Genomic DNA, 529,928 nt, shown 5'->3' on the forward strand with positions numbered 1-529,928 from the left:
CTCATTATTGCTATTGAGATAGGTGACTTCTGAGATGTGTATTATTGCAAGCATTGCAATAAGCTCTCCTGCCAACCACTGTTCACTGAAGCCTTTTGCACAATCCCACTTTTCTTCACTTCTGACACTGACAAATTATTATTGCTTGAATTTTTTACTGTTTTCTTTTGTGGACTGAATTATATGTTATCCCTAATTTCAATAAAATGGGTTTGACTATTTCCAAGAGTGCAATTTTTAGGAGGAAGCAGAAAAAAATTGTTTAAGTCATGTTTGACAAGATACAAGTTTAGTAACCTTTATTGTTATAGCTCCAAGGCTTTCTAATCTCCATGAAAAGACACTCAAATTATGGCCTTTGAATTATCGTGTAAGCTTTTTGTATGTAACTTGTCAGAGATAGTCACAAGCTCTGTTTAACTCCAAATTAACTCATTCTCTGGATGCCTACTTTGAAAGCTGAGTTTTGAATTACATAGGTGCTGGTCAGATGTGACTGCAGCCATTCCATGTTGCATAGATCAAGCTAATTCATATATTGGAATGTCTAATTTCTAATCAGGCCTTAGACATCTCAGATTTTCCAAAAATGAATTTATGCATTTAGCTTAATTTCTCTGAACATTGGTTTCTGGGATGCCAGCACTTCAATTGTTTCACTGGTATGGTGAGGAAAGAATCCTTGACACAATCTGAAAATGCACTGATAATAATTATTTTTTTAAAATGCACTTTTGAGAGGAAATTAACAATGCATAATTTCATGCATTCAGACTGTGTTTCAAATAACTTTGAACAACAACAAAAAGCATTAATTGAGATTAATTGCAAACTCCAAGAGTAGTGTCTATCAATAAATATTGAAAAGGTTATGCAGAAAGAGAAGCATGGAATTCTGTGATTGAGTAAATCTTTCAACATAGATACATAAGGCACTCACCAAGTTCTTGCTGACAGTCTTACAGAATGCAACTTCCTACTACTTGAGCAATTGAAGATGCAAACTTATTAATATCCTCTGTTAGCAGAGGAAAGCTTTATGCACACACTTTACACAGCTGAATTTGGAAAACCCCAAGTAAATTTAGATGAGTGCATTAAGCACTGTGTGAGCATAATCAAAATCTCTATGCTAGTAAGGCCTTGTACTGATAAATGTTACTGCAAGCAAAAAGAAGTAATACTAAGACCACAAAGATGCATACTTTCCTTCATTCTTCACCTTCTCAGACTTTTTAATTTTTTTTTTCATTTCTTTCTGTTTAAACAGTCACTGCTATATTTGTGGCAAAGAACATACTTTAAACTTTTCTGGCACCTAGAGTCAAAGATGGTGTATTTAAATGTAATAAATAGATCTATCTCAATATTTTGACAAAAAGCACTCTAGGTTTTTTGCCTCATTCCAGGAGAAAGGGTCCATTTCACATACAGATGTACATTAATACATTAATACTGAATTTGTCACTGTTGTATGGCTAAATAAAAGCAACTTAACACTAGTTTTACTTCTAGATTGTTATGGTTGTACCATGAAGCTGGGGTTGTTCAGACACATCTTTTGTTCCCTACACATAATTCTGAAACAGGCTATACATGCTTCACTATTGCTTTTTGTGTTCAGACCCAGAGTGTAAAAGTGTAAAAATGTAAAAATCTGATATTCCTATTGACCTGTGTCTTCACACTGCTTAGACTGCCACTGAAGACTGTGTGCTGGATTAAGTAGATTAGTATTTTTCTAACATGCAGATGAGATGACTTTTATAGATAATAAAATCATCAATTAATGAACTAAGCTGCACTATAAACATACATTCTGTACACATACAAAGGTGAGTACTAAATACTGTTGAAATTTCTGCTTGCCATGGATTCTGCTTTAGAATATCTTTGTCATAGCATTTTTTCTATCATCCATATATAATTCCATATTGTAATTGGAACAAAAAACATTTGCAGGAGAAATAGTTCAAAATTACTCCAACTGCAACACAAATACACTTAGATGTTTTGAAATTAAAAACCCCTAAACTTCTTGGTAGTGTAGAGCACAAACAGTATTTCACTGTATCTAGTTATGAGCAGACAGTGTAATGTGACTAAAATGCTAAATGTATGTGACTGCTGCTTATTCTTTGGAACTGCAGTTAAAGAACAAAATAAATTTGTTGAACAGATTGGGGAGGGGTAAGTGGGGACAGGGAGGTGGGGAGAGGATTTGGAGAAAGAAGACCAGATAAACAAAACTTAATGCATTCCAAAGTAATAAAACTCCCTGGTAAAACCCCAACTGACATTTTTAAACAGACAAGAAAAATAAAGGTAATAGAGTCAAAATACAATCAGGAAAGAAAAGTAGGACAGAAAGGGGATTCAGAAGTTTAGAATACTCTGTGAAAATTAGAGATGGACCATAGCAAGAAGGCTTGATCCAGATACCTCTAAATTTTGGAGGACACTTGATAGCTTGAACAGGATTTGAGTGCTACAAAATTGCTTTTTTTTATAATAGACTTACAGCCAAACCCCATTTCCAAACTCTGGGATAGTATGAGAGTGTCTTTTGATTCACATCCTGAATCTTCCACCCATGTCTGCTGGAAATCTTACATTAACGCAATTGTTGAAAAACCATGTGGTGAGCCAAGATTCTGTTTTCACCAGTTCAGTCTCCTGAGCTGTTCTAGGCCACCACTTTCGTCTGCTGGAAATAGTGTGTGAGGTTTGACCTGGGCAGTTTGAACGCCTTTCTGCAGCACACAGACAGAGGTTTTATTGTAAGCTTCCATTTTCAGGACTTCAGTCCCTCCTACACAGTTCAGTAACCAGTTAATTTATATATTCTGCCTGAAGCACTCCCTCCGGCTTCATAATACAATCTCTGAAATGAAGAAAATGTACCTAAAAGCGGATACAGCCATTCCCAGGCCACTTATTCAGCCCTAGGCTGCCTGCTGGCATGAAGACACTTGTAGCCAGCTCAGAGTCCCAGGGCAGTCTGCAACACTGAATGATGGTCAGCCCTCTGCTGTGCTCTCCAAGCAGCTACCTTCCCACCGTACAGGACTTTGCTATATCCATTTTTCCACTATATTCCCCATGCGGCATCCCCATTCTTTCCAGGTCACTGTAAGATTTTACTTTGGAATCAGCTTGCTTGCAAAGCAATAAGTAGCTTGTGAGTGCTAGAGATAATTTCTATACTTTTTTCCTTGTGTAAAGTTCAAACAGTGGCTTATAACAAAGTGTAAATTCCAATTTCTTCTTTTCCCTGCAATTTCAGTGATTCTGGTGGCTTCTGTATCCTGTGAATTTTCTGGCATGTACTATGGGAAATCTCACACCAGTGCCCTTTCCTGTGTGGGGACATTGACAAGGTCTTTGCTCTTTCAATTACCTAATTCCTCTAGCAAACTTACCTGAAGTAAGCCAGTAGATCCAAAATTATTTGGGGAAAATATGATAATGGATAGTGCAATGAAAATAATAGAACTGAAGATCAATATAATTATTTTACAACACCACCCTCCAACCCCCCCCCAAAATACCTACATACACAAACCATGCAAGAGGAATTGAAAGGACTTTTGGGCTCACTTAGTTTAGGTTTAAGAGCTTTCCAATGAGCTCCATATGTAGTCCCCTCCCTCCCCCACTACAGAAAGGTGAACAACAGGGACTGCCATTTAAGTCAATAACCTGGCATGTTTGCTAAGCAGCTTTTTTCTTAGCTCCTAACTCTTACATACTAACAGTTACCTCCCTGATGTCATGAAGGTATTTGCACATCCATTGGTAAAACAGTACTATACTAATATAGTGCCTTTTTTTTCCCAATAAATAATGCGCTGCGCGGCCACAGGTTTGTGCCTCTGCGTGCAGGAGTGGAAAACAGATTTCCTGTATTTCTAGAATTTTTATGATCTCAAAAAGTTGAACTGAAAAATTGAAGCATTAAGCTTTTCCCACAAGCAAGAAATGAGCCTGTGTATCCTAACTGGGACCATCATTTTTTTAAAAAGAAATACTCAACTTTGAGGTTATTTTTTCTTTTAAAATATTGTGCAATATTAAAGAATATTTAAAATATTAAAAACTGTCCAATATTGTCAAATGGATAATAGCTTTAAATTTAAAAAAATCTGATTTTAAAATCTAAATTTGAATGTTTTGATACATTTTTTTAAAAATTATTTTTAACTGGAAAATTCATCAAATCTTATACATAAACTGAGGCTCTAGTATAGGTCCAGTTACAGGGAACTACTCTTTCAGATAACTTCAACAGCAAATCCCACAAAATTTCAACCTTACCATTTCTATCATAATTCTATCAACTCAAAACTGCCAGAGACTTACTATTTTATAGGTGCACAATTTTTAAACCTGCAGTCATTTTTTGTATTTTGTACATAAAACACATTTTAAATGTGGCATCCCTTACCTCATTCCAAAGGGATAGAAAAAGAAAGAAGTATTTCCTTTTCTCAGAAAAACTGCTACGTTCATTTTTGGCACATTTCAATTTTAGCAAGAGTCCCATCAGAGATGTATGGGGGTCCTTCTGCAGTGTTTTCCTGGAGGCACGTGTTAGACTCATTACCTTGTACCTCCCTTGTGATCCTGGTGAGACTAACACAGGAGTGGAAACTTCAAGCAGCATTTCCTACAGAAACTGGCTGGCAGGTGAAGACAGGCTGATGCTTTTAGCACAGGAATACAATGTAAGAAAGAAAGCAAGCTGAGAACTTGCAGCCCATGATTTTGTCACACTGATTATAAGGGACATGGGAATTTGGATAGCTTTGGCTTTTAAAAAAAAGAAAAAAAAAAAGGATGAAGACTGTAGGCTACTTTATTCCACTATCTAATAATACTATTTATATTTAAGCAACAAGAAGTGAGACACCAAAATAGAAGTTTTTTCTTTAACTGTGATTCAGGAGGGGCTTGGAAAAGTAATCTATATGAGGACAAAGGTATATTTCTTCTTTCATTTAACATATACATTTTGCAAAATCAAGTTGCAACTTTTGCTTGCCTTTTATTATGATTTTTATTTATTACCTTCTGAACATTTCCTTTCAAGAAAAAAAATGTTTTATGAAAACACTCTGGCAGAAATACCAGAATATGTTTTTGGATCTCTAAGGAGATTTTGTCTCATGATTCATCCTGCACAATCTGATTCCAAATTATTGCTTTTTATGTTCAAATATTTTCTTATGTAAGCAGGAATTCATACACTCATGGCATGGGAAAAATGTGGTAAATCATATTCCAATGCACACATACAACTTGTCATGTTTAACTCCAAAGGATTTTTAAATAACCCAAAGAATAACACAAATAAAATGAAATGCAAATAAAGCTAATTCTAAAAGTAGAAAGAAAAAATGTGTTCCCCACATATATTCCTGAAATATTTCACCTAATTAATGTTTGTTATATAGTACTTAGACATAGGTTTTCATAGTTTTATTGACAACAATGACCAGCAATTTATTTTCAAACTCTACATGCAATTCACCAATCCTCAAAATCTTGCTGTAACAACCAAACAAATTTTATTTAAGGAGAAAAAGACAAAAAGGACAGTGAACTACCTCATTATGGCTAAACTTAATCTGTGAGAACCAGTTCTGAAACCTAAGGGTTCTGAGAGTGATTTCCAGCTCTGAAGCCATTGGGTTCTTTAATTGTGCCTGGCAAAGGTGGTGGAATAACTTTGACCAGGGCACCCTGCCCTCCCCCTTTAAACAGATGCCCAAGGAGGACACACTCTGCTTGGGCACATCTAATCCTCTCACTGACCAACACCAGTGTGCTGCCATTGCAGCCAGGACAAGAAGGAATTTGCTTTCCCCTCCTCAGTGCCTTTGCTGCAGTAAGAACAGGTTTCTTCAGAAAATCATCCAGCTACTGAGCCTTACCGCTTGCTCCTTCACCTGTCCTGCTAAAATTCCCTGAAATTCCCCAAATAATTTAATAAGATTAGGCTATGTTTAACTCAAAGAGCTATTAAATTTGGATTTCATCCCATCTCAAGGCTTGCTTTTGCCACAAGGCCTACCGAACACTGCCAGACAGTAATGCTTGGCCAAGAATAGATTCATTGGTTGATAGCTATTCTTCTGTAAATGAGCTCATCCTACCACTATCCAATTCTACCAATTTCTTCATCCACATGTTATTTCTTGTAATTCATCTGGGTTTCAATCTTCTGGAAGCACAGTAAACTCTTTTCAATATCTTGGTATTATCTCTGTGAGAATCCCAGCTCTAGAAAATGGGTCAAGGGTGCTCCTGCAACATAAACTCTTACTTTGTTCTCCGCAAATTACTCTCCTATTATACAAAACAATAACTGATGCCATTATAACCAAGCCTTAGTACTTCTTTTTGTCTTTAAATGTGTTCACACAGACTCATCATCTCACTGATAAGTGTTTCGATTTTTGCTTGCTAGTTATTAAAGCTTTTTGTCTGATGATAGAGAAATAATTTTCCTCCCAGCTGATCAGGCTCCACAAGGCATTTAAGTGCGCAGAACAACCATCGGCCTGGAAAGGATCCTAAGGGCTCCCCTAGTCCCTGATCCAGTCCACAGCCCACCCTCTAATCCACAGTAGTTCCAAAAGTCCATTATTAACAGATATTCATCCAGCATAGCTGTGAGAACTCATCAAATATGCCTATGAACAACATAAATTTTCCAGCTGTCTACAGAAACTTACCAGCATCCTTAATACTAGAAAGGTTTTCCTAACATCTAATCTGTGCAATATAAGCTCATTATTTCTACTACATTATTTCTATGGCATGCTAAAAAAAGAATTCCTGGTAGTTTGCATCAGTTTTCCAAATATTTGAAGACTTTCATCATCTCTTTACTCCATCTTCTCTACTTTAGTTTAAACAGGCCCAAATTAAGGCAACAGACCATCACTTGGAACGCCTTAAGTCATCTGACTGTTGCCTGTAGAAGCCTACAGGATGTTGTCAGAAGCTTTCTCTACAACAAATGGAGCCAATGCCACTGGCCACAGCTAAGCCCACCAGCAGCAGTGGCAGAGCTTCTGGGACAACATAATAGAGAAGGAGAAAAACACTGCATCCCAACGGCACCTATGAGAGGAATAAGGATGTGTGAGAGAAACAGCTCTGAAGACCCAAAGTTCTGTGAGAAAGAGGAGAAAGACATGCTACAGGCATCACAGCAGAGATTCCTTTGTAAGACAGAGGGATAGGAGGGAAAGTTTCTTACCTTCCATTTCCAAATAACTCTTCATACTCGAGGGGAGGAGAGCAAGCTCCTTTTCTTCCATTTCCAAATTCTTCTTTGTGTTCCAGGAGAGAGGAAAGTTTGTTACCTTCCATTTTCAAGAGACTCTTCATACTTGAGGGGAGGAGGGGGCAAGGTTCTTACCTTCCAGCTCCAAATGGCTCTTGGTACTCAAGGAGAAAAGGGAAGAGAGTCCCCTACTTCCACAAGGTCCTCTTCCTCAAGGTTTTCTCTGAGTGGCAAACCCACCCCTTTTATCACCTTTACCTTAATTACCCACAGCTGTGACCCCTTAAGGGCAAGGCTGTTCCTCTTGTTTTGTATTTAGTTCACCTGTGTCTTATCAGGGCCTAGGTTGCCTGTTAAGGTCATTAGAGTTCATCCAGCATTTTCTGGGTTTCTTCTTTTAAACAGTTTCCTAGCCAGTTTCCATCATTAAGGGGCAACTCTGTGGAAAAATATTTTTTTATTTAGAAAAGATTTTCTTAAGTGTATCTTACCCTTTAGCCAAATAAAAAGGGGAAGCATCAAAGTAATTTTATACTTGCACAGTAAACATAAACTTGGCAGGTATGCTATACAGTAGACTTGCTTGCTGTGAAACCATCTGATTTATTGGGGTTGAAATCAGACAGCCAGGTAGGTTTGACATATTTTGTTACAAAATATCCAAGATTGTCTAGACAAAGATGCTATTTTTGGCTCAGAACCAGTGTTTGCCTGCAGATCCTTGAGGTGTAGCACAACAGTCTGGTACTACATCAATGCATGTTTATATCCAAGCATGTGTCAGCAGTGTCCTGGCTTCCTGGGCTTTGTTAACAAAACAAAACAACATTGCAGCCCATTGACAAAGGAAAATGATTACTCACCTTTATCTGCTATTCATTAGATCACATTTTGAATCCTCCAAATTTTGGTTCCCAGTGTAAGAGGTTGGTAAACTGGAGTGAGTTGAGTGAAGGCCAACAGAATGGTTGGGGCTGGCACTCCTGCTCTGTGAGCAGAAGCTGCAATAGAGAGGTTGTTCAACCTACAGACATGATGGCTTTGGGAACACCTCACAGCAGTCTGTCCATATCCACAGGGAAGCTGGCAAGAATGCAAATTCCTCTTATGTTGGGGCATGGTAGATGAATGAGAAACACCAGTCCCAGACTAAAAGAGGAGAAGTTCCAACTGGAGCAAATTGTCTAAGGATCTCTGTGAGGACAGCAAAGCAGTAGGACAGGCTGCCCAGGAAGTTGTGGAGTTTTTGCCATGGAGGCTTTAAACACCTGACCCAACAAAGCCCTGAGCAATCTGGTCTAAATGCTGAATTCACTATTAACTCTGACCAGGATGCTAGAGCAGATGCCTATCTGATATCACTTCCAACCTGAGAGATCCCATTGAAGACCATCTTCCAAATTCTCTCATTATTACCTTTGGGTTATGCAAGCCACTGAATATATTCCCATTTTCTCAGGGAAGGTTTAAGTACAAAACAAATCCATGAAAAGTATTACAAATTATAATGTGGGAAAAATTGCAACAATTTGGACAGCAAAATGATAATTGTGAATGGAATTGGTAACAGGATGTCTTGATTGCTAGCAGGAACACTTAAGACTGTGACTTAGAAAATCTCTAGCTGTTTTGACACTTTTTTAGGAGCCAGGGTTGATTAAGATTCAAACAGGAATGGTCCAATTCTTACAGTTCTGGTCTTCAGTTCACATAGTCCATTAAAGGGCTGTATCTGATTAGCCCATTATGCACTTTTCTGTATTCTCAAATGCTTAATAATAAATTATGGAGGAAGATGCAGGTCAGATTAATTAGTGTTTTTGACTCTGTGTGTGTGCATTAACATTACTGAATGGTCTGTTGCTGCTTAATTAAGCCCACAACATAAATTTTTGCATTGATTAGGTACCATGAGGGTGCCCCAAGTTCAGCTATTCAAAGTTATGGCAGACATCTAAGTCAGATGTTACTGCTACTGCTCCTACATGTTAGCAAATGCCCCAGATAAAACAGGCCAGGAATGTTCCAATTAAAAAAAAATAGGTACTAGACCTTTTGCTGGAAAAGTACCATACACTTGATGAAATTCATCAGGCTAAATACTCTTTTTTATTTGCCCTGAAACATAGCAGGAAGTCTTTCTGCATTGGGCATTGGCTGGTGCACAACAAAACTATTGAAGAGACAAAAGTAACGACTGTAGGCAATGTGATAACGTGGGCTCTCTTACTGAAGGACAGACCTCTGCTGGAAGGTTATGTACCCATAGCTTCCATTTCACCCAGAAGCCAATTTGTGTTGATAGATTGTGTTACATTTTCCACAAACACTGGAAGTGGGTTTCATCTCAAGTAGCTTTAGACACTTACAAAATGTATGGGATATATCAGAGCTGCTCTATTAGATTCCTTTTATTGTCAGCAGGGAAAAGTAAGTACCAAGAAAATGATTCATCTGACCTGTCTTAGAAATCTGCTGAAGGACGAGGTGACTCATACTTGAGCAAATTGTATTACCTTCCATTGATGGGAAAAGAAGTTCAGACAAGAAGCCTGACTGCAAGTAAATCCCACACAAGAAAACAACACTGATCCATAATTCTGGGACCAACAGAAGTTCTGTAATAAAAGGGACAAACAGCCTTCATTCCTACAGAAGAGCAGCATTTTCAGTGTACCTGCTTCAGATGTTACTAAAACAAACCCACATTAAGAAGTATTACAGTGCTATGATCAAAATTACAAGTCATACAAGTTTGAAAATCAAACTTTTTCATGTACTGAAGGTTTTTTACATTGATAAAGCCATGGGAGATGAGAATGATAGTTTCTTTTTCAGAATCTTTATATATCTGGACCATATTACATTAGCTTTATGTATCTGAACCTTTATTTGGCTACCAACCAGTACCTTCTGAGCATCATCAAGTATAACTTGCAGCAAGTAGCAAAAAAGAAAAACTTCTTTGGAACTCCTCTTGTTTCCTTCTGGGAGAGTAAAGTTCCTCCTAATCTGAAATCTGTAGGGTACTACTCTAACCACCAAAGTGTTCACAATCTGCTCACCACAAGTCTTTCTGTTCTTATTATTTCATCATTATAAATAGCAATTTCTAGAGCCTTCTTTGAGGAATTATGTAAAATATACCTGAATCTACCTCCTTTTGTCTTTTAAATTTTTTTTTCAAATGAAAAATCCTCAGTTTTTTTTCTGATGACTGCAGAAGAAAGGTAAAAACTTGACTGGGAGAAAGTGCTCAGCCAGAATCAAAAGAAACGCAGACAAAAGTCCCAGAGCTGCCCTGGTGGCCTGTAAGGCTGCCAGGAAGTCTCCCAACCCCAGAGCTCAGCATCATGCCTTGCCTAAGCCCTCTGTCCTCCCCCCTGTAGTGCTCAGCTCTGCTGCAATTCCAGCTGCCCAGAGTGACTCTCTGAGTCATTGCAGTTTCAGCACCACATAATCCTGAAAGGGATGCGAACAGAATAAGTTGAGGCTGCCGGGGGAAATGCACACACACCAAAAGAAAAGGGAAGCCAAAATGACAGGGACACGGTAAGTGTGGTCACCAAACAAAAACATGACACATCCAGAAAGTTGAGGAAAGGAAAAAATTTCCTGGGTGTCGCCACAGTAGCAATGCAGAACCCTGAGTGTGACAGAAGGAGCACAACATTCACATGGAGAGGTCATCAGCTTCCCCACCACAGAGAAGAGTAACCAGAGAGGACAAACTTTCATTGAAAGGAGGGTGAAAGCTTCTAGCAGGTGATGATGTTGGCCATTCAGCAAACTGCAGACTCATTTAAAAAAACTGCAGAAAGTTTTTCAATAATTTATGCTGGATCTTCTTAATAAAGAGAAGTGTAGCTTATTTTTGAACATTGTAATCACAGAAAAATGGTGAGGAGTTCCCTTCTTTCTCATTTTCTCTAAAGGAGAAAAACCTGCCATGCTGCTTTCTCACAATTTAGCACATGGGCACCAAAATAACAATGCATCTCTGAAGGTAATTTTGACCTGAGTGGCTGATCACCATATTGAGGCTGTGGTCACACATCCTGACCTTACTGCAGCAGAGCCAAGTGAAGACGTTGCCAGCCCTGCCTTGTTTCCAGCTGTTTATCTGCACCATTTGCTGGGGCTACTGACTTGTGAACCTGCTGGCATAGCTATTCAGTCAAGTGCTCTCTGCTTCAATAAAAGCAAGTCAGATGAGCTGATATGTCATAAATATAAGTTCTTCTCTAGGCTGAGCTGCTGCAACTCACTGGGTCCTGAGGTGATCAACCACCTAAGCAGTCACCAGCACTACCAGGGAGCTCAAACCTTAGTTACCTCTGACCAAGGACTGTTTCTTAATGGAGAATGGAGACCAACCCTTTATCCCTCATGCTGCTGAATTCTAAGATATCTGTGCTTTTTCCCTGACAACTCCCTCCCTACAAACTCTGCCTTTAAGTCATGCTAAAAATTTTTCTCTGACTTTTCTGCTGCCTTGGCCATCAGCTTCTTTAGTGTTTCTGCTGTCTTCAGCCTGCCTCCTTCCCTGGTAGTTTGTCCCACAATGTCCAATGTCTCTCCAGCAGAGGCTTACTCCCACCTTGCTCAGATCCATGCAGCTGCTGTGCATTTTGACTCATAGTTTCCAGTGTTTTGGTTGTCTGCTCAGTAAAGGAGCTTAAATCCTTTTTGGCAGGGTAGCAAAGTGCATGGATTCTTCAGGAAAACAGTAAATCAGCTGGTCCTTGCTCTGCATTGAAACTAGGCACAGAGAATTGCAATAAGATAGAAATTACAGTAACTCTCCAGTCCAGGAGGTATGATGGGCTGGCTTTTGGAAAGGGACACTGAGAAATGTGCATAGGGCATCCCTGTATTTAAGGAGTCTTACCCATTCTTCTCTATGGATTCATCTCCCGGTGACTGATGGGTGATCTGAAGGAAAACAGACTACTTTTGCTCTCTGGTCTGAGCTGATGTTGAAGTGTGGCCTTGCTGGCTCTCTTCAGCCTGAGCCTGCTGATGTGGGACCAGCCTTAACAGAGTACCCTCAGCTCCCAGCACTACAGTGTGTACCTTTAATGCGAGTCTCTGGCTCATGATTTCACTTTCAAATGAGATACACAGTAAAATTTGAAGTGGCAGAGAGATATATATCCTCACAGAGGTGCATACTGTTAAATATTACAGCTGATTTCTCCCCAGAATATTCCTACACTGCTGTGTTGCTACATATATCTTGGTTGGTATGGTTTAACTGAGAAAACATGCTTGTAAATGCAGCAGAAATCATCCATAATTCTCTTTTCTTCCTATTTTCCAACATGTATCTCATGACCTCAGTCCATGTCTAATGTAAGAGGGTCCACAATTGTATTGCATTTGTGTGGAAAGGGTTTCATAATGGAGGGCTACAGGGACAGCTTCTGTGAGAATTTGCTTCTCCTTTTCTGGGGAAGAATTCGATTGGTAATAAACTAAAATAATTTCCTCAAGCCAAGTCTGTTTCCTCCATGATGGTAACTGGTGAGTAATCTCTCTCCATGTCTTTATCTCCAGCCACAATCCTTTTGCTGTATTTTTGTTCCCCTGTCCAGCTGACGAGAGGAGTGGTAAAGTGGCTTTGGTGGGTACCTGGTGTCCAGCCAGGCTCAACCCACCACAACCATGTCTCATGCAGGGTCACAGGCGGGAAGCACTGTTCCTGTCATGACTGAGTCTTCTGCCATCGGATTTCTTGCCCAGTTTTCCAAGTTCATATAGAGACTGAGCTGTTACCTGAACCTTTTTTGTTTTCCTAGAACTGGAATGAAACGTCTCAGGCTTCTGCAGAGCAGTTATCATTGTTTTCTCTCATTGTGTAATCCCTCTTTGCTGAATGCAGCCCTATAAAACTGTTCATGTTTTGTTCTCATTTGTTTTTATAAAGCCTATTTTCTTGAAAGGCTTCTTTGTACTGACTGCATATAACATTTTCTCCCCAAGATCTCTTTCTTCTGACCTGAAAACTTAATGTTCATTTTTCATTATTTCAAACTGTACCAACAGAACATTCTTCCTTGCTTTCCTTAGCAAATTTTGTAACTATTTGGCTTTGATCTTTCTGTGTTTTTTATAGTCAGGTCCATAAAATCTTCAAATAACATACATTTGTTGGGTGGTTTGAAACAGAGCTAAATTAGAACTGCATTTTCAAACACAAAATTGTGTGCATTTCAATGAACTTTACTTATTTGTTTACCCTTTTTATTACAATAATGAATCAAATCATGCATAATTTTAATGAGCAGAGATAAATAGTTAAACTGTTTATCAGTCAGGTCTAAAACTAAAAAATCAATAGAATCATCTTCTTCCTATTCTCTTTTGAAAACACAGACAGATTAAACATAATGGAAAATATAAGAAACAGCATCAAACGTATGGCTGAGAGGGACCCAGCGCATGAGTTGTTTCATTCTTTCAATTCTTGCTATCCCAAGCCTAATATAAGAAGAACTTGTTCCTCCAGGACCTACCCTAAACCATGGAAACTGAGTGGCCACATTGGTAAGGTTGCAACAGTTTATTCTAAAGAAACTCTATTACTGTTTGAGAAAGGAAAAAGGAAAAAAATAAAGTACTGCTGCTTTTCAATCTGAAAGGGAGAGCTGGAGTAAAAGGGCAGCTGGCTCTTAGCTAAACTAGCTGATTGGTGTGAGAGGGTACTTACCTGAGTGACTTCTCCCATATTGACCTCAGCTCTAGCAATTCATTTCTGATGGAAATCTGCAGAAATACAGCCATGCCTGATGAAGTCTGGCATCAGCATGCTCACTGTCCTCAGGTAGATACCTATAGGACCGATTGGTCTGCACAGCCCACACCCCCAGCGTGTTGCTGGAGTTGGTGTTTCTAGTATTTCTCAGTCTAAAGAAGGAGCCTTGTTAAGAGTCAGCATTAGATTGTACAGTGCACTTGACCACTGGCCAAGCCTACTCTTTTTTCCTTCCTGCTAGGTGAAATCCTCCTCCCACCCTCCACCCACCTTCATCTTGGAACGATATCATCATTACAAGCTTCACATTAATTAATTCACCCTTTTAACACACCTTATTTTCCTTCCAATACTCACCTCAAGTGAAATGTTTCTCACTTGGACTTTCTATGGCCTTAACCTGACAGCAAGAAATCCAGATAAGCACATAGCTTAATAGCTATTTTTAGAAAGACACATCAACATAGGCCTCCATTGATAGCATAAACAATAGCTGTGGCAGAAATGCATTTCAATACCCAGGCTCAGGAAGGAAATGTCCGTCCTCACAAGCTGGCTAAATATACCATGGTCTTTAGGAATACTGTGCACAGCAGCTGGTGGAGCCAGGACTCATCTAAAGATCCATTGCAATAAGCCAGAACAATTATCCACAGCCTGAGAGAGCACTCTTGAAAAGCTGAGGCTGTGAAAGGTGTCTTCCTCAGGGGAACAACCTACAGATTGAAAGCTGCATTCCATATAACATTACTACTTCTCTTGGAAACCTGACATGCCAGTCAGCAAGAATAAGTTATACTTTGACTTCAGCTCCTCCTGCACCCTGGCTCCTCTGGCCTTCTCATCCATCACATTTTCTTATAGATAGATATATATATGTGATTCCAGTATAGAATTACCTTGTTTCCAAAATCCCAGTCTCTTTGGTTACCCTTCTTGGACAGTATCATTGTTGACATGAAATTATTCTCTGGTTTGTTCACTAAAGGTTTCTCACTAAAGAACTGGTTAAATCACACCAAACTGGGGCCCACAAGCAAGTTAGCATGGAAAAGACAATCACTGAAGTAGAACCTTAGATGAATGTAGAAACAAGATAGCTTGATGGGATGGCTGAAGCCACAGATGTGGGGATTTACTCCACAATAGCCAATAACCAATATGTTTTCTTAGCTAAGTCTTGCATGCAGTTTAGCCACAAGACCTGCAGTAAGCTTGCATTTCCCACTTCCTAAACTTAAATTTTGGTGTGCAATTCCTATTAGCCTGATTGTACCTTAATAAAACTGAAAGAGATCAGAGGAAATTTGGGTTTATTATCCCACTGTTCCAAAATAGCTTTCAGTGAGTCCTCAGCTGATCCCGGTACCTTGTTAGGACATGTAGGAACTTCTGTAAACTCAAGATTATAATAAGAAAGGGTGAAATAGTGTAGAATGAGAGAATGAAAAAGAGAGAAGAAGCCCAACAGTGACTGCCATAGTCAATAGTAAAGCAGACTCTTAGAATAACCACAAGCATTATTCTACATTGTGTTTTTCCTCTTATATTTTTAAACTCTCCCTCCCTGCCCCCCCCCTCCCCTTTTGTTCTCAACAAAACAAGATATAGGAAAAGACAGTTCAGAGAAGCCTGTTTTTTAAGAATATGTATCCTTTGGATAGAAGGGAAAGAAGAATATGCAAAACCCCCTCAATTATTTATACCTTTGCAAAATCAGATGTGAGTGTACTGCCACATTTTTTAAAATTATAATCTCCTTTACAACACAATTTCTTTAATTGAAATACAGATCAAAGTAGATTTTTATCAGATTGGATTCTAAAAATAAATATAATTTGTGGATATTTTTAAAATATTCAGAAAGTGAAAAAAATCATTCAAATATAATGCACAGCATTTAAATAAAAACACCCTAAAAACTACTTGTGCTATCATAAAATAAGCTCAGTGTACCTGAGAATACCAAAGGGCATAATCCATCAAAGGAGAATAATCCCTATAAAGGGATAAAACCTATGTTATGTCACAGTTTTATATTGAAACATAAGTGTTAGCACCAGGATAGATTTTGCTTTCAAGATACAGGCATGTGTTGCATTGCCTGGTTGGCTCTGGTTTGGTTTGCAATGGATTTCTGCAAGCAGCTTTCTAACTGTGTGAGGGTAGTGATGTGTGTAGCTTGCTCCAGCATGAAACCTTTCTATAGTAGACATTTCCTGGGTTGACAAAAACTGTAGCCCTCCCTAGGAAAATGGTGTGCTAGCTCAGCCTGCTTGTCTTCCACTGGTAGAAAAATTTTCACATAGCATAAAATTCTAGATGCTGTGATGTGGGTTACAGTTTGGAACAGGAAGTGTATTAACCCAAACTGATTGAAGTCAGGGATCCAAACTGAATCTCCTCTTTAGAATTTGAATTTTAAAAAGTTTTATCTTGATGTAAGTCAATTATACTGTTATATTTGCAACTGTATAGACATAGTAACATAGAAAAATGAGGAATGTGAAATAGTAATATCTACTTTAAGTAGAATTGGGTTCTGAAATATTAAAGCTGACTTTTACTCTCTTTAGGAGAGATCAAAAATGCAGCAACAGCACAAAATTATTATTAACTATCCCAAGCATCTGACAATGTGCATGTATTACAAAGATCAGGATGTCTTTAGATTCTAATTATCTGCAATACTGGAAGACCACTATGCAGTCTTTTCCTTCTAGAAAAAAGTACCTAGTTGGAAGATGGGTGGTCTAATTTCCCTTCTGGTCTTATATAGGCATCAACTTGGCATATAGATTCATTCCTCTCTCACAGGTTGTCAGGTTAGAAGGAAGGACAGGAAAAAAGACATGAGATGAGAAGCCTTCAACTTTGCTCCATCTGAAATAAATGGGACATTGAAAATTCTGACCCAAAGTGATATGTAGTATGCATAACAGAAATAAGTATTCTTGTACTTAAAAAAAAAAAAAAAAGGCCTTTCCCATATTTGTTATTGTTTCATGATTCTTCAGACAGAGAGGGAAGGAAAACAGCAAAAGCAAAGGCAATGGGAGGCAGGAAAAAAAAGGATTAGGGGAATAGAAGGCTGTCCTTCTGTGGCCAGTAGTTCTTTCAGTTGTTTCTGACAGGGGTGTAGGGCAGAGTCTGTTCTGGTAAAGGCCAAGGTAACTAACCCAGGTGATGAAGAGAGAAGACCTTGCTGCACATCCCTCTGTGAGTGTGCCTTGTGTCCGAGGATGTATATCCCTGCCTTGGGAGAAGCCAGGGCTCTCATTTCACAAGAGGGCTCTGAAAAAGGTGAGGGAAAAGGTTCTGAGTATGGATTTGGTGAAGGTCTGCACCTTCACCAGGGTGTGCCTCAGCAAACTTCAGCACACCCAGGAAAAGCTAAGCTTGCTTGGCTGCAGCTGGATGCTAACAAATGTTTCAAAAGGGGTGGTGATGACAAGTTACAGTGGATCTTCCCCTGTAAATTTAATCCTCTGTAATGGACACTGCTGGAAAACTCTCATTTATACTTCTTGGGCAACAGTAGCTGAAAACAGATAAAGATCAAAAGGTGTTAACAGTTCTGAAAAAGAGTAGGCTGGGAAAATAAATGCCCAGCAGGTAGGAAAACAAATTTGTATTGATGCTCAATAGTTGTCTTCTGAGAATGAATTCAGCATTCTAGAATTAGCAAAATAATCAAACAATGTTGAAGGGTAGCAGAGGAACATCCAAGTATGTGTGATTCACTTCCTACCAAATCAATCCATTTGGTTTAACTGTAAGCATTTTCCTAGTCATCACAGTTTCAGAGTATTTTATTGTTGGAGGGGTTTTTGGCTTTTATATAACCAGCACATGCAGTAAAATGCAGTAAATTTCAGGATATGCAGAAATGCATTGTGATGTTTACTTTGTTTTTAATGGCAAAATTCATAAGTTTTCATAGATTCTTTTAGAATCAAGATTTTTTCAAGGTAACACCACTGCTCCGTACACCCTTAAGAAGGGAAGAAGGGGGGAAGTTTTCTCTCATTGATACTGACATTTTGAAGTCCAAAGTCAAAATAAAGAATTACTGTAAGGTAAAGCATACACAGTGGGGAGAAACCCTGTTGCTACTTTCCAAATTGATTGAGAAACACATAAAAAATCTTAATTGCCTTTAAACACCGCTGTCCAGTGTTGCTTACCCTCTATACTAAGAGTTGTTCACATTTCTTGTCTGAAGATATTTTCTACCATTTGGCTCTCATTATGTGATTCTCTGTTAGACATAAAATAATAAATAATAAAAGCCTATAAATAATATTTTTATAAATAATAAAAGACTATTATTAAAAGTTTATTCTACAAGGTAAATACTAGAAGGATAGTCATGTAAGCTTTTCAATGTACTAATCCCTTTGAATTTCCTTAGGTTTTCTAACTGGAATGTCTTTTCTGGACATCAAAAGATTCCTAAATACTGTTCCAAAGCCCATCACATTTCTGAAAAGAAAAACCCAGAGGTTTTAACAAGCCAATACTCCAGAGGCAGTTGAGCATTTTCTACAGAGTTAAATAATCTTTTATATTCTAATTAAGTTGTCTCTATTTCTGTGTCCAAATATTACAATCATCTTCTGGAATACCACTTTGCCCTGCCAGAACATGGTCTCTACCTAATAGAAAAAATAATTTTTGGAACCACTTCTTTGCCAGTGAAAGACCACAATATCATAAAAATTACATTCTGTCTTTATTCCAAAGAGTTATATTTGTCTCCATTAAAATTAAAGACAGTAGATCCTCAGAATTTCTTCTTGTTATGGCTATTATTTTGTTATATTTTTCCATTTTCCATTTTTAGGATTTCCTATGTTAATTTAAATGTAAAATATTGGCTGCCCATAACAGAAATGCATAAAGTGTACCACACCAAGTCATATTACTCTAATGACAAAATTATTGTAGGATACTATTTATAGGTAACGTCTCAATATATCAAATTAATTAATTATCAGAAAACAATACACTTTTATTTTTAATAGTAAATAAAAATTTAAACCTGTCATTTTCAGTGGAAATATATTTTAACCTGTCCTGTGGACTGCTGAGGCTTTACCAATGGAATCTAAATAACGATATGAGTTAACAGAAATTTTGTGATTCCTTAAACCTTGTTTTTCTGAACTGAGAATATGAGCCTGGATGTGTGACAGAATTGCTGTATGTGCAAACTGCTTTAGCTGAAAATTTCAAAGAATGGTTGTTCAAACACAGGACATAATTGACCCAGGGATTTTGCTGTCTGTGTTAGTGGAGTTTGAGATTTTCATAGCACAGTGGAATAAGTACAGAGGTTCTGGTGGATTTATGCCAACTGCATATTGCATCCTTCACTTTAGTCTTACTCATGGGCAAAGCGAGGAAATTGTCTTTGCATGGGGAAGTAAAATGTTGCTTGCTCTGAAGAGCTAGAATTCTACCTGCTGGCAATTTTTTCAGGATATTAGAAAACTCAAGCCACACAGTTGGATAGGAGATAGTGCGCCATTTTACAATGCATCTTTGCTAAGAACTGTCTAAGAGCAAGCAGAAGATATGCCAACTGAACCAGTGCACCTGTTTTCAGGTTTATTACATTTAGAACAGGGGAAAGCAAGGAGATATTCATAATAAAACAAGCTCAAGCCTTGTCTTTTAATGGGCGTTGCTGAAGAGAGAGCTAAACACAACTGCCTAGTCTTTTCTCATGGGTAGTGAAAGCTCAGGTCAGATGACACTGAGGAGAAAAAAGGGCTATGAGAACTTATATTAAGATGCCAAAGGCAAAGCCAATGCAAAATATTTAGTTAATTAATTATGGAATTATAAACTTGAAAAGAGCCTTACAGTTTGGCACTCTAAGAAAGCTGATGAGCAGGTTATACCTACTCTGCACAATATTCTTAGAATGGAACAAGAACTTTTCAGTATGTTGTTAATTTTCTTTAAAAATAACTTTTTTCTTTTCACCTGAGGTGAAGTAAAATCCTTTATTTAAATGAAAGATTGTTTAGTTTTTCTTTCATGACAAAAGAAGCAGTTGTGTCCCTGCAGCCCATGGAGGATCACAGTGGAGGAGATATCTACCTGTAGCCTCTGGAGGACCTCATGTTGGAGCAGGTGGATGCCTGAGAGAGGTTGTGACCCTGTGAGAAGCCTGTACTGAAGTAGGTTTGTTGGCAGGACCTGTGGACACATGAAGAGAAGAGCCCATGTTGCAGCAGATTGGCTGGCAGGACTCATGACCCCACGGAGAGGACCCATGCTGGAGCAGCTTGAGAAAAGCAGTAGACTGTGGGATGGACTCACATTGGAGAAGTTCATGAAGGACTGTCTCCTTTGAGAGAAATCCCATGCTGGAGCAGGGGAAATGAGTGAGAATGGAAGAGTGACAAGGTGTGATGGACTGAATGTGACTCCAATTCCCAATCTCTCTGTGCTACTGGCAGGAAAGTGGTAATGAAATTAGGAGTGAGGCTGAGCCCAGAAATAAGGGAGGGATGGGAGCAAGTGATTTTAAGATTTGAGTCTATTTTTCATTTTCTTACTCTGATTTTGATTGGCAATAAATTGAATAAATGTGATTCATTTGCTCCATTCAGGTCTGTTTTGCCCTGTTGTTATGTTGTCTCCTGATAAGACTCACGATTTTCATTATATTTTGTTTCCCCTGAACAGTCAAGGAGAAGTGATAGACAGACTTTGGAGAGGATCTGGCAACTAGTGAAGATCAATCAACACTCATTTAAGCAAATCTGGGTTAATAAGGATGAACACTCAGTCCTTAAAAAAAAAAAAAAAAAGTCTATCAGGTTTAATAGATCTTGATTTTGGCACCATAAGGCCATAAGGTCACTAAATCTTTCTCAGTTTGGAGACTCTTTAAACTTCTGTTTCCTGTTGTTTGTATTTTTTTTAGTAATGTCTGGGTTTGGGAAAACCTTGTTTTTCTATACTTCTTTCCACTATACTTCTTTAATAAAGGCAAAAATGAAAAAATATTCAGGAATGAATCAAAAATCTATTCAAGCTCCCAAACCCTGAACTTCTCCATAATATCAAAATGTCTTGAAAAAGTAAACATAAACTAACAGCATAAGTAAGCTTACAGTGATTTGGAGCAAAGATATGTGCATTTATATGTTTTCTTTTCTTGACAGAAATTAAAGTTCTTTTCCCAAGTTTTGGAAGGCAATTGAAGATAGAAGAGAGGGGTGGCATCTAATTTTGTTATTTATTTTCTTGAATTAAGATCTGTGACTCTTAAAAAAACTTTTTCAGTTTGAATATGAAACAACACTCCTCTATGCATTAATACATTTAAGTGTCAAATGTTAGCAAGTTTTATTCCTCCACTGATCCCTTTTGCAATCATCAAAATTTATTTCACAAGTTTTTATAATCCAAATACCAATGTATATCTAAGTGATCTCAACATTCCAACAATAACGTGAGATATTAAAATAAAGACAAAGATACTATAGTAGATAATCAAAATCTACCCCTTCTCACAGTATTTCAAGGTAAAATTCCTTGAACTCCAGATGTTTAAAAGTTTATTTAAAAAGTTATGAAAAGAAATAAAAAGGTTACATGATGGAGGAAAAAAGAAATTATCATTTTTGTCATGTTTCATCAACAGAGAAACTGGTCTCCTTAGCTCAGAAAAGAAAAGCCAAACATTAGCAGAGCAATAAACTCTCATTATCAAGAGTTCTGGATTTCTGTTCCAAGTAAAAATATCTGGGGGATTTTTGCTTGGGTTTTTGGTTTTGTTTTTTTTTGTTGGTTGGTTTTTGTTGGTTTTTTTTTGGTTGGTGGGTGTGGGGTTTTTTTACATGTCTTCTCTAACTTACAGAATATAAGAGCCAACTTCTAATTCCTCTGAACAAGAATTTTATCTGGTTTTATATCCTTTTTCACATCTTCTTTGAAAATCAGAAACTATGAAAATAGAAGCATTGTATCTCTGGAACACAAGTCAGACTCTGCCTAGGAACTGCCTGAACATTATGATTAATTGTGTATAGTGAAATGTTTTTCCACCCCTAACTCCGAGCACTATAACCCCTTTCCCAATGCCCTGGGGCCTAAGATATCTGTTCCAATTTCAGGCCAACTTTTTACCTCTGGAGTAAATGACAGCAACTGTTATTACTGTCTGTAATGTCACCACACCTATCTGTCACCATTTCATTATTTGTACAAACAGGAGAATTGAAGACAGGCAAGAAATACATACATGACTATCACCTCAATCCTTCTGAACGGAATCACTTTCTGTCATGACTATTTTTAGTGAAGCTTGTTTCTAGTCAAAGGCAAGAACCATTATCAAGGTTAACTTATTCTAGCATCACATTACTGGCCATTTCTAGACAAATCACTATTTCTTCAGAAAATAACATTATCTGAGGTCCCAAGGTCCTTTTCATTCACTTAGTGAGAGTTTCTCTCATTTGAGAGAAAAGACAGGGATCTTTCAGAGGGGTACTTTCTTCCAAATTTGTCCTCTTGAATTTAGGCAGTTTAAGGGAACAATGACTGCTGACAAGTTCCTTATTACCAGCAATTAATGGCCAGTTTGTTAATTAGTGTCCTGAGGCAAAGTTAATGTAGTGTTTCCAGCAGAACCCAAAACAAAAACATAGAATATTTTTGGATATGGGCTAACAGCTCTGTTTTATTCTGTATTTTTCTTAACAAGGACAGATTTTCCTGTCCAAACCAGTGGACTGCAAAGTGCACATGCTGGGAAAAGAAATCAGCTTCATTAAAAGGAAAAATAATAATAAACTGGCTGTGGTCTTTTTCCTGACCCAGAACATGGCAAGTTCCCAGTACATTCAGGAAAGAATAAAAATTCAAAAAGAAGATAGGGAAAAAAAAAAAAAAAGAAAAAAAAAGGAGGATGTGAAAGCGTTTTCTCTGCCTTTTCAATGAAAACTCCAATCAATCCCAGAGGCTTCCTGACAGATTCTTTCCCTACCCCCTATTATTCAAAGAAAAATAATCATCATTGGACCAGATGACCCACTGTCCTCTCTTCCAACTTTACCCATTCTGTTATTCTGTGATCTGTCTACTACTGAAAATGCCTTCAATGATCTAACAACTTTCTTTTCTTTTTATTTTAAAGTACCCAAAACAAAACATCCCACAAACTCATGGAGTTTCAACTCAGAACTGCTGTTTGCTTTGGGGATATCTCTGCTTATTACAAAGTTATGAACTTTACAAAGGCAAATTTAGAAACTATCACATACCCTACCCTGTCCCCCACATTCTTCTGGCCTCTCAGAGCTGTGATCTTCACCTTTTCCTCACCTAACAAGCAGAGACATACAGGATATCTCTCTTATGAGTAAGGGTGCTCCTGGATCAGTGTCTGTACTGGGCATCAGAATTTTTTGGGGTTTCCTACATGTTTCCTGGCAATGTGGTACTCAGGGGCTTCCAGAGAAGGAACAGAAACAATGCTTGAACTGGTTGTAAAACCTACTTCCATTTCTAAAGACAATAAAAAATCCTCCAGCCACCGCATGGCAGAAAATCACAAAACTTTCTAGGACTGACCTCCATTGTCACTACTTCTACATCCGCTGGACTGTTCCTCATGTTTCACTGTGCCAGTTGAATAAGGCAAAACTGATGCTGGCCTCTGCTGTGCATAAGAGTCACCTTAAAGGCCATGGATTTCTCCCCAGCTTTCCATAAGGCTAACAGCCAGAAATGAGAGCCGACCCATCTGGCTCCTCTGTGAGCCACGCAGACAGAAGAGCTGAGACAGCCGTGCCAGTGAGAATGACTCTGAGCAGCTCACAGTGAGGTTTCTCCAACAGAGAGGCTGAATTTTCATGCTGCAACCCCTCATTTCATGACTCTTCAGGAAGAGGTGGGCTACAGCAGACAGCTATAGTCACTTCAGGTATCAATGAGAACATACTCTCTATCACTGAGTGATAAGACCCTACAAAAAAAAGTAGAATAGTATAAATATGAAATTTTACTTGTTACTGTGGTATAGTAAGGCTGATTTAACTTCAGACTTTGCATCAGCCAAACACAACTTTCAGACACGAAACATTTATAAATGTCTGCATTTAATTACAATGGTAAAATTTCTTACAATAATTCTCTAAACATGTTAAACCACATGAAATGCAATCAAAGTTGTACCATATTTTTAAAAATTGCACGAGTTTTTAATTGTATAAGCTATATTAAATTTTAATACCAGCAAAGATGTACTTATAACAAAACCAAAGTAAGGCACACACAAAAAGGCTGGTGGGTTATTGAGTGTATACTTTCTCCACAGAGGGATTCATGAAGTCTGGTGTCAGAATTCTTCAGAGAGCAATCAGCGTTTCATTTGTTTGGTTAATCAATTCATTACTGCCGAAAACTGTGCTATATATAAAAGGAGAATAATCAAGAGCCATCTTTTACATGCTTTTCTCCCCATCCCAGCTCCTAATGAATGGTAAATCATTCAAGTTATGAACTACTGATTAACTTAAGGCAGTCTATATATTTTTATACATGTTTATATATTGTTTATAACACAATCAAAAATAAGGATTTTTAGGATTTCTCTCTTACCCTTTCCTTTTGGGTTTTTATAATGAGTGTCCTTGTGAAGAAAGCATTGTCATCTGATAATATGTCAAGAATTGCCAACACTGACATTGTTTTGACACATTGATTTGGCATAAATTGCTGAGTCCATTTATGTAACATCAACTACATTGATAAAAGCAAAGAGGTATAGACTAACTCTCATGTGATTTATGTACAATTTACTCTCCAAAAGTGCAGCCCTAAGAAATTTGGAGCTCCACCATCTTGCCGTTCATTTTTAAATAGAAGATAGTGACTTCAGCCTGTTTATCAACTGTAAAGCAAGACAGATCTGTTTCTCAGATGTGATGGGCAACAGGAGGTCTCAACCAAAGGCTGAAGCAAGAAAGGACATCTAAAGAGGTACTAAAGTCTTACACTGATTCTGACTGTAGTTTATGTAAGGATTTTGTCAAGTGGCCTAAAGAAAGAGATTAATGTAAACATAGAAGGGTTCTGCAGAACCACTATAACAAATATTCTCCAAGGAGTGTTTGATAACACTTGATGCTAGTTAAAGTGTTTTCATATATTCAAAAAATCTTTCAAGGCAATATTCAGGAGGGGAGATGTCAGACTAGTTTTGCCAAACAATACACTCCCATAAAGCAAATGATCCTCTGCTTCTGTTGTCTTCACTTAAGGAGTGTGTATTAGGTTAATTAACATATCTTTATAGTCCTGTCATCTCATGCTTGAAGCAAGAGAATAAACCAAATTTTTGCCACTGGGTCTGATAATTTAGGAAGGCTGAACTGACACAGTCTGAACTCTCCCAAAATAGTGAGGATTTCACACTGAATGCTCCCAAAACATAGGATGAATAGTGTTTTTCAGGGGTTGGCACTAAGACCAGTGCTGCTTAACAGCTCTCTCAGCAACATGGACAGTGGGATTGAATGCACCCTCCGCAGGTGTGCTGACCACAGCAGGCTGTGTGGTGCAGTCAACACACTGGAGGGGAGGGATAATGCCATCCAGAGGGACCCTGACAGCTTTGAGAATTGAGCCAGTGCAGACCTCATTAAGCTCAACAAAGCAGAGCGCAAGGTCCTGCACATGGCTCAGTTTAATCCCACAAGTGAATATAGGATGGTTGAAGAATGATTTGGGAGCAACCCTGAGGAAAAGGACTTGGGGATATTGGTTGACAAAAAGCAGGATGCCACCTGTCAGTGTGCACTTGCAGCCCAGAAAGCCAATGGTGTCCTGGGCCACATCAAAACCAGGGTGGCTAGCAGGGAAAGGGAGGGGATGATCCCCCTCTATTCTGCTCTGGTGAGAACCCACCTGGAGTTTGGCATCCAGGTGTGGGGTCCCCAGTATAAGAAGGATGTGAAACTGCTGGAGTGGCTCCAGAGGCAGGCCACGAAGATACTCAGAGGGCTGAAGTACCTCTCCCATGAAGACAAGACAAGAAAGGTGGGGTTGTTTATCCTGAAGTAGGATTAGTTCATCCTACTAATCAGCTGATGACATGGACGGGCAGAAGCCAACACTGCTGTCCTTCAAGCCATACTTTACAACCGAACTGGGGACATCAGACTTATCCTCTGCATAGCCTGACTGGCCTCTGCCACAAACACCTGAGAAATCCAAGAAGGCCGCTTATAGCAGCCTTTCAGTACCTAAAGGGGGCTCATAAAAAAGCTAGAGAGGGACTTTATACAAGGGCATGTAGTGTTAGAACAAGGGGAAATGGCTCTAAACTGAAAGAGGGTAGATTCTTTTTAGACATTAGGAAGAAATTCTTTAGTGTGAGAGTGTTGAGACACTGGAACAGGTTTCACACTGAAGCTGTGGATGCCCCATGCCTGGAAGAATTTGAGGTTGGCCAGGACTGGGCTTTGAGAAACCCGGTCTAGTGGAAGGTGTCTCTGCCCATGGCAGGAGGGTGGAACTAGATTTAAGTTTAAAGTCTCTCCAAATCGAAACCACTCTATGATAGAAGTTCATGAAATTCTGTTCAAGTAGCCTATTCAATCTATGTTAATTAGATGTTACAGCATTACAATATGGCACAAAGCCACACAAAACAGAAAATGCAGGGGAAGGACAAAAATTTTTATGTACAGGGGAGAGTTTGACTATGTGAATCCACACCACAGAACTGGATTTGTTGAAAATTACTTTGCTGGAGAACAGAACTAGAGTGCAAGACAGACCTAATGTGACAGAGTGATAACAATAGGCTGGGATTTTAGGAGAGTTGCATAAGGAGAGAAGGATGATTTGCTCTGGCTTCCTTCTTATTCAAAGATGATCCATTTCCTATCTGGACACTGCACCTCTAAACTACAGTGGCCTTAATATTGTTTGCTAAAACAAGCACAGCTGTACTTTTCATTTTGAAAGTGAGGGAAGGAAAATGCCTTTTCAGTTTTTGTTGCCTTTATCCTATTAGGTGAAGCATGAGAAATACAATGAAATCATGTAGGCCTGTACACAGGTAAGTCATCCATGTGAAATTTGTACTACCCATGCAAAAAAAGTTGTCTATTATGACTGGGATATTTGTCTAGCATTATTATTATCATTATTAATGTTAATTATTATTATCATTATTATAATTATTAATATAATTATAAATGTTAATATTGAGTCATGTGGTAAATGCCTGGATAATCCTTCTGCCCCTGTCTCCATGCAGTTGATCTTTTCAGGGGATTAAAAGGAAAACTTTAGTTAGCAGAAAGAGAATGTTGAAAATATAGTGATAGCTACAGTCTAACCTGCCTCCACCTGTCCACCCACGCAGCTACCTGTATCAGTCAGGAAATAGGTGACTAATATTTGCTCACTTTTGGGAATTTGTTTAACATTACTGAATGATTCATAGAAACTGAGGTGTGGAATAATAACAACTTTTAAGGATAAATGCAAAACAAAGAAATCCATTCATTCAACAGATACACATTCTTTGGTACAGAACATAACTTAACTGTACTGTTTTACTGTTATGGCTGTCAGCCATCGTATGGCCTGTAGTACCTCTCCTCTCCTCTCCTCTCCTCTCCTCTCCTCTCCTCTCCTCTCCTCTCCTCTCCTCTCCTCTCCTCTCCTCTCCTCAGCTTTTTTTTATTCCCATTATTATTTATGCAGCTAAAGACATCTGCTTGGTACCTCTGAAGCACCATTTTTAAAACTGTATCAGGTCAAGAGTAGCATATAATCTCTTTTCCATTCCTGAATAAAACTTCTCCATGCTCACAAAATAAAAGCAACAATAAAACCTTTGCTCCTTCATCACACTCTAATAATAAATCAGGTGCCAAAAACTTCTTGGATTCACCTTTTTCTCATGAGTGGAAAAAAAATTAGAAACCCTATGATATGCCTCAAAAATATTTCAGTATTGAGAAATCAGTACCAAAGAACACCCTTCGTGCTCTTCCTCATGGGCAGATTAAGACTGTAGGCTGGTGACAGTACTATACTTCTAAATGTTACAACTCCCACAAAAAGAGGACTTGATGTTCAATGAGTTATCAAAGCACTAGAAGGTGATTTTAATGAGCAGCAGGGGATACAGAGATACAGCTGGATAACATATTGAAGTTTGCATGATTTTTCTGGGAAGATAAACCTAAAGATCACACCTTTCTGTGGAAACCCAGTTCCACATAAAGTCACAAAGATACTGATGATATTTCCATCGGGTGGACTTCACATTGGTTAATGTCACACTACTAAAAACTTAAGTAAAATGGATCAACTTCTTGCAACACATTGTTTCATGTAAATGGAAACAACAGGATATAACATGGTGGTGAGATTTCTAAAGCATGTTTTATTTATTTACTTAAGATATTTTTGTAGATCTGAACTCAGGAGATAATCCCTTCCCAGGAGAGACATTTGTGTTAGTGTTTGCCTACTGGAAGGTGTGTACTTCAGCATTCCCTGAAATATGATGATGTTAAGATTGAGATGCTATGTTGAATCCTTTGCTTGTGTGAAGATCTTGAACTAACCAGAACTGTTGCAGTGTGATGCCATTTCCTGTTTCACCTATCCCAACCCCCCAGGTGTGCCAACCTCTCCTTTCCCCTCCCCCTTTTTGCCCTCCTGCTGAGAGCTGTCCATCAATCTTAACATTCCAGCAGGGTCGTGGTGTGGTTGGTAGAAGTTCAAAAGATGTCCCTCAGGTCTGGGCTCATTGGCCCGTCCAAGTGTCTTTATCCCTTGAGCCTTTCCCCTCCTCCCACCTGGTTGGCCCTCACCTGTCCCTTCCCCTCCCCCTGTCCCTGGGCTTAAAAGGAGACAGGACCATGCAGTCTGGATTCTGTTGGGAGCTGTTACAAGATTTGGAGGTCTGTCATCCCGAAATAAAACTCTGGATTAAAACTCTACGGCAGAATCCTCTCCTTTTTCTCTTCACCGTCGCCTGAACCTTTTCCACCAGAGGTAAACTGAGTTCCTACTATGCCTGGATTTGTTCCAAGTGCCCAGCTGCAGCACCCAGCTGGCAAAGGTATCTCTGAGGTGAAACACCACAGCTGCTGCCTTTGGTCCAGCAGCAAGGGCCAGACAAGGCCAGGCACGTCCCACCCGGAAATATTGGTATTAATATTCCATACAGAACAATCATTTTACTCGTAAATGAGGTTCTTAAAACAGGTCCTGTTATTCTGTAGTTTATCACTCAGTTTTTAAGTCTGTCAGACCAAAATCCACTCTTAGGCACTTTAAAAGGGGCCTTGTGTAATGTCATAAAAAGGTTCCACTAACATACAGGTTCCACTAACATCCACACCTAAGTCACTGGATTTTCTTAGCTTCCCAAGAAAATCCAAAACCAAAACAAATAACAAAAAAGCATAAAACAACTAACACAAGCCACCAAAAAATCCCCAAAATTCAAAACCAAATACCCACAACAAACACCAAACCTCCTCATCTCTCGAGATTTAAGAACTTTAAACTTAGATTTAGAACCATAAATTTCAACATTGAAGTTTAAAAATGTGTCTCTCCCCTTTCAAAGAAGAACGGAAACTTGACATCATGCTCTAAATAATTTCCTCTTAAATAATAATGTAAACTAATGTTGATTCTCTGCAGACATTAAATGAGGTGATCAACCAACAGGATTTTCATCATGCTGCGCTTGGCACAACTGGAAAATCCTTTTTATTAAACAGTCAAAAAAATTAGTCATCCATTTCACTTCTGTTCCTCTTTCTTCAATAAACACTTCAATAATTTTGAAAAAAAGAATAATAGAAAAGCAATCTACAGAGTTGCTCTTATCTTTTACAGTAAAAATTCCTTTTGTGGTTTGTTATACACATATGTACACAGATGTTTCATCAAATTAGCTTGTGGATATGCTCAGATATGTTTCATGTCTGGCAAATTGTGATGTCTGTTTATAACAAATACCAAATAGAGAATGCGGCAACTTGTGGAGTCCAGTTCCATTAGAAATGTAAAATTGTGTATTAGGAAATCACATTCTTGTATCTCTCTCTTCGGAAATACAGTACATCCTCCTGATTCATTTGACCTCAGAAAGACCTATATAGCCATAGTTCATAATTCCTTTGAGTTAAACATCAACATTTATTTAAACTGGCTTTGGTTCAACTATTTTTGCTTCAACAGTAAATATGTTGCTCATCTTGTTTCTGGTGATGCCTCAAATACAGAATTGAGGCAGGTTTTCAGTATTGCGCCATAGGATCAATCAAGGCACATTTGTGAGACCAGAAAAATGGCTAGCATGAGAAAAAGATGAAGGAGTTGGTCATTTTTACTCTGTGGGAGACAGGGAAGCAAAAACATAATGACAGCATGCAAATAAGAAAGAAGGAGTTAGGGAGATGATGGTGACCAAGGTTTTCCATACGCACTTGGAGTAACTTGAGAAAATGGGGCTTAATTTGCCGCAAAGTTTTCTCTACATGTCTATTTATACTGGTTATGAAGCACTGGAAAAGCTACCTAAAGGGGCTGTAAAATATTATTTATTGGGAATTTTTATGACCTGATCCAGAAATGTTGATTCCAAGTAAGAAACAGTGTATATTTTTTTAATGTTAGACGCATCATGCCACAGACCATGCTTCATGAGTACTGCAGGGATTACCTCAGGTCTAATTACTGCATTTCCAATTCCAAGAAGAGAAGGATAAGAGCTACTGAAATTTCAAGAAGAAATTCTCTATTACACTGATCCTACTGCTCAAGTGAACCTCTATTTCAAGAGAGAAAAAGAAGCCAAGACCAGGCCTGATCATGCAAATCCACTAGCCAAAAAAAGTAAAGCAAAAGTAAAGGGAGCTGTAGTCAAGGTTACTTCACCAAAAGAAAAATCTCTCAAGTTCTTCAGAGGAAAATTACCAGGGAAACAGAGCAGTTTCATGGAGAGCCCTGGGATCATTGGCCAGTATCTGGATAACAAGTATTATTTGATGAATTATTAGTTGTCATACGGATTACAGTAATCTGAAGGACTGCAGTTCACCCCAAGGATAGAAAGGGTTACATTTCTCCATCTCTCAGCAGTACCATGCTCAGGCTGAAATCTTGCCTTTCTATCTAAGGCAACCCTAATTTCACCTACAAGCATCAGTGACTTAACATTCACAAGCATCACAAGATTCTTGTCACCCTGGCCATGAAAAACAACAATTTTTTTGTGTAACAAATAATAAATAGGTTCCATTAAATATAAAGCAGAAGCAATACTTTTTGTTGTTTTTTTAAAGCAGTCTTTCAAAGAAATTCAAAGAATGAAAATAAGGAAAACAGTGTTTCTAAAGGCATGAACTACCTTTTTTAAGGCTCCACAGACCATCAGACCCCAACAAATCAGGGATCCCCTTCTGAAATAAATATACTATGTAACTTGTGATACAATGAGTAGCATTCTTCCCCATAAAGGCCAATACTAAATTATTTGGCAAGGACTTACATGAAATGTGGTAAAGTGTGACAGAATTTGGCCTTGAAGTGAGTGTCTCACTAATTTAAAGAACTTGCTGCCTAAGCATACTAATTACATGTGCAGCAAATGAAGAATTATTTTTATTTGAATGAGTTCTCTTTGTGACATTATGAGAAATGAAATATAGGACCACACAATTACGTTTCCTCTTTATTTGTTATTCTGATGTCAGTTTGTGACTTGGAGAAATAGGCATAAGAACAGAAGTAGATACCACCCACCATTTGATAAAAGTAGATGTTCCAATTCCTGATCACAATTGTAATATGGAAAATACAGAAAAAAGCAGAACAGAAATAACTATTACTTTCAGAGCACTTTTTTTTGAAGCTGTCAAAGCGATTAGCAAGCATGTATTAGTCTTATAACAGCCCTAAGAAACACTTCAGATAAAATATTATTTTATGGAAATAATTTTACACTAACACAGTTATTCCAATATGTGAACTTCTGTATAATATATAAAATATTTTTTGTTTTTCACTGCTCACCTCCTTTTCTGGGAGTGATTTTTATTTATTTCACATGATCAACTACACAGAGTTCATGTATTTCTGTGCTGACTCCTAACAGCTAACTATAAACTGAACAAAAGTTTATGGGTATGAAACAAAAAGTATGGCCTATATAGGAACAACCAGCATGAAGAAGCAATCCTACTAATCTCCCTAGAACACAGTAGATGATAAATGCCACATTCCTGCTGAACTACAACCTCTTCCTCCTTTTGTGGGGGAGGGGAGGGGAGAAGGAGGTCATCTGAGGTGACAGGAGAGGAATGCATTCAGAAGCCCCTATGACTCAGGGGTATAAAAGCAATTTGAGCCACACTCCAGAGACCCATCTCAATCCCCTCAGTCGTATCAGTGTAGGCCCTCTTAGATGTTAATACCTGCTCTGCAAAACTAATTAAAGGATTACATAAATTCTTAGAGTTTATAACTGCAAAAGCATAGGCTGAGACCAAATATAGTCTTAACTTTTTTTTTTTCAAATAGTTTACTTTCCTTCATTTTGATGGAATATGAAAATTTAGTTTGTGTAATATTTCTTATACCAATATTTGATGGTGCTTTACCACACAACAGATATCCATCTGCAGATTCCATATATATTAGGCCAGTTTTCAGCCACAGCTGATGTGCTGCTCACAACAGTACAAGTACTTAACATAGAGGCAGTTTCTGGCCACATAATTTTTTTTATGCTGCACTTGTTTGAGAATTCCTATCAGAGATTTAGTTTCTGAAGAACTGAATGGATAAGAGGGCAAAAGCGTCACCTCTGTAGTTAGGCCAAAGGTCAGAGGGGCCTTATCTGACCTCCTGGGGTGTCAGTGTTCTCTGCTCCTCCAGCAGGGAACATGAACCTGGTACTGATGGTGCCAGAAATCTGCTGCCATAGCTTAGACATGAGGGTACCAGCCTGGCGTGATCAACCATGGCCCTCTAAAGTCACCCTTGTAAATCCAGAGAGAGCTATGTGAGAGCTCTTATGGGGTTTACAGGCCTAAAGCCAGCTTTTGTCTTTGGCTTCCCCAGTGAGAGGTCCTACTGGACATGGCACCAAGTGGGCTTCTTGTCATCTTCTTGTCCCCATGGCAGAAAGGCCAGACCATCAGGTGTTCTGCCATCTGCATTTCAGCTTTCACATGTCACTCTCACCTCATGCATTAGGCAGTGCATTAGACCACAGCTACAGCACGGTCTGCACATACAGTGTTAGAAACCTCCATTTCAAGTGCTGACTTGGATGGGTGCCACACACCCCCTGGAAGCATCTGCATTTGAATTTAAAGGGGTGGGTGAGTGACAACTAGCTGCTTCTTCTGAAAAGGCTTTGGCAGATCATTGGTTGTCATCAAACCTATTGCGTTTCTTGCCTACTGCCAAAAATTCCACCTACATGCCTGATGGCAATTAGTCCTTTGTAGGTGCTAATGAATAAAAGCAGCACGCACGCTTTACAGACTTTAAAAGAATATCCCAATCCATATATTAATTCCATATATAAACTCACATGCACACACAGCCCCCCCCTTCCCCTATCCACATGCCACTGTGCACCCACACCCAAATTCGTGCTTAGAAAAAAAGCAAGTAGCAGTAAGATGATCATCCAACTGTGTGCAAGTAGGATTTTTTTCATGAATCATTAGCTATTTTCCCAGAACTCATCTACTGAAAAAGTACTGCTTTATGAATGCAGAAGGCATCCTACATTTGGGATAATGAAGTACATTCATTCCATGCTTGAACCTTTCAGAGGTCCAGACATTTCACACACTCCCTCTAACCATGATTTTTCTGTGGTATCCAAAATCATCTGGGATACAACAGTATGACAAAACCAGCCTTCAGGAAAATATACCAACAATTTCCATAGAAGGGAAAATGAATAAAATAGGGGTATGAGACTTCGCCACAGTACTTTTAAATCAACAAATTGAGAATTGCTTTCATGTTTTCTGTGTAATTCCGGGGGTTCTGGTTTATGTCAATTTTGGAAGAGAAGGTATCAAAACAGTATGAGGTAATACACTCTATATAAACCTAATTAAAATATCATTATTTACACATCCCATCAGAAGAAAAATCAGTTTTTAAAAAGGAAGATATTTTACAGAACTGCATCAACTCCAAACCCAAAAATTTAGGGGGAAATACTGCATTTTGAACTTTCATGTTATCGTTACATATATAGAATACAGATAGACACAATATATTTTGAAATTCAGAACAGATTTTATTGAATATTATAGAAAACATTTCAAGCATCCTGCATGACTGCATTCTTTTTTTCTCAGACTATTCATTTTGCATGAAGCTTTCAATTCAAGTTTACAACCTTTTCTTAAAGAAGAGAATTTCCCAACTACTTTGTAGAGTGGTCATGAACTAATCAACCGTGTTCAGTGTCTTATTGTGACCTTTCCAGACAAGATTTCACAAGATTTCCAAAAGGCTTCAGAAGGTCAGCTCTAAGCCAGCACATTAATATTTCAACCTCACTAGATTACAGAGGGTTTTGCCCTTTTTTTGCTGGCTGAAGTGCAGGCAGGAGCACTTGGAAAAGGCAATCAACAGCTCAGGAGTTGAAGGAAAGTGGGCAGAAGCTGAATGGCAGTGCCTGACATCAGCCATAGTGGACAGCAGCCATTGCTGCATCGGTTTGTTTGGACCAGCAAGTAGCAGGATCTTTCTGCCCAGGAGTCCATAAAAGTCAGGCAAGGAGTCTTTAGTGTTCCCAAAGCAGATGAAGACAACACTCGCATGAAACTGCAGAATTAAAAGCTTCTCTACAGCAGTCTCTGGTCCTCTCTGCCACAGGGGCACATAGCTTCTTTTGTCTTGCTGTTGCACCCGGGCAAATCTCTTGCTTTGTAAACAGTTTTCAGTATTGTAGGCATTAAAGATGAAGGGAAAGATAAGACAAATGTCAGAATCTACCTTTGTGAGAGGCCTTAACTGCTGCGTCTTCTTATTTCAGTTTCTAGATGAGGTCTGTAACTTTTCTGCCAAAACAATACTTTCCAGAATTAATCTGAACTGGGCAGAGAACTTTTTTTCCATTTTAATTTCTTTTCTTTCAGCCTGTATGAGGATCACTGTCCTAGTCCATTATAATCCATAGCATATCCACAAGTACAGTGAGGATCAACAGTTCACACACCCTTTTATTTTTTTATCCCCTCTTCAAAAATTTCTCCTCCAGCTTCCGCTTGTAGCTGAGAAACTCAGACCAAAAAATCTGGCCATTTCTCTTTCATCAGCATCCATTGAATCAGCTGCTTAAGCATACACAGGTGCCCACACATAACAGCATCAGATTAACACTGATGTTAAACAGCTGAATGCTCTGAAAAGCCACAGCACTACAACTCACATTTCACTGGCAGACAGGACCTTACCATCAGGATAGGTAACTGGGTGCTTTCAGAGTACCACAACTGTAATCTTAAATCCATTCTTCAAAAAGCTATTTCCATCACAGATGTGGAAGCACAGTTTCTCCAAATAAAGTTTTATTAATATGCATTGGAGTAAAACCCAGTCATGCAGGGATGGTTGTGCTTGCAGGGCAATTCCACCTGTAAGACCTGTGTGGTTCAAGGATACCCCGAGGTTTCAGGTGCTCCTGCCATTGAGGCAGGCTCCTGTGCTTGTGCCGCAGAGCTCCGTGAATACCAAAAGCTCCAGCACATCCCTCAGCAGTCCTGGACCTAGATGTTGTTTTCTCCCAGCGTAAAGAGCTAAACCCTCTGCCTTTTTTTGCTCTAGGATACCCTAATCTTTGTGTTGTTATTATAATGTCTCTGGAAGGACATTTCCCACAGACAGCAGGTGGGCAAGAGGTCAGGGCTCTCCCAGCTGGGGCAGCAGCAGGCAAGACACCAGATCTGTAGCTTGATGGGCAGAACACACCACTCAAAAGAGGAAACCTGCTTTCAGAAATTATCCCAGGACAATTTTCTTTTTATTCAATGACTGTTTAATGTAAAATGCATTAAAAGCTTAGGAGAAAAATGTGAAAACATATGGAGTGAAGATGTTTAGGCAAATTGACAAATACGTCCCTACCTCCCTGGAAAGTCTTACAAAATTCTTGAAAGCTCCTTGGATTTAAACATCCCTTCTGCTTTCATTGTCCCCTATTTTGTTCTAAACAGCTTTGGGAAATATGACTGCTCAGAATATTCTATTTTATAAGGTTTTCAGTATCCCCTGAGTTCCACTTATTTTAAGAATTGTCAAGTTATCAAGGCCATAGATATAATCCTAGTGTTTAGAGAAAACCTAAACTTTTAACTGGCATATCTTAACACTCTAAGGGGAGTTCAGTTGCAGCTCATCTTTCATCTGTACTCTCCAGTCAGAATCCCAAAACTACATGACTACATCTGTAATCTCCTGGTCTTTTTCAGTCATAAAAGTTTGCTATTTTCTCCCTTGCTGATTGGTTGGTAAAATGGAAAGATAAACATAAAACAAAGGCAAAGACACAAATTAAATTAATACTTCTGGAAACTGATTTATTTCAAAGTACTTTTAATATTTACACAATTCAATACAATTTCATGTACAATAACTGCTCAAACCAACTGACTCATCCTTATGTCCACATGCTTTCTTTAAAACCAGAAAACTTCTTTTTAATCTTCAAAACATAACATTTTCCTGGAACAGATGCTTTATTTGAGCAAAGTGACAAATTTCTCTAATATTTCAAATAACGTTCCAGTTTAACCAAGATGCAAGTAACAGTCAATGAGTAGGAAAAGTTATCATGACCATGGTTTTGCCCAGTATCAATGAGATGACTGTGAAACATTCTGATAAAAAGTGTTTGATAACAAGGCCTGGCTGAACAACATGTTTTGCTTTCTTAGTTATTAGTTTAATCATTAGCTCTGTTCAAAAGAGTTGTCAGTACAAAGTAATGAGGTGAGGGCTGTAATCATGGGCTAATATCATCTTTTCAATGATTCACTTGTAATTCTGCCTGACTTTTATAAGCTACATCTCATCCCTTCTGTGTTTGAACTTTGTGACAAACCATCTATTCTAATAGCTAAAAAAATCCAGCCCCCTGTGAAAAACTTAGTGGTTTTAAGTTGGTTTTTCTTTTCTATTTTCCAGCAGCAGCACATCTGTCCCTGAAAGGTTTTAAGTGTCTTTGTAACTGATACGAGAGGAACCTCAAAAAGATTTATTTGCTTTGGCTCAGTTAAAGGCTTTGGTTTCTAGCACTTGTTCAAACCTCCTGGAACTGCAAAAATAGATGGGGAATCTCAAAATGTTTCACTGTGTTTTTGTCACCTCCCTGTATTCAGTAGGAAATTTCACAAGAGCTTTCTTTATAGTAAACTGACATTTCTGTTAATGGATTTACATTTTAAATGTAGACTTAGCTGCAGACTTACGCTGACCAACTTAGCTGTAATCATCACAAGAGATGGAAACTTAGATGGAGGCCACCCTTATCCCATGTCTGCTCCTTTGGGAGTCTAATCCAAGAACCCAGGATTTCCCCTGTGACAGTGATTTTTTTTTCCTCAAATTTCTTGGTCTTTATCACCAATGTAGTTGAGAATTGAGTCCCTAGTGTTTACTATCCAGATGTTTTCTAGGGATTTAAAATTACAGTTTAGAACATATTTTTCTTTTGGCAGCAGATTTTCCCACTCAAATGACAAAATCATCACAGGTTTTGCAAAGAGAAAAAACTCAGGCCTCGTGTGCTGGAGAAAACACATGGAGAAGGGTCAGCACAATGGTGTCATGAGGTTGCACCACATATGCCATCTAGTCACAAGACTGTAATATCTAAGCTGCAAGACCATCTACATTGACTGAGGGAATAGCTAAGCATGTAGGTAAGGCACACACACACACACACTATATATATATATATATATATATATATATATATGTGTGTGTATATATATGTGGGTCCATAGATTATGAGGATACACAAAGCTTTGCTGGTTGACAATAGTCCATCCCGGTACCCCCTGTGTTGCCTACTCCCCAGATGGCTAATGCCAGCTGTGCAATTGCCCAGCTCAGCCTCTGTTACCTCAAAGTAAACAAATTAATTGTTTCATCTTGAAAAGGCATGAAAAATCTATATAGTTGTTTAATGTCTCAGAGCTGAGCATCAGATCTAATAAATACTTAGTCTAGAGCAATGTAATTTTATTAGTCCTCAGGAAATGGAGAAAACAAGACCTCCTTTTTGTGCATCTTTAATTTGCAAATCCTAATATCTATGCACATGTTTTATGTTTTCTTCGACCTGTGAAATACAGCATTATTTAGGCTTGATTCTACTCTCATTCACATCAGCCTTAGGCATATTTACATAGATACTCCAGGATGATACATTAAGGCGCAAACAAAATGGAACAAATAAATGAGGGCTTTGGACTGTTACTGACTATAATTCCTGATGATAAGCTTTCTCCTTCTACACATTTCAAAGACGGATCTTGAATTGTTACGGCCAATATGCATTCTCCAGCTTGCTGAAATCTGGAATCAGATCCAGAACAGAATTTAAACAGTTTGGCTCATATTAGCTAACCACAAACAAAGGCCACAGGTAAACTGTAATCTTTCAACACAGTGCAGAACAGCTCTAATCCTGGTGTATTATTTCCTAACACTAAGTAATTGGAGTTCTTAAAAGAGCTCAACACACAAGTCACGTATAACAAATGAGGTGATTTTCTTAGCAGATGTTTATTTTTGTCATTTATAGAAATACCAACAGAAAGTCTTATATCACCAGGTGAGTCAGCAGCAGTGAGATGTGTCATCATAGGAACTGCAGGGTATCTCCTTGTTTGGCTTCATTATCTAGTCATTGTTGCTAAGGGGAATTTAAAAAAAATTTCTTCTTAGAGGGCAGGAAAACCCCATTACATCCCAGGATGATGAACAAAGGAAACTACATCTTGTGTCATTGAGTCAAGACAGCCACCAAAGTACATACTGTGAAATGACACAGAGGGATTTCTCTGTAAGAAAACCCATGCTGCTGGCTACTGACAGTGATTAACTGTCTCACACACAGGAAGCAAGGATAACACATTCCCTCTTTAAACCAACTTGGTTATTTTAAGTATATCAGATCCTTTTCCTGTTTATGTCCAGGGTAGCAACAGCAGTCACAAAAGACGGCTACAACCCTTATTATGCTGGATTTTTCCCTTCCTCCAAGTAGTAAGAAACTTCCTAGAATTTACTAAAGGCTTCATGTTAGTATTATGAATACTAACAGTATTGTGAATACTAACAGTTCTCGGATGATGAAAAAGGAAGTATTTCTCTGCTTCTTTTACCATATTTGGATGCCCCTTGAAATCTGTGGGCCTTAAGTTCTGTTGTGAAATCAAAACTCTTTTCTCAGGAAGGCTCATATGCCTGCCCTGGCTTCACTAAAGTCAGCATAGCTCATCTGAGCAGAACTCATTTTAGGACTTAAAAGCATAATTTGAGACCTGCGGTTCAATTTCCATTTGGCACTGGCTAAATGTGGTGACAAGACTAGTCTACGGTTTCTGCTCTTATTTCCTTTCTTGCCCTAAAATCACTCAAAGAAATGTCTTCACAGTTCACATAAGAGCAGGCTTCATTTTAGTAATTTTCAATTCAGAGGAGAAGAGAAGAAAGTAGATGGTATGGTTCAAAAGTTGAAGATGAAATTAAAGACATTTAAACTGTAAATATATACAAACATTTAACAAGAAAAGCTTGTCACCACTGAAGCAACTAATCCTTCATCATTTTCTGTGTTTGAACATGGCTTATATCTGTCTCTAAGAAATATACAATCATTCTCAAGCTTCCAAACTGTGATACAGATCACACCAGTGAGCAAGCCATGCCAAAGCCAGGAGCTGCTGTTGCTGACAGTAGCACTCAGTAGTGACATTAGGCATGGGAACACATTAAAAAAACAATTGCACAGACACACACAGAGGAAAATTTAGTCTACCTTTCCTCAGAAGACAATGTTACCCCCTGGAAAGGGAAGGCCAATGTGATTCATACAGCCCAAAAAAATTTACCAAATAGAGAATCTAAAATGTAAACTCTAAAGCATCTTTAGAAGGTCTGTCAGCAGGATATTCAGTAGGTCTTACTCAGTCACGAGTCAGAAGAAACTCCCGTGGAGGGGTATGCTAAATTTGCTGAATAGAAATGACTAAGAGAATAAACTCACAGGTCTCTTTTCAGATCCCACTACTATTAAAGGCAAATTAACCACATGCCACAAAATTAAAATTTCTCTCTTTTTGTGACTGGTGGATAACTCCTGGAGTGGAGGCTTAGACTTTCTACCCCACTGCAGAGTCTGGCAATGAGGCATCTGAAATCTCTTTATCTATTTGAGCTTTATTCTGACCTTCAAATTTTGAGAAGGGATGAGCCATGAGATTCTACCACCACCAATCCTACTCTCCCCAGTTGCCATCGGAAAAAACCACCTATGATTTCTGTATTTCCAATTTTGTTCTTTACCAGAGGCTGTAATTGCAAGTGGCTTAACATTTCATTAATCATTCTAACTTAAAAAAACATATCTGAACATAGAGCAAGATCTGGACTTCAATGTCAGGCTAAAACCTTTGCTCTGGTTGCCATGACTTGAATGGTACGGGGATCAAAAGATACTGAACTGATCTCTCTCAAAATATTGTAAAAGTAGATAAAATCTCTGATTTTCAGAAGAAAAAAAGCCCTCAGAATGGAGCACCTATTAAAACAAAAAAAAGATATTTAGCACAAATACTAACTTGAGATTGCAAGAGTGCTCAGAAAAGCTTCTCACATAAGTACCTGAGAACTATTTCATTAGTTTTTCTCAGGGGCTGTTATTTTGAAACCAAGAACACAAAGATAACCCTAAATTACCATTTCTGTATTTAGGTCCATGTGCTGGCTTCTAACATGTGTTCTATATAATTGTATGTACAAATACATATTAATACATTTAGTTCCCATCACCTATTGCATCATCAACAAAAGAATAAATTAATAGGGTTTCCTCATATTTTCCCCAAAAAAAAGGAATGGAAACTTTGATCTGAGATGAAGCGGGGGAATATTCTGAGCCTCAATCAATATTTTGTTTTTGTTCAAAGTTGAATACCTAAAATTAGGTATTTTAAGGAGAGAGTTTTGATTTCACAATAAAAATATTATAACTTTTTCTTCCAAATGATATATTGATGGAAAATCATCATACTCCTTTCCCTTACAGGAAATGCTCACTGAAATTCTCCTTTTTTCACCAACATGCAGTCTGTATCTATTTCCTTGTCAGTGATGTACGAAGGGTGGCTCTACTTATCAAAGAAATAGATGAAGCATTCAGAAGCACTGAACATGAGGGAAGCGTAGAGGCAGGCCCTGATCTCTTCTATGTGGTGAACAAGGGAGCAGCATGAAGCTGTCTTAAGGGAGATTTAAGCTGGATATTTGGAAAAGGTTCTTTCCCCAGAGGGTGGGCACTGGGACAGGGTCCGCAGGGAAGCTGGCACCGCACCAGCCTGACAGAGTTCAAGTACTAGGGTTGTCAGGAGTTGGGCTTGATGACCCTTACAGGTCCCTTCCAAATCATGATATTTTATGATTCCATGACTCTATGAACATGAAGGGATAAATATTGCAATTGAAAAGCTGTTTTTTCCTTCTTTTCATTCATAGTCTTTCTGTGGGAACAAGATTATACATTCACACCTTCTCTAGGAAATGAAACTCAGTTCTTTTTATATAAGTCTTTTCCATGAAACTTTAGACTAGGTTCCAGAAGAATTCAAAATTTGATGGCTTTCCACTCAGTAAGCACCCCTTATGCATGTCTCAAGTATCCACACAGGCTGACACACATAACCTTCACTGACCAAGTATAACTATCTAAAGTAGGAAAAGAGCAAACACTCCCATTTAAGAGAAATTTACTCCACAAACTGCTAGAAAAATGAGATATCCTAACTAGATGGTGTGGTTGTACCAGGAGACTGGGATGTCCTGAGAGACACATGTAGGTGACAGCACAGAGTCACCACAGGAAGTCAGGCAGCATGAGGAGGACCCAACCCAGAGAAGGGCTTGGGGGATATGAAGAGGGTTCAGCTCTGGCCTTTTGTGAAGAAACACTCTCACACGTGTTTGAATACTGCATCATTTCAGCAGAGAGGGAAAGGCTTCCAAGCTGCACAATTATGCTATTGTAATCACAAAGCACAGGCCAAATTAGACAGAGCAGCTCTGTTTTCCTGAATCTGGTTTTATAAGCTACATTCTAGCAGCGCTCCATTATGCTGCTATGCAGAAGTGTCTGGCATTGTTTCCATCACAAACAAATCTTTATGTCCTAAATTCATGCTGGACGGAAACTTGGCTTCCATGGCACAAACCTAAGAATTACATTTGTTTGTTTAAACAAATTTGAGGGAAAACATACTTGGCCATCTTTGAGTTATATGATGACAAGATGATTTAGATCTCCCATAAAAGATATAATTCTTTTTTTCTCCTCATGCCAAACAATGATGCTTTCTTATAGCTGGACAGTTGCTGGCTAGGAGTACAAACCTATCGAGAAAAGCCAACTCTCAGCTGTATTGATTAGGACAGCAGATGCTGAGCACCTCACAGGATGTGGGTCTTCCTTTGGAAAAGTGAAGACAGAGGTTTATCTCCTACATTTATAAGACTGCACTTTTATTTCACTGATGCTTCTCTATGTAAAGCTAAATTGGAATTGACATATTTTCACTGTATTGTGTAGTACTGGAACTATTTTATCTTCCCTAAACACTGCCTATTTACAAACCACTATTATAATAGTACATCCTTGAAAGGAAACATCCTCAGAAAGATAAAATTGAAATATGTGAAAAATGCAACCAAAGTTCAATTTTTCACTTTTACCCATCAAATGATACCTTATGCTTATCAAAGTGCAATCAAAAGAAAATGAGGATGACATTCTGCACTCAGCATCAAAAAAATCAGATCTTTCAGTCATTGAGGAGATACATACAATTTTTTACTGATGTCTTTATAGAATAGAATGCCTTATGTCACTTAGTCAAGCAAATTGTCCCTCAGAGAAAAAACTGTAGTCTAAATGTATACTCTCAAACCACAACAATAATTTTCTGTGTATAGAGCAGAAGTTGTATCATTTTGGTTATCTACATGATTTCATATATTAATTCAATCCCACTAGTAACTGGCACTGAAGTATCATGGAGGAATATACAAAATTATAAATCATTAATAAAGCTTTCTCTGAAACAAGTTACAAAAGCAACCTTAGTAAATTCTTCATTATCATTCCATCTTTATTATCGCCTTTATTTTTTACCATCTTCATTTTATCTTCATTCAGTTGTGATCTTGACTCTACAAGGCTCTATCAAAGAGAAGGATAAACATGTCCTTCACAGAAAAAACAAATACATATTCTCAGACCAGCATACTGGATGATGCTAGGAACAGATCCTTTTGAATATATTTTTGACCTTCTTCTTTTGAATGTCTAAAACCGATATGTACCTTTAAAAGCCATTGAGTCTGAAGACAATAAAAGCATATTTAGACAATAGAAGCAATAATTTAAAATTTATAAAATATATAACTTCTCATGAAAAGCTGGAGCTCTTCTCCTTTACCGAAATCAAGTCTGTAGTGTGCAGGTATAAGCAGGACAACTGTGCAGTTCTTGATCACCTGGGCCTCGACTGAGAATGTTCTCACTTGGGAAGATTCTCACAAACCACTTTTTATAACTCAGCAAGGCCTACCAGCTAATTGCCTTTTCCAAATTATCTCTTAAGCTTGAATTTCCAGTACTAAATATTTGTTCTTGGCAGACTCAGAGGAACTCAGAAACCCAGATTAAATAAACCATTGTATGCATAGACACCTGCTACACTATGGCATACCATTAACACAGAGTCAAGCCTCAACAAATTACTTTATTTGCTCATTGTTGCGTTTAAGCAAGTGCTTGCCATCTAAAATAAATTCTGAGCAGTTTCCACTAAGGAGTTATTTGTTCTTAATGTCATCATTCACTACAACAGTGGCCATAAGTGGATTTTCCATCCTGTCTAGATTGTAGTTTACTTTGTCAAAGTAATTATCCATTACTCCCATGTATACACATTTGTTTACAAGTTCCATACCAAATGCTTCTTTATAAACTGAAGTTATGGTCTTTGCTGAAGACAAACCAAACACTGAGTTAGAAAGAAGAAATGTACTGGTAGTCACTGAAACTCTCACAGTTGAGAGATCTTCAAGACAGACATGCAATTACTTTTGGATAGAAGAAGGAAATTAAGAAGCTGGATGGTGAGCTAAGAAACTGACATTAGCCAAGAAAGGACCTTGCAAGATGTTTGCAAAAGTTTACCAAAGTTTTCCAAGTCACTAAGGATCACCTGGACCTCCCACTAGGCTTACAAACATCTGTCCAAATTCACTGAGTCCTCCACATTTCCCTGACTTTGGGATACACACCACACTCTTCCCCTGCAAAGGCAGCACCTCTACATCTCACCAGCTTACGGTGCAAAAACAACTTGGAGTCAACTGCTTCCCAGTGCTACAACCTTAACAAGTACCAAGAAGCATGTTTTACTCATCAACTCAAAACACTGAGTCTCATTCTTTTTCCATGGGACTTTTTTATATTTCACTATTTTTCCTGGCTTCCTTCTACTAAGAAATGCCACAGATATTCTCTTCAAGAATCAGTCTTTAGTTGACTTCTCTGAACTTCTACCACTAACAACCATCCCTTTCAGAAATTGTATTTTTTCCCCACTAGTCTCCTCTTAATTTTTTTTCCTCAAAAAATTTGACAGGATGACCAATTGATTTTTATCTTCTTCAAAAAGTTCTCTTATTATCCATTGCAATTTCTGAGTCTGTAGTGCATGCACTGCTTGTTGCTTCCTTCTAAGAAGGGAACTCAAAATTGATACAGTTGACATTCAGCTTTCCCTGAAAATAAAAGCCAACTTCCCTTTGTTAAATGAAGTAAATATGTATGCTAAATCTTTCATCACTAGCTAAAATAATTCATTACAGTTTCCTACTGAAAGGAAATGAGGAACGTGATCTCTATGTGAAAGCATGACAAAGTAACACCTGTGGACTTGACATGATCAGACATGATATTTGTGAGTAAACCAAGGGCAAAATGCAAGGTAGTTTCCAGTCAGACTGAAAATAGCTCAGAGCAGCTTGCATCGATCTTCCCCCGTGTTTCTGACAGTGCCACATGTTAAAAAAATAGTTTTAAAGTTAAATTTGAAACAGGGAAAGGATATCTTTAGAAGCACATGTGTGCACACTCATTTGCAGACACACACACATTTTCTTGACACAAACTGTCACCTGAATATTGATTTCAATAGTCAGCATCTCAGTTCTCTGTAAAGATTTACAGAAAAACAGAATTCACAAAGTCCTGATATTCAATAAAATCCTAGGCAAAACTCCCACTGAGCTATAGCTATCCTCATTCTTGCACTCAACCTCAAATCAATGTGTCTTTTTGTTTGTTTTCTTGTTCTAATGCTTTTCTCTAATGATATTTACACGGGAGAAATAACTTCTTGTCAGCACAGCTCTACAGAAACTGGCAGGTTCTGTTTCGAGGTATTTATGCAAGCTTCTTCTTTGGTTTGATTAGACTATTCTTGCTTCAGCATTTGGACCCAGATCAAGAAAGAAATTTCAAATTCTGCCCACAGAATGCAGCATCTGAATTGGAATGAGGTCATTCTGCCTTCATTTTCATGCCTTGAGGTTTGTTGCTAGCTTTAGAACCAGAAATCTGCAGCAAAACCTAGTTCCTTTCACCTAGCTTCAGGACCAAATTGTCTAACATCAGGAGCTACTTACACTGGTGAATACATGCCAACAGCTATCACACAGTGGTATCTGAGATGGAGCATTTATTTTTTCTTTTAACCCCAAGGAAATATTATGATAACAAAATGTCGTCACCCCTGGAAAGTATTGACTTTTACATGATGACCACAGAGTCCATTTTTGGACCCGCGTGTCTGAAATTCATTACACTAACCAAAGATTGGTGGGTTGGGATTTTTTTATGTTGTGTTCTAAGAAACTGGAATCATAAAAGCTTCATGCCATGTGAGATTGGACAACAGAAGCTCTGAGAAGTTCCTCTTAACTGTGCAGCTGTAGCCCATACTAAGGGAGAGTAGCATTTACAGCAATGTTGATTTGTGGGTCCCTGAAAATCAGTGGCCACTGCTGTAAAAGAGCCCATGTGTCTTTCTGAAAAACACTTCAAGTTGGAATCAGTGAAGCTCTGAAGCTTACTGTGAGGGCCCAGAACTCAGCTGGCATGTCCAGTTTATTACTGCTGCCTACATATCCTGAAGATGATCCCAAAGGTCTCCCAGAACCACCAAGATAATAACCAATACATTTTTTTGCTAATTTCTTGTTATACTTATTTCCTTGCTTTCTTATTTCTCATACTCTCAGCATCCAATTTTTGTTCTCCTTAAAACTATTTCTCTCTGATTGATCTTCCTCCCTGTGTCACCTTGCTAATCAAATACAGCGCTGTTCTCCCAGTGACACCATTTGTCAATTCATGTGCAAATGATGGTCCAAGGCAGTTATGTTGCAGCCTTACTTTACATATTTCAAACAAGAGCTCTTGTAGTGTCACCCCAGCTAGCAGTTATGCAAAGGTCATCCCCATCCATTTAAATGGAAAATCCACAGCATTGATTCAGTTATGCATTCATGTACATGTGAAGGGCAGAGAAGTCTGGCACCCTGGAGAAGACTGTTGCTGACTTGGGCATGCAGGACCTGGTTAGTGAGTGTTCCCATAGATTTGTAACTACACACATAACCCCATTCTGTTTGACTTTTTCCCCCCTTGGTTCCATTTTCCAAATCAAATTTTAAAAGGTTGGATCTGACCTTCTCACCCTGCGAAACAGTGAAAGAGCTCAAGCAGGAATACCTGGCCAGTCACACCATTAAAACAAAAACAATTACTGCCTTATTTAACAAAACAAGCCACAATCTCAAAATGGTAGAGGCCGCCTATTTTGTTAAGGTCTTAATAGCCTATTTTATAGTTCCCTGAGGAATAATTCTCCTTATTCAGAGAAACACTTATTAACCTTCATAATTTATTTGTGGCTTCACTAAACACGCACATACTGTACTGTATGGCCATTAATCCTGGGAGTGAACTTAATAATGATGGGTTCAGTTTAGCTCAGATAACCACCCAGATTTCTGGATACGTTTTTGAATATATATCAACTGTTTGAGACTCACTAATACACTTTTTCCAAAGTCTCTGTTGCATGGCACTTTGTTTCTAGTCAGCCCTCCCAGAAGGTCCGCAGTTTCTTCCCATCATGTTAGGTGAAGTGTTCAACTATTTGTTAACTGGCACCACAACTTGCTTATTCATATTTCTGAGATAAAATCTTAGCTTTTAGTCAGAAGATCCTAGAGAAATGCAGTCTGTATTGCAGTCCTAGACTTTGCCATCAAATGTACATGCTGGCTCTCTCCCATAACACTTGTTTCAGTGGTCTTCCTCTGAGGAAGATGAGAATAGTGGAAATACAGAAGCTACCCCATCCAACTCCTATAAATTTGGCATGTAGCTAGTCTATGCTTAACCTCATATAGCTTTTGTTACTTCTAATTTGTTTTTTTTCCCAATAACCTACTTAACCAGGCCTGTTTGGTGCCTTGCATTTGATACAGGGTGTTATGTACGTTTCTTCTGTCCTTATCACTGCAGGATTCTGAACCTTTTTAGGACTCTAAACAGAGACATATCACTAAAAATAATGATTTATCTACAAAGCATTAAAAAAAAAAAAATTCCCAGAAATACAGTCTTGCTACTAAAGAGAACAGATGCCCAAATATTGAGAAGTCAGTCTCTCTACTAATGCCTGCTGTAGTCTTTTTTTTTGACTACTTCTTATTCTTTTGACTTATTCTGTTGCTATTATTATTATTATTATTATTATTATTATTATTATTATTATTTAGTTATTACAATGGAATATGAAGAACTCCTCCTTAACATATTCTATCATTTCCATAAAATGAACAAGCCCAATACTAATGATGATACTCCCAGAATTTACTAGCGTAGTGGTATTTCTGTGGAGTCTGTGGACAGAATAGCCATACCACGGCTATGTGAGCAATTACTGCTTGAACCAGAACTAACTTTAGAGAAAGCTATAGTTATTTCTAGCCAAATTGTGACTGCAGTAGCAAGGGCTAAAATAATTGCTCAAGAGGCTATAGACCATGTCCAAGCAGTTCATTCATTAACGGGGGTGAACCAGCGTAAGCGTGGCAGGCAGAATGGTGGTAAACAGAGCACGTTTGATATGTCTAGAAAGCACCATGCCATCTTAACACCCTCTGATACTTCAAAGTCAGGCTTTCATTGTGAATCTCTACTGTGTATTATCAACCACAATCTGAAATAAAACCATGGCCTGCAGGCAATTTCTTTATCAAATTATGGGTACGATAAGGTTGTGATTAAAAAAATCACAAAACTGTGCTTACAGTTGTTACAGTCAAAGACACTTAAAGACATTGGATATTTAATTTCTACTAAAACAAAATCAATAATTTAGTGATCAAACAAAACCACACTAAAGCACCTGGGTTTCAAGCCTATGATGATTAAAAAGAAAACTTTGAAAACTTCGTCAGATATAACCAAAGTAACAAGCCTGACTAAATCTGCAGATGGGCTGAAATAGCAACACTGAAAGATGTTACTGAAAGAATGATTCTGCCCTGTTAACTAATAGAACAAGTGTAGGAGTGATGGGGGGTTCTGCACGGTCGGGACGGACAGAGATGAGAGATCTCTGAAGCCAGATCGTGGCACTTGCGGTTTATTACAAAGGGTGTGGGTGCAGGGCCCTGCTGGGAGCTGCCAGCTGCAGCTTGGAGCAGGCCCGAGAGAAGAGAGCGGTAGAGAGGATGGGAGAATAAGAGCGTAAAAGCATAAGAGAGTAAAAGGGGTAAGAGCTGAGGCAAGAGTAAGGGCATAGAAAGTAAGTGAGTAAGTAAGTAAGAGTATTGAAAGTAAGTGAGCAAAGTTCCCATTACAATACAATAAATCATCTTCTGTGTTGAATATTCCGATTCTCACTAACCAATCTAGTACAACACAGAAATCCTATAGCATTTCCATAAGAAATGCTATTTTATAAGAATGCTATACAGCCTATAAGAATCACTACATTACCATACTGTGCTACAATTTAAACCCTAAAAACTACTCTTTGGGCCCCTTCTGCCAAGCTGGCAGGGTCTTCTAGACCCTTGGACCTGCCTGCTTGCAGAGGGTCTTGTTTCATCAAAAGGGGATTACCTTCAGCCAGCCACAGCATTGTTTTCCCATTGTTCAGTAACTAAGGGATCTCAAAGCTTGCTTTCATTTCAATCTCACTTATAGTTTCTATATTCTCAAAATCTTTTGCCAGACAATCATATTTATAAGGCTTTCCTGTTTCATCCTCCCCAGCAAACAAGCACTTCACAGGACCTTATCAATACCACTGCAATCTATGCATCAACTATTAGCTTATCCCTTGGGATGAACAGGAAGGAGATAAGAATCTCTTGTTCCTGTCATCTTTGTCTGGTTGGCTGTATAAAGGAGAGATGAGCAAGAGAAGCTTCTGACTGGCCTTGGGAAGAGAAGAAAGTTGGCTAGTCTGGCCCGATCAGGAAGTTACTTGCTTTTTCTGACAGCTCAAGTTGTTGGCACTAGGCCGCAAGATTCACTTAACTGCACAAGAAGAAGGAGCCCACAAGAATGGGACCAAGTAAAGAGGGTGCTGCTGTTGGAAGTGAAGCACTTGATTATTTTTAAGGACCCAAAACACAATGAGCTTGTCTGTAGGTTGTACCAGCCAGTATCAACTCCATGAGAATGAGCAAGGCAAGATAAACACATGCTGTGTAATGTGTTCAAATGCATTGGCTAACTTTCCTGCACACAATCAAAAAGAAGCTCTGAAGTAAAAATACTTGCATAGCTTGCTCATGGCAACAGGCAATTATCTGTGGCAGGGAGGGTCATATGGTCTTTGCTCCCTAACAAGTCACCTCATCTTGCTGAACAGCACAAAGTACATTACTGAGTAGGGGGAGAACATGTGAGGATACCTCACTTGCAGAAATTGCGGGAAGATCCCCTGACATAAGTGTGATGGGTCACCTCTGCTGAGCAGACTTGCAAGGGACACTGCTCTGCATCTCACTGAATGCCAAAGCGAGGTGCCTTCAGCTTGTTCAGAAGCTACTTGGACATCTGGCTGCAAGAGTAACAGCTCAGAATTAGATTCAAGTCCTAGGAAATCCTGTTACTTGCCAGAGAAACAAGAAAGGAGCTGTAACACTGCTGGCCCAGTTGTGTCCATTGTTCATGACGCAGTGTGTTAGGACCTTTTGGAGCACCATCAGAGAGCACAGAGTACACTAGTGCTTATAACAGACTACACCAACCAATGCCTGAAAATAAGCTTTTTTTCTGCCTCACTTCTATAAGTGCACATCTACAAAATACTCCTTGTGTTGCCTTAATTGTGCCCCTATTTGCAATTCAAGCCTTGTTAGGTAAAACCTCCAAGAATAAAATAAACAGAGGAGGTGACTTGTTCTTTTTCCTCTATTTTCACCTGCACAGTCAAAAAAAGTGAAAGCAGGAAAACACAAACGTTTTCTGAGAAATATTATTTTTTAACTGCAAATATGTTTTTAATTATTTTTAGTCATCTCTTCAAACATTTTAAAACCTTGTCTTTTATGCACTTAGAGATTGGGGGGAATCATCCTCAGTAGCAATTACTACTTTCCATTGAAAATTTAGACAAAATTACTCTGACAAGGTGTACTGAGTAAAATGTGCAAATACTTGTTTTATTTATATCACAGTAATCACCACAGTATTCCCAGTGCACCTAAATATAAATGGAACCCTATATTATAATTTCACAAGTTCCTTTCCTGTTTGTTATTATACATACTAATCACAAAAAAAAGTTTTCTGACTGAAAACTCTGTGTACCACTGTAATGTGAACATTGACTACACAATTAATTATTAATGGGCAATTGTTGTCATTTACAGGGATGCAATGTATATTTTTACATTGTATCTGCAAAGAATAAATAACAGGAGAAGACCAAATGTTTTTCATGGATTTTTCATTAATAGGGTTGACAGCAACTGTAAGTTTTGTCAATAAATGTATTAAAATGTAAGTCTCATTTAACACAACTCGCACCCTCTGTCCTAATTCTGGGAGGACAGAAATGGTCCTTCACTGACTCACCTTGCTGGCTGCTGGTACAACAGGGTTGTGAGCAATGCAGCCTAAGTAAATGGGGAAGACTGAAATTTCTATTTATTTACAGAGGATATCTTCCTTCCTCTGGTCTGCCTTCCTCCCTTCTTCACCCCCGCAGTCTAACCCTGCCCTGTCTGGTACGTGGGTATGGTATTTGTCTTCCAAACATAACAAATAGAAGTTAACATTCACCAACTGTGACTTATCTGACAGCTCAGCACTCTGTTTCAAGTCGTTCACTGTTGCAACTTGATTTCCACAAAGCCCTGCGTCATACTGGGGCACCCTGCCAGGTCATAGGCTGCTCCATTTCTTCAAAATGGAAATTTGTTAAGTTTGCTGAGGTCTTTCCTCCTTCTCTTATGGTGTTTTATGTATTAATGGAAGGTCATGTCAAATGGTAATATTGCAGGGAACAGCAATTCATAATTCAGCAAAACTGTCCCTCCATTTTCAGTGTGAATTTTTGCTACCCCATTCAGCATAGGAATTTACGCAGTTCCTCTCCTGTGAAGATGTTGCTTTCCTAGTCTTCTTCCCTGGACTAGAACAAAAATCCTCCTATATGTCTCAGGTATCAATTACTCCAGTCCAGAGGTAACATCCTCTCCTGCTCTCTAACCAGACTTGTTTCAGACATAGTAGGGCATGGATCCAGACTCCTGCTATGATCAATTACTTCCTGACCTTAGCTGCACCATAGGAACTCTTTTTTCTTATTGTTTAAAGTGCCAATATATTTTATAGGTTTTCCCTTCCCCCTTTAAGACTTTGAAATAGATCAAGGACTACTTAAGAGTCACAGTGTAGCAATCCATAACAAAGACAACAACAAAAATTGATGAAGAAGTATCTTTATGTTCCATATATGGATTTTCCATTATGGAGAACATTGTCTGCAAGTGTTTCTCTAAGACGGCTAGTGACAGCTTATTTTGTCAAATGTCTGCTTGTATTTGTAACTATTTCAGGAAAAATAAAAACTTCTTAATCCCTTGGTATAACTTCTAAGTCATCATGAGCCAAACTCCATACTCTGGAGGCTTTTGAAACCTACACGGCTATGGTCAGTTCCTTTCTTTGTTACTAGCTCACACATACAATCTTCCTGCCCAGTTACCTCACACCAAAACCATGCCAGAACCTGCAGCTTGCAGGTGCACCCCCAGACTTCTAGACCTGAAAGCAAGAGTACCACATTGAATCCAACTGTGAGGCTGGATAAGTGGGCTACAGCTTTTTCTTGCTTTTAATGCCTCTGCACCACTGCAGTAATGCAAATCAACCTGAAAAACCTTTTATGTACCCGTTTTTCTCCAACACCTCAATGGCTGCAGGTTACAGCTGACATACGCTGAACCAGTTTTATACCCCATCCCTCTCATGATCTCCAGAGAATGCAGAGAGCCAAGGGAAGGAACCAATGGATAGACCATCACTAAACTTCTCTCAGGAACATCCTCTAACAAGAATTTCATAGTAGTTAGAGCTGTTCTTTGGAAATTGATTCCTAAACGAAGGACTTTCCCATGGATTGTAGGACACCACAGAAAAGCAGAATAAAGCCCCAGCTGCCTTCTTCAGTCATCTGCAAATCAAAATAAATAATTTCCTAATAATGTATTGCTGTGTTCTGTGCTATTTTCTGGTTATTGAATGGCTATTTTCTGTGCTATGGTGCAATGTTGATGAAGACTGGATAGCCTGAATAAGGAGCAGGAACCTGTTTGTTATTTCTGTCTTTGTGCCCTACCCAACAATGGGAAGAAAAGGATTCTTCTGTTGAAGCGGAATATGTCCCCAGTGCTGCTGTATACACCTTTCACATGGAGCTCTGTGTTATGAGGGCACAGGCACAATGATTGTCCTCCTTGTAACACAAATCTCCTTTCCTGTTGCTGGGGCACTGTCCTTGATGAGAGAAGCAAAACTAGGAATACGGTCCTATCCATAACTTATTTCACCAATATCTCTTCCAAAACACCACCTCCTCTCCAGTGGAGTGATTATACTTGGTGTTACTCAGATACAAGGAAAAGACCAACCAGCCCTGACTCACTTTATTCCTTGGTCCTTGCTTAGATAGAGGAAGACTGAACAAAACCTCAGTAAGGAGAAAAGGATGTGGCCTATGGTGATTAATTCTCTCCCACAAGCACAAGTCAGTGAGGGTGGTGCCTCACCCTATGCATCAAACCCTTCTGTCTCTCCCTAGGGCAGGAAGTCCTCACCCATCTCCTGAAGAAGGAGGGCACCCCCTGCTGACTCTGCCTCTAGGAGACAGCAGGTTTTGCATGTCCTCAAACCCAACTGAAAAAAACCCAAACATACCACTTGGAGCTCCAGTATATAGTTTTAATTTTGTTCTTTTATGTATATATTTCTTTTCAATTTTCAGAGAAAGATGCTTCTCACATCTGAAGCCTTCTTTCAGGTAGAAAGAAATATGATTCTTCTTTGCCATACTGTCAGCATCTTCGGGGAAATTGCCCTAAGTAACCAGTGTTGCAGCAGAGAAAAACTGACTTTTATACACTGCTGTTATGCTTTTCCACTGCTGTTAAAGCTGAAAAATTGATCCAGATATTCTTCATAACAATGAGAACAATAATAGTTATAGGTATGGAGACAGAAAAAAAAAAAAAAAAAGTACTTATTCCTTCTCTTTGAGGAAGTAATTTAGGAGTTTGACTGACTCAGGGTTCAAAATAATCCTAATTTCTGTATGTCATTATATATTTTGTCCACATGGGATGTTGTTGAAGCAAATAATTAGTTTTGTTCATGTCTAATCCAGCCATGTTCTCAGGTCCAACATTGGCACATATTGTCTCATCAATTAAAGGAATATTTGGAAGTATACAGCAAGGTCATTATGCCTTGGTATTTATGCAGGATATAGGAAAAGAGGAGGGTTTGTCTCTGTCTTTAACTTGGTTTGGAGCAACTTAGCTTGAGGACAACCAATGCTCTTGTAAAATCTAAAATACTTCACAGATGCCAGGTCTCCAATAAATTTTGGAAATCAAGATGCATATTTTAATATTTACACTTTCAGCATTTTACCTGACATGCTGGAGATACCAGAAGAATTCTAAATTCTTTCTTGTATTCAATTTACTCCACATTTCTCATAGCAGAACCTTAAAGAACTGTCTTAGCAACAAGGAGAATAGGTGAGGGACAATTACAGCCCCTCACTAGGAAAAAATGTGTCTGAGGGAACTGAGATTGTTTAGCCTGGACAAAAGACAGTCCAGGAGAGTTCTTTGCACTTCCTACAACTACCTGAAGGGAGCAAGGTAGGAGTCATTCTTCCAAGTAACAAGTGTTAGGATAAGAGGAAAAGGCTTCAGGTTGTGCCAGGGAAAGTTTAGAATCAATATTTAGAAAAATTTCTTCACTGAAAAGGTTATCAAGCAGTGGAACAGGCTGCCCAGAGAAGGAATTGTCACCATCCTTGGCGGGATTTAAGACATGCAGACGTGGTACATAAAGACATGGCTTACTGGTAGACTTGGCAGTGTCAGATTTGCAGTTGGACTTGATGATCTCAGAGGTCTTTTCCAATCTAAATGATTTATGATTCCATCATTTCAGGGAAGATAATCACAAGCCTTATACTTTCTTTGTTGTGTTCAGCATGCCTTACAAAGGCATTTAGAGTTGCCATTCTATTTCACAAGTTACATTTTCCCCCTTGCTACATAAAAAATAGAAATACACAAAAGCTTTTAATACCAAACACAGTTTGATAATTTCTCATTGTTGATATTTTCATTATTATTATTTGAGACTTGAAAGTTTTAAAGTAATAGAAGCTTCCAATATTATTGTTCATGATTTTCAATTCAATCTAGTTTTTGGTTTAGAATTTTATGCAAAATTGAAAAAAAAACTCAGAGCAGAAAAAAATATCAAAGTTAAGGAACTAAGAGCTGTTTGAACTATGAAATATAACAGATGGCAAAAAAGCCTCTTTCCTAATGATCAGTCAGACTGAGGGTTTGTCTGATCTTCTCTGCAAGACAATTCCACATTCTCCAATTCAGAGAGTCTTGCATCTGGTTCTCACATACTTTCTTCTGGGCAATGTGTTCTGCCTCAGTTAGGAGGAGTACAATTTTCATGGTGGTTTACAAATCAAAATTTGGATTTGATTAGCTAGTGTTGATTCACTAACCACTCTCAGTACTTAAAGTGACATCAGAAGCTCACCAAGCATCAGAAGAGGACTTGAATGTCTAGGATAGCATGCACCACAGAAAGAGGCAGCAACATCTACAGACATCAAACACAACACTAGGTGGTCACATTAACCTGATCCTCAGTGTAAGCATCATTTGTCAGACAAAACACATCCAGGTCAAATGAGTTCCAATAACCCAGGGCTGGGTACTCCTGCCCTCAGGTTTTCATTGCCTGGGAGGAAGGAAGGGATGTTTCCCAGCTAGCTGTGAAACCTTTGGAAAGCAATACTACCTGGCCATAGAAGCCAGAGGCAGAACCCACAGGCTTTGCACAACTTTGATAAATAGAGTCCATATGTCTTCAATGAATGGAAGGTGGAGACAGTGCCTTGGCCCACTCTTCAAAGCATTCCCCCTTTCTGACTAGAATTGCTTTGGTCTTGATTGCATTCAACTTGAGCCAGCTGCTCTTCATCCAAGAGTTTATTTCCTGAAGGCATTCCAAAATCCTATGGCCAGTGTGAATATATTGTCAGATTAGACCATCTAATAGCCCTCTGTCGGCCCTCAAAAGCCTCAGAACTGCTGAAGTATTAGCACCCACGAGGCACAGCTGAGATTACAGCCCATTCAGATTATGCACAGGAAAGCAGACCTGGTCTGAAATAGCTTCCAGATGAAATTAATAAAGTAAAAGCAAAGGCCATGGGTATATAGGATTAGATAGATTGGATTATTATATATACAGGGTACTCCAAGAGAAGGGTAGGAGCATCAGATGTGTGTCACCATCCCACTATCTTATCTGCACTGTGAGATCTCTAGTACTTCTCCTCAATGAACTTTGTAAAAAAAAGTTACAGTTTCTGAGCCCTGAAAGTAGCTCAGTCATAAAATCCTTTTTGCCCTGTAGAAATAGAAGGTTTTCTAAATTAGACCATTTTAACCACTTAAATTATTTGCACCAAAAGTCTACTGACTGGTGTAAAATTCTGGTTTGTGTAAAAAATGCTTTTACAAAAATGTGGGAATTATCTCTAAATATATTCAGCCAGCAATATTCCTTTAATCAGATTTTTTTCTCTTCTTCTCTAAGAAGAAATTAATTTGGTCCTTTCTTGAAAGGCTGTGTATTTTCAGATCAGAAGCAGCAATTTGATCAGACAGTCTGATTTCCCATCCTATGTAACAGAACTTAAAACCATCTTCAGAATTTTCTCTGTCAAGCACAATAACCCTGCTCAAGTCAGAGATTTTCTCCCAGATATTTGGCAAATTGGAAAAGCATTCTTGTGGTCAGTATTAGGTCACTGAATCACTTTAGACAGAAAAAAAAAAAAAGTACTAATAACTAGCTCAAGTATTATAATTGTCACACACTCCCTGTACACAACAAATATCACATCCTGCTTGAATTTTTCACTCCATATTTTCCTGTCTCATAGAATTAAATGTTAACCAGTCAACTGAAACTCTAATGAATTAATGTTCTCAATTTGCACAGATTAATATTAATCATTATCATGTTTGGCTTGTTGAGTTTATGTTTTAACTCATGAAAACTGAAAATGAGAGGACTGTTAATGTCAAGCTCATGTATCAAAACCATTAAATCTTTCTAATATATGCCTGCTGCTATTACATTTTTTCATGTGAATTTCTTACTTTGGCCATTGTTTACCTACGGTAACTGTCGTACTCTGGCTAAGAGTTCTTGACATGAGAGATACAATGATGGGTGGTAAAGAGACACTTCAAAGTCTTCCATACATCAAGTCAGGCCCATTCATGGGACATGGGTTTCATCTCACTTGACATCTTTCCAGTTGACTTCCAAGTTGGTCATCACAGTACCACAGATGTACGGACCCTTGCTAACATCTTTTTCCATATTTCCAGCCACAGAAGAACATAATATGGATCTCTTCCAGTGGCTTTACAACTTGAACTGTGATCCTGGGGCAGGCATGCAGACAGTTGAGCCACAAAAAGCACTATGCTTCCTCATGCCTTCCCTTTGTTTTAGCTCCTGTTGATAAACACCAGCCCCTCATTTTATCAAAAAAAAAAAAAATTAAAAAGTACCATACTACTTTAGGTTTTTTTATCCCTAAAAATAGTAGTTATATGTGTGAAACAACAAAAGTTATTGAACTCTGTAAATGCACAAAAACTAATTAATCATCAACAATAAAGAGTCGACAATTTTCATCTTTTACCTTTTTTTTTAATATTTAGGTTTTCAAGCTTTTCTTTCCTTTACAAGTGAGATATTGTCCTCTTTTCAGAAGTTTCCTGTTATCCCATGAGTTCAAAAATTAACAGTTATAAAATTGGAAGAACTTACAACATTTATTATTTCTACAACCTTGCGGATGACTCATCAAAAATTTAAGTCAGTGACAAACATAGTATATGACCTTTACAGATGCCAATGATTTCTAGTAGTATATTTGCCATGGAGGGGGAGGTCAAGAGCAGAATCAGTTTATGAATAAACAGTTTTCAAAACTTTATGATTAGCTACTGTGCAAGATAACACAGAACTACTGAATGCCTTCTACACCCCTACATTTGGATTTAAAAAATAAAAAAGGAAATGGCTTTCTAAATAGATATATTTCCCCCATTACCCCAGCCAGCTGGAGAGCCAGTGTGACTTTTGTTATGTCTAGCAATGGCTTCTGGGTGGCTTTCTGTCTTTCATTTATTTCCTATATATTTGGCTTAGAACATGCTCAATATTTTGGATGAGAAAACAGCCAGGCAAGTCATTAACTTTACAGATCAAAATGAATAATGCTATGGTGCTTCAGTGATATTACCCCTCCCCTTGTTGACACTGTGCTGAGGTCACTGTTGGGACACTGGATGAGCCTTCTTGATCAAAGCTAAGAACAAGAGAAAAGAAACTCCACGAAGCACTAACTGTCATGGCTACTGCGTACTGCCCAGGAACTTCATTATATAAAACGAAATTGAGTAATAAACGTAACTATTCCAAGAAAGAACACAGATCAGAAACAAGAACATCATATCAGTGAACCGCCTAAAGTATAATTCTGTGCAGAGGCCATAAAGATCAAGAATAAATATGCTTTTCTTTTTTTTCCTTCTCCTGTTCCATCACTCCCATTCTTTACTTACATTTAATAACATATTTGGGGAAGGGTAGGAGAATTCTCAATCTCTTAGTTACATTAAATTCATATTTAGCGAACAGACTGAATGAAAATCCTACTTCCAAAGCACCTCAAAATTTGCAGGAAATATATACTTAGCTCCTGACTGTCATGGCTCAGTCCAAATCTCATAAAGTGGAAAAGTTCAGAAAGGGACAAAAATGATGGTTATTTGGTAAAGGAAACATTTGGTTAAGAGCAGTGAAGGAAGGCATATATCTCTGTTCCAGAAATGCAACACAAGTCTGGTGTAATTGCACAGACTTCTGTAGGACCGAACGAAGGCTAGACAGCACAGAAGCAGAATTTGGAACAGGAGGTTGGCAGCACTTACCCACATCTCAACACATTTTTCCACCAGGTCTTTCCCAGCAACAGTTTTACCTGATACTTTCCTGTCAAATAATAAAATTTTCAACATATGATTTTTCAGTTCTCCGTCTCAGTCCTTCCCTGCCTCCCCCTCCAGTGCTATGATCACTGGAAATAATATTAAAAGTTCAAGTCCTGAAAACACTTAATGCCATGATTAATTTTTACAGCTTAGGGAAATCCAAGATGACATATAGTAATTTTACTTATTCATGCAAGTGACACTAAGAATTGTTAAGCTGGCACAATACTCAAATAATAGTGAGCTCATATTCTCAAGAGCATGGAGCACTCAGCATTTTGCCAAAAGATCAAGAGAGACTCTCTGAATCACTCTCTGGTTTAAAATATAGTTGTTTCTTTTAGGAACATATCAGCAGTTTCCTTTTTACTTTGCTATTAATTAAAAAATGTCAATAAATACTCTCCAGCCTAGAGCAACCAAACGTTGCATAAAGAGAAGGGTGACGTTCAGAGTCAGACCTCCAGTTCACTGGAAAATACGTTATCCACAGAGGTGCAGTTGTGCCAGTTAGAGGCTTTGCAAATACTGTGAGGCAAGTACTCTGAGAAGATGGGAAGAGCACAGAAGTAGTTCAGCATGCCTGTCTGAAACGCAGGCATAGCAGGAGGATTTTCAGTTGGAAGGATCAGGTTGCGCTGGGCTTGCTTGTGCAGATGCGCTGGAGCCACCCCAGTGAATCAATGGAACAACTTTGGTAACTGCTCCCTAACGTAAATGAAATGCTTCTCCGTGTGGCTCCACGTTTTAAGTTTACTCCTGACCAAAGCTAATTCGGGTAACAATAATTAGCTCCTTTTCTCTCAAATGTCAAACCACAACATTTGCTCTTCTGTTTCTGTTGCCACAAAAAAAAAAAATCCCTCCCAACCATTTAATGTACCTTTTGCAAAATACTTAAGATAAAACAAGATAAGAAAAAGCTTCAAAACCACTGTAAGAGGCAGCAGAATGAGCTCAGAGCCCAATTCTGTAAACATACCTACTTTTTACCCACACAGATCGCTCCATTAATCTCAACAGGACTATCAGCAGAAACAAACTGGTTCCCAGGTACTTAGAAGTTAGCAGGGGTGGGCTATCACAAAACAGATGAAGTTTTAACAAAAATACTTCACGCTTCAAAAAATACCTTTTGCATCCCTCAAGGCCATCCCGAAAACCCACCCTTTGTGGAACGTATCTCTTCCATTGAAAAATTCTTGGAGACAGGAGCCTTCCTGGCAGTAGATGCCTACTCCCTCTTACTCCTTCTTACCCCAAGTGTGTTTGTACTCTCACAGGGGGCCTGGACACACAGGAAGCAGGCATCAGTTGGAAAAGGGAGAAGTAATACTGGCTTCTACTCCCTCCTGCTCTATCATCTTGAAAAAGAACAGGAAATTGTGGTGCCCTGCAAATTGCAAACCCTGTCCCCTCACCCTGCCTGGGGGAAGCAGAAGAAACATGACTCAGGTGGATCCTGTGTAGGTGGGTCCCATTCTACTTGTCCTTATGTAGAGCTGGGGTGAAAGCAAAGGTTTAGACCAAAAATCATGGAGCAAGACCTTTTCCAGGCAGCACCTTGGGTCAGTCAACCATACCACTGAAACTTACTCCATACAGAGGACCAAGCAGCAGCCTAGACTGTCATTTGCAGAGGTATACCAAAATGACAGGGTTGAAGGCTGATATATTCTGCTTGCAGCTGGCCAGGAGACTCTGAGTATTTGTACCAAGTATTACCTCCCTTTAAGAAATGCACATAACCTCTACCATCAATTTCCTATTTGTGTATAAATGAGAAAAGTCATACAGGGGCAGTAATTCATCTCCCATTTGGAGATGTTATGTCCAGGCGTTGAGAGTGTACAGGTCATTTATGAGGATACAGCTCATTTGCAGACCATTTATTACACCCATCCATCTCTCAGCCTCTCCCTGGTGCTGCCAATACACAATAGCTGTTTTTGTAGTTCTATTAAGCTCCTCATTCCCCATGTATTTAGGCATCCCTGTGATATTAATGAACATATCCTCACAATGTTCCCGTGGGGATATTATCACCATCTACAGAGGGCTGGCCCATGGCTATACAATCTGTGGCAGACCTGGGAAGGAGACCAAGAGATCTGGTGCTTCAGCCCAGTGCAGTAACCACAGCACTCTTCCTCTGCTCCCTTTTATGAGTTGGACACCTGTTTGCTGGTTGAGGACCACCAAACAAATATCACATGGTAATAAACTTTTACAATCACAACAGACCTTGGCTGGATTTGAACCAGCATCTTAGAGGTGCAAAGGCCTTATGTACAGCCCATTATTGGTCCCTTGAGCTGGGTATTGCTCTGGTGAATGGTTGGCTATCCACCATAAAGATGAGCTTGAGATGCCAATAGCCTTCAGAAGCAGGTATTACTGAGTACTCTGAATTATTTGAGTTCAGCAAAGAATCCACATGGTAAGATGGGTGTCTATATATGTGTGTGTGCATGCTCCTTTTTTTTCCTTCCCGAGGAAACGTTAGAAATCAACCTTAAGGATATGAACTTAGTTTAAATGTCAGCTGAAAAACAGCTGCTGAAAAGAGATATGATCCATGAGCCAAAAAAATGGGGCTGGGAGGAAGTTGAAATGAGAGATATTTAGTTTGCTAATGCTCCTGTGTGAGGATAAAAGGGTGAGATGTGGGGAATCTTCTCTGGCATGAGGTCCTGCAAAGTGTTCTGGAATATTCGGGTTAGCAGAATATGATCTCCCCATATGGCAGGTTTGAAAAAGTGGTGAAAGAAGTCCAAGCATATGCAGCAGTGAGGTAACAGGGCCAGAAGGGTCAGGCACCTGTGACTTTCTAGCCACATTAAGTTTTTCAGAAGCTGCTTTTTGACTTAACCGAGTAGAGTTTTCCATCACATATGTGTAAAACATTTCATCCATTACAGGTTTCTTGGCTCTTCTGGATTGATTTTGTTCATGTGTGGGGAAATTTCAAGGAAACAAAACAACAACAAAAAAGCTTCTGAAACTCATTCCTTCTGTTTCAAGATTTATCACTCATCCTGTTGAAGCATATGACTTGTTTTGCATTTGAACGATCAGTTTTTCAGTGCTGCATGTTGTTGTGTGTCTGAAGGCAGCCTAGCACAATTAACATGCAGGGCTGCAGGAGCCTTCACCTATCGCTAGGCAACTTAGGTAGTGCTATAATACAAAACCACTAATAAATCACTGCCTTCTCTCCATTCTAAAACTTTACAGAGACAATGTGTGAACTCTAGCCACAGGCAGAAAAAATCCAACTGCCTATCCCTCCTCATATAAAAATGACTTAGAGCAGAGTTTTCCCCAGATAGCTATAATCCACAAATAATCCTCACTTGCTACAACAAAAATGACAGAAAAAATATTCACTGTAGCAACACAGCTGACTCCTTTACCTCCTAGTGTACTTGAGGACTGAGGGAAGGAGAGGATACGGGGGCTCCAGGCAGCTATGTGGGGCTCAGAGCTCGCCACAGACGCTGGGTTTTTATTCAGGTTCAGGTCACCACCAAGGAGAGAATGAAAATGCAGCCTCTGAGGAGCCCAGTCAGATCTGGGATTACACTTGAGGCCATTAAAGTATGGTACTGCACTCTCCAGAGTGGGCCAGAATTCCTCATCTTTCACAAGTTCAGGTCAATGCTCAGGATGACATATGACCAAGCACAAGCAGTGACACTAAAATACCCTAAAAAAATAAGATGTCTGACTTCATAATGCATACATTACTACTGCAATAGATGTGGGAAGGGAGGATCTGACACTATTAATCCTTAATCTCTTGAAATTCATCCCTATGTAAAAGTAAAGGTAATGTCCATCCCCATTTTTCTGCCACTAGGGATTAAATGATCTTGTTGTGCCTATCCTCTGAGCTTGTGCATGAGATTCCTGTCATCCAAAGGAGCTATTGTTATCATGGTCTCTTGGCACATCACTGCTTGCCCTCACCATGGTCACTGATCTGTATCTAGTTAGTCCATTTGCAGTACCCTTCAAGATAGCAAATTTTAAAAATTAACCTATTTTTTATGCAGCACTTCAGAAAACCAGTTATCAAGATTTCCACAGCCAAACAGCCAAAGCTACAAGACCAGAGCTCACACCTAGCCCATCCTAAAGAGTCTCTCCAGCTAGACGAGGTGCAGGAAACACAAGCCAGACTTTATACATACTTTTGCCTCACCTTTTGAACTACCCTGAATTCATGAGTCCCTTAGTTTCAGGAACACATTAGGAAAAAAAGCTGCTGTTAAATGAAGCAAACTCACCTCTCGTCAACTCACTGCATTTCTGGATGTGTTTTTATCCTGAACCATGTCCCAATGTTGAGTGCCTTATCGCACCACAAGAGACTCTTTCAGTTGGTCCAGGCAATTTCACAGGCATCAGGAGGGGTACATTAATCTACACACTTTCCCCTATCATGACTATCACCATTTTGCAGCAATGCCACACACAGATCAAGGGGTGAAAGCAGGTACAAAATTCCCTTTGACACGAAACATCATTACAGCTGGTGGATGTTGGTTTTCTCTCCTTACAGCCTTGGCAACAATGAACATCAGAGAGGACCTGTACCACAAATCATGCCCTCCATCAATGTCAGCACCCACCAGACATGCATCAGTGAAGGCTCTTCCCTGTAGCAAATAGAAAGGGAAACACACAGACTGAATCTTCTTCAGGCATTAAGGTTTACTTGCTTATTACAGAATGAATCTCTCAGACACACGGTGCAATTTTTGGGGTATCCTGCACAGGGCAAGGAGTTGGACTCAATGATCCTGATGGTTTCCTTCTGACTCACTATGTTTTATGAGTCTGTGATTCTATGACTGGTGAGGTGAGATCACCTAAAAGCCCAGCAGCACCAGAGGGAACCACCAGGCTGCGGAGGGAATGGGGTAAGCCTGCTGATCCTCCACCCAGCACTTCACCCACACGGCCGTCTCAGCCCGGGGCTGCAGGGCAGGCCAGAATTAAGGCCGTCCTCTGGCATTCGATGTTGTTTGTGACAACACCCGCAAAGCATCACAAGTGGATACTATCAAGGATTACTATTTGTGTATTAGTGAGTCACAATACGCCAGATTCATAAGAGCCAGATGTCACAGCTGACCCAGACAAGGCACTCAGACAGATCCCACGCGTTTCATGTGTCAGCCTTATATCCATTCATAAAACAGCTCCTTCCCAAAATATAAGTCTTGGGAAAATTTAAGATCATTGTGCAATTCTAAGTCAAGTTTCAATCAGTTTCTTGGGTTTATTTTTCCCCTTCTTTTTATTTTTTTTTTCAACAGTGGTTGAAAGAAAGGAGGGGCAGGAAATGATGTCCATCACAGAGGAGGATATAAAAAATGAAAAATATGGGTAGTCAGGCTTGGAAAAATAACTTTTCTTTCCTCCGCTTTTCAAAATGTTACAGCTATAGAAACAATCTCCTGGACAAAGTCAGACAGATGTTTTTTTCTCCCCGCCCCTCCCCCCCACCCCCCTTTCTTTGGATGGAATGACTTTCTCAAGAGCACAGCTGAAAAACCTTTGGAAAAAAAAACACACACACAGTCTCAGGCGTTGGAGGTGTCTGGGGCTAAGGATTACAGAAGTTCAAATTGGCTCCCCCTGTCAAAATTACAGCTGCACAAAAGATGGTACAACGTATCAGCCCAGGGCTCAAAAGGACTTTTTCCGGTTCTCAAGAACCTTGAGAAAACGCAGCTGTGCTGTGCGCAGCCAGGCTCTGCTGGCCCAGCCAGGGCCTACCCCTCCCACCTCCCCCATCCTAAGACAATCTAGTAAGGGTGCCAGCCTGCTAAAGGACATAATTAAAGAATACCTTCCTGCATGCACTTGTGATTTAGGGATGATTTACTGCCAGGCCATACCCTTTGTGACTTCTTATAATATGTTTTCTTAGTTTTCACACTTCCCTCTTAAGACTTGAAATTTAATATGTATTCCAGCAGAGTTCTTGCTCCCTTGCCCCCCCTGACTTGCTCTCCCTCTCCTTCTAGCATATTATCTCTGTCCATTGCCCAGATGAAGTGAGCTGATTAAAATTTATGTGCATTGTCACTGAGGTGCTCTTTTAACTCTACAAATGTGTTACAAGGCTGTTGTACAACTCAAGCCCACCCCACCAGGGTGACCCTGCTAATCTCAAACTGCAGCCCTTGTCAGGTGATGACTGCTGAGAGATCCCTTTACAAGCTGCACCACACCATGGTTTTGTGGCTGTGTGTGTCTGTGTTGGTGTAAGGTTCCTGTGTTATGCTTGGACGCCACAGCCTCCACCAGCAAATGCAGGTGCAGCAGTTCAGGGGTCTATACATAGCAGGGATATTCTCAGTACGATTTGCCAGATATTTTTGCCTAGGTGTTTTAAATCATACGTTTCCCCTTCTTCCTCCTTAAAAAACACAGAGTTGACTGGCTATGGAGAGCCAGCTACACACCTGGGTTAGCAACTGCTAAACAGATACACCCACATAACATGGTCTGATTGTTGCTCATGTTGCACATGCTGCTGTCTAAAGCACAAGAGCAACACAACCTCCTTCTAACAAAGGCTCAATACTTTGGCTATAAATCATGCTTAGGTACTCAGAAGCTGTTAAGCAAATATAAATTATATTCTTCAATAGGAAAGGCAGATAAACTATTCATTTGAAATTCCCATTTGGTCTCTGGACAAATGGCAGCAGATCTGAGGACACAAAGATCCTGTTGATTACTCACTAGCTGCTCAAAATTTTTAGTCTGGTTATCTTCTACAACTTCTGTTTCTGTAAAGCAATTGTTAAAAGAAATTTCTGTGATTTGCAGATATAGGAGCACCTGTAAATTTTGGTTTCTTCCATTGATGTTTGTTTAGATCCGAAAAATCCTCATTCCTCTAAACATTTTTCTTCTGAATTACTGGCATTCCTTGTAATATAGTCTGCCAAGAATTGATTAACTACTATTGTCTTCCTTCCTTCTCATTCAATAGTACCAATTATGCTGCTAAAAAAAAAATTCACCCTCCTTCCCCACCCATCTAATCACATTCTTCTCTTCAAATCCTGCTTTTGGCTTTTCTATACTCTGAGGAATTTTCTCACGCTTCCATGATAATCTCCACTTCTTCTTATATCCCTCTTCTCCCTTGTTTGTGTTGCCTGCCCACTTGCCTAAAATTGCTCTTCAAGATCCTTCTGGTGTCTTTCACACATTGTTCCTGCCATCAAGGTCTTCTTGACACTATGGACCTGTTTCCTGTCTGTGTGAGCACCAAATGGTCATACCCTTCTCACTGTTACTTCTGGACGTGTATCAACCTGGAAACAGCCCCTGCAAATCTTGCACATCTAGAGAGGGATATTTAATATGTAAAATATTAGACTGTTCTCAGGCTAGGTCATCTTCCTGATAGCAGACACATTATCTGAACATCATTTCCTTTGAGATTTAAAATGCAGCCTTGCAGCAGAATATCTCTCATCCAGTCCATGGTTAGTGGCAAAGCATAACCATACTCCTAGATAGTCTGTGACATCTTTGCAAAGGCACTTTATTTTTCACTCTAGTTTAACTCCCTCTGTAAAATAGATGAGAGCAGCTCTTCTCCAAGCCAGCACTGATTGAGACATCTTATCAATTACCTTTATCTCTGTGGTCCATTCATAAATTCTTCAGAGACTTGGTATATCAAAGTATAAGTTGCCAGGTACAATAAAACCTCCAGTCTTAGTCAGTAGGACTGTACCACATATATAACAAGAATTTAATGAAATTTAATTATTATTTTTCCAGTGCTCTGAGCATGGAAAACACTGCATTAGTGCCAACAAGGTGCTTTGTTTGCTTTTAGTCAGGGCTTCTCTGCAGCAGGAGTAGTAGTAAAATAAAAGAATAAATTATTCATCAGGAGTTGTTCTGTCAGATCCAGTATTATTACTGTAGTCAAGTACATACAATTAAATATATTTAAAAATTTGAAGTCTTTATTTTAAATTATATATTCTGGATTACTCTCAAAACATTCTCAAATTCATACCATTGCGTTTTACAGCAGCTATATCTTATAAAGCATGTATTAAGTAGACTCCACAATACAGAATTTTTGATCAGTGATACAGGGAGCATATTGCACAAGGCATATGTTTTTGGGGTTTTTTTCCCCAAAAAGTTATTATCCTGAATTCAAAACTCTTGGAAACACTTGGAAATGAAGGAGAATTTCTACTGCTCCTAGCTCATTTCAAAATGAAACATCAGCTGCCCCTTTTCCATATCATATTTCCCTCATTGCTTTCTTAGGACATACAGGATTAAATCTGATGCTTATTGAATTTATAGATTATTAACACTGGTTATACCCAGGGATGATGTCTACAGATTCCCCTATCATTTTTCTCCTAACTTCTGTGTATAAGTTCAGTTCTCATGGAAGCAGTGAGGAGAAAAATCTGATATCACTGACTAAAGTCAATGTAGTAGAAGCAGATGCTGTGCTAGCTTCTGCTCAAAGCTTTGCCAGTACTTCTAATTTAGTTTCTTTTTTCTCTCCTGTACCAAATGTTATCTTTTTCCTGACTAGCTTAGCAATTGTCTTTCATTCTAACTTATGTAAGAGAGCTTTGTAATTTGCCAAATATCCTGTACAAACTAAAAGGACCTCTAAAAAAAGCACCACCTCCCAAAAAAGAAAAGTAAACATGCTTGTGATCAAAATTTATGAAGGCCAAACCTTTCACTTGTCTCCAAGACCTGCTAGCAGGCAAGTCAAACAGAGGCATGTCAACAGTGGGATTCTAGTAGGGTTGGCCCTGCCTTGTTTATGCATGGAGAAGACCTGTGGTATGCATAGAGACTTTTTGTAAGCCAAGTGGGTGAAGCAGGGTAAGAGGCAGAAGTGCTAAGTTCCATATTTATCTCTTCACCAATGCAAACCATGCTACCAGCATGCTACTACACTTAGCATGTATAAAAGTGCTACCAGATCAAATAAATCACATTTTATCTTCTTGTAAAGCTGTAGATGGTGACTTGCAGGCTCAGCGCTACTCTTTCCTTTATATCTATTGCTTACACCATAACTGGGAATTCTACATTGGCATTTTACAAGGATATTGAAATGTATGCCTCTTACACACCCTTAACTGCCACACACTTCCTTCTATCTGGTTTCCAGTGTCACATAATTTGGCAAGCAAATCACTTCCACTAAACAAGGCAGAGATGTAGGAGGAAACAAGTGGCGTGTGATCACACAGTTACAGCCTATGTTAATGTGTATATTCATGGTATACCTATGGACAAATAAGCAGGAGAAGCTGCTTAAATGTTCTACTTTGTTTAGCTACACAGATCCAAACAGCACCAAGTCTAAGACAGTCATGCTAATTCTCAGGATTCGTTTGGGGAAAGACAGTATAGCATATGCTTACTGTCAAATCCTGAGGAGAGTAGCACTAGATGTGCTTTTGTAGCATTATCCTGATAGGGATTATGGACACAAACCCAAATTATCTCTAGTCAACTACTCCTTAGTAACCACCCCTGTGAACACTATCAACACTTTATAGATATGTTATAGCTTATTCTTCTTTCCCTTAGTAGTAAACACCTCAGCCTTGAATTATCTCACCACCATTTACTCAAGGGCAGTTATACACTGGATATGTGGAAGGCTGTTATTTGGAAAACACAACTAACAGATTTTAAATCAATAAGAGAAAGCAAAAGTTCAAGTTTGATTCAAGAAAAAAAAATTCAATATTAATAGCTGCGTGTGTGCACACTCAACTGAGCCCTCTTCTTAGTCACTCATGTGGGAGTATTATCTTCTTGGCCTGCTCCAGTTGGGATAAAGAAAACCCACTGCTTTATTTTATTGGTTACTTGTGGCATTATTTGTGTGGTTTCTTACATCTTCTTGTAAAAGGGCATTGCTCCTATGAAAGACGACATGGTGCTAATGTGGCTTGATGTTGTATAGTCATTACAGTGTTCTGAAAAAATCCAAAAATGGAAAAAGCCGCTAGAATATACAACAATGCTCTTGGTAACAGAGGTTTGGACACTCTTTGTCTGTAGGACCTTCACAGAACTGGCAGGTACCATAAGCCTCACCCTAAGCAGACTACCCAACCTACCCCAAAGCTTAACTTTTCAAAGACAGATCGCAGCAATAAAAGAAACTTTCATATTGAATGTGCCTCTGTGTATTATCTTCCAGCAATACCACAAAGATCTTCTGTTAATAACATTAAAGACAAGTTGGAAAATAAAATCTTCAGGAATTTACTTATTAGAAGATTTTTAAACAGGCAAGTTTAATTCTCATTGGCTCCTATTCCTGTAGACTGTGCTAATACAGCTCCCTCCCTGCTGCTTACCACAGCTAAGACTGCATCAATATGCCTATTATAGATGTCATATTTCCAGTACTTACAGCTCAGCTGTTGGTATTTTCCTTTGGACTAGCCATGGAAATTCAAGCCTGTAACCCAAAAGCATGTATAAATGCTCCATTTACTCACAGAAAACCTCTCCTGCCAGCTATTTAAACAGAAAGTTTTAGGAACAACAGCTAAAAGTGAGTCCCTACAATATTGGCTTTAACCACCTGTTACTGCAGGCAATTTCCAAGTATAATCCTAAATGTGACAATAGATCGGGCAACAATATGGTCTGTTATAATTTTGAGCTTTCAAAAATTGCTGTTTAATGGTAGTGTGTGTTTTAAAATACTTTCGATCACATCAGCACATGATGGCATAGAACAGTTCCAAAGGATAGTGGTAGGAAAACAGCCTTTGACTCAAGAGCTCTCAAATTAATTTGTGCTGTGGTCACACATGTAGCCACAGCAAATTCACAGTGGTCACGCTTGCCAGACACACAACAGAGTTATAAAAAGTGAGCTTTTACACAGTGGTTGCACACAAAGTCCCTGGTGGCTGCATTTGGAAATTGCTGGTTTAACAAATACATCCCTTTAAGAGACTGGGAGCATCAGTTCCTCTTTTGATTCAAAAACAAATTAACTTGAACATGTCATCTTAGGTTGCCATTCTTGCTTAACTTGCCAGTTCCTCCCTTTCCTATAGAACACAACCTTCCTGTGTTCTATAGGATGGGCTTTTTCCATCAGTGGCTGGAATTGACACTAAACTAAATTGCCTAAACACTGCACAAGCATCTGTAGGAAAAGAGCTGCCTTTGGAGTTAAACATTTACCAATTCTAGACCAGTTATTCCCCTCTTCATTTGTCAGTTCTTTGCAGCATCAGGGCTTCTATGGAAAGCACAGTTCTTAGTTGAATCCAAAGCCAGTTCCACTCAAAAACAGATAGTGCAAGCTTTCTAAGAGGACCTCACAGATGTAGTTCAGCACTGATCTTCATATCCCTCCCTGTGGATGGAAAAATAAAGAAATAAATCACAGCAGTGTGTAGCTGGCAACACTTTGGCACGCACCTCAAAAATGTTGTGAGTCCCAGAACTGATGCCTAAGATACTTCTTTAATCCATTAAATACATGTTCTCAAATGGCCTTTTGCTACTGGAAAGCTCACCAAATAAAAAAAGTGACCCCTGCCTACTCAGTTCTGGACCTTGTCATTGTGACTATCACTATAATGGCATTTGATGCCATTTAATACTAAATGTATGTATTTAATACTAAATGTTGTAACAAAGTTTATCATTGAAGTCACTTTTCCAGGACTGAGCTATCAATGCATTTCAGTAGTTGCCTTTTCTCATAGAACAAATTATCTCCAAAAATGCAAAGTATTCTCCTCTTCCAGTAACAGATGGTCCTGCAGCATTAGAGAACTGAATCTTATCAATAACACTCTCAGCTACACAGGAAAAAAAGAAAGCTTCCTGAGCTACAGTGTAAAGTACCATTTACTGCCACAAGGGAATGTCTGGAAATGCCAGAGCTCCTAGAGCATGCTGGTTTAAAACAGGAGATACAAGATCCTGGGGGGGCAATTCATGGCAACTTTCCAACCTATGGAATGTTTCCACGGGGAGAAAGGGAGGAAGAAGGAATGTGATTGTGAGTTGAAAAGCAGTGCTGTAATCTGAACGAGAGATAGGGTTTGGCTGATGGTGGATGATGGCCTTACTCTTGGAGTGGCACGACTGCAGAATCACTCCTGTGTCGCCAGGAATCCTGCAAGGGTACAGCTCGAGTGCATGATAACAAAAAACACTGGAGAAGTAGCAAAGACTCTGCTAAATGAAGGAACTGCTTCTCCCAGCTGTCCCCTTATGAAGGTGCTTGTAATTTTCTTCTAAAAAAGGAAAAATGAGAGGAAGAGAAGGAGGAATGGGACTCTTTCTCATTAAAATCCTTCCCTAGGCTGCCAACTACACACCCACACTCTACCTTCCTCTTTATCACCCTACCATGGCTGGATGGCTGAAGAATGCAGCACAGGAAAGCCAGGGCCCTTAGCAGCATGTTGTCTGAATGGACCACCAAAGCTCTAACCCAACATGTGCCTGCCTTTGCACTGACCCTTGCAGAGGGCAGTAGTCACAGAGACAGAAGTGTAAAAATGTAATTTTAACCTCAGTACCAGGAATATGGTTACTATTAGTGGGTTTTTACCCTCTCTTGTATTTCACACCCCAAAGACACTTCCTTTCCCTTTGAAGCAGGAGCCCTTCCTCCTGTCCTGCTTGCACACACATCCTTGCTTTAACTCTTCTCACAGAAAAAGAGAAAGAAAAGTCTCTAGACACTGTCAAATGAGATAGAAGATGTAGGGAGTTTTCTTCTCATGGGAAAGGCCTAGTAGTTTTCAGCTAGCCCAAATACATTCTATCAAATATCCTAGTTATAGTTGAACTTTTCAGAAGAACCTAAAGATTTTCTTTCAAGCAGTTATTCTAAACTGAGTTTACTCTCTTTCAAAATCAATTGCAGAAGTGCTATCAGAATTATGGTATACAACTTTTCAATATTCCTACACTTCAAAAAAATTAAGTTCCTATTAGCCTGCTTTCTCCTACCACCCTTTAACCTCTTTTCTCTGACAGAAAAGCAGCTTAGTGAAAGTTCTGCAACTTTTCTTACATTTTGATACTTGTATTTCTTTTATGTAGTTGGTTTCAAAGCACATGTGTTTTTAGCAAGCTCCAGTAAAAATAATACTTGTATCTAAACTGAATTCAAAATGGAGGGCAGGCTGTCTGTGGAAAATCTCCTCTTGGTCTTATGAAAAACAGAGACATCGTGTTCTCCATTTGCTCTAGGTTAGTCACCCAGCTCCAAGTGCACAACCCTGCGCTGAGCACAGCTGAAGCCTAATTTTAGGTACCTGACCCTCACAATCTAATCCAAACTGCAGTTCTCAGTTAGTTGCTTGAACTTCCTCTTTTATGGATGGAGAGACTTGTATCAGGGTGGAATTTACCATAACCCACATGGTAAGGAAAAAAGCCACAAAGATTAGCTGTGACAGCTATTTGTTAAATTTGTCTTTATGAAGGGGAGTGTAAAGACCTATCTGGACAGGTATGGAGCCTGCAAGGTGCATTAGCAATAAGAAGCTCTCAAATAACATGGATCTCTAGGATGAAAGAGATAGACAGGGGTCAGGGTGTGAAGAAGCACCTTCTTGTGACCACCTAACATTTGCTGCTACTGGGAAAATCGCCATGTTGGTTAGAAGCAGCAACCAAACGTGTGAGACATTGTTCAGAGGAGAAGTGCATAAACTTTTACAAATTTCTATTCTGATATCAATATTTTATTCTCTTTTTAATTAAAAATAAAATGTCTTTTGTTTCAGTCAAATTTGGGGCTGATTTTTTTGGTTTTGGTTTGTTGATTTTGTTGTTATAATTTAAAAGTCCTTTGTTCTCTTTGGGGTGGTCAGTGCTGGGAAGAGGTCTAGCCATGGCCAGCAAAAGCTACCAGTATGCTAATCAGTTGAAAATGCTAAAGAATGGGAACAGATTTTAAAATTTTTCCAACTTCACAAGATGTAGGTTCTTTGTCCACAAGCTTGACTTCTGCCCTCGACTACTCCATTATTTCTTAAAATAATCTTGCTGCTAGTACTGTCTTTTACGGACCAGATACTAATAAGAAACTAATGGGCATAGGGAAGACCCAAGTTAACTTTCCACCTTGATATAGCAATGGAGGCTCCATCCATTCATAGCAGGTTGTATTCTGATCTTTGCCAGTATCCAACACCAAAAGATCTTAAGATGTCTTCAAAACCAAAGGGAAGGAGGTACCTTATTACAAACCAGAATTAAAGCCCCTAATTAAAGCCTGAAGAGGAAGAATTCACATTATCCCCAGTCATTTAGCTTCCAGCTGCACTTTTACCTAGGAATAAATGCATGCAAATTGAGCTTACCAACTCCTCTCATACATGAATATGAGCCCACTTCCAGTCACAAAACACATTAATTAGTTCCCTTTTAATTTACTGCTGTATCATTGAAGATATCTGTTGTGAATCCTGCTTTGATGACTGCTCCCACTAGCAGTGCATACAGCCTTGACTCCTAACTCTAGGTAGAGTCAATAGTACTAAGGTGCCTAAAAATTAGAGCTCCCTTGATGGTTTTAGCTCATAGCACTCAGAAGCACAGTTACACCCTGGCAGCTCTGAGGATTTAGACATCCCTGATGATATTTAAAAAAAAAAAGTTGTTTTAAAAAATTTCTCAAAGATAGTTGAGATTGATCTGCTATTGACTTGAAGGTGCTCAGATAGTCCAGAGAAGAAGCAGTCAAAATTTGCTTATTAAATATGCTATACTAAGAATTAATTTTCTATAGGTTTGAAAACAAGCAGCTTGGCTCAAATGTGGGGTGTTGGAGACTTCTAAACTATATAGAGCCATTTCTCCTTCTGTATGTTTTTCCTACATATTTAATCTAACTAATTTTCCTGTTATCATTGTGCTCAGATTGCTCTTGGTAATGTACATAGTGATTAAACTCATCAGTAGCATATACTGCATATAGAGCTTTTCTTTTGTATCTGCCATATACCAATAGTACAAACATTTGTCTTGGGTCTTAATTCAGTCAAAAGGGCAAGAAAATATGTAAGTATAGGTTTTAGTGTCCACAATCCTGTTAACATTTATACCTACATATAACCTTGTGTTGTCTGTCCAAAACAACAGATAAAGTTGATAAAATAAAAGCGGTCTTTAAAAAAAAAAAAAAAAACCAAAAAAAAAACCCACAACAAAACACCCCAACCCCTTTCCAGCCACTAAATATCTTCAGCATAGTAATGAAAAGCACTTAAAACACTTTCAGTAGTGCTTCTGTAGTGAATGAACTTCTCTATCCTTAACTTAAAGATATGGCATCATATTGCCTTTGGAACAATCCTTTCAGGTCCATGCCCTTGATGAATGACACAATGCTAAACTGGACTGCTGCTGCAGCTGCTAAACAACCAACTGAAAACAAAAAGAACAAAAGATGGTTTAATTGCAATCCTGTGTAGCTAGTGCTGTCAGGCTCTCTCCCATGCAATACAAAGTACACAGCTTTGGTCAACCCACTGAGGGTGGTTTCCCTTGTTTGTTCACCTTCACAGGTTGCTCTGAACCTCAACAGGTCTTCTTAGACACTGATTATATCAGTTATCAGGAGAATGGTGACAGGGAGGAATATGTGTGTAGGAAGATTATATTAAGGCATATGAAAAAAGTTGCTAAAATTCAGGAGGGGAAAAAAGGACAGATGGATTTTTTTAGCAAATACTGCTGCTTCGCATCTCCCTGGCTCCATAAGGGAAAACATTTTCTACTAAAAATAGTAGCTGGACTGAAAAGGTACCAATCTATATGAGGGTATAAAATAAGGTGTGAATTATTGAAAAAGGCAACTCAAACTGTTTGCCAGAAAACAGCCAGCCTATCATACCAGGAGGATGAGGGTTCATCTGGTGGTAAATACAAGGTACATGCCTTGGGAAAAAGATTCGAACAGCAGAATACCTAAATGATGAGGTGAAAAGCTGGCAGCTGGACCTTCAACAACCTACTGAGCACAAAAATATTGGTATAGTATTTCCATTTACTGCTTAGAGTTCTACTTAGTTTGGGGGGGTTTTTTGAGGTTTGGTTTGGTGGGGCTTTTTTGTTTGGTTGGGTTTTTTTGGGTTTTTTTGGGGGTTTTTTTTTGTTGGTTTTTTTTTGGGGGGGGTTCTTTTTGGTATGGGGTTTTTTTTTTTTTTTTGGTATGGGGCTTTTTGGGTTTTTTGGTAAACAGCCCTCTTTAACCTTTGTACTCTTTCTGTTCCCAGGCTGGTTAAAGGACAGTCGTCTGGCCAGCAGACTTCTGTCTGAAGAGGATCTACATGGGTAGATACACAAATAAGCAATCACACACACCAAACCAAGTAGATAGGGCATCTGTACATGCCATGGAGCTATGTACATATGCTGCTCTTGTGACAACCTTGGTGTCTACCTTTTATACATTAATCTATCTCCTCTGACACTGAGACTGAGTTAAGTGTGGCTCTGTCTTGATTGGGTGCTTTTAAGTTTTGATGAACACTGTTTCAGGCCCACAGATGAAGATATTTTTATGTTATGTAGACCCAAATGCTTAAGGCTAGGAACATATCTAAGCTCTTGCATAATTTCAATATAATATGTAGACAGGGAAGCACTGCTTAGTAAGATGTTCTATTTTATATATCACCTGTGGAAATGCAAGGAGTTACTCTCAGTTATCAGGAACAGCCAGGGCTTTGCTAATGGGTACCATTTTGAAAACCGTTTCCTTCAGGTCAAACTTAATACACTTCCTTGAAAATCTCTGCTACCATCTGTAAAGAGAGAACCACACAGTTGCCCCAGAGCTAGCAGTAGCTGCAATGGACAGGCACAGAGGCAACTGGCAAGTGAATGTTATACATACTGCTGCCTGTGGTTCTGAGAGAATTAAAAGCATTTGCTGTGATGACATTTTCATTAACAAGTTTCCACTTTACTCACAAGGGAATATAAACCAGTTGTCTTCACTGGAAGAATCGTATCGTGCGATCAGGAAAACATTGGAAAGGAATAGACATAACATGGATGAATTTAATTTTAGAAAAGTTACATAAAGACTGTGGGATATTCATGGGAGCGACTATTCAGATTCTTTCCTCTTCTTGAAAGGAAAAGTCTCCCTGTGGTGTAGGTTTAAGGCTCTGGAGTGGGCACAGGTTTATTTCCAGTTTCTTTAATGTAATTGATGCAACAGACTCAGAGAAAGAAGACTGTAGTGGGAGACTGGCAGTGGTGATGGAGAAGGCAGTAATGATCCGGTGACAGATCTCTTGGTGTCACAGAGAGAGGCAAGCTGTCACAAAGCTGAGAACGTAGCAAGGGAATGGTGACCTGCAGTAAAATGAGTCTGTGTACTGGGGGGAAAAGATACTGAAAGCTTGATGAGCTACATGTCTTGAAGTGAAGGCGTGTTAATATTATTGAAATAGTTGCTCTAAAAGAAGGTTTTCAATAGAAAAAAGAAGCAATCAGTTGTTAATCACAGATTGATTCCCATCTCTTTTCTCTAAGGATTTTCATAAACAAAAGAGATTAATTTCTAATTCCTTAGCAGAAGAATTTCATAATGCTCATTTTCTTTGTCTAGAAGCTGACACTGAAAATACATGCTTTAGCCCTCCCCACTTGCTCCAAGGCTAGAGAGAGCAAGGAACATGAAATGTCTTATTAGAGCATTCTGACTAATGCAAAGCTGCAAGGTGCATTCACGAAATCTGCTTACTCTGGAGGTTGGTTTAAAAACCAACAACAAAAACAAAAAACACACATAAAAAAAGAAGAAAAATATAAAAAGATGAGAAATCTGAGGGAGAGTTTTTCCCTTGGGGGTGGTCTGACTAAGAAATGACTAAGAGCTCTAAATGAGAAATTACAGTAAGCAAAAGAGCATCTTGAGGTATCTGCAAGCAATTGGCGTAAGTGTAACTTTTAGTTAGGCCGATGACTAACAGGCACATCACTGAGCACTTTGTATGGCATGGCTTTTCAGGTCAGCTCGTGGTGTGTAGGCTCACACTCTGGAAATCTCCATGAAAACTATGAAGGTAATGAAGGATGTGCAGGCGGAGGAAGCACTAAAAGTTCAGGAGGAGAATGATAGGGAGTGATGGTGATATAAATCTTATTGGGTTGTATGATACACTGCTGTCCCATAGAGGCAAGAAGTTCACATACTCTGAAAGGATAGCAGACTTCAATAAAATTCAGAGCTCTCACAAGATATGGCAGATCTGGGGGAGATAATACATGGTGTGCTCATGTTTCAGGCTGTTGTGTTTGATTTATGAATCTGAAGGGATGGCTTGCACTAAGGCAATTGTCCTCATGGTTTATATGAGTCCAGTACCAAACTAAATATGCTTTTAGTTATGGATTTACCATAGCATTTCATCATTCATCTCAACCAAACTGATAGGATGTGTAATACATATTGTCCCCTGTTTATAGTGTGTTTAAACCTAGTACAAGAGGGAAATGACAACTATAATCTCAGTTGTTTACAACCAAGACTGACTGTGAAATAAAAACACAGACCCCCAGCTTCTTCTCATGGCATACTTTGGTGCAGGAAGATATATTAGAAAGGAGACATTCTTTTCCTGACACCTCCATCACTATTGGAACACTATTTCATGTGTCCATATATTTTAAAAGGACCAGACCTAGGTTTTACACAGCAGTCCAAAACACTGCCTAAAGCTGAGCTTGTAAACCAAATTACATAGCACTTCAAATAGCACTTTAAGAACTCCACTGTCTAGTTGAATGAGGAGAGTTTATTATTATTATTATTATTATTATTATTATTATTATTATTGATGATGATTATGTATTCTTTGCCTCCTGTTGACATAGCAAAGGTATCACTCGAGACATAAGTCTGAGGAGTCACAAAAAAACTCAGGCTGAGCAAAGTAGTACTGCAACTTATTCCTAATCTATCATACCTCACCAATGTCCCTGTTCAATTATTAGTACACAAATTCATCATCTTTGTCAAGCATGAAATTGGCACAACTGAGTATGATGTCTCACATTCACATTTCTTGTTCATTTTTAAGCCTACTTAAAGTGTTCTTTTTATTGAGGGATGGAAGTAATGAGTATATTTTATAGGACAGCCTTAACTAACCCCTTAATAATGAGCATGTTTTGAAAGATAGCCTCAACAAATAACTGTAGAACAGCAGAAGTCAGGACTGAGAATCAGGCAAAAAAAACCCCATTGCCAAGTCTAAGTGAGCAAAGAAAAGTTAATTTTTTAGGTAGACAGAAAGGTAGAGTGAAGATACCCCTGTGGCCTAAAACTACGCAGCTCGGGACTCGGGAGTTTAATATGTGGAGCTGTAGTTCTTATTTTTACCATGCTGTTGAACAGGAGAGCAGTAGCTGAGGACTCTCAGGGTCATGCCATTCAATAAAAACAGCAGGAAAACAAAGCACCTTCCTTAAATGGGATAAATATTATTTTCCCATTTTTTGGTGCAAAATGTTGCATGTTTTTTGAAAGTATGCAGATTCCAGCGGAAGGACTTCTTTAAGTAACAAAGTGTTGAAGTGCTTCATCCATACAGAAAAAATTGGCTTTTCACTTGGGATGATAATCCTTCCATTCACTCCCCATTGTCTGTTGTCTATTTATATTATAAACTCTTAAAGAACAGGAACTACTCTTTTCCAGATATGTATGCAACATCCCTCATAGTTCGTCTCCCATTTCAAATGGCACCTCTAATTCTAACTACAACTAAGCAACAGGAAATCTAAGAACTGCTCTGCAGATGCAAATGATTACTAAGGCCAGTCAGGGACAGAATGAGAAACAGAAATCAGTATTTTCCACTCATTTAATTCACAGATTCATACACTTTCCAAGGAAAGGAGCAAGATGTCTTTTGGCAGTATGGCTTTGAGCATATTCTTTAATCTTCAAATAAAAAAAAATAGCAATTTGACAAAGTTCGACCAAGAAAATAAAAATAAAACCTACAAAACTGTCTCAAGTTTGTGGATACTGTGAGCCTACTAAATGCCTGTTGAAATGACTGTAAGTCTCACCAGTGATTTCTGTAAACCCTCAGCAAGAACCTTAGTGAACTCAAAACCAGAGAGAGACTGGGAAGGTGGGGGGAACCTTTTTGGTACATGTATCTTGCTCTACCCTGGGATTCAGTTCCTGCACACAGATGAAAGAGGGTTCAAGATAAAATAGAAGGGAAGCTCCCTCCCATTATTTTATTTAACAGTCAGAGGAATCTGAGAAACATTTTTGTATGAAATAAATCCTATCCTCACTTACACCCATGCAAATGAAAGCAGCATTTGGCTGCAAGACAAGTGTATTTCTTAACTATTTTGAGTGCCATATGCTATATGAGTGCCATATGTTAGCATTTCTTAACTATATATAGCCATTTCAAATGGTACACTGAGTTAAAGGAGAGAGCACTGCCCTGATCTCCCTTTCACCTTTCCTACCTCTCCTCAGATCTCCCCTCTCCCCCTTCCTTTCCTTTTCTCTTCCTTCTGCACTCCTCTCCACCTACAATCAGCTTCCTTCATCACACTTCCTACTATTTCTTATTTTAAACCCCCCTCAAAAAATCAACAAAAAAATAGCACCCCCCAACCCCTCTCTCCCCCCAAAAAACCCACCAAAATTCCAGTATTTTGTATTTCTAAAAAACCTCCTCCTCCCTCCTCCCATCTGACATCTGGTTCTATTCTCCTCCCTCCCTTCCCCCTTAAGGGATACAGCATGGGCTCCCATCTTGGCAAAGCCAGGGGCATGCACCTCACCTGAGGTAAGGGCAGTAGCTAAGGGGAAGAAGGTACAGTCAGTGATCCCACAACCCTCCACCCCACTGTCTCAGCCACTACTCTCCTCTCACTCTCTGCTCCCTGCCACTCTCCATCTCTTCAGGACCTCTAGATTTCTTCCCTTTTTTGAGCAGTTGGCTGAAAGCACCTGCTTCCTTTCAGGACTGATTCAGCAGGTATATGCCTCCTGACTACCATATTATATTTTATTTTAAACCTCCTTTATTTCTTTCCCTTTCTTGTCTGGCACCAGGAACTAGCTTTCCCCTCTCAAAACACAATGAGTAGGACAGCCTGAGTCTGGCATAAAAACACGTAAGGTTTCAACACTGTATGCTGCAGGTCAAACAGCTTCCACCACAAACCTGTGTGGCCTGGCACTCAGCAAAAGAAGAGAAAAACCATCTCAAAGGTTTCTCCCTGGCCCCCAGCCTGTATCACCCTTTTGCACAGTCTGGCAATCATAAAGGTACTGGAGAGGCATTTTCTCTTCCAGAAAAGCATGTGGTGTAAAGTAGACATGAACAGGCAGCGTCCAGAGATTGACACAACATAGAAACAGTGACACTGCATAGAAACATGCCTGAGCATAAGAGGTGATGGAGGAACTTGCACCTGAGAAGGACCTAGGAAAAAACCCCATAGAATCTGCCTGTCACAAAGGAAAATTTGAGATTTTTCCTCAGGCTGTGGTTTAACATAACCTATTTTTCCTGTTGCTTTCTTTTCAATTTGGTTGTGGTAATTAATAATGAAAGATATTTTGATCACTGCAGGGGAACAAACACTTGAAAACGTTTGCTCTTCGTAATCCACAACTCCACAAATCTATCCTTGGAAGCAGTGTGGTAAAAAAGGAAATAAATGTTCACAACACAAGGGAAGAACCAGGCCTACCATGTTACAAATGTTCCTTCACAACCCATGCCAAGTAAAGCAGACAACAGCAAGTATCCCAAGAAAGGAATATTAAGGCAGGGTAAAATTCAACTCAGTACACACAATCAGCACAAAATTATTTCAAAATTTATGCTTTTCTTAGCATAGGTCAAGATCAGTGTGATTCAAGGTATACATAGGGTTTTGCACCACATGGGAATAGATGCCCCTGTTTCTACATGAAATATTTGCAGGCTGCTGGTGTCCTGCAGGACCTCTCAACACCTGATGGCAAATGTGAGCCCCTCTAAACAGGCTGAAGCAATAGCTCTGCTCCAGCATTCTAACTCAGGTTCTTGCTGCCACCAGAGCCCTCCTTCCCCCTCAGGAGCTGGAGCCCTTGATGAAAAAAAATATTTTCTATAAGCAGCAGTTCTGGGATGAGGGAAAACACCACAATATATTGGAACCCAAATTGGATTGGTCTCCCTTCAACTGACCCCAATGATTTGAATAATAAACCATTGAGCAAGAATGCTTACCTGAATATCATGTTCTACTGAGGTTTAACTCCAATACCTTTCGAGGAATTATATTACATTACATGTAGCTCATGGATTTTCCAAAAAATTGCAATTTATGATTTGCATGTTTTATTGCCTTATAATTATAATCCAACAGTGCCATCCACTGCTTCTCCAAATAAACTTTGCTTACAGTTTCTTCCTGAAGTTTTCTTTCATAAGTCACGGCACTGTAACTGAACAGTTTGATTGTGTATACATATAGAGCATATAGGACTGTGTGGCCAGATGTGGGGATAAAAAACTTAAAGAGCAAAATCAAAATTTTAATCTGGTGATGTTCATAAGGGATTACCAGAACTGTCAAACAAAACCTTTCTGGGCTGTAGATAACACCACATTACATAGTTGGAAAAACCACACTCCAAAGTCATACAGAGAAATCTGTGTACATAGTTGTACAATACTTCTTGAAGTCAATCCAATAAAATAATGCCTTTCAACTCAAACTTTCCCCAAATATAATCATTGAGCCTAAGGGAACAGAACAACCCATGCTGAGAAATAACAAGTAAGTCTTGCTGATTCTTTGGGATTGCTGCTTTGGCCATCACCCCAAAGAACCATTATTTCAACACTGCAATCTTCTGATATATCCTGAGATAGCTGGCCCTCCAGATCTATTCAATCATGTGAAGATTGATAAAGATGCATTGCAGAAAGTGGCAAGCATGTTCCCAGGACACCACTAATGGTATTGCCTTTCCAGCAGGAAATTGTAAAAACATGGCTTGAGTTCAATCAAAGCATTGCTCTTTTCTCATGTTTTGTATGTACCTTAATGTCATATATCAGATGTTGTAGATCCATATATACACACACATACACATCTACATAGGTAAATATGCAAGCACCCACACAAACACCAGCTTCATGTTTTTCCACAGACACCTATAACTATACAAAGTAGCATTTAGGCGTATGCATTTTAAATAGTTTTTAAAATTTTGCTTCTAGCTCTGTATTTGAGAGCTCTAGTTAGTATCTTTTACTTTTGTCAAACCAACACAAACTAAAAACTCATATAAATGGCCTACTGAACATTTCTCTTTTATGAAAAATCATTATCATGTGGGCCTACAAAGGTTTTCATGGTAGGACATAAAAGAAGCTACAAGTCAAGCATTCACTGAATCAAAAAATCCATCAAGTGGCCTACAAGGTCATTCCTAGATAGCAAAAGGCATGATTATCTTTCATTTTATGTTCAAGTTGGATCTGAATTTGGGGGCGACTAACAAATGCTGCATTTTTAAGCAGTAATTCTGTCTCTGCCATGAAAAATTGATGCTATAGTAACACAATTAAGCACATTTCACAGAAGGAACTTTCCAAATCAGTGGGCAACTAGACTGAAAACAAACAACAAAAAAAATACTACAATTAAGGTTTTTGTGTTGTACTGCATAAAACCTCCCAGGCAGAGAACTACATCTGGAAATGAATCAGCAGCCTTAGTGTCAATAAAAGACAACTATTACGTATGGGTTTACCAACTTTGCTAGAATGCACGTGGACATACTCACTTACCAGATACTTACAAGTGATCTATTGACTACCTTAACAGAGATGAAACCAAAGCCAACACCATTGTATATCTCCATTACACTCCTTGACACCAAGAAGCAGGATGAAAATATACTGTTTAATTTGGTTTGCTAAGCCATTTCCTAACAAAATACAGTAATTATCTACACTTTAAATTATCCTCTGAAAGCAAATCATGACCAGAAAGGACTTACCAAATCTTGTCCCAGGGGATGAGAAAGAACTTCTGGGTGTGTGAAACTGGGAGCAAAGTGATTTAGTGGTAGGGGTTTTTTTAATAACTAAAAGGATCATGTTTATACAAGTGTTACTTCTGCCAATACCTCCCACTACAGTAAATTTATCTAACCCTTGAATCATCAATAGCACATGAAAAAAACTACAAACATCTATCTGGACAATTCTGAGCCAAAACGCAGGCATATGGACGTGTATAGTCTGTCATCAGGAGTAAAGCATTGCAGCACGTTCCTTCTATAGTTCAAAGAAATTAATAAGAAAATTACAAGTGCTTTAGTGTCAGCAAAGGCAGCTACAAAAGCTGTCTGGGCTTGCCCTGCTCATGACCACAGCTTCACCATATGCAGTTAAAAAATAGTAACTCTGATTGACAATATTTATCAGTATTGTTTATGTGAAACTAAAAGGAAGACTTGTAATACACTGTAGAATGTCTAATCTGACACTGTATTGTATACTTGGAGGGAAAACAGTAACAAAATGTGGGCAAGTTCAGTAGCTAAATGCATGGTTTATGACTGAGAAAACTCTTTCAGAACAAAAGCTCTTTTTTTCCTATCATGTACCAGGGCCATGCTTTTAAAAGATGAAACCCAGCTTGTTTATGAGACCATAAAATTTTGGAAAATTATTCCTCAAATATACAGACATATATATACACACCTAACAACTAATGAAAAGCCTTTTCAGTCCCAAAGGCCATGCAGAAAGAAGAAACAGACTTCCCTTCCTGCTTCTTTTTATTTTGCCGGTCAGAAAGACAGACAGACTCTTTATGTTACTCAACTATTCACAGCAAGGAGAGTGGCAAAATGCTACCAGAGCCATGGCAGAGAGCACGCTAACGCAGCCATGAACCCTAAGGTCACATCCTTAGATGGCCTCAGCTGGAGCAGCTCTGTGGATCTGAAAAACGAGAAACTGAAAAATAAGCCAAGCAAATTTCCACAGATCTTCAAAGGTTCATGGAAGACATGGCTGGCAGGGATCTGAAGACACTATTCAGCACATATTACTGACCAAAGGGAGGATCACATTTCCTTAACCAAAAGTCATTAGCTATTAAATACAATGGTTTGGGAACATTCTTCAGCTCATTCCTAAAATTTGCCAGAAGCAAGAGGGATGTAAGGAAACACTTCTTATCTTCTCTTCAAAATACTCTCTGCTCACTGCCACCAGACTCTGGGACAGAAGAGGTTCTAGTCACCTGCTTGTCTTGTCCCCTCTCCTGGAAGACTTTGAAATAGCCTCTTTAAACATACTTTGTCCTTCCCCTTGGCTCTGGAGTTTATAATTTCTAATGCAAATATGTCTCGCTTTCATCAACAGAGTATGCAATAAAATCTCAAAGGCCACCAACATAACAAGTTGACAGCAAAGCCAGACTGGTAAAATGATTAATTTATGTACAGAGAGATTACAATCTATCCATAATGAGGCATCCAGTGTGTGCTCACAATCAGATCCAGCAAACAGATGTTGGGTATAAAGGCATATGAGAAACTAAAGTTCAGAGGAAAAGACAGGAGTGGTGCCAAGGAAATATTTTTTTTCCTTTTCAGAAAGATTCAGGGAGATAAAAGTTCTCCTTCATATATCTGGGAGATTACAGTGCAAAAAGCTATAAATAAGTGGGAGAGGTATTCCTGTCACTTGGCCTTTATCATGCATTGGCTAGCCTTCCCCTTCAGTGGGAGAAAGCAGCCTAGCTTGCACTGAGAGCCCAGACTCTAAGGAGCTGGGGCCGCTTTGTCAACAAAGCTGGCATACAGAATACCAAAATCTGCTCTCACATACACGTGCATGGGTCACTCTGCTAAAAAGCACACAGTAATGTGTCTTAATCTTCCCAAGCATCAAGAATATTGTCATGTCAGGGCCAGCAGAGGAAGACAGCCCGCAGAACAATGAAACAGCAGGTTTTAGCTGTAGAAATAACCCCCCATGGAGTATTTTTTCCCTTTTAAAGCCCAAGCAGGCAAGGAATCCATGGCAAGACAAGCCTTATATTGTCAATGTCAGTGACAGAGATCTGACCTTGTAACCCATTATCCAGCCCAAAACCTTTATGAAGGCCTTCAGCTGGCAAAGAAACAATCACTAGAGAATCTCTGCACGAGACTGATAGTCCGCACAGCTGTGCTTTGGACACACTGCAACTCAAGACAAATTAAAGATTGGAAGCTCACAGTCTGCCCCAGCACAGAGGAATACAAATATTCAGGAGTCATCTGCGCTTTCCAGGTTGCATTGAAACTCTAAATGGTAATCTCACCTTAGGTCACAAGGGCGGGCTCTGTCTGGGATTTGTGCTGCATGGTTACCACTATCCAGCCTGTACTTGAAAAAGTTTCATCCATTCTCTGATCTAGACTTGCAGTTTCCATAAAGGTCACATGGTGTCTCTCACCAAGCGATTCCAGGTTGGCACTTATTTCTATCAATGCCTCATGTGACAGCACCATGAAGACCTTACCCTCAAGATTAAACTTTTAGTTTAAAATATGTATTTCCTCCTCACTGCTGCTGTGGGAAAATTCCTTTTTTTCTATTGCTGTATCTCCAGCATTTGTACAGATTTATATACTACACCAATACATTTTTCAGTCTTATAGCTGTCAATGAGGATCAAGTTTAATCTTTATAAAAAGCTACTGTACATACGCCTAGAAACTACAGGCATCATGTGCTCAAGTACACACCTGCGAAACAAAATTACTCCAAATGTGTTTTCTTTTCCTTGTCACTTTTTGACTGCTGTCCTTTAAGCTTTGGTAGGCACTCTGCAATTTGTTATTGCTGTGGGAGGGAATGTTTTTGTTAATATGTTATAAATGCACAGCTATCAGGAGTTTGAGTAGTGGAAAAGGAAGGGCTGCTCCTCTTTGCTATCTCAGGAACTACAAAGTCCCTCTATTGTGCCAAATTTTATCATTTTGCAGAGGATTGCTATAAATTTCTCACACTCAGCCATCTTATAAGGCAGTATTTGTATGAAGAATGGAAAATTAATAACATGCTCTCCCTCAGCTCAATAAAAGGTGTACACCTGCCTTTGATTTTGACAAATTTCATTTTTATAAGAACTGAAACAATAGGAGAATATGATTAATTTATAAAGTAAATATTATCAGCTAAGCATCATAGAAGAAAATTGCTGGAGCCGTACTTTGACTTCTTGGTTAGAGAAATTTCATTTATCTGAATCATATTTACGGTAAGTCATGCACTTCTAAGGCCTTCAGGTGATTTTGAAAAGTGTAAACAGACTAGTTTCTTCCAGACCTTAAAAAAGTGCATTTTCACTAACAGAAATGTCATTAAACAATTGGCAGGCTTGCCTTATCTTTGCCTTTCCCTCTTAAATTGCATGGGGGGAAAAAGGGTTTTAATGAACCTTTCAATAATATTTTGCTATAAAGGGTCATTTTCTTCAATATTTGTATAAATGCATATACAATCAGGAATAGGCACCAAAATTTTAGGTGAGGCATACTGCAATTTATTGTTCTAACCTCTCCTTTCTGCAATGCTATTTGAAAAAATGTGAGACATTTTAAAAAAAAAATTATGACAGTTAAAGAAAAGATTAGTCTCACATTATATGACTATGTGAGTTCCACCAAAGTTGTGAGAACTTGCTCTGGTATATCAAAATGTCACTGATGTCATTAGGAAGGGCTGGCAGCTGCTCCAAGTTTAAAATTGCAACAGAATCCCCACTGGACTCGGTTTGGACCCTACCAAAACATTCCACTAAAAGGAGGTTTCCCTTGTGCAACCACAAGAGGAATGGCAGAAGAAGAAAGATTTTGGACAATCAGGACCTACGGTCATGTTTCCTGTTTGGGTTGCAGAATGCTGGCTTCTTTTTCCCTGCAAAAAGTGAACAACTTCTACTTCCACATTCAAGACCTACCTTTCTTTTTAAAGTGGGGAAAAAAAGAAACAAATCCATGGTACATAGGGCAAGTTTAGATGCTTTGGTGTCCTTCCTACCAGGCTGCTGCTGCAGAAATCAATGCCATGCTGCTTTCAGTTTCCCATACTTACCCTGTTTAGCAAAGTTCCCTTGGTAATAAGGATTCAAGATTGTCGAACAGTCATTTTTTCATATCAGTTTCCTCCCAATGAATTTCAAATTCCTTGTTCATTTTCAGCCAGGTATGACAGAATGGTGGGTGTGAGATGAGTGAAAACTGGCATGTGGAGTCCATGTGGGAAAGGTTGCAGCACATACCTTTACCATACATTAGAGGATACAAAGAGCAGACTCGTGGAAATGAGAAGAGCAAGAGAAGTCCTTTAGAGAGCAGTCTGTGGTAAGCAAGGCTTTCTGGGTTGTGCTATTCATTAACTACTTCTTCTTTTATGAAACATGGATTTGACCTTGCCCTTGTTCCCAAATAAACAATGTAGATCCTTCCCTGCTCCTTCCCTGTTCTTTGGACTTAGGCATCACTGCTTTGTTTTCTTGGATTAACTCAATATTTCATGTGATATTAAAGGTGAGTATCGAGTGAAAATGTGGTGGGCTTACATATGTCTAACTAGGAGCTTGCTTGGAATCAACACCTGCAAAACTCCTTCTTAAGGGCTTGTAACAAATGGCTAACATGGGTAATCACACAGCCTTTTCCAATCAAGATACTGGTGTACCCTAACACTGAGAGAGAAAAAAAAAATACAAAAAAAACCAAAAAAACCCCAAACAAACAAACAAACAAAAAAAAAAAAACCCAACAAAACAAAACCAACAATCCACAGTCATATTTAGGTGAAAACCAAGGAGAGCAGAGCCAGGCAGACACTGCTTCCTCACATCCTAGACCAAAGCCCAGCCCTATCAGCACATCCTGTGTGAACCAGACCCGGACAGCTCTCTCCTCTCTCTCTCCACAGAATGGTTTAAAAAAAAATATTTAGTGTCCTTTTGATCTTTTGGCTCCTTGCCTCGGCATGTCTTATGACTTCGGCCGGAACCTGGAAGAGCATCTTCCTAATTAATAGCTCAGGAATTATTTCAGACTGCCACCCACCAGGACTGTTTAGCTGGATGGATTGTGTGACCTTTCGGCTGCTTTTCCTCAGCCTCTTCCCAGGGTGCTGCAAGTGACCAGTTTGTGGCAGTGTCCACAGAAATCCTGCCTACCCCAGGCAACCCCTGTTCTACAGTGACCCTAGAAAAGGCCTACTAAGGCCTGCACCACCCAGCTTTTCCCATGCTTCTCGCACCAGCAATGCCCCATTCCCTCTTAAAATACTTTGTGTGTGGGGAGTAAACAGCTCTGTATTCAAGACCTAACAGATGAGCTCTTTCTAAGCCTCCTTTCCCAACCTTTCAGAACATTACAACTGTGTCTGCTTCTAGTAAAGTGCTTTCACATACAACATCACTTATAAAACATACTGTTAACATTTATTTGTAAGGCTGTATACAAACATGTGAAGAAGATTCACAGACTGATATAAACCAGATAACAATGTCCTTGTGCATAACGTTGTTGTCAACGCTTTTAGATGAAAACTGATTTTGATAATCTCTGGGTTTTCTTGTTGTCCATTATATCTGTAAGGACCCTCAGTTTCCAAATTACGGAAACTTGTTTGCCAAAGTACAAGCCCTTTTAAGGTAGTTTTAATGGATCATCCTAAGCATAAGACATCTAAAACAATTAGTCACTCCCAAAAAATCTTGACCATTTATGTAACCTTATTTTTCTAATTGTGAATAATTGACCAATCTTGTGAACCCACACAGTCAAATTTATGGCATTTCTTTGTAGGTTTGTCTGTCTGTTTGTCTGTCACACAACAGCTTGGGAATGCTGCATTTACTCAATTAAAAACATTAGAGACTATTCCAGATGCTCCCAGCCAAGGAAAACCAGCACAACAGTAATGGGGAACACAAAGAACCTTCGTCATCTGCTTTGTGCTTCCACCACTCCCTCTCAGGTCAAAGGTTTGGCTGACAACATTCATTAATGCTTTCTGAAATAACAGTATCACTCCCTCATCTCTTTCCAGCCCATCTTTCCAATAGAGCTTATTATGCAGTCCCCCAACAAATACTTTCCCAAATAATGGGAGGAAGGATGTGGAAGGGAAGAGACACAAATGAAGGCCTTCACAGGAGGAGACGGTGGGAGGCAAGTATTAAGAACGAGCACCCACAGTATGTACCTCTCTATGGAAGCATGAATTGTAGTGTGATGGAGAAGGAAAGGCCTGGAAAAGGGAAGTGCAGGGGAGGATTAGGAGAGAAGAGTAACTCTGGGGTGAAAGTCTCCAGACCTGGAGGTACAAATGGAAATAACACAAACACATATTGTAACGAGTTCTGAAATCTTCCTTCAAAATTAAGGTCAAAACTGACAGCTTAGAGGACTTGATAGTCAAATGTTGAAAGCAAGGGCCAGTATACATAATTTCGGAACACAATTATACTTCTATCTCATTTGCAAGGAAAAAAAGAGTAAGCATCATAAGAAGACCTATCTAGTGTTCCATTTTGTGGCTTTTTTTTTCCCCACAGTCACTCAAGCTAAATCACACTTAGCCTTGAGTCCTGATCCAGAGAGTTTTGACTTTGCAGGAGTCTTTCAACAGTGGGATAAATTTCTTCTCCGCCATAAGCTTACCACCTTGAGCACATAACCTAGAATACTTGTGGCCAGCATTGTTTTACCCCCTAGCAGGAGAAAACATTCAGTTTGTTATTACGCATTTAGTCTAGGATACCAAATTAGCCCAGTGTAGGAAACAGAGCTGCATACTTGACTTTTACATGTTTAACAAATGCTCTGCAGAAAACTTACCTAAGGTCTACACTACACAGAAGCCTACAGAAGACAAAACAACCTGATGGAGCTGATGACTACATGCCTCCACTGATTATGTTTTCAAAACTTAGAACAGTGTGTACATGTGAAAAGCTGATGGACATCCTTGACATTTTGATATGACAAAAAAGAAAACATACAGATGAACTTGCCATAAATGCTGCACAAATCTCTGTTTTAGCCACACAAATCTGATAAGTTTGTGCATCACGAAGAAATAATGCTGCAAGCTGAATCATGCAATCAGAGTTTCACAAGTGGATGGTTTTACTGATATGTTTGGAAGATAGATTGGAGATGTGGGCTTTAGACTTTTGTCTCTCTAGGCCAATCCCAAGATGCTTTGTGGTTACACAGGTAAGCGTAATTATTAACTTTATAAGTACTTGCATCCTGTTGCAGTATCCTGAAGGAATGTAAGATCTGTCTCTTTAGCACTACTGATATTGAAAAGTATAGTATGAAACTTGCCTTAATAAATAAAGCAATAAAGTGAGTAGCTCAGAAATTTTTATTTCGACTATTTAACAAATTGCTAATAATAATTTTAAAAATTAGTGATCATTTAATAAAGCATTAACCTCTTCTAAGCTATTACAAACACACGTTAGATCTCCTTTCTTGAAATGAGTATTCTAGACTGAGCACAGGGTTACACTTACCAGGCACACTTGATTTCAGCTCTCTGGAGCTTACACTACCTCCATGGCACAAACTGATCATTCCAGCTGTGCAGTGCATTGCAAGGAGGTGCACGCTAACCTGGGTAAACTCAAGACACCTGACACAAAAGATGCCCGACACAGAGTAACTCTGATGTCTCCTCAGCACTCCTATTTTGGGTTGGCCAGCAGCCTGGAGGAGCCCGAAGATTCACAGGGCTGCAAAAGATGGCTAGAAGAATATTTCCAGTGTGTTTGGTCTAATACTAGATTTTCTTTCCATGCTGAAGTCCTGCTTGAAATAGAAGGGTGTTTTTTGGGAGTGGTAGGTGTGCCTGTCACATGTAAGTGTATACTAAAGGAGCAGGCTGTTTAACTTACACTCTCCTCATCATCACTTTTCTGCAGGACTAACACCCCTGCTGAATTCTTTTTGTCAGATTATCCTCCTGACATATTCCTGGCAGTTCCTCTTTTGGCTGGATTCACCAGCCATCCTTCTCCATCTCTTTTTTTTAAACTCTGAATACATTAAGATACTTTCCTGTACTCAGATTAATTTTTGAGCACTTCAGCCTGTGTATTTCACCTCCCATAATTCAAATGAGGATCTCACCTCAGATATTATCTGCTGCTTTTAAACTTGGCATTGTATTACTAACACAGCTTATTAATGGAGACTTTCCAAAAAACAGTAACTACTGGTGCCTGCAGTTGGAGCCCTGTCGTCTCAGTGCCCTTGGAAACCAGGCCCACCCTGCCCCAGACAAAGAAGTAAAACTAATGCTTCTGAATTCAAAAAGCAGATTTGGGTCTTCTTCACACTTAGACCAGTCACCTCATCTTTGAAGGAAGGAATCATCGAATCTCAATCTCATGGGCAGCTGAAAGCATTGATCATCAGTTCTGGAGAACATTGGGATGACTTTGGATTCTAGGATGGGACAAGTTTAGATGGCAACATTTTGTGTGCTGGCAGCCTCTACGTTAATACTGCAAGTAATGCAATGCACCCCTCTTAGCTTTTCCTGACCACCTGACCACCCATTTGCATGTAACTTAGAGACCACAGTCTCTAAGATTCAAGTCATAAAAAACTTAGAGACCTTCAGTCCTTGGTCATATATGTCTTTTCCCCCAATCAAAGATTATAAAATCAAAGATGATAATAGTTTTTATAAGTCTCATTTCTTCCCTAAACACTGTGAACAATGATACCATGATGCTGGCACAGCTGAATATTCAAGAAAATCACTGTTAACTTTAGACACTTTAAACTGCCATTGTTGTTACTCCAACTTAATTTTTAATTTTTTTTCCAAAAGGGCATGAAGTGATAGGAAAAGGGTCATGGCTTTAAGCTTAAGAAGGATAAATTTAGATTAGATATTAGGAAGAAATCCTTTACTGTGAGGCACTGGAACAGTTTGCCCAGAGATGGATTGTGGATGCCTCATTCCTGGAAGCATTTAATGCCAGGTTGGATGGGGCTTTGAACAACCTAGTCTAGTGAATAGTGTCCCTGCAATGCAGGGGATTGGAACTAGATGGTTTTCAAGTTCACTTCCAACCCAAACTATTAAATGATTCTATGATCACCACTGATGGTTTATCCTGTTCCTTTCAGGCTAAGAAGCAGCCATGAAGACGATGTATTTTATAGTGTAAAACACAGTAAAAGGAACCCTTCCACCTTTTGCCCATATGCAATTTTTCCAATTTAATTTCTGCATCTTTATAATTTCTTCCATCCAACACTTAGTCCAGCCCCCCCGGAGCTGGAAACATAATGTAGGCTGCTTTCTTAGCTGAGACCAACACATAACCTACAATTTCAGATTCAAGCAATAGCAGTAAACAGCCATTGAGGACAGGAATGATTACATAACAGAGCAGATGAGCTCAGGATGAGGGGAGAGGAACTTTTCTTCATAAAAGAAAATTAACTCAGAAAAGGTGGAAATTTTACAAGGAGACATTGAAATGCAAAATGAATACTCTTTGGTTCTTTGCTTCAGAACTCTTCTTCCCCAGGCTTTGTTCTGCAGATAGGAAGTAGGAAACAAAAATGAAAATATATCTGGCATGAACAGAGTTAAGAGAAAAAAAGCAGGGGGAGGGGGGGCAGAATGACTGCTAGAAGTCCATATTTCCACATCTGCTTTCAATTATACTTATGTCAAGTCATTTTATTATTTGACGAAACCAATCCAAGGAATTAAGCTTTTGTCAGATGCCTTGAAATGTCATTAAGTGTTCATACACAAACACACATACACAAATAAAGTCACGTTTTCCATCCAATATAAACGTGATTACAGTCCTGAAGGAGAACAGGAAGAGCAAGATGTTACCAACTTGCAAACCACCACTTCCCACTCTCCTGCCAACCTTGTCCTCTCACATAAGGCCAAAGCCAGGGTGAGGTCCCCATTTTTCCAGCACAACCCAGGGTACCTGAGCTGGGACCAGCAGTAGGAGGAAATCGGAGAGTAAGCACTGCCCAGACAAACCGGGAAGAAGGAGGGAAGAAGTGTCCATTTACAAGTTATAATTTTGTCAACAATCCAAATTTGGTTTTAAATTAAATATTAGCAATAAACTCAGAGAGAAAGGATTTCCAAACTGCATGACAAAGGAAGTGCTGGGAGCATATGTCTTTTCAACAACTCAACAGATGTCTCTCTTTCCGTCCCAGTTATCCCAGCCCATCCATTTAAGGTTCTCCATACTTTTAAGAGCTGGAGCCTTCAGACTGCTGCTTGCATATTTGCTCCAGAAGAAATCCCTGTAGAACTTCTGATGCTTTTACACAACCCGAAGAACGGCTTTGGTGGAAGGAGTGGAAGTGTTAAACACATTCTGAAAAAAAATCAGACCCAGTGGATGTGCCTGTCACTAGAAACCCCAAAATGGGGATTTGACACCAAGGGTCAATGAGTCGCTTTAAAAAAAAATATAAGGAAAATAAAAAAACCAGAAAAAAATTGCCTCTGATCACTTAATTCATAGCTCGTTTTAGAAAACACCATTGCTTTACTGCTCAACAGGATTGTGATCTCATGATAACAGCTGAGGAAATAAAATCTCTGTTTCTTTTGGCATTTTCTCATTTCACGGTCTGCAGGCTTAGTGATGTTTTTCACTCTTCGTGCTGATATTACTGCAGAAAATTCTCTGATTTTTCAGTGTCTTATCGAAAGGGCAGCCTGATGAGTCTACCACTACCACCTATTTGGGCCATAAAGAATAATCCTGGTCTTGAAGATTTTCGTTCCTCTGCTCTACAGACTCTCCCATGCAAAAGAATTTTTTGACAGAATAAGACCATAAGCAGTTCTTTCTTGAATGACAGTCAATGGTTTGCAAAGTGAGATTTCTCAACTGTCAGACAGCTTTGTTGTATACATCTGCATGTAATCTATTTTGTTCTTCTCGTAAGTATAGGCTGAAAGTCTTCTTATGCTGCTAATACAACCCTAGGTCCCATGTCCTATCCTTTGTTCCTTTGATTCCACATAGCAGCTCCACATAGCATGGTGCACATGTTTATATTTTCCTGCCTTTCCACAGTGACCCATGACCATTTTCCTTCCCATATCCCAAGTAGCATACATGAAGACCAAGCTTTGACAGACATGTTTATGCCAGCAAATTGATGACTTGACTGCACTGCATATGGAACAATGGGGTTAATCACAAGCAGTAAAATACAGTTCTTAGCACATGATCCTGAAACATGCCCCAGTGATTCTGCCATCACATCTGTGGTGTAAAACATCGGGATTTATTTAAAACCAATTCAGGTTTTAGCAGAAGAGGAGTCCTAGCAATCCAGTGACCTGAATGAGTAAATAAATAAATCTCCTAGAAACTATCTTATGTTGGAAATTTAAAAAGTCTATCCCTATTAGTTTTTCTAGAGGTCTTTTCTAGACAAAAGTGGAGGTGGGGAGGAAGAGCAATTTGAGAGGACATGATGGAAAATAAGGAGACACTTCTTTAATATACATGTAATTTCATTGAGAATAGGAGAATTCAATTCTAAAATTTCAGAAACTATTAGAAGGAGTAATTGCTTCCTTTTTGGTTAGGATTTTTTAAATTCTAAACAGGGAGGGGAGAAGACCTATCCCAAAATACATGCTTAAATAATATATTTCCAAGTGCCTCCAATTCAGGACCTAAATAAGAGCTTCAAAACTACCTATCAATTCTTGTAAAACCTGTCTCCAGTACTTAGCTTGTAAAGTGGGCTGTCCATCCAGAGGTGCTTTGAGATCTTCCAGGCAGACTGGAAAACTTCTTCCAACTTCTTGAAAAAAGTCACTGCAACGGCATGATTTATACCATCTCAACAAGCTCCAAATGGAAGAGGAGCTTCCTTTTGAAAGATCTTAATTAGTCAGGAGAAACTGAACATCAGAAACTTGTTGCAGTGCAGCAACCCACTCACTTTTGCTGATTGGAAATATATAGAAAAAATACATTTCTTTTCCCTTTGGAACTTTTCACATATCCCATCCCTAATTTCATGTGTTCTTATTTTTAAATGAGGCTGCAAAATTTTCAGGGTAGAGAAAGTATCTATAGTGTGCTAGACACTGTCCACACAAAACATCCAGACACTAATAGAATAGGAATAAGTGATTGTTTCAATAAAAATTACAAAATATATCAAAAGTGGGGGACCAGGAATTACTTAGACACATGGAACAATTGGAAGCCATTTACCATACTTGAGATGCTTTTGTGTTGCATAAGGCTTTCTCTGGTTACAAATACTGTTGTTTTTGACTGGAAGAAGAGAGGAGGAGGTAGCAATTGCCAGTGTGCTCTTGCTGATTGTGCTCACACTGTTTGTCTCTTTTGACTACTGCATAAACAATGGTTACAGCAAAAACACAGATCAGGGGTAGGTTTGAGACACTTAATTCCAAGGTGCTTCTACATGCTCAGGCTGCAGGCACCAGAATACAAAAAAAAAAAAAAAACTCAGAGAAGCTACTTGAACAATAAGAGAGGAAAGGAAGATGAAGCAAGAGGCAGGGGGGTGAAACCCCAAACAAAAAACCCATCAGGCAGAGAGTGCAGCTACAGAAGCCCTGGGTGGAAACATGGTCTGTAATTGTCCTTTGGGTAATGTGGCATCTAGGCTTTCTTTGGGACCAAACAAACTGATCTGGGGGGAGAGGGACAGAGGGGGAAATCTGTTTGTGGTTTGCATTCCTGTAATAATAAAATAATTACTCACTGAATGACTGACAAAGTTATTAATTAAATGGAGGTATAGTGAATTATCTCACTCCTACCTTGGAATGCAGCGAGGAGGAAGAGTGGTTTTCAAGGGATGAAAAAATAGTCATTGAAATAGAAAACTAGAACTAATGGGGAATTAAGTGACAGTAAACATTCATGCTGTACTTGGGAGTTTTGGTATGGTCTTGTGTACCACACCACATTCACTCAGGAGTATGTGCAGGGTATGATGTATCCAGAAATCTTATTACAGCATGGATTAGTGGTCTCACTTTACAAAGCAAAATTTATTCAGCAAGGCTAAAATCAGTTGAATTCAAGGCTTGAATGAATTCTCCTGTGCTGGAGAGAACAGGAGAAATAAAAAAAATTTAACTGAAATAAAGTGCTGCTGCTCCACTACACAAATGCAGCACTGCTACTCTATTGCAAGTGAGGACATGGCTGGGTCACACCAGGAGAGCCTGGAGATAAGTCCTTTTCAGGGACTCAGGCATGGCAGATGAGAAGGAACAGGGCAAACACAACTTAGGTGGATGTAATCCTTCTCTTTTCCTTTAATCTCTAAGTCTTGGAGCCAAAGTTAGAGGGTGTGATAATCCAGGAAAAGAGATACAATTGGGAAGAAGACATTTTTAGGGGTTGTCAGAAATGAAATGTTTGCACGCAGTGTTTTAGAGGCGGCTCAGCCCAGCTAGACCACAATCAGACAGGAAAAATCTAAGTATTCTGACCTTTTAGAGCTAGTTACCAGCATCTTTAAAATGGATGAGTTTGTATAGTGAATTCTCTACTCCTAGTCCTGTTAACTAAACAGTTATTTGAAAATGGGCCAAGATGTGGGATGCTGAAAAACTGGGAAGGCAGTTTAAGGGCAAAATGCAAAATAAAATTAAAACCTAAAAATGCATACAACACCCTATTTTTAGAAAATGAACATATTTCCTTTTGCCTGTAACACACAGAGACATCTAAAAAACCTGACGATCCCAAATATCTCCTGGTATCAATTTTGCAGCCATGACTATTTACATACAAGTGAATTGGCAGAAGTGACTTTCCATGTTGTTCTCCCTAAGCAACTCAAGTCACATGGTGGTGAATTTGACTTTTCTCTCAAGGAAAAGCAAGCCATTTGACAAGAGGGGCAGCAGAAGCTACCAGTCTGTGATAAGATCTAGAGCAAGCCATCTTATTTACTTTCCTAGCATGATGTCAACTGCAGGCAACTGGCAGTGTGCCTGCCATGACTCCAATCTTAATGAGCCCTGCACTGGGACACACTTCTCTTCTGCATGTTCTGGGTCCTGCTCTCTTTGCTCAGGACAGATCCTGTCTCCAAGAACATACTCACATGCATTTTTCAGCCCACAGCACTCCAGCTTATCTGCAGTACTCATGTGTCTCCTCTCACAGGCCTAACACCTTGGACGCATTCATTTTCCATGCTTTTAACCCTATTTCACAGTGAGGTAGTTGGAGGGAGCAATGCAAGGACCAGTGCTCAGGTGATCATCTGGAAACCTCAACCTCCATCACCCCTGTCCAAGACCAGTGCCTTGTCAATTGAATTTTCTTCATCTCAAGTTCAATGAAACTCAAGCATTTACATCAGGAGACAGTCCCACCAGATTTGCTTACCAGCCCTACAAGCAGAACACGATCTTTTGAAGTGGAACTTTATTCTGAGTGTGACAAAGAGCTCTCTGGTATTCAGCACACACATTCCTGATTGCATATATGGTACTGTGGTCTCTCTTATGATTCATGGGGTTGGAGGTGTCTGGTATAACCCTAAAAGGCAGAATAAGTTCAAATAGGACAAGGTAGACACTATTTCTGCATATTCATTTAATAATTTCTTCTGTCCTATAGAGGACAGGCTGTTGTCACTTTTTACTAAATAGGAATGTACTTTAAATTTTCTGCTCTAAAACAGTAGGCACACAAACAATAACCAAGGATTAACCAGTGTGTCAACCAATTTAGACACTAATTCACTCAATAGCAACCTGTAGATATCTCATATTCTTAAACAAGTACATTTCTATTCACCTAGTTAGAATTTTGGGTCAGAATTTCAATTGTTTTTTCCTCACCATGGTCTTTTTTTATTGACTCTTAAATCAGGAAAGCCAGAAAGCTCCATTTAGCCACTCTATCAACTGAATAATGAGGCTGGCACAATTGAACAGAGATATTTTGGGGCTCTATAAGCAGAACTGGAACCAGAATCCAATTAATAATTTTGTTTGCTGCATCCTAAGTTGTTGTTATAGAAAAAAAGGCACAATTCAGTAACTATCATAAAATCAGAGAATCATAGAATGGTTTAGGTTGGAAGTGGCCTTACAGATCCTACACTTCGAACATGCCTCACGATGGGCAGGGACACTTTCCACTAGACCAGAAGTCTCAGAGCCCCATCCAGCCTGGCCTTGAACATTTCCAGGGATGGGGCATCCACAGCTTCTCTGGGTAACCTGTTCCAGTGCCTCACCACCCTCTGAGAAAACTATTTCTTCCTAGCATCTAATCTAAATCTCTCATCTTTTAGTATAAAACCAGTCTAGTCCTATTACTATCTGCCTCTATAATTACAAATTGCCCAATGCCAGCATAACATCTAGTCTTCACTTGAACATACATTTGTTATTAAAATTAGAGCCAGGCAAAGCATAGAGTGAAAAAATTATCCAATGTGTGTGCTAAAGGTGTTTATGGAATTTATCATTCCCTTGCTGGTGCAAGTGAAATATGAATAAGGATAGGAATAAGGATCCACATTATTCCAGTACTTAGGTCCAGATTTAAAGGTATGTGTACTTAGAACCTGGGGCCAGCTCTGTTTCCCTGCCAAACCAGGAAACCTCACACCCAGAGCAAGACCTGAACTGGAAAGGCCATGCTAGATGCTTTCACCCTGCCATTAGGAGCAGAAGAGGAGAGGGGCAGCTCAAAGGGCTGCTTTGTACCTAATGTCTAAGGGGATTGCAGGGTAGGAGAGCACAGGCAGGGGGATCCTGCAGGATACCAGGGATACTGCCAGTACCCAGTGATTCACCCAGGTGCCCCAGGCCAACTTAACTGCCAGGAGGCCAACTTACCTGCTGCTTGTGCCAGCTCACTGCATTTTCCCACAGCACTCTCTCCTTCTCCCTCTCTCCTTCTCCAACTCCAGCATGCAAGTTCCCTGCTAAGCCAGGCTGCTGGTGTTCTACACTGCATTAAGCAGACTCCATCACTGTGCTGCAGCTTCCTGCTTGGGATGCAAACATTTTCAGGTGCCTGTAAACAAGACTAGCAGTCCCAGTGCTAACAGCAAGCCAGTGCTGCTCTAACCCTAAAGCCTGCTGCCAAACCAAACAAAAACACCCAATGTGCAAACACTGGATATCCATCAGGGAAAGTGCAGGAAAGAGACATTATCTGTCATTTCCCTCTGTCATCTGTACAGCTGTTAAGCAAACACCAACTAGTTAATTCTCTGGGTCTGTTGATAATATGAGAAGCACTCTAAAGGCTGCTAATAACCAACAGCACCACTCAGCTGGAAAACACTGTTAAATCCAGTTTCAGATGCAGATTGCCACACCAGTGTAAAGACTACACTCTGTAGGTGCTTTTTTTGCGTTCATTTACCTCAACTTCTGTTTTGCATAATACAGCAGCTTCCTCTCAACCTATCTAATTTTGTGAGACCTGAGAGCTAAAATTCCCTTTTTTTTAAAAAAATCACATTTTCTTGCCATCCAAAGGAACGGGATTCATGAACACAAAGGCAATCCCACTGTCAGACCTGCTAGAATAAAACATATGTAAGAAACTTTTCAAAGCTTCTCCTAAAAAACCCCATGAACCTGAAAGATAAAGTTTTCTGTAACTACTTTTTATGTATGACACTTGCCAAAAAAATCTGCAGAAAGTTTAGAGCAAATTTGGAGCATTTGGATAAAACAGTTTTTCAAGAAACTGCACTGATTTGCTAAATCAGCAAGAAAACATGGACAAATGGCAGCTTTGGATTAAGCAGAAATATTCCTGGTTTTGATCAGAAGCTGACTTTACAGACTCCCCATACAGCCCTTCATAAGGACACCAGGGAGCTGGCCTGAACCATGTTTGCCTCCTTCAGGCCACAGACACACTGACAGCCTTCACACGCCAGGCACTTCGTCTCAGCACCTGTCTATACTCAGGCAAATCACTCTGGCTTATTCCTAGGGGAACTTTGCTGATCAAACACACTCACTGGGTCTCCTGCAACCCAGGTGAAAACCCTTCAAGTAGGAGACTACTGTCTTACTCTTTGTGAGGAAAAAAAATAAATAGAAAAAGGTTTTTTAGAAGTGCCCTGGATTCACTTCCATGAAGAGAACATATCTATTTAATAAAATAAAATAAAAATTTAAATCTCTGAACATTTTAATAAGAATGGAAAACTTATCTGTCTTCTGTAATCCTGTTGTTCTGCCTGGGCCAGCACTTGGGATAAACATCGATATCCCAAAGTATGATTTTTATAAACAGTATTAACAAATCCAGGACAGATGAAGCAAATGGAAGCATATTCTATTGGGCTCTGTGGTGAAATTCATATACAATACTATGAAATTTACTTGCATGTAGCATATCCTTCTAATGATAAAATGTGTATGTACTATTATGTTTGTTTTCAGGGAATGGTGCAAAAGAGAGGGAACAAATTATATTTTTGCTCTAAAGGAAAACAGTGTTTATAATAATCCACTTAGTAACACAGGTTGCTATGAACACATCAGACCATCACTACCCTCTCCAGCCTGCCTCTTTGCAGAGGCAGCATGCAGCTCAGAGCCTGCACAGCAGGCTCTCACCCTCCCCACAGGGATCCCAGCATTGCACTGGAGATGTGGTCTCTCTCTCCAGAGAGACACATCTCCACCTCCACTCCCCTGCACTAACAAAACTGCCAGCCAGCAAAGGGGACTTGTAAATCTGGGCAGTGGGATTTCCTCCAAAGCTGAATTCACACTTCAGAGCAGATCCCCAGAGTAACCACATATCTCACCACCACCAGTCAAAGGCAAAACTCATTTCTTTCTTTCCCTTCATCACATTGGTACACATACATATTCTCAGGCAAGTGGAAGTTCCACAGCAATTTTAGCACAAGGTTAAAGAAAAAGATGGCTGAAAATAATAAAAAAAAAGGTCCTAAAAACATATGTGTACATGCCTCTATATAAATAAATACATTAGGAATATGCAGGTATTCCAGCAGTATAAACCACGTAATTACCTCTAAGTGTAGATAGACCACAACCCTGGTCTAAGTGATGAAATTTAAAATCTGCCATTACAGAACAGTGGCCTGAAACATTATATACGTGACGTGAGTTAAGGATGGAGTAACAGCCTTTACACTCAATTTCCTGGCTTTCCTTGGTTTGCGTCACACCCTTAATGTTATTTCAACATTGCATTTTGTCCTCTAAATTAAATGTACAGTAGGTGTTTTGTATTTAATTTCCTTACTTTTTTTCCCCTCCTGACGGAAAAAGAATGGAAGAGATTCATGAAAGGTTATAAAACACACATTGTGTACTGGAGAGGCTGGAGTAGCTCTTTTGGAGCCTTTTCATTCTCCTGGGAAAATATGTAATTAGGTAGTTTTTTAACATGTGTATTATATACTGAATTACATGTATTTATATATTTCTCAAAGGAGTATTGCTTACACAATAGCCTGGAGCAACTCTTTTGGAGCCATTTGGGTCTATCATGTAATTATGTACTTAAGACCCGTTTATAGTAAATTTTGTTGTGCCTACATAGTAGCTTTTTATTTTTATTTAAGATGAATTTTAAGGCTTGTGAGAGGTGCTACACTGACAGCCATAGAGACTGCAGGCTTCTGTTTATTAACAGAAAGGGAAAACACAGGTAATGAAGATGTCTGTGGACATCCCCAGACTACCCCTCCAAAATTTATCTTATCTCTGACTTTGGGAACAACTCTCCAAAGTAGGTGGTAAATGAGTCAGTTTTCAGCTTTCTTAGCAATTTGTTATGGCAGGTTTGGGGATGAGGACATCCATCCGCCTGGAACTGGACTAATACCAAAAAAATTGTTTCACATAGGCTGCTAAGTATTTGCCATCTGCTAATCTGCAATTTATCTCATTTCATTTTCTCTTCTTATATAGGGAAAAAAGCCCACTTGGAAGTTGGATTACGGTAAGAATTTAGGTGCTGTGAATCAGACATAGGCCTATGGAAAATGGTAATTACATATGCTTGTACTCTCCCAAGATACAGCTTTTTGATTCTTTAAACATCAGAAAGAATTTAAAGGTTCTGCGGCTTTTTTCTTTCCTGGAAAGAAAGAATGCATAAGCCAAAATACTTTTCTGCTGAAATCATAAACAAACAAACTCCCTTTCCTCCTCCAAATATGCTAAATGACAATGTGATGCTGACAAGAAAGCACAGTGACAGCTGTAATGTAAATGCGTGGATATACATAATTTTACATCATTTAAAGTCCTAAGAAGGAAAATGGATTGCTTTGAATGATAGAAAGTGAATCATCAAGCAACAGTGCTGGACTAATAACAGATTTTCTTAACAAAAAAAAGTTGATACCAACTCTGAAACTAGTTTGATACCTCTCCTCCCAAATGTAATTTCATTTTACTTGGATTTATTTTTCTTTTTGAAATATTTTGGTTATTTAAGATGTGTCTGCCAGATTTTTGTTTGTTGTTTCTTTTTTTAACAGTCTTGTTTTAAACAAAGCATAAGAAAATATTTTTCAAAAATGTTGAAGGAATTCTGCATTTCTCAAGTAACACTTTTTATTTAAAATGTTGATAGACTAACCCAATTCTCTTTCTTTAATTAAAATACAATTGGCATTCAGCCCAATATGTAAAGTTTTAAAACCTTCCAAAACTAATTTTTGGGAAAACCTTTGTACATAGAAAGCCTTCAACACAGACTACTAAGGAGCATTCAAGAGCACAATATTTGGCTCCAGCTTCCCTCTTTCTTAACACCATGCTGTGGGGGAAATGCATGAAAAGCAAGGTTAATGATGAAGGTCAGTACCAGAAATGTTTTTTTTTTTTCTCTGTCAGGGCAATGTTCTCTAGCAGAAGTTGTACCTTTTCCTTACCGAGGTCCATCGATGGCACAACACAGTAGCAGACAATGAAAAACATGAAGACACATTCTTTATCCTACATAGGAGGAAGATATGATGTGCAAGGAAAAGCAATCAAAACCCAGGGAAAATTACTATAATTGACACATCTCTGACTGTGTACCACTGCAATCTTTTTTAAGGTTGTCTTTAGCTATGCATTTTGCCAGATTAACTCTCAGTACAGAAAGTACCTTTGTGCACAGAGTACAAATTTCAGCAAGTTACATCTGACTCAAATCAAAGCTACCAAAGTACTACGTGTCAATCTGCTTCCCAGGAGGCTATTTCTGTGCCTGCTTCACTTTTTCTCCTCAGCTCTTTCTGCAGTAGAGAGGTCCACCACCAAGTTTACAGGCATTTACTTTTTTGAGTTTTAGGAAAGAGAGAAGTGCCTAAAATATCACAGACAAATAAAGGAACAAGCCTGGAAAATTTCAGCTCAAAAGCCAAAGATTCCAAATGAAATTAGTGACAGAAAAGAGTGGGTAAAAACAGAAAGACTGTTAAGTTTCATGGGTGCTGTCATTCAAGAGGATGAACTGTGCAAGAGACAGACCCTCCAACTGGAAACCAAAAGCCTGGCATTTTGGCATCATCATGCCAACCCCCAAATCCCAAAATCCTCTGCACTCTTGTTTCTTTATCTGTTAAGTGTGTTGGTACACTATAAAAGTGTTGGTCTAAGCATAGAAAGAAATGTTTAATCATGAGCGTCAGCTTTAAAGGTCATATGATTTTTTAGCAACGTTTTTAAAAAGTCATTTTAGTTATTAAAAAAACCCTCTTCTTCTCTGTGCTGTTACTTTTGAGATACCTCTGCCATTTTCAGTCAGGGAAGCTACTTTTCCTTCCTGGGGTTACACAATTAAAAGCCTCATCCTGCATCCCTTCCTTACAGGAGGAATCTTACTGGTATGAAAGTTCCTAAGATATCAGTAGGCATTTTGGCATCAACAAAGTTACAAGCACAGGTGCAAGAGGTGTAGGAAACTTCCCCAGGCCACTAAAGGACACTTAGTATAGCTATAATTTATCACCAGTGCTTCACTTTCAGCAAGAGAACATTCTTCTCATGTCGGGATGACCATGAGCAGCAGGACATGTCTGTCACCACTGTACCAATGCAAGTGCTTAGGACCACAGGACCAGAACAAAACTGTGCAGCCATGAAGTTTGGGTCAGAACTGTGGGCACTGTAGAACATAGTCCCTCTCTTTGTCTACAAAAAGTATACTGCATGCCCTTGTTGCTCCTACTGGGAGGCAGCTTTATGACCTCACTGTACTGAGGGGTAGAAATCATCTGATTTCCATTTTAATTCTACTCAGGGCCAAGTTTATGCCCACTTGTTCTTATGCAAATATTGCTCTTGGGTTTGAAAAGCTTTTTCCCCTCTCTGGCATTTAGCCCTGGATGTATTTATAGAGTGCTGTCAAATAGTCTCTCAACTTTATTTTGCTAAACTAAACAAGCCAATCTCTTCTAGTTCCTTCCCATAAGATAGGATTTTCAATCTTTTAATATCCACACTAGACTTTCCATATGTTCTAGTTTTATTTCATCTTTAACACAGTTATTTTAAAGTATGCAATATTCCAAAACATGCTTTCCAGTGTCCTGTACAATGGTACCAGTGCCTTGCCTGACATATTTGACTTCTCTGCCATTTCATCTCTGCCACATCATTATCATGTCACTAGTTAGAATAGGATGGACAGAGTTAGCCTTGAAGTTTTAGCCCAAAACTCAGCCATACACAGTAGCAGCACAGTTAGGTAAGCATTAAGTTTAGGGCATTTCCACAGTTAGGTAAGCATTTCTAATCCTCAGCACTCCCATTTCCTAATAGGTTGAAGAGGGAATTTTCACTGGCATGTGTGCAACATCTCATTTTTTAAGGTGAATGCTGACCATTAGGAAACAAGAAATTAAGATGCTCCACCATCTTAAGGATCTTTTCTCCTTCCCCAGCCATAACTGGAAGAGACTCTCTGTCCGGGCATCTGCTTTTATTTTGAAACCACAGAAATACAAAAAGTTGCCACCAGATAATAGTCTTGATGAATACACCCACAGATTTAGACAGGAATAGTTTGGCCACTGTGTCCCCCTGCACGGCAGAGCACCACTGATGTGCTGGAGCCTGGTGAACATTTTGCTGTCCCACCAACTGTTGCAAGGCTGCACTAGTGCTGCCCAGCTTTCCAGCACGCTTCCCTTCAAACCACAGCTAAGCTACAGCCATTCTCTTCCAGTCTCAGCCACTCTGTGCCAAAATAAAAATCAGTCAAATGGAAGAGAAATCTCAGAGCAGTAGGCAGTGTGCTCCTTGTGTTGCTCTCACCAGCTGACAGCCATGCAGTAGGAGTGGAGCAGCAGGTAACCTGTGCACGTGTATGGCAGTGCTGCAGCAGCAAGATAAACCCAAGTGTTATTGATGGGTGCACCACTCTCTTCTCTTGGCACCCCACTGCTCTCAAGGCCCTGAAGCATTGTGTTTTGCTTTTAATTTTATCCTTCCCCTTTCCAGAACTAGTCCTCAAGCCAGCGCCCAAAGAGGCACTCTCTTGGTGGCAAAGAGTAGCTGCCCACACACTACAGTTCTGATGAGCATGTAGCCTGAATAAGTATTTCTTCAAGAATTCTCAGCCTTACCTTTAAAGAGCATGTTTTAAGAATGAAAATGTATTAATAGCATTCTCAAGATGTTTCTTCTTACTGTTGTTTTCCCTGTGGTGGCAAAGAAGGATCCTTCTTAAGAGGCTTACCAGGGGACCCATTAGGCAACAAGATGACATCAGCCTATGGTGCTAAGGGAATATATAGATAAGTTAAACAGCTAAGAGTAGATGTGAGAACAGAATAACAAGCAGTAGTAAAGCACTGTAAGTTACCAGTATTACTTGATGTGGTCTAACTGTGATTTACCATTTTCTCTTCTGTTTCAATTCACATATATTGCCTTGACACCTGCCCTGAGAGAAGTTGTGGCTTCTGCCACATCTGTGCTCTGAGTTTTTCATAGATGTGCGTGCCCAGTCATCATTATCCTTGCTTTTTTCTAGGCACAGATTTAAGAAAAAGGGCTAAAGAAGTACTGAAGCACCTTCCTTTCCTTTTCAGGAAGGATGTAATCCTCACATTACCCTAAGAAAATTATACCATACTACCAGCTGGAGCTAAACTGGGTTTACAAGTTAAAAACCCTTCCTTGTCCTTCCCACTGAATTTCCTGTACAAGCATCCCACCATCCTCACTCACATATACAGGCCACTTCCTCAAAGTGTAACACATCTTTTTGTCCTTAAGATTTAGAAAGCATTTGCACATTTTAATAACTCAAACCCATAGATTCCCACTCACTTGCTTACGTGCCAAATTTTCAATACCAGAAGAACTCTCAGTAGGCTGCAGAACAGATATTTATAGCTATTATAAAGGCACAAAAATTAATGTATCGGGTTAAGGTAGGGCTAAAACCATCATTTGGGCCTTGGTTGTCTTGTTACCTTCACATGCTTGGACTTCTTTGAAGTGCAAATCTAACTTTCAATTACAACATTCCTTTAATATTTTATCCACACATCACTGAGTAGTGCAAATATTTAACTTTCTCATTTTTTATTCTTAAAAGAAAAGTACATTTGAGAAGAAATACAAGAAATACAGAATTTGCTGCTGCATCACCAAATCACCAACAATATATGCCAGATATAGTTTATCTTGAAATTCAGATCTTAGATTCACCAATCCAATCAAGTAGGATGCTGAGTGAAGTTTATCAGGAACTTTGAAATTCCACAGCACGAGAAGGTGGCTCGAGTCCTATGAATACTCATGAACACAGCACTGAAGTGAGCAGTGACCAGCAGAAGAGCAACAAAAAATTAATAATGAAAATATTATTCTGGTAGCTCTCATAACAATACTTACAGCATGCAGAACTCTTGCACACAGGTTGGATGCTGAGGGAAGCAACCAGCTTCCCTGTCTCATAAATACAGTACATATATTAAATATTACTGTTTGATACATTATATGCTTTTAGTGATTACATACAACTGTTCATCTACATGTATTTTTTTTATATGTAGTGAGCAGAAACTTTACAATTAAGTTTAGTGACCAATAGTTTGAAGTGATAGAAAAGGATACCTTTATTTAAGAAACCCATTTGGGGTCTTTCAGGTCAAATAACCCAACTCTCTTACTAGTATTTACAATATTTATTCTGTTACTAAATAAAATAAAAATTGTTGCATCTTCACTCTTACCTGTTGGTAAAATAAGAAGGTTAACATTATAGATTTGGATGAAATCAGAACTCATAATCTTGAGCCAGAGATGATCTTCACTACAAGAACTTCTCCCAGAAAGAACACATCAAACTTACAGATTCTCATTTTTATTTAAAGTGCCCTGTAGCTTTTTGGAGGGTTGGTATGGGTGCTGTTTTGGTTTGAGTTTTTGTTTTTTCACTTGCTTGTTTTATTGTTTTCAGTAAATTTGGGGAAATGTTAGTTGAGTCACATGAACTTCACTGCATATTGTCCCAGCAGTAGCTGATATTTCTTTGAAGATGAACACAACATAATAACTTGGCAGTCATCTACACTGAAACTTGAAACACTCCAGGAATGCTAAGGAATGGATATTTCAAAGACACCTTCAAATCTGGATGCTCAGTTCCCTTGCAAGGAATTTCTGAAAAAATATTCATAAAAGTTGGGAAACTCAACATTCCAACACAAGAAGTTTCCACAAAATTCTGACAAAAGATTAAAGTTGTAAGATGCAAGAATTCAACGTTTATACATTGGCATATATTTTTCATTCATCCTTCTTAAACACATAAATAAAGTCTTAGACTCTCTTGCACAGTCTTTATTCCTTATGAAAAAAACCCAAAAACCTGCAACATGCCTACCATCATGGCTTGAAATGTAAATGTTCATCTGGGAGAAACAGTTATTTGGTTTTTTATCTCTTTAGAGTCGATAAAATAAAAGATTATCCATCCATTTTAGGGTCTTTTAATGACAAGTGTCTGAGAATATGTGCTTTACCCTTCCTGGATTAAACAGTGAGAACAAAAGCCCTGTGTGAGATTTATGATGGTCTTCAACTTTCCTCTCTCATCTTGGGGGGAACAGCATCCTCCCCACAAAAACGAACAAATAAAACAACAAAAACCCCCATACAAACAATAACAATAAACACCAAAAAGCCCAAAAGTCCTGATTCTAAATCACTCAAAGCAGGTGCTACTGATATTCAGACAAGTTTTACAGAATTTTTGTTAAGAGAAAAAAGTGATACTGAACTATTTTAATGTGCTTATCAAAGATGCTTCAGATTCTGAGTTAATCTGATCTCTGGGACTTGTTCCACTCTATCTTATTGTGACTCACCAAACAGCTTCCCCAACCTCTTCCTCTACTACCAAAGCACAATTGCAACTCAAAAAGGATAGTTTTGGCACAGATCACTGCCATGAAGTGTGGAGTTTTTGCAGCATCGTGGTTATAATTGTTAAGCAGCACTAACAAGAGCCAAGCTTCCTAGAGGGTTAGAAATTATTTCAACTGCTTCATCTACCACTCTTACATTTATGGGCATCTTCACTGAGAAGAGCAGAATCTGAATCCAGGTCCTAGGTATTAGGCACATTGTATTATGGCTACTTATAATTATGGCTTACTAATGGGTACAACTTGATGACACCAAGCTGAATGGTGCAGTAGACACAGCTGAGAGACAGGATACCATTTAGGGAACCCTGGAAAAGCTCAAGAAGTGAGATCATATCAACCTCAAAGTTCAACAAGGCCCAGTGCAAGGTCCTCAGCCTGGGTCAGGGCAATCCTGAGCATCATTGTAGGCTGAGGGATAAAAAGATGGAGAGCCGTTCTGAGGAGAGGGACTTGAGGGTGCTGGGGGAAGAAAACCTGTACATGACCTGGCAATGTGGGCCTGCAGCCCAGAAATCCAGCCATGTCCTGGGCTACAGCAAAAGCAGCTTGGCCAACAGGGAGAGGGAGGTGATTCTGCCATTCTGCTCTGCTCTGATGAGATCCCACCTGAAGTGTTGTACCCAGCTCTGAGGTCCTGAGTATAGGAAAGACAGTGGACCTCATTCACCTCTTCCAGTGAGGATGATCAGAGGACTGGAGCACCTCTCCTGCAAGGAAAGGCTGAGGGTGTGGTGGTTGTTCAGCCTAGAGCAAGAGAAGGCCCCAGGAAGACTTTATTGCAGCCTTTCAATGCTTAAAGAATTTCAAGAGAGTTGGGGCATTCATCAAAGGGACAAGGGACTACCATTTTAGAGGGACATGGGATAATTGTTTTAGAATAAGGTAAGGTAGATTCAGACTAGATATACTGAAGAAATTTTTAATAATAAGAATGATGAAAGACTGGGACAGGTTGCACAGAGAGGTGGGCCATCCCTGGGACAGGTTGCCCAGAGATATGCCATCCCTGGGAACACCAAGCATCAGGTTGGACAGAGCAACCTTCTAAAGTTAAGGATGTTTCAGCTCATTGTGAGAGGATTGGACTAGATGACCTTTAAAGGTCCCTTCCAACCCAAACCATTCTACCATAATCAGTTTTTGTATTGAAAGCTTCTACGTTGTGTTTTGTTATGAGGATGTATTTTTGTTTTAAAAGTCATTATGATAAAGAGCCTAAATGAACTCAGATGATAAATACAGGCTCAGTAAAAATTGACCATGCCTTTAAAGTAGTGCATGTCTGATAACAGTTCATAAAACAATATTGGTGTTCCTTTTCTCAATAGAATAAGCCAAAAGCAGGAAGGGAAGGGAGGCACCAGGGAATCTTGGGATGTCCAATTTACTGTAAGTGGGCTCCATTTCCTAGAGTTCTTTGTCTTGCAAGGGGCAAGAAGGTTGACTAGTGTGTCAATGGGTATGGCTGCAGGTTTAAAAGAAATATACCAGAAAAGCAGTCTAAGGCTTGAACAACATTCTTACTAACCCTTTATTTTTATGTTTTTCCACAAAGATAAAGGACTCTGCTTTGCAGCACTAGTGACAGATAGTTGCCACACCAATAGTTATCATACCAAATCAAATCTGTTTATCTTCATTTAAACAAGCTAGATTTCTAAAGGTTTTGTTATCCCTTGAGCTGGAAGAAGAACTTCTCTTATTTATATTAGTTGCTTAAAACTCCCCTGTGTTATGTGCTGCACAGGGGTATAGTGAGAGCGTTCCATCCCGAATCACTCACCATATAAACATAGGAGATACAGGAGATATTTTTCTTGCTTCTAGTAATACAGACCCAAATCAGGGAGTGACTTAAGCTTGCTCAAGGTCATATAGGAAACCTGTAGTACAGCTGCACTTTCTTTTTCTTTCTAGTTGTGACCTGTCAGATGCTGCTGTTGCTGCCTACCAACAGGATTGGTGTCACCCCCTGAAAGAGATTGAAGCTGTCACTACATGTTCACTGATGTAATGTTCACTTGCATTTGTCTGTCATCCTTATCCACATGCAGCCCCAGACTTATTCCAAAACATTAGGTCCTAGTGAAGCTGAGTTGCACTTGTATTCTGGAAGCATTTGTAACACTCCAAAAGATAGCTCCTCCATAGCAGTCTCACACCACAAAACCCAGGGTGCCAGTTTTCTGCAAGCATAAGAATTGCTTAGAGGAATGCCTATGGATATTCCTTTGACCATGAGCCCAGTGTAATTTCACAAATAAATTGAGACACACTTCACTTCCCAGCCCAGATTGGTTACTGTGTAGAGGGAAAACTATTGACCAGGGCTGCTGACATAGCTGCAGTGATACAAATGCTTTAAGAAAAACCTGTGCTACTGAATCCACTATTCTTAGTAGCGCACTGTGGGTTTGGAGACTACAACAAACACCACATGAACATTATTTAAGGACAAAGTAAAGCTCTAAACATGTTTAACAGTAATCATGAGACTCTGGAAGGCCATATTAGCCATTGTGGATGTGTGATCTCAGCTGGAATCTTCCTCAGGATCTTCTTTCCATCACTCCCCTGCTCGCGGCCACTATCACAATATTCCACAATAGATATAGTTGCAACATGTATTTCAAGGGGAACTCTGGAAATAAGGATATGCCTGCCACTTCCACATGCCATTAATTCTGGGACATAAAATCACTGAGTACAAGCTCTTGGCATTTCAGTGCTCCAACAAGTACTAAAGAGCCAAAGGGAACACCTGTCCAGCTGCTTAGCAGAATCAGGGCCTTCATCACAGGGAATATCACAGCCATTAAAATTAGGCTTGGGTTCATAAAAGTCTATTGCACACCAAATTGCTTGATAGAAAGTAAACACTGAATGCATATTCTGTTACAGCACATGAGCAGCAAGGTACTTTTTTAAAGCCAGTACAGCTATTACATAGGTTTGTTTGGTTTTTTTTATTTTATTCTGAGCTAGTAAAAGTCACTTCAAAATGTATCAAAGGATCATTACCACACTTGGTTTCAGAGCAGGACTGACATAAGTGTTAGTGCAAAGCACCAACAGAGCAGAGTATAAATCTTTGGAGCCCAGAAAGTACTATTTTCAGAGGTTGTTTTTCCTTCTATAGAGCAACAATATAATTTTCAAGCAAAGAGAACAAGTGGAGGAATGACTGACTGAAGGCCAGGCTTATTTTTCACCAGTGTAAAAGCATTTGCACCCTGGACAAACAGCAAGTTATTCCTTTCTCTGGTCCTCCTGTTATTACAGCTTCTGGAAAGAAAACCTATTTTTAAAGGATGATATCTTTGTATCTGTGCCTTCATTTTATATATATACACTATACATACATATTAATATTCACATTCACATGTATGAATGTCTGTTGCAAGTAGAGGTGTTTATACATATGGCCCCAATATTCAACCTTCTCTGTGAAGCACAGTGATGCACACAAAGTCTATTTCTTCTTTCTAAAGTATGTAAATACTGTGATTAAATAATCACAGAATATTCAGGAGCTGGAATGGATCCATATGTGAGCCTGTTCTCTGGGACAGTAGGGAAATGAGGGACAAATCCAAAACAGAAGTTTGGGGAATCCTGACAAACTTTACACTGGCAGAAGCCTCTCCTGTGACACGAAGCTCATTACCAGCATGTACTTGTTTACTGTTGCTTTAACTGGCCTTTAAATTCCCAGCAAGCTGCAGTCTTCAAACCTCTGACACAAGGACTTCTCCTAGTAAGGATCTGGGCAGCCTCCCTCCAGCTAGGGGAAAGTGCGAAGCATGGGAAATTTCAAAGCAGCAGACAGAAAAGGCTTTGCAGGGAAAAGGAGACAGATCTTTATATAGGACCAGAGCAGGCCAGGTATGTAAACATTTGCACAGCTATAAGCTGTGGGAGCACTCCCGTTGTAATCAACAAGATCTCTTAAACATGCTTAACATGAGGCTTGTGCTTACATACCTGGCATAAATGGAGACAGAACTGCGGGGCCTGCTTTTAGGGGGGCTCGCCTGTGCACACGGACAGCGAGCCTCGGGGCCAAAGACCCACATTTTCCTAAAAGCAACTGATACTTCTGGATGGCCAGTTATGGTAAGGCTGATATTTACAGATATGGAAACAAATATCTAAGAACATATATATTTATATTTTTTACAATTTTTTTTTTAAAGATATATATAAAAATCAGGTCGTAAGCTACTCATAATTTCTGAGATTCCCAAACCTAACAGCAGATGCTGCTACAAACTGGGACCTAAATGTCAAGTACCAATGATGTTTAAGTGTTACTTAATTAAATTAGAAGAGAAATAGCATTCATGTGCTGATTTAGTCATTCAGAAGGATTTTATACATTCACAGCAAGGATATAACTTACCGTTTAAGCACTCTAAGTTTTCGCCTAATGGCTTTTAATTGGCAAAAATACCTCATCTCTGTATTCAAGCAAAAAAGTTTTGATTTATCTAGCCTTTTTAGGTCAGGTACCTACTATCTAGACACACCCCACACCTTCCTCTTACATTCTGTAGCCCAGAGCATCACAGAACAAATGCCACTTGCTCCACAAAAGTGACCTTTGGTCTCAACAATATCCCAAACAAGGACACTAATGGCAAAAGCCATCACAAACTGAGTTGATACTCTGAATGCTTCAGTGAAAGAGATACATTAGTTAAATGCAGATTAGCATAAAATATATTTGACTCCCAAACAGACCTGTGAGGCTCAATTATCTGCGAAACAGGAGCAGAACTTTGACCAAAGCTTTTTACTGATGGAAATACTAAAGCCTGCACCACATAAAAGGAATACCTGATGTATCACATACCATGAAAAAGAAAGAGTTAAAATTAATGGACATATGGAACACACATGCGTAAGTAAAAATCGAGGGTTAATTACTCATATTGTATTATACAATCAATGGGCAGAGCTTAAATGTCAACTTGAGCACCAGAATTTTCAAGTCAGCAAGAGTCCAATATTCATGTTGAAGACTAGATTTGTATGCACCAAAATGTTTTAATAACAGTATGTGACAAGGAAAAAAAAGAAGAAAAAATAAATCAAGTCACATAATCCAATCCTACATCCAATTTCTAATTAAAAACAAGAGGAAAAAGAAAGAAAAAATATCATGTTTATAAATTGATTTAAAAGATAATTCTAGATTTTTCCACAAGAAATTAAGTTTAAGGAATTTTTCATGTCACCAGAATCCCCAAATACAAATTTTGTTTCTTCAACCTTTAGCTGATTTCCTTCAAAAAAACCTTTTTCTTTTCTTTTATTTTTCTTTTTTTTTAGGTAACTACACCACATGCATTAAGTAGTATTTTAAAAAAAAAGGCAAAAAAAGAAACCACAACAAACCCAACTATTTCTTCTGCTTTTTATGAAGAAAGGTCAGGAAACACCAACCCCCTATTTAAGCATGCAATTTTTTTCCTGCCTCTGTAACTCTTGCCAAAACCCATTCTTTATCTGAGGCAGATAAAGAATGTGTTTAATGTAAAGCACCTTATTCTTCTAAACACCCACGTAGCTTTCTGAAGGTTAACAGATGCATCAGAGAGAGTAACAAGACACTGAACTGAATCAGAAAGGTTTTGAAAGTTTGATTGCTTTGTTATACTGCTGTTAGCTGCCATGCAACCAAACAAAACCAGTGCTCCTTTCGAGGAAAACTTTTGCCATCTACATCAAACTCAGAAGAGTGAAGTGTCGTGATTCAAGCTCACTACAGGTCACAGCAGCTTGTGTTTAGATATGTTCTAGGAATCTGTTTTCAAAGCAGAAATGTATGTCCTGTAGTAAGAGAAATAGCATGAACTCTCTTTAGCATCACTGTTACACCAGCTGTGTCCCTCTGATGTGGATGGATACTTTTCTAGCAGTGACACCAGAGTGGAAAGAATGGCCGTTGCATTTGGGCCTAAATGTGCTCTTAAACAACATGGCTTTGGCTGTGTTTCACTGGAAGGTTAATCTTACATCCTTCAACACCTTAGAAACTGTATTGAAAGAGAGGATATTACTGTCTAGTGGTGAGTGCTACCATGACAAGTACCAAACTATCACAGTTGAGACAGCGACAACACACAGAGTATCATCATAGCTGTTCAGAAGGCTTCAACCCATACAGAGTAACACCAGACCACTCCAGAAGGCTTCAAGCACCTGCCCATACAGAACATCACTTCAGAAGGCTGCAAGCATCTGCCCTTCTTGTCCTTTAACCCAACCTTCCATACCCCTCATCGTTCATGCATTGCACCTGTGTGTCCCTTTGGTGATTGATCAGTGCACCTGGGCACTCTGTGTCTCATTGCCTTCAATGCTGTTCCCCTGTCCTGCACAGCTGTAGCCCACTAGGGATGAGGCTCAGCCACAGCCCCACTCCCAGTTACCACAAACTGTGTGCCTACACCAAACTCTAAGTTCTAGCCCTCTAGTCATGGATTGTCTGCACAGAAGTGCCCTGCTGCACACTCCCAACAGTACCACATATGGGCTCTCTGTGGGCCTGGTTCCTCCCACAGAGTGGAAGGGCCAAGTGAACATGATCTCTGCAATTTCCAGGGGAAGAAAACGGAAAGCACAAGTCCAGCTACTGGCGTGATCAGTTTGAAGAACTAGATTTAGTTAAGTTCCCCACCACCTCTGCTCTGATTTGGCAAGAGTTAAAGAAGTTAGAGGTTTAGAGAAAACAAATGTCCTGTTATTTTAGAAAAGTTAATTCCTGGAATGATTGCTGCCAGGGGGCCACAGCAACAGAACAAACAAAAAGAGAGAGTCAGGGCAATTCTTTCCTATCAAGTTGGCATACACCCCAGAGATTGTTCAGCAATTCTCCAGGATCAGTGAGAAAAAGTCAGCTGTGGGAACATAGCCTTGCCTTTGCAAGCATCAGCAACCTTGTAAACACTGAGTGTAAGTGCTCTGAAGTGAGCTGGAACATGAAACCGAGCTGTGTTCCCAGCTGGTGTGCACTGGTGTCATTCCATCCACAGAAAGCTGAGCTGTGTGGCTCAGCTCTCCTCTTGGGACTGTGCTCCCAGGTACCACCAGTGCTTCCAGTTGCAACACAACTGCATGCAGACGCTCTGTGGGAATCTCCCTCTCAAGCCTGCATAGGCAGTTGTTCCCTGACTGCAGCATCTGGAGGACACACAATTCTTTGTCACTATTTGAGATCTCACTAGGGATGAGGAACTAGACTTAGATAGGGCACCCTCAAATTGCTCTACCACAACATTCGAAGCACTGGAAGAGGCATATTTGCTCCTTTGGGGCAATACAAAAATGTCAGAGGGAGGTTAATTTTAAGTTAACCACATAGGACTCCCTCTGAGCACCACGAGGCAGAGCTAAAAGTCAGGACAGAAACCAAACAGTTAAGCTGCATTCCCCTCAGAGTACCCATTAAAAGAAAAGGCTTTCTCTTTAGTCAACTTCAAATCCAGTATTCTGCAAAAGTGAATTAGAGTGGCTGGAACAGAGCTTTTCTAAAGCAGTTTACATTGGACAGATCACAAAAACAATAATCACAAAACATGCTTTCTGTGAACCTTCCAAATTATCACATTTCTTCTTTTGACAACTGCAAACATTCATAGGGTGGGGGAAAAGACTGAAATCTAAGGGATAAGTGTAAGGAAGAGCTGATGATCTGAAATAGGAACAAAGGCAAAAAAAAAAAAAGGAAAAAAAAGAAGAAAAACCAGGCATTTTGAGTGTATCCCAAACCCATAGTGATAGAGGAAATCAGATACTTTCTTGGTGACAAATTCCAAAAGCACAACAAGAAACACAGCTACTTTCCTCAAACATTTATAGCTATGCAAAAAGACTAGTTTCTCATATCACTGTAACATCCAAGTAAAATCAGTACCTTGTTATTCTGATCAAACACACAGGAACGCCTGATCAAGGGCAGTCCTTGCCCAGAGACATTGCAAAGCAACTGGATAACCAGAGAACAAGAGGAGGAAGTGTAATAAAGAGATATCTGGGTGAATCCAGTCAGCAAAGAGCTCAGGGGATGCCCTTTATGCCTCAGATTACCTGCCATAAATTTCTGAGCATGTGTCAGGTGAGACTTGTCATTGCATCCTGGTCTTTTTACACTTAAAGACCTGCAGTACTGTTAATGTTCTGGCAGTTTTTCTGTCTTTCTTTCCCATAAGCACTCACAGATTTGGCATGACAGAGTAACCCGAATCTTATAGCTAACAGCCAGCTGGACCTACCCTGCTCCACAGCCTAGAAGCCTTCCTTCATCCCTGCCTGGCTTCAAAAAGCATCTTGGCTGCATCGGAGTCATCTCCTTTCCAAGAAAGGGACAAACTCAAATTTCAACTTCCAAATACCCTACAAGGCCTCCCTCCTTTGGGTCCTCAAAATTGTTGTGCCTCCACCCCAGGCTTGCACTGAATCCTCCCTGCAGACCTACTTCTCACCGGGGTAAGGTCTGTGACCCCAGCTGGCTCCCGACATACTGTGCTGTGTGCCCCTCCTCCCTGCCCTGCCCACCACTGCCTTCCCTGAAGGAGAGGGGAGGACACCACAGATACTGCTCACCTCTGCCTTACTGCTGTGTTTTGGGGTTGCTCTCAAAGAAGTCAAACTGCAAGTGCACCCACAGACACTCACAGACAGCTGGTCTTCCCGAGCAAATCCCCTTCACATTGGCAGCATAGTCGGGAGATTTAAAAGCAAGGGCATTTTTCAGATGGTGATGTCTGAAATAAGTATATTTTGAGCCCAAATACATTTTCACATACTTTCAGTCTCTTCAGGACCATAAATGGGAAAATTAAGATTTGAGCATGGCGGGCTAAAGATAAGTTACTGTCATTAAATTTGAATAACACCCTGAGTTCCTGATTTTTCTTTCTTTGGAAGCTGTTGCATTTCCACCCTGACTTGCATGGAAGCTGAACATTTAAACTGTATGGTTTGATGTGACAGTGTAGGTCATTTAATTACTCTTCATTTTTCACTCAGAGTGCAGATTGCAAAACTGGATATTTGCTGAAATCAAACGGACTTTTTTGCTCTGAATGGCTGATTTCAATAACTAATCAGCAAGGCTCAAATGACAGGTTTAGCACATCTTCAACAGTTTTAAATTTCTTCTGTATTTGAACGTGTAAGATTTCAATCCACTTCTCATTGCTATGTGTTCTCCTGGAGTTCAAATATGTCAGTATTTCCTGGAATGCATATGAGCATTACAAATAAAATCAGATTGAAACTCACTTTCAAAAAGTTTGGCATTATTGAGACCTACTTTTAAGTGTAGGCAGATTTAATGTTCATTTGTGTCCAGGAAGTTCAGAGGGCTCCACACGCACACCTTGAAAGCAGAAACAAACCATCTGAAATTAATGAGGTAAGTGTGGGTTCCATCTTTCTATCTGGGAAAGGTGGAGTGAAAAGTTCAAAACCAAAACTTTATAAAATCAGAACTATTAATTAAATGCTGAGCCAGAATTTATCAAAGGCAAGGAAGTAATTCCATGTGCTCCACTTGGCATGGGATCAGGCCCTTCATTTGAAATTTTGCAGAGTGAGGAAAATGGAAAACAACACTGTTACCTTCTGCTTTTTAAAGGGCAAAGTCACTTGTCCACCCTTCTAGAGAAATTCTTTAACTGGTAAAGCAGTCATCACATACCATCAGATCAGGGAAATGATTTGGAATAATTGCTTAGGTAATTTGAACACTTTTTCCAAGATTCAAAGAGCCTTATTTACAGTTAGACATCCCTGGGTTCCTCCCTGCCCTGGTTGTGGAGGTAGCTGTACTTGATGGTCTGTCCAGATGTCTCTCCTCCCCCATGCAACTTCACCCCTCTGCTTGGGGTGAAACCACCAGGCACACTCCAGTGACCAAACAATGCAGTGCCTAAGGCCTTCCTGCAACCCTACTAAAATGTCTCCACAAGGCTAGCCCAGGTCACTGCCAGTGCCCTCTGCCTTTTCCTGTCTGGGATCATTCCCCACACCTTTAAAGCTATGTTTCACTATTCAACCTGTCACAAGGATCAACCACAGCAACATGTATCTGACAGATTTTTCTCAGTATACCAAGGCCATTCCCTTCCTTCCCACTCTATCCCTTCCCCACTTTTATTTCTTCTCCTATAATTTCTCATATGTTTCATTATCTCTTTCCCCTTTCTTCTCTCTCCTCCTTTTCTATTCTTTTTCTTTTTATTTTTTTCTTGTTTTTATTTTTTTCTTTCCTTTTTTTTTCTCTTTTACCTGTTTGGGGTTCTTTTGTTGGTTTGGTTTTTTGTTTTGGTTTTTTTTTGTTTTGTTTTGTTTTGTTTTGTTTTTTGGGGTTTTTTTTGTCTTGCCTTTCTTCTATTTTTTCTCTGCCTTAGATGTAAAACCTTCTTTTAGCTTCTATTACAGCTGTCAGTAGTTCTTCCTGGGAATACACATTGCAGCTAATCTCCTTAACCCTAAATTCACTATCCCAGTCAGAAAATGAGATTTACTTCCTGAACTTTTTGCTGTTGCTGCCAGAAAGGCCAAAGTCTAAAAGCTTGTGATCCTGATTTTATACGTAAGCAACCACTAGGTACAAAGATACTATCTGTTTATACCCAAATGATCTGTGGAGGTCTTTCACAAGCTCTTTGGGGAGGCTTCTCTCTGTTTCAGTAATGGGAGATTGGGAAACTGCGGTTGTTCATATTGGTTTTACAGGAAAAATAGAATGTCCTCACTTTGCAAAAGAATTTAACTTCTCTGCTATGCTGCAACACATGCAGCATTTTTAAATCAACACAATGCCTCTGCAAGACAGACAATGGATTCCATCTGTCTAAACAGAGATGGCCTCTGCTATCAGGTCAGCTTGCAATCTTTACTTTGTCTTTCTGAATGGAAAGTACCAAACTACATACAGATAGCCTAAAGGAAGGGAATGGGACTTGCCCAGCATCAAACAGGAAATCTGTGGCATGCAGATTTTCTGATAGCCCTCAATTTGCCCAACAATCACTGGATCAGTCCTCTTCACATGAGACTAAATTCTTTAAAGCTATGGGAGTCAAAAGAACTATGATAAGCCAAGAAGAACTCCTCTATCTGCTACTACTAATCTTCATCCCCCCTTAAGAGTTTTGTTTTTCTCTCCATTCTCTGTGAAGAATTTGAAGAACTGTCTTTGATTTTACTTATAGGAAGAGGTGGGGAATGCAGTTTAAAACTGTTTTCAGTCACACAATGTTTATTTTCATAGCATTGTAAATGTTCCCCTCCAACCTATTCAAATACATGCTGAACAACATTAAAGAACCTTTTTCGATTTAGCTAATAGCATCAGCTTGATCCCATCATCCAGCTGCTGATATCAACAACCAGATATTTCAAAATCATCATTATAAGTCACTTCCAATGTTTTCCTAGAAATAATTTCTAAAAGTATCAGCTCACTAAAGCTAAAAGAACCAAGCTGGACAAAAATCTTGCTATAGCTTCTTTACAAATCACATCTAGATATATTGTTCTATCATAATACTATCTTCAAAAATTTTAATCTGTTCTTGATTACTTTATGGTCTGATTTTGGAGTTTTTTGAGTGTTCAAGGCTGGCAATAGTCAACAGTTCTCACAAAAAGCTACACAGAAAAGGTTAGAATTCCTCTCTTCTCCAAATGCAGTTCAATAAATGAGTATTCTACTGATGTCACTAACATTGCTAATAGCATGGTCATTGAGGCAAGTACAAATACCATATAAAGCCTTGTGTGGCGTTTGATGCAAGAAACACGTCAATTTTTCTATCACGATTTAAAGTGAAAGTGCAATGACCCTACCAAAGGAATAAAAACCCTAATAATGTAAGGCTTCCGGATGAGAGCACTGAAAAGGCTGTGAGCTTTTACCATAGGAATTTAAAGCTTTGTGTACTTGGAGTGCACAAATTTGTTGTACTGAGGTTCAGGCTCCCTACTGAAATAAATGTGAATGCCCCTTCGTTGCCTTCAAAGGACAGTGGATTAGGTTTTTAATTGTCCAATATTTATGGAACAAAATAGATCTGTAATGTATTCAAACAGTTTTCATGCTTTAGGAGAATTAATTCAATGGTCAGAGGTACAATGTTTTGGAAATCTGTGCTCTAAAACTTCACAAATGCAGCTGTAAATGCAAAGGAGAAAAGACAACCAGTGCATTAGGAGGCAATTTGAAGGAAGCAAGTCCATAAAGCCACACAAAATGAGTCAGCAAGCAGGACAGACTCTTCAAAAGTACTAACAGTTTCAAATTTGTTTACAAATTAATACTTCTACCAATTTAACATCATTGACTAAAAGTAACAGGCCTCACCAGGTCTTCAGATAAAGTTCATATTGTTTTGCAACCAGATCTGTGGTCATTCAGTTTGGTCACGTAAACTTTTGTCAGATCTGTTACAATCAGAACTGTTCTACAGAGATACAGGGATACTAGGGCTGAATTCAAGGCCATCAGCCCTACGACCATACTACAGAATTGGGAGTTTTCTGCCAACATAGATGCAACTAAGTCTCAAGCAGTGTTTTCTCTCTTTGATCCTGGTTATTCTTAAGGTTCTTTCTCTATCTCAACCTGCTCCCCATCAAATACAAATGGAGTGTTTAGTAGAGTGGGCATGATACAACGAGTGGGCAGAACTGCCACAGAGTACAGGCAGTCAGACAATGTGGTTTGTTCCTGAAGAATTCAGAAAATGGTACCCTAGTAACACCTGTAGAGGTTTGTAGAGTGACAGCTTCATTATCCCTTATTTTATCCCTTTTTTCTCTGACTAAACTGGATAAGCAGCACAGTATACTCACAGGATGAACACTTCACGTATCACTGATGTCCCCAGGCTACCTGGCCTGAAGACAATAGGGGCATGAGACACTTAAACTGTGACTTTCAAAAAACTCTGCAGTGGTTTTCTTGAATCAGTACTTCCATCTTTCTGCTAAAAGTCCTTAGTGTTGGCTTTGGGAGAGAGATGGCTCTGATGAAAAGCCCCAAAAAAATTTATCAGAGAACTGTCAGTTTTCTCACATGATTGCTTTAGTCAAGGCTCAATCCACCAGGAGAAGAGAATCTCAGTGGGAAATGTACACACTGCTCTGCATTTTTATACTCAACTTTTTAATGTGAAACTCTACCTTCTCCTAGTATGGATCCTCTACCAGATTACACATCTTCAAATTTCTTTTTATACTTAAAAGGTCTTTTGGCTAGTTTGGGGTAGTTGTTAGGCAAATGTTGAAATAGCTGATGCACAGAAGCAATTGCAGTGAAGTGACCTCCTCCCCAGTCTGCTTCCCTGAGTACCTTGTAAATAAGCAGTGTGACACTGCTCACTATAAATTAAACCATATTGAGTTTTTTTTAAGGCAGGCAGTTTTGTATACTCTTCTACACTATGATTTTTAAGAATTTATTGATAACTAAGGACTAATTGGTACTTACTAATTCATTTTTAGCTGTAGCTTTAGGGAACAGAATAAAACCTGAAAATTATCTCCACCTTAACCCTTGCATGGGTCACTCTCCATTGTTTGGCACAGTCTGAGCCAAAAAACAGATTTTCTTTCAAAAGTTTCATAGGCCCATGTGATGCCAGGCATTTTTCTCATGTCTGTTCCAAATTCCAGTCACAACGGAAACCTACAGTAATTGAATTGATTGATTGTCAGCTTTAAAAAGGTTACTGTATCACTGTCTACCACTGTATTTTAATCACATTGGCCAGTATCACGGAGGCCTCTGTGTAGAGAGGTTACTTGATCCTACAGGAACTGCTTTCAGGTTCGTTGTTTTTTTTTCACCAGCTAATAATCTTTAGCATTTCATCAGGCCACATTAAACTCAATGTACAAACAGTTAAGAAAAGTACTGTATCTGGCACTGTTTAATGTCACTGACATGAAATGTGAGCAGCTGTGCCAGCATTCCTGAACTCTGAAAGTACTTTACCTTTCCTCTGTCTTTTGGAAATTAAATACATTTTAATATGTTTTGGGAAAATAAATATGTTTTAGAACAGTGCTATAATGTTAGGAAGGTCAAAGGATTAACTGTGTCTTGTCATCTAGATAGTAAAAGAAATCAAGACCATTTCAATTACAGAGATGTCTAGCTGCCTTTTATCTCCAGGTTCACCAGGGCTGAGGATTTACAGTGCTCTGTGAGTGGCAGAGCTATATGGCAATTTAATGAAAATGTTCTCCCCAGTTTTTGAGTACACTCACTGAAAGAACTATTTCTGACTGCTATTTTAGCCTCAACCTATTTTCACTAGACATGTTTGGGACAAGCTTTAATTTCTGAAGAAGCAAGACCAAAACTCTGATTAATATCATCAGGCATCAATCTATTTCAATGAACTTAAAAAAAGAATTTTCATATTTTGTATGCAAGTCAAGGATAGGGATATTTTCCCTTTCTCTGTTTTGGAATATTTTTTTTAATATTAAAAGATATAAAAATGACAAAATAACAAATCTTTGATTTTATAGACCTGAGAAGAAAAAGAGCATTTCCCTTCATGACAATTAAGTGATACTCTTTTACAGACCATTCTTCATATCAATATGGCTTCACTGGCCTATGCACATCAGCTGGATCACTACTGAGGCTGGTGAGCTTCTGATAGCAGATTGTTCCTCCTGGCCACTAACCAAAAAAGACCTTCTTTTGTATGTCAGTTCCAGGGCACCCATTGCAGACAAACATGCAAGGACTTCCCAAGTGCATGCTTCTGGGAAGAGTTACCAGGAACAAGATCCATGCAGGAACAAGAAAAAATCCATTACTGTCCACTTGACAGTTATTTGATTAGAATTTTCTTTTGATGCATTAAAATATCCCTCAGTGAGAGCCTCGCGCTATGCAAAATCCTTCTGACTCTGCCTGACCAGTTCTGCAGTTTTCTGGGTGATTTATACTTGGTGTAGAGCTTTACTACCTTGCATGGAAAAGAAAGGAAGACAGTTATATGAGGAGGGCTGAGGAAACATTTTTAATAGTGAAGATAATAAAAGAACAATAGGACCCCCAAATGCAGAGAATGGAGCCAAAGTGGCCACGGACCATGGCATCAAGAACACATGTCAAAATGGAAAGCTCCTTTTCCAATGGTAGCTAAAGCTTCCTGGCAAACACCTATGAGTGGGTTCATTTTGGAACTAGAAAACAGATGTGTTCCATATCACTCTTTTGCTTTTGGGGGCTTTTTCTTCATTTTGTTTTTTAACACAGTGATGTATAAATCAGGTCAAATTAAAGCAAGTGCCACACACACTCTCACATCATGGCAGCACCAGAAGATTCCTTTCCAATTTAAGCAGAGAAAAACAAATATTCATTCCAGAAGCAGCTGTGTATAGTCATCACAAAATACATTTCTTCCTCGAAAGTGGAGGGATCTCAGTTTATGAGCTCCAGAATCCCATGTGATGAGATGGTTCCAAGTTTTGAGGTACAAGAGAAAACCATTTTGAAATTACAATATTGTCAAAATGCAACTGAGCTCTAGAGACACATATTAATGAAGATTCTTTAGAAGAGTGCAGTAAATTTTGTTTGAATATCTTTTTCTGCATTTATTTGGTAATTTTTAAAGCAAAAGGGTATTATAACAGCTTAAATATTATCATAGTAATTATTTAAATGTCTTCCAAATCATCCAAAACCAAAAGACCAAAACTTATGAAAGGGTAAAACTTCATGATCAGATGTTGGAAACTAAAGGAATTTCTAGCTTCAGGTACTCCTATTTAAAGGCTTCCTCGCTTTCTATTTAAAGGCTTCCTAGCTTCCTATTTAAAGGCTTCCATTTATTTCTGACTTTAGGGGTAAGCATCAGTCTGTGTGTGAGTGCTTTACTTAAAAACTGAGAAATGGTATCTGGATTTCTCCTATTGCAGTAACTACTGGAGGTGAGACAAAATAATGTCTCCAATTGTCCCTTTAGGTATTTGACTGTCAACACAGCAAACTGGGAAGGAAAAACACTAATGAAAAAACAGAAAAAGAAAGGGAAACACTGTTCGTGTGTGAACTCTGCACAAAATACTTCATGGAGTTTAAAGCCCAATATTCAGCTTATTTAAACCAGCATTACCATGTTAAAGTCAAAGCAGCTCTGCCAATTAGCTAAGGATATGGTGATTAGCTATTTCCATTGCTTGGAAAAGCACAGGAAAAAATCTTGATTTTTTTAGAAATCCTCTAACAAAACTAGGCAATATTTTACTATACCTTATGTATGTGATTCTTAGAAATGTGAAGAAAATAACCCTTTGGAAAGTACACCCAGAAAATTTATTTCTGAATGTTATCTGACAGTGTTTTTCATTAGTAAACAAAGTTTAGTTCAATATCAAATTATCCATTTTATATGAAACAGCATTCAAATTTCTGCTTTTCTCATTAAAAAGGGGATGTTCCCTTTAGATTAAAAGGAAAGTGGACTATATCAAAATCTCTTCCAATTCAGTTTCAGTTCTTCCCCTACAGTGTCCCAATTCTCAGTTCATACTTATTTCTATATTTATTTTAGAAGTCACTCTTCCAGGATCTCATGATGTCTTTAGCACATGGATAGAGTATGGTGTTTGGTGCCAGGAATGCAGTGCAGAAAAAAAAATTAGAAGGACACAAAAACCAGAGAAAACAAGCAAACAAATGAACCAAAACACTGGGCTTCAAAAATAAGCAACCACAGTGGGGTTCCACTGCAATTTGATTATGTAATAACCTCTTTTCTTCTTCCAGAAGGTAATGCAGAGTTGTGAAGTTCAAATATAATACAGAGGATCTTGTTTGTTAGAGTGGAAACAAAGTGATAAGTTATTTATAATGCCAGGCCTGTTTCTGATACTTTGAGAGAAACATGGATATTGTGTGTTGAGTGTTGATTTTAGTTTTATTCAGTGCTAGGAATAGAAAGACTTTGTCTCGCTCCCAGTGTGCACACAACAAAAGTTAAACCCTTCCCATACACTGAGTTTACTTTAGCTGTAAATTATATACTGTCACAGAAGAACCTGGGATGTCTTCTGTAAGTGAAGAACTGCCAAATTGGTTTATAGAGAAGAAAGGGCTCTCCTTTAATCTTTTCTTTACTACTTCTCATGGATCAAATTCTTCCAGCTTCTTCCATTGCATGCATGGTGCCTTACTCTCAAGAGCGACCCTACTGAAGGATATGGTATTTTGAAATTTGGGGAAGATCTGTCAGGTTTTAACCATGGAGTTTGGACTGAGTAAAAAATTTGGTTAAGATTTCAACCTGTGCTTTCTCCATAATGAAGGTGGTTTGGATGGTAACTAGAGTCAGAGACAGGGATCAGTACCTACTCACAGAACCATCAGGGAAGTTTTGGTATTCAACATTCAGCATGTGGTTTTCTGCGAACTGGAGTTTAATGAAGAGCACCCCAAACCTTTCTGAATAAAATTACAGAAGACTATTCAGCCACAGTTTGTCTCTCAACTGGTCTTGGAACAGGTATTTTTGATAACTGAAGAACTGTGCCAATTTAGAGCTTCTTTCTGCTAACACGTTGAGATTGTCATGCAATGTAATATAATGACATATTAGTAATTTGGAATTCCATGGAATAGAGGTAAAATTTGCAATGGTTAGTCTACTCTTGATCTAAAATAGAGATGAACAAAGTTTTCAGGATGGATAATTCTGTTCAAAATCAATCAGATCAACTACCAATTTGTAAATAAATTACTTTCTATTAAGACACAAAGCAGCTTTCTGTGAGTGGAGAGTAGTATAAAGATTTTAAAGCTTCTGCTTCTTTTCACTAACATCATGTCTTTCGGGGGACAAATGTTTAGGCAATTACTGTAATTATGATAAGGACTCCATTTTCCATGTGAAGTAGAGAGAATGAGTAGTCACACAGGACTGTATAATTACATTTATTCCCAACCCCCCCAAGAAAATCTTTCACTCAGACAGCATGAGATTGTTTATTTGATACATCAGTGTTAAAATCATACAAACACACGTGGAAGAAAATTAGGAATTAAATTATGTCTTTTCTTTGAGTCCCATTAGGGAAACTGAAGGGAGCAAAGAGAGGACAAAGTAATGTGAACTCAGTGTGAAGGAATGTAGCTAATGTTTCTTATCTGACCTCATGCTGAGCCACAGCACCAGTGCAAAGCAGTTCTTCTATAGCGTCATCCTCATACCCCAGCACGCTCTTCAGTATCTCCACTGTGTGTTGTCCAACAAGTGGAGGTGGTTTTGGATGTGACATAGCAAATTCACTGTATCTGACACCTGGTCCTGAAAATAAAAAAAAAAACAAATAGGAGGGAAATTATTTTCCAGAGTTACTACCCATATTTATATTGAATTGTTAAAGGAAAGTACCTCATTTTCACACCAGTTCTAATCACAGTCCTTACCATCAAAATGTTATATTCTGAAACTACAGACTAAAAAGATTCCAGTTTGCAATAATATACCAATAAGCCACTTTTAAATAGGTCACTCAAATGCAGAATTGCTGGATTGCTGGATAGTCATGAAATGTTATGCAAATCTTCCCATTTTTTCCAGTGATATGTATATGTATATCAGGGTGCTTTGAGTCATATTATGTCGCCAGTCTTCCACTCTCTGCTGAACAGCAATGCCCAGCCCACTCAGGATGAGATGCAGAAATCCCCACATTTCTACGCCATGAGGCAGAACAAGCATAAGGACACAATTCAGCGTCATGTTAACACCCTTCTACTGTTGTCAGAGCAGTGCATGGACAATGGGCAGCACCATCCCCAGCTGGCAGAAGCTCAAGCACCTCTGCAGTGTGCTCCATTATCCTGCAGTGACACAACTGACAGAATGACAAAACCAGTTTGGTTTACATGTTTTATCAAAAATACAAGTAGCAGTAGCCATAAGAAAATCAACAGTGATTTATTTGCTCTGGAAGGAATAATTTCAAAAATGAAAATCTGGAAGCTGGCAATGATAAGAAGTCTTCTATTGCAGGTAGTCAGATGTCATGTTTTAGTGGTGCTCTGTAGCGAACTGATTTCAGTGTAGCTCCCTGCAGACAAGTAGCTATACCCTTACTACCAGACTCAGAAAGGAGAATGAGCCATAAATTCATGCTGGAATCAGAAGTGAGGTGCACCCACTCACCTCACAGAACTGAGGTGCACTTTCATTGCATGTGCACTCAGCACATGCAATGAAAGATTAGCTGCCTCACGGAGAAAGAGAGGACAATAGTTTCCTTAACTGCTAATTGAAAACTCTTCTTTAATACAAAACTGAAGAACATTTGATGCTATTGACAAAATGATTCCTCTATTAATAATAATGGCTTTTATTACATCATTAAAAGAATTTACAAAAAAGGTTATATTTCATTATATCTTTGTCTACAAAACTACAGCTTTGCTTTGAAATACAAAGAAATACAAAGAATGTTTCAAAAACCAGAACGGTATTTATTTTATTTCTGAAGAAATAGAATATTGACCAGCAAGGGAAGTGAACCACAGCATGAATTGGTAAATTTACTACATGAAGCTACTACTTATTTGAGGAGAGATGTTGGCAAAGGTCAGTCAGGATGATAAAACATGTCATTTTATTATTTTTTGCCAGTCTTCATGAACTGGAATCAAGTGTTTAGTACAATAAAGTATCCACCTCCAGGAAAGATAAAATAAGACAAAAGGTGCCTAGAAATACAGTATTTTTCAAGCGGATTTGGTACACTTCTGACAAGTATGCTCCTGGAAGGACTAATGGTTGGACTTGATGATTTTACAGGTCTCTGCCAACCAAGATGATTCCAGGATCCTATATATGGTTTCTGAGTTTAAAAAGGAAAGGAATTACAGTTGATGAATTGCAAACCAAATAATTTAACTTCAAGTTCCATTCAATACTGGATTAAATAATCACAATGAAAATACTCAGCAGATGAGTAACAGCCAGCATGTACCTCTTGAGAACAAATAGTAGTGTGACCTCTTTTCTTTCTACCAGGAAAAGGGCTGGAGGTGAGATAAATCCCATCTAAATTTAGAAATCAATAATCTAGATATAGAAATTTAGTTCCTTAGATACTCTTTGGAGATAACTGAAGATGAAAGAACACACAGTGTCTTCTAAGACACTGATAAATGAGTAAACCTGGCCAGATGAACTGCAATCACCTGTGTTTCTCCATAGAGGAAAGGGTAGACAAGTGTCCTAGATGGGGAGGTTTACCACCCAGACATCAAGCCAGGTGAGATGACCCTCTGTCATGGTTTAACTTCAGCCAGCAGATAAGCCCCATTTGCTCAGTCCCCCATCAGTGGGATCAGAGGGATAATCAGAACAGGTAAAGGCAGAAAACTCACAGGTTGAGATAAAGAGTGTTTTATAGGGAAAGCAAAAGCCTTGCACACAAACAACAAGAATTCTCTACTTCCCATAGGCAGGCAGGTGTTCAGCCACCTCCAGGGGAGCAGGGCCATGTAACAGTGACCTGGGAAGACAAATGCCAAAACTCCAAAAGTTTCGTCCTTCATCCTTCTTTACCCCACTTTATATACAGAGCTTGATGTCATACAATCTGGAATGTTCCTCTGGTCAGCTGGGGTCACCTGTCCTGGTTGTGTCTCTTCTCAATCTCCCATATGTTCCCAGTCTTCCCAGTCCTGAGAAGCAGGAAAGGCTTTGTGAAAGCCCTGCTCAACAATTTTTAAAAATCTCTATATTATCAACCCTGTATTCAGCACAAATCTGAAACACAGTCCCCTACCAGCCACTGAAAAGAAAAATGCCTCTACCCCAGACAAGACCAACACATTCTTCAACCTGTAAGACACCAAATCAAGATCTGACTTTCAGAAAGAAAATTGTCTGCTATTTTCCATAAACTGACTGAAGAAACAAGGTCTAGATAAATCCAAAACAAAGTGCAATACTGAGAGGGAAATCATATTCAGAGAATTGCTTCTTGGGATCTTCTAAAACAGAACATTTTAAGTGAGCTCCAGAGGAATCTGTTCAGCATGAAGCACTTAGCAGTTTATTTTCACCTGATGGCTGATGGAACTCAGATCTTACCTGCTCATCTTTCTGAGGACATCAAAAGTTATAACTTCCTGTGAAGCACATTTTACAATGACCTGGCTACATTGGAGAAATGGTCTGATAAAAGAGGGTGAAATTCAATACTGTCAAGGGGAAGGAATTATGTTTCATTACATAAATACAGGGCAGGGGACAACAGGAAAGTAGGAAGAGTTAGGGGTTATTGTAGATCACAAAGCGAGGATGAGTCAACAACATCATGCTGTTGCGAAAAAGGCAAGCATCATACAGGGGTGTACAAACAAGAGAGATGCCTGCAGGACACATTTTTGCTCTAGTTAGAGCTGGCAAGTCACAGCTGGAGCAGTGTCTGGTGTGGGGCCCCCACTGCACAGCCATCTGGAGCACCTGAGAGCTTCCACAAGACAGCAACTGAAATTTTCACAGGGAACATGACAGATTGAGCCAAGTAGGATCATGGACCTAAAGAGAAAGGCTAGAGAAAAACAACTTCAAAACTGTTCTCAAAAAATGTATAAAAACCCCACCACTACCACTAAAATAAACCCTAAACACGCCCCCCAAAATCCATGCAAACTTCCTGCAAGGGGGAAAGAAATCCTTTTTCATGTCCATGATGAGAAATACTTGACTTAAATTGCAACAAAGGAAACGGTAGGAAACAAAAAATAAACTTTTATAATGGTAGGGTAACAAAATGCTGAAACAAGCCACGGGAGGAGGCTGTAGAGTTTGTATCAATCCAGTCTTTAGAAAGGAGATTTATTCCAGAATAGTTGATTCCACAGCTGATCCCTGGGGCTTGCTGATGGATTAGATCTCTCACAGACCCTTTCACACACTAATATATGTCCCTTTCACCCACTGTAATATGAAAGCTAAGAAACAGCTCACATCAGGGATAAGTTTTCTATTAACTTGTTCCTCTGATTCTACTCACTTCAAACACACCAAGTTCAATTTTTAGAGGAAAACTTCAGTGAAAGATCAGTACATTTTAAAGGGAAAGGTGACATCACTGGGCAATATTTGTATCAACTCCTCTACTTAGGAGTGAGTAGGAGCCCTAGGAGGGCAAAACTGGCAGTAGTGCAAGCCACAGGAATGATCTCTCTGCCAGCTGAAATGCTTGTGACGATAATTTCAAAGTAAAAATGCCCTTTAGGGATTTATTAGTCTAGAAATTCAACATAGCCACAGAACTATTATGCAATTTCTACTAAAAAGAAAAGATACAAAGCAATCTTATTTCAGGAGTGTGTATCTGGGAGCTCTTTACACCGAGAAATCAACAAACCCTCAAAGGTTTAGTAACTATAGACTTTTCATTTGCTTGTGCAAATTTTTGCTAACATAAAAAATTATAGATCTCAAACCCTGGGAGTTTTTGCAGTGATATTGAAAGACACATAATAAAATCTCTAAAGAGAGAAAACTAAAATTGACATTGTGTGCAACAGACAGAATGCTTCATGCTTCCCAAAGAAAATTAATCTTACAAACTAGAGCATGCTGGAAAATTGCAGAGCAATTATAAAACCAGTGTCTTCCTTGAGCTTTTATTGTTTGATGCATAATTCATCACGCTACTTTTCACTTTGATAGAGTTATAAAGTTATCTACATTCATTCAAAGGAGCTACTTGCTAATGATCCATCATTAACGATTCTCTGTTCTTTCCTTGTGTAACTTCTACTTGGCTTCTGTGTCAATTAGGAGGGTGCAAAGCTTGCCAGTCAGGCTTCAGCAATCCCACGCTCCTACTGAACAACGCTCCAGGAAAGCAACCAGCAGAATGCTATGCAAATGCTAATTAAACACAACTGCCTTATGAGGAAACCATCCCTAGAGGCAGAGAGAGGTGAACTGCTTTAATTAAGGTCAAAAGCATTTGCATGTGGGTGAGTTACAGGAGCCTTGCAGATGAAAACAGGCCTTTGCTGGGGTAGAAGAAGGGTGACTGGTGAGGGGGTGTAAGGTGGTGGTCATCTGTGCATCCTTGCTGTCAGCAGGACATACTCCATTCAGACATGAAGTTAAGGGGGCATTTGTTATCACCTGAAAAAAGCAATGAAAGAATGAGTGGTAGCTGTAATTTATCTTTGCCCTGTCAAATTAAAAGGAGTCTGTTTCTCCTTTTGCTATGATTATCACTGACAGTAAAGCAAAGAGCTCTTTCACCACATTTAAATTCTAAGCTAATATTTTGCTATTATTATCATCATTCTGATTTTGACACATTGCTAAAATACATGCTGTGCACACCACATAACCTACAAGAACTAATAGTGTGACAATAAATCAAATTTTTTTATCAATTGCAACCACAATGACAATTGTACCAAGACATCTTGAATACTTGAACTGAGCTTCATTAAAAAGAATTCTTTTTCTTTGGGGCCTATCTACTATGGCACTGCTAAGCATTACACTGAGTCACTACTTAAAGACATACCAAACACATTAAAGCAAAAGAGAAAAATGAGATAAAATCACTGAAACGGGTCCAGAAGGATCCTGCAAGAGTGAGATGCCTTTGAACACTCACCCTAAACAGGTGAAATACACAGCAGTCTTTGGAATATGTCTCTGGGCATTGCTGAGTTTGGAACAGCAGAAGCAAAGTCATTTTCACTCTACACACAGCAAAAATTAAAGCTGAATTTCAATTCTATTAAATGTGCAAAGCACAGTATATAAAAATGGATAAAGGTAATAATCTTTGCTTTGTCCTGACAAATAGCATTCCTCCAGCATTGTACAGCAGCCACCGGAAAACACATTTTCTACAGAACAGGTTAGAGCATATTGAAGCAATCTAACTCTCAAACTATGTAGACAAAATCAGGCCTGGGGACAGTCAAGCTCAGGAGAAAAGTCATGATTATCTCTTATTATTCAAGTGGGACAAGGAAAAAAAGGGAAAATTTGAGCTAATGTATGTGTATACATTCTGCTTGAAACATATCATCTACCTTTGCAAAAAAAGAGCAATGAGAAACACAGCACCACTTGTTAGTTAGTTCTACCCTAGCATACAGTGTAATTTATACACATGTAGGAATCATATGAAAACAAACAGTATTTGGTTTGCATTGCAAGGTTTTGGCTACAGGAGCAGCTTCTGGCAGCTGCCAGAAATTTTCCCTATATCTATGAAGCCAATGCCAGCCAGCTCTAAGACAGACTCACTGCTGAACAAGGCCAAGCCAGTCAGGGCCAGTGGTGATAGCAGCTCTGGGGCTACATATTTAAGAATAGGAAAAAACCTGCAGAACAGTAAGCAAAAGATAGAAGTGATAATGTGTGAGAGAAATGGCCATGCAGATGCCAAGGTCACTGAGGGGGAGGACGTGCTCCAGGTATCAGAGCAGAGATTCCCTTGCAGCCTGTAGTGAAGACCTTGTGAGGTCTCTGCCTGGTGAGGCAGCTGTACCCCTTCGGCCCATGGGGATCCACAGTGCAGCGGAGACCAACTTGCAGCCTCTGGAGGATCCCAAGCCAGAGCCACCTGAAGGAGGCTGTGACCCCATTGGAAACCCACACTGGAACAGGCTTCCAGTGGGAGCTGTGGACTGATGGAGAGAGGAGCCCATGCTGGAGCAGGTTTGCTAGCAGGACCTGTGACCCTCTGGATTTCCACACTGTAGCAGACCATTTGAAGGGCTTCAAACCATGAAAGAGACCCACCTTGGAGCAGTTCATGAAGAACTACAGCCTCTGGGAAGGACTCACGTTGGAGAAGTTTGTAGAGGACTATAACCCATGAGAAGAACCCCACACTGGAGCAGGGAAGAGTGTGAGTCTTCCCACTAAGGAGGAAGGAGCAGCAGAAATCTGTGATGAACTGTTCACAAGCCCCCATTCCCCACCCCCCTGCACCACTGTGGGAGAGAAGGTAGAGAATCAGGAGTATAGTTAAGGCCAGGAAGAATGGAAGGGTTGGGAAAAGGTGTTCTTAAGATAGAGTTTTATTTCTCATTATCCTACTGTGACTTGATGGGAAATAGATTAATTATTCCCCAAGTTAAGTTTGTTTTGCTCATGACACTGATTTTTCTGTGTCCTTATCTCAACCCCTTCCCCTGACCAGAAGAGGAGGTGAGTGCTAGAGCAGCTTTGGTGGGCAGCTGGTGTGCAGCCAGAGTCAACCCACCACACAAAACAAGCATGTATGCCTCTTTCAATAACATGATGTTGCTACACAGGAGTTTTGCAATTCCAATGAAATATCATCAACAGTTAAGAATGATGGCCCAGAGCCAACATATTTGCACGCAGATCCCTTATATGCTACGGGTCAAGTGTTTGGAGCATGCAATCAACTGGTTATGAAACTGGCCTGAAGGATATCAGCAGGAAAGAAGCAGTGACTTTAAAGGCAATGAAAAAGAAAGCGATACAAAATAAGTGCATGAGAGGGGCTTCATGGCTACTATGAAGAATATATGGGTGTTGGAAATGATGTGTGCAGCGATATGATATGAGGAATAGACCAGGGCAACTACATTTTGAGTGTATGATTTCTTCCCATTGGTCCCAGCCATGACTTCTGTCAATCCATTATTCCCAGCTGAGAAGATGGTGTGCCCAAGCACACAGCACTGCACAGTTTGGCTACCCCACTTTCCACCAGGTTTCTCCCCCTTGATGAAAATCGAAGCAGAAAAGTACAAAAGACAAAAAAGCTCATTATACAGGACTTGCCAGTATGACTAGTGCTCACAGGCTTCAAAGTAATCTTCAGAATTAATGACCTGCTCCATCTCAACTGGAAATTTCTCATATTTTTCTTTTTCTTACCATAGATCTGAAAGTTTAGGAGCTTGGGAGACTTTTTGAGAATCTATTAAATTGCTGGGAAAAATATTTCTTTTTGCATTACATTAGAGCAGGTGATCTACCTTTTAAGAACAACTCATAATAGATTGGAAAAAAAAGTAATTAAAGAAATAATATTCAAAATCTTGCCCCTTCTTCCTTACTGCTGCTTCCACTTCCTCCCCCACTTAGAGCACAGTCACACACTTGGCATCCAGCACAGCTGAGAGGGGGGAAAACTTTGGCAGGATAAGTAGGAATCAGTAACTGAGACTAGAGAGGATGGACAAACTTGCAAATGGTAATAAAAAAAGTAAACCTTGCTCTAGGTGCCATAGAAACACACATATATATCATCAGTAAATACTAAACATTAAAATTGGTAGGGCAGTAAATAGTGTCAATACTAGAAATATCTACAAGCCACATTTTCTCATTTGGACAATTCTGACTTCTGTGGGAGAGGTATGAGGAGAGTCCAACTGCAGACAAGTCAAGAATTTTAAAACCGCAGCATTGTGAGAAGAATGACTTGACAGGCCGAGGGTAAAAACATATTATCTGTGATAGCCATGATGGGTGTCTAAAAATGAGACCACTTTTAAACCAACACTTAGGCATTCAAAACATCCCCTACACAATTCTGAAAATCCTTTGCCAAGTACATTTATAAAAGCACTTTCTCACCTGAAGCTGCATGTGAAAAAATGCATTAAAAACCATTTTATGTATTTCATATCAACAAAAATCTTGGATATAATCAGTGTAAATCCCACTCAACATTTATATAACTCTTTACATTTTCCAAAAGACACAATACTGACTGTACCTAATTAATATTGCATGACGGCTGGAGTAAAGGAAATAATTTATCAGTCACTCTAGTTGCATATTTGAGAGTAATCCCACATAATTGTGCTATCTGAGTAACACAATTTTGTGATAGGACTCTTGGCACCCAAAAGCTTTTTAAAAAAGTTGCAGTATGGTGGTGTCTACTTCTTCCCACGTGTATCATCTCACAATGCTTAAAATTTGTCCCAACTTTTTGTATAGACTCACGTGGTCCCACTCCTTCCTGAAAGCCCCAAAGACCTCAAGAGAGGATTTAAAGAAAGACAGGAAGGAAGATGACCAGTAAGAATGCACAGAGGTAGCAATTTTAAAGAACTATAAATTCCCTAGGCAATAATCTGTAGCTCCATTTCCTAAGGAAACAAGTTTATGTGTCTGTGCTGTCTTTCTAATCATCTGTTTGTCTGCCTTGTCCCTGCCACACACAGTAACTTCTGAATCTGTCAATTTGACAAAAGTGTAGACATCCCAAGGTAAATAAATTCTTGAAAGTGTTATGAAAAATAGCAACTGCTGAAGGACAGATGCCCAAATTACTGCCCTGATGACACAGAAAAGCCCCCAAAGAATGCAACTGTTATATTATTCTGTTTGGCTGCCAATGGCTTACCAGTAAGTACAGACACAGCTCTGTCAGATACATCTAGCACATACTGTAGAAGGCTTAAAGGACATGAGGATAGTTCAGGTCATAATAAGGATACACATAGAGTTTATCAAGGATGTAAGTTTGAAGTACAATGCTATTTAGTTCCAGAATTTCTTTTAAGTACCTTTTCTACAGTACTGTGGAAGGTGTGTTCTAGGGTTTTTTTATTGCTCTTGCAGGAAGGAGCTGAAGAGCTACATGGCAAAGACAACTTGCTGAGAGAATCCCTGCAAAACTCTAAAAGGAAATACCTGCAGACACAAGCCTAAACTACTGAAAATCCAAGCTAAAAACATAATTTGTCTCAAGTCATAACCTAATCAATACAAAACTCAATACATAATCCCACCACAGGATGCTGGTTAACCACAGGTTGTGTACCTAATGCAGAAATTACAGAGTGAAGCTGAACTTGCACTACACAGGAGGTCAGATCATAATATGATCACAGTGGTTATTTCTGAACAAAAACCATATTAATTTCTTACATGCCCATAAGCAAAACTGTTTCCATACAACAGGGCTGGGGTTAAAATGGCCTGTCTGAATCTCCTGTGATACTTAGATGGTCAAGCCACATATTGTTTCATGTTGCATCTTTACTGCAAGCCAAAAGGCCTTAACTACTGTATTGTATGGAGAGTAATTAGAGAGAAGAATGCTGACATGCATGGAACAAGAGAAAACAAAATGCTACCTGTAATGAGCCTCTTGTAAGGACAGAGCATTGCCTAGTTGCAACACACTCACATGATGTGGAAGGCGAATCATGCCCCCAGCTGAACAGGAAGGGAAGCAGCTCCTGGAGGGGAGGCTCTCCTACTGAGCCTGGTGAAAACTATTTCCGAGTCCCATGCCTTGTGGTTAGTGTGAGCCTGCATGTTGGAATAAGACACGCCAGCCAACCCAGTCTGTATCTCCTCAGTGCACCAATTTGTCCTTTCCTGTGTCCTGTCTCCAGCTATAAGTTAGATTCTTTGGCTCTTCAGAGACCCAAAAAGTAATCCTCTTGGCCAGCTGTGCATCATCAGAGTGGGAGCAGATGAGCTAGCTCTTCCTTGCAGATGAGCTTTTCCTTACTCTTTAGGCAACCAGCTGAAGCCCAGATACATGAAGCTGATAATTCAGGGATGCAAGACAATTCACACTGAAGGACATGCACAGCCTAATCCAAAGTCTGGGTATAATTTGTCTTGCTTACTCAAGAGGCACTTTTTCAGGATAAGAGGCTTTAAGCTTTCTCCAAACAACTGGTGAAAATAACTAAAAATTAAAAACATTATGGCCTTCCATTAACACAAATTCAAAAGAATACACAAAAAGCTCCCCTAAGAAACTTTTGAAAATGCATTTCTTGTTCCCAAACAGCCTGACAAGGTTCACAAACCTGATATTCCAGCTCCCAGAGAACATTTTTCTGTGGCCTGTGCTTTAAGTATTTCTCTAATTACTTCTGTACCCTTCTGTAAGCCTGGACATCAGAACACAGGACTGATTATTTTGCAGAAGATAAATAATTTTCTATGTCCCTTTTTTATGCCTCTAAAGAGCAGACCAGCTCTTTTCGGTACACCCTGTAATGGGAATTTATGTTAAAATTATTATTTTTGATGGCTCACATCATGCTTCTTTAAGTTTCCTTTCAAAACCAGAGGTGTTTGTTGCATAGTCCTATTCTGGAATTCCTATCTGATAGTATTAGATCCCACTGTAACATCCCCTTTAACAGCAATGGTTGGCAGCCAGAATAGAAAGTGAACTGGATGGTAAATGGTTTATGGCAGGAGCAGTCTACCAAATTGCTTTGAGTAAGTTCCCTAACCTCACCACAACCCACTGGTATATTAGTACAGGTTACTTATTCATTTATATAGGATGATTAAAGTCTTGCAACATCCATCTTAGAAAAAGAGAAAGAAAACTCAGAAATCGAGAGAAAGGAACTGAGAAATGAAAGCCTTCCTCAGCCCACCTGTAGCAGAACTGCTTCCAGCCACTTTTTTAAGACTTTTACATTGATTATTTTTTCCTCAACAACTGCTTGTTTTAGCCAAAAGCTTAACTCTCAGAAGGAGTATATTATTTTTAAAAGGCAAAGATTTGACATTTAGTTAGATGTCAAATCATGTGTCTGTCATGTGCTGTATGGATATTGCTACACTCCTTTATTCTATATGTCTTCAGATTGTTCCTCTGTGGTCACAATACACAGGCATATAAACCTCCACATTTGGAAAATTCAACAGTCAGTTGATACTTTCTTCCCTGGTTGGTGACCCACACAAAATAAGTATTTTCAGAGTGAGTATTAAAACAATGGGAAAAGCCATCAGTTGCAGCCCTGCCAAGGAAATTCTGTTGGTTGAAATTCTTCATCACAGATGAGAGCCAGGTAACTCTGTGTTTGAGCACCATGGAAATATTTGGAAATCAATTTTCAAGCAAGGCACCTATGATTAAGTAGGGCTGAGCACTGCGCACAGCCTGATCATTCTTCCAAAAGCTCTCCCACTCCACCCTCCATTTACTTCTGCTGTCCCCTGTGTAGCAGAATGAGGCCAGTTCTAGTGCAAAGGGACTTTCCTTGGCAAAGGAAGATGGGAAGGGATTTGATACTTTGTTTTGGATTACTTGAAGAACTGCAAATTACATTTTTAGCTCTTTTTGGGTAAGGTGCCCAGACTCTTTGAGGCATAGGCTACTAAAAATGCTGGCTGAGTTTTGAAAAGCTCTGTGCAACCTGGGATGATTCTTTGAGTGTCATACTTGAGACATCTTTAAAGGGGCCCATTTTCCAGTAAAAGCTGAGGACATTTGAAAACCTTTCCCTTTCAGAATGCCTCAATTTGACTGTGCAGAGACATCTGGTATTCAAAGTAGACAAGAGGAGAGGAGAGAGTATCCTTCCTTGAGCAGAGGAAATTAACATTCTAGACATATAACTTCTTTCAGCCATTTCTATTTTTTTTCCTATTTCATATTTAAAGTAAGTCATCAGGTTTATCTTAAGTTCTTTAGAGGGAAGCGGTGTGCTTAAATTGCAGTCTGTAAATGGGGTTAGAGAGAGAGCACACTGCAGATTAGGCTGGGTTTTTCCATTGATTTGTAATTTCTAAGTGACAACTTGATCAATTCTGTCTCAGTGTGGAGGGCTGGGAACAGTTTTTCTTGTTTTCCACTGTTTGCTGCCAACCCCTGACACAAGATATTCAACTCATCTTCTTGCAAATGTCAAAGAAGAATGGGCAGGAGAAACAACCATGTCAAACCAAGCAGCCTTCAGTATGGTTTTTTGTTCTGTGGGCATGCCAGTGCGAGCGTGTGAATGTCACTTAAGTATAGGCTGCTTCTCTATCAAAGTTCTTGTGGTTTCTAAAATTTGCCAGCCTTTACTCCATTAGAAGGATTTCAGTTTTGTGTTCTACCCTAAAGTGGGCAAAAGAGTCAAAAATCATCTCTCCTCCCCCGCAAAGACTAGAGTAGGATTAACAACCAGAAATTTAAGTCAGACACACCCATGAAGAGGAATGAGGCACAAGGTTAGGAAGCCATCCAAAGAATGGTTGCCTACCTCCTTACTAAACTAAATTGAGCTAAAGTCCCTTTTTGCTCAAGAAGACAACTGAAAAGCTGGGGAATAAAAATTATAAGCAAATTGAAACCAGCCATGCCTAACCAATACCCTACCTTAAATGTGTGCAGATCAGTTTCATAAAATATTTCCCCATTCTCTTTTTCCTTCTCTTGATACTTTGACTGCTTCCTTCAATTGCCCTTTAAACTGCAAAACAAAATGCTTTTACTGACGTGGTTTGTAATTTTGAAGCCCAAATCTTAAACAGCAGGTGCTTAGTTTTAATGGAATTTTTCCATCCCCAAATGTCTGGGATCATCAGTTGCACCTCCCTCCTACACAGCCCCTCACCTTTTATCCTTTGCCATTTGTTTTTGTGGATTTTCATTTAATATATTTCTTCTGCTTTCAGCAATCTGCTTTTTCACTGCAAACCCTTCAACCACTCTTCTTATTTTACCTCATACGATTGGCAAGTGCTGTCTCCTAAAAATCCATATAAAATATGAAAGGCCTTGCTGCCTCTGGTCTTGCTATCTCTAACTTCATTTTCAGCAATGCTTTGTCTCTTCTACACTGCACTGGCAATTTGAAAGGGTCTTAGACTGGTTGTAAATATTTGCACCACAGGAACAATTACATTTTAATTGCCAGAGGTCCTATGGCTTCTCTGCACACACACACACACACACACACACACAAACATGAAAGACCCACAAACAAAAAAACCCCAAACCCAAAAAAAACCAGCAAACCAAGAAACAAAAAGAACAAAAAAAAAAAATCAACCTGAACCAAAATAACAGTTGGATTTAGTTAATACAATTATTTTGAGCAAGTCTGTGTGTGGGCACATTTGTTCCATACTAACAGGTTTTGTTTCCATTTAATTTTAGCTTTTTGGTTGATTTTCCTTTAGTCAATTTTCTCTTATAATTTCCTTTTTTTTTTTTTTTTCAGGTTGCAATAGCATATATAAAAGCATGGATTAAAAGTAGCTGTGTTGAAAAAAATGGGATTCACATACTAACATTGGAACTAGAGATGCTGAAGTGAGTGAATGCCTACTCTGCCATGGTGCTGGTAGATTGCTCCTGAACACAGTACAATTTAACAAAGTAGATAATCATCAGTCTAATCATCTGATTAAAATTCCAGTAATAAGGAACTGATTCCTTGTATCCAGAAAGACCTTTCCAAAGTTTATGTTTTAGTTAGTCCTCCAACTCTATTTGTATTTGAATATTAAAGAACAGTTTCTTTTTTTCATTTGCCCTTCTATTGCTTATCAGATACACTTACATATCAGTATATAGCTCTTGCCCAAAAAGAAATTACATGCTGCAGAAATGACCTTATTTGCTAATAATTTTGACAATTTGACTGAAAACTCTGCCTTTTAAAATATGAATTTACATTGCTCAGCAGTAAATCACAAGGTTTTTATAATTATAGGTTTCTCATAACTAAATTTTAACTGAGCTTTCCATTCTTAACAAGGCAGCCCAGTTTCAGAAAGCCATACCAGCCACAAAACTCAGAGGTTATCTTCTGCACTGAGCATGCAAAAATGTTTAATACTAACACAAATACCTCTCACAGATTATTCTGATTCTCAGGCTGATTTCTAAGCCAGCTGTTCTCAGGCTGATTCAATGTGCAGATTTCATTTTAAACCAGAGAAATTCCCTAGTTACCTGCCATATAACTAGATCTTACAGGTGTAGGGCATGTTTGTAATGCTTGTTAATCTACTTGCAGGGAAAAAAAAATCATAAAATCAAATAATTTGTGTCGCTTTCTTGGATTCTAATGTTTTCTTCCTAACTTTCAGATACTATATCAACAGAAGAATGCCAGGAATTACATCATGCTTTATATATGTACCTGTTACAGATTATATTCATTAATTTCAAAGCCAGATGCTATTTTTGTTTAAAGTAATGCTCGATGGTACACTTTTTAAACATATATACTACATATGTATTACATTCCAGTAAGAGTAACTGCTTGCTGTGAGATGCAAAGATTTAAATTTACCTTGATTATAGATCTGTTACATTACAGCTTTGTTCTTTTCCACATAAGTAGTGCAACTAGCTTCCTGCTCCTCCCAGGTCTTATTCTCTGTAGAGCAGTTTTGATAAAGAAACAAGACCAAATACAAATGAAAATGATGAAAATACATGAAACTCATCAGAAGAAACTAATCATCTAATAGTAAGGTCAACCATAGTACAGACTGTTGAGCTGGGAATTCAAACAACTGGATTTTAACCAATCAGCTCTGTGATCACAGGCAAATCAGGTTCCATTGCCGTATCTTTGTATTTCCTGTACAGTTATGTTAGACTTGTCTATTTAGATTATGAAATGTTAGGAACTCCAGTCACTGCTTACTATTTGTTTGTACAGTGACTGAGAGAATGGGCTCCACTTTGTATTGGAATGAAATACAAATAACAATTTTCTGATATTCTGTCTCCCAGAGATGCTTCAGAGGAGTATGAACCACTGTCCCAAGTTATATCTGATAAATTGCGTATTACTCTGTGGTGGGAAAGATTTCTTTCTAATCCAAAATACATCTGTCTTTCTGTGCTGCAAGTGATAGTTTCTGGGCAGAGAGCATACTAATTGCAGGATTAAACTCTTAGCTAACTCTTGGGTGGAAACAGTTTCCCATAACATGGTAGAAAACACATGTTGGCCTCTGTCTGCAAACTCTTGAACATCACAGCCCTGATCTTGACTGTGATATTTAGGTACTCTATTGAACTATGTCTGTGCAATATAATGCAGTTAAAATTAAATAATAACTAGCTATCAAAAAGTATTATTGAGATTTTAGTGGCTCCAGTACTGCTTAGCCAGGCTTAGTTAGTCTTTGAAGGCAGAGACAATTGTGCTGAATGTAATGAATTCTGCACCTCCTTCAAATAAGTAGCACACAAACTTAGAGCTGAAAAATTAACTGTAATTTCTGCTAAGCATCTTAGGATCATTTAAACTTTATGAAGACACAGGGATTTGAAGCTTTTTAAATCTAAAGTGTATCTTCGCTTATAATATTTTCCTGTAATATTTCTCATTTCTGTGGATGTACACACTATATCCTATTCTCAAAGGTGAATGACTGACACTGCTGATATGACACAGACCCCATTGGCAAGCTTCTAGAAACAGCTGGCCCACAACATCTTTTCTTCCCATGGGTATGTAGAGCAGGCAGATACCAGACTGCAAAACACAAATATGGAGGAAATATTTCAGAAATTATTCTGTGTACATCTCATCTTCTTAGGGCTCTCCAGTCAAAAGACATCTTGCTAACAAAGTACTAAAATTCCCACATTGTTAAAATGTACTGAAGATGTTGAAGGCAACCATATTTTCAAGAAAAGCTAGATTGTTTGATGAAGTTACTTGTTGTTTCAATCTAATTTTTATGGTTGTGGCTGCAGTGCCAACACAAGCAGTACCACTCAATCAAGAGTGCTCTATTTTGTAATACTGAAAAGCAAAGCCCTGTGCCAGAAAACATTTGTAAACCTAAGAGCAAAGTTACCTGGATGCAGGGGGTGAATGCAATAGGATGAGGTGTACAGTGGGTTGTGGCAAGAAATGTTCTTTATGCTCAGAAGATCACAAAAACAGATTTGTGCTTGGGAAAACACAACTCTTCTGGAGAATAGGATTAAGGATTCTAGAGGAGAAGGTAATGACTGCCATCCTTAGCTTCTAATTCCAGCACCTTCTAGTTTCTCTCAGCCCTTATTCTAAGGTGGCCTAACCAATCAATTGTTACCACAGAGAGGTCTGCCTTTCCAGCTAAGCCATCTCCATATTTTTCTGCTTGGCACTACTCTTTGGCCTCATTTGCCAGCCATAACCACATGTGGACAAACCTTCTCCCTTTCACAGAGACCATAAAATCTAACATAAAAGCAGAAATACATTCATAGTGGCTTAGTGGCTCAGTACACAAGACCAGTCTCTGAAAATGGTCAAAAGTAGATGCTCCTGAAAGCATGTGAGAATACAGGAGGAGCATCCAATATTTCCTCATGATAGTTTTTCAGCCTCAAGCAATTCATCATCTAGCTCCTGTATCCCACCCTCTTCTCATGCATACTGCCCCATTCTTCCCAAATCCCTCTCCCTAGTCTCCTATTAACCAACACCTACTTAAACATCCTGAGGTTAATCAACACAAGGAAGTTAATACACCATGAGATAATCTATCCCATATAGCTCAATTACTCATCAACTTTTAATCCACTTTTCGGTTCCCAAAGCCCACAACTCCCCACAGCATTTTCCACTAAGCCTAAACCTTTTTCTCACTTGCTCCTTTTCCCACTCCTTCTCCAAAACCTTCTACTGACCTTAAATGTTGAATACATGTTTGATATTCCTCACCATTTACATTTTTCCAGTTTCTTTATTAATCAATGTACTCCCTCACCTATCTCCTCCATAAAGCTGACCAGTTGTATATTGTGTAGTGAAAGCAATGCTTGAGACAGAAACATCAGCAAGTGTTTCTGACTAAATTGACCATATTTTTTGAATTCTTCTTCTGGATTTCTTAGATCTCTGCAGTTGGGATTTATCCTTAATGATAAGCCAAGTAACCCCACTCTGCAGCATGCACTGCACCGATATGTTTTAAGCAGGTGTAGGAAAATTCAGCAAAGAACAAATGACTCCTAAAAGTGCTAACAGAACCTCAATTCATGATGAAAGATGTAATGCCAATTAATACACAGAGAGAATTTTTTTGTAATTTCTATCTGGGTTATCCAGTCTTCTTTGGAGGCCGACCACAAACCAAACAAAACCAGAATCAGATCAAGAAATCAAATACAGTGGACTTGTTTCATTTTACATTATTTAGAACTTTCAGGGAAACTATATTGTTTATGTACATGCAACAGCAATCTTAGGGTACCACAGACCTCTACATCGGATATAAGAAAGTGATATGTGATATAAGAAAGTGATATGACAGCCTTTCCTGTCAGGGAAATCCAAATGCTGTTTTCTTGAGTGACTCAAAAGGAAGGATATGGCCAGTGCATCTTTATTCACTCTCCTAGGTCAATCAACAGGAGCAGACTCTTTTGTGTAAAAAGTCTATATACTCAGCTTCATGAGCATGGCACTGCAACAGGCTAATCCAGGAGAGCAAATGGCTCCTCTCCATCTTTATTCTCAACCAACTTTCACTCATAACATGTCTAGAGAGAAATAAGACCATGGTTTTCACAAATTACTGTGTAGGAGCTCAGGATGCTTATACTATTAGATCTGAGCTGCTTGTGGTAGCCCTAAATGACAGAAAGTGCACTCTCTGCTTAATATAGCTTCTGCTGGGTAATGAAAATCAAGAAACCAAATCATTTATCAACTTTGAAAAATTTGTCCCAATTAGTATTTTTGTGCTCTAGCTGTCCTCTTTTATAAAGACTTATGAATCCTCCTGAAAATATTATACAGTATCAGTCCAAATTCTATTAAAATAACAGTGTTCTGCTTGGTTTAGAGACACAGATGTGTGTTCTACACACGTGGAGAACACATCTAATTTATATGGTGTACTTCCCATGACACATGGAAACTGCTGTTGAAATCTATGGCAAACAACAGCATGCAAAAATAATCCTTACATCTGTATACAAGTAAACCCACAAGTTTCACAGAAGTTGCTCACATTGGATGTTCTTAGACTGAAAAAGACATAAAGTGATTTTTTTCATTATTTTTTTTATGAAAGCAGTGATGATTTCCTTAATCCCACTCATACTAACTTATATTTTACATCGAGAACAGTTTTTAATGGGGTTCAGATCCAAGTTTTTAAATTAAGCTTTGTCTCTTGCTATCCACCACATTTAAAGACCATAAATAGTGATGCTTTGAAATAAGAGATTTAGAACCAGATTCAAGAAATATTTAGTCATTTAAGCATAGTGTAAAATCAATTTAAAGGATTGCAAAAAATAACTTAGGAACCAACATATTTTGGTAAATCTGGGCTTTCAGATTTTCCGAGCATAGAAATAAGGTCCCTTTCCGAGAGGCCACAAACTGATAATGTCAGGAAAATAAATCACTGGTGATTAAAATCCTTTATTTGTATTCTGGATAAAAATGTTAATGAAGGAATACAAATAATGTGCTATTTTCATTACAAACTAGTACCAAGTTGAAAATACCCTTTCAGGGAGAAACTGCGGTTAAAGGAAAGTTCTTAAGAAAGGAAGAAAAAAGAAGGGGGAAAAGAGAAAGCAACTGTGAATGTGGGAAAATGCTATCATGATTTAGGAGATAATGCTATCATGATTTATGTTGATCCACATCTGAATCCTCATTCAGATACATCAAAATCAATGGTAATAATAGTAACATGGAACCATGCAACATGTAGAAAAATTCCTGGACTGCACTACAGCACTGTAGTATAGGAATGGGAATACATTGAAATCAACATCTTTCCATGATTTGAAAATTTTAAATTAAGGGGTAGAAACAGTGAAAGTCTGAGGTTTGTTAACAGACAAGGTGTGGCATTTCCCTTAAGTGCAAATCAAATATTGCCAGTGATATACGAATAAGTTCTTCAGAACTGTTAAAAAAGAAGGAAAAAAGGATGAAAAACTCCACAGAGTTGTAATACATTCTGCATAAGAATGAAAACACATAAAAACTCCACTATTTATCATGTGATTAATTCAGTATAAGTTCTGGATCTTACACTTGAGTATAACCATGAGTAATTTACATTAATTAATGGCATGAAGAGTTTGAAGAAATAAATTCCATAACAGAGCATCTAGGTTTCCATTTCAGCTGGTTACATGCAGATATGCATCCTACTTATATACACAGATGTACTGGTATTGTATAGATGCATGCACACTTGCACTTACAATAAGATAGATATTGAGATATATATATATATGCTCACACAGCAAACATACAGTCATCTCCATTTTTAAGACACTGAGATTCTTAGGTGTTTGCTGTCCACACGGAGGATATTATTAACAACAGGAGGTGCATGGTTTCAGGTTGCTACCTTCTCAAAAAAGTCTGATCCTTATCAAATAAATTTTTTGACATTCCCAGTACAAATCTGATGGGGAGCCACCATTGGATAGAGACACAAAATTCTAGCACTTGCCCTCACTTGCTATACAGCTTTACATGAAGTAGTTACTCTGTAGGTTGTGACCCAGCAAACCATTTCAGCACGTGCTTAAATAACCCAGCCTCCTCAGCTGCAATGAGTGATGATACTATTTGCTGGCTCAACTCTTAGGTTATTGTGAAGGTCTCAGTAACACTAGCATGGAGAGAGGAAGTTTTTAGAGCAACTAGAGCATTGTAACCAATATGACCAATAAAGTTTCCTTAGAACAACAATAAACTTTTTCTATGGTCCACACCAATCTGCCTGGCTGCAACAGGCTTGAGAATTCTACACTTAAGTGAACACCTTCCCTTCGTGGTGTGTGTCCCACTCAGCCCTAATCTCCATACTGTCCACAGTCTGGCTAGGCATGCCACTGTCTCATTTGCACTGGTATATCCTGTTTTCTTTCCAAAACAAACTAGAACAGGTGAGAGCAAAGGGCAATGAGAGTGCAGACCACAGAGAGTGGGGATGTTTAGCCAGCTGCACTTGTGAGCTGTGAGTGTCCCTGCATTGCAGACTCTTAGAGATGAGACAAAAAGAGCAGGAGAAGAGGCAGTGATAGACCAGAGCCTAGAACCTGTCATTTCTCCTCTGCAGGAAGGAAAGAATGGCTCAATGATGAGTAGGTATTCAAGGACAAGAAATTCATTTATTGTGATCTTAGGGAAATTTCTCTTTGTCCTGTGAAATGGGGATAACAGGTCTTAAGTGGTTCCCAATATGAGGTTTATGATTTTACCCATTGCTTTGATAAAATGATAACAGAGCCATTAAAGTATCTAAGGCAAAACAGAGGTGTATTTTCCAATTAAGTTTATGCAATTAAAAAAAAAAAAAAAGTTAAGATTGGTACAATTGAAAAGCCAAACTTTTTAAAAATTTTGCATGAGTTAATTCTTGTGACAAATATGAAATAGACTGCTATGATTACTAAGGGCATACTGCATACCAGAATGGACACTGCCTTGCTTATTTCAAAGACAAAAGCAAGGTCACTTTGAACATTTATGCCCAGGAATTACCCATCTTCTGGGGAGAACCAGTAAAACAGAACTTTATTACCAATACCAACTGGAAGTGCCTAATTATTTAGAGACAAGTGAAACTGCTATCTTTCTGATGCAGCACCTAGTCAGGAACATGCCTACTACGTGCCTACTAGATCAGAACAGAGTCCTTGAAGTGATTTTATGCAAATAGCTTGCAACTGCTTTCAGATGGATATGATTTAATAACTTTGAGAAAAGGCTTATAGCAATTCAGATCACAGTGGCTGTATTTCTGTTATACATGAAAATGGTCTAATCATCATGTTTCAATTAACACCTCTTACAGCACAATTTACTGTCCTTGTCTCAGTTTCCTCTCAACATACAGTGACAGATTCTGAAAAGGATCAAATATTATTAAGTCTTCCAAAGGACTCCTTGTACAAAGGATGAGACACTGAAAGCAAAGAAAATGAACCTTCATTTTAGCAATGCGCCTTTAAAGCATTAATAACAAAGGCCAAAACAGCAACAGGAAACTTTTCCAAACTGGTTATGTTTAGCTGTTCTAATTCTGTGTACTGCCCCAAGGAATTTGAACATACACTGAAACCAAGGATCTTCCTTTACACAAGGAGACATAAAACATAATCCCATCGATTTTAAGGCGAGTAACTTCCAAGAGATTAGCTAGAGCGATTTATTTGCAACAGGTTTGCTGCAATATTAACTTTTCACTAAAGTACACAATGTTTGTCTTTTGCAAAACAGCTCTGCTTCATTTTCTATCAGAGCGCCACCAATCCTTTGTGTCAGGATTTCATAAAATTAATAAATCTACTTCCATAATCCTTGGTGCTTTTACTGACAAATGTAATAAACTACAGGATGCAAAACTCTGCAAGCCTACTGGGATTCACTTTCTTTTTTTTTTTCTTGACAAGCTTTACAGAGTAGCACATGAGACATGCTCATGTGCTGTAAACCTAATCCTTAGCAATTTCCTCTTTTCCCAAATAACCAAAGTATTTTATGAATAGTGAAGGATTTCCTTTATCAGACAACGCTTGTTTTTTGTTTTGGGGTTTTTTCCCTATGTGAGTTCTTGTGAAGGAAATTCACTTTGAGACAATTGGATGTTCTCAGGTAGACTTTCAAAAGACACACTCCTAAGGAAACAGGTAAAACTTGACTGAAAAGGAGGTGTCCTACACTTTAAAGAGAAATGACAAGAATTGAGAGAGAGAACTGAGAGAACTGAGGCCAAACCTGATGGGACCTACAACCAAGGGATTCTTTCTAACCCTCTCACTGCAGGCATTTCAGTGCCAATTTTTATGCTTTTATCTCTATAAAGGGTTTTCCTTTCTTTGTTGTTGCAAGTCACACATGGATTGATTCTTTCAGCGTTGATGAGCCAGTGAGGTCCCATAGGCTCCTAATATTTTCTTGGGTGATGCTCACCACTCTATCTGCAACAGAAGGTGTTGCCCTACTCATAGAAGAACCACGCTTATATGACTGTCTTCTGCAGCTAGGCCTGCACCTCTGACCCCATACTTTGCCTTCTGGAATTTTAGCTGGAAAGTGTATTAGTGCACACACATGGGCCTACAGTGATGTGCTGTCAAGAAATCATGTGGACAAAATGCCAATACAATGGAAATCAAAGTATACTATAGCATTGATTCATCTGCTAAAAAACTCTGATTTTTTGCTACAGAAAGAGCAGTCTGAAATAAAGCTCTTCAGGAAAATCACACTGGTTTGTATCATCTTCCTGCTACCCCACATAATTGCTCTAGTCACAACTTTACCTTATCCTTCTGCTGCTGAGAGACATCCTTGATTTGCCTGGGAAGTGGGGAATAGGGCATTGAAAGCACAACTAGTCCATTATTTCTTGTTTATTCTGAAAGGTCCAATAAAGGGATAAACACAAATCTTGGCTGGAATAACTGTAACAAAAAACAGTTGAGTACGTTTTTTGACAGTTGGTTACCTTCAAAAAGTCTTAAGATAGTCTAAAACTCCTTCTTCATCAAGACGAAAGACTGCTCAAAATTTCCTTAAACTGACAAGCAACACTTAAGAAATTAATCAAATTGAAACAATTTTCATTTTGCTACACATCCAGCTCCAAATTAAATATTACAGGAGCACTGAAAATCTGAAGAAAATGCCCCATGAGGCACAGAAAACAATTAGTGGGCAAAAAAGGAGATGCATTCAGTGCACCCCTCACCCTAGAAGTCCAAGCCAATTACAGTAGAAATAGTCAGTGATTCAGCACAAAGGTTCCTTGGCAGACTAGTGAGGAAAAGGCACAACTCCAGCTGGGTCACTCAGAGAAAAAAAAAATGCAATAGTGCATCATAAGGTCAGGATTTGAGTTTGAAGCCCTTCAAACAGGGGGACATTTAATTCAATTCATATAATTTCTAAGAGGACCTTCTTCATTTATATTTGCTCTCAAAACATAAACCTAAGAGTCTTTTGTAGTCACAGGGTCAAAAAATCCTGCAACCATCAAGGGTCTCTCCCATAGCTTAACTCAAAAAAGTCATATTTCTGGAAGGGCAGACTCTGATACTTCTGCGAAGAACAGAGTGCAACCCAAAATTTAATCATCAGTGATTCTATCATCCTTTTCCCTGAAAAAAAGAAGAGGGCCAAAAAGAGGAGCCTCAGGTAGTTGCTCTGAAGACATGTTGAAGGAGTCTTGATTTTAACTGATGACAGAAATAATCAGAAAAAGAAGATTATGGGTTATTTGGGGTTGTTTTTTTCTTTTTATTTTTTTCTCTGACAAGAGAGCCTAAATTTTGGTCATTGTCAGAGACAAGACAACATGAGATGCAGACCAGCTGTCTGCCATAGACTGAGAACTCCAGTTCTTGAGTATGCATGAAACATTTGTAAAAGTAATCTTAGAAGAGCTATAGATTAGAAAAATTATAATGGAGAAAATAAAATTGAGGAAGGAATCACAAAATGTGGAGAGAGTGCACAGTTATTGAGGCAAACAAAAAAAAAGAGTTAACTGTTTAGGACCCAAAATACTAGAGAGAGCAGGAGGAGGAGAGAAGAGTTTGATGTTAAAAGTGATGAAAAGGTGACTGAGATGCTTACCATTGAGATTCAGAAAAAATGCTGGAGCAAGAAGATGGGAGATATGAAGCAGAGTCATCAACTGCAGCTGGGGAAGTTCTTATGATCACAAGAATTTTTCAAAATGTTCTCAGCCAACTGTGGTTGACTCAATGAATAATGCAGTTAGGAACAGGAATGAAATAACTGAGCTAAGGGACAGTGTGGTAGAGGCCAACAGCTGATTTGACAAAAGACAGCAAAAAGAAAAAAGCTAATTTGAATGGATTGTATCCGAAAAACGTCAACTGCATCGGCTTAAGCTTCATAAAGAAAGAAAAGGAAAAGAACTTCAAGATACATTCTCAGCTCCTGCAGTTGTCCAAGAAGTGCTTTTAGCAATGAATTTATCTTGAAGGTAAAGCTGTAGACAGAAAATATATTTGTCTTTTAGGAATATTTTAAAAGCATATGTGTGTATGATCTTATTTGCCTAAAAATAAAAAGATAATGTTAAAATAAAAGCTTTTACTGTTTTCAAAAATGCCTCAAACAAACTCCATGTCTTCTTACCCTTCTAAGAATAGAGCCACAAAATACCACAATACAAATACTGTTCTTGTAAAATTATTGTCCTTACAATGATACCAATGGTTCCAGAAGTGTGAGGTTCATTAATTTTACAGTCCAGCTGGAAGAGTATGTGCATGTGTTACAGTTCCACAGCACTCATATAAAACATTTAGAACGTAACCATTTTAAGGTGATACTGTCAATATTTAAATAATGCTAGATTCCTTTTTTTTTTTAATACTATTGTGTCAGATAACACTTGGCAATTTTGTAACTAAAGGAGAACAAGGGTTTTATTTCCTACTGCTCCAACATGGACTGCCTGTAGAAAGCAGGTTGCACAAAGTTTTCAGATGAGGCTGTGGAATCTCCATCCTGGAGGTTTTCAAGGCTTGATAGACAAAGCCCCAGGCAACTTCGTCTGAATTCAGCACTGACTTCAGCCTGCTCTGCCCAGCAGGATTCTAGAATGCACAACATCCATTATGAACAATTTCAGTATTTATCTCCTGGCAGATTGTCTTGGTAATAGACCACTAGTCAAGCATGGTGTTCATGACTCACTTGAGCAAATAAGGTTAAAGAACATGCAGAGGTAAACCTGGTATTTTAACAACTTCATTTGATGAGGGAGTGAGAGTGATAAACTCAGTGTCTGACACAGGGAACTGGGGTAAAATCTGACAAAGAAATAGCAGGAGGATCACACGTAGTCTTCATCAATTTTGTCTTCTGTATTGCTCTGTACTGAACATGTGTATCACATAAAAGATTTAAAATACGGTGTTATATCACTTTTAATGAGATTCAGTTCTACCTGTGTCCTGGTTCTGGCCAGGACATGGTTAATTTTTGCAGTAGCCTGGAGGGAGAAGGACTAGGACCTGTAGGTTATTCTGTACCACCTCAGGCCATTTCCGGGGCAAGGGAAAGGAACTCTGTTCCAGGGAGAAGGGGCTCCTTCCAGTTGAGAGAATGTGGCAGAGGGAGTTGTCTGGTATTGTCTATAATTGAGAGTATTTTCCATGTGAATATTTTCTTTTCTTATACCCTCTGTCACTAGCATTGTTGCTGTTAATGTTTGTTTTCTTACCTCAGTGTTGTCTCCAGTAAATTGTTCTAAATCTCAACCTGTGATCTTTACCTTTTGTGCCTCAGGCTGGAGGGAGAGACCATGGTTTTTGTGGGAGTACTAAATTGGAGATTACCATTCCTAAACCACAACAACCTACAACGTATGAGATTAACTGACTATGTTTCAAATTGATTTTTTCAACCAAATGCTGCAGGAAAATGTGAAATATGGCTTAAGGTTTTCCAAGGTGTCATGCAAAGCTGTTATCTTGAATCTTAAAAGGCTTATGAGGCCTGCAGTCCTTTCCCTTTTGCATGGGGGAAATCAGAGTGGGTGAAGTATCTTGTTAGCAGTAAACTGTGATTCTGAAGACCTCCTGGATGTCCCTGTGTCATCCTTCATTGTACCACTGATGCCTGTTCCAACAGACTTGGTTTCAATTAGGCCAGTAAGTAGTGCCTAAAAATCAATACACTTCTTAGAAGCACCTCAACCATGGCATGCAAAAATCACGTTTTCTTAAAAACTCACATGTTTTAAATGTACGAAATACTTGCAAACCTGAGAAAACAGAAACACTTTTAAAATGATAATTTTTCAGATTTTCTCTCTGCCGATGGATATACACTGTCCCTGCAATATGCCACAACATTAGAATTTCAATTGGAAGAACAATTCTCAGCTACCTCTTTCATAAAAACCCGTCAATCATTTGTAATGTTTTTTGACGGATAAATAATAGAGCTGCTTCACTGAGCAATTTAAGTCATATTATTTACAGCTGGAGAAAAATGAGAACAGCCTCGTGAGGCCAAAAAATATGATACATTCATGCAAACTAAATTAGATTTGTAATTTTTTTTGCCATTAGTTTGAGAAGATAAAGGATAACCTTTTCAAGTTTTACTTTGCTTGGCATTGCATTTATATTTTCAAAGGAAAGATCTTGAACACAGAACTGCATGAGTGTTAATAAGTTTCAGTGCTATTGCTGATGTGCTGAGACAAAATCCAGATGGAACTACTGAAGTATTGCTGTATTTGGAATGTCTATGCACAGTCTTTTAAAACAGCATTCAGTGGCACTTAATTTTTTTTTAAATTATGTGGTGTCAAATTATACACCACTGTGCAAAAACTTGTTAAGAAGACCCTTGAGAAAGCATCTTTGCAGTTTTGGGGGTGCTTTTGTCTGGTTCTGGTTTGGTTTGGTTTGTTTGTTGGGGGTTTTTTTAACAGGGATTGGTGGGAAGAAGGTAAATCTGCAACTCTGACATTTTCCTCTACAGTCTCACTGCTGTCCTCCTGTGTGCACCAGATACCTTTGCAGTCTTGATGGCTGCAATAATGACAGTACCCAGACATGGAGAGCAGCTGGCAGCTAGGAGTAGGCAAAAGACCATTCCTCATGTTGGCTTTGTTCTTCTCAGCTCTTCTCAGAGAGCACAAGACAAAGAGACATTTCAGCTACCTGTTTGTACAATTATAATTGGTTTTCAGATTCTGTGTTTTGACCTGAGACTTCCATTGGAGTAAATCTGCCTGCTGCATAGCATGTCTCAGCAAAGCTTCCCCACAGGCAGTGGAGCCCTTCTAATGAACAAACAGGGCTACTCTCCAGTAGCAGTCAATTCCTATGCTGCAATGCTTCCAGAACCACCACCAAGGGGGTCAGGAAGAAGAAAATTTAAATAAGGGAAGCATAGTGGATCATTGGTGTTCTGAACCTCCTGCCATTTTCCATCACTTTGGCATTAAAAAATGGAACATTTGAAGGCTTCTTCAGGGTACATACTTATTTTGAGTTATTGCTATTGTTTTTAAACTAGACAGAGGCTCAGCAGAACCAAGTGCACAGACAATTGGAAGAAAATTACCCTTAATCCAAAGAGTTTACAGACTGAGTTTAAACTACTGAATTGGGCAGGAGTAGAGTCTCAAAAATATGGCAAGAGATATCAAAACACCTGTATTAAAATGAAAACTGAAATAAATAGACAGGAAATGCTCAGCTTTTCTGCACAATACAAGGTCTATGTTTAACTCTGAGCAGACAGAACCTGCTCTTTGCACCTCACACTGTTCCTTAAGAGATAGTATTAAGGGAGAAGAATATATTGTCAAATCACCCATGAGGTAATCTCTTCTGTACCTTTTACCTTCACTACCAGAAGCAACTCAGGAGTTTCTCAGAAAACTAGTCTTGGGTGAGTAACTAAAATATTCATAATTAGAGCTGCAACCATTTGCTCTATGCTGACTTGTACTATTTCAATGCTTTTTCATGATCTTTATCAATTTTTGCTCCTCTGTTACACTTAAGATGACTCCATAGGAAAGAAGCCCCTTTTTTTTTAGTGTGTGCTGGGAGAACAGCACATATGGGGATCTGTTCTCCAAACATATATGTTATAATAAATAGATTAGGAACTTCACTACCACCACTAATTTGTCCTATACAGAATTCAGATTTCTAAGTTTAGTTCCTCACCAATTTCATGTCAATAAATTAAACAGAAATGATTAATCTAATTGTATTTAAGAACAGCCAGAAACTTTGAAGGGTTTAAGTAATGAGAGAAAAAAAATTCAGAGAAGCTACTTATTGCATTGTACAAATAAGCTGACACATTACAAGAACCATCCATCTTGCATTACTAATAGATATTTGGATCCTCTCTTCTGAGCCTTCTATCTTTTAGGAACTCATAGCAAAATAAAAGTATGAATTCATTAATCATCTGAATGCTGGAGGACATTAAAGAAGTAATGCTTGCTCCATTATATCTTGAACTAAAAATTATGGTGTTTTTTCCAAGAGCAGGAGAAGCCAAGAGTACCAATTATGGTCCTCTCATTTAAACAAGATTGCATCTTTCTCTGATCAGACAACCCAAATGTATGCATGAAACCATTCTGTAACAGTTACAGTGAGTGTCAGTAATTCTGATTTCCAAGTATGAAAAATGTATGTAACTTAGTTAACAATGCATATAGTAGATGCAACCTCAAATAATTGTTTGTCTTGTAAAAATTTGGAATATGAGAAAAAATAATATTTTTCAGCTGTGGTGCTGGCTGTGGTTTTAGTTTGTTTTGCTTTTCCATTAGGAATCTGGTATTTGTGGCTGACATTTTTATTGCATTAATGGCAGGAAACAATATGAAAAGAATGCAGACAGAAGTGGAAAACATTAGCAGAAACATTTAGATCCATTGCAGGGACATTCTAATTATGATGGTGAGTAATAGACATGTAGCAGAAAAGGCCAGGTTCGGTAATTGTACATGGAATGCACTTCACATTTTAAATTTGAGTTTCAAGTCTAAAAAGCTGAAGATTTGCAAAATGTTAGATAACTTTTGTTCTCCATTTTGCTAGATATGGGTCCCTTCAGTTCTGCAAACTATGAAGTACAATAGCACAAGACAGCAAAAATTTAAAGCCTTAATCTAAGTGGTATCATCACAGCTTCCCAGAAAGTCTGGTTTAGCCTTCAATTTAAGGTGCTGTTGCTTGTTTTAAGTTGTTTGTCTTTAAAAAGACTGAGTTTCTGGCATTTGCAGCTAAAGGCTGAGCATGATGAAAATTTGGGGTCAATGTGTCATGCTTAATTTGTCGTTATAAGAAGCACAGTATATTCTGTACTAATTGCACTTACTGCTGTATTTATTTTCATTAAAAAGCAACAACAAAAACAACATCACTATTTAGTTTTACTCGACAATGCAACGGATCTTGCATTTGCTGAGAAACTGAACACACAAAAAACCCCTTATCACATAATTTATGTACAATTGGAGATGCATCTAGTTTAGTCTTGTTAAATGAGAACCAGATCTAACCACCAGTGAAGTTAACAGAAGACTTCCCCTTACACTTCAGCAGGCATTGGATTAAAGCATTGTTTTTTGGTGAGTCACAGTTTTCTACAGCAGTCATTTTATCAGTGTTGCAGTCCTTATTTGTGTGTTTCAATGCACACTTTCTTCTTATTTAGAGCTTTGGATGTTCTCTTGTGGGCTAGATGGATGGCTTTTTCACGAACTGATATATTTATTTTTTGAAGACAACTGAATGTGAAATGTATTGAACTAAATATAAGTTAGTTCAGCTGCAAAGGTTAGCAGCTAAACTTTGTACAGTGGCTGCAGTTGGGTCCAACAAACATGCAGAAGTTATTAACTGTACCTATTGACCAGTCCCACAGGTTCAAATGGGACTACTCACTTCAGGAGTTACTGATGTGCATGGCTGTTTGCAGGATCAAAGCCCCACTATGAAGCAGAAAGAAAACATCCCCTTGGAGGGAGCTACCAAACAGAAAATACATGAGGAGTAAGAAACAAAGAGATATTTCAAGATGAGGTACTGCACTGAGAATAGATGAGTCATGGAAAAGATGCTAAGTGATTCATTAATAACAGAAGCTTAGCCAATAAGGAATGTACAAGTATGAAACTAATGACTGTGCTTTTACAATACTACAAAACTATTTGCTTTTGTAAACTTAACATAGGAATAATTTTCTCCCATTCTGAAAATTTATTATGCAATTAGTTGTCACTTTAATAAACTATATGCATGGCTGTGATAACGGTGGCTCGAAATACTAAGGACTTTACAGTTTTTGTTTTAAAAAAGAAAAACACTAGGAACTTCAAGTCCTGCCAATTTTTCCTCCCTGCCAAGTCCTATTAGCATAAATGAACAGTTTATTTTAAGAAATGCCTGATAAATTACTCTACACAATCGGTAATGAGGGTACTGTCAGCAAAGGAGAATCATTTCCAAAATTTACTTGGCACAAATGAGTGGTTGACTAGCTCACAACCATGTTACATGGCCTGAGGCCCTGTTTTATTCCGTAAATCTGCCTGACCTCTTCAGGGTGAAAATTAGTGATTCTATAGAAAAGGTAGCTGGGCAAACCTGGTCTGTTTGTGCTTTTTCTCCTTCTTAAAAAAAAAATTAACGTGTTCAAACCATCTATAGGACTATTTCGATAGCTTCCTCTTTTTTGGCATACTGAAGCTCCAACCTAAAGGTACTGCCATAGGTTGTATATTAAAATTGCATATCCTTTTAATCACAAATTGCAAGAAACAAAAACATGAAGACAAGAATTATACCATTTCTTATGAAAAAAAAAGAGGTATGAGTCTCCATCATGCTTCAATTAATCCCAACATCAGTGTGTTATCTAACAAATCAATTCTCTTTTCTTTTTAGAATATAGTTTCAAAACTAGAGAGGAATCCCTTGGCATGGATTATTGTGTCAATTAGCAACTGAAGCCAATAATCATTCATCATCTCTTCTAAAGAATCCCTGGTAAAAGTCCCTAAATACTTAATCATCATTGCTATGGAATTCATTACATTAAAGCAGGGAGAAAACCTTTCAAAGAAATAATTTAAGATAATAAGGTTTTTAAAAAAAGCTCCAAGAAATCACTTATGCTCTGCTCTCCCACCACTGCAAATTACTTCCAATTGTTATTCCTCTTTTAAAAAAGTTGGATTGTTACTGATTTGTCCAGTCTACTCTTCCAAGTCCAAAATGATAGTTTTCCCACACTCCCTTGCAGACTGCTTGACTAGTTAAAATATTTTTTATTCTAGTTTTCAGGATATTTTTAATAGAATTTATCTGCACATACTTTGTGTATCATCTGCCAAGTCCTTCATATCTAACAATATGTTATATATGTAGTTAAACATTCATGTCTAAATACAATGTCTAACACAATATGAATACACAGGCAGTCTATATAAAATATAGAGGAAAATAAAAGGCCCCACAAGTCTCGTGAAGTTTCATAGGAAAAGAATACACACCAACAGCCTCCCAAGAGGTCTGATGTGAGCCCCAATCTGCTTGTCGGTGCACAGCTGTGGTGCTGTTAGTGAAATGTTGCACTATCTGCCATTTGACAAGGAAGAAAAGGGTCTGGAGAGCTGAAGAAAACACTCTGAGTGCAGGAGAGTGCTGTACAGACTCACTTCAGGGGCTGAACCCACACACAGTGACAAATCTAGAGGAAAAGTTCTCCATGACACATCCAAAGGTATCCATAGCTACTATTAAGTCCAGAGTAGGCTAACAGTCATGACACTTCGAGGCTTTTGTTCAACAAGGAGTTTCAGTCCTGAGATAACTGCGACAAAGCCACTCTCTAGCAAGGTTTGCAAGGACACTTTCTCTTCTCTGGGAGAAGGATTTTAGCCATGGTAAAGTTTTCATTCTAAGAAACATATGCATGTTAAAATGTAGCCTGAAATTTCAGAAAGGTTTCTCTCTGCTAAGTGTAACTGTGTGAAACAGCAAGAAATGTACTCAGAGACTAAAATCTCTCAAGCTTTCTCACTTTTCCATATTAAGTTGATTCCAGGCAGCTGCCTAATGAAATGCTTCTTTTCCAGAGTGAAGTTCAGAACACAAAACTTTGCTTAACCTTTGTAAAGCCCATACCACACACTTTCTCAGAGCACTGAGAACAACAGAGCAAACCTGCCAGGTCAGACACCTTCCTGGAAGGCTGCATTTCCTCTCTCAAGCACAGGATTTGACATCAGAAGGGAGGAATGTTTTTCACTTTTTGCATTTTATCCTGATGTTTCAAAGGGTACAGGGAATAAGCAGAAACAAATCTGAAGTGCTCTCAAAGATTTTTTTTCCTAGTGTTATGTAAGACTCTATAGATTGCTTACAGGTATGCTGTAATGGAATGGTGGGAACATTTACACCACACCAATGCTGCATTCTCCTGCAGATACAGCTGTACAGTCACCAGTTCTGACCACAGAACACCTTCAAAATGGCCAGCAGAATAGTTCTGCTGAAACTCAATGAATCAAGAGTATAACTTAAAATTGCCATTGCCATGTCCATATGTAAATTTATTTTACTTTTGCTTCAAGCAAAGTACAACAATTTTTGAAAGAAATGAGATTTTGAACTTCTGTTGGCATCAAGATTATTTTGATTTCTTTTTTTATACTTCCCTTTTTTATCACTTATTTACTTTGATTTGGATTTTAATTTTGTATGGGTACTATCCTCAGATTTTCCTCTATCAGTAGCCTTTAGTTTCTATTATTAAGTATCATCAGCCTTTAGTTTCTATTATTGCTGCAAGTGGATTTTTGATGGCTGAACCAGACCAATTCGTCTACACAATGGCATCAAATCATCAACTTTTTTACTGATTTTTTTTACTAGCTCATTGCACTGTTTATTGTTTCCTTTTTGCACAGTAGACTTGATTTATCTGTGCCAAGGTAAAAATTAGGAAGGGAGATGGTAGAGTGAAGGGAATGAGATGCAGGAATGTGAAACTGAACAATGCAAAGTGAGAAGTGTTCACCAGTACTGTTCTTGCTTACAAGCTCTTTATTGCCAGATTGTCTCTCCTGTCGCTCTTTGAGCATCCAGACTAATGTGACCCATTTTGAGTTAATTTTGAAGTCTATTTCCAGGCATCCTAAGTTTCAGACAGTCTGGTACCATCTTTGTTTATATATTCTTCAACAAGTCGTACAGCAGCTGCATCAGAAAGCTTGTCTATTAGTTTTATTCTTTTTTTTTCTTCACTTTCTTCTCTGTATTTTTACCAGGGCTGATATTTCATGAAGCTGTGCAATGTCCTGTGGTCAGTCAGCAGTCTGAGCACCTCAGATTGCTATTTCTTTGCTCCTATCTGGGAGTACAGTCTTGGTTGACATTTCATTCAGATCTATATTAGTAGGTCTGAAGTGTATTTCAGGCACACTGTACCACCCTCCAAGTCCTCTAGGATTGCTGTTAGGTCTCCTTCAAAAAGAGAAAATATTTTTTCAGTATACTGTATATATATATATATATATATATATATATATATATATATATACACTATATATACAGTATAGTATATTCTTCACAGATTAAAACAGAGTAACTTCCTGTCATAAGTGCCCCTTCAGACTGCCATGGTTGGTACACAAACTGATATACTACTGCCTGGTCTTCAGGAGGCTGTGTGAAGCCCACCACTGGAGATGCAGATTTTGTCTTATAAAATCATGTCTAGTATTCTGGAAGGCATGTCTTCTTGAGTGCATCTATCATATGCAGGGATTTTTTTGGGAAGTGCATATTTTCAGATAACACTGCTAAAGTTTTACGAAGAAACAAACCCAAATATAAACTCACAATGTTGTCCATGTTCCTTCAAGTAGATTTTGGGCAAGTGCTGAAAAGTGAAGTGAGGGAACTGCATTTCAGAAAGCATGGCTCTGTGTTTCCTTTTTGCTTCCTCTCTTTAGTAAATGTGCCTAAGCTCCTACAGAACAAAATAATTTTGCTTTAGCTACCCTGTAGAGTCTTAGGAGCAGTAATTGTTTTAAACACCTTGGGTAATTCCAGAAAAAAAATCACTATGTCTAATAGACATTGGACTGCTTTCATTTCAAGTGCTTTCCTAATCATGCTGACTTTTCCAGGGTCTTGCTGACATCTCTCCAGATGTCAACTAACAGAGAAAACATAGTTTTACTCAAGTTCTACATGTCTACATTCAACTTCATATTTTGCTTATTACATAGTGACACTGACTGTCTCTTTTGCCAGATCATTAATTTTTAATAGCTCTGTCATCAGCTTCAAGCCACATGTTTGGGAATCCTTCACAGCTTCAATTTACATTGCAACACCTTAGAAGTTGGGTGCAGGTCAAAAGCATTTACATCAGGCAATTATCTTCCAAAAGGTGTAGTCAGTGTTGTCACATAGCTCAAATCACAGAGTGGTAAAAGTCTTAACCTGACAGAGGTGTTAAGTGGATGATAGCTTATAGAATCTAGTGTGTATTAGTGCTGACATACAATTATACACTTTGGTGTTTGGCTAAATGAAGATCCTCAGTTTACTCCAAATTTTTCTCAGCAACAGTCATCTGAGTCATTCTCTAAAAGTTTCAATAGACATAATAATTCAATTCTTGCAGAGTTATCAACTATTTGTCATTACTCGGCCATTATCAAAAACTGAATTTTAGTCATCTCACTGTATTGAAGCTTCTTTCTGACTTCATTTTTGTTGTGTCTGATTCCCTGAAGTATGACCGTACATTTTCTGAAAAGAAGAACACACACAGAGAACACTCTCTCCTCTACCATGCTCAGGAAATTAATACCTTGTGTATATAACATCTCTTGATTGTCAAACTTATTCTCCACAGGCTGCATTTGCTGTTTGTCTTCAAATGCCTGCATCATGAATTTTAATTCTCCATATTAAAGTCGTCCAGCTTGGTAGGATTAGGCTGCTGATGGCTTCACCAACGAACTGCAGTCAACTGATTAAGACCTGATAGAACAGTTCTGAAAATAAACAGGTTGACATCATTCTCTGCATCCTTCTGTGCAACCAATTTACCTGGACTTATGCAAGACAACCAGAAGACATCTTTCTTTTAACTGTAATCTCTATGTCGTCCCTACCTATTAACACTTTCTCTATTTCCCAAGCTACAACACACTGGACAGAAAGTCTTGCTATGCTCTCTGCTTTTTTTATGTTTTTGCTGAGTACTAGACAGGGTTTGTGCTGTTTTGTGTATTGTTTCACTCAGTACATACCCTGCAACCCAACACTTGCATTCCTGTACAGTCTGTCTCTGTCCTGTTTCTGAATTTCCTTTAGTTTGTCCCTGTTCTGCACTGATGATGCTGTTTTGATCCTCTTGCTAGACAGTTCAGCTGCCCTTGCCATTCGAAGAAATTTATCTGTTTCCTTCAGCATCATCCCCTATATGCTGGAATCATTTGCCCCGTATATGTTTCTGTCTCTCGTTAAGTGATCTTTTATATCTCCAAAAGTACATGTGGATGCCAGATTATGTGACTGTGAGGCAAGCACATATTGCCCCTTTTATTTCTTGGGTTCAGATAAATACAGAGTTACATTCCTTATAGGGTCACAGTATAGCAAATACTTTTATTAGCTGCTACAATGTTTTAGGTATTGTTTGTACCAACTATGTCTCATTCACTTTTCTTTTTCACCAGAAGTGATAGTAGAAATATTTTATTATACTTTCCTCATCGTTACACTCCCAGCCAATGCTTTATTCACTATATATTAGTACTGTTAAGCTTAAGTAAGGATTTTTTATATGGGAATTCAGCTTCATTAATGGACTTAAAGTCTCATGGCTGTTCATTGCCTCGTGACTGCTTTTTTTCTCTCTATAAAGCTCCTGTTTTGTCTTCCAGTAATGCTTTATTCTTGTTGTTAGCATCACCTGACAGACTATTGTATCACACTGTTCTTTACTGCATAAGGTGGGCAGGGAGTTCCCCACATCTGAGAAGTCCAATGTACTCTATTACATTACTTGCAGAGATCATCCAATTGCCATTAACATCCCAGACACAAGCACATAAACTAGCTCTTTGGTGACTTCTCCATATCCATTTTTCCTCTAAAGTCCATACTTCTGTGGTAGCTCCATGTCTTGCTCAGCAAGGATGATCTTATGAGAAGATCAGAAAATAAGAATCTAATGAGTTTCTCTATACTGGTAAAGTAACAGATGACTTCTCTACACCACATGCTGCCTCACAATAACTGCTATCTTTATTCCGTGGTGGCTCCCCATTCTCTCTTAAGAAGTGTTCCAACAATTTATTTTAAACTAGTTGCTGATAAAAATGTTTCAAGTCTTATACAAAGCACTGAAAGCTGAGTGTAAGACAAACTGTAGAAGAATATCTCCCCTGGAGCAATAAAACAGAGGTTTTGCCATTCAGGGTAATGGCAAACCTTGAACACTGCAGCCAGAACCAAGGGGTGAAGCCAATGCACAATGTCACTGACTGATGACAGCCCCTAGGACAAGCAGAATAAAAGGGTGGGAGAGAATCCCCAAAAGATCGCTTTCTTTTTCAGCTATTTGTGCATTAGCTATTCTGCCTGCCCTGTAATTTCTCTGACCTCCAAGCCTCCCCAGAATTATGAATACCTATTGTTGACTTTTTTGGCAGAATAAAAAGAAACATCTGCCAAACCAGCCCAGTTTCTTAACCTCTGATGGTCTCAGACACACTATGACTGTGAGAGAGAATAATGCATTTTGTCTCTATGAAAAAGCCTGGAAGAGATCCTTCCACAGTTCAGGGAGATGTTCCCGGTGTAAAACAAAGAACCAATATACAACAGAAACTTCATAAAGGCTGTCTTGATGTCAGGTGCCCATCTTAAATGGCCTGTGGAATATATCTGTAATACTACTGCTAGGCTGGAAGGGAAGGGTTGAATTAAGTTGATGAAATAAAAAAGGTCAGGCCTTTTTTTTCTTGCTAGAATGTAAGATTTGAGGGAGGTGAGTTGACACACAGGTGGACAGAAGGTCTAAGAAATATGTAAATGAAGAGGTTTTTAAAATAGAATAGAACAAAATGGAATAGTTGAGTTGGAAGGGACGTAGTATAGACATCATCTAGTCCAACTGCATCACCACTTTAGCTGTCCAGTGGAGGGCTGGATTGTGCTGCTGGTTGTGACTGCGTGGAGCTGACTCTAGCAAGGTTCTGATGAATAGAAGCCTCATTAAAGCATTTCTCAGGCTCCATCCTTCATGCTTTGCTGTCCTCAAATGTAGGAAACAAGGAAGTTCATAGTCTGATCTTTTGAATTTACATTTCAGAAAACTATGAAGAAATGTAGGTTTCACTGTCCACATCATATTCCGGATTTCATGGCATTCACATTACAGAAGAAGCTCCATCTCATGGTATAGGTCTACAGCATCCTCCCCACCAGCTGAAGCTCTGACAAAAGTGACATTCCCTACATCAATAAACACTCCTTGCATGAAGACCTGCAGACCAGAAATAGGTACCATCATGTCAGGCAGAGTGCCATGAGTTTCTGCTCCACTTGAGAACTATCAGAGCAGGAAAATATTCCCAGAGGCATGAACAGATCACAGGATGACTGTAAGCTATGAAGGAGTTACAAGCAAATACATTCTTGTGTCTCAGGCAAGATATTTCCATAGGAAAGGCAGGCATTGTGCAAAGCCCTGATGAGAGCTCACCTGTACCACTACGGACATTTCTAGGTTTTCAGGTTCAAGAAAGATAACTTCCCTCTGGAATGAATGCAGGCAAAACTAAGCCCCCTGACTTATGGCCTACGGAAGAAAGTGACAATTGGAAGGAGCAATACAAATGCTTGGAGGCCTACCATCACTTTCAAGAAAGGGATAAATTGTCAAGGCAAAGGAAGAAAAGGAGCTATTGAAGTAAAGAAAAAATATGGCAAAGAACACAAAACCATTAGGTACTTCTTTCCAAGAAGGCAACCTCATCATAAACAGTGTAGTGGCAAATGTTCATTGGTGAATTGGTGGGAAATCATGCATGCTCTTTATATCCCTGCATACCCAAGGAACCAAACTCCTGCCTTTCATCTCTGTCTTCACCACAGGAAAAAATATTTATATATGATATAAATGCCTTTATTTACATAGTCGGAAATTGCATACTAATTTTAGCACCAAGGTACACAATGACAAGAGCAATACCTTCCTTAATCTTTCATTACTTTGAATCTTCAATACTAAAGGCAAAAAAGATTTGACAGAGTTATAGCTAAGACCTGAACATCTTCCTGCAATACAAGGTAGGCAAATAACTCTTAGAAAGATTAAAGGAAGAAACTAACTCTTAAAGTTTTACCCTGTGACTGAAGGGTGTTTTACATCATTCATAAGCATGGCCAGTGGTTGTGTTTAACATAGGAGCTGTGCAGCTAGTTTTAGTGGGACAATGGCAATAGCAGCAGTGGGCTATATTCCCAGTTTGTGACAGTCATCTTCATCAGATGGCAAGCCCCTCAGGAGATGAAATGACCCACCAACCCCTGGAGGTGCCCGAGGCTATCAGCCCTTTTCAGCAGTGGCAAGAGCGAGGGAACACCTTCTTGAGGATCACTGCAGAGCTTGCCATCCTCATCCCCTGGGTAACTGGGAACAGCAGTCATATGAAATGGAATGTAGAGATGTTGCCAGGGATCCCAGTGGTTTGAAGCACCCACAGGTGCCCTGTCAGACATGGAAAGGATTTTTGCCCCCAAGGTAGATAAGACATGGGGCATTTGGCCACTCTTGGAAGCCCCTGAGATGGCTCCAAGTAGGGCAGATCAGGGTCTGGGCATCTCCTTGAAGGTGTGAACAGTCTGTGGGGCAGGGAAGTGACAGGTTTTACTCACATGCTCAGGAAATAGCCAATAGCTATGTAAAATTACTTAATTCCTTCTAATCCAAATGGACAGTGTAAATGGCACACTGAGCACATCCTGTTCTGCAGGAACTCCTTTAGTATACAATATACAGAGAGCGTATGTGTCCACGTTATAGATGTCTGGAACAAATTAAATCACTGAAAAAAAAATACACCAAAGAAACTAGGGTGAATGTGGAGGTGGTAAGCCCTAAGACACAATATTAGAAAAATATGGATAAAACCCATAAATTTAAACTTATCTACTTTTTTTACACAAAGAAAATAAATCTCAGCATCATACAGATAACATAACCACAATGCAAAATATGTATGGTTTTCCTTTAAGCCTTTGAAACAGAAGTACAAAGGAAAGAAAAACTAATTGGCTATATAGTCTCATTTTTTTGCCAATAGATGCAATAGCATTAGAAAATATAATTTATGTCATATCCTGTATGGTGAGTGGTTATATGAGAGTGTAATCTGGTGCACATCTTAGTAATCTGTTTTTTTTTTCCTATTATATAGCTCTCTTCACATAGATGTGAATCCATTTGGTCAGCCTACGTTTGGTCAGCCTACCTGGGGTTTTATTGTAGGCTGAACGTTACCAGTGGAAGAAGACAACTTGTGAGTGAATTTTATATTCATTGTATCTTAAAATTCAGGGCAAAATTGTTTGCTCAACCAGCATGTCTCATTATTTCACAGTTTCAGTATTTAGGAAAGACTGGTAATACGAGACCTGTGGAAGACACCAATCTATAATCAAAAGTCTTAAGTCTTTCAAAGGCTGAGTTGTACACCAATAATATCTGCACCCAGAAATAACTCTGGAATTAAGTACAATCACATTCCTGCCTGAATCAGTGTCTTTGGGTAGGTATTCTTAGTTAACTAGCTAAAAACTGCTAGGAAGCAGAAATCAGCTATTATCCCAGTATGATGAGCAAACCAAAACACAGTCCTTCCTCTCCAAAGTGCGGTTCACATGTCCTGGTTACTAGGAACAGAGCTTCTTTCTTTTTACAAGATAGGAGATGGTAATAGTTACATTATTCAAATATAAAACTAAATCTTGAACTACTAAAAAAGTCTTCTGCTAAGGACATTAAGCACAAGAAGACAGAAATTTCCTAAATTATGATTGAGCTTTCAATCTTATATCTTGGCTTTTTAAAGAGCCTCTACAAATTGATCCTTTTAATATTTCTGTGTAATTATCAGTCACTATATTACAAAGTGTACCATGGATTGGAATCTTTCATTTTGTTTTGCATATATTAGGTTCCCTATTTTACAGTACTTTTCAGTTGATTACCTAGAGTAAATTTAGAAAAATGATATGACAAAGCTCCAAATAGAGTCTTCAAAAAAGAGAAAAGCACTTTTACTAAGGACACGTCTTACTGCAAAGAAGACTGCATTTGTTTAATTCATTCATCCTGAGTTTTAAAATTATCCGCAATTTACTAAGGCATTTAACATCAACAATGTATTTACAACAAATCATCAGAGCATGTAAGTTCCCTGATTGTACCCAATATATGAAATCTGGTTTATAAATAAATAATTATTTTTTGCCTGGCTGTCAAATTATTTTTTCTTGGATATCAAAGGTAAGTAAAATTACCAATAAATACTGTTCAAAGGCAAGCAGATAAAAATTCAGTATGATACCAAGGATTACCTTTGTTTTCAATTACAATAATTTTCTTTCTTATACAAGATTTTGTTTAAAAAATGTTTATACACTAAACAAAAAATATTCATATTTCTGAATTTTCTGAATAACCTCTACTTATAAATTATATGCACTGTAATGACCTAATTCTTCTCTTTCTACAGTTTAACACCAAACAACCGCCTTGGGTTGTCAAGTGTAGAAGAGTTTATAATATATTCACATGTGATATACCCGTGTAATGAATACTTATGTTACTGAATATTATTATATTTCATTGTAACTGGTACAGTATAGGACTAAGTTCAAAGAGGAAGATAAGACTTTAGACTTATAGCTTCTAAATACAATCAATGAAACATTTTGATTCATATCTGTGTACACTTGGGGAAATGAATACCAATCTATGAAAATACCTGAAAATGAGAAGTATATGCTGTGCCTTAAAATATAGCACCTGAGTGAAAACTTCCTACTTTAAAAAAAAATACCAAAACCAAAACAAATACAAAAATGTAAAAGTAAAAAAGTAAATGCAAATTCATGGAAATGATAATATTACCTCAGGGATATTGTTGTGGGTGATGCTGCTTTGAGTGGTAAGCTTTCTAGCAGTGAGAATCTGAAAGTCATATTAAAGTAGTAAACAAGGTATTGCCTTCTTTCTTGAAGTCAGTTGGAAGGATGATTCCAAGGTATCACCACACTAACTAACATTTTGAAAAGCTTAAAATCTGTCAGAATAGTAACTCTTAGAAGGTAAATGGCTTAACTGGAAGACACCAAGGTAGTTGACTACTCCACCAATTCACTGTTTTCCTGCAGTAGGTTTCTCTACATTGTCATTCTTACAAAAGTGCTTGAAGTGCATGTTAAAGTGGTCTCTGGCAGTCTAACACTGCTACACAGCCATGTCAAAACTACATTTTACCCATGTATTCTCCCAACACTTTTAGAGGCAGTAGAAGCTAGAGCAAGGTAACTGAATCTACAAGGAGCAAAAGAACAGGTCAGCATTTCTGATGTTTTTTTCTCAGGAAATCCAAGCAAAAATGGGGAGTAGAAAAGTAAACTATTAAGCCCTACATTCAGTATGGAGATAAAACAACTACTAAATTATACAGTGGGGACATTGATTTGTGATTACAGAGGAAGGTAGAAAGTAAAACTTCCCTTTCAGAAACTACAACATAAGTCCTCATTCCAGCCTTTTAAGAAGGTACCAAAGGTAAATACTACCAAGACAATTCTGTAGCACTTTTTAAAAATTTTCTGTCCCCCTAGGTATGAGCAAATGTGAAAACTAATATGCTTCAAATTAAAGGAGAGTTTTCATCATAGATTCACTTATATACGGATCTATCTCATAATCAAAGCAATGTAGCTTAATTTTTAGCACTAATCTTCTGATTTCTTTAGAATACTATTAAATTGCTATAAGCCTATACAAGCTTGCATGTCTGTATCTGGGCTCGAAATAGCAGATGTGTGCATGAAGTTACGTGTCCTATAAATTGGATGATGGGAATTGGGTATTAGTGCATCATCAGCCTTAAAACTTTGTTTGCCTCACATGTTTATAAATTGTTCTGCCTGTTTTCACAAATGGGCCTCATTTTCTGTTCCTTGTGATGTTTCTAAAAACAGTCGGCAAAGAATATTAAAAAGCTTGTTCTAATCTGCAAACTTCTGCTTCATTTCATCTCTACATCTAGTTGAAAACCGATGAGGAACACTCCACAATTTTTTTTTTGTCCTGCCAAAGGTACAATCTCTAAATAACTTTAATTAAAAGCAATAGACTCACAATAAATTTCAAAATTCATTAAGTTATCAACTCCATTTGATAGATCATTTATTTGCTTTTTATATGGGTAATCTGCTTTTATTTTCTCTGTTCAGTCTAGTTTCAGAGACCCAAAACAGGGATTCTGTGTTTTCTTAGTGAATTCTGTTCTGTACCTTAACAGACTCTGTGTCAGGGATATTTTTCTAATCAGGTCTTGACTCAATGCCTAGTGTTTAAACAGACCCTGGATTAAGCTAGTTCTCATCTATTCTGTCTAGGGTAAAATATTTTGCACACTACGTTAGGATGGACAAGCTATTTTTATTTGCATAAAAAAATGTTTATGCTAGCAAAAAAAAGTCAACATTTGAATCAAATTTGGTGACCAATAGCAGATAAATAAAAGTAAAGTAGCAGATAAATAAAAGTAAACAAAGTCTGGTAAAAAAATAAAAGGAACATCTAGTCATAAAACATTTGGAAAACTTCTTGGGAATTTCTTTCTCTCCCAGAATCACAAAAGAGTTCCAAAATAGTTTGCAAAATGGCAGTGGGCAAAAGAGGTGGCAGCAATACATTATTTTTGATAGCTCAAATTATTGAGGCATTGTTTAGAATATTCAAGACTCGGGTCAAAATCACCATTTTAGTTTTTGATTTTGATGTAATATGGCATTAATTTCTGGACTGGACTTTATTAGCAAGAGTGGTAAGTATAAGGAAGGGGAACAAAAATAATTTCAAGTTCACATTGACTCAAAGGACTTAAATATTCCCTACTTCAGGAGTTATAGATAAATTAACTAATGTACAACAGGTACACTCTATCTACTGATGGCTGGCTCTAAGCAACTGAACAACTAAGCTGACTGTATAAGCCTTATTTTGCCCCTTATTTCTATCTGATGATTCTTTTAATAAACTACAAGGAAAAATAGCATCAAATGTCACAAAATATTACATTATATATATATATATATATATATATATATATATATATATATATATTATAATTTGGAAAAAATATTAGTTAATTGTGAATTCTATTATCTCAACCATTTGCATGAAGAAGTGAGAAACAAAATTTCATGGTCTAAAAGACTTGCCCAGAGTCAGTCAGGAAGTTTGCAATGCACTCTATACAACTGCAGTTTTTCCTGTATATATACAGTACATAGACTGCAATAAAAAAACCAGAGTTACAAAACTGTAAGTGCACTGTACTTACAGAGAGGACCTGAAAAGATCTGGGCAATTTACCCTATATAGTTTGTCAAAAAGTTATCTAAATAAAATTTTGGTCATGTAAGTACTTTCATGGTACAAAAAATATTTAAACCTCATGAAAGACACAAAAAACATATAATTTCTGTATTAAACTGAAGATATAGGGTTTTTAATAATTAATCAGGCCTTTAAAGACAGATATTTGGCATTTATTTGCCAAATTCTCCATCTCTTGAGGACTTCTGAAAAAGACAATCTATAGTCAAAAATATGTGAAAGAGTTAAATTGATGATACTCCATGATCAATGTGATAAAAAGGCAAAGCACATGACCTAATGGCCAGTGCTGACCACAAAATTGTTCAGTCTAGATTCACAGAAAACAGTGTAAGTTCAATCACTCTTACCATGATGGGAAGGCAGGGCTTGGGTCAAGATGATATAAAGGAAACACAAATGAGGATTAGTCTACTCAGTATCTTAGGGATTAAGTAAAATTTTCTGGATGTTTAAAACATATTCTTACATTTAATGAAACCAACCCTTTTTTAACTGACAGTAGATTCCTTTTCTTATCCAATAATTATTAAAGATCATAAAGATATATGAAAAATGTATGTGTGTTGAAGTAATTTGGCTGTTTTACAACACACCTGAGGCATGCAGACATATCTTTTTAATCACACACCCTGAACTGTGTGAGCACCTGGCTGTGCTTGTTACAGAGTGAGGGTAAAGAAACTACTTTCTAAGTTATTGTTATTTATAAAGAAAGAAGTGGGAAACACATTCAAACAGAAGAAAAAACTACATCATTTTAGACAAAGTTGAATTTTAGGACAATGACATTGGTGGAAAACTCATTAATTTATTTGGCTATTCAGTCAATACTTCACCTTTCACCCCCTCCCTCCCCCACGTGACAGCAATGAGTTAGTCTTGAGTTAATGCTTCATCAGAATTATGTCCAGTTTAAAGAAAATCCTAGTATAGCTTAGGACACATGGAAGAAAATGTAAAGAAAATATTCTCCAGTAACTAGAAGTATTATTACCCATCAACACTTAATACCTCAACCACAGCTTTACTTGACTTATTATGGACAAAGCAGAAAAATGTCGCCATTTGTCCTCTGAAAAATTTTTATTTTTCCTCCCTATATGGCAGTGCCAGATCCTGGAAAAATATACAATAAAATAAAAACAACTTTGCAAGATCCTAAAGACCAACAAAGAAACCTAGGGTGTGATGAGAGAAGAGTCTGGCTCAGAGACCTTGAATAGCAGTTCTGAAGAGCCATTGCTTGAGTGACCCAGTCAGTACTGGTCCCAGTCAGTACTGATACTCAGTTACTTTGAGACTGATGGAAAAGTCTTCCACTGCTTCTTAATTCCCTCCAACAACCGAAGACCTAGAACTGGGTACGAAATAGCTGCCTTTTCTTCCTAAAAACAACTTTAAAATATTAACTGTGGCACTAAGACCATTCCTAAAGGTATAACAAGTTTTAAAATATGTGGTAGAGAAATACTGTGGAAACATATGACAGAGGAGCAAAAATGTTAAAAGGTTTGTTATTAATGTTTTACTTTAAAATTATTCTTAAAAGATTCCAAATTAAAGCATCATTCATTAAAAAGATGCACTAGCCTTTCTACATAATCCTGAAGCCAATAACATATTCCTTGCCATTCCCACCATCTCTTTTCTGCTTTTGCAATCAGTGTGAATATACTGTTTATATATTTATTAATTTTTTAAAGAACTTTGAGGATAGCTAGTTGAGCTGTCATACATTATTTGTGTAAGTTCCTGTAATGGTCATGGACTCCTCAAAATTGAAATCAGCTCTGTGAATGTAAAAGACATAAATAGTCAGCCCTGATGACTAAAAAAGACAAATGAGGTCATGGTAATGCTGGTGAAACTGTTTGTCTCCAATGTACCATAAACAGTGAAGTGAAATTAAAATTTTTCAATCAACCATGCATGTGCATAACCATGTGTGTGTTTGCCTGTCTGTGTGTGTTTGCCTGCATGTGCATAACCATGCGCATTGGTTATGCACATGCAGGCAAACACAGACAGGCACACACAAATATGAAAAAACACCTGATGAGAAGCAGATAGAATCAGAATTTCAAGCAAAGGATGTTGAAAAAATTGTTGAGATTTTTTATGCTGTTGCTGTTGTTATATTGAAGGATCTCCTAGCTGCAGGAAATAATGGATTGGAGTACAGACTTCCTTAATTTCCTGCAAACTTCCTCCATGTGGAAGTCACTTTTCTCTGCTTTATAGACCTACTGAAGCTTCCTATACTAGACTCACAGTAAATGGTCAAAAAAATAGCATGTATCACTTACAGCCATATTTGCTCCCTGTATTGAAACGCTCAGATCAAATACATAGACACAACACTGTTTCCTTAACTATAACTAGTCTTCCACATACATGAAGAAAATAGGTATAAATATATACATAATAAATCAAAATAAATATTTAAAATAACAGAGTTTTCCCAAGAAATTCCTTCCCTGAGCAATTAAAGTAGTTTTCAATTATTAACCAAGATCCAAAACACTGCAAACAATTAGTTTGGTAAGACACAAAGTGATTTGTCCAAGGTTAAGGAAGAAATCTGTGGCACAATAGGGAAGTCCTATTAGATTTCTTGCCTCTTTGTCTTATTCTTTAAAACCATTCTTCTAAGAGATTGATAGCAATTAGTCTCCATGGAACCATGACACCATTTCATGAATCACACACAACAGGAAAAGCCTACCTCTGAAAAAAAATTCTTTCCTGTTTCAGTAGTATATTTGTAATGCACAGTGACAGGAGAAGACCGGAAAAAGGGACATTTCTCCTGAGTGGGTTGATTAATTAATGTAAGTTGCCTGAATTCAGTCCAAGAAATCTATGTCAAGGAGGAATCCTGCACTGTTTTTCCTAACTGAGCTTGCAATAGTCCCCCAAAAACTTTATATCAAGAGCACAGAAGGAAATTATGAAGCCAGGTATGAGATTGGCCTTTCTGAGCAATAAAGTCATCCTTGATGCATATCATGGGCCAAAGGAGAGGCATTGTGTTTGTCAACTCAGGAAATGGGGATGAGAAGAACATACAACATAAACATAATCAAAACTAAGAATATTTGTTTTGTCTGGAAGAGGTGATTTACACAACTTCAACAGTTATATTGCTTCCTGTTTGATCAGAGATGATTCCAAAGTCTAGGCTTATATCCAAATCCCCAGTTTGCTAAGGCTTAGAAGGGGTCAGAAATTAAATTTAGTTCACAAAGGTTCCTGCAAGTTAATAAATTCTAAAAAGGTTAGTTTGTTAGGGACAGCTGAATACATAGTGGTTTTCTCATTAAAAAAATAAGATAACAAACATTGTTTTGACGTTAAAAACCACCAGCCTTTAAAAGTCAACATTAGAGACTAGATAATGCAGAAGCTGGAGTATTATTATCTGAGTTTCCCAAATCACATAAGGGGACTGTAATTGAAAAGGTTTGGGAAAGACTATATTTCATCAATTAGTTCTTTTCTATGTACTCAGTATGGGTTGGGAGCACCCATTATGCTCCATATTGGCACTCAGAATACTCAGTGGCTTCCAGAAATCCACGTACTACCACTCTTTGTAAAATCTATTACTCATTGGCAAAGTAGTTCAAGACTAACCCAGATGCTAAAACTTCTTGAAATTTTGACCCTTCACTTACCTGTAGTGTCTCTGTGCCATCCAGTATCATCTGAAATCTGGCACTGTATAAAACACTTTTTTTTTGTCCCTGAGAGTATACTTTCTGTGCTCTACATTTCTCATGCCCTACAATCAGATGAACCAGTTCTGGCAAGAATGACTCAAACAGGGCTCTCTCACAGTGTCGCACCTACTATATAACAAGTATATATAGTGTATATAACATTCTATATGACAAGTGTATGTATATGTCAGTTCAAGAACAACATCATTACATGAAAGTACAGAATTATATAGGTGAAACATTATCCTAAAGAAACCACTGAACTACCACAGAACCATATCTTTCTTCAGAATGTTTTCACAATCTTTTATAGAGTCACTCTAAGACACAGTGAACTCTCTTTTTCACATTTGTTCTTGGAGATACCTTGATAGTAGTAACAGCATTGCGATCTATTTGTGCATAGACATTTTTCATGAGTACTTGAAAGATGCAAGGTTGCTTGCTTTCTTACCATAAAGATACATGCTGAAAAGAAAAATTACTAGAAAAATGTTTTTTGTAGTACAATTTCTCCCATCACCCTATAATGCACTTATCAGCATACAGTATAATTTACACTGGGAATCACAAAAACGGCAATGGGGAAAGTGAGGAAATAACCAAATTCAATAACCATATCAAAAGATATTTAAGCAGAGGAGGAGTATTAATTACCAATTCCAACCTTAAAAATGTAGCCAACACTAATGTCAATGGCAAAATCCATTTCAAGCTGCAAGATCTCCAAAGGAGGACTCATACACAGATTTGAATCAACTCTCAAACTGGGGACATGTCTGGAGAAGGACTACTGCAAATCAATATGCTGGACACAGAGGCCACCTGTGATACTTGGAGCTGAAATCTGCCAGCATGGCCCACTTAATTTGTGCCTGTCACTGCACTCACAACTTTATTTGGCAGCAAAAGTCAGACCTCTATCAAGAGCCTCAAGTGTGATGTCCAATTCAATTACTAAAGGACACATTAAAATCTAGCTATATGGTTAAGACATAACAGCAATCTCTTTTTATTTTGGGATTAGAATCTCCCCAGTCCCTTAAAAGAAAAACATTTTCAGCCTATTCAGTTTCAACATTCACATTAATAACTTATTTTTCCTTAATAAGCAATCCTGAGACAGAAACTAAGAGCTTAGTAAACTTGTTCTCTACCAAATACAAGATATTAAAATATAACCACATTAAAAAAACCCCAAAACTTTCTATTTCTTAACTGTCATTGAGAAGAAATTATCTACTATAGGTTTTCTTTGCACACTCTTCCCTGTACTCTTCAGACATATCATTAAGTAGGACAAATCCAGGGTACTTCCATTACCTATCATCAACAGTGGCCAAATTCACTTTAGTTTTGGGACAGTGTAATGCACTGTCTTTCCAGAGATATCAATAGGTCCATTCTGCTCACACTGAATAAGTGTTCTTCCCCCTTTCCTCCCCTGCGTCTCCCCTCCTTATCCTCCCATGCCAGGAAAGGAAGGAATTCTACTTTTCCTGCTCAAATATCCAATAATCATTTCAGCCATCTGTTTCAATACAAGAAACTCTTCATAGAAGTCCATCTAAATGGCAAACCATTAGAGACTAAGATGATTTATTTTAGTTTAGTGCAGTGTCACTAGTTTAATAAAATAAAAAAATTACTAAGGATTTGGGAAGTACTATGGCTTACCTATGTAAAAACTCACTCTCTTGCCAATACATTCTATCGCTGCTGACAGACATTAGAACATTCCTTTCATCTCTTTCCTCTTCTTGCAGTTTAAGCTATCCCCTTAAGGAGTATTTGCTTTCTCTAAGATAGATTATAAATTGTATGCAACATGAAAACCTTACACACTTCCTCTACCATCTGTAAGGCTTTTATTTCTACTTCTTAAAAAAGAATTAACTCAAAAACCTTTTATTGGTCTTTTCATTTTGGGTAAATAAACCAGGATTACTTTTCTGTAAGAAAATTATTTTAAAAAGGATAGTTATTTCCAGATATGTGCATCTAAATTAGAAAAGCATTTTTCAATACAGCCAACCAAACACTGAAATCTAGTGAGACCAAATGTGGAATGCAAACTGTGATAAAGAGCAAATATGGAGCATACACATCCACACACACAAACACCCCCTCTATCCATGAAGAAAACATGATCTAATACAGGATTGGTTTATTTCAAATAATTCTTTCTGCATCCCAGTGTGATTTCAGGATGTGAATATAAAGATAAATTTTATGGGCCAAATTCTTCCTAACACTACATGTGCTTAAGTCAACTGAAATTGATTACAACTGGATGCAGTGTCAGAGGATGGAACTGGCACAGAAAATCACAATGTAAGGAGAAGTTCTTATAAAACTAGACATGACATAGTGCTTTGAATGAAGGAAGAAACAATTCTCAATGTGGCCTGGGAGAAAGAAAAGCAGAGAGAAGCAAAAATTTGCCCCTTTAGCTAACAGGTTATCAGATAAGGATCAATTATCAAAACCAAGCCAACTGCAAGATGTTCATAATGGCTGTGGTTGAACCTAACTCCATTACATAACAAGTCTAATGGAAGGAAAGCTACACAAGTTCCTGGTCCATTTAGAGCTGTAAAGAGAAGGGACTAGTTCATTACTTTTGTATATACTTCTGTATTTTTGGAAGTTCAAAATAGTTATTTAAGACTTCATTATGGCAGAGCTTCATTAAGCATTCAGTAAAAATTTCCCTCCTCTTTTGTCTTTTTTTTTTTTTTTCTTTTAAACAGAAATGTCCCTAAAAGAAGCCTGGGTAACTTGTAAAATCAAACTAAATCAAAACCAGATTCACATATTCACGTAGATTATTTAGCAGTAACATTTCTAGCAGTGGGAATTTGCAAATATTATCAAATTGATATTCATGTTATGACAACTGACCGATGAAAACCAGAAGCTATTCTGACAAACATTTTAACCCATTTTTCTGCTACTGGAATGACTATTCCATCAATGGAATGACTATCTGACAAATGTCAGCCTTTTTAAACTTTTATTCATTTGAGTGAAATGTGAAGATGCGTCATGTCCTCAGCTGAGCTCCAGAACCACTCAGGATGTCATGTAGCATTTAATACAGCAAAAAGGATTAAACATCTAACCTGGAACAGCTATCTTCCCAGCTGTTGGATGATTCATTTCCATCACAAGTCCATTGTGCAGTACCTAGGAAAACAAAACAAAACAAAACAAAACAAAACATGTACGTAATATAAAATACAATCAGTTCCTAAACTCAAGAGGAAAAAAAGAGATAAACATTATCATGTTCTTTCACAGACTCTCTGAAAATACAAGGAGCTATAACACAAGCAGTCTGTTTAATGTGAAGGAAAAAAGCTTTGATGTTTGACACTACTTTATATTCATGCAGCTAAATAAAAGCTTTACTAAGACTGCACGTGTCTAACATATCTTTAAGCTCTTAGAGTCATCATCAAACAAAGTGAGCTACAAGCATGTTATACTTTCAACCACCAACAGACAGCTGGTACCAACACAGAATGACTATTAAAACCTTCACACCCTTTCATATTAACCTTCAGTATGTACTAACGGTCTATATATAAACTATGTTCTCTTGTTTGTTTTTGCACTGCTAGTTTTGAGCTGGTGATGGATCATACTGTGAAATGCTGTGTTCATAACTTTTACAGACATTTTGGAAAGACTAAATAATTTTGATGTTTCTTCTATTCTTTTGAGTGGGTATGCCATGCTTCAGGCCCTGTGTATATCTATATGGGGTGATTATTCATCACAATTTTCAGATCCTTGTTATTAACTTCACCCAGAAAACAATGTGTGATACCAAAATTGTTAAGAAACAGAGAAAAAGATATCTATAATAGCAAACTTACTGCTCTTATTTATATAGTTCTGCACTAAAAGCCACTAAACAATATTTATAATTTCTTTACCTATTATTCTTCCATCCTTGTAATATTGTTACCTTAATCATATAATCAGAATTATTAAAAAAAAAAAGATAGGCACCCACTAGGCAATTATTTTCATATCCAATGTAACAAGTCTAGAATGTCTTGCCAAATGTATCAGGTATAGAAAATGAAACATGGGAAAAGCCTTTTAAGTGATCATCTATCTATTCACCTCGTACCGTGAACAACACAGCAACCTTGACTATTAATGACAAGTCTTGGTCTAATTAATCTTTAAAATTTCAAGTTAATAAGATGAGAATTTTCTTATGTAGTCTGCACCTTGTTCTGCATTTTTATTACTAGAAATTTTTCTCCTGATACATAATCTAAGTGTCTGACTATTAAACATCTTTATTCTTGTATTTTCCCCAAATGAACAGAGAAAACTAATCACTATCATCTTTATAACATTATTTTATGTACTGGAAGATTGTAATCACATCCTTCCCCAGTCTGTTCTTTTCTAGACTAAACAAAACTAATTCCTTTGACCATTCTTTCCAGGTCAAATTTTGTGAACCCTTTATCTGTGCAGAATAGAGTGCTTAAAAAATTCCTATTCCTGAACAGGTGGTGTCAAAAGGTCAGGTCGGCTTTCTCTTAGCTCGTGGGATGAACCTGTTTAGCTGACATTTAGAAATCCAGATATTTCCAATAATAGATGCTGGTGGAACAATGTCTCTTTACTGGTCTAATTGCTTGGCAGTATATCAAATCATTAGTTCTATTTCTATTTCAGAAGGTTAAAGGCAGTTTTAGTAGATATTCAAGTGAGACATCCAGAATTATTTTTCCAAATGACAGAATTAGAAAATATAATTGCTTTTTTAATTCATATTTAGAATCTTTCCACTAATGCCCCTAATCAAACACTATTGACAGTTTGGCCTCCTTTCTCCACAATTTATTTACACGAGCTTGCTTTATGCATTTAATTGATTATTTGGGACCTGAATGCAAGAAAATACACTTATTTGAACTTGAAATCCACAACACGTTGAGGTGAACAAGCAGTTCTCTAGATAGCAAGTTAAAGCATGTACCTAAAAGCATGTACCCAGTTGTTTAAAGAAAAGTATACAAATTGTCTAGCAGCTACTCAGGACTCCAGAAAAATCATGATTTTCTCTGTTCTGAGTCTCTAAATTCTTCTTCTCATATGACAGACCTAAATTTCTTTTGAGGTACTTTTTGCTTAGACTCAAATTCCAGATCCCTTTTCTTTACAGAATCAACTACAAAACCCCTGAAGTATCTTTGAGGATCACCACTACTTCTTTTAAAAGTATTGCTTAAGATGCAGTCAAGCTTCCTTATTATTTTTATTATTAGTACAGTGTTGAATTTTCCTCTCAGATATATTTTTTACTCAAAACACTGACATTTCTATTAATCTTATTTTCTACAGTAATTAAGCCTATATTGATATATTCAGTACCAACTTTTGTTTTGAAGAAAACAATCACCAAGAAATGACTGGTCAAGAACTGTGGATGTTTTTCCTACATCAGCAGCACTGTTTAAAATAACTGGGCAATTTCCCATTCCATTCATTGCACTATTAGGACTCTCAAAAACAAATTGATAAAAAGCTTCACCAATTCTCATGTGCATTCTTCAAAAACATGAAGGATTACTGCAACGTTCACATCCTTTACCATCAAGGACAAGGAAAACCAGAGGAAAAGGTAAGAAACACAACTCAATGGTTTTCTCCTCCATTGTCTTGTATAGCTGAAATGGTCATGATATTTCTGATGTGGTAGAGCCCTCTACTGTGTCTGTATTCACCTGAGCTCATAATAAGGAACTGATGAACCAAGAGAATGTAAAAGATGATGGCAATCAATAGATCAATTTTTTTTTTCCATATGGGTTATTTTGCAGGGTAGAAATACTATATGGTCTATTACCACATGAGATTTTCTGAATCAAACAATGTTTGGGAGGCATTTTACAGTGAGATCACCATAAAGAAATCAGAAGCACAGTCTTCAGTCTTTCAGTAAAAATCTTTTCATATGTACCAGGAACAGTGTGGCCAGCAGCATGGTGAGGCTGTACCTTGAGTTCTACGTCCAGTTCTGGGCCCCTCAATTTAGGAAGGACATTGAGGTACTGGAATGAGTCTAGAAATGGGCAGCAAGGCTGATAAAGGATCTGGAACATAAACCCTGTGAGAAGCAGCTGAGGGAGCTGGGGTTGTCAATCCTGGAGATAAGACCTATAACTACCTGAAAAGAGGATGCAGTCAGGTGAGGGTTGGCCTCTTCTCCCAGGCAGCCAGTGACAGGAGAAGAGGGCAGTCTCAAGCTGCTCCAGGAGAGATTTAGGCTGGACATTAGGATGTATTTCTTCAAAGAAAGGGTGATCAGATATTGACACGGGCTGCCCAGGGAGGTGGTGGAGCCACTGCCCCTGGAGGTGTTTAAGGAAAGACTGACTCTGATATAGTTGATGTGATGGTCTTCAGACTTATGATCTCAGAGGTCTTTTTCAACCTAATTGATTGATTCTGTGACACCATTTTATTTTATTCCAAATACAGACATCACTTCTGATGATGCATGTAACTAACCACCCATAACAACATGGTTCCTCTTAAAACTGCCAGCAAAGTTTCAAATCTACCTATTTCAATTCTACCTAAGGTAAGCCTGCAAATCCCTACCAAAGGAGATACTGGCATCAGAAACATATCAAACCGTGTAGCTCCCACCCCCTTCCTTCCCTGATTCAAATTTTAAAAGTTCTATGTAATGTGGAGCTATGCACTCAACATATGCATTTGTTCAGGTACTACTCTTTCACAGATTGATCTAGAGTTTAGTGAAAAGGATTTTAAGGGCCACAAAGGAAATGATGTAACCAATTTCCCCATATTTCTGTAGCCACAAGATAGCTGGCTGTTGGTAAATGAAATTACCACTCGTGCCTCCAAACCACAAAAAAGTAATAATAGTTTTCCCTGTACATGCTGAACAGAGAGCAACGGCCATAATCACCCCCTGAAAAAGTAACAGCACATGTGAAGAAAATGCCATCTTGGAATTGCATCCCACATACTGAAAGTACCCCTTTCCAAATAAAAATATGTCAAGTCATTTGAAATTTGGAAGGGATATTAAATATATCCCCATCTGATGCCTGGTTCTGCTTGACTTTGGATTCCTAGAATGTTGTTGCACAACAGAATGGTTTGCATGTCAGCATGTTTCCCCTCCACTTTTTTTTCCAAAGCAGAAATCCCAATATATTCAAATTGTGTTGCAAAGTTTGTCCTTCATCACTAATAACTTTACTATTCTTCTTTCCAAACACAGTTTCTAATATGCAAGGATCACTTAGAGAAGGTATTAGCTCTCTACTATATATATATATCTAAGTATTGTATTAATTAATCACATGTATCTCCACTTTACCTATATCTCATATTTGAAGCTTTTTACCATTTCATGAGACAACATAATTTAAAGAAAGGTTGCTTTCTTAACAAATTTGTGAATTAATAAAATCTCGCTTTGTTGTTTCTGATTGCCTATGAATTTACCTCTTTTCTCCCATTGCCTTATTCTGACAATGTGAAGACTGTATGTTAGAGTCTCTAAGGTCCCTAACACCCTGTCTGTGATACTATATGAATACACACAGGAAAATCACAGTTCATTGGAATGTCCCTGTTTTCTACTGCTGCTTTCTTCTAGGCCAGTGTCTTACAGACTGTCTCCCTCACCAAACTTGTTGGGTTTGTGCATGTGAGGTGATGGCTTTGACAAAGTTCTTCTTTTGTCATATCCTTATAGCTATTTGCTACTATATGCTATAGGCAAAATTACTTTTTATTGACATCCCTGGGGATGGCCTTTTGAGGCCCGATGCATACATCTTTCTCCTGATCCACGCCACATTATTTAAATACTTTTTTCTGCTACATCTCTTGTTCTACTACAGAACACTTCACCTAGATTCCCTCTTGGTTGTCAGAATTTAATTTCCTTACTTTTTTATCTTTTGTCTAAAGAGCTTTTATATCGTCTAGACTAATCACGGTTCTACAAACTAGCTACTGGCTCTTCAGTATTGAATTTAGGTTTTACAGTAGCCATTACTTTAATCAAAAATGGTGCATTCTGATACAGGAGTTAAGAGTTTCTTACCTGCATTCTGCTAAGTCACTTATATCCGGAATTCCATTTGCATATTCTAGAACTAAACATTTCAAAAGGCAATCACTGAGAGTGATAAGAAATTGCGTCCCTTACACTCTATCCCAATGTTACCTTTGACCAGCTGAAGGCAGGTGAATTCACCCATTATTACTACTTCATTAGGCTTAGAGGATTCTTTTATATCCTCCAACATTTTGGACTCAATATCTGTTTCCTGATTAGAAGGCTCAACAGTATAGCCCAACAATATAGCTCATCCAGCTCTATCACCTAATCTGTCCATCCTGTTCAGTTTATACCAGGTATTACACTTTCCTATTGATTTTTGTCATTCCAATGTTCTTCACTAATGGCTGCTATGTCAAGATCCTTCTTCTTTGCCAAGACTTTCAAGTGACCTTTTTTATTCTTACTCAGCTCATGTTGGTATAGAGATATGTATAGGTTTTGTATACATTTGGGGAAACAGAGAGTTGGCCAGATCATTTTTTAGTTAACTCTAAAGTTTGTCACTGTATTACCTTTCCAGAATTTCTCCTCTTTCCATTTTCCTGCCCATTTGATTCTTGTCCTGTACACTTTTTGTATGACTGACATCAATGGTGTGAGCCCTCATACACCAGATTTTTCTCAACTCGTGCATGAGACACTCATTAATTTCTTGCACCAGCAATCTATTCTTACTACTGTTCTAGACAAGTCCTTCCACTGAGGTTCTTCTCTGCAAAGCTCTGTGTAAGTATCCCAATGGAGATTCTATTTGTCATCCATTAACTGAAATATCAATAATCTGAAATTATGAAACCTGCACATTAGACTAAAATTAGACCTCAGTTCAGAAGGGAGAATAAAGTTGGTGAAATTGGAAAAATTTCCAGGATTATTTTAGTGGTTCATAATAGTGGAACAGAATATACCCACCACAGTGACCTCTTCTCAGGCACCCTATGAAAGTCTGTTCTTCACAGACTCACCTTCTTCCACCCTGAGAGTCTACTCAGAAAACTGTTTCTGGGTCCAATCTGAACAGACAATTACCATTTTTAGTAATTCAGTTTCCTAAATCATCTTTCAAATTTATAATCAAAGTAAGATATGATCCCGATACTGAGAATAGTTCTCATATTAATATTTTGCTTTACCTAGGACCTCCTTCTAGAAAATTAAAAATTACAAAGTCCTTAGTGCTAAATCAGCCACGGCACAGTGCACAAAAGAGACATTAAACAATCCAAAAGTATTAAACAATGGAAACCTATTCTGAAAGAGCAGAAACACCTTTGCCACTTCTAATCATCAACACATACTTATTTTTGAGAAAAATTACTAAATTTAATTTATACCTCACAGTCTAAGTAAATATGAGACAGCTGCTAAATAAGTCTATATAAATCTCCTATGTTTTCATCAGATATATTGAAAAGTAATGAGAGTAAAATAAGGTACTTTTATTCTAATAGCAGACCATATTACAGTAAAGAATCAGGTTTTTAACTCTTGTGGAGAAGGAAGTATTCCCAAGGGGTTTATTAGCATGTGATATGTTTAATATTTGTAACAAATAGCAAGGAGATTAAAAGAATAAAGGTTTATAACTTGGGCCAAAATGCACAAAAATGCACGGATACAAGCCTGTATTTAATCACATAAATTCTCTGATATTCAAGGCTGCAAACATGACCCTGACTTCAAGGGGCTGTCCAGGTGCTTAAAAATCAGGTTCCTTCCCTCAGATCATCAAGAATAGTTCCCTGACAACTTCTTGCACCATCAGTCTGGAGACGTGGCAGAGGAAACAATCTGTCCTTATTTGTTAAATATACATATATTTTTCAGATGTTCTTTTTCCCTGAGAACTGATGTGATTGTAAAACCATACTTTTGGTGGGTTTGAATGTGTAAATTCACAGAAATATTTTAGCAGAGATGGTTGGCTGTACTGCTATTTGGATATAAGACCTGGCTCATGCTGGTAGGAAGACGGGGTGTGGCTATATTCAAAGCACTGGCTCTGCAATCAAAGAGTCAGTGTCCAGCTGCAGCATAGCTTTCCTAACACTGATAACTCCACTCTGATCACCTGCTGCTACAGAAACAGATTGATTTTATTATTGCAACAGTCTGAAATACTGACTGTTTTTTTCCTCGTTTCAATCAGAATTGTCAGTAATTTTCTGCTAGCAATGGTGTTAAAAATTACTGGCTTTTGATAATATTTTTTCTACTTTGGATTATTACAAATACTATATTCAGCCTTTAAATGTTATGCTTGTAGTTTCTTTTAAGAAAAAGCATGGAAAAACCTAATTACATTTACTTTTTAAAGATGTAAGTGAATGTAAAAATTAAGAAGAGTATCCCAGACTGTACACAGATTATATAATTTTGGTGTCCAGAATGTCACATGAAAGGCTTTATTTTATTTTATTTCATTGTGATTTACCTCTTATATCAAACAACAACAAAGTAAGTTTCCAGATGTTTTCTTTTGTGGAAATTGACTTGTTAACAAAATGCAAGTGTATTGCATTTTTTATAACTTATTACACTGATAATAAGCTAGGACTGCCACACCTTCAAACGCTGTGTGCCATAAGTGGGAGACTGGTGGGGTAAAAATACCATGAACCTTCCCACTGCCATTGTTTTCATAACAACTCTGTGGATGTTTGTTACATTCATCAGGGATCATTTACAGACCTGCCTACGGAGCTGGAGATGATGAAGAGAAAATTCTGATAGGGTTTTGGATAACTGAGATTTCTCAGAAGTCACTTTTTGCCATGTGGTATTGAAATAAGTCACATGCAGATGCAACTCTGGATTGAAAAATGACTGAGGTATTTGTCCACCATGTAAAGGAATTGTTATTTCAAAATGGACAAGCCTCAAAAATTCACAAATTTAATATCAAGCTAATAGTGAGCATACGAACCATTAAACAACAGCATTGCAACATGATGCTAAAATATCACTTGATTTCTGATGGTCCTTGGGAGTCTCACTTGTTTTGCCAAATACAATGTACATAATCAGTATATATTATCTGACCTTGCACACCACACTGAGTTCCCAAGAGCCTTCTTTTAAGTCTCCACCCATCTTTCACCTGCCATGTAAGTGTCATGGTTTATTTATACATCATTGTTTCATTAGTCCTGGTCTGTCAGCTCAGAGTACTTAACCTTTCCCAGGACTGCAAAACTTGCTCATCCTCAGAGGAATGCCACTTAACAGTGGCACCTGCTTAGTATTGTAAAGGACATCCAGATGAGACCATCTCTCTGCACTTCCTCAGTCCACTGCAGGCAGAGATTCACCACACCTCCCATAAGTGGTTTATTCCTGCATAATCTTGCACTGACTTTCATAGCCCTTTAGAAAAGGAGCTATGACTGTGGTTTAAAACACAGCATTTTAAATTAAGTCAAAGGAATTCTGTATAGCAACATGTGCAGACAACCCTGGTAAACTGCATAGATGACGTTGAGTGTTACTAGATGTCCTGGGCAGTCAAAGGAACTTTCATCAACAGAAACTCTGGCACATAGAGATTTTTCCTGATTTATACTCTATCTCATTAACATTAGCCTTTGTAAGAAACCCACTTAAGATAGAGAAGTCCTAACCATGCCTACACTACAGAATTGGGATTCAAGAATGGATGTAAGTGCAAGAGTGTATATGGAGAAGGTGAAGACTAAGTTCCCACTTTGTATCAGTATCTTCAACTCCTTTCCAGCACTTAACAAAGCACGGTTTTGAAAATACTACATTTCACAGTTATTGCATCATTGATGTGCATTTTATGCTCTGTAAGAATTTAATGTAAAAAGCAAGTGGTATGTGAATACTACATATGTGACTGTGAGCAAAAATACTTTTAAATATGATGCTTCCAATGAACTTTGCTGTACAAGTTGCTAGAGAAGCTGTGACCAAGATGGAAATGGAAAAAGGAAAATACAAAGGACAGATTTTTCCACTTAAATTCTTACACAAATTTTCACAGACACCAAACAGTTCACCAGAGTGTCTTAGGGATGGGTTTTTATCCCATACTCATTTCTTATTTTGTTTTTGTTTTGCGTCTGGGATGGTCACTGCCCACCCCCAAGCCTAGCTCTGGGAGTTTTGCAATGGGCAAGAGCCAGCTTGAGACTTCCTGTGAGAAGTGGGGGGGGCAAGGTGCGGCTGCTTCCTCCCAGTGAGGTGAGTCCTCTCCACGGCCACATGGTGGGACATCTCTGACAACAGATACTTGTTGCCGTGTGGATTTTCGCCTGTTTTTTATGTTCTTTTCCTTCAGCACTATGACTGGAGCTTACTGGCTAGCTTCTCTGCTGCTTGGGAGGCCAGAGCCAGTGCTGCTGCGCTGGGAGCCGTGAGCACCCCACTGTCCACCAGCGACTGCCCTCCCTGCACAGCCCGAGCTGGGGATCAGCCATCGCTGGTGAGCTACCCAGGGGAGCCATTCCCTGCTCAGCCCTGCTGTTCTCTGCTGCTGCTTCAGGACTTCTAGCTACACTGTAACCCAACAACCAGCCACCCTGAAGCTTCTGGCAGGGCCCAGAGTTTTCTGACACACTTTGTTTGTCAAACCAGATGTGCCCACCTCTGCCATTCCAGCTTGCTGCTCCCGAGGTTTCCTGCTGCAGTCCGTTCAGGTTGCTGAGAGGCACTGAGACTGGCTTCCCCCGTAGGTTTGCAAAGGAAAGCCCCTTCTCTCTTTCTCTCTTCAGCTCACCCCTCGGAGGGATGGCTGGGCTCACACCACAGCGCCCCCTGCAGCCGCGGGGGACTCATCGAACCTGCCCCGCCTGGCCAGGAGCCAACAGCGCCCCTGCCGGCTGTGACTGTAACTGCACCAAAGGGGAAAGTGCCACAGCCGGGAGAAGGCTGTTACTGGGTTCTGTTTCTGTTTGTTCTTGCTGCCGTTGTTGTTGGGTTTTTGCCTTGTTATCCATATACATACTAGTAAAGAACTATTCCTTTTCCCATATCTCTGCCTGAAAGGCTGTTAGTTTCAAAGTTATAATAATTCAAAGGAAAGAGGGTCATATTTTCCATTCCAAGGGAGATTCCTGCCTTCCTTGGCTGACACCTGTCTTTCACTCCAAGATAGTGGATAAATTCATATCTTCAAACTTTGAAGTTATATTCAACCTTGTCTCTTCAGCTTTGTGTTAAGGATTTCTTCTCTAACCTCAGCAATGACACCTGTTGCATAATACTACTTAAGGCAATACTAGCATGTGATAGCAATTAAGTGTCACAGACAGTAATGATGGAAGAGCATTTTTCCTAAACATGCAAATGTAAGCAGATGAGCAATGTAATTGAAAAAGCATTTTTTAGATTCTTAACTATTTCAGAGCCTGCACAATACCATCAATTACAACACTTCACTCAGTATGTGAGTTTAGTTGAAGCAGGTTGTGCAACCAGAAGAATTCCCTCATGTGCAACCAGAAGAACTCTCTCATTCTGAAAATTTGCTTTGTATAAGACCTTTATTCTATCAAATGCTATTCAAGGAGATAATTAAAATGACAGGCAATCAAACTATAAAAATGAAGAGAGGGGTGACATCTAATAAAATGAAATAAAAATATTTTAATAAAAGGAATTGTCTTCAGCTTATAGCTGATTTGCGAGAGTAGCTCCAACTTTAGTTCGATTTAAGTACAATACAAAAGCTTCAAAATTTCTTTTTTTGACTCTTCTGATTAAAATGCTACTGCCTTATCATACATGTATTTCCTACAAATGGTAAATTTATTTAATTAACTCCAGTCCTGCAAAAGGACTCATCTTCCAGAACTACTATTGGACAATAAATGTCTTCAAAACCATACTACTGCATGCACATCACAAGAAGTTTGTGCAGATAATACCGCTTGAGTATCAAAGCAAGTGTCTTCTATACTTTTCAGGAAAAAACTTCATTAAATAATTCTGTTGCAACAAAATTAAATTCAATTTTGCTGGTAAATGAAACCATTCCATTATTATCATCATCTGAGATATTCTGAAGTTATTGTCATTTTTCCAGTTGATCACCTACTGTTCAAGAAGACTGTTGGGAGAGATTAACTTTAAAAAATGCTTAGTGTTTCAGATCAAAACAGAAAGTACTGTAATGTTTGATATGTTAAGCTAGCTTGAAAACAGAATTGAACAACAAATCAAGTGTTACATACCTTTAAGTATTATATTTTAAGAGAACATCGCAGGATACTGTTAAAAATGGAAGGCATTATTTCTTTGTATCTCATTTATATATATGTAAATGTTACATACAGTGGAGTGCATAAAACTAGAGTTTCTTTTTGTTGTAATTAATTGTTCCAAACACCTGTTTGCTCAGGTATTTAATTAATCTGAAGTCTTCTTTCCCCACTACTCTGTTTATCTGATGTCAACCAAATGCAGAGCTTGAAAGAGATATTTAAAAGGCAGGTGATATAAGGCCTTTTATTTCCTTAACTGAGGAACATGAATGTTGACATAAAAATAATAACCGATGTAGGATACAAGTCCCAAGCCTAGAAGAATCTAAATAACTGTTAGAAGTGTTTCTTAAATATTGTGAGTTCCAATTTTGCAGTATTTGGGTTTTATGCCAACCAGAAAACAAAGCAGCAAATAAAGAATGCGGATCAGAAGTCCCAAAAATTGACTTACAATAAAGGGAAGATCAAAGGAGGTGACTACTTCTGTACTAAATAAGAGCCATACAACCAGTAAGATGAATAGAATAGAATAGAATAGAATAGAATAGAATAGAATAGAATAGAATAGAATAGAATAGACAGAAGAGACCTGCAATGATCATCATATCCCACTGCCTGAGCATTTCAGGGTTGACCAAAGTTAAAGCATGGTTTTAGAAGCCCTGTCCAAATGCCTTTTCAGCACTGACATGGGCTGGGCAAGATCAGGGGGAGGCATCAACCACCTCTCCAAGAAGCCTATTCGAGGTTTTGGCCACGCTCTGGGTCATGTAATGTTTCTTCGTATAAAGTCCAAATCTCCCCTAATGGATGAAACTTTGAGCCGTTCCCCATGTCCTGGCAGTGAGAGACTGAGAAGAGCTTAGCACCCCCCCTCTCCCCTTCCTCAGGAAGCTGTAGGGAGCAGTGAGGTCACCCCTCAGCTTCCTCTCTCCAAACCAGACAAGCCCAGTGGCCTCAGCAGCTCCTCAGAGGACATTCCTAGCAGCATCAGTGCCCTTCTCTTGATGTATTAGAGTCACATAAGAAATATTTAAACATTTTAAAATATTATTAAAATATTTAAGCAGTAGTAACAGTAAATGGAGATAAGGAACAACAAGTTAGGGAGAACTGCTGGTATGTAAAACATTTAAATAGGATAAACTATTTTAATTTTCTGCTGCTAAGATCTACCTGTCTTTTTAGATGGACAGAAATTCTAAGGCTAAAACTAAGTAAAAAAATAGAAGATGCACTATATAAAATGACCTTGTCTTATCACAGTACAGAAGGATTTTTCATTGGTGTGATCCACCTCTAGTATCTAGGTTCTGAGATCATGTAAAAGCCCAATATCATAGCATTTCCCTTGAGGACGCAGTCATGTCAGAGACCTACTGTACTTCGATTGTATATATGAAGAAATATTCTTTTGGAAAAACTAAAAGTTCTGGGGTTTTTTTCATGTATTCCTTAGTCTCCTGAATACAGCTGCCAGTATTCAACAGAAAGCCGGTTTTTGAAAGATGATTATTGTTGAACTGACTCAGCCCATCCTCCAATTACAGAAACCCAGAAATTACCAAAACACAGTTGCCATGTAAAATTAATTGACAGTTACTACTGATATGGACTGCAATGGAATATGTAACCTGGTGAAATAGCAAAGATAGTCAAAGGAATGATTTCTCATTAAAAAAATGAACTTGTATTTGTGGGATTTCTTCTCTGCCATGCATGTATAGGATGATTTGGAAATGAACCATATGACCCATATTCACTTCACTTACCATTAAACACTTGAGAGAGGATTGCTAGATGGTAAACACATTTCCCTCATATAGGCAACAGAGAAAGACACATCCAGAGGGTGATTATGGCTTTGATAATTAACTACAATTATCATTACTATAATTATGACATTACTCTGCTCATGATGGAGTGATCTTACAATTAGAAAGTAACTACCTCAAAAATCTCACATAAATGCTTGGTTTAGTACTGAGTTGTATCCAGGACTGTGTTTATCAATTCCTCATGTGCAAAATGTGGAAAATAATATTTCCACAATTTTTCAGAAGAATAAAAGGCACATGGGACACCAAAAGATACAGACAAGATACTGTGTTGGGCTGGTTTCAGTTCACTGGACATTAGTCATCTGCCTTCTGATTTACAGCAGCAGAGGTGAGACAGGCCACGAAAATGAATTTTCACTATATTATAAAATCCTTAGTGTTTCTGGGATTCACTGGCACTGCTTTCCATGTATCCATTGACACAGATGTTCCTTATCAGTTGTTTCCTTTTTTATATATAATAGAATATTCACAGGCTTAGAGTCAATACTCTGTGGGTTGAAGGAAAAAGCAGAAATGTGTTCAGAAAATGTGCCCTGAATAAGTGGTAAGTGTCTAATGTGTTAAAGGGCAGTTCAGATGTGTGCACAACTCAGTTTTCCCTTTCAGCACTGACAAATGCTCAATCTTCATTCAAGCTCTACTTACAGGCAGTTGGCAGTTGGGACCTGCCTGCATTCTTCCTCAATCCATCAACACATACTTGAAGCAAAAAGAGGTACTCCATCTCCAGAAAAAAAATGGAGTTTTTCAAGTAGGCCTCATGGAGATATGGCTTACTTATTTGTCTTGCATAAACATGTCACTCAGGATGACACCAAAGAAAACAGAGCTGTCATAAATCTGATGCTTGCTTTTTTGTTGGCATTATTATTGCTCAGCTATTCAAGGTGATGAAGTCTTGGTGAACTTGATGAAGCTAAATCATGCTAAGCTAGAACCACTTTCAAATTTAAGAAACATTGTACCAACATAAAAAATTATTTAGAAATGTTCCATGTATGTAACTGACACTCAAATGTAGCTTCAAGATACTTATCTTATATTTACCTTTTATTTGATTACTAAATTGTAGGTGTTTCATTTTGATTGCAGTCTTTTGAGGGAAAAAAAGTAAATGAGTCCGAATCCAGCCTGCTTTCTCTGAGTTAGCTCCACAATGTGAACCACACCATAGTAAACGGAGATTTCCTTTATAGACTTAAAATGCTTAATTCCTACTGTAACTGGGAATAATTTTACAAGATATATGTTACTGGTGATCTTTACAAGGAGTTGTGTAAGATTACCTGTGGTTGTTTGTGGATTAGCTAGCAAGCAAGCAGATTCTGCTTCCACTGATGCAAACAAGAGTTATGGCAAAACCCAAAACATGTTGGTAGACTGTTCAGTCAGTTTTGCATTTTAGCCTGTTAGTGACAATGCTCTCAGGCAGGTGGTGTGACTCTTGGGGTGCTGTGTGCAGAGCCAAGACTTGGAGGTCGACAATCCTTGTGGGTCCCTTCCAGTTCCAGATATTCTATGGTTCTAACTAAGCTGGCACTCTCTGAGGGACAGAACAAGGATCTAGAAGAAGGACAGACATCCCCATGACTTCTGATTATGCTTCTGCCTGCTGATAATTTTATGTGCTAACATGATACGGTCATGAAGAAAGTCTGTGGTTGTTCAGGAAATGTTTTCCTCTTAGAGGAGAAGTGTCTAAATAATAAATCAGGGGGAAAATAATCTGAAATTACTTGACTAATAAGCAATGAATACATTATATCTAAATGTGTTGACATTCTGTAAGAAAAAGCCCAAAATGAAGTCTTCTTGCCCAAGAGCAATTGCAATAAAATAAGTATTTATCAAATCACAGTGCTTTGCCTATTTGCTTCGCTCCTGAAGTTTATTTCACTGTGGAGAATGAAAGTCCTAATTTTGGAAACTTCTGAATAGACAATGTATATACATGCTTTTTAGCACTTTCCATTGCCATACACACATGACAATTTGACTGCAATTCAACTTCTTTAGGAAGCACAGTACTTGTGCTAATGTGGCCTCATTAATAAGAACCAGAATTGACTTTGTTATCTCAATTTCATCAATACTTGCAAGGTTTTCTAAAGCACTGAGGACAGATTTGAAAGGAGGGACTAGGAAAGGAGTAAAAAATGAAGCAGGCACATGGTTTTCATTTGGAGCAGAGGGAGACTGTTATGAAATTTACTTGACTGCTGCAGGCAATATTGGAGGATTAAATGGAAACTGGCTGAACCTTAGCTTCCAGTTTATAAAGAGCATTCACTCTATAAAGTTTCCTTATAACACCTTTTTACATAATGAGCTTTAACTAAATTCTGTCAGCACAGAAAGTGGTTCATATGGTTTAAGATGTGTCTTACTTAAGGAATTCAGAAGATTTTTCCTTTCAAAGGCAGAGAGGAGCTTTAAAGGATGGATTGACTTTTGAAGTGGTAGAAGATGTTGTACCTATCCCATTTCTCATGTTTTCAACTACAGACTTGAAAAAAACCTATGGCAGGATGTTGATCTTGCCAGTTGCAATTATCTTTCATCTGATTATTCCTATGCTATTTTCCATAACTCTCAGCCCCTTAAGAAAGTGTGATTTTTCCCGATGGCTTTATAATTGCTACAAAAAACAGGAAGGACAAAATACATAAATTTATGCCATTTATATTTAATTTTCTTAGTTTTAAAGATTTTCCTTTACTTCTGTTCTGGGCTCAGAAAAAAATTATCAATAATGGTCATTTCCAACATCTACTTTACTCATCAAGGTAGCTGCCCCTCCTTTTCTGTCTGCTTTCTTGACCTTCAAGAACTTCCAGCAACCTCAATCCAGCAAAAGTACTAGTTATGAGGAAAAGAACACAAGAAGCATCAGGACCTATCTGCCTTGCAAAAATCAAGTATTCATTTGAACTTTTCAAAGGATTTTCTTGTAAGCACTATTCATATGAAGTTCTTTATAAAGTTTCAGGACTTAATGTCATTTGATTGAGAAATCTATTAATGTCTTTGGAAAAGCAAGGAAAGGCAATATAAATGTAAAATAAAGACAAATGAATAATTTGATTTGTATTTAGTCAATACATATGTCATAATGCAGCAGAAGTTAAAACTCTATTTGAACAAATTGCCCAATGCAAACAGGTGATAAGTGAAGATGGCATCAGCCAAAGAACATGATACTGACACATGTATTAATCTGTTTATTTGTAATTTTGCAGCCAGAATTATCCCCTTGAAGTCCATACACAATGAAAAAAAATTTTGGCATACTAACTCAAAGGGGAAAGAATCAATTTTACAAGTGTAATATAAAATGTGATATTTATACTGTTTTCCGGTTGTAATCAGCACTGTCTGATGTGCAAGTAATTTGTTGAATGCCAAAGACATTCATGTCTGGCTAACAGTTGTTGGCTGATTTTGCTGAAAGCTGTGTGTCAGAACAGGAATCTGTTTGTGGTAAAATGGTTCGTGCAAGAAGGTAGGCAGCCTGCTTCCACATACTGAGCTAATGATGCCTCTTCACAGCAGACACATTTTCCATTTTGGAGCCTTGCTCTAAGTCATCCTGAAGTCTCCACTGAGAGAGCATGGGGGAAAGAGAGTATATCCTCTCCTCAAAGCCTCAGTTCCCAAATTCATTTATTTACCAAAATGAAAACAAGATGAAAATAGCTCTATCAGCTAAATTAGTAATTGTTTATTTTAAGCAAACTAATAGCCATACTTTATCTTTCTTTCCCAAAGATCTCAGTACTCTTTGCACTAGATAAGCCTCAGATGGTGTTAAGTATTACCTTTTCCAAATATTTTATTGGCTTATCAAGAGACGGTGAAAGGAAGGGATATGAAACAGAAGAATGTGCTGCCATGTGTGCTGCTTTACAGAAACCCTGAAAGAGAGCTATAGCACTACAGCACTAGCTGAATCACAGCTCCTCCTGGCAGCCCTTTAAATGAGGTGGGGGTCAGCATGCAGTATGGAAAAACTCAGCAAAGATGAGCCTGACCACTTCGCAGCTCAACTCCACCTGCTGAAATTGAAAGAGAAGCACCAACAACAAACCCACTAATGCTTTTTGCTACCCCTTTTTCCTGAGGGCCAACCTGGAACAGTGATGAAGGGAACACTAATATATTCATCCTGGCAGATGAGGTGCTTTATGCCCTTCAAGAATGTCCCTGGAGCATAGTGCAATGTAGCCCTGAACTCCATGCCAGAGGCCACACAAGAACTACATGGCACAGGCTGGGAACAATCCTCGGCTTCCCAGTAGAGACCTAACTCTTGATCATAAGGCTCTACTTTCTTTTTCCTCAAGACTTTATTTTCAACAATGTAATAGATTCTAAACCCCTCATAACCCCATTAAATTTCTGCATGCCGGTCCCTTGCCCATCATCAGCAGACCGCCCTGCAGGCCTGAAACCACTTCCGATGGCAATTTTTCAAGCCACGCTAATCAAAATGAAATATCTTTCTATTAATTATCCCTCTACAACCTGCATTCCAATCCCACTCCATAATTGACAATTACTTGCCCATTCTTCCTCACAAAGCCTGAAGTAAATTGGATAATTTTAGCATTTGTTTTATTTTGACTGTTCCTAAATTTAACGTGGGAAACTCTTTGCACTGACTCCCCCTTCCTGTTTTGGTAAAACAAGTTAGTTAGACCAATGTCTCCATAATTAAATTTTCAACAACACATCATGAAGGGCTTTGCCTCAGCTCTTTATTGATCTCATTATTACAAAAAGCATGTGGTTATAGCTATATCTGGCACTTTATCCTTTTTCTTGTGACTTTAGGAGGTACTAAACAACATATTCAAAATATCATATTTAATATAAAAAATACATATTAAGACTTCTGCTCCAATTTCTTCCAGACCAACATGTTGCAAAGTATTTCCCGGTTCATATTAAACACACATGAGAACATTTGCACTTACGGTTAGGAATCAGTTCTTGACCTTCTAAACTTGTATTGTTCCCTGATGAACGCTCTGGTTCTAATTCCCTAAAAGGCCATGACCTGGTGTGTACCCAAGGTCAATTAAAATTAAGCCCTTAAAGCTTTTTCATATGAATTCTAATATGTTTTCTAAGAATTATAGTCTCAGTTTTAAACCTCTGCTGTTTAAGATTTTTTCCAATATGAGTTTCTGATTGCTCTGAGCAGCTGAGTGTACTGTATTTTCTACCATTATTTCCCTGCGCAAAGCAGTCTTTATGGTTTATCACCTTCCTCTTCATCACCGTTTCTTGGAATCAGAAGAATGAGAAGCAGTAAAAGTCTGGTCAGCCATCAAGGCCATTCTCTTACTTAGGCCCACCTATTTCTTACAGAGCTGTTCATGCTGAAGTTTTCCAGTCTCATTTGAATCTCCTATGGTTTCATTTGCAAGGTAATGATTGATATTCAGAAGCTCTTCTCTTGCTCTTCAGTCTACATTCTCCCTTTAAAACCCCTTCTTCATCATCCATGACTTAACCATGTCCCATCTCACTTAGGCTGCTAGTTCTCAATGAGTTTTGCTGTACTGTGTGACACCCCTATTCATGCAGCCCAAGATGACAGAATGGGAGAAAGTAAGACAAAGAAAAGACACAAGAGGAAAATTATGAAACATAAAAGACAAATAAGGCACTAGAAAGCTCCTAGCTGGGTGACTTCAGATGATATCAAGAAAGAGAAAACCCCTGCACCAACAATCAGAACTCAGATTTCAGACAAGAATTAGCAAACACAGCTGAGAGGGGACTGCCAGAACTGGCGTACATAAATAACCCAGTTGGGATTAATCACCAACAACCCAGTCAGGATTAATCTCCTACAGGGGATTAGAAAGGAAAATAGCCAGAGGACTGTGGCAATGGGTTGTGAGCCTTGAAGAAAGAGAACTTGAGACAAGTGCTGCAAAAGGAGGGTATGTAAGGTAGAGCTAACAGAGAGAGGAAGCAATAGCTCGGGTAATTGATGTCTAATAGCAGGACTCTGGCATGATAAAAAATTTTCGGTGAGCACACATGTGAAACAGTTAGCCATGTAAAGCTTAATTGGCAATGCTATCAATCCCATTTGAGAATTTAGGAAACTGGAACAAAAGAGATTTCTATTATTCTAGTGAGATTAAAAGGCAGAAACACTGCCTTTGATTATTAGGTGCTCTTAGAATAACAATGTAGAACATGGAATGGTAATTATTACATGCTGCAGGAATTGGAAAGAGAGGCAATATCTTTTATTAGCTCAACTGATATAGCTAGAACACAAAATCTCAGAAGCACACAAGCCTTTTTCTAGTATTTTTTTAATTACTAGCTCTATTTAATTGGTTTATGAATATTTTAGTACAAAGTTCTTTCTAGTGTTACAGCTATTATTTTTAATGGCATGTAAGTTGATAAAAGTGTTATTTGACTTATCCTCTTTGTAGATTTTAATTCACATTGTAGCTAAATCTTAAGTCACTAGCCTGACATAGTTTTAAACAAACTTTTCTAGTTCTATATGGAATTTTCAGCTCACTTAAAATTTCCAAAATACAGTTTTTGACTTCAGCTTCTCCTGAACTAGCTAATCATCCAGAAAAGCAGCCAGAAGAGCTTTTCACAAAGTGAAATTAAGAGAATAAAGAAGATAAGCAGGAACATGCTGTATTTATCAGTGTAAATACCATATTTTACTTGTAGTGCACTAAAGTATCAGGGATTTGTTAAACTAGTGATTTAATAAGCTAGTTCCTTAAATACTAAGTTTTATTAAATTATTTTTTTAATCTGTAAATTAATAACATGGGAATAATCATAATCTTACTGTAGTATCACACTGCAAGTTTGTTGCAAGTCAGGAAGGCAATAACAATCCTGATATTCAGGAATGTCTGTACATACTCAGCTGGCATGCAGGTGTTCAGCTAATAAAACAGAAATAGAAATTAGACAGTTAGGCAGAAAGTTACCAGATGTTTCTAAGACATAATTAGGAGAACAAAGGAGAGAGATGGACTGATATCGGTAAAAAGAAACACCCATCATCTTCGCTTGCCTTGTTTTTTGAAGGTTTACATGGTAAGAATTCCTCCTTACATTTAAAAACCAAAAGACTGTATTTGCACTATATTGTATACTATTTTAGGGAAAAGAATGTAGGACACCCATATAAAACATATAAAACTAAAAGTAGAACTGCAGCATTATAAGGCAAGTAATTTTAAAAATGGGCAATTAAGATGGAGAAAAGTTAATGGTTCAGTTTGAAATGTGCTAAGTAATGAAGACCAGTTGCTTTAAATATTCAGCCATGGTAACCGCAAGAACAGTAGTGATTAACACAAATTTTCTTGGTAAATTGGAAATAAAAGTTTAATAAAACATAGGGTTGAAATCTGATCTAATTTCTACTCACACAGTGCTAGAATAACTTACTTGACATCCCTGAAGAAAATGTACAGCTACACATTCCTAAGTCCCAAAATTCTTCTCCAAGTACAATTTGCAAGAACATACAGTTTTTATGCAGTAGCTCTACCAAGAAGCTCTTAAAAGTTTTTAACTATGCCCCCCCCAAGCATGTCTGCTGTTTCAATAACCCTGCCTTTATCAGTCCCATCAAAGCTGCTGTCCAGCATGAGGTTGATAGGAGCTATAATGAAGTGATGCTGCTGTGGATTTCCTTATAGCTCAAGATTTTCCACTACTAGGCAGGTGACTGCAATTTCCATCACATCAGGACAATTACTTTTAAGAACGGAAGGAACCTTCAACCTCCCTCCTTTTCCTCTACCCCTCCCAGCTGAGGCTGCATATCACAATCCACAAACTTAAATACTTTGCTTGTGATAACCAGTACTACAGGAAATTGAACTGCAAGACAGAAAAGTATTTTTTAAAGGAAATTCTCTTTGTAAACCAAAGGCTGGGAAACAGATCATGGAAAATACTGTGAATAAGCTTTTTGATTTTACCTTTTGAACAGATGACACTATGGGTTAAAAAATAAATAAAACAGGTTTTCAGAAACAATCCTTAGAGCACACACAAAAAATCATGGTTTCATTTTAGTACCAGAAGAGGTTGAGAAACATATTTTAATTTGTGCACAACTGCTAATCTCCAGAACACCACAAGGTTTTAATTCTTATGACAAATCTTAAACATACAGAAGATTCCTATTTTACATTGTCAACTCCCTAAGCAAAAAGTTGAAACTGCAAATCCACGACTGAAATAATTTCCTTCATGAAACAGAAAATGAAGTTGAGCTGTAAAGGCACAGTGTGCGCTGGCAATTTATATAAGACACAAATGGGACGAGGCTACTGAGACAAGGGTCTTGAGCTATTTATTTTTCAGCATCAGCCTCATTACATGGTTATGGCAATGGAGCGATGCTAACAGCTCACTGTTCAGGCAGCAGGCCAAAAAAACTTAATGTTACAACATACAATATAGCCGTCTTAGCCAATTACATAGAGCAAAAGCATACTGACAAACTTGTGCCAGGCACAAAAGGGTTAAAACTATCAGATGTAACTATTATCATAGCTCCTTTTTTCTTTGACTTTTTGAACCATATCATGACTTTAAAGATTATAATGATAGCTACTCAACAATAGTAAGAACAAGTATGGTGTCATTCATCTGCTCTGTTCTCATATTTGTTCTAAAGAAAAGGAATTACAACTGTTTACATTAGTGTAAGTGATACACAAACAGCAATGGAGCATTGCAAGATATGAAAATTACTGCATTGTAATATTGCACAAGCATATACAGCTTCAATAAACTGTTGTCATTATCTGATTCTACATCATTTATTTATACTGTATTTTCTTTAAAGGCTAAATACAACACCTAAATTGCAGAGCACAGTAACCTGGCAAAAAAAATGATAATAGCCTCAAAATCTGTCTACATCAATGATTTTTTTTCTGAAAGTCAACCTACAGCACAGTTATCTGACACTAGGTTATCACTGAAGCAGTGATAGAATCACTCCTACCTCAGCTGATGACAGCACGTATCTCCACACATCCTACAGAATTACTTGCAGAATAAATTACTCTCACATTGCAGACTTACATAGAATAGTGAGAGGAGTTATCCCACTTCGAACAGCAAAGAGGAGCTGCTAATTTTAAGCTAAATGTGGTAGTAACCTAAGGCCAAAGTGAAGGAGCAGAAAGTATCCACCTCATATCTGGCAAAAGTACTGGTCTCCAGTTAATTACCAATGATGTCAATGAAGTTCAGGAAAACAGGCCATACTAACAAACTGTAAGCTGTCACAGTACAGTAAGCTGTCCCAACAGAGGTGCTAGGTTCCTGAGAAGAATGCTTCCTTGAGATGGGCTTTATTCCTTCTGGAAGCAAGTCTCACCAAAAAAGTTTGTCTCATTTATTTGGCTGCTACAACATGTTGTATGCAAACAGGGCCCTTTCACCAAGTACTCATTGCATCTTAGACTCTAAATTATTGACTTTGAAGAATGGCTAAATACATGGGGCTTAAAAGAAAATATTAACTCTCTTTCCCTTTGATGTACAGTGGGAATACTGGTAGACATTACTAGAAAATACTATTTTCAATAGTTAACTGCTATGTTTGAGTGATTCTTTGCAATCTGATTTAGTTCAGTATTTTATTAAAAGTTCTTGGAGAATATTTTCAAATATTACTTAGAGAGCTGAGATGTCCAAAATGAGGTGCCATAAAGGGGAGCATATTCCAGAAAGACTTTCCGTAGCATTTTCTTAATATTTTTAACAAGAGTAAGATACATGATCATACTTTCATGTCTTTCTTTTTCCAAAGCATTATTTTTATTTATTGAGAGTGTTAATTCCTTTAAACTTATGATACAATTTAGCAGGATGAAATTATAGAAGAAAACATAAACATAAATGTAACTCACAGCATATGGTTCTGAAGTAAGCAAGTTCAGCCATTTTTAAAGGGAAAAACATTAAACAAATACTATCATCTAAAATGATGGTCTTCAACACTATTTTTAGGACAGACAAGGTTTATTTTTCCAGATATTAAACAAAAATCCTCAACAGCAACTCAGGGTATCTTCTTGCCAATTATTGAATCAATCCTGCTCCAGTTAAACAGTAACCTCAAAAAATTACACTTTTAAAACTACAAAATCTGGACCCTGAAATTCAACAGTGAAATCTCCACTGACTTCAATGAGGTCAGGTTTTCACCTTCATTTTTACTTATTACTACATGCTGCATTTCTATATGCTTGTACTTCTGATACTGAGACCTAGTTTTGTAAATCCCTTGTAATTAATCACTTGTATTAATCACTTGTATTAATCCAGCAGTTTAGAACAAAAGATTACTACATCTTGGACTGAAATTCTCCTTCCTTTTTTACATCTAGTTTTCATGATTGTGCAGTTAGGGAATGCTTGAGCTATTCAGGAGCTTTTGCTGCTCAACAGAGCATATCAGCTCCTCTGACATTAAAAAGGAATAAAAGCTTTCTTCTTTATGTGGCAACTCTGGTTAATCCATTATGAATCTACTTTAAAAATTACTTGAATCCTGTTTTTTCTGGAGAGTGATCAATCAGACTGTGACAGATTTTAAAGCCAACATTTGCCTAGAGGCTGAAATAAAAGTAATAGGCAGAACGGCTCTGTCTGCACCAAAAAAATGCTTAAAGGTTTTGTTTTGTTTGTCGTCACAGTGATAATGTTTGAAAAACATTTGGGGGACATTAGGAACATCTTTTTTACAATGGAAATACCACAAGTTTGAAGATTAAAATAATGTAAAGTGTACATCAAACAGGGAGTGTTATAATTATGAACATTAAAGTTGAAGCAAGCAAAAGTATGAATCCTCCATACTTGGATCCTTTTTGAAGGTGGACATAAGAATTGATATTTTGTAAATCAGAAATTTACACTCCAACAGTAATCCATTCCTTAAAGCATATGAAAAAGCAAACCAAAAAGACTCCTACTGGCATGTGCTAGAACAGGCCTTTAGAAAATTCAAATCTCAGAAAGCAATAAGACATTTCCTATTGTTTTGTGGTGGACAATAGCCACTAAGTTCTGTTCACAGCTTTTACTTCTTATTCGAGCAAACATCCACTGAAAGCATATGTGGGAACATAACTCAGGTACTGACCTCAGACCTAAACTTTTGGAAAAGCGATTCAGGATTCCAGACTCAGGGTAATGAAAAAGCATTAATTGAATCTTGGTTCCCTTGGTTTTTAAATATGAAAATAGCATTTAAAATACAATTTTAATATTTGATGAGTCTTTTTCAGAGTGATATGATAATCTTCTATAATGCTGGAAAAAAATAAAATGGTTTCTTTTATTTGACTTTAAGTAGGTTATTCAATATCATAATAATAGTAGCACAGAAATATCATTATTTTGTCATCATAACTAATGGTGCTATCAGCTAAAACATCTATGACCATAAAATACAGATAAGACTAGTCATAAATTCTCTGCCTTGAGTTATCAATTCTTCATGGTACCAAACCTACCTATATAGGATTGGCATAGCACAGCAGGACTAGTGAAGTTTTAAGTTTATACTAGGAAATCATCAGCTTTCACAATGGGGATTACCAGACATAAAGCACCACTAGTACAAGAAGCTATAAGAAGCTATAAGTTGCAAGCCTATAAAAGGCCACAACTTTTAGCAGCTAATTTGCTTTGACACATATAAGATGTGAGAGCAAGATTATTATACTAGTACAGTACTGGTCCCTTCAGTACAGCTTCCTGTGTTTACAATGAAAACTTGAGTTTCAACTGTTCCATTGTTTAGACAAAGCTAGTGCTGAAAACTTAGATTAAGTTTAAGACTTACTGTTCATCACTGTTAAGTGCAAACTCATTTTTAGGGCCAAAATTTCATAATTTTTGGATTAGTATGTAGACAAATCAAGCATAAAGATAAACTAAACAGCATCCTAAACACTAAATCAATTCTGCAAGTACAGTTGACAGGAATACAGGCTGAAGCAGAGATCAGGTGCTCTCATCCCCAACAGTTACAAAAAACAATCAGAATCTGCACTTTAGCTGCAAATACTGTCAAATGTACTTGTTAAACAAAACTAAAGATTCTGCTACAACAAGAGAATGACCAAAGACAAAAGAGGTTTCACTGACACTGAAAGAGATGATACAACTACAGTAGAAGTACCAGCCTGCATGGACTTAAATTCATCATACACAGATACTGTGGGATTAAAGCAGGGTGCAGAAATAGGTTGCATAGTACTTTAACCCTTGCAAATGAACAGTAAGAACATTAACATTAGGAACAGTGTAAAATTAACAGTACAAATTCATATAAACAGTCAACTAGAGAAGTCAGCTGAAATACTGCAGCTGAAGATATGCATTAGTTACTGATAGGCTAGAAAATACAAATATTGCTTATGCAGAATGCTGAACCTCTGTAGTGAAAAAAATCACCTTTGATCACCCCAAATTAATTCAGCACTGGTAGAAGATCCCAAACTCTATTCCTGGATATACACATGCTCTGTTTATCCACAGAAAGGAAACCCACCCTGGATAAGTTGATCCTAGCCAACTACCGCCCAGTATCAAATTTCCCACGAGCAAGTCCATGGAGAAGCTAGTCAAAGGCCAAGGACATTCTCATCTGGTAGAAATTAACCTTTTAGACACAGCATAGTCTGGAGTCAAGCCAGGACACACAACTGACACCACCTAGGAGACTGAGGAATATTCTCCACCCATCAGTGGGCAAAGGACTGATATCCGTTCCCATCATCTTGGACCTCTTCAGTGAGAGTAGAGCTCTAAAATTAAAGAGTCCTTCCTGAAGAGGTACGCCCAGTAAGTAGTGACAGGAAACTACCTCCACCAATGGACTCCTCAAACTGTGTGGGCAGTCACAGAAGCCAAGATCTGTGGAAATTACATTTATCCCAAAGATCACATCGTTCACACAGCTTTTGTCTCATACCTCTACCCCACCCTACCCCTGCTTTATTTGGACTGTGAGCTCCTTGGCTACTGATGATCGACACCTCTTTGTTTACCCAGCATCTAGCACAAACAAAGACTTCAGTGGCAGTCCTTTGCATAACCTAAAAAACACTCTTAATAACAACAATATTTGCGAGTTTTCAAAACTATTCATTTCCCCTTAGCTTGTTTTCAATATCTACATAGAACAACAAGCTGAAACAGTGCTAAATCAAGTCCTAGCAACATGTAGACAGAAAAGAATTTTATCAGTAGCCCCCCACATCATCATATAACTACTTCCACAATAGATCATTGTGAGGAACAGCCAACTACACTAGAAGAAAGACAGAGAAAAAAGATACAGGAGCCAGTAGCCACTTCACCCTTTCTATGCTTATCAATGGTTAGTCAGTGAGTACTGGAACAGTACATATTTTTAAACTCATCTCTGTTTTGACCAGAATCACCATAAATCTTCTGTCAGCCTAGACAAGGTACAAGAGGTTCCATAACAACTAACACTGTCAAGGCCCTTTAACTCTTCACTAGCAGCAAACCAAACTAGCAGCAAAACAATCTATTGAGACATGGATATGACAGTGACTCAAGAATTCTGACTGATGTAGAACATGGCATATTCCCTAGAATCTGCAGTAGATTCCACTTCATTCCAAATCATGTTCAGATTACAGTTTCATACTCAAGGCATTTTATGGCCTTTCTTTACAAGAATATTTTTATGTATATATATGTATACGTACATAAAAACCCACAGCTATACAAATTTTTTCTGACTAATAACAATAATCATAACCATAACAATAACAATGATGTTTCGATACCATAGATACTAATCTGTAGTGCAAGGAATCCATGAAGGGGAAGAAAAAAAGCACTAAAAGAGAGGCAGTGAGAGGATCTTTATCTATAATAAAGTAGAATAGTTTTTACTTCTGTATTTTAAAATTTCATTTCAGTTTTGATCCACTAATTTACATGCATTTCTTTACTCTACATTTAATACTTACTTCAGAATAAGCACATAGCTATTTCCAAGGAAGATAATACCATGTATTTTTCAGCTGACTTTTGAATAAACATATAATTGATAACTCAATAGCTGCTATGAATTTTTTAAATTCTTAATTATGTCTAGATTTGTAAAATTCCTTCACCAGTTATTTGCAGGAAATGCGTAAGCCCATTTCTAAACTAAATTTCTTTGGGACTGGATGACCATGAAGTCACAATCAGAGTGAGGAATAGTTTGTTCTTTTCACATACAAATCATGAAACCAAGGACTATAGGGAACAGATATGCAATATCTGAGCCACACAATATGATCTTCAACTCACCAATCTGGAACAGTTGTTGATGAAAGCTAAAATGATGCAAAGTGTTTAGAGTTGTTAATAAGATATATGATACTTAGAAATATTCAAAACTATTGGAGATAAAACCCCCTAACATTACAGAGTCTATGCAGACCTTATATTGTTTGAATCTGAAATGTAAGCAAATCACTTTGGTTTTAATTGCAATGTGTTTCATTTTCATAATATACTGGAAAGAAAAATGAACAAATATCATAAACATTAACACTAGGACACTAGGACTTTCTGTGGTTGAAATTGTTTTAACATTACATACATGTGTGTATTGTGAGAACACTCCAAAACACATCAGGTAGATTCAGACAAGATGTAAACTTTTCTTCTCTGCTAGAGAAAATATTTAAGTTGGTTTTTTGGGGTTTTTTGTTGTTTGGGTTTTGTTTGTTTTGTTTTGTTTTTTTTAATAAAAGTGACTTCTACACATATAAAATTTATATTGGGATTTTGTAACATCTGGAAACACCTCCTGAGAACAAAACCTGACAGGAAAAACTGCAATGCTGTCAGGGCTGGATGAACTTGTATGGGAATTTGGGAATTACTGGAGAACTTATCTTATAGATTTTATATATATATACATATATATATATATAAAATGATGCAGACATCATAAATATAGCAGAGCTGCATGAATCCGGAGGGCTGGTAGAAAGGTGATCTTACATGCAATATTATTTTTTGGTAGTTCTCTGGAGTTGCAATGGAAGGAAGGAAAGCGCTTTAAATTATCATGTTGTTTAAATCAGCAATTTATGGATCTCTTCAATAGCTCCTAGAAGTAAAATTAAATGCTCAAGAGTTCAAGAAAATAAGAAGAAGAAGAAGAAGAAGTAGAACAGTAATATCAAAGAATAATGCAGTTGCCTCTAAAAAAGATTGCCTTTGAGCCATTAGAGTCACAGAAAACATTTAGAGAAATGTCTGTAGTGATTATATCCATCAGTGTCCAGGTATAAATTCTGTCTTAGGCCACATACAACTTTTTATCAGCAGAGTGGTAAATGGTATGTGATTACTGATCAGTAGGGGCACAGTCCTGTTCCTGTGCCAAACACAAAAACCAACAAATAAATGTACCCGAGAAAGAAATGTGATGACAATTAAGACAGTACTGCCTTCCTCCCACAGGGACACCCTATCATGATCACTTCTGAAAGTGCACCTCAATGTATTCTGTGCATATGTGAAAGTAAGTGAATGCAAATACAAGCAGAAAATTTTGTCAAGCAAGAATAATGGCTGGTTACCACAGCATATTCAAGCAATAAAGAGTTTTGATCAATAAACTTAAAAGCTGATGTGAAATGCAGGGGCAAACAGTTAACAAATCTCTCCAGACATATTAAAAAAACCCTTAATTATGAGGAAAAGTACATGTACCAAAAAGTGATAGGGAAATATGGTTCAGATAGCTGTCCAAAATTTGGAATTATCCAGGGAGCTTGATCCCAATTCAAAGCCAAAAGGCCTAGTGAATGACTGTCTCTTGAGAACTCTTCTCCAGGTAGACAATCCCAGGATGAAACACATTTGTTTATTTTGTTTCTTGGTAACAGAAAATTCAATCAATGGCCTCTGACTGCCCATCCTGTTTCCAGTCCTAACAATAAGCTATTGGGAGAATTTTTTTTCCCCTGCTCAAGAAAATCATCCTTTAAAATGTCAGGGTGATTAATAAGAGATTAACAGACTCAGCTCAGTGCCTTGTCTGCTCAAATATCACCTTTTGTGGTGTTTGGTGGTTCTCTTTTCCTGAAGGACACAGAAAGTGAGAGTCTTGATCAGACAAGAGGCACCCAAATGCACTTGCTGACACATAAACACAGACACCAACAATTTTCAATTGTAAATTAGAAAAAAAATAGTTTTATCCTTTCTGAAAGAATGTGCAACTCAAGCCTTTCAGTGTTTGCGATGTTACATTTGGGTGAACACCATTCATTTGAATGATTATACTTGTGTGTTGGGTGATGAAACATTTGTGCCAAAAGAAAATCTTGTTAATGCTATATGGAAAGGCTTCCTTCTTCCCACTGAAACCCAACCTTCATCAGCCCTTCATATATTAAGGAGGATATTGTACATGACTATCTGGGCAAAGTGAAAATGTATTATTCATTACAACCTGAATACCTTAAGACATTGTTCTGCCTAGGCCTTGGCTCTGGTCTCATATCTGTTAATTAGGAAAAAGCAGACAGCTACCAGCTTTTCTGAGATCATACCTTGTATGATCTCAGATGATGATATCTTGTAAGACGTACCTCAAAAAAATAACATGGCTGTACTTATGTAAAAATGGAAGGTTTCCATTCATACTCAGTTTATTTATACTGGATACAACCAAAATTCACAAGAATTAAAGGATCAGTACTTTAATACACATATTTTTGAAGGGGGAGCAAGCCTACCACTACCAAAGATAAAACCAAGAACAGTCAAAATATTGTTCATGCTGTAGTATGGCATGAAAGTCAAGAGGATGGAATGAATCTATTGATGATAGAGCTTCACCATATTATACTGAAGTCAATGCGCAAAACTGATGAGAAGGATCAGAAGTAACAACAGTGAAGATGACAGCTCCATTTCATGGCAAATTTTGAGATTTCATGAAATTCTTTTATTCTTTACTATAAGGAATGCAAAATCTTTTGTGAATTTTTGTCAAAACTATATTGTGATCACAGTCTGACTGAAATTTGAGCTTTATTGTGAAAGAAAAGAAAATTTATGTTTCTCTTTGTTTTCTGAGAGGAGGCTGTTGTGAAGCATATTTTTATGTTGGTAATGCAGATGTAATGTCAAAAGGTACAGATTCAAACTCCCCTTCTGCCTTATTTAAAACATAACTTTAAATCCCCGAAACATTAATTAAGGTAAAAAGGTTTTGATTGACTGACAAAACAGAGAATCAAAGGCACCAGCTTTAGTGTTCCAATTAAAATGGGACCTATAATGTAGCACAAACATAAAAGATTGTGTCTGTTTATGGTTAAAACTCTTCTGAAAGATATTAAATTATTACTCTGACAATAATTTACATTTGCATAATCTACACCATTTTCATGTTCATTTACATCCATAATGGGATTGCTGGGGAAACCATAACAGGAAAATAAAAAAATACCTAGTTTGAGATCCACAAAGTTGCACTGTTTATAACTTCACCTAGTTGGATCCCTATCTTCTGCTAAGGATCACCATGACTTTCTGTAGAGAGTACAATTCTAACACAGTAGTTTTCAACTACTGAATAAATCATTAAAAAAATAAAGCTTAAATTTGAACATACACTCCTGTATGCAAGGATATTTTTGTCTAAGCAATGCAGGTCTCCTCTCTAGAACAAGAATGAATGTTCATAGCCTACTCCATTAAAATGATTTACAATATATATAAAAATGTGCTGCATTAATAAAAATACTTTGGGAATATAAGGAAAAGATGAAAAATGTGATCAAGGAAGAGAGACAATTAAGAATTAGGGGAGGCACATTAACAAATAAACATTTATATTTCTGTGTGAAAAATGCATAATATACTTCAGGACTAAAGGAACTGGTAGAAAGAGGTCAAATTCTTCCTAAGTGGAATCTTTCAATTTCTCAATTGTATCTTTGTGTATGTACAAGAGGCCAGACTGGAAAAAGAAACAGAACATGTTTTAACATAACAATTAGAATGATGGCCAAAAGGGAATTATTCCACTGAATTAACCAGATGGGTTTCCATGCCAAGCTATGGTGCTTTTGAATTTCCATCCCTTAACACAAACAGATCAAATAAAATGGTTTTTTTTTTTTTCCCATAGCTATCCCAAATGAGCAGAAGTACAAAGTTATTCATTAAACATTGAAATAAAATATTAAACACTGGAACTGCCATTTAATATGGTGACCATATGTATTAATTCCTGAAAACATTAAGCAAAATATAAATTTCCTTCTTTGTTGGAAAAATTTTGATTGCTGACATAAGCAACTATTACTGTTAAGTGGTAAATTACAGTCACTATTTTTTAAATATGGAAAGCTATGGATACAATAAATGACAAATGGAAGAAAACTGACAGAATCTGCAGATTGAATCCAAAACTTGTAAAGGCCTGTTTCTTTGGGGAAGGGTTAGATTTGGTTTTTTCTTACACTTCCACAGGCATGTCATGTGAGATTTTAGTGAAGGATACTAAATTCTGGTCACAGAATTTATCGAAGAGAAAGAAATAATCTCTGGACTCATTCCAGAGTGCTAGTAATTACTGCTTTGGGCAACTGAAAGTCTTTGCTAGACAGTGTCCTTTCTCTAACATGAGGGAATGAAGTGTTCTGTCATTTGAGGATTCAATCTTTATTATAGGCCAGGAGGTTGTGCCAGTAAGAATGTTATTTTTAAAAATAGTTCTTCTGCTGAGATTACTATACAATATCTTTTTCTTATTTCCTACTTTTCCTTCATTGCTGACACTTTTCATAGAAGCCAATCTTTTCTTTTGCACGGGAGCAGAATTCTTGGAAAGACCATGTACCTCTTTCACTAGGAAATTTGTGCTTCCAGGCTGACTAGAGACATAAAACAGATATAAGGAATTAAGTATTCATCCAAATACCCTGGCCCTTCTCTTCCTTTAGACAGCATTAAGTTTTCTGGGTTCACCACTTGCCATTCAGTGCACATCTAAGGCTTCAGCTCCAACAATGAGGCCTATGCTAGCTGTAGCTGGATTTTCAATCATTCAGTATGCTAAAGTGAATAAAAACAAGAAAAAAATACAGCCCAGAATGATGGAATATATATTAAAGTAGTTCATGGCCTCCACCAAATACCCCATTTACAATGACTTTTAAGGAAAACTTGAATTTTGGTCTCAGCACCATGGAATAAAACCAGCTTTTTTTTTTTTTTTTGCCTTCTGCTTGCCAAATATGAATAAAACAAATCCTATATAAAAATCACACTCTAAGATTACTATTGTTCATGATGATTTGTTCATGGCAGCTTTTTTCAAAAAAATTTTGTCTCATCTATCATGGCAGAAATACACAGAGTGTTCAATAACATGGCTCTAAAATTTTGACCTTCGGGCTTGGGGGACTTTTTCTTGCTTATCTATGCTAAATATCTTTTAAATATCTGTTTCTACACAGGTCCCATAAGGTTAGGGTTTGATTCAGTTCAATAAGTCAATATATCTATCATATGAAAAAAATAGACCATATTTCATTTTGTGACATGAGAAATTTACAAGGCTGGAAAAGGCCACTGAAGGACTGGACACATCTATTTTAAGGACCCCATTTGCTTCCATATTAAAAATCATCTTTCTCTTGCCAAGTAAAGACAGAAAATATTCTGCTTATATGACAATCTTATATTGAGGACTTTTAAAAGATAAGTTAAAATTTAAGAATCAGTGGGAGCAAATGAAGATTCTTAATTATACTTATAAACTCTATGCCAAGTTAATAAACATTATTTGATTGATTTGTCTGTCAAGAGGAGAAACAAGAAAGCTGATGTCAAAAATCCAAACCTTGTCCATATCTGTATTGAGCTACTTTAAGGACAGACTATTTCTTGAAAGGCTTTTCCTCTTTATTTCTGGCTAAATGAAAAGACTTTTCCACTGAGTGAGGAACTGAACAGAGCTGTCACATAGTTCTCTGAAAAAAATAGATGAAAACCATCCCCAGATTCAAAGAAAACTTTTGTTTTTCCTGTTAGGCTAAGCTCTTATGCCCTGCTCTATTGTTGCATTGCACTGGCAGTATTTTGTGCTCTGATGCAACAGCCTAATTCAGATGTAGATCCTTTTCCCTCTCAAATATATATATAGAGAAACATGCATAAACACACAAATGCATACAAAGTGCTCAGAATATTCGGCCTCTTACCAAAACCCTTCTCTCTAGGATTCCTAGGATTTTACACATTTGACATTTCAGAAAGTATTTGCTAATATAATTACTTGAAAATTAGATTTGCATAGGTTAATTATAGAAAAAAGGGTGTGGTCTTTTTGAGGTAATGCATGATTTTCAACCTACATATTACTCCAGGCAGAATATGCTGTTCCCTGATGTGTTGACAAGATTGCTCAGAATGACATATCATCTGACACTGTAAATCTGCTTTTTAAATATAAATTGGTCTGTTCACACTGGCCATTTTTCTAACTAGCAAAAATGCCAACAGCTTCTGTGGAGGCAACAACTACATTTCTGGCTTTTTCTATGTTTTTTGGAATTGAAAGATACATTTATGTGGGATTTTTTGCAGTTTAATACACAGAAAACTTGACTTGACTTGAAATTATTGCTACTGTGAGACCTTTAACTATGAAAAAAACATTGGAATGTGGCCAAAATCTTTGTCAGTAGCCAGGAATACCCAACGGCATGGAAAACTGGTATTCCCAATATGGCCCATGACAAAAAGTCAATGCCAATGCTGTTCATTTTACCCCCTTCCATCAGAAAGATCTTCCTATGGTGATCTATGATTTCTTTGCCTGCCAGTTATAAGCTTTTAGCCATCCAAGATTTTCTTTTCCTAAACAATCTGGTTTATGTATTTCATAAAAGGTCATCATGACATAACTCCTTTAAGTAAAGTGTAAGTATTATATTATGAGGATTAAGTATATTAATGAGTCTCATGAACATCCACCAACATATTGACTCTCTTCACTGAAAGAATATATCAAATCAGTTTAAAATATAATTTCTTTGTGCCATCCACAGTGCACAATGTAAATAATACATCAGTGAGTATATAACCCACCACTTTTTCTTGAGTGTGAAAATGATGTTGATAAATCTTTTTTTGCCAAATCTCTTCCTGAAATAGGTCCATTTGCCCCCATTTATCCCTTAGCAGACACAGTTTCACACATCTAAACTACAAAATACTCAAGTATATTTCATATATCTATAGTGAGGCCATGCATCCATTCTGTCAATGTAGAGAGTCCTGACTGTGCTTAAGAGTTATAATAGAGATGCTGTAAGAAGAGATAGCTGCTTTGCTAGTTATAAAAAAACCTAAAACTTGGTCTTGCAATACATTTTCTCTTTCCCAGCACATTTAATGCTGCTGGTGACCAGTGGAGTCTTGGACCAGTCACTGTAGCCTACTGTAACAAGAACCAAACCCATTCCCAGGACATAGAAGAGGACCAAAAAAAAGATGAAAGGAAAAAGTCTTCTCCCTCAATTTTAAGATGCTAGAAATTTTAAAGCATATAATTTTATAATGGCTGTGTTTATTTCAGCAACAGTGGACTTCTTTCCTTCATTTTGAGTACAGGTACTAACCCCCTGTTTAAATTCAGATCTATTTCTGATCGATAATAATAAAAATAAAAATTAAAAAAAAACCCCCAAAACAAAAAAAACCAACAAACCTGAACTACTAATAGGTGGTTTAAATCTTTAGATCAAGCTCAATCATAACAAAGTAACAACTTTTTCCAAGGACATCACCCTATATCCAAAATGTATTCTTTCATTGCCTTTGAACAAGAGGGTGTTGCTGAATCTTTCACATATCTTTCATTCTTGGGACATGGACAGCAGATGCACATTCCCCACTATCTCCACATTAAATGAGTGTTACAGAGACAACAGAAAAGCATGATATACCAAACAGCTGATCAACTATCACATAAAATGACAAATATTCTCTTTTATTTCAGTTTGTGGAAAATTAGACTGTAAACATAGTAAGAATTTGCATTTTCCTCACTACCGGAGCAGTGCCAGACAACAGAATTGCAAAATGCCAGTACAGCCCTTCTGCTCAATCAGGTTTTCTAGACAAAAGTTGTTTGAAGTCAGAAATAAGGCTGTTTAGAAGAAACTTACCGATAAAATAGTTCTTGTTCTAGTCACTGAAAAGGTACAGATTTGTTTGTGTACTTGAGGTAAGTTCAATTTTGTTTATTAATGCTGCTCACTAGTAAGTGTGTGTGTGAACGAAAGTTTCTTATTTTCTACAAGAATTTGTTATTTTTCCTGAAGGCTATTTCAAAAGAAATACAAACTTTATGTTCAGGTAAAAGCCTTCATTTTGGATAAATTATTTCACCAGCACGGAAGAGGGAGAACAGGTTCTAGATTCATCCTCATTGTAACTGGAAGCAAATACTGAAATTTGGTAAGAGTGTATATAGTGCATGTGAGTATACCATGCATGTGTGCACAAAAGTGGCACAGCTGCCACCCAATTTTACTCTGTTTTATACCATGGCAACCCACAGAAGTGATGTGACACAGCAAAGATGTTCAGTGGGGAATCCAGGAAAGAACTTGCTGTGTTCAGTAGCACTGGCATTCACTCATACCAGATTCTTCTTTCTCAGATTACAGGAATTAAGTCCAAGTTAGCCATAAAATTTTAATGTAAGTACAATGCTATGTCACCAACAACTTGTCCTACTCCAACAACTATCACAAATATCCTCCCATAATTCCCCAGGCAATGGTCTTTGAGATAGACACCACTTCCCAAGTGGCTCCAATTCGCCTGTGAATGACAACACGGTCTTGGCGAGGAAGTGTACCATAGAGAAATGAGAATTCTCTCCTAACTTTGTAGCACCTTTATGAATATCTGACAACTTTCTTTTGCTCTGACTTCTTCCTGTACCACCCCTATTAACTTATTCTCTCTTTAAGGATACCTGTGGATGCTTTAAAGCCTTTGAGTGTGTGTGCTCACACATGAACTTTCAGTGCTTTCTGTAACATGTGGCCTGCATATGGAGAAATCTGTGATTTAAAACTAGCTAAAGATTATCAGACAGGCCTCTAAGCAGCACACAGTGATGAATATGCCAAGGGACAACTATTAGAAAAGAGAAGGATGTTACTTGCACTCAGTATCCTGCATCATTTATCACTAAAATAAGCTTTCGTTTGTTTGTTTGTTTAGAAGACTCGTGTTCTTTCATGATTTTAAGCAAAACAGATAGGAAAAGATTATTTCTATTTTCTCACTGTGATCAAGCCAAAGAAATTTAGGCATTTTTCATAAATAACTAGGAATGCTTCCATTTTAAAGAGCCTCATTTTACAAAGACCCTCACTTAAAACAGTGCTTACAACAACTAAAGGGTATATGACCCAGCACTTACAAGAAATAAAATTGATTCTGGAAGAAGAAAACAGCAAAAAATCATGATCTTTAAAACAGTGTGAGCTGGCACTCTTTTTTTGACTCTAAACAGTCTGAACTCTCAAATGACACAGGTATTTGGCATGCAATTAGGGGCTGAGAACTGCAGGTTGGATTCGGGACCACTTGTATTAGACAATATCTAAAGGATTTGAAAGCAATTATCAATTCACACAGCTTTTCCTCCTGAAAAAAGACCCAAGATATTTCATGATTTACACAGCTGGGTAGTGCTTTCAGTGAATAATGTAAGTTTTCAGCCCACCTGAAAATTATTTCAGGTTGAAATCAGCAATATTCAACTGGGAAAAAATCCCCACAAACCCTAACATGTATCACTTAAACAATTTCCAGAGTGGATGCCTTCAAATTACATTTCCATTTTGAAATTCACCTTTAAAGAGAATGAAGGAATTTTAAAACTATTTTAAAACTCAAAAAAAAAATATTTGGAGTGACAGCATCAAACATATCTGATTACAAGAAACCATTTTGTATCACCAAAGGAAAAAAAGGATTGCATCTTTTTTTTTGCCTGAAAAAAAAAAAGAAAAAATCAGGCCCAACAAACAATCCTCTAACTCCAAGAAGCAATCCTCATTTGTCTTCACTAGGATCTTATTGGTTTCCAAATCCAACTGCTTCTCTCCTCTTTTTGAAATGCATTAAGGACCAACTCTGCCCTCCACTTCTGAACACATTTATTCCTCTACTCACTCTTTTTCTTCATTCTAGGCCTCTTCTCCATCTGTCCATTTGCAGCAGCTGGATGTCATTCTCTTTCTGGGGCTGCTCTATCGATCTGGTAGGATCCTGAATCCCTGAGTCACATCCTCTCTCTAAATCTTCCCACCCTTTTTCTCTTTATTTCATGACTCTTCTGTGCAATGAGGATGGTACATGAAAAATTACATTGTTCTGTAACTGCACATTTGGAGATAAAGCATTATATTCAAACTCAGGAATGAATTCACAAACATCACTTACAAACTTGTTAGCTTTCTTTAGGGCACTGTTCAATGAGGGTGGTAATAGCTTGTCAGTTAAAACCAGGAACCACAGTTGGCAAAAAATCATGCATTTCAAAAAGTCTTTAACTTATATACCCAAACTCACTGCCAGCATTGTTTTTTCTCATAGTACAAGAGCTTCAAAAAATTTCAGAGAAATAAACACAGAACCATTCTTCAAATTGCAAAACAAAGCTCTCAAAAACCAGATGAATTATATGCAAAGATTAAACCAGATTAAGCAGGACCTACATTTTAAAAGCCTTCCTGTAGGTATATGGCTTTTTTTTTCTTTTCTCACTTTCCTTTTTTTTTTCCTTTTGGAGAAGCAAGTTTGTAATTACCTGACAAAGAACAAATTAGCAACAGTGTCTGGAAAGAATGCATTTTTAGAGAGTGAGTACTTAAGAAAGAAGCTTTCATCACAAGATATATTCCATGGAAACATAGTTTACCTTGTACCATAAGGTACTTTACTGCAACTCGAGTCCTGTCTTGTCACTCAGTTTTCAACAAAAATAGACCATGATTACATGCCAAGCAAGTCTCCCCTCAAAAATAATCTCTTTCCCTTCACCCCAAAAAAACAGAATCTCTGAATGAAATGGTAAAACTAATAAAAAAATAAATTGAAATTACTTTTTAAGTTTTTCTTGAATTAAAGCAAAGCTTACAACAAATCATTTTCCAGTCACACCACATAATGAAAAAACTTACTTGACAAGTTGAATGAACATTAGCATGTATTTGGAAAACCCTTTACTCCCAGACATCATGATATAAAAGAACTTAATAAGTAACAATTACTATGGTATGAAAGTGTGAAATATCAGTTTCCAATAACAGTTCCTTGATGCAGAAGATCAATTAGAGAAAATTCCCATCAGCATAAGTATCAACATTTTCTATTACTGAGGCATTGTTAACATAACTCAAATTATTTGTCCTTCCACTTAACGTGGATAAATGAGACTGAAATCTTAATTTCACTGCAGTTGCTGAAGTATTAGCTCATTCTCAGTCTAAAGCTATTTGACTGCAATGAGCAGCAAAAAGAGTTTCAATGTTGTTTTTGTGAGTGCTATCAGACCAGACACTCTCCAGGGCAGAGTTTTACTCAGAGAAGGCAGGCTGGGGAACACCATCAGGAAGCCATTCATACCTCCCTAATTCTGTGAGCACCTGGTTGAGACCTAGCAGAACACAGCTGCAGCACAGCCTGACACCGTCCCCTTCCTTGCCACAAGTATGTGATGAAGGGTTGGTGGGACAACTGGACACAGTGGCAAACAGCTTTGTGCATCGGGGGATTCTGAGGAGTCAGGTACAAGCAGGTTACTGGGCCTTTCATATGCACACATGGCTAGGTGGTTCTAAAGGAACTCAGTGCGCTGAATAGGTGCATCTGAAGAAAGAGCATCAAAAGCAACAAGAATATAAATCTTCTTGAGAACAGGGCTTTTTTGATGTCGCTGTTACAAATAGCAAACAGAAGTGATTAATACTTGCATATTGCCATGGTACTATTACAACATGAAGCTTCCAGCTTGAAGACTATATATGGAACACCTTTTCCCCCTTGCATTTAAAAATAGGGTATTTACACCATGTTAGTAGCCATCTGTCTTACAGATTTTCCTTTCTTCTCTGCATATAGCATTGTAACCTACAATGTACCTTTTTCTTAAGGCTGTAAACACACCTTCATATTGTTCTTGGGAAAAAAATAAACTTCAAAAAAACTAAGCAAATAGAAAAACACCACAACACCCTTCCCCCAAAAAATACAACAATTCCATAGCAGGTGGAGCCAAAACCCCCTAAATTATCTCAGTTTTTTATTCACTCCACAATATTCCCCAAACACAAATGTCAAATTGCAGGTGCACACGAAATATTTCTGTTATGACAAGAGCTGTGTATCTTCATAAGCAGTGCTTCTCATAATGATGTGTGAAATAAATGCTAACTGAAATAAAATGGAAAAAAGCCAAAAAAGTCCCAAGTAGAAGTCATGTATAGAAGAGGGACTAAGCCATGTGAGAACAAAAGGTCACGTGGCTGACAGTCAAAAGGCATGCACCATTTCACTTTATTTCTTAAACTTCTAGAGCTCCAGCAATGGTGTTTGCATAGTAACAGGACTTGAGTTCACCATACTGATGGTACACTGCTGGTATCACAATCATCTGAGCAACTCATCACAGTGAAGAAGAGAACGCAACAAACAGGAATAAAGGTTAAGGAGCTGAAACTGTCCATTTTAAAAACTGCAGCTAGCAAAGTTTATTTCCACAAACTATAAAAAGCATAATTTTATACAAGAATTTAGAAGACCAAGGCTCCTCAGAAGAAAAACTCACTATGTTCTTTTCTACCTTAATGTCAGTATCTGGGCCTTTGGACTTCAAAACTATAACCCTCCCCCTAAACCCATTCTTAAAGCTACCAATCTCGGTCATAGCCAGAATGCTTGTGTCCACTACACCTATGGAAATGTTCTACATCGCTCTCTAACTTTCAGCATAAATATACTCATGAACAGTTTTACTATACCTTTACTTGCAAAAATTCATCTTCCAGTCTGAAACTTGCCCCTTTAATTAATTTACAGGGAGTAAAATTAATCCCTATAATTTCTGTTTTGTTAATTTAAACAAGAAGTGCACTTTATATGGAGTATATGTTGCTAGGAAAATGAAAGTCTGAATGCAGCACAAACTGGAAAATCTTAAGGAATTAACTGTTACAGGAAGGAAAGCAGATGACAGCAAATAGGTACAAGTTTATTTGTGAGCTTAAACCAGATGTTCTGGTTTCTAATCCATACTGAAACAGTGCTACTGAATTGTACTTTCATTGTTTGTTATTTTAGTGAGAGAAAAGCAGGTAAAGGCACCCCTACTGATGTGACAATCACAAGGTCTGCACAACAGCCATGAAAAAGTTTAATGATTTTCGGTGCCAGTGCATCTCCTTGGATACTCATAACTAGCTAAGGCAACACAGAAACGGGAAAAGGATTTCTCAAACACTGAAATTTTATTCAGCCTCTTAAGAAATTTTTGTCTAGAGCACTTGTAGTACTTAGTAATTTTAATCTACAGTAGGTGAAGTGCTGTGCCATTGTGACCGTGAGGACAACACTGAATGTCCTAGTCACCAAGATTATGATCAGAAATCAGTGTGTGCCAGTCTCCTTTGAAAAAAATATTTGAACATGACATTTTGTCACTATAAATAAAATTTTGCCAATTTTCACCAGCTAGGTAAAAAGAAACAAATACAGAACATTTAACATAGCCTTCTGACTCTAGCTAGATGTATTTTATTTTAGGATTTGACACACATTTACAGTGTATTTATGAAAAAGGCAACTTCACTAAGTAAACTGTTCACTGTACTCTTCTTCAACCCTGATGATTTGTATAGAGAAGAAATCTCCTCCATGGACTTCAAGAGCTAAGGAAATTAGTCTTACTTTAAATGCATGCGATTGGGAAGCATCTTCCTCTGTGCTGAGTAATAAATGTGAGATCCAACCCATCCAAATTTAGTCAGATGGAAAGTGAGCTCCCAGTCTCACCTAGACATGCAGGATGAACTGCCATCCAGAGGTGTACCCACTCCTTCTGTCTTCTCTGAAAATGGGGCCTATACAAACTGCTGAGACCATATGCCTAACTGATAGCTAAAATTGGGCAAGATGACCTCCTACAACTCATGATATTTAGAGATAACTTGCTTAGAGATTTTTCTGCAGTTACTTCTATAGTATTAGATTTGTACCTTTACTCACAACCTACATCTCAAAGTATTTTATTAATTCTATGCTACAATGGACTGGCAAGAACATCTATGAAAATTGTTAAAACACCCTAATTATGGACAAATGGTACACAATAACGGCCTTATCATTCATTCACTTTGATTCTTTAACCTGTAAGCTCATCCTGAAGCACGAACTACAAAGATCACTAACTTGCTAACTGTGAAGCAACTACACTCAATTTACAAGTCAAACATTGGACACATACCAGGACTGGCAAGGGGGATTACAATCTTTCATTCTTGAGAAACTTCCTTGTGATCTTTTTATGAAGACTTAATGCCAAGACTATCAAGTTAACACTACCAAGCAAAATGTTCTAAATAATCTCATCTTCAAGAGTCATTTAATAACACCTTTCCACTGAATCAGCCAGAATCTTGTTCCTTGTCCACACAGAAATCTTCCATACAGTAATATTGCTGACTCGGCTTCCTTGTTAATTTACGGAATAGCTCAAATCTATAGAGACACAATTCCTTAACTCCCTTTTGCAAGATTTTCCACTGATTTCCTTATAAATTAAAGTTTCTTGGTCCGCTGGGGTTAAGGTGCAGTGGGAAGGGTGTGGGCAAATGGGAAAGGGAGATGACATTTTAAAATGCTTTATAAAACACCAGATGTTGCAGAACCAACAGAATGGAACAATGTATTTGGAATTATCAAAAAGAAGAGAGTTGTTTGTCCGCATTTTTAAAAACTCATGGGATACTTTTAAGTCACTCAGTTGTGGTCTTTCTGTGTGTGAAGAACACAGTAAACACCCTTATAGATTTGATATTTAAATGACATGCACGACAAGGGAACAGCTTGATGTGGTTCAGCATTTGGTCTTGTTACACTCTGTACTATGCTGTACACATTCCAGTAATGTGAATAATATAAAAACTATGCAAAAGCATTTTGCCCTTTTTCACATATCTTTTTTGTGCATGTTTGAGTTCCATAAAGTTGCCATTGGCATATCGTAAGGCAATGCTGGACATGTACTAGTGTATAGTTCCAATAACAGATGCTGGCAGCTGACAAGAATGTCCTACTTACTAACTTGCACTTACAGTTTCAGTTTCAAAAAATGTTTTAGCTGGAAGCCTAAGAACCATGTAGATTTCCTATTCCACAAGTGAGAGCAGGATAATATCTACAAATTTTTAATCAATGGGAGATCTAAATATTTTAACACTTAAGTATGTCTTCCCTCTTGTCACTAAAGAGAAGACTACATACTTTTAAAGCCAATCTGTTCTTGCATGTTTAAAGAGCTGTTGCAGATATTTAATGTAACCTGACAGATATTTTTGTTTGGAAACAATTCTGTTTACACATTACATCACTTCAATATTGCTCTAGAAATGTTTTGCGGAGTCTAGGAGACAGAGTCGGAAACCCTGAGCTCTGTGTTCACTCTGCCACTAACCAACTGTGCTCTTTTAGACAAGTCATATAATCTCTCTGTGCCTTGGATTTTCCATCTGTAAAAGGCACCAGTTATAAATACTCACATGACAGAGGTGTTGTGAATGCCAAAAATATAGCGCAACTCTGAAAAGTGACTATGCAAAAAGGCATCTTCTGAGTCAATGAACTTCTCCCTTAGTGAAATCCACATGTGAATTCACATGGCCTTTATGCTATATAAGCTCCATTTTGAGCACTTAATGGGAACACTGCTATACAAGGTTTGTGCAGAGCAATGGATTTCCTTCCTCAGACGATACATAGCCACATGTGCTGACTTCAGAGGCAAAAAAATATATTTTTATTTATTCTTCACCCAATGCAGAGTATAGCTGAGATTGATACAGGTGTAGATTCCAGTCCACCTTGCATTCCATTGATACAATTTACTGTTCTTTCACATAATGTAAGGAAACAGTGAGGAAACATTATTGAAAGTGTTAGAACTGCCTAAAAATCTCAAAGGCAAAAAATCTAAAGGAAGAGGGACAAAAAGAGCCTTGAAGTAAATTGGACTGCACAGATGTAAATAACTTGGTCAACAGGATCTCTATAACTACTGTTATATGTGTCCCAGTGCGTACATTGGGAAGAACCCAGACAGCTCTCAGAGCAAAGGCTCAGTTTGCAAGTAAAGCTTAATTTCAGTTGCAAGCAAGAATTATTTGATCATGAGTTACCAAGGACAACTAAGATGGAAGGTTTCAACACCATTTCTGCAGCAGCTTTTCAAAAATCTTTAATGTATCAATACTTGAGAAGTACTGTAAAATGCTGAGATGAAAGACAATGCAGATAGTATTACAATTCCTCTCCTTTGGATTGTTGGTTTTGGGGGTTTTTTTTGGTCATTTACAGGAAAACAAATCTTTGCTTCTTAAGAATTCATCTGCTCCTTATATTCCCATTGTTTGTGTTTATGACATAATCATTTCCACAGCAACTAATTAGGAGAAATCAAGAATTATGGCCTGAGAGGAAGCCTGTAAGGAGCAAATGAAATCATACATGTGTTACATAGAAGATTCCACTAAAAAAATCTCATACCTGGCTAAAACAGTGAAATGAGGAAGATATAAGCTCATTTGCTTAAACTGAGGAGAACATTTTCACCTAAGACAAGACTGTGGGTCTCATCCAATGATCCATTTTCTTTTTTCCCATGGAGTGCATGTTAAGAACTAGGAATAGCTGGACCAAGTCAAATCAAAAGTCCATGCAGTTCAGTGGCCAACACAAGAATGTCTGATTGTACAGAGGACAAATATGTGGAGACACTTTTCCAGCATATTCTCATGCTATTTTTCAGCCTGCAAATTCCATCTGAAATTTCTTCAAGGCAAGTGAATCAACCTCACTTCATGTAACACTCCCCACACAAAAGCATGCTAAAGTATTCCTTTGCTGCCTCTCCTGGTGGCTTGAGATTAAGTGAGAGGAAGAGGTACATTAATGTTCCCTATTAGGGAACATTAGAGAATATTAGGGACCTCTTTTCAGGTCTTTTAATGTTCTTTGGCATGTCTTCTTAAGCTATTATTATTAAGTTATTATTATAGAGAACTGCTAAATTGCAAAATTATGGATGTAGTAGTATTTAATTTAAAGCTATTTTTCCTGTGATTGGAATGCAGGCTGAACTGAGCACTGGAGCAACTACATTCAATATCAGTTCAACTGCATCTAAGGATGTTTGCCATAGACATTTTGGCCATCCAGTGGCCCACCTACCCTTTTAGCAAAAGCTCAGTGAGGGATAATGACATGTATCATTAAGGTGAAATTAGGACTGGAAAAATTCTGCTTTGCTACATTCTCTTAAAACCATTTGGGCTCCCCTCATAACAAAGTAGTAGTTTCCTCCAGAGCTGCTGAGCAGCTCTGCTTCTCACAAAACATCACATCCCATTGTCTCCTATAGAGCATTGTGTTTTAAACAAGCTTCAAGATGCTCACTGACAAGACAATTGTTAAGATCTATCAAGTAAGAGTTCTTTCTCAAAGAAACAACATGAATAGCCAACAAGGAGGGGAATTAAGCAGGTAATAAACCACCTCCTAAGGAAAATCAGTTTGGAATATACTCGACTTTCTTCTTCCTGTCCCTTGGACTGTCCTCAGAGACAGGAGCCATTGGGAGTGAAATGCCCACCCAAGAGGGCAGGAATACCAACTGACCTCAATGTCATGGGAATTCAATGAAAGGATATAATGAAATGGAGAGAGTGTCCTTGCCTACATTTATTATGTAGTGCTTGGCCCTTTAAATATGAGTGAATATCATTGAGAGAGATAAAACTTCATTGTACAGGCTCTATTTCTGAGGTTAAAGGAAGGTTTTATTAAATGAATTCAAAGTTTTGCTTACTCACTATAAACATTTCAAGGATACACTGTGTCAAAGAGCTTCTCATGTTAAACACAACACATGACACTGATGTTTTCCATAGTTTATTATTGATAGAACTGGAAGTGTACTAGCAGGGAGTTTTAACTTTCTGGGCAGACACAGTCATTTTGATAATGGTGGCCACCAGAGACAGGAAGAAGTCTAAACATTCTTGATCTTTGGGGTTAGTGGGAATTCAGATGAATGTGAGGGACCACACATGTTCTCTTGGGAGAAGGGTGCTGGCAGCCTTGTGTAAAACACAGTCCTTTCTTGGCTCAGGCACAAAGGAACAGGAGAATCAGCTCTAAGAAAGTCACACTTCTGGACATATGCAAGTCATTGCAACTGTGCATACCATATGTGGGGAATGGTAAGGAGGGGACTGAACACAAAAATCAAAAGAAGGAAAGTGGCAGAGCCCTGGAAAGTGAGTTTCTCCTAAAGCAGTAAGCCTTTAAAAACCATTTACAAGGCCAAGTCAGCTCAGGAAACTCTCCCTGCTGCCAGCTGAACTCTCTGGCAGATGAAACAAAGAAACAAAAATTAACAAAAGGGCATTAACAATAAAAAGACAGGATTCAGTGTAGAATCTAGTGAAATTAAGCCTTTTCTATGTCAGCCTGCTCTTGTTAACCTAATTTGAACTCCCCACATGACTGCTTGGGTCAGGAAACAGAGCAGTTACAAGCAAAGAACCACTGCTGCACTAGGGAAGCAGGGAGCCCAGTTCTGAAAAGTGTTTAACATTCATATGCAGCTCTAGCACTGTGAAAGTTTTCTGCTGAACAATTTACAGGTGGAGTGGTTTATTCTGCTATCAAAACAGACAGAGTTATAGATAAGAAATTCCTGCTATAATGTGCCAAATTCTCAGGCATACACAAAAGCCCATCTGGGCTACAGCAAACCTTTGCCAACCCGCATCTACTCATATAAGTCAGGATCATATCATATCATACTCATATCAGTCACCATCCTAGCAAAACTAGGTGAAGCTAATCTGTGAAATAAAGTTCTACTCTTTTACTGGGGAAAAACAGTATGGCATATACATAGCAATAGTGTACTTAGAGATAAAACAAGATCGTGAATGTAAGTTTTGTAACTGTTTAAATACTACATTATAAACTAAGGTTTACATTTCATTCCTCTATGATGTACTGGCATGATGCAATCCTTCTCCAAGTGAAATTCATATTATCTTTGTCACTGATTACCAAGGGAATATACATTTGGTTTAGTGTGCTTTCACCTAGAAGTTACTAACCACATCTTGCATCATAGATTAGCTCAAAGTTTTCAGTTCTTCCAAAACCAAAAAATTTTGAAGCATATTGAAATAATGAAAAGGATTGGAAAGGATAGTTAACAATTGACTGAAAGGTTAATAACTGTTTAAAAGCTCTTCAAAATTTTCAGCACAGTATCTTGAGAAAACAAAATATCATTAAGCATGCCTTAAAAAAAGAAACCTCTAAAACCTCTAACTTCAAAGAGTACTAGGCATTTATCCTCAGAGCAGTGCATTACAGGTGACCTCTATAGATTGAAAATAGGATTACATTAACAAACCTTTCACTTTTAAGTTGTGAATTGTGTGAGATGAAAGGGTGGTCTCCCTAACATTTTGCTGTGCTACTGGCTCAGGTTTAAAGGAACTATGCAACCAGGTATTCCCTGTCACATTCTGATCTGCAATGCTGACATGGACACAAGAAGCAAAACCCTTTGAAAATGATACTTTCATATGATGGAAAAAAAAATGGAGAACTCTGAGCAAATGGGTGTGAGAAACATGAGAGGGAATATAGGTAAGGAGACAAAGAGGAACCTTTATGTAAATATGGCCATGTACTTATGCCACCAGCAGTAACTCGTTTGCAGCACTGTGGCTTAACATCAGATAAAATTATATTAGATTTTGAGATTTACACTTAATAGCTGCACTTGGTGTCTTCTTCTTTACATAAAAGTTTCAAACATACAGCAGGCAAAGCATGGCATTTTTTTCCCTGGACTACATTTGACAAAAAAAAAATAACTATATTTTCAAAGATTGAGCAAATCCATAAAAATAAACAAAATTAACTAAAAGCCCCTTCCATCCTCGTATTCCCTTCCAGAACTTGCATGTTCTCCTGGGCACTCTGAGTTGGCTTGCACAGCTCCTATTTATTAAAGTCAGAAATTCCCATTTACTTTGTATTCAGTGTTTTTTCCACCACATAAAATGACAAAAAAGACAACAAACAAACAAAAAACACAAAAAACCCCAAAAACAACAACAAAAAAAACAACCAGGAACTGAAAACTTCCCATTGATCCTTTTAAAGGATCAATGCTTTCCCTGAGGAGGCATTCTGATTTGATAGACTTAAGACATTCCTATAGTGTCTAGAAGAGACTCAATTTTGTATATTGAGACTCAATATTGTATACTTAAAACACTCAAATAACCCCACTTCAACAAAGTATTATTTTGGAAATATTTAAAAATTAGGAGAGGAGAATCTTGAACCACCAAGCTTCAGGTACTGATTTAGCACTGTAAAGGTCAAGTAGGCTTATTAAAGAAAATGTGAGCACCAAGTTATCCAGTCAAGCATTTGGATAACTAAATACAATACAAATACAATTCTAATAAGTTATCTCCCTGCAATTAAACTACAGTTCCCCAGAAGTGTCATATTGCATGCCATCAATCTCACTGTCCAAAAGAGTGATTGTAACAAAATGATCCATCATTTTCTTTCAGCACTATATGACAGTGGTACAGAATGGATTAAATATGTAGTCATAAAATCTTTGTCTATGCCTTACTCAGTGACACCAAAAAAAAAAAAAAAGAAAAGAAAGCTTCTAAAAGTATTCTATTATAATGTTCAATATTTTTAAATGCTTTACAACACCCCCTCACCTCAGGGTTTGGTGATACACTGACAGCAAGCCAGTTGCTAAGTCTGTATAAAGAAAGATAAACATCTGTTAGCAGACACTTCCTTAATTCCTCAAAATTTTACTTTTGCTGCAAGAGATGTCAAATCTGACCACAACAGTTAAGGAAAAAGCTTGCACTCCAGTATAAAATACAGAAAAAATCAGAAAATATATACAGCTAACAAAAACAGCCTTAGTACTTCTCGATGAGAGGTATTTGGTTCCCTCTCCAATATTCCAGTAATATAAAACCAGCATGTAAGGTAGAAAATAATTTTTCAATTTCAGGAAACATCATTACTAGCTGCCAAAAGTCTATCCATATAATAAGAACTATTTGCTAAAGCTGAACACCTGCAGTTTTATAGAAGGCCTCCAAGGACAGCTGTAATTATTCCAGTCTACTGATACAGCAGCCAATCAAAACCTGAAGGTTTTGTCCAAGAAAACAACACTTTTTGCTCGCTAGATCTACATGTACATTTGCAGACATTTGATTTAAACAGGTAGACAGAGAGATGGAAAGACAGCTTGATCATAACATAATGCACTGTATGCAAAAGACAAGGCTAGTGAAGGATGTCTTAATCAAGTCCTCAAAGTAGATTCCTGCTCCCAAAACCCTCTTGGAAGCAGTCCAGACTGCTGGAACTTTGCATCATATCAGACCATCACCAAAATATGTGTATATTACCTGCCTTTCCAAATACAAGGCAAATGATTGAAAAGTAAATTAAAAAAAAGATAAGTACAAAGGAAAAATCTTCCTCATAGTGTGCATAAACAATACATCCCAAATCCCTGTCTCTGCTCGTTTCCACAGCTGAAAGTGTGACCATTCATTTCAGGTATGAAAAAGATGTTGGTATACAACTTCAGTTGCACAGCTTTGCTCCTTTTAGTTATAACCGGGCTGTTACTACAAAGGTTATACTTCTTTAGGGGATGTTTATCTAGAAAATATTCAGTCCCTTATACTTAAAAGTCCATACACAGTTATGGACTACTGAACTGCTCTTAACTGATCTTACATGGATGAGGTGACTATGACAGAGCATAACCAGAGTTTATATATGGAGAGGTGGGAAGAAGTAGGACTCCTTTCTCACTGCTTGAGTGAAAAAAATATTTCCCACCATTCTGCTGTGATCCTCTTTAGCTGGTGAAGGTTCTGCCTCAGATCTCAGGTTGTTTTAACCATTGCACAAGTGTTTTGTACATAACACGGTACATTCACCTTGACTAACCAACCTGCAAATACTTTCAGAAATGTTACAATAAAGAGACATTCAGATAAAGAAAGCATTTCTTTCCCCTGAAATTCTGTCTTGCTATTTGAAATGAGCTGAAACAACAGATGCTGCTTAACCTAGGGCTCTGCTTCTCACCTCATCTACAGGCAGAGATCATGAGTACAAACAGTGCAACACAGAATTCTTTTAACCCCTTTCCACTGAACAAAGAAAGCAGGTTATCTTTGAAAATATGTTTCTGAGCACACAGTTTTGCCAGCTGCCACTGTGACTCCATATGATGCAAAATGCAAGTAGCATGAATCCAGATAAATTGAAATTTTTCCCTTAAAAATACACTATGCAGAATCTCCTGCAAAGGAAAGGATCTAGAGGGCACACACCTGCACATACAAAAGAGTCTGAGATGGAAATAAATAAATCAATGAATGAATAAAAGCTAAAGTATTAAACACTCAATGATTTCAATAGATGCTTACAAAGCCAGGGCTAGCATTCATTCCTGAATTAAAATCAGAAATTCTTTCCAATGTACATCTATGTAAACAAGAGCAGCTCAGCTCTTATCTCAATTTAAGAAGAACACATCATCTCCCAGACTTAAAGGCAAAAATGAATGCTGTTTATTGCCCTGAGAAAAAAATCAAATTTATTCCCTTGTTGCCCAGAAATCTAAAAATTCAGCTGGTATGTTATCTCCAGCAACTCTCCATGGGGTTACTATACCTTTTGTAGATAATGGAAAGATATGAGTGTAGAAGCAGTTTCAAGGAAAGTTTCAGTAATGGCACACTCTGAGAGCCTCCCTCTATGCAGGGACTTGGGTCCCTTTCAGGTGCAAGTACAAGCAAATGAGAGCAGACTAATCACCCTCCAGAAGAACCACTGTAAAACTGATTTGAACCACAAGCTTATTTTTCTGATATGAGGACTGACTATCCTTTTTCAAAAAAGGGGTTATGCCAGGTAAGTTAGCCTTCTCCCTTAAGTCAGGGTCAAATTTCCCTCTATGGGAAAGGAAAGTTTAAAAGCAATTGAGAAACTTGAAAAAATACTCACTGGTACCTATTCTTAGTTCATTTATTGTGGGCCAAAACCTGCATACTCATCTATAATATCAACTGATACAAAAATCACACTACCTGAACTTTAAAATAACTCTATTGGGTAAAACCCTTAGTCCTACCAAAGTCAGTGACTACTGACTACTTTCCTAAGGCCAGATATTATCCTTGATATTCAGAAAATCCCAAATTGTCCAAAAATCTACCCTGAATACCTGGAGAGATGAGCCAGGTATATCTCCCGATATACATGAGGAGAGGTATATCAGAAAAGAACAGAACACCAGACCAATAATGCAGTCTGCATTAAATAAGTACACCTTTTGCTTTGCTTTGGGAAGGTTTTGGCTTTGTCTTTTTTAACTCTATGTTTCCAGTGAGGTCTATTTACATGAAAACTGTTGCTCCCTCTACATTCTGATGGAATGTGACACACATCTCTTGTCCTAACCTCCATCAATGTATACATTTCATTATGGCTAAGAAAGATCCACAGAATTTAATAGAAACTATATTAGTACTATAAAGGAATGTTGTTTGTGTTGCCCATAAATAGTTATATTACCTATTTTATCAGTCACATCAGAATGCTGTTGTACAGCAAGGCACTACAGAAACAGAAAAATTACAATGTCCAAACAAATTTATATGGTCTTTGCTGGACCATTTTCACACATTTTTATTTCAGACAAGAAAATCTATGGCAGTACCACACAAACAAACAAACAAACAAACAAGCCAACAAAAAAAAACCAACCAAAAAAACAACCAAAAAAAAACCCAAAAAAAAAAAACCAAACCAAACTAAACAACAAAAAAACCCTACCAAAACCCAAACACCTACAACAACAAACAAACATTTCCCACAACTACTCATAATTTTTTTACTCTGTAATTTCAAATAGTAAATATTTATAGCCCATAAGCATTCAGGAATTCTGTTACAGCTGACCATCTATTTTCTCCAGCAAAAGTCACAATCTATTTCTTGGGTCCAGGTTCAGTAAGAGCTCAGTATGACGTTGTTATGAATAGAGTTCGTTCGGAAGAAAACCCTATACTACTGTGCACATGTAGAAGTTTACTTTGGGCATCTGTGTCTAAAGGGTTAAGTTTAACAAATTATTTTAATTATGTTAAAGAATGTTTAAAACCTAAGACTAATGAAAGATTTCATTCCACAGTTCGATCACAACAAAAGCAGGAAATTCAGAATTGGCATTCCCACAGCAACCTTAATTCTATCCCATTGTGTATATTTATTTCAACTGTGTCTTTTTTTCTATGACCTCATAACATATGTGAAACAAAGGAAGGTGCAAGGAGAAAAAATCCTAAAATACATATAAATCAGTTGTATGTTGTTAAGTTCTATTATTACAGCAGTAGCAGTTGAGTGGAGATAGCATTCTGGATTTAAAAGAAAAAAATCATGTTCACTAGTCCATGCATTTATTGAGTGCTATTGCCTGTGAATGCACATATTCCACCAACATTTCTGGTTGCTCACCTTTCACACTGGGATGGGTACCTTATCCAAGCCTGGATGCTAGAAACAGAATCTTAAAGAGTCTATTATGTATGGGGCTCCAGACAAATCCTACTTAATTTCATAAAGGGATGGCTCCTGGACAAGCACAATCATTTGAGTTCCAGCTCAAAACTAGTAACCTGCCAACCCCAATCTGGCTCCACGTATACATAATCCAAATGTTTCTGCAGTGTTTCCTCAGAACCAGAGCACAAGGAAATTCACTACAACTGCTCCTCTGTGCTTCTACACTGCATCAGGACAGGTTTATCTCAGCCTACAAGCTCTAGCTCTTCTGCATATTGACCTGCCCTGGACTAATTTCCTCTTGCCCTGCATTTCACGTTAGACTGGATGCAGAGTCCAGATATGACTATTACAGACCTGATATATACATCCTAATAGGACTATTTGCTGTATTGAAGGTAAATGTGTTGCAGAGCTGCCCTTGGGACTTTTTTCAGGAATTGGCCCAAACCCAAAAAATCCAGTGCTGTGCTGCACCTCATAAGTCATCATTTTGCATTAACCATCAGACCTGAGCAGGTTTTTTGTATGTGTTGCCCAAACAGCCTGTGCTGGGAGACACTGCAAGGTCTCCAAATTGTATTTCTCATACTACATGACAATTGGTACTTTCCAAAACTTGAGTGCAAGTACCTCTACACCTATATTTAGGCAAACATTTTCATATGATGCTGAAAGACTTCCTAAGTATCTAGAGCTCAAGTTTAAAAACACATTAGATAAAAACAGTGAAAAGCATATATAAGGGAAATACTTTTAGCTGTAGAATATGGGTATTTCACACCTGAAAACTCAAAATGGCATCTCATAGCACCTCATAAAGCAAACCAGGCACAGGTCACAGACATGCAGAAGTAAAATGTAGCAAACAACTACCAAGGGGGGAAGGCAATACAAGTGACTTTGCATTTCTCTGTGATAGCAATGGCTGGAAGTGATTAGGGGTCTAAGGGTAAATAAGAGGAATCTCAGAGCTCTCATGTCAGTGAGAACTGCTGCTCTTCAGAATGGAAAAGTTTGGGAAATTAATGAATACCAGCACAGCTCTGGCCGTGCTCCATGCATACTTCCAAGGTATACTCTGGCTATTATTTATCAGGATGACCTATATCATTTGACTTTAAGATTTGGAGATTTTTTTTTTACTAGAACAGTGCATCAAACGCCTCTGCACAAGCTTAGAACCTACATTTTGCTTCTCTGAAAATGTCAAAATGTCAGTAAAACCAAATCTTTTCAACTGGAAAACAGGATCTAAACAAACACACCTTTAACTTGGGAACTTAAAGGATGAGAATGCTGATGCCACTCTGTACAGTGCTCTCTAGGATCTTCAGTACTGAGCTCCTGCTTTGCAGACTGAAAGCATAATTAATTTCTTACTGGACAGAACTATGAACAAGATCCTCCAGTCATGAACTCTTTGTGTTAAGACAAATAGATTTTAAAACCAAAATACACAGGTGGTGTACCATGAAACAAATCACACAATGAAGTGCACATGAAAAATCTGCTAATTGCAATTTTGGTCACCAAGAACTAGATCCTGTCATTTTCTTGAACTCATTACTGATCTTCCCTCAGCAATGGTGGAAGTTCATTGAACAGATGGAAACTGAATGTAGTCCAAAATTGTTGCAATGCTGCCATTGTTAGTCTCTTTCAAAATGTACTACATTTTACACAGAACATAGAGACCATATATAAATGTTTTCTTTCACCTCTGCAATTTGGCATAGCTTATTTCCTTGCTCGGCTGCAAAAATGCTCATTATTTCTGAGTATTGTTAAATGGATTGGTTATCATTAGTATTACAGGGAGATGATAATCTGCTGCTTCCAATGGACAACTACACAGTGTTTTAGAGGGCCATTGCTCAAAATTTGGTTTCAGTTTTTGTGTTGTTCTGCTTCTGAAACAACCTGAAGATTATAGAAAAAAACATGGGAAAGAGTTAGGCTTAGGGTAAACAGAGAATATGATTTGATTTAAGACTACTGAAAGCAGGTGAAAGATTCCCACAAATTTTAATGGCCTTAAAAATGTGCTGACTTTGTATAATGTAGAAGTTGACTATACTGGTTATCATGCTATTGAAGACACGCTGCTCTTTCTCCTGATATTTAAGCAAGTTTACCTTTTTTTATTGTATAACAGCAGCAGCATAGGTAAACACTAGGTAAGGCTATTGATACTCAAAAAGGCAAATCTAGATGTGGGAGATGGTATGAGAAGTGGAAGAAGGATGCAAGGTAGAAAACTGAATAAAAAGCACTAAATGTCCATGAAGGCAAAAGATAAATATGCCTCACACATAAATAGCTATGTATGACCTATTTCCCAATTCTGGCAGAATTTTATTGAAAGAGGTGTTTCCTGAAAGTATTACAGGAATTGTAAGAAAAAAGTGCAAAGTGATTAATTTCTCTATCAATTCCAGTTACCAAGAGGTTTTGGATATTTTAGAATTATTAAATGTTGTACTGACTCCCATATAATATCCTGGAAACAAAAACCAAATAACATCTATAGATGAAGCATCCAGCATGCAGATTTGGTCTGCCTAATGATTCAAGATAACCGTAATGTTTACCAACTCAGAAAGCTATTTCAAGCTGAAAGGAAAAGGGCTCTATTCATTCTGTTTCTTTCAGGTGCCAAAAAAATATTATTTTAAAATGGCTTGTTTCTTCTTTCATATGACAGGAAGTTAACACAGACTACATGGGCACTGACTGTGTAAACACAAATCATTTTTAAGCATTGTAAATATATCAACACAGAAATTATGCCATGTTTTTCTCTTTGGAAAGGCAGCCAGCACAACATAAACCTCATCAGAATCTAACAATTACATATAGAAATATGTTTTCCATTTATGATAAAGTCAGCCTTAATAAAAAGTTCAATCTTGCATGGCTAAATATAAATGCTTCTATGTAAAACCGGAAAGTTAGTGAGGTACCTTCTTCACCTATGGCACAGAACATATAAGCCTTTATTCAGAACTTCTTTACAGAATTAGTGCAGCTGAAGGATAGCTTCAGGCTGACCTAGAGGAAACAAACAAAAAAAACCCCAAAGAGTTCAATCGGTTTATTTGAATTTTCTAAAAACTACTATAATGGGACATGCAATGTAAATGTTTAGGAAAATTATGGACTTTTCAGATTCTGCAGGATAAGGAACAGTCAGATTAGAATTATTGGAATTCATGTCACTGGAAACAGCACTGAGCAATAAAGACCTTTGTTTTATCTTTCCATTCCAATAAAAACGTCTGGAATTGGTTTCAAAAATGCTAAATAACACAGAGCAGCATACTAACAGTTCATGCAAGAGCATTTTTATCTGGCATCCTTGGGCGCCTTCATTCCCTATTCCTGTATGTTACTGTTCTATAAAAACTAGGACAACATACACATTAAAATAATATCTTTTAACAGAAGTCATAATTCAAAAGACTTATGAAAAAAAATTCCTTCTTGGTCTACAAAAGCAGTACTGACAGAATACAATGCCTAAGTAAATGGATTGAGAAATTGAAAATTAACTCATAGAGTAGCAGATCATAAAACTATATTGACTCTTTTTGCTAAAAGCATATTATTTTTGGTGTTCTATATAATGTATTTCTATTAAAATGACCCTTCTTCCATGATTTATTTTCACTTGTTTTTACCTTATAACATTCAATTAAGAGGCATAATAATACAGTTAACTCCATTGCTTGTCTTTCCTTCGGACCGCTGTGGTGAATTCAGCACTTGGGCTGCCAAGTGATAACCACCTTACTCCTGACCTCACTTACTGAGAGTGAGTTTCAGTGAATGCCAAGGCTGCAGGAAATTCAGGTGAAAACAAAAGTTCCAGCAGCTAGGAAATGGTATGTGGATTGAAGCCTGGAAGCTGATAGATGTGAATGTATGACTGTGAGCTGTCACTGGCTGCTCTGGACAGTCACTTCCACCCAAACTTACTAACAATCTGGGAAAACAGTTCCTATTTTCTTGAAAGCCAATCACATGCACAAACAACACTGTGAATCTGGACTGAACTTCCTCAGTGATTTCACTTTAAAACAAGGAAATTTATCTCAAATGTTTAGAAGGCTAAGTAAACTAAGGGCTTAGAGACTTGCAAAAGATAGAACAAAGGGAGAGAAAGAACTTTTGATTCTAAATTGTAGTATCAAAATCAATTTAATGGTCTCCTAAAAGAAAATTAGATTATTTTAAATATTTCATAAAGGAGAAGTTAGTATTCATAACTTTCTCTTCTTGGGTGATTTTCCAGAGTCAAAAATGAACAGATGCAGGATTTAATTTGAATACTTCTTTAGAAGATAGATTAAACAGTAAAACATCATCATTCAATATCAAAAGGGAAAATAAGTACATTATTTTTGAGTATTTTCCTGAAAAACCTTTTAAAGAATAACTAGTTTAGCTAAAAAATTTCCTATCTTACCAACTTTCTATAACAGGAGATGTTTGGATGTCCACAGAGAAGCTGTGAAAGTTCAAATAAAAATTCCGATGTTTTCACTACATAATTTAGAGAGAACAGGAAGAGAACATAGTTGCTTCATCCACTAACAGATGGTAAGAAAAGATATGCAAAGAGGAAATAAACTTGCACAATTTCATAACTACACCTTTATATAGCAGCAGTACCATAAGCTGAAGATGTGCAGCTGAATCTCATAATACAACTTGCAGCAGACGTACTTGTGCTATGTTCCAGTGACCATATCATACCTGCAGTGCTATTATACTTGGCTATGTACAAGTGAGAAGAGAACAGAAGCCATGTCAAAGCCTAAGGGCAGATAAAAGGGAATATTGTGCATGTCACTGGCCTTTCTACTACTAAGCCCATATCCAAAAAATACCTAATTACAGTGGCAAAGAAAAGTTCAGATATATCACCCTGTGTTTTTATGAAAAACATTAGAAATTCCTTAATAACTACAAATTTTCAGAAATATTTAGGGATTTCTAAACCTTAAAATTTAGAAATTTATCTAAATCTCTTAAAAAAATAAAATTTGTTCCACCATATGTCTCAGCACATATTGCAGTTGAGATAGCCATGATACACAGAGTAGCACCATACAATTTCAGAAGGCTTCAAGTGTCTGCCCTACTTGTTCTTTAACCCAACCTTTGATACCCTTCATCTTACATGCCTTACACCTGTGTGCCCTCTGTTCTCTTTGGTCAGTGCACCTGGGCACTCTGTGTCTCATTGCCTTCAATGCTGTTCCCCTGTCCTGCACAGCTGTAGCCCACTAGGGATGAGGCTTGGCCACAGCCCCACTCCCAATTACCACAAACTGTGTGCCTACAAAAATGAACATCTTCTTAAGTTCACCAATAACCCTTAGTGTATGCAGAATTAATATGAATGAATACAAATCTGAGACAAAGTAAACTGCTAAATAGTTTTATTATTAGTTTCTAGTGGTATTTTAGTATAACTTGCATCCAAGCCTTGACTTAAATCAGACTTAATTGAGCAGCAATGTAAAGGAAAAACATAAAATGTGTCAAGAATGGATAACTTAGTACCCTTGCTCTGGTAGTCAGTGTTCTTGACAGGAAAAAGAAATAACTGCTCTTACTGTTACCAGCGCACTCTGCTGCACATGTCTTCTGTGTAGTCCAGAGATAGGAATTGCATTTAAAAATCCACTATAGTTCTTACTTTCTTTAAAAGACACTTAAAAAGAATGCTAGCATTACAGCATCAAATTAATTGTGGGGGGGAAAAAAATCAACCTAACCACAAACCCAAAACACACAAATGTAGGAATGGAATTCAGAGTGTTAGCAGCGGGAAAAATTTTTTTAAAATTGCAAATACATTCAGCAGATGAGGAGTACAGAATAAAAAGAGGCTAATGGCAATAGGAAATTATGTTTGTAAACATATTGATAATTCTAAAAGATTAGTTAGAGCTGAATATGTGATAGTCTTGACAAAGTGTTAGAGGTTAGGACTGCTACTTTTGTTTTCTTTGTCTCAGGGAGTTTTCTCCCATATGTTGCTAAGAGAGAGTAAAGACCAGTACTTCAGTGAAACAAAAGAAGTTGCCATGGTTCAGGGTAAGGGTGCTGCTGGCTACTCTCTTAGCTGAAGAGGTTTCCCTCGGAGGGGCGAAGATACCTTGAGATTTGGGCTGGGCATAGCTCCTAGCTCTCTCTCGCTGTCGGTTTGGGGGGAAACTGAAACTTTGGCTGCTGTAACTGTGGGCAGACTGCGCCGCCGCTGTGAGGCTCCGTCTCCTACTGCCTTCTCCTACTGTGAGTGAAACTCTGCTTGTGGCAGCAGACGTTGCACTGGAACATTATTAACACCCTAACTCACTAAAAAAGAACTCTTCACCATCTGCTCGGGTGCCTAAAGGGAAACCCTGGGACCACGAGCTCCTTACCCCTCTAAGGGAGACTCTCCTGGCCATGTTCGGGAGCCAGGCTGCTGCTGCCCAGCCCCTGCCCGTTCTCTGCCATTGCTCTGAGGTTTCTTTGCTACACTGTAGTCAAGCACCCCATGCCTGCTGTGACACCGCCACAGCTCCTCCACAGCTGCGAGTTTCTGCTACCTCTTGCTGCCCCGAGTGAGCCCACCCTGCCGTGTCAGCCGCTGGTCCGAGGTTCCAGCTGCAGCCCGTTCTCGCCATCTGGCCCAGCCGCCATTACCACGTGAGGGAGACGCGACTAAAGCGGCACCAGAGCGCCCCCTGCAGCCGCGGGGCAATCATCGCAGCCTCCCTGCCCGGCCAGGAGCCACCAGCGCCCCTGCCGGCTGTGACCGTAACTGCACCAAAGGGGAAAGCGCTCAAGGAGCGGGAAGAGACTTCGTTGGGTTTTCTGTTTTTGTTTGGTTTTGCTACCATTGGTGTTTGCTTGTGTGCCTTTTTATACATACATATACTAGTAAAGAACTATTCCTTTTCCCATATCTTTGCGTGAAAGTTTCTTAATGTCAAAGTTATAATAATTCGGAGGGAAAGGGGTCATATTTTCCATTCCAAGGGAGGTTCCTGCCTTCCTTGGCAGATACCTGTCTTTCAAACCAAGACACAAAGCAAAGGAAAGTAGGATTACATATTAATGTATACATATATGTATATACTCCTCACAATCACCATGTGAAATTTCTTAACGTTATTACCTTAATGTGAAAATGGAAATGTGCTTCCACTGTCCTATGCAGCCCATTTTCTAAAAGTTCCTCACAATATTTTCACTCACAATATTTCAGTCAGCTATGGCTAGATTGAAAGTGAGGTAAACTAGATTCTAGTATCAACTTTCAAAATAAAATAACATAATTAGAAACAAGCAGAAAATGAGTCCATTACATATATTATTCTTGGGCTTTTCTGGAATGCTACTCCTCTATGGTTGTGTCCATCTCCATCAACTCAGAAGTTGCATCTACTACTTTTCAAATATTCATAGGGAAAGGATTGTTGTGCTATCTGAAGTATGACATCTGAGTATGGGGGTGGGGAAAATATTAAGCAGTACCTCCAGAAAAGGTTTTGCCAAAGGTTTCAGTCATCACACAGCACATTCATAACACAGACATGTTAGTGGAAATACGTTACTGAGGATCCCACTAACAGCGGGGTAATGGGACCAGGCATCCACCATGTGGTCGTTCTCAGGAGGCAGAAATAAAAGGAAGAGAAGAAAAAAAAGTAAGAAAAATCATGAGATGGAAGTGAATGAGCCAGGTGTAGATAACCTGTTAGGAGCAAGAGGAGAAGCTACACCTGGATGACACTTTTGGAAAAGGAACAAGGCCTTTATTTGGAAACACGAAAATGAACAATAATGATTTATTAACATGTGTGAAATGTAGCAGATGATATTAAAGGAAGGTACGCAAGCTCAATGAGTCAGTATGTATTCACAGGGGAGAAAAAAGAAAAACAATGGCCACAAGCGTGTGATGTGAATGTAGAAGATGATTCTGACCTTTGGCAGCAACAGGACAAGGGGTGAATTCGTTGCACTTCTACTACTTTTTCTGCAGAAGTGAAAATAAAGCAAAATTCCAAATTGAGGGAATTGACACATGTAAGCCAAAAGTAAATAACCAGGACATGGTTTAAGGTAACACAGTGCCAATCTTATTTAAAATTCCTTAAAAGCCTGATAAGGCAAAAAGAAATAAGTTGTCTGGTACACGTTGGAATGCAAGTAACTAAAGCACTACAGGAATAAAAAGGGAATTTAGTTAGAATTCCAATACAATATATCACTCCATGGGTACTGAGCACATGGAGAGAGCTGACAAGTTTATTCATCAAAGTAAATTATATAAATGAACCTAAAAACACTTGGGCATTTTTATGGTGAGAAATAGAAAAGGGTATTGAAGGATACAATAGATAAAATCAGACAGAAGGGCATATAATAAACTTAAAGAAGAACTGTCTCGGTTCAGATGTACTTTTCCAGCTCAGAAATTCTTTTTTAACCATACTGGTGATTAAATTAAACCAAATTCTTATATGCTAATTTTCTCCTAAGTACCATTATCATTGCTCCATAAATTATTATACACCATCCCATTCAGAAACCCTCAACAATTTCCCTTTCATTCTGGCCACAAAACAATCCTGCGTTCATTGCCTGACAACATAAAATGTAGCATTAAGAGCAGAACTCATGAGATCAAAAAGCAACAGTTTCCTCTCATCTGACTTGCACAGAAAAGCCCAAGCAAACTGAATATATTTTTCAGTATTGACAGAACCAGTCACACATATTGCCTCCCAGTAGTGTAATCGAACAGCCCAGAGACATACAGAAAATATATCATGTCAAAGACCTTGACTTAACTCTGACTAGTATCAGTTTTATCTTAGTAAAAAGACAGAATGGATACAAAATTGGGGGGAAAAAAAAAACAAACAAAAAAGTCAGAATTACTTCTTTAAGCAGAACAAGTCAACATTTATCTTGCATAAGCCTGGTAATCATGATCACTTGGAAATATTGGAAGCTTCTGCAAGGACTGGTACATAGTCACTCCAGATAATAGCTCTTCTATCATTTAAAGGAGAGGTATACACTACAAAAATTGACATGTCTCTGATATTTACGTCTCCTGCACTTCACTCTTTTACTCCATCTTTCCTAAATAACTCCACAGAACTCAGAGTATTGCTAGCCACACCATATAAGGTGTTAACAGTGCATCATGCATTCTAACAGCTAGCTTGACTGAAGCTTATAGAATTCTTCTGTTTCTCTTATTAGTTGGAAACTAAAAGCAAAGTTCTTGTTGCTTTAGTGTGGCAGAGATGCACCTCAGAAGAAACACAGGCTAGATATTATATCAACATTTGATATACCTTCACTGTCTACCTTCACTGTATGAACTACTATAGACCTTATCATATACATTAAGTTCTTACATATCTGCTGTACCAGCTTTAGCAATGGTTGACAGCTTGTAGTGCAAAAGAAGGTGAAGAACAAAGACTGCTATTTTTTGATCCCCTCTGACATTTGAATAATTTTTTGTCTCTACAAAAAGTTTAAATTTCCCTCTTTCTGTTGGAAATATAGTAAGGAGAATAAAAAAATAAGCTCAACAGCTGCAACAATCTGTACTTGCCTCATATGTCCATAGGACTTAAGCTGTTCAAAAATAAAATTAAAAAAAAAACCACAAAACCCAAATATTGTTAGGCCAAAATGAAACTTTATTTTATTCTCAATTCCCTTTGTTTCAAGCTGGTTCTCATTACAGTAGTAGCCTGACAGCCCTAAAATCTGAAAACTTCTGTTCATCCCAAAATATCAGCAAGGAGAGCTTAACTTAATACTTTCTCTTGCCCAGAAGCTTCAGATATGACAGGGAGGGATCTCTGTCAGCCAAAAGCACTAGCCAAATAACCATTTTTCATCTGTTAAACAGCAAAACAAATGTGTTTATTATGCAGATGGCTAATGGGAGATTACCAGCAATGGTCACCACCTCAATACTTCCAAATTTATGTCGTTTCCAAAAAATGGCCTGATTTCCCAAAGCTAGAAGCAAGTGTGCCTTACCCAGGGTTTCAAGACTCTGCCACTACTTCTGCACTGACAAACACCAGTAAAGATTTTATTGTAAGCCTACAGGGAACACATTTTAACTTGTACTCTTGCCTTTCCAAATTCCCCACATAAAAACTCTCAAAGCATAACCATGCCTTGGTTCCATTCTCTATATACCAATCACTTTTACTTTATGTCTAAACAATTTTCCACTGATCATTCAAGAAATAGAATATTAACTTTTGTTTTACCTAGGTTTGTCTGACATAAATGATATTTTTAGCACTACCTTAAGAGACACAGGCATAATAATAAAAAAATCTCAAATTATTCTTATCACATCCTACATGACAGTATCAATATAACTTGTATAAAAACTAAATAGGCAATCAATAGGGCAATTATGTAACAATACACAAAAGAGGAATTTAAAATAGCTATTCGTGCAATACTCAAAGCAAAGAACTTCCTGGAATTCAGGAATATTTTATATATTATATAAAAAAAATTTGAAAAGATTTTCAAAAAGACACTTGTTTTCTGTGTTTTTGGAAGGATGGTTTTCAGGCAGAAAACCTTGGGATGCAAGTGAAAACAGATTACATATTGAGTACAAACATTCAAATATCCAGTCTTCACTCACTGCACATATATGCTTCTACTCTCTGTTTCTCAGACAGCTGCATTTACATTTGCAAGGCACATAAAAAATTTCATCCTATACAGGTGATGGACACAATTAACTTCTCTAGGTCAAAGACCGACTCACTTCAATGACCTGCAAGGTCCTTGGCAAGTATTAGGCTGATGCTCACTGGATTGTGCTTCAGGATCTGAAGTGTTTCAAGGAGGGTCTAAAAAGGCAATTGCAGAAGGAAAACTTCTGCATGGAGAAACAGCACAATTTCATGGTACATACTTAGCTTCTATATGAATTCTCAGACAATTTTTTTCTAAACTTTTAATTTCAGATTTGGCTGCTCTTTCTCTATCTATTTCTTTTCACTACCATCACTCCCCCCATTAGCATGGTAAATTAATAAAATTTGAACAAAACAAATATGAACAAAAATTTGAGAGTAAACTCCTTTACTGTTCATTGTCTGGTAACTGTAGACAGGTTATTTATTGCTCTTCAATCCATTACTGAAAAATTTCTGTAAGCATTGCAGGAATTATGGAATCATCTTGAAGGACAAACAGCAAATCTAATATTGGTGTTTGAGATGGGCTAATGACTTGACACCAGACAGAAATATTGCATGATATGTCAGTTCCCTAATTTGAAGGGCCTAATTCTCACTGCCTCACACATGAAAAGACATTTACCTCTTCAGGCTTCATGAACCAAGACACTCTCTTACAGACACATTTCTAAGCTATCACTAGATCATTGCAAGAGGGTGGGCAAAAGGCTTCACCCTCCACACAGCTGTATAAGTGTTGCTCACAACAACTTGTTCTCAGAAATATGGGGCCCATTTATTTTTTCCCAACCCCAGAAGTTAAAAGGAGAAATTAGGCCCAGATCCTATTTACCCCCTGCATCAACACACAGAATAGTGAAACTAATTTGGAAGTATATCACACATGTACTGCATTCCTCCACTTGTACCCAAAGTAGCACTGACTTGATCTCTCTGGTTTTACAAGTTCATTCTCCTAAAGTTCACTATTAGAATAAATACTCCTGCTAGCCAAGTTATTTTGTACAGTTGCTAATGAACACAAGCATTACAAGGCCAAATGAAACCAGTGTTTTTCATTTAAGAGATTCCTTCCCTCTATCTTCACCTAAAAGACAGTAACAGCAAACCTGAAATTAGCTATCTCATTGTCACTGATAGAAGTGGATGCAAAAAAAGTGGGAAGGAAGAGAGCCTGGAGAGTAGACAGAAAAATACAAAACTATCCATTTTAAAGCCTGTTTCAGATCATGTAAAGCTGGTAGTGCATTTGGTAAATCCCTCTAGTGCTTCAGTGAAAAAAAATCACAACAGGCAGCTGGATAGAGCATTGAAGGCTGCCCTTTCTTGTGCTTTTTTTCTGGTTTTGGCAACATATTGCTATACATGCAGCATCTTTCCATTTCCACAGATTGTGGCTGTACATTTAAAGGAAAAAAACAAAAAGTAAAGTTCAAATGACAACAAATATCCAGGGGTCTCAGAATTCTGCAGGTGTGGGACTCCTGATTCTGGCTAGCTAATCCTGCTGTAGAAAACACTGCAGTTGTTTTCAGAGCTTTCACATCTGCCTAGTTCCACCCAACCAACATCCAAATTTCAAAAGCTTAAAAATCAAAGATTTTTTTTTTATGTGATTTGTACAACCTGGTCCCTGACCTTGCATAATAAATGTGGCAGGGAAAAAGAGGGGCAATCATCATTCAATAAAACTGCATTATTATTAACACAACAGTGTAAGTACCAGTGGGGTAGACCTACAATACAGTCTTCAGGATGTATTTGCAAGGACAAAGCACAATTTCCTTTTTCTATGACTGCTATGTTTTTTCTCCAAGAAATATCTAAACGTTGCAAGTGTCAGCTCAGGCAGAAACCTCTTTCTCATGTGTTAGAAATCTGAAGCACTATGCAGATGTAACCCAGTATCTTTTAGGAAACCATATGAGGTTTAGCAGTACAAATCTGATCCACTGTTACATGGACTCTATATTGCTGCTTGTTTTTCAAATAATTTTCACTGTATCTGGTGGTTTCTGCCAGGAATATATTTGAGCTTGGTACAGTTAAAATACAAATATAAAACAAATACTTGCTCCAAAAAGCTCTCCATGTCTGTAGATAAAATGGATAAATAGTGAAAAAGGAAGTAGGATTATCCCAATTTACATGAGAAGAATGAAACTCATAGCTCTATGTGCATTAGTACTAGGTTATCAAAAAAAGTAAAACCCAGAAAAACACCAGAAACAAGACCAGGCCTAAGCACAAGCATTTTTTCTCAAACTAACTCCCGTCATTATAAAGAAGTTACACTGGCAGTAGAAGGACAAGTTTGATCCAATAAAAAGATTTGCCTAAACATCACAAGAAAGTTGACTGTTTTCCATGTACTATTTAAGATGTTTTGCCACATATTTCATGTTTCTTAGAGTCACTGACAATAAAAGTATTCTCATGATGCTGAAGTAACCAAAAACAATATAATTTCTTTTTCAGTGCTATAGTAAAGGAGTTAAAACCAGGAAATCAGATAAGCATGCACAGGAGGAAAATTTGTGCTGTGTTGTGGAGTTCCTACAATAATGGAAAGAAGCCCAGCATGTCTTTTACACTCTAAACACTCTTTGGAGTTAGTCACTCTGACTAATACAAAAATATATTTGACAGAAAAATAAAAATTTTAAATAACATACTTCAAGCTTTGAAGTGCTTACTATAAACATTCATCAGGTTGATCAGTGTGTAAGTGATGAATTCAGGTTAAAATAAAAGTACTTTAAAAGCCCTTGGTCAGATGCAGTATTCTCCATCAACTGAGATATAAACCAAACAGGCTCAGCAGAGGAAATGTGTTTTGCTGGTTTTGTCCTAAGCTGTTGGGCGAACATGTTTCTACACACTTAATACCCTAATCATTATCATAAGTCAGAAGAAAAACAATACTTTTATTCACAGGAATTTTATTTGCCAATGGCATTGTAGGAGTTTCTACAAAATTACACCCAGACTAAAGAGAAATAATAAAAAAAAAAATTTAAAAAGCCAACCCCTCCCTCCAAACAGAGAAAAAATTCACTAGATTAAAAGGAGAAACCCCCTTAAAAACATTTAATCACTCACTGCACTTCAACTACTAATATTGAAGGACTCAAAAATTTCAAAACTTCTTAAATTTCATTGTGGGTCTTAGATTAAAAAAACAGGATTCCAATCCTAAAATGCAGGTGTGGTCCATTATGCTTCTAAGAAAACACTAACTTAACACCTTTTTATCCTTCTGACACTAACCCTTCCTTCTTCACTTGAAAATGAAAAATAAATAACAAGAAATTCCACCCCACTACAAGGTGAGAAATGTGGCTCTTCATTAGGCAAAGAGCTGACAATTCCATTTCAAAAGACCTGCTTTCTTGGTTAATGCTAATTGTCCCTTATAATTGACAAGAAATTGCTTAGTAAGAAACTAGCTTTCATTGTATTTCACTGTTAGTTTTTCACAGACAAATTTATCAAGCATAACTTTTTGTGACAGCCTCCATCAAGGGCTTTGATATCTAAGCTTAACTACGTCACTTGGAAGCACAACCCTTTAAAATAAAGTGTAGAACTCTAACAATAGGCTATAAAAGGTGTATTCTGGAACTTCCAATCAAGAGAATTTTAAATTAACTGACATACAAAATCAGTGCTCTACTTTAGATAGACCATAAAGAGCAGGACTGCAAAAGTGTATCTGAGGAGAGAAGATATAATACTTGAGTTAAATCCTTAGCTGTTAAGAAGCAATAGAAGAATACACTGTTTGCCATTAGATGCCATTTTATAATAATTTTTCAAGAGAAAAAAAAGAACTGCCTTTACTTGTAAATATTTATCATAATAAAAATAAATTTAATAAATTGCTTTAATACATTTATTTAAATTTTTGGGTAAGATCCATACTATTGACACAGTTGAAAATAAAATGTAGCACAAGCTAACTTGAAAACAACTTGAAAAAAATATATTTTAATGTAAAAATATTTTGCTTGTAATTTATGAAGTTGTAATCTCCTACACAACTGAGCAACTATAAAAATTTTCAAGTACACTTCAACAACACATCCAATTCAAAGACAATATTCACTAGGTCTTTAAAGAAAAATCTGTCTTGATCACTGTTCTTTTAGGCTTCAGTGTCTCTCCATCATTCAATCCTGGAATGATTTCATTTCTGAACTAGCACCAGGGTCCTTGGAGCTATACATCTAATGACATGGCATTTTTCACCATGTAAAAGGGAACCCAACCTTGCCTGAAACCTCAAGGGTTTTGTTTTCCTTAAAAAAAAAAAAAAAAAAGAAAAATATGAAAGATCACCTTTATTGCATTTCAATAGCGATAAATTTCTATGCATTAGCTGATATATTAAGTCTAGGTAGAAAACTAAAATAAGGAAAAGAAAAGCAAGATGGAAGCAAGGTTTATGGGATAGAAAAGCTATATTATTGAAAACTGTGAATGAACAGTCTATTCTTGTCTACTGCTATTTCATATTGAAAAGCTATTAATTTAGAATGTTCTGGACTGAAGAAGAAGCAAATCTTGTGGAGCTTGCAAAAAAACAGAATAAATCCTTGGTGCAAACACATTCTGCTACAATGGTTCTGTTCTCTGTAACCCTCCCAGCAAAGTCCATCCATCTGACCACTTCCTAATCAGACCTCTGACAGAAGCCTAAAGCAGTAGTTGGAATTTCCTTTCTCAGTAAAGGAACAGATGGGATATTGCCATGAGCAACTGAAGTGTAATAAAATTATATATTTTCCCTACTTTTTCTGTCTCTGGTGAATATTTCAAGAAAGATAGTTGGATTTAACACCATGATAGTTCACCCATTAGGCCAATGACATTATCTGTATGTCAATTTTTGAGGAGGCTAAACCAGACCTTATTATGAATAGGGAAAGGTTTTACTGTCAAGTTTTTTAAAAATGTCAGCTGGATACATGTCACTAAGAATAAGGTTGGTTTGTTTTTTTTTTTTTTTTTATTAGTGTAACCTTTAAAGGGTAATGAGCCTCCTTCTATGGGGGTTACTTTTTGACAAAGAACTTTGAAATGAACATGTCAATTGTGTGTGGTAAATTATATGCATGTATACATACTGTGTTTAGAGGACATTTGTAGGCACAGAGACTCAAAAAATGGATTGCAGTGATGGGTAAGAGAAAGGATTTCAGTCCCAGAGTACAATCTACATTTTATTCATGTTATAGTAATCTGCACATTGATTTGAGGAGATGTTGCATTCTACCCAAAATAAGGTGTGGTTACTAATCTCTAAGCACATGTACTTGTTACACTTGCCCACATTTGAGTCCATCTGAAGACTGATTTCAGCTGCATCAGTGTATTAGTACTGTATTAAATGGATGTAATATAAACTTACATGAGTCACTTTTATTGATTTAAATTTTGACTGTAATACTTTTTTGCATACATTTTTACAATGAATAGTAGGAACAATGCTGCAAGCAGGCATTCACACATTTCTTTCCCTAGCATCATTAGATATTTGCTTGAGCAGGGAGGTTGGACTACATGACCTCCTGTGAATCCTTCTAGCCTTAGCCATTCTGCAACTCTGGAATTCTGTGAATTACTGAAGCATTGCACTATATACTTACATATTTTAAGCAATACTCTTACTGTTGTAATTACAGGAATCACTCAATTTTATGATCAGTTGTAAGTTTAGAAATGCACATGTTTAAGTATCTGCCTTTGTAAAATTGCACATGTTCCAGATTTTGGAAATGAGGTATACAATCATGTGTTCCAAAAGGTAAGCAAGTGACAGCTATCGAACTACCAGAGATAATTACAAATTATTCTCTGTTTCTACCCTACCCCTTCAATCTTCAATACTACACAGGGTGCAACTTAATCTGAAAGGTTCTGGCACACTGAATTGTGAGACTCCATCAGAACACAATATCCAATGCAACAGATAATTAGTTTGATAAGAAATTATGGATATTGCAGTGTAACTCGCTCTGCTTTCCCTGACACTGGCATACATGAGTTTACACCAGCGTAAAAACTATTGCAAAACATTCATCAGGCCATTTGTTCATAAGCAAGTGAAAATAGTTCAGCTATTCAGTAGACAAGGAGGAAATACTATAAGCCAAAGAGTGGACAGAAATCAGGATGCCCCAAAGCTTTCCTGGAGTCCTACCAAAGAAACTTTGGTGTGAGGAGATTGGCTTTCCACAGCCAACATTTTATAGTCCCTCTGGATTTGAGTGAGCAACCTTAAACAAAACCTTAAAGTACTTAGCTTTTTAAAAGAGGGTGTTGGACTGAAATGCTTAACCATAAAGACCAGTTCGTCTTTCTTCTAAATCAACAGTTGTGTCCACTTAAGAGGCACCAAAGAGGCACTGTGGTTTTCTTTTAAAGGTTTAAAAAGAGAAGCAGTGAAAGAAATATATCCTCATATTTCCTTAAAATTGCTACTACTTCAGGAGCTTCTGAAGCACTGGACTGTTTTATTAAAATTGCCTCTTGGTAGTATAATAGTGTTGCCAAAAATTACTGCTCACTGCAGTGATTAAATAGTTACTCTTTTTCTTAGAAAAGCTTTCAATTGTTTAGTCTGTCCCCCCAACAGCAGCAAGTGAACAAAGGACATTTAGTTTTTTTAAAAAACTAAATTAAGACAAATAAAAAGCTTAGCACAATCAAATTGGATCCCTGTCTTCCCCCAGTAAATACATCTAATATCACATACTTATTCAGAGAGGGAAGAAGGGATTTCCCCTCAGTAACCTCTGGGGCAGGGAGAGAGAGAGAGAGAAAGAGAGAAAGAATGTAATTGTTCCCCATCTCATTGTATGTGTTACTTAGCCGTGATGCCAGCCACATGCTGATTATCTCTCCTGTTACATAAAGTGCTCTGCTCTCCTGCGGTGCCAATTGCATGCCCTGTGGTCTGTATCCTGTTACATAAAATGTTATCCTGTACCACCAATGTGCTGTGCCAAAGTGCTATTCTCTCCTACCATGCTCCCAGTTTTCGGAGCTCAGACGCCCTTTGTTTTCATGCCCACTTCTGCCCACAACTTAGAAGCCACCTAATGATTAAAACAAAACAAGAATACTTCTCACTAAACAGTAATTTTTTAGTTATACTGTAAAACAAGAAACAATGCAAATTACTGTTGCTCAGGGATTCTGGAGGATATGAGAGTGCTACATGAAAAATCCCATTAGAGACAGAGTTGCCGCAAGGCCCTCTGTGACTCAGATGTTGCACCTTCACACTTCTATCATTTATGGGTCAATCTGAAAGATGCAGTTTTATTTGTCTTAACATTTTCCAAAGGCAATCCTGAGATCAGCTCTACTGCTTGAGATGAAAGTACCCTCAGAGTAAAACATACCAAAAATAGTTGTCTCTCATGATGTATGGCAATAACACATTGTCAAAGAGTGCTGCTGCTCCAGCAATCTGTAAACATGCTATATCACCAAAACAGTGCAGGAGTGATGATGTGTTACTGGAAAGATGGCAGCAGTATAAGAAGAGCACATCTACAAGCAGAGCACACCTGACTACAGACAGACACCCAACTCACTGGTCTTTTGGGTGGCCTAGCAGAAATGACACTGCTAAATCAGCTGCACTGGCACTACTGTTTCTGGCAATCAAAAATGGCAAGTCTTACATGCACAAAGGTAAAGATTAGGCAAAGGGTCTCCTAGTTGAGGAGAGACAAAAGAGAAATTGAATAAACAAATTCTTGTGAGGCCACAGAAAACAGAATCTGATCTCCCAGGGCTTGTGGCCTTTTCTACAACAGTGCTTTGAAGGGAGGGAATAAGGGCCATCAACAGTATATATTATTCCCTGAATGAGGCTAAGAGACATTTTAGTATAAATCTTACAATTTTTTAGTTTCAGCATTTTTTAAATATTTCTCAGATCTCAAATAACAGTCTTGTGTTTAGTAACATGTTCATCAAATATCAATGCAATCTATCATCAGGAGCAAAGAAAGGAAGGACCAAGATTAACTCAAAGGAAGAGATTTCAGCTTCACAGAACTGAGCAGCCTCAATTCCAGTCATGTGAAGAAGGCTGGGGAAGGAAGATGCATTATTTCTTCATTCCAATGGACTCTTGAGACTTACTGTAAAGACATGGCAAGAAGTCCTGATGCCAGACATAAAGCATGCAAAAGGGTTTATAGATATCAGTTTCCCCATAGCTCTAAATCATAGCTCATACAACAAGAAGCAACTACCAAAAAAAAAACAACTCAAAAAACAAAAAGGAAGAGAAAATAGAGAAAGTAAAAAGTAAAGCCCCAATAAAACCTTTTTACACTAATAGTCTTAGAAATTGATTCTGTTTCTGTGAAAACCTGGACAGTATCTTGCAATATTTAAACTCAAAGTTTGCAGGAAAATAATGGCAAGGCTCTATTGAAAAGATTAAAAGGGTTCAAGATTCTCTTAGTTTATACAGAGAAACTAGCAGGAAAACAATATTCTTGCTTTCATCCAAAACCCACAGCAGACACTTTCTATTTGTTACCACTAGCTTTGAATTGGAACAAACATTGCTTAATTTTTGTGCTACAATGACTCTCTTCTAGAATCATGCAAGAAAACACATTGGATGTGAAGACAGTTTAATGGGGGAAAAAAAGGAAAAAATCAATGGTAGATAGTAGCCTTATGGTTTATAAACACTATGGAAATGATTTTGTCTGTTTAACTTGATATTACGCAATCAGTGTGTCTCTTCTAAACAAACTTTCTGCTGTAATGCTTTCTCCTGCACTATATATTGTGTCATACTACACCATGCATTCTTTATACCCCACTATCACATCCCTAGGGTCAAAAGCAGAAGATAGAAAAATTCCTGGAATAATATCCCCAATAAATTACTACTAACTATTATAATTCAATGTGGGCATATAAACGGCACTTTAAAGAAAATTGAATTTGTTGAAAATTAAAGCAAACCTGGTGTTACTTTGAACAAGAGGCTCATTGATTGTTTTCAGATTTCCATAATAAAATAGGCTTTTTTGTTTTATGTTTTACATACCCTCTGAGGAAAGGAATTGTACCTCAAAACATATGGGTGTTCAGAATCTTTATTTTTAAATACAATCCTCCATGCTCATAAAACCCTGATTGGAAGCCAAGGAATTTATAACAAGGTGCATAACAGCAAGCCTGAAAGAAGGCTAAAGATGAAGAAAAACAGAGCTTTCACTCATTAATTAAAATAAATAAGAAGAGAGCCTAGAAGTGAAAGTGACCTTAATCTGGGGACAAATATCTGTGGTTTAATTTAATGACATCTTCTCACTATATGTGGGTGTATGGGCACTGAAATACACTAGAAGACAGACTAATAAACCAGCATTTATTTTGTGTAGCAGGCATATTTTTTCAGTCGACATCATGGTCCTTTCGTTTTATTGCTGTAATATGTTATACTGAGAGCATGAAGAAAGGATTCTTCTATCTGAATTTTAGGGAACATTTTCATGCACAGCTTTTCTTCAAAAACATATGTTCTGTTAGAACAACAAGCTTACATGTCTTACTTTAAAAACTGTGTTATATAACCTAGAACATTGTTAAATATGCTCTTATAATATACGCCATGACTGAGTGGCCTCACTAGGATTCAGTGTATGCCTTGAGTGTACTTCAGACCTGCGTATTACACCACCTGTGAAGTGTGCTTCCAATCTACTAATGCACATAGAGATAAGCTTTTTGTTATTGGGGAAATGGTTCCGTTCACATTACAAAAAAAAAAAAAAAAAATTAAAACCTCATTTTTGTTTGGGTTTATGCAGCTTCTTCTTTTATTCCAAAAAGTCATTCCAGGTAAGGGGCAACAGCATGACGATTATAATTGGGTTTTAACTAGGTTGCCCAAAACCTTGTTTTTTTCTGTTGGCTAATGATTTCTTTTCCCTCTCTCTGCCCTTAACTGGGAAATCTTTAGTAATTGTCTGTGCCATATTCTGCATTTATCGTTTCATTAAAAGTTGAGACTAATATGCCAGAGGGGGCACAGAGCTGTAGCTTAAAAGAAAAAATTGACTGTACAGTAAGAATCAATTAAAAATACTGTCCCTTTAAAAGGAGATTCCTGCCCCCCCTCCTTGATCTACTGTCTATCACGTTCTCACACATTAATACTTTATGTCAACACATCAGATTCTTCCCATATGCACAAGCTTATTCTGATGGAGACGTGAAACCTCTGCCTGCATGACCAAGGAAAGCACTGGTGTGATTTTTATAGAGGCTCACACCAGCAGTCAGAGTGTAGAGCTGAATAGTGAAAATCCACACCCAGAAACTGAGCTCTTATATTTGCAAATGTTTTCTGGTATTTCAGATCTGTCTCCTCCTGGTAATCCCTTTGGGCCTGGCAACCATCAACTTTCTTGTGGGCCTAAGAGCAGGTGAAAAGGAGGAACTGGACAATACTGCACTTCAAGGACATTCATACTACATGAAGGCACCAGCAATTAACAGTCTGCCTGCATGCACAAAAAGTTAGTTTGTCCAATCAAAATTGCACAGTTAAGCTGCACGCACAACAGTTTTATGAACAATCCTGGACTTCACAAGTTTTGGAAGTTGGGCTCAGCAACTATAAAATTATACACTTGATATATATTAGTAAGTACAGTAAATAGAGTATAATTAGAACAGAATACAATGTACTATTTTTCACTGCTTTTTATTCTTACTTCCCTAGAGCTACAAAATGAGTTTCTAATGAGCTTTGGGTAGTCACATAAATAGAAAACCTAACGTTGTAATGCCTGATAGTGATCTAAACTGCTTAGATATGTTTTGTATTACACCACAAAACAGTGGTTTGTTCATGGAATGGAACAAAAAATTTCGTGTTACTCATACTTTGGCCCTAGGCATGCATGTGTTGAAACCATAATCCCCCAATGTATTTCAGAATATGTTTGGACAACCTAGCTTTCTCTGTGAAAATGACCCAAAAGGAAAAACCCCTCTCCATTAAAAACATAAATTACTGAGACCTCAATGTTTAACTATAGCCTACAGCACAAAAAGAAAAAAATTCCAATACACTGCCTATTTTCCCAGTTAAAAAAGAATAAGGAAGATGAGAAGGATGTATTCAGGAACCATATAGAAAGCTGTAAACTAGCTGTGTATGGATAAACATTTTATACAGCAGAAACCAAATATTCTATGTCAATGCAGGAAATCTCTTTATTAAATGATCGTCTACCATGGTTGTACTGATATATACTGGTTTCACGTGCAGGGGTTCTCTCTTAAGATTTTCAACAGCCATTTTGTCCTTCTCTGGTGGGGAGAATAACATGAAAACACAGGGAATACTGACAATAACATAAAGCATTTTTTCTCACTCTAGCAAATTCCCTACAGGTATTCAGTAGAATCCTGCACACAAAGCATAAGTGTCATTACCTTTACACCACCTCTACAAGGCAGAAGGATTAACAGACAAGTGGACAGGCAGGCTGGCAGACAGATAGAGAGATGAACAGAGACTAAGTGAATTACCAAGAGTCAAACAATGAATGTGCTGCAGTCAAGAAATGGATCCAGATATCACAAGCTTTTGTCTAGTGCTTCAAATAAAATGTCATCTTCAAGAGGCAATATCTCTTTAGCAGGTAACAACTAATACATTTACACTACTTCTAGTTATTTATTATTTTTTCTGTAGAAGCTGAGTCATAGAATTATTAAGGTTTGAAAAGACCTCTAAGACCACTGAATCCAATGATAATCCCAGAACCATCCGGTTCACCACCAAACCATATCCCCAAGTACCGCGTCCACATGTTTTTTGAACACTTCCAGGGACAGCATTTCCACCACTTATCTGGGAAGCTGGTTCCAATGCCTGGACACCCATTTAGTGAAGAAATTATTATTTCTAATATCCAATCCAAACCTTCCCTGGTTCAATTTAAGACCGTTTCCTCTCATCCTGGCACTTGTTACCTGGGAGAAGTTACCTCCACCTCACTGCAACCTCCTTTCAGGTAGTTGTAGAGAGTGATAAGGTACTCCTCCAGTCTCCTTTTCTCCAGGCTCCCTCAGCCCCTCCTCATCACACTTGTGCTTCAGACCTTTCCCCAGCTCCATTGCCATTATCTGGGCTTTCTCTGGCACCCCATGTCTTTCTTGCAATGAGGGGCCCAAAACTGAACACGGGATTTGAGGTGCAGCCCCACCACTGCTGAGTACAGGGGGACAATCACTTTCCTGGTCCTGTTGGTCATACTATTCTTGATATAGGTCAGGATGCCATTAGCCTTCTTGGCCACCTGGGCACAGCTGCTGAGAACCAGCACAAGCTGGTCCTTTTCCACTGGGCAGCTTTTCCAGTCACTCTTCTCCCAGCCTGGAGCTCCACAAGAGGTTGTTGTGACCCAAGGCCCTTCACCTTATTGAGCTTTGGCCCATCAACGCAGACTTCCCAGATTCCTGAAGCTTCAGTGGATCATTTTTTAGCTGCTTAAACACATATTTTATGCTTATGAACTAGAACTGGAGCTTAAAAACAAAGCATAGATTTGAGAAGGTGTAGACATAAAAATCTATCTCAGTGTTCTTCAGAAATATGATTTTTATGCATTTCCTTCCTTTCCCAAGCTGGGAATAGGAAATAAAAAACAAAATTTTTAAAAAAACAGATTCCCATTAGCATTATGTTCTTGGTTTAATCCTTTTTGGTTTTGCTTCTTTGAGGTAATTCAAGAAATAAGCAGTCTTTTTATTGTTTATATGAACACTGCTTGCAGGTAAATAGAAAAAGTGCTTACATTTGATTGAAACAAGGATAAAAAGGTCAGCTCCTAATCATGGAAGGTTTACTACAACATGGTACATTAAAATTAAGAAAAAAAAATCACAGTGATTCATTCAATTGCATCTCTATTACAGGAAAATAGAACAAAAAAGTGAAAATATTGCCTTGAAATTAAAAAATCTCCTTTGGGAAGGGCTCCATTTTGGTTTACATGCAGCACCATTTTACACAGCATTGGCTGTGAAAAGGGAGTTTTCAACTGGTCTTTAATGGAATTTATGCCAGTTTTAAGGCCTTTTGCATAGCCAAAGGAGCACAAAGAGCCTTGATGCGAATGAAAATCTGTTCTTTAATGTGCACACTACTCAAAGTAATAAAAGTTTTATTATTTTTTAAGTTATGTACACCCACTGTGCAATATCAAATACGCATGTTGTAAACACAGTGCACCGAGTTCAGACATGATGTAAGCATGTGTAACTAAACTGACTTCAAAGGCACCACTTGTGAAACAGAATACTGCTTAGCATGGCCATGGATTGCAGGATTCGTGCTAAATTCCTGGATCATGTTATTTTAAATAGATTTTTTTTTGAGCAGGATAGTGTTACACTGCATCAGAAATAAAGGAGAACTGGGCTGTCAGTAATCTGTGGGGTCAAGTATCAAAAGAATTGTTTGACTTCATGCAAGACACACAAAACATTTCAAGCAGACTGAAAAGAGCAGAGAAGGAGCACACTGAAATGTCATTTCAGAGTAAGAATGGCCACCACAGCTTTAAACAAGAAAAAGCTAATAGTTCATGTATGCTAGTGGTGTACAAAAGAAAAGCAATTAGTATTTCAGAGAGAGGGCAAGGAGCAGGACCCACCAGCCTTGGGAGATGGGACCAAAATCAGGGAAATGTCATTGAATCAGACCAGCCAGAACACTGTCACAGGCACTAATACACAGAGAGCTGCAAAGCAGGTAATAAGTGGTATTGATCTCATGGATCACTTTACACACCTCCACTCACTCTTAAAGTTTTCATCTTGCATCTATTTCACTGCCTTGCTGCATTCTTAGCATTCAAAATGGTTCTGGAAAATATAAAATGAAACTGCAACTTGTAAATGACTAGTTACTTTTTTTTTCTTTTTTTCCTTTTTTTTTTTTTTTTTGTGAAAGAAAACTAGGGCATTAGACAATTCACAAAGACATTTCATCATGGATCATCAATCTGCAGACTAGGAGCCTGAAATCAAGTGGAAAAGAAACTCAGCAGAGAAACCACAGGGAAGCAGTATTGCTGGGAAAAAAAATACATTCAGGAATGGAACCAAAAGAGATGGTCAAAGAAAAAAGGCTTTTCTGACAAATAACGAAATGGAACTGAGCATCTGCCTTTTTACACAGAGGAGACTCACTCCCAAGTGCTGCCCTTTTAGCAGTGTTGGTCAATGAAGACTTCATCTGGTAAAGCTAATGCAATGTTTGGAGAGAAGTTTTTCTGACTTACGGGACAAAGTCATGTGAAAGTTGGACAGCTTGCTGCATCCTTTCAAATCCCACCAAAATCACTGTTTTGCTGTGAAAAACTCCAGAGGCACTTTATTTTGTAAATCTTAAGGTTGCAAAAGCAGTCCAATTTCATGGAACAAGAGAGGATTTCTTTCTTTCAGCAATAAGGGAGATGCTACAAGTGTTCTTTTCTCAAAACATGAGCAAGTGGCTGACTTCCTATTTCTTTTCTGTCAAAAGACATGGTGACAGGAATAACCTGTGCCCTGGGTAAGAATGCAAAAACCCAGTATACAGACATTTTGCAACTCAGTTTGAAAAAATCACCTAAGATGCCTTGCCAAATTAAAAGAAGGTATGAGTCTCAAAGTAATGTGAAAAAGAATATCTAGTAAATACTCATACAGATAGAAAATCTATGTCTTCAAAGGCCAAGTATTAATATATGAGAACAGCCCTAAATGGTCACATCACACTGGAAAATAACTGAGAGAGCAGACAACTCCCCAAAGCGTCACATATTAATTCACTTTTAAATGGTATTTGTTGGCCTCAGGAGCATTATAGCTGATGTAACATCTGAATTTCACCTATGGTAAAACTCTTCCTGCTTGAACATGTTTGGTGGTCTCCAGGCTTTGATGATATCCTGAGGTTTGTACATCTTGCTACTTAAGTGATATTTTACCCAGTCAAGGACTGCAAGAACACGCAATGTACAAGAGAGTAATGAATTCACACTTCTAAACACTGATTCTGGACACTCAGCAAATAAATGAAGCTTGTTTTGACATGCTTCATGCCTTAGAATTGTGCCTGAGAGCACCTTATCTTCAAAATTAATACATGGATTATCCATTAAGGTTTGACACTGCTCAAATAACCTCTGCATGCATAGTTCCTCATGGAATAATGTAGTCATGAGTGCATTAGTAAATCTTTCCAAGCAATTTAAAACTCATCTTTTAAAACATCAGCCATTTCTTGGAGTCACTAAAGACTATCCACTAACTGACCTCAGGAAAAAGGGCTGTAGCTATATTTATATACTTGACCCCTAAAAAACCAGGAAACATTTGTTTGGTGCTTTTTATATTCTCATACTTATACAACAGTGGGTTTTCAGTGTGTGGCCTGTTAGAGACAGTATAAAGGGCTGAGCCTCAAGCTGCCATAGCTCTACAATTCCAGGCACTTCCAGTATCACAGAATTCAATAAATGAATTATCATTCAATAAATGAAATATATACATACATGGAAAGATGAGCACACTGAATTCTAAAACTATTCTGTGTATACAGCTTTGGGATGACCATACATTAACAAATTATGTGACCACAAATAAGCTGATAATTAAGAGGCTGAAGCAGACCAAATTTTATTTTAAAGACTGTATAATTTGCAATTCAGACCTATATTACAATGTGAAGAGATAAGACTGCTACAATTTGAATACTCAGTAATGGAGCACCTACTCGTTAACTGTCTTCTCTCCCCGGAATTCAGCAAAGGCAATTGCAGAGTCCTGTGCCTGGGGAAGAATAACCCCCTGCATCAGTGCAGGCTGGAGGCCAAACTGATGCAAAGCAGCTCTGTGGAGTAGGACGTGTGGGTCCTGTTGAACAGCAAGCTGTCCGTGAGCCCGCAGTGAGTCCCTGTGGCCAAGGCAGCCAATGGTCTCCTGGGGTGCATTGGAAAGAGCATTGCCAGCAGGTTGGTGGAGGTGATCCTGCCCCTCTACTCAGCCAGACCCTCTACACAGCCACATCTGGAGTGGTGTGTCCAGTTCTGGGCTCTTCAGCACAAGAGCAACATGGAGCTCCTGGAGCAGGTCCAATGGAGAGCAATTAAGATTAATAAGGGACTAGATCATTTCTCTTATTAGGACAGGCTGAGGGAGCTGGGCCTGTTCAGCCTTGAAAAGAGACAACTAAAAGGGAACCTCATTGATGTCCATAAGTACCTGAAGGGAGGATGTCAAGAGGATGAAGCCAGGCTCTTCTTCTGATGGTACCAAGCAACAGGACAAGAGGCAACAGGCAGAGACTGAGGCACAGGAAATTCCAGCTGAACATCAGGAAGAATTTCTTTACTTTGCATGTGATTGAGCATTAGAACAGATTGCCCAGGGACGTTGTGGAGTCTCCCTCACTGGAGATATCCAAGAATGGTCTGGACACATTTCTGTGCCATGTCATCTGGGATGACCTTGCTTAAGCAGGGAGGTTGGACCTCATGATCAACTGTGCTCCCTTCTGACTTCATCTATTCTGTGATTAATTTTTAAAATTCTGAATGCCTTTGAATGGCAAATTGTCTCTATGTAATTCAGTATTCATCTCTTTGCCAATATATTACCATTTTTATTGTCCTCTCATGCCAAAACAAACGCTTCTCTGTGTATTTAAATGTCTTTTAAATATCACAATACTGAATCCTAAAAAATTATAAAAAGGAAGCCTATGAAGAGTAAGATGCCATTCTGAATTTTATTACAAATTCATAGTGTTGAATGATTTGCATGATGCTTTACTTCTGCAGTCTTGCTTGAAATAAAAGTGTCAAAAGCATTCCAAGCTATTTAACAGAATGTCACTGTTTGTGCTTTTACTTTTAAGTAGGAAGTAATGAAAGAAGAAAATCTAAATTTTCCCTCTTAGGTATAATTCCCTATGCTCTCTTTCTTGAAGGAACGTATCAGGGAGAAGTGAGAAATATTATTTTAAAGATTGATTCTGAGAAGAATTTAAATTATTCATTGCTTTTAGCTTGATGATCATGCTACAAAGGGAAAGCAAGGGGTAGAATTCAATTCACATTACTCAACTACTCAGAACAGCCTTTAAAATCATGACCCTGAGACCAGAGCAGCTCTAAAGGGAGCAGGCAGATACTGGGGACAGCACAAAAGGGCCTGTGGAGATCTAATCTAGCACCTCTCCTCTGCTGTTGCCCATCATAGGAAGAATTCAGTTTGTTTCCAGGCCTCAGCCAGATCAGATGGGCAAAGCCAGGAGTGGAAAGAGAAGGGACAGGGAGGTCCCCTAGACAGCTGCTTGTGTATGAGGTGCGCCCAGTACATGTTGGGAGGCATCTCAGCTGTTTCCTTGCAAAATGAATTTTGTAGTCTTGCAGTCTGGGATTGAATACATGCACAAATGACAACCAAGCATACACTGCTAGGGTAATTCTGAACTCAACAGACTGCACAGCTAAAACTCTGAAACTTCTTGGTATTAATAATAATTCTTAATGATATAACAGTCAGGAAGACAAAAATAAGGGATGGTGTGTCCTATCAGGTTCCCAGGCTGCTTGACTTGCTCTTCTCACTTTTTGAAAATCATCAATCTCTTGAAGAGACCAACTCATCAGGTTGTTCTGACAATGATACTTGAAAAGGATTATTTTCCTGATGCCTGAATGTATTTGTTTGTATTATTTTGTTTACATTTATTTATCATTATTATTCACGTTCTGAAGTATACTGTACAATAAACTTCATTCAGAAGACTTGCTGTGGATTGATCATTTACATGTGTCACAAGTAAAATCTTAAGCTTTCCCATGATTCTAAAGAAATGGGGAAGGGGGAAAGTGTGGATCATATTAACCTAATTCAGAGAAATGATGTAAAAACCCCTGGGATTAGACAGATGCATGCAGGTTCTCTCATACAGACCCAAACCAGATTTGTGCTAACAAGATTAAATTTCATACTTTGGGATGTTTGGGAGTTCTTTAGCATGCCTCTATTCAGATAAATGTTCTTTACTTCAGTGGGTCTAACTGCATGAGCAACATTGGCTTGTGAGTTTGCATATGTAAAGGTGCCGCTATAAGACACAATAAAATATGTCTGCCCAACCCTAACACATACTTAACAAGAGTCCTTGAGGAAATTAGATCAGAAAGGCTAGTACAGAATCTTAAGAGCAATAGGAATGAACCATGAAGTACAAAAATATATATTATATATATTATATACATTATATATATTATATATATATAATAAAAGTAGGAATGCTCAAAACAAAATAATGATTCATGTTTGAAAAAAAAACACATCAACATAAAAATCATTACTTATGCAAAATGAGGACTAGCTTCTATTTGATAAGGCTAAATTATTTGCATTCTCCATGCAGGAAACTTTGGAAATTGACATACATTTATCACAGAATTACAATCTTGAGATTGATCCTTCAGCATGGATGCTGACCATGTCACACCTTGACAAGTGAGTAAAAATCTTTAAGCAGTGTGTGTGCAAAACCAAAAATCTGTTCTGCTGAAGTCTTTCATAGTAAACTTCTCCCTTTTTCCTAAAATGTATTTTGCTCTGCTGTAACAGTAAAAAAATGCCTCTTCTAGTTTTTGCTAAGCAAATAAACATTGTTAGGAAGAAAAACCCCAAATCTATGTATGTATGTGTCTGTCTATCTATCTATCTATCTATCTATCTATCTATCTATCTCAGAATGCAGATAAAAATAACAGCTGCATTTACTTCAATTTACTTCAGCAGCTAGTGCTATTTGCAGACTGGATTCTGACTGAAGAATTCCAAAGTATTTTTACCCATCTCAGTGGAGTTACACAAAGCATGCACCATTAGAACAAATGGAATAATCTAGCCTGAAATTCCATATCTTTAAATAATTAAAATTCAAACATATTAGCATTAATAAATAATATTTTAAGGGAAATACATTGCATTTAAGTCCCACTGCAAGCTTGAATTGCACAACAACACTTCTCTGGAGTTCAACTTCTCGGAAGTCCTGAATAATAAAGAAGCATAAAGATATTTAGGTGAGGTAAAGGGTATAGCCTTTGAAATGCTATGTTATACCTCCTAGAAGAGTGAATGTACATTGTATTTTTACCTTGCACAGGCTGTACATACATTGTCAAACGCAGAAGTGACATTAACAATAAGAAGATGACATTTGTTATTTCACGTGGAGCTTAGACAATTTCTTTTATCTCATGGTATACATGTTCTAAGAGAATCAAGATACTACAGAGAGTGAGTTCCCATCAAGTACTCTGCAATCTTGCTAAAACAAAGAGACAGAACATGAGATAAGAAAAAGCACAGGTACAATTTATGTGGGCATTGGCATGGAATGTACACTTCTCCAAAATTAGCTAGGCATGCGTAGGAATGATGGAATGTTGTCTTCCCTGAAGCTGGCAGAGATAATTTCAGTTATTATGAAGGCCAGATGGTCTCATTACTCTTCATCAGCTATGTGGTAAGCCAGAACTTCCTCAAGGCTTCAAATGCTTTCCCTATGACAGGCCTAAATCACATCAACAGAGAAAGGCTTGGGATGCTTGATTTCAGGTTTTCTTGCTTCCTTGGTCACAGCAAGATATTCATGGATTCTGCTGATCTGATCAGAAATTCCAATTCTGAAGGCATCTGGAGGTATTCCAAGGAAGTCTGCTTTTATTTAAGAACACTTTCAGATATTGTAAACTAGCAGCCATAATTATGACTAAAAATGTCAGATTCAGTGCAAATTTCCAAGTAAAGTATTCACAGTTATTTCAGGACTGGCAACATTCAGGTTCACAAGTCAGAAGAACAAGCAAATTCAGCCTGTAAGCACAACATCAAGATCATTCGGAAAAGGCTGAATGCTCATCCAATGATGCCTCAGCCACTAGCTTCAGAACATCACAAGTACTTTCCTTTCTTCCTCATTACAGAAAGAGGAGAGATGTAATTTCACTGTAATTTTTTGCAGCTTTCTTTTGGATGGGGTCTGTAGCCTATTTCAAGGTGAAATAGTCTCATTTTCTCATGAGAAAATGAGATGTATTTAAATGATTCTAGAAGATTTTTTTTTTTAACATGACCATTGCTAAATAGATGATGAATCATGCCTGCTACTGATCACCTGTTTTCTGTCCATTCCTGAAAACTCTTTCAGCTATAATAGATTTTATAAGATAACAGATTTTATAAGATTTTTGCATATTTCCGTACAGAACAGCATACACATTTGTTATTATTATAACAGACATACTATCAATCCAGAAAGAGTTTTAACTTTCTTATGCCAGTATAGAAGTGTAGTCAGTTGGTAAGAATTACTTCAGTATGAAAAATAAAACTGTGATAGAGTATTCCAGTTGGATCATTTTCATATGAAACAGGAAGCTGTACAGAGAAATAGGTACTAAAATAATGAGTTTATAAATTCATAGTGATTGCTATATGTCCCTTGATAGCATCTAAATCAATTGAAACTGTTAAAGAAAAAAACCCAGCAACCTTCACATAGAGTGGTAAAAATACTGCTAGTTAATTCCCAAACTCCTGCCTAGCCACTCTGAATTGAATTTGTTTAAAGGACTCTACCAGACTGAAGACATGACTCAATGTACAAATTTCATAAGTATCAAAGAAAATTATTCATTATGTTCATTATTTATATTGATTCTTTTGACGGCTCTTCCAGAGGAATATGCCTAATTCAGGTTGTGAAGGATGGCAGACTTTCTCCAATTAGAACACCACCAGAGTTTAGAAGTTTCTGTTAATTTTTTCAAGCCTAAAGAACTGACTTCAAAGATGGAATTGTTTATGTTATTAGTTAAACTTCAATAATGCCTAAGTCTTGCCTCTCCATTTTTGTTTTATGTTGGGTTTTCTTGTGATTTTTTGTTTCTTGGGGTTTTTTTGAGGTTTTTAGAAAGTACTACAAGATGTTTGAGGATGGACATTCAGTAAATAGGAATGTCTTGAGAGGCCATATGAGGTACTTGCTACATACACACACTCTGTAAAATGTAGTCCAAATGCTAATTCTCATCTATATACTCCTGTACACATGTATGGGTAACATTACTGCAGACAAACAGTACTGCTAGGAAAAGTTACCCATCATAGTATAAATAGTTATCCCAATGCATAGATATTTTTCAGTTGTAAAATCCTTAATCCTCCCAGATGAATTATGGAGGAGGGAGCAGGAGAGGGAAAAGGAGAAGGGGAAGAGGAAATGATGGGGAAATGGAGTACTCTAAAGAAACCAGTTCCACAAAATCATAAACAGAGAAGATAAAAAGTGTTTAATTCAACACAGAGTCAACTTTTTCAATTGGGGAAAAAAAAAATCCTGGCTAGAAACAACTCCCTAATGCTTCAATTTTTCCCCAGATAATAACCATCAGATCCTGTGCTACTTCTTACGAGCACAATTTCCTCATTGTTAGCAGCTGTTCATTGGGTAGCATTGCACAACTGGCCAGGTGCATTACGAAGGGAATGAAGGAGGAGAGGGGGTTGTCTGCCGCCAAAGCATCAGATGGACTAATAATATTCTTCAATACAGCAGTAACTGGCCCACTTCCTAAGCTACATTTGAGTTTTACTGAACGTAAATAAACAGTGGAAGGAAAAGGACACCCACAGTCCTGGACAAAGTCAGAAATCTTCAGGCATTTGTTGGGTTGTTTGTCTGCCCCCACTTACCCGTAAGTTGGGAACTGCAAGATTATGTAGTCTTTTTTTTTTTTTTTTCCTCCTAGCTTCCTGAGGATTCCCAGGAAAGCCTCAGGGGACTGGGCCAGTTGCTTTGGGGACAGGCAACAAGCTGGCTCACATGCAGTCCTGTCACACTATACACTGTGGCAGCTGATATTAAAATGGACAAATAGAAGTTATCCTGAAAGCTCTCTAAATTGATTGTTGTGAATTTATATTTTCAACTTTTCTGTGCACTACTTAAAAGAATTTTTGATGTGATAAGCATTTATTTTTAGCAGTTTTTCCATACCAGTTCAAAAGCTACAGCTGTTTTTGCACTGCTTTCACTGTATACTATTAAATGGATGATTCCACCATGACTTTGCACAGGAATAATCAATGGGTATAAGTTCAGACATGTTTATAGTAATGAGAACTACTGAAATACTTGAACTTTAAAATCTCTTTATCAACAGGATATTGCCCTTAATACCCTGTGTAAAATATATAAGGCACAAAAATGATTAGCACCCAAGAAAAGAATAACAACAAGGATCAAAATACTTATGGTGTATGTAAACATGAACATATCTTAAATCTAAGGTCTTGTCTGTAATGGTTGAAATTCAAACACAGGCCTCATGTTTTTTGTTAATTTGAAACTATCTGAGTTTTTACATTATAACTCAATTGAAATGGGAAAGATATAAAAAAATCAGACTGAAACAGGACACTTGCAAGGAAAAGTCTGAAAAATAAGATATAATCCACAGGTCTATGATCTAACACATAACATGACGAAAACTGAGCATGAAAAATTTATTTTAACCCTGCTTTGACAGAGGTTAATGTATCTTGCAGAATCATTTGTGTTTCTAATACAAATGTATATCAAAACTCAGTGAATTGGTCTCCTAATACTATGTTGTCTGCACAGATACACTTTCAGACCTAGAACACCAAAGGCTAACTTAGGTGATTAGAGGATGAAACACAGAGTCCCACTTGCTATACATGCTGTCCCATGCATGTCTTGCTGATTTCTAACTAGATTGATTCAGATTATAAAGTTCATAATATGATAAGATCATACATACAGATCTTTAGATTGGTTTTACTGCTTTGATTGCGACGGAAAATAGAGAAATAGAAATAAAGAGACCTGCAAACTATTACATAAGCAATGGAAGACACAAGTTTTAAATAAAATTTGTCTTTACCACCTCAAAAAGATACCATATTTTCATATTTCATCCACCAAATCATGTGTGAAAATTGTATCTAAATAATATTTAAACAAACCTCTACCAAAAACTGGAAAGTTTGAGAGAATTTTACCTGATATACTGACTTTAAATTATTTTTGTTTGTCTTCAAATATCTTTCTATTGAATTTTTATCACTTTTATTGTATTTTTGGTTGTTTTCCATTTTCTTGTATGCATATTTAAACTACTAAATTTCAGTGTTAAGACTGAAAGTTTCAGGTTGCTCCCCTTTTTAGAAATCCCTAATAATGTCGCACTTGTGATGGGAACCAATAAACAGCTGTTAACAACGAGTTTATGCTTTTAAGAAGTAGCTAAATATCTGACAGATATTCCCTTGAGAAGTACTAAAGCCAAGTAGTTCACTATTATACTCAACTCAAATGCAGACAGATTTGTCACCAAGTACAAGAGAATGAAAGAAATAGTTTAACCCATTGTCTTTAACATCATTTAAATGTTTGATTGAAGTTTTCCTATGTGAATACCTAAATGAACAGTCTAATTAAACACCTCAATTCATGTTGGTATGGCCTAATTGGCTCCTGGGGATAAAGTAGACAAATTGCAATACCTATGTCAGTAGGTGCTAGTAATTATAAATTTACAACAATTTCTAAAGCCCAATGATAAAGATTATTCAAGCTAATGTTTGATTTTGGCTCTAAAAATCTTGTACCTCAAGGCATAAAGAATCTGTTTTTTACTTTACATTACTTTTACTATGGACTACACAAGCCTTAACATGGTTAATTTCACCTAGTTGCAATTTAAATTAGATTAGTCAAATTTTTCCTTTTAGATCATTAAGTGAGTAGAAAGATTTATCTCAACCTAACCTATTTCTCCCAGTGGCCAAAGGGACTATATCTGTCTTTTAACTGGATGGTTACTAAACACTATCCTTAAACTCTAGATTTCTATAGAGATCTTACCCTATAAGATTGGTACCCTTTGCTTCCAGCAGGATGCTGTCAGCCAGCTACTATGGATCTTGATATTAGCACCTCATTTCTCTGAGTTCATAAACATATACTTCAAGTTTCACTCACTCTGGGTTCTGGGGTGGCTATCAGAAAACCCAGCAAGCAAGCAGACTACTGGCTTAGCAAAGGAACATGCATTAACGATTGACATGTCCCTTACTTGAAACAGCCACTTGCAGAGGGTAGTGGTCAATGGCCCAGAGTCCCAATGGACATCAGTGACAAATGATGTCTATCAGGGGTCTATACTGGGACCAGTGTTATTTGATATCTTCATTAATGACAAACAAAAGGATTGAGTGCACCCTCAGCAAATTTGCCAAAGACACCAAGCTGAGTGGTGCGGTTGCCGCACCTGAAGGATGGGATGCCATCCAGAGGGATCTGGACAAGCTCAAGTGGGCCCATGGGAATCTCATGCAGTTTAACAAGACCAGGGCAAGGTGCTGCACCTGGGTTGGGGCAAGCCCCAGTACCAGCACAGGCTGGGGGATGAACAGATGGAGAGCAGCCCTGGGGAGAAGGAGCTGGGAGTGCTGCTGGATGAGAGGCTGGACATGACCCAGCCATGCGCACTCACAGCCCAGAGACACAAACGTGTCCTGGGCTGCCTCCAAAGCAGCGTGGCCAGAAGGGTGAGGGTCCAGCTTTGGGGACCTCAGAATAGGAAGGACATTGACCTGTTGGAGCAAGTCCAGAGGAGGATCACCAAGATGATTAGAGGGTTGGAGCACCTCTTCTTTGAAGAAAGGCTGAGAGAATTGGGTTTGTTCAGCCTGGAGAAGATAAGGCAGTTTCTGGGTGATGTAAATGCTGCCTTCTAGTACCTACAAAATAGATGGAGAAGGACATTTTACAACAGTATATGGTGACAGAACAAGGAAGAATGGCTTAAAACTGAGAGTAGGTTTATGTTAGATATTAGGAAAATTTTTTTTACTGTGAGTGTGGTTGAGGCACTGAAGCAGGTATCCCAGAGAAGTTGTGGATGGCCTATCCCTGAAAGTGTTCAAGACCAGCTGGATGGAGCTCAGATCAAGCTGGTCTAGTGCAAGGTATCCCTGTGCACAGTAGTGGTGGGGGGGGGGGGGGGGGGGAGGGGTTTATTAGATGATCTTTAAGGTCCCTTCCAACCCAGGCCATTTTATGATAACATACTAGGAAATTAAAGGGGGAAATGATCCCCAGACTTGCCACTACCCTGTTCCTACTCAAGAATCTATTGTTTCTCTGGATGTGCTCATCAGGGGAACCATTAAAGGAATAATTGACAGATTGTGCTGATTTTTCATTAAAGATACATCCCAGAACAAATATCTTAGTGCAAAATAAAATAAAATAAAACAAAATAAAATTTTATATGGAGCTATTTTAAGACCAGGTCCACCAAAGGACCGCTTTGATGATTAAGGGACTGGAGTGCCCCTGAGCTGAGAAAAGGTTGAAAGTGCTGCAATTGTTAAGTCTGGAGAGAAGTCATATCAGGGTGAATATTATCAATGGATATAGATCCCTGAAGGAAGGGTGTAAAGAAAAGAATGACGGGTTCTCTTCAGCAGTGCCCAGAGACAGAAAAGAGGCAACAGGTACAAAGAGGATGTGCTGTCTGAACATCAAGAAACACATTTTTACTGTGACAGTGACTGGGCATTGAAACAGGATGTGGACTCTGCCACCCCCGACGGATATATTCAAGTCCACCAAGACATTATGCAGGGAAACTGACTCTAGATGACCCTTCTTTAGCACAGAGATTGGACTAGAGGACCTTAAAAAGTCCCTGTCAACATCAACTCTCCTGTGATTCTGTAAAGGAATTCAAGATATTGCTCTTCAATGGAGGTGACAACACAAAGTGAAATGAAATGCCATTCAAAAAAACCCAAAAGCAGTTCTTGTCTCTGATACAGATACAACCTCTGCTGTAGCAAATGCACTCCAAATTTCTCACTGCTAGTGTCACACAGTCCATTTTTCATGCTTTCTCAGGAAAGGAAGCCTAATTGTGCAAAAAAGGGAGTAGATAAATTAGAGATTTGACTACCATTATTTCCCTCTTACATCATCAGTTAAATCTAGCTTATATCCAAAATATTTTAAAATCACTGTGTTAGTGGTTATTTTGTTATCTGTAATGAGTATGACTTTAATAATAGTGCATGCTCCATACTGCACAGGAACCAGTTACATAACTATTAAGAAGTTCAAATTTTCCCCACAATTTAAATAAAATGCACTCTCCATCCTCTAGTTTCCACAGTGTTTAAAAAAAAAGCTGTGGCACCACAATATTACTCTCTGTCTAAGAGGAATACAAACACAAGAAAGGCCAAAGTTGTATACGAGAAACAAAATACTGGCCAGTTATTGCCTTGGTCATGATTACATGCAACGAGTAATAATAAATGGAAGATCCTCAAAATATCCTTTTAAAGTCTGAACAGGATCAAAAACATTTAAACTGCACTAGTGGAATCTTTAAAACAGGATGTTACACTTAAGGTATAATGTAATGTGTTTGTCTTTCATGGAGCAATTAATCACTGGATGGAGGAGTTAAGACCCAATCAAAATGGAAAGGTGTTTATTGCTGCAGCTGGTCATTAAATTATTTCTATAAAGCTTAAACACTGGGTTTTATTGTTTTTATTACTGATCCGCTCCTATAAAAAATACATTTAAACTTCCTTTTTTAGATTTTGTGGGTAATTTCTTGTGCTTCTGTTAACCAAACAAAACCAAACCCAAAGAAACAGTATGTTATTCTGTTATCAGTGGTAATAGGAACCAGAAAGATAGAAAAACATGTCACCTTGAATTCCAATATGTATACCTTTTATCTATGGGGAAAAACCCATGAATTATGGCAGTAACACAAAATAATCATTATGTGAGGGTTTTTTTTTCATTGAGTGGGAATTCCTTTCATTCAAGACAGATAGTTGATTAAAATAAATTATTTCTTGGTATATGGAGGTCCTTAAGAAGATTCCCAAGTACCCTTAAGATACCTATACATGCAGTCCTTTCAATGAAGCTTCAATGAAGCATTTGTAATTTTGGATAGACACCTTGGCTAGTAGTAAAGGAATGAAAGAAACCTCTCCACTACATTTAATCCTTCAAATGACTGTACTAAAGGAAACATCTGCAAGGAAATATCCACGGGACAGCCGTGGATATTTACTGCATTATCAAAGGATTTGTTGTCTTGATTGCTTCAATGAGGTATTTTTAGTAGATGCAGGTGCTTTGTGGGATTATCTGTTTATACCAAGAGGACACGTGGAGGCTCACAATTTTGATCTGAAGCAAAACCTATGGACTTCCCCAAGAGAAAAATTGAATCCCAAATTTCATCACCCTTGGACTGATTACCATGATGAATGACATAGAATTGCCACATGGGAAATAAAACCATAGAATGAGTTTGGGTGACATGTTAGGGAAGAAAACCTGTAGCTTGAATGTTTTCTGAAGAAAATGAGCAGGCTACAAAGGGCATGCTGAAGTAATATAAGATACTCACTATATACCAATTTTGAAAAAAACTTGCTAACTGCTTTAAGTAGCAGAGCCAACACTTTCTGGCAATCAGAGCTGACAAAATAATGTTTCTTGGAATGAGTCAAAACTATTGACTCCTGGTGCTGGTGCAAAGAACAACTCTTGTGATATGTGCACAGAGATGTTAGCAGACAAAGTTTACAGTTTAAATATATATGGCTGCAAACAAATCAACAGCATAACATGTACACATTCTCTTAAGAAGCAGAAGCAAATACTACCAAGATATATTCAAGACCTTTTTAATGTGCTACATGCTTCCATTTAGCACATCAATCAAGAGGAATTAATTCCCAATAAATTCATTTACAATTATTGCAATGCTTTCCCAATGGTATTCAATCCGTGATTTCCTTCCTTGGTATCTGAATGTAATTTTTTCTCAGTTGTAGCTAGAAATTAGAAAAATTATCCTTGAGCATTAATCTTCTAGAAATAGCTTTGTTACTTTGATTCATAAACAGTTGTTAAGACTATTAAACATACATATAAATCAGAATACAAACTAGTATAGTTCATGATTTGAGATTTTTAGGAAAAAATATTCTCAGGCCATCAAATTTCAGGGTGGAAATCTAACATTCAGAAAAGAGAAGTCAGCAAAGTCTCTTCTGTATTGCAAGAAGCATGATTTTAGCCTTTTGGAAACATTTTTTGGAGTATGAGGAAAAAGTTATATATTGGACATCACATTGCTTATGGGAAAAATAGAGTGGATTAAGCCACACCTGGTTGAAAATGGAAAAACTGTATTTGAAATGTCTGCAGAGCTCATTAGTACCTCGATACCAAATTATTCAAAGCTATCTTTGGCTTTGACTCAAGATGCTGTCCTAAGCATGGCAGCACAATAACAATCCAAAAAGCTCCACAGATGTATACTAGAAAATGATAGTGCTTCATTAATTACCAAAGTAAAAACTTGCTAAATAGAGGCCCATTTTAGAAAATAAAAAAGAAACAGACTGTTAAAACCAGATGGGAAATAGACTATAGTAGCCATTCATTACCTTTACATTTGCAACCAAGAGTGAGTATTGCCAGAACAGTTTGTTCATTTGTATAACGAATTCTATGCTTAGATCACTGCATTCAGTTTTACTGAAAGTTCTGTACAATACATAGAGCATTCAATAATCTAGGTGAAGATTTTGGTCAGCTTTATAGCAAGATAGCAATGGATTATTGATAATTGATGCTTATGTACAATAGATACAACACTACACAGCTACTTGAACAATTACAATGCTGACCAGCAGCACTACTTTCTTCTTCATCTTCTGCTTGTAAAAATCATGTTCAAAGTTTAAGCTTTACAAGTTACATAGTGCAATGAGTAGCAGGTGTGAGAGGGTAGAAGTCCTTTAGAATAATAACACAAAAACACTTGACAGCCAAAAACCTGGAAATTGAAAATTTTACCACCCAATACTTTCCTTTATACCACAAAAATCCATGACATAAGGGACAGCTCTTTGGTTTCTCAGCATAGCTATGGTAACAAGACAGGCCAGAGTAATTATACCCTAGTTATGTCTTTTAAATTGAATCACTAATTAATTACTTTTTGATAACCTCCTAATTACACACTCTACCTCTAAAAGCCCACAGACTACTTCAAAAACAATTTTTCTAGGTTTTTTTTTACTCACAAAGTGCATCTCTATTTTTAACAGACATCATTAAAATGAACCGAGTTGACTGAATGATTTTTGTAAACTACCTCTAGAACTGTATGTTGAGACAGAGAATTGCTCTTAATTTCCCCTTAACTTTTCTTTAAATTATTCTGCTGCCTTCATTGATTCATTCCTATATTTGGAAAGAAGAACAGACCTTGAACCTACTTAAGTCTACTGTTGTGTCGAAGTTAAACTATACAATATATTAATGAGAAGAAAATTGTCAAATCTCTAAGTCTTTAACTTCCTATATGTCCAAGGTTTTCCATATACACTTTTAGCCCATTTGTCTGCTCAGAATCATATTCTTCCCCCATGAAATACTTTTTACAGTCAGAAATTACTACCATGAACATCAATACATGTATTTCAATCATCTAACTCATATCCAAAGAGATTTTACTTAATGTAAATCTAACAAGAGCTGCTGCATTTGGAAGAATATGCAGGCTATTTGCCCCAAGTAATCTGTTTGAGGCATTGAAGATGGCCTTGTCTTGGTTTGAAAGACAGGTGTCTGCCAAGAAAAGGGGGAACCTCCCTTGGAATGGGGAATATGAACCCCTTCCCTCCAAATTACTACAACTTTGAAATTATGGGGCTTTCAGGCCCTGTGTATCACAATATATATATATATATATTATATATATATTTTATATATATATATATATATAACACTGGAAAAGTGTATATAGTATTGGAAAAGGAATAGCAGTTCTTTACTAGTTAATATGTAGCAAGACAGACAACCACAACAGCAGCAACACCAAACAGAAGAACAGAAACCCATTAAGAGGCTTCTCCCGCTGTGGCACTTTCCCCTTTGGTGCAGTTACAGTCACAGCCGGCAGGGGCGCTGTTGGCTCCTGGCCGGGCAGGTGCGATGAGTCCCCCACAGCTGCAGGGGGCGCTGTGGCACGAGCCCCGCTGCCTCTCCCATGTCTAATGGCGGCATTGCTGGGGGAAGACATAGAAAGGGGCTTCCTTTAAAAACTCATGGGAGGCAGCTGGTCCCAGTGGCCCTCCAGATGGCAAAATGGGCTGAAGCAGGAACCTCAGAGCAGCAAGCTGGAATGGCAGAGGCGAGCAGACCCCAGGGTGGCAAACAAAATGTAGCAGAAACCCTGCAGCCATAATAGGAGCCACAGGGTATCCAGGCAGGCACAGGGTGTTGGGTTAAAGTGTAGTCAAAAATCCCACACAGCAGCAGAAAAGAGCAGGGCTGGATAGCAGCAGCTGGGCTCTCCAAACAGCCAGAAGTCTGTCCCTTGGAATAGGAGGGGAGGGGGTTGGGGTCCTGGGTTTTCCCCTGCAGCACCCGAGTAGATGGTGAGTCCTTTCCAGTGAGATCAGGTGTTGAAACAAAAAAAGGTCCCTGTTAAATGGCTGGTCTTATGAGCAAGAGCTCACTCACTGTAGGGGAAGCAGTACAGGGCTGAACTTCACCATGGCAGAAAATTCTCCTTGGGGTAGCAGCAACTGGAACATTCCCTTCTGGTCCTGAGAGTGAGCAAGGAACTGAGTCTATCCCCCTGACCTCACAGCCAAAATCTCACAGTATCTTGTATTCCCAAGAGAAAGCCTCCCAGCTAGGAGGGTAGCCAAATGCACCCTTCCCCAGCCACATTCTTTGTCTCTTAAGTATCAGTCATTCCTATCTCTTAGGTAACAAATGGGAGAAAATTCCCTGAAAGAAAGAAAAAGGGAAAAAAGGAAAAATCCTAATCTCCAAAAGGCCTTGACTTGTTGTTCTTGTATCAATGTTCATAAAATATTATCATTAATATATCATTCACAGCTTTTGCTGTTTAAATCTGTGTTCCAGTTTTGGGAGTTACAGGGCTTGACAAAGAAAATAGTTTCATTTCCCTCAATATAGGACCTAAAACCTGTAATTCTTATCTGTAGATTTTCTTCTTTCTGGAAAAGAGAGTTTCATGGGAAAATGCAAACTTATATATTTCTTTGGTCCAATATATGCAATTGCACAATTTTTGTGCTTTCAGTATGAAAAAATGAGTTCAACAATACTAAGATGTTTCATCCAGATTTACTCCTGGGAAGCGACATATTTAACAAAGATAGTAATTTAGCCTAGCTAAGGTCTTGTGTAATGCCTAACAGAGTTAATTAACCAATTTCTGCCAGAACAAATTTTGAATGCTTTCTTCTCTGCCTCATTGTGGTTTACCCTTATAGACCCTAGCCATTCTCATGGATCTAGCCAGAACTACCATACCAACCCAAATATAATGTGGCTTCAAATATAAGACAAGTTCAGATATAAGGCCACCCTCATTTTTCAAAGGCTCCATAGAAAAATCAGCAAAGCTTATTAATAAAAAATAAATTCTCTACTGGAACATCTTAAGACCGTCATCTCCAGCCTCAGCTTCCAAAGTCCTTCCTCCTCATGGTCAGCTTGCCAGGCATGCTGGTGGCTGTCTGCACATCTGTTAATTGAGCTCTTCACATGCAGGGCTTGGACCAACCACACCAGTTGTGCATGTCCACAGCTGGATCTGGACTTTGGCAGAGCAAACAGATGAGGAAGGTAAAAAGATGGACGAATCCCAAGCTTTCCAAGAAACATGGCAGACTACCAACATCTACCTCTCTTCAAAACCTTGAACTGAGTGGGCTTGGGCTGCTGTCTGTACTACCCCTGCCTGTGTGAGGCTGGGAAATTCAGAAGGCTCATCATATAAACAGAGTTTTAAAGGAGGCCAGACAGTGAACTCACAGAATGACAGAATATTCTGAGTTGAAGGGACCCAAAAGTCCAACTGTTAAGTGACTGGCCAATACAGGGATGGGACCCACATCACACAACCTTGGTGTGATAAGCACCATGCTCCAACCAGATGGGTTAATCTCACACAACTCATGCCTTTTATCAATCACAGGAGTAAGTTGTGGGACTTTTTACCTTTGCCTTTCATGCAAGCTTCATAGAAATGTAATGGAGTACCACTAAAAGTAGTACTTCTACATTTTGCCAAGCATTGGAAATATTTTTCCTTCTTTTACTCCCCACCCTGACACCCCCCACCCAAAGTATATCTAAGCAAGCATGATACTATATCCCTCCATGAATCTGTCATTTCCAGATTCAAGCTTTTAATCTTCAAGTTAAGTCCATAATAATTCTTTCATTAGTTACTCATTTGTTGTTTCCATCATTTCCCTTCAGAGAAAAGACTGTTTTTTAAATTAATATAATATATTCATATAATTAAATAAATATAATTAAATAAATGCCATGGTCATATCCTAGCTAAGGGAATATAGGAACAATTCTGTACTTACTACCCACATAATAACTACCAAGCTGAACTGACCTACAATGACTAAGAAGCTTGCGAAAGTCAATCTTCCAACTTTGGAAATAACAGAAGTCAGTTCACAGACAGGCATATAAACATATAAAAACCTCCTTGTACAGTACTATTTACCTCCTTGTTACCAGTGCCAACTAAACTGCAAAGATACATTCAAGACATTGGATATGATCCTCCACATTCTCAGAATTCACTGAACATCTGTCAGGTATTCTGGTTATTGTGCCTGGCTTCTTTAGGATAATCGGCTGAAAATAATAAAGTATACACTTATTATTTTCCAAAGTAAAGCTAATATCATTTCTTATGATCAGAATTTTCTGGGAAATACACAATGAGAAGTGAGAAAACTTCACCTGTGGAATATAAAAATCAGCTGATCTCTGAGTGAAATCTGTGATTCTGAGGAAGAAATTAATTTCTTTAGATAATGCTATTTGCATATAAAAGGAAAACTTTCCACAAAGAAAGGACAAAGACTGCTTGTTCACGAGCTTCCATAAAGATCCTGATCATGCCAAAGCCATTTCCCCTTACAGACAGGTGGGCTAACGCCTGGAAAACAGCAGGGAGTGGTAAACATTTTAGTTTTGGTATATGAACAATGTCAGTGATTTCTCAGATAGTATCTCAGAAATTTAATGACTACAGTGTGGTCCGGAAATGAGCAGTAATGAACAGCATTGAATCATTTCATCTCTAAATGCAGCAAGAACAAAGCCTAATAATTATCCACAGCAGCTTAAATTGAGAAAACCACAAATGACTTTGCCTTTTGAAAGTCAGGGATAAGGCTAAGAAAAGTTGCAGCCAAAGGCTAAAAAAGTTAACTTATGTCTCTGAATGTCAGACTCCTGCTTTCTAAGCACTGGCTCAGAGGTTTCTGATTCAAGTTGATGGCAGAAAAGCCAGCATGCTTTTATCAGACGTTAGTGTTTATAGAAGCAATACAAAACAGGATTCTGTTAAATGTATATATTATGCCAGATCAAACTATAAATTGAACCATCTGTGTCCAAGTTAATCTTAGATACAGCAAGGAGATTATTTGAATTGTGTGTTTCCTTTTGTGACCTTTTTAGATGCGGCTTTGTTTGAAAGGGGGAAGATGCGGCTTTGTTTGAAAGGGGGAAGGGATAATTTTCTTAGCTTTTTATTCCTAAGCAGCAATGCCAATAGTACAGCATAAGAGCAATATCTTTTAAAATCACCCAGCTGAATAGCAAAAATCCTTTAGTAATTTCCCAGTATTGTTATACAGGGAGCTCTAAAAAAGAAACTATAGTCATATAAATAGAGGCTTGTAGTTTTAAGCATGCTACAAGCCATTCATGACATAAGTATTCAATTAAAACTGCTTTTATGAGCAGTAATCACATTCTGAAAAGGCAAACATGAACAGTTTGTGGATATAATGCCTGCAAAATTAACTTTTAAAAAAAGCAGGTAAACAAAATTCCATCTCTCTGCTACTTAAATAAAAGATTTTAAAATTCTTTTGCTCCTGCCTCCAGGACACAAGGGACAGGAAGGAAAATTAGGAATTAATATTTTATTATTGAAAAAATAAGGAAATTATTTGCCTTTATGCCTTAATATTATAAAAAACCAATCTCAGTTTAACTGAAACTATGATAACAATAAACAAATTTCAGTTGCAGAAGTAATAGAACAGAACAGCTGTAGTTTCCAGCAGTATCAATCTGGTTAACTGGCAACAGCATGGCACTTTAAAGAAGTAAGACAGAAACTTTTAGCTTTACAGGTCACCTGTAAGTAATTTAGGATAAAATTTGGAAGTAATTTAGGATAAAATTTCACAGTGTCTACCTCTCCTCTAGAAGTACATATTGGTTTAAGACTCTTAAATCCAGAGAAGCCATTTTTATTACACTGACAAAACATTTACAAAATAGCCAACGGAGTTTGCAAGAAACACCTCTTTCCCCGTTCTCCTGACTCTCCCCCTTTAATCTCTCAGATTTGAATGCTCATTCTCAGCTCCTAACCCATCACCTATCATGCAAACTCTGATTACTTATTGTAATTTGTCAAAAATAGAATGAATTCAAGGCTGAAAAGGGGTTACATAACATAGAGATGATGATCAATATTTGATGAGATGAAATGGAAGGACTGATATAGGGAATTTCAGAAAAAAAAATCTGGACCATAATACAAACAACATCTACAAAATATGTACCGTATACAATATGAACCTGAAGCAAGTCCTCTGAAATCCAGTTCCTTAAGATGAACATGAAGGGCCATCCCCTGTTAAAAGGCATTTTCTCATTTTTAATAATATACATAGCATGAGCTGTAGTATCACACCTGTCAGCAAAGCTACACTTGTTATTGCTGTGCCATTAATTAAAGCTACTTGAGGCCACTGTTAGCACTCCATCCCTAAAATAGTGTTGAATAAATTGTTTACTAGATTTTATTTTATTCCTAAATTTATTTCATAAATTCTTCACTCTTCAGAGAACAGATATAGAAACATAGTTTAAGGCACAAAAAAACCCATAAATAGATCAACTGGATCTTTAACATTGACTTGAGGTGGGACACAAAAACATCCCATCTCCTTTCACTTGTTTTGACTTGTACAGCAGAGTGATATACAGATTTATAATACCTTCTGAAGGAATGCTTTGCTTATCACACCTGAGGGAGTGGAACATTAGAATCTATAATTTCTGATAGATTACTTTTTAGATTCTCAGATTTTGGGGGAAAGTTTTTAATTTCCAAGTGATTGGAAAATTTACTAAGAAAGAGTGAGGGGAAGCTTACATACTTCTGGCTGACATTTCTCATATCAATTACGTTCTCCATTAGAAAAATTTAAAAATTATCAAAAATACAGTTTTCATGGACAAAAATTATTTCAGTCAAAACTGAAACAAAATTAAAAGCAGGCTCTATGTGAATTAAATCCAACTTCACCTTTTCAAAACAAGAGCCTGAAATCTATTTTCAGGTTTCAGATCCTGTACCTCAAAGCCAGTTACAAAGTCAATGATTGCCTTGGTGTTACTTATGTTAAATGCAGCTCCATATTCATAGACACTTGGAAAATGTACATCTTTTAGGAAAAGTTTTGCTATTGCTTAGCTTTGCCTTCCTGTTTTATGTTGAAGAAAGTATCACCTTTGTATCACATGGTGGGAGGAAAGGTCTGATCATCCACATTTTCTGTACAAATCCATCACTGAAAATGATCCATTCAGAATCCTGTACTAGCACTGAACTAAAAAGATTCTGGCAATAGCCAGTAGGGCAGTGGTAATTCAGGGGAAACAGCTCCATGATCCACTCCCAGTTTGCAAAGAGATGTCTTATACAATAGTTATGCACCCCTACTGGGAAATGGACATGCTTGAACACCTCTCAGAAGAGCCTGTATACCAGTGCACATGGTATGGGAAACAAAAAGGACGATTTGGAAATTTGTGCGCAGTCACAGGGCTTCATCTCATCACTTTTAAAGAGACATGGTGGGATAGCTTGCATGACTGTAATGCAAGGCTACATGCTTTTAGGAAAACAGGACAAAAAGACATGGTGGTGGAGCTACCCTTTGCATAAAGGAAATCCTGGAATGCATGGAGCTTCACCTTAGGGAGGATGATGAACTACTCAAGAGTTTCTGGATTAGCATAAAAGTGCAGACTAATGAGGGTGCCCCAGTTGCTATCTGTTAAAAGCCACCTGATCAGGAAGAGGAAGTAGATGAGGCCTTTTACAGAAAGCAGCCCCACAGACACATACCCTGGTTCTTAAGTGGGACTTCAACCACCCTGACATCTGCTGGAGAAGCCACAAAGCAAAGTACAAACACTCCAGGAGATTCCTGGAAAGCACTCCCAATACCTTTCTGATACACATGGTAGAAGAACCAAGAAGGAATAATGTGCAGCTCAAACAAAAAAGGAGGGCCTGGTTGGAGATGTGAAGTGAGGAGGCAGCTTTGGCTGCAGTGACCGTGAGGTCATGATGTCCAGCATCCTGCAAGGAGGAAGCAGGATGATCAGTACAATTGCAACCCCAGACTACAGGAGAACTAACTTTGTCCTCTTTGGAGACCTTCTTGGAGGAATCCCATGGCCCTTGTAAAGCTTGCTGAAAAAACCTGCATTGGCATTTAGAGAAGCAGAACCGCCTCCAAACAACTGGATGTTGAGTCAGTTCCACAACTTGTGATCACATCTATAAGCATAAAGCAGCATCTAAATGAGATTTTGAATTATATTTTTGCCATTTTTTCTCATCTTGGATCTGTAACACAAAAGCCATGGGTTTTCATTGCTCTAGACTGTCCCAAGATCTACAAATTTCTTGCACTGAAGCAGTATTCAGCGCTGTTTGACCTTGAAATAAAAGGGACAGAAGACATGAAGAATTAGAATTACAACCTGAAGTTTTCAAGGTTGTTGATGGAATCTAGTCACCCTGCAGAACTCAACACTTTTCACCACTTGCTAATACATGTGAAACAAAATTCTTTGACCTTACTGTCCCAAGATTCAGCGAAAGTAAAACAAACACATCCAAAATCAAAAGTATCAAATTGTACATTATTCTTAAGGCACCAATCTCTTCCTTAACAGAAGATACAGGACAAAAAACTTGTGAAGGATGTTAATCACTTGGCTTAATGCTGAACTGGAAGGTTCTCAGTTAAGAAAAAAGAAAGTAGAAGAGTTTGCATACAATAATAAAAAAAATAAAACACTGTAAGGGTAGTATAGAGTCCAGGAACCCATAAAGTAAGGCCTGATACTGGCATTCTTCAAAGCTATTTCCAAAATGTGAAGAAAACCTCTTATATTTAAGCAAATATTCATAGCATATATTTTGTCTTTTACTTGCTTTTTCTCTGAATTCAAGAAAGATAAAATGGCTAATGGACTGCTAAAATGTTTCAGTTCCAAGTCTATAGTCATCTATTCTGACAACTATATAACCAATCTATCAGGATTTTCAGGTTTTACCTAGCAGCCTTGGGGCTTTAACAAAAGCTTATTATTTACGTGCACAGAGTTTAGACAGTAGAGCTGGGGCTTTTCTGAGTCCTTGGATCACTTTTAAATGTGGCTTTTTTTTTCCTCATCTGTTCAACAGTGATCGCCTATATCCATCAATCCATCTTTCCTAGGCAATTTTAAAACCACAAAGTGAAAATTAATTGGTCTCTTGATTTATCACAGGTCCTTTCACATACAGACAAGAATATAAAATCAGTGGAAACTATTAGGAGAATGACATATTCTTTCCTTAAATATATAATCAAGCACAAAGACGATAAAATTACAGGGGATACCATTTTCCTTTAGTCTTGAAATAAAGGAAATATCAATTCAACCTGAGAGCATATCAGATGCTTCACACTTACCAATCCTGTTGTTTTCCTGCCCTACACTCACCACTTCTATTTCATTTTCAGCAATTAAGACAAAACACACTTTTGTGACACGTAGGTGACCAGAGGTCCTTCACTGACATAGCTGAACCCTTCACACAACCCACTTGGTCACTACCAGTAGGTAGCGCTAATGAACCAAGTGTCAAGCCCATAGGTGGCAAAACCTTCTGAGGTCAAATCTATACCAGGACAGTGAAATAAAATAGAATTTCTCCTTAACAAAGATGGAGCATGGTATGCTATCAAAGATTTAAGGCTTGAGGAATAAGGTTGGCAAGTGGCAAAATTCCCAAAAGCAGTTACTGACCAGTAGCTCCCTCCATTTACTTCAAAGAATACATCTTTATATTGTTCCACTTAGTCCCTTTGAAAAGAAAACCACAAAATGGCTGCCTTTGAGAATAAAAGCATCCACATCGCATGCTAGAATGAAACACTTATGAAGTTTTACTGTCACTTCTTTTGCCAATGGATGTTTTTGTCAGAAAAAAAAAAATAATCCAAAGTTTTTAACTCAAAGCAGATTTAGTCTCTAGCAGGATTTGTAACTGTACACATAATTAACCTCAAGAGGCTCAGAACACTCTGTAGTCCACAGTGGCTAAAAGCAGAAGAGATGCCACAATCAAACTATGAAAGCACAGGCAATGCTGGCTGAAGAAACACAGCAAAGCATTGAGAACACACTGCCCTTGGGCAGTATCTAGTTGAGAGATAGAAAGGGTGGGAAGGATGAAGGCTGCATTTGCCTGCACAATACATGAGTGAATGCAGTAGCATGTATTTGACCTATCCTCCCTATATCGCAGGACAGTTTGTCCCTGCTGCCATTATTTGCTCCAACTACAAACTATGTTTCCAATGAACTATAGTCCTGAAAGGAAAAAAAAAGAAAGCAGATTTCTCAGTCAAACCTTAATTTGAACTGTTTCTGAAATTTCAAAAAATGTAATCATTACCCCTTCAAATAAGATGCATTTCCTGCTTCTAAATAAAACAAATAAGATCATTCCCAGAATACTATGAGAACGGTTGTTAAAGCACAATCAGAAGAAGAAAAGGTCAGATGCTTTACAAGAAAGTACATTATGAAATTTCCAGTATGATTTTACAAACTTTGTAGAATCCAAACATTTTCTAACATAATCCAAACTTTTAATAATAATAAAATAACAATACTTAACCCCCTTTGGGGGGTTGAATAAATAGCACTAGAGTATTCCAGAGAATAATAAAGATGGAAGCTGGTTATTCCAGATCGTGAGTCTGAATCACTTAAAATGAATTTTTACATTTTAAGGGATATTTCTGGGTTTCTTCAGGTGAATATACAGATAAACAGTTTAGCAATTACTTGGCAGAGTATCAGTTATTTTGCATGTGCCCAGTTTTGTGATCTTATTTTAGTTGAACACTATTTTGTGTGTATTGCTTTGCATATTTAATGTCATTTCAGCATTTTTCAGGTTTTGGATATTTACATAAAAAAAAACTATACTGCACAAGAGAGTGGAAGATAACACAAACCACAAAACTTCCAGTTTTTCATGTAGACATTCCAAGTCAGCATCCTGTACAGTGATCTACATGCGATTTCACTCAGCCCTGGCTCTATACTTTGCAAACTCCTGTCATTGTTACAATCCCAGTATCAGGACACAGCTATTGGGTGTGAGTCTGTGACCCAACTACCTTTACTCCATACAGTCAAGAAAAAAAACCCCACATGCTCTCCTTTGCTGCCTTCAAAGCACCACAGGAGTGTGGAGAGCACACTACAACCTCATATTTTCCACAAAATAGTAGCTTTTTGCCTTGTTAGACTGGTTTGACAAAAATGCACAGATCTCTGAGGTTTATTGGGGTTGCACAGCTTGAAAGAGCCCTCTGACGTGTATAACAAACATTGAACAGACTGAGGCCCAGCAACAGGTTACCATGGTGCAGGAAGAGAGGAGGATTACATGGTATTCATTTGGAGGAGGGAACAGGGTGGGGAAATCATGTTTCATTACAAGTATGTTGTTCAAATTAGCCAAACTACCTCCTTCATTCATCCAATTCCTTGTTGAACACTGGCTCAATAAAATAAAACACTCCTCCTTTATATTTCTCTATTTATGATACAAATGAGGATAGTTGGAGATTTTGAGGGGGAAAAAAAAAAGGAAAGAAATCTTAACCAAAATGTGACCTTAGCAGATGCAATTCAATCTTATTTCCACTACATTAGCCTACAGATGCTTGTGCAACTGCATAGCACAGCAACTGAGAGACAAAACAATGGAAGTTTTAAAGTTTTATTTATTGCTCATTCCCCAAACATTCAATCGCCATCATGCTTCAACTGCCAAATCTAAATTAGAGAGTTAAAAAAAAAAAGAAGTACTCTTCAGGGGAACATTAGAGCTCTATAGAGAGGTGCAAGCTCAAGGAGATGGAGTATCTGGCTAGAGACCAACTCGCCTATAAGTCCAGACCAAGTGGACCCATATGGATAGCTTTTAGAAAATTGTAAGTGGTTACAAGTAGAAAGATTCCCTCCCTTCCTTGTTCAGCCTCCTTTTTTGGCATTAGTAATTAAACTGTATTTTCTGCTATTAGCAGATTACAGAAACTTCCACCAGAATCTAAATAATTTTCATGTAATCTAATCAATTATAAATTCTAAAAACACATTTATTCATGTTTACCAACAATTTCCCTCTTTTTTCTATTGACTGCTATGTAACATTACAAAGCATAACAAAAGCTGATTTGCTACTAATTAAGTACACCAGAGCAGTATATTAAGCTCTTCTTCCAAAAACAAGAAAAATAAATCAAATCTCCATCTAAAGGTTTAAAGCAATTAGTAAAGTAAAAGGTCAAAAATATTACCACTGAAGGGTTTTTTATGTGCTACATCTACAAATTGCTAGAAACATTTAATAATTTGCACTTTTGGTAACATATTTAATCTATACCATGTTGGGCAACTAAGTTCTAAATCTGTGCTAGTGGTCAATAATACATTTAAACTCTCACAAAAAATTTGCACAAGCCACACATTTTTAATTTGTACAGCTTTCTTTCCTTCTATTTTCTTATTCAGTATGCAACTGTGCACTGCTTCCTTTCTTTTCTCTTATCCAGCTAGTGAACAAATGCAGGACGTTGTTAATACCAAAATCTCATAGAGTACCTTCCAAAAGCTTTTTTACTTTGGCTGTAAATTTTCTTTTTTTCTATCAGTACTTTGCAGAGGAAATAAATTTGGGAATCAAATTATGTAACACTGTTATGTGTGCTCTGATCTATCTTTTGCATTAAATGAAAAGTAGTCATTTTCATACTTACTAAAAATGTGTTTACTTCATAAAAATGAAAAATAAAAATTACAAGGAGAATGAGACAAAGATAGCTATTAAAAAAAAAAAACCAAGCCCACACCACACCAACTAATCCCCTTTCTAGTGAATTTGAGAGGCCTTCAAGAAATTAGTATCTTGTTCTTTGACACAAATTTTATATAATACTATAGTATTACATACACATATGAATAAATATGTAAGTATAAATTCTAAAAACACAACATACCATGAAGTATTGTATCCATTTTCCAAAGAGAAAACTGAACACAGAAGTTGTTCATCACAAAGAATAATATTATTGCATTCCAGTTGTTCATAATGTTAGGTAATACATGGAAAAAACACAGAGAAGACTAAGAATATTCTACCAGTAGTACCTGGTTAATTATATGAGCCAATCCTAGAATCATGCTTAGCATTTATTTTACATTTCCTCCCATCACAACACAAAAATTTCTAAACTGACACATCTTCAGTTAGCATCACATCATAAATTAACTTCAATATGTTCTTTCTTATGTTAACTAACACACCTTTTTACCTTTTGGGATGCACTGTTAAGTGAATTTCCTACTGTCAAACAGTACATCATCCTCAAAACCAAATTGGAACCCATCATATTCCTGGATAGGTTTATGCTTAATCCATCAGATACCACAGTCCCCTACACAGCATGCAGTAAAGATCTGTCTGCATGGTTAAGTTGGAAAATAAACCCCTCAAGAAAGGAAAAACATAAGATAGCTGGGAGAAGAAAAGGAGCAGAACGCAAACCCAGTGGAAGCTGGACTATGATTCAAAATGAGGTATGTTCTCCTCTCCTCCCGCTAAAAGAGTGTTACTGATAAAAACATTGCACAGACATATGTATTAGGATGAAGTCCTGGTTATCATTTATGCATTTAAAATTATTAAACCATGCAGCCAAAAGGAGTAAAGCAAAAATAGAACAAACAGGGCAACCCCCATGACACATCCTGATGGCGATGGATGAACAATGAACTGAATACTTCCAGCTGGACAGGAGCATCATCTCCACACTGAGTGATGTATTAGCAAAAAGCCAAACAGAGGTTTCTCATTTCAGTCCAGAGTTAGACAGTCAGCTCCACTCTTTGAGAAAGTGGTTTTCATAGGAAAGCAGATTTGAAAGTCTAAATTCAAATACAGTAAAAGAATAAAACAAAATGTAAAAAAACAGATGAAAATCAATCACTGCTTGACAGAGTTGTCACAACACACTCTCTCTCTTCATTTTCTTAATGGCATGAACCAAGAACACAATTCTCTGCTGAATAGTTTTGATTCACTTGCATACTGCTTGCATTTTCTTTATCCAACAGAAAGGTATACTATAAAGTTGAGTGAGGCTTGGGTATTTTTATTCCCCAATCACTCTTTCTGCCAATTTTTGTACTCTCTTGTTTGCTTCAAGCTTCAGATGCAAGAAAACTTAAAAATAAATGGTAAACCCCAAACTGAAATCACCATGTTTTACTACATTAACAATCAATCAGTGATACTTGGCACAATTCTAGTTCACAGCAGTTTAACCTTGCTGGTTTAAATACTGGTCACATTGTAGAAAAAAATCCAAACAAAACCAAAGAACCCACATCAGCAGAGAAAAATTTTAAATATTCGTTACCTTCCCAGTATCTTTAAACTACAGAAAAAATTAAGCAATATTTTACTATAACACAAGAGATACCATTTGTTATCCTTACTAGCATACAACTGATGTAAAGCCAGTTCAGTGTCCCATTGCTTCCATTTCCTGTACATAGGAATACCAACACTTGCTTATCTCTTCTGAGAAAAAGTTTTGAGATGCACTTATAAGAAATGGATATATTATAGAGTTGGTTATTTCATTTCAAAGTATACACTTATATCAAACATAGGTGTAAAAACAGTCAAGTGGGAAACTGTGAACAAACACTGGATCACTAGAAAAATTAGTACACTATGTACTTTCAACTTCATCCTTGAAATAGTCTACAGTAACTACCCATATTTTTGGTTACTTAGCAATACTGTATGACTTCTCAATATGACTTTATCTTGGAAGCTTTAAAAATTTATTTTCTGAGTTCACAACCATGACCAATAAAAAGGTGCTCTTAAATTTAAGACTGACACAATTGCAGTACAAGGTAATTTTTCCTTCTTTTGTGACTTTTGTACATACCATTCTAGATACAAGAAAACAATCAAACTCCTCAGAGCGGGGAAAGTGAGGTGCTGACTACAAACACCTGTTCTGCTCTCACCACCAGCTGGGACAGCTGCACTTCCCATGTGGTCAGTGTTATCCAATGACACTTATCAACATCAGAAATTCCCTTGTCTTTTGATGCTCTTTAATAACTGTAATCTGAATACCAACCAGGCAAAGTAAATTGAAATATTGCATATTGTCTGCATGTCAGAAGCAGAAAAATGGTGGAGGGAACTGCATCTTTTGGAACCATGGATAAAACAGGTCCTATGACAAGAGTAATATACTTTACTATAAGCATTTCCCTCTTTTTAAATTTCTTCTTACAGTAGCAAGGACTATAAGGGCAACAACATGTTGCCCACATGAAGCATGTGCCCCAAAGCATCTTTTCTCTGAATGTGTCTGTCTTTTAATCTGCAACACTGTAGTCTAATTTTGAAAAATAAGATGCTGTCAACTCCTACTGACTTTAGCAGGGACTGCCAATGTATTTTCCTCTAACTAATTTTGTTAGTTCATCTAATAAAACTATCACCTTTCCCTCTGAAACTCATCTCTGAAAGTGCTCAGCCTCTCTCAGATGCCTCTGAGTTACCTTAACTCACTGGCTATTTAGATGAAAAATTTTGCTCTTCCACAGACTAACTACCAGCTGAATCTTCTAAACTTCAGGGACATATATTTATATATATTTATATATATATATATATATATATATATTTATATATATATATACATATATATTTCTACCAAGCACCTAGGACTGATAACAGTTCACCTTTCCTCCTGTATACCTTAACTTTTTATTGATCCTTTCCTCCAGTTTGTCCAGAGACAGATAGTATAACCTTGGACAGACACTCAAATGAGACACTAGCAGCAACATTTAGCTGTGTAGGAGAACATGTAAGTCTTACTCTTTCTGGAAAGAGGACACAATGGCAATTTATTTTTTTTTAAACATTTTCATGGCTTCATTAACACATTTGTACATTGTTATACAAGGAAGCAAAGGGAAAAAACTTCTGCTATAGCACCTATCAAGTTCTAATAACAATAAGGCAAATAGAGAAATTTACTTTTATAGATATATACACACACACATACACAGATAAGTAGACATATATAAACACACAAATATATGTACACGTAATATATATAAAAAGTAAGCAGTAGTAATTGCTATTTCCAAGATGAACACAGGGGAAAAAATGAAATATAAGAAGAAATAACAACTTCCCCACAAAGATGTCTTTCTGTGGCTTTCACATTACCTTGATCCATCTGTCAAAGCATATTCTGCAATAGGTTGTGTAACTGACACTTCAGAAATTATGGCTCTGATTCAGGAAAGACTTAGTCCATGCCTCTCCAGTTAAACATTTAAGTATTTTAAGTACATGCTGAAAGTCCTGTTGAAGTTATGGACTTGCCCAAGCAGTTTTCTTAAATGGAAAATGTTGACTTGAGTGAAGCTTATATGAACACATTTACTTTTGTGAACTAATATCCTCTCTCATCTGAAAACAAGACCATGAATAACACACCAAACTAGGCATAGGCGATGACAATACAGCAAAAGAATACAGCAGAGAAGGAGGAGATATTTATCTTGATAATCTGCAACCAGTCCTAAAAGTGACAGATGCAGGACTTTACACAAATTTACTAACAGAAACTAGAGAATGTTTAAGGTACCGATGACTTCAGCCTCCAAAATGTGACAGAGGGAGTGCATGTCCACAGTGAAGCTTCCAATACAGCTAAAGATATCTTATCTTTAAACCATCTCAGGGAAAAATAGTACCTGACCAGGGTGTATGGTGCCTCTACAATCTGTTTGATTTAAGACAGAACTGATGTACACTGAAATTGCTTTCTCAAAGCTGAAACCCAAGTATTAAGGAGTAGGTAAACGCTGAGTTGACAGCTGTGAGACTGTATTATATATGCCACCAATGTAAGGATCTATTATCAGAGCAACACCTTTCACATTTAAAAGGCACTGCACTGCAGCAATGAAGATTCACAACTAACAAGTGAAAAAATGCTTGCATTACCCTTTAGGTAAAATATAGTACACGAGAAGGAAAAGGCCACAGCAAAACAAGGCCCATTACATGACTTGGAATCTGTACCAAAAACTCTAGTTTAGATGAGGAGTCACAACATAAGCAGTGGACACTAATTTTTTTTAATATTGCAGCCTTGGAGCTAGCCATTCCAAGTATGCCAGATTCAGCATGCCATTAAATCCCCAATGAAAAGCTCACAAGAGAGGGGAAAATGACAAAAATCCACACTGGTATTTGAAAAATTGATCTCTTCTTTAAAACCATAATTTAAGTTTAGCTAGCTTGCATTTCTTAAAAAAAAAAATTGAAAATACAGGTTTGTCCTGTCTCTTTATTCCAACCATCAAAAAAAAAAACCTCAAAAAAACAGTTTATTATAATAATAAATTGAACTATAAGCAAACCCATTTCATGGATTTGCTTTTAGTCAAATATGAAGCAGCTTCAGTGCTTGTGAAAAAAAGGAAACTTTCTTTATTCAAAAACATCCAAAATTCTGTGAATGAAATTTTAGCATTCATCAGTGTGAATTCTTATCTTTGAAATCTACTATTAAGACGGTTCCCAGTTAGCAATTATTCAAGACCATATGTAGTCGCATATACAAATTAAAAAACAAAGAAATGACCAAGACTGATGTAACAACACAGGCATTACCAAGCCTAGAAGAAAATGATGGAGTGCTGTCTCCTTTCATAGGCATTTTGTCATCCCAATATGCACATCTTTAGGTTAGATGCTGCTTATGGCAGCATGAGGAGAGGAATATTATCAGTCATCTTTGAATGGGCTACCTCAGAAACAAATTCAGGGGAAAAAGGTGAGGCAGAATTCTTCACTAAAAGAGTTGTAGTTTGCATTCTGCTTCACACCTGGTCTACTCAAAATATGCTCAAGGCAGAACCAAGCACTGCTTTCTCCCTTGGTTTTTATCCCTTATACATGATAGAGGGTCAAGAATGACAAAGCTAACTAAAACCAGAGAAAGTGGAAATAAATCCAGGCCCCAGCTCTAATGTCCCACAGGAACCTAACAATGAGGAATGCAGAATAGGGCTCTGCTTTGCTGCTCTGCCATTGGAAGGCTCCAGGTAGAGCAGTGGGAAGGTTGCAGGAAGGCAAAGAAGAAACAGGACTTAATTTCTGCCAGTCAATATACCCTCTTATGGCAATTCTTCTAAGAAGGAAGTGGGTAAAGCATCAATAGAAAGACTCTTGGTACACTCATGATTCAATGGGATAAAACAACCCCTGCCAAGTACCGCAGTTCTCTACTTCCATTTCTCAGTGGCATACTCTATGTGACCAGTCCAGCTAAAGCTGGTCTCTGTGTGCTGGAACAGCATGTTGCAAGGGGTGAGGGCTGCAATTCTGTCATTATGTACCTGAGTAAGGGCTATATTAGAAGACCAACACTGCTACAAGAACTTTACTGTAGCTCTTTCATACCAGTTAAATGATGCAAATGCACATTTTGAACTTTAGTGCCTAGGGAAGGGAGGGGAAGTTAATTTGTAAACAGCGGCATTTTCCAATTCATCTACCAACCAACTTGTTCTCCGAGGCTGGCTCTGTTACAACAGTCATCATTTTACACTCACTGGGAGTATGCCTAAGTATACACATGCATGTTTGAATGCATACACACACACTAAAGTTATAATACGCATGTAAATTTCATTCTATATTTATTCATTTGCTGTGAGCACCATTGCTAATGGAAAATAGACCATGTCTCCTTCTTAAGGGAATGATTAGGACCACATGTTTCACTGACTCTTATGTTGAAGTCCTTGCCGATATTTTTGAAACTAAATTACTAACAGCATACTAAACTTATTTCCCTGGTGAAAACCACTGGCTACTAACTTAGTGAATATGAACACACTTGTCCCTAAACATGCAAGTAATCATCGTACAAAGCCAGAGGCCTAAAACGAATAGGTATGGGGCAGATGAGAGCAAGGTTCATATGCAATAGTAACATACTCTATAACCAAATGACTTTGTTTATCTGAGAAACTCAGTATTACATCACTTTTCCTAAAGAGAATATAAACAGGACATTTTTGAAGAAACAGTTACTTAATGTGCAACTTGTCACCACTATCAGCTTTAACATAATAAAATACATGTGGAAAATCCCTTGAAGCAAACCTTCTGCAAAGCAGATTCTTCCCTAGTCTGGGTCAGAGGGTGTGTATGTCTATGAAGGAAATGCTATCTCTCTCTCTCTTTCACACACCCACTCAGTGTAGGTCATACAGCAGAGCTCACTGTTGTGATGTTTCTGCTGTATGCATGGCATCAGCTGCCTGAGGTAAAGAAATCCTCTTTGTTTCTTGGGGACCATCTGTGCCTTGTAAAGAAAACCAACAAATCACACTTCAACATATTAAATAGCAGCACTCATTGAGATTTCAGCCAAAGACCTCTAAAGTGTTTGGCAGATAGTGAATAAAGCATGTTTCAGCAAGGTAAATATTACTCTCCATATTTTCTAAGTATGGAAAACACAGCACTACCTAGCTGAAAAATTTAACCAAGGTCACTCTGAAAAAATACACAACTGACAAACATTATGATCAGCCTCCAGACTCTAGTTTTGGAACCACCAGACTTCAATCATTATGTATAGAAAGTTTGTGCAATCTGATCTGAAAAGGTATGAAGCATTTCTGGGGGATAAAGCCCCTCATTTATCTTTGACTCAATGCAGAAGTACCAAAAATTAATGAGCATGCAACTATTCTACTCTTACTTATTTTAACTTCATAGTCTTAAAATCAGAGCTCTGAATAAAGAGTCCTATCTTCAAGCCATGATAGTATTTCATCCCTCATGGCATCACAAATCTCAAGACTGTTGAAATTATTCTGAGTCACTCTAATTGTTCTCAAAGTTTATGACAGAAATAGAATAATTGGTTCCATTTCTTTAATCAAAAAAATTATTTAGCCGAATAAGAGCAGTAGAGAAAACAAATGAGGACATATACAGAGATGTAAGTCTTCCATTTACATACAACAAACAAGTAATTTAATGCAATTGCAAAATTATTGTTGCAGAGTTGACATTTATTATACAGTAGAATCTCTCACAACATCACTGGCAAAAGAATTATGGGTGAGCAGCAGCAATGGGTTAATAAAAGATGGTATGCTGTTAGATAAAGCTTTTACAGGTTTGCATCTGAAAGTCATAACATAACCTTTTATTTCATGTGTCACTGTGACAGAAGGTTTTCAAGGCACAGTTCTTGAAATTGCAAGATGTTAAACAGATGTACTGTATAGCCTTCCAGATTTAAATCATGAGAACTGCATTTGCAGCCCGTGTGTTGTATCTCCATTTTTTTCCCTTATCAGCTCTGGATGCTTTAAATAAAACCGTCTGGTTTATGCACTTTTTTTCCCTTTTTTTCCTAATACAGTGGACCCTAAAAAGCACTTCTTCCCTTCTTTTTTTCTTTTTTTTTTTCCCCTTCAGACTTAAAAAACAAGAGTTATTCGGAAATATATCTCTTGGGCAGGGAAATCTTTCTTCTTATTCTGCAGGTGCTGGCAGACTGATCCAATTTTTTAGTGTAAAAAATCATCCACAGCAGAAAAAGGCAGAAGTGGTACCAGTAAAAAGCAAAAAAAAAAAAATAGAAGCATACCTGCTGAAATTTCAGCTTGAACATGCCTCTAAACTACTGAAATATTGACAGTCCTGTACCTTCTCTATTTTAACTATTGCTTGCACTCAAAATCCTCTATTAAGAAACATTTGCCAAGTCATACAACTGAGCTTTCATGCTTACTCAGAGGCCACTACTTGTGTTTTGAAACAATGAATGCAGCCATACTTTAAATACATCATTGGTAGATCATCACAGACCTCTAGTAGTCTTCTGGTCCAATTTCCCTGTAAAGCAGAGGCTGTTCAGGGTCTTGTTCAGGCATGTACTGCCTGTCTCTAAAGATGAGAATTTCACAGCATATCTGATTTAAACCTAACTAAAACCACTGCAAAACTTTTGTTCCTTATATCTAATCAGAATTTTCTTTGCTGCAACTTACACCCATTGCCTCTTATCATGTCAACATGCACTTCTGGTGCTAGGATTTACTTATGTGCAACAAGGAATTAGCATTTCTCACAAGGGCATACTGCTGACTCTTGTTCAGTTTGCTGGCTATGAAGACATAAAGACATTGGGTCTTTATGCGTAAATCTGCATTCTATCCAGGCAATCCCTAAGCTGTAAAGCTGCTTGAGGCTTTTCTGTCTCAGGTGCAGGACCCCATATTTGCTTTTCTTGGACTTCATGAGGTTCCTGCTAGACCACTTGTCCAGCCCGTGAAAGTCCCTCTGAATAGCAGCTACACTCCAACACATCAACTTCTCTCCCAGTTTGGTGTCACATGCAAACGTGCTGAGGTTCACTCAGTCCCCTGTCCAAGTCATTAATGAGGAGTTTAAACAATATTGGCCCCAGTAGGGACCCCAGGGAAACCGACCGTATTTTACATACCATTGGATTTACAAAGGCTGAACTCACAAACTACATTGTATGATCCATTCAACACTGCATGAAATAAAAGAAGTTTCCAATTAATAAAAATATGTAAATTCACTAAATTGGGCAAATAATTTTGTGCTACCGAGCATAGTACAATGGCTAGAATTTTCACTATATTATAATGGCATTTACACATTTTTGCATTAATGCATATCCTTTAATTAACATTGCTGGTATTGTTCATAGGTATTCAGTGCTACAGAGAAATGTGGCATGTAAATGAATGCTGGAAGCACACCCCTTAACCCAAAGAATTTTTTAAATCTCAATAAAATACACTCAAAAAAAAAAAAAAAAAAAAGACAGCACAGTGTATCGGCTACCACATCCTAGAATTAAATGAGTGCATCTAGATGCTAAAATTGCAGTTTTCTGCATAAAACAGGCAATATATATACTTGTAGACATACACATATCTTTAAAAAGGCCCAGTGAATTTATTTGCATTGCAAATACCAGCAAGAGGAAGAGACAGTATTTCCAGCAGAGGGAAAGAGACCAGACATATCAGGATGAACACCACAGCAAACAATTCCAAAAAAAAGGCAACCCAGCAACACCACCTACTTTTTCATCCATGCAGAACACAGGCAAACCATTTGAGGCAGGCAGTCTCAACAGAAACAAAAAAAAAACTAAAAGAAAATCCTATGTGGGAAGAATATATAAAATTCAATAATGAAATGAAAATTATTAAACATTTTAAAGTGTAGACTAGTCAAGTGTCAAAAAAAAAAAACCATGAATAATCACACTGTTGTGAATGCAACATTGCATGAGAAGCATGCTGGTTGATGGATTGGGGTCAAAAATGCTCATCACCTTTCAGATTCAACTCCCTGGAGCTGTTTGAGTTTAGGAAAAGGCCAAAGTAAGTGTAAGCAGGTGAAGATTCCATCTTGTTCTGAAAAGAGCATATACAACTTGTTTCTTTTGTAGCTATCTCTTTCTTAGCACTTATTTTATTTAGCAACTAGAAAACATATTCCAATTCTGCTATGTTAAACTGTTCACAGAACACTCCTTTCAGAAACAACTGATTCTCAGGTGTTTAAAACCAAGAAAATGCACAAATCAACACTCAGCTGTTGCCATTGTATGCAAAGCTGTGAACTTAGCCACACTTTAAAGCTGGAGTTTTAAATCATCAGCTTAGTGGAGACAACCAACTTCACCCAATCTATGAAGAACCTTCTGCTTCAAAATGAATATAGATGAAATAAAGGTGTTCCTATTCTGTCTTTTGCTGTTGCTCATCATTATGGTTATCTTGATTTATGGCAGTATAAACCAGCACCAATTTAAAAAAAAATAGAGAAGTGTTTTCAAATGTGTAAGACATTTAACTGAGTTTAAGTCAGCTGTTAAAAAAAAATCAACTGTTTCAAAAGCGTGTGTTACTTCCACAATACAAAAAGAGGACTATGAAGTTAGATTTTCCAGCCAAAAGTCAAATTTTTCTTAAACATTTGTGTTTTAAAAACAACATTTTACCAAAAATCTAGAATTTATCATAAACCTTCCAAAGAATATGTAAAGTCAGAAAGCTCATAAATATATTTGGGGCAATAAGTGATCTAGATTTTATTAAAAAGATGAACTTTACATTTGGCATGAAGTTACTTTTAAAGTTTCTAAATACCAAAGCCAGGCAAGTAATTGATACCCAACCTCAGATCTCCTCAGTATGAAGAAAAATATCTAGCTTGTATGAGATGCATGAGATACTTTAATTGAACTAAAGACAACCATTTATATGTCTCTGCTGTGAACTACTTCCAGGTTCCTTTGACAGACCCTCTTCCTGCTACACTTGTCCAAAGTAGCTGCTGGGATCTCACAGTTTTCAGCTGTTTGGTAGGCAGGTCACTGGATCAGAAAAATAGATGGCTTGGGTTAATTTAACCTCAGTATTGACATTATTTCTCTTTAAGGGAAAAAAAAAAAATCCCATCTTAATAATGCCACAATCATAATAGAATATCATAACATTTATGCTAGTGAGCATCCATCTGAGTCAAGGGAAACATTTCTTCAGATCTCCCCTTTGATCCAGGATACAGTATATTTTAAAAGTGCTTGATTTTCTCCTTGCTACTTTATTCCCATTTAAACTTTTGACAATAATTAAAATTATTTTATGAATTTAATATAAATTACAAAGAATTTTATCTCTCCCAGAACCATGTTCTAGTGATTGATTCACTAAAAAAGTTAGTCCCATTCTATTTCACGTAATTGTTGTCTAAAGAAGCAAAATCCTAAGACAGAGACTATTAAAAAAAGGGGGAGGTGGGAACCCAACAACCTGCTTTTAGTATGTTTTTCTAACAGGAGCAAAGTCAGTCCATAATACCAGTATTTCAAGAAAGTAGGAAAGAAATGTTTATCCGTCAAATACTTCTCTGCTAGGAAAAGTGCATATCAGCATGAGGCTACACACATTTGGAAAAATCCTTTGCTTTGGTAACAGAAAATGTTGTTAGGTCAGCAAATATGCTTAGTCTTTTACTCTCCTGAGAAGAGCTGCAATGACTCTAAGACAGGAGACAGGGGACTGAGAAGGGAGAACTTCCCTTTAGTTGGTTGTTTAACTCAACCAACTAAAACATGCAGGCACTAAAGAGAGAAAACGTGATGGATATTATCAGCTACTGCAATTTCCCTACACACTTTTATTCCTTTCTATAACCTCTCTGGAGACTTTGAGCAAATCCTAAAATTAAACATGAAACAGGAATTTGGGGCACAATACCTTTGAGGAGATCATAACTTACTTCATAAGCATATATCAGAAGATGGAGGTTTTCTAAGAACAAATCTCACATTGTCCCCTTTCTAATAATAATAATAATAATTTCTAATCCAGTTAAATCAACCTGCAATCTATTTTAAATGCATTTTTGATTCAAAACTTCAGGCAAATGTGATGTCTTAGTAAATAACCACACAGATCAGCAGGCAAGATTCCTCTGCAGCAAGACTATGTTCTCCTATTCTATTATTGGTAAAATAATTCCTAATTACACAATATACATATAAATTTCAAGCCTTTAGTTGCTATGTATAGATTTTATACTTTGTTGTAGCATCTATTTCTTCCCATTTCATTGTAAAAGGTGTACAAAAAGCAGCAAAAAACATTCCTGACACAAACCTAGAAAAATACCTTTATTACAAAAACCTAAAATCTATTTAAGAATTCTGTTACTTCTGTTGTGATCTGCTGAGAAGTCAAGACTGAGTAATTAGCACTAAATTCTCCACACCCCCTCTAGTAAAGTAGCAGCCTCTATAAATGAATTTGTGATCTAATGTTAAATACTCATGTTGAGGTTTCTTCCTGCTGACCCAAGGGCTGCCCTACCTACTGCAAGTTTCATCTGAAATAAAGGAAACAGTGAATTAACAAACCAAACTCACTGGCTATCTAATGTAATTTTTTTGTCTTTTCAACATCCACATGGCTTGCATATTAATTCTCAATTAATGACATAGCCAAAACCAAACCATATTCATACTTAAGTAAACATTTTTTCAGTTTCATCCATTGCCCCACTGAGTTCTGGATTTATTTAGATGCTCAGTTAGACAGCTACATCAATTAAGTTTGCAGCATTGGCTTTTGCTCCTTCAATTTGACAGAGGCCAAACTGGTGCAAAGGCAATAATCTCCAAGAGAATACAACTCTTGGAGTTGTACAACAGTGTGAGTGAATCTGTGTTTCCTTTTGAAGCAGCAGAAGGTTTGTATCTATGGAATTTGGTGTGTTCAAAACAAAAATTCACTTAAAACCGCCAAGAAGTTTGGAAAAAGTGTATTGTATTGTGAAATCACAGTGACACTTCTTCTGCACCCTCTCCTAGATGACTTGTAGAGATATAAACTATCTCCATGAGCTTTTATTTCATGCTTATTTTTCCATCACTCATCTAAAAAGTGAAGTAAAACATACACAGTGAGAATGAATGCATTTGCATTTTGCTCTTAAATAGGAAATATGCATGGATTGAAGTCTCATAGAAGAGCAAACATGTCACAAGAACCCATAATTTGCTTTTACTTTTATAAACCTGCTTCCAATAAAGGATAAAGTTAGATAACTACTTGATTAGTAATTACCCTAGTCTTGCTGTGCCTTTAATTTCAATTACAACAGCTGTTTGGCTGAGAATCATTTTCATTTTTTAAATTCTGAAAGAGCATATTCAGAGGATAAAGACATGAAAGCATGTTACTGAAATTAATTTATTTACAATTTCCAAATATTTTGAAATTTCACTGCAGAGCCACTAAATGCCACCTTTTTAAGGACACATATTTATAACTGACACTAGTTTTAGCACTGTATTTACTGAAGTTAGGCCTTAAGAAAAAAAGGCAGTTAAAGAAATACCAGTCTATATCAAGGATATATATTGTGTTTCAAAACACATGACTTAGAAATGCTCAGTATGCACTCCTATTAAGTACATATTCTTATGCCCTAAAAATAAGAATGTGTAACACTGAAAAATCCAACAGGTTCTTACAATAAATAGGGCTTGTCGTGCAAAGTATAACTCTTTTCAAATATAGCAGTTTATGGTGTTGATACAGAATACTGTATCAACAGAACTCAAGTTCCCTCTAAAATATACCATGCAATAGGATAAGTTGGGTATAAATGCTACATCCAGAAAATATATATTATATAGACAGTTAAACACAACTAAGAATAAAGTTCACAAAGGAAATGTTAAAAACAGAGTCAATAGTTAGAAAAATACCTAAAGATGAAAATCAAGGCCATGAAAGTAGTAGGAAAGCATTTCTATTTTGTTAACATGCCTTGGTATCAGGGTATACCAATCAATAACGGCAGTTCAATTTGCTACTGCAGTTTTCAACATGAAAGAAATCGCACAACCCAACCAGTTCAGTAAAGTTACGGAAAGATGGGAGATTCCTAAGTCTTTTAAATCTAAGGGACCATAAAAACATAGGAATTGTGGGGGGGAAAGAGGGAGATAGTTTGCACACTCAAGTTGTCAGGAAATATTCTTCTCACTTCCCAGTTTTTTTAGGGGGATCAGGAAAAATAGAGAGATCTAACAAAATCTGTTATTACATAACTGCTTAAAGGAGTTTCTCAAACTCAAAGCCTTTATCTTGATGACTGGCACAGAGACCAACTGTTTTCAAGAAACAGGTGTCTTGAGCATCCCAGGAAAGAGTAGAGAAATCCTAATTCCTCTTTCTCATTTGTGAACCTGTGCAAATACAGTACCTGGGAGAACAAGATGTGCAGAGACAAAATGGTGTTTCTGTTCACGACCACTTTGGGTGTGACTTGAGGACTGCAGGAAAATGCATTACATTTGCCTGTTCTATGCCAAGAGAGCATCAGACTACATTTAGGAGAAGTTTCTCTCCAAAACCCAGCTCATTAAAACACATAGCAATCCCTCAAAATGGCCCTTGCAGGTTCTTAGCCTGACTCTCAAAACTCTCTGATCACCAATCCATACAGCCCATCACAGAAGAATATAATATTTGCAACACTGGTAGAAAAGCATGAGAGAGTAACTTAGCAGTGCTTGTTTGGTTTTAAAGAGAATTTTTTTAACTTACTGGTTTTTTCTTAGAAATTAAACTGGGATCCATAGTATAAATACCATCTGCTTGGCATCTCAATTTATTCTTTTGTTTTTCCCTTACCATTTGTAAACTTGGCTTCAAATTCCTGATTTCTGTCTTTCCCTTCTCTCACATGTGAATCAGGATCTCATATTTAATACAATTATTAATCACCTTTACTACACTAGCTTCATATTGCAGTGTAATTTCGTTTTCATGTAATTTCATTTTAATTTTCCTATTCTGTGAGCTATGAGGGGTTTCAGGTGTGATCCTAAACAATTAAAAATCAACTGGGTCCTCCCAAAGTTCTGTCGGTAAATCTAATCAAAATCTGGTTTTTTGTTGATTAGTGTTTTTCAATTAGCAACAAATCCAGATTGTTTTTCAGGATTGTTTTTTTAAGAACATTGCAGGTCAACAATATTAATCCAGATTTATATGTAATTCCACAGAAGTTTCACTCTCAAAACATATACTACAAAATCACACCATTTTTTATTTAAATTGTTCTAATTCAACGCTATGGCTGCCAACTGAAATCCAATTGAAATTATGTGAAGAAAATTTCAGCACGTAGCTGGCTGCTCCAAGTGTTGATATCTGAATGCTATAGGCAGTTTTAAACTTAGAATGAATTCTTTAGAACAATGGTTATGTTCCTGGCCTGACTGACTGTGCACAGTGAGGAAACACTTCCTGCTTCCTCATAAACTGTCTACTTTAATAATAATATAAACCTACATGAAACCACTCAGAGATGAGAGAGAAAATGGCAATGACAGAGAAAGCTTAACTGACTAATGCCTTTTTGTGGTGGTTGGAAATCTGGATCTTCAAAAGCCCACTCCTACTCAGCCCACTTTTTTCTTCTGATGGCTCAGATATTTCTCATTATTAAGAAGCATAAAACTAAAACAGTACATTTTTGCTAAATTTTATTGTATAACTACAGTGTAAAATAAACATGTCAGCATCTCATTTTTTTCAGCAGTGATTGGGACTCTAAGATGAACTTAGGCAAATGAGCATGGAAATCTTGTAATTTCAGGATGACAGGCCAGGGTCATGGCTTGAGCTAAGATTTTTTAATCAAGTTGGGCACTCAGATAAAGCACCTGAAAACCAAGTTATAAGTAAAGCCTGATTTGCATGGTTTCTGCAATTACAGCACAATTTCTGTTGTTGTCATTGGATTTTCCATTTTATTTTCTTCCTTCCTGTACTACATGTACCATCATCTATAGTTGCAATCATATGAGAGATTCTGAAATATGTATTCTTCAGAATATCTTTAGTATTTTCATGCCTACAAAACTTAACTCATGCTACAAAGCTTCACCCCACTACTTATAAATAGATTAGTTTGTAATCAATATAAGTAATAAAGACCAAGGATAAAAACCAGCCCTTATGGCCTCTGAGAGACACAAAAAAACCCCTGCAGGCTATGTTCAAATGAACTCCAAAGAGAATTTGGTGGCATTTATTTGAAAAAAAAAAAAAGAAACACAAAAAGCACCCCTTTGTTCAAGGAAGTTATACTGAAGCAAGTCTAAAATTTAATCTGAAATCACAGTGTTTATTATTGAGTCTACTTAAAATTTGCTTAGTAAATGAAGTCACATCTACCTTAGAAAAATATTTCAAAACAAACAATGTTGTTTTCTTACTTGATTTTATATACTTAGCTGATTTGAGTCGCGCAACCAATAGTCATAGATAGTCTCAAAATTCCCATACTGTGGGGAGAGCAAAGAATGCCTATTTAACCTCACTATTACTTTGTGATGGTGATTCAGTGAATACTTGGATTTCAGAAAAAAAGTAAAATCAACTTGTAAAAAATCAATTACTTCAGCATATAAACTTACTTGTGGCTGAGAGACTTGATGAGACAGACATATGCTTGTATTCCTTTCTTTCCCATACATATAAGAGTCTTAACACTCATCAAACTTTACATAAATGCAACAACTGGGTTAATTAAAAACTCTTTTGACCCCACAGTTATACAGTTTATACAAAAAGAAATAAGGGCTGGGTTCACACTGTAGGGAACTTCTCAGAACTTACACGTCTAAGTCAGTAAATCAAAGTTTGATGGCCTTATCCTGAGCACACTCTGGTAGTGTGAGACGCCAAATACAAATTCTTTGAAACCAACTGATGCCACTTTGATGAGCTGCAAGATTAGGGAACCAGTGTGTAACTCCTGCAAGTACAGAAACTAATCCAAGAGTTTGAGGCACAAGGGATATGTATTATAGACTCCTAACACTGAGGCCTAACAAAAACGGAGAGGTTTCAAAAACAGCCTCTATGCCTCATGCCCAAGCATGGCTTTTTGACACATGTGCTTCTAGAAGGAAATGCCCAGAAAGGCTAGGTGGCTCTTCATGTCCTTGAACAGCCATGGCCGCAATGTAACTTTTAAACACATTGTATTTTATGAGAATGGATCTCTTTTTTGAGAACTTAATATTCTTCATAACGCACAAATACTTGTGTGGATCATGCTCTTCTCAAATAGGATTTGAGGACTCAGAAGGATTTTCCTTCTGAAAATAGGATTAGCTAAAGACATACCATTCATATATATACACACTTAAAAGGGCTCTGAAAAATTGTTGCTCCTAAGCATCACTTGCTTGCACAAAGAAAACGCAGTGCAATCTAAGTGCATGCTCAACTTATTTCCTGTAAGGCTCTACCATCATTCAGTAAAGATGTGCAAAAGTGATGCCACTTCTCATAAGGCCTTATTTTAATATACAACAGTTAAATCACATGATAAAAAATTTAATTTCCCAATTTCTCCGGTGCTTTTACATGAGAAGTTATACTTCACAGAAGCATAACTACTGCATCTTTAAAACACTGCTTCTCCAAGTTCCAACTTCATGGTTAAGAAGCCAAAATAGAGAAAATTAAGAATAAACCCACTGTGTTCGTTTTTTCAGCTATTTTAACAACATCATATTTTTCAGGTGCTCCAATAACACTTTCAACAGTTTCATTTACATCCATGAGGACTCAGCACTGCTACGTATTTTGCATGTGTTATCACAAGGCAGGTACTCAAAACAGGAGGCACACACATTAAATGACCTTTTAATATTTTGATTGAAGTGACTTATCCAAAGCTATGTAGGAACTGTGTGGCAGATGCAGGAAGAAATTCCTGTCTGGCATTCAACTTCTATAAAAAGAAAGCTATATTTCTGCTACTTTGTACTTCTTTTTATACTCTGAATCAAGTGAATTAAGAATTTGACAGACAATCTGGTTCAGGAGGCAGACTCAATGCCCTCCTAATGATCAGTCTAGTCCTATCCTGCATGCTTCAGGAAGATGGTACAGCAGAAAGACATTACCTGTTTTAAAAATATCACAATGTATATGAATTAGAGGTTCTACAGTAAAGTTGTTAGGAGTTCTCATATTGGCATAGTTCTTATTTATTGTAGCATTTCTAGAAATCAAAATTCAAGCATGGAAAAACTCTAAACATTTTATCTAACATAGTTAGACAATTTCTTATCTAGATCTCAAGCCAAACTGACACCTTCAGGCTCACAAAAGTCATAAAGGGCTTGGGGAATATGTGGCAACAGGTGAAAGCATGCACTGTGTGGGACTCAAGTCCTCTTTAGTAACAGCCAACTTCTTTCCACTAACCTTAAAAACATGGAACAGAAAAGATCATATCTGTGACACTGCCATCAACTTTCTGCTCAAGTCTCTTGGACAAAGAACTAATTCTTTAAAATGGAGCAGAAGAGCTCCCAGGCAAAACCTAGTTGTCAGAATATGCTGGTATGGTAAAAAAAATCTTATTTCTGGAAACTTCTTATCCCCCATGAGTGGGTCATTTTACCAGAAATGTTCCAAATGTACTTGAGATTTAGGTAGACAACCAGCACTGGAAATTCTGTAAAGCTAAAGGCAAGCAAGAACAAAACCTCATAATAGAAATTGTTGAGCTACTTCTTTACTATTATTTTTCTTATATCACTGTCTATAAGTAGTAAGTACTTCTAGACAGTAGTTGTATATTAAAAGTGTGTACAGACAAAATCCTGTCATTAACATAAGCATACAGGTTTTTTTTTCAAGACTTCTCCATTATAAGCTTTCCACAAGTCATTGTAACAGAGGTAGGCCATGCACAAACATGGCACAGCCATGGACCAGATTTCACTATAGCCAAAATTTAAAATACACTTCCTATTACAATATTTCTCATACCAAAATACAAGTGCTGTTTCATTTTGAGACTTTCCTACAACATCTGTATATAGAATATATATATATAATGCATAATTGTGTATATGTGAAAATCACATACTACAAACTGTACTGGAATTGGATTTTCCATTTTACTTCTTCAAAATATGTTCCATTTCTTAATCCACTCCCCTTTAGAACAGAATCCACTTTCATAAAATTCCTACAGGCCAAAAGCTTGAAAACATTTGTAATTCAGTATAAGAGAGCTACTCTTGAAAAAATTAAAGGCTTGGGTATAGCTGGTGGTGTGATGTCTTTTCATTGCACAGAATTTAAAAATTGAAGTAAAAATTTGTCTTCAAACACCAAAGCCAGGCAGCACACATTTTCAACTTAGCAAGAGAGGCATGAATACAGCTAAATTTCTGATTCAAAGTACAGTTTAATTTTAGATGTGTTCATCGGGTTGTTTCACTTTCAATGAATTGGCATTTTTAAATGTAAAAATATTCCATCATAAGATTTCCAACCAGTTTTAGTACTTATTTAATAGACACATACAAAATTTAATTCCTCTCTCTTGTCCATTAGGAATTACTTCCAGAAATATCATATTGCCTTAGGCCTTCAATCGGTTGCTTTACAGTTGCAGAAACCTCTACATGTAAAAAAACCTCCCTATAGTATTATGAACATGAATATAATTTCATTTGTCTTGGGACAGCCCTCAATATGCCACAAAAGTATATTTCAACAAAGAATAACAATTAAAATATGGTCCCATTAAAAAAAAAGGCTCTGTAAGGTGGAGCCTCACAGAAAACAAAATAACCCCCAACCAAAATCAAACCCAAACCAGCACCAAAACCCAAAAAATTAAAAGAAAAAAGCAACAAAAAAACACCACCAAAGCAAAAACACCCTACACATTTTATAACTTTTGCTCTTCTATTTGTTCAAAAAACTGAATGCAGAAGCTTTTACCAGGTGCTAGGAATTTTTTTTGCCAGGATACATACAAAATAACTTCCAAAATAAGAGACAATCTGAAGGTTAACGAAAAAAAGAAACTACCTCCTTCATAAGTTTTCACAAATAATAAACTTAAAACATTCAATAATTACCAGCTATCAGATATTTCAATACTCAATTTACTGTGACTTTTTTTCTGAGGCATATTCAGAGAAATGGCTAAAGGAACTGTAATGGCCTTCTGGGACAGGAAGACTAAGGTTTCAGTAAAAAATGTTAAATTAATTTTTATAGTGATGCAAAGTCAGGGAAGGGTTGTTAAGGGATGGCCTCTTGCCACAGGGTGGAGTTTTGTTATGGTATCCTTTTAGAGTCTGCAGGTGTTTGGCAGGATCTGAAATCAGGGCCAGCTGTGATATTTCAGCTCCGATATTTCCCTCCCCATATTTCTCAGAAGTGATGCATCAGGATGATGTCTTACACCTGATGTACTCAACTTGTGTGGTATGACTGGAACTGCTGGGGGGGCATGGGGGAAATGCCACTGCATGGTTTTCATTTTATTTTCAGCTGACAACATTCATATAGTAAAACTCATCAACATGAATGGATTTAATATAGTAAAACACCAGATTACAGTTTATTAAACTGCCCATTTTTTTTTCTGGGTTGTTTTGGTGCTTCTTGTATTATGCCAGCTATTTAATTAAAGTAAGAACACACTATAAAATAATGTTGAAAGAAATTACAGTGCAAAAAAGGCGAGGGCAATGGTCTAAAGAAGAAAAAAACATCTTCAGTCACCTCACTTAACCAGCAAAGATCTCTGTCCTGGCATACTTAGCTGCAGTACAGTGCGTACCTGTTTTTGTTTTGTTTTATCTTTTGGGAGAATTTGAATAGTTTCTATTAAAAATGGTATTCTCTTTTAAGTTTGTTTTGTTTGGAAATCTTCAAACCACATTGTATTTCATACACATATTCCCCAGGGTATGTAAAATGGGACCATACTGAGGTCACTCATAAGATTTTTAAATGGTTTAAGAATTCTTTTAATGTTTGTACTATCTTGGCCTGGTTAAAAGAGCATTTTTTAAAAATAGTTTTTTAAAGTTTCACTATATAAATTTTCATAGTCTATACTGTTCTATTTAGCATTTGTAAGAACTTTCACAAACATTGCTTTCTCCCTCACATTTTTAAGAAATTTGTTCCCTTAACTAGCCAATCTCCTTTTTCTCTCAGCCGTTTTATTCAAATATGCACAAGTACACGCGTACCTCTCTCCACAGACTGATTGACTTACCAGTACAAATGCCTGTGGTATTCATTTAACTTCACAAATGAATAAAAGATTATAATCAGTGGGAAAAGTGGACATTTAACTCCATTCATGGAAAAACAGTATCACCTGGCGCTCCAGCTGAGTAAGAAATTTCCTGGGTTTTGGCAGCTCACTTGGAGTATGACTGAAGCTGTTAATGATATTAGTGAAATGTCCTGGGATCAAAAAATATGTTGTTTTATCTCAGTTTATAGAAGGAGTTATATAAGCCACTCCCAGCCTTCAGAGCTCTGAGGTCCTTTTAGTTAAAATCAAATTTGAAAGCACAACCAGCCTGTAGCCAATTGAGCTCCATTAGACTATTTCATTCATCTCCTGTAGTAGTCTTTCCCCCTGCTTCCTCACATGTGCTTCTAGCCATCCCTTGCATTGTTCCAGCCCTCTCCCTAGATTGCTGTCTCCATCTGGTACCAGCCTAGAGCACCCTTTACATCATTACTGACAGCTGAGCTGACATCCGTGCAGTGCATCTTGGTCACTAACAGTGCAAGACTACACCAACAAAGCAAAGGGTTTGTATTATGGATATAAAAATCCAAAGATGAAGGAGGAAGGTAACAGCAATAAATGAAGTAAATAAAATGCTTAGACCCAATCTTGATGGTAACACAAAAAGGAAGATGTTAGCTAAGCCTGTGTATTATCTATTAGAATTAGATAAGAGTTGGGCAAAATTGAGCTACCACTGGGTTTGATGTTTTTCTGGACTCTTCACAATGGTTGAGAGCAAATGGCGATGAGAAGCACTTAACTGTGCTATGATCAAACAGTGTTAAGTAAAATTAGAGTTTCACATGTCATACAGTATCAGTATGCATGCTTATCATAGGCAAATTGAGTGACATCTTTCTTAGAACTGTAATTTCTGGTCTAAACTGAGTCTGAGAAAACCACATTATAATGTGAGCACTGGGAAGAATTATTACAAAGTTTTCATACTTGATAAAAATCTGGGTTCTGGTTTATACATTAGAAAATGGGTGGATTGATGAATAGGTGGATAAAGAATTGGTTGGATAGTCACATCCAGAGGGTATGGGTCAATGACACAGTGAGACATGATTTTGTTGACAAGAGGTGTCCCTCAGGGGCGCTTTTTGGGACCGGTGCTATTCAATGTCTTCATCAATGACAGACAAAGGGATCGAGTGCACCCTCAGCAAGTTTGCAGATGTCACCAAGCTGAGTGGTGCAGTTGCCACACCTGAAGGATGGGGTGCCATCCAGAGGGACTCTCATATTCTTGAGAAGTGGGCCCATGGGAACATCACAAGGTTCAAGACAGCCAAGCCCGAAGTTCTACACCAGGGTCAAGGCAACCCTCAGGATCAATATGGGCTGGGGCATGAGAAGATTGAGAGCAGCCCTGCTGAGAACAAATACAGGGACCTGGTGGATGAGAGGTTGGACATGAGCCAGAAATGTTTGCTTGCATTCCAGAAAGTGAAATGTGTCTCAGGCTGCATCAAAGGAAGTGTGACCAGCCCATCAAGAGAGAGATCCTTTCCTTCTACTCTGCTTTCATAAGATCCCACCTGTAGTATTGTGTCCAGCTCTGAGGTCCACAGTATCAAAAGGAGCAAGTTGGAGGAGTCCAGAGGAGTGCAGTAGAGATGATCAGAGGGCTGGATGGAGCACCTCTGCAATGAGGAAAGGCTGAGAGAACTAGTAATGTTCATCTTGGAAAAGAGAAGGCTCTGGGGATTCCCTGTTGTGGCCTTTCAGTACTTAAAAGGGGACTATAAGAATTTTCACCAGGACCTGTTATGATAGGATAAGGGTTAATGACTCTAAACTGAAAAAAAAAAGTTAATTTAGATTAGCCATAATAAAGTTTTTACAATGATGGTCAGAAAACACTAGAACAGGTTGCCCAGATAGATGGTAAATGACCCATCCCTGAAAATATTCAAGATCAGACTGGGTGGGGCTTCTGAGCTATCTGATCTTGTTGAAGATACCCCTGCAGATTGCAGGGTTTTTGGAATAGATGACCTCACAAAGATCCTTTCCAACTCAAACTATTTCATAGTTCTATGAAAAATCTTGCTGTGATTAGAGTATGTTCTTGTTGGTGGGTGCTGTTTTTCTCCTATTATACCTGGAATTTCATAGTGCAGAGGACACCTAGATTACAGTCTCTCAGGTGATAAATTTCTTCCCCGGTCAGACAATCTCAGTCTTTTATTTCCCCTGCTTCCTTTGAACTGAAACTATCTGTGAGAAAACACTTCTTTCAGAAATGAAATAAAGGTATAACATGCAGCTATGCACAAATATTGGCATTAAATTCCAGTTCAAATGACTGGGTGCCACATATTTCAGAAAAGTGTGTAGAAAAGACAGTTTTAAAGCAGTTTCATGAGGAAAAGATTAGCATGCCCCTTACAGAAAAATATTTCAAAAAACATGCCATATCTACCTGCAAAGCACCATGGTACCTTTTATTGATAGGCTAACTATGTCAAGTAATAACCTGACACATACATATAAATAACATATATATATAACATAATGTTATATATGTGAAAATGTTATTTAGGTGAATTCTAACAAGAACAAGGTAACCAAGATATCCTCTTTCCAATTTGGGAGGTAACAGCCCATGACAAATAATGTTTTTAAAACAGTCTCTTTCAGAGTAGACTCAACTTCTTAAAATTCACAGCATCAAAAAAGCACAGAATATTTTTCCAATGTTGCCCTAAGCAGAGCCAAGTCTGAGTAAAATACTCTTGCTGTATGTTCTTCAAAGCCCAATCTTAATCCCTGTGAAAGTTATGAAGTGAAAAATTTGGCCCATGCATACTTTACGGCATGATACTACATCATTTTAAGAAGAGAGTATTTATTTAATAAAAAAATATTCTTTCCCTGCAGTCACCTAACAAATATTATTTTATGCCTCTAAAATATAATAATATTTGTAACAAACATTTATTATAAATATTTTTTTATTACAGGGATTGCTTTGCCTGCTCTTATTTTCCCAACACTGCAATCACATTCGCAACAAACATTTCTGACAGCAGACATGGACGTGTACAAAATACCAAAATAGTCATTGATAAATCATTTTTTCTTGTGATTCTAAAAATCATTTTAGAGAAGATTCATCACACATTAGAACAGCCATAAAATATTCAGCTGCAGTACTCAAGACAGTATAATTCAGTTTATCTTGGGCCCTTTAACCCTTCCTAAGCCAGAAAGTCAAAAAGCAAGGAAGGCATCAGGGAATATGAAGATAATATAACTCTCCAGGTACTAAAGTATAAAAATATTGTTTATAATTAAGGATAGGTGTAATCCAGTGCAAGATTTAAAATAGACACAGAGATGAACTGTTTTTAGCTACTGAAACCACCAGGCCAGGAAAAGGTTTCTTTCTTTCTATGGATTTTTGTGCTTCATTTTTCTTTTTCCAGTCAAAATGTTGCCCATTTTTTTTCAAACAATTGATTTTGATTATCCATACTCCATACAAAAAAAAATAGTTCTTTCAGGGCCCAAAAAAAGGTGCTTTTCTGCATATTTATGTGATAAAATGCAATTATATACTATATTATGGTTTCTTCCTCTGTTTTACCAGCCAGTTTTAAAACATAGACTCTCTATGTGAGACATGGAATACCTATGGTTTAATTTGTTGTGACAAAAATCTGAGTTCCCAAGCATATAATTCATTTAAACATCTGTATTTATTTCTTAATATGACCTACTATTGGCTGACACTCAATTCATCATGAACCTCTCAAATCCCATTTTAAAGTAGCCAAAATCAGGTCTGAGTGGCAGGAGGAGTGATCATTACTCAGCACTTGTAAGACATGTTTAATAATGTACAGAAGAGACTTGGTGAGGACCAACCTGAGGGTCTGAGAACACTTGCTGCATGTTGTTGATTGGGCCGTAGGGAACCCCACTCCCTTCAAAGAGCTGCAACCACTCGATCGTCGCTTTTTCTGAAAACCTAAGAGCAAATAAGAATGAATGTGGTTTAAACACTGTACTTTCAGATTCTAAGGAGTGTATAGCATATCTCTCTTCTCTTTCACTGCTTCCATACTCCTCTCCACTGATTTCTTCCCAGTCAGTGAATAAAATAACAAAAATGTACTAGCTATATTCTTCAGAAATGCAAAACCCAAAGATATAGGAGAAAGAAACAGAAGCTCATTCAGCGATATTCTATCTGATAATCTGAAGCAATGCAGGAATGATGTAAAGCTGAATTTATCATCAGTTTCAAATAAGGATCAATGGGTTTCCTCCCTTCCTTAATTATACTAATGTGCTTCACATTCGTTTCCCATCATGTACATATTTAACAACAAAAAGATACAGTGCAAGTACCATACAATACTGCTCATTAAAAGCTGATGTAAAGCATCATTAAAAACATACATCAGGATTAAAATCCACATTTTTAGGTCAGATAAGAAGACTGATCACATTTTTATTTGCTATATGGTTGTACAACCTATCCTAAGAACACACAGTTCAGCATATATACACGGTGCCTGTATGCTGGTGAACACATTGCTCCAGGTCTTTGTATCACATGCAAAAAGCTAATTTTATTTCTTTCTAAGCATTCTATTTCAGAACTAGTAACACCACTCTATTTCCCCTGTTTTGCTAGATAGATTTTCTTTCCTCATCTGCCTACTGAAGTTGCATACATGAAGAAAAGACACCGTTGGAGTAATATCAGTCACTGAGAGATGATATTTTCTGCAGTCATCTGGGATCCTGAATCAAAGGTAAACTTACTTGGAGATAGCATTTTAAAGTTCAGGAAGATAAATACCATAGAGGTCTACCAGCTTATTAGAAATCAAAGACTGGCTTCATGATATACCTAACACTGAAAAGAAATTAGATGTGGATTAAAGACCTGATGGAAACAAAATTATTAGAAACCTTAAAAGGGAAACTCAGTTACTGGCATTCTATAGCTACCAGTTTGCTGTTCCTTAAGAGTAATTTGGAAGAACATCAGTAACATTCAGCTTTATTTCTAGCACAAAATATGCATGGTGCTTTCTCAGAGCTAGCAGATTTATTCCTGGACTCAACAAGCAATTCTAGAAGAAATGGAAGGAGCAATAAAAAAGTCAAAATAAAAGGCCTTAAAAGTGCAAAATGTGTTATAAAATGAAGCATGAGTCATGAAAGAATGAAGCATAATGCAGCATAGCTTCTAAATAAAACAGATAAAAGAATATTGCAATGCACTTCATTGAATATTAAAGTGACCTCATGGTGAAGATGTAGTCAGCCATAAAGACAGGGCTGCTGTTGAACCCATCTAGGGTCTATCCAATTTAGTACTCTGTCAGAGCCATACCTAGAACCAGGTACATTGCAGGAAACTGGGAAAAAGGTAACTCTAGAGAGGCAGATAACCTTTCTTCCTCAGTGATTGCAGGTATTAACCATGATTTTAGTCTAAAATACAATTTGTAGTTCCCTTCAGTACTCTCCATTCAACAACAATTCTCATCATCTGTATATTTTTGTTATTCATAGCCATCTAGTATTAAGGTTTGGGGCTCAAACTACTGCACAAGGTAAATAAGATTTGCATTAAAAATTGTTTCCCTTCAGTTACACATGCTGTTTATATAAAATTATTCTGTTCCCTGCTAGCAACAGACATGCTTCATATTTCATGGCCTGCTAAATCCCTTGTTATAAATGGAAAGCTTTTTTCAGCTACTACTTTTTGACACTTCAAATTCTACTATCTCATTTCTAATAAGACAGGACAACTGCAAGAGGAATCTTGGGCTCAACTTCATAACCACGGTGCTGAACACCATCACCAGGAAATTATTGTAATTCTCAATGTATCACATTTAATTGATCTCTTAGTAATGAGTAAGTCCTGCTATGTTATGTTCCCACACTTCTTTTTAAAAAAGAGTTTATAAATATCTTCCTGAGTCTAAAAACCAGAACTTTTGCATTTAAAGAATAGCCTGAAAATGAAATTTTTTCAACAGGGGTGTCTATAATCTATATCTGCATAACCAGTAGGCTACTTCCTGATGTTGTGGTAAATCTGAATAATTTTCAAGATATATATTCTTCTTCAGTTACACCATTGTGAGTGACTCAATATATACTGAAGTTGTATATGCAAGTTGCAGAATCTATGTATATGTTAAGCAAAATTTCTGTGATTCTATATTAATTTCTACAATTTAAGGTTGCGCTTAGGTTTTTCCTTCCTACGTGACAAGAAAAAAACCCCACAATTTTGTAGAAAACATGAGATTGTCTATTATCCTCTGTCTATTATCCTCAAGGGACACACAGCGTTTCTTATTGAAACTCTGATGGGGAATAGCTCCCTTTATTTGTGTTAAAGAGAGGCTGTTGGGAACATATTGTTAAGCAAACTGTTTAAAACCAAAACAGAACACCACCACTGCCAATAAAGGTCTAGTATTCAGATTTTGAGAGCAACAGCATGGAACTATTTTGCTCATTCAACTATGTTTTATATATTGAAACATCTGCTGTACATCATTAAGGGAGAAATACTCTTTCAAGAGCTGATAAAAGATAAGCCATAGATTTAAAAAATGTTAATTTTTACCTCTGATGTCAGCTGTACAAATTTCAATTTATTTTTTTTACCAACCTGTATGTATTATTCCCCCAACTAAACACAATTTGTGATACTACTTACACAAATAAATAAATAAATACCATAACCATGACTTTAAAGTGAAGGGCTGATGTTTAGGTTGCTAAGTACCCATTAATAACATGCTCAGCACTCCCAAATAACAAGAGAAGACCCTCAGCAAAAACTTCCAAGAAGTAGAAGACTAACATTCTCTCCTGAAAATGAAAGCTCTGCCAGCAGGAATTTAGAAGGTCTGACCAATCCTTTTTCTTTTAACATATTTAAAAATGTCTTTCTATGATTTTTCATTGTTTTTAATAAATATCATACTTTATAAAGAAAGTCAATAATTTATTTTTCTTAACTGAAAAATATACATATACACATACATAAATAAAAACATTGTGATGGAAACACACACAAGGCTAAACAATGGTCTATCTTCCAAACCTGAACTAGTAGGGGGAAAAAAAGAATCCAGGACCATAGAGCATCTGAACTCTGAAACATGACACTTGCAAGAGGATCTTTACCTCAGAGATACTCAGTGGCTGCAGGAGAGCTCAACACTGCTCAAACTACAGCTTCATTTCTTTTCAGAGGAGTCCCTTTTCCTATAAAATGTTCCATCTGCCACATATATATATATCTGTATAATCACAGAAATGCCCTCTAAATTACCTGTGATTTATTTATAAAAAATGTTTTAAACCTGTAGCTTAGCTTCTGCAATTACTACCAGTATTTTAGAAGTTCAATAGGATTTGCTTTTTACTGTACTACTTCGTGGTATGAAGCTTAAATTCAGGCTCTTTCTGACAGCACCTCTAAAAGAGGAAGGATATGTACCCCAACGAAGAACAAACTCATTGCTAGGACATTTACTGCAAAGCCTGAACTGAGGCTTACTTCCTGAAGAGGTCAAAGTCTCCATGATGCCTTTATTTGCATTTTAAGCAATACTCTAAGCCTCCTCCGCACTAAATTACACAGCACTCACGAAAATACTAAAGTTGCAGTATTGAAATGAGGCATCAAATTCCAGAACATTTAACATTAAATACATTTCATGCTTTAAAATATTTTAAGAATAGAAAGTGTGGCATAAGCTGAACTAATTGAAATTGGAAGAAATCCAACTAAATATATTTTTCTTCAATTAGTAAATCTAGCCAGCATCATTAAATGGAAACATCTAAATTTAAACTATACACTCAGCAAATTCATAAAAAAAAATTACAGTACAATATAAGAAAAAACCTCTAAAAGGCAAAAATTAAATATAAAATAAAAAAAGTTTTACACCTTGTTTTTTTACATAAACTACAAGCATAGTTTGGCTTCTTGAAAAGCAGGATCTACATTCCCTTTTGCTTTCTAACAAATTCTAATTTAAAGAAAAAAGTAAGAAATGCATCTTTACATGTAAAACAGAAAAAGGATGTCTGCTGGACTTGTGCAATTTATATGAAATGGCTTTAATGTGTCCATATTTTTTAATTGCACTTGGGTATGTTTCTAAGTTTCTCATCCTGATAACTATTAAAATAAAATTTGGTGGTTTTTAGCAATATTTTGTCTTTCAATGAAACAAAGACTTGAAAAGTTTGAATGAATCCACTTTGTGTATTCCATTTTCTATGTTTCCTAGGAAACCTTCAATCCTTCCTACATCCTATGTAGAAGGGCAACCATGTTTCTCTAATGGATAAAAATATCCAATTCCACACAAAGTTTAGAAGAACTACTGAAGCAAAATACTGCTCCTTTCTATAGGAAACCTATGGCAATTAATTTAGAGAAGTTATTTGGACAGCTACCAAATACAGATGGAATAGCAACCTCCAGGATTAGTAAGAGCTTTCTACATGTGGTCAATCACAAAAAGCTCCTCTGTTCTTGCTAAAGTCCACAAGAGCATTCCTGTGTTTTCTAGCACAACGCAAATCTGCATCACAGTTGTTGTTTTATTTTGTTCTATCAACAGTCTCTTCACTCCCAAATACGTAGAATATTTTTTCTCTTCACTACCAAACACCTCTTTAATTGTAGTTAAATGAGTAAGAGGTTGGTACAGTTTCTTACAGTAGCATCTATGGAAGACACTACACAAAACAAAAGCCTTAGAAAATATTTGTTTGGAAAATTCAAAGAACAGTAGTGTACAGTAAATACAGAATTAGTGCTTCCAAAGTGAATTCTACAGTATTTACTCAATAGTGTGTAAATATCTCTGTTAGTGTCTACTCTTCTGTTACTGGTGAATCGCTGGGAAAACCACAACAGCCAAAATATTAAAATAGTCGTGATCAACATGATTGTACAGGTTTTGCTGAGAGATATTTCAAATGCTTTAAAAGATGTCACATACAGTAGATAATAAGTGGTAGCTACATAAAAAAACTATCCAGACATTTGCAGTTACAACAATTCACCATGAAAATTCTTTTATATTTCTATATAAATAAAAATATTTATATAGATTAATAAATATTGTTTATTTATAGATAAATAAATATTGCATACTATAAATATTGCTACCGGTTTTGTAGAACTATTAATAAATCTTCACCTTTATGCACTAAATTTGTGCCAGAGGTTAACAGACTTTCCTCTATCAAGATTTGCATGCTGCTTTAAAACCATGTAAGATTTTTAAGGAATAGCATACCAGACAGAGGGAAACATGACTATCTTGTAAAATGCATTTCTTATGGCTACTGAGAAGTTACTCCAGCATGTAAAAGAACTAATTATTTTGTAGTCAGATAGTGGTAAGCTACGCACATTAGAAATACACTGCTTTTCTCCAACCTTCCTCTGTTTTACTCAAGTACAAAAAAAGGACCGTAACTTTTATACTTATGACAAAAGAAGTGCAAATTAACTGAAAATCAGCTAGGTAAACACACATCAATAAAAGCACATTGAGAAGGATGAAAAGTTGCATTGATCTTGTTGCTGGTTTTCTTTTAACCCAAGGGGATTAAGGAACTAGCAAGAGACAAGTCAAAAAGTCCATTTAAAATCACTGATTTCAGTAACCTCAAGTTGGAAATGTAAGTCATCAGAAAAGAGACGGCAAGTTCCTTTCCAGAAAGGATCTTGAACTTCACACAGATATGATAATCTTAGAAGGTTATTAAAGGTAAGAAAAAACCCACAAAAAATACACATTAGCTTACCCAGTCCAAAAATCAGATGCTTGAGACATTTTAGATCTCTCTCATTTGTGTACACAGAAGTCAGCATAAAATAGCAATTTAAAATTAAGCGTTTTAAAGCAAAATGTGGCAATTTGGTAGCCACTGTCTACACAGCTCAACCCTCCATGTGCTGATGGTAAGGTAGGTGACTGGGGAAAGTAAGCCTTACCAGCTGTGCCACACTGAAGTCAATTGTCTTTCAAACTTCAAACACCTGTCTTGCTGAAGCTGTAAACAAGCAGATGCTCATGCCTGTAATGTTATCAAGTGACTTTAGTCAGCAAGGCACTTGGCTTAGAAAAGGAAATGGTGGGGATAGGGAAGGAGATTTACAAAGGCTGGGTGTGTCTCAACAAGTGTGAATTTAACAATGCTTCTCATCAGGCAAATTAAACATCTTACAATACTCTTTCCCCTTTAGGTGCCCTCCTCTTCTGTTACTAGGTGGAAACCATTTAGCAACGACTTTATTAACTGAGGATCAAGTTCCTCTGTGTTTCCTTCCTGCTCATTCCTTTTCCCCTCACACTTACATACGCAGCATGCAGCTGTAGCGTACAGTCAAGAATAAGGGGTTTAAAATATTAGTGCTAGAAATAGAAGTTCCACTCTGAATCATTTCCAGCCCTAACACTTCTGAGTCCACAATAATTTGGTTAGAGCTGCAGGAGCACTAATCATACTGAATTTATGTGTTCTTCTTTATGTGAAGCTGCTTCAGTTTAAAGGCTGAGGGCACGTCTGCTACTCACCTTCCACCTACACCTATACACCTCCACACACTCTTTTCCATTTACAGGTTAATTCCCCAAAGTACCTTGCAGCACACATTTAGCTGCCCTTAAAATGTGTCTACATTAGTGACGTGCATGGTGGGATTAATGTTTGAATTCTGGAGTAATTTGAAGAAGATCATCAGATTAAGCCCCCTTTCTCAAAGTAGTTTCTTTTAAAACCGGTATTATGCTAGGTACTATTAAAATGGGTACTATACTATTTTGCACACATGTAAAATTTCATGTGCAGTCTATATATGTGTGTCTTGACACATGCCTGCTTATATATACACATACAAAATAATCTGCATTGTGTCTTGTACTATTGTGTTCTAGTGGATGCAAAAGTGAAACGGAGGCAGAGGGGGAAGAGAGCAACAATTAAAACTTGGTTCTCTTGTTTGTGAGTTAGATGTACACCTAACTCACAAACCAGAGGTTTTCACTGGAAACTTAAAAAAGAGAGTGCTCTGTAGTCTGTCAGTTCTCACATGAGCTGGGAGTCTCAGGGGCCTCAGTGGTAGCCATTGAACCTGACCTCCACCCAGGTAGGGTCATTTTAAATTGACTCTTGGCACATACACAAGAAAGGAAAGCAGAGGTAATTTGCTTTTGTCAGAGTTCTGCTTTCTTGTCATTTGGGGAAAATGTAACATAAATAAAGAAGCAGATATAGAAGGCACCAAAACTTTTTTTTCTTTTTTTTTTTTTTCTTTTTTTACTGAAGAGTAGATGTGCAAATGCCAGCAGTGGGAGGAGAAAGAGGAAATAAGATGAAGAGAGGGAAGGGGGCCTGTAGAAAGTGGAGGAAGATGATGGGAACAGGAAAAAAACAGCATAGAAGGAAGAGGACCAGAGATGGCAAAGGGACAACACCACCAGTAGCAAAACAAGTTCAAAATGCCCCATGGGCCTATATCCTTCTTGCAGCATTTTACTCATTTCTCCATAGACTGTGGAACTAAAAACACTTCATGTCTTGAGATGGAACTGTTTTCTGTAATCCCTCTTATTGCTCCAGTATGAGAGCAGGCTCTCTCAGAAGCAGCATACCACTCCACAGTTTACCTTCCCTTCACTTTTATTGACATATGACATTCTCTGTGGATATGTGAACTTATCCTTCCTTATTTGCTGTCCCTCTCCACCTTTCATTTGTGCCCTACAGATGGAATTGAGATGTACAGAGAGCAAGCTGGATTAAAGAGCTAAGGACAGGAATGCTTCACTCTTCATTTCTTCCTTTCCTCAGGATGAGGAAATTCTTTCTGAAATAAATGGAGCAATTCACACCTTTCAGAGCAGTTGTTTCAAGTTGCATATATGTCTGAAGTCATATTCATCCCCATCTTATATTCTCACTCAGTTCAGTATATCTGACTTTGATGAATACATAATTTCACACCCTTCTGAGAAGTCTTCTCTTTAAAGGTCAATTTCTTCTAAGTGCTGCATAATCCCCATGGTTACCTGACTGCCCTGAAATCTGGCATGGTTACCACAGGTGGTGAATAGAATTATTGATCTAAATTAGAGGTCACATGAGTCAAGAATTCCCAATATAGTGACTTTTTCTTAAAAAACACCAGCATTCCTTAACATTGACCACTTGTCCCAATGTTTCCTTTGTGCACGCATCTAAAAATAAAATAGTGACCAGTTGCTCAAGCCACCAAGTGCCTCCTTGGTGAGTTCAATGCTTTCAAAAATTTCAGCTCCACTCATGAAGCGAATTATATGCTCAAGACTTCAGGAAGTTTTTGACCCTGTGAGTAGGTCTGAACAACTCCTTCTATTCCTATACAAAGCCTGGTGAACACTTTTTCTTAAGGGTTACTTTTTCTTAAGTAAAGAATCCTTCTTTTTGCACTTACTGAATGCTCAGAAGTTAGAAATTAATTGCAGATAGTTCATTTTGAAAATTAAGAATAAGTTGAAAAGAAAAGGTGAAACACAAAAAACAGCTCCAGAAACAGTTCAAAAAGGATAAGGGCAAGGAAATAGGGTAGATAGGTCAGTGGAAACCTGCTCTAAGCTCTGGTGGAGCCTTGGTTTATTAGGATTAGAACAACATCAAAGGCTTGAAAAAAATACATGCTTATCTCTACTGTGCAACAGCAGTGCTATATGTAAGCAACTGCAGAGTACCAAGCATCTGCCAAACATGCTGCTTAAATACCAATGACTTAGTGGAACAGAAAGGGTGTATAAACTGAAAATGGCAGCAGGAGAGTTTGGGGAGAAAAGGAGTGTCTCATCTTAACAAAACTACTGTACTTCACACAACTGAACTTCATTTGCTAGACTGAGAAAATCAATGTCTAAAGAATATGTCTTCTAAGCTGCTCCAGCTTATATCTCCACAAATTCATTTTAAAGTGGACAGCACTGCACATACAGTGAGTGAATAGAAGGGTCTGCAGGTGTTTTTGTCCAAGTAATGCACCTTAGGGTTATATTTTCCATGTGCTGGAAGCTGTAATACTATCAAGCAATCAGTGAGTAAATTAAGGTATTTTTCAGTGAAATTCTATCATTACTATTTTGTCATTTCCCTTCATTTCTCAAGGGTTGACATTTTTCAGCACTGAGAAACTATTCATTTAATTCTCTAAGTAACTTCAAAAATAAACCATGTACAATTTTACAAAAAACTGTGCATTAGTGAATTAGAGCAAAGTTACCATGGAATGTGTGTGGAAACACATTCAACTTCCATTAGAATACTGAAGGTGTTTGTTATATCTGTGTTTTATAACTGATTGCCAGATGAACTCACAATAATATGACATAGCAGAATACTTTAGAAATGTCTACTCCAAAAGTGTGTATACATTTACATATTTGCATATAATATGCAGAAATTCAGCCTAAATTATAATAATAAAACAGAACACAAACTCTGAGAAAAAAAAGACATAAAGCAGTAATTAGAAGAGCAATAATGTAATTTGATTAACTAATAGCTACAGATACAAAAACAAATTGTAATTCTGGCAATTCAAAGAACAACTGTTCCTTGAACTTTATCTTCTTCCTCAGACATTGCCCATGAGAAAAAAAAAAGACAACATCCAAAATTAACCAGAGGCAACAAGCTATCAAGTAACTGATCTATGAATGGCAAAATAGCTTTCTCACAAGGTACCAGAGCACATCAGATAAATTCCATACTAAATGAAGTCCAAGTAATAAATCAACATGAACCAACTTTGAAACTAAAACTATGCATCAATAACATAAGAGCTCAAAATTAGGTCAAAAGATAAATTATGGCCTTTCAGGGGCTCAAAACTTACAGCAAAAGTGGCCTCATTTGCACTATCACAATCCATTTGTTACAAGAATGTAAAAGAAGAGTTCCCAAAGTTAATCAAGGACAGTTGCACCATAATTATTTAAAATTGCAATCACTTGGTACTTCGTTTTTTTCACTAGGGGCAGGACATCTAAAAATATACAGGTCAATACAAAGTACAAGTGCAACCAGAAGAAATGAAATAACCCTCTACACTCTTTAATGGCTCATGATTCTGGTTCTCAATATCCAAAAATGTGGGATTGAGAGTGGGGAGTGTGGATGTGCTCTGAAACTGAAACTCTTTTTCTTGGATGGAATGAAAAGGGGAGACATCTGACTTAATGCTTCTAAACTCCCCCAGTAAAATTGCCTCAATGATAAATGTTATGCATTTGTTGACAAAGACTAATACTGGTCAACATGATAGTATGACTTTTCTTGAATAATTACCACCTCCTGTGCTCATCCCCAGAAGTATGAGGTGCTGCCAAAGCCACCTTTGGGAAGGTGAGATTTTTCTTTCATTACATAAATTTATCATCCTCTCCATTAAACAGAAGAGCACTCCACAGATATAAGGCCTTCTCGAACAGAATGAGGAAGATAACTAAGCTATTATAATCTCTCAAATAAAAGATTTTTTCAGTTCTCTCTTAAAAAAATTATTTAATAGGATGATTCCCAAACAGAAAACATATATCCTTTTGATTTCAAAAGGAATGGCCCAGGGAGAGTTTGTGGCACAGAGTACTACAATACAGAATCAGCAGTAAGGGAGAAAAGCAAGTGGAACTCCCCTGGTTACAGAAACACTCATTGAAAACTTTAAAATCCCACAGTAAAAGCAAATGGTGCTCCAAGCATTTTTTTCCAGGTGCTACATTCATCCAGGAAAGCAGAAAGCATTGGTTTCACTAAAAGTCAAGTTAATGTTAAAGAGAAGTTAAAAGGGTTTCTGAGAACTTAAATCTGTGGTCTGGCTTCTTTAGTTCACACCACTGTCTGTGTGCAAAAGGCTGACTATTTAACATCAGTAAGCTTTTGCAATACCTATTATAAAAACTAGGGTATCTCATAAGAGTAAAACAAAATTTTCACATGATGAGGGTTTGTTATGCATTACTCTTTGCATTTACAGATTAAATAAAGATTCTTCCCTTTTAATTAACTTACCGGGTTGATAATATGTCAATAAGTTCTTTTCTGTTCTGGACTCTGAGTGTATTAGTTTTGTATCTGGAATCTTTACTAACTTCAGGCAAATTCAGGATCTAAGTAAAAAAAAAGGTAAGTAAAAAATGTGCTTGACATTATATATATATATATATATATACAAAATATATATATATATATATATATATATATATATATAACAAAATAATTACTGATTTTTTAAAAATAACTTATTTCCAATAATCACTATTTATCAATCATTTAATATAAAAAAATGAAAAATTAATTTTTAATTCTTTTTGTAAAAAGCCTCCTCGTTGATGCAACGTAACAAGTAAAGGAAAAAGAGAGAAATCAGACTGAAGATCCAAATCTTAGCTAACAGCTTTTGGGAGCAGTCAGGAGAAATTCTTACCATGGAACACCAAAAAAGTAAGTTATTAACATAGGGATGGATAGATCTGTGGGATTATGCTGCACTAACTTATATGTCACAGAAAAAGAAATACGTCTGTACTTCATAAACTAGATGGAGAAGAGATATGTCTAAGATTATTTCTTTCCACTTCAGTAATCTCTGTCAAAAAAGGAAAAAGAAAAACAAAAGAAATTTTCTTTAAAAAAGTCTTTTTCTATTGAAACGCCATTGGTCTTTTTTAGGGTTTTTTTTTCCAAAAGAATTATTAAAGAAAAGTGGTGGTATAGCCTCTGAGAAAGGAGAAATACATTTTTGATGTCTAACTTCCACCTGTCACATTAGACCTTTAAAAAACATGTGCTTTAAACAACATGTGAAGACCATGCGTATTATAGTATAAGGGGAATTAAATATGCAGAATGGGTCTTACTATTTTGTACAGGGATTCATTAGAAAAGCAGCTGTGTGGGAAATCAATATAATTTACCTATTTGTGCCACAATGACTTTCTATAGAACATAAATAAACACAATTAAATGTGAATTCTAAAAATATACCAATTACATCAGCTATAGAGACAGGCAGCATAGAATCTTATAAAGAAAGAGACTGTCACATATTCTTCATGTGTTTTTACTCAATAACACACATTAAAGCTCAGTTTTTCTTATGATGAGTCTTACAATCATTCTAAACATGCTACATTTTTATAGGGCCATTTCTAAGACGGCTTTAAAAAATACAGTGGCTCAAATCTGAAGTTCCTATAGCCCATCATTCTATCTCTGCCCGTTGTCTGTTGCTTAGGAAGAGTTTAAGAACAGGGCCAGTACATACAACACTTCCTTAATATTCATCCAAACTCCACTCCTCTTTTGATTAGGACATTTCTGAGTTGAAGGTGTTTTCTACATATTTAGCAATCATCAATGGATTTATGTTTTATTAACATGTTCAGTCACTCCCTGAATGCATATGTTTGTGTACTGTCACATAAGTGGGTGTCAAGCCGGTGTCAATCTCTCTGATATTTGCTTCAAACATAACATTCTACTAATTCCTCTGAGACTGCTTTAGACCAAGGCCACAATCATTTAATGACTCCTGACTTTGCTGGAGTGAATAAGGATACAGCTTCCTTCACAAGTGAATAGCTGTTGATGACGTAGAACCTTTAGCAAAACAGATATTCTTTCAACAGATATTTAGAGATATTGAAACAGATAGTAATTTTTGAGTTATTTTTCACCTAGAGTAACAAAACTAAGCATGGAAGCAAGGTATCTGTAAGTTATGCTAGGACAATGGTGATGTTCCAAAACTTTTCTGCAGATTTTTATCTGCAAGGTAACAGAAAACTTCAATCTAGCATCTTCCATCAATACCTAATTCACAGCATATTTTCTTTTCCTTCTGCATTTATATAATCCATTTTATGGAAATCACAACATATCATAAAATAGCATTAGAAAATAGCTAAGTTTTTCTATCTGGAAGTTTATCAATATTATTGGTACCCCTTAAAATTATTTTCTTAATACTGCTGGTTTAGAGTTACAAATCACTGCTTTAGAAAAAAAAACTGTAAGATTGTTCAAATTAAATGATAGTGAATACTTATGTGAGCTTAAAAAACCAATAAATTAATCAGAAAGCCATGGTTCCACTTGATGTGTTATATGAAAAATGATCATATGGAGTTGCTCACTCTGCTGTTTTAATTAATGTTACTGATTTCAGCTTTAACTTAATGTCCATCTGGTGTAAAGCTGCATGTCTATATATGTCCTTCTCAATTTTTTTGTGACTAACAAATGCACACTTGAGAAGTTATTCATCAATGCACCATTCATCTTTCTGCATCATGTTGCCAATCTTATTTTCTTTATTTCACTCTGAACATTTAGAATGAAAATGGTGCTCTCTATTTGAGGCCTTGTTCAAGCTCTACATGCACACTCAGAGCTTACACTCTCTGTTTTTTGTGTCCTGCAACACTAGCAAATCTGTTTGAAATCTCCCTTGCTGTACACAAAACTTCAGTCTTCTGAAGAGTCTCGCTCAGTATTCCTAATCAGACCAAATCGGCCACAGGTCAGGATGTGCTGTTGTAACACTTGACCACAATGAAACGCATTTCGGCCAGCACTGTTACAAACTTTTTCTTCAATTATCTGAGTCCTCAAACAAGCTACATTAGTTGTCACTGATTTTGAAAATATCACAGTGAATTATTCCAGATTTTTCTTTCTGCTTGCTTGAAATGATCGAAGCAGAATGTTTGCGATTGTTTACAGCGTGAGCCAGCTGTTACATCTCTAGACTACGTGCCTTCAGGGCAATAGCTTCCATACAGCCTCTATTTTCAGCACCAACTCAGCTCAGAAATATTCTCTAATAGCAATTCCAGTGTTTGAAATAGTTGTCTCTGTATTTACTAAAGTCCACTAGTTGCAGGCCTTCATGTAATAAAATTCTTTTCCCCTATTGGCTTTCCCTCTTCACACTGTTTTAAGTTCCAAATCACCTTTGACTTAGCACAAAGCATATCTCTAATGGGCATTCATTCCAGCATTCCACTGACTTCTTCATCATTTTATTTTTTGGGCAATGTAACAGCCCAAATCCATACCTATAATAGCCTGATAAGGGTAAAAAGCATTCTTTATAGAAACAAATATGATAACTGGTGTATAGAAAAATCTAACAATTACTCAAAATTTGAACTACTTTTTCTGCCTTTTTAATCCCTTTGAAATGTAAGCAATTGTCATTTTTCCATGCTCTGTACCTCTTATATTCAATTGTAGGAACACCAGAACACATTTATCAAGATAAAAAAGAAAAAAACCAGCCTGCAGACCAGTGATAATATTAATCTCACTTAATATTCATCCTATATATTCTGGGGTAATACAAACCATTAAAATCTTGCTTCATCTTCTGGGGTTCCATTCACTCTTTAATGATTACAGAGAGAATATGTAGCAACAAGGCACACCGTAATTCTCTCAGCTGCACCCTAAAGTCAGGTAAAGTGCATGGTCTAAAGATTTAGTGCCTGATTGCTCATATCAAGAAGTCAGAACCTACTGAGATGGATCTTCAGCTGTGTCTTACTCAAGGATTGCAGGATGACAAACATTTGCTACATAATTCTTCATTTTAGATGATAAAGCACCAAGGAGAGATTCACAGCTATGTCCTGGGACACTCTGGAAATATTTCCTTTATGAGATAATGAGTCTTTGATAAAACTGAGTTGGGCCAGGTAGACACTTATTCAGCTATTAGTCTTCCTTCATATTAAGATAATGATGACTGTAGTAGTCAGACACTTTTTTGAAGAAAACTCACTGAGCAAATTTTGAAGAGGTTAAGAGCCAATTCAAAGTGAAAGCAGAACCCCTCCACATAGCGAGGTGAGGATCCATACCCCAAACTGTACTAAAAGAGAATCAAAACAGCACTGTCCTCTTACTACATATTCCAGTTACTACTGATGAACTTCCACAGAAATGTGAAATATCTGACATGAACAAATGGAGGAAAATAATGCTCAGTTTCCTGAGTGTCATTAATCTATGTTAAATATCCTATTTCCTAGAAAAAAAACCACAATGTCCAAAATAGCTAGAGCTGTAATTTTTTGAAACGTTGTCTAATGCTATTTGCAAAAATTATCTTGTCCCATCTTACATGTTACTGGGGTCTTTTATTTGGAATGTTGATACATTTCATTTAGAACATTTTTTTTTAAACATTGTTCTTCAACATCATGTCTCTGCACCACCCCAAAATCAGCCCAGAGTCCTGTAACATTTCTTTTCTAAGTCCACAAGTTTCTCAGTGAGCCCAGATCAGCACATGCTAGGGTCTCTAAAGGACAATGTGCTTGAGTAATGATTTAAGTAGATGTAGATTCAATCATATGTGCACAGACTTCAAAAGGAGCACAGTACCTACAAGTTTTAGAACTGGTGTGTTCTGAACTCACAGTCAGAACAGATGCAGGGTTAGAATTTATACTCATCACGTATTTCCATACAGAAAATAAAAAATGAATAAAAAACAGATAATAAAGAAGAATCAACATCTTAATTTTCCTAGTGAGAATGGAAGCTATTACACATTTCTGTACTCTTGCCTAACACACACCTTGCACACAGTGACAAACTGATGATCATTTCCAGCTCCCACCACGATGTAGCCATCCTTGGTCTTAAATGCCTGGAAGAACAAAGACAGGTGATAAGCTGTTACTAAACTATAAAATATTAGCACACCTTTGAAGTGAAACTCTGTAAGTAATGTTCAAATGACTTCCTTAAACATTTCCATTCAGACCCAATCTCTTGTTCTACAAAAGTGCTCAAAGTCACCCATTCACAAAGATTGATGAGGCTCTTTTTGAATTTTTTTCCTAGAGCTGAGAAGTCATCTTGGTTAATAGTTTATTTGCTAAAAATGTGTCATGAGCTACCCTTAATGCATCCCACAGTCACAGGGCTGAGGATTGCCATGATGATGTTTACTTGCCAGGAGGAATTTATTCAGGTTCACTCTGACTGACTCAGAGCAGACGTCTGCACTGAAATGTTACAGATCATGACCAAACACACCAAAAAATAATTGCCAAATAGTAACTAAAAATTAGGAACTCCCATGGGAATGAAAGGGATAGACTGCATCTTTACAGCTCTTCAGCTGGAGATAAGTCTATCTCCTTAGTCAGTAGTCTCAAGATCGATCTTATGGAGGAAATGGGACTTCTTGTCCAATTTTAAAGATGTAATTTTTACTTTTGACTTCATTACAGTGACCTTAGTGGCACATTTCATGGTAAACACAACATTGAACTGGGTAGAACATAACAGCTTTCATTTCAGTCTAAACCATCTCACTTAAGATTTCCACTGGAAAAAAGAAAATCTGTAATTGGCAACACCCTAAATTTTTTTCCATTGTGTTAGGGCATCTTCTAAAACTGGATAATGCAATTCCTCTTTTCTCCATACCTCTCTCTTATACAAAGGTGTATAACTGCAGTTTCAGTCATACATAGTACTAGCCCAATTTTTGAAAACATTTAGGAGAAATTCTTTCACCATTAATTTGACTTCAACATAAGAGGCCAGCATAGGCTGGTGCACTAATGGTGGCAAGAACTTTCAATCCTTTCTTGCAGAGAGTGAAACTCATCTTTCATCTACAAATCTTTCTTTTTTTTTTTTTTTGTCTTTTTTTAATGAATTATCATGTCCTCATTTAAAGGTGTGAATTTTCACAATAAATTTATAAATTTTGGTAAAATAACACACAAATATAAGTCCTGGAATGGAAACACTTTAAAATTCTTCTCATGCCACTGTGGCTTATTCCTCTTCAAAGAGAGCAATATGCTATCTCAACTTGCAATCTTTCATATAGATACAAATACGTTCACTAAGACTCTTTTACCATCTGGTATAGTCCAAGTTTTAAAATTGCATGTGGACAATCATGTCCTCTGAAATGCAGGTAACTGTGCATCAGAGTTAAAATATCACCTGTTTCCTCTTTCTATGTTTCATTTCATGGTAAAGAGTATTGTCCAGTCATAAGGCTTAACAATTTATTTTTCATACATTTAATTAAGTAGTTCAGTTTAAGATAGCAAGCAAAGATAAAATTCAGCAAAGAATTAGTCCCAAGCATGCAAGAAAGTACCACTGACTTGGCCCCAGTACAGTAAAAGTCTAGTAAAATACATCATATAAAGGTACTACATACTTATGCTGAGAAAAGCAGTAAGCAAAGAAAAAAGATTGGAGAAAAGAATACAAAAAATATTTGTATGTAAACATATAAACATTTCTTAGCTAAATCTGTTCATAAAAACCTCACTCTAAAAAAATAATGGCAGACCCTGGTAAAAGAATATGTAAGACTCTCCCTCCCAGTAAATGGGAGGCCTTTAGTGGGAATAATTATGAATTAAAACTGTCTGAATAAACTTACTACCTTTAGTTACCGGCAAAATCTGTTTTCTGAACACCCTGTCCAAATCATGATTTTTCTTTGCTGGTGTTCAGAGTTCTAAAACCAGCCTCATGCAAGCCACACAAATTATGAGTCAAACACTATATGTATCAGTGTGCATATATAACACAGAATAATTTTTATTGGTGCAGCCATTTACTACTTCCTGTAAATACAAATCAGAATTCTTTTGTACATCCTTTTAAACTTCCAGTCTGGATGCCTGCTACAGCTTACAAAGTATATGTCATATGTACAGATCCTCTTCCTCAGCACTCCAAAAATTACTTCTATTGGTACTGTGGGCAAATCTTAGAGAGTTTATTATTTATCAGCAACTTCTGTTGAGACACAGGTCTCTGTAAGAAGGCTGCAATCACACAATAGCTGCTGCATACCACTGTGAAGCATGCATCTGTACCCACTGGCTGCCCATGCAGCAGCGGAAGTCAGTCTGAATTTAAGGGCCTGGTTATTAGCATGTGTGCTTCAGTTGCTTTGTGGAATGTGTGGGAAAACTGATTATTCTTAATTGCATTGTATGTCTAAAATGCTAAAATAACAATCATGTCATCCTTACACAACAAAAATGGTATCATAATAAATGCAGCAGTGTCTTTTTCCATGAAGCTTAACTCAAATGTCTTCAGCTGCTATTTTAAGCTTCCCATTACAAAACAGCTGATTATTTGCCAGTCATTGCTGCTGATAAAGCAGAAACTTCCAAATGTTACTAACATAATGTTGATGCCAACATTTAAGGATGACAATGGTTTTATTCATCACCCATGAATGTACACACACTACAGGTTGCCACAGGTTACCATCTGGTCACAGAAAGCTTCACAATCTTATTATACAAAGGAGAGTAAGGGCAAAGTGCAGACAGATTTTAATGAGATTTTGTTTTGATAAACTGCTGTCCATCACATCGAATCATTTCACATTAGTGCAATAAAAGGCACTACACACACAAGGCAAAAGTCCTTTTCCCCTTCCCTTTTCTTCTGAAGAATGAGGCCTTCTGATAAGATTCTTCAGAGTACAATCATGAGTTAACCTGCTACTCCCATGAGGTATCTTGAGCAATAGCACATCATTTGGTGAAGACAAGAAACAAATACTAAGCAAAAAATTATTAGAAATCTTATTCATGGAAAAGGCAGAGAAAGATTGGGAGCATTCAAAGGTGTAGCTTTTTCAGTGTAGTGCAAAAACTTGAGGGTTTCCAAGAAAATAGCCTGTAAATTCCCATTTAATGGATATTTTGTACATGACATTAACACATGTTCAAAGGCAGATCTCAAGGTCCAGTGTGTATGCATCACCACCTCACACTGTCAAATGGATGTTCCAGGACCTTATTAACACTCAGCACTTTTCCAACTTTGATCCTAGAACAAGTATATGCCTGAGATACTTTGTGTATTAAAATATTTTAATTTCCCTAAACATGTGGCATATAAAATCTATCCACCTTCAGGAATGTTTTATGTGGTCTACAAGTATTCTCCAAATCTAAATGTGTTACATAGACTACACAATAAAGATGCAAGCCAAACTTAGCCTAAGTTACTACTAGAGCAAGTAAAGACTTGCCGAGATAATGAGGCCAAAAGAGCCTTTCTTTCCACTGCTCTAAGTTGACAGCCTTTCAAAATTTGCCAGCTTTGAAGGCATTAATGAAAGACCATTAATCTTTGTATTTATTTCCTGCTTTATGAATTTTAAGTCCATATGTCCTATGGCAATCATCAATCATACAGAAACATCTTTGCATGTGTTTCAATTTGCATGTTGATTCCACAAAAAAACCCCAAAAAACAAAAACAAACAAACAAACAAACAAAAAAAAACTTTAAAATATAAGGGACCAGTCAAAAAATATGGCAATTCCAATAAAATTATCAGAAGTCCAAGTCAGTTTTTGAGTCCAAAACATGGTCATCAAAACAACTAGAACATTTGCAGTTGTGTATGGCAATGGTTCCCTTCATCAGGTATTTATAGACATTCATAAGATCTCCTTGAGCCTCCTCTCTGACCTTTTAGGCTACACAATCCCAGATCTCTCCTCATATGAAAGATGCTTCAACCCCTTAATTATTTTCTTGGCCCTTCACTGGACCTGATTCAGTATGATCATGTCCTTGTTCCAAAAATCCCAGAATTAGACCCTGTTGTGGATCCACAATTGGATTGAGTGGTTATTCAGCCTCAGTGGTGCTGAGCAGACAGAAGGATCACCTCTTTTGACATGTTGACAATTTTCCTACTCATACAGATGAGAATGATCTCTTTCTCACAGGGACACATTGCTGGCTCATGTTCCATTTTTTTTTCACCAAGATCTCCAGGTCTTTTTGTGCAAAGCTACTTTCCAGCAGGTCAGTCTCAGTCTGTTATGATGCATGGGTTATTTCCTATCATGTGCAGGACATCATATTTCCCTTTGCTGAATTCCATTAGGTTCTTGATGGCCTGACTCTCCAGCCTGTCACAGTCCCTCAATGGCAGCACAATATATCTTGGTAGATCATGTATCAACCACTCGTCTCCATTTTGCACATTCTACAGATTTTGGAGGCCAAACAATATTTGGAGAGACCAACAAAACAAAGTATTGGGTTTTTCAAAATGTGGTATTATTCCGTATTTAGGAGAGGTTAAAAGGAGATGTTAATTATCTGAAAAAATGCTTATATTCATTACCATTTACCATATTGGCCTGTTTACTGATAATCGCTGTCAATGGTTGAAATATTTGAATGTTTTCAGACCTCCCCTTGGCAGAACATTTGTACTACATCAGATATGGTAAAAATTATGCATAACTCATATTTATGAGTTTTCTTATCTCATATTCCAGTATGAATAACAATTAGAGTCTGTAGAGACACTTAAAATCCCTTTTCATTGAGAATACCTGATGTTAGATAACCTTGGATTTGAAGTATCTTTCAAGACAGTGTTGCCTTTTGTATCATAAATTTGAATAGTAGCATCCCTAAAAGCATCCAAATATGAATCATGAGGGGAAGAGTTGAAGGTTATGGGATAGTCAGTATGTATTGGCAACTTCTGGAAAAGGACTTAAAGGGACTTAAATTTTTGCATGCATTCCAACTGCTCTGGGTCTTACAGAGCAAGAGGCTTCAACTGGCATCATCAAACAGCTTGCTAAAGATTTTGGGATGATGGTATCATTGAATAAAGGCTAGATACAGTATTTCTGTAAGTTGAGTGTTTGTCAGCACAACGGGCAGCTCTCTCTGATGGCATTACAGCAGAACACTCCTCTGAGCTCCCTCCCAAGGCTGACATAGGAGCAAGCAGCTTCATGTGGAGGCTGAATGAAACTTTGGGACCAGCTGGGAACAATGCAGAACAAACACACTTTCTTGTGAAGTCTTAAACATAACACCAGGAAAAGCCAAGCCAGTATTTTCAAACAAAGCTTTGAAACATATCATTAACATTTTTTTAAGAGATTGCTTTTCAAGTGTCACTCCTTCCTCTCCCCTCCATTTTCTCATTTACAGAACCGTTGAGACTCTAGGTGACCATACACAGGTCTTCGTTTACAAGCTTGAAGTACTTCCCTGGCATTCATGGGTGTGGTCAAACAGAAGTGCTGGTCTCTTGCAAGCTTGGAGCCACAGTTTTATTACATAATTGGTCATCAATCAGACTTTGAAATTTTCCAGTGCAATATTCAATTCAATGTAAAGGTCATTTAAGGACAAGCATTATCTAGTCTTAATGCAGATTAAAGGCTACAATTAAGAAGGTGATGTATTCAGGATTTGACTGATCTGTACAGGCTCCCTTGTCCTTCCAACCAAATGTATCTATGGTATATGTTGATTTTTCTCTCTCCAAACCAACCTAATGAACTACAGTGTAGGAGATTCTCAGTTTTGCTTCACATCCAGAATCATTACATTTCTTACAAATGGAATAAACTTTGCACATAATTTCTCTATCCTTACACATTAGTTTGAATAAAACATCAGCTGTATCACAGAACCATGGAGGAGTCACATTCTTTTTTCTTTCAAGGGAAGGGCACAATCCTTTCATAACAACTTAATATTTAATTACTGTAACAAATGGGAACAAGACCAAGAAGTGTGGTCAGTGGTAGTTCTGAGCAATACATATAAACCATAAAGACCACACACTTTGAAACTATTTGCCTACTTTGCACTCTCTTCCAGTGAAAGCAAACAGTAAAAATAAAAAAATGTAAATTTCATGGACTGGATTAATGAATGCTGAATGTTTTCACCGAGCAAACTGAAGAAGGACATTCCACACAGAGATTTCACTTTTCCTCTCTGATCTTTTCAACCTACACTACTTGCGTCTCACTTCCCTACCACATTGCAGGACATGCTACCTTGCAACTTTACAGCTGTCAGTCTACCAGACAGATTAGCATTAACAATATCTGCAAAAATTCTCTTGCCAAAAAAACAAAAAAAAGTTCGACTGGATGCCATGAGCTCCTAGGAAAGGTGTTTATGGCAAGAGTGGGAATAATTGCTTTGGTCCCTGAGATGAGGCAGAACACTGGCACTGATGTAAGGAAGGCACACCACAGACTACCAGCCAGGCATACGATTCACTTCTGCAGAACCTACTACTCATTAGACAATTTTTCTGATCAGCCTTCAAGTTCCATACATGCATGAACCCAGAAAAAAGTGATGTTGTCTAACTGATCCACAAGAAAAGATGATTAACTACTAAAAGTTCTCTGATTGCACCTTCCTGAAAGGGGCAGCAAAGTTTACACAAAATCACAGCATCAAACATATGTGCATTTGGCAATAATAGCGTATTACTCTCAACACTCCTTCAGGAAACAGAAGAGCTTAGAACTGCTTTCCAGACCATGTCATGTTTTATCCAGTTCTTGCCTAATATGAGAATTATGAACCGCTGGAAACAGACTGAATCCAAGGCTTCTCCACTCCCAGCTCACTGTCCTAAGAAACAGGTTGGAGACAGGATCTCTCTCTCCCTCACTTACTCTTCATCTGGCCATAAGATATTTGCACTGTTCATATCCCAACTGACTAGATGCAATCCATAGGTCGGTTATCTAAAAGTACCAGTTGGACAAACTATTTATCAAATAGACTTTTACAGTTGTTACTTCATATTCAATAGTAATAGAATATTAACGGTGCATTTCATACCCTCATACTTTCAGACTTTTCTCCAGAATATCTCAAAGAACATATGCTACCAAGGAAATGAAACAATTTACTTAATTTTCTAATACAATATACATTTAGCTTCACCACCCAAAAAGACATTTAGAAACTCCTGTAAGAACAGTGAACAGTTTTAAAGTGGGAAACTTGTCACTTTCCCAAACTTCTAAAATTTTAAATACCTAAACTATACCTCAATTAAAAATAAATTATCTGGTACTGTAAACTGGCATTTAAACTGTTTCTTGCAGTTGAAAAATATCAGGCACAGAATCACATTCTCCATTGCCACATTAGTTTTCCATTAGTTTTTCAACAATGAAATTACACACACACAGACGCACATACAAAATAAATAAACTTTAATCACAGTATCACACTGGAGCCAGTGTAATTAATGTTGTGTCAGCATTTCCATTTAAGCCACTATTTTCAAGAGGTTTATAGCACAGCCATAAAAATTCAGTTAGGTTGAAATTAAGCAAACAAGGTCTTATACAGCAAGCAACATTTAAGTATATATACAGACAGCAGCCAGTTACTACTTATATGGGAATTAAAATAGACGCTTACTGATTTTAAAGGGCACTGCAGAGCCAGTTTTTAAACAATATTTTTCTCAACATTTATAATGTCTCAAAAGCCTGAATCCATGCTATGTTTCCTTATTCTTTTTTCTTTCTCACACAATAGTTCACACAATTTCTTCCAATTTTGGGATTGTAAGCATTGTATTTTTGTTTCACTTTCAAAGTAAAAGAATGCAATGAAAACATTTCTTTTGAAAAACAACATACATGACCACAGTTTGATCCTGATACAGGCCTCCAGGCATTAGTGATGCAGAAATGACAAATATTTCTTACATCTTCCAATAATCATAAACTATCATAACTCTGGAAGATCTGAGTACTCAAATATGAGGTTTTGAGGTTTTAAAAATGCTATTTTGAATGTAATTCTAGATGAGTTCTTATTTCTGTTTTTAGTAGAACTCATCAGATCAGGATTTGTGTCACTATTTCTGTCCCTTTTCCCTCTCTACTCTTTGAAATTAAGTGTTGTAGTGGTACAGTTTCCAAAGGTGAGTTTTATAATACTGACCACCTATTTGACCCATACTGAGTTAGGGACCATACTGAGTCCTGCAATCAGTCTGGGATTTCAAGCTGCAGATGACCCAGTGCAGGTAAGCTAGAACTCAGACTGGGCTGGCAATGCTATGAACTTAAAGGTCTCAATAATTTAGTGTCCTGCTATAAAGAAGGCTCTTCAGAAAACTGAGTGAAATAATTTGTTTCTCAACAACCAGTCAACAGAGAAGAGCAAGGAATCAAATTAGCAATGATGCTTGTGAAAATCAGAAAAAACACCAATGGTGACACAATTACAGGGGTGCAAAATCGGCCAAGTTTCACAATTTGGCACTTTCATAACTTAAAATAAACAGCAGTCCTGTTCATAAACTGCCATTTTGCTGCAGAGATCAAAACTCCAATCCACTCTACAAATGTGCTTTTGCCCTATTTTACTCATCTCTCAATAAATATATCTATCAAATATTATGTGATTCTATCTACTCCTCAGTAGAAAAAGGATAGTGAACTAAGGATGGATTTCAAATATTTCAACCTTAACTCTTCAGTATCCTTGATTTGTGGTTTCAAGTCAGACTCATTAAGGTTTATTGCATGCAGTCTGTTTTAGTTTAAAACACTAATTTATCTCTAATCAAGGATTTAAATATTGAACTGGCCAGACATCTAAGATGCACATTACTTAAAGTTCTGAATGTATGCAAAAAATTCATTGCCAGGCCATGAGAATAGTTCTGGTGAGATCTATTAAAAAAAAATTAGAAAAATAACATTTGATGAGTGGAATGCTTAATTTTGTCTAAAAAAAGGTCAGAACCGCACTTCCTCTTAATTTTCCTATAAAGTTCTATTAGGTTTCCTTAAAACTACAAAATTTAGACTTCTGTTTTCTCCAGTATTTTGTAATCATGTCCTTTAGTCTGAAAAATATTGAAATTTAATATCATATTACTGGAATTAAAAATCTATCTTCCCAAAATTTAGCATTATTTAAATTTTGAAATTTTGAAAATCACTACAATTAGAAACCAGAATATGATGCCTTTTTTCAAATTACTTTTTTCCCAGCCAATATTTAACCAATTTTCATTCTGTTACCTAATTTGTCAAATTATCTACTGACAAAGAGCTGTGGAAATCTGTGTAGTGGAAACTACTATACTAGTTTTTATCACACATCATCAGGTCTACACCTTGAAAAGGACTTTTGCATAACAAACATAATTATCCTTTACAAAAGCACATGTTCTGGAGAATCAACACACTATAAGTGTGCTTCTATTATCACACCCTAAAATCTACATCCATCTTTATACAAAATCCCCTTGCAGCCCCTGTAGCCCCAAAATCTGATGGACATAGGTATACCAGTAAAACTGTGTGAAAAGACAGTAGGAGGAGACAAAAGGAGAAGTCAAAAATTCCAATTTTAATAATTGATCCCATATTTTTCCCCTTCAGATTTGAAAGGAAAAAACCTTTATGTTTTCACTCACAAGTACTCATGTTTTTCTTTAACAAACTCTTCATTCTTAGGAATTGTTACATTTATTTTGAAGTTTCATCTTGCCTTATGCTCTGGATGGCTGAGGGGCAGCCTGTTTCTCATACATGACAGTATGAACACCCAAAGGACAATCCTGATTTAATAATGAGAGGTTCATAGGTGTCTGAGCTTACTTAGGGCAGGATTCTGACTCTGAAGACCACCCAGTACCATAGAGTTTCAATTTCTTGGCATGACCAGCAAATTTACTTTTACTGTCAATCTAAAACTTACTTTTCACTTTCCTGAAGAGAAGGTCAATCGTATACCAAAGTGGTGAATTCAAAGGTTAAGAACTATATGTACCTCTGCAAAACACTGTTACATCAAGAAAAGCACAAAATTACTGCATTTTTTGCCATAGATAATTGCCATAAATTGTTTATTTTAAGTTATGAAAGTGTTACATTTTATACAGCCAATTTTGCACCCCTGTTACTTATTATGTCCACATTGATGTTTCTGGTGATTTTCATCAGCATCAGTCCTAATTTGATTCCTTTCTCTTCTCTGTTGACTGGCTGTCAAGAAACTCATGAATTCTTATTCCATTTAGGTTTTTGAAGGGCCTTCTTTGTAGCAGGACAGAACACTGTAACAGCATCACTGCACCTCAGTCAACTGACAAGTGAGCGTCAGCACACACTGCTTCTCCTGCAATCTCTAGCAAAAAACACCATTGTTTCACACATTTTCATAAATAATAGTTTAGAGAAAGTAACCCAAAGCAAATATACATAGCATAAAGTTAAATTAGTTTAATTAATTAGTCACATGTAGCCAAATAAGTTTAACACTATCTGGCTACTGCAATCCAAACACCACAGCACAATCACGTTACAGTCTACGTGCAAACAGCAAAGATCTCCTGTAAGAGAGAACATCTCTTAGAGAGTGAATGAGTCTTGCCACAGAAATGTTCCCAGCTGCCAAGGGCCCCAGTCTAGTGATGGTGAAGGGATGGTGCCAGCAAGTCTGGAGGAGCAGCCTGGCACCTGACCTTCCTCATGCTTTCTCCTCCCTCTGTTGCATGGGTGAAGTCAAAGGGCTGGTCTCCTAATGATCCAGATGGCCTTCTGGTGACACTGGGCTTGGCATCAAATGGGCAGCAGCAAGCCCGGCACACAGACCTGCCATTGTACTGGGAAGGACTAAAATGGGCTGCTGGCAGAAGCTTGGCCTGCTCTTGCAACCCTGATGACAGCCTGAAGTGCTGCCCACCCACTGCTGCCTGGAGTTGGCAATGAAATGACCTTTCACAGAAAAAGGGTTCTTGTCCCTTGATTATACGGAGCTGATATCTGATTGCCTCACCTGGGGAGGGGGAAAAAGGAGCAAATAAGAAGAAGAGGCGCACAGATTAATAAGGGCACTCACTCCTCCTCCCCACAGTGGCCTGATGAAAGCCTATGGATGTTTTAGACCCTCATTTTAACAGTATCAAAAAATAATATGTAGAGTAACAAAATACATTTAAAACTAATTAGTAAAGAGACAGTTTCAGTAGTAGTGGGATTCTGGTATATTTAATTTTCTTCCAATGTACATTTCCTTTCACAGTTACAAAGCTTGGGCATTTTATTAGACATTGACAAATCTGTGCTTATAACTGGGAAGGATGGCTGCTAGGAAAAATTATGCAGGGAGGGATACCAATTTTCACATCAAGTTATGTACTGAAGCACAAGATTTTTGACACAAAGAATGTATTTCTCCAGCTACTTGATCTGTCTTTTTCTTTTCAAAATCTGCACAAGTTAAAATACACTAAGTAAACAAGGCAACCTTAAGCTGCCATAAAGAATGCCAAATCAACTAAAATGAGTGAGGCATATGGTTGTGTACTGGACTTGAGCTTCCAGATGACTATGAAAATCCTATAGAGTAAGATTTGTATTCCTTTCACATACAAAGAAAAATTTGGGTTTCAAATGTATAAAACATGAGGGTGGCCTTCCCTTAAAGTTTAAAACCCACTAAAAATCTTTTTGGACTTAAAACCTGATGAACCAGAATAAACAGGAAGTCTGTGGTGGCATATGATTGCCTACCCTGAGAGTTTGGGCATTTCAAGGTTTAGGCTAGACAATTTCTGTTCATTTATAAGAAACTCTGCAGGAGTATCAAGGCCAACAGAATAAGGATAACTTCCACTTCTAGTGGAAAGTGTTCCTACCAACGGCAGGGACGCTGGAACTTAAATATCCTTAAGGTTCCTTCCAACTCAAGCCATTCTATGATTCTATGAAAACTGACCTCACATTTGTCCTGGTTTTCACCAGATTGCAGAATGTGAACTGAATGTGAACCCTAAGAATCTTCCTGAGTTTCCTGAGCTGCTACAAGTACTTGTAAAATGGGATCCAGAACAAATACACTGCTGATAGCACCCAGGCTGGGATCTAGGGTTATTTCAATAATACCTATGCACAGGAGCATACATCCCTCTGAACAGCAGTGCTCATCTACTACTTGGATGTTTTGAAAACCTCCTGCTGCTAGCCTGCTGTTGACATCAAGAATCATGAACTCAGACAGCAATGAGAAGGGAATGAAGATTTCCATGGATCATTATTACATTTACACTGTTCAAACGCCACCTATAACAAGTGGTTTGCAGCTTCAGAGACAGCTTCAGAGGGCACTGTTAGGTTTTCCCTTTCTCTTCTCATGTCAGCAGAATGTAAACTTACACATAACAAAGAAGTTATGTCACAAATGTGTGTTAAAACAAGGATCACATGGAAAGCACAGGCATGTTAGGAGAAGGAAAGCAAAAGCATTATTATCGTGTACTTGGGATCATATTTGCCCCCATCCAGACTACAAAAAAAGTACTGAACAGTTAAAGTGAGAGGACTGGAACATTTGTTCTGGACAACTTTCCAACCCAAACACCTCTTCACATAAGAAAGGGAAGGAAGGACATGGGAATTCTGTGATGGGAATTCTGCAAACCCCAACAAGTTGTCAGTCATTCTACTAACTGCTCTGGAGATTGTGCTTTCCACACAATTGTCCACAGCTGGATGTCCAAGACAGAGGTTTGGCAAGGAAGTATTTTGTAAATACAGACCAGCATCAATTTGAATAATGACAGACATAGGAGTTCCTAAACTTTGTTAGGTACACAGAAATAAGCAAATATCTGATTCAAAAATGATGTACTTATTCTAAAACTGACAGCTAATTTAAGAATTAGATCTGGATATTGACCTTTTGGGGGAGAAGTTGACTACAAGTGCCTTTGTTGTCTAGAGTAGCATAGGGTTGTCAAGAACCCAACAGAAGCACAAGAAAAAGTGCCATAATTTCAGAAATGAATGTAGCTCAAAACACAAACCTGGATAAAAAACTTATGATAATGTTTAGGAGATCAGTTTGTTTTCCTGGCCCAGCTGGCATTTAGATGGAAATAAAATACAAGCTCTAGAACTGCTTATTTCTTGGTATGGACAGAGTCATAAACAGCCTGTAGCCAGATTACAGGCACAAACCTAATCCTAATGAAATCCATCCCTGCTCCCCCTCAGATATGTCAGAAAGCTAGTATGGTTCAAAAGTAAGCAGACATAGGAATTTTTTTGTCAATTAAATTGGCTGACCATACCATTTTGCCTCAGTTGGCCAAGTCATACCAACAGCATGTAACTATATACTGCTAAGAACACAAAAAAATTTCTGCTGACAGGTGTTCTCACATTTTGAGGGTTTTTTTGAGGTAGGGCAGCTGAGAATTGCGGGTGCTTTGAACAACTAAACTTAGTGACTCCATATGTGACACAGAAATGAAATAAGCTGGTAGCAAATTTAAAAATAATAATAGAAAATATTGGATCTTCAGATTATCTCTCCATCACAAATTCTTCCCTCATATCCCCATTTGGGGGCCTTTTATCTGGATAACCTCAACTTGTCTAACAGGCAAGTATTATCCTTTCTATATGAAGGTTGGGTAAAATTTAACAAAACTCTCACACTTCCTCTTAAAAAACAAACGTAATTTCAGAGAAATCAATGTTTTTCAGCCCTCTGGCTTTGAAGAAGCCGCTGAAATATATAATTACACATTGTGCGCATCAGCAAATAACTGGCCAAAACCAAGTAATAGTAAAGCAGCAGTAGAGCATCACAGCAAATATAGGTATTGAAGGTATTCCCTTCATCTTTATGTCCTTCTTATGCACAGGCACACAAAGCTCTTTGCAAAGGTCTAAGAGCATGTCCTCCAAGCTGGAGAAGAAGCCATGCCAGATCTGCAAGAAGATGCATAAGGATTCTGCAGCTACTCATCATATGGGGAATCAACTGTCTCCATATCTACCCAAGTGACCTGGAAAAACATGCTGCTGCCTTCTAAAGGCAATGAGCTACTCTTGAAATTATTTTCACTACATGTCATGCCCTGAATTATGTGCTCTTCCTAAAATGAGTCTTGCATTCATGCTAACAGATGGAAAACATAATCATCTAAACTTGTACCCATGCCTTGCTACTGGCTTTTACAAAATTCATGAACGTGGTTTAATTAGTTAAGTTAAAAGCATTTTTGTATTGTGGCCTGTGGATGAAAAATTTTCCCACATTACACTGCAGAAAAGCTCATGCAATGACATCTCTTAGGGCACCTCTTACCTGTAAAGCTTTATGCACTAGTGCCAGTGTAGACACAGCACTCTGGTCTGACATGCATGTGGATTTACAATTAGGCGCTTCATGGTAAAAGCACCTTACAGTAACCATGCCAAAAAAATACAAAACCAAACCACCACCATCTCCTTGCCACCAAAAATAAAAAAAAAATCAACAGAGAGGGCTGCTGAGAAAAAGATTCCTTAACACGCAGGTCTGTCACAACAGAGAAAATAATACTCTAAAATATTACTCTAATATAAGTGAAAGAGATTGCATCAAAAATCAGAAAGAAACCCCAGGCCCTGGAACTCACTAAGATTCTCATAGGCAGAGCATCATACATATATATCAGAGAATATTTGAAGAATCCAAGGATGGGCATTGAGATGGAAAAGGGGGCAGTTTCCCTTCAATAAGAGACAATCCCAATCAATGTATCATTAAAGAGATTACAGAACTAGAAGAGAGAAGAGACTACTAAATCCCAGACATGAAAATCCAACATTCAGCAATTCTCTGAGGCAACATTTTGATGGTTGAACTGCACTGTGGGTCTAGCATGGTGCTATCATTCCACACAGCTATTATCCATGCTGCTCAGTGTATAATTCATATTCACCAAGCAGTTTTCTTTGTCTCTCTGTCTCCATACTTTTCTTTTTCATGTGTATATCTTTTTAGTGATATCCACAGTTATACTGATGAGCAAAAGATTTATCACAGAGCAATTCATGTCTCTCATCTCATGGGCTGCAACTTTTCAGACTGTGGGTCAGGGCCCTTTCCATTTCAGTGAAACACCCAAGAGACTAGTTTATCTGCAGTGTGAATTTCCCATAACTTTAGTAATTTCTACTCAAGAGAAGATGTAAACTACCATTCAAAACCAAATAGAGCTCCAGCTCTAACAAGGAACCTACAGTATTTTAGGATTTGTCTCTTCAACTCCCAGTTCTACTCCAGTGAATCCTTCCAAACCTGAAACAAGTCAGAAAGGGTACAATTCATTTAAATACTGTTGTGGCTTCTTGGCACAGTGACGAATTAAAATGACTCTGAGAAAAACACAGGCATTACTCTCTCAAGTCAGCCTCACCTTGTTAGACACTAGCTTTTATTCTTTTGTTTGGCAGGTCACTTCTGGCTTTTGAAGTGTTGAAGGCCTTTCCCTGTCTTGACAGGAAATCGCTAATCTTTCCTTTTGGAATCCTTGAAGCAATATCCTTAGGCTAAAATGTCAAGATAAGATTCTATGTCATTGCCTATTCTCCTCTCCATTTTGCATCCACAGTCTGACATCCTTTAAAGCAGTTTCTGCTACCCTCTTTACAATTTCCAAGAACTAGGGGGAGTAGAACTTTTAAAGAAAAGTAGAACTGAAGTAGAAGTTCAATTAATTGCAGATGCTTTAAAAACTCTGTACTACTTTCATTATTCTGATTATTCTGTGCTAACAATACTATTAACTACTTCCTTCATCAGTTAAGTCTTTGGTTTGGGTTTTTTTTGACTGAGCTTCTGCAGGATTATAGACATTGTAACTTGCCACAAAAGTTTCAAAATTCCTGAAATCCAAGAGTGACACTGGCTTTTCTTCACAATTTCCCATTTCCATTTTAGCAAAATGTTATGTAGCAGAGTTTTAAGGATAACTTTTGAAAAAAAACTCAAACTATTTATTAGGATTTATTTCAATTGGCAAGAAAATATAAAGAAAACAATTACAACTGATTCAAGAAGTTCTATTCACGGAGCAAAGCCAAGCATTAAAATAAAATTATTGTTCTGGTTTCAGCTGCTAAGAGCAATATAACTCATCATTCAGGATCAAACCACCAATGTCTACTTATAACAGGGTACAATTATGTAAAATTAAGGCTGCCACTACATTGTGCTCAGATACTTGAGGTCTGGATCCTTAACTATGAATTTCCTCCCTTTTATGATCTTAAGCCAGAGAAAATTGTCTGTGTTTTAATCTTGCCTTTTGTAATTTTCTTGCTCTTTTCTTTCAAGGGCTTACATAGAATGATACAACCCCGAGTGATGCCACAAAGTAACACACCATCCAAATCTAGCTGTTTACCACAGATGCTATGATATCATTCAAGGTTGAACAAATCTTTTTTTTTATTACCATGGAATGATAATGGATTCTTAACAAAGAAGTGATTTTTTTTATTATCATTCATCCATGTCTGCATCAGACAGCATGCTTATGATTAAAGGCTGTAATATTGTGATTCACCAAATTTATTCTAAATTATTTTCAAATGGAAAAAGAAAAAGATATCTGGAAAGAACCTTCAGCAGCATTACCAAGTCCCTTCATTCTTCTTATATTATAAAGACTACATAACTGGAATTCTGCACTAGATTCTCTTCAGTCACTGCAAAGTGGTTTGACTTTACTACAGTCAACAAAAAATAACAAGACATCATTTCATTAAATAAAACCAATTTGTACAAGCTAATTGTCTCCTTAATCTAATTTTTTTATTATTATTACAACACTGGCCTTGCTATTACAACACTGGCCATGCAAAATATAGGTGCATAAAAAAGAAAATTATGAAGATGACAAAGAAAGTTAAACTCATCTGTTACTAGTAGAAAAGGCTATAATAAAAAAATTGTTTAGAACTTCACATTTTCCAGAGGACCTTCAACAAAACCACTGGCCTTTATTAAGCAACATAGAAGGGGGACTTCTCTTGTTGATTGGGCAGGAAAATCAACACTACTCCCTTCTTCAAGTATACCTCCTTTCACCTTAGACAGTCAAAGAGACAGGCTTCTAAAAACATAACATTATGTTATAAATGTTAACATACTGTCCAAAATCATAAATATTTACCTTATGTTTCACCTTCCTATTGTATCTGATCCTCATTCTACACTAAATATTAGTACATTACATAGGGATTTAATCTTCCTCAATTTTGTCAATGCCATTCAATCTTACAGATTCAAAACTATGATGCTGGGACTGTTCAAAGCATGCTCTCCCTCTGTTTTATTTTCCAGCTAAAACTTTACTAACAGATAAAAAAGCACCCACTGCAAAAAAAAAACCCAGATTAAAATAGCTTTCAATCAGTTCTGAAACCACAGTATAAACAGAGTAGTACCTTTACCTTCAAAATTTCATTTAAGACTATACACTCTATAATATAACTAAGAATAGCACAACCAGTCTCTTTGCTTAGATTGCCATTCCTTTGTTTTGCAGATAGCTAAGTCTCTGGACTGTGTTGTTTTCACTCCTACAACATTTTTAAACAGAAGACAGAGGTGCCCATTTCTTAAACTTGTTCCTAAGGCATGCACAGAGAAATACAAAAGTATTGTTACCCAAGGAATACAAAAAAAACCTGTCATATTTTAGAGGTGCCCATAGTGTTAGTCTTCACCAAAAGGAGGTGAGTTGAAGTGTGTGCATTCTCTTCTCCCCTTTCAGGAGGAGAAGGCTCCACTGCACTCTACATGTTTAAGAGTAACACTGGATTGGCATTCAGATCTGACACAATCCATAAATTCATGTTCCATTTTCAGTGTGACTCTCAAAATCAAATTTGTTGTCACTATGGAGGACTACCTTATCTCTTGTTTTTACCATTCATGGCGTTTGCTTGGCTCTCATGTTGTCTGACCATGTGTAGAGACCAAACAGATGCCATAGTCTTGCATAATCCTACTATAGGAATAATCAGACATAAAGTTTTTTAAAATATTAATAAATAAAATTATGACTAAAGAAGATAGCTAAACTTTAAATAATTTGAACAAAAAAAAAAAAATTAGGACCTGGAAGATTTTTTGCTTTTTAGATTTTTTCCACCTTCCACTAATTTTTATTTATTGCCCTGAATATACTATTCTTGATAATAAATGTTTAAAATAAAAGGCTAAACATCCAACAGAGGAAACATTAAAGAAAGAATAGATTATTGCTGCACAGATTATATATGCTGTCTTTAAATGTATAATAATGCTGGAGGAATAGGCTAAGGTATAAAATAATCCACATCACTAAGTTCTACTCTATCCTTGCTTTCCAGTACACAGAAAAACACAGTATCACAGATTTGCTTTCCTTAATGCATAATAGCATTATTGTGCAATGTGAAATGCAATCTTTCTATTTCTTTAACTATTTATGTAGGTAGCTAAATCTAGTGTTAAAATATAGTGTGCTTTCTCTCTACAGAAGTGTAACTTAAGGCCTTCAGAAAGATAAGAGAGACTAGTTGACCAGCTCTGGCAATACTATATTTCCAGGATGGAGGATATCAGTAGTCATAGAGTTTCATGTAAACTCACTATTTAGAAACCTTCCTGGAAAACAAACAAACAAACAAATGTTTAAGCACCCTTTCAAGCTACATTAAACAAAAGATGTTTAAATAAATGGCTGACGAACAGCTATGCAAAAGAATTCTAATCTAACACAGCTTCTCTCATCTGCTTCAGGATAAACTTTGTACAGCCTTTTTTATTTTTTTAGACAAGCACAACCAACAGACTATGTGGCAATCCAAATTGGCAGAAAATCTAGAATTATTTCTTTTTATTAAGACAAATGGATCTACAAACCCATGGTGGTCAAGATGACAAGAAAAATCTAGAGGAAAACTCATTTCAAAATTCTTTTAAAATCTGTTTCTGCTAATGCTTTTAGATTTTGTACAAGAATATACATCTTAGTTAAAAGGAGGTTTCCATAATTATTTAAAGAAATTAGCCATATACCTAGAATGGTATTAATCAGTTGAAGTTCTCATTAGACTTAATGTTTCTTTCTTGAAAAGATTATCTTGTTCTTGTTTAAACTTTGAATCACTGCTCCTTTCAGGTAGGTACTGTTATCCATATACAGAAGGAGCCTCTGGCACTGCCACATTATAAACCAGAAATACCACTGAAAACAGACCTGATCATTCTCTTGTTTTCCTTTGTTGTTCCTTGTTTTGTCTTTCCCCAGAAACCAAAGAAGCTATCTATATCCTAACACATCATTTCTATCAACAGCTTAAGAAACAAATCCAAGACATTCCAGGCAGTGGAGCTATGGTAGATCTATGCAAGCAATTTTTCTGATGGAGTAAGAGTCTATGGTGTAAGAAAAGATATTTTGCTGGTATAGCTTATTTGAGTTCCTGAGATAGCTATATGCCAGAAAAGCAGCCCCACTTTCCTGTTTCCAGTGCAGCTTCTGCCAGTGTGGTTATGCCAGTTGCGCTGCGATTTTCCCACACATCTAACCAATAGGACTCTGCCATTGATGCTTTAAAGTACAGCCAAGTTTAGCTTGTGGAGCCATTGCAAAGATCATCTTTTTCCACATGTCCATGTGATATGATTTTGTGTGAAATTTACTAAAAATCTGTCAACCCAAATGCCCTTTTTGTCAACTGGAGGAAAACACCACAAAAGATACACAGAACAATAGTCAAAGGAAAATGTTGCTGCATTTTCATCATATGAAGGAGAATTAGGGGGTAAGTATTATTTTTTTTTTTAATTACCAGTGTCTTGCTTGTATTAATTACAAGAAACATTTGAGTCAACTGTTCCTGGCTTAGATTAATTTCATGATTCAAATTATCCTGAATTTACAACACATTTGTGTATGTGTGTTTCATATTAAGACAGTTTTAATCTTAGAAAATTAGGAGCTTCAGTCTGCTACATTTGATTTTTGTTTTCTCTGTTCCACTTTGTTCGGATATAATAACCATCCTTCAGAATCCAAAAGGCTTATCAATTTTATCTACAGTCAAAAATTTAAAAAATAGGGGATGTGACTCAGAGCTGAATTTTCTGATCCTCTTTATTCATGATGGAAGTACCAGCCACCTTTGAGGCCACTGAATTTTACATGTACACCAACCTTGATGGAAAAGTGTTCTGAATGTTTTTTTCTCCTAGGAAAAGGATATGGAGGATATGGAGGATATGGAGGATATGGAAAAAGTGTCAGTTGCTTGACACGGAATAAAACGGTTCTAAGCAGCTGCAGTCTGCAACGAACACGATAAGAGGACATAGTCTCAACCTGTGCCATGGGACATGAGGAGGAATTTATTCACAGAAGGAGTGATTGGGCACTGGACTGGGCTCCTCAGGGAGGTGGGGGAGTCACCATCCCTGGAGGTTTTTAAGAAAAAACTGAACGTGGCACTTAGTGCGATGGTTTAGTTGACAAGGTGGTGTTTGGCCAAAGCTTAGACTCAAGTCTCAGAGGTCTTTTCCTCCCTAATTGATTCTGTGATTCTGAACAGAGAAAGTCACAGACGAGCAAAAGCGAGCAGCAAAATTACCTATGTGCTTGAGTCTTTCCTCTGTATAATTCCATTGGCTTCACAGACATACTGCTCCCATGGTTCCCAGTAACATTGTTACAAAATAGTCTCATGACTGTATTTCAAGGGAAAGGCAGGGCTTCTTTTAGGCTAGTTCTTGTATCACTGGAGAAAATCCAGTAGTAAATTGAATCAAATGAAACCTGTCAGGCTAAAATATTACAGTTCCTAAATAAACAAAAGCCTAGACATACAAATTGGAGTTTGAAACACCCTTTACACATTCTTTTCTCATTATTTGCTCTGAAAAACAAGTTGATTCATTCACTAAGGGTCAGATGCCCAGTAACTCACACAATCAGCACATAATACAACTCATAAGCAACACCCAGAACTGCCACAGAAGCCAAGACATCTCAAGTCCCAAGTTATCTGCAGATTTGTAGATTATCATCAAATTTTGATGATAAATACATTCATAATAGTGATTTTTGTACAGCTGTCAAAACTTTTGTGAAGACTCAAATGCTTTTCGAAATATACTTAGGCTAGTGGATCAAATAATGACATTTATATGCTCACCATCTTAACAAAAGTTTACCTGTCACAATTAATAGTGAACTAGCTTTGATACACACATTTCATCAATCACAAAAATATCAACATCATTTTATGAACTCCTTTCTGTATCATGAAACACAATTTGTGACTGTAACTTCAGCATGGACTGGAAAACCTATATACATACTCTTCCCATGAGGCTGAAAAGGGTTATCATGAATGCCTTCACCACTGTAGACTTCCCTCCTGGTAGAATATAATGCTGGCTCTGAGATTAAAAGTCGGACTTGATTGCCTGTCTAAATCAATTCAATCAGGACTGTGACAATGGCATTCCTACTTCAGATTAAACTATTTGTTTATGAGTTGTATTTAGAGGTTTACCTGGCTATTGAGAATACAAATATGTAACAAGATGTATTTCAAGAAAAGCATACTCTCTTATAAAAGCAATTGAAAATCTAGTGGAATAGTCACTCCTATCCACTACCAAAACTGTGAGTTTTACTGTTTTCTACTAGCATTGTAGAGAAAGGACTTAGCAGCATTTTCAATGTGCAGAATTATGCTATGGTATTATATGGAACCAGATCCAAGGACCTGGACAACCCCCCTGCAGTCCTTGGTATTTTACAGTGCAGCAATATAATGTTCTCCCACAAAATATTGCTCTCTGAAGAGCCTGATAAATGTTTATCTTGGGCTCTCTTTCCTTCCTGTTTAAACAGCATAGTTTCTATACTCTTCAATAAATATTCTGGTTTAAATTTAACATTTTCATACCCAAGCTTACAACATTTCTATGCTTTTGAAATTCATTCTGTTGCCTGTTGTAACTACACAGATGTCACTAGACAACATTGCTGGCTTGACTGTTAACAAATTCAGCTGTTCTTAAAACACCTGGGTCATACAACTCTGCCAGATTAATTCAGAATTCAGGTTCAGATTTTATTTCCTCTTGCAATACAGTATCATTAAAAATTGTGCCAGGCTGCACAGCCTGGATGAAGTCTATATGCATTTTTCTTTTTCTAATTGACAGGTCTCACTTTATTTGTGAGAGTACAAAACTTGTATGGCACTCTTTAATTTGAGACAGAAAGACTTTAATGATGTTTGGATCTTCTACATATTTGCATTTCCCACCAGGTCAGCAGCTGAAGGCCTTGCAGTTTTGTACAAAATCTAATAAAATTATGGAAAATGACAGCAAAGAGAAAATTAATGCATCTTAAATATATTTCAAGACATGATGGAGTCCAAATGGGAAAAAAGAAAATAGGAAAATGCATGTAAGAAAAGGGACAGGCTATGAGAAACAGGAATGGGAAGTCTACTGGAAATAATAAAGCATATAGGGAAAAAATTGAACAAGCTACACAGAGAGAAAAGATAACTGCTTTGAGAACATCAATTGCTTAGGTTGCAACTTGACACAGTCACTCCTAACTGATTGAAAAGCTGATGTCCAATCTGATGTCTCCAGAGGAAAGCCTGTGGTGTTCTCACCTCAGAAGAATAGTAGTCTACATTAGACACATATACAGTTCAGAAAATTGGACATTCCTGTTCAGGGAAAGTCTAGGACTTAAACTTGTTTGGAAACTGAATTTCCTGTCACCCCAATATGGGCGCATCCTGTAGAGCCCCAGTGAATCAACAACTTCTAGACAAGTTTGAGAGGCTGATGGGTTTTTTTTTTTTTTAAATGTACTTATGCTTTCAAGGCCTACCTTCCTCCTTTTTCATAACTGTTTACTGTAAGTATTCAGAAACTGGATCCATACTACTACAGTTTTTTACTTATTCTATTTGAAATACACGAAGCTATACTAGATAAGCTGGTTGCACTTGTAAAATAGCAATCAAACTGAAAAGAAAAAAATATATTCAAACACATGAGCTATCAACCTGAGAAAAAAATGCTGCAATGGCTGAAAAGCAACTGACCTTTGTTTTGTTTCTTTTTTAAACACCATTATCAAAGGCTGTGTTGATCATGTTGGGTAGGGGTTTTTCCTCCTAATCCTAGTTTATTCTCTATTTCTGCACCTATGCTTAGGGATGCAGTAGATACCTATGCTTAAGTGCCATCTGAAATATATATTCAAAGTCAGATTCATCAGGATACTACTAGAACTGAATGGTTTTCAGCACAAAAAATGTTTATTTGTCAATAGCAACATTCACTATAACACACAGTCTCAAAGAATAAGACACATTTTAGGCAAAACTGAAATCAAAAGTTGCAGTAATTTAAAACATTTGTGATTTTTACTTTTTCAAAGTTAAAAGTTTTCATTTTGAAACAAATTTCCATTTCAATGTTATTCATATGGTGAAATTTGCTAAGTAATGGAAAAAGAAGAATCAAAGAGCAATATTACTTCAGTAGTTTCAGCTTGTGAAAAATAGGGTTGCAATTCTCTTCTCTCTGCTCCACCAAGCTCTCCTACCTGTAGTTTGAAGCTGTAGGGCTCTGTCCCATACAACCCACAGTATTACATCCTGCAGCCTTTTCTCACTGCAGGGCTGAGGCACAGAAGGCCTACAGCATTCACCTCTGCTACACTAATGGCTTTCACACCATTGCAAACTGAGCCAAGATGCACAACTAAGTTACAATTATGCTGGTGCAGGGGTTTGGCTCACACCTCAAGTAAGTCCTGATCTTTATTGTCCCCTTTTTTCCAAAGGGCTGGAGTCACATTCTTATTTCCCATTTGCTCCCTATAAATTCTCCATTCAAATTGTATGACTGAAGCATTGTCATGGAAACAGTAAAGGCTAAAGCTTTACTTTAAAAACAATCTTGAAGAGTTTTGGGCAGTTTTTCTCAGCCCACAGCTGCTATATGTTTTCAGGCAGAACCATAGCAGATGTCACCAACTCTGTTTAAAGAGAATAACATGAATGGTGACCCTCTTTATACTACAGAAGGGTGGGAAGACTGTGGTCTTTCTGCTTCTTTTTCCCCTTTTGTTCGGTATTCCTGCCTGCTCCTTACTCCTTAGTCTTTTGCTAGCACACATAATTTTGCTGCCTTTGCCACTCAGCACCAATTTGTAAAACATTACTTTAGTCAGCCACTGCTGCTGGCATTGCCCTCCCTATGAAATGGTATGATCAGAATAATGGCAGGGATGGTCTGCAGTGATTTTTCCTTCTCCTGCTGTTCCAGCTGAGGAGAGTGGAACATTTTATTTATATGAACCTTGGATTGTAGGATCATTGGATAAGTCAGGTTGGAAGAAACTTCAGAAGGTCTCCAGCCTATCCTCTGCTGGGACAACAATGAGATTGGAATTGGTGGCTTGGGGATTTATTGAACCAGTTCTTGAAAGAATGCAAGGATGGAGGCTGAAACACTTTTCCAGACAACTTGTTTCACTAACCACCCTTATGGTGAAAATATGACTGTATTTGAATATCCTCCTACTGGAACATACTCTTAGGCATAATAAGCATAAAGAACAAACTTTTTCTTTAAATATTGACCTTACCAAATTAATGAGATGCAGTGCTGCTTAACAGAGAAAAACAAAGTAAACTGGTGACTTTTTGGCTACTTCTAATCAGACTTTTCTAGCTGGTGGCTGACAACGTACTTAACTTCTGTCTCAGATTCCTCATTTACATAGAATATATAATGAGATCTATTTACTCTGCAGAACCTTTTGATGTAGATCGAAAGTGATAGGAGAAAGGGTAACTTTGACAATGATGGTTACAATACGATATAAGTAACTACTCTTGTTAAAATATTAAACTATTATATATATGTATGTGTGTGTGTATGTATGTATTATTATATACATACACATGTAGTCCTAGCATAGCTATAACCATCCTATAGTAACTGCTTCTCAATTAACCTCATTCAGATAGGTAACATCTAAATCCTACAGACATACAAGGTTTTATATATATATATATATATATATATATATATACACATGTATACATGTATGAATATATATGCATATACATATGTATTAAAAAACTGCATAAAAATTATTGTGCTTTGTGTGGGCATATGTATCTCCTCACTTAAACTGTGATGGTCCTAAGAACAAAGTTGCCCTTCCATAAGACAAATCAAATTTCTTTACATTCTACACCCTTGAGGGGAAAAAAATCTATAATTCTTGTTATTATTTTGTTTCCAAGGCCACTGAAAATACAGGAACTGAGCAGTTTGATCAGAATTCCACAGCACTACTCCACCCCTATGACAGTGTATGTTGAAGAATCTTTTGCTCTTACCCCCTTGGAAGACCTTCCTAGACAGATTGTAAAATATCACAAAGGCTTAGTAAACCAAGCCTTCAGAATGGTGACAGATATAGCTTTTTATTCTATAAGGGGCTAAACAGAGGATGATCTGAAAAAAAACATTTGTTACTCTGCAGCTTCTACAGAAATCATCTTCTTCCTACACAAGGTTACAGTAAGGAAGCCAAACAAAGCAGACAGATTATTAAAAGACAGAACAGTGCAGATGAAGCCCTAATTCAACAAGCAATACAGAACCACAGTACACATTGTTAATAGAGGGCATGTTAAGTACTGCCCGTCACTTAAAAGCATTGCTTTATAAGGTTACCATTGAAAGTGCACTTGTACATTCTGGCTCCAAGATCTATGCAAGTGCATGGTCCAGATTTCTTGCCAACTTTGCTACACAGACCTTATTACAGAACAAAAATATCACACCCATAATCAACAAATACTAGACATGCTGTACCACTCTAATGATGTTCATACTAAATTTTCTTTAGAAAAGTACACATTGCTTTCAAGCACATGTATCTGCATAAAGCTTACAGAGTGATCCCATTACATAACAATTAAATTGGATGCTTTAATTTATATCTTTATCAACCTCTTCCTCAAGACAATCAAGGAGTACTTTCTGCTGACTAATTGGAATGACTGGGAAAATTTAGTAAGAACAGGTAATTTATCAATTTCTACATGTAGATACATGTACACGTGTGTGTGTAAGAATGTGCTGATTGAGCAAAATTCCACTTTTTTCTTAGAGGTTATTTCATAATCACTACAGGAATAATAATATCCTCATTGTCCATGCCACTTTTTCTGAGTACTGAAAGAAAACAAAAAAAGACCACTATCCACTAAATTTCCCTTCTACTCTTGCAAGCTTCCTCATTGGATGGATTCACAGAAAAAGAGAAGTGGCCACAGGAGGGATGACTTCTGTTAGCTTAAAGAAAAAGCATTGCAGCCCAATTCCAGATCTTCCTCCAACATTGCTCAAGCAGAGAGGATTTTTGGATAAACTCACTTTGAGGGAGATATGGGAGAAAAGTATCTCTGATCAGAAGGCACAGAATACAGCAGGAGTATAGTGTGTGGAGAAGGGCACAAAACTAGTGCCATAGGTTTCAGAATAGGAGGATGAGTGACAGGACCTAAAAAGTTTGTTATGTTCTTCTGAGTATTTATAACATGATGCTGTCAGTCAAGCACACAACACTAATGTAAATAGGATGAGATATGTGGATCAGTAGAATAACTAACATGTCAGACAGACACTTTCATCATGTTCACAAGACAAAAAATGGAGACAGACATTTCCAAAATGACAGTGGACACCTAATTAAAATATTTTCATTGCAGAGACCTCTTCTCACCCACGCTGTTCCCAATGACAGTGGGAGCAGCAGGTACTGAGAACCTGGGAAATTAAAGCCCGGGGTCTTTAAATATGGCACTCCTATTTGAAAAGGATGACACTGCCTCCCATAGAAATTGATCCATTTGATTAAGCACAACAGATTTTGGACAAGTGAAAGCATTTTGATGAATGCTTCCCAGAAGGAACATGGGGACAAAGAGGCAGTTTAAGGAAGCTGTGAGAGAAACTCAGACTGAAAGGGAAGGGGAAAGGAAGGACACAGGGCGTGAGCCAAGCCCTAGTTACTGCTTTTAAAATGTGCCTGGAAATGTATATATGTGAGTATAAGAGGGAAATGAGCCAGAACAAATAAAATTGCAAAGTAAATGCTAAACATGTTTTTCTTCTCCACCTCATGGGAGAATAAATATTTTATCCCGCTACAGTTCTATTATTTATCTTCTTCATACCACATCCAATTGGGAAGTGAAACTGTTACGACTTAATGTCAAGGTTTAAGGGAACTGTTTCATTTTGAGTTCAAATGCTACACTTTGGCAGTAGAACATCTGCTTCAAATGTTTCAAAGGCTCTTGACATTTACAACACTATGACCTGAAAAAATCAAGCAATTGAGAGCATCAAAAACTGAACATTCTTTGCAGTGTGTCCCTTGCACACTCTGTGTAGAATATAATGTACCATTCTGCACTACGAATTTTATTTCAATGATGTAGAAATAACACACTTTTTTATTAGGGAGATAAAAATATCTGTCATTTCTTAGTATAAATAAAGCTGACAGGTTGTACAAAAAAGGGGGAGAGAATGGAAAAAAGAGGTTTACAGGAATTACAATCTGCTTTCAGTGTCACCCTACAGCAGTTGCATTGTGTGTCACTATTTGCCTGGATTTCACAGTTGTAATTTTTCCATAGTGAACAGTAGATTTAAAAATGATTTAAAATCATGTCTTTTCATACATCTTATGGGTGTTTCTGAGATTACAAAGCAAATGAAAAGAATGGAATTTTCTCATTGTAATAATTTTCTTATTTGCCTGCAAGTTACCTTAGAACTCATAAATTTAAAAACTGTAGAAATACACTTTAATTGAGCCTCTTATATAATGAAAGCAGCCAAAACTTCTTAGCATCAAAATAATGCAATATCTACTTCAAGGCCAAAGTTACTTTATTTGCTTACTCTAAATAATAAAAACCATCATGAGAAAATTCTTTGTCTTTAAAGGATAATAAATACAAATCACATGTCAAAATGATAACTAAAAACAATCTCATGCTTAATGTGACAAAACAGGCAAAAGAACCAAGTCCTACTCAAATTTACATGTCCCATATGGACTGGGTGCGTCAATACCAGGTATATACCTTATTTCATAAGAGTAAGATTGAACAGCATCTGTGGGCTGCTCAGTGGTCCCAATAAATAGTTCATTTACATTCAACAGCAGCTATGCAAAATAGCTAAACTGTAAGTCACACTCAATTTCTACTTATCCATCAATTCCCTGTGAAAATACTCAATCCAAACTGACACCCCATGCCAAAAAAACAATGCAAATTTTTTTCTGGGCAAATCATCATTTGCAGAGACATATTCCTTAAAACCACAGCAAGATGAGAAATATACATATATGAATATGGTCTTTGAACTTATTCATTGTGTCCTTTTTGCATCATAAGACCACTCAACGGAAGACATGAAATTCTAGAAAGATCTTAAAAGCAGGCAGCTCTTCCCTGAAAGGATGGTAGTGGGTCATGTTAAGGGTGCAGAGTGAGGAAGATGGTCATGTGTCAAAGGAAATGCTTTCATTGCCGAGAGAAGAGTGACCCACACTTAATTTTACTGGCAGCAAGACATTATCTCTAGAGTAAGAGCTGCTGCAAAAGACTGTAAGACTGGTATACCTGGCCCAGGCTTTAGCTTTCCAGGAAGAAAAACAAGCTCAAAAGGGAATATGCATAGAAAGTTCAAGTCAGCACTAAATTAGGACTCATGTTATGCAACCAAATAAAGTGGGAAATTTTTCACACACACAGGCAAATGTCACAGCAGGGAAAAAGATGCTGACCAGGACATGAATGGTGCCAAGTCACTCTTCCAGAGAACTCTGCAAAAACAGCTTCATAAGAAGGATTCCAGTTTTCAAACACAGATGTTACCAAAAGAGGCTAAAAAAATGAGTTATAGTTGTTGACTTAAAGGAAGCTCTTTTGACTGAAGTATCCTGCCAGTGTACTCAAAATATTTTAGTATGCCAAATATTCTTTTGTTTCTTCCAGTGTTCAAATGCACAGGTTATTCTTATTCTGCTGCCTATGTACCATGTCGTGAAATGTAGACTTGATTGAGTATGAGATATTGAACAGCAGATTCCAAGGCAGTATTAGGTAACAAATACAGGGTACTAGTGACCATTTATGTCTCTCCAGCACAAAACTGAACTACAGAAATGCATTTGCTTTCAAATTCAGAGACATTGTGAAGCAATTAATGCCATCTGTATAAAAAAAACAAATTGAAAGTGTAGTCTAAAATAGTCCTATTTGTCCTATTTTTTTAAGCTTGGAAATGCCAAATTTAAGCAAAATTCACAGTACCTTTTTATCGCTCATTATTCAGGTTACCATTCTGGGTCTATGCCAAACTGTTAAACCATAGATACCACATCTAAATAAGATGGGACACTTTTAATACATCTAAGCAAATGACACAGTAAAAGAAAGAGATGTTGACCAGATTGTAAATGAAGCTGAGTCATCCTTCCAGAGAACTCTACAAACACCACTTTGTAATTCTAACTACTCCAAAAACTCCAGCTTAAATTATATTCTATTTGAGATAAGAATCTCAACAATGTATCATATGATCAGATCAACTTTCTACAAGAGATGAATATACAGCAGCTAAGAGGAATGATACAGAAACAAAATCAGAACAGCTTGTGACAAGTGTTTCTTGGGAAAAAGCATGTGCATTATGGTTACCACAGCAAAATATGAACCTCCACTTATTTATACCTAAATCTATTTTGCCATTTTTCCTGTATCTAAAGAACTATAAGCAAGAGAAATGAAAGATACTGCAGTGATGGAACAAACTGGAAATTAAATACAGAGACCCTAAGCTAGCTTTCAGCACAAGTACTGACTGTAGTCAAGCTGCCACTACAGAAACACTCACTAGTGATACAGCAATATCAAAAATCAGAGCAACCAGTCTTAAAATCCAAAAATAATGAGTACAATGATGCTATGGAAAGCAAAATGTCTTTGGCTTTAGAAACAAGGATTATTTCTTTGTTGATAAGTACTATTTAACTTCACATAGATTTTTCTTTCATGTCTGTTTATTGATATTGGAATATTTTCAGGTGAATCCATGTGAACAGTTTCTAGAGCTTTCCAAACTTGTGATTAATTTAGTTGGACACCATCTAACTGGCTTATATTTTCAGTATTCACATTGTGTTTGGAACAAACAGTGATTGCTTTGCTTTCCTTTAAGAATTCCTTCAAAAACAATTCTTTAGATCTTTACTGAATTCTCATGCATTTTATCTGTCTTAACAAGATGAGTGTGAATCCCACCCCATCATCTAGAGTAAAAAAGAACTTAAATAAATTCTTAGATCTGTTTCTGTTCTGTGCAATACTTAAACCAAAGTAGGTCTCTTCCAACTGAAAATACTAAGTCTTCTTATCTTCAGTAAGAATTTATGTGAATCAATTTAGGTATGTCCATAAGTTTAGATGAATAAGGATGCTTGTTTAAATCATTGTTGATTGTACCTTTTCACCCACCAAGTTATTGCAAAAACATCTTTCTTTATATCTTTACACGCCCAGTTTTTGTAAAGTTTCTATACACTGAGTGCAGAGAACACAGTCCTTATGTTCTTAACATGTTGAGTGACTTAGGAAAAGAGGCTAGAATTTTTTTTTTTCTGTTCATAAAGTAAACAATTTTTTCCAGTTACTCATTTTCAGGATCACATGGACAAAATCTGTAGTTCTGGCAAACATACTCTCACTGAGTAGCACTCTTAAAAGTGCTCATACAGGTTCACAAACTTCTCCAGTTGAAGAAAAAGAACATCTCTGTCACTATTACACTCAACTTTTGGTAAACCAATCAAACATACACTTGGATAATCTTGTCCACATTTTAAAAGTTCCCAATATTAAGGCAATACATCACAAGTGCAAGCATAAGAACACAAATACTGCCACAACTGATGTATGCACACTTCCAGGGCTGACAACACTAACCAAGCATGCAGAACATGGGTATAGGACTTCCATAAAAATTTGCACTACTTTGAACAAAGTCAGACTGACTTAAGAACCAAGCAGTATCTAAATGATCTATTAGACAAAGAAATTAGACATGAAATTTGATTTAAAATTTAAAAAATATATAAATCGTTGATCTAAAATCTTGGAATTTTATGGTTTTGAAATAACTTTTGATAAACACCAGTTCCATGAAATACTTACAATTTATTAGCCATGCACACAAACAGATATCACGTCATATAAAAACTGTACTATCACTGCCTTTAAGGACTTCAATAACCTTGCTTCAAAATTCATTTTTCTGAAGTCTGTAATCCAGTCATGAAAAAGTACACTCCAGGCTGAAACTCCATATTCAGAAGTTTTAGTTCACAAGCCTTCTTTCAGTTTAATTTGGTTTAAATTAGTCTTTTCATGTTGAAAAATTGACAAAAAAAGCTCTATGTTTTTACTTTTTAGGAAAATATTCTTTTTTCTCAAAAATAGCTTTGAATTTCCCTATTCTATTTGACTTGTGAATGAATAGAACAAAATTTAATGTGAAGTTTTAGGTTAATTTATCCCTCAAGCTCTATCTGTGAACTGAAACCATTCTATAGAAGTCAATGACAAATTCAGTCTACGCATATTTGCTGATTAAGAAACTAATATTGTTGAAAATACATAATATATAGCTACTAATTTTCTATAAAGATGTCCAGCATAGTTCAGTGTGCTTAGATGCATTATTCCAACAATATTTCTGATTTTCTTCAGCTATGTACTTATCTTTACCTCAGCAGTGTCCATTTTCTACTCCAATTTAAATAGACAGTAGTTGTTTCTGTCCTGACATCACATCCACATATCCCTCTGCCATATTGTACGTAGTCAATCAACAAGACCACTACAGAAATTTATAGTGTCTAAAACCATTATATTACTCTGAGATATAATGAAAAAGGAGTTGTGAAGCCTTATGAAAAAAATTAAAGCCACACATGACCTACTTTTTGTTAAGGGAATGAACCCTTCACAACTTGCAGTCCCGCTCCACCTACCTGGACAGAGAACTTTCTTATAACTCATATGTAATACAAGAATCATTCTTGAAGTTATGAAAGTCATTATTCTGTACCTGACACACAATTCTGGCTAAGCAGTTTACTGTGTGGAATGGTCCAAATGGCAGATGCTATCATGCTTTAAAGCATTAACCAATAAGCCTCCTTCTTTTGCTAGTTAAAAAAATTAATATGCACTACATATAATACAGAAAAAATCTTTTCCTTCAGAAATATTCTCTGTTTATCACAAAAAAATAACTGTGTTACAAAACACATTTAAAAAGAGAAAAAGTTATTTATTTGCTCATGTCTTCCAGAAGAGCTTTAAGTCTTCCTCCAGTGGGTAAGACCTGTTTATCACTTACACTTTCTATAATTTTGCTTGTATTTCTGTATTTCATTCCAACTAGGCTTGCCCCAGTTCAGGTCTAGATTTATGAATATAAAAAAGAACAGATCTCCATCAACTCCTATGTATACTACTTGAGGAAAAACGAGCCTGACTTTAGCCTTTCTCCTCAAAGAGCCTACAAAGTAAAGGAACTTTCCAGCAAGTTTTTCTCTCCATGCAATTCTGGTTTAGACATGACTATAAATAGTCAACAATATGGTTTTACAAGTATCCTTCAAAGCACAACTTGTGAGCCTCATTTCCCAGTTCTTTCTTTTAACAAGGCAGTATCAGCTTTGCAGGGTATCCCTTAATATATTAAATTCATAGTGTAACAGGATGTATTACACAACCATCACTCTACTAAAGCAAAAGCACTTCAAAAGCAGAGAGACAGCAGCACTTCATCTGAAATGGAACAAGATATTGGATAAGGTACAGCAGGGGAAAAAGAAATTTTCTAAGTCTCATCCATACATGCAAGCAGCAGTTTTAAATGTATTTTAGAATCACATACCTGCTTCAAAGTTCCAATAGGCTACATGTCAACAGTTCACTAAACACTTCTTATTCATGTCCTGGTATGTCAATGGGATAAGAAAATAATTCCCAATCAAGCGCTCACTTCTATTTGTCCTAATTATGCAGAGGCTTTGGAGAAAGTATTTTGGCAATACCTAAAAGAGTACAAATATTTTAAGTCTGCTCTAACCAATAAAATTATGTCTTGTGTTAGATTTTATTTCTCACAAGAAAATCTTCACCTGCTTAATTTTATGTTCATTATGTACCTCCATAGCACTCTGTTCACTTGTTTTTTGGAATGACACCAAGATGTTATAAGTGAAAGGAACCAAGGAAATAAGAGGTATCACATATACTTTATCTAAATCAGATATGTAAATCTTATTCCTTTTCTATTCATTTGCTCCTTCCTGTACACCTGGATCACATTACCTTCATTATCCTTGTTATATATTCCCATTATCCAATAAACACAAATGAAAGTGCAAAATTCTTCAGTTTGATGAGCTCATGGAAGGTCATCTGACAAACTGGATATACTTCCTTCCACTTACAGATATTTCTTGCTTTCTACTTGCATTTTTTAGAATAAAAAAAAATCCCTTTCCCATAGCAAATCTTCACTGTTTTGTAAGCCTGTTTTATGTAGCTTTAATTAATACTACTGCAAGTTCTCAAAATCATTAATCATAATTCCTCTGTTTTCCTGGTTTTTATAAACACACAGATTTTTGCAGAATGCCATAGAAACCTGGTAAATCACAGCAATATGTTTTCCTTAGTTAAAATTTATCCATAATGATAAAAGGAATCATGCACTTAGTCAAATGCCTGAGAAGGTATTTAGGTCTGATGAGAAGAGAAAAAGGGACTGACTTGTAAGTCCAGATGCTAGAATCCCCTAAAAAAGAAAAAGTTTCCTAGCACTAGCCTGCAATTCTTAAGTAAAAAAATAAATATAAGTTGAAGTGGTTTAGGTATTCTATTTTGTTATACTGATAAACTGCAGTAATACCAGATACTTTGTTGCAATTTTATTGAGGAAAAAGTAAGAATGTACTAAACAAAGAAAGAAGAGAATAAGATAACTTTGAATGAAAAAAGGGATAACTTGATCAAAACTATGAAAACAAATGTGTTTGAACTACATATAGGAGTACACAGCTCTCTTTGTAGGAGAAAAGATGCTTCTGCTTGAACAGTACAGCATCAGTGATTATGTCAGTTAGTTAAATTTAAGTTTTTTGTTTATCAGTTCTTTTATTATATCAATGAAGTTGACTGAGCAAAATTACATCCTTCTTTGCAGATCAAGATGAAAGTCTAGGTTTTTGATCTACATAAATGTCCATACTGCAAACTATTGCCTAAAATGATGTTCCTCTTTTAAACCAGAAGTAATCTGATTTTTCAATTCCTAGTTGCTCTCCACTGCATGTCCCCATGTTTCTTTCTGGTCAACACTTACTCTTCAGAATATCACCATGTTGCCCCTCTGAAACAAATCTGTTTAGCCTTCTCACAAAACCCTTGAAGAGAGTCTCAGGCAGAATTATCTAACACAGTGCATCCTTAAAACACAAAACCACTTACAAGAACACATAGCAAAGAAAAGTCTTCAGATGAAAAATCGGTATGTGTCTTGATGGGAACTGGTCATGTTATGTACCATGACTGTAAATCAAATTAGAAAATTAACAAACAACAGTTGGCAGGAAATGCACAGTACTCTTGCCCCTGGGCTGCTGTCCTGTAAAAAAAACCCAGTGATTTATTAAATATACTTAACATACATGAGAACAGTCATAACAGCCCTCCACAGGTTCAATTCACTTTTTTGTAAGAGACTCTCTGCTCTTTGGGTATAAGGTACTGTCCATAGCAGATGAACAAAACTATACAGTTACTAAGCCTGGATATTTTACTAAAGAACAGAAAATACACCCACTAAGAACTATTATTGAACAACCAGAGCATTCAAAGAACATCTACAGAGCAGGTTACAGTTGCTTGTTCTGTCTTCACTATTCTATTAAGTCATTATTGCCTTGATTCACCAAGTTAGTTAAGCATATGTCTAATTTTACGAACATGAATAATCCCCTGAAGTCTCATGACTATTCACTCAATTAAAGTTAGACATATGCTTAGGTACCTTGATGAATTGAAGATCATAATTGCCTGCAGTTGTTTCTGCCAATTTTCTGCAAATAAAACCCCAGAGTTTTGCCAATGAAAATGTAATACTATAATGCTTTTATCACTGCAGAAATTAATTTTATTTAATATTTTTTCTTTTATGTCTGTTTTTCCACCCATGGTTCTAGGTAAGGTGGTCATCAAAGTTGATATAACAAAGAAAATTGCATTTTAAATGTAAAATATATATGAGGATTTGGTTTCTCTTCCATTAATTTCTAGAAAAAAATCTTCTAAAGTATGATGCATAAATCTTGGAGAAGACATAGGAGACTTGCTATTTCAAGTAGTTGATGTTGAACTCATTGGCCAGAGTCATAAACTGAAGAGCATGACAATTAATGGAATGAGTACAAAGAGGAGTTTCACTTCAGAAGTTTTCCAAGATACAAAGCTCTTCAGTTCTTGAAAGAATTAGGGTGTCCTAGTCTAACTGCAGCACCCCATGAAGTCTAAGGAAAGATTTACATCAAATTTTGAGAGGTGGATTAAACTTTTACTTCTCATAAACTATCATCTTCCCCTTATTTCAAAAAAAAAAACCCCACATACCTGGCAATACCTGCTAAAAGTTTTTATTTTTTAATGATTCCTAAAAGATAGGATTAAAAATAAAAGTGAAGGGGAAGGAATGTTAAAAATATATATCTTTATGCATAAACAGAATGAAATCCTTTTAAACTATGTTCTTTAGATCTATTAAGACTTTCATAAACATATTATTAAAAACACAGTAACTCTAAACAATTTATAACACCACAATTCACAGCCTTCCTGCCTGATCTAAGGCTAAGTCAGAAAACAGCTGTTATTCTGTGGCTACAGCTTAACTAATTTGCACAAGAAAGACATAATTATCAGTGGCCAAAAGGTACATAGTTTGTTATCCCATCTAAAAAGTCAGTATTCAAAAATTTGCCAATAGCAGTACATTTTGCTGGCAGAGCAATACTGTTGGTGATGAAGAACAGCATAGATAAGTTGTTAAAAATGCCCGCAAAGGAGAAATAAAAAAGGTTAAACTGAGAAAAGTTTGAGGGATTCCTATCCCTTATTCTCTGGCACTACATCCTTTAAAAACACCTACACTAGACTCACACCTGTAAACTACAAACACATATGGCAGCAATATCCTACAAATTCTCGCCTCATCTGACATTTTTGATTAAAGGAATGGTAAAGGCTTTTCAGTTCTTCATAATGAATTATTTGGACACATGCTTTTTACTTTTCTCCCTGGAAGTCCTGACATTTCCTTATATAAAGACATGAGTATAGTCCACATTTGCCCACAAGGTTTAAAAACAAGTAAAATACATGCAGAAGTACATACATACTAGTTCTACTTTTGGAACTAAATCCAAGAGTTCTGAATAAAATTCACAGTTTACAGCGTGTATATAAACCACGCATCCTGCTCCCACCAAGCTTATCCACCAAAAGACTTATCAACTTCAAAAATCAAAGAAATAGCTACAAAAATCACACTATGGAGCATTTAAAATTTTGTTTCAAAGAGAAAAAAGATAAACTGGCACTGCCCATATATATATAAAGAAGTGACTACTATTTCCTACAAACTCGTCTCAAAAATTCACAATCAGAATTCATGCCCTGTTCCTGGATCATACAGGAGAAAGGGGAACATGCAATCAAAGTTTTCAGATATATGAATACTGTAGGGGAAAAAAAAAGGTGTGGTGGAAAACTAATCTGTAGAAGCTTAACCAGCTTACCCCTCCAAGATTACCTAGAAGAGGCAAATATGTTTGTTATTAATCTAACACAAGTATGACTTCACCAAGTGGACCTTTCAAACTGCGTTCAGTGCTCCTAAAAATACCCTTCCACAGCAAGTCCTGCTATGTGCAGCAACGTAACACACAAAGTATTTCTCATGGCAACATATGGTCACTTCATAATTACCATTTTGGGTTAACATACTTAAAATACCTCTAAGAATGATTACTGGAAAAATCTGTTTGTTTCACTGAATTAAAAAACCTATAAAGAAATACCTATCATTTTGTTGTTACTACATTACCTCACAGTTTACCCTTGAGAAAACAAAAGAGGAAACTAACCTGATTTTCCACTTTAAACTATGTTCTCTGAGCAACTTTAGTGTTAACATTTCTGCTAAGACTATCACTGCTTCCAATTTTCCCCTGAAGCTATGACTGTTCATGACCACAGTTTGTTAGAGTGATATACTGAACTTTAAACTTTTAAGAAAATACCACAAACAAATCCAAATAAAGCAAGCATGCACCTGCTCCCATACTTAATTTTTCTCTGCATTTGGTGAGGTTGTCGAGTCCTCTTGTTAAATAATAGCTTGAATCACATCCTGGTTTTAAAAAAAGGTATCCACAAATAGTTCCTTACAAATCTCTGTCCTTTTCTTTCAAAAGTTTTATAACCAAACAGGGTTCAGCTCCTGCAATAACTCTACAGATTGTTTCTACCCACACAAAAAAAAGCAGCCTACTTAATGTACAATTTATACTCAAAATGTGTAACGCTATTTTCTAACTGAAAACAAAATCAATTGTGTGAAGTCTAGAGTTCATAATAACGGAGAGAAAATAAAATCCAATATATCTTGTTCAAACAGTAAGTGAAATCAGGAAAGCTCACAAGAAGCAGGAGGGGAAGTTCAACCCTCAACTGAACTGTTACAAATGGCAAAAGTAAATTTAGGGCCTTGAGGGGGAGAGCAGAGAAGGATGTGAGGGCTGAAATCCTGCAGCAATTTTACAATTGCTTTTTACAAATCATTCATTTCCAGATGACGAAAAACAACTTTGCAGACAAGGCAAGAACACCTGAAAAGGAATAAAAAGAAACCTTCTCTACAAATTTGTCATCTTTTCATTTTTAATTGCCCTCATTACTGAAATTCAGAGAAACAGTAAGAACATATAAAGGAGAATAAAGCATTTCAAACCCCTTCCTACTAGCCCATCCATGATCAGAGAGAAAATCACCTTATTTGGAATTTATTTTTCTTTATTCTGCGATACATTCACTAAGACATAAGTTCCAGAATCTACACTATTTCTGCTCACCCCTATGTCCACACAAACAGAGCCCCAAGCAAATAAATACTTTTCCTGTTTATGTTAAAAAAATTATGCAGGATTTCCTGAGAACATGATTTTCAAATTAGAGACAAACCAAACTGAAGAGTATGTGTTTCCTTTACCACAGGAAATGTAGTGGATTTGGTTTTAAACTCAATTTATATATCAATTAAAAAGCTGGAAGTTCTTATCTGTGACTGAGTTGTGGCAACTTTTGAAAGTTGAGGAAAACAGTTCTCGAACAAGTATTTAGCTGTTGAAAATATCTTTTAGAAATGTTAAATTTAATAACTCTCCAGTGCATGTCTGGGATTTCTTTGTAATCTTCTTGAGCAATGTGTAATATTTTGGCAAAATCCCAGACCCTCACAGTTAGCAGTAGTAGAGCAAAGGAAAGGCTATTAAGTGAATTTGTTGTCTCTCTTTTTTATAAGTTTTAGAAACTTTAAACATAAAAGAAATCTTGCTTTACATTAACTTCACTCTGTTGCTGCATTCCAAAAACTTAGTGCAGATTTGCATGTGCTCCATATGTATCTTTCCAAATCTGCCTTACCTGCCCTAAGCAATTATTGTGCATGTGCTGACCAGCTGTGAAGAAAGAGAGAGGAGGGGGGGAAGGGGAAAGGGAAAACAACTGTGCTGCAGACTTGGAAAGCCAAGACCTGAATTTCCTGGCTTACCCTGTGGCCCACTTAATGTCTCCAGTCAGGTGACCAAAAGAGGCAAGTAAATTACACAGGAGCAGGCAGTGGATGTCAAAAAATAGAATATAGCCACACAAAATTCCAATTTCCTTTTCTAGTCACTCTAGCCTCAATGTGCTTGAGTTAAACCCTAGCTTGGCAAATTTTTATGGTTGCTTCTCCACTTACTTGATTTCTAAGAGAACTGAGCATGATGTTGCAGTCCATATACTCCCTCTTATTCTAAGAACTTGGTGAACTTAGTATTCTTAATTTTATTGACAGATTAATCTGAAAGGGCAATACTGGCCTCAGAATGTTTCTCTTACCACTAACACGTGATTTAATGTGATAGAGCTCAATGCAGTGTGAATCAATTGATTAAATCCTAGTTATATGTAGCTGCATGAACCACAACTAAGAATTTGAGTTTTTATAAAGTAAATGTTCTACATAGCGAGAAGAGGTTTTTACAATCATTCCACTGGTTCTTATACTTAACCTGCATTTGCAGCAAGATATGTTCTGTAAGTGAATATCAAATCTTGGGCTCATGGATGATACAAAATTAAAGAAAAAAATGTCTAGCTTGTCTGACTTTATTCAAATTTTTAGTACTCATGTTAGAACAAAACAGAGAACTAGAATGATAAAAAGTAAATTCTGAACTTTTAGAACTCTATCACTTCCAGCATCCCTTTTTCTGTACTACATTTTCACAATTTTATTTTCTATCACTGGCCACTATTCATGAAGTATGGACTCAGAAATGCATTGAAAAGAATGGATATGATACAAATTACTGTTAAGCAGAAAAGCTTAGCCCAAATGGCAGGGAGATATTCTTGTCTCTCATCCTTTTTCTGGTTACTTGCTTGAAGGGCATAGCTCTTACTTGGTATTTTAGTCCTATCATATGCATTGGCAGTGTTTTAATTTCTTATTTGATGCTTACCAGCTATAGCTTATGAGCTATAGCTTAGCTCATCAGCTCAAAAAAGCAGCTGTCTGCAATATGGGTTCAGCTATTCCCCTATTCTGCTATACTTCAAATATTTTTTTAAATTGTATGCTAATCCCTCAACAGTAAAAAAGTAGTAGTATATTAATTCACATGTGGCAAACACAGCGTCTTCCCTGCCTGACTGAAACTGCCATCACGCCATCACTCAACCACCAAGAGCTGCCAGTTCCACTGCAGCCACTTCCACAAGGGTTCCAGAGACATTCAGTCTGCAGCTTTCCTAATGCTCATTACAACCCTTTTACTTACATGTTTTAAGACACTCTTGGAGTGCAACATCAGAACAACTACAACGGATTTGAACAGCATTTTAAATTTAGTGGATACTAGGTTTGTCTCTTAGCAGCCTTTCTGACATGAGAGGTCTGCTTATTCACTAGAAGACATGGGTGCAGAGCTTGGAAGCAATGCTATCAGAAATGGTTTTGGGGTAGGGATGTCAAGGGGAGCATGTCTTGATGGAATTACAGCAGATGGTACAGTGAATGATTACATTATGCCAAGGCACATACTGAGAATCACTCGGATCTCCCAAAAATCATAAAGCTGGCTTAAAAGCCATGAGATGCTCTAAAACAAAAACTATCAGCATTTCTCAATTTCAGTATTTTTGGAGCTTCGGGGAGAAGCTGCCTTTCCTTCCAAGTCCTGATGAGTTGATACATTACTGATGAGTCTGGTGAGTCTGATATACATTACCAAAAAAATACCATACATCTGGACAGTAAAGTCTTGCTAAATCAAGAACAGGGTCTTGATTCCCTCAAGGAACTGAAATCAAAGATGCAAAAACCAAATAACTGACTAAGCTTTTATTAAAATGGAGGATAGACAGAGTCTAGCATGCTGCCAAGTCAGCTTCAGTAATTATGCAAAGGAGTCAGCTGTCTTCCTTCTTTTTCCACCAAAGCAATTTTTGGAACTCATAATATAGGGGGAATTGGCACATTCATCAAGACAATATTGTTTTAACTTCTGTTTCCAGGTGAAATTCTAAAACTATAACACAGAAATTAATCAACAGGTCTTACATGTCCTTGAAGCCACACTAAACTTGCACTTTTAAAGGATTCAGTTGGATTTGGGTGACTAAGTCTGCATGTCTATGATGCTGGGCACAGTAATCCATTTCAGTGACTAAGTTGGAGTGTCTAAGATGCTCAGCACAGTAATCAATGCAATCTGAAACTAACTGATGACCCTCTTGATTCCTATGAACATTGACAATCTCCAGGAGCAACCCATCTGCCTACTATTTACATTCTGCAATGTGTTCCTATTTTAGTTGCTTGGTATTTGCATTAAAAGGATACCTATGACTCCATTCTGCACTACACAAACATATACTCAGGGAATTCATTAGCAAGGGTACAGTAGCACACCAACATGGCTACATACAACAAAATTTGAGCTAGATTATGAAAATGCTGTGTTGAGAGCATACTTCTGAAAACACAGTGTTTTCAAGCACTCTGCTAAAGCACTTGCTAAGATATTTTTTCTAGAATCCTTGCAGTTGAGTCTGAGGAAGCTACACACTATCATACTGGGAACAGAAGAGAGATACTCAAGATTAGAAATGTGCAGAGTGATTGAATTAAAAAAAAAAATAAAATCAAGCAAATTATATGTCAGCACTTCCCTCTCAGAAGGACACACATACATTCACCACCAAACAACCAGAGGAAGGGAAACAGCCAAAATTGTCTTCCAAAGTTCATATACATTGACTAAGGTGTGTCTCTGCACACCAGCCTACAGGGAAGAGCAGTACAATTTAAGTAAGACCACACGAGAAAACAAATTATCAACTGATTGGATATCAACCCAAAGGGGTTATGAACTCTTTGTCAATCTGAAAAAATACTATCATCTATTCATGGATCGTTTCAATATTCTCATTAAAAACACAGATATGGAGAGAGGAAAGGACATACATCAACCTTGAAGATCCACAAAACTAGAAGGAACTGCAAGTACTAGGCTGACTAGATAGAACTGAAAATGTTTGTAGCTAACTGGGAGATGAAATCTGAAAGCAGAAGGTAAAATTCAAGAATGAAAATCAGCTGGGAGGTTCAACAATTAGGCATGAGTAATTCATTGACATAGATAATTTGTATGCAAGAGAAAAGGATCCAGAATCTACATGTTTCACAAACTGAGTATGAGTTAACAAAGGCTCCTTTGCAACAGCAAGGTAATATTAAAGTGGAATTTTAGATCATCAGCAAAACCCAAAAGATTCACAAAATATTCTTTCTCTTGTACTTCAAGATGATGCAACTGGAACTGGAGTAACGTACTGCATTTGGTTCTGGATGCCACAAAACTGTTGTGTTCCAAAAGGAAAGGTCAGAGATTAACAGTAAATTCTAGAACATGTGATCCAAGGGGAAAGACTGAGCAAACTGGGAACATTTAGCCTAGAGAAGTCTGAGACATACCAGCCTATAAGATCTAGAGGACTATTGAAAAAGAGGAAAGATTTCTCTATTAGAAATCTTTTCTTAATATCTGATTTGAATATTCCTAGCATATTGCCTTGTGTGCCACTGAGATAATAAATAGTGAAGCACTAGAATTAACTGCCTGAGGGTTGCGAAGTCCCAGAATAAGTCAGGCAAATATCTTTGTAAAGCAATATTTTTAAAGATTATCTTACATAGAGAAAAGATAGCCCCATCCAAGACTGTCTATGATTGTTCCCTGCTTGCAGCATTGAAACTAGCTCCTGTACATTGCATTGTTCAATGCCATGCAGTCACAGCCTGCAAGACACAAATCATCTCTTTTCAACATCTTACGAACAGCCTACTATTTAAATAGAGACCAAAGAGGAGAAAAGTAGAAGGAACAGGTCAGCTCTTTAAAAGTTGAAGCAGGGGCATGCAAAAGTGCCCTACTCAAATCCCAAAGACAGCAATCAAATCTCAAAACATAGACAGAAATGTGATTAAAAAAAGCAGCACAAATTCTGGAAATAACTACTACTCTGTTACTTGCTGTAATCTGGAACAGGTGATTTCAAGAAACTGCTCTACCTTGTATTAAAAATGGATTGGGAGCACTCTCCCAAAAATTAGTGTAATATTAAATGAAATCATAACACCCAAAACAGAAATAGCACAGCTATTTTGCATGCAAACAGAACTAAATTTCTTAGTTTCAGTCCAATGTCTTGACTACAAATCATTTATTTTATCTTTTTTAATCTGACAAAGGCTTATACGACTCAAGCTCAAGGAAGCTTGCACAAGTTGTACAGGAAACCACTATAAAAACCACTGACATTCTCAGTTGCTTTCAGCACCTGGTACTTGAAAAAAGAAACTATTTAACTGTTTTCTCATCATCATTATTACTCAAAACTGTTAAATGGCAGGAAATAAACTACTTAAGAATCTCCAAGAGGCTTGAAAAGGTAACAGTGAAAAGACAGCATAATTATGCAGGAGTGCTAAGAGGTTTCACTAATAACATTCGCTTAAATGAGCTACCTGATCAGACTCTTAATACAAATATACATATTATTGCTGTCCATGGCCTTCCTCATTATTCATGGATTTAATACATCAGTAAACACTGTAGGTATAAAACTAATCTCAGATTATTTCCTAATATCAGGAGTCATGTGATGGCCATTTATACTTCCTATTTATCTCCCAATTTCGACAAAATGGTGAATGTCAACTGAGCATGTAAAAATGGGTAACATCAAGAACAAACAAGTGAAATCATAAAATTACTTCAAGACATTCAGTCCTATATTACATCCTCAAATAAAATACTTTACGCTTGTACACAAAAGAGGAAAAAATTATTCTTGGTTTTGTGAAAGCACTAAAATAAGACTCAGGGTCCATTGCTCTAAGCCTCAAGCCAAATTAAAATGCAGTCTCTGCCCCAGTGAGCTAAGTTAACAACTTGTGTATACTACAAAAGCCTTTGTTGCATTGTCACAACTATTATTCATGGTCAAAGCTCTCTAGACACTACCATAACCATATATGCCAAAAATAAATTTGACAAGGTTAAAACATGTCTCTGATGAGAAGAGACATGATCATACATCGGTATTTGTAGTATTCTATATTCCTTGTCTTTATGTTAGGATTTAACTGTTACATAGATTCAGCTAATGTTTCTCTACTTGAAGGAAGTCACATCAACTTCCTATTTATTATTATGGCCATTCCACATGAAGAACAACTAATATTAACTGACAGCAAATTAAAGGATAATCTTTTGTATGCTTTTGATTTTTTTCTAGAAAAGAACAGCCTTTCCACTAAAATAATTTAACTTCCACTCTTTACTGTGGTAGCTTTCTAAAACAAAAAATAGAGAAAATATAAAATACAAAATATGAAACACAAGTTGGGTCTTCCATACTGTTACAACTTTTTGAAATTTCTAGCTTCATCTACCTAGAAACACCCAGGAAGAAACAGATGACTAATGATGTAAAACTAACATGCCAAAAATTAAAACGTTCACCAAACCACACAGGGACATCTCATCCAAATTTGCATACCCTCAACTTGCTGTAGCTGACATAAACCAAGATCACAGTCAAGCAATTCATTTGGCTTCCGTTACCTCAGACTTAGAGGTCACTCCAGCAGAGTAACCTCATTTCTGCAGGCTTCACTGGACTTGGAGTCATCAGTGTACCTGATAACGAACAACTATTGTGCAAAATGATCCACAGTGAAGCAAAACAAAAAATATGGAATACAGACAAAGGAAGCCCAAGAACATTTTAACAGTAAATCAAAAGGAAGCTGCAGCTGGTAAGCAATCAGCAAAGTTTAGGCATAGAACTATATGCTGTTCTCCTGCCCTGGCAACAGAACACCTTAGATGAAGGAGACATTACAACACGTTGCTGTTAAAAACTTAAAGCAAGCTATTCTTGGGTGCCTTAAACACATGTGAAAGTTCTTTGTGTTACTCAAAAACATGTAGAATCCACTTAAGACACTTGGTGGATCTGGACACGCCACTTGAAGAGGTGATCAAAGTGGAAATCATATCAGAGATAAAATCAAAAAGATACAAGAGATGTAAAAAATATAGCCTTGGGGGAAACATGAATGAACTGACTTCACATAATCCAGGAATAAGAACACTGTAGATGTACATATATTTACATATGTAAAGACTTGCTAGACACAACATTGTGATCAACTGCCATAACACATTACTAACTTTATAACCAAAAACCTATCACTAAATTCAGGTTCTATTCTCCTTATTGAAAATAGAGTTACTTCTTTTACTCCTCGCAGTGGGCATGAAAATCTACATAAACAAGACTGTAGCATGTATTGTAAAACTTCTGGTGAATAGAAATTGGAAAAAACATCTGTCAAAACTATCCTAGATATAACGAAGAAGGTGAAGGTGTAGACTGGATAAAACTAGTTGAGATTCCCTTGGGGATACAGATGCAAGATCAATTTCTCTAGCTTAATTTTACTAGAAGAGTAAATTCCAGACAGTGAGTACTGCATGTTTTAGGTGATGGTCAGGAAGTATGATTTTGTCAAAACAGAGAACTACTTTAAAAAATTTTTTCTCTCACCTTCACCCTAATCCCTCTCAATACAACAGAATTACTACTTATTAAAAAGTAAAGAAATCAAAACAATTCTGGTAATAATAGTGGTTTAATAATAGAAGAAGCCTTAGATTACAATTTTAAGGGTTTTTTCCCATCAAATTTTATTAGTGAAAGCATTAAATAATTAATAATTAAAAATACCTGTGTTAGCATCATGCATATGTATGATTGAATGTAACAAAAGGCATGAGAAACAACATTTAAAAACACTGTATAGTTAAAGCATATGTACATAACCAGATTTAGCTTTAAATCTTCAATACTTTGGAAAGACAACAGGAAAGATACTTAAGTTCATAAGTCATTTTTGAAAACAGGACAGAAGCCCTCTCACTACCCTTCCCATTAAATTCTCAGGAGTGGCAGTGTACTGGAGTACCACAGTTGTGATTCCAGTGGAGCTAACCTTATTGTAGCAGTAAGGCAATAATTTTCAAGAAAATGGTATAGCCCATATGAAATTTATTTGCAGGCATCAGTGCTTGGAAATTAACTTAATGACCAGGTTCGATGAAATGTCATCTCACTGTGAAAAGAAGGGGTCATCTTGCAAAGTAGCAATCAGGTTGTGCACCAAAACTTTATGAAGCAGTGCTTAATATCAAATATATCTAGAGATACCAAACAAGCTTCACAAACTCTATTGACAGATTGACCTGCTCTGTGAACATCCTCAATGCATAATGCAAAGTCTTCCATCAAAGAAATGAAAATAGATGTAGTTTATATAGCAACTCCATTCATTAGACTACCTCTGGAGAGTCCTGTTTCAGAGTTTCATGGAGATAAAGCACAGACTTCGAACATATGCATTAAATGTGAGCAGAAATGCAATTCTCATGCTGGGAGAAAGAAGAATGTTGTGATGAGATGTGGGGAACAAGCCTTCCTTTAGGGAAGTAAATGCTATGTGAAAGTAAGTGGTTTACATTCTTGAGGACAATATGCAAAAGAGTGAAACAGTTTTGAACAGCTTTATGTTTCTGGTGGCAGATGGCTCCCTTTTGGCTGAACAGTGTTTCTTAATCAGGTCTATGAGTACAATGAACCTTCACATCGCTGAAAGAGAAGCATCACTCTATTAAAATGAAGTTCATAAGCAAGTGTTAATCCCCATGCAAAGCAGCATTTATCATTTTTCATGCAAGTGCTCATTCCAAGAGGATTATCGCTTCCCCATCTTGCCCTCTGGCTGACTACACAGGGCAGAGAAATTCTTTATTCCATATGGAAGGGGAAAGGGAGGTTGGAGGAAGCTGTGATCTCCAGTTTCCAGTTTCACTATAGCTGCTCCAAGCTGAAAGTGGGAAAGAGCACAGGCCAATGTTGTAGCATTTGCTCTTCAATGAGAGTATGGATATGGCTTCTCAGGAGCTGTCTAGTAGTTACTAGCACATGCTGTACTACAAAGATGGGTGGAGGGAGGCAGGGGGTGAAAGAACTCTTTGCTGGTATCAGTCAGTACAGATCCTATCAGCCCACCCAACTGAATACACAGATGCATTTCTGACCTGTCCACATACAGGGTATTTTATTTAAGGTAGATTAAAGTGATTCTAATTTAAGTCCCTCAGACATTTAAGCATCGTTATGTGGCAAAGATATGTAAGTATATAAATCCACTTGTGTAAGTTTCTGAAATTCGAGTTCCCTTTCCTAACAAGATATGCACTTTTCTAAAGAACTGCTGTTTTAGTTATATAGAGCTTAGAAAAGATCACATTTGGGGTGGAATTTTATTAATCACATGATATTTTTGTTTTCCTTTGGGGCATAATGCCCTGACATCTATGCTCATGTCTCTCCTTGTAGAGAGTTACCAACTACATGCAGCTCACCTGGGTGCTCTTATATAACACACCTACTCATGCAACAATGAATGCCATTCTAAGCAAAAATAGGCAAAGATGGGAGTTCTAGACTAAATTATGTGTCAAACCCATCACAGAGAGAATCCTAATATTATTTTGTAACATGCCACACATATATAAAGTCAAAAGCACTGCATATAGAAAAACAGCTAATAATGTTATTAATTTGTATCCACCATCCTTCGTAGCTCTTCAGAAATAAATGCTACAACAAAAACTAGATTACATGAATGACATCTAGTGGACATACCTTTCCATAACAATCAACTTTTCCCAACCAAAACTGACACAAGCTTCACATGGTAAAAATAAGCAGCACAAGGACCTATTTATGTACATGCATATACATTTTTTTTTAAATTTTATTTTTTTTATGCAGGACAATTATGTCAAAAGTCATTGAGCAATGCTGATACACAGATTTCTGAGTTCTCTTTCAGACTGTTTAAATATGTTTCAGCTCATGAGTGGCTGCACTGTATAATAATACAATGACTATAAAACATATGTTAAGAAAACAAAAAGCAAAGTTCATTCTTCTGCCTTGGATCCAATAAACAGATTAGAAGAAAGCAGTGATCCACCTGCAGTCAGTATCTCCTCTACAATCCCACAGATCCTGCTTTCATCACTTTCCAACCAGCTACAATGTGAAGAGCCCTCTACTGATCAGGGCTCTGTTAAGCTGCTCTTCCAAAGAACTAAATTTGACATGAATATACAATTCTGTAATATTCAGTAGCCTTGTAACATGTTTGCTGTAAATACCAACTAGATCCCTCACCTCAGCAATGGGTAAATGTGGAAGAAACAATTAACAGTATACATAGAAGACAAATGTCCACTAAATGACATTGAAAATGAGTATACTTGTATTCCTATCCTGGTTTAATTAGAGTTTTTCTCATGTATCCATGGACAAGTGACAGGTGAATAATCTTAATGTACATTCAATTTAAATGAGTAGAAATAAATATGTCAGTACAAACACATATTCAAGTACATATACAAGAATAGCCTGTGACATTTCCCAGAAGGAAATAAAAAATGAGATTATCTCTGTTGTCAACTATCCTTCCTTAACAATAATTGTGATTATCCATGCCTGTTTTGAAAATTCAAAGTATAAGTGACATTTAAAAATACCTTGCAGGCATTGCTTAAAATGAAATGGTCCAGGGGGATTTCCTTCAGAAAAAGAAAACAGTGTCATGTTTTCAATTAAAAATTCAATTTCAATCTGAAAATTCCCTTTGTACAGGTAGAAGCTGTCTGTGTGCATACAAGGTCAGCTTCTTTAAAGTGCTGTTTCTGACAAGAGAGGATATATATGAATGAATTTATAGCTACATCTCATATCATACACTGAGAACATATCCAAAACTGCCCAAGGCAAATCTACTGGACTGGTTTCCAGACAGCTGCTCTGCCAGGGGAGAGGCTTGACAACACACTGAAGGAAAATCCCCACAAAATGATCAGTATAATGTTGTCAGGTTTGAATAACTAGAATTAATTACTCATCATTTATGAGCTTTCTACAGAGATCGCCACAGATGATTACTATACTTTTTCAATTACTAAAATGGCAAGGAAAATCCATACTCCAGCACTTCTTACCAAGCAGAGTGCCAACTCCTCCATATTCACAATAAGACCAAATCATCTGTGAAAAGCGCATAGTGGTTAATGTCTTCATACTATAGTAGGAAACATCTGAAAAAAATCTAGTAAAGAAAGTTACAAATAGAAAATTGTTCAAAAAGAAAGAAAGAAAGGCAAAAAGTCCTGCAAATTATATTCCTCTTTTCTTGTTTTACAGAATCCATTATGACACAAGTTTTTCTGGTTTCACTCTTTCTTGTGCCTTGTAAGATAAAGACATAAGGAAGGAGAGAGTTAAAAAACAACCTATAGGTAAATAGATCAAGGCCACTAAAGTATTTGGCATTCCTCATATGAGTAAAGACATTGATTGTGAGGATGGCCAACTGTTCTTTGGAAATATTATCCATGTAGTGTGATAAAACACGCTTTGCTGCTTGAGAACACAGATCCTAGTCAGCTGATCTGTGAATACATTTGATTTTCATGTTTAGTGGTATGTATGTTTCACTGCTTGGAAGAAAAATATAGGAAAATGGAGCCCCAAGGCAGTCTTAGTAGTCCAGATGACTATTATGTAGATAACACTCACAGAGTAAGAAGGGTCATCTTTCATTGCCTGAATTTAAAACTTCCCCCTCCACAAAAAAGATCTGTATTTTACTATATTTCCTGTGCATAAGTTCCATCTTCTCCTAGTCTGGGCTAATATAGAGCAGAAAGATTTTCTTCCATTTTGAATTTATTTAAGGAATGTCTCATGTACAAAACAAAACTTTGCAAATAATAAAAGTTCTATTCTTTGTTGCTTTTGATTCCAAGAGTCATTAACTGCAGAAGTATCCAATAAAACCACATAAAGGCAGACAAGAAAATGAGTACATATCACCATTCTTGGATGGAATAAGCAGTTTGAAATTTCTAAATGATTGACATTATTCTGCTGTCCTCTTCACTGAAAGAAAAAATAAAGGAGACTGAAGTTCTGAGAGATTCTCTAGAGCTGAGTTAGAAAAATTGGTGCACATTGTGCCTTTGTGTGAAAAGCATCTCTGCCAGATTAATCAGGTCAATAATCGAATTTCTCTGTTCCTGTGATGAGACACAAGTGACATGTGTGGGATTTTCTTTGTAAGACTCCTTAGACAGTATGAAATTCTATGACCAAAAAGTATGAGATGCAGATGATAAAAATAATGCAGAGATATTTTATCTAAGAATGTGCTCATCTTCCTAATACCTCATACCTTTCACTTCCTTGTGAGCTTATACTTTGATTTCCATAACATTTAACTGACTTTGACCCTGAGATAATTTCCTCATATGAAGGAAATTTTATGCTTAGCACAAGCAGAAGTTGATACTTAAAGAATCTAAGTGAGTTTGTAACAACAAACCATTAGTGTTAGGTCTGACAAGTTATTAAAGTGCATAGGTCAGTCAACAGAAAAGGTAATTGGTTAAAATAATTTCTTTACTGTCTCATGTTTTTAACTTCCATTTAGAATGGCTGTGCCCTTTGAACGTTCTGAAAATAAAATGAACTATACTTGAGAAAACCCTGTGAGTCTTAAAATCCAGAACAAAAATAAAATCATATTCAGTAGATATCTGCAAGAACTTGTTTTCTCAGTTTTCTAAATAGACTTTCATCATTATGGCCTGAGGAAACAGCTCTATACCTTTTGCTGAAAGTTTGCCTCTGCTCAGTTGCCCAGGGTATCTGATGGCAGAGTGACAAGCTGCCACATCAAACATCTTGTAAACATTCCACTAAGACAGATTTTCTCAGGAGAATGAATTCCAAGTGGATCAATTGAAAGATGAAAATGTGATTGTCCAGGTCTCAGAGAGCTACATTACTGAAACCACTAGAATGAGGGAAGACCTTATGACCCCAAGTGAAATACAGTAAGAACTTTACTTTTCAGCACAATTATGTAAACCGGATGTTTTGAAGCCTTGATTTCCTCTGGATAATCATGGAGCAGCTGTTGCTAAACAAGGTGTCTCATTATAGAAACTGTTTTTTTTAAAAATTGTACTAATTATATTTAAGATACAGCCCAGAACTCAAAGTTTGTGTTTTAACACTTGAAATCAAGCACATTGGATTCTGATTCCATTAACTATCACTGGAGTGACCTATTCAAGCTACATTGCTCTGATTAAACAGCAGATATCCTCAAAGTAGGTAATTTCTCATTAAGGTCTCAGGACTCAAAAAAATATTCCTGATTTTGGCTGATAAGAATCTAGAGTACTTCATCTTTGTGGCACGTTGCAAATTTCACCTCCATTGAAAATCTGTGGTAAACCTTTACAGTTAGTTTTACAGGAACCCTGGGAGACATTACATACTCAAAAGACATTCCCATCTTTTTCTTTGGCTTCTGGTAATGAACACAGAGAACTGAAAACTCAGACATTTCAGATGATCATGTCACAAAGTCAGCACATTGACAACAAATGAGAAAAACCTGAAGAATATGAAAACCCTTGCACACCAAACTTAACATCTCAGACCAGACCAGGAACAGATTTCCAAAGATGATAAAAGTTTCAGGAAGGAGAAAACCCATCTTCCCATTAATGCTTAATTTTTATATTGTTAAATGCAAAGAAAAGTAATAAAGGTCAATCTAGAGAACACATTCAGGGACAAATTATGCTGGTAGTATTTCAATCAAGAAGCAATAGTGAAATTCAGTGAAATGACAGAGATACAGTCAAAGGTAAATTTGACCTTGTAAATAGAAAAAAATAGAGCCATTTGCAAAGATATCTCGAACAAATTTATTCAGGTGAAGCTCAATAAAATATGAGCTACCATAACATTCAATATAGAACACTTATTGTAACAATTGTATGCAAAAAAAGTACTTTTTATGTACATTTTTAGGATGCTTCTAACAGGGTTTTTTATTATTTTGGTCAGTGCTCTAGTGTAACTCTGATCATACATCTCTCGCACTGAAATATTATGTAAGTTATTTTGATTTTGCCTTTTTAATATCTCTAAGAGGATCTCATCTTTGCCCAATCCTCCATGATTTAACATAACCTGACACTTTGTACAGGACTGCATGTTCTGTCTCACTTCATAACTTATTATCTGTATAAACATTTAAAATACAAAAAAAGAAAACAAAATAAAGGACATGTGAAAAAACAACCAGCAGTTTGCCACTGCCTAATTTTTTTTAAATATATAGAAATTCAATTTTCTGAAATGTGCTTTTCATAATTTGAACAAATTGTAGCTCACTTGCATAGAATGCATAAAATATCTTGGGAAAAAAATTGTAAAGATTAGTGTAACTCAGCTTAGTAAGCATATTCAGTAAGTAGAATAAGGAATGAAAGTCAGGTATCAGAGATCTGTTCTATATTACAAATTGCAATATTACACATGAGCTGTATGAGAAACTGTAAAGCCAGTACAATAGCAACAGTTAGGGTTAAGCCAAGTTTATGAAGAACTTTGCAATCTAAGTATAGCTTGGGTTAGTAAAGGGAAAAAAAAATCCTCTAAAACCCAAAATATTCTTATGGTTACAATCAGAATTGCAACGATAGTAGCTGATGCAATGTTAAGCCATAAGCACATACACACACAACTCCATCCATAAAAAATCCACCCTAATTATTGGTTTATGAACAAGAAAACTAGATTAAATTTTTTTATAATATTGAGGTAATATTTCTAGTACCTACTACAGAAACAGCACACAGAAACACAGGAACCATAATTTTATTCAGATATTTTTCAAAAAAATTTTACTTCTGGAAAAGTATTAACTTTGAAGAAAATACACATTCACAATGACTAATAAAGATTAAATAAAAAAACAGCTAAAACAATCTCCTAGACCTAAAGAGCTGTCTATGAAAAAAGAAACAAAGGATACTCAATGTATGCTTTTCATTTTGACTGTGGAAAAGCAAAGGCCAAAAGGACATAAAAGAATACAAGTTTCAGTTATTCAGCCAAATGCCACACGATGAAGATAAAATGCTTTGTTTAGTCAGGTTTTTGGGTTTGCTTATACAAACTTCAGATACTTCAGATCTGTTTTATACTTTCAACATACTAAAGTTCAAAAGGCTTGCACCAAAAGGTCGCATCACAGAAACACAGCAGAGTGTATATACCTGGTTACACTGGGTCATGAGAGCTGGTTCTGGAAAACTCACCCATACTGCTACATCAGTAGCACTGGAGACAAGAATACTGCAGGACTAAACTAATTCTTGCAGAAAGAGCCATAATACCTCCCCATTGTTCTGAGACAATTTGCCATCTGTTGTAGCTAATGCATAACAAGATAGTGGATTGTGCAGTAGTACAAGTATTGGAAAAAGCCTCCTAGATGAAGTCGACTTAGTCCTCACAAAACCAGCTCATTTTGGTTTTAGACCTGAGGAGGTCTGGCTTTTACTAGCTAGTGAAAGAGTTCTGCATAATAGTAGAAAATTTTTGCTTCAGATTTTATGGCCACAAGGAGCTAATCTTTCAGTTATGATCATCATGATCTTCACCACTGGGAAGACTATGCACTAAATTTCCCTCTCCTCCTGTAAAAAGAAAGGAGAGGGTAAAGATACTCAGCAGTGTTTAGCTGCAGTTCTCCCAAGTAAATGCTGGAAACTGCCCCTCTCAAGACTTAAAGGACTCTGGACATAAATTAAGAAATACAGGCTTTGCCGGCTAGCTACAAACATGACCACTTGCTAAGAAATGCCGAAAAATATGAAATAAAGCATAGATTTTTCTTATTTTTTCTTAGTTAAATATATGCTCAAGTTTCCGTAAGACATGACCTCCATCTAAGAACACAAAATAAAGAGCTAGAAAAAAACAAAATTTTTTGTTTACTCGAAGAGTTTACCGTACTGGTCAAAAGTAAGATAAAACTTGCAGTGAGATTTTTTTTTTCCTGTGTTTGTTTATATGATGAAGGTCATGTTATTTTAAGGCATGTCAACCCTTCATTGGATGTAGCAGAGTATGAATTCGGCTGAGGAGATCTGAGTTCTGTTAAATTCCTTTTATCAACCTGTTGTCTCACTGAGGAAGTGATTTGTAGCAAAATCAATAGAAAATTACAAATATGTAGCACTGCCAGATTATCTTGTCATTTAGACTGCTCTTGTAGGCTCACAAGATAAAACCACCAACATTCAGAGGGAAAAAATTGAAAGATCTCAGTTTATAACTGGTATGGAATGGAAGTCAGGTAACCCTTAAAAAAAGGTTTCTCTGTTAGTTGAAAACCAATCAAGTCATCATGCTAGCTTTAAAGTCATCCAGTTTCAGCAAACACCTTTGATCTATTTCAGTGTTCTGTTACTAATCTACTGCTGATGAAGAAATATGCGAAATGCAGAAATGACAAGGAACAACAGAACCTTGTCCTACCTCTATACAGACACATTACAGACTACAGGTCATGGGAAAAGTCAATTCTCAATCTCATAATACACAAAATAATGAATTCCAAGGGAAAAAGCCCTAATGCTTTCTGCTTACCTGATATGGAACAATACTCCCATGAGCAGTACCCCAGCGTTTTGCTTCAATTTTGCAATTAAGGTAATTCGCTGCTACATGAGTGAGACATGCAACCTGGAAATGGAAAAAAGTATAGTATTCAGGAAAGCTGGAACTTCATTGACAATTTCTCTGAGATTTCTTTCTATGTGCTTTAGATACACAAGCTAACATATTTATGTCAGAAAAGTATCCTTTAGACATTATATATTTTGTATACTTTTTTACTATGAGAAAAACTCAGGCTATAGCTATATCACAGAACTGCTTGTTTAAGAACAACTCCATAAACGCAAAAATTAATATGCTCCCTATAACACCAGTAATGCTGGACACATGTAGCATTAAACTATCCTGAGATAAGAGAGTGTTACCCTAAATATTTTGCAGAATAGTCAGCTGCAGCAGTGTCTTGTCTGAAGTCTAGTGGGAAGCATGATGGATTTGTGGGATAGAACTCACCATTTCCTGAACCTCAATCCCATGCTTAAATCACAAAAACTTTTTCCTCAGTTACAAGATTATCTTTTTGTTTTCTCCATGCTTCTCATTTTACATGTCCAAGCTATGGAAAATATTTCTGAATTCTTCAGCTCCCCACATGTTCTGTAATATTAATTAAGTCGTGGGTCTTGATAAATCATCTGTCATTAGAAGATAAGGAGAGATTTAGCAAGTTATTAGTCAGACATAGCTGGAAAAGTATTAACTTTGAAGAAAATACAGCATACTAACTTAGGAACCAGAATGTGAGAGTATAAATATATATGTTGTAAGTATGATTATATCTTAGGAAAAACAAATGAAAATTTGTGATGCAGTAATGCATGAAAATCAGTGGTTCTGTTATAATCCATGGCAGATTCCTTATTCTTTATTCTTGGAGGGAATACAGTGTTTGATGATATCTGAAGCCAAATAACACAATAGAGCATTACAGCTACCATGGAAGGTTATCACTCATTCATCAGACACAATGCATTTTTTTATTCTGTTAACTAGCTGCACCAGTAAGTGCAAGTGCTTGCCTCAACAGTAGACCATGTGAACAATTTTTTCCAAAAATATTATTTTCTCCATATTTCTCCCATTAGATGAAAGAAATTTTGCTTTGATGATCAAACTGTTTATACTATTTTGTACCTACTAATCAGTCTAGTCTACAACAAAACACACAATTAATTCAGAGATCACCATTCATATTCCAATATGTGAATTATATCAGAATTCTCAGGAATCAAAAGCTATTTCATTTTCTTGTTCTTTCTCTGTATATTCTGAAAAGAAAATGAGAATGTGTCACTGTCACATTTAAAGAAAATATTTAACTGTAAATCATGCATGGAGCAATTTAGTACAGCAGGAAAAAAACTAAGAAAATACACAGCAAATAAGTGTCTAACTACTGACAAAAAATTATATTTGTATATACTAACTAGAAATAAATTCTTTATTCCTGAGTACTTTTGGAAAACATTTTGTAGCTGGATTTCAGGTCCAGCTGTTTATAGCCAAGTATCACTTCATTTGGCTAAAATGTTGAACCATGTCTGTTCTTTGGTCCCCAGGAAAATCCCAGTAGTTAAGGAAATGGTACTGAAAGTATCTAGGAAGAATTTTTTTCCTAGTCTGCAACTTTTCTCAGCAATATAGAAAGAAACACCATGATTATAGAGAGAGTTAATGAGTTTATTAGTAACACGTAGCCTTGACCCATCATTCCTGCCATTTTTCACTTTGGGGTCATACTCCATAATGATACTTTCTCTACCACAGCAAATAGCTCTGCAGTGAGGATGAAATATTATTCATTAGATATTCTTCTGTATTTGCATGCAACACTACACAGCTAACACATTATACACAAATTTCACTGAGTGAAGTGAGATGCATCCATTACAACCAGCTTTTACTTCTAGAGACCAGGAATATGCATTTAACTTTCCACATTTTCCATACAGGCAATGCTATATCAAACTTAACTCTGGGAAGGACGAAGTGAATTAAAACCTAGTGAAATAGAAATCCCAAAATATTGATATTGAATGCAATTGAGCCAAGATTTCATGATATTCATTTGTTTCTACATTCTATGCTATAGAATTAGGGATTGGAGTCTCATAAACAGAATTCTTCACAAAAAGACTTTTAACCCTAAAAATATACCTTCTTAGCACAAAGAAGGTATATCTTGCAAATTGCTTCAGCTTCCTGGATGAGATGAATGTAATATTTTCAGTAATGGAAAAAACCACACATCTAGATTTCTCCAAAGCATTTGTTCACAGTACAGGAAAAGGAAAAAAGGGATTAAAACATAAGGCTCACTAGATACCGACATTTGACCACTAAAGCATCTGCTTCATGCTTGTTTCAATAGCAAGAGACCAAAAATGCCAGGGAAGTCAGGGCTTAGTAAAGATGGCAATGTTGGAACTAACAGTTGCTCGGACTATATCAAGGTCTCAGTTCAACTTGGTACTTAGTATGAAGAATAATTCCATTTCAATCAATGTACTGGCCACTTGCTTGAATGCATATGCCTATGTAGCCTATAAAACTGGTTTGCTTATTTTTGTTTTTTCAATAAATCATGAAAGAAAATTCTTTTGGCTTCCTCTGACTTCCTTCTCTGATCTGAGTACCTTATTCACAGCCAAATTAGCCAGACAAAATTAATTATTAGCAGTAGCCATAGTATCATCACCAAACAAATAAGCTTATATAGACCAAAATAAAGTAAATATATCAATGTTTTGTGTTTTATATGAAAACACACTGTTGAGTGAACTCTGTGGCCTTTTGCCACATTCATAATAACTTTCTGACAAGTTCAGCAAACTTGAAGACAATTCTGTTTCTACCGTCCCATGAAACTTTCCCCTACCGTGCCTTTCCCTTTCCTCTCTTCCTGGCTCAGTTCATTATCTTTGGTCTTTCCAAAGATTTAGTCCCACTAAAAAGGGACTGTCCAAAAAAACCTTTCAGCATATACAATTTATGCAATTAATAAAGAACACGAAGAATTGATCTACCTATATCTTACAGCTGTTAAGCAAACTGCTGAACTACAAGCATACAAAAGATATCCCAGATGAACATTTTTATAGATGTTATATCCTTTAGAAAAAAATGTTTGTAAGAATGTAAGTCTATTTCTCCAAACTCCCCAGTAATTCAAGACTCAGGACCTCACTGATAGAGACACTTCTTGCAGTAGAAACATCTATAATGCAATCAATCTCTAAAACTGGAATTTGGGTACATCTGTGTGACATAGTCAGCTAAGTATTTTTAAAATCTATATTTAAAACTGCTTTCCTGAAACCTTATAGACCCACTTCTTTGCTCCTTTAATTAAGAAATAATCCTCAAAAGTAACCTTTGAACTTACAACATTAAAGCAGATGTAATGCAATGATACAGACATCTCTGTATTCATTTGCTTGTAGAGACAGATCTATGCACTGTAAATATGCATTATCAAATATCTACAGATAAGCATTTCTTTATTTCACGTCAGTAAAGGGAACACATTTCAACATTCCTTTCTAATGTTACTGTTGATGGCCAAATCCCATATTTGTGTAACAGACTTACTTAAATCAGAACAAAAAGAGAGCTGCATTAAGGTCTGAAAAGTTATGCTCAGATTATGATGAAATCAGACAGATGGGAAACAAGATATTAAAAGCCACAAGGTCAGCAGACAAAGAAAAGAGACAGAATTTCAAAAGATTTTTTTTCAAGATAGCACATCAAACATAATTTATTACAATGAGTTCGCTGAGTCAATCAATCATTTACATGCAATTTCAACAAGTGTATATGAATAACAAAAGAAGACAGGTAACTGGAAAGAGAAAATAACATTTTAATTATATTCTTTACTTTCTTCTCCCTCCAATTTTGTGTCTGCTGTCTTGCCACAAACCTTAACAATGCTTTGACTCTAAGCCAAGTTAATTTATTTCTTTCTCATTCTTTGTTTGCTTTTTCTTAAAGCAAGCATGTAGACTTACTGCACTGGCATAGGTAACTTATTTTATGCTATGCTACAGAAGTAGTAACACAATTATTAATTTATAGCTTTGTAGGAAAAAATCATTCTAGAAAATTCCATGGCCTTCTGTTACACAGAGGCCAATAATCTTCCATTTATACCTTTTCCATACTTCTGGTGACATATTAAAAAAATCTTTACACGAGAAAAGTGTGAACATAAGACCACAATCCACATTTGGTGCGTACTATAAAAGATCTCTTAAAATCACTGATCCTATGCTAATATTTACCTAATGACTGATTTTACTGGTTAATGTTTTCCCTAATAAGTATTTTGACACGAGTAACATTTAAGTTTGACTAATTTTGCTTTTGCAGTTATTCCCTCTTGCCCTTATGGAAGCTGTTTCCATGTACGTGTGCATCAAGTGACTCTCAGCTCCTGATCCTTGAGTCATTTTTGCATTATCCAAAAACCCCAAAACCCCACATCAAAACCCAAAACCTCTATCTCTACCAGGCAACCCCCACTCTTCCAGCTAATTATGCAATTCCTAAGCATCGACCCAACTGTTTTCAGGACGTGCCATGACATCACAAGGCACAGTGGAGTTCTATCAGTTTTTGCACAGGAATTGTGTTTCAAATTCCTGCGAGTATTAACTGGTCAGCAGAAACCACAGCCTTGTTTAGAGGCAAGAGAGCTGCCACAATTCAAGGCAGCCCATCATGCAGGCGTCCAGCAGGAAACCACAGCATTCCCAGGTGCTACCAACAAACATCACCTTACATTCAGGCTTGTAAGGGCTGCCCATCCAGCCTGAAGTTGAGAGATCTGCAGAAGCTAAAAATCAGTTCAAGAGTGGCATACACGTCTAGGCGGGACAGACACTCCCACCTGCAAGTACGCAGCAAAGCCACTGCCCACAAAGGAGCAAGATTCCACTGCTTCATCCGTCGTGTCCCTGCATCAAAGCAGCAGGTCTGGCCTGCAAAAGTTAACTAAAAAAAGTAAAACTACTATCACGCAGGTCAAGGCTTAACACTATTAAAGACAATTTTTGAAAAATGTCTGTGGTCATGTTATGAACACTGTGCTCCAGTAAAAAGTGTTTTCTACTCAGTAACACCAATATCTCTCAATGAAAAACTCCAGGAAATTATCATGAATTCACCATTCACACAAGAAAACTCCTGGCACTGAAGTATCCATAAATGGCATAAACCTGGCCACAACTACAATCTTGTTAAGATAAAATCAGATCTTTAGTGACAAATAACTAGAATTTTAATACAGATCTCCTATAGTGTCCTGTTCTTGTACCTTCCAACCAGACACTTAGGCAGGTATACAAATCCATGCCAGCAATCACATGCAGCATGGGGGATTCCTGATTCAAATTAGCCACCTGACCAATAATAGCACACAGCAAATCACAGTCACACAAAAGATGTGCTAGAAGGTGTTAATTGAACCAGAAACAATAAAAACCCCCAAACCATGCAAAAACAAAATAAGAGATAATGTATTTGAATACCTTATCTAGAATACGAATTCTCAGAGGTTGTTAGATAAAAAGAGCAAACAGACTTTAAGATACATAGTTATATAAATACTTTTTTTACCTGAAAATGATGTCTGCTAACATATTTTGCTTTATCAAAAAATTTAGACTACATATAGAGAGAAATTGAGACATCTTCAAAAACACAATGCATTTGCATTGCGGAGAACTGCTATGTTCAGAGAAATGAAACAAAAAAAGAACTGATTTACAAATTACTTTTAATGAGCTATTTAGAGCTCATAAAAGACCAGAATGGATGCTTCTCATAGCATGGAGATCAGCTCCTGATTAAGATTCAATTAGCATTAACAATAGCAAAGATTGATGCAACTAACAGATGTAGTACTTGTAATTTCAAAGTATGTTTCAAGAGTAAGTACATGTTAAATGGACTCCTATCTCTCCAATTAAACAGGAATTCAAGCAAACAAACAAAAAAATAAACTTCTACACACTCAGATGAATTTTAGGTGGAGGATCAAAAATAAAAATCCTGACCGTAGAAGCTATTAGACAGCACTGGCACTAAAGAGAAAAAGGAAACAAAAAATATTTCTTTTAAATGAGCTCCAGTTGAAGAAAAACACATTCTAAAAGGAATAATAAATGTCATTTTCTTGATTATTATAAAATAGTAGTCTTTTTTTTTTCCTGAAAGCATAAAGAAAGATACTACTTCAGCTTCATAATTACAAAGAAACATCATTAAGGAACCTGTTACATTAAAAAAAATTAAGGAGAGCATTAAGGCTAAAAATACTAAGAACTCCAAAGTTAGTCTGTAACTCGGTGCAAAATCCAAAAACTGAAGGCACTGGGTTTCTCATAAAGGAAAAAAAGGAAAAAAAACAAAAAGCCTATCAGTGGATTTTCCCATAACATGATCCTGGAAACAGATGAATTGGTTTTAAAGTTACTTTGAAAACAAATCCCTTTTCTTTTCCATGGCATGGAAAAATCAGCCAAAACAGTTAAAACTTTGGCAGTGTTCTAACAAATGAAATCAGATGTTGATAACAGACATATCAGACAACTTTAGCCATAAATTTCTACAATTATTTTCTTAAGAATTTATTCTCTCTGAAGAAAGACTACATATGCATTGAAATACCAAATGCATTGTGTTCTGTATTTCACACAGCTTTACCAAGTCCAGTAAAAATTGAACTGACAAAAAAGTTTATTCTGCTACATTGTATACAGGTTTCTCTAACACTGTAACACATTTTGTGTCTTGATTTTCTAAAGTTAAATGATAGGTAGGATGGGGTTGAGTATTCATGGTAAGAATCAAGAAGGCTAACAGCGCAGATATCCTGGTGGCAGTCTTATAGACAACTCAACCAGGATAAAGGGAAGATGGAATACTCTATGAGCAGCTGGCAGAAGTCTCACAATTTCTATCCCTTGCTCTCATGAAGGACTTCAACACACTAGATGTCTTGAAAATACAGCACAACGAAGAGGCAATAGTCTAGGAGTCTGGAGTGTGTGGAAGATGACTTCCTGATGCAGTTGGTGAGAGCCAGCTAGGGAAAGAACCCTCGGACCTGTTGTTTGTGAACAGAGAGGAAATTCTGGGTGGGAGTGGAAGGCTGTCTTGAGCACAGCAACCATGAAATGATAGAATTTTTAATTGTTGCAGAAGGAAGGAGAGGACAATTACCTTGGAACTCCAGAGGGAAGACTTTGGCCTGTTTAGGAGATTGGTTGAGAGAGTCCCTTGGGAAGAAGTCCTGTAGGACAAAGGAATCTAGGAAGGCTGCATATTCTTCAGGAAGGAACACCTAAAGGTTCAGGCACAGGATCGTCATGTTGCACATGCCCAACAGGGGATCAGGCCCAGCCAGTATAGGTTTATGAAAGGCAGGCCCTACTTGACCAACCTGATCCTCTATGGCAAGGTAACTCACTAAGTGGATGAGCTGTGGCTGTTTATCTGGACTTTATTAAGGCCTTTGACATTTTCTCACAGTCTTCTTCTGCTCATGGTTTGGATGGGTGCACTCTTCGCTGGATAAAAAAACTTGCTGGATGGCTGGGCCTAGAGAGTGGTGGTGAGTGGGGCTACATCCAGCTGGTCACTAGCTCTCTGCACGGTATTTGGTCCAGTTCTGTCTAATATCTTTAACAACACACTGGGCAAGGGGACTCAATGCACCCTCAGTCAGTTTGCAGACAACACCAAGCTGGGCAGCAGTGTTGATCTGCTGGAGGGTAGGAAGGCTCTGCAGAGGGACCTGGACAGGTTGGATCAATGAGCCAAAGTCACTGGTATGAGGTTCCACAAGAAGTGCTGGATCCTGCACAGCAGAAAAGGACCTGGGGGTGCTGGTTGACAGCAGTTGAACATGAGCCAATGTGTGTGCCCAGGTGGTCAAGAAGGAAAATGGCATCTGGGCCTGTATCAGGAACAGTGAGGTCAACAGGACCAGGGCAGTGCTTTATAATCAGATCTGGTGCAGCCTCAAATCCTGTGTTCAGTTTTGAGCCCCTCATTACCAAAAAGATATTAAGGTGCTGAAGCATGTCCAGAGAAGGGCAGTGAGGCTGGTGAAGGATGTGGAGCACAAATCTTATAAGAAGCACTGTGGGAGCTTGAATTGCTCCAACTGGAGAAAAGGAGGCTCAGACATGACTCTTATTGCTCTCTACAACTTCTTAAAGGAGGCTGTAGTGAAGTGGGGGAGCCAGTCTCTTCTCCCAGGCAGCAAGTGATAGGACAAGAGGAAAAGGCCTCTAAACCCAGAAGGTTTAGATTAGATAATAAGAAAAAGATTTTCACAGAAAAAGTTGTCAGCCATTGGAACAAGATGCCCAGGGAAGTGGTGGAGTTGCTATATCTGGGGGTATTTGAAAGATGTGGCACTTAGGGACATGCTTTAGTATTGGACTTGGCAGTGCTGAATTACTTGATGATCTTAAAAGTTATTTTCCAACCTAAATGATTCTTTTCTAATTTAAAAATAATAGCTGTATTTGGTGACTGAGAATGGAAACAAGAAAGCTTAAAAATATGATAAAGACAAACAGATTTTGCTCATATAAAATTTAATTACCTGTGAAGACAGGCATCAGAATAACTATAGCAATTTTTGTTCTTGTTTGCAGTTGTGTAATATCCAGAGGCTCCAAACTGGATTTTATACACGCTTTGTGAAGGATACTATTTTTTTATTTAATTAGTAATAGGGATTCTTATCCATGGAAAGCCGTCAACATCCAAAACATGCTGTATTAAGGCACTTTTCACTTTTGATTTTATGATAGGAAGAGTGCCATTTACAATGAAAATATGCATATGTCTAACCATTTACATCACTCATCTTTTTGTTCTCCACATTTATCAGCATTAATTCTTGCATGAAAAAAAGAAACTTAGGTGTGTTTGTCTACTGACATGGTCATTTTTATCTTATCTGTAGTGAACAAATTAAAAAAAAAATACAATAGTAATTTCAATAGCTTGCACTGCAGCAGTGCAAATAGGTAGATTTTTAGACTTCATTTGATACATAGGGAGGGTCATAAAGAAACAAGTCATGCCTATTTGGTTGTGTGAGAAATGTGCAAATGTTGTCTGCCTATTATCACAGTGAAATCTCCCAATCACTACAGTATTACCTCGGCAGAACAACAATGGCTTTGGTTCTAATACTGAAAATCTCCATTCACTGTCCATTAAGTACTTAATGGTGCTAATGGTGCTAATGCACTACAGGGATGTCACAAGAAACAAATCCATGCAATTGAATGAAATGTTTGAAATAGGATGTTTTACAAGATTATAATTTCTGTGCCTCTGCAGTATTAAGCAGTGGCCATAAAGCTCTTCTGAGCATTTTAATGCTGTTCACATTGCAGATGTAGTTCATTTACTAAGCTGTTATACAGCATGCAAGTCAGAGAAATGTGGTGCAAAGTTCTATTTGACTTGACTATTACCAATGAGTCTGGAGTCAAAATACAGCACTTCTACATAATGCTTTTTAAGTAGTGGCAACATTGAAGAAGGAATTTATTCTTTAATCAATCTACAAAAATATTTAAGTCGTATCACAAAAAACCAAAAATTCTTTATCACAGAGGAAACTAGAATAAAAATAACTTCAAATCTATTTATTAGAGAAATCTAGTACTACCAAATTCATTCAAAGCAAGGCAAGGAATTTTTACAAATAACTGACTAGACAATCACATTTATGGTCACATTGATCCAACCCAGGGTAGCAAGGGAAGGAAAAGAACTTGTTAAACCACTCTGAATCTTCTAACATCAATCCTTGTTAACTGGAGAAGTTCCAGCTGACTGGAAATTAGCAAATGTAAAGGATGTAGCTGAAGGATGATTCAGGGAACTACAGCCCTGTCAGCCTGACCTCAGTTCCAACGAAGTTTATGGAAGAGATCATCCTGAGTGCCATTATATGGCACATGCAGGACAATCAGGGGATCAAGCCCAGCCAACATGCATTTATGAAAGGCAGGTCCTGCTTGACCAATCTGATCTGATTCTATGAACAAGTGACCCACTGAGTAGATGAGGGAAAGGCAGTGGATGTACTCTATCTAGACTGTAAAGCATTTGACAGTTTCCCACAGCATCCTCCTAGATGGGTGAACACCTCACTTAATAAAAACCTGGCTGGATGGCCAGGCCTGAAGTGCTATGGTGAATGGAACTAAATCCACCTGGTGATGGGTCACTAGCAGTGTTCCCCAGGGCTCAGTTTTGGGGCTGGTCCCTATTTAATATCTTTTTTGATGATCTGGACCTGAGGATTCAGGGCACCCTCAGTAAATTTGCAGAAAACACTGGCTGGGTGAGGGTGTTGATCTGCTCAAGAGTAGGAAGGCTCTGCAGGGAAACCTGGACAGGCTTGATTAGTGGGCTGAGGACAACATGGTGAGGACAAAAGGGAAGCGCTGGGTCCTGCAAGACCATGCAGCCCTACAAGCTTGGGGAGGAGTGGCTCAAGAGCTGTTCAGCAGGAAGGGGCCTGGGGTACTCAGTATGAGCCAGCAGTGTGCCCAGGTGGCCAAGAAGATCAATGGATCCTGGCCTGTATGAAGAACAGTGAGGCCAGCAGGACCAGGGCAGAGATCACCCTCCTGTACTCAGCACTGGCGAGGCCACACCTCGAGTACTGTGTTCAGTTCTGGGCCTCTCACTTTAGAAAGGACATCGAGGTGCTGGAGTGTGGCCAAAGAAGGGCAACAAGGCTTGTGAAAGGTCTGGAAAACGTGTCTGAAAGGAGGTTGTACTGAGGTCTGGTCTCTTCTCGTAGGGCCTGCAGTGAGAGGACTATAATCTATAATTTACAGATGAAATGGCCTTAAGCTGAGATAGGGGTGATTCAGATACCAGGAAAAAAAATTTCAGTGTTAGGGTGGTCAGGCATTGGAATAGGTTGCCCAGGGTGAAGTCACCATCCCTGGAGACACCTAAGAGGTGGCTGATCTGAATCATGTGATTTAGTGGTTTAGGGGCTGTAGTGGTAGTTCTGGGTTGACAACTGGACTTCGTGGTCTTAAAGGTCTCTTTCAAGCTTGATGATTCTATGACTTTTATGCGATTTAATGGATACCTGTTTTAGAAGTCCTAAACTAGAGTCTGAATATATTTTTTATAGCTTTCACTATAACATAGTAAGTAATAAGTTGTGACTTTTGGCCTAACCACATGTCACTACTCTAAAGAGTTTGCAATCTAACTGATTAGCCAAAACCAATGCTGAACAGAGAAACAATACTCTGCTGAATACAAAGAGAAATTCTGGTAGCAGGAAGACCAAAGGAAGTCATTATTTCAAATGTGTTTCAGCATCATCCTTTACCTTTTTTTAAAAAATAAATTATAATCTACAGAGAAATTTTAATAAGAGTTTTCTAAAGTCATCAAACTAAGCAGTGTTGAAACCTTAGCTAGAGTTCTATCACCATACCCAAAAATGTCACACTTGTTAAGGTTTATTAGATTTCCAGAGGTTCAGCAGCACAAAAAAATCAGCTGTCTTTTTAACTTAAAATTTTCCATGACATAAAACTAAAACCTCTTCCATCAAGTTAAAACCCTATTACTTGTTATTTACATTAAAAAATGGAGCACAATGTCTTGAAAGGCTCTATCCTAGTTTGATGAACTTATAGAATTGCTTCTGAAACTTCTATGAGTTTAGACAGGCAGGTGAGATTTTGGGGTACACTAAACGTGTTTATTCTGGTACTAGTTGCTTAAATCATTCCCCTTTCTTTTCATTTACCCAGGTTATCCTTCTCCTAACACTCAGCATGATTCTGAAATCTGATCTGCTGGTAATAAACATCTTGATTCCATTTCCAAGATTACACCCTTATTTAAAGGTCATCTAAATTAAAAACTCATTAAAAGAAATGTCTTCCTTTGTCTTCAAACCTTCAAACTCTCTCCCCTACCCACTCCAGTGTCCTTTTTTTTTTTTTTTAGTAAAAGAGGGGTATATTTTTTCTATCTCTTTTCTAGTCTTTCTCTAATTAATGACAGAGACAGATCAACATAGGAAAATGAAGCTGAAACTCATTCAGGCTTGGTTTCTTTAGCACAAGAACAATGGTAGCAAAGACAAAAAGACAGAGTTAGGTAGCATTTAAAGAAGAAAATCCCTAGCAATTTGAATATGTATTCTGTTTACAGAGTAAAGAAAGCCTCTAAATAAAACAAAGATCCAGTTGGAGGATGTTCTACCAATGACTGCATAACTAATCATTAGAAATCATAACACAAATTCCACAGAGACCAATATTAAATTGAGTTACTGTCATGTGTATATGGTCTTCTGGTCTATTCAATCAAATTCTGGCTGCTTAAAACCCAGAGGGATAAATTCTGTTCTTAGTTATACAGCTATCCTCAATGGAAATTGTGAAGAATACAAGCCAAGAAGTGTTTAAAGTGCAGTATATGTTTAAAGAAATGTTCACATTAATTCTGATTTTGTTATTTTTTTATATGAGAGTTATACAGTGAAAAAAATGACATCTCCATACAGCACATGCTCAATTTTTTATTATGATGGAGATTAAGAATACGATGTTTTGCAAAGATGATGCTTTATAAGCTTGTAAAAAACTGACTTATTCAAACCATACCCAAAACCAAGACAACTGTGTAACAGTCCTCATAGCTGGCCTCCAAAATCACCAGAAGCAATAACCTCTAAAAAAGATGATTTTTCTTTTGGTATTTTGGTATTCATTCAACTCATGACTCTCAGCAAGCGGAGAAGCAACAAGATAGAGTCAAGACACCTGAGCAGTACTGAAGTTCCAAGACTGATATTTCCACATGACTTACTTCTCAGCCTTCTATGTCCTATAGGCAGCATGGAACTGTTACCACTTTCACCTACACTCAATAATTGCTAAAAGAGATGCCATGAAAGCCCTGAATAGATAGCACTGAAAGCACCTTAAATAGATAAGGCTTAAACAGAATCATCATGGGAAAATGTGAGGCAGAAACAAAAACAAAACTAATAGCTTCTAACCCTCATAATTCCCTCAGTAAACTAGCTGCTTAATAAGGAATAAAAATGAAATAAAGAAAATAATTTATACCAATTTTCTAGGTCTTTCTAGAGTCACTTCAACATTTTAAGAAGATATTTGCTATGGCAAATACAAACTAAAACATAGTAATTAGAAGCAGAGAAGTGTCTGATGAACAATCATATTATACAAACAGTGTTAACCATATTTTTCTCTCAGTGTAATCTGGGAAAAAATACATTCAAAATTGCAGAAATGTTATATGTAATATATTTCTTGCAGATTTTTAATCCAAATGAAACCAACTTATTACAGTATTTGTTGGAGCCTGGTCATAATTAAATACAGGAAGGATATTAAAACGTCCAAGAGATTTTTTTAAGCCACAACAGAAGAAAAGGCACAATTGCATAATTGGAACCAAATCCAAACCCCACTTCCTTCTTATTTACCAGTATCATCTAAAGGACACTATTTAGATGCTGAAAGATCTGGAGCTTACAACTGTGAATCATCTAAAAGTCAAAAATTTCAAAGGAATTGTATGACACAGGTTAAAAGTTTATAGATGAGAGATATAGAAAGTTTCTGCTCACTACAAAACCACATTCTAAGAGTTACCATATCTCTCATTAAAAAAAAAATGCTAGAATCCTATTTTGTTGTGGGGAAAGAAATCTTCTTTGGTAGTAGTAACTGTTTAAAACACAGAATTTGAAAAAAGATATGTATTTGAAGATATTCTAAAAATCATATTTTTTCAGAGTACAGAGTCTCACTTATAATTTGGTTCTACACAGATAATATGAAACTAACTAGCCAGTCAGTGGGATAGTTCTTTAAAAAGTTTCAGATCAGCTTTGTTGGCTGAATTCAGTTCAATGCTCTTTGTTATTTGCATGTCTGTGCAGGAAATTAGCATCAAAAGGATTTTCCAGCCCTCCCCTCCACAAAAAAGAATATAAATTCTCTTGCATTTCTGCAAGGCATGAAGAAAAGTGATAGCACAGACACAGATTTAGATTTAGGACATTTAGATGCTAAGTTTTCTGTATAAAACAAACCAAACCGTTTTCAAGATTTTCTAATTACCTGAGTGACTTAACCCCTGGGGTTTTTATTCCTTTGTGACATCATCAAAGTCATCAACAGTGAACAATGAATATGTATTGGCCAGTTTCACAATTTTCAGTTCAGATGAAGGGATGAACAAAAGATCCAATCACACTGCTATATTAGCTCAGTGCATGAAATGCTGGCAAAACCAAGAAGTTTCATACAGGACCCTGCTGTCAAAACACTATAAATAGGATGGATGGTTCAGTATGCATAGTAGATTCCTTTTTTTCTCATTAAAAATTACCACATTTCAGTGAAACTCTTGCTGGAGAAGTTATCAAGATGTCTCTGTTTGACCTCTAGATCCTACCATTAATCAACACCAACAGGAACCTAGTAAACTGAAAGTCTAAAACTTTAGGTTCCTTATTTTTTTGGCAGCATCCATGAGAAACTTCAATAAGTCCTTCTTTTTAAACATTCATCACATGAGGAAAAGCTAGTTTTAGATACCTAGTTGGGAGGTAAAACCAAAACCTTTTTGGAAATATGTATCTTTAAAGACCCTGATTGCACCACAGTAATTGTCTAACTTCATTTAAAAGAACTCATTACCATCAGAAGTTTTGCAAGAGTATTTTATTTATTGACATTAATTTTCAGATTTGTACTACTCTTTCTTAGTAGAGACACTCCACCTAAAGACTTATAAGTAACCAGCAGTCTCACAAAAAGAAAGAAAACATACCAAGAAACTAGATGTTCTGAGAGAGACTCAGCTGCCACTTACTTTTTTTTTTCATTCATTGTAACACATCTTTTTAATGGCATTAACCACATCTTGGCTGTTTTTTTTTTTCTTTAGAACCTCATCCATAAATACTTCTTCCAATTTAATAGATGTTCTCATTACAGTCTTGGGCCAACACCCTAAAATTAATTTGGACTGAAGCAACAGCGTCATCTAAAACAAAAGAGCTATTTTCTGAATAACATCTTTTATCCATATTCTGTTCCAATATACCAAATTATTTGAATTTCATTTACCCAACACTGAAGTAAATGAAAACATTTCTTTTTCAATGAGAGTGTGCATTTATGGAATTATTTCTTTCTTTCTAAAGAAAGAAAGAAAGAATTATTTCTAAATTATTTCTAATAACATTTAAATAACTATAATTTGATAATGAGCAGAGAAGGGGTTACTGTTTAAAAAAAACCTAAAAAAACGAATAAGCTCTTCCTTGACTATTTAGCACTTCTTCAACTAATCATGTAGAAGACAAACACCACGTGACATGCTTTGTTCACCAACATCTATCCAGATCTTCAATCTCCTCCTTGTGCATGCTAAAGGGGTGGCCTAAAGGATGATGATGTGGAAGTTCAGGTGGAAATTTTGCAATATAAGAACATTTCTGTGCATGGACAAATCTACACTAATCAAGGAAAAATATTAAAAAGACAAATAAGGTAACAAAATAAGTGAGTTGAAGTTAGAAACACCTTCTTGCTTCAACTCTTCTTGCTTTCAGCATTTGATAAAATATTGAACAATAATCAAGAAGACTTCATTAAAAAAAAAAGCTAAAAACCAGTGGAACAAGGAATTACATGCACACACCCCTCCCAGAATTACTCTGGAAATCAATAAAAATTATCAAAAGTATTTTTATAAAACTAGAAATTAAAAATATCAAGGAGCAGCTGCCATAATATATAACACTACAATACCTTAAGCATAACCCCCCCAATATCCATATATTTACAAAATATTTAATAAGCATTTAACATACATTTAAAATATTTTTCTGAACTGTTTTTCCCTAAACATTTTTTCAATACAGATACAACATTTGCAAATATATGTAAGTATATTTAAGTTCAGATCTTACAAACATTTGTTCCGAAATAAATGAGAAGTTCTTTATTGATTTAAGCAAGGATTTCCCCTCCTTTCTGATTTCAATAGCTATTCAGACAAAAGCAGTAGGCACTAAAAGTAGAGCAAACTCAATCATTAGTCTCAATCATTGTAACCATACAATGATATAGGTGTTCAACCTCTTGCTCACACCTGGGCCAACTTTTAGCACAATGGGCACTGTCATTTCTCAAGTGTACTGACAGCTATAACATGAAGAAAAATGCAATTAAATAAGGATGAAAACAATGGAGCACTGTAGGTTCTTTAATTAGGACTAAATACAATTTTGACATTTTTAAAACAAAAACAAAAATTCCTCTGTACCATGTGCTCAGTTGGTACCAGCAAGTACCTACATCAGCAAGACAACATATTATCTGATCATATGCAGCTCATATCAATGCCACTTGCTTTTTAGAAATGATAAATCATTGCACCAGTGGTGTTCAAATATTCAAAGAAGAAAGTTAAAGTTCTCATTATGTGTAGTACATGCTATATCTTTCATGAACAAAACAACTTTGCCTTTAATGCCTAGGAAAAATGCTGCATCTTCAACCTTACTTCATTCTTTTAACTCCCAGAGCCAAAAGGCAGACCTCCTGGATTACATTACTTTGAAATTTGGGTGATATTTTAACATTCTGGATGATTTTGTACAAGTTATTCAGTCACTCTAGAAGTAACGTGACCTAGTGCCAAAGCCTTCCTTTCAACATTGGTTTCACCACTTAGCTTGTCTGTCTCCAATTACTCACTTACAACTGTTACATTCTCAGTGATATCATAAACCTTGATTAACCTGTGCTTTCACAGAACATGGCAGTCCTTTGCAAAAAGTGAAAACCAAACTTAGTGCAGTAGTAACAATAACCATGTCATATAAAATGGTCACTACCAGAATGGCAAGTTAAGAGAATGATCACTAATGTCATTATTAGTGCTGCCATTAGTTATACTAACTAATGCACTTTAATTTATATGCAAATGGTATTCTTAGGTTCAAACATCTATACAACAAAAAGCAATTTTTTTACAACTCTACCTGAGTTGACAGGAGATTGCAGTCAATGTGTAGTCCTTTTCCTGTCTTATACCTCTGAAGTAAACCAGCCATAATTGCTCCATATGTATACAACCCAGTAGCAAGGTCTGTCATCGCTACTCCTGGTCTAACTGGCTCACCATCCTAAAGAAAAAGAAAACACCCCAAAATGAAACAAGACAAACAAACAAAACAATAAACAAAGAAAAAATTAAAAGCAGGGAAACAAGCAGAGACAATACAATTGTGCAGGGCTGGGGTCTTATTGGCATGACAGGGACACGGTGGGATGACTCCTGTGACTGGAGTGTTGGAATGGAGGGATATAGGCTCTTTAGGAAAGACATGGAAAGGAGACAAGGAGGCAGTGTTTTCATCTATGTCAATGACCAGCTGGAGTTTCACTGGGGGTGGAAGAAGAGCTGACTGAGAGCACAGGGAGGGCAATTGCAGCTAACATAATCCTGCTGTGCACACCCATCCATGGAGACAGAGTGGATGGGGCCCTCGACAGACAGATCGCAGTGGCCTCACATTCACAAGCCCCGGTCCTCATGGGGGGCTTCAACAACCCCAATATCTGTTGGAGAGACAACAACATAGAACCATGTGCTGTAAGAAAAGATCAGGTTCAAGACCATTTAGGGAACCTGAAAGCGCATAAGCCCATTGGACTTGATGACATACATCTGCAGAACCAAGGGATTTGGGAGTGGGAATGGCTAAGACACTATCTATCATATTTGAGAAGTCATGGTAATCCTAGGAAGTTCCCACTGACTGGCAAAAGGGACACATAACCCCCATATTTTAAAAGGGTAAAAAAGAAGAGGCAGGGGACTATGGCCCCACCAGTCTCCTCTTCCTATCTAGCAGGCTTATGGAGCAGATTCTCCTGGACACTATTCTAAGGCACATGGAAAATAAGCAATGATTTGTGACAGCCAACATGGCTTCACTATGAGCAAATTGTGCCTGACAAATATAGTGGCCTTCTATGAAAGGTTACAGCAGTATTAGTAGGTCTGGGAAGAGTGACTGATGTCACCTACTTGGTTCTGTGCAAAGCATTTGACACCGTCCCACATGACATACTTGTCTCTAAACCAGACACTTGGTAGATAAGGAATTGGTTGGATGATTGCACTCAGTTGCAGCTAGTGCAAGAAATTAGTATCTTTGAGTGACCTGATGTATAAAAACTACCACTGAAAACCAGGTATTCTTGCAGCATGTACACAAAACTGCCACTTTGTGATGCCACATACTGACATCATGAAGGATTTATTATGCCTTTTTGTCCCTAATAACATAATGCTTCAACTCACCAATGCAAAAAGAAAAGTAGTTTATATATTATCCTATGAAAATGTTAGAGAAAATGTTAGAGACAAGAGAAGCTAGTGAAGACTGAATTTTATTATGTCCAGAAGCTAAAGGCCTAAAAAATTTCTACAGTATGCTGACACAGCTGCCTGTCTGTTTAAAACACAGAACCATATTGCTTCATTCTTCTCATTCCCTTTTTTTATCTCATCTTCAGTCCTTCCCCAAGTGAAAGCTCAGTTTTGTATTTTCCACTATACACACTCCAGGCTTCTAGTAAGAAAACAAACACAAATTTTTGTTTACACTTGTAAATATTACACATGCAAATACATGCAAATTCATGACCTTCTGAGTGAAGTCACTGAAAAGTTGTTTGTTCAAATATCCTTTTTCTGTATGTCATCCCTTTTCTAGCTCAAGGGAAGAATCTTCATGTAACATCATGTGTTTCAGAACTTCTGTAATCATTGGCATGATATATGTCCCCTCTGAAATCAATGGCAAAATGAACTACTAATTTCAGCCCAGCTAGGCTTTTATTGTAGTGCTTCTTCTGAAATATTCTCCATTTCCTACTATGAAAAGTTTGAGGTCAGATGATCAGATTACCACATCAGCTCCTTATTTTGAAGTCTTACTTCTTGTTTGTTTGGGGTTTTTTTTAAGTTTTCAAACTGTGAAGAAAAATAGCAGCGCAAAGCTAATGAGACTCTTCCAGAGTTCTGGCACCCAAGTAAGCCCACCATAAGACAACTTAAAATCATTACAATTGATAAATAATAACTGTTTGTCATGAAATTGACTAAAAATTACAAAATCTGTATAAAATATAGCAAAATTGGGAAAAAATTAGTTACTCTTATCCAAACTGCAGTAAGGATTAGTCTGTGACTATCTATAGCCTAGATATCCATAGGATAATATATAAACTACACAATACTAAGGTGAACGCTGCTTTAGGAAGTAGTACTGTTTTGAATAATCTCTTATTTCTTCCTTCCCCAGATGCTACACTAAGCTACTTCAGCTTCCCAATGGAAAACACAATTCAAAGGTTCCAGCTATTTACCACTCTCATTGTACCCAACTCTGGGGAAAACCAGGAAAGTTCATTCTTCACTTTCATATGCACAAGCCTACTGAGAAAACTAATTTGCCCATGAGAAGGTTTATGCTCCTCAGAGCTACCACAAAGAAATAAAATAAAAAATAAAACCAACAATCAAAGAAAAAAACCCACACAGCAAAAAGAAACACACACATACAAAAACACCCAACCAAAACAAAAAAAAACCCTCATATTATCTGCTGCAAGTAATCAGCTTGTTTAAATTGCTCTTTCTTTATTATTGGCACTTCATTACATTCACTGGGTTGAGAAGAAACAAAAAAGACTAGAGTTTACAAACAGATGTGCTGCAACATTCTTAGTTTGAAAACACTGCCCGCTGTTTTCAGAGTGTCATTAATTTCACCTTTTAAGGAGAACACTACCTTTTGGAGATTAAAAAATTGGGATTATTTTAATAGGTTGTTATAAATTAACTCCAGAACCTTCCTCATCAAGTACTAAACTATCTAATGTTTAAAAGCAAACACTTCCTTTGCCTCAGTAAAAAGTTCACCTTTATTTCTAAAAATACTTTCACAATTTCCCCTTAGAGAACATTCCTACAAACTACTAGCACTACATTGCTATGTTATTTTTAACATGTTGGCTTTATTTTATCCTAACACTCCATAACCTATAATTCTGAACCAGTCCACACAATTTCTAGCCATCCTTGGTCTTCCTACCAAGACTCATGATGAGCTGCCATGTCTCACCATTTAATCAGCTTCAATCAGCTCCTGTGCCATAAACCAGTCTTTTGTGGCAGGACACACAGGTGTAAGTACTGTGGAATGGATTCATTCAGGCTTTATCACTATCCTGCAGAACAAGGGATGTGAAGCTGCTTTATATGAAGGATAAGGCTAAACGCACAGAGAAATAACCTTCCTTTGGACAGAGCTTCTGCTAGCACAACAGTACTTTGTATAGCTAACATTATACCATTTACCTGGGCAAAGTAAGGATCTATACAGTATCTTTTATTCAAGCAAGTTATTTCAAAAGTGACAAACACCACCACCCTGCCAGACAAAAAGGATTTCGTTGTTCTGGTAGGAAGAGCAAATGTAGCACTAGCCAGGGAGAATGTGTCTTAAGCAAACAAAGCTGCCATCCAGCCTCAAGGGCTGGCTTGAACTCTAAATTAGGTGCAACATCAGGAGTTGCCCTTTCCTCATTTGAAAGGATAAAGATCCATACCAGTTAAGCAGACCTTTTGTTTTTAAATCACTGTGCTTTGCTATTGCTCAATCTTATAGTTTACATTTTTATTCCTAATTTTTGCTGTTTGCTAAATTCCTTACAATTTGTCGACATATTCTCAGCCAGACATAGCCACAACATGTTTTAGAAGCTTCCTTTCCTGAGGTGGTTTTTTTTGCCCTTTGACATCATTTCCCTTCCCAAACTTACATCAGTAATACAAAAATCATCCATTTAAAATGAAAATTGGTTTGAAATTACATGTTTAAGAAAAGCATTTTAAGTCCAGTAGTTTTACAGATGTGAAATAATTGCTGAAGCTAATATGAACCAGCAATGGTTGTATTTTTCAACAGGTCTCAGCTATATGTGTTAGTGTTAGTACCAAACACTTTGTTTGGTACTAAACTGAAGAATGAATGGCATCTCTGGATTGCAGATTAAATGCTGTCTCATATTCAGTAAAACAAAAATGTTTTTTCCTCAAAAAAGAATACACCACTATAAAGGTACTTCAAGTATTGAAGTAATTGATGTAATAATCCACTAGGAGATGGAAGGGGATTTGTAACCAAATTGGACCTTATTTAATTAATTTCAAGTTATTGTTTTGATGAGTCATAGAAATTTCAATTAGAATTTCAAATTTCACAGGTGTGATAACTTCTAATACACAAGTAATCAAGTACATGTGTAAGAGCTTGCAGGTTACTGTATACAAAACCATGATTTAAAGACACTATTCTACTGTGCAAAAACAAGACTAGCACAAATGCAGTTGTTTGTCCCAATATTTTTGCAATGTTGCAGAAGTTATAGCTTGATTTCAAGGTTCAGAATATCACTCAGAAGCATTTCAAAGTTATTACCATTAAGTGATGCCAGGAAAAAAAAATAAACAAAAAAAGTGCAAGCTGTTCTTTTTTTTTTTTTTTATAGGCAGGAATATATACTGCTATTGGATTATACATTTTTGTATGTGTCAGATACTGGACAAAATTTTAGTACCCTATTATTAAATTCTTTCTAAGGAACTGTAAATATTTATACATCGATGTAAATATGTATACCTCAACATTCAACACCTCAGTCATGTATGTGGATGCTTTTTTACTGCTTGCCCAGATTCATTCAATTTGTGTGCTACATCAGCTGATGCTTCTAAGACCATCCTGCAAGAGCATTCAATGGTTTGTTTACCAAAGGGATGTTTCCAAAGAGCACTCTTGCACTGACGATGTTATACTGATTATCTACAGCTACTGCAACTAAATACAAAACCAACACCATCTGTTATAACTTTTCCTTTTTTTTCATTTCCAGTTTTTAAGAGTGGCATTTTCTATTTTATTCTAAAAAAAAAATCAGACCCCAGTGTACCCATTCAAATGAACTTATTAGTTTTAGCACACTAATTCCACATTATCTAGTCTACAAATAATTTAAGCTTTATCAAAAAAAAAAAGCATGAAATTATGTTTTCTTTTTTCCTCTTTTTCTTTGGCCACTTTTCTACATGTTGACTGAAACAAGGTTTTCTACTTTTGTTCAGACTTAGTTTTGTGAAATTTTAAACACAATTCTGTCACATGAACATAAATGTTTAAAAAAAAGGAAGATTTTACTATTAATAATACCTCACTATTTTGAAGTTACTTTCCAACAAGCATATGATTTTACAGCCACTTGGATAAGTTTTCACTACAACAACAAAAAGCACATTTGTTTTTTTGGAGTCATTGACTACTTAAGTCTTTGAAACAATACTGTCCATCTATACATCCAAAAATGGTTTTGAGAAATTGAGGAAATGCCACATAAACAACTTCAAATAAAGAAAAACAAGCAAATTTTTGCACGCTCATTTTCATCATGCAAAAGAGTGACTAAGTTTGAATGAACTCTTAGAAGCCCCCAGTGAACAGACAAAGCTGTTACTGACAGTGGCTAAATGATTCCTACAATTACATTCCTACAGTGGCTAAATGATTCCTACAATTACCTCACAGCTTGGTGAGGTGATGCTAACATCTGGTTTTCCAGTGTAGACCTTAACACAATCTTTTTATAAAATCTATCTTCATGACAGCCACTGAGGACTATTATTTTCATAATATAACTTTTCAATATACTGAATAATATACAATTGTTCAGTATAACAGTTATTTGTTCTGGCATTCACATATTATTGAAAAGCAGTACAAAAGTCCTGTGTTTTTCAATCTTTCTATCTACCTTTCTTTATTCATGTTGTACTAACAACATCTGCCCCTTTCTAACAGTTTGCATACCCTTCCCATTTTGATTGGTATATTTTGAGGTGTGCATGAAGTTTCTGGCATTGTACTGGAAGTATTAACCTCCATTCTACAGACACAATGTTAAATTTACTTACACTGCAGTTACTGTGATCAGTCATTGCTTAGTGCACATGTACATGATATATTTGAAGAGAAGTGCCTGTAAGGACAGCACTCAATTTCATGTCTTCTCATGTTCTGAGATGGAACATCCTATGAGTACATACCAGTAACACAGCAGAAATAGACAGCCTCAGGAAACTAGGCACAAGATGTTTCAGCTTACTCAGTCAAAAAATGCTCAATTTTGGCTTTTTCCCTAATAAAAAGGACAACTCTGGTAACAATACTTGCCAGAAGTACAAACTTCTGATGTTTGCCATTGTTCTCAGTAGAAAACAAGTCTATTGGCAGAATATCAACCCTACAATAGAGCTGTGTCCAGATCATGTGGTTAGCTTTCAACAACATACTCAAACATGAACAGCTGACACTTAGTTCAGAAACTTTATTAATTCCTTGTTTATCTAGAACATGCAAGTATTGTACTCACAAGATCTGCACTACTGCTTCCAGAGTACCAGGAGCACCTCCAAACTAGAACAGTATCTGGCATTTATAATGCATAGAACAGACTTCTAACACTACCTCACTTGAAAAGGGACATTTGAGGACCACATTCCCTGCATCTGTAGGTGATTCAAGACAGCTTAATTAAGTGTTTATTTGACCAGCATTTTTCTGAGGTGAAGACACATGTTCTCTGTACCTCTAGAATTCAGATACTAAATTGCTAATATGCTTCCTGCACTGCCACAGCTAACAAAGATCTTGGATGTCAGTGGGAATAGGTAGCACATAAAGCTTTTCTAGAAATGCATGGCATCTTTCTGCCTATTTGTAGGCAGAATGATTGAAAAACACCCAGCTTTTGTCAGATATCTATTTTGTCAGATATTTTATCTAGATAGCTTCACAATTCCCATTTTTACATGGGGAATATCAATATCCAAGCATCAGTGACACTTCACACTCATAGATACGGTTCTAACATCCAGCTGTCAACAATGTGTCTACTACAGCTCTAGAAGTGACTACAAGTGACCATTAACAGGTTAGCATACATTGCCTATTTATTCACTGGAGATTTAGGATTTTTCTTTTTTTCTTTAACTTTCTGTTTCTTGAGCATTTTTCTTTACAAGCCTGGAGTGACATAGCTGAAGTATACAAGTACTATTATTTTCTTAGATTCCCTCTTGCTGGACTCAGGAGGGTTTGCATAACAGATGTGTTACCAGCAGGCTGACTTGTTCCATGCAGCAGCCAGTTTTGGGACACGGCACAAAGATTCTATGAAATTTGTAAGTTGTGCACTATACCTCATGCCCTGTGATATGCATGAGACCAGAAACAGCAGCAGCAATGGAGTCATATCCACCTCTTTGAACCACTGGACCAGTCTGACCATAACCTAAAAGAGAAAGAGAACAACTAGTAATTCAATCAAGAACAAGTAGAACTTAAGCTATTATTGCTCCTCAGCTTTTGTTAACAAGCTGTCCAGCCTGTAAAACCAATGAACACTATTGTATTCTCTTTATTCCTTCACATTTCTAAGAGTAAACTTGGATTTATCCTCTGTGGGTTGAGGATGTGTTTGATCTTAATTCTAGACAGACTTGTATCCCTGCTATGTTTCATTCCTTTTGGATAAAATTTCCTTTGTAATTCACTGTGTCAGCTGAGGTTGGACTCAGATGTTATTTCAGAGAATCTACAGTATCTCTACAGGCCTACAATTGCTGTCCAACAGGGCCCATCTTGCCTGTGTTATCTTCACTCTGCCATAAGGATGCCTCGAATACTTCAAGCAACACTAAAATCATGACACTATGGTTTTGACATATTAAATGCTCCCTCCTCATTTCTGTTACTTTATTCCATATCTAAACAGAGTTACCTTCAAAACAAGCATTGTTTACAAAAGATGGCAAGGCCTTAGCAAGTACATACAATCTGTTTGCCAAGAGTTGGCATCAATGAAGTCCAAAATACTGAGAACTTTTACTGAACTACCTAAATATAGTTTTGTTCAGCTGTATAATTAACTTAAAACAAACAGCTGTAGACAGAAGGATGCTGTCTTACCTCTCTTTGCTATAGTCATCATGTTCTTCCAATAACAACCATAAAATCTTCCAATTGAGGAGGTCTTGTACAAGCAGCTGAGGAGGTCACTGTAACCAGTAACCACCATCACACAGGATAGAAGTTAACAGGGAAGGAGCAACATATTTCATTGATGGTTTCTATTAGTTCTAATAGTGGCAGAGCCCTCAATAATGAGATTTAAGTGCAGATTTAAGAGGAAGCACATTCAAAGCTATTTAAGTGCTTCTTTTTCTGATATCTCTAAGAGAAATCCCTTGGAGCAGTTACAAGATATTTGTCAAAGACAAGATTCCTAATCTAACTTTAGTTTTAAAACATTTCTGTTTAATTCTTACCTGTGAGGACAGTATTAGAATTACATTATATCAACATACACTGCAAGGTAAAAAATTCCTGAATCATCTAGATTCCTTTCCATAATTTGCCTGGGAAAATCTTCTCTATATTCAGACAGTCTATTCAGTAGGCATGACAGTCTAAACATTGGGTTTGTGAATAAAAGCACACAACTAAAAATCATTTTTCATTGAGTTCATCCTCAGTTCATCCACTTGGACTGATACTGTTATGTGCATAATTCATAAATTACTCCTAATGTATATTACAAGAGGATTGTGATGACTGAAAACTGTAGTTCAGGCACCTTCTTACTTCAATTGATAAATCATACTAAGCAAAACAATATCCACTTACTACACACATTTTTCCATTATACTACAAACTATCTCAATTGCCTGATCTTTTTCTGGAGACATGAAATCCATGTCATGCAAAGCTGTGGAGGAGCTCAACTTCTACACTCAGTGTCACAGCGAGTATCAGAATACTACAGCCAATTCACTGATTAATCAGTGTAGCTTCAAAACAAATATTTTGCAAGAAAAAAATCAACACTTTTCTTATGGTCAAATCTGTGTCCCTACTCACAAGAGAGAAGAAAAAATCTACCAGTTTAACCAGTTTTATTTGAAATCTGACAGCAGCCGACTTTGAGATCCCAAAGAGAACTCATGGTATTTCCTTTCATATTTACATTCTTAAAGTTTACAGCAAAGAACAATGTCTTTAAATGTAAGAGGACTAGCAAATAAAATATACTGGATCCACCCAAAAATGTTCCAAAGAGCTCTAACTAGGCATATACCAATATCTCATTGGAATGAACTGTAGAATTAAAACCAGTTAAGTGTGTGGGGCCACTTCAAAAACAAAATCTTGCTCAATAAAAAAAAGTACTCAAAACAACTTTAATTGAATAGTGAAAAGCATATTGAAGTAAGTGAGAAACTACGTACTGGCCTCAATTACTAACAAAGAAAAGACATCTCAACACATCTACTCACACAAATGTTTTCATAAACAGCAAACATCTGAAAATTAAACATTTAGTATGTAGACAGAACAACTATACAACACTTTGCAATGCTCCTTTGGTAAGGACAAACATCCATCCCTCAAACACTAAATTCAGGAAAGGTGACAGGCAACAAGATCTGCATTTTTCTAGAGCAGTTTCACAAATAAAATTTTTAAACTCCTTTTCACACTTTGTAACATCCAGGTTTCAAAATAAAAGGTATTATTTAATGATGTTCTGGTTAAGATTAGAACTTGTATGGAGTGTTTAATTAGTCTTCACACATCACAATAGATTAAAAAGAAAAAAATACATAATTCTACTTTTGATCTGAATTCTGAGTGGACAAAGCTAGTGTGAGGACAAAATCTGTTGTCATTGGAAATGTTTCACCCCAGAAACTATGGATATACAAGATTCCCAGAGGAAAAAGTAGACTTAAGTGAGAAATAGCTATTGCTAAAAATGAAAGATCTCTTTATCCAGACAAAAATCAAAGGCTGAACATTATTTTCATGGTCAATGGATCAACCCAGTGCAGATGTTTTAGAAATAACTAGGAACACAAACACAAAAAGCTTGAAGAAGAGTCCAAAATTACATTCAAAAATATTCAGCCTGGTACACAGATTTTAAAGTAACTGTAATATATACACATACATACATTTGTACATATACATGTGTACATAGATATACAAAAATATAAAATAACTCCCTAAAGATATAAATGCCACCTAAAGTTTATGTTTGTCCAAATACCCTGTGTTCTCTCATACTTAATTAAGTGTGAAAAGCAGATTTGCAATTACACCCTCAAACCTAAATATAAGCTTCTGTTAAATAAAATGTAGTTAGTCGTTTAAAGTTTAGATACAGTGAAAAATACTTTAGGGTAAAGAGATAATCCCAGTTGAATACAGAGAGAATAGGTTTAACTGTGACGGTCTCAGAAGGTAAGATAAGGCAGCTGATCACACTCCTGCTCCCCTTTAGTGGAGCTTATCACTGTAAGCTACAGTCAATATTTAAATAGTCTCTACTAGAAAAAGAATTTATTTTAGATCCCTAAGTCCAATGTAGGTATTTTTATTTTGGGTAATAGATTTCAGACAGACAATAGAATTTAAATTTTAATTTAACAAAACTCAATGTTTTCTAAATCATTTCAGCTTGTCAGGCAGCTGGCTAGATTCTAAATCTCACATAAAGCTTTAGATTTTTGTAAAACAGAATCTGCAAATAGCAAAAGAAAGTTGCACCACACTAAACCCCTATTCAACTCCCCAAATCTACATTCTATACCTTGTAGTAGGAAGATATGATTTCTTCTGATACCTGTCATATCCTCATGTGTCTAGAATTCAAAATCATTGCAGTATGAGCCGGTGTTCTCTACGGCAAAATGCACAGTTTCACAATCAAACCAAGTACAAGACAATAACCCCCAGTTAGATCTCCAAGTCCTTCCTAAAAATTGTCATTGTCAAGCATTATTTAATCTGCATAGCAAGCTTTTGAAATTGCCAGAAACAGAGAATCACACAGAATCACAGAATGGGTGGGGTTTGAAGGGACCACAATGGGTCATCTGGTCCAACCTCCCTGCTCAAGCAGGGTCTTCTCAGAGCACATGGCACAGGATGGTGTTAAGATGGTTTTTGAGTATCTGCAGTGAAGGAGACTCAACACTCTTCCTGGGCAATTTTTTCCAGTGCTTGGTCACCAGCACAGGAAAGAACTCACTCCTCATATTCAGGGGGAACTTCCTGTGTATCAACTTCTTCCCGTTGCCTCGTGTCCTTTTGCTTGGCACCATCAAGAGCCTGGCTTCATCCTCTTGGCACCGCTTAGGGACATTGATGAAATCCCTTCTCAGTCATCTCTCTTGAGGCTGAAAAGGCCCAGTTCCAGCAGCCTGTCCTTTTGAGGGATATGTTCCAGTCCCTTATTCCTCTCCATTGACCTCCAATGGACCCACTCCAGGAGCTCCATGTCATTCTTTTGCTGAGGAGCCCAGAACTGGACACAGCACTCCAGATGTGGCCTCACCTGGGCTGAGTAGAGGGGCAGGATCACCTCCACCAACCTGCTGGCAATGCTCTTCCTAATGCACCTGAGGAGACCATTGGCTGCCTTGGCCACAGGGGCTCACTGCAGGCTCATGGACAGCTTGCTGTTCACCAGGAGCCACAGGTCCTTCTGCACAGAGCTGCTTTCCAGCAGTTTGGCCCCCAGCCTGTGCTGGTGCAGGTTTTTTTTTCCCCAGGCGTAGGACTGTGCAATTGCCTTGGCTGAATTTCAGGCACTGCTTTCTGCCCATCTCTCAGTCTTCCAGTTCTTCTCTTCCATCTCTCTTAAGGCCCTTTTGAAGACCATTTTCAAGCCCTCTGTGGTATCAGCCACTTCTCTGAGCTTTGTGTCACCAGTGAACTTGCTGAGGAGGCATCTGCCCCTTCACCTGAGTCACTGATGAACAAGCAAAACAATCCTGGGCCCAGGAATAAACCTTGGAGACTCCACTTGTGACAGGCCTCCAGCTAGACCCTGCACCACTGATCACAACCACCAAAGGATTATTTGCTTATTCAGCATAGTCACACCTAAATCCTCCTGTTCTGACCCTGCAGCCAAGTCTACCTTCTACATAAGAAAGTGTAGAACCTTTACTCTTTGAAGCTTTTTCTGAGCAAGAAAAATTAACTGGGTATGAGAAGTATGAAAGAACTGGCACCGGCTACTTTGTGTCAGCCTGAGGGAGAAATGGGCCTTTACTCGAGCCATTTACAAAGCAAATGCCACAGCTTTCCACCAGCAATCCAGTACCCTTAGCTCAAACAAGAAGGAAGAAAGAGACTTTTACTAATTGGAAATTTCTGAAAAACAGAGGATGCTAAATAGAGTCAGTAAATATAAATTTGCAAATGAAAAGTTTTAAAGAATTTTCTTAACCAAGATCTCCACTATCACTCTCTATTAGTATGCAGCATTACATAGTGTATGATATTCAAAATGAGACATGCTTAATGTAACATTAAAAAATCATTATCTCCCTGTTCCTACATCTCTTTTTTTAATATTTACGTAAATATGACAATTAAAGTTTTATATAATAAGGTGGCTAACATGTAATAGTGCAGCTCACAGCTGTTCTGAAAAGTCTCCAGCAGTTTGATGGCCAAACCTTTGATATGGAGCAACAAGAGAAGACTTAAGGTGTCTAAGAATATTTATCTAGCAAAACTGAAAAATAATCATGTCAAGATAAACAGTGAATTATAATAGCACTAAGATACTCATCACTAGCTAGGGACATGGCAGAAGTAACTTTATGCAGGACACTATTTGCAGCTGACTGAATATTTGTTTGGTAGAATGAATTGAAGCATACAAATTTCCTGTGAATATTGGCAATATAGACACAATGCAATTAAAGAGTCAAATTGCTGCTATTATCTGATTAAATTACATTGGTATTAATACACCACAATTCCTGGCAAATGGAAAGACTAAAAGTATTTCTTTCTCCCAGATTTTTCTAGTTAAATCAGACACATACATTAAAAAAAAACCAAAAACAAAAATTAGAACAAACAACAAAAACCAAAGAAAACCCCGAAAACATTCTTCAACAGGAAATAAATCTTAGCTTACCTACTATTCTGGGGTTGCTGTGACATTGTGACATTTGTCTGTGATGAAAGAGGCCCATTTATTCTGAAAGTTACTTCTAACACAACAAAGCTTATAGTTCTGGGTTTAGTGTGCAGGAGCCATGTGATGGCACTCAAGGTTTGGAACATAGCACAGGAAAAATGATAATACTTTCAGGCATCATATGGGACAAAAGTTTGGGGGAAAAAATAACATGTCATAACAAACTACTAATAATTTATCCACTTTTAAATGGTCAATATATTTATCACATAAGAGAGACATAATTTGCTTTACAATCCGCTCTGAATGATTCTGTTCTGAGAAACAGAAATAAATATTATGAAGCGAGAAAGGTCAGGCTGGAGATTACGAAAAGAAAGTAATAACAGTACAAGTTGCTGGACTGCACAAAAGTGTTACTGCCCAAATTGCCAAATGTTCAAAAATGTCACACTAAATTTAAAAATGGTAGCAAAAAAAGCCCCAACCCAAACATGTTTCCAGAAAGAACTCTGTTAGGAAAAGAGACTAATGTGTTCTTACAGGTTTAGCTTTCTAATACCATGTCAGCTACATTTTTGCCAGACAACAGTGGGATTTTTAGATACATTTATGGCAGACATTCTTCATAAACTTTTAGAAACCAGGCAGACCAATAAATAACTTTGTCCCAGACAAAGTTTCATATGTCTGTAGGTTCTATGCTATTCCAAGATGTATACAGAACAAACCATATTTCCTTGCCTAGGAGTTACTGATGATATGATGACAGAATTCCTAACATGTATAAAAAAATTCATTTTGGCTAGGAGCTGCCTGAAAGCATCTGGGATAAACAGGCACTACTGTGTTGCAATATCATAACTTCAGGAACAATCATTCCAAAAGAAGTATTTTTATGTAGGTTGGTTTAGATTCATTTGGGATTTTTATGAAGTTTAATAAAAATGTTTCTCCATTTCTCAGCTTGTTGTGCATTTGATTTGTATTTCATGAAATTTAACAGCTCAGGATAGTGGGTCACAAACAATTTGCACCTTCAAAAAGACAACTGAGAAAGAAGTAAATGTCACAAAATTAATAAATGCACAGAAACTGGAAAGGAGGAATGAAAACTCATTCAACACCTGAAATTGCTACTGTCACTTCTTCAATACAATGTGCTTTCAAGCTAATGATGGCATCATAATTAAATCTACAGGACAGCCTGAGTATGATTTTCTGTGTCATAAAAAGAAAGGTCAGCATTTCTCATTATGACCTGTGTTCAAAATATTTGTATCACATGCGCAAGAAAACCAAAAGCCATAATTTCTGCACTTCTTCATGATTTGATAGCATGATAGAACTTTATAAGGCCAAATATAAAACACATTGTACTAAAAGGATAGGAAAAACCAACATGGAGACATGTTGTCAACACAGACCAATTCCCTGTAGTTCAATTCCCAGATGAAAAATGACATTACAAAGTCAGGCTGTATAAGATATTCTGAGCAAAACATAGAAAAATATGTCCAACATAGGCATTTCTACAAATAGGAACTAAACATTGTCACAAATTCAATCCAGATAGATGGCTATCCCTGCTGAATAACAAATTAATGAGAAACACCTTTTGGCTTGCTCTATTGCCAAAAGAAAATATTCAATTAAAGACAGCTTACATCTTTGCTTAATAAAGATTAATGAAACAAGCAGAAGAACACAAGCAATTCTCTGCGATGACAAAAGCCGAAGTTTAACAGACGCATTATAAGAAACTTTGCAGTGTCAGAGCTGCCAAATGCGTTAGCAAAACGAGTAACGACTTTCGGAAAATGCTTGCCATGTGTTGGTCAGAAGAAAAGGAAGTACAACTTCCTGAATAGGCAGGCTTACAGGAGATCAGAACAGATACAAGAAAGGTGAAGTCAGAGCAAACTGTCAAGAGAGATGAAAGAATGTTAAAAAAAAATAAGCCTTAAGTCAGCAAGTATAAAATCTGACCAATCTGATAAAAACATTTCATTTCCCAATTGATGATTGCAAATGTGTACAATATTTATTGCTTTTACACATGTTGATTTAGACATTCTAACCCTGTCTTTTGAATGCAATCAGGTGTTACAAGTAGGAAGGCATAGATAAAACAAAATTGTTAAATCAAACACAAAACTCTATGCTAAGATTTAGCTACTGAAAGACTAGAAGAGGACCACTGGCAGAGCCTCTGCCAGTTGTTCAATTCCATTCAATTTTCATGTGATCTGGGTACCCAGCCTCACACAACTCCTATTAGGGCACCAACCACACTTCTGGGACACAGTCACAGACCATTTCAAACAAGACAAGTTTGGTTTTCAAAAGGCTTTTAATCAGTCTGCAAAATTCTAGGTCATATTTTCTAGCTTTATACCATGCCAAATATAAGTTACAAGAAAGCACTCCTTCCCTCCATAGCTCAAAGCATAATTAGAGAAAGCAGTCCTTCCCTCCATAGCTCCAAGCATAATTACTTAAGAGATGCTATCTCTTTTGCAAAGTCAGTGAAAGTTTAAATTGTCACTCTGAATTTTAAGGCAGAAGCAGCTTCCCCATCTGAGTGGGGTCACTTTTCTACATGATCTAAGAAATTAAATGTGTCATTATGACCATTTCTGAAAACAAAGTTTCAATTAAAAGCTTTTAGATGACACTGAGATTAGGTACTCAAACTTTACTTCCCACCTTAAAGGAGGCTGATAGACACCCAAATTCCCCATTGCTGTTCTGAGTTTACACAAATATTCCCAGCTGAACACACTTAAAAGTAACAAATCATTCCTTGTTCCATGCTTGGTACAGATACAGCTGATATTAGGACTACAAATATTTATATAGTGAAAGCTAATATTAAAATAGTGAATTACTGCCAGCAATGTAGCAATGACATTTCCCCAGAACATCCAGGTTTCAAAATTTGCACAGAAATTAGTTAAATGCTGAGGCAAGCTGTCTGTCCTAACCTCTGTGTGTCCTCACCTACTTTGCTAGGACTGCTCTACCCACTCAACTCTGCCACCCTATTATGACTAAAGTAAGGGAGCAAATATTTGTGAGAAATATCTGACTAATCTGGAAATCAATCAGGAGTCAACAGAAAGACACCACACTTCGGCTCAACAGATATTAATAATCTTACTACTTCTTATAGTGAAAAAAATCATGTAAAATTAAGAAGTACCTGCGGGGTGTATTTTCTATTAATATTTATGAAGCTATAGCCAAGCAGTGTAGTGTTAGGATAGCCTCAGAGAAGTCTTTTGATAAGGACATGATTATCTATGATCCCATGACAGAAATGTAAGGTAATTACATAATTATTTCTCATCTGAAACAGGTGATGTACGTTCTAAAGTGGATATTACCTGAACAGACACCCATTTGTTGTGACTGTACATAGTTATGTTGACAGAAAAATCTGTGCAGCAGTGTGCAGTGAAGGAGCTGACTCTGACCAAACAGTTCCCCTGGGGGTTGCATGTGCGTGGCTGATCCTGACCTCTCCCTCTAAGATCAAATACATAGTGCCTCAGAAGTTGGAAAAGCATATTAAATGAACTCAAAATCAGTATGTAGTTGTTTTTTTTAAACTTTCCAAAATTTTCCTCAAAAATTTTCAAAAGGAGTCTATGAAGTTTAATTCCCAAAGAGGATTAAGTCATACGGAATGCAACATAGTCTTTGAATCTCAGGCTGTCATTTCAACCCTTTCAATAACTTAATAAAAAAGTGATATTTTTTGAGCCTGATTTTAGTTCTCTTTAGTCTACACATACAAAATATTTAAACAGAGAAGATATGGTAAAATACATGGTCTGGAAATAAACATATTTACTCTTTTAAGTTTTAAAATTAAAAGAAGTTCAATTCATTAATGAATTCATTCCCATATATTTTAAGATCATTATTTTAATTTTACAGAAATACAAGAAACTGACAAACAATCATGTATTATATGTTCTGAGCAGTCACATGATATATAGCACCCCTTCTAATTGTAGGAAGAATATAATTTTATATGAATAAGCAACTTGTAGTTGCAATTCCATAAAATAATTTTGGAAGATGTAGTCTTTTAAAAAGTTACAAAACTTTGGCCTCCAATTTTCCTCCTGAAGTGGTGGTCAGGTCACTGTAAGACACAATCACAATGGCACTAGGTATCCTTATCCTGACTTTGCAATACCCACAAAGACTCTCCTGGAAAAGAAAGCCATCCTCTCTGTTAGAAAGCTTTCATAAATGTTTAATAGGAATCCTTTTTTGCAGAAATTTGAACAGTTACTTCTTGTCCTATGTATAACAGATTATTCTTTCCTCTTTACAAGAACTTTAACTTACAAGAAGACTGTTATCCACAAACCTATTCTCATTACATCCTTACTTCACAGTAACATTTGCTACTTGCTATGTCAAAGTTTTCCCTACAAGACAACTCACAGATCAATGGATTTAGATGTTGGCATAAACACTGAGATACAAAATGCTGTTAATGATCAGGTACATGGAAAAGTTCCAGATTCTGACACTATCTAGTTTTCTAAAAATGACAAAAACCATGCTATTTTTCAATCGTTTGTGTCTTCTACACCCAAGACTGTTTTTTTCCTGTTTGCTAGCTACTGACAGTGTTTTATTTTATAACAGTATTCTAAAAACACAAGTAATGAAAACCTTAACAGTATTCTAAAAACACAAGTAATGAAAACCTTATGCTTACTTGGAAAACATTTTCAGGTCAACAGCAGCTACTTACAGTCTTCCTACAAATCAAACAACACCCACAGACAATACCGTGGAAGGGCACAAAAAAGACACTGGATCTTTTCACCATTTTAATTAGTTATACTTGCTTTTTTGGTGAAATCACAAAGCCTCACCATTTGAAACAATGAAACAAACCAAACAAAGAAAAACTCCTGCAATCGTCATGAACTAAGTCCATCAGGCAAGGAAAAAAGATTAACAGAACAAGACAAAGCAGATAAGAATGCTATTAGACAGGAGATTCCCTAAAAATAACTCATTTGGAAACAAGCAGAGAATTTTTTAGTAATAATAAACAAAATATTTCATGATCTTTTCATGATCAAAGTCTTCTCTTTAGACTATGGCAACTCAAACACAATACTGCTTTACAAAAGCCTGCTGCATGGCTTCTGAAGATGCCTAAAATCTTCCAGCTTTGTTTCTGTTAACTTAGCTAGACACCAATCCAAGCATAATAGCTACTGAAAAATAAACATTAAACCATCAGTAAGTGTCTTCACAGTTGTACTGTGCTGTTCATATCCAGGATTTTCAGTGTCTAATCTGTTTTCATTCACTGTAAAGTAACTCAGTGTTAAATCTTACAGCTCACAAGCTCTCTGTCTGATATTGCATTCTTCATTAGGACAGAGTCCAAAATTCTGAAGTTTTCGATTTTATACAAAATACTGCTACTTAGATGAAAGAACAAGCAATAGAGTGAGAAGGCATAAGAAAAGCATTACTTTCATGCACTGCTGAAAGTCAATACTTAATATTAAAGCAAAGAAGAATTATGACTGGTTCATTAAACTTTTTATATGCTTCATACTGAACAAAGAATGGGAACACAGTGTTTCAGAAGAGAACTTATTTTCAACTGTTTCTTGTTCCTAAACTCACAGTATTCTGGACATTCAGGCTATGTGTGACTGAAAAACTAATAGCGGAAAAAACAGCTAAGCCCTCCTGCTAGGATGCTAAATGCCAATACAAAAGGGTAGCTCAATCATTTACAGGGAAAAAAAAACAGTTAATGCACTCTAGCTGCTGGTGGTGTGCTGATAACAGAAGTAGCAAAAAGTCAAAGACTTAGTGTCAGTCAGCTAAAACACCCACCTTCCTGAAGATGCGCAGCAGATGTGAATCCTGCAAGGATAGCAATCCAACCAACAGAAAAGGGATTCTGTCAGCTCCCATACACTTCTCAGTTACCCTTTTCCAATTTGCCACCTCTCAGTCTCTACCACTTTCATACTTGTTTGTGTTACTGATACATTTTAAAAGCTTGGTCTGTGTCAATGCCAGAGTCCTTTATTATTTTTGAAGTACTAGCAAAACCCTGCAAGTATAGTGCAAATGCAGCTTTCCAGACCAAATTGTACTTCATATTAGAATGCAAAACCATTTACAGAGATACATTTCCAAGAACAATTTTACCAGCAAAAGAAATGTTTTGTCAATATAATAACGTATTTGCTAATGCTTCTGCCAAAATAACCAAACCAGGCAGTGTTAGCACCTCTTAACAATCCTGTCCAGCACAGCTGTGCTGACAGAAGTCTGTTGTATAGAAAACAGCCTCTTGCTCAGTTCTAAAAAGTTTGTCAACCAGCTGAATTTTATAGAATCCTCTTTTGAGCAGACTTGTTTTGGCCTATGCTAATTTTGCAAGCAGTACATAAACCCACCAGCAACAAGAATGTGCTTTAAGTAGGAAAACTAAGTGTTGGTTCTTCATCTTGACACAGCACAACTACATTAATCCTATAGAAGGAGATACCTTGAAGTTTGTTTTTATGGTAAAACACCCAAAAAATGCAGCTTTGCAGTATTTATATTTCAGTCACTCTAGAATGGAATACACATTTTTGTGTATGGTACAGGTTAAAAAACATTGTTGCCATCACCATTAGAAAAGCATAAACACTCCAAATTCAAGACCATTTTGTTTCTCCTCCAATCAAGAGCTACCAAACATAATTGCTCTGCAACACACCTCAGTCAAATCTTGCTGGTTCACATTTTACTCCGCAACCTCTTGGCAACTCAGGTTGTCCAAAGGGGTTGTTAAAGCATATTTAAAGGGGTTTAAGCATAGAGCACCATGGAAATATGAAAACAAATGGAGACAAAAAGACCAGCTAGCTGCATATTCTGTCTCCAGAAACAGAGAAAGATATATGACAAGATGAAGAGGCTAAGCCTAATACTACTCTTGAGTCCTATCCAGGTTCCAACAGTTTATAGCTGATAACCTTCTTGATTAAGTAGATAAAGTTAATAAAAATTTCCCAAATCAACTGCTTAGGAGTAAATACACAGAAAACCTTTGCAATTTTCAGTCACTTAAGGTAGGCAGACACTTCAAACTTACCTAATCATAAGCAAAAAACTAAACCAAAAAGAAAACTGAATATTTTGAAAAACATTACAATACTTTTAACACACAGTCCCAAAAAATTCAAATCCTATGAATCAGGTTTTTAAAACACATGGTTCTTAAAAAGAAATATGAAAAATATGTGAACAATAAAAGCAGAAGTAATTCAAAGTAGCCCCATTATTTGTCATCTGTCTGCAAGTCGGATCAGCAGTGTAGTCATTGTTTCCTAGTCTTCATCACAATCATCAGGATTTTTTTTTCAGTAAAAGTAGATATCAACACAAAATAAACCAACTCTTCATTAAAAAACCCACCAAATACATTTCTAATCTCAGTAAAGAGAAAAAAATAATCCTACGTCTAATATGCTTTTCGTTTTTGTCTAGAAAAGCATGAGGTAAACACCTCCTTGCAGATGGATCACCTTTGATACAAAACAGCTGGAAATATTTAGGAGATGTTCAAAAAGAAGAAGCAGCAGAAATTAAGACCAAATTATTTATACACCATCAGAAGGTACACCCTGTTTGTGTAGCTGTGTTTCTGTAGAATAATAATTGGCACTATGAGCTAAGAATAGAAATTAAAAGCTCCCATTGGTCCTCCTCATTTAAATCTGAATAAAGCAGTCAACTGCGGAAGGCTATAACAATATCTGCTTTATTTTATATATAAATAACATTTACAAAAATTAAATTTCATGTGTTTAGGATTGCAGTTTATACTCCATATACTGAGTACTTTACCCTCAGAAGAAATACTAGCCACAAAGTGCCAAACCTAATGCATCAGACTGTTTTGGAATGGGTCTTGTGCCAAGCACCAAGAGGTTTACGACTGCACAGGTTGCCTTCTACAAGACAGAATAAAGGAGAGGCACAGAACTATCTAAACATGTTCTGCCAAAATGAAGCAAGTCCTTAAAACATGATACTTAAGCGCTATATGACACTTAAAACATAATACTACTTCATTTTCAGAAGCATCAGCTGTAGTGCTGCCTCACTTCAAATCAATGGACATCTATTTCCAGAATTTCCTTCCTAAAGTTTTGCAGGTACCCAAATTATCTCCTGATCCTAAAAAAGTACTGAGAGTAAATCAACATTACATATTGCTATACCATGATAAATGCCTCAATCAGTTTGGCCACAAAAGCAATGCAGCTATGATACTTGAGGTCCAATTTACCATGCTGGTTTAGAGAGAGCTCGTTTTGTTTCTACACAACACTATTAAGTGATGTAAATGTACTCTGACTGGCCTCAAAAGTTCCCTTTTGTAAAGGAAAGAACCTACAGAAACAGATCAAAATAGTTCTCTCAGGAATTTATCTAGCAGTACCACCTAAAACCACCACTGATACACCAATGCACTGCTGTGGCAATTGATTCCTTTCTTAGAAACAAGAACTGTTTCTTCATTCACAGGACCAAGTGACTTCTTTGTTTTTTTCTAAGTTTTAGTGAAAAAGTACTTTTTTGACATCACTGAAGTAGTATTTGGATATATGCATTCTGCCAATTAATTTCCACACATAAGCAATCACTTTGCCACTTCAAACAGAAGTTTTCTAGTTTGATGGCTCAGCCAAAAGGAAAAATTGACACAACTTAAATACTCAAATGGCATAGGATTAGTTTTTCAGACTAAGGCACAAATCTGTTCAGATGTCTAGAAAGAAATCATATATCTTGAACTTATGAGATAATACTACCTCTTCCACATTAAGTTTTTTTAAAATATTACATTGTAGAAATTCTGCTTGTGAACACTTATAATACAAACAGAGATTAAAACTGTCTCATTAGTTTCTTTAGTAGCTTTATTCATACAGTGAAGGTGGGAAGAAAAAAGTAATAGCTTAAAAAAACATCCTACTGCCTGGAAGCTTAAGGGGAACTGGCTCCTTGGCTTTGATTTACATCATGCAAACTTTCAGTCAACAATTAACTTCTTTATGAAGTTATGTCTCTACAATATTTAACACTTGTGCTATATAAGTTAAAACAGTTCCAAATTCTTTCAGAAATTCATATTTAAAATTAATACAGTCCAAAAAGCCTCAGTCCATTTGATCATATATTGATGGCCACCTCAGGGATCAGAGCAATTACTCATGAGATGTATAATAAATTCTTAGAGCTCCTGCCATATGCCATAAAGCTGGTTCTTTACTGCACAAGGAACCACATACCAATCTGCACAAATGTGCAGTTTACACTGAGAATTACAAAGCAGCATATTGTGCAGTGCAAAAAAGCACTAAAGTATTCAATATCCATATCATTTTTTATTTTGAACACTGCACATGTAGTCCCAATTACTTAGATCTCTGAAAAGCGGCAATCCATTTCCCCAACTGTCAGGTCTGAACCCTTATTTTAATTACTATCTCACAAAATGTTTTCTTGAGATTTTCTTTTCTTAAGACAGCCATTCTTTGAATTCTAAGTAGCAGTTTGGCTAATTCTATGCAATAAGTAAAGGTTTTTGATGCTTTCACATCCTATAAGAACCTTCATTTCAGAACTGCTGCATGCAAATGTACAGAATGCTTTAGGAAGAGATGGTCAGATGGCCAACCACAGTACTTCTGATCACAGCAGCCTTTCTTTTAAGAAAAAAACCTGATGTTCCAAGCTACCTTTCATACACAACGTTTTTTACTTATAGATTGCTCTTCTCTCAACTCTCTTCTGCTTTCCATATAGTTTTTGAAATGTTGTACCCAGAAGTAGACTTCACCTTCCAACCTTACCAATGTGGAGCAGGGTAGAGAAACAGTCCTTTAGGCCATACTCATCTTTATATAATCCAGTATGGCACTAGTCCTTCATCTAATGATATCATCACTGACTCAAGTTCAACTTTGATCATTCCCCATCCTTACAACCAAGTCTTCCGAGAACCCTCTTCTAACCCAGTGTTCCCCATACTATATTCAAATTATATTATATTGATTATTTTTGATTAAGCACAGTACATTGCATTTGTTCCAATCTTTAATTCTACCCTTCCTCTTATATTTATGTAAACAATTTGGTCAAGGTAACCTTTCATTTTAATCCTGCTGTGTCAGTTGACTCCCTTCAGCTTTGTGGGTTTTCAGAGCTGCATGGAGCTCTCAGGCCACTAAAAGTGGATCTTTTACATTAGGACTTCATCACATCACTGTGTTGTGTTGACACAGAAACTGTTAGGAAGGGTTCCAATTACAGGCTTCAGTGAGAAGAACTGAGCAGAGCCCCCTATGACTCTTCTGAGAGTTAGCCAGACCCCCAGGAAATATTCTAAAGGACAGTATAAGGCTGTAAGGGAAGTGATGCCTTCTACCTGTGAAACACCTCCAGGTTCTTCCTGTCTCTCAAATCTAAACCCCACAACCCCCAGTAGCACATGATGGTATCAAAATTTTGGACTCACCCACATTGCAATCCATTATCTATATTAAGAAAAACAAAAAAAAATCCAGAAACATCAGTTCTGAAGCATTTTCTTCCATTGTCATGAAGTATCCATAGCAAGCTATGAGAGAGCTTCTGATCCTCTTCAACCAAGTTTTTTTATTTCTTGTACATCACATTTTCCTAGCTTTTCTGTGAAAGAATTACTCAAAAGTGTCAAAAACTTTACTACAGTCAAAATATATAGCACAAGTTTATTATCCTTATATAGACAACCAATTACATTGTCTTAAAAAAAATTTTGTATCTGCTAATTAACTTGTCAAGAAATGGTCTCAGAGTATTTTATCTCTAGACTCTGATAAACTTCTCTTAACTCCCCACGCAGATAACTTCAAGCTATCCAAAAAAATGGTATATTAAACTCTTTAATCCATCCATCTTCCAACTGCATAATGTAAAACTAGCAGATTAGAGAAGTTTAATTTTCTTTTCCAATGCTGGAAGACTCTATTTTTATTAATTCAAGCTCAGGTAGAAGCTTCATATTTTTCCCCTCCAAATGCTTTATTCAATCATTGTGAGCACTGAAGTTCATACCTTAAGGCTTGCAAACTTGTGATTTTTGTTTTTACTTAAGAGCTGTATAAATGTTCACAATTTTCCAGACCTCCCTCCTTATTCTTAAAACACATTAAGAACTACTGGAAGCACGATACTCAGTTTGGTCTGACAATGCCTCTTTTACACATCAGACAATGCATTATTTTCCATTAATAGAAAATAATACATTTATTGAAAAAAGTCCATGAACATGTTTTACTGAATACTGGTACCACAATATTCAATATTACTTTTTGCACTTTCCAAATTCCTTAACTAACATATTCTCCAAATTTTTGCTGCTTTTAATATACTTAAAAGTCAGTGATAACTGTAATTATCAGTTAATTCTTCTAATTTCCAATTCATTCTGCACATCATCCTGCTTGAATTGACTATTTGACTCAATCAGATGTTTTGCAATCAAGGTGAGTTTTTTACTTTCCTTTTTGGGTTTTTTTTCCTTTTCTTTCTCCTAAATTGTTGTGTCTAGGTTTTTTTGGGTGGGTTTTGTTTTTTCGGGTTTGGGTTTTTTTTGTGGGATTTTTTTTGGTTTTTTGGGTTTTTTGTTTTTGTTTTTGTTGTTGTTGTTGTTTTGTTTTGTTTTTTGGTAATTACAAAAAAAAAACCCCAAAGAAATATTTTTAGCAACTTTGGGTCACAAATTTTAAAAGCTGTTGAACAGCTTAATGCTCAAGACCATTCATATGGCTGCTATTATTTAGTTACAACTACAACCATTGCCTAGTCAGCTTCTGAATACCTGACTTTTGACTAGCCTGCTATCAACAAATAATTTACACCATCAAGAAGCTATTTTGCTCAACAATTTTTACAACTGAAGCTATCATTTTTTTGGCAGGTAATCTATCCATTTCTATCAGGTAACTATATCCAGATTTAAACAATATAGAAGCCACAAAACCATCAATAATCAGGGGAATGAATGGGCATGAAGACACACTCACTCAAAGTAATGTGTAATTTTATGGGCCGGAAACATTTGGTAAGAGGAAGTCTAAAAACTGTACCTAATCCAGGCAATTCCACATCTTACCACAGTTAGTTCACAAATTAGAGGATCTGAAGGATGCTTGGGCTAGCCTTTGCCCAGCAAAACACATTGCGGTTGTCTTTTCCTTCCTGTTGTGAAAATACCAGAGACAAAGTAGCATATGCATCAAAACTATAACATTACCTCTTCTCCGGGAAAGCCACTACAAATTATCTGTACAAAACAAGATACTGGGAAGTACCAAATGCTTCTTAAGTTGTTACTAAACATTATGTAATTGGGTGGAGTGAAGAACTATTTTACTTTCCATAGGTTAACCAGAATCACTCAAGAGATATATAGAGGACATAGTTACTTTTTTGAAATGCGTTCATTTATGTATCTTTACAACTTTATGTACATTAAATAAAACTACATATACAACAATTCCAGATTCATACCCATAGAAAACTCAGGTGACCCACAACACTATAAAACTTTTGTTACTCTTTCTACCTAATTTTTGTCTCTTTAGCAACATGCTGTTTGCAACAAACAAACAGTTTAGTGTAGTCACCTGTATGTCAATTCAGAGTTAAAACTAAGTTTTGTGGGGTAGAGAGTGCAAATGCCCAAGAAATATAAACTGTGAGAGTAACACAAAGTTAATTAAAATATCAATTCCAAAAACTTATCTTCATCCTTACTTTTGGTTGAAACTAAGTATATTTTCATGGCAGATTCTCTACAATTATAGCTATATTTAATGACAGATCCCAAAGAGTCATGATCAGTGACACAGGGTCTAGCTGGAGGCCTGTCACAAGTGGAGTCTCCAAGGTTTATTCCTGGGCCCAGGATTGTTTTGCTTGTTCATCAGTGACTCAGGTGAAGGGGCAGATGCCTCCTCAGCAAGTTCACTGGTGACACAAAGCTCAGAGAAGTGGCTGATACACAGAGGGCTTGAAAATGGTCTTCAAAAGGGCCTTAAGAGAGATGGAAGAGAAGAACTGGAAGACTGAGAGATGGGCAGAAAGCAATGCCTGAAATTCAGCCAAGGCAATTGCACAGTCCTACGCCTGAGGGAAAAAAAAAACCTGCACCAGCACAGGCTGGGGGCCAAACTGCTGGAAAGCAGCTCTGTGCAGAAGGACCTGTGGCTCCTGGTGAACAACAAGCTGCCCATGAGCCTGCAGTGAGCCCCTGTGGCCAAGGCAGCCAATGGTCTCCTCAGGTGCATTTGGAAGAGCATGGCCAGCAGGTCGGTGGAGGTGATCCTGCCCATCCACTCAGCCCAGGTGAGGCCACATCTGGAGTGCTGTGTCCAGTTCTGGGCTCCTCAGCAAAAGAATGACATGAAGCTCCTGGAGTGGGTCCATTGGAGGTCAATGGAGTGAATAAGGGACTGGAACATATCCCTCAAAAGGACAGGCTGAGAGAGCTGGGCCTTTTGAGCCTTGAAAAGAGGTAAGTGAGGGGAGACCTCACTAATGTGTAAAAATATCTAATGCGGGGGCACCAAGAGGATGGAGCCAGGTTCTTCTCAGGGATGCCAAGGACTAGGACAAGAGGCAATGGGCAAAGACTGATGCACTGGAAGATGCACCAAGTGACCAAGCACTGGAACAAATTGCCTGTAGAACCTGTTATGTCTTCCTCACTGGAGATAGTCAAGAGCCAGCCGGACACAATTCTGTGCTGTGTGCTCTAGGATGACCCTGCTTGAGTCAGGAGGTTGGACCATATGACACACTTTCAACCTTAGCTATTCTCTGGTTCTGTAATTCTGTATTCAATTTTTTTCATGCATAAATACAATAACAAGTCTTTACAGGAGTAAAATTTCTTTAAAAGGCAGAAAACTAAAACATCACATTTATTATATATTAGGATTTATTATATCCTAAGAAATAAAATTACCAAAAATACTACAACAAGATCTTTTAATATCACCAGCAACATGCAAAGCAGCCTGCATATGATATAAAGTATTACTTCCTAGAATATTAGGAAGAAAACAAACCTGCACAAAAAGAATAATCACAATTCACATAGATTAGCAGAGCAAAGGGCTGGGGTAGAGAACTTGAGAGGAGTACATTTCATCATTCATAAACAAACTGTAAAATTCTTTGAAAACATATTACCTTCAGAGGCTTTAAGAAAAAAATAAGGTTTTGATGTGGAAACCATGTTGTCCTTTTAAACAGTGCCCTCTCCTGTTCAGGATTAAACTGTGACTTTCCTAGTGACAGCATGATGCAGACCATAATAGAAATGGTCACTCCCTTGCGACCTGTACATAATTTTCTTTAACCATCCAATTTTCCAGAACTTAAACCAATCTCAACCACAGAACTATCAACATATATTACATTTAAACTATTTCTAGCCAAGCAAAGCCAGCTTGTGAGTAAGAACAGGCAGTTTGGAGTTCAAGTGCACTCAAAGCAGCAGGAACATTGGGAAATGTCCCGGATATCCTCTAAACCCTGCAGCACTCACTGCAAAGCTGTATAGATTCAATCTGAGTAGTTTGGATAAGAAACTCAGTTTGTAAATCACAACTTCCAAAGTGTCATAAAAGAGACAGCAGTCTAGCATACCTATGTATAAACTCTTCACCTACACATGACCCTAGACTTACTGAAAAAAATACACTATATTTCATTTTACTATTTTCAATTGTCCAAAATTTAGAGAGGCAACTCCACATAAAAATTTTTCCTGCATTAAAGAAAAATGGCTCAATACTGTTTAAGTTATAAAGTAGCCTATTTTCTCATTTCTAAGAAATGTGTCTCCTAGATTTTATTTTTTATTTTTCTGCTAAAATATGTGGCTATTCACCACAAGCAGGCACCTCCATATATGTTTCATTAACAAAAAGTAATTTATGTAATAGAGTTCAATCTTGAATTTTAAGTTGTATAGGAATGAGAAGTTTGAATGCTTTCAAAATTTCTCACAGAACGTTTCAGCTGTTTTTAAAGACAAAACCAAAAAAGGAAGCAGGTTTGTTTTTCTACATTAAAAAATCCACAAATTACAGTTGCTTTCTTAAACCACCAAGAACTTCTCTTGTTTTAAATGAAGACTTGAAAGAGTGGGAAACCTTTTTGCCATGGCTCTGCTTTTTTTTAGTGTTGTTATTTGTTGGCCATCAGAATTGATGAGAAAAGGAAGATAGAAGGAACATACACTACTACAACTCAGATGAATTAGATTTCATGGTGATACCGTAGCTTAGAGCAAGGAGGGAAAAGTAAATAATAAGTGAAAAGTAAGCTGATAACATCTCCTGTTTTGCACCTTTAAGATTTGTTAAAGTTTTGCACCTTTAAGATTTGTTCCAAGAATGAAGGGGGAGAGAAGAAGCACACAGTTTGTTATCAGAAACTGCACTTGCTCCCCCACATCCTGCTCCTGGACTGTGTTGTCTGCAGCACGGACAGATGGTGGGACAGAGCTCTCCTTTGCTTTTAGTTAGGTTTTAGCTAGCTGAGGCAGAGAAGTTCCCTGGACTCTGGGTTTTCTTTTTCTTTGGACCTGTTTAAACCTGTTCTGGACTGAACACCCAAAGGAGCACCAGCAGCTCACACCTGTGGCCCACCAGGCTGGGCCTGGGCCTCAGCATTTCCAGTGCTGGAGGGACTGATAAGAGACTGAGTGAGCCAAGCTACAGCCCACGAAGGGGACTTTCTGAGTTTGTCATCTCCTTTGGAGTTGGAAGAGGTTTTATTTTTTGTGCTGGTGAATGCTTTGCCTGTTAAATAAACAGTTTTTTCCACTTTTCTCCAAGGAAATCTTTTCCCAAACCAGCTCGGGGAGGGGCTGCTTGAATCTGCTTTCTAGAGGAACCCCTTTGGAGGTTTTCTCCCAAATTTCCTTAAACCAGGACAAATACAATCACAAGGAGTGCAGCACTCCAGCATCTGAACCACTTCAAGGATCTGGCAAATACCCTAATCCACAATAGGGTAATGGCTACTATCACTGTAACCACAAACACAAAATGCCAGCAGGTGCTGAACCAGCCACTGTGAGTATAGAGGGACAATCACTATTTTTGATACAGGCCAGGATGCCATTGGCCTTCTTGGCTACCTGGGCACACTGCTGGCTCAAGTTCAGCTGCTGTCAACCAGCATGCTCAGGTCCCTTTCTGCTGGGAAGATTTCCAGCTGCTCTTCTCCCACCTGTAGGGCTGCAGGGAGTAGTTGCAACCCAAGTGAAGAGCCTGGTACTTCACCTTACTAAACCTCACCATTGGCCTCAGCCCATCAATCCAGCCTGACCAGAACCCTCTACAGATTTCTACTCTCCAGCAGACCAACACTCCCTCCTAACTTGGTATTGTCCTCAAATTTACTGCAGATGCACCCAATCCTCATGTCCACATCATTAATAACTTTATTAAACAGGACTGGCCCCAGTACTGAAGCCTGGGGAACTCCACTTAGAAGTAGCCACAAATTTGATGTGGTACCACTAACCACCACTGTGGGCTGTGGGCCCGGCCATCCAGCCAGTTCTTCACCCAGCAAAGTGTGCACCAGTCCAAGCCATGGGCTGTCAGCTTCTCCAGGAGAATGCTGTGGGCAACAGAATCTAAGGCTTTGCTGTAGCAACATCCACAGCCTTTCTCCCATCCACTAGGTGGGCACTGGTCATAAAAGGAGATCAGGTTGGTCAAACAGGACCTGCCTCTCACAAACTGGGCTGGCTAGGCCTGATCCCCTGGCTATCCTGCATATGCAATGTAATGCACTCACGATAATCTGTTCCATAACTTTCCTGGGCACCAAGGTCAGGCTGATAGACCTGTAGTTCTCTGGATCCTCCTTCTGGCCCTTCCTGTGGGTGAGTGTCACATCTGCTGGGCCTCCCCAGTTAGCCAGGACTGATGATAAATGATGGAGAGTAGCTTAGTAAGTTCATCTGCCAACTCCCTCACTACTTTTGTGTGAATCCCATCTCACTCCATGGATTTGTGAGTGTCTAACTAGCACAGCATGTCACAAACTAATTACTCCTGGATTACAGGCAGTCTGTTCTGCTCCCCATCTCCATCTACCAGCTCAGGAAGCTGGTTGATAACCCATCTTTCTGTTGAAGACTGAGGCAATAGAGACATTAACTGCTCAGCCTTATTATCCTTCGTTGCAATATTCCTCTTTACATCCAATAGAGGTTGGAAATTTTCCTTGGCTATTCTTCTTCTTTTTAGTGTATTTATAAAAGCACTTTCCACTGTCTTTCACAGAGGTGGCCAGATTGAGTTCTAGAAGAGCTTTTGTCTTTCTAATTTTCTTTCTATGTGACCAAACAACACCCTTGTTGAGTCTTCCTGAGCTGCCTGCCACTTCTTCCTAAGGTGATAAACTCTTTTGGTTTTCCCCTAAGTTCCAGCAAAAGCTCCTTATTCAGTCAGGTAAGTCTTCTTCCCTGACAGGTTATTTTTTGGCATGCAGGGACAGACTGCTCCTGTGCCTTTACAATTTGTTTCTTAATGTATGTCCAGCCTTTCTGGACCTTTTTGTTTTTAAGGGCTGTTTCCCAAAGAACTCTGAACCAGTGTCCTGAACAGGCCAAAGTCCAGCCTCCTGAAGTCCAAGGTGGAGGTTTTGTTGACCCCTTCCTTACTTCACCAAGAATTGAATACTCCATTATGTCATGGTCACTATGCCAAAGATGTCATCTGACCACCACATTTCCCACCAGCCCTTATGTTTGTAAAAAGCAGGTCTAGCAGAGTCCACCCCTTGCTAAGCTCGCTTACCAGTTGTGTCAGGAAGTTGTCTTCCACACACTCGAGAAACCTTCTAGACTGCCTCCTCTCCACTGTGTTGAGTTTCTAGCAGACATCCCACAAGTTAGTCTCCCACAAGAACAAGGGCTAGCAATTGTGAAACATCAGCCAGAGGCTTACAGAATAGTTCATCCATCCTTTCATCCCAGCTGGGTTGTCTATAATAGACTCCTATCAGGATGTCTGTGTTGTTGGCCTTCCCCCTGCTTCTTACCTACAGGTACTCAATCTTGTCATCATTATCCTTGAGCTCTATGCAGTTGAAACACTCCCTAATGTACACAGCCACTCCATCACCTCTCCTTCCTTGCTTGTCCCTTCAGAAGTGTTTGTAGCCATGAATTGCAGCACACCATTTAAATGCCTCATCCCATTTCATTTCTCTGATGCCAACTACATCACAGCTTTCCTGCTGCACAATGGCCTTCAGCTCCTCCTGTTTGTTACCCATACTGATGTAGATGCACTTTAGCCGGGCTATCAATTTACCCCTGACACAAGCATGCCACCCCGGATTTATCTCTAGTGACCCTGGTCTTACCTACTTCCCCCTTCAAACCAAGTTTAAAGCCTCCTCAATTGTCCCTGCCAACACGCAGGCCTGGAAGCCTTTTCACTCTTTTAGAAAGAAAAACCTTATTTGCCTGCAGCCAGCCTAGTGCTGTATAAACTATCCCATGAGGGAAAAAGCCAAAACTGCACCAACGGCACCAGCCTTTAAGCCATTGTTGATCAGGGTTTTCCTGTTTCTTTCAGCACTCTCCCCTGCTACTGAAAGCATTGAGGAAAACACCACCTCTGCCCTTATCCCTTCAACCAGTCATCCCAATGCCCTGAAGTTCTTTTTGATTGCTGTAGGAACTGTCTCGGCTGACCTGGAAATGCAGAATTAGATAATAATCAGAGGGCTGAATCAGTCCAAGGAGTCTTCTAGTAATATCTCTTACTTAGGCCCCAAGGAAGCAGCAGATTTCCCTGTGGGACAAGTCAGTATATGGGGCCCCCAGTTCCCCTCAGAAGGGAGTCACCTACATCAATAACACATCTTTCTTTTTTTACAGCTGTAGCTGTAATGTGGCTGGTTGACTGACTTGGCCCACATAGACCTTCACTATCACTTGCTTGACACTCGAGTCCCAGAGCCTCATACCTAGTCCCATGTCTCTTCACAAAAAAAACCCAAACAAAACAAAACAAAAATACCCCAAAAAAACCACCCAGGCATATCTGAATGCAGCAAATTCAACCACAGCAAAAAATAGTTAGGAATTGTAATATCTAGAATCACATCACTGAGGGTTTTGAAATCAATCAGGAATTCTTCTTAAATCAGTTTTCTGCCCAATTGTGCCTTCTTGCATGTCCTAGTCTGGTTGCTTCTTTTAATATGCTTAGATTGAGGCTTTGCTATTTACCGCCTTAACTCAATGGATTTATGAGCTGATTTTTTTTTAAGGGCACTGGAGCTTATATTTTTATTCCTAAAAGATGCATCATCCTTAAATAGACATTGCTTATACCTGTTGAGTATCCAAGACTTAAACAACCATAATTTAGGATTTCAAGCTGCTTTATGAATGCCAAACAAAACATCACTTAGGTCTTACCTCCCAAACACTTTCAACTTCAAGTTGCCATAGTCTATGAATAAGGCTTATTGTTTCCCATTATAGAACATAACTGTAAGTTATGCATTACACAAAGCTCTAAACAGCAAGATTATGTGATTTTTGTTCAGCTTGTCTTCCAAGCAGTGAAAGCAGAAGAAGTGCTTTCACTTCTTCTGCACTACAGAGGTGCTGTTTGATCATATAAGTATATGGTTAGAAAAGCAAAGGCTGACCTGGAGTTGAATTTGGCAAAAGACACAAAAGACAACATGAAAGCAAATCAGCAGCAGAAGGAAGAGTAGGGAGGACATGGACCTATGGCAAAATAAACAAAGGCCACAAAGGTGGATGCATTTAATGCTTTTTTGCCTCACTATTTACCAAAAAAAGATGGCTCTCAGGAGTCTTAGGTCCCTGAGCCTAGAGGAGAAGTCTGCAGCAAGGAAGAGTTACCTCAGTTGAGGGAGCACTCAAAACATATAAAAGTGTGCATCCTTGTAGCAGAGGACAGCAGTATTTTCTGCACTGGGAAGAGAGACAAGCAGGCCAAGGAGGAAGATCTTTCCCCTCTTCTCAGCAGTCCTGAGGCCACATCTGTAGTCCTGTGCCTGGCTCTGGGCTACCCAGTACATGGCAGACACCGACTTAATGAGGCAAGCACAGAGTCACAAAGGTGATTAAGAGACTGGAGCATCTGACACAAAATGAGGGGGTGTTGTACCTCACACAGATTGTTTGGATATAATTTTAATTATTTCCCATCATTATGGGTACAGCAACTAAACAAAAAAAAAACCAAACAAAAAACGCAAATCCACTAGACAAATTCTAGTTGTGAGATTATATGCACAAGCAAATGTGATAAGCATTGTAGTAACTAGCCATTGACAAACCTAAATAGGTATTTAAACAAAGATTCTCAGCAAGCCCTGAATATAATTGTCTTTCTGCTCTTGACATTTTCAGACATTTGCCACACAAATATGATAAATACACCACAAAAGACTAAAAAGCTATTTGATTTCTATTAAATAACATCCATACCCAGTAACCAAAACGACAAAGCCATTTATTCTACAGAAATTTAAGAGAAAAGCAGATTTATAACTAAGATTTTAAAACAGTATAAAAATATCTGTAATTTCTGCTGTTATTTAATTGCATTTTAATATTAGACTTTTCATTTTAGTGCTTGATTAAGATTTTGGGGGTGTTTTTTGTTGGGTTTTTTAAGCAGTTTTTCAGACTTATTATTTTTATATGAATATCAGCATACGTGTGTCTACTTCCATCTCATTCTTCCCTTTATATTCATTATAAAGTACATATAATTCTTCTACTGTTTCAGTTACCAAGCAATAGACTGTAAAAAGTCATGCAAAACTTCCATAAACAGGTAACTGCACAATTCTGAAGAGAGAGATACTTCAGAGCAGTAAAAAACACTGAGGTTACCAGATGTTATTACACAATATGTAATTTAATTCAGTAAAACTGTTGGGAGAGTTAAAAAAAAAAGAAATCTCAGTTTTCATATAGTTTAAAGCAAAATCCAAGGAGGCCAGCCCATCCTGGCTCCTTTGAAATCAATAGAACATGTCAGGCTGCTATGGCAATGACACTGAACAGCTACTAAGCTGTTGACATGGTTGCTTCCTCAAAAGTTTTCTATACCTGTTTTTGAACTGAACTCACTTAAACTCTCAGTTAATCTTGACTGATATCAAAGTAACATACTTCTATACAACCACATGACTTTTATAACACTTTGACTGAAATAAAGGAAATAATGAACATAAAGAATTGAAAATAAAATACCTGTTATTGAACAGTACACTATGTGAGGAGCAACCTTTTTAATGTCTTCATAACCTAGACCCATTTCAGCCAGCTTCCCAGGGACAAAGTTTTCCACAAAAACATCAGATGCTGCTGCAAGCTTTAGAAAAGAAAAGGATTAATAAAATCTGTTAATTAGCTCCCAAAAGTTGAATAAATTCCTATGTAACTTAATTTTAAAATCTTGCTAATCAAAATGGCTCTAGTCTTCCTGATAAAAGAAAAGCCTACAGAGATACTTTTTTGCCTGTCAGATTGTGCATTTCTGCAAGCTACATATTAGAGATGCTGCATATCTAGAAAGAAGACTGTCAAAAACCTAAAGTGATTAGACAAAACTGTGGTATTATCAGTATCACATCAATTTCCTAAGGCTTGACAACAGTTTACCAGAGCAATCTTCACATACATTCTTTCTAGCCCCTTTTTCTTAAGAAAAGTGAAGTGATATATCTCCATTATTCATGTTTTCTCCATAATAGAAAAAATTTTAAAATTCTTCTTCATTTTCAAGTAATTGATTAGAATTACCATAACAAGGCCATATATCCAACTTCCCATATGTAGAATTAGAATAGGGAGCCCAACAACACTTAAAATTAAAAAAATTAAAATTGAAATCTTAAAGTCACATTAAATACAATAGTGGTGTCAAGTTCTGCAATATGACTTTTTTCATTGCTTTCAAATGAATGACCTAGTCCAAAAATCTGTTGATCTTGAGATTAACATATAACCTTGATTTGCTTTAAATTCCATCCTCTCTTATAAAAATTATAAGCAGATCTACACATGGAAATTTCACTGAGACTAACACAAGTTGACTCCTGAAGCATGAGAACTACATGTCAAAAGACAGATGTATGCCTTGAGGGACTTGTAGGCTTTCAGCCTGGTAAACTGTGTGGGGTATGTGTGAGTGCACAGGAATTTAAGAAATGCTCCCTAACAGGTACACATGTTTGTGCACTCATTTTTAAGCATAACTGATATATTAATTGCTTAATGCTATTTGCAGCCAATCAAGGAGTCACAGTCTCTGAAACTGCCATGTCACATGTGTAATTAAATATACAGTATGTTAAACAAGCTCCTACAAACTAGTGTCATCATAACAGAAATCACAATGCCTTTATGAAGATTAAGTTAAGGAGGTTTTATTTTCTATTGAAATCCATCACAGTTCATACATAAACACTTTTCAAACTGGTAATGCTACAGCTTTAGCCTAGTTGATTCAAGAGATGAAATTGGTTACAACTTCTGTATTGCTTTCACTGTGATTTTGTAATCTGTGAAAATAACAGTGATTGAATGGGCTAAAACAGTTGAAAGTTGTTGTCCATGTTATACTGAAGAACTACCATCTCCCACAAGCCACTGAAGAAGAAAGCATGACACCCAGTACTGCAACATGAAAAGCACCATACTTCTGGACTGGGCAACATACATGAAATGACAAAAATGCTAAGTGAGGATATAATGACTTGGGCCCAGAGTTTAGCAGGGTATATGCTCTCAGAGAAAAGAGTTTTCAAGACACATTACAAGTGCTGTGCCAGTTCTGCATCTAAAGTTTTCATTTAAAATAGTTTTTAATGTATAAAGGTGGCAGTCTACATGTAGATCTGATGCTCAAGGAACCAAAAATTCTGCCATTTGTGGAAAACTGGATACACAGTCTGATCCAAACTGATGCCTTACATTTTAGCTTTTATATTTTCCAGATTCTATGCTGCATTAGTATATAACTCTGAACTTCATATAAAGTGTTAGCAACATCTCTTCACAGTTTAGTTAGACAAAACAATTCTTTTCTAGCCTAAGAACCAAGGACATCATTGCAGCTTCAGGCCTAAAAGTGAATTGAGGAGAGCAATCTGGGAGGATGGGACTTCATAACCTGAAGCTGTAATTGGACAATTAACCCCAATATGTAAATGGACCAAAACTTATAAAAGTGTGAAAACGTGTGACCTGTTGTCCATCTTGGGTGTAGCCATGGCCAGGCTCTTGTACTGCCCAAGGTGTAACCTTTGAAGGCCTTAATAAATACCTACTTTAATCCTTTAACACTGTCTAGCCTCTGTTCTAGATAGCCTCTCCAGGCATCAAAACAAACTATGTTCTTAAAATGCACAGAGATTTTCAGTCTCAATGGGGTCTTAAGTCCACTGTCAACTAAAATTTCATACTTCATGCCCTAAAATTCTTCTAAACATCACTCGTATTTTAACACCTACTAACAGAGCAATACTACACAGACTTGACTTGGAATACTATCTGTTCCAGAGAGGACACTGATAGGCTCAACATCTATGCCTCAGGAAATAATGAACAGCAGAGTTCATGCCAAAGTAGTCATTAAGTTGAATAACAAAGAATGATGCTACTAACTTTATAAAGGAAACCATGCATATCTTTTGGAAGTTTTGGTTGGTGTTTTGTTTGGGGATTTTTTTGTGTTTTTTGTGCTTTGGTTTTTACAAGAACTCTACAGAGAAGAATCTGCATAACACATACATATAAACAAATACATGTATATATATGTGTGACTAGCTTGCTTTATCAAGTAAGAAAGCAATGCATGGGGCATATTGACCTTTCAGCTAAAAATAGTGGAAGAGAAGAAGTGCCATCAGCTCCCAGTCAATTCAAGTCCCAAGTTCTTCATGAATAAAAAAATTTAAAATTCATTAGTTAAGGCTAAATAATCCACAGGAGAGAAGTATACTTAAGGTTCTTAAAATGAGTTTCTGACAATAACCAATAAATAATGTTCTAAAGAGAACAGAAAGATATCAGAGCATGGGACTGGCACATGTACAATCACTGAAGACAACAAAAATAATTTTTATTCAGACAAACAAATATTTGGAATGCAAATTAACAGCCAGCCAAAAACACTAGAAGGGAAGAAAGGGCTACAAGTGACATAGAAAGAAAGAAATAAGTCACAGTAATAGTTTTGTGGAAATCAAGTAATCATGTGTGAAAGAATAAATCCTTGAAAAAATATTTTGTAGTGTTGTGCCAAAGGATGAAAAGCAGCCAGGATTCCTGATTAATAGATTTCTTCAGCTCACTTGATATTACTGACTAATTGTCAAGTCTATGTTTTTGACATATACTTGAGGACTCTCTACTGCTGTTTTTCTAACATGATTCTAAATTGAGACTTGCCCTCTTAAAACTACACAAAATATATGTGGGAAATAAAACCTATTTTAACCATGATACCTTGCTTAATAAAGGTAAAAATTATAACCTTATTACATTTCTTTGTAGCTCTTACACAGGTGACACAACTCATATTTATGTATGAATAAGCAGTGCCACAAACTTCAATTTATACTTTTCATGAGCTACTTTAAAGACATGGACACTTCTTGTCATAGTAACAAATAAAATGCTGAACAATGCCCAATTCTATACAGGTCTGTCCTGATGATAGCAGAGGACAACTGAAAACAAAAGCTTGTTATAAATAACTTCCCTTTACGCTTACTTTTTGACAAAACTCCAAACAGAAGTTTCATTTGAGATGAATAATGGAATGTCAAGACCTTTGCACCAAATGCTTTCAAAACATATCATTCAAAATCAAGGAGAAGGATGAACAACTCCACAAGTAGCATGACAAACAGAGCTTCATCAGTTTTCAACGCTGCTATATCACAGATAGGGATGGCATTGATTTAAGGAACAGAAAGCTATAGTGGTTATTAAAGCCACTTTAAAAAAGGATAGAAAATATAGGAAATTACTTTTTCACAGGCAGTGTCCTCATTTTTACAGCTAGTGTGGTAAATATTTAACAGATGATGCCACTTTTTCCTCCACCTCATCTTGACTCATAGGCCCAGCTGCCTTTAACTCTTCAAACACCTTCAGCCCACACATGTGGAATCAGTGGACACTCTGCGTAGTTTCTCTTTCACCATTTTAAAGGTCAAATAATAAATTAATTTTCTTTCACAAGGGCAAAAATTTTTATAGCACTTAATTAGAATATGACTAGTTTATCCAAAAAGATGCCTGTGCAAAAAATTTTTTATATTGTGTAAAATTTTTCCAAATGAAAATTTCTACTTATAAATTTTTTAGAAGATAAACACAGCTCCATAACAAATTAACAATAAATGCCTCTGTTCTGCAAAAAGAGAAGGCGCTGTAGAATTATATCTATATCTAATCTCCAGAGTATTTCTGTATGAAGTACCTTTGCATAGATAACAAATCAAAAGCATCAGAAAACTTAATCTATTTCCATTTTATGCAGTATTCCCAGCAAAAAGTACTACCAGACAAATTCCACCTACTGCATGACACTAGTGTCCCTGTGAAAAAGGGATTGGAACTGATACTGAAACAAGCAGTAACAGAAGTCAGCTGCTACTACTGCAGGGCTTAAAACACACCACTAGCAAGTAGCAGATCTTGCATTCCTCAACAAGTAATAAATAAAGGGTTGACAAAACTCAAGTTTGACAAAATGTGATATTTTATGGTTTTATTATTTTTAGATAGAGAAATGGATCACCTTAAAGACATTGAAGTCAAATACTGAAAAAGACACAATACTAAGTGTCACCTACAGGACAGTGTTTTTCAGGAGGATATACAGCAACTGAACACTGTAACATTCAAAAAACTGCATTTACTGGAGCACAGCATCTCCTCCTGACTGCTCACTGACTTCATCTGATCAGTCCATCTGGAATCGTTCTACTGCAGTAGTACAGCAAGATCAGCAGCAGCAACAGGAAAGGAATAGGCTATTAGACCATTTCCTCACAATATTTAATTTGAAGATTTTGATGATGTTTTCATGTCATCATGTAAATCTAAAGTCATTACAAGTTACATTGCACATTGAGTCCAAAAGCATATACTGTAATTTACAAAATTTACTGCATGCATCGATTTTTTTTAAATTATCAAATTAATATTTGAAATGCAGAGTTTAATCCTTATTACTTAGTGTAACTTGTGAATCACTTAGGATCACCACAATACAAAACAAGGACACCTCACATGCTATTAAAACCTACCTCTTTGATTAGCTTTACTCCTTTTGAATCCTTCATGTTGATAGCTATACTCTGGGGATTAAAAATAAATACAACAGTAATTTCTGTGGAAAAAATATGTGAAAGGTATTATCAGCCTATTCTAAACATAACCAACAGTCAAACTGCACACTATGGCTAATTTGGATAAATAAATTTTAACACATAGCCCTTCTCCTCCTGAAAAAAAAAAAAAATCTCTCAGCAAAACAAGCTGAACTATATCTCATTAAAGAATCAGACAAGGACCAAAACCAGTCTGACAGGTGGGCAGCCTGTTCACTATATATTTAGACAGGACCCATTACGGCAAGTACACAGGGGGACACCAGAAACATTTGTTTCAATGGTAACAAGCCATTAAACAATTCAGGTATGCCATGAAACTTCATTTTAAGTTTCAAAAGCTAGATTTAGCCACCCTCACCATGGTATAATGGCAGCACTCTTCCTGCCAACTGACACAGGGCAACTGAGCTGATGCACCTGGAAAAATGATCACTCAAATAAAATACCCCTTGCTTTCAGCAGGTCTCATTTTCAGTTAATTAGCACCAGCAACTGAAGACCATCAGGAGCACTCTTGCTTTTTTATTTTGCCTCAGCTGCCCACAGCACAGTACCAGAGATTTGCAACCTTTGTTGCTCTAAAAACTTAGGGATTTTCTCCTGAAATTTATTCATCATAACGTTAGGTCAATGTAAGTATTGCTCCATTATATATGCTAAGAATCAAACTAAGAAGTGTTTTATATTCAGTTATAATTACAGAAAGCATAGGCTCCTGTCCCATTCCACACCCCATTTACCTTTTTATTTCTATTGACACTGAGAAAATAAACACTTTCTGTCCCAGCAAAAGGTGGGCCCCAAGCTCTTGTGTCATCACCAGCTCCTGAAAGAAATACCATCACATATTCATAGTTGCCAAATATCACACACCCAACAAATAAGAATAAAAAGCTTTTCTCCAATATTACATTAAAGTCACCTAAGATTCATCTAGCAGGCAGGACAAATATTAGTTTAAAATATTTATTTTAGGATATTTATATCAAAAAACACACCTAAAAAAGAATGCAATTAAGTGAAGTGAACAAAGTTTTTGCTAGTGTTGGGATTCCATTTAGTCTTGAAAATACTAATACTGCCACAGACCACTAGTGTATTTGCAGGTTTTTTTGGTTGTTTTTCACTTGTGGGTTGGTATTTTGGTTGTTTTCTTGGGGAGTCTGGGGAAAGGGGAATTGGGAGTTCTTTTGGTAGTTTGTTTGTTTTAACTTTATATAGGCCTACAATGCAATTCTTTTTAGTCAATCCTGAAGAATTTAGTTGAGTCTCTTGCCTGCACCAAGTCACACAGTTCATCTGGTCAGTAAGGTATTCCTGAAACACTCCGGACATAACATCAAGATACCACTGACAGACAACAACTGATTAAGTCACATGCTGCACAGTAACAGCTAAAGAAGTGCTCCTGATGGCTGGTGCAGGGTCCCACCTCCAGCCCTTCCAAAACTCCTGCCTTAAATGTGCTGCAGACACTGATATTAATATATCATTTATGCTTAATTTCCAATTTTTAACCTTTCTTAAGCATCATGAAGGCTAGAAATCTATTTTAAATAGAATTAAAGCTAAATTCAACTTCAGATAGAATCACTGTCCTGAGTGTTAGCAAGCATGTGCATTCCTGTATCTTCTTCAATATCTAGCCTTCATCTACTTATTAACTTCACATAACTGAAAACCTTCCTTAGTGAGGCAGCAGGGAAGACTGATACAGAAACCCAGATACAGAAACAAGCTGAAGAACCTTAGGTGGCATGTTACATAGCCACTGTCACAATTATGCTATACACTATACTAACACAAAAATCTACAGCCATTTAAGATCTACAGTGGCAGAAGTTATGCAAACATATAAATTGCTTATCAACATTTCTCAAAAAACTATTTTGGTTCAAGCAGGCTGCTTAGGAGGGCAGGGGCAGTCTCTTCTCTGTGTAATTTAGGTGAAAGTATTTTCACCTATTTTCAAAGGAAAACATTTCAGTAATACTTTCCCTGTAGAACGCTAGTGGGGCTACTGTTCTTTTGGATTAATACTCCTGTGAAAGTGGACATCCTCTCACAGAAAGAGAGGATTACTCACCTTCTAAAATGTTTGACATTTAGAATTCTGAAGCTGCCCTTCTTCTTCGATCACAGAAAACTGAAAAGCTCCAAAATCATTACTTCACACTTAATTGTTGACATTGCTCTGTTCTTACTACCTAGATGTTTGGAATACTACCAGTGTTGGTCTAATCTGATACTACAAAATGGATGTACCTTTGCCTGGTCACAAAAGTGAAAACCTTTATAACAATGGTCAGTAAATAAGGATGACCTATAGATTGATGTGGCAAAATCTTTGTCAAAAATTCATTGCTTCATTAAATGTCCAAACATTCAATATTTTCTATTGTAGTATGTTTAGTATCTCAATTTATGTTATAAATTATTATAAACTGTTATAAAATATAGGGATTGTAATATTGTTTAGTATCTCAACTAATTTCACCAACTAGTTTCAAGACTAGTAATACCAAAAGAGAGAAACTTAAAGTATGGAAATTTAAAGCAAAAAATGCATTACACAACATGCAGCTGCTATGGCATAATCACACACCTCAAATGCATAATGATACATAAAACTTAGAGCCAAGTGAGGGGACTATTTCTAAAAAAGACCCAAATGCCATGCAATTTGTTATTCTTCTTATATGGTCTTCCAAACTAAGAAGTGTAGCTATACCATAAGAATGAAGCATTTTTTTCCATTACCCAATCCTTATAAACTGTTTGGATAAGAAGCACATGTGCTGAGTGGAAGAAGAAAACCATTGTGTTAAGCTAAAAAATATACAAAATTTAATTATAAGTCAATTATCCAATGTCCTTACATTATCTATATATATATACACACTTATTATCCAGTTCTTACTATATCTAAAATAAACAAATAAAAATCTTACCTGGTCTTTCCACTTTGATAACTTCAGCCCCTAGATCTCCCAAATTCATTGTGGCAAATGGTCCTGCAAGAACCCTTCAATATGAAAAAATAATATTGTTTTCTTAGTTTTTCCAATCAGAATATTTGCATTTAGACACACTGTTACAAATTATAGACAAAACACAAACCTTGTTAAATCAAGAATTTTCACACCATCCAATGGCTTTACATTACTAGCACCTGACAAGAAACAAAAACAGTGTTTTCAATCTCAAAAAAAAAAACCAAACACATTGTTTTTAGAACACTCATCATTCTCCCTCATCTCCCTTCCCTAATAAAGGATAACAAAGCTTTCTCAACAAGCTGGTTATTAGGTGCATACTACATTAGTAAAGCCTTTCAAAGTTGGAAAATCTTATGTATGACATTTCAGAACCTATTCTAACTCCCTAGCAAGTCTACAATAAAGCTACTTTATAGCAATACTTTATATGCGCCTTCCACAAACACTCAAACAGTTTTTAAAGGCTAATCTGAAGAAAGATACAACAAAAACATTTTAGCAAGCAACATCAGAATGACATAAGCTAAAAGTAAGGGTACCAGACCAATGGCAAGCATAGTAGAATTCACAAAGTGTGAATTCTCACCTGTGTAGACCTATCCACTTGCATCACACACACAAACACAAAAAGAACATCCCCTTTACAAAACTTAAGGCAGAATACATGAGCCAAAGAAACACTTTCAATGGAAGCTGCACATGCAAGATAATTACTAAGAAATCACAATGCTTTCTTCCTTTCCCTCACCCTTTCCAACCTGACCAGGTCTAAGAAACAACAGTAATGGCAATAAACATCACAGACAGAGCAAATAATCTCACAGTCTAGACCACAGGTTGGCCAACTATTTCTTTGATGGCATTAGGTTATCTTCTTCTCCTTCAGTCTTTAATTGAAGGCTAGGGACACAAACACTTCATCATCCTGTGAGGATGGTCATTCAGCTACTGTTTGGAAGGCGGTCTCTCACACAAAACAAAAGCACCTGGCCAGTAACACCACTAAAGTGACACATACCAGCTTGTGGCCTCTTTTTGGAGCTTGTCCTGGTAAGACAAGGATGTAAAACGTATTGTGGGGAGAGGGGTGAGGGGGTGGGAATCAAACAAACCACATTCATTCAAAGCCTGCAGGACACTGTGGTGCATCTCCTATATCATGCAGCAGTGCATGCCTGTACCACCTGCTCCACATTCCCTCCATTAGACCTGAACCACCATTCAGTCACCCTCATAACTCTCCTTCCTACATATGGGAAGAAGATTTATATCAAGAGAGAAATAAAAGAAAGCTACAGAGAAGCAGCAGTAGAAATTCAAGGTTTCTGCTAAAATATTTTCATTAACTGTACTGCCCTCAACGAGGAAACTTGCATCCCATTGTTCAACTTGAAGAAATTTTCCTCCATTATTACCACTTACTCCAGGGAGATTTCCATTTAACAGGTTTTGTGCTTTAATATAATATGCAGACTGAGCAGCATGTTGAAAACATATACATCTAGGGCACGTGTTTTGCACTTTCAAAGCCTTTAGGAAAACCTAAAGGCTACTACTCTCCAGTGGTTGCTACTCCTCTTCAGTGCTCCACACCTCCATGGGTTCCAGACATTGGAAAACAGTTCTGCCAGGTAAACACCACAGACCCTCCAGTATAACTTTAGTTTTATCAAGCTGGATGCAAAATTTTCTCAACAAAAACCTCTACTCTTTTTTCCAAAAATATGTAAAAAGCTTTACTGAAGCTCCCCAAAAATTAAAAATATGTAATTTCAGCTTAAAAAGGTATCCTCTATTATTTCCACACCTTTTAGAGCTGCACTTTGATAGCTCACTTATTCTCATCCTGAACCAATATTTAGGGCTACTCACAGATACACTATCAGAACAATAGCAACTTTTCAGAGCAAACAGGTTCTCTGCCTGCAGTCAAGTTGTAGGAATCTATGAAGATATTTCTCAAAAAAAAGCCAGTAAAATGTTAAGATTATGCTGTAAATATGTATTTATGCATAACTAAAACTGATGAACCCTTACTAACTATCATATGACTCACATTATGGCATCATCTAACACTCCATTCAGGGGTTAGGACTCTTCCACAGCTGGAACAGAATAGGAGAGCACAACTCTTGCTCTGAAGATAAACATATCATTGTGTTTGTTTTTTTTTTTTTAATGACAGTAAATAACAGATATCCATGATGATGAAGAAATGCAAGAAAGATCAAAAGTTTTCTTTTGAAAATTGAGGAACAGACCTGTTAGTCTCTTCAGAATAAAAGAACGCAGATGTTCAGCAAAAAAAAATATATATGAACTAGATTATATATGCAGTGTGACACTAATTTGCTGAAATAACTGCAGTAGAAAGCCTTTTGACATCAGCAGTTCTGGTACATGAATCCTGAATAAGGGAGTATTATCTACTGTAGGAACAAAAAGAAACAAAACCACATAATAAACAAACACAAGAGATCAGAATTCATCAGCATTAACTAGAAATATCTCCTGAGTTTTTACTTTCATCACTAGCTTCCTAAGCAGGGACATACCCAAAGTTAGACTTCATTAGAATTCTTACTCAACAGTCTTAATTTTTAAAATGCAAACTTACATTTTCTCTTGTATTTTTGCTTTTATTTATACCAGTAACTTGATGACTGAATGAAAAATCACTCTCCCAGCTCTAACTATATCCTCTGCGTAAGCTCTTGATTCCCATGATGCTTGAATTTATTGTGAATTAGACTATCATATGTATCTTCCATAAATAACTTTGATTAAGAATAAATACACCCTCTCGCTCTCAATATGATTTACACTCTCTAGCTAAGCTCAATAGCTTGTTCCAAGGTTGGCTGAGTCTAACAATACAAATAAGCAACCAACAGAGAGACCATTCCATAGAACAGAAACCAATTCTTGTGTCATATTCCAAAAATATTTTCTTTACACTTGTGACAGAAGAGGGCACCTAGAAGAGACAATTAATATTTGCAACAATGCAAATTAAGAGATACCATTCCAATTACTTTCAATTCCAGAGGACATGACTGCTGCACAATCAGCACTTTTTCACTTTATCCATGCAGTAAGTTATAATCAAGTCCATCACTACCGTGGACTAATTCACAATCAGTGGGTACACTCCAGCCTGGAACACACTTGGTATGTTCATAGTAGGAGGCACAACTGCAAACTTCCTCCGATTCTAGTGCCAGCAAAGCTATTGTTACTATTTTTCTGTTATTTAATAACAGAGAAAGTTGAAGCCAGAGAACAATGAATTTGTTGCAGCTTTGATTTATTTCATTTCGTTTTTCAAAAAATTTAAAAGCACAATTGCAGGCAGTTGAACTTTGGTAACCTTACAAAAAGATGGGGCCTGGAACACGGCGTGCCATTAGCCGGGGCTGCCAGGAGAGCCGACACGCTCCGTGTCACAAGCGGCGCGTCCTGCGGGCGAAGTCCGAGCGCCGAGGCCGTCCCGGGGCTGCGCTCAGACCCCCTTGGCCCGGCCCTCGCAGGAACCTCCCGCAGGTGTTTGGCGCCCGCGCCCCCCGAGAAGCGGCTCCGACCCCCGCCCCAGCGGCACCGACGGGGTCACAGGGACAGAGGGGCCCGACGCGGCGGGAGAGGGGAGGCAGAGGAGGAAGAGGAGGAGGAGGGTGCGGCACGGCTCGGTACCTGCCGGGGAAGCGCCTCCGCTCCGCGCCCCGCCGCCGCTGCCCGGGGAAGGGGAGGCAGAGGCAGCGCTCAGGGCTCTGGCGCAGCCGCCGGCAGCTTCGGGGCAGGGGCTCCTCCAGAGTCCCCCGCAACACCGGCTCCTTCTTCCCAGCCCGGCGCGCAGCATCCCCGCCACTCGCGACAGCACCGAGCGCTCGGCGCAGGCGCCGCCGCCCTCTTCCCGTCCCGCTCCCGGGACAGGCTCGGATCTCCCGGGACGGGGGGCGCGCAGGCGCGGGCGGGAGGCCCGAGCCCAGCGCCGCTCCCGGCTGGGTGCCCGCTCCGCGGCACGGCGGGACGGGGCGCCGCTCCTGTGCCATCAAGCGCTCTCGCCTGGACTTCAGAAAGCAGGGAGGCGTCCTGCAGATGTTCGCGACGGGAATTCCGCTCTTTGACGGCTGGAAATTTATACTTCCAGCTCGGCGTACATACAACATTCCAGCTCGTGACATACAGCATTGCCAAGGTAGAATAAAAGTAAAAACCCTTCCACCACCACCAGCACCCGGAAGGGTTTTCCGCACTTACCAAGGCAGGTAGCCGCACTGGATGCGCTCAGCGGCACGAGGGAGATCTTTCCCCTCATTTCGCCGTCACTGAAGGTGCAATATCACTCACACTGTAAGCTGTATCTTCAGCTGGGTGTAGTTATGGAAGGGTTAGCTTGAACTGATCTTTGAGCAACTCTTCTCTGAACGAAGTACCCTCAGACTACTTTTAGTCTGTATTAGGACAGAGGAGAAGACTTGTTACAGGAACACCATGGTGTCTTCTTGCCTCTCTAACAGGATAAAAAAGGCTGCATAGAGGTTTGGCATTTGTTTGTCTGAAATATGTGAGGATAAGACAACTCCTGTATCTCAAAAGCAACTGAAACTTCTGACTGCTTGAAAATGAGCATGATGAGCAGCACAGGCTTAAGACATGTCACATGTCAGTCTGCCTAAATGCGGAGGAAGAACATAGAGAAAATCTACATGACAGGTTTGTTGATTGGACGTGCTGTGTGTAAACAAAAGTACTACATGGATGCTTTAAATTTTGTCAACAAGAAGAAATTAATCAGCACAATTACCCCAGTATAACTCAACATGTGCACAACGGTATGTATTTCTAATTCATATGGTATGAAAAGGGTTTAAATTAAACTGTGCTTTTTTGGAATGAGACAGATAATTTGGTAAGTTACACTGATAAACTGGCTTCTGTAGACATGGCATACCTTGTGTGCACAATAAAAACAGATAGTCTTCCAGACTAAAGGATTATCAAAAAATGTAAATGAGCAGCTTTAGTCTCTTTCTATTTTAGAATTTAAAAGATATTGCCTCATTTTTCACAGAGAGATTGTATAACATAGTGGGGAGGTGAGTTCCCTGTGAATATAAACTTAGTGTTTGCTGTAAACACATTGTAAAAAAACAAACCAAAACCTGTTTAAAGCTAAAGAAAAGCAAGACTGGTATATAAAGCACAGAAACTTTCTGCTTGTTTTAATAGTTAACTTTTATTAACTGCTGTTCTGAAAGCCCTTCTTAATTTTCCTATGTTGCAATGTCCTAAAACCAAGTAGTGCTTTGTTGTACTGTCAGAAATAAATAACAATAAAAAAATCTTTACCATTTTTTCAGAGCTGCTGAGGATTTGCATTAATATGTACGTGAGAACAGAGCAGGAATGTGGAATAAATAACATTGTTAAATTGACTTTGTGCTAAATGTGAAGTTCTCCTACGAAGTAGCATTTTGCCACCAGTTTGTATGAGTAAGTTTTGCCTGAGCTACCACTCAATTGCTGACAGTTCAAACTGATTTTGAGGAAAACCCTTTCATTAAGGTGCTGTTTAAATGTCACTCTGTTTTTTCAATCGGGACTGCCGCAACACGTAGCATTTGCAGGCTCAGACTCCAGAACAAAGGCGCACAATGAGCATATCTGTAGTGACAAGAAATGTGAGGCAAACACTCGCTTTGCTTTACAGGAGTTCATTTCGTCGTTTTTAGCAGCTGTAGAACCGCGGGCATTCGCTGACAGCCACGCTGAGCCCACGGACGCCGTAAGCCCCATCCTGTGAGTTACCAGGCATCTTCTGAGACTCCTACTCCAGATTACTCCTCTTCAGCTGAAGGAGCTCAGAACCCCTCGGGCTCGGCTTGCCGGGTCGCTGTGTGAGGCTGCTGGGCCCTCTCTCCCGCCTCCCGCTTCCAGGCGGGATGGGATGGACGGCGCCTCGCCCTCCCGCCGCGGAACGTTTGGAGCCCGGAACCTGCCGCCCGTCCGCCCGGCGGGGAAGAGGCGGGGGAAGAGAAACGAGCGGACGCGGCGCCGCCGCCATTGCACAGGTTCCGCTCCCGCCGCCGCCATTCTCGGCCTGTCCCGGCCATGTACCGGCCGGGATTCCGCGCACCGACACCTCCCTATGCGGGCGGCGGCTTCCGGAGCCCTCCCTCCGGCGGAGGACCCTTGCCGCCCTCTCCGCGGGGCTACGGGAGCCCCCACCACACGCCGCCCTACGGCCACCGGCCCGGGCCGTACGGCAGCGGCCTCTCGCCCCGCGGCCCCGGGTTCCACGGGCGCTTCGGGAGCCCCTCGCCGGGGGCGCAGACCCCGCGCAGGCCGCAGAGCGTCAGTCCCCGGTACCCGGCTCCGTACGGCGGCTCGTCCCCGGCCGGGGCGCCTCTGCACCCGCCGCCGCAGCACAAGCGCTCGCCCGGCGGCTTCCAGAGGCACTTCCAGGTATGGGGCAAGGCGAAGAGGGACACGGGGAGGAAGGAAAGAGGGAGGGGGAGAGAGAGGGTGGGAGCTGCTGCTGCTGCTTCTAAGCGAGGCCCGTAGCCGGCTGGGGGAAGGCACACCGGGGCCTTGTGTCAGCGCAGCATCCACCCGCCAACAGGATTTTCAGGGAAGAGCGAGGCTTGAACCTCACTGGGCAACATCAGCTTTTCCCCCGCCCATTCCCCCGCAGTAGAGAGGACGGACAGAGCACCGGTAGCTGTGAGATGAGGAAAGGGAAGAGGGCCCTAGGCTGGCGCAGCTTTCTTTTTCATATTCTGGCATATGAAGGTAGAGAATTAAGCACCGGCCAAAACGACAGCAATCACCTTCCTGCCTCCCTCTGATCGGTTTTCTTTAATGCAGTGGTGAAGGGTGGTGTGCGTTTACTTTGCCCGGGTTGTCGTCCATCGTGGGAGCTGCCCTATCCACACGGAGTTTCCAGGCACACGGACAGAGAAAAGGAGTGCTCCATTAAAAAGAATTAAGCTGAGGCTCCTTTAAGCAGAAGCATCTGTTGTGGTAATAGACTCTCATTTTAAAGTCTTTGCTTTGCATTGAAAGCTTCCTGAAAGCCAGCAACAGCAGGTTCTATGAGTTAAGCTTTTTTCCAGCGGTGTTAGTTGTCATATGTGACTGGCAATGCACACAGGGCAGGGATGGCAGTTCTCAGGAGAACAGCTTTATGTATATAACTGGCTTTATGCAATATTAGAGAAGCCTTAAAAGTGTAACAAGTGATATGAGCAGTACAATGATAATTTTTTTTGTGCTCTTATTGATACTTGAAGGATTAAATATGATAATGAAGTCACATCTTAATAGAGATTAGTAAAATCTTAATGTGCCTGCACTGCATTGTTACGTGTCCACTGAAGACTAGTATTTTGTTATTTTCTTATGATGCAGTTAACTCATAAATCTCATAGCTGATGAAAGGGGATCATTAGAAAATTTATACATTGTCTTCAGCACAACAGAGACTTTCCTGGTGTGGAAGCTAACAGATTGCATAACCTCAGTGCCTTTTGAAAAAGCCAAGCGTGTGGCATTTCTGCTGCAGATTATGGAGGGACAATTTATGTCATTGATGTCTAATTTCCTTTTAAAAGATCATTCTTTGGCTGTTCAATTAAGTGGTTTTTTCAAAGCCTGCCTGTCATGGCTTGGCACTGGCACAGTGCCAGTGCACCCATGAAAATGTATTCTCTCAAATGGTTACTGTGAGATGTGACCAGAAACCAAGCAGAGCAGGCTCAAGCCTAGAAATAAAGAAAAAAAACTTTATTAACCTACACAATAATAAAAAGAATACACAAAATTCAGAATGAAAACATTGATTCCACCTCCCCCCACCAAATTTCCACCAAAGCACAATGAGACAAAACCTTGGATTCTCAGTCAAGTTACCACCTCTCAGATAATCAATTCTCAGTTCATCAAGGGAGAGAGGAGTCTCTCTTGTACCATAGTCTACCACAGGAAATACAATTGAAACCTTTTGTGTTTCCATGTCACACGTGGCACCACCTGGAGAAGATCTGCCATCCTGACATCCTCTTTCTATGTACAGTGCTCTCACCACTGCATATGGACCAAAACTGCTTATAGGGTTCCTTTTAGGGATGCTTTGCCAAGTACCAAAAAAACAACTGTTTCTCATTTTGGGACGACAGTCTCCCCCATTTTCACCTCCCCTGCAGCCAAGGGTCTTCAGAACAGAGATCTTCTTCCCTGAAGGTGGAAGGCATCCCCACACCTTCCTCATCTTTGTTCACTTCACTCCTGCACATGGCACCACTGCAGCAGGTCACTCTCACTCCTGCACTGGCAATCACTACAGCAGGTCACTCTCTTGCTCAAACCATTCCATCCCCCTAAATGCAGTCTCTGTGTCACATGAAAAATGATTCTGTCCATGGCTATACAACAAAAGTCCAGCCAAAGGCCACTCCATCATCTCTTCCCACCTAAGATTCTTTCCTATATTCTTCTGACATCTCAGGTCCCAGGCTGTCTCTCTTCTCTTTGTGATCAAGGAGAACTAGTGTTTCACAAGGTTTTCTTTGTCTAAGAAAGGGTTGAAATCTCGGGCTCTGCTGCCCTCGGGACAGCTGAACTCGCACCTCCCCCCTTCTCTTCCTCCTCTGCCTCCGTGCTGCCAGCTCTCTCTCTCTCTCTCCCTCTCTCTCTCTCTGGGGAGGGGGCTGCCTGGGACATCCCACTGTTTCTCCACCCCTCCGTCGTGTCCTGCAGGGGCCCAGGGGCCGGCCTGGTTCCTTTCCCTTCCTCCCCCTTCTCTGTCCGGGCACCCGGCCTACCTCAGCCTAGGCCACATGGCTTCCCCTCCCCTACCCAGCCTGTGGCCGGGCAGGGGAGGTCCAAACTCTGCACTGACCAGAAGGAAAGAGAAAGTCCTCTGGGAGTTCTCTGCTTTTAACTCCCTGTGATCGCAGAGGTGTATCCATGTCTTCAGTGGTTACACCAGGTGTCAATATTCAAACCTGACCACTGATTGGTTTGGCTGGAACTTCACGAGAAACTCACTTCCCTGTCAACAGACTGTGCCTTAAAATTAATTGAGCAGAAGAATATGCAGGAATCCTTTTGTCTTTCGTTTTAGTCAGTTTCATGTCAGCACCTGAGGATGGGAACCTTCCCATAGGCTCCATTCTTGATGTAAGAAATCTGACATAAAATCTGGTTACATTCTGAGGTAAGAAACATGACATAAAGAAGGTACAAGTTTGAATCCAGTCTCAGACTGTCACAACATTCTCTCCCCTTTCCTTCTTTAGACCTTGTGTGTAGTTTAGGAGCACTGGCCTGATGGCAGCTCCTTCAGAGACTCAGAGGATATTGAATGTCTGTAGCTTTGCCCAGGACTGAAGAAATGTGTGAGTCTGCACTTTGCGTGTACACGAGCTGTTCTGCCTGGGAGGGCAGTAGAGGCAATCACAGAGGGAATTAGTCTCATAAACCATGAGTCCCCATCTGCTTAGGTGTGGATAAGGATCTCTGCCTATGAGGCCATAAATAGATTCAGATGGAAAGCCCTTTTGCATTTTCTGAGCATCAGGTTTCTTGTGAGGCATGTGCATTGTCCCCTCTCCTCTGTAGACCCTGTTAAGTGAACTCCAATACCTTTGACATTTATGATGCTACAGTCACTTTTGAGATTAAAGTCTTAAGTGGCCCTTTAAAATTGCATTGGAAAATCCATAAGAGAGTTTATGTTTACCTTAGTGTTCTATTAGTGTCATGCCATTAGCATTCTGTACTCATTTTGTGCTGGAAGATTTTCATTCTTTGAAACAAACAGAAAACTTGAAGGAAAACATACTGAGCTTGTTTTTTTCTGAAATGGCTTACTCAGCCTTTATGTGGCCAGTAGTATACAGCACTTTCTGGTTTTTCCACAGAGGTGCTTTATATTTTATGAAAACATGTTTCTGGAAACAAGGGCCTGTAGTGACAGGACAAGGGAGAATGCCTTTAATCTGTAAGAGAGTAAGTTTACATTGGAGATTAGGGAGAAGCTCTTTACTATGAGGGTGGTGAGGCACTGGAACAGGTTGCCCAGAGAAGTTGTGGATGCACCATCCCAGGCATTGTTCAAGCCCAGGCTGGATGGGGCTTTCAGGAGCCCAGACTAGTGGGGGGTGTCTGTGCCCTCGGGAGCAAAGTTGAGACTAGATGATCTTGAGGTCCCTTCCAACCCAAACCATTCTGTGACTTCTCATCTCCACTTAGAATTCACTTAGAGGTAATGTTTTATTCCTTACACTCAGCAGGAACTATTGAACTAGCTGCTAGCAGCAGCTATGGAATGGTATGGATCAAAAATTGTTACAGAAAGTAAAAGAAACACCACCCTTTTGAAATGATACAGTTGTGGTTTTTGTGGTCTCTGCATATGCCAGTGGCTGTAATTACATCAGGCAAAGCAAGCTGATAAAGGGAGTGACTGTCCCCAATTTCAAGGCAATATTACTCCACTCAGTAACCCTTTAATGAATAGCAATTAAAGCTGTTGTTTTCTGCTTCAAAGAGAGATTTGTTATCTAGAGAAAAAGTACTGAGAATAGATTCACTTTTTTTAAGGAAAGTTCATTGAGAAAATGCTGTTGGCATAAGTGACAACTAATAGAAAGTTTTTTTAAGCTATCTTTGGTACCAGATAGTGCCTCTTGCACTGAATGGTTTCACTTGTACAGGTAGAGCTGATTTCCTTTTCCACTCGTCTGTAACATAAATAATCACATTTTGGTTTTCTTCCCTAAAAATAATTTAGAGGGGAAAAAGCATGTGATGACTAGTATTCTAAACTTAAATAATCTACATGCTTACATGTACTGTAGGCTGTCAATCTTGTATTACAGAATAATAAATTTCCTATATTTCAAAAATGCTAAAATTAGTGTAATGTCAGTGTTACAGATGACCTGCATCATACTGTAGTGAAATTAAAGATTATTAAATAAATCCATATGAATGAGCCTTACCATTGAATTATTTTGCTCCTTCCCTGAATACTGCAGATCATTATATCAGCTCATGTTTCTTTTGCCTTCTGCAGATTAAACATGGCAATAAATGAGCTCCACATTCAATCTGTTTTACAATGTCAAAAGGTCTTCATTAAATGTGGTAATTTAGGGATGGTGGAGTTTTGTGTTTATTTAGGACAGCATGCACTGGGTACTGCTTTTTCGCTACTAAATGTGAGTACTTAACATAAATGTCTCTTGCTAGAGCATGTCAGCTTATTCTAGGAAACTCCATGCCCCTTAGAGAGTTTTTAGATGTATTCTGAGGTGATTCGCTGACCCTCATGGGGTTTGATACAGTATTGTAATTCGCCACCTTTTAGAAATTCTTGTGTGTTGAGATCATCCTCTTAGCTACATAACCTAGCTGCAAAGAATCATCAGAAACATGTGCTCTATAAATAAGACACGGATGTTCCCACATTTGATCATGTGTCCATTATCATCAAACTTCAGGAGCTCCTGAAAAGTTCTCGCTGGAAACACATTGACACATTCCTGCCACAGCACGTTAGCAGAAATAGGTTCAAGCTGTTTGAGTGAAATCTAATCTTCTGGCTAAACACTGGGTCTTTCACTTTATGGCACCATATCTCAGTTCTCCTCAAAAATTGTTTTACATGATCTATTTACATAGATGTTAGGGCTTATAAGTCAAATTCAAATACCATCACTGCTGATCCAAAAATTCAGAGGTGGCCGGGTTGTGGGGGAAAGCAGCCATTAATCAAGTGCTTTTACCCTGTTTTACAAAATCTGATAACCAGACTCAAGGCATCCTGTTGCTCTGACCATACAGAATGCAATGGGCATGCCTGAAGATTACTGTGTATCTGGGTAGTATGGGTTGCTTAACTTTGGTTAAAACAATTTAAATAAATACAGATTTAGATAGAACTTCACCTTTTAGAGGAGTGAATCTGAGGAGAACAATAGATGATGCTAACAGGTGAAAAAGATTATAGAGCTCCTTTATGTCAGCACTCTTTAAGCTGCAGACTTGTAGCAGCTTTACAGAAGCAATTGTTGTGATCCTTGATCTAAAAAAAAAATCAAATATGAAAAGTTCCCTGCAAAAGCCAATACCCAATAAGTCACTGATTACCACTGAGATTGTATATAAAATAAAGTCATGGGTTTTCAAATTTCACAGAATACTGGTTTGGCTAAAAGAAGATTTTTTTTTTCCCCCAATGAAATCTTTGTAGCTATTTGCATTATAGAATGCTGTGTTCAGTTTGTAAGTACTTAATATTTGACTTCTTCTCTTTTTAATATTGTCAGCTCTTCGTCAGCCTCTAACTCCCTGTTTTGTTGTTCAGTTTTTTTTAGACATGTTGACAGATTATGAAAAATAGCATGAGCTGCTTTTCTGCAGCTATATGCCAGATTGATGTAAACAAGTATTTGGAAGAAGATTGTGGGTAGTGCTTTTTTCTTATCCTGGTAAATCATCACTTAAAAGTAAAATACATTAAAGTTAATATTTCCTGAGGAAGATGCAAGATGTAGTAATTAAAATTAATAATCAGCTTCAGAGTTCTACTGCAGTAGAAGGAAACATTTTACATTTTTTTTACATTTTTTTTCTTAGTTTGAATTAGACTATTAAATGTTTCTTTACCTGATGATTTTCTTCCAAAGGGATCACCCAGGACATCTACTCCATTTGGTACAGCGCATGGCAGAGAGAAAAGAGTCTCTAATGATGTGGAAAACTATTACAGACCTTCAATGCTTGAGGACCCATGGGCTGGCCTAGAGCCAGTGTCTGTTACAGACATAAACCAGCAATACAGCAGTGAGCAAACAACATGTACTGGTAAAAAAGGGAGGTATTTCAGCTAACACTTTTAAAGGCCAAATAATTCCATCTTGTCAGGAAAACTTTGGGACAGAATCTTTACACTTACACAAGATGAACAATAATCAAGACCTTAGATAATACTTTTATTTCATCACATGTCCACCCTTTTATCCTACCTTTTTTATTGCATTGGATATTTTTATGTATGGGAGGCAAAAGGAGTGGTAGGAAAACTTACATTTCTGGCTATGTGGAAGTGCCTACCAGCTCTGAAGAACAGTGTTCTTTAATCACCAGCGACTGATTTGTGACTGTTAAAGCAAGTTTCCATATACTTACCTCTCCCATGCCAGACTGTTAGCCTTCTATTGTAAAGTCTTTTAGGAAGTGGTATTTTTTATGTTTCAACATTTTTAGATTGAAATAACTTGGAAATAAAATAAAGTTTTGTAAATCTTTGTTTTGTAATGTATAAAGAATATTTTAGGAGCTTTGTTAAGGTGAACACATTAACACAGTAATTCACAACACTGAAATTAGGTGACTTCTGTAAGTGTGCTTGTATGCTGTAGTTAACATCTGGTTTTGTGCATAATAATTTTTGTTAATTGCAGTGTAATGTGAAATTGAAACATGACTTATAGCCATCTCAGGAAACAAATGTATTGGTTTTGGAAAGTTTAATTTGTTGAACAAACTCAAGTCACAAACTTAATTCTGGAATTATTTGCTTTTGTGTTTAAAAATATATATATTTAGATCAATATTAGAAATTTCTGGATTACAGTAACAAGTCTGCTCATTGACAGTTTAAGTCTAAAGAACGCATAAAACATCAAGCTTAAGTAAATGCAAACTTTCTTTCTGGATCCACCTGCTAGAATAGTACAGAATGAGTGACAGTTTTTGTTACACAGTTGACATTAGTACATGCATTGCATCTTTTTTTAATCCATTTTATATTTTTCAATTATTTTTTATTTTTACTTAGAGCAGGCATTATTGCCAGGAGAATTGATTTGTGTGTGTACATGCTATATTTTTATACTGAAGAGGAAAGCAATGCTTTGGGTTTTTTAGAGCTTGTCTTTACGTGGAAGATCCATGCTTAAATTCAGGAGTGAATATCATAATCTAGAATAAAAAAGACATAGTTCCAGCTGCAGGCATGTTCTTAACTTGCCATGTTACAGCTGCAGTATTTAGATAAATTTGTTGTTGAACTTAACACTATTTGTTTGTTGATCTTGGCTTTTAAACCAAGGTAGAATGTAAAAACTTTGTTAAATAAAACCATTAGTTTAGTTTTCAAAATACATGTGCTCTTTTAAGCTTCTTATGTACTCAAAACTTATTTTTGTAGTCCTGAGGCAGGATTAAGTAGAAAAGCACAGGAAATCCCATTAAACTGTTCTTAGTAACTTGTCTTTTGCTGAGGTAGAATAGTCCTCTGTACTCTTTATCTGTTTCAGGATAAGATGTGTTAGGTTAATACTGCCTTCAGGAACAACTTCAGACTGTAAGGGGAGCTTAATATGTTCAAATGTTGTGACTCTCTTGTACTCTTAGGACCACAGTCTAAAGTATGTCACTTGTGTGTTCCCCTGGTTCACCCTATTATTTTAGTATTACATCCAAAAAGGCTGCCTTAAGAACTGAGAACATAAAGCCTGCTGGATATCAAGAATGGTTAAATCTTCATCCCAGAATCAAAAACTGGTTCCTTAAATGGCAGCTATCAGTATTGTTGTCTTTAATAGGTACCAGCTAAACTGAGATGACTTGACAAGTTATAGAATTTATACATAAGTTAATCAACATCATTGTGAAAACTGAAGTGTAAATTTGTCTTTCCTTTTTTTGTTTTTTCAACCTTGTCGGGTGCTGTTAAGCTCACAGGAAAAAAAAAGTTGCAGTGTGCTTAATCAAGTGCCCTGTTTCTTTGCCGTTTCCCATGTAATTGAAATGCAATTTAGTTTTTGCAATATTTGGTGATCTTGGAGAAACGAATATGATTTTATTTAAGAGAGTAAATCCATGATGTGTTCTCAGTTAGATGTGATGAGAGTCTGGGTTTGGAAAGGAGAAAGGAAAGGTAAGGGATTCCTGAGAGAACAGAGACTGTTAGAGGTGGGACTTCTTACAGAGTAGCCAGTATGAGCTGCCCTTGCACATTGCAAGGATGGATTTTTCCACTTTGGCATTGCAGTAGACCCAGGCATCAACTGGAACCAGGTGTCAGACATCGGTGAAGGTAAATCTTCCAGAAAGAGAACAGAAAATAATTATGAAACACTGTTTAATCCGTGCAGACCTTCCACTATGTCGTCTGTTAAATTGCTGCTTCAGTGCACTTCAGGATATGACTCAACAATTTTAAGTACATCATACTGCTAAAAGCTACAGTCATTTGGTCAAGAATCAGCACCAAAAACTTTAAAATTATTCACCTTTCTGGCTTCTGGGAGAAATTCTGTAATTACAGTAAAATTTAAATATGTCATTGTTGGAGAGCTGTAAAATGCATGAACACGTGTTCAGAACTATAAATATAATGTTCTTAAAGTCAAGTTAATCTTTGCCTTTTTTGACATGATATCTATTAAGCTCAAGAACATACCTCCTCACCAGTTTTTTTTCTTTTTACCATTTGGCAAACATCTGATGGAGAGAGTAATATCACTTCCTCATTTGTTAATGAAGCCACTTCATAGTACCACTATGACTCTGGAATAGCATGTGATGATAAAATGTAAAGCACAAAATACATCATTTTTTCATGAGCCTGTGAAGCAAAATAGTCCTTATGTCTTTTTAATGAAGGGATTCCTCTGTAATGAACACAATATATGGGCATTGCTCTTTCTTCAACAGACTTCATAGATTTGAAGGTAAGTTAGCTTCTTTTTCAGAAGTTTGGGTTTATACACCATACCATTCTGTTTTGTTTGCCTTGTGTTTGTCAAGTCCGTTTGACTATCTCTTCAGTTGTTTTAAAGTGTATCTCATTAGTAACTCTTCCAGCAAAAATGTAATTCACTTGCTGCTGGTTTTGCTCCTGTGTTTAAAATTGGACTGCATCACTACTACATTAACAGTAACAAGGACTTAAATCAGCTGAGGACATGTGTAATGCAGCAATACACTGGGTGGGTATTAACCTCAGGATGTGCACTATAATAGTTCAAACTTCAGTTTTGGGGTTTCATTCCAGCTTTATCATATGGAATATTCATTCTTCTGTGGCACTCAGTACACGCATTGAAATTGTTAAATAATTTAGCATATTAAAATATAAATTAAAGTGGAATTTTAAAAGTTCATGTTAAACTCCTCCTCTTTAGAATTAGAAGTAATGCTTTGAGATGTACCATTTTCCTAATGTCAAACCTGCGAACATTTAGCAGGTAAAATGTGTCTGATCAGCAGAATGGATAAGTACTTTTGCAGTCAGGTTGCTTGTGTTGTTAAGGCCATCTTTATGTGCTCTTAACTTTATAGAAATTACTTCAGTAGAAATCAAACGGGGGAGCATTTGAAAAATGCATTATATGGAAATTCTACATGTAGCTGTTCACCTTCCTTCTAAAGAAAAGATTTTTTATAGCATGTTTGGTTTTCAAGCTGTGCTTCTGAGTAATCTCACTGAAGTCAGAGGATTTGCTCATGCAGCTGGGATATGTAAGTATCTAGTGTTACAGTTTGAAAATTCTGTCATCCATTTATTCATCAGTGCTTTTTACCAGCACTGCAGTTTATTCCTCTGCCTAGCAATTGCTCTGAATTCGAATTCATACATGGCTTTTATACATGACTGTCTTGCAATGAATTAAACTCGTTTGTAGAATATTTTCCAAAATTCTCAAGAGTAAAGACTGTTCTCTTTTCCCCAAATCTTGGTGCTTGCCTTCCTTCTATCTTCTTGGAACTGGCAGAGGAGAGGGAGGATTGCCTATGCTGATGGGTGAAGAATCGTGTAATGATTTTCATATCTCAGGCTTTCAGAAACTTGCATACCAATTGACATAGGGAACTAGATAAACTTTTTTATCATTTGAGATAGTTCAAACAACTTTTTACAGTACAAGAAATGAAAGAAATCAAGTTGTGTTTATGCTCAACAGTAATGCAGTTTCAGCATTCAGTCATTAATTCACAACCAAATTTTTTTTTTGCCTAGAGTAACTTCTTGTATGTATGTCTCAAAAGGCACATTTTCTGCCATTTTCACTTTAATGTGTGTTTTGCTGACTTAGGACTTAACAATAATTTCTCAATCTGAACTTCTGAATTTTCTTTTACAAAATAAATAACTCTTGAGTGTTCAACCTCAAACCTAGTCCTTCCCTTTAAACTGATGCTGACTCATCTATTTTAGATCTGTCAAAAAAGGCTTTATCTTATCCCCATTGCTTACTTGATGACACTAAGAAACCTTTGCCTCCTGGGCTGGAGACAGCTGGGCAGATGTTTGGTGTGTGGCCACCCTTCCTGTCCTAGAGGTTACCCCTAGACTTTGACCATTCCAGGAGCTGTTTTGAGACAAATAGTAATCCATTTTGCTTCACCAGCTTTGTGTGGGGTCCAAACCCAATCAGGAGGTTGGTTAGTGCGCATCCTGGATTTTAAGTTTCATCAATATCTTCTGCAGTAAAATCACAGGTGAATTCCACTGCCCTTTTTTCACTCATCTGTGGCTGTTACACAATGTTGTTCTGAACTAGTCGTGTAAACATTTGTGTTCAAGAATGTAACTCCTGCAGCTAAAAGGGGTCATACCAGTACAGTTCCAGAGAGAAGTTTTTAATGCTGCTGACTGTCCTGCTATTATAATCTGCACCAAAAATCTGCATGTATCACCCTGCTTCTGTGTAGCAGTAGCCATGCTGTTTGATGCTGTATTAAACTGCACTTAAACCTGGTATCCATAAGTATTTGCCACAATCTAATTGCTGTGTATTCAAGGTAGTTAAAAGCTGTTACTGTAGAGTCAATGGGTTCAAATCCTTGTTGTATGTATGAGGAAATTCCTGTGAGTTCAACCTGCTGAACATGATGTCGATGGAACTGTTAGTATACCAGTAAAGGGAAGAACAAAACCTTTTTCACACTGATGGCAAATGATTCTCTTTTCAAGCATCACAGAGCTGCTGCTAAAACAAGGGAAGAGGAATCAAGATAATTGACAGCTTCTGTGGATGAGTGCACAGCATAAAGTACAAATAACAGGGCTGACATAAGCTTTAAAAAGCACTGATTGCCAGCTTGGGAGTAGCATCATCAATAATTGGATTGTAAGTAGCAATTGCAGTGTTCTTAAATCAAACCATCACCTCCTGTGGCTTTATGAAGATTTTTAGTTTAATATAAAAGAAGGCTTTGAGCTATATTCTCTTAACAGATGTTGGAAATTAATGTTACTATTCCTACAGTTGAGTTTGCAGAAGAGACTGTCTTCATCACTTGTCTGTGAAGTTTAGTTTCTTTGCCTGTTTTTTTTTCAAGCTAAGAAAAAACAGGATTTGAAAATCTCAGGGATTGTAACAAAGATAAAAGGGAGAATTAACATGTACAAATGGTCCAAGAGTACAACTTGAGTTAATAACTATAAGAAGGCACTGAGAATCTATTGATTACTTGGCATTGCACTTTCCTAAGGCTGTTTCCCTTGTCTGTAAATTTTTAATAGCCTCCTGATTCCTGTGGCAATTAAATTACACTAAGGAAAATTATTGGGTTGGTAATTTCCACATGTTGGAAAGCTGTTTGCACACTATGGGCAACAGGTTAAGAAACTGTGATAACTGTTTGCAAATGAATGAGCTGCCAAATTGTGTCAGTGTTGGAACTGAAGACACCTCACTACCAGCAGCATTCCTGTACTTAGAATAGTTTCTAAAATAAAATACCAAGCATGTAGAAAGCTTGTGCAGAGAACCTTTGAATCTGTGTTTTCAAGGTACCTATTGCATCTGGTTGCTTTTTCTGACGATATTTAATTTCCTCTTGCAACAATTGCTGCATGTTTTATTCACTGGCTGTCCTGTAGCCTTTCATCCTCACTGCTGTGGGTGAGGAAGAAATAATTAGTCTGTATTTTGTGAATATACTACTGGTAGCAGCCCAGTTTAGTTTCTCTCTGCTATTAGATCATCCCAGTACACATTAACCAAATCTCTATGGTGTTACAGCTTGCAAAGTAGATTCTAGTACATTATCATACATATCCACAAGGCTTTGTGTACTTTATTTTTCAAGCAAACAGTTTTAAGGGACCTACCAAAAGTGGTTGTTTAACACACACAACCCCACCCAATTCTATCCAGAGAAATAACTTAGGCAGTCTTACTCTAATTTTTCCTCTCCAGAGAGTTTTCAATTGTCTCTTCCCCCCCCCCCCCCTTTTTTTTTCAGTACTGCCCATACAGCAGCCATAAGTTAAGGCTCTTCTGCCTTGGTTTTCCATGGAAATAAGTATGCCCTCCCTACCCTTTCCATTGGAATAGGTTCACTCCACCCTTCAGGGCTTTGCTGGAGGGTTTGATGGAATCAGTGTCATCCAACCACCCAGCACATTCAGTCCCTACAGGTCCTGTTAGTTTACATTGCTGGAGATGACAGAATTATGAAGTCACACAGATCCCTGCTGACTCATCTAAATGAGCCTGCACTGGTTGAGTGGTGGACTTTGTTGTCAGATGTGCAGTGAGAACTATAAAACGCAGACATGACCTTGCCATAGTGGCCACCCTTCAGATTTAAAAAAAGCCACTACTGAACATGCAGACAAGTGGTGCTCAAATCTGTGTTAAACATTGCAAATTTAGCAATAATAAACAGGCAAAACCACTCTAAAAAGACAACAGAAAAAGTATGTAAGAAGGAGGCACAGGCAAAGTGTTGTATTGATCCCAGTTCTTTCTGGTAGCTTCCCAACACAACCATCTCTTAAATACTTACATTTTCACTAAGGATAGCCTCATTGACAGTACACCAAGTTGGATGGAGGAAAAACTACCTCATGAAAGAAAAAATACCAAGTATTCTTGTGACAGTGTTCACAGGGGTTCTTGGATGAGGCAAGAGACAAGAATGTTGGCTCCATGTTCAGAAGTCTTGATTTATTATTTTATGATATATATATATATTACATTATAACTATACTAACAGAATAGAAGGAAAGGTTTCCTCAGAAGCTAGCTAAGAATAGAATAGAAAAGAATGATAACAAAAGGCAGCTCTCCGAGATAGCTCCGTCTTGATTGGCCATTAATTATAAACATCTAAGATGGGCCAATCACAGATGGACCTGTTGCATTCCACAGCAGCAGATAAGCATTGTTTAATTTTGTTTCTGAGGCCTCAGCTTCTCAGAAGGGAAAAAGTCCTAAAGAAAAGGATTTTCACAAAAGATGTCTGCGACATATTCTTGCTCCAGCAGCCACAGGATGTATTACTGGCTTTAAATCCATGAATGACAAGAAAGCAGATATGCATTTCTGAGAGAAGTGAGTTTGGTGGACAGCAGAAATCAAAAAGTTGTCTGCCTAGGGACCTTTCCTATTCAATATACTTAATCATTTACTGCCAGTTTGAAAAGACAGTTCAACTTCAGTCCGGCACTACTTACTTCAGTGCTAAATTCTACTTAGACATTTTTGAACAGCCCGAAGATCTGCTTCAGAGCAACTGCTTTCATGCTTGAAACCTTTCAATGAGTAGAAGGAAAAAGCAAGGTTCTGGTGTCATTCTAACTGTATTAATATATCAGAGAAAAACAGCAGAAACACATCTAGTCAAAGCATATGGCTTAAAAAGCAGCTAGTCTGTCTCTAGGTAAGCATCCCAAAATAAATAATCCAGTTTCAGGCCTGGCTCATCAGGATCATCAGTTCAGCCAACTTGCCCCTCCACCTCCTGGCATGGAGACAATGCCAGGTGAAAGGGTCTGCACGTTGAAAACCACACCACTGGCATGAGTCGCTTTCAGTCATTTGTAATATCACAAAGCATCAGCACAGAACATGGGCAGGAGTCCAGAACATGTTAAAGGTGTCCCCATAAGAGACACAAAAGGGTAGAAGGCTGAAGAAAGGTAAGACCTGCATTCATTCCCTCACTCTGTTTCTTCACAGGCTCCACAACATCATGGCCAAGCCCTGCATTTTCTCTGGAGTCATTTTCCATGAGTAATTCCAAATATTCTTTCTGTGGCTGACACTTCAGTTGAACCAGATATTTCTCTCTTAAAAGACTTCCACTCTTTTGTGACTTAAGCTATCCATAAATTATTTTTTTATTCTTAATGTATTGATTTATTATAAAATAAACATTTAATTTATGATTCAGAGCTATGTGTATCACAAGAAGATTTTTCGATTCTGAACTATCACTGTTCCCCTAGTTCTGACAAAGCAAAAACAAGTGTTTTCAAATCTCACAGATTAAGATTGAATAGTTTAAAATGTGTTTCAAACTAATCTTGCTGATGGCTGAGACAAGAAAGTTAATTCCAGTGAGCTTTTCCAACAGTGAATCTTAGAATGGGAGCTGCCTGTGACCATCTTTTTTATAATGATGTTGTTTTTGCAACATGAATTGCAAAGCAATTTACAAAGGTATTTCAATCTGTAACAATCTGCTTTCAATCTGCTTTTTCTGCCTGCAGTTTTCACAATCCTGCTTCATTATTTTTGTCTTGAGGTCCTGTTGAATTTTTGCTTATTATTATTTCTTTTTACTAGCTGCAAATTTTAAGGATCTTTCAAAATGGTAAAGAAAAATTAGTTTTAAAGTCCCAAGTAGTGTCTATACATATTGAGTCCCAAAGAGTGAGTGAAATCAATAACTTGGATGATTCTAGTTGTGAAGAGGTATGGGATACAGACCTTTTCAGTATCCATAGACTAAAGCAGTAAGTGAAATGCACCTTTTGCTAAGAAATGCTACATAGATTTTGGTCAAATCCCAAATCTCACTGTCAATCAGTTGGTGGTAGAAAGAAGTATATCCTGTGAAATCCTGCACAATGTTATGTCTGAACCTCACCTGGCAACTCCCATGTAAAACCACCAGTTTTGTTTAAAGATTTGCCTTTGTGGTATCCCAGGGAGAAAGAGTTAAAACAATTCACAGCTTTTTCTTGGAATTTCCCTCTCCTCTCCCGAGAGGTCTGTTCTGGAGTCATGTAAACACAGACATCTGCTTGCTGTCACTTCACCCTTATTTTGAATTCATAAGAATAGAAAGAATCCCAGAGGGAGTTCCAGACAAGGCCACTTCCAGCCACCAGCCCTACATGCCTTTATCCAGTAAAAAGGCAGATGAAGTGCTGAGGCTCATACATATTTCATGAACCTTCTGGCTATGAGTTTTGTTCTAACTTTGAAGTTAGAAATGCAATTCATTCTGTCTGAAAATAGTATCAAACCAAATTTATTTTTCATATAAAAAGTGGACAAAATTTTTCTATACCTAAAGTGTGTAAAGGAAATTGTGAAGTACAGTAAGCTTATGGTAAGAAGACCACTAAACTAGAGTTGCTGTCTTAAAAAAAGTTTTCTAGGCAAAGTCTGGTATTTTAGTGGGAGTCTCTCCATCTCTTGTGCTTCTCTTTGGAAGTACAAACAACCTCTTTATATGTGATTTAGAAGTCAGGGCTCATCTTTTAATTACTTTGCCTCTTTGTGACTCCAGTCAAATATGGAAGACCTGAGGAAATAGGTGAACAGTGATTCACAGTTGTAGAAAGGGCTTTAATCCCTATATCCTGCTAAACAGAAATTGACATTACAGATGTAAACATCACTTTTAATATGAAGTTAAAACCAACACATTAATTGTATTTCATTAAGCATCAAATAAGTCTTCAGAGGGGATAACATTATTAGTCCAACATTTTGCACATGGGAAAATGAATGAATAGCAAGAGGAGATGTCTTGCTTAAGCCTTATTATTGTTTAGTGGCAGAAGAGAACCTGGTGTTTTCTCCCCTCCCTATTGCATTCCCTAATCAATAACATTTTTAGATCAAGTTTCAAATGCATTGCCTTCCTGAAGGAGGGATGCCAGTAGAAAGTCAGCCATGCTTTCCAACACATGGTAGTGATACGTGGTAGCTGTTTAATTCTGTGAGAATCTCTCTCACTCTCTGCTGTAACTGTTCATTAAATGTTCCAAATTCTGATAGAGCTCTGAAAAGAACTCCTTAATTTCCTCAAGCATCTTTCAAATCTACTGTAGAGAATAAAAATAGAAACATTGCTCTTAACAAAAGAATAAGTATTCAAGGACTTTGAATAGATGAGAATTTCCATGCTTTCTTTGATAACCTACATGTTTGTGTGCTTCACAGCTCTCCAGGAGAAAGTATTCCATGGCCAAAATATGTATGCCAAATTATACATAATTTTTTTAATGGAAGGTGGTTTTATTAAAAACCCCCAACATTATTTAAAAGGGAAATTCTGACACTGGAGAATTAAATGGAAATCCTGCTGAAGTTAACAGGGGTTCTGGTTTTCATCCTTAGTCTGAACTAAAATCTGCAATGACAGCAGGAACAATTTCAAACTAAGACAATAGTTTTAAGTTTTCATTTACAACGCCATAGCAATGGAGGTCACAATCGCCTTAGAAAAGAAATATTTACTCTATTGAATTTCACTGCATATGGAAATGATTTATGCTGTAATCAGAAGCATATCCCCTTCCAGTGGAAGATTCTCAAGCAATTATCATGGAGCAAACCAGTCTTTAGCTCACTAGGCATTAATTTAACAAGACCTTTTCTTTTTTAGTGACCAGTATCTTCATAACTGATTGATGGTTGATCTGGTGCAGCACCTGCTCTCTCAGTCTCCTGTGGTTCAGCTTTTCAGATTAATGAGTCAGAAAGCCAATTGTGACAGTATTATAAAATGTATTGTAATAAACTTTCCATGCTTCAGAACAGAAAAATAATCCACAAACTGATTTCCAGAGTTGAGGTTTCAAGTCCTGAAGAGTTTTTTGGTTGAGGACTCTTTTTGGACAGGAGCTTTAAGTGACATCATCACTTTCTAAAGCATAGAGCTGTCACCATAATTATAAGTCGTTTCATGTCTTTTATTTTTTAAAAGCTACAGAAAATCAAGCCTAAAAATGTTAATGCATTTCTAGTAGTGGTCAAGCTGTGCAAATGCTGAATTTATATTCGAGCAATATGTAATACTTCACATGATGTAGATGATGTTTTACAAAACACAGGGTGTATAAATGTTACAAACCTGATTTCTTGCTTTTTTTGACTACCTAAAGAGCGCTTAATGACAACTTGGGGCAGCTTTTGCCTTCCCATTTGGGAACAGTTTTAGAACTGCTCTGAAGAAGAGTAGGAGCTGCCAGCTTCCCCGCTGCACTTTGGAGCATCCTACCAATAAGAAATCTAATCCCATTTCTTGTGTCTGCTTATGTGCTGATGAATTTAATAATGCTGCTGTGGATGTGTTCCCTCTCCTGTCCTGTGAAATCCTTCAGCTCAGTCACACCATAACTTGTCAAGGCATTACACAAGCAAATGGTGATTTCTTGGAAAGGGTGGAGCCCATGTCCTGTGAAACACTGCATAGCAAAGCAAATGCTTTTGTGTTTTTCATGTCAAGCTGTTGTCTCTGCATTGCTTAGAAACTTGGTCAGCTATCACCATTTCCTATAGCAGGAGCTGTTTTAAATATCCATCACATAGAAATAGATTCCCTCAAATTTAGTATCAGTGAAGCATCTGTATTTGATGTTCTTTCTATTCTGCATTTGAATCCTGACTACTTCTTCCTGTTAGCTGCAGCCTCTTATGTTGTCAGAAGAAGGTTTAAATATTTTTATTTACTGAATATAACTGATCCCTCTCATTCTCATAGCATTTTTTTCCCGGATTCTTTGTAGAAAATTGATTATTTCACCTAAATTTAAACTACCATCTTCCTTATTATATCATGGACCACAATGACCATATTTAGCTCTGTTGGATGCTCCTTACTCCCCTTCTGCTCTTGCCACCACAAACATGTCATATGGATTAAATATTTAGACAGAAATATACTTTAGTCAAGACAGGAAGGAAGCCTCATAGTGGGACTGCGTCTCAAACAATCCAATTCAATTTGATGGAAATACTTATTCAGTGCTTTGATTTACAGCTTCCCATAATGAAGGGCCTTGTGTAATAGTTTTTACAATACAAAAGCTCCATAATGCTGAAATCTTAATACAGGACTGAGGAATGAAAAAGGGAAAAAAAGAAAAAAAACAATGGAAGACGTTGCAAGATAGCAACAAATGACAGACACTTAAATAAAGCATGCAGTATGTTTCCCTGAATACAAAGAAACAATTTGCATTCTAACAGCTGAGACTAGTAAGAAATATCCAAACCCAAAATGAACAGGAGCTTCCCAGGAGATCAGTTGAAAGAGAAGGTCATCTCCAATTCACCTGATGCTAAAAGCTGAAATAGGGTTAAATTTCTGATAGAACAGGTCTGCAACGTTCTCTTGAATTTGTTGGCTGTTTTATTATTATCCCCAAAAGGCAGCATTGTCATGGCAAGTACAGTTTGCAAATAAAAATTATTACTACTACCTGCATGTCTTGTTTCACTGTCTTGCGTAACCATATGGGCTTGCTTGGAAGTCTCACAGCAGGATCTGTAATCCATAACAAGAAGCAGTCTAGGAAGAAAAATGTATATAGCTTCTAAAATCTGCCAGGTTTAGAGTAATACTTTCCTGATCTGGAATTGCCAAACCATCTGCAGGTAAGTTTTGAACTATTATTTACTACTCCTCATATACAACATTAATAGATTACTGTTCATTTCCCATGTCATCTGTAGTTCTTAGTCCATCCCCTACCCCCTCCCCCTCACAAACAGTTTTTAGAAAAAATGGGATTAAAAAATGCTCACAATTAATCTTTGTTCTGCAGAGAAAGTTCCTGTGCAGTCAGAAGGTCCACTGCCTTCCTTGTCTTGAGGGCAAGGATTCCAGCCCTGGGATGAAATGAGTTCTCAAGAGTATTTGTGGGGCAGGAAGGGTTACAGGACTGCATATGGGTAATTTTGGCTGCTATTTTTGTCTGCTCTGCACATCCTTTGTTTTCCAGTATGGGGATGTGTTTTAATTTTAGTTCTAGTGCAGGAAGGCAGGGAATGGCCTGCTCCTCTTCTGTAACTTCCATGTATTTTTTGATACTGGGTTAGCTGTAAAGCAGAAGTCCCGGTTTCTCAATCGGTTTCTCAATCGAAAATTGATTTGCAGGCAGTTTCTAACATCCAAATACTCTCTGAAGGGCAATACCAGTAAAGAAAAACAGAAAATTTAAAAATCCAAAACAAAACAAAAAAAACCACCACCAAACCAAGTCTTGCTTTGAAACCACTCCCGTTGATCCTTTTTACAGTTGGTATGGATGAAGGAGAATGAAAATAAGTAAGTAATGAGCTCTTCCTTACTCTCTGTTCAGGGAAAATCACCTCCTAAAGTCAGGCTTCTGTTCAGTTCCCTGTGCAGCCCATTCCTTTCTCAGAGTGGCCTGTAGACAGAGCAAGGAAAGTGAGACTGGCAGCTCTTAGGGCATTGATGCTTGGAGAGGCTCCCAAAAGCAGGGCAAGCACACATCAGAACGTCCTGCCCATGGCCACCTGGGCAAAACCAAGATCTCAAAAGGCCGTCGAGAGTGTGCTGTTCCCCATGATGGAACCTACTGACATGCTCCACACATTTGTAAAACAGGGCTGAAAAGAACTTGCAGGAGGAAAGAAAAAAGGCACCTGTGTTAGACATGGCTGCGCATTAAACACTTGCTTCCAGCTATATCCTCTAGCACTAATACCACAGCCTAGCACACAGGAGGGAGTACAGCAGAGAGACACCTGCACAAGTCAAATACTGGCCACTTATTCCCTCAAGTTACCTTCAGGGCAGCACACAGCTGTTAGATCTGTTTGTGAGTACAAGACTGGTTTCTGTAACACTTACCCTTGACTATTCCCCTTTCTAACCATCTATGTCTCCTCTACACTGTATTTCCTAATATTGGAAAAAAAAATCTTCACAAAGCCTCTTTGCAAAAAGTCCTATTAAAGGTATATTCACCATGTTATGAGAATTTGCCATATCAATAGTATGCCCAAAATGCCCCCAGAGGAACTGCTGAAGAATTGAAGCCGTGCTGTGTGAAGTGATCCAAGTATTGCCTATTGGCGAGGGCTGCTCTAATTAAGAAAAAGAAAACATTACCATAAGGCTCAAAGTCCTTCTGACTGTGCCTTTTCTCCATAGGCAATAAAAAAAGCCCAAAATAAGCAGCCATAACAAGTAAACAACTTTAAAAGCAAAACCCTCAAGCTTTATCAAAGTGACTGGGAAAAGCAACAGTCACCCTATTTGTCAAATGAAGTTCTCTGCCCATGTTCACTACGACTGCAAAGTGCTCCAACTTTCATTTTCTTCCACATGGTGGGGGAGTTTGGTAGCTCTAATCCTGTTCATCCAGATGGCCTGTCAGGTTTTATAGGCATTCCTTAAAAATAGAAGCAACCTAATCCTGGTTCAGGTAATTTAAAAGAAATTTCTGCAAAACTTCATTGTTCTTTAAAGCTAGCAGACAATAATTCATGGTTTTGGCAAGAGGACTGGTTTCCTCTCTTACCACCAATTTCACAGACCCATTCCTTACTCTGTGTTGATACACAAGTAACTACAGAACAGCCTGCATCTCCTCTTTCACTTGGTGCTATTTTACTTGCACCTGAGGATATCAACAGACATGCAGATCCCACTGGAATTATTACTGGTCCCTTATTGCACAGCTGGCTACCCATATGGCAGTAAGAGCTCAATGACAGAGATGCCGCACCATTCTCAAACCATTTCACGCTCATGCTCCAACAAAAACCAGAGCCAACTTTGTGACAACTTTGTTATGAGTTGCAATAACAGCTTTCATGAGAAAAACTGAGCAGACGACTAGAACTGGTTACACACAACTGCCAGATCTGCTATGTGCAAGTCAACACCCTGTGAAATACAGCCTGAGCTTGTCCCAGAACTGAAGGTCAGGCTTTAACCGTAGCTGTCACCAAAATACGGTTGCCAGAGTGAGGTGTTTGGGCTGCAGCTACACATCTTGTCGGCCTAATGTCAAATGACACCTATATAACTGCTGCTGGCCCCTGTAACTTCCAACTGCATTTTCACTGCCCATCTACTGACTTCACCAATGACAAGTGATGAAGCAGCACTGCACAACCTCAAGTTTAAGAGAACTGTAGATAACAGCAAGTGCCATATTTTTGGATGGATGTATAACATTTATTGAAAGATTCAAAAGGTTTCACTAGATAACTAATACAGTAGGAAAAACCCAAGAAAAGCCTCAGGCATTCAAAGCACAGTTGCTTAGGCCAGACTCAGTTCAGTGTCTCACTCGCCACTGAAAACACCTGGCTCTTTAGGTTTGGTGTCCCATTGCTTCTAACATGCACAGCATCCTTTTTAAAGAGAGCGGTGGAGAATAATAACTGCACCTCTGCAGTCTGCTTGGACACTGCAAAGAAAAAATGTCAGGTTGTCCATTGCCCACCATCCTGAGCAGCTGACAGGTGCTGAAGCAGCAGCTTCTCAGCGCTGGCAAAGCCCCTGTCCCACAGCCACATCCCAGCACTCTGCCTGCTCTTGGGGCACCATCAGTGCTTGAAAGGCTGCTCTGCTGCACCTTTGCTCCCACAGCATCCACGCTGCCAGCAAAGGCTCACAGTGCCAGTCCCTGCAGGGCTCCTTCGAAACAGGACTGCAGCAGTAAATTGCAGAATTTCAATACACTGAAAACATTCTCAGTTTAACCCACTGTTCTTTTGAAATGCCATTTGACAACCAGAGAGGGAAAACAAGGAAAGACTTCAATTTTCATGTATTTTATTTACAGGCCGCACAATACATTTTATATACAAATGGCTTAAAATAACAAAGAGTAAGCAAGCTGAAGCATAACAATTTATTTTAAATTAAGTTGTCTCGAAATAACTCCTGCAATAAAGTTTCTTCACCCTGATAAGCAAGGTAATTTGATTTTAAGTCAACCCAAGGTAATTTTATTTTTAAATATAGAATTCAAATAAATTTTCTGGTGATTCCTTATTTTCATGACACACTCTGCAAATACAGAACATCCCAAAACTCTCAAGAAGGGTAATAGCCCAAATTTCCTCATCTAAAAGACAATATAACAGAACAGACTGGAAAAATGTTGTATGTAAAACACTTGCATGTTTTATTGATGAAAAGAAGAATGCAAATAGTACGTCTGACATTTTTCTCTCGGAAACAGAATTCATGGTCCAAGACCTAATTTGCCTGCAGACAAGAGGTATCCTGTGTTACTTCAGTACTTCAGTTTTTACCACACAATTATCTACTTAACTCATCCAACTGTAAACCTCACCAAAACTGAAACTGCCTCCACCAAAACTGAAAGCAAAAGAAGAGCACTCAAAACCGTAAGAACTTAAAATGTGGCACTTAGTGCCTCTGCTTCTAGAAAGCACCTGACACTACTGTGGGATGGAGAAAATTTAAGAGAGACTACATTTTATGGAAACATAAGAAAATATCGAAGTTTGCCATTTTAAAATTATTTTTCCAAGAAATTAAAATAGCATTTAAGGAGACATGTATTTTTCTATCTCTTCCCTAGCACTGCTCATTCTGTTCAGGATAATGATGACTAGAGATCCATAAAAGTGGTTTCCTTTTCCTTTGGCTGAATTTAAGCATAATAATAGTCTTAAGTGTTGTAAGTCACGGTCATTAGCAGTTCAGTCATGCTCACTTTCTTCCTCTTGGTATGGCTAAAGATGACTTAATATAAATAATGAAGTACTTGCTATTTGATAGTCCATTATTACAGTATTTCAGTATGTTTGTTTAGAAATACAAACACACAACACTTACTTTTCGATGTGGTATCCAGGTCTCTATAGCTCACTTTGGAATTGCAGCACAGAAAACATAAACCCAAAGGAATGAGGGAGAAAGTAATGAAAGCTATGGCTCCACAGAAAAATAATGCTGTTTTCAGAATGTCTGCTACTGCATCAAAAATGCAAGAGCCACGTGATGTAAAAATGCCCAACTAGTACAGACTCTGCTGAGTGGAGTTCACGCACAAGGGTAAAATGCTGCCATAAGCACCTCACCATGTGATTTAATTCAAAAGAAATGTTGACAGGTAATACACGGGTCCGGTACAAATGAATGTGGGCCTACTGTCCTTAGATCTGGGCAGTTCCCTAGCTGCTAACCTGCCCAGACACAATTCCAGGCCAGGGGAGAGTGGCTGCAGGCACCAATCCTCCTGCCACACCCTCAAGGGCAGAGCTCCACACCTGCACCAGCCCAGGAGAAAAGGTGTCAGCAGAAGAGCCAAGAAGATTAAGATTCCCTGGATTGCAGAGAAGGCAATCTTTTTAGAGTTATCACAAATAGAAATATATTAACTTTCTCTCCAAATTATCCCAACACTGTTGTCCCAGGCAAATACAGCGTTCAAAGTCACAAGTTAAAAATCCTGAAGCTGGGGAAATGTCATTGTACAGTATTTATCTGCTTACAGCATGCCAGAGTTTTGTTTCTGATTCATCTGGAAGTCAATTGCTTTTTGCACCTCCTCTCTCCTCAGAGTCAGGATTACTTGTGCTGGGGCTGTTGGGGTTTTTTTGTAGCCAAAGACTGAAATCCATTCTGGTAGAACAATGTCTGAAAGTACTGCCAGCCCATAAGCAAACTGCACACATTTACAGATGCAGAGGGGACCTACTTCTCTACACTGAATGAAGCTAACTAAATGACTTGAAAATTTATGTCCAAAAGGGAAGGTAGGAGACACTTCTTCCTTGTATTTTTGTATTGGAAGTAAATTAATTTAGTTCTCTGAGATCTACTTTCCATTTGAACTTACCTGTGTTTTCAGGCAACTACTGCCTGCAGTTACACTTCAAGTGTTGTAGGTGGGTAACCTCAGACTGCACATCTTTAGCAAAACTAAGTGCATTAAGCTTTGAAAGCTTGATTCTAGAAAAAATTAAATTAAAATTAAAAAAAACCAAACAAACAAACAAAAAAAAAACCAAAAAAAGCAATCTGTGTGTATATTTGTGACTCTGGGTTTCTTAAAGATTAGTAAACAAAGAGCCTTAGCCAACACTGTCCGTATCTAATGACACTAATGGTTTTTGTCTTTAAAATTTTACTAGCAGAAAAATGCTATGGGGATGTCCTTACTCAAGGAAAAAAACATGGTCCAGTGCACTGTCAATAACATTAAGCTTTTGCCTTTCTTAAGCACAGGCTATTCAGGTTGTAAGTATTTGTTTCTGACCTGGCCACTTTAAAATTGATCCAGGCCACTTTTATTTCAGATGGCAGGATTTTCTACTGTGTCTAGTGAATGCAACTGCCAGACTAGGGGACAGTGTAAGCAGCAGGACTCTCTCCATTCCTCATCTGGCAGATCCTCAAACACTATACAGAGTTAGTGAAGGGAGTTTCTCCATGCTCTACAGTGTGGGAATTAGCCATATATGAGTCAGGATTTTCAATTAAAACTAAACACCAACAGCTTTGGCTTTGATCCTTAAAATCCAAAAAGTCATTGACAAGACATTTGTAATAGTGTAAGTAGAAATTTTACTTTTTAAAAAGTAGTTTTTAAACACTCAGTTACATAAAGTACCGATTTGTCAACTGGATAATCAGTTGGAAAATTGTTTCCAATATGGGCTTCAAGACATCCTTTTACGTACAGGCAAAACATAACCATACCTCCTCTCTGCAGGAGAGACTACTTGTTGTCAGAGGAAACAACAAAAAAAAACATGCTGGAAGTTATAATTAGTATGAGGAGTGGCTCTTGGTAAGAGTTTTAACTATAATAATCCTAGTTGTTCCGAGACACTCAATTCCAATATTAAAATGTTCTGTGGATAGCAGATATAAAATCAATTAATTGGCACAATCACAAGTTTACAGCGAATTACAACTAGTGTCAGACATTTTGCCATTGCTTTAAATACTGGTCATTTTTCCTTTGGTTACTTCCTACAATGCAGTACTTGGGGTAAAAAGACAAACAGTGTCAGCTTTTCACACAAAGTAAAGAAATTACTGCTGTTGACATTTAAGAGAAAAAAACTATTTCATCACTTGGTAAGGACATATAAAGTATAGTTCATTTGGCAGAGGAACTAAAACACTTAATACAACTCCAACAGGGAGCTGAGGAAAAACTACACTCTTCATTCTTCTCCTCACTTTCAACGTTTCTCATGAAGTTCAATTTGGAAATTACAATTTTATCTAGGTAAAATCAGGTCTCTAAGTAACTGGCCCATGTGAAATAAACACCACAAGATTCTGACCTGCTTGAGTTTCTTCTTATTATCTGAATTCTCTTTTTAATTACCTAGGTTTAGGCATTATGTTCATAGCAACCTATGAAGTACTTCCAAATTTTTGCAGACCTTAAGCTTACATGTTAAGGCACTTACCATTCAAGTAAAACAGTTTTTATATAAACAAGCGTGGGAGATGGAGAGAACATTTTACCAGAACACCCTTTTCTTTTTTTTTGGAAAAAAAAAAAAGTTGACCAAATATTTATAAAATTTTGCATCAAGAGAAAGGTTGTGTTTTATTATCTGAAATGAGCACGAAGTACACCTTCCACAATAACACTGAAAGCAGTGCAAAGACTGACAGTGACCTTTGACTAAAAGTAGTTCTGTAAAAAGAAAAATACCAAATAAATCAGTGCCCTGCTTTGATTGTTGTAAAATTTCATTCTTTTTACATAAAAGTTGGTCCAAACTTACAAAAAAAGCACAAATGTGCATAGTTCAGAAGATCTGAAAGAGTGCCATAAAAAGCTGATGTCCCTAAATTTAGCATCCACTTAAAACTGCCAAAATACAAAATAAAAGTCAGAACTAGAGTTTGTGAACATGTACAATCAAGTCATCTAGTTTTTAGACAGCATGAGTTGTAAGCATTTTTTAACTTTTTCTACTGTATGCAAGACCCTTTTCCACATAAAAATAAAGCTGTTGAATTAACATTATTCAAGTCTGTTGAATTGCTGCTTTAAATTGCAGCTAGGGGAAAAAAGAAGTTTTTCCAGATAAAAATGATGTGCCTGAGGAAAAACAGATACTCAATATGGTAATCCTCTGCCTCGCCCTCTCACTGCAGATGTGCTAATGTGTCCCCTGAATCCTTGGGAATAGCCAGGTCCTTGGGCAGGAGAAGTCCAAGTCTGTCCATGCATGTGGCTGATGCCAGTGGGATTTTCCTGTAAATTACTTCCATAGCTATAGTTGTGCATCTTTGTGGACAAAGAGTGTGCACTCTCTGGCCCTGTGGAAGCATCACTGCTGCTCCCCAAAACCGGGATTGGGCCGTGGCTGTATTCAAACCTATGGTCTTTATCTCCACTGAACAGCATGGGGCCAGCATTGAGGTAAATGTCTCTGTAACCAGTTACTGAGCTGGGAAAGGATTCTGGAAAGGCTGATGGAGGAGGGGCAGCACCAGAGTGAGATGAAGCAGTACTGTAGTTATCCAAAGACTGAATATCAGAGTTTCCAAGGAAACTCCTCCTTTCTAATACTCCTGATGGTCCACTTCCTATTCCATCGCTAGTGCTGTAACAGGCAGATGAGAAGGACGATGATCCAAAGTTATCCTTGTAGTCTGGGCCTGTTACATAGGAGTCTCTAGCCTGATAATCCACACTCGTTTGTACTGGCTCCTCCGTTGTCGCCTGAGCTTGATGCTGAGCCAGCAGCTGCAGAAGAGCTGCTTTCACTCCCGCATGAGGATCTGTTCCTGAAGAGTTACTTATAGGCAACTGCTGATTCTCTGTCCGATAATCAAGGTCTTCATCAGTGAGCGGTGGAGGCTCCGGTGGCTCGGGAGGACGCTGGTCTGGAGGCAAGATCCGAGGGCGCTCCTGCTCAGGTGTTCGGTTCCGAAGCCTCATCTCAGACTGCCTAACCAAATCCTCTTGACCTAAGAAGATGAAAAAGAAAGCTCTGGAATAAAAGTATACAAATAATAGGACCAGAAAGAAAAGGACTCCTTCCTGGAAAAACATAGAGGTCTGTTAACTTCAATTCTAATGAATTTATTAGCTAAATTTGTCAATAATTATATTGATTATTTTGGACAAAATTTGGCAACAGCTCATTTGGCTCAGGAGCATGATGCAGGTTGCTCCTTAAAGATTACCAAGCAGTCAGTTAAAGAAAAACAGCACAAGTTCCTCAAAAAAACCCACAGCAAAAGCAAACAACCAGGACAAAATGCAAACAACACAAACACTGAAAATTCAAAGGAGGACCAAGATTCACAGATAAGGATAGAAGTCTCACAGGACAAAGGGCCACCCTATCAAAGAACAGCAAAACTCAAGGTCTTAAATAAACACAAACAAAAAAGCACACCTCTCAAAAAAACCCCCAAAATCCTCCAAGAACAGCCCCAAAGCACTTCAGAGTATTTCTTTCAGCAGCTGCAAACACCACAAAACAATGTAAAATAACTTGAATTTGCAAGCCAAAAATATGAACAGAGCTCTAAACTGTCAGAGGACTACAGAAGCCACTACTATACCTCAATGGAAACCTTTAGCCATGTGTGTGACAGTTAAGGGTAACCACTGAATTTGACATTAAAGAACTGCTCTAGTCAGCATTAGAACCCAAAATAAAATACTGTCTCATGAAAATAAGTTTTACCCAAACACACAGTCAAAACTGGCAAATTACATCTATGCATCTGCTAGAAAAGACTGTCTTCACCACCACACTCACCACTAAGAAAACCCCAACCCCTACAATAATGATCAATGTTTCATCACTAATACTTGTGTACCTCTTAGGTTAGCTATTGCTTGCTCTGTCTGCATGGCACCTGTTAGACTAAAAGACAAATTCTCTGATCCAGATGTAAAATGTGACCAAATCAATTTAATCTCCTATACTCACACAGATTCATATGGCAAACATGTTAATTTTCTACTCCCAAACTATTACATCTCCAGTGCTCCAGGTATTTGCTAGTTAGCAATAAAGGTCTTCAGTACCTGCAGACACATATAATGACTTGATCAGATGTGGGTAGCCAGGTGCCGGAGATTCCACGTCGTCCCGGCTGACAGACACAGGAGTGGCGGGCTCTGGAGGCTGTCTGAGTTGTAATGACATTTCATTTCCTGATCCATTTTCCTTCTCCTCCAACACAAAATCTTTTTGTTTTGTTTGCTGAGCCTTTATTAACTGAGACAACAGAACAGCAAATGCACTCTGCACAGCTGCCTGGGCAGCATCAGTCTCCGCTTTAGGCTGACCCAGCTGAGCAGGTGGCACAGGGGGCTGCGTGACCATCGGCTGTTTTAGAGGCTCCTGCTCTGGAGGTGGTGGCGGAGGTGGCGGCTGCTGCTGCTGCTGTTCTGACTGTTTTTCACCTGCTGACAAAATTCCAGCAGGAAGATTTATTTTATTTAGTTGCTGTTGAGTCTCCGGGTTTACCTTAATATTCAATACTTGGGCAAACTGTGCCAAACTAACACTTGTTTTAGACTGTAGCAGGTTTAGCAGGATTGCCACTTCATTCTGGTTTAACTGCTGTCCAGTGCTTGTTTTTGCTAAAGACAAAAAAGGTGTTTTTAAGTATTATTTAGAACTGGCATATTTGAGAAACTCAAAAGAAGACTAATCTAGCATAGCTGACATGACTGGCAAAGCATGGCTTTGGACAACACAGAAATGGAATACTTCTACATATTAACTGTCTTTAGGGAGTATCTATAGGAAATGGAACAGTAAGATTCACCATAACCAAAGTGATTTCCATGAGGTGCACGCACACACTTAAACAGATGGAAAAACACCAAGCTAGAGCTCAATATTCCACAACATAACTAAGTTGGGGATTAAGGCCACCTGCTTTAGGCAGCTATTAGACTTCCAATCCCCATAAAATTTCCTATCTTTGACATATCACAACCTTTTGTTAAAAAGTAGCCATCTGCAAAATTCATTTCCAGTCATATTCCAGCCCATTCTAACTCAGTATCTGGGTTTTAACACCTGCCCACCTGGCTCTACATGGCCTAGGAGCTCACAGTATAAGTGCAAAAAAGGCAGTCCTAACTTTGAGGGAGAAGAAGTCTATCACTCAGTAGCAAGAAACATGCGATAATACACTGTTAATTCAATTAAATAGAGTTTGCCACAAGTAAGAGCAGATTACGATGATGCAGGGGAATACAAATAAAGAAGTTTGAATATCAAAGTTTTTCAGCTTCAAACACCCACTGTGGTGAAACAGCATGGATTGCAACATGCCCTATGAGCAGATGATTTAGAGAAGAAAGCAGTTAAAAATTAGAAAATGAGTGTGTGAGCAGGCTGGCTGAGCTCTGAATTTTTCTTAAGCCAGGTCAGCACATTCAGTCCTCTTCTATCCTTGCCATTGTGCTATCTTAGCAATGTATTAATTCATGGCAGATTAGAAGCCATACATGACACACAAAAGTATATGCCTTGCAAGTTTTAAGAACAGCACAGCTGGAAAATGCTGCAAAACCCACAACCCACAACTCTACTTGTGGATGTGCACCAGGATACTGGAACTTGTGGATGTGCACCAAGCACTTGGAACTGACTTAAGAGGAATCCACGGACTTCAAAATTGTTTTGTATCTATATTAATATCATCTTTCTTCTATTTGGCAATACAAAAAAATAAATCACAATTTTCTTATGCCTTATGCTGACTCTCACTCAGATGTTGTGATTAATGGAAGATTTGTCACATCTGAGGATAGTATATTTAACATTTAAAAACTTCTCTCAGACCCTCAGTGAAAATTCATCAGAAAAATGCCAAACAGGGAAACTAATCTACCTATTCTATACTCTTTGGTTAGCTCTAAGTTCATTCTGACAGGAAAGTGTATTCTGGGAAATCTGTCATAACAAAATTATTGAGTCTGAACATCTCCTGTTAAATTGCAAAATGCAATATCCAGGGGTCCCACTCATGAATCAGAACATTAGCAATTGATGCAATGTCTTTTTAACCTCTCCTTTTGGGGTGCTTAGAAACAAATGCAAGCGTTTTGGCTAAAGTATGCATTTGGTCATGGAGTTATATAATGTGTCTTATTAATAATATTATCTAAGGTGCATCATGACTTTCAGAAGTGTTTTGTTTAATACAGGAAATGCCTCTATGCACCACTGAAAATTAAATTGTCTTCTTTTCTATCTAGACATATTTTTCTGTGTACATATGGGTAAAATGCAATATAGGTTAGAATGATTCCTCGTCTATTTGCTTTGGTTTTTTTTGCATAGTCAGTATTAATGACTAAGAGTAGTCTCTCATCAAGCTGTTATGTCATAAAAGCACAAAGAAATTAACTATCCTTTGGACTCTTTAAACTTCTAATATAGTTTCATTAATGGGAGAAAAAGTTACAGAAAGTCATTCTTGAAAATGCTACCAAAAGTTTAGCCTAAACATATGGATTAGCAGAATCTTGCAGCTGGTTTACAGTGAGAAACCAAACGAAGGGAGCAAGAGGCAATAAACTGCAATAAAATATGATCAAAATAACTACTTTCAATGTATCTTTGCACAGAATATTTGGAGCCCTGCTCTACTGTTAAATTAAAAGTTAATTCAAGATGGTTAGTATACAGAATTGTCAGCTGCTAAGAATGCATAAACTGTGTATGTTAGCTGAACTCCTCTATCAGTGCCATAGGATTTAGGCTTACTTTGCACAATCAAAAACGGTCTAACATTTAACTTACAGGTATCCATTTGGTTTTGTTACTCTTCGTATTTCTACATATTTTTAAGAACTATCACTTAACTGCTGAGTATCTCCAACGCTCTCAGTATGAGCGTTACAAATATAACAAACTACTACTTTGTTATATTTGTAAAACTTGTCTCAAGCAAGATACTTTGTTAAAGTTTCAGAATTACTGGCAGCGCAATTCACAGAGGTAGATACTTCATGTTATACCAGCTTCTGGGGGGGTGGTTTTGGTGGGTTTTTTTTGTTGTTGTTTTATTCTTTTTTTTTTGCAACTTGATTTAGCTCCAACACCCTGGAAAGCTCAAGACTAACATAACATGCAGATGGAATCTGTTCCATTTGAAATGACAATTGCTCTAAACTCTGCCTTCTGATCAGTTTATCAATACAAATAAAGCTCATCCAATCTATGGAGATTGTGAGAAACTTTGAATAGCCACTGGCTTGTGGAATTACCAAAGAATCATAGATGAGCAAGAGCTAAAATCCCCTCAAAATACAGAGCAAGCAAGTTATTGCTCTGACCAGGCTGAAAACTTAGGTAAAATTGGAAAGGAACACTTACATTTCCAAAAGCAAAGGCAAATATTTTGTAACAAAGATTAAACTTACAATATTGCTCCTCCCTCAAGAATCCAGGAGACTCCAATACTCTGTAAATAACATCTAAAATTTCTAGAGGTGCAATCCAAGTAGTAGGTAATTATAAGAACTGAAAATATTACTGACCAAGTGCTACACTAGAGCTGCCCTGAGTTTTGAGTTGGGAAGAAGTTTGCATGCCTTGTGGGGTGTTGGTTCTGCTCTCATCCATGCCTAGAGACAGATCCTTCCTAGGGACTTTAGCTGCTGTAGAGTCATCAGTCATGCCCATCTGCTTCTGTCTTCTGCGTTTCTTACTCCACAGCTCATGGCAATCCTGCCACAAAGGAAGGCTGCAAAGAATGATTAAAGATAATCAGGTTTTTTTCCTATTTTAATTTTTTTTTAATCATACTGGTAAAAACACTTTAATTATACATAATGTAACTTCTGAAACCCAGAAATATATCAGGAAACATTCAAAAGCCAGCAAATTCTCAGACCTGCTTTTTCTGGCTGAAAACTATTTACTGAGTGCCTCTTTCAGAAGCATATGCCCTTCTGGCAGAAAAGAGGAAAAAGTATCTTAAAATGAGAATTATTTTCCTAATTATTTGTGTAATGCAAAACTTCAAAATCAATGCTGCACAGTTGCTATGAAATATACAACTTGCATACTACCAAATAACTAAGTTATCAATATGAAAGCATTTTTTTCAGGGTCCTTCTGTCTGCTTATAAAAGTACTGCTGAGTCATTAGGTCACATATTTGTCTACAGTAACAGACATGGCTATCTAGTATTTATAGTGTATAGCTCAGGCAACCAGGGAAGTAGGGAGAAAAAAGGAAAAAGTTGCAGAAATAAGTTGCACAAATAAATATCACTTGACACTATGAAAGCTGGGATACCAAGAAGAACAAGGGGATATCCTATCTAAAACATGTGAATGCAGAGGCAAAGTTCTCCTAAGAAACTTATCTGCCACCAATTCTGTCCTTCCATTATAGCTCCCTGCAGGCATCTCAATTCTGATTTCCTGAGGAACACAAAGACCCACAGAAATACTGAGATGGGCAGTTAAAATGGTTTTTGTTTTCCTATTACATATTAACTGTCTTAGCAGTTCTGTCACCCGGAAACATGGAAAAATTAGCTGACAAATGACAAGAGACACTGGAAAGGCAATTATGACAACTGCTTCCTTTATTCTCTCCCTCCACCTGCCAAGTATTTTCTGAAAGACAACTGGAAGTAAGAACTCATTGTGAGAAGTATCCTATGGTCCTTCAATCTGCATGTCACTTTCTCTGGATGAACAGCTGCTCCTTCCCAAAACAGAACTTCAGTCTCTCAAGAGAACAGTGGTGTGCCAGAAATGAGTGTGGTTCCTCCTAATTTTTAAAAGGACACCAGTGACTACTTTGTTTTGAATTTCCATATATCAACTTCTAGAATGGATGCATTACCACATCCATTCTAGATGGATGCATGGGAAGAAAAGATGATCTTCCCATTCATTTACTTTAAAATGCCCATAAGCAACATGCTGTAAAGGTGGTTTTGAAACTTCAGCAAACAGCTTGAGATTGCTGATTTCTGATTTTCACACAGTGATATAGTCATATTCAGGCAATGAAACCTCTCTGGCTCATGTTTCAGAACATTAGTAACGTTTGCCCAGAGAGCAAAACAACAAACACCACAATCTGGATACAATCCATGTGCTCTGGAATAACCCTGCTTGAGCACAGAGACTGGACCAGATGACCCACTGTGGTCCCTGCCCACCTCACCCATTCTGTGATTCTGTACAACAATTTTGTGTATGTAACAGGTAAGTCTAGAAAGCATTTGAATAAAATCCTTAGATAAAAAAATCCCTCGATAAAAAGAAATCAGCACAGGCTGCCTTGAAGGCTCAGTTTACTCAAACAGTATCATGGATTCTAGGTTCTGACAGCTATACTGAGGAAAGAATGAGACCTGCAGATTGCCTAGTTCCTTTTCATTGTTTTCCTTAGGACACGCTCCATTATGATTTGTACTGATTAAATGACTGCAAAGTCACTGCAAAAATCCTACAGGACATTGTAATACACTTCCTCTAGAGAAACTGAAGGAACCACCCTGCATAATTTCACTTTTCCTGCCTGTAAAACCAAGGCTCTCATCTAGTTCATGAAACAATTTACTGTATTTCACTTTAACTCTCAGATACCCGTGCAGAATTCTATACCCACTGTCATTCTATCATCAAAGACAGCAATTCAGATTCACGAAGGATCTCAAAATCCCTGGAAAAAGTAGACACTAATAAACTGAGATAACAGGGAAATTACGCTTTTTAAATTAGAAACATTCATAGAAGAGTATTTTCTTTAAAGATAGTAACTCAATAACTAGTTCTAGGAATGACAAAGCAACTTTGTTATCTATTGTATGAGTCACTTAGCTACACAAGCATTTTACGAAAGAATCACCTTTCAACAACTGTATACGTACATTTCTGCCACCATCTCCTTTACTGAACCACAACGAACTTATTGAAATGGGTGCATGTTCACACTTCCTAGAGGTCAGTACCATTACACCAGTGGAAATTACTTACTCTGGAGGAGGCATTTTAGATGGTTCCACATCTCGCAGAAACTCACACTGAAGAGCTTGTTCAGCTGTGCAGCGCTTGCTGGGATCCAGGGCAAGCATATAATCGAATAAATCTAATGCAGCTGGTGGGATGCTACAAAAATGCAAAACAAAGGAAAGCGTCACATCTTTATTTTTTATCACACACATCTGTGAAAAATTTTAGTAACACATCCCTTCCAAGATGATCAGTAAGTCCTCAGGTAACTTAAATACTAACAAAACACACCCACAACCTGAGCTTGATAGCAAGAGGCAGAAATACACTTCACCTTTTACTACCTGTGTTATTATATAACCAAAGTTTTCTTCGCCTTGTGCTGTTTCATTGCTTGAAACCTTGTACTTACAAAAAAATACACCCACATTTTAAAGCTAAGACTGTATTTTTAAATTTTGAAATTTACCACCAGACTTTCACTTGATTCACAGACAATAATTCTATTGCTTTAAAGGTATTAGTCTCATTTGTATGAACAGGATGATGCATTTCTCTTGAAACCCACTGCACCTGAAGGAGGGGAACAACCCCCTTAAAATAAGCTAACAGCTGTTTTCCATACCTTTCACTTGTGATATATGCACAAAACTAGTCCAATGGTAGTACTTTAGAACACATGGTTCAGGTAACTCCTCTGTGTTGAATGAGTTTATGACATAAAAGACTAACGTTAACCAGACTACATATTTAGCTGTAGCCAGTTTTACCAAGAAAAAACAATTAAGTATTCTGAGCTGTTTTCTGGACAGGGCAACAAGCAGGTGTACCAAACAAGTATTTCCTTAGATGAAAGCTGACAGGTGGTTGAAATTTTAGGGCCTTCTTTCCTCTTCTTGATGCTCCTATTAAATAACGTTTAATACAAGCTCTGTGGGTATCATGGGAAGGACAAGAACCTAAAGCCATTTTTCTTTACACTTGATCTATGCTCGTTCTCCGGAAAATACTGAAGTTCATAAAGTCTCTGGGAAAACTTAATGGTATTACAGTTGACTAAACTAATTCTTCATCCTTACAAAGCAAACTCTTCCCTCAGTTTTCGACGATACTGCTTCTTTGGTTTCATTGTGTTGAAGTAAGCTAATTTTATAACATCAGGCCACACTGCTGGACAAGGACTTCCGCAAATTCGGCTGTACCAAAAAGAAAGGAAAAAAGGGTATGAGATCCAAAGCCACAAGTGAGCACAGCTGTAATTTTTGTTCTTGCAAGTACAGTGAAAACAAGAACAATTTTCAATTTTCATGTTCAGGTTATTTTTAGCTAAAATTTCTCCACTGTCAAATGCCCAACACCATTAAATAATGGTGAATTGTCTACAAATGGTGATCACGCCACACAGACTAAACTTACTGTTTCTGCCTCAGTCCAGCCCAAACATCCTCTACACCAATGTTTTCCAAAATGTAATCAACTACATCTGAAGAGTTCTCCAGATATCTGACTAGAAAAACTGGACAGCCCACATTTAGAGTAACTTTTATGTCCTTAGCTCCCAATGCCACTGAAGAAAGATATACCAAATAGGTGAAAAAGCAGTTTTCACTGAGAATTTATTTAATGCTGAAGACATAAGAAAAAAAAAACCAAATAATCAAGTAAGTCCTAAAGGCATAAACCACTATACAGAGAAAACCTCTGTATTTTTTACTTCAGTTATGAGTTCTATGCCTCAAGCCTCATCTACCTCCAGAAATGGAGCTGCCAATACTCTTATGCCCTACATTCCATCCCCATCCTTTTTTCCAATAGCTAAGTACAAATTGATCAACACGACACTTCTGAGCAGAACTAATATGGTGTTTCCATAAATGCAAGGTTTCAAAATCTCATGCAGACAGTCATAAAAGGACATTTTGCAAATACTTTTCCCTAGTTCAGCTGTCCTTTTCATAAGATTTAAATGGTTAGTGTAAGAGACCTAATGATTTATGCCCCAGGTGCTATGCCAGTCAATCTGACTTTACACTGGTTGGTGTATGTAATTTTCAGGAGGGAGAATAAAAATAATGAATCTTCTACTATCAGAATGTACTTCACCTCTATCTTTGATAAATTTTGAAAAGATAAATGTAGAATTTTTGGCTGTAACACAATCACAGCAGAGACGTTCATAAAACTGATATGTTCGAACAGCAAAAAATGCATAGCATCAGTGAAGACAAGAAATTAGCTACAAATAGAAGCTTCCAGCAGGAGGACATCACAAAGTTTTAGTTTTGTACCAGAGGTAAAACACAAAGAAAAACTTTGAATTACTCATTCTCATGTGCCTCAATGCCATCTAGTGCTCAAAAACAAAAATTCCCAAACTCGTGAGTTTAATTCTTCTTATGCCAAAACTGACCACTGATCTGCTCTGCACCAGCTAAAACCTTGATTTATTCAGGCCAGCTAATAACACATTACACAGAAGCATGCTACTGTTCAATCTGTTTTGAAAAACATGTCAGTAAATAACTTTGTAATATTTTTTAGTAAGTTAATTTGACCATTTACTGTTCGCTTTCTGTAAGTTCTGTAAGACTCACCCCCTTTTCCCCTTATTTCTAGGAAGATCACCTCTCTTTATTTATAATGTCAATTATGATATCAGAGTCAAGAGCAGATTTTGCTTGCTGAATAAAGGGAAAGAAAAAGATGTTCTGGTTCCACTATGTTAAATACTTATCATTCTATGATTTATTGAGAACAAGGAAAGAAACAGAATTTTTATGTCCACCAAATGTCTGGCAGTTTTTAAAGGAACAGAAATATTCCCACAAAAGTAATAAGGCTAAGGTGTGTACATGGTAGGCTTGAAACAAGAACTCATGGCCAGCAGCATGCCAAAAACCTGTTCCTCCCAAATCCCACTTGTCCTTATTATTGTCCATGTCCTCATTCTGATCTGCTGCAAGCAAGCTGCAACATCATCTTAAAAATTACAGGCATTTTGATTACTCTCTCTTTACAATTTCAGTAATAGGCAACTCCAGCTACTCTACAAAATCCCATCTTACTGGTCAATGGTATATTGCTAAGAATACAGAACACTCACAAAAAATCCTTCATGTCTGTGCCAATGTCACTTGTGTGAAATGCCCGTCAAAACCTCTAACATCTCACTCGGGGCAGTAACTGACCACTTGCAAGTATTTGCAGTGCATTATCTCAGAACACTAAGAAAAGAAACCTGTCAGTTTATGAAGCATCTATGTAGCAGTGCTTGCTAGTTACCTTATGAGTTCCAGTTGAGCAAGTTCTTGATTTGCTTGAAATATTGGCTTTTTTGTAAAAAGTTCACCCAGGATACAGCTGTAAAACAGTTTTGCAAAATTCCATCATTACGGCTTTCAGGACAGAATGACAGAAGCTTTAAAATTTATTTCTGGCTTGTTTTTATCCTTGCTAGGCTTCTATCCAAACTCTTACCCACAGCTCCAGACATCAATAGCTGGTGTGTATCTTTCTTCCCCAAGGAGAAGTTCAGGAGGCCGATACCATAATGTAATAACTTTGTTGGTATATGGTCGGCTGTTGGAAGGAGGAAAAAGAGAGAACTATCATTTTAGTACAATCACACTTCTAAAAAAATGATACCTTAAGGACTTTACTTCTGTGATGCTGTTCAAGAACAGTACAACCTTCCACTCTCTTTTTAGTCCAGCAAAGCTGTAACTGCACAAAAGAAACACAACTACCTGATGAAGGCTACAAACAGTCAGATTGAAGATATAAATAATAATAATCCCACAGCCACGTTGATGCTATGTGAATAGTGTATCTCCATTATTATTCAGAAAGTAATACTGTATATTTATTACATTGCTAGTCATTTCAGGAGCAGGACTCACTTAGATAAAACCAGTAACTTTCATGCACCTATTGGCTATTACCAAACTAAATATAGGACCTCTACAAGCACTTTAAAAAGAAGGAAAAAATCACTTTTCTCTTTAAGTATGAACAAAACAGATAAAAGCCTCTTTCTGTAACTGCATCATTCCAATTTTGATTCCAAAGCTTGGAATGCTTCTAGTATCTTCCTATATTTCACAACATCTTTAATTCTCCACAGCTCTAACCAGAAATTTTGGTCACTGTGAATAATCCTTTCCATCCTCCCACTAAAGCAAAGATTTCTACTAATGCAGACACACTTTTTTTTTTTTTTTTTGTGCACAGGCTGAACTACAGCATCAACAGTTCAAAATAGAAAGCAGAAAAGATGTTTGATGTTGGTTTCGTTTCAACCAGGGTGCTTTAAAAGTGATTCCAGAATTCTTTCAGTTTTCTTCAGTTTTTCACTAGCTGAAACATTTTTTTCAGTTACCAACACGAGGTAACTCCAAACAGAAAGTAACAATAAGTATGAACAACCACAGAATGAAACCTAACAAGCTCTTATAGTATTCTCAGTAGTACAGGTATCACTTTTGTAAAATCATCCAAGTCCTTTTTCATTAAGGCACACTCCAATTCCTTTTTAAAAGGTAGCATGTTTTTGGAAACAATTCCATCATTTATCATATTTATCTCTGAAGCAAACATTCCCTGTGAAATGTTTACATGGTATGGACTATCTCTACAGATACATTGCTCATATGTATTAGTATATGGTGGTTTTTATTTGAACACTTGTCTTGTCATGCAATCTGTCATACCTCCTACTCCAAACATGTTAAATCTACCAGAATAACATTTAAAGGAGCCCAACTACAACAACCAAATAGGAATGAACTTAAACTTTTATTTCCTCCCCATTATGCCCCTACTAAGTTCTGTACCCTTTCAAACAGTATTAAACTCTAAACAACAGTAAACCAAATGCAAAGTACATGAATTAAAAAACAGCAGCTATTATACACTTGGTGATATACATTTATTATATCTGTTACTGCAGGTCAGAAGGAAAACGAATGACAAAAGAATTGCCAAAAATCTGCTGAGATTCTAATTATTCTCCTATGTTCAACGGGCAATTCTATTAGCTAGCTTAATTAAATCTTAATCTTGGTGTCATTTATGCATAATGGCATAATAATGTTGCTGTTTCATGTACAGTAAAATGGATTATTGGCATTATAAGGACACTGGACCGTTAATCCTTAATGAACAGTGAGTTTTACAAAGAAAATTTATAATTATTTAAAAACAGACATTAAAAAAACCCAAGCAAAACAGTAAACCAGAGGAAAAAAACCCATTAGGCCAGTTTGATGCATGTTGAAACAAGAAGGTAGGATAACATCCTTTTATTATTAAGTACATCCAAACAAAAAAAATAATTAGCTGGCAGATGCTTAAGATTATTTCACTTTGCTATTACACTCAACAGTTTTCATAACTGTACTTAAGCATATTTTTCTGAAATAAGAGTTCTGAGACAATAGCTCAGTGAAACTAATGCTAACACATTTATCAACAACATAAGAGCTGTGTAGAAAACAAACCCATAAAGGTAACATTATGGATATTATTTCTTAAATTAGACATGCAGAAATCAAAGTAAGGTCAGGTATCCAAACATCTCTGTATCTAACCACCTCATGGACATATTACTGTAGTGAACATTCAGCCTGGATTTTGAAAAGTCAGTTCCACATGACAAATACTACATTACAAAGTAAATATTGAGGTTCCTAATCATAAAAAACTGTGCACCTGTTTCCTGGAGTATGAGCATAATGAAGCCAAGAACAACAGAAGCACAAGTCACAAGAAGTTTCAGAATAACTTTTATTTAAACTTGTATCTCTGTTTCCAGCAGATTCAACAGCACTGACTGCCTAAAGAATACAATGAACCTCTTGAAATGTAAAGGCAAATCTTACACAAAAGTAATGCTTAGTAATGCTTACTGAATAGGAGCTGTATGATACTTTGTGCCAGCCAAAAAAAAAAAAAAAAACCAACATTTCCCTAAATAACATCTTTGGTATACTAACAGAAGAAATATACCTCAGGTTTACAGGACCAGAAACTTAGGAGTGTAAGTTAATTTCCAATCAATATATGGCCAGTCTCTACCATTATTTATCCAGAACACCTGGAAAAGCAATACACCTGCACAAAGAGACTTTTGTGGTTTTATGCTGTATAAGACAACATGTATTTCTTTCACTTTCCTAAGCAATTACTTGTCTTACAGTACAGTAACATTTCCTCTAAACCAAACAGTCTTCTGTCCCTCACAATAGTTAAGCAAAAAGATTAAACTTCTGAATGCTTTTTCACAGTGTAATTGTATCTTACCTTTCTTCTGAGTTGTACAGCCGAGCAAGCCCAAAATCAGCGAGCTTTATCTGCCCTCTGGTGGAAAAAGCAAAGAATTATTTAGTGGTTAATCCTGTTAAGCTTTCTTCCCCCAAAATCAGGTAAAGTTTAAGACTGAAACAGCTGTGATCTTCACCAAACCACATTAATGAAGAGGCAATGCTCTGCTATCTCTGCATCTCTTCAGTAAACAGTATGCTAACTCACTGAATAGCAAAGACAAGTGAACAAAATTGAGTATGCTTATCAAATGGCATTTACATTACTGGATGATAGTAAAAATTTACGTCTATACCATAAAATATTCCAGTCAGTAACTCTGCACAAAAAAACTGAGGGAAGAAACTGCTATTTTCTCAGGCCTTATTGCTAGCATGAGCACTTGTACAACAAACAATTATCAGCGGTCATACTTCCTTCTAGGAAGCCATCAAAGCCCTGTTCTGTGCTTGAACATTTTAAATACAGCCTTTATATCAGGGTGACTGACCAGATATTTTATCAGCAACCAACTTGCTGAATAACATAACCCCTAGCCCATTCCTGAGGTTTTCCACATATGAGGGGAAGAGTAGAAGATACAGAGCTCCTGCCTGCTAGTTCCAACAGCTAAAAGGCACTGCTCTATGACCAGAAACTCCCACTACTTGTAACGTTTGGATGATTTAAACAGAAAGATATCTGCAAGCTTCTCTAAATGAATGTTGGATTGTTATATGTGGTTTTCCCTTTCTGTACTGATGAACTTTAATAACTCCCATCACTTTCAAATACATGCTATTTAATCAAATAATGGCAAGATTTGCTGCTGGTATGACAATTTTGTGGTAACAGCACATACATGACCATTTTGTGATGATACCATATACACGTTATAGTTTCCATCCACTTTCCTCCTCAGACCTTCAGACCTTTACTCTAACTTCTTGGAAAACACCCATAAACAAAGAAATGTTCCCCTTTTACATGCTTATTTCTGAGAACGTATTTGTAGAAGATTATTTGTATTTGCTCAAAAATTCGTTGAAGTTGCCTATGTAAAAGATACATAACCCACATGTTTGGACTCAGGCTGTAACTAGTAATAGGATTTTTGAAACACTGGCTTAAAAAATCATTCAGATCTACTACCATGTTTTTCTGCTGCTGGTGGAAAAACTTAAGGATGCTCAGACGCTGTTCTAGGGGGGGAAAACCCAACAATACAACCTGGATTGAAGAACACAGTAAAATAACAAGTTCCTCCTCTACCATAAGGCACTCTTCTCCACTTTCAGCTTCTGAGTTCCCAAAGATGCACACAGAAACACTAATGGAGATCAGCAGACAATAGGATTAAGTGTGTGGGCACAGTGAGTAATGGGGAGGAACGTGTACATCTGTTTAAGAATCTGTATCATAATCTGACAAGGCTGCAGTAGGATGCAGATTTGAAAGCAGTCAAGTGTTAATTCACTCTAAGAGAAAAGGGAGGAAGAAATAGCAAATTTAATTTGGAGAAAGCTGGGAGAAAACTAGGCCTATCAAAATAGACCCTTGATCAAATTTGCCCAGTATTTCATCTCCAACAGCAGCAGTAGATTTTTAGGAAGAATATGTGAACTCATTCCCTTTGGGGCTCATCTTCCTCATACCTAATCACTACCCACAATCATTGTGTTAAGGATGCTAAAACAGGGATCTCTGTCCAGCCCCATCAGCCTGTGTTAATGATCTTATCCTTGAATGTATCTCATCTTTTTTGGAGACTCCTGACACTACCCAGAAAACTTCCTGTGACAACAAATCCCAGAAGCTGACTACCTACTCTTTTTTCTTAAGTATACCTTTTTTTGCTGTTATAAACCTTGCTCTTATGTTGCTCCCTGGATTTAGTACTCCAGGCTATGATGCACAACAGTTGGCAATGAAGTCATCCATTATTCTCACACTAGCTTTTTATTTGTAACTGCTGCTGCACACTGAAAACACCACACTTAGTAATATGATTTGTAATTATCATGTATTAAAGTAGTAAGAAACAAATTATTCTTCCTGTTTGATGATAGCAATAACTGCAAGTTAAGGCATGTTTGAATATGCCTAATCAAATACTCTTTTAAAGCATTATCCTGACTGATGACAACGAGGACCTCAGCACTGTCATGAAGAACCAGCCTAGCCACTCTGCGATCTTGAAATGAGATGGCAGAAAGAATACATTTCAAACACTTACATCCTACAATTCTGTTTTAATATATTTAAACTCAGATAATTTTCCCCCATACTCTGACTTAGCAGGATTAAAATTGAATCTTTTTTAACACAGATTAAGTTTAATGCACAACTGCAAGTTCCCAAGTTAAGCGGGAGCATTACTGAATTAGTATTTTGCAACTGATTTTAAAGAAACGAGGCAATTTGGAAAATAAGTTTTGCTAATGACTCCAACCAGGTGAACTGCAAAGACTGAAATAACGATTTAAAGATGTTGTTAGCATACAATTTTTGTTACATACTTTTAAGTAATATCCATACCTATTATTTAGTAGAATGTTTGAACATTTGATATCTCTGTGCAAAAAGTTCTTCTTGTGGCAATAGGCCAAGCCCTCCATCAGCTGTCTCATAAAAGATTTAATATGGTTTTCATTAAAATGAACCAAACCAGATTCCAGCAGTCCCATCAAGTCATGGTCCATATATTCAAACACCAGGTAAAATGCACCTACAAAAAGAAAGGAAAAGGGTAGGAGAAACAGACAGAAAAACTGATTTAACAGCAGTCGAAATAATTGCTGTTGCCTACTTTTTGAAATCAGAAGCGTTTTTCATACAACTACTTAGATTTTCTGCAGTATTTATAGCTGTATCTCATGTCCAATGAAATATAGTACTTTAAAAACTTTTAATAAATTGCTGTTCGATATAAACGGTTAAACTAGTCAAACATTTGTGAAAAGAAAAATAATGTTACCACATGGTGCTTTAGTCTAGATAAACACGTGCTCTCCCTATAGCTCTCAATCTCCATCCATTTTATTTCAAGAAAAATTAACTGTGTTATTATTACCTATGGAAGGTTTGGAGAGGAAATCTAGAAACAAAATATGTACAAGCATTATTGTGCATTATTGTTCATCTGCCATGACTCAGTGAATAAATTTTTTAAAGATTTCCATGCAACTGGGTCAGAAATAAGCTGGCCCTTCTCAAACTAGAAATACCTATAAGACAGGATAAAATGAGAAAGCAGAACTAACCTACAGCAGCTCTGCAAAGACAGACTTCATATTTTAAGTTGCCACATGCATATATTCAGCACAAGAGAATCTGGTCTTATCTCACATAGGCCTGTATAATTCTACCACTAAAGCCATTAAAGCCAAGGCTCTTTGATATGTATAAGCACTCTTCAAGAGGAAAAGTGTTGAGTGACTCAGAAGTAGCAATAACCAATCTCCAATACAACCATTCCCAGTACAATCCACCTTTTAGTTCTTCATTCTTTCCCTTCTTCACCCTGGGACACGCAGAACAGTACAGCCCCTGCAGAGTGAAGTAAGCAATGCAGAAACCAGATTCAAGCGGGTCTGTCTACCTTGCATTTCCAAAACCTCCTTAAATAAATCTTCCACTACAAATAGTTTCTACCCAACAAGAACTCATTACACGTTCTTGTTCCTAAAAAAGTTTAAACTCAGAAACTAGTGAAAGTCTTGGATCAATTATGAGAACTCAGCTTGATAGAAGCAGTACACATACACAGCCACATTCTAATGAACTGACTCCTTTTCTTGTTTAGTAGCTGAAAAGGGAAAAAAGAATGCTAGGTCCATCTGCTATTCAGGAAGAAGATTACTCATACGCTAAGGGTTAAACTTGTAACAATGATTAGCATATGTCAGCTAAAGCACAGGCCATTGCATACCTCGTTGTTTTTGACTTAGGTCTTTTTGTCCTGTTGCATATTATACAGAGGAAGAAAAAAATACTCATTATAAAATACCCCTGCAGAGGGGGTGAAACAGGAGGTGAATCAAGCAGGTGCAACACAATCCCACTCACTTCACAAGGAGAAAGGGAAGTATTAAAGTCTATAAAAGTATAGAAAGTCTGCTGTGTTACTATTTGCATAACTGAGTTCACCAATCTAGTTCACCGGTTTAATATGGAAAAGCACAGAGGCTCCTAATCTTGGTATTTTCAAATAGATAGCTGGCAATCTGCTGTTAGATCTACTTCAGTGATGACTGAAGTATGAGCCATGACATATTTTTAAATGCCTCAAAACAAAACACCTGATATTAGTACTGCAGTATAAGAAAAACCTAGATGTGCCCTTCAGAGGATGTTGGCTCAACAAAACTGAATGAACACCAGTGAATCTTGGTACCTTCTTGCTCTGTACAAGGGAAAGTTAACTCTGCCCTGGCAGCTGGCTGCATGTGTGTATAAGACAAGGAGAAAGATTGACTGTAGAACTGTTTAGTGAGACCAGCTGAACAGAGACCTCTTGTTTATATGCAAAGCAGGATCCATGCCTTGAGCAACTTCCTGCTCCGTCACTAACTCCCAGGATTTTTTCACTGCTATTTATGCACTATAACCAGCAATCACAATTGGTACCCTCATGCAAGAAGGACAGTTGACAATAGAGAAGATTCATAAACAAAGTAGAGTAGTACCTGGAAGGTGACACCTGATTATTTACATTCTCTGCAATTCTTAAAAGAAAACATACACTAAAACAAGATAAATGCTACATATTCCTTCCTTATGAGATCAAGAGCAAATGTAGAGATTCATTACACTTGTGCATTCTTGCCTATTTCCTAACTACATGTTATTAAAATTTGTTTTAAAAATAAAAACTGGTAAAATCTTCATTTAGTATGAGAAAATATGAAAATCAGTCTATTAATCTTGGCAATCTTACCATTCAAGCCTGATTTTCAGTATTATTCAAGCTATCAAGCAAACTGAAGTGGAACTCCTGTTAATTTATTCCTAGACAAACATGGTGCCCTTTTCTGACAGAGATCTGTAGTTTCTGCCAACAAAATCCTTACATTATTCCACCCGGTAATTTCAAATTTTCATCGCTTTTCATCACACTGGGGGAGGATTTGATCCTCCATAACAGGGAAAGCAGCTAGTCATTTAGGAAGAAGGAATAGTTATTGAAGACACCACAAATGAACTATGCACAGGCAGAAGTCTGCTTGCTACAGCTTAGTCTGAGTTCAAGTTCACAGCATACTTTAGTTCTATCAAAACAAATGCCACACAAATATCCATTTCTCAAAAAAGGAAAACACAGCAGAAAAAAACCAATAGTTACTTCTTTTATGAGGGCAAAACATTTTATAACTTGGAGGTTACATTTTAAAATGATGGTTTTTGCTTGATGCTAGCTTTGCCCAGTTCTCATTCTGGGAAGTAGTGCCATAAGAACACCTAAAGCACTCTCACAGTAAAGTGCATGCAATTCAAGTGAACTCAGCATTACTTACTTGACTTTAAAGCTCCTCATCTTACTGCTCTTGGGTTAGAGACCTGCACTTCCCACCTGTGGGGTGGGAGAAAGCCTAGTCCATTTCCACACTCTGCAACAAAGCACGAACAGAAGTGCAGAAGGGTTGTGTCCTGGGTGGCCCATTTCTTTCACTAACACCATGAAGTTCATCTACTGAGATAATCAGAAACCCTAATGTTACTACATGTTGACAGAGCAGCAGCTCTGTCAGCATCCCTATTTCTGAATATGGGATAAGAGAGAGCAGCTGAATCTATTAAGGAGGTACACAATAAATAAAGGAGATACAAATGGATGAAAATAATCCTCACCTTACTCCTTTTGATTGCCCTTGGAAAAATGCACCTTTCTAACCATTTTGTCAGTTAAGACTGATGGGGTTCAGCAAGTGAGATATCAATTTAGACTAATTAAAGGATTAACACATCTCTTCCTCTTGGTCATGTGTTTCAGTTCATGGAGATCTAACAAAAGCAGTTTCCTAACACAAAATAAGCTCAGGTATAATGCAGTAAAGGTTTGCATACAAGAAAGCTAGCTCAACAAAACATGGCACTAATGATCTGCAAAAAACAGTGGATTTTCTGAGAGGCCAAAATATGCTAACAAAACATGCTTTGCATTTTTGTGACACAGGCAGGCTCTGGATTTCTTTGGAGTGTCTTCAAATCACACAGATCCAACAAAACAGGACACCGTTTGTTCTTAAAGATACAAGTATTTCGGACTGGGAGGGGAGGGTGGTGGTGCAGGGGAGAATGATCCAAAAGCCCCCATAGATTATGTCTTTTAAACAAGCTTTTTCCAAATGTAATTCAGAGGAAAGGTGTTCAGTGTTTCTCAAAATGTCTGATTAGATAGAGATGTGAGGACCCAGGAGACCAGAAAGGCCTTATTACATGCAAATTTAAATTCAATTCTAGTATAAATGCATTACAATAGTATCTTGAAATACAGAAATGCTTTAAAGAAACTCCAGTATCCCTGCCTAGTTCAATGCATAGTACGTACAATGCTGAGTTGTGAAACATGTTTTCAACATTTGTTCTGTACTCCGTTTTCAAAATGAAAACTACAGCAGGTTTTAATTTTGCTACAAAGCCTTTTCCAGCTTCTTCTATGCAATACATAGATTATTCTTACTGTTGATTGATTAAATATAATAAGATTACATTTACTATTTTATTTCCTTAGCATTTCTCTTCCAGTACTCATGATATACTATTCCAAGAGTTTTATGCAGGATTTTATCAACCACAATCTGAAAACTAAAGAAGAAATTGCCTACCAATTCCTTAAAGTTCCTTACACTTAAATTCCTTAAAGTTCCTTCAAGAGACAATTGTCTTTTTATTTGACTTAGGTTTTATTAATCTATTTTCTGATTGCCAGAACAACAAATATATCCATAGCTGCTGAATTAATCCCTTAAGACTTAAGAAAACATTGCTGCTATACTACTTTTGTACATTTTCACACAATATTAAATTTCTATTTAATGACAGTGTTATTCTCCCCTTTCAAGTTCAACTGCATTTTCCTCTTGCAGGAACTCCACATATGTTCTGAAACATTTGTAGTTTGTATCCAAGAACATACAGAAGCCCTGGGAGTAAATACTCTCCTTGTTTTATCACGTAATACAGGGAAATAAGGAAAAAAACCCAAACAACTAAACCAAAACCAAAAACTTAAAGCAGACCAAAAAAAAAAATCTTTCATTAAAAATTTGAAATTTTTCTCCCTTTGAAATGGAACAAGTTAAAAAGTCACACAATTAGGTCTGCGCTTATTCCAGACCAAACCCCAGTACAGCACACACAAATAGGAAGCACCACTCAAGCAGTCACACTATTCCTGATCACTTAGCTCTAGCATGAAAACTATTTAGGGTAAGTTTCTATCAGCTGTTTTGGGAGCAGCAAGGCAAGCTGTAGAGCATTAGAGGTTTCTGAAATTCACACCTCTGCTTTTACTCAACTTCCTAGGAAACACAGACAAAACCAGCTACCATGCAACATTGAGTACATGACTGATGTCACAGACTCCTTCCAAACCACAAGATTTCAGAATAAGTACTACTTGACAGCTGTGAGAAAGTAACCTGTCAGTCATTTTACAACATACTGCAGTCAGTGTCCTCCTGTACTACAGTACTGTCAATATAAATACCAATTTCAAGCCCAAAAAGTTTGCTGATTTGTACTGCAAATCAATTCAAAATTTAATCTAAAGTAAACTTAGATCTTAAAATTATAGAAACACACACACAAACAGGCAATTCACACACACAAAAAAAAAAAAAAAAAACCAACAAAAAAAAAAACCAACCAGAAAAAAACCCTTAAGCTGCAATGTGAATCAGATCTTTTATTATTGGTCTCCATGCAAAGTTTTACATCCTCCCTCAGATTAGCAAACATACCTGTCCCAGTCAAAAGGTCAAAAGGAGGAAGGTATGTCAGGCTGTACACTTACTGTGTTTACATTCACAGCAACAAAAACTAAATCATGCATTTTCCATCTGTTTAGTAAAAAGAGATCATGTCAATCCCATAGCTAGACTGTTGAGCACTTGCAAACATCTCCCAGCTGTTAGAGGCAACTGAGAACTGAAGAAGCATCTCAAAGTAAAAAGACATACACCAAAGTCATATAAATTATACACACACAAAGGAAAAATACCAAAACTGACAACAGCTCAAATTTAGAAAGCATTTTCTCAATAATTCATTTTATAACTGATAAGGTGGCTCAACACACAAAAGACTGAATACAACCTCAGAGTCATAAGCTCCCATCATTAAGTTTGGGTGTTCACCTATCTGCCTCTGAATGATAGGTAGGTGAGAAAAGCCTACACAAGTAACATATAAAATGAATACACCTTGTGGCCACACCTAACATATGTTTTATCTATCAGGATTGTGCCTGAGAATCAAGATGTTACATTACTAACCAGTAATCAGTAATGCCATTCTCCAACTTCGTCATCAAGCACATCTCACATATAATAAAGATTGCAAAGTGAACAACTTCTGATCCTCAGCAGACAGACCCATGCATCACCCACTCTGTTTTGTATATACCCAATTTATACAAACAATTATGCTGCCTAAGGTGCTGACTTCCACTGATGGAGGGAAATGCACTTAGAAAATTTGTAACACACTGCTCCAATGTGTTACACTTCTTTTGCAAACAGTTAGAGAAAGAATAAACCCAAAACTATCTATCAAAGCTGTTCATGTCTTTAAATTTATAGTCCAAGCTGGCCAAGATACAACACAGATATAATTTCTTCCATTTTCTTTGTTGAAAATATTGAGACAAGCTTTAATATGGGGAACAAGTAATCCTCTCTCTTCCAGACTTTTGAGTATGCCACTTTTAAAAACATGTAAGGCAGCTCAAAATATCAGGAAAAAGTTGCACAAGCCAAGCTATTGCTGGCTTGCAGTGCAACGTTACTATCTTAGTATCCTTAAATCAAGTACTGTAAAGTGGGCCCAACACTCACATTATTGTCAGAAAACTGAATGTACTGTATATTAAACTACTGAGATCCAACCAAAAAAAACCCCCACACTCCCTTAAGTGAAAAAGCAGATGAGTACTATGTCAGGATATGATACACAGCCTTAGAAACAAAATTAACTTCACTCATAATAACTAGAAAAACATGTGATAGCAAAATGTTCTTATTCCCTACTCTTCTAAGTGCGGTATCAGCAGGGTTTTCCAAGTCATATTTCAAAGCTATGGTAAACACGTATTATACATTAAGCATAAGCATGTTCATTATATAGGCAAAACACCCTGCTTTTACTCTAACCTCTGCCTCTTGTAAGATATCACTACCACTTTTCTAATGGTTCCTTGTTAAGTAACCTACTTTTGTATTTGCAACACTTTACTGTGAAAATGACCAAACTTCCTCCCACTTGCATTCATTCTCTGCACAGACTACAATTTGGCCACAACTCAGCTATAAATCCCTATCTCACAATGAACTACTCATTAGAGAAATACGGAATACAGTGCCTGAAAAAAACACACAACTTCCTTATTTTCACAGAGAAGTTTTAACAGCAGTCTCATTGTCCTGCTAATGTTTTCAAGAAGCTATCAGAACTTAGTCAACTATCAGAAATTAATTCTATTCTAGCAGAATAGAACAGAATTCTTCTCCAGAGAAACCCCTGCCCTTGTAAATTTTCAGAAAATGTAATATACTGTTAAAAAAAACCAAGAAATTAAATCAGAAGTAATATCAAAAGCACAAACACAGACTTGGACAAAAAAAAATTGAAATTTACTATTCAATTCTAAACACAACACTAAACAGAAAGAAAGAAAACTCATTAATGAGTCATTATGTATTTAGTCAATACTCAGAGTGGTCTCATTACCCAAGTAGGTTACACCTAATTAAAACTTAGTGCAAGATTCTCATATAAAGACTAAACTGGATGTTGCAGACTGTCAGGATTTTGAGTGGGGCCTGACCGCTGAACCTGCACAACTCTTGAGAAACTCTTGCTAGATACTTCCCACTTTTAAGCATGTCAGTGCTGTACATACTTCAAGGTATTATACTCTCCAAAGATGCTAGGAAAAAAACCCAAACGAATTCCTGCTTCATATCCACCTTCTGAATGATCATATCACCTGGTATTGTTTCAGCTGGCCATGCAGTACACACAGCATTTTCTATCTGCACTGCTGCTGGGCATGCTGTATAGAGACTCAGGGAGGGAGAGCAGGGAAGAAGGACAGGTACCACATTCCAAACATTTTAAGCCAGCCTATGTAACAAATTGCCCACAGGACACTAAAATAGGTCCAAAATGATAGGTTTGTAACACTTAGACCTAAAATGAAATGCCTCTAGGGGCAAAATACCACTCTGGTATCAGAGGTACCAAGCAATAACACTGCATGATTTTCACTCTGTTTGCTTGAATCTCTAGACTAAGGAGGTTGAAACAATTCAAACAAGACAGACTTAAAACTGAAGGAACCAAGAGTATAAGTCTGCATGCCTTCTCTTTGGGGAAAAACACTACCACTGTACAAATCTTGCTTTTCATACTTTTAATTTACTCTTCTTCTAGCCCACAAAACACATGTGCCTAATCATCAAGAAAATAACTGAAGAACAATTAATATAAAACCGAGGCCTAAAATTAAAAACATCTCTTCAACATTCAACCTACTATACTCTAAATGGTGTGAGGAAGTACTAAAAAAATAAAAGGTTAAGAAAAGCTCACAATTAAGAGCTTCCTATTATTGCTGGCCTCCCTAATCCATGGGTATCAAGGACTCAAACATCTGTTCTTCCACAGCAAAACCACAATCAAGCAATACCTTTTTTTATCCCACAAAATATTGGCAGAAAATGTTTCTATAAGCAAAATGCATAGCTGAGATAAATAAACAACTTCTTATAGTATTTAAATCAAAATTAAAATCCCTCATCAAGCATCACAATTTGCAAACATATTTTTAATGAATCATAACTTTTAATCCAGCATAGCAGACTATCACATTAAGAACAGGTCCAGAAAGAGCAAGCCCTGTTAGCATACATACCTTTGTCCTTCTTGAAGTCTAAAGCATCTTCTTTATCTGTCACTATTTCCTTCATGTTGATAATGCTTTGATGATTAAGCTGTCGAAGAATCTTAATCTCTCGAATAGCTGTAATTGGAAACCCTTCCTTTTCATTATCCAGTCGTACTTTCTTCAGTGCTACCATTTCCCCTAAGAGAAAATTTAAATAAAAGCCATTAAGATTAGCAACCAAACCATGGGATTTAGTATTGATTTGTATGTTTGTTGTTCAAAACCCTGATGCTTGCATCAAACACTATGCTGAACAGAAATCAGCATCACATACAGAAGCAAAACTACAAATGAGAATTTTCAGCTACACACACTATAACGGCTATCCTCCTTCCTCCTGCACTACTCACTCACATATCCCAATATTCCACACCATGTCAACCAGTAAAGAGCGATTATCAGCAGCAGCTTTAGAGACAGAGGCCTGTGACTGCTCTGGATTTCTTAATGCTGCATTACCACTGGTCAGAATGCATGTATCTAGCCAGAAATACTACGCAGCTCAAGGTATGAGGCAGATGACTAAAGAGTCCTCAAATTCATCAATATACTTTCTACAAGCACAAGTGGCACTGCCATTTTTACAGTGAGGAGATTTTCCCTAACTATTTTACTGCAGGGTGGGCTGGATCAAACTGGAGTCTACAAAAATGGCAGGAGCATGATCTACTCATGATGGAGTATGTCTACAGACCATACATGCTAGTTCAATCGTTTTGTTCTTGAAATTTATTGCTGTGTCTGGGAAGTTTACTGACAGCCCAGGTATCTGTGTTAGTTCTAAAAAGTACTTACCCTACACTAACTTACACGATACACTCACAATAGATCATATTCCAGCATGACACCACATCCACTTGCTCTGAAAGCCCATTATACAGCTTCTTCTAAGGTATCTCAAAGGCCATAATGCCACTCTCCACACAGGATTTGAATCCAAAGCTAACAGATTTGCTTGCTGTATCTGTACAGACACCTTCAATGCAGAAAGCGACAACTTCTATGGGAGGGGAGGTTAAGAGATGACTGTGACGCACAAATAACCTGAAGTTTGCCAAAAAGGCAATATGGTTATGAAAGGACTAAAATGCAAATATGCAAGGAAGAGTATCTCAGGAGATCCTAACAATGATTTGCAAAAGTTCTCAAGGTAGAGGCAAAAATCTGTGACAGTTCAGTTAGAACTAAAGCTGAACTGACACAAGGACAGGTAAAGAATAAAGAAGGAATTATAATCACACTGCTTATTCTTCTGGCGATCAGAAAGAAGGAACTGAGGCTGGTATGTGCTCCAATGGGATCCAGTTACTGCTGAAGTAGAAAATGGTCCAGCATTGAAAGCATGCACAAATAAGCCAGAAGGGTAAGCAATCATGGAAAGAACTACTAACTAATCACAAAACAATCACACAGCATACAGCATATATAAGGAATTTGGATAATCTATTTAGAAGTAGTGACAATATTATGTATCCTAGTGGTGACTGCTCACTCATCTCAGCAATATTTTAATATGAAATTAAAAAAGAATGTGACTATTGTAAAGTCAGTTATATTGCAAGAATACCTCTTGTGCAACTCTTCACGGCTGTGTTGCACAGAAGCAGATTCTCTTCCTACTATGAACTAGTGACTACTGGAGTACAAACAACCATGACCCAATTTTATGCATAGCTTCTTTCACAGTTACATCCCTTTACAAACTTCATTACAGTTTGCCAACCTGTCTTTAGCCTCTCTTCTTTACTAGTTCAACTTTATCGAGACCATCAAAACTCAAAAACTAAGAATCAGAATTTAGGACTATTCAGCTACATTTCAGCCACAGCTTTGCAGAGAAATGATTTTCCAATGCAGCAAACAATAATTTCTGATTTAGACAAATGCTAAACTTAAAACTGAACACACCAATAACTAAAAAACTTCAAAACATAAGAGGACAGAATACCACAAATTTTACTCAATATAAAACAAAAACCAAAACCATCCTATTCACTTAAAATTGTAAAACTACATTTATCTTTTTTGAACTTACCTGTATCTTTATCTTTGGCTTTGTAAACTTGCCCATAAGTGCCTTCACCAATAATACCGATTATATCAAATTTATCCACACAGCGCTTTCCCCAGTCTATTTCTTTTTCTTTCGTTTCACCATGTCGTGGTCCACATATTCTACAAAGCAACAAATATTTTTAAGGATACAGCTAGTGTGTCTATACATTGTCTTAACTTTGAAGACACTCTCAACACTAATTGAGACGTTATTAGTTAACTGTCTTATTACTATTAATTAAGTGGCAATAAACCATGCAGTTTGAGTCAAGCCACATTAATATTAAAAATGCCAAAAAGCAGAACTCTTTCGACAAGAACAAATTTTAAAGAAACTATTATTATTTCTACTTGCTTAATAAGCTTTTTAAAAAAAGTTTAATAAACATACTTTGGTCTTCTCTTGCTATGTAACTGAACTGCTGGTTTCTTTTCTTCAGGACTTTTGGGTACCTCAGCTCCTCCAGGCAGCTCAGGTGGAAGAGGCAAGTCTGCAAGCAGATGGCGAAGTTTCTTCTCTGTTTCTTTAACTGACTTCACTGAAAGATTTTCTCTCAAACTATTAAAAAAAACATTGTTTTGCTAATAAGTTGAAGATAGTAGAATATTAGCATAAAGGCAAAACTTATTAGAATTATTTTTCAAAAAATAATATATTCTAGACTGTGAATGCACCAACATTTGAAATCTGCTTTTAAAATTTGCAGGACTTGGATAAATGACTCAAATAGCTCTTTGGAAGATGCACAGTTAACAACCACAATTCCACAGAACTGTGAAAGCAGACCTTCCTGGTGAAAGCTGAGGTAAGATGACACAATAAGCCTTACCAGGCCAGACCTCTTCTGCCACATGAGCTTCTTTCCAAGCTTATGACCTAGACTATTACAAATATTTAGAGCTCAGGTGCTGCTGGACATCAAAAGTACAGTGGTAAAATCTGTACTCTGACTTCCCATATAAGAGAGAAGATCTGACTAATCCAGTTGTCTCTAAAATTGGTCATCACAGCTAATGAGCTTCATGCTTACATTAACACTGCCGGGCATTACAAGCCTGTCCACATCACCTCGCTTACAAATTGTAATTGCATGCATCTGCTGAAACACCCCAGATTCAACACATGTCTAGTATCAGCATGCATATCAAGTGAGAAAAAAAATACCAGATGAAAATAATGACAATGATTTTCTGACATGGGTTACTGATATATGACTGATTTTTAACCAATCATAATTAGGTAACAGATACTGTTCATCTCTGTCTTGAGAAAAATCCCCAAACACATGTACAGCATCTTTTAACAATTACACAGTGATCTTAGAAATGCTCTTACCATTCTAATGGGGAATCATTACTGCTGCAGGATTTTTTTTTTCTTAAGTACATAGCTCAATTTTACCACAACTTCTTTTAGTTTAGCTAGATTTGTTCAGCTGCTGCATATCCAGTAATTTTAAAGCCATGATCATCTCTAAACTTTTTATAATTACATAATTATTTCTCTCCTATGGGACACTCACACAGTATTCACTCTTTCAATTTCCATCACCGTATCAATAAAACTTAAGTCATGCTTTGAGGGGACATTTACCAAGTTAGCTGCATTTGCCAAATGGCACTATTCATCCTTCTCTGTGACAGTTTTTCAACAACTTCTTACCTGCTTAGTTTCGTAGATAAAGCAGGAACTTCTATAAATGGAAACATATTGCCAACCCACACAATACAGAATGCATACATTTTTTTCTTACTTTTCTTGCAATAAGTAGTCCTTATATATTCAAATAGAGAATTCCAGTGTATTGCATATGTCTATGCTTCTCTGTCACAACTGAACCCTTTGATGTCCTTTTACCGCTTCCTAAACAGCCACTGCCCCATTTTAAAGAAGCATCACAAGGAAGCATAGACTGCCCTCATCACAAATATAATGGTTAACATGCTATAAAGAATAAACCACCTTAGTGCAGTGCATGTAACTGTCATGGCAATAAAAAACTCTTATTTTGAAGTTTATATAATAGTATTTCTCTCACAATTTTTCCCCAGAATTTTCAATAGGAGTGAAAGCCTAACATATGAAAGGTTCTGACACAGATTTTAAAAGTAGCACATGAAAATAGAGGCAGCCAAGAGCAGCTTCTTTTTCATTAATGACCAGGGCAATTTTCCCTTTCAGCTAACCTGCACTGCAGGGTAGCAACACTGATGTTCCCTTAGGTTGCTTATTTGTGAGTTTATGAAATTCTTACTGAAGGAACCAGACAGTTCTGCATAGCATCGAGTTCCAACTTTCTTTGTTGACACAATTTCCCCACAGTAACCTACAGCCCAAGGTAAATACCTTTGCCCTCCTCCGCCTCTGTTCAATTAAAAACATTGATCTTTTTCCTTTGATGACTTAAACTTTATCATTACTTATAATTTCTGATCCAAAGTTTATAACATCCTATAGGCAAAACTAAGCAAAGCATAAAAGACTTTCAATTACTTCTCGTTAATCTTTCTAATGCAGCTTTTGGTTTTGAAAGGAGAATGAGCCCACTTTGAAAGGAGAATGAAAGAACCACTGCTCAACTGTAGCTTAACTCCTCAGCCTAGCTAACTTAAAACAGATAATCCATTAAAATATAACAATAATAATAATATCAGAAGCAATCATCCAGCTTCAAATGAAATCTCATTTCATGTTGTTGCAATTAATATTTCAATGCCAGCAATATTTAGTTAAACTACACAGACTAGTTTTTAGATAAAACAGTAAATCTTGCTCACAGTATCAAGATTCTCATTTACCTGGAGAGGATGGCTTTGTCACAAATGAAAATGTAATCATACATGCACTACACCATTATTACATTTGCTAGAGTTTAATGCTGAAGGGCAAGAAACTACTTCTTTCTTACAACTAAAAAATAATATATAATTATCTAATACTATGTTAGGTTGCATTTATTTCCCAAGGCTTCTATGCAGCCTTAATGTTTAATACAAACTTAAATTACTAGCAAACACAAGAGAAACATTTTCACCTCTAGCTAGAAATTTCCGTCTTACTTGTGAAGTGATTTCTTGCATACATGTGAGAGGCATGTAGCACCTTCAGCAAAACAAAACAAAACAACCCCAAAGAAACCCACAAAACCACAAATCACAGCAGAGATTCTCTGTTAGGACTACAAACAGACTTATCATAGTCTAAATTCATATGACACTTGGACACAGAAATTAATTTCTTCACTACCGACCAATTTTTACGCTTCAAAATTAGCACAAATGGCAAGCCAAGAACCTCATTTCCATTATACATACTCAAAGTAATACTGATGTTTGAAATAAATTACACTAAAATAACACCCTACTATAAAACAATTGCTTTGCAAAGGGAAGAGAATCTTTTCTTCGAACCCCAGCTAAATAATTTTCTCATATTGTTACTGAATTCTTTACAAGGCTTTTTATAGAAAGATTCTTCTTAGACCAAACTCTTCTTTTTTCAACTAGAACTAGAGTTATTTTTAAGATCAAATTCCTCCAGTTCATTAACAGTCACCAGTCACCAGCTGAAGAGCAAGAACAAATTAAATAATGCATTAGCCTGACCTGGCACATAGTTTTATATTTATTTTCCAAAGGAAACAACAACAACCATTATAAAAAGGAACAAACAATCCCAAAAGCAGATCTCTGTCACAACTCACCTATCAGTTTCTTTATCTTCAGGCAGTGTGGGAGGCAAAGGCAAGGGTGGTAGTGTGGAGGTCGGTAGTGCAACAATTCGATCCTTCTCCTTGGCTACTACACTTGGTGTACTTGGTTTGCTTTTCTCTTTTATAGGGACCGGTTGCTGCTTCACAACAGTCAATTTATTCTCTTTTACTGCTGCAGGCTTCTGTTTGGTAGTTTTGTCTGCAATTAAATTATTTTCTGCTTTTGTTTCAGGAAGTGAGACCTTTGTTTTTGCCTTGTCGTTTTTCAGATTTGCACTACTGGTAGGAGAAGGTGTATGCTCCGTTTTGATTTTCTTCAGGTCTTTAACATTGTTCACCTGAGGTGCACTTACAGCAGCATCAGTGTTTCCCTTAGTAGGTGTTGAAGTATTGGAAGCTTTTGCACTAGCTTTGGCTGCCTCAGCAGCTCTTGCTTTCTTGTTTTTGTTCAGCTCAGCAGCCAGGCTACTCTTCAGAGTCAATGTACTAGGAGAAATACTTGAATGACGACTTCTGGATCTAGACAATCTGTGTCTGCTACGAGACCTGGAGTGCCTTGATGAATATGGACTTCTGCTTCGAGATTTTGCTGATCTCCTGTTTCAAAAAAGTAAAAATTTACCCAGGTAAAAAGAATCTAGCTGCTTTCCCAGCACATCTACTTTTTTGACAAATTACATTTTTTAAATCAACTCTTATCACCATGATAATAGAATAAACAGAAATCTATGAAGTAGGAAAGACCATGCATTAAAAAAAAATTCTATAGTTAACCAATCAAGATTCTACACCCTCCTGTTAGAAGACATGAAAATTCTCATACGTAGTTTCTCATCTCACAGAACTGCAAAATACAATACTTATACAAGGCAAGAAATGTTCTGCTCGCCTCACTACTTAAGAGACATTTTTCTCCTTAAAGAAAATCTTAATGTATGCAACTTGTACAAACACCTTTAATATATACAGTACTTGAGAAAAATTCAACTGAATACATAGTCAGACTCAACAAAATTAAATTAAAATTACACAGGACAAGAGAAATCTAAGCAACACTGTTTTTAATTGTAGGAATGTCTGAATTTTCACTTCCATAAATATCAAAATTCATGAACTGAGAAAAAAATGGAACACTAAAGAAAAAAATTGAATACTAAAGGCTGCAATGTAGCCAACTGAAAGACAACTTTCCTTTTCTGAAATCTAATTGTACAACTTCAAAAAGAACCAAAACAAACAACCTCCCCAGCTCCCAAAAAGCCCAAGTACCCAACATTTGTTACAGTTATTGACAAGCAAACATAACCCACAAATGGGACTATGCTATAACTGCATCTGAATGCAGACACTAACAGAAAGAAGAAAAAAAGAAAAAAATCAAAGCAACCACATAGCAATGTTATGAAATAAAGTAAATTAAATGTAGGGGTTTTCATCCATTTTACCATACCAAGAATAACAAGGATATTCATCAGATTTACAAGTATTTTCTTGATTAAAGTTTGATGGAAATCTATTTTCCTTATTTGGAGGAAAAAGCATACTCAGGATTAAAAACACCCAGTCTTCATCAGGTGAACAAAGAAAAAAGTATCAAGAAATAGCAAAAATAAAACTTACTGAAGATACAAGAATTTCAGAGTTCAAAAGATAACACACCAATGTATGGAGGTTGCTAAAAGAAAAGGAAACAACAAACCCAGACCAAACCAACAAAAAAAAAGTAACCCAATAAATAAACCAAAAGAATGCCAGCTACAATCCCTATGATCAGGACTACCCATCCCACACCAAATTTAATTTTACTGACAATTAAATCAATTCAGTTTTAATTATCAACACACGAAATTACATCACAATGCTTCAACTAAACAAATATTTAATCTAGTACAATAACGTTTCTTTTGTGTGCAATATTGACTAATTTCTAAATTTACACTCTCGTCCTTTTATAATGCAGGAACTCTTACCCAATAAAAAGTCACTCAGATAAATCAAAAAGTGACTGAAACAATGTGTATGCACACTATATAGTATAGCACAAGCTTCAAAATTCTACAGGTGAAATTGATCCAAAGGGCTAGAGACTCATGAATGAAAAAAAAAAAAAAAAAAAAAAAATCCCAGATGAAGATAACTCTTGGAAACTAGCACAGTTCAATTATACACCAGGAAGCAGGTTTTATAGGATTTTCTGGCACAGCAGGGTCACAATAACAGATAGCAATAATAATCCTAAAAGTTTTTTACACTTTAATTGAAAAAAGCCTCACAATTCTCTTCTAACAATTTTCAACCAAAATCTAACGTTTGGTTTACTCAGTAAAGAGATATTAATGTTCATGTCTAATAAACACCAAATAAAATAATAATATTGGGCAAAAAAATTCCACTGAAAACGCTTTCTTCATTATGAATCCTGCTGCTGAAGTAATTTTTCTCATTATTTTGAAGATCTAAGTGCTAAATCCCACAGAATATATTCAGAGGCTTGGCCAAACAAGAGTAAGACTAAAAAGGTACAAAGTTCCATTATACAGAGTTAAAACAATGTAGCAGGAAGAAAAAGGATATAAAAAATACACGCACTTCAAATGCTATACCAGAGCTCTCTTCACACTGCTGTCTCACTTTTGGAGAGGAATTACTGTAGATCTCAAACAGAGGTGCTACTGCTGCAGATTTGCACCCGCCCTGGAATCAGTATCATTGCATTTCTCCAGCATCAAGCACAAGCTAAGAGTCCCTGTTAGTCCTAAACTGACTTCTATAAATGGTGCATCATTTGCAAGGATGTCACTGACCTGTCTTGGAAAAAATTTCCTTGCACATCTTGTTTATAAATCAGCTATTTCAGACTCTCTCCAATTACCTGTAGAACATAACCTCCATCCCAAGTACATCATTGCAACCTGTACTAAATTTAAAACACGCCCTAAAGGTCTCAAAATGAGCCCTCCTTCTTTCGTAAGGATGATGTGGGGTTTCTTGTTCATTTTGATTGATACCTAACAAAGAAAGTAATCATGTAACTAATAAATACAGACATAATTTCACATGCACTAGAAAAGAGAAGTAGCAGCCTAAAACAACACAGTTGGTGAGATACTGTGCCTGATTCTAAGACTGGTTCTGTTCCACTTTGGCACCAAAAAAAAAACAGGTTTGTTTAGCTCACTACTAAGGATAAAATGAAAAAAAATCTGTTCAAATCAATGACAACTAATTTCATCATCTGATTCAGCTACCATAACTCAGTGAGGAAGTGGCAGTTTTGAAAACGTAGGGCAAAAATAACCTACACTTCTGTATTTCAAAAACAAGTAAGAATCGACAGTGGATTGATGTGTGTACTTTACCAATACTAGTCAAGAGAGTTTGGGCCATGGACATGAATTTATGCAAGCTCAGCTGAAAAAAAAACAAACCCAACCATCATCCATCATGGGTTTCACACTCCACATGACAACTACACAACTTTTCCATGTCAGAACTGCATTCATGTGGGAGACAGCAGATGTGCATGCACACAAATAGTTAACCTTCAGTCCCAGTACCTATTACAGCCCTTAATAGTGGATCAAAATGACAGTAGTCTAGTTATGAAATATGTTGACTGATTATAACAGCGGTTATAACACTGCACTGGTTTAAATTTTCCAAAAACTTTTCATTATTTATGTCAGAAAAACTATTATATTACCTATATATGGTACCTTTAGCAGCCCAGAAACCTTAGCAAGAATCCCTTGCTGTACCTGAACCACTGAGGTAGACCCTAGAGAATACAGCAAAAGCATTAATTATTAATGCAAAAGCATTTTCAACCAAACTGACAAATCCTGAATTTTAAGTAAAAAGCATATTTGTCTAAGTGCTAGTTATTCAAGTTACAATGATAACACCTGCTGTTTTCATAAGCTTAATGGTCTTTCTAAACACTCAACTATCACTTTCTTTCATCTGTGTAGTTCAGAAGTCCCAAAAGACTAAACAAGTTATGTACTAGGTTTCACCTATAAAAATGTGTCCAAAAATATGGACACATTTACAAGCTTTTCCTTAAAACTTATACAGCACTCAGAGTGGAAAAATATTGCCTAATACATAATAAAACCAGCCAGCTCACTCTGTTCAGACCTAACATTTGACATAAAAGATGAAGTCACAGAAGCATAGAAATGCACTTGCACAACAGCCAGTGTCTGCCAGTTAATGGGACACTGACTACCTAGTGAGACCCTGAAAACACACCAGGAGAGACATCTGAAGTACAGTCTAAATCTTCCAGCAGGTCTCTATTAAATGTGTGTGCATGCATACACATACATGTAAAATGCCTTATCTGACATTCGACACCAACTGATTCAGATGTAGTCAGCAGCCTGTTTTTAATACAGTAAAAAGGAGCAAAAGAACGATGGCTGCAACAGCACAGACCTGCAATGCAAAAAGTAAATACATTGAACAATGCAATTCAAATTTCTCTTCCTGAAGTAAGGAGAGATCAGGAAGTTTACTAAACCTAAAGGCCACATTTCACTCTCTTAAACTGAAGCACCAGCGTGTGTTGTTAACACACAAGGGGAGAGGCTAATAAGAAGCCTAAGTTATTAAGAAGGTAACTTTCCTTCGAAGCTTCTCCCTGTTTGCACCCCCAAGTTCTGCCCCATTTTAGGGTACCTTTGCCACTTAAGCCATTAATAATCTTCTTTCAGCATCTTGAATTCACTTCACACAAGTGTAGATCCCTACAGAGAGGACAACTGCCACACTTCATGACACTTGTAAAATCCTTTCTGAGCCATATACAGATGTCAGTGTGTTTTTATATATAGAGAGTGATGACAAAAAGAAAATGGAAAACTTATGTGCCTGGAGACTATAAGTTGGCACAACTAGACTAGCTGCAAAGGGACATGGAAGAAATTACATTTTAGCTATAGCTATAAAATAAAAGGCAAAACAAACAAACAAGCAAAAACATTAAGATATTCTCTACAAACCATATAGGAGAAGAGACATATTTAAAGAAAGCCATAGAGGAAGAAAGCACTAGTAAGGAAGCCACCCTGAAACCAAAACTCCATTTTTCAGGCCAAGAAAAATAGTGCCCTCAAAGATGAAAGGGAAAAAAAACAAAGGTTGGTTTAGGTATCACGGTTCTGTCTTTCAATTTTTTGGTTTTGCCTAGTACCCAACATTTCATAAAACAAACAGGTACTCATTGTTTCTTTGCTTCATACAATGCACTGAGCCACTTTAGAAAAAACTGCTTAAGAGATCAAAACATTTTGAATTACAGGTTTCAAAACTGTTACAATGTTTCTCCTTCCTGACAGGCAACATTTTATTGCACTTCACTGGATCACTAATAAATTTACTGATTAATTTAACAAAGAAAAAAAGTCTACTGATATAATACCACTTACATTCTCGAGCAGAAAATGAAAGAATTCCAAATAGTAGCTTAGAGTACTATCTTTTACTGTCTTGATATTTAAAACCCGAGAGGAAAGAAAACTGTTACCTACGTCAGATTTCCAGGAATACAGTTCATTCATTCAGCTTACATGGTTTTTCTTGCCATGCTACATTTTTAGGTGTTTCTTTCCGTCCCTTTCAGTACCCCCTCAATACAAGAAAAAGTTACATTTTATTGACAAATCAGTACAATCATGTCTTATCTTCTCATGTTTCTAAACTTGAAAACTTCTTTTCTTCTTAACTGCTTTAAGAGCAAGCTTAATCCATCATGCTGGTGGCCAGCTACATGTTACCTAAGTGCAAACAATTTTGTAAGGGTCTGAGAGCTGAACAAGGGAACTAACTTTGTCAGTAACTTTTAACAATGCATAACACAAAGGGATTTATGAGAATATAAAGGCAAAACAAAGAAACCTAACAATCCAAAGGAGGTTAAAACAACCACTGTAGCCCAGGTCTTTCTTTAACCCACAGGTAATGCTGGACTACTGACTAAGCACTGCCATCCTTTCCTGCACAGCAAGTGTATTTGAGAAGAGAGACCTAAATTTAATCAACTGGCTTCACAACAGACCTTCCAAGACATTTACAACCCCTTGGTAACATAAACCACCTTGACAAAACACTTTAGCTCATACTATAGCTTTTCCATGTTGGTCTAGCAGGCAAACATATAGTTCATTTCTTTAAGCCATTACAGTAATAGTATTCTTTCACTTGATACCTTATTCATTAATTTTATTTTCTCTAGCCCCTAGTTCAAGGTTACATTCTATGCAGCTCTGCAACCAACCTCCTACTCAGCTGCTTTGTACATGAAGACTACATAACCTGCCTTACTGATTCAAACTAAAAGTAAGTCTTTAAAAGGGTCTCTAATACATACTGGAAAACTCTGAGCTAGGCTTTTATTTGTTTCTTGAGCCTGCTTTAAACCCCTCTATTATCACATGAGAACTTGGTCTACAAAGAAATCAACCAGCAAAAGGTCAAGTCAACTCAAAATCTGTGTTCAAGCACATTTGAAGTTAAATTTTTCAAATTAAATTTTTTTTTCAATTAAGGAAAGAAGCACCAGCAACAAGGAAAAAGGAAAGGCACATGAGCAAAAGGCAAAGGCAGCAATGCACACTGGAAAAATTAGCTACTCAAAACAGTGAAAACCTAGAGTGGTCCATTTTAAATTCTGCAAAATACAGTTTTACTAACCAAAATTAGAGAGCTTTAACTCTTTTTTTTTTTTTAATCTATCTTTACTAATCAAGGGGGGGGTCAAACTCTTTTAATCCTTTAAATTCAAAAGTAGTAGAATTACTGGAACTGAAGTCATTTTCCTATCATTGTATGGCACTGCAGCTTCTCCATTTACTAGCTGATTATGTATTTTACTGTTTTCCCTACACTTGTGATTTTGCACATAAATGACCCATATTCTGCAGAGCCTCACTACTACAGACTAGGTAACCAATACAGACTGAGATTACTCCAGTACCAAAATAAAAATAAATCTTGTATCTTTTCTATAAGCAACATCTATGCACATAGTAGCACTATCTAGTAGTGCCCCACCCACTTACTTTTATCTAAGCAGATGGGTAGGTGTATCCATATTTGGAAAAATGCAATTACTCATCTATACTGCTAACTGATTTAAATGTGTGATCACATAACATATGACCAGACTCAAGTTACAAAAAAGTTCTCTGGAAACTAGTTTAGCATGAAATTGTACGAAGCAAGAGACTGTGTCTGCTTCTTTTGTCAACCATGGGGTTTGGTTGAAAATTTTTCATTTAATCCAGTCATTTTACCAGTAGAGAAATAAATACCTCATACTTTTGGAAAAATTTCCATTTTGAAAATATGCACGTGCTACTTTAGAACTGTTGTGTTACCCCATCCACAAGAAAATAAGAGTAATACAAATCCACCAGCAGCAAGTAAAGAAATTTTGTCCAACAAGTGAATACAGCTCAATCAGTTTATCCAAAACACAAACTTTCCCAGCTATTACAATGGAAAAAGTAATTAGTCTATCATTTAAAGAGTAATCACCAAGTATGGAACACATATCCAGTGTCTTTGCTTCTCCTTAGAACCCACAGCCAAACAACATCACCTAAAACCAGCTAAGTCAGTACTGCAATTCAAACCTCACAACAACTTTGCTGCTTCAAACTAGCAAAGTTGACTTCACTTGTTTCCCTTCAGCTGTTTACTAGAAGTTTCTCCCTAAGCAGCTCAGACACCTAGATTTAAAAAATCAGCATTAAACACACAGGCTTTCCAAGCATGCTAGAACTGCTTTGTAATAATTTTCTACATACCAAAATAACAGGGCAATTTACATAACATTAGAGAAGATACATAGATGAGACATAAAACAAAAAGAGCAAAAAGACTTGCAGGCTGAAATACTCAGTCACATAAAAAGTCCCTGCTATCTGGACATCATTACAGCTGGATACAAGCCCAGAATTAAGCCTTTAAGTCATCCACATGAAGGACACAGGTGCTGTAAGAAGGCATTGCCTTCATGAAACTGTAATACTCTCTCAAGTCTAAAGCCACTGTCTCATTATCAAACAGGACAGCAAAATGTTCAGCATTTTGGCTGTAGTACTACACAGTCAAGCAAAATGTGATTATGACATAGTTTTGAATGGTTAAAAAAAAAAGCATAAACCTCTACCTTTCTATTCCCCCACTGCCATTGCAATATGCATTATGATCGATAGCTGTGTGGAAGGAAAAACCACTGGCTTTCATTTCTCCACAACAGGTAAACATTATTAACAATTTATCTTCACACTTTAAGGTCTCTTTGTTTTCTGTGACATTTTTGCAATGAATGCCCCATTAGGACAGACCTTTCTACATATAGAAACCTCTCCTTTTCACTCAGCCATTCCAATTCCTCTCCTGAACACCTGACAGTCTGCATTTGTCTGTAAGCAGTTAAAAACTGAACGCAAATTACAATTCAACTGGAGGGAGGAAGAAAGGCGAGAAGTCACAAAGCTAACTTCTAGAAACAGATCTGCAGGCTCAAGAAAGTCTTACTCACTGCAGAGTGAATACCAAAATCAGGAGATTCAAACTTTTGTGCTTCAAATCACAGGCTCACTACCAACAGAAAAAGAACACTCCTACAAAACTCTACTACAGCCCAATTAGTCAGTGCATACAGAACCCTGAACTTAACTGGGCTGTCAATCTGGTTAGTCTTAAATGCAAACCTTAAATGCATAATTCTGTGCATCATTATTAGCTTTCTTATTCCAGGATATAAGCAACTACAGAAAATAATCTGATTCCTAGGGCATGCACATAATATTGCTGTTGTGCTATTAGGCAAATAATTTTGAAAGTGTATTTTAACCAATTGTAACAGAATCTCACAGAAGAACAGCATGATGTTTTCAGAGCAATTACAGTGTTTTCTTCTTGGAACACCCTACTGCTTACAAAATTATTCCATACAACCACACCTTTAGACAATCACTATTCTTACCCCACAGTGCTTTGGCTCTATCTCTCTGAACAAAGTAGGACACAGCTTTGTTACTTTGCTCTTTAAACAGCATTTAATGCACACCCAGGACAGCAGACTCTACCAAGAGCTCAATGAAACACGGAACAGCTTTATCATGTTCCCTGGATACCCCACAGGACACTCCAAATGGTGATCAACACAAAGTGCTTATCAAAAACACCAGAGAACAGTTCTCAGACAAACCACCAGGTAATGCCTTGTAAACAAAATTCTTGCCAGTGGAACAACACATTGCTGGATACCTTTAAAACTGAAATCCAGACATGAATTTAAGCAGCTCTACAAACAACAAGGCAATAGTAAGATTCCAATACAGGAAATAAAAATCTTCAGTCATAAACACATACTAAGCAAATACTTTTAAAGTTCCAGTGCACTTTTCTGCAGGTTAAAATATTCTGAAGAGCTTTAATTCCACAACATGGTTTGCATCTGATGTGAAAGATACAGCCCACACTTCCTCTCCACATAAAATTCAAGATCTCATGCAATGCTGATCTTTACACCCTGAGTTCCCACTAAAACTGAAGAAAAATTCTCTGCAAGCATGCATTAATTATATACACATGCATAACCTTACCAGGTAAAGAGCTTATGTTTTTCATAGCTTATGCAAAGTTCAAGACAATTTATCAAAACGTGAGACTGACTCAATTTTCTAGCAAAACAGACACCCCAAATCCTTCTATAGACCTCTAAAAAGAGCAAGAAAACACTTGTAAACACAAATTGCCTGTCAGCTGGTTTTCTCTTTAGATTAGCAGAAATTAAACCAAACCCAGATATATTCAATATGCATCCTATTTTACCCAAGAACAGAACACATAAAAATGTACAAGAACGTCTGTACTTTGTAAGCAAAGATTTAAAAATCAAAATTGGTCTTTTAGAAAACCTGTCCTCAAAGGACCATCTTCTTTCAGTCACTCTCATTTGAAAATGTTCTCATATCTTTTAACATGTAAAAGCCTTTTTCCAGCCAGGTGGTCTCCCACGAAGAGAAACCAGCCATGAAGTGTTACACGCACTCGCGTCTCCCTTTCTCCCCGAGAGACAGGACGGGAAGATCTTTGTACTTCTCCCTCTCCCCTGCCCCTCACCCCAGCTTTCTGGCAGCAAAAGGACAAGAGAGAGGGATTGCTGCTGGATGCAAACCTCTCTGGCCTCTCCTGCATTCCTGCCCCAGTCATTACTCCCCTCCTCCACACAGCGGGCCCCCAACCCATCCCGCCTTCGCCCCCGGGCCCGGACTTACCGGATAACGGGGCTGTAGGGGCTTCGCGACCGGCGCCAGCTGCTGTAGGGGCTGGGCGACACATCCCCGCCGCGCTCGTACGAGCTGTGCCGGCTGTAGCTGGGGGATCGGCGTCGGCTGTAGGGGCTGAGTGGCGAGCGGGCGCCCACCGGGCTGAGCGACTTGCGGCTGCGCTGGCTCTGCGAGGAGCGGTGCAGAGGAGGGCTGTCATCCCGGCCGGGGCTGGGCGACGAGCGCTGCCGCCGGTACGCCTTGGGCTCGAGCTTGTCGTCCCGGTAAGCTTTCGGAGGGTCCTTGTACGCCGACGGTGGCTCTTTAGCCGCTTTAGTCCGGCTCCGGTGCGATTTGCTCTCCCGGTCTTTTCTGCTGCTGCTGGGCGAGGGGAGGGAGCCCTTTCTGCGGCTGTCGCTGCCACCGCCGCTGCTGCTCTTGAGTCCCTCCCGGTCTTGGCTCCCAGTGTGGTTGTGGCGGCTGCGGGATTTGGAGGACGAAGAGGGCTCGGATGCCCCGCGGCCCGGTGCCGCCGTCCCCTCCTGCTGCGTCTTTTCCTCTCCTCGCCGGCGATGCTCTCGGTGCCGCTCCTTGGAGCGCCCGCTGCTGCCGCGGTGCTCCCGACGGGACCGGCCGCTTCGCTCCGCCTCGCCCCGCTGCCGCTGGGTCCCACCGCCCGAGGAGGAGCCCGGGCTGCCCCCACCGCTGCCCCCGCCGGCCGCGCCGCTGCCCAACAGTCCCTCGGACTGGGAGCTCACGTCGTCGTATTCCTCCACCAGCGTGCTCAACCCGCCGCTACCGCGCCGTTTCTCCGCTTCCTGGGTGCCCCCGCCGCCGCCGCCGCGGCCCCGCCGCCGCTTGTGCCGGGAGCCCGAGCGCCGCTTGCCTCGCGGCCGCTTCCGCTCCCCGCCGTCCCCGCAACAGGAGGAGGCGCCGGTGGCCGCCAGGAAGAGCAGGGACTGTGGCGGCAGCGGCGGCTGCAGCAGCGGGGGCTGCAGAAGCGGCGGCTGCAGCAACGGGAACAGCAGCGGGTGCGGGGCCGGCGGCGGCGGCTGCGGCTGGGCCGCGAAGCGCTTCCGTCTCCGGTGGTGCAGCCGCTTCTTGTCGGCCGCCGCCTCCACCGCCGTGCTGCCGCCACCGCCGCTGCCCCAGCCCCGGCTGCCCCCGCTCCCGCCGGCCGCCGCGTCCGAGGTGCTCGGCATCGAGCTCGCTCACGGCCGAGGGCGCGGCCCAGGGAACCCGCCGCCACCGTCGCGCTCAGGGCGCCATGGGGACCCGGCGGCGCCGCGCACACCTACCGGGACGGACACCCGCGGGCCGCGCCGGGGCCTCGCTCGCTCCCGCACCGCCCGCCTCACATGGGGCCGCACCAATACATACGGGGTCGGGCTGAGGCCGGGGCTGGGGGCGCTGCCCGATGCGGCGGCGGCGGAGCGGCACCGGCAGCGTCCCACAGGCCGGCGCGGCCTCTCCCGCAAAACGGAAGTGTCTCCTAGCGGCGGCGGCTCCTCCTCACTTCATTCTGGGCCGCGGGCGCCGCCGCGCAGGGACACGGGCATGGGGCGCGGGCCTCCTCCACTTCTTCCCTCAGCCGCTCCTGGCAGGGAGGCTGGGTCAGGCCAGGCCGGGCCGCCTCCGGGCGAAGTATCCGGGGCCCTCCGCGGCTCCGATCCCGGTTCTCCTGCCCGGCGGGTCCGCACGTATCGGGGCCGCTCCCGCGCCGCCGGTGCCCAGGAGCGCTCTCGCGGCCTCAGCGCCGCCGCGCGCGGGTGACACACGCACCGGGGGGGGGGACACGGACACGGCCCGGCGGCGCGCGGCGCATGCGCAACGCCGAAAGCGGGCGGGGGAGGGGGAACGCGCCCCGCCAATCGGGCGCGGCGCTGCCGCCTTCGCCCGCATGCCCGAGAGTCGCCCCGCTCTCGCGAGACTTCATCGGCCCTTCCCTTCGTCCCCGTGCCTCTCGCGGTAACTGCCCCTCTCGCAGTAACTGCGCCGCGGGTCCCGCGGGCAGTGGCTGTTCCGCGTCAGGGGACCAAAGATGGCGCCCGGCGCGGTGCGGGGAGCGTGAGCGAGGCCCGACCTCGAGGTTCTTGGCCCGCCGGGCACCCGCCTTGTCTCTCTCCCTGTGCTCTCTGGAGGCAACGGGCAGAAACTGATGCATAGGAAGTTCCACCTGAATACGAGGAAGAAGTTTTTTACTGTGTGGGTGACCGAGCACCAAAATAGGCTGCCCAGAGAGGGTGTGGAGTGTCCCTCACTGGAGGTGCTCCAAAGCCGTCTGGACGCATTCCTGTGTAGTGTGCTCTAGGATGACCCCGCTTGGTGGAGGAGGATGGACCAGATGACCCCCCGTAGCAGCTGCCCACCTCGCCCTTTCTGTGAGCTGAAGCAGTGCGGGCGCCGCCTCAGGCTCTGGGAGGTGGTGTACGAAAATCGCCGGTCCCCATACGGTTTTCCCTGCTTTTATTGTACGTAGACATTGGTTATCGACTGGGGGCGTGAGAGAAAACCTCTTCAGATAAAACACTTGCGCTACTCTGAAACAGTGAAGCCACTTCTCTGCTTCATGAAAGTACTTTTTTTTTTCCTTTTTCTTTTTTTTTTTTTTTTTTTTTTGCTGTTCTGCACTACTGAAACTAAGTACAACTAAGGAAACTTAGGCTATTTTAAGTTTCCCTCCAAGCTTTCTGATTTCATGCGCTAATGAAAGACTCAGATTTTTTTTTTTTTTCCTTTTTCCTGCCTACTCTGTCCAGTTGCCTTTTCATGGTTTTATTGAATTTCATGACTGGAGCTGCAACTGCTGAGTGCCTCAATTTGGCTTCTCAGGCTGACTCTCTTCTGTTAGGCACATCTGCTATACCATCTTGAACGTTGTGAGCACTTTAAAAACAGAATATATTGTCTTTCCTTTCTGGCCACCTTGCTATCTGATTGCTGTTAGCTAGCTTATATACGTACTGGTTACATTTGTTTGTAAAACACACAAAAAAAGACCAAAACAAAGGAACCCACCTGTTTTTCACTGTTGTATTTCAGCTCCTTAAAATCACTCTTTCCTCCCCTTTTCTAAACCCAAGCAAAAATATTTTGCCTGTCCAAGTCCCGGGTGTCATCTGCTACCCAGCAAATCTTCTTTCACAAGTGTGTTTAGTAATTCACCCTTTACCTCTCTGTTCCAACTCACATTTCTTCCAAACGTCATCAAAGCATTCATGGCATATTTCTCTAGTTGTACACACACATACACAGAGGCACCTGCACTTTCCTTCAGGCTTCCTCTTAAGGTGTGAATTACTTGGAGAACAACCAAGTTGTTTGTTTTCTATTTTCTAACGATGTGCCATAGGAATGTGAAGGAAAAAGCCTGATGTGCTGGCCCACCTGCCATTTCAGGAGAGAAGGTCCCTGTCCAAGAAGGGTTACTCTAACATAGGCAGTGACTGCATTCACACTTTGTGAAATTGGGGTGTTTTATCAGCATGCTGTGCCCTATGGAAATACTGTGCTGTTGGGGAATAACTTATCTTTCCCTAGTGGTCTGGAGGCTGCTCTCAGCTTTCCTGACGTCCTTTTCTGCTTGCCTTGTATGTGAATATTCAGCAACCATGAGAAGGTTCTCCAGGGCTGCTGCAGCACACTCAGCAAAGCCAATGTGCCGTCAGGCCTCTGGCACTTTGGGAAAAAACAAAAACAAAACCCAGAAAGCCAAACACCCTACATCACAGAGCAGCTGTAGAGACTGAGGATAATTACCCAGGGCAGATCTGGACAAAGCAACACAGGAAGCAATTTCTAATTTATTCCCAAGCATTACCTGGCATTTCTGGATGAGGGATATGTTATTTGAAAGAGCTGTGTCATTAGCAGTAGAGTGCTGTTGTTTCTGCATCTGGAGCAAGCCTCATGACTTGTCAGAGTCGCTTAACTAGAAGCTAAGCTGCAAATGACAGCAAGTTTGCTCTGCCTGGAAATGAGCTACACCAGGTTGTAGGGGGATGTGCCAACAGCAATCATGTCAGCTGACAGGTGATGGCAGCATAGGAATTGACAGTGGAAACCTATCCATATATTCCTGACATAATAAAGCAGACCTGGAACAGATTCCTTACAGGGAATAAAATCTTTCAGAAGCATTGAAGACATTGATGGCATAGTGTCAATTGTTGGATTCACAAAGAGCCAGAAAATTCAAGATGCATTACAGCTTATTTCCACAAGGCTTAGTGTGGAAGAGCAAATAGTAGGGAGAGGAGCTCCAGATTAGGTTTTGGCAGTGGCACCTGCAAGGGTGTGAGAACCAGTACTCTCTAAAGATGGTTGTTCCACACAAACTGAAACCTTGTGCCATAGGAATATTGGTTGCAGGGATCTCATATCTTGCAAGGTATTACTATATGGTTAGCAGGTGAAAACATTGCTAAACACTACAGAAAAACACACCTGGAAAGTTGCAGCCAAAATACTATCATCTCCAAAAGTATTTTCATGCCAGTTCTAGAAACTGAGTCTTTGGAAAAGCACTTCCCTACCAACCATCCCATGGAGGAAACTTAGACTAACACTTAGGTAATTTAATTTTATTTAAGGAAAAAAAACCCCTCAACTCATATTCTATTTTTCATTCAAATATTTTGCTGTATCTGCACATTAAGCACATTAAGTCTGTTCTGACTGTTCTGTTCTGTTCCCACCTGTTCACCATCCTTAGTGTAACACAATTGGTACAAATAGATGCTGAGCTGGTCCCAGGTAAGGAGGAGGCTGTGCTACATGTCACAGACAATGGTACCACTTCTTTTTTTGTTAAGGCTTTTGTTGTACTTCCTTCTTTTTTAAAAATGTTTCTGTGTTCTGTCTGTGCCACCATATGTAATAAGACCTTAGCAATATTCTTCTTATGCAGAACAAACTGTCAACGCATCAAAATAAAAAGAGATAGGTAAAGTCTTCAGTAGTTTGAAGATCATTTTCAGCAGAATTCCTCGGGGCTTGTTTGTTGACTTGGTAGGCATTTCTCCTTAAGGATGGTTTTGGCTGACTCAGGGGGGGGGTTTGGTGTGGTTTTTTGTTTGTGTTTTTTTTTTTTTCTTTGTTGTTGTTTGGTTGGTTGGTTGGTTTGGTTTTGGTTTGTTTTTTTTTTGAGGGGGGAAGGTGTCTGGTTTCCTCCTTCTCCCAAGCAGTAACAGGTACCTAGAGTTCTTTGAAGTTTTGTTTTCAGTCTTCCAGCATCAACCTGCAAGTTTTTTTATCCTGCAAGAGCAATTTCTCCCAAGCCACAGAGGAATTCAAATTTCTAGCTTTTTTTTTTCTTTTGCTGTTGTTTGGTTGGTTTTTTTGATAAATATGGAAGTCTTAGAAGACTGTATGCTTTCACATGTCTTCTAACCATTTTAGAAAAACAGTCTGATGTCTACATATACTGTCTTGTGTAGTCTGCTGTAGTTTTTGATACTACCTCTGCTATTTCTTTGCTGCAACTGTATTTGAATCTTGTCCTAAGATTGTTTATTGACTAGAGTACAATAATTCATGTTTCCCAAGGCCCTGTGGAAAAACTGACTAAATAACTATATCCATGTTTGTTCTTCTCAACAAAAAGAATGTTGCAATGATCTGGGAACTCAGCTGTTGGAAAAAGACCAGAGAAGGATAAAGACTTGTGTATTGGCTGGTCAGGACACAAGTGGACTTACCAGTGAAATGTCAAATACAACCCATACACTTAAAGAGCTGAGAAAGATTAATGCTGTCTTTAAGTCACTGTTAGACCATTGAGTTTCTGTCTGTTGTGATCATTCTTATTCAGAGAAAAATGAATTCACAACAGGAGCAGAAAAAGCTATAAAGATCATCAGTGAACAGAAATCTCTGTTTCAGAGTAGACTGGCAGAGCATGACTTGTCTAGTGTAACACAGACAGGAAATCACAGTGCTCTATGAATTTAGTTAGAGGCTAGGAAAGGTGTCCCTGCCCATGGTGGGCAGGCTGGAGCTACGTGATCTTTAAGCTTCCTTCCAAGCCAGGCCATCCTGTGATTCTATGAAAGGAAATAAATACCTAGAAGGAAGGACTATTTGCCCTAAGAGACAGAGCTCATGCAGGCAGTTACAAACAGTCAATCAAAGCTTTTTGGCTTTTAAGCCCAGTCTCTTTTGAAACAGGTTAATTGCCTGTTGATGAGAGACAGTTGCCACTCACTCCAATTCATTTGGGGAAGCAATCTATTTATGCTTCCCAAAGCCATCAGGCTAGAATTTAAGTGGTTGAATTGTTTAGCAATTTGATCCATTGCTGAAGCAGTTTTAGCCATGGATGGAAAGGTGTATGCAGTCCTGCAAAAACTCAGAGCACAGAGGACTTTCCAGATTTTTAACTACCAAGTTCACAAAGATTCAGAACAATCACCTTGTTTCTTAACTCAGTATGCATTTCCTCTGCTGACTGAGCCCTACTTAAGTGTACCAAGACCTTTACTCACACAAGCATGCTGAACCACCTTAGGGAGCAGCTTCATGTGAGAGCCTACTTTGGATTTGACACCAAATGCCCGGTCCCTAGAAAAAGGTCTGTGACTTGATTGAAGCCACAATAGCACCCTACACAAATGCTCTGGCAAACCGTTTTGCAGAAAAGTTTCCCTAGAGGTCAGCATACCAAAGAAGATGAAACCAGAAACTGAATTCACACTGCTTCTACTGCAAGAAATCTGTCATGTCCCAGCTGCCCTCATAGCTGCTGCTCTTTGGGCAGCTGTTAACTCTAAAAGTAAATTAAAATTTTTGAGCATGGTATCATCTCTGGGAAGATGATACCATAACCCTAGACCTAAAGTAGAGAATTCTGCCTCAGAAATTATGGAGGTAAACTTTTCAGAAGTGTCAAACATTCAGAGCAGACAGCCTGTATGATGTACAACTCACTGCTTTATCTCCGTTTTTCCAATAATTTTTCACATATTTTTTCACATGAGCAGGAGCCATTAAAAAACAAACAAAACAATACCCCTTCCCTTCCCTTCCCTTCCCTTCCCTTCCCTTCCCTTCCCTTCCCTTCCCTTCCCTTCCCTTCCCTTCCCCTCCCCTCCGGAACCTTCCCTTCCGGAACCTTCCCTTCCCTTCCGGAACCTTCCCTCTTCCTCTTTCTTTTCTGTGTCTCATCTTTCCCTACCAGTATACACTGGGGAAATCTCTGAAGACAATTCTTTCCAGCCCTGCACTAGCAGAAGGGACTGAATACCCATAACCATCTGCACAAATTTGCAAAAGGCAAGTGTCATGTGTTTTTTTTAAACTCATCAGTGTTCAACTGAGATAGGTTTTCACAGCATGGCATTTCCATCTGGCCCTATACTCTGTCTCCAAAGTGTCCCACCACCAGTGTCTGAAGAAGAGCACAGGAGCACTGAAGTTTAGTCCTGACAGGGTCCTGATGGTGCTCAAAGGCCTCAGTGGCTGGGCCTGGCCTGTCCTGGGACCCTCAGCCTCGCCACCTCCTGCCAAGGGCCCAGGGATGTGTCCCAGCTCTGCCTGGGACCTTCAGTCCCTGGCTGAGCCCTGCTGTGTGTGTGCCCATCTCTGCCCCTGTCTCCTGGGTGGGCCTGGGACCTGCACTGCAGAGCTGCTCTCGGGGGTGGAGCCCTCAGACCTGGGTCGGGCCTTGTCATGCAGAGCTCTGAGTTTAACAAGGCACAACTGCTCTGTCCTGCACTCACCTTGAGTCAAATGATAGTGAGACTGTTATTTGTGTGAAGTTCCAGGGAGTTTCTGATCCAAAAACCCATTCAAGAACACATGACATACAGGTTACAACTAGAAATAGGATATTATTTTAATTTCTCTTTGTCTGAATCAGTTTCAGAGCTGATGCTCACAACCATTACCACAGTGTGCATGTGTAGCCAGGAGCAGGCTGTGTTCTTCAGTTTAGCTTGAAAAAATCCTCTGTAGTATGGCAAAGGCAAGTGACAGAGTTACAGAATGTAGCAGCAGGGATACAGGCCCAGCAGGTCCTATTCCCTGAAGGTTGAGAACATGAAGAATGAGAATCAGAAGCAACAACCCAAGAGGTGTGTACTATCTTGGGCATGTTCCAAAGTGTAACACATATCAATGACAAACACAATTTTGCCTTCCAAGATTTGTTTCATTGCTGTGCTCCCAGGCCAAGAATGCATGAAAAGAACTCCTGTGTCTGTCCTGCACTTGCAGGCAGGAGAACTGAGAAGTGGCAGCTCTGGATAGATGCAAGAATCCCACAGGAAATGGAGCGAAGGGAAGAGCAGAGCTCAGCCCCACTCCAAGCTTGCAAGGGGCAAGAGAGCCAGAGAGAGCCAGGGCACAAGTGGCGCCTTGGAGGTGTGAGGGCAGCAGGCAAGAATGGACTCACAGGGGCCCAGAGGAGCTGTGCCCAGTGCTACAGAAGGACAAGAAGCAACCCCCAGGCCAGCCTTGGGGCCCACCCTGAGAGTCTGGAAAGCTTCTTGCCCACAGCTGCAGGGCATAACAGGCCATCTTCATGGGGCATGAGCAGCAGGCAGCAACCAAGCCAAAAGGGACTGAAGGAGCACTGAACAGTGGTCATGCTCAGTGCTACAGAGGAAGGCAAAACTCCCTGGGAACCAGTGCCAGTCTGCCCTGGAGGAAGATTCCTTCTTGACCCCAGTGCTACTGATTGGCCATCCTGAAAATGGACTCTGGAATTAATGGACCCAGTGGAAACACAAGTCTCCTTAGAGAACCACATCCCATCCTGCTTGTTAACCAGAGACAGTTGGACAGGACAACCCAGGGTCAGCCACACCAAGTGCCAGTGGCACAATAGAGTCTTCAAGGATGCTCAGGTAAATCCCTGATCCAAAGAGATAGATCATTGGTTGTTTTTTTTACTCTTTCCCTCTCATAATAAACCAAAGCTCTTCAAGGGATTTTTAAAAGATCCTGCCCTTAAAAATGATGACAGCCAGGGCACAGGGAGGGCCCAAGTAAGAGTCTGGTGCTGCTCTCAGCACTGAAGGGAATCAGTGCAGGGAAAGAGCCAAGGAAGAGCTCAGATCGACAGACACATCCGCCTTCCTCTAACAGGGAGCCCTGGATACTGGGTTCATTCATCAAAGGAGCAGGAATTTGGCTTTTAGAAGTCTTACTTCACACTGAACATGAACTAAACTCCTGCTCCACTAGCACTGATTGAGGTTATGTATTTTTAGGGTTCAAGATGGTAGGGATGATCCTGTGGTGTGCCTAGGGCATTTTCACCAGAAGATATTCCTGAGAAGATGAGGCAGGAAAACTCCTCTAAAAATCCTCTTCTCTACCAGGCTGGTTTCAAGCTGTAACTCACTTGATCACTTCCCAGTAGTTTTAGTAAAACATCCTAAGGAGAAGGAAAATACCCATCTGCAAGCCTGGCTGGAGTGATTTACAGCTCCCTGAAAGCTGCAGGCAAAGCAGCTTGGGAAGCAAGGCAAGAACAGGCAGACCTGCCCTTGCTTAGGTGGCCCAGTCTGTGGCAAGCCCTACCACAAGGAAGAGAGATTAAAACTCAGGGAAGTATAGATTTTCTCCATATTTTTCACTAGTTTGTCCAATATTGTGCTTGATGCTTATTTTTCAGTTATCTATCCATTTTCAACTTTATTTTTGAATGTGATGAGAGCAACAGAGGGTTTTAATGGTCACTGAGCTAATGACCACACCATTGTGCCCATCAACCCCAATCCAATGGGGCTGTAGAGAAGAAAAAAAATCTGAATTTAAAAACAACATGGCAAGAAGTTTGTGCAGAGACTGGCATGAAATGTCAGGATGTGCTTACCTCTCCGAGTAGTGCAGGCAAGCAGCATTGAGAATAGAGAATATGGGCTGTCATCTCACTAGATTTAAATAGGCCAGCCCATGTGCCTGACGAACACAGCACCCTCCCATCACAAAAACGTAAAACTGGCAGGTAATGTGCTTCTAAAGGAGAAGTGCTTGGACCAATGACTTCAAATGATTGTAAAAGTCAGAGGCACAAACAAATAATGGCACAGCATGGCCCACACACCCCATTTTTTCTCCTGGTGCCATGTACCTGCAGGGGAGAAAGGCCTGCTATGGCAGATTTGGAAGGCAGTCAAGGTTGCCAGTAGAGAACACCGAACTGTGACATCAGCATTCCATAGACTCCATGGATGGCAACCTAGGTGAGCAATGCACTGTGACCTCACGTCCCTCACTACTTATATTTGGGCACGGGCAGAGCCTGGTTCAGACTCACTCGAGCCTGGACTCCTGGCAAGTGTGCCTGGGAGGACTGGAAGCCCGTGAGGTCATTGGGAGCTGCTGTCAGCAACTCTCAGTTCTCATTCACAAGACTTCGCCTGTTTCTTTAGCCCTATCTGGTTCAGGAAGCAGAGTACTGTGGGTGGTGCTTGCAGCAGTTGCAGGTGAGTGGTGCAGGAAACATGCCTACAGGGTGGCCCTGGGGTGGGCAAGGGTGTCTGGGGAGCTGTGAGTGTGTCCTTCTTGAGGGGCCTGGGCATTTCTTCTACCTGCCCATCTCCCTGGGACAGAAAGTGACCATTTTTCAGTGTGTCACGCCAACAAGAGGGAGCAGCGGATCTCCCCAGCTCTGCTGCAACATGCAAACATGGCCATGGAGACAGAGTGGAACTGCCCCATCTGCCGTGACATTCCAGGTGAAATCGCTTCTGTAACACCCTGTGTCCACCTGTTCTGCCTGGGCTGCATTGTGCGGTGGGCCAAGACGAAACCATCGTGCCCCCTGTGCAGGGAGGCTATCAACAGCATCATCTACTCTGTTCGGTCAGAGGAAGACTTTCTGGAGATAGTTCTTCCAAGCCCCTTGGATTCATCAGCTGCTCACCACCAGGATGAGCAGGGGGCTGCAGAGCCGATGCCCAGGGCTTATGTAGCTGGCTACCCACCTGAGGTCTGGGCAGGTTTTTTCCAGGACTGCTCAGAAATCCTCAAGCCCCTGCTGCCCTGGCTGAACCAGGAGCTATCCGAGCTGCTCAGGACCCGCTGGTGGGAGGTGGCTCTGGCACAGAGTGCCATCATAGCCAATTTGTGCCGCTATGGGCTGAGTGAGGAGGCCCTGGTCCGGGAGCTGCACCCCCTGCTGCAGGAGCAGACGGTGGCATTTGTGCGCCGGCTCATCAACATTGCCGCTGACAGGTGCAGTGATGAGATCCTGCGGCAGATGAACCTCCTGAACTCCCATGAGGAGGAGGAGGAGGAGGAGGAGGGTTTCACAGCCCTCCCTGGCCCCTCTGCATCCCGCCAGGGGACTCCCACCCCCACCCTGACCTCCTCCTGCAGCCCTGTAGTCTCCAATGTGGAAGCAGACGTTGGAACGATGGAAGCCACCCCCCGCGAGGGGCCCAGGCGCTCTCTATCCGCGCCCGGCCCTGCAGAGCGGGGGCAACCCCAGGAGGAGCCCGGCAGTGGGGCAGCAGCAGCAGCAGCAGCAGCAGGCCCCTCTGCCCAGGGCCGCAGCCGCAGCCCTTCCGCTCCTGGCCGGGAGAGGGACTGCGAGCCCAAGGGGCCCCGGCGCCCAGCAAAGAGGAGAGCCTCTGGCCCTCAGGACTCTCCCCAGCCCCCGAAGAGGCCGTCCCGGCGGGGGCGGCGCAAGCCAAGGAACCCTTGATAGTAGAAAAAGGAAATAAATTGTTGTTTGTTTGACACAGTCTCTGAGGGTTGCTTTCTCCCCTTTCTCCTGTTGTCTTTCCCCTCTCCCCTCACATCCCACTGTGCGTGGCAACTGCCTGCTTTTGGACTTTCGGGCACGGCCATGGGCCTCTGGAGCCGCAAGGCTGTATCCGCGGCATCTTCTCCTGCAACAAATCCCGCTGCAGCTGCGGGCAGAGCGGGCACCAGGGACAGCTGCTTTATCAGAAGAGCCGCGGCCTCAGCCTGCACCCTGCTCTCCTCCCTGTCCACGTGTTCACTGCCACTTTTCTGCTCTGCTTTCTCGTCAGCCAGGGCACCCTCGCTCCTCGGAAGGCTGTCAGGGAGGCACAGAAAATGAGCAGGGACACCTGAGCTAGAGATAAGACTTGGAGTAACGGAAGGGGGAGGGGAAGGGAAGGTAAAAGGGGCTAAGTGGGGCTGCTGGCAGTGCAAAGATCTAGAACATGAGGAGGTGCCCAAGGCTCTCAAGCCCTTATCTGCTGGAGAGCCCTGGCAAGACCAAGAGGATCCTTTCAGGAACATCACTGCAGAGCTTTCTGTTCTCATGCTCTGCAGAGATGGGGCAGCAGCTGTAAGGTATAGGGTGCAGAGGTGTCACAAGGGATTCCAGTGTTTTGGAGCACCCATTGGTGTCCTGCCAGACATGGAAAGGAATGTTGTTTCCAAGATCCATTAGGCTGGGGGCATGTGGGGCTACTCTCACAAACCTCTGAGATGTTGAGTCAGAATATGTCTTGGACATCTCCTGAGCAGTTTAGCACCATATGTGACAAGGAGATGAAAGGTCTCACTCAAGTGCTCAGGGAATAGCTGGTTGCCAGCACTGAGGTCAGGAAGGAATTTTCTTCTGGGACAGATTGATAATGGTACCTGAGGTTATTTTACCTTCCTCTGCTGCACTGAGCATGACCACTGCTTAGTGCTTCTTCAGTCTCTTTTGCCTGGGTTGCTGCCTGCTGCTCATACTGCATGAAGATGGCCTCTCATGTCCTGCAGCTTGGGAGAGAAGGGAGAGAATCTTCTTTGGGCCATTTTGCCTAGGTACTGCTGCTCATGCTCCACAAAGCAGCCTTTGTGGCCCACATCTTGGGGGAAGAAGCTTTCCAGTCTTCCTAGATGGGCCCCAAAAGTGGCCATACCAGTCAATCCTCCCCATCTTTTCCAACACTCAACACTGTTCTAAATCAGTCCAGTTCAATAGCAAGGGATGGCCAGGGATGGTGCTGTGCAGGGTTTAGAAAGAACTCTGTGGCAGCTCCCCAGGACCCCCCAGCAAGTTCTGCCACTTGGCACCAGGCAGTATTCTATGCTTGGGTCTCTAAGGGCATTATTCTCCATGGGGATGAGGCACCAGAGGGAGCCCATCACCAATGCCAGCACTAGCTCTCTCTTCTGGGCCATAAACAATTCCTTGTAGACTGCATTTCCCAGAGAAAGGGGAACCAAGTCATGCCTATTCCCGCCTTTGTGGGTTTATCTGTGCTTTTTGGCTTTACCATTGTAGGTCCCTGGCTGAGCCTCTGTGACTCCTGGGCTCCCACATTTGATGTCTACTGAAAAAAGGGTCTTTTCTCCATGTTTTATTTTCTCAATACTGGTTCTCTTTGTGAAACTTTTGGAAGGCTACCATGTCAAGAAATTGGAGAGGAGTACAAATGGAGAAATTTCCCCTGATGACATACCTTCCCAGCTCTGGACTGGCACAAGGCACTAAATACTCATAAACATCTCCCAGTCTAGGCATTGGCTCTGTCACTTTGTGCGAAGAAGGCATGTACCTTCTGAGGGGGGCAAGAACTGTGGATCATCTCAAGATAATGCAACCATCTGCACAAATTTGCAAAAAGTGTTGTTTAAAATTTTGCTGGGTTTGTCCAGTTTTGCTGGGTTTCCACAGGACAACAAACCCCCACATCTCTGACATTATCAAGACTAAAAGATCAAGCCCTCAGTCTGATGCAGGATGTGCTCCTAAACTACACACTATCTAGCACCTACCTCCTCAAGCCAGCTCTGACACTCACAGGATTTACAACCACCCATAGCAAAGTGCTATCTGTAGACACAGTACATTATTTTTAATCCCTCTTTTGACACTTCCCCCATCTATTTCAGTAGGCATTTTGGCAGTTATCAAATAAAACAGAAGGATTACTGTTTTAGACACATGCTTTAGAGATGACTAATATTTAACATATTAGTCTGGCAGCATTTTAGCTAACAGGTCTGCTTTGTTGTACTGAAGAAACCCCAACCCTACCTAATAAGATTTCCTTCATAGAAGAAGCAAAAAGGAAAAAGAACTCTAACAGAAGTATACCAAGAATGCTGAGTTCAGTTGAAGGAAAACCTCAACTCATTACTTTCAGGACAGTGTCTAAAATTTAGCATTTAAACTGCTGATTATCATCATGCCTCCACTTTTAGCCGGGACATCCATGAAGCACAAGCTCAATCTTACCAGATCCTCTCCTTTGTGCCTAGGATACTGACAAACATTAAGCTGTCACAGCATCAATAAAGAACAAAAGGGTGGAAAATGCACAACCCATAGGAAGCACAGAGAGAAGAATAACACTACGCTACCTCAAGGTCCCAGATCCTCCTTCCGACTTTCCATGGAAAAAGAGTGCAAGGGTGCTGTCACAGCTATGGTCATGGCTGCAGTGAGTCTGTGGACAAAGCTTCCTCCTACCTGCCTTCAACCTCTTTTTGCTCTATGCTCACAGCACAAGCACAGGAAGCAACATTAGCCAGATCAGTGGCTCACACACTGTAACCATTTACTGCCAACTCCCTTTCTGAGAGGAATGAGAGTGAGGTCTGTGAAGAGGACAGCAGAGGGGTAGAGCAAATATAGGTCCAACACTGCTGCAGGTGCTATCTCACCTGTTACTCAGGTAACAAGAAAATACCTGAAAATCAGTACTGATGCTGCCAGGAAGAGGAAGCAAAAAGAAGGCACGTATCCAGTTTGCAGTTTGGCAGTGTCAGCCTCATGGGCCTCACTGGCTGTTTTTCCGCCTTGCTTTTGGTACCAGCAGAATGCCAGTGCTTTGTGCCTATCCCTGATGCACACAGTTTTAGTTCCTGATCCTCGCCTTACCTCTCAAAGCGTTGCAAAGACCCACTGAACTTTAATCTGAGTTCTGTACACTTCCTGATTTCTCCCTTTGCCCACCCTGTGCTTCCACAGCTGCTCACAGATGATGGCCACTTGCTATCAGATCATGCAGAAATCAGATTCCCCCTCCTCCCCTTGCTCTTCTGCAAAAAATATGGCCAAATCAAATAGAAATGAACTAGAAAAAAATGTAATTGCTACCTAGTTAATTAAGTGAATCGATGCGTATTTTTAAATCAACATTCTGCACAGCATGTTTTAGTTTAAGATAAACTATGGGGTGGAGCCTGAGAAATGAGCTACCTCCCCTTTGGTTTTAACTGCTCAACTTTCACCAATAAGGAGAGACAAATGGGAGAAGGTGTAAGTAAAAAAAATAAGTTTACTAAAAAGCAAAATAGCCACAGCTTAGGTAACAGTAATAATCACAAGGTACAAAGGTACTGAATCTTGTGGACTCCCCAGGAACAAAGAAAATGAGATGGTGGAGAAGCCCTATCCCAATATGGCAGCCTCCAAAGACCACATGGCCCAGGGGACAAAGACAAGATGGCAGAGAAGCCGCACTTGGCTCAGCCTTCCCCCGGCAGTGCCAGTTCCCTGGGACTGGCACTGCCAGGGGCAGCTGACACCTGCAGTGTCAGTTCCTCTGCTTCTTTTTGGCTGGCCAAACCCAGTTGGTTTGGTCACTTCAGTTTCGAGTGCTGCTTGTTGAAGAAAACCAACTCACTGGGTACCAAACCCACAGCCCTGGCCCCAACAGCTCCAGTTCAGCACTGCAGCTGTGTATTGTGAAATTCCCTCTGAAATACTTTTTGGATTGAAAAAAATGCAGTTTCTTGGAGACCTATGCCAGGCCACTTCACTGGCATTGAGCAAGAAGCAAGAGAGGACTCTGTATGCCTGTTTCCAGTCTCTTAAAAGGATCCTTTGAACCTCCCACCCCTGACAGAACCTACCCCTCCATGCTAAAACATTCCAGGTCCATTTCTGGCCCTCAGGTCTTAAAGGGACATTAACACAAACTGCATGGATTGATGGCAAGGAAAAATGGAATACAATATACATTTTTTGGGTTGCCCAGGACAAGCTGAATAAAACAAAATACCTTAGAGCACACACAAACCAAGTTATATCCAAAATGGATTGTACCAGTTAAACAGATGGTCAGATCTACTCAGGGTCTCTTGAAAATGGGAAGAGCCTTGGCATATGTCCCATTCTAGGCAGATCTCAAGTGGTATGCATTTCAGCATTTTTTTGACAATGAAGCTTTAACCAAGATATCCCAGTCTGCTCCACGTATTTTAGTTCAAAGATTAACACCTGCTTCAGTAATAGCAACACTGGCACATTTCCTACCACTCAATTTTAGTAACAAGCTGAAGTTACTACAAAAATATACAAGAAGTTTCTCTCATAATTTAGTTATTTAAAACATACCCATTTATTTAAAATAATTACAGCCAAAAATTGGTAGGAGTGAATTTGGAAAGAAATATTTTATGCACACGACTAACTGTACATCCACATGGATGTAAGAGCCAACATGTCTAACAATGAGAAAGTTTAGAAATGAAGGTGTGCTATTAGTTTATCCTCTTCAATTCTCAGTTGTCGTAGGCTCATCCAGTTCTGACACAACTAAATGTATTGTATGCACTCATGTGATACCAGCCACTGCTCTGCTGCTCCACATTTTGCATTGAACAATAATCAAGTAGAGGACACCTCCCCTCTGAAGGAAGACCTCATTGCACTCTTCACCATCCTCACAAGGGAAAGCAGAGGGGAGGCAGTGTTTCTTCTCTCATGATCAGTGACCGGACCTGAGGAAATGGCATGAAGTTGTGCTGGGGAGGTGTAGCTTGGATATTAGAAAAAGCCTCTTCATGGAGAGAGTGTTTGGGCACTGGAACAGGCTCCCCAGGGAAATGGCCACAGCACCAAGCCCAGCAGAGTTCAAGACATGTTTGGACAATGCTCTCATGCACATAATGTGACTTGGGATGTCCTGTGCAAGGCCAGGAGTTGGAGTCAATGATCCTTGTGAGTCCTTTTCCAACTCAGAATAATCTGATTCTGTAGTTTCATAGGGGCACTGAAAACCTTGGTGTCCCAAAACAGAGCCCAGGATTTTCAGCAAGCCCATTTCACATATAAATAGATAAAAGATTTGGTTCCTACCTACGACTACAGTGAGCACAAGTCTCAGATATGAATTGTATTTTACTGCATTATGGTTGCCACTGGAATTGCCAGTAGGGTCATATTGTGGTGTTTGTGAGGGTCCTCAGGGTGAGGGGAGAGATGAGAATTTGACTCCATGGTTTTAAAAGGCTGCTTTATTATGATATGATATGATATTAAAAGAATGCTCTACTAAAACTATACTAAAGAAAGAGATCAGAAGGCATAACAAGAATGATAAAGAAAGCTTGTGACTGACTCCTCAGAGTCCGACACAGCTGATGGTTATTGGTCATTAATTAAAAACAATTCACATGTTTGGATAATCAATCTCCAGACCACATTCCAGAGCAGCAAAACATGGAGAAGCTGAAGCTTCCCAGCTTCCCAGAAGAAGAAATCCTGGCAAAGGGATTTTTCAGAAAATATCATGGTGACATCATTCTGCAGGCTACTGTGATGTTAACAAGGTCTCTATGAATGGAAGGGACTGCCTGCAAACACCTTCACGCTATTGCGAAACAGTCAAAGAAAACTGCTAGACACCGCTATTGTTAAGCTACTATATAGTCAGTGGGAGGCTACAGAAATTACCAAATACACCACAGATTTCTTGGCCAACATTTTTGAAAGTCAATTGAGTTTCTAAAGCTATGAGAAGCTACAGAATAAAATAAAGTCAGCATAAAAATTCAGCATTGGTTTCATTCATAACAGAAGACTCAACTTTATAGCATTTTACAAATTAAGGCATCTCTCTCTGTGCTGCAGATTTACCAAACATTGCATTTCACAAAAGTGAGCAGCAGTACTGCCAGCATTAGGCTAATTTGGAGGGAACTACCATGGCAA

The 529,928-nt window shown here is 37.8% G+C and overlaps 3 protein-coding genes across 12 annotated transcripts; 1 reads left to right on the forward strand and 2 right to left on the reverse strand.

Annotated features, from left to right (window-relative positions):
• Positions 1–126,960: 126,960 nt before the first annotated feature.
• On the reverse strand, positions 126,961–441,644 carry SUGCT (succinyl-CoA:glutarate-CoA transferase). 4 transcript variants are annotated; one of them, XM_071429807.1, is made up of 14 exons: positions 441,271–441,541; positions 437,702–437,753; positions 437,533–437,606; positions 435,322–435,407; positions 434,495–434,545; positions 429,420–429,540; positions 402,213–402,304; positions 394,885–395,028; positions 377,733–377,828; positions 322,934–323,005; positions 318,358–318,455; positions 307,129–307,231; positions 177,789–177,852; positions 126,961–127,298 (listed from the first exon to the last, which is right to left on the reverse strand). In XM_071429807.1, the coding sequence occupies exons 1-14, from the start codon at positions 441,434–441,436 to the stop codon at positions 127,135–127,137; spliced, it is 1,383 nt and encodes a 460-aa protein (XP_071285908.1). In that variant the 5' UTR covers positions 441,437–441,541; the 3' UTR covers positions 126,961–127,134. The 4 variants fall into 4 exon arrangements, with proteins under 4 accessions (XP_071285908.1, XP_071285906.1, XP_071285907.1 ...); XM_071429805.1 differs by lacking the exon at positions 437,702–437,753 and having other exon boundaries at positions 441,271–441,644; XM_071429806.1 differs by lacking the exons at positions 434,495–434,545; positions 437,702–437,753 and having other exon boundaries at positions 441,271–441,644.
• Positions 441,645–443,249: 1,605 nt separating this feature from the next.
• On the forward strand, positions 443,250–453,013 carry MPLKIP (M-phase specific PLK1 interacting protein). 2 transcript variants are annotated; one of them, XM_071429810.1, is made up of 3 exons: positions 443,250–444,045; positions 444,448–444,603; positions 450,276–450,413. In XM_071429810.1, exons 1-2 carry the CDS (start codon positions 443,523–443,525, stop codon positions 444,567–444,569), a joined length of 645 nt encoding a protein of 214 aa, XP_071285911.1. In that variant the 5' UTR covers positions 443,250–443,522; the 3' UTR covers positions 444,570–444,603; positions 450,276–450,413. The 2 variants fall into 2 exon arrangements, with proteins under 2 accessions (XP_071285911.1, XP_071285912.1); XM_071429811.1 differs by lacking the exon at positions 444,448–444,603 and having other exon boundaries at positions 443,568–444,045; positions 450,276–453,013.
• Positions 453,014–466,375: 13,362 nt separating this feature from the next.
• CDK13 (cyclin dependent kinase 13) lies at positions 466,376–513,890 on the reverse strand. 6 transcript variants are annotated; one of them, XM_071429804.1, is made up of 14 exons: positions 512,072–513,890; positions 501,765–502,370; positions 498,452–498,619; positions 498,041–498,180; positions 495,973–496,143; positions 487,374–487,563; positions 484,836–484,892; positions 482,013–482,114; positions 481,818–481,895; positions 479,615–479,731; positions 478,560–478,691; positions 476,150–476,301; positions 472,616–472,996; positions 466,376–471,540 (listed from the first exon to the last, which is right to left on the reverse strand). In XM_071429804.1, the coding sequence occupies exons 1-14, from the start codon at positions 513,262–513,264 to the stop codon at positions 470,684–470,686; spliced, it is 4,344 nt and encodes a 1,447-aa protein (XP_071285905.1). In that variant the 5' UTR covers positions 513,265–513,890; the 3' UTR covers positions 466,376–470,683. The 6 variants fall into 6 exon arrangements, with proteins under 6 accessions (XP_071285905.1, XP_071285901.1, XP_071285904.1 ...); XM_071429800.1 differs by having other exon boundaries at positions 472,616–473,176; XM_071429803.1 differs by having other exon boundaries at positions 476,096–476,301.
• Positions 513,891–529,928: the final 16,038 nt, after the last annotated feature.

This window comes from Agelaius tricolor, unplaced genomic scaffold, assembly GCF_023055355.1.
Source record: "Agelaius tricolor isolate 1412-34295 unplaced genomic scaffold, bAgeTri1.0.p SCAF_6, whole genome shotgun sequence".
NCBI lineage: Eukaryota > Metazoa > Chordata > Aves > Passeriformes > Icteridae > Agelaius > Agelaius tricolor.

Excerpts from the sequence above, each read along its gene's own strand:
- SUGCT (XM_071429805.1), bottom strand. The coding sequence starts at position 441,629 with ATGGCACAGGAGCGGCGCCCCGTCCCGCCGTGCCGCGGAGCGGGCACC. Across the intron at positions 429,541-434,494 it reads GAGTAAAGCTAATCAAAGAG|CTTGCAGCAGCATCTGATGT; the intron begins GTAGGTTTTAAT and ends TCTTTTCTAAAG. Across the intron at positions 307,232-318,357 it reads ATTGACATATTATCAACCCG|GTTTTCAGAAAAAGCGACGA; the intron begins GTAAGTTAATTA and ends ATTTGCTCTTAG.
- MPLKIP (XM_071429810.1), top strand. The coding sequence starts at position 443,523 with ATGGGATGGACGGCGCCTCGCCCTCCCGCCGCGGAACGTTTGGAGCCC. Across the intron at positions 444,046-444,447 it reads GCTTCCAGAGGCACTTCCAG|TGGTGAAGGGTGGTGTGCGT; the intron begins GTATGGGGCAAG and ends TCTTTAATGCAG.
- CDK13 (XM_071429799.1), bottom strand. The coding sequence starts at position 513,264 with ATGCCGAGCACCTCGGACGCGGCGGCCGGCGGGAGCGGGGGCAGCCGG. Across the intron at positions 502,371-512,071 it reads CCCTACAGCCCCGTTATCCG|GAGATCAGCAAAATCTCGAA; the intron begins GTAAGTCCGGGC and ends TTTTTGAAACAG. Across the intron at positions 498,620-501,764 it reads GAAGATAAAGAAACTGATAG|TTTGAGAGAAAATCTTTCAG; the intron begins GTGAGTTGTGAC and ends TTTTTTTAATAG.